Source organism: Pipistrellus kuhlii, unplaced genomic scaffold, assembly GCF_014108245.1.
Source record: "Pipistrellus kuhlii isolate mPipKuh1 unplaced genomic scaffold, mPipKuh1.p scaffold_m20_p_14, whole genome shotgun sequence".
Taxonomy (NCBI): domain Eukaryota; kingdom Metazoa; phylum Chordata; class Mammalia; order Chiroptera; family Vespertilionidae; genus Pipistrellus; species Pipistrellus kuhlii.
This window is the reverse complement of record NW_023425449.1, coordinates 26,096,518-26,673,233: the sequence shown is the minus strand read 5'-3', so window position 1 is coordinate 26,673,233 and position 576,716 is coordinate 26,096,518. Positions and strand designations below refer to the sequence as shown.

Genomic DNA, 576,716 nt, shown 5'->3' with positions numbered 1-576,716 from the left:
GATTATCCCTATTTTATAATTAAGCATGCCACAGCTTTCTGGGAGGAAAAAATGACTCCAAGAGAAAGAATGTAGTAGGGCCACCATTTTAGCCACTGTCAGATCCAAAAATCCATGTGTTTGCTCTATAGCATGGCAATTGTTTACATTTAATTTCTCATGATGTAAATATTTTTAGAATAAATTGTATAAGTGTCTTAAATAATATCAACATTCTGAGTATTTATCTTGATGAACACAGGGGTGTTTTGTAGAATGGTGTTGGAGGCACGTAAATGCAGTCACACAATTTTGGCCGTCATGTAACTCCTTTTTCTTTGTTTCTCTTTCCTGCCTCGACATCCTTAACATTTGGACTCATCAAGCACAAAGAAATAGACAACGATTTATACATTTTCAAGTGTCCTCAGAAATCAAAAGGATATTTTAAAAGAATAATTTTCTCATTGATACAAAATTTTTAATAACCTACAGAAGGTATGCATTTTTCTGTAACTCTCTGTTTAAAATAGGAAGCTCACATACACGTATTTTTTTCTCCGTCTAACATTCAAGTGCAGTAATAACATGATTATGCTAATCCCTTTGTTTTCTTTGAGTAGATGCTTGGGATTGTTTTTCTAATATCTTTAGACACATTAGATCATGTGGAAGGGAAGGAAAACTGATTAACTCTTACTCAGTGGGTGTACTAGACACTAGGATACTTAATGCCCAATATTTTATTTACTCCTAGAAAATACTACCGGTAGTATTCCCAGGAAAGGTCCTAATATCCCCATTTTTATACATGAAGAACCTTGAGTGAAGGTTGGTTAAGTTACTGGCCCAAATGAACAGAATGGTGAAATATAGTTTTAAACAGGACTTATCTATACTTTCCACTGCACTGTGCAAAATATTATTGGCTATAGTAATTAAGAGACTAAAGCTTTAGCTTCTTTTTTTCCATTATGTTAGCTTTGAAGATACCTTATCTTTTGAATAGAATAATTTTCAATACCTAGTAAATATATTAGGGAAATCCAGTGACTTTTGACAAAATTTAAACTGATAAATCCAGAATTGATACTTGTCAGAGAACAAAAGTTCTTTTCCCACTTAACATTAAATTCATTAATGACAATACCACAAAATTACTTCTGCCTAAAACCTCATAAAACAGGAACTAATCAAAACAAACACACTTACAGCTAATGATGATTTTAATTTAGCTGTAAATGCCTCAAAGGCTAATAATTAGAGAGCAGTTATACGCTTTTTGTTTTGCAAAATAAATTATTGCTGTGTATTTTGCTACAATTTTCTCTATTTAATTTTGCTAAAGTAGTGCTCTCTGTTTTAAATTTGAAAACTGATATAATTGTTAGATAACTTAGATAACCATATTAAAATCAATTTTCTGTTTAAAATAGTGTCTCATAAAGATGTTTTGAACAATAAAACTAGCCACAAATGTGCCATTAAATAACAACAAAAAGAGGTAAGTAAATAAACTCTTTGCAGCCCTTGATTGCATGGCACTAGTCACTTTAGATTTAATGAAGGATCTTTTGTTTAGTGATAGGGATGGCTGTTAAAGAGATGTTTGGCATAGGGATGTGGCTCTAAATAATTAAACTTATCCTAAAACCAGAGTTCCTGTGCATGAATTCATGAACCAGTGGGGTCCCTTAGGCTGGCCTTCAGGATCAGGCTGAAACTGGCTCTCTGACATTCTCTGAGGGGTCCCAGATTGAGAGAGGGTACAGGCCAGGCCAAGGAACCCCACAGGTGCATGATTGGGGCTGGGGAGGGACACTGAAGGTTGGCAAGCTGGGGAGGGACCACATGAGGGCTCCAGGGAGTGTTCAGCCCATCTCACTCAGTCCTGATCAGCCAGACCCCCGCAGCAAGCTAACCTATCACTCAGAGCATCTGCTACCTAGTGGTCAGTGAACATTATAGCAACTGGTCGACCGGTCAATTGTCTGCCCCCTACCACCAGGGGGCAGACAATTGACCAGTTGACCAGTTGCTATAATGTGCACTGACTACATCATAGCGAGCGTTTGAGCAGCCTTAACATATCATTAGCATATTACAATTTGATGGGTTGAACAACTGAGCAGATGACTGGACACTTAGCATATTAAGCTTTTATTCACGCAGGCGTCCTCAAACTTTTTAAAGTGGGGGCCAGATCACGGTCCCTCAGAGAGCTGGAGGGCCGGACTATATGAACTACTAATTCCTACTGTAACACCTCGGCTGCGCTCACTGCCCAAAAAACCTGGCGGGCCGGATCAGACTCCTCTGCGGGCCGCATGTGGCCCGCGGGCCGTAGTTTGAAGACGCCTGTATCGCGTGTTTTCCCTAAACAGGCGTGATCATCAGTGTTTTCTCTTTAGAGCAGTAGCTCCAACATTGCAAAAGTAAATGAAGATCAATGGTATTAAGTTATCCCTTTGACTGGTCTAGAGGTTTTAACAGAAGGAGTAGGAACAATGAGTTTGTTCTATATTTGTGAAAAACACTGACTATCAAATTACTAATAGAGCCAACAACCATTATTGACAAAATTCTTTTTAGGAGAGAGACCATCAAAAGAATGAGATGTAGGTACCATATTTTTTTAACTCTGGTATGAGAAAAACAAAATCATTCTAAATGGGATTGAAAGTAAATTGAACTGTAAAAGGAAAGGACTAAATTTTGGATATTTAATTATTTCTTCCCCACTTCTGAAAAACAAAAAATACTCTTTTGTTTTTTGTTGCTTAAGATTAAATAACAGGCACTCATTAAAAAATAATAATAATACCTTAATTAAATAATGTGAAAAACTAAAGGCTATTCTGAATCTCTAAGCTTGGGGTAAAGGTAGCTGACATTAATTTTTTGATGCCTCTTTGCACTTTGAAATACATGTATATATGTACACACACACACACACACACACACACATATATATATATATATATATATATATACATATATATATATATACACAAATAAATAGATTTTTATATAAGTAAGAGGCTATCTCCATTGCATTCTATGGGAATGATGTACCCCTGGAGATGTACAATGTACAGATACCATAAATGGACTCATAATACATATACTGTTATTGTTATTTTGGATTAGGGGGAGAGATGTAAATGTCAGGCCTTTCCTTATATAAGCACCAATTTTATAGCTCTGGAGAATATCAGAACATGAAATTTAATCGTATCTAATAATATAGATACTTAATCATATCTCTAATTTTCAGTCCAGTTGTTTTAGGAAATTAGATCTTATAAACTTTTCTTCCCATTGCTTTTTTCATTTTTTTTGGTTAAGGCTCCTTAATATTTCATATTGTGCATGTATCACCATTTATTGTTGGTTCTAATTTTTGGCTGTTATGAGAAATAGTGAAATAAACATCCTTTTATATGTCCTCCCAATTTGGTGTATAACTTCCAATGGAATGCATTCACAAGAGATAAATTTCTGAATTAAAGTCTAAGTATTATAAATTTTAATGGGGAATCTATAACATTTTACATTTCTTGAGAAATTGTGTATACATAAAATCTTCCTGACATGAGCTCTGGTTATGGATCTTATAGTACTTTAACGTTTTTTAAAATCTGACCACTGGTGAATTTTGAACACCAATTCAAATGCTGGTTAATTCTATATTTCTCTTCAAATCTTAGTCTATTGTTTTAGTTTGAACCTTTTCTTTGTCAATTACTAAAAACATTATTATTGAATTATTGAAATTAAACCTTTGTATCAAAAAATAATAATTTTGCTCACACATACTCTTTTTTGTCATGAAAATTTTATACTTTTTATATATTCAATATATAAATAAATATAGATAATTTTAAAAATAATTTATGGAGTATAGAGTCTTGGAGATCTCTAATATCTTCTGAATGTGTGTTGATTTTCTGCAAAATCTAAATTCTATTACTTTGTAAATTTAACCTTTTCCCCTATTTTGAATTATTTTTACATATAAGATGGAATTCATTAATAGTGTCTTCGTGAAACAAGTTGTGTCAATTTATCCTTTCCTCCCACCTATTTTATATGTATTTTTTTATATCAAGGCTATAATACTGAATTATTTGCCTGATAAATTTATCTGTCCTGTACCATACCATATTGAATGATGCATATATAGTATGTTCTGATATCTGGTAAGCAAGTTTCTCCTAAATTTCTTATCTTTATAGTTTTTTTTTTTTCCTTTGAAAGATAGTTATTATTTTCTGGGAACTTTAAATATTTTATGCACTTTCAAATGAGTCTCTTGAATTGTTCATTGGAACTGTACTAAACTGATATGTAACTGTGGGAATATGATACTCTTAAGATATTAGATTTTTCCATTTAAGAACATATGTTTTTCAGTTCATTCAGTTTTACATTATGTCCTGCAGCCAACATGCTTGAAAAACTGCTGAATATCATCCAGAACAGCGGAAATCTAAAGCATGACCCCTCACCAACTCAGTGAATACAGACATTTCACAGGGAGGGGCAGATGTGGTAGCTTCTCTGATGTGGTTAGAGGAGCCCACTCAGTTTGGAGCAGTGAGCAATGATCAACACCCATTGGTACTGTCAATGCAAGTGATGATCTTGAAAGTGTGTAGATGCAGAGGGACAATGTCTCTATTAGCGTGAGTTGTGGTCATAGTTATAAGAAGCATATTACTAACTGAGATTGTGTTGAAGTGCAAGAGACTGGTGGCCAACGCAGGGACACACCACTGCCCTGGAAGCTGCATGTGTGTATATATATACACATAGGAAATATGAAAGGGTCCAAAGAAAGTAGAAGCAAGCTAGAGAACACTTGAAAATGGTCTCAGTTTTAAATTTTTCTCCCGCCTATACACAGATCTGTGGACAGAGAATGGATGCCTTACTAAATTAAGGTGCTTGAGTGTAATTTCTGTATTATAATTTGATGATTTCCAACATAGGCACAAGCTAACGTAACCCCTAGGAAGCTAGGCTTAATAACAAAAAACAAGAGCAAAAAAATACTTTAAAAAGTACTAAATGGAGACATCAGTATTCACACAGTGCAGTATAAGCAAATTTCACAGATTTAGGCTAGGAAAGTTACTCATCAAAAGAAAAACAAAACAGCAAAGTAACAATTGTCAAAGGGGGGAAATGAGAATTGAGAAAAGTTAAACTATTGTATATTGTCCAAACGTCGTTTTTTAACCAAAAATTGCAAGACAAGGAACAGAAAAGTGTAACCCATTCTTGGGGCGGGGAGGAAGCAATCGACTGATCCTATTGCCACCAGCTGCTGGAATGTAACAAAGGTGTCAAAGTAGTTATTATTCATATGTTCAAAGAAGAGAGAAATGCCACATGTGAAGACTTAAAAGCAAACATAACAAGAGTAAATCAATAGTGCTCAAAAAAGACATTGAAATTAGAAAATTTATTTTAAAAACTGAAGAAGGTTGAACAAGGAGCTCCAAGGCCTATGGGATAATGTAAAGCATATCAACAAACATTAAATAGGAGTCAAAACAAAATGCTATATCCTGTGTGAATCTATTTATATAAAATTTTAGAAAAGCAACTACGGTATTCTGTAAAATAGATCTGTTGTTGCCTGGAACTGAGGGTCATGGAGTGGATCCACATTAAATGGGCAAAGCAAATCGATGAAGGAAGGATAGTGCCCTCCTCAATTTCATAAAGCTTAGCAGAGATCAGGTAGTACCTTTTATAAGATTGTATGAAATATAAAGGGGCAGTAGAAGGAAAGTATAATGAAGAACATAGTAATTGCATAGGCTCAATCCTCAAATTTATTCTACACCAGCTCCTTGTTTTACCTATGGCATGCCCACATCTGAAGCCTCTCAGTACCTTAGAGTCTAAGCAAAACTAACCCCTGTCCTATGAGGAACAGAAGATTGTTTTTTTTTCCCTATGAAGCCAATATTTTCTTACCTTTCCCACCACCTAACTGCAGTATTTCCCAGGTAAACCACAGCCCTACCCACAAGAATGTGGTGTGGCTCCTTTTTTAATACAACAGCCACACTATGGTTTTATACCCCTTCATTTCCCAGTTTTGGGCTTTTCACTATCAAATAGCACCATAGATAAAACATCAACATCCCAGAATATACTACTCTGCCCATGCTTAGTCCATTTTCTTTTTAGTCCACATCATCAAGGGTTCAAATCAACCAGGGTTCCATTTCCAACCACAGCTGTCATGTTGTATAAGGGGTAAATGAAACCTTAAGAATAACAGTTGTGAAGGTTTCATCACCATGGAATGGAATGTTTCATAGTCATGGAATGTTTTAATCAGTGACATGAATAGATTGAATTTATATATTAAAAGGTTATTCAAGTAGAAGTATAATGAAGGAGACTAATAGCTAAGAAACCGCTATTTGAGACAAAGGAAAAGGAATGATAAAGGAGGATGAAGCTGACATAGAAGCCAATATGCAAGTCACACGTATATGACTAATGGTGATAGAATTAGAGGTGGTAATAATGGTGCTTAAGATAGTTAATGTTACTGAATGCTTGTTCTGTACCACCACGCCAGGCATTCATTTGACCTTTACAACAATACTGAATGTTATTGGTACTGCTAACATTCTCATTTGGCAGAAGTTAGTAACCTGTCTAAATTGACAAGAAACAGACTACCAATTCAGATCCAGGCTAACTCCAAACCCGGTACTTAAAAACTACGCTAGGTGGAATATTGTAAGGAGAGAATGACTGACTGGTGCCAGTGATCAAAGACCAGTGAAATGTGACCTGGAGATTTCTACTGGGGTGGGAGAGTTGAAAAAATAAGCCTTCAGGTCTTTGATTCTTATAATTATAATCCATTCTCCCCCCCCCTTTTTTTTTTAACTTGACTTATATTTCTCATAGTATGGAGCCTCTAAATTTCCCCTCTACTGTAATAGCACTTAATGTAAAAGCTATATCATATTTCTTTTAAAATATTCTGATTTAGTTCAGCCTAACTGAGTCCTTGCACTCTCTGAGGTTTGTGAGACATTCAGGGTCAGCCATTGTTGGAATTCCTCTTCCTCTGCTACATTATTCAAGACGCAGAAAAATGAAGAAGAAACCTGTTTCTAAGTCCACAGTGGACTCCTTCAGCCACTCTTTCTTACTGTCATCTGTGGTTCATCATCAGTCAGGCATGACTTTGATGGCTCATTGCTAGTATTGACATTGAGTGCTACCAAGGTACCCAGAGCAGAGGCATGTAAATATAACATTTTTATATGGGCCCAATTGATTTTATATGGAGCCAATTGATTTCATAATTGGTCTTCCCCTTTTCCTGCTGCCTTCTACAATATTTCCCCCCCAAAGAACTCTGTATTCTCATGGTTTGCCCAAGGTAGGACAGCTTTAGGCAGTCACAATAATTTATAGAGAAAAATAGAAAATGTTATTAAGGACATTAATGAGAACCCAAATAAGGGAAGAGTACCATGTTAATGGATTGCAGTAGTCAGTGTAGAAAATATTTGCTTGTCTGACATATAATTTTTAAATTTGAAGTGATACTAACCAAAATAACATGAGGGTTTGCCAGATCCTAAAGCTTATTTCAAAATAGAAACAGAGCCAAAATGGTTCTGAAAAAGAAGAAATACATTTTAGTACTAAATGTTACTACCCTGTTTCCCCGAAAATAAGACAGTGTCTTATATTAACTTTTTCTCCCAAAGTTGCGCTAGGTCTTATTTACAGGGGATGTCTTATCTTTCCATGCGCTAGGTCTTATTTTTGGAGGATGTCTTATTTTCGGGGAAACACGGTACCACAAGGACCCACTATCATTGCATGCAAAATAAAGTCAGAGATACTTAAAGTCCTTTACAGAATGTAAGAATAATTTCAGTTTCTTTCTTCAAAGACCTCTGAAGCAAGAAAATAGAAAACTTCTTTTGGTATCCCTTTTCAACCACATTTCATTTTTGAAACTTATTTTTGAGGCCTAAGCTAAATCTCGTGTCCTTAAGCTTCTTATTTTGTCACCAATCTTTTTGCTATTAAGACTTCGAAGTCTTAAAGACTCTTATTGAGTTCTCATCATTCTTTGCACCAGTTGGGAAAATAAAAATAGTGATTCATGAAGCTTCCCTTATTTTCATACCTCTGCTGTTTTCAAGAAGTTTCTTTCTTTTTGGTTATGTTTCTCTCAAATATGATTGGGTCAGGAGGACTGATAGTAGAAAGCAGCAGATAATATGGCAGTTATAAGGGAAACTTTTGTTTTGAGGAGTATGTTTTCACTTTTACTGGTCCTGCAGTTTAAGTAGCATTATAGCAAAAGGTGTTCGAATAAACAATAATCTTGGTTTATAAGTTTGATAAGATCAAGCTAATAGGATATTTATTTAACACGGTGTATGACAAGCACTATAGAATTTCCAGTATATTTTACATGTGTTATTTCATTTTACTTTTTCAACAAGTCTGAATTATGATTGCTACCATGTTCCCATTAATGAAAAAACTCAAAATGTTGACATGTTTGGTCCAAGGACTCCTGGTCAGAGCAGAACAAGCACTAGAAGCCAAGCCTTCTAAGGATTTGGCCAATGTTCTTTATTACATATTCAATTTTTATTTGATATATCAAAATTTCAGCATTATAAAATAATGTGAATATTCTCATAAAATTTATGGAATAAATACATTAGATTTTTAGGTTAACAGGTGATTTTTCCTGTGAAAGTGCATACTTCCTGGTATCACCATTTGAAGTAGATGGAATGGTGGTCCTCCAAATAAGTCCACATCCTAATTCCCCCAACTGTGGCTCTGTTACATTATACGGCAAGATGGAATTAAGGTTGAGATGGAATGACGGTTGCTGAACAGCTGACCTTGGAACGAGAAGATTAGGCTGGATTTTCCAGTGAGTCTGAGGTAATCTCAAGGAGCTTTTCAATGTGGAAGAGATGGCAGAAGTCAGAGAAAGACTAAACTAGCCATTAGTTGCTTTGAAAATGGAGGGGGGCGGGCATGAAGCATGAAAAACATGAAGTTTTAAGTGATTGGAAAAGACAAGAAAACCGGTTCTTATTGAGAGACTTATTCCCCAACACCAAATACAGTACATGATGTGTTTCCCGACACCAATTCTGCAACACTGTCCAACATTTCAATTCAATTCTGACTCAACTCCTAGAGTAAGCACAGACCCCACAAAATAAGGGCTCAGTCCCACAAGACCACCTCTACTTCAAATGCCCAGGCCACCCACATTTCTGCCTGGTTGACTATAAATCCCGGGCTTCCCATGACTCCTCCTAATTTGCAGGAATGGCTCACAAACCTCAGGAAAACATTTTACTTATGAATACAGGTAGATTTAAAAAAGGATACGACTTGCCCTGGCTGATTTGGCTCAGTGGATGGAGCGTCGGCCTGTGGACTGAAGAGTCCCAGGTTCAATTCTGGTCAAGGGCATGTACCCTGGTTGCGGGCACATCCCCAATAGGGGTGTGCAGGAGGCAGCTGGTTGATGTTTCTCTCTCATCCATGTTTCTGGCTCTCTATTCCTTTTCCTCCCTCTCTGTAAAAATTCAATAAAGTATATTAAAAAAAAAAAACACAAAAAAAAACCCACAAAAAAACAACAACACAACACAATACAAAGGATATGACTCAAGAATAACCAAATGAAAGAAATGCACAGAGGGGGCATGCAGAGCTTCCATGCCCATCTAGGAGTGCCACTGTCCCCGACCTCTATGTGTTCACCAATCTGCAAACTCCAAACTCCATAACTTGGGGGTTTTAATGGAGGTTTCATTATGTAGGCAAGATTGACTAAATCGCTGGCCATTGGCCATTGAGCTCACTCCTCAGTGCTTCTCTCCTCCCTTTTGGTAGGGCTGAAAGTCTCAACCCTCTGATCATGACTTGATCTTTCTGGAGGCCAGCCTCTATCCTGAAGCTATGAAGGGGTACTTTGGCCAAGAGCTATCTTATTAGCAACCAAGGATAATCCTATCACTCAAGAGGTTCTATGGGTTTTAGGAGCTCTGTGCTAGGAACCAGGGAGAAAGACTATTTTTTTTTTTAATTTTATTATACCACACTCCCCTAAAAACTTCAAAAAGAAATACAGCCCTGTCAACACAACTTGATTTTAGTTCAATGAGACCCATTATGGATGTCTGACTTGCAGACCAATTTAGATTCTTTTTACCTCTACATTTATGGTAATTTATTAGAGCAGCAATAGATGACTAATAGTCCATTTCATAAACATTTGCAACAGATTACTACATTCATATAGTGAGGAAGAAATTCACACATTAAAAACAGAGGAACAGCATTTATTTTTGTTGGTTGGTTGGTTTACTAGATATTGTATTTGTGAAACACAATTTTTCACATTAATTTTTCCTCTTGTCTAGTTGTTTACATCAATGCAATGCAAAGTGACAGGATACTGACATTTGAAGGAAAATACACTATTTTCAGATCAGATATCAGCTGTCAACTTGGATAGGGTGTATTGTTTCTGATATCTTACAGCCCAGTTCACAGAAATTTTACATGCTTACAGTTCAGTTCTTCTGTGAAAAATTTGTTGAAACATGGAGTGCACAATGAGAACCATTATGGACAAAGCCTGAATATGTTATTTTTTTGGTCTGAATATGTAAAGAAGAAATAAAATGAGAGATTGAAAAATACTCACTGAAGCAAATGAAATTGGTAAATAATTTACATCAGTAAGCTTTCTCAACACACAAAATGAATAAGTATTCTGTATTGCTTACTAACAATTCAAAATTCAGTGTACTCTTCATACTTGGGGCTGGATTTATGTTGTGGCCGGAAACCAGGAAACTAAATATTGGTTAGTTAAGCACTGTTTTGTTGTTGTTGTTGTTGTTGTTGTTGTTGTTGTTGACTGTATTAGAAAACTATGATGTAACTATGAGAATCTATAAATTATAGGTATATAAAAAAAGAAGCCTCTCAATATTATGATATATGTAGAAACTGGTTACCATTTCTGTTAACATCCATTTATAAAGTACATCACTTTCAACCAGAAAATACAGGAAAATACAAATTATTCAGATTATTGCATTGATGATAGTGACATGGATGAATTAGTATTTCCTTTGCTCCCTAAGGTCAGTGGAGATAGAGAACTGAAGTCCATGTAGCACATGGTTAATGGGGTTAAAGGAATCACATTTTCAAGAAAACAAACTAGGTCTTAATTTGATCTGGAGAACCATGATTTTTAAAAGTGGATAAAATAATCAGGCTTAAATTTGTCACTTCCAAAGCAAACATGACATTGAGTCACGTCTTCTCTTCTTGTTAGGCATATTTATTATTTTTGTAAACTTTGCTATTATTATCTATATTCAAAATAAACATGTCTAAATTGTTAAAACTACAGAATTAGCTAACATGTTCAAAAACACTTTTTATTTACATGTTTTTACCCATATTACTTTACTTAATTTTCACAGTTATTATTTAAGATAAGAGGAAATTTAAAAAAAAAAATTTAAGCTAGGAAATAAATGCTTGAGCTCCGATTTTCTCTTTTCAATTTTAAATTCAGGTATGCAGCACAGGGCCAGGTATATTAAGAATATCCTATAAATAAATGTTTAGCCTATCTTCACCTTATAATTTTTAATTTATTTTTCATAAGTCAAAACAATGTCACCAATGATTTAACAGATTCAAATTATGGTGAAACCTAGTTCCAAGCTAGGTATTATTATTGTCACAAACAATTCCACATCTCCTCTGATAAAGGCTTAGCAGGGCCTCTTATGTGGTTGACATTTTGTGCCTTACACATGTTCCCCAGGTCAGGGTGAAAGCTAGCTGCTGCTCAGCCCAGGTTGGCTTGGCAAGCCATGCCAGCTGAGAGAAGAGCTGCCTTCTTATAATTAATTCTCTCAGAAGGGGTGCCTTTTTGCAATTCATAAAAAGGCCTAAAGGCATCATGTGTGCCCTGGTTTAGGACAACAAAATATCTTATTATTTTAATTTACCTTAGTGATTTGAAATCATAATTACTATATATACATGTATTGACTCTACTAGAAGTATATACTAGTAATTTTATATCAATATAACTGCAATTATGTAGTAAATATATGGTTTTATATCTATATAACTGAAATCATTTTCTCTCAGACATGAATTTATATTTGTAGTGTTTTCTGAAAATTTCCACTCTGGTTCACTCATAAAATTTCTTTATAAATAATTTGGCACAAAGATCCCATTTCTCCACAACCACATTATAAGAAAATGGGGCCAAAGGTGACCACAATGGACAGACACCCCACTGAATTGTGTCCTCCTCTCTCTTAGTGTTATAAAGATGTAAATAAGTCCATAACCTGACATCTGGAAGGTCAGATTTACAGAAGTGTATGTAACTATATCAGCTTCATGGATGGGAAATGAGAGTTTATTAATTCAAAAGAGGCCTAAGTAACAAACACTCCATTTAATAACATTCATCCAATCTCCCATTATAATGGGAGATCAGTATTTTTGCAATATATACTTCTTATTGGTTGATTGAATTAACATTTATGTAATTCTTAATATGAGTCATATATTTTTACTAACATATATTTTAAATTCCCTTAATGATGATTCTTATACTTCCATACTATACCAGGTCAATCACTACCAGGGATATTTTGACCTTGCATTTATTAAATACTAAAGGCCCGGTGCACAAAATTCATGCACTTGGGGAGGGGGTCCCTCAGCCTGGCCTGCACCCTCTAGCAGTACAGGAGCCCTTGGGGGATGTCTGACTGATGGCTGTGAGCCCGGCTTCTGGCACATTGACCACCAGGGGGCAGCTCCTGCATTGAGTGTCCACCCCCCCCTGGTGGTCAGTGCATGTCATAGCGACCGGTCATTCTGCCATTTGGTCGATTTGCATATTAGCCTTTTTTTTTTTATATAGGATACTTTTATTACATACGCTGACTTCTTATATTTTTTAATCAATAGTTTTTCTAATTTGTATAACCAGTCCAAAATTAATTCCTTCCATGATGAGACTGATATCAGACCTCACTATCTTTTATAGCTGTCAATTTAATGTTACTTTAAAATACATTCAATTGTTAATATAGTTTGTAACAGTCTCCCTGTTCTTTGCCTCATAACAAATAATTGTTAACGAGAGGTCCGGTGCACGACATTCGTGCACTGCGGGGGGGGAGGGGCAGCCCCTCAGCATGGCCTGCATCCTCATGCAGTCCAGTCCATAAGCCTGCCAACTTATGTCCACTCCCCTGAGGGGTTCTTGGCACTGCCATGGAGGTGGAAGAGGCTCCCGCCACCACCACTGTGCTCGCCAGCGCTAAGCAGCGCTCCCCAAATGGGAGCACACTGACCATCAGGGGGCAGCTCCTGTGTCGAGTGTCTGCCCCCTGGTGGTCAGTATGTGTCACAGCAACCAGTCTTTCTACTATTAGGGTCAAATATTAGGGTTTTATTACATAGGATGTTTACACTCCTAAAATAGTGCTTTTTACTCATTTTATATCTAAAGTTTTTTTTTTAAGTTTTTTTTTTTTTTTTAAATAATACAAAAAAAAATGTTTGAAAGCTGTGGCTGTAGGCAAATGACTTTGAGTAAGAAAGTCAACAGAATTGTAGTTCCGGAAACATAATTCTGGTGGCAGTGTAGTAACTGACTGGAAGAGAGGAGAAACTATGATGTAACATGAGGCATGGAGTATCCTGGTCACTGTTTGATTAGCAGAGCTACCACTTGTCAAGCACTAACTGTGTGCCTGGGATTATGCCAGGTCCGTTTTTTTCTCATTGTCACAGCAGCCAAGCAGGTGCTGCCACCTTCACGTTAGTGGCCTGGAGTGGGTAAGTGGCTCTTCCAATCCCAGCTCTTTGCATTACAGCGTCGAATTGTTCTCTGGGTACTTCATTGAACTGTGCTGTGTATGACTTAAAAAAAAAAATAGGTTGTAATTCTTTCAGATATGTTACTACATTTGAAGCCAGAAATCAGTAAGTAATTAACATATATTTGTGAATAGATAAAAGGATAAACAAAGTAAAATCCCCCCAACCCCTGTGGTATTTTGGATCTTCAGAACAATAAATATAAACTGATTAATGCACACACTTTCCTAATAATTTTTTTTTTCTTTTTACTTTGGGCTGTTTCAGTTTGAAGTCCCAGTCAACTTATGTTGCAAAACCTACAGTTCAGAAGGTTTCAGTAGAAATGTCCTTCTCCATATATTTACATGTTAGTACTTTTCTTCTAAGTAAACTGAAAGTTCAAAAACGAGTTTTGGATTGAAAATTTATCTTAGTTCTTTTGAAGATGGTAAAAGTGAAAGCCCTCCCACACACATTTGAATGCAGGATGCTTTTAAGCTTGCTCTCGCCCTCGCCCTCCCCTCCCCCCATTCTTCCTGTGAAGCATCAGAATAAAGGGCCCTCCTTTGAACTAAATCACCCACTGTGTGTAGCTGATATCATAAGCACAGGCATATACACCTCATCACCAGTGCTCTCACACCTTATCAGAACATTCTCTTCTCAAAGGCAAGGATGTTGGATCCCAGGCTTTTTGAATGTGGTCCTATCTACCAATTAGGGGTAAAGAGGAAAAAAAGAACTTCGTGGGGGAGGCGGGAGGGAGGGTCATCTGGGTTTGTTTAGGCTTCACTTAGCTTAAGCCTATTGAAGTCTAATTCATTTTGTGTTTTTCCTGATGGTGAGCAAAGCAGCTGAACTTTGTATTTCTTTGTAATGCTGACATTTCCTTCATGCAATTTAAAATTAAACCTTTTATTAGTCCAGGGAAGGCTGAGGCAGGAAACAATAGAAGCTCAGGGAGAGTAATTATTTCTGTTCCATTGTGGAGGATGTTTGAGCTTTTGATTAGTTGCGCTATGCAGTACTTAACAGCTAACCAATCTTACTACGATTAACAATACATGAGAAGTTCCCCCCCCCCTTTTTTTATGCTCACCCTGGGCTGCACACCCCTGAAATGTTGGCTTTATATGCTTCTTGGTGGCTCCAATCTTGTTTTAAAAACACCTCTTATTTTCTGGGGTGTTTGCAAACGACCACACTATCAGCAGCATGGTGCAGGCGGCAGCAGGCCTAGCAAAGAGGGGATCAGGATGAAATGGATGCAGAAAGCTGTGGGTTGTGCACCATTAAGTGTTCTCAGTGTGTTTCTAATGAGCTTATGATGGCCTCACTGAATTACTGTTTCTACTCCAGCCCAGTAAATTACAGTGGGCCCAAATTAAATCAGTGGGGCTCACTAGAAGCCAATCTTCATCAGGGTCCACATTTGTAAGAATTAAAAAAAAAATCATACTTAATCATGTTTTTAATCATGTCCATTGTCTCCAGGATGTTGATCCACTTTCTTCCCCCCAAATATTTGGGTGCTAGATATACACAGTGGCTCGATGCTCAGGGAGCGACTTTATTTCATTTCTCCTGTTATGCAAATGTAATTCTTATCCCACGCCTGGCCACCATGGCAAACCACTTGCAAAGTGAATATAGAAGATGAATTCCAACTCAATAATCACTTCGAAGTAGTAATATAATACTATTATCATTACCATAGCTGTATACATAAGTTGCTCAATATGTGAAGCTTTCTCTTTGACTTCAAAGTATTCTAAATGCTGGGATTTGGTACAATGCATGTTATTGCATGGCAATAACTTGTGTGATTTGGGCCAAACATGTTCCTGAAAAGCCTTGAGGAGAGACGACAATGTGTCATCCTCTGTGTGAATGAATGGCCACCTTGTATAGATAAAATAAGCCATGCCACATGGATCAGCTTTTGAGAATTAAAAAAAAAAAATACTACTAAGGTTTGAACTAGGAGAAATAAAATTTACAGAAAATGGAATAATGGCTACATTTTCTAACATTATTTCACATAAACTATTATGTCAGGCAATTAATACTTTTGGGACTTCCTGCCTAAGGGTTAAAGAAATGTTACAGACATTAACCAATTTGGGTTCACAGTGTTTCTTTTATGATTCTCATTGCTCTACAAGAATTTGGTTTTGGCTACACCAAAAGCAGAAGAAAAAAAATGCTCCAAAGAGCACTTAAGTGGAACTGACTCCTAGTTTCCATTTTCTAAGACCAGACAGCCTAATCCCTGTCCATTAATGTATTAATTGGTTATCGTATTACTGGTGGAGGGTCAAACGAGGCTATTTAATTTATTGTAGGAAATAAAATTTCTCTTTCCTTTCCCTCAGAATGCAGCCATCATCCTGTCCAGCCTCTCCCCATCTGGCTCAAACCAGCTTAACAACAGGACCTTATACAGTTATAAATAAATAATCCAGGTTCTTGTTCCTAAAATGGAACGTAGCACAGAGCTGCTGGTTTAGAAGTTTGGCATGCATGTCCTGCGTATGTGAAGTATCAGCACTGATTAGCACAGACAGGAGATCAGAAAACCATGAAGCACTTTTGAAACCTTGATAGGAAGTGACTCTCTCTGGACTCGGATTTATTGATACTGACAACATTGTTTCTTTTCTCTCAGTTTTTTAAAAAGTGAAAGCACTTGTACATGGAAAAATACGGAAACCAAATGAATAATGGAAAAACAACAGGTCAATAGAACTGAATGTCCTAACTCCTGAAAGAACCTGTATGTGAGCTTAGAGGGATGGGGAGAAAAGGAAAGAAGGAGAAGGAAAGAAAGAAAGAAAAAGGAAGGAAAGAAGGAAGGAAGGAAGGAAGGAAGGAAGGAAGGAAGGAAGGAAGGAAGGAAGGAAGGAAGGAAGGAAGGAAGAAGAAAGAAAGAAAGAAAGAAGAAAGAAAGAAAGAAAGAAAGAAAGAAAGGAAGGAGAATAGGGAGGAAGGAAGGAAAGATTAAATACAAAATGAGTTCAGCATATTTTTTAAAAAATAAATATCCCACATAATTTTTTAATGTTAGCAAAAATCAATTTCTTGGGTTCATCTATTTCTTTAAGAGGAAGGTCTATGATATTCAGCAACATCAGCCTAAAACCTGGGATCTTTTGTAAAAATTCATCTCACAGTGATATTATATTAATAGATAGACATACACACACACACACACACACACACACACACACAAAGGTGAGAGAGTTATGTAATAGTAAATTCCCTCAAAACAAAACAAAACAGAAAGAAAAATAAGATAGCAAATAGAAGACAAGATAAAATGGCCCTAAAACATAGCGTTTCCAAATGTCAAAGTCTCCTAATTTTTGTTGTTGCTGTTGTTGAGAAAAGAGAGAGCTTTTACCCAGACTTCCCCAATTTATTTGCAGTTAAGTAAAAAATCGAGTCACTGAATGGCTGAATTACAAAATAGTCCCAGCACTGTAATTCAATCTTCCCCAGTCTTATCAAACACTCTCTTTAATGACACCTCAAGGGAGAGAACTAGAAATCACATTCAACAGTACAAGTGACAATATTTAGTCTGCTTCGGGGGGCTGATCTGTCCCATTTCAGGGCTGTGGACACTTGGCTTTGGGTGCAGGACAGCAAAGTGCCTTCCTGCGGCCTGGCCTGCAGCTCCAGGCTCCTCGTGTGGGCTTTCTGTGGCAAAGGCAGGGTTTTCCTTCATTCTTGATGACTGTTCTATCACAAGAAACTCACTTGGAACAAAGCAGACCTACCACTATATGCTCTTTGGCCCCTTGCGTGTGGCTCTTACACATAATACCTCGGCCTGGGCGAGTCTATTTTGAAGAAGTGGCGTTAGAAGAAGTTTAAGTTTAAAAAAATTTGGCTCTCAAAGGAAATTTCAATCGTTGTACTGTTGACATTTGGCTCTGTTGACTAATGAGTTTGCCGACCACTGGCCTAGTTAGCTTCTAATCAGTGCAGTGCACAAGCATAGGCCCTTAAAGGAACTAGGAACTGGCTTCGAACCCCCATGCTTCACACACACACACACACACACACACACACACACACACACACACACACACAGTATGGAAAACCAAAATGGGAGGAAAGGGTTGAGGGTGACTGAGGTACCACAGAAAGAATAACTCCACTGGTGGGTTTTGACTCCAGTACAGCCATGGCCATCTTCATAGTACAATCTGTAAGAACAAAGAAACAGGTAAATGATATGGATGTGGAACATACGATAGCAGCAGGCCATCTGTCATTTCCTACTCCCTTACCTCAGCATATGTCAAACATCCTTTGGAATTTCTCCTGGGTATACACTGAGTTCTCTGTAGGTGCACAATACCTGCGGGTGGTCACTTCCATGGCCTGTCAGGGGATGTGAGGTTGACATGGGATGGGATGTACCATTTTTAAAACCTTCAGGTGGTCAAAATATTATGTGTCAGGACATGGACAAAATATTGGAATGGTCGCAGGATAGCAATCTGGAATACAAGCAGTGTCTTTTAAAAAAACAAAATGCAATGCGAGGAGAAAGGCTTAGCAGCTCCCACCAAAGGAATGCATTTTGAAGTTGTATAGGGCTTTTGAATTCATTTAATATTTGTCAAATGAATTTTTATTTGACAACATGAATATAATCTCTATTACAACATTTGGGAGAGTTATTTCATCTGAAGGAGTAATAGGTGAAGGAAGAAACTGTAGCTTAATTCAGTATCTAGAGTACCCAGAAAACTGTCGCATAGACATGGAAGAATAAGTAAGTGGTGGACATACAAGCAAGAAAGCACTGTGGTGGCCTGCTGTCTTCATTTGCAGCCTCTCTAGTGGATCCTGAGCCCACTGCCAAGGCCAACATTATTCTTGTTAGACCCTGAGCATTCAAGAGCCAGCCATGCCTTCATTCTTGCATTCTGCAATATTTGTTCCTGTCCTTAAGCCCCATAGCACACATAGAAAATGTGCACAAACTCGCTGGGGGAAACAACTAAGAGAACACAAAGAGATGAAGGCACAGATATATGGATAATATACAAATGACAGGGACTAAGACCAGATTTTTAAACATGGGATACTAAAGGGTCCCATGATGTATAGCCACCTCATCCTTCGAACTCCCATATCATATGTAAAATATGTTGAGATCAAGCAAGGTTTTGAGGGACCTGAAGGAAATTACTTTGAGTTCAGTTCTCTTATCTCTAAAACATGAGAAAATACTTGCCTCATGTGGCTATTTAAAGAAATGAATACAATAAAGGGATGGCAATATTTTTATTGCTATGCTTAAGCACAGTGGGGTGGTCAGTAAATATAATTTACTCATCATTCTCACCCTGAAATAGAACCATTATTTAGGAAAAGAAGAAAGCTTGCTATCTACTCAGAACAAAGTTCTGGCACTTCTCAGAAAACGTATTTCGTTCAGTGTGATTTTTTTTTTTTAACTCACTGATGTCAATATAAATTTATAAAAGATAAGAAAAGCTTAGCACCACCAGAGGTTTGGAACACAATATGAGTTTGGGATTTTATAGAAGAGAAACTGGAGATACGTAATTTAATCTAGTTCCTAATTGCTTGCATTTTAATTGTTATTGAATTTATTGGGGTGACATTGGTTAATGAAATTATATAGGTTTCAGGTGTACAATTCTATAAATACATCATGTGAATATTGTATTGTGTGTTGATCACCCAAAGTCAAGTTGTTTTCTGTTAATTGCTTACATTTTAATTTGAACTGTTTAAACACCACTCATGAGACTATAGGGACTTTAAACCACACCACACATCACAGAATGAAGCACTTTGATTTTCAGGCAAGTTTATTAAAGCTAGGCCGTTGAATGACAAGTAACTAGAGTAATCATGAAAACATTTTTTGTGTGATTAAGATGGATGGCAGTACTCCTGCTTAAGCAGGACAGTTAGATAGGCAGGTTATACTTTTCAGAAAGATATCATCTCTGGAATGTTTCCCCCTTTTCAGTTAAGACTCTGCTTTTTGATGCAGATAGAACATTGAAAATTAACACTGTGGTGTGTTTAGGTGGTTAAAAGCAAAAGTATAGACATAGCAGAGGAATGTCTAAGATAACTTCTTAGTAAGACAGCTCCTTAAAGGAGAAAACAAACAAACATGAAATGGTCAATTTTGTCCCCATTCAGAACTATCTCAGAGAGGACTTAGTTCAATTAATTCAAATTGAGTGATCACAGTGTGGTGCCATTTTTTGTAAAAAGGTGCAGATACATAATACTATGCTTTAACATTCTTTACATCATAGATCTATAAATTTTAAAAAATAAAGATTATGAAATAAATATATCAAACCTTGGTATATTTGAAAACACTGGAATTTTAGGGTTGAGAAAAGAGGAAAAGACTATAGGAAAATAATGGCTAGACTCAACTGTGATGAGGTAGGGTTTTTATATGAAACCAGGAATCAGTAAATTGTTTGTATTGAATTTTTATATCTAAAACAAACAAACAAAAAATTCAGATATACTGTCAGGGGAGTTAAGTAGATTTTACTTTAGAAATGAAAATTAGCTCTGGCTGGTTTGGCTCAGTTGATAGAGCATCAGCCTGCAGACTGAGGGGTCCCGGGTTTGATGCTAGTCAAGGGCATGCACCTTGGTTGCAGGCACATCCCCAATACGGGATATGTAGGAGGCAGCTGATGGATGTTTCTAACTCTCTGTGCCTCTCCCTTCCTCTCTGTAAAAAATTCAATAAAATATATTTTTTTAAAAACAACCTTGGACAACTCTTAATTAAAAAAAAAAGTAGAAATGAAAATTATACATAAGTCTGGACAAATTGGATTAGATTCAGTATTGCACAATGTGCCTACTCTTTAGTTAGAATGAGGTTTTTTAGATTGCAAAATATGGAAAGTCTAATAGCTAATAGTTTGTTATGGAGAAGAGTATCTGAATAATAGAATTTTCAAAATATTGATGGTTTATAACATTTTTGTTTTTATAATCTATAATATGGTAAAATAAGAACCATATAGGCAATATAGTGAGTTTTTGTAAATTTATTTCCTTAAAAGGCTGTTCTTTATTCTCAAAATATTTTCTTTCTCTTTGTGTTACAAAAGCTTGTACTTTTATAAAATGGATGGTGATAGAAGATGGTAATCTCTTTTCTTCCCTAATATCTTTGCTTGGTAACATAGAGATTGAGGAAACATTTATTAGCACTTTTATTAGCTGTCTGTGAACTTAAAATTGTTCCTGGTGGATTGATATTTTATCATTATGAAATGTCTCTCTTAATCTCTATCAGTGATGCTAGCCTAACCATTCACTTTCTATGCTTATTATAGCATATCAGTTTACTTACAATTTTAACCTTTGTCTTTTTCCTTTCAATTTTCCTGTGTATAATATTATATATATATATATATATATATATATTTGGATTTTTTTAAACCACTGGGACAGTGTCTATCTTTTAATTGGAGTATTCATTATTTATATTTGATATGTTTACTGAAAAATTTGTGTTGAAATTTACATTTCCTGCTTGGCTTCCAATTCTTCACCTTTTATTAGTTCTCTTTTCTCCTGTTCTGTACCTTCTTTTAGAAAAAAATATCAAGATTTTTTTTTCCCTGCCTTAGCCAGTTTGGCTCAGTGGAAAGAATGTAGGCCTGGGACTGAAGGGTCCCAGGTTCCATTCTGGTCTCGGGCACATGCCTGGGTTATAGGATCAATCCCCAGTGTGGGGCATGCAGGAGGCAGCCAATCAGTGATTCTCTCTCATCATTGATGTTTCTATTTTTTCTCCTTCTCCCTTCATCTCTGAAATAGACAAAAAATATATTTTAAAAAATAATAATGTTTTTTCTGCTTTTCTCCTGTATTAACTGTTGGTTATGCATTTTTTATTTTTCACTTTAGTTATTACTGTAGAGATCAGAGCATTCATTCTTGACTTATTAAAGATTTCTATTTTAGTGCTTTTACATCCCAGATAATTAAAGATCTTTGACTATTTTAAACCCATTCACACTCTCACATTTTTTTGGTGGTATTATTTTCATGTACTTTATTCACCTGTATGCCTTAGTTTGATTCCCCTAAAGCACCCCCCTCCCTCATACATATCTAAACAAACAAACAAACAAGGCGAACATTTGAAACACACACACACACACACACACACACACACACACAAATACACACAACCAAATACTGGTACAGTACAAGAATTAGAGTGCAAATAATTTATTTGGAAAGTGATTCCAGAAAATAAGTGATCAAGTCAGTAAGGGAGAAAGGTGCATAAAGTATATTTTAATAATCAGTTCACCGTTTTGGAAACTTAAATGTGTAAGGGGTTTTCCTATATTGAGTGGTAGCCCCTAAAAAGGGTTTTTATAGATGTAATTAATTCAAAGATCTCAGGATGAGGAAGTCACACTAAATCCTTACACACAAGTCCGTTAAGAAACAGAATAGGAGAAGATACACATTGAGGAGGAGGACTGGAATTATGCAGCTATAAAACCAAACAACATCTGAAGAAGACCAAAAGTTGGAAGAGGACAGGGAGGAATATCCTCCATGGCCATGCTGGCACTTTGATTTAGAACATATACTCTCAAGAACTGTAATAGACTAAATTTCTATTGTTCTAACACACCAAATTCATAGTAATTTGTTACAGCAGCCTTAGAAAACGAATACATACTTTCATATTGGGAATCGGTCGGGCTCTAACAAATATTTTTTAAAAAATGTATAAATGGCCAGAGGACTGTGTAAAGGGCATAGAATGTAAGAAGACTGAGAAGTAAGATAGAAAAGGCCTAGATTGCCTTAAAGAGACTTCTATTGTGAATATGGATGGACATGAAAGGCATTTCTGGTGAGCATTCAAAAAGAAATGACGGACACGTGCTTAGAAACTAAAGAGAAGGTGATCTCTGTTATATTGCAGTAGAAAACTTGGCTATATTACTGTTGTACGGACAGTGTAACTTATAAGTAACGTAATTGATTATTTAGCTAAAGAGATTTCCAATCATAGTGTTGAAGGCATGGCCTGGTTTCTCCTAGCAGCTCCTAGTGAAATGTGAGAGGAAACAAATTGCTAAGCAAAATGGAACTAGGACTTTATGACTTGGGAGGATCTTCATTTATCCAGACTACAAAGGATGCTAAAATTAGGCAATTCCTGATTCAGAAAATCTGTTCTGGAAAGAAGGTCAGTAGTGTAATTGGGCAATCTTTTGTTGAAGAGGTTAGGCATGATCCATTCAACCATCTCAGCAGAAGCCAGGTCGTATCTAACTTCCTCTACATTCCTGAGGTATATGACCTCATTTAGTGGAAGTGATGTCCTACCAAGCCATGAAAATAAGTAAAAGGAAGGTTAAAGGGGAAAAATAAGTGTTGTAGGTAGAAGGAACAATACCTGTCAATTTCTAGAGGCATCTTAGAATATCTAGAAATGTAGTATGGCCAGAACACAGACTGACAATGAGGGAGGTTAGCATGATGAGCTCAGCCACAAGGGCCTTGTTTGCAAAGGTATAGTCTATGTTTATTTTTTTGAATAATGAAAGCAAATGAAGGTTTTCAATGCTAGAGTATCTTACCTAATAATAGACAAACATGTAAATTGACCATATCTCTGCTACACCACCAGCCAATCATAAGTGGTATGCAAATTAACACAACAAAGAGGGCAGTTAATTTGCATATACAGGTGCTGAGTGACAGGGTGAGATGCTTGCGTAGTCGCCATGGTGACAACTCAAGCATTCTGCCCCATCTAAGTCTCTCAGGGCCTCTTGGCAGCATGGGAAGTTGGGGTGGAAACCTAAAGAGGCGGCTCAGGGCCTGAGCAGAAAGGGGCTGGGCCAGAGTGAAAGGGTGGTGCCAGCAGCCAGGGAAAGAAAGCCCATTCTAGTATGAATCTTCGTGCATTAGGCTTCTAGTAACATAATAAGTGTCAGATTTGAAAAAGACTTCTTGGGCTAGAGCACATGTGTCAAACACAAGGCCCGCGGGCCAAATCCGTCCCGCCAGGCCTTGCAATGTGGCCCGCACCGCGCTGTCATCACTGCACTCCGCTGCGTTTCCATCACAATGACAGTTTATGACTGTTCAGTAAACCATTCGGCCTGCGATTTAGGCTGGATTTTAGATTTTGGCCCCTTCTCTGATTGTGTTCGACACCCCTAGGCTAGAGAGAAGATTAGAAAGGCTGTGTCTTGAAACTAGCCCACTCAAAAAGCAGTTTGCAGGAACAGATGATGTTAGAGGCTTTCCCAGTGGGATTGGAGATGTGAGAGGATCTTTAAAATATCCCAAGGTAGCATTGACAGAAACCTGGAATCTTTTGCAAGGATTGCATAGGATATAGGAACAGAGGAGCCCTATATTAAATTTTGATGTTTTAGCATGAACCCCTATGCGATTGGAGAAGACATTCAGTGAGCTAGGACATGAGATGAAAAGCAGGTTTGGCGTTTGGAGGATAAATGAGAAATTTACCTGGGTGAGGAAGAGCAAGAGAGATTACAATGAGGATAACAATATGGGGATCAACAGTATGTAGATCTATTGTTTATTATTATTATTATTATTATTATTATTATTATTATTATTATTGCTAGAGGCCCGGTGCATGAAACTCGTGCCCTTTGTGTGTGGGGGGAAGAGGGGAAGGGGTGAGATCCCTCAGCCAGGCCTGTGCCCTCTTGAAGTCCAAGATCCCTTGCTCCTTATTGCGTGCATTTTCACTGCCCCTTACTGCTTGGCTTGCTGCTTCTTAGTGCTGCCACCATCACTTGCTTGCCAGCCATGAGCCTGGCTTCTGGCTGAGTGGTACTCCCCCTGTGGGGGTGCACTGACCACCAGCAGGCAGCTCCTGTATTGAGCATCTGCCCCCTAGTGGTCAGTGTGCAACTGGTTGTGCTGGTCATTCCTCTGTAATGGCTGCTTAGACTTTTATTTATTATAGATTGTCATTATTTTGTTATCGTTGCCTTTAAGAACCCTAGGAAGGCCACAGTGCAAAATGAACATATGAACAGAAATGTTTATGAACCCCATGGAGCCTCTCTTTGAATTCTAGATTAAGAACCCCCTGCTGAAGAATGAACAGAAATATCTAGAGAATATGTGTACACTGAGAATGAATGTTTTCAATCATGGGACTCTGGAGTAATAGGAATGGGCAGAGAATAATGAACTTGAAAGATCAACTAAGAAAGAGAAGTCCAGTAGTTAAGAGGAAAAACAGGAGCATGTGTTCTGGAAACCAAGGGAAAATGTTTTAAGTATAAGGAACATGTGAACTGTGTAAAAAATAACTTAGCCAACACATTAAATGAACAAATATGGGCATACAAATATTTCAAGCAGCTAGAATGATACAATAAATCCAACAAGAAGAAATGTGCACAATATTATTAAGTGCTAAATCCTATATTTGGGTCCAAATAGTTAACTGGGAAAATGATAGAAAAGCTTTCTGTTTAATTGAAATACATGGAAGGTTTTAGGAACAATATGTATCAAGAGCAATCTTTGTCTCCAATACTGTGCAAAGAATGGGAAGATTAAATAATAGCATCATTCTTAGGCCTGGGTGGCTTTCCATAGTCTAAGGTCTGCTTTTGTAAGACAGAAAGGTTAGAAATATTGGTGTCTTAGAATATATAGATTGAAACAATGAGTACAATTTATAAGGAGGGTGATTTGATTCAGTAATTCAGACAAGAATTCCTAGCAATCACTTGTGTCTAGAAATGACAGCTCCTTAAATCGGTATGTTCTCGACAATGCGGAAGGAGTTCAGGCAGAGGTTAGATGATGGAACATTTGCAATACTGACGGGGCTAATCACACAGCAATTAGAGATGGGGGCTTAATGACCTTTAAGTTTTATTTGAATTTTGCTGTTCTATGATTTGAATATTTCCACAGGAAATTTAAAGTATAAGAATTAGTGCCGAGAGGTGTGGCTCAGTGGTTGCGTGTCGATCTACAGGAGGTCACAGTTGAAATCCTGATCAGGGCACATGTCCAGATTGCAGGCTCAATCCTCAGCGTTGGGCATACAGGAGGCAGCTGATAAATGATTCTCTCTCATCATTGTTGTTTCTATCTCTTCCTCTCCCTTCCTCTCTGAAATCAATAAAAATGTATTCAAATATATCTATAATAATAAAAGGGTAATATACTAATTAGACCAGACATCATTCCGGATGACCTTTCTGACGAAGCCAGGGCTGGAGGGAAGCCAGCTCAGGTGCCTGTGGGTGGCCCAAGAGAAGCCAGCCAGGGTCCCAGGTGCCTGCCAGTTTCCAGAGGAGGGAAGCCTGAGTGTTGGAGAGAAGTAGGTGCTGGCAGCCAGGGGAAGGAAGGTCTACTTTGCATAAATTTTCATGTATCGGGCCTCGTGTGTGTGTGTGTGTGTGTGTGTGTGTGTGTGTGTGTGTATGTATTAGTAAATTAAGAGAAAACTCTTAAGTATTTTATCAGTTATTTTATTATTATACTAGAGGACCAGTGCACAAAATTTGTGCACTCCGGGAGGGAGTCCCTCAGCCCAGCCTGTGCCTTCTCACAGGGGCCCTCGGAGGATGTCTGACTGCTGTGGAGGTGGGAGAGGCTCCTGCCACTACTACTGCAGTCGCCAGTCATGAGCCTGGCTTCTGGCTGAGCCTCTGTGGGAGCACACTGACCACCGGGGGGCAGCTCCTACATTAAGTGTCTGCCCCCTGATGGTCAGTGTACATCATAGTGACTTGTCATTCCACTGTCAAGCCAAAACTGGATTGCCGACATCCCCTGACGGGTCCCAAATTGTGACAGGGTGGAGGCCAAGCTGAGGGACCCTGGCAGTGCATGATTGAGGCCAGGGTGGATGCAGGAGTTTGGCCAGCCAGGGAGAAACCACAGAGATCTCCAGAGTATGTCCAGCCCATCTTGCTCAGTCCCGATTGGCTGGACCCCAGCAGCAAGATAACCAGTTGGAGGTCAGTGCATGTCATAGTGAGCAGTTGAGCAGCCTTAGCATATCATTAGTATATTATGCTTTGATTGGTTGAATGGATGGCTGGATGACTGGACAATTATTAGGCTTTTATATATAGGATACAGGGGCAGGCAAAAGAGGTTTACAGTTGTGAACACACAAAACAGTTTATTCTTTTATTATTTTTATTATATTACTTCCCATATGAACTACTGTAAACCTACTTTTACCTACCCTGTACATTATACTATTACAATGCAGTTTAGTATTGTATACTGTAGGTTTAGTCTTTTCCTGTCCTGTACTTATTTTATAATCCCAACAAACTTTAAACAAGAAGTATGTAATGAAAATTTGTTTTGTAAAAAAAAAAAAAAACAATTAAAAAAAACTAAATACTTAGATGCTATAAAATATAATGAAAGATAGCTGCTAAAGCACTTGCTAATAATACAAGAAAGCAAATAATTAATATGTCAGGACAGAACCAGAACATACAACAACAGAAAGTGCTTATTAAAATATTTTTAAAAGAACCTTTCTACTTCAGAATTATAGAATTCAAGTGACATTCATCTAACTCTCAATCCTTTCCCTTGGTCATTCCTTTGAAAATCTTAAGGAAAGTGGGGACACAACTATTTTAACTAATAAGTAAATAAAGTTTTTTTTTAATATAAAGCTTAGACAAGCCATTTATTGAATATAATAAGACCAGTAACTTTTTCCTGTGTCTCAAACAATTTTATAACACCACGGAGAAAAGTAGCTTGCAAATGAAAAGAAGCAAATTTCTAATCAAGAGACAGAACTTGTACAAAGTGATGTGTATTTTATGTATGATTTTATTCATACCTCGCTGCAGAAAAGCTATTCAAGTCTTGTCTCTTTTCCCCAGTTGCTGAGAAAGGAAGGCTGTACCTGTATTAAAACCTGCCTCAGAACATCTGCCCACAAGATTTTATTCCAGCCAGGTTTCTAGTGCCTTGTGACTTTGCCAAGTAACAAGGGGGGGAAAATTCCTAAGATGACTGTTTCAATGCAGCAAAGAGAAGGAAAGGCTGTATATTTTCTATGGCCCTGTGTAATTCAGGCCCAGAATGACTCATTCCTCTTAGGCGAGGATAGGCTTAAAAAATTAGCCCATTTTCCTCTAGTTCAGGCTTTAGTTCCCACATCAGCCAAACCAAGCAAAGAGCTCCCTGTGAAAGACATCCTACAGCAGACAGCAAAGCCTGACCACAAAGGACTCATTTGTGAGGAGATTATCACTAAGGCAGCTTGTGGTTAAATACCTTATGATTCAGGACAAAATAGATTCAGAGGAGTTGTACTTCTTTTAAACTCTTTTTTTTTTTTTTTTTTTTAACGTTGACCATAGAAAAATTGGTATCCAAAGCAGGCAAAAAATGCATAAGGATATTTTCAAATGAGCTCTTTGTAAGCAAGGAATTAAATGTAAATGTATTACCATATATTAATATTATTATCACCAAAAACATTACTGATGTTTTATATGTACAAAAAGCATTGTGCTACACCAAACATGCAGACCGTGGCCTCTAATACCTTCACTATTAAAAGGCATCAAGGCTCCACTGATCAATGGGTGATCCCAGGACTGGGGCATCAATCATCTTTTGATGTCAGAAAGCAGAGAAGTACTTACAAAGGGATAGAGGCATATGACAGAGTTAGAGGAGCCAGACTGAAGTGGTTCCCACTGCCCAAATCCAAGATCATTTGGACACCAACATAATTAATTACAGTGTAAATATCTAAATTGGGGGAAAAAAAGAATCTATCAGTTCATACCAGTAACTGATTATTTATTGATGATAGATTTACTGATATATCATAGGAGGGAAAGTCAAATGTTAAATGTGGAGACAGTGGTAGAATTGGAAAATTATGATTTTGTATCCATTATAGTAAAGATTGGATCAAGCAAGAATCACCAATGGGCTGAAACCGGTTTGGCTCAGTGGCAGAGCATTGGTCTGCGGACTGAAAGGTCCCAGGTTCGATTCCGGTCAGCGGCATGTATGTTGGTTGCGGGCACATCCCCGGTAGGGGGTGTGCAAGAGGCAGCTGGTCGGTGTTTCTCTCATCGATGTTTCTAGCTCTCTCTCTCTCTCTCCTTCCTTTCTGTAAAAAATCAATAAAAATATATTTTAAAAGAATAGTCACCAATGGATCATCAATGTAAGGGACAATTTATATAAGGAGAAGGATATCTACATGGCTCTAAAGAATCTCGGTTGCTGGTTGGTAACAATAGAGTACAGATGTTGGACAACACATTAACAGGGTGATCAAAATTAATGTCACTAATGAGGGGCACACAGGCATCGTGTGCCTCCAGATGAGATACCCGAGACAGGCACAACATCGCTTATGCAATATTCCAGCCACGGTTACGATAAAACATCAGACAAAATAAAAATGAGAAATGGTCTATTTCAAAGAAAAGAGAATGTGTTCTTCAAAATTGTTAATGTCAAAAAAAAACAAAAGAGAGACCGTGGAAATGTTCAATACTAAAGGGAATTCTAGAACCATAACTCAATGCAAAAACTGATGCTCACATTGATTCTGTAAGGAGGAAAACTCTAACAGAAAGCACATTACTGGGTCAATTGGAGAAGCTGAATATAAACTGTAGATTATACAAAAAGGGTTCCATCAAATTGATAACTGCTGTGGTTATCTACCAGAAGATCTCAATTTTTAGAAACTAGTATGGATGGATATAGTTTGATAAAAGCTATCATCAGCAAAAGCATTTTTAATGTCTCCTATATTCAATATATTAACTTTTTGAATAACAGAAATATAGTAGGGTAGTAAATATTTCCTCAGTTTGTAATAAGTGGTAGGAATTTTAAGTTATAAATATTATTCTTTACTTTAAAGACTTTAAAAGTAATCACAATAATAATATCTACTAGTAACTTCTACTCCCCAATGTCAATTGTGGAGAGTAACTTCTACTTAGAATTTGACGTAAATTATTCAATTTATTTCTTCCAACTATATTTTCACGTAGGTATTTTTATCCCCAATTTAGAGCTAGTGAACAGAGGCTCATAAAGAACTTGCTAAAAGATTCCACAGCTAGTAAACTATGCAATAAGCCAGACCATGCTTATCACCACATCATAAAACCTCTTTCTTCTCATACTTTGACTTTTCAACATAAAAAATTCCATAGAGATGGAAGAGACAATAGAAACACAGCATAATTTATACACTGTTTGAGTGAATGGCATAGCCTAACCAAGAGGCTTAATCTCTAGTTAGTGAGAAGATTTGTAGAGATTAGAGTTTAGCTATACAGCAATATAGTTTGGGAAAGAACTGAAACAAAAATGTAGGATTGAAAATACATATTTGTGATACATTGAGTAGACCTATTCCCCTACTGCTCACGCAGTAGTAAGACTGAGACCAGGAAAGGAGATTTGACAAAACGTTCTTGCTTTTAAAGGGGCCGCCCAACAATTTACACATTATTCTATGAATATATTGACCACATTTTTTTGTAACAGCCTTTAAATCTTTGCTTACAAAAGTAATTATTGACTTCCACACTCACAAGGATGCTGACAGGCTATGTTTCCACTGACCTTGACTGGGTCAGGCTAGACTCCAGGCCTCCACTCAGTTTCAGGTGTGCTCCAACTGTCATCCTTCTGGAGCTCAGCCAGAAGGTGCAGAGGTAACTAGAAGCATGCTTGTGATGGATTGCAGGGGCACAAGGCCTCAAGTGGAGACATGGGATGCCTCTGGAGGCTTTGGTTCAAACTGACTAGAATACTCTCACTCTGCCACATTCCATTGCTAAAACAAGTCCCTTGGCCAAGCCCATAGTGAGAGGTACCATGCTATTACAGATCAAATAGGTAGGAAGGTGAGGGAGAAGAAGGTTATCATGGGTGCTGAGTACACTAACTAGAGTATTTGCTACATTCAATGGTAACAATAGTTACAAATAATAGATGTAATTTATTCTAAGAATGCAAAGGTCTCAATTCATTTTAAGTAATGTATTTATTTATTTTTAAAATGTGTTTTTATTGATTTTTTTTTGAGAGAAAGAGAGAGTGGATGGGAACTGGATAGAGAGATATAAACATCAATGAAAGAGAAAAGATTGTCTGCCTCAAGCATGCCCCCTGCTAGGACTGAGCCTGCAAGCCAGGCATGTGCCCTGACCAGGAATTTAACTAATTACCTCTTGGTTTATGGGTCAATGTTCAACCACTAAACCATATTGGCTGGGCTCAAGTAATTGATTTTTAATCATTTGACTGACAAAGCAAAATGGCTGGGCTTGTATAAAATTACAAAAATTGAAAGTCAAATATAGCATTTAATATTTAAAATGGAAAAATATCATCTCTGGAGATAGTACTCTAAATAATAAAAGCAATTTTCAAAGACAGTGCAAGAAATCTGCGTGTATGGTCACCCATCACCAGAAGCAAGGCAGAGAGACAGTAAAGAGGATGGGAAAGCACAAGAAAGCTGGGTTTATTTTTAGTGTATCTCTTCTGCAGAAGGAAATGAGGACATTTTTTATAACAAAGGCCATTTTATAAGAGATTGGATTGTGTCCTTTCTAAAGTTATAGAATCACTTGAGAAAAATAAAGTGTTGGAAGTCACCAAGAAAGTATAACACTCAGTGAAGATTTCAGAAATAAAATGGGGAAAAAGTAAAGATACATATATTAAAGTTTCTTTGAAGAATTCTCTCAAGAAAAACAATTTGAGCTGCCACATAGATAACACGAGTGCTTATATATGCCGATCCTGGAATATCATCTGAAAGTGTTATCTTAAAAATTGAGCACAAGCATGCAGATATATACATTTTAAAAATATATCAGAATATATTTGGAATACATTTAGATATGTCTTAAATTAGTCAAAAAAAATTTTAGTTAAGCTGCTTAAATATATAACTATTTGCTGTCATTGACATTTGTTTTTTCTTAAATTGGTAATTAATTTTAATATCTCCCAAAGTATTTTTTGCTAATGACCATTTAAAAATTTTTTTCAAAGGCCATTGTATGACACTAAAATATAGTTTTGCTAAAATTGTATAGACCTGATTATCTTTCAGCCAGAAAATATAGCTCCTAGTACTCACAACTTTATGCTAGAAACAGCAGTTAATGAGGTAGAAAGTCAAGTTGATTCTTGAATCTTCTGCTTAAAGAGTAGTTACATGAAGCACTGGATCCCAGCGCACAATCTACATAAGAAAGTTCTAATTTTCTTAACCAAGTAATAATGATTGGTCAGGCATGAAGCCATATTAGAGATCCAATATTGCTACTAAATTAAGTTATATCCATCTTATTTTTAAATAAGAGTTTTATAGAACCTATGTGTGTGCATTTTCCTTATCCATCTATTTCATTTAGTCACCTAGAAAGAGAAAGCATATCATTAAAGCCTAGCTTAAGGGGGAGAAAAGGATCAGAGATGTGTGTATTTTCCTTCTTATTCAGTCATTTTGCATAGTAACTATTGGATACAAGTGAGCACCATGCAGAATATAAATTCATTTCCGAGGCTTCATGTGGCTGTCCTTCCCCATTTATCTCTCTTCCTCCTTTTACTCTGTTAGAATGCACTCAAAAGTATTTCTGAGTGGCTATACCAAAAGCAACGCTAATGTGAAACCAGTCTCACATTCTCTCCACCCCAAACTCTACCTCTACCTCCTTCAAGTAAATAACTAAATAAATAGATAAACAAATAAATAATCAATCAATTGATTTAGATTTGATGCTTTACATTTTCACATTCTCCTTTGATATCTACTTAAGTGTTAGTTTATTTACATGGTTAGGAAACAAGTGTTTGGCTTGCATTTGTTTCTGGAGAATGTCTAAGCACTAGATGTTAAGCTTTGGATATCTAATAAACATAATAATTACACCAGATATTTTTGGTGGATATTTTATAAACCTTCTTTGTACTTTAACAGTATTAAACAAGTCATTTGTTCTCTTTTGATATTTGGTAACTAGTGTATTTATAGACAGTTGAAAATACTCTATCTCTTTTTTTGGCAAAGTACTTAATTTTCCTCTGACAGAAAATCCAATCTGACTTTTTGTTTAATATTCATGGGTTTATACAATGGCTTCAAATTTCTTAACTGGAGTTGTCCACATATAACAAAACTGTAGTCCATAAATTCACAAATGTGTTCCCATAATTATGGGAAGGCTCTAAAAAAATGAACTCTTAACTGCAGGATGTTTCAGGATGTCTTCTATCCTTTGTTCAAAAATAGCAATGTTAATTTCTTGGCTTATTGGATAAAATGATATAATCAATGTATAACATAAATTCAGACTTCTATATTCATCATCTCCCAGAACATACTCTGTCATAGAGATTATATGTATACTGTTTCTTCATGTGATTATCATGAAACTGAATCTGTACTTAAGATGTTATTCTTTCCTGATAGTGTTTTAAACAATAAAGACAAACATTTGGTATTTGATAATTGGGGGGGAAAAACCTTCAAGCTTTTCGAAATTTAGTTGGGTACTGTACTGCTATAATGTGTATGTGTGTGTGATATAGAATGTACTAGTTTATGTATGCTTTATGTACCAAGGATATTTTATATTCTAAATCTAATGACAATGACAAATTCACCTTTGATATTTATAGCAGATTCTATGATCCTTTCTAGTTACCTGATATCTTTCCCTTCTACTTCTGCAGTAATATGAACTGTAGTAATTGTTAAGCTTACACTAAAATAATTATATTTTCAGTTAAATAGTAAAAGGAATCTGATATGTTTAATAACCACCAAATATTTTAACAATATTTACCAAAAATCTGTCATTTTGCTAATGTAGCTGCTAAAATATTTTTTATGAAATCTGGAAAATTGTAAATCCAAACTTTAAAATTGAGAAATCAAGAGTAGAAGAAAATGCTTCTGATCTGTTTGCTTTTGAATTCAATGATTCTACATTATTATTACTCCTATAATCTTATAAGGGAGACAAAAGACTGAATAAAATAAGGACTAGATTGTCCTTAATTCTGAAACATTTCTTCTAAACATGATGAAGTTTGAATGGGGCTGGGATAGGGACAGATTGAAGCTGCCAATCATATTTCTATAATGATTACTATAAAATTTGACATGTATAACACACTAAGTAATGGCCTCACATAGTTGTTGTAAACATAAAATGAGGTAATACAGGCAAAATTGCTTGATAGTGCTAGGAATGTAGTATGTATTAAACAATAATTCACTGACCTAGCTGTAGTATACATAAGTAAATAGCAATTGAATAATAAATTTAGAGCTTATTAGAATCATAGTTTTATACTCTAAAATATATTGTCTTACCTGAGATTATTTCACATATTTGTTTCAGTAAAATAATAAGACAGCAAGGACTATGCATTATTTATATAGTTGTATGTTGCACAGTACCTATCAATATCTTTGTATTTTTAAAAATATATTTCTTTATTGATTTCAGATAGGAAGGGAGTAGGGGAGAGAGATAGAAACATCAATGATAAGACAGAACCATTAATTGGCTGCCTCCTGCATACCCATTACTGGGGATCAAGCCCACACCACGGGCATGTGCCCTTGGCCAGAATCAAACCTGGGACCCTTCTGTCTGCAGACTAATGCTCTATCCACTGAGCCTAACTGACTAGGGCCCTATCTTTATATTTCATATAAAATTCATACATAACATTTTTGTTTGTTTGCTCTATTTTAATATTCTCTCTCTCTCTCTCTCTCTCTCTCTCTCTCTCTCTCTCCTCTCTCTTGTCAATATATTAACTCTGTCTGAAGTATTTTCAAATTCTATTTTAAAGCCTGACACAGTATCTTCAAAACCTCAAAAAGCACATTTTAATTTGGCTTTTGTAAATGTGTCATCTGGTTTCCACAAATATAGCCAGAAAAGTACAATAGTTAAATTCATGCATTTAGCAAGTTGTGTGTTAGCATATATCACACTTTATCAAAATTATTTCCCCTGACTAATAGTATACATAAGAAAATTATTATTTTTATTTCTATCACAATATTGTCTCATTATCTCTTAATTTTTAGTATTTTCTTATAATATATTGCTCTTTACTTAAATCACTTCACATGATGTCCTAGAATTTACTTTTGTGGAATTCTTGACCACCTGGTCATGTTCAGACTTTCTAGCCGAGTGTAACTCATTGTTAACATTATTCATCAGTATCACTTTAAATAAGCTAAAAAAAATTCACAACCTGAAATTTCTAGTGTAAGTGGGTTAAAATCTCTAGAAGGTGTCCTATGCCTCAGTTAAAAAGCAAATCAAACTCAAAGGAAGTTATTTTCATATGAATGCAAGGATGTTGACAAAGTACATCTTTCAATTTTCTAAAACACAGTAAAATTGGAAGCTAATTTACTGCTGGCTGATGTCAAAAGCAATCTAGCTTGTCCACCACACAAAGAACAGTATTCATAAGTAAACTACCTTGATAAGAAGTCATCCTCTGAGCATAATTAGGAAATACAATGGCCAGAACCAGAGTTGGAGTTTTAATAATAAAAGATAATAAATCCTCTTTATAACTTTCATGACATAAAAGTAAAATAGAACACAGGAAGTCAGATTACTATAAATTTATGCTCCCTCAAATCAGTGAAAAATACCAACTAATTTTTGAAAACCGAAAAGTGACAATATACTGTACTTTGGGTGTCAAACACAGTTTATAGAGACCCCAAATGAAATCCCATTTTGATTTACCAATTACTATGCAGAACATCACCAAATAATTTTTTTTCCAGAATACTGATAGATATTTGTCATTGCATTTTGTTGAAAATCTTCAAGTAAAGATAACATATTCACTATTTTCTGAATTTTGCTCTTGATTTCAGAAAAAAAAGTACAGTGATTTGTTTTTACTTTTAGAAGGTGCTATGATTCAAGCATTACTCTCTTATAACAGGAATCAAATATATATACTCATGCCTATTAACTATTGTAATTAGGTAGTTATTTTTATTTTTTTAAAATATATTTTATTGATTTTTTTGTACAGAGAGGAAGGGAGAGAGATATAGAGTTAGAAACATCAATGAGAGAGTCATCGATCAGCTGCCTCTTGCATACCCCCTACTGGGGATTTGCCTGCAACCAAGGTACATGCCGTTGACCAGAATCGAACCCGGGGCCCTTCAGTCCCCAAGCCAACACTCTATCCATTGAGCCAAACCGGTCCCGGCATGTAATTAGGTAGTTATTAATATTAATAGAAAGAAGCAAAGGAAAGGCCAGACATTATAAGCCTGGCCATTTGAGCAACTTCACCAGGAAGCTGGGGAATGCAACTTCACATTCCCCAGGGAACCGCCATTCCTTTTCCTGCAGAACACTGGGGACAGGGGTCAAACAAAGGAGAGATGGGCACATGTGCACTGAAGTAGGGGTGAAGTCTGGAAAGTGCCTGTCAGTCTAACCTGAAAACAAAGATGATTGGCTAAGGGAGAGAAGAGGTAGAGCCACTGCAAACCCACAAAAATTTAGGATTACATAATCTCAAAACAAAAAAATCCTCACTCTTGTTCCTCTCACTTTGCTCCTGCTTCCTTGATCTTGCCTGTGTTCCCTCCATAGCCACGTGACCGCACATACAATGGATGGCAGCTGGGACTATAAGCTAAACTAGTTTAATACTGGAATGGATTGTGCAAGCATGGAGCAGAGACTCTGAGCAGTGACTTTAATGCTAGCTCTGCTACAGACACGACAGGGCTTCTTCCATGACGGGGCCAAGGGAGAAGGGATGTTGGAAATTCCAGGGTTTAATATCATACAAATAAATGCATATATTCTCTTGTGTATCTTAAAAAATTCCCTTTCTCATGACATCACAAGAAGCCACTTCCACTGGCAACCAGTGGGGACACAGAGCATTTGCCCTACACCTATCACACCTACAGTTTAATTAATATTTCTTTTGGAACCAAAGTCCAAGATGATTTTCCTAAATGTGTTTATGGACAGACCACTATCTATTTCATCTATCTATGGTTCACAGGTCTTCAAATTTAAGAAACACAGCAACTATACTAAAATTTTAACATTGATTTTTTGATCGAGTTTTAAATATATTTTTATTGATTTTTTTAGAGAGAGGGAGAGAGAGAGAAAAAAAAAGTCTGTGTGAGAGGGAAACATCAGTGAACCTGCAACCCAGGTATGTGTCCTAACTAGAAATCAAACCAGTGACCCTTTTATGTGCTGGACGACACTCAACTAACTGAGCCACACTGGCCAGGACAATAGATTGATTTTTAATTGAACTTCCACATGTATCTTTTCCATTCTAAGCCTAATTCTGATGCTCAGATCTTCCTAGACATTCAGAAGTTAATGGATTTTATTGACTTCTTTATGTTATGATGATAGTAGCTATCATGATGACTTTCACCTGTTTAGAGCATCTATTTTGTTCATTAAAAATCCATTTGAAAATTTAATATTTCCCAGGATGGATTAATTTTACAACCTAATTAAAAGAATACAACCAGATACAAGAAAAATTATATTCATCTTACACATCAGTCAACTGGGCTGAAATTCTGGGTCTTTAACCTTTTTGCTAGGGGTCAGTGCAATGATGAGGGAGGAAATGATTAGTCTAAAACACTCTTTTCATATTCTTAAAATCACTAACTAATTCTAGATTAAAGTCAAGCTCTGAAAAGTAGTACTATACTATTTTGAGGAAGTGATCACTCCGGGTGGCTCCAGACCTGGACCTACTCATGATCTCATAGTTACCTTGATATGCTGTCTTTCATACTGTTCTAGGGAATAGGTAAAAGGAATTAGACTAGAAGCTAGGCTTCCAACATTGACAAGATGTTTACCACAATGCAGCTCTTTTAAACATAAATTACACTTGGACAGCCCTCAATATCTATCTGCTGCACATGAACAAGAAATGGAGCTAACACCAAGCAGCAAGACTAAAGGAAATGTTTTCAAATTCTTGCTTGATGCATCAAAAATCTGGCCTATCCCTAGGTATCTAGGAAATCACTCAGCTGAACAACTGGCATGTAGCCATGAAGCATGGGATGACTCTTTGATCTGAGGATTTTGCTGGGACTGTGAGCCTGACAGTTGGAGCTGTTCATTAGATAATAGTTATTGATGGTCATCAAAGGATCATCAGTGCTTATTCATACGAGAAGGCATACTGTGTTGCTCTTTTCACTTTCATCCATAGATCACAGGAAACGAATCTTTAGAAAATAAGTTAAAGCATATCATGAAAACAGCTAAATAATAAATTATTAGGTTAAAACCTGAAGTGCTAAAGTGGACATGATGTACTCATTTTATAATCACTGGGAAAATTATCTGGCTTATTATATTCCAATATGAATGAATACATTTACTTTAGAAATTTCCAATGTAAGAAATCCCTAAAAAGGTTAATAGTTGGAAGTCAACTAGACAGGTGGCTATTTTGCATAGATAATCTAGTGAGTGGCACAATCATGAGAGTGTCAGGCTCATTTCCACTCTCAGGAAAAGGACTCATAAGTGTTTGTTCCAGTTACTATGGAGCCATAACAAATTAGTGGCTCCAAAATTTAGTGGCTTAAAATAGCCAATTTAGAATATGCTCATGGACATTGTAGGTAAGGAATTTAAACAACACACAGTGAGGATGGTCTGTCCTTTTTCCATGATGTGAGAAGATCTAGCTTGGAAGCCTAGTGGTGTGTTGACAGCTGGATGTGAAAAATATCCTAGATGTCTTCACTCACATAGCATACGATTGATGGTGTATTTAACTAGGACCTTAGTTAAGGCTGTCAATGGCAGTACTTTTTCAGTGGCTCTTTGGCATAGATTTTTTCACAGCATGGTGACTTTGGAATACTCAAACTCTTTTTAAAAATATATATTTTTAATTGATTTTTTACAGAGAAGAAGAGAGGGATAGAGAGTTAGAAACATTGATGAGAGAGAATCATCGATCAGCTGCCTCTTGCACACCCCCTACTGGGGATGTGCCCACCACCAAGGTACATGCCCTTGACCAGAATCGAACCTGGGACCTTTCAGTCCACAGGCCAATGCTGTATCCACTGAGCCAAACCGGTTTTGTCTGGAGTACTCAAACTCTTTACCTGGCATCCCAGGATTCCAAAATCTCAACTTCTAACTAGTTTTCTACATACTAATAAACCAGGAAAGTCAGTAAACATAAGTGTCATTGTAGTAAGAATGGTAAATGCAACTTTGGACCTTCACCATTATTACTTTGACTGATCCACATTAATTAGTTTTGTCATATTTCTTTTGATTGACTGCTGATTACTTTTAGCAGTCCATCGCCTTAACCACTCGGCCACCTCGTCCCAGAGACTGCTGATTACTTTTAGATATGAATGGAAAATGTGTATGATCTATTAATTGTATATAAGATTCATTTTCAAAACTCCTCAGTAATTTCTTTTCAGTAATTTCTTTTCATTTTCAAAACTCCTCAGTAATTGCTACTGGCTGCCAATGTAGGACACTCAGTTGTAATAAAAAGCCCTTTATGATGAACTGTGCACTCTAGGCTGGGAAAATATTGTGAGATTCCTTCCTAAAATGAAAACTTTGAGAACATGTTCCTAAGCAAACAGTGTATAGTACTCTTTAAAATTTTATTTTTGGCACAGAACCTTCTAAACCAGCTCCTTTAGACTTTTTAGCTCATAAATGTGATGTGACTTTTCTAACTAAACACAAGTTCAGTATGTGCCATTAGTGGATGGCATCTTTTTTCTTTAAAAAATTTCAAAATTATTACCAAAATAATTTCAGACATTCTTTCTCTCTCTTTCCATGGTTTATCTTGACTTAAAGATGAATACATTCTATGATTCTTAGAGAAATAAAAAGTTTCTATCTAGAATTTTAAATCTGAAGAATGTAGAGAAAATATTAACTAACCCACCTGAGAAAAATACTTAAAGTAAGAAATACCTGAATTTATTATTTATAACAAAGCTATTTCAGATATGAAGTGGTAATTGCCCTCTAAAAATCATGACAGATAAAAACCAGATAAAAACCAGTGACATCAAGTTTCTTGAAAACTTCTAATACTTTTTAATGAAAGCTTTTTTTTTTTCAGTTTTGATCTAAGCCAGAAGAAAATAGGCTTTAGTCTACATCAGAGGTCAAATAAGCATTAAATTGAATATGTTCAGTCAAATTATTTTGATTAATATATATTTATTTTTAAAAAAAGGTATCAGGTATTTTACCATAAATAAAGTTGCCTCTTAAGCACATAAATTATATAAAACCTCAAGCATGTAATAATTAAAAATCCCATTGTTGATGTTTTCTGTCAAAAGAGACAAAAAAAGCAACAAACACACACACACACACACACACACACACACACCAAAAAACTATTTTCTCTGCAACATTACTGCAATACCTAGTTCTTCCCTGTTTCTTTCTTTCCTTACCCCCACATTGCAGTTAGAGATTAGTTCATCTCCAACAGGCAGAACTGGATTTACCCAGAAGCTAACCAAGTTTAAACTTCAGAAGTCCCCTTTGCAGTGAGCCCTCTGGTTGCTGGGAATTGTAGTTTCTAGGTGAAGACATTGCATTCAGGCGGCATTTCTAAATAGCGTTTCTGCTAAACTGCCTAATGACATCTCAGAAGAACGGTGTTGGATCTCCAAACAGTCTGTAAAATTTTATTGTGATTTATTTTCTCATTTTAAATAAATATTCATTTTAATATTTACTTGGGTCTGTAAGTTTGTATTATGAATGAAATTATGTTCACCCCAAATGTGTAGAAGGAAGCCCCAAACCCCAAAGCAAACCTGTGTGCAGACAGAGCTTTTAAGGAGATAAATGAATTCCTGAGGGTGGATCCCTAATCCAGTAGGTCTGGTGTCCTTGAAGGAAGAGGAAGAGGGAAAAAAGGGAGAAAATGGTGTTTAAAAACCAATAAGAAACATCTAAGCAGAAATCAACTCTGATATCACCTTAATCTTGGACTTCCAGCCTCTGGAAGTGAGAAAATAATTTTCTGTCTATTTTGTTTTAACAACCCACCCCACCCCCACCCCCACCCCCCAAAAAAAACAACTAATACAGTAATCAATCTATTCTCTAACGAAGGATCCCGAAATTGTATAAAATGAAAGTCCTATGAAACCTGGACCTGGTCTTGAAAGCAAAACTAAATAAGGAGTAGGCATGATTGAGGATAGGGTATTGAGAAAAATAATTTTAGTTTCTTTCCTCAAGGCTGACACTTACTATTTTCCTTTAATAAATTATCAAAATAGACCTTAATTTTGGGGAGCTTTCATCTGGGGGAATGAAGAGATTAGAATATTAACTGAAGTTTTTCAGTTTCAATGTAAGACTATATTTGATGGTTCAACAGGCTAAAGTGCTATAAATAATAAATAATGTAATAATCAAAATGGTTATATTAATAGTATTGCATGAGCTCATTGTTTGCAATTTCAGTTCTCATTTTAGTCTCATTATAAACAGAGCTTGCATAGACAGGAATTCATATGATTAAACATCCTACTTGCAAACATGAATGTATTATGAAGTGTTAATATGATACATTAATAAGTTATGCCATGTGGCATAGATTTTCCATTAGAATGTGGAGAACTTTTACAGTTTCTTTTTTGACCTTCAAAACAATTGATTTTGACAAATTTGGAGGGTGAGGAGTTAGAAGTTTTTGAGGGGGTTTTTTCATACCCCAGAGAAAAGAAGATAAAAGGCAGTCATTCTGGACTTCTGAAAGGCAGCTGCCTGGTTTTAGATCATTAACTGTGTTAGTTAGTCTATCTGTAGAATCCACTTACTCAGAAATCCCCGGTGACTAGTGTTAGTTACCACATGTCAAGCTATGAGCAGTTTTTCCTTTCTACCCAAAGGAAGCAGGCCACCAAATATAGAAACTTCCTGTTTGAGAATAGAGCATTCTTATCCAGAGAAAATTTTCCATTTCTTAACATGTTACACATCATCACAAATATTATAGCTACAAACCTCAAATGATTCTCCAGTACACTGTGAGGTTTATGGTCCTATATGGAGACTTAAACGAATCCTGGCGTCCTGGAATTAATGAAGAGACACCAGGTCCTCTCAATGCATTATATGCCCTGGGCACTCAATAGTCAAAGGACATCTGTGCTCTCTGGGACCTCACGGCAGACTAGGAAACACCACAACAAAAACCAAGGTTATGGTCCATTTAGTGCAATGATATAGACTGCTACATCCTAAAGGTAACATAGGGAGAATGTATCATAGAAATTGGATTTAGGGAAGAATTTGGATAAGCCATTCTAAAGGTTATATAGAACCCATATGAAACTCTGAAAAATCAGGAATGATGTTCTCAAAGAGAGGAGTCAGCACCTACAAAGATCTAGGGGTGAGAAGTGTAATATTTTCGCCAAAACAGGTTTGGCTCAGTGGATAGAGTGTTGGCCTGCAGGCTGAAGGGTCCCAGGTTTGATTCCAGTCAAGGGCATGTACCTTGGTTGCAGGCACATCTCTGGTGAAAGATGTGCAAGAGGCAGCAGGTAGATGTCTCTCTCATTGATGTTTCTAGTTCTCTATCTCTCTCCCTTCCTCTCTGAGAAAAAAAAAAGTGTAATATTTTCAATTATTGAGTAAAGATTTAATAAGAATCAATTATATATTTGGCATGAGATGGAGACATGAGAACACGGGAAAGAATACACCACAATCCCTCTGGTTGTATTTTCTCAGTCACCTAGTTCATGCGTGTCTTCCAATCTACTCTAAGGACAATAGCTGCATTTCAACACATCAGATAATTTATAATGGTTTGTTAAAATAACATGAAGCAACGATGTTTTCTATTTCTTTGTGGGACTTATTCTATAATACAAGAGAATATTAACAAATACCACATTTTTCTCTGTCACATCCTAAAATCTTCTTTCTCTACCAAAACAACCTTATTTCAAATCAGAATGACTGATACCTGATGTTTAAAGTTGATAAACCAAGGCAGGCTCACGAGGCCCAGTTTTCTGAGCTAATGTAATTTTGTTTCCAATAACAATGTAGTTATTTCTCTTTGAAGAGCAAAGTTTTCATGCTAGAAGTGGTGATGGAGAGATTAAGGTGATATTGCACATGTCACAACAGACCCCAGTGAGATTACTTTTGGGAAGGGGAAAAAAAGTGAAAGTGACAGTCAACTCAGGTATGCCAAATTGCCAGGGGCTCTGAAACCACAGCAAAAATCTCCAGTGCTTCCTTTTTTTTTTTTTTCTTCTTCTGATTTTATAAACATTTTCTACTCAAGACAGTCTGAGAATATTGTCCACAGTCATAGATTTGTTTTACTCGGTACATTATTTCATACGACATCATGTCATACAGGCTGGGTATTTGCACTTGAGGATTTCCCTGAGAATCCTGTAGAAAAACCTTACACTGTCCAAACAGGTGAAAATATATGATCTGATTCCTTCAGCTTTTTAAGTAGTAAAAGTAATTCTACACAGTCCAGGATGCAGTATATTATTAATAATTTCATTAAGCTTCAAAAGAAGGAAACCAATAAGAGAGAGAAGTGATTTATTTTGTTCATCCATGCTTGTCTAGCAAAACAACTTGCTTCCTTCTACCATTTCATCCGATATTTACATTGCATGACACTGGAATTAATGATTGAACATGTTTCACCATAAAACTGACTCTGTATAGTTCCTCCTGAGAGAGACTTGAGAAGTAGTTTAAACCTGGAACTAGTGAAACTAGGAGCAAAAACGCAAAACATATCCACGAAGGCGAGCTGTGCTTTCTCTTGACATTTTCATTTGGATGGCCATTCCACTAGTGGAAACTGCACTGCCATATGCTTTGAACTAAGGCGTTGTCAGCATTCAAATGGTAAATGGCAGCAAATCCAAATATTTTGACAAACCATGTGAAAGGCCCGAAAATTGAAGTTGCAACAGGCAGGAACGGACATCTGTTGAGCCAAAACGTTGGCCATCATAGAGAACTTAGATCTGCAGAGAGTGAGCTGTGGTAAACTCTGTGATGGCTCAGAAATGTTCCCACTACTTCTGTGCCCCCAGGGAACGGGAACAGGCAGCTGCTAGGACTACATTGTGCCTAGAATTCAGTCAACCAGGAACATTTCAAACACTGGCCATCTAAATTGGGCCACGTCACAGGTTTCCTAGTTTTTAGTTATGCATGAGTAAAATATTGATAGATCGTACTATTCAGTTGGAAAGCATGTTGGAGTAATTAGAATATATTGTACCAATATGATAAAGTTTTAACATATGTAAGCTGATCACTGTGTTCAACATTTTCCTAAATGTAGTCCATGCATTCACATTTTACCCCTACTTTTTTTAAGCTTGTTTATGAGCCTACTGATGATATATATGTGTGTGTGTGTGTGTGTGTGTGTGTATGTGTATGTATATATGTAAATATATTTAATTACATACAACTTTATTAGCTATGGCAAGCTTCAAGAAATTGGTTGTACAGTGTACTTATAAAATTCTATTAACAGCAAATACTATTTTTATATTTGGAGAATAGTTTTACTTATTTTTTGGCAGCTTCTATCTTCCTGTCTTTCCTTTTTTCCAACTTGTTCTCGGGATTATACCACTCAAAATCTGTCTAAAGTTTACCACCCACAGTGAATTCACTTTTACAACTAAAGAGCCATGTGGGTCAAACTCTAAAGTTTTTTTTAGAATCCTAGTATGATTCTGAATATACAATAAAATAAATCTTCCCTTATTGTTACAAACATCAATGTGGAAACCAAATAACCAGCTTCTCCTTTATATAGGTTAACATTCCCAAAGCAACTTTTCAGTTTCTCCATGGATAATTTCATATAGAATTCCCTATGCGAGTACATTATAATAGGTATAATAATACAGTCTCTTGTATGAGGAGCACAAAGGATGATTAATTTAATAAAACTATTGCCAAGTCAAGTCTAAAATGGATCTTTGGTAGTAGATGGATTAGGAAGTCTATTCTCTACACACCAACTTGCTATAATCTCTCTTCACTCTCACTTAACATTCTGAACACCTCTCTTCTTTAATATTCAAAATCTACTCATCCCGTTACCCACTAAAGAGAAGAAAAATCCCTGTCGTCTTTAGTTTCAAATTCACTCTTAAGAGTATGTGATCATAAGTTTTAAAATTTATGGTAATGGCCATCATCTGTAAAATAGCTTTGCATCTTTACAGTTTGGCATCTCTCTTGCCATTTAAAATTTGTATAATTCAATTCAAGTAAATTGCCATTGATATGTATAACTTTACCTCATTACACATTTTAAGAAAAGAGAGTGAAAATAATTGCACAAAGACTGTGCTGCTCATTGATTTCATAGGCTCCTTAATCCTTTTTTTTGATAATGGCCACCTCCCTCACATTTCAATGCACGTTTTGTGTGCCACAAGACTGGTGAGAAGATTACATTTAGAATTCTGCAAACTTTATACAATAAAAAAGTTGTAGTATTTGTTCCCAGTTATTTTTCAGTTTCTTTCAATTTTTCATGAAAAAGGATATCAATCGCTTCAGACTTATAAAAGGTCTCTGCCAGATACGTTTGTTTGATATATAACTAGCAATCTGTAAAAAGTTTAGAAGCTATAGCAATTTGCAGAGAATACACTTGGAAAACTAAAGCCCAGTGTGAATTATTTTTTAAAGTATTAACCAATAGCCATAGCTTTGACAAATAAGTAAGTAGGCTGTTTTTGGAGGTAGTGGTGGTGGTGGTGGTGGTGGTGGTGGTGGTGGTGGTGTGTGTGTGTGTGTTTTATATTTAGGTTTTCCATGGGTTTGTGTATCCACTCAACAATCTTGCTGGTTTTTCTTAGTAATAACTGCCTATCTTGTTTTCCTCCCAGGAGCACAGTAATGTAAGAAGCCCCTCTCAGACTGGGCCTGTTCCCAGAGACAAATAGAGACAGTGTAAACCAAGTACCAAGTACAAACCAACAACGTTGGGTCACCCAGCAAGTTTAGAACAAAGTATGCTACGCTATGGCGCTTAAAGCCTGTGCATGTCGGGCAGTAACTAACAGTGCCACCTGCGCTGTCTCTGTAGACATAAGGTCAAAGCTGTGTCAATAAAGGAGGTTTTGAGGAATGCTTTGAATATTATTATAGATGTGCAAAGTGAAAAAAGACAAGCTGGATTGTGTATTTTTTAAATCAGGGTTTTACCATTTGCACCCATACCTTCTCTTACTTACTAAGAGGAGCCTGGAAAAAGAGCATGCATGACAGAGTAGTCTGCCCAAGGTCAGATCACAGTTCTGCCCTTCAGTGGGTCTGAAAGCCTGAGCAAGTTACTTAACCCTGAATGACTTCGTTTTGTCATCTGTAAAATGGGAATAATACTAGTAAGAGGTCCTACCTCATAGGACTATTGTGTATTATAGTTTAAATGGTTTATACATGCCGCCGAAACCTGTTTGGCTCAGTGGATAGAGCATCAGTCTATGGACTGAAAGGTCCCAGGTTCGATTCTGGTCAAGGGCGTGTACATTGGTTGCGGGCACATCCTCAGTAGGGGGTGTGCAGGAGGCAGCTAGCTAGTCAATGATTCTCTCTCATTGTTGTTTCTAGCTATCTATCCCTTTTCCTTCCTCTCTGTGAAAAATCAATAAAACATATTTTTTTTAAAAGGATTAAATGGTTTATACATGCCAAGTCTTCTGTCAGTGCCTGAAATGTGGTATGTAGTCAAATGTTGGCAATTATTATCCAACAAGCAACAATTATGCCACTGATTCTATATAGCTTGTTGAATTTTAATTTTCTTGAGTTCCTTGAGGGTCAAACTTTGTATAAGAGAAGCAGAGCTAACATAGCTCCTCTAACACTCTCCTTTCAATGGGATGGCAGATACTCAGCATGCCATTCCATGTTAAATGATTTCCAGTCAATCACATATAATTGCATATCACTTGTATCAATCAGTAAGGATGATTCTCAACCTGATAAGGAGGTAAATGGTGAAGTCAACTACAGTTGCTTGATATTTCTGATTGCATAAGTTTTATAAATATATTATTATCTAAGTCATATTGCTACAGTTATGTACTATATATGCAAAACTATAAGTAATTAAAATTAAAGTTGTTAGACCCCAGAATAATAATATATATAAAGTATTTAGTAACACTAAAATTTATGATTTTGTGCATACAAATAAATTTACAGCTTAAAAATAAGTCAAATGGACTAAATGAATAAAAGTAAAGGAGAGCACATTGGAGGAAAAACAGCTGAAATAAGGACCATATCAGCAAGAAAAGTTAATGTATCAATTGTTTTGGGTTTTGTTTTAAAATACTTTTTTATTTTTTAGAGCAATTTTATGTTTATAGAAACATTGAGTAGAAAGTATAGAGGCTTCCACTATATTCCCTCTCCCCACCCACCTACACACAGTGTCCACTATTATTAACATCTTGCATTAATATGGTAAATTGGTTCCAATTGATAAATACATATTGATGTTATTATTAAATAAGCATATTATATATGTTTTGAACAGTTCTGTGGGTTTTGACAAGTGAATAATGCCATGTATCTATCATTACAAGATATTACAGAATAGTTTCACTACTCTAAACCCAGCTGCTCTTCCCCCCTCGCCTCCCCTGAATTCTACTCATCCCTCCCTTCTTCCCCCATGACACCTGGCAACCACTAACCATTTTACTCTCTCTAGTTTTACCTTTTATAGAATATTATTTAGTTTAAATCACATGATATGTAGTCTTTTCAATTTGGTTTCTTTCAATTAATAATATACTGTATATTTAAGATTCTTCCATGTCTTTTCATGACTTGATAGTTCATTTCTTTTTAGGGCTGAATAGTATTCCATTGTATAGATGTACTAAAGTTTGCTTATCCATCTACTAACTAAAAACATATCGGTTGCTTCCACGTGCTGGATATTATGAGTAAAGCTACTAACATCTGTGTGCGGGTTTTTGTATGGACACAGATTTTCCTCTTTTTAAAATTTTATTTTATTGTTTGTATTACACATAGTAGTACATAAATCTCATTTCCCCTCCCATTGACCTTTCTCCAGTTTCCCCTACCCCCTGACACATGCCCTCATCCCACCCCCCAGTATCTTGTGTCCATGGGTTGTGCTTCCATGCATGCATACAAGGCCTTCGGTTGATCTCTTCCCCCCCCCCCCCAACACTCCTCAGCCTTCCTGCTATAATTTGACAGTCTATTCAATGCTTTACTGCCTTTGTATCTATCTTTTTGTTCATCGGGTTATAATGATCTTTACTTTCCATAAATGAGAGGACACAGATTTTCAACACAGTTGGGTAAATATGATACCTAGAAGTGTGATTAATGCATTGCATCTTAAGACTGTGTTTTGTAAAAGACTGTCAATCTGTCCTGCAAACAGATGTAGCATTTTGCATTCCCATCAGCAATAAATGAGTGTTCTTGTTGATCCTCATGTGTAGGTGCTGTGAGTGTTTTGGACTTGGGCCATTCTAATGGATGTGTATTAGGATCTTTTCTTGGGTTTATTTGCTTTGTGTATATTTTTTGTGAGGTGTGAGGTGTCTGTTGATGTTTTGCACATTTTTAAAATAGGATTTCCCCCTTATTTTTGAGTTTTAAGAGTACTTTGAATGTTTTGGATGCAAGTCTTTTAGTATATAGTGTTTTATAGTTATTTCCCTCATTTTGTGGTTTTTCTCTTTATTTTTTCAAGTGTTTTTTTTAAGTGTAAGTTTTAATTTTAATTCTTCACATTGAAGAAATAGCTAAATTAATAAACACAGAAATAAGAAATCTCTATGTATCAATAATTTTTAATAAGTTTACCCAGAATCATTTCTGAGTTTAAGTGAGGCTAACAGCACGAAGACTCAGTTGTCAATGACAATGGTCCAGAAACATTATCCTAATATATAAAAACCCTGGGTCACAACAACCAGAAATGACTGGAGGCTGACCAACGGGAAGTCAGTGCTGGCCCCACCTCCACAGTAAGGGGCAATCAGGCAGGCAGAGTGGTTAGGGGTGATCAGGTAGGCAGGCAAGTGGTTAGGGGTGGTTAGATAGGCAGGTAAGTGGTTAGGGGAAATCAGGTAGGCAGGCCAGCAGTTAGGGGTGATCAGGTAGGCAGACGGCCCCTCACCAAGTTTGCCCTGCCCCCCAGCAAAGAAAGAAGGAGGCCCAGGCCAGCCAAGCCATTGCATCCCAGCCTGTCCCCTGCAGAAGGAGGCCACTGAGGCCGGAGGAGGGGGGGCAGTGCTGCACAGATGGCAAACAGTAGCGGCAGCAAGGGTGAGGCCAGCTGCCTGCAGCCCAGGGAAGGAAAGCCTCGGTAGGCCCTGATCTCAGGCCAGGCCTAGGGAATCCTACCCGAGGGGTCACAGATTGTGAGAGGGTGCAAGCTGGGCTGAGGGACCCCGGAGTGCACAAATTTTCATGCACTGGACCTCTGGTTTTAAAATAAAATAAATAATTCTAGAAATATTTTTAGGAGCATCAAAAATAAGTGAGAAAATTTCAGTAAGAGAATTTATTCTTTGGGAAATATGTATCAACTATTTGTTAAATTAAATTAAAAATTTTTCCATCACCATTTATCCCCTTTATGCCCTCTTGCACCTCCCCACTCCCCCTTGACATCACCACACTGTTTTCTATGTCCATGAGTTCTCTTTCTCTTCTTTTTTTCTTTTATGCCCAATCCCTTCACGCCCCCCCCTCCGCCCCCCAACTCCTCCATCTGAGTTGTCTGCCTGCTCTCTATAAGTCTGTCCCTATTTTTGCTCTGTAGTTTAGTTTGTTCATTAAATTCCATATATAAGTGAAACCAAATTTTTTAAAAATTCAAAAATATCTAACCAGGGTTTCACAGGGAATTAAATATTATAAAAGACTTAAGATCGTAATCTACTCTCTAGGGCCAAATGGCAAGTTGGTCTCATCTTAACAGGCCAGGCCCTTTGGATTGGTGAGAACGACATGGAAGGCATTGTTAAGAGGCTCGGAGGGAAGGAAGCAGTGATTGATTGAGCAGTGGACTCTCTGTTTTGGAAGATTAGTGTTCAGTGCTCAACCCACAACCATTTCCCTTGAAACAAACAGCTCCTATATAAGTCAAATTTTTAATTACAAAATACATTAAGATGGAGATGTAATAGAAGTAAGGCATTGTGCCATGAACTGAATGATGATTCCTTTCTTCTTGGCTCTATTTTCTGTATTATCACCAGTGTGAAAAGACAGGATGAGTGGTAGCTCTTGCTTTGGTGGGGGTTGGATGTCCCAACCTTGGAGGATCCAAGCAGGAGTCTGTGCAGGACTCAGAGCTAGGCTAGAGGATACTGTGTTTCTTGATGAACCAGTAGCAAGACAAAAATGCTTTTTAAAATATCATAGCTGTTCCTCTAGGCCTCAGGTAAGAGTCTTCAAAACATAGACTTTAAAACAGCAAAAGCAAAAAATAAAAGCAACTCAGTGGCTGTGTGGCTGAGAAAGAACATACTTTCCTGGTAAAATCAGATTACAAGAAACTTGTAAGGTATCAGGTAGTGATAAGAGGAGATAATTTTGAGGCAAATACTTGAGAAAAAAATAATTCTCTTCAAGCATGTAAATCTTTCAGTTCTCAACCAAGGTCTTAGTCAAGTGGGTGAAGGGCTGGCTACAACTTTTTCAGAAGCTAAAATTTAAGAATTAATAATATTACAAATTTGACAATTGTCTTTCCTCAGTGATTAAGTGCAAAATCTAAGACAGCCTGCTTTGTAAAGATGCACTTGTCTAAACTGATTACAACATCACCCTGATATTGATCTGAGACCAAAACAGCAATCCTGTAGCTTAGGAGGGCTGACTGCTTTCTTGCCAGGTCAACAACAAGATGGCAGAACTAGTTAATTATGCTCCTCCCTCATTTTAACTTTAGCAAGTATCTAAATTTAGCAAACAGACTGAATTCAGGAATCTCCAAGCTTGTCAAAATATGATGGCAATTAAACTGACATCTCTTCTGCACCTCATTTTTAAAAGAATATATTTTTCAAGGCCTTGACAGTCAAAAACTATTTAGGTTATTTATGACATTTCCAAAGAGTTAGTAACATTTTTTTATGACATTAAGTTTTGCATAATATAATTTGTCACTATTTCTTTATTAAGCTTGTTTTATATTCATAGTTGTCCCACAACACTATATTTTCCTCTTTGTCAGCCCAGAACTTCATTATGAAAGATGAGGTTTTATCATTTCCCAGTGATGCAAATGTCTACAGTGAATAAGTGTCATTATGCAAGAACAGGAATTTAGTTTTCCTCCATTAACCAGGCAGGCTAATGACTCAACAAGTTTACAACTTGCCACAGAATTTGATAGCTCAATGTGAGTTAGAACAGATGAGAGTGACATAGATGTAAAGATTAGAGAGTTGTACTTTGTGTGTGTGTGCTTTCTAACTTTCCTAAACTAGCATCCAGGTCTCTGTTAAGTTAATGAGTAGAAACCCCTCTTGATATTTGCTCCTGAGAAAGGGTAACTTTGGTTCTCTGCTGCCAGCAGTTCAACAGGTCTCATACATATCTCTCCAGATCCAACTCAGTATGAGAGAATAGTCAAATAGTGAGCATCTGCCTGTACCTCCAAATCAATGCTTCAACTCCTAGAGAAGAAAACAAGAACGTTCCATTCTGGAGAGTGTCAGGAACTTCCCCATAGTGAATTATCCAAGTCTCTTATTTCTAAGTCCTGGAAATAAGCTGTTTAGGCAAGAGCTTAAACAGGCACTACCTCCTGATTTCATAGATGTCCAATTGCTCTAGCACCATTCATGATAAAGACCATCCTTTCTCTTTTGGATTTCCTTTACTCCCAGGATAGATCCATATTTTTATGTGGATCTATTCTGGGATCTGTATTTTGTTCCATTCATCTATGTCTGATCCTTTTATGCTGTCTTGTTCATCATAGCTTTATAGTAAGACTTGAAGTAAAGAAATGTCCCCCATTTTCTTCTTTTTAAAAAATATATATTTTATTCATTTCAGAGAGGAAGGAAGAGGGAGAGAGAAAAATCAATGAGAATCATTGATCAGCTGCCTCCTGCATGCCCCTCACTGGGGATTGAACCCGCAACCTGGGCATGTACGCTGACTGAGAATGAAATCATGGCTTCCTGATTCATAGGTTGATGCTCATCCACTGAGCCTCACTGGTCTGACTATTCCTAAATATTCTGGTGGCTGAGTCTTTTTCCTTTCTATATAAACTTTAGATTTAGTTTTTCAATATCCAAAAATAATAGCGTGCTGTGATTTTGATTGAGACTGCATTGAATCCATAGATCAAGGTGGGAAGAAATGACATCTTGACAATATCAAGCCTTTTAAATCACTAACATGGAATATTTATTCATTTTTTAATCTTCTTTAATTTCTTTCATCAGAGTTTTGTAATTTCTGCATATAAATCCTATATGTATTTTGACTTCTTCCTGATTTAATTTTTCTTTCACTGTGTTTTTAAAATTATTTCTTTATTGGTTGCTCTAGGACTTACCATATACACATTAACATGGGAATCTGCTTCAGATATATACTAACTAAATTTCAGTGTGATCTATAAATGTTGCTCCTATATTACTCTATCTCTCTTTCCTCTTTTTGTGGTATTGTTATTATACATGTTATATCTGATGTTATAAACCCAAAAATACACTGTATAATTATACATTATATAATTTTATGCCTAGTAAAGAGGTTTAGAAACAAAAGCTCATTATTTATTGTTTTCTCCTCTGTAATCCATGCTTTTATTGATGGCAACATCACCAACAGCAGGAGAATGCCAGGAATCACCTCTGACTCTTCCCATTTCATTATTTCCCATAATAAATCAGTCAGGAAGCCCAGGTGATGCTGTCACCACCATATTCCTGCTGCCAAGACCTTAGTTAAAATTCATTCTCACCTAAACAACTGCTTCAGCCTTGTTATACTCACCACTAGCTTCTCCTTCACATTGCCCCATCAGTTACTTATCTATAGCACAAATATCATTAAATTAGTCTTCTGCTTATAAACCTAAACATTTTAGGATGATATATAAGGTCCTATCTAATACATAGCTATCCATCTCTCTGTGATCATCCCCTGCTTCTCACTACTCTAGCCTCCTGCCCTACTCATTATTTTCTCCTTGGTCCCCATAACTAAAACTTGATTTACTCTGTCAAGAATCATAGCTTAGCCAAAACAGGTTTGGCTCAGTGGATAGAGTGTCGGTCTGTGGACTGAAAGGTCTGAGGTTTGATTCTAGTCAAGGGCATGTATATTGGTTGCGGGCACATCCCTGGTGGGGGTGTGCAGGAGGCTGCTGGTCGATGTTTCTCTCTAATCGATGTTTCTAGCTCTCTATCACTCTCCTTACCTCTCTGTAAAAAAAATCAATAAATATATATTTTTTTTAAAAAAAAGAACCTTAGCTACACAGATACTGTTCTCTTTCTCCTTGTGATGATCTGACCCCAAATCTCTGCTGGTGGACTCTTCCACATGTGTCTACTCTCTTTGGAAAAGTGTGTTTATTATTGACTCAGGCATTCATTCTATGTTCAATATTTTGATAAAAATTTGTAAGTGTATCCATTACAGCACTATTTTGAATTATGGTTGTATGTTTGTACATTTCTCTTCTTTCTCTCCAACCCCACCTAATGTTCTGAGCTCACCTAGATATGAAAAAATATTATTCATCTTGGAATGCCAGGAAGTTGTGCAATAAATATTTCTTTAAATGGATAAATTAATTCATTTATTTAAAGATTACATAAATAAATGCTGTCTTTCTGTTATTTCCTTATCATAGTAGATATTTGCACCTCTTTGAAAATCATTATATCCTACTAGATATTTATTAAAACTCTTTTTTAAAAAATACTTCTCAGGTCTTACTATTTCATCTTTATAGTCTATTTCTGTGCTAAGTTAATTACTGACTCGCCTAAGATTACAATAGCTTCAATCTGCAATCTTAAATAAAGTGGCAATAGAGAAAGCAACACATGGGTTTAGATTTTCTATGATGGTGTGTAACCATTTCATAATTGGGCTATGCTAATAGAAACTAGATTGAGATTGGTTTCTAGCACAATTTGCAACAAAAGAAATAAGGTCCTCAACCAGGATATAGGATGCTGAATTTTATAAAGTAAAGAAAAAGCATTTACTAGCCATGAATTGGAGTGCAGAAAGTTCTACATATTAACATAAGCAAAATGAGGTTTCTGGCCTTAGGCATCAAATTCAATCATTTCATCTCTCCAAGAAGCTCTTTCTCTATTTTAATGTCCCCACAGGCACACACTCACAAGGATAAAAATGATGGAAGTGATTTTGAATTTTAAATCCAAATCAAAGTCCAAATGGAGTACAGAATACAATATTTAGCATACCAGGCTTAGCATCCTAGCTCTTAAGTCTCAGAAAACGAAAGGATCTATTTAAAAATTATGATAGAATAATGTTTACTTATTGAAGTTCCTAATATAAATGTCCTTTGAATTTTAGGCAACAAATGTAGAAAGTGTTCAGTATACATTAAAACATCATTATTATTACAAATACTATAATTATTACAAGACTGTTAGCTTAACCCTCTGTGCAAGTTACCTGCTTAAATATACAAAGAGGATCTGCATGGCAAGTTTGATTTAGTAAAAATATATTAAAGACATGAACATAAGTGACAAATGTATGTTAATAAAACAAAAAATATAAAAATTATGCACAAATGAAGGAACATCTAAATACAGTATTTTTACATAGGGTATGACATTAGATTAGATATTATGTACATTTACATCAGAACCTGAAACAGAAATTAGAAGGCCTATCCCTTATGTCAAATTAGGTGATGTCTGGACTTGTAATGTCATCAAATCAACTAACCTTCAACTTTACCGGCAGGTTAATCTAATTAAATGTGACTATTAAAAAGTTATTCCACTCCTGAACAATGTGGCTTTTCATTACATGGGGATAAATCTCACTTTCCTTATGCCGGTTTTTTAAAGCTATTCACTCATTCTAGCGGCTAGAATTTTGCCCCTTATCTACCTTCCATCACCTCATTTTCAGGGATTTTATGTATGAGGCTAATAATCTGTATAAAGTAAGAGAGAAAAGTTGAGAACTGTAAACAAGAAAGTGACATCTATTTCTAAACAAATATAAGAACCAGGGGAGAAATAAAGAATCAACACTAAACAGCAGTTTTCTGACTCAAAGCTGGGGACACACCATGAAATTATGTTCCAGAGTCAATACTGTAGAATTTATATTATATCGTTATTTAGGCATCCTCTCCAGCAATGGAACCCTTTTCCCCCCTGCCTGTATGACCACATTATGCTGTCAGAATCTGGAAGGCTTCTTTGCAGGATCACTTTAGGAAGTGTTCCCAGGGAGTAAGAATGAGGTACAGGAGAGTACAATGTGGAGGTGAGGAAAGACAATGAAAGGACATATCCCCTGGGAGACCAGAGCCAGAGCACTTACTCATCGGTTCAGCAGGGTGGACCTTCAGGGGTTAAATACCCACACTTCTGAGTTATCCAGGCTGAGTGTCCAGAGGGGTCCCACAAGTGCCCTGTACCTTGGGTTCAGAGCAGTCCCCGTGGAGAAAGGGAGAGGTAAACAATGATATCTCTGCAAAGCTGGTCAACACCCGGGCCGAAATGGGCTGCCACAGCAATGACTAAAGTAAGAGGTAGGATTGAAAGGAACCAGTGCACAAGCTATAGTGAGGTATAGTATTTAACCATCACCTGTTGTTATGGTTACAAATGTGCAACTGAAAAATGCAAAGTATCAGTGCAGTCTGCATTTGGGTATATAGATCCCTTCATAACCACTAAGAAAATGTGGTCTCGGTTAGCACCTACTCTGTTAGGCATCTTGAGCAAATTACAAATAACTAACAAAAAGTATTGTGTTAGCAAATATAACTGTGCCATTCAGGGTTGGACTTAGCCTACCTGGTGATAAGATCCAAATCTATGTTTGTATTATGGACCCCTTTAATTGGGGGTGGAGGTTAGGGAGACATTGGGCAAATCCTGTTGCTATGGAGTGAATGTTTGTGCTCCTCCAAAATTCTTATTTTGGAGATTAATTTTCAATATGATGCCCTTCGAAGGTGAGTATTTGGGGAGGCAATTGGTTAATGAGGTGGAGTCTTCATAAATGGGATTTTTACCCTTTCTCTAAGGGAACTGCTCTGAAACCAAGGTATAGGGCAATATGAAAATGTTTATAATGATTAGTTCACTCAGTTACAAGTAGCTTGGAAAAAAAACTGTTGGAACTGGGTAATATAACTTGTAGCCATTAAATAAAATGCACATCAAATAAAAACAAACATGTAATTCCTTTGCATTACCACTGTGACTATGTTATCCACCAAATTAAACTTGCATTAATTATAGAGAGATCAGTTTATGGTCTACCAAGTGGAAAGATCAGACTTTTTACATTCCAAATGCTGCATTCATTTTGAGGGGGAAAAAATTCATATTTTTAGCCTAGTCAGTATTTCCCCTTCTTGTCTCATTTTATGAAGCTCTTGCCTACTTGTGTGAGTTAATATGTAACTATTTCATTTGTCTTGGACTGAAAGCTTTAATGGTGATTTGACATTAAAATAAGGAATGTACTAAATGTTAGAATAAGGGTCAATAAATGTGATCTTCTCTCATGATTTTAACAAGTGGGATAGCCCCTAGAGACTAATTTCACAGGCATACTTGGTGGATTGAATAGCACCAGACATCCTATAAAAGAAGTCTATTCCATCCAAGTGTGATTGAGACCGACTTTATCGAAAGACCAGAATTACTAGTTAAGCTACTCCCTTTAGTTCAGTCCTCTGCGTTGGCTGGGGCAGAATGTTGCCACTATTTCTCTGGCAGAGCCTCTGTGCCACAGAGAAGAGTTGGGGAGGGGGACAGGAGTGGATGCCACACCCAGTAGAGATCTGTAGTCCAGAGCTGGGCTTCCTGGCATCCATGGATGTGCACGGGCTGCAAATTCACCAAGGAAATAGGAGTGCTCTTCTCCAGCTGTCCTGCCCCGACTGTCCCTATGGAGCAGGAGCTGAAGGTGAAGGAATATTTAGACATTGCCTACAACCTCTGCAGTCCCCCCCCCCACCCTCCTGGAATGTCTGCTCTATGAAACAGAGCTGAGGTACAGTCCCTGCTGAATGCTTCACTCCACGGGTCTTTCAGAATTCCTTTAATGTTAATGAATAAATGCCTCCTATTTTGTTGTATGTCTGTGGATAAATTTCTAGAAACAAGGAGTGTTTGTGCTAATAATTTTGACCAGCTTAACATCTGTCTCTCAGATGTTAAACTGGTCAAACGGTTTTCACTGAGTTCCTAGCACGCCTTTTCTAGAAGTCCCAACTGCCTGGGTTTTAAGCCCAGTGCAGCAACACTCTAATTTTCAAACCTTGGACAAATCACTTTGACTCAATTTCTTCATCTGTAAAGTGGAAATAATATTAGTATGCACCTCATTGGTTGGCTGTGGAAATTACATGACTTTATTTTTGTAATGCATTTAGAACATTGCCTAGAACAGAGTTTGTGCTGCTTTGAAATTGGTAACTCTCCTGTCCTCGTATGTAGGTTGTAGACACTTGGCACCACATACCTACACATACAAAGAGCTTGCTACTGGCAACTAAAAACTAGGATAAAACTTAAACCAGTGAGAACCCAGAAAACATCCATCTTCATTTTCCTTTGATGGAATGACACACCCACTATAAAAAAGCATTGACCAGTTAATATCAATTGCTAACCAATCAGATCACCCTTTCTCCTCAAGAGGAAGAAGTAAGTGAAATGGAGAGAATGCTTGATGTGGTCCCTTTCACGTCCCAACTTATCAGGAGAGTATGATGGAGTGCACCTTCTGTGGAAAATATGAAGAAACGGGAATAATTGCTCTCTCTTCCCAGCAAAAGTTAATGCTCATGTTAGATACATATTTATTTCATTGTGCTTGTCTTTTCTCCATTTACTTGTAGCCCTTTCAAACGTATATGCAAAACAAAAATATTTGATGAGTACAGCAACAGAGAATTTCAATAACTGATTTCTTTGTCACTTCATTGTGCCCATCTTAAACTTTTATTATTATATGTAAACTTGCATTCTTTTCTATGCCTCAGTAAACCGCTGACAAGGTGATTTGAAAGATAGAGATCAACCTACACATACTGAATCATTTAAACCTAATGAGAAGGCAGATAAAAACCTATTATAAAGAAAATAACAAAAAATAATATGAAGATAATATTTAGTACATAGGCAAGACAATTGTAATAACAAATCATTTTAAAAATTAGAAATAGACTTTGGCTAAAAATATTTTCAGAAATATATTAAAGTGAAGATAGAAAGATGCTAATTTAGAGAATATTTCCATCATACATATTTTATTGTGGCTTTAAAATAACTTCATATCTTAGCTTCATTTTGGAACAATTGCAGAATAACACTGATTTATAATATTTTTACATTCAATTGGTAATATTCTCTTTACAGGGATGTTTTAAGATCTAGGTAATGCAATGTTCTGTGGTATATTCTGAGCCTTTTAGGTCCTCCTCTATGCTTTCCTAGTGTCAGAAACTAACATTAGTGAAGAGTACCTTTATTTATTTGTTTGAGAGTTTATGTCTCCTGACATTTTTTTTTTATTTTTAGCTTTGATTAGGTGTAGAACAACAGTAAAACAGAAAACTCTACTAATGGCATAATAAAGCCCCAATCTGCTAGTCCTTTGAGAATTAGTTACATTGGCTCTGCTAACCTGGATCCCAAATATCTGTAAAAAAAAAAAAAAAAAAAAATGGGGATTGGCAAAAACACTCTAAACAAGATGCTAGTGCCACTCAGGTTCTTCCTGGAAAAGAAGACACATAACATGTGAAGACACATGACTCAATCTTGTCTGCAAAATGAGAGAGCTGACAATATTAGGACCCAGATTTGGCTGATACTAGACATCAGAATCACCTGGGAGCTATCTAAAAAAGATAGTCTCAGGGGCCACATAAGAGATGCTAAATCTAGTCAGATAGTTTCTAGGAATCTGTCTTATAATTTATAGACCTCTTTTTGGGAAGCCAGGCTTATGAAACAAAGTTTTTACAATGCTGGGTCAGATACAGGGTCAGCTTCCTTTGCAGAGAACTGCAGTTTCATAACAAGAGGAAATGGCAAACAAAGTATATTCCTTCACCTTTCTGCCTTCATCTTTATGGTATATGTTTGCTGCTAAGCAATTCCTCCAAGGACTTTTAGAAATGTTTTTAAAAATCAAAGGGTAGGGCTGAGCTGCGAGGAAGTTGGAAGTAAAAGGAATTTGTAGCCATGAAGTGGTTCTAGAGATCTCAATGGCATGAATTCATGGATCTTCACCCTTGATTTAGAACACTGTTTCCCAAACTTTTGACATATGTGTACCCCTTCTATAATTTTCGTAACACTGAGTACCCCTTGTACTCATGAGAATGTAGAATTAGGTGCAGCTAAGCACGGTGCAGTGCATACCCCCACCAAACTCTTCCTGTACCCCTGGGGGTATGCGTACCACACTTTGGGAAACACTGATTTAGACCATTAAGTTGCTCCCTTCTCTCTGCCCATTCACCACTGTCTCTTATGGCTTCCAACTAGCTGATTGCCTCCCCATTTCCAGTAGAGATGCCAGAAAGATGGACCCTGATTGATTCCTCTTCCAATATACACTGAGTGGCCAGATTATTATGATCTCTGAACGAATAATAATCTGGCCACTCAGTGTATATCCTATATAATAAAAGGCTAATATGCAAAATTGTCCCCTCAACCAGGAGTTCAACCAGTAGGCAGGCTGGCAAACTACCCATGTCCCATGTTCCCTCCCCCTGGCCATTAATACTAATATATATGTATATATATTTGAAGCTCTGCCCTGTACACACACACACATACACACACACACACACACACACACACACACTCTGAGTAGCCAGTAGCCAGATTATTATATGTACAGAGATCATTATAATCTGTCCACTCAGTGAATATTCAAGAGTGCCTATTCTTGAGTTTGGTATGCCCTGTTGATAATTTATTGTTACTCAGGTAAATAATGACCCAATGCTATCTGTGCATGAAGCAAGTTCAGCTGGCAGTTTATTTTCACTATGGTTAATAATCCAGTAACATTTTTAATAGGTCAGTACCATTCATATTAAAGCTCCATTATTCTATGCAATATGTATCATTTATTAACCAAATGTTCATATATATTATGAGACACTGTGGCATAAATCCATACCAGCCAAATACTGAACTGTATAATAGCCTCAACCTTTTCAGGGAGCTCAGGGGATAAAGATTAACTTGTGCTACCTTGGGACCAATTTGAATTTTATGATTATTTGTGTAATGAAGGTGTAAATTGCCCTCAGGCTCAGATATACTGCCATTAAGAGGGTGTGGTGTCCAATTCATGTATCAGATAAGTATAAGTTTATTTCCCTCTGCTCCACAGAGCTAAGAGAAAAGAGGCCAATTTATACATTTACAAGAGATCTGATGAAAGTTCCTGCACTACCTTCACGCCTACCAGCTGTTCACAGTGAAATCAGAACAATCAGCCTGTTTCTAGTCTCTGTTTTAAGTACACTTAGATCACTAACAATATATTTTTCCTTCAGACTTGGCACTCAACTTTGTGACTGCTTATCAAAATCACAGGCCGTTCTCCACCCAGAATTAAAACTAAATTGGATATTCTAAATTCTTTCCACTGCCAACACACTTCTGGGTACCGTTTGCTATCGAGACACTGTGCAAGCTGTTCCCAGTTTAATGGCTATTTGTGCCAGACCATAAACTTCAAGGTCAGCTCAAAGTCATGCAGCACTTCTCCAGAGGATGCAAGAGTCTGAGGGAACTTCCTTGGCAGTTCTCTCCAGGTGAGGTTCTCACCTTCTACGGGCTTCTGTGGAAGAACAAAAGGGTTGCTCACCGAGATGTGTCAGGGATAAGAGCTCAGCATCAAAGGTATTATATTATTTGTTGTTTCACACTAGTCCTTTAATTTATATAAATAACTTATTAATCTAAGTCAAAGCTCTTACTAAAGTATTCATACATAGTGTCTGTGATCTGAAATGCATCAGGGATTTTTTGAGCTTTTATGGAAGAGAGGCTCCAGCTATGTCTACACATACCAATAAACAAACAAACAAACAAACAAATGACTGAAGCCCTGTCCTGTAGACTCTTTCTCTGGTCACTTTAAATATCCATACAATTTACTGCATGATCAATTTGCTGAAGTGATCAGTATTGATCATGATGGCGCACTAAGTTAATGTTTCTGCAATTTGGCTTCTAACTGTATGCACACACAACCATCATCAACCAGATGCCGCCAGGGCAGATACTGGGTATTTCGGAAGGTGCATTCACCATTTCAAGCCACAGGGGCATCATTTAGCTAAATGCAATGTGTGTTCATTTCTAGGAGAAACTTGTGTGCAGAGATACTTTGTTACCATGAATTGGGAGTAAAGTGAAACAACCCATTATGAGATAAGAATGGACATATACCTAAGAGAATAGAAGAAAAGAAAAAAAATGACATGATTTTTTTAAAAAGTCAAGGTGCTGAAGTCAGTAATTTAAATGTCCATTGTCTTATAATAGTCAATAATTTGAATATAGTTTAGCCTTGAAACACATACACACCACACACACACACACACACACACACACACACACACACGCACACACACACCCTGAATCTGGGCCTCCCACATCTGGGACACCAGCACCCTCACCCAGGAAAGGGATACAGTCACCTTCTCTCTTCCCTCTTCGAGAAGGGCTATTCTCTCCTTTCTCCTCTCCTCCAGTCTTCCATCCAACTAGAGAGGATGGAGTACCAGGAGGGAGACAGAGAGTGTCACAGGCCAGTTCTGACTTGAAAGTTAAAGGGCAGCTAGCTCTGCCTGCACAGTGCTGCAGTCTTGACAGTTTACTGGGATCTCCAGCATCCCCCATGCCTGCGGACAGGGACCTCCTCCCTGCAGTTCTCTAGATGCAGTTTATCACCCTCCCCCATCTCCTGCCTATGCCACCCGCACTCCCCAGGCATCCTGGGATACCTGCAGCTTCTCAGACAAGGTCTGTTTCCTTCCAGCAGCCCTCTTGGTCCCGCAGCAACACAACCGCTTTGCCCAGACTTTAAGAGTGAAGGTATCTGCTTCTCCTTGTCTCCCAGCTGCTGCCCAGCTGTCTGACTCTTGCCCTTCAGGTTGCTCAGGCAATTGATTTGACTGCTGCTATGCAGCTACACAATTCTGATTTTACACAGTATTTCATTTTGAACTACATAAGAACTCTCTTCAGGGTGTCATAAGCTACCCAACTACAAGTTGTATCCCTTCTCCTATAACACGTGTAGTTAATGATAGAAAAGCTCTGAGATGGAACCATTTATAGAGTAATGGAGGTCCTACTTTGATTACTAGAAGCTGGGTGCACAAATTCATACATGGGTGGGGTCCGGCTGGCTCACCCTGATTTGGGGCCGATAGGGCTGGGCCATGGGCAGTTGGCTGACCAGTCCTGCCCCCTGGTTGAACTCCCAGTCGAGGGAACAATTTGCATGTTCTCCTTTTATTATATAGGATAGCCATTTTTACTTGTTTATTGTCTGTCTCTCCAACCGGAGTGCCCCATGTAGCTCCGGTGTCTGCCATTCCCTTGGTGAATGAGTGATTGAATGAATAAATGCAGTATGGGAAGCCTGGGTTACACCTTTTCCCCTCCAGGAGGATGTTGGCCCCACAAGGTCAGAGAATTCTGTGGGTTCCTTCACGGAATAGTTCCCATAACAAAGAAGACATCTTTCAGTGTGTGTGTGTGTGTGTGTGTGTGTGTGTGTGTGTGTGTTGACTGGAATGAATGAGTGTTTGATGCAAACCTGGGCCAAAGAAAATGATTGGAGTGCATTATTGCTTCTCAGGGAGATGAAAAGTGGCTTCAGATTGGAGGTGGAGGCTCAGTCCTTTCCCAGGTGGCTGAACATTATGTATACAAAAAAGTGCACTGATCTCTCATATTTGTGGTTTGGTGTGTTCTATTTTATTCAGATGGTAAGCATCATCAAAATAACCTCCAAAGGATAACTCAATATGTTGTAAAATATAAATAATGTTTTTAATAATATATATGTGTGGAGGAAAATATCCCAGGATATTTTCTGAGAAATGCATTATTAGGCTATTTTATTGTTGTGTAAACACCATGGAGTGCATTTACACAAACCTAGATGGGATAGCCCATTGCTCCTGTGCCGAATACTGTAGGCAATCATAACACAGTGGTAGGTATTTGTGTGTCTAAATGTAGCTAAGCATAGAAAAGGTGCAGAAAATATAGGGGCACCTGGATGGGGCACTCACCATGAATAGAGCTTGCAGGAGGAAAGGTGCTCTGCTGAGGAAGTGGGCGGTGAGTTAATGTGAAGGCCTAGCACAGCGCTGTGCACCCTATAACCTTTATGAACACTGTTCCCTCAGGCCACACTACATTTATAAAAATATTTTTTCTTCAATAATACACTAACCTTAGCTTACTGTAACCTTTTATTCTTTTATAAACTTTTAAATTATTTTAACTTGCAATTCTTTCGTAATAATATTTACCTTAAAATGCAAAACACAGCGTACAGCTGTAAAAAATATTTTCTTTCTCTATATCTTGATTCTAAAAGCGTTTTTCTATTTTTAAAATGTTTATTGAAATGTTGTGTTGTTGAAAACTAAGACACAAACACACATTAGCCTAGTCCTGCACGGGGTCAGGAACATCAGTATCACTCTCTCCCTCCTGCATATCCGGTCCCACCTGCAGGCCTTCAGGGATAAGAGCACGCCTGGAGCTGTCATCTCCTATGAGAGCCAGGCTTTCTTCTGCAACACCTGCTGAAGGGCCTGCCCAAGGCTTGTCTAGAGAAAATGTCACTCTTTTCAGAAATAGGACCTTGGTGGTTTGCTTGTTTGTTTTTTCATCATGCATTTGCTTATAAGTGGATAATGCACCATGAGCATTCCTCTCTATTAATAAAAACCTTTCAGCCTGGCCGGCTTGGCTCAGTGGATAGAGCATTGACCTGCGGACTGAAGGGTCCCAGGTTTGATTTCGGTCAAAGACACATGCCTGGGTCACTCCCCAGTGGGGGTGTACAGGAGGCAGCTCGGTCAATGATTCTCTCTCATCATTGATGTCTCTCTCTCTCTCTCTCTCTCTCTCTCTCTCTCGCTCTCGCTCTCGCTCTCGCTCTCGCTCTCGCTCTCGCTCTCTCTCTCCTTCTCCCTTACTCTACAATAAATAAATAAATAAATAAATAAATAAATAAATAAATAAATACCTTTCAGTGTCAGGTCCATGTTTTTAAACTTTTTAAGGAGCTTATTGGAGGTCTATGAAAGCTTATGCTATACCCTTCACTGAATTTTCTTGGGTGTTCTTTTTCTTCTCCTGCAGTTTCCTTTTCTCTTGCCTCTTCTTCTGCTATCTACTCCTGTTCCCATGCCAACAACTCCTCATTAGTCAATTCCTCATGACCCACCTCTAGGAGCTCCTCACTGTCATCCTCAGCCACACCTAGGGGAAAGCTATTGCCATCCCAGTCTTCTTGAGTTTTGCAGCCTTTTCATCCTTGGCAAATCCTTCTTTGAAGTTAAGTATGAACCTTTTGTTGTTGTTGTTGTTAATCCTCACCCAAGGATATTTTTTTTCCCATTGATTTTTAGGAAGAGTAGAAGAGAGAAGTAAAGACAGAAACATCTATGTCAGAGAAACATCTATTGGTTGCTTCCTGCCTGGACTAGGGAGGAGCCTGCAACCAAGGTATATGCCCTTTAATCAGAATCAAACCTGGGACCATTTGGCCCACAGGCTGACACTTTCTCCATTGAGCTAGACCAGCTAGGGCTGGAATGAAACTTTTGTATGTCTTCTTCCAGAAACTATTCATTTACTCCATGTTGATATTGCCACAAGCCTAGGCAAGGTTTTTGATGCAGTGATAGATATAATCCTTCTAGAACTGCATCAGTGTCTTCCTCAGTTGCAGTCATATTTGAGCAAAGGCCCTCCTCAGATCATAGGCCTTAAAAGCTGCTGTAACTCCTGGATTCATTGGTTGAATTAAAGAGGTGGTGTTTAGAAGGAGAAACACAACTTTGATACTGGGATGAAGATCACCAATAAAAAGATGATGCCCCAGAGCATTATCAATAACAAGGAAAATCTAGAAAGGTATATTATTCTCCAAACAATACTTCTCTGTTTTGCTGGCATAGTAATTGAGGAGGGCATCTTGAGAGAGGAGCTATGTCACCCATGACTTCTTATTGCTCATGTGATACACTGGCAGTGTGTGCTTACTGATATTCTTAAAGGTCCTGGGTTCTCATTGTATCAGATCATAAAGGGTTTCAATGTGTAGCCTGCAACATTGTCCCCAAGGAAGACTGTCAACCTGCCCTTAAAAGCTTTAATACCTGGCATTGATTTGGCCTTCTTATGGATAAAAACCCTTTAAGTCATCCAATTCCAGGGAAGGAAGATTTCGTCCATATTGAATATTTATTTACTCTGGCAAGTACTTTTCCTTCACAACCAACTTATTTATGGTTTCCAAAAATTCTTCAATGGCTTTCACATCAACACTCACAGACTTGCTACTCACTTGCCCATTATGTAATAAATAACGATTCTTAATTGTTAATACACCCAGAGGTAGTAGTAAATTCAACATTGTAATCGGGTCCAGCCTTTTCTTTCAACATCACAAACAAACTGTATGTGTTGGCCATAATCATCATGGTCCTGAGAGAGATACACTTCTGTGTCTGGTTTTAGTCCACTAAAACTTCATTTAGAAGGGGTTTCTCCATGTCTAATATATGTCCTTCTCAAATACTTATTAGTCTCATTGTCTTCACTGAAGCCTATCAACTTTCACCACTTTGTTTTTGTTATTCAAGATCACAGCTGTGGTGGAATGGTACAGGCCTGACTGGCAAGCAGTAGCCATCATTGATTTCCCACCTTCGTAGTCCTTAATCACCTTTAGTTTTGTTTCCAGGTCAATCACTCACTGTGGTCTTTTAATGGCAACATTAGCAGTGGATTTTGTCCACTTAGCTGCCATGATAAATAAACAACATGAGATTAAATCAAGGACCAGAGAAAATGATGCAGTCAGATGTATGAGGCTGCTGCCTGTGTAGCACAGCATACTATTTTACAACATATGATTTTACAGCATACTATTTTTAAAAAGAGGATACTTCAAAAGAACAATAAAATATAGTAAATACATAAGCCAATAATGTAGTTGCTTATTATCATTACCAAGTATTATGTACAGTGTATGTAAGTGCTATACTTTTTTGTTGTTGTTAATCCTCACCCAACAACATTTTTTCTATTGCTTTTCAGAGACAGTGGAGGTTAGACAGAGTAGGAGAGAGAGAGAGAGAGGGAGAGAGAGAGAGAGGGAGGGAGGGAGGGAGGGAGAGAGAGAGAGAGAGAGAGAGAGAGAGAGAGAGAGAGAGAGAGAGAGAGAAAGATGGAGTCCAAGTACGTGCTCATGACTGGAATTGAACCCACAACCCTTTGGTGTGCAGGCTAATGCTCTACACACTAGCCGGGGCAAGTGCTATGCTTTTATAGGACTGGCAGAATAGTAGGTTTGCTTACACCAGCATCACCACAAACATATGAGTAAAGTATTGTACCATGACCTAGGAATACTTAAGACACTGTCACTAGACAGGAACTTTTTAGCTCCATTGTAATGTTATGGGATCATCATCTTATATGGTCCCTCATTGACAAAAATGTCATTATGCAGTGCATGACTGTATATTTTTTAACATATTCTCAAATAGTTACAGAATCTCAAATATTGTCTTTTGTCTCATATATCTTTGTGTGAAGTTTGGGAATATCCCACTGATACCACAATTTTCTTGAGTCTCGTGTGTGTGTGTGTGTGTGTGTGTGTGTGTGTGTGTTTGTCAGTTGACTTCTGGAAAGAGCTTGAATATTTTGCCTGCCAAGTCTTTCTTTTCAAATGTTTAATCCCTTGCAATTCCTGTGAATAAAATTGCTGATATTGGCCAGTATTGCCATATTTTCCATATAATGTTGTTAAAATTCTACTACATGCTATTTTACTTGTTAGGTTGTCCCAGGATAACCAGATTTTATTTCTATTTAGTTTCAAAAATATTTTCACAACTTTTTAAAAGAAGTTTAAAGTGCTTTGGTATATATTTTTGGTTATGTTGTAAATCAAGTCTCACGTTTGGGTTTAATTTTAAGAATATATGACAGTTACAGTATAAATATAGTGATTTATTTTTGTTTCAGACTTTTTAGTTCAGCAGCTCCTAAATAAGAACACACATTCTAATTAGTTTTCAAATTTCAATTAGAATGCTCTAATAACTCTTTGCTTCCTGACATTTCACTTGGCAAGATAAAAAATGTACTAAAATTCCTAGGTAAAGTGTTGGTAAGAGCAAAATATTAAAGGTAATGGGTTAACGAATGCAACTAAATGTAAATTTATATCCTTTGAGGCTCTAATTATTTGTTAATTAGGTGCCAATCGAGTGCTGAAGAATATTTATTAAAGTTGAACAACTAAGATATGTCTATTGCCATATATACTTGTTTCTCAAGAATTATGCCCTCCATAATTGTCATTGATTAAATATGAATACCTTTCTCTAGAAATCAGATTTGCATATTCATCCTTCCACAAAGAGGCCTTCATTCCAAGTGGTATTATATATGCTTTCTCTTTGAGTAAACAGATTTCTGTTGGTTATGAAATAGATCATAGTCCCAACACATTAGCATAAGAAAAAGATGTAACCATATTTCCCACTTCTTATTCTGCTTTTATATGGACAACTTTACAGATTTATAGATTTGTGAGGGGGGGTCTTATATTTTGTAGTAAAATTTTTAAAAGAAACACTTCCCACCTCCAACCCCCCCCCCCAAAAAAAAAACAACCACAACACTGTTCTTCTATGTACAATGTTGCAAATTACTAATTTAAAATCTCTTTCTTTTTAACATTGGAATGTATAATGGGAAAATTAAAAATAGATCAAGCACATGAAATTTCTATGATTTTGTTGCCAGAACAATCTGTACCTCTTGAAAGAAACCTTGAGATTTTAGTCTGAAGGAGGAAAAATAATGCAGCCACTAAACTTGCACTCATCTGGCTTTCAAGATAGTAATCAGTGTTCATGTTCATGTGGACTGAAGAATGTGTAGACCAAAGTCTTCCCAACTTAAAGACACAGTCAGAAATGGTGCTTCCTAAGGGCATACAACCTTTCTGGTACAGAACCTTTTCCAAGTTGCTGGAAGAAATGCCAACATTGTAAAGGCTGTAAGATTGATACTGGAAAGGACCCAATAGTGCCACAGCTGTCTTCATTTAGAGGGGGTTGCATTACACTACAGTAAAGTTTTAGAGAAAGGCTATCACTTTCTACATGGCTTTTTAAAATAGTTGGTATATACAGAACATACTACCGTGTCTTAGAAAGCTAGAGGCAGTATAAGAGTTTATTTAAAAATAGATTCTTACTTTTCAATTATTTTCTTCCTTGAAAATGAAACAACCGATTTATATCAGGTTCACTATAGACAATTCAGATTCCTTTCCTGCACTCCAATTTTTCCTTCCTAACCTGTAGATGTACATACTCAGGACAAAAATAAACAAAGCAATACCCCCCTCCCCCCACCACCACCACCAACACACACACATGCACACAGCACCAAGTCTTTGGTTTGCATGTTGGATGTTTATTTTGCCAATTTTTTTTGTGTGTGATTTTCATAGTACATTTCTCATTCAGCTCTACACCCATACTCAGATGTAAAATTATACTTAAATGTAATTACTGTTAAATGACACAGAATTACTTCTTGAATTTGAAAAAAAATATCCAATAAACATCTTTAGGAAGCATTTATCTAAAGATAGGAGAAGTTAAAGGTTTGGGGAGAATAAATGGAGACACTTCTGGAAGAAACAACAAAAATGTAATGAAGTGGGGTCCGAAGGAGTTCAAAACTACCAGTGTGTACTATATTCTTAAATAATATTATAGAAACAGCTCTATCTTTTTAGAATATCAGGATATTCATTAATCATACACTGTATTAGTTTGTTGCTGTGTAACATGTTGCACCCAAATTAGCAGTTTAAAACAGACACTTTTTTTTTTAATCTCCCAATATGTCAGGGTCAGGAATCTGGGAATGGTGTGTAAGAATCCTCTGTCTTAGGTTCTCTCACATGGCTGCAATCAAAATGTTTGCTGTGGCCATAGTCTCATCTGAAGGTTCAACTGGCGAAGGATCTATTTCCAAGCTTCCTCAGATGGCTGTTGGTAGAATTCAGCCCAGAAGGGCTGTTGGATTGAGGGTCTGTGTTCTTTATTGAATTTTGGCCAGAAGTTACCATAAGTTCCTTGCCATATGAACCTTTTCAACTTGACAGCTTGCTTCACTAAAGAATGCAATCCAAGAAAGCAATGGGAAGAGCCCAGTACGTTATGTCACAATCTTTTATAGCATAAGCATGGGTGTGATATCCCATCATTTTAGCTATAATTTTTTGAAAGCAAGTCATTAGTTCCAGCCTACATTCAATGTGGGGTGTTACAGAATGGCACAAATGCCAGAAGGTAGGTATCACTGAGAATCACCTTTGAAAGTTTTTTAATACAGACTACATTATTAATGTGTATTTATCCCTTAGTTCCCGTAGGTAGACTATAAAGAGACACAGTCCTATTGTGTTCACCAATATATAAAATTCCTACTCCTTGATGCCTGTTTTCCATACCCATTATGTACACACCAGAAAAGGAAGGTTGCTGGGTTGTCCAGGTTCCTTTGGCATGGGTCAAGACGTGGCAATGCTATGAGAGAAGAGGATAGCCAAATTCCCTCAGTCATGGCGGATACTTGCTGATCCAGAAAAAATATTTCAAAATCTCTCTTCATACAACTTTATGTTTCCTGATTTTTCCTCCTGATTACAAAATTTACATTAACAAAACCATGTTAGTCATTAAGATATATTTGATTCCTCCAAATAAAATAGTGCATATTCTTCAGGGCCTTTCACATATTTGAATACGAATCATCTGTGCTCCCTACAACTTTCCTGGGGAATTCTTTACACAACTACTTTCATCCCAAAGCTAGTGGTAGGTTAAATGGAAGAATTCAAGAATGGCACTTTCAACCATTCTCTTGGGAAGTATACTTCCCAGAAATAAAGGGTTAGCTAATTCTGGAAGTGCTCTCAAGTCTCCATTGTAGTCATGGGCAATGTTTACAAAGCTGAAGTCTAAATCGAATAGCAACCATAGTGCAGAGCAATCGCAAAGGAACAGTGCAGTGGGGAAGCAATGAAATCGGGAAGCAGAGCTTCAGACAGAAAAATAACCTACCAAAAAGTGTCTCTAACTTCAACCTGAAAGAACTCTTCACAATATATTGCACAGGAAGGACTGCTGGTCATGTGTGGTAGCTCATAGAAAACAGGATTCATCAAAGAAAATTCAAACCCAAAGAACTCTTTTTTTTTTTTTTTTTTTTTTTTTTTTTTAACAAGAGGAAAGTATATGAATTTCATTGAATTTTTACTTATATATGGCAGGACTCACAAAAGAATGAAGGCCTGAAGGAGAGATCAGAGCTGGAAGCTTTTATACCTTCTCAACAAAGAAATAATATGTGAAGAACTGACAAGACAAAGCCAAATCTGAAGAGTTCTTATTTGAACTTAGAACTCATACATGTATTCAGCAAATTATTACTTGAGACCCTATTGTTGACATACACAAACAATTTATTGCCCTTGCCCATGAGAGGTCAACCACAATATTTAAGAAAACCATAAGATAGTAAAATAGCAAACATATACATAACACTGAATTATGGGCAAGGTTCTGCTGTATGTGATTTAGACATATCAGTTCTTTTTTAAACTAGAATGGTGAGTATCTCATTTTTGGAGACAGGGATACTAAACCTCAGCGTGTTCAAATAACATGTCCAAATTCATACAGCTAAAAATTTTCACTGTCGGTATTTGAGCCCAGGTGGCCTGGCCCCCTGAGGCCATGCTGGCATCTACAATTATAAAATGTTTCAAGTCCACACAGTAACTTCAGGCCCACACATGATTATTACAGTTTCAGATATAAATATAATGTATTGGTTTGTATAATTTGGGAGAGACAATTATTTCTTTAGGAATTCATAAAATAAAGTGATTATTGTTTTGCAGGGAAGTTATGAAACACTGAACCAGATAGCATTTCCATAGAGAGAGGCCAGAAGGACTGGGAGAGTGGCATGCATATAGCAAAGCATAGGAAAATTTTGTTTTTGGACATGGTGAACAAATCAGACTGGCTAATGTTTCTAGGAGAACATTATTGGCAAATAGGGGCTAAAGTAAATATTTCAAAGGAAATCGTTTGCCAAGCTAACGTGGGCAACCTGGAACTATTGAAGATTTCATGCCAGATGAGCCTGATTAAAAAAGGTGATAATTTATACATATTAATTTCAAAGACAAGAGGATGCCATAATGGAACAAGCCCTGGAAAAATTTTATATATAAACAAAAGGAGCATATTTATTTTCAAAAGATTAATTTAAATGGTTTTATTCTTTAATCTTTGGAATAGGAAACAACTTAACATCCTCTGACAGACATACAAAGAGACACCCCAATTCCAAACAGAATGATGAAGAAAAAAAGTGGCCCAGATTAGGTTTTTAAATGGAAATGATAACGGTGAAGCATAAACTTTGCACAATTTCTCAAATCTTTCAGCAACCACAACATTTTAGTAGTAAGCTTACCATCTCGTGAAATATACAAAAAAAAATTGTGCCCTGTTAAGCCATCGAGCCTTCTGCATTCAGGCTTTTTCTGTCTATACACATTCTGCAGTTGGTTGGCAGATTTGGTAAATAGTGTACAGTTGAAACAAGCAGGTAATGATCTCAAATAAGTCAGTGTTGTTTCCAGAACAGGTGAAATATCACAGTGTATAACTTTGCCGACTGCTTTCTAAAATACTATTGAAATAGTAAGGTGGTAATGAGATTAGAACCACTACTACTTCCACTGTATAAGTCCAATCTCTTAAAATGCTATTTTCTTGTTATAATAATCCTTTCGGAAAATGATAGCTTTAACGGCAGTGATAAAGCACATTTTTATTTTACTTGTGACTTAAATCCTATGATTTTTCCAAGTTGTTACCTTGGGGATGGTAATACTTTTAAAAAGAACACACCAAAGAACCACACAATTATGAAAATGGTAAATTTACAAAACATCTTTATTCATCCTTGTTTCTATTGTTTGTATATTTTTTATGTTTGAAGAAAAATGTTCAAGATGGGTTCATTTCATTTTTACCTTAAATCAATTTAATTTTATACTATCAGAGCAAATTTTTATTTCACAAAGAAGCAGGATAATAACTTTCCCCTTTACTCACCCTTATTTCTCTTCATCATTTCCTCTCTCTTTTCAATCCAACCCTCCCACCCAAAAGAAATTGTTCCAATTGAAATTTCTAAGAAAGTTCTTTTACAAAAAAACACTCCTGGAAATTGCTACAAAAGAATTTCACCCTATTACTCACTCTCTTCTTGGCACTTCATTAACATAGGTATTAAATCAGTTCCCATTTGGAAACTTGTATTGTGCAAGAATTATTCTGCATGAATGGCCTATTCTAAATCACAAGTCTTTTTTTTTCAATTTCATTAAAGCTATATAGTTATATTGTTATTTAATAAGGCAGTTTTGCATTCATTTCCAAGTCTTGATAAGGTTCCTAAAGAAATGTTGAATATGTCCTAAATGATTAGGCTAAATATATTATTTATTTATTTATTTATTTATTTATTTATTTATTTGGTGTTGTCCTTTTAAAACTCAGATAAAAATTTGGCTACCAGTAACCCACCAATTGTCTCCACTTTGTACACCTTGCATATTTCTTTTATAGTTGATGACACAGGTATGTTCTCTTGCATAAAATATATCATGACATCCAACATAAATGGAATAAAACCAAATTTTATTATGACCATCCAAGAACATTAGCAATGAAAGTGTTGACTTCATAATTTAGGTTTACTAATCACTGTATGCACACACTGCTTAATGCAGAAAATACACAATTCTGAGGATGTGAGTTTTGTCAATTCAGGTACATTTGGAAAAATGTTACATATGTTCAGTATTTTATTAGCTCAGTAGTGGTTTGAAATTTTTCTGACTTGGTATCTGGAACTGTATAAGCCAGTTGCATCAGGCTAGAACAATTAACTGGTAATTTGGAGCATTTAACTGGAAGATTGGATTGTGAGGAGGTCTCTTAGCTATGATGCTCACAGGAAATAGATTTTGCATGTAATCTGGCTCAACAAAATGGCTCATGAAACAGTTTCACAGCAAGACAGTATCAGAAGCCAATGAGCCCTTGGAAAATGCTTGTTGGGAAAAAATTTGGTCTCATCTAAGCCAACTTTAAAACAATTGCCAAATTAACTAGATTCCTTTATTTTTGCATTAAGAAGCATTGTATTAATATGAAGAAACAAAGTCCAAAAGCTGATTGGGGAATATTTAAAAACTTTACTTATGAACAAGTTATAACCTACCACAATAACTTGTGACTTTAAGTATACTTCCCAAATTCCTGTCCTTGCCTGGTTTGATTGCTGTATCATGCTAAACTTGGTTAGTCTTTCTTCATTCAGAACAGATGACTCTGTCCTCTTCTCAGCATCAAAGCAGAAGGTAGTTTTAGTTGGTGTGCTCCAACTTTTATCAAGTAGTATGAAAACTACTTTTGATGGAAATTTATTTGAAGAATGTGCACTTGATCTGAATTTCTAGAAACTTTAAACCCTGTCATTTGAGAAAATTAAACTGATACCATTGCTCTAGAGAATGGCAGTTTTACTACTAATTTTATATATAAGAATCAAAGAAGGAGGTTACATAAAATCCATTGATAATAGATTAGGAAAGCAGGAGAAAGCAAAGTAGGAGGAGGAAGGGGACTCTCTGGGGTAGGATAAAAGGTAAAATGAATAGTCATACTTCTTTTATATTGAAGGGTATAGGATAGTTAACAGTCAACAATTAACATGATAACAATAACAATGAAAAGTTTTGTGGTCTCTGCTCTGATACAGTAATTGTGCCCTGAGGGGTCTAGAAAAGGGGATTTCTCTGACATCAGAAGGCATGTTATCATAGACACAAAAGGACAATAGACAGGCTCAGTTAAGGTAAAGATTGACCTTAGTCAGGGAATATACCAGCCTGGGACATGAGTAGCTGCCATGGCTTAGTTTTAGTTAGAAAGTTTTGATTTCATACTATTCTATGTGGTTACTTTTAGGTCTCTGAGTTTGTAAGTCTACCATGCAGGTCTCTCCTGAGCTTGTCAGGTTTAGTAGTAAGTATGCAGTCTTCTTATTTTTTTTTCATATATATATATATTCTCAGCAAAATTGTGTGAAATGTATATAGCAAACTTATTCATAATCATCAAAATTACATATGAGCCAAACATTCATCATCTGATGAATGGATAAACAGATTGTGGCACATTTGTACAGTGGACTTTTTTCCCCCTAGCAACAAGTAAGAGTGAATTACTGATAGTTCTGTAGGCAGTTAGACATGAGCAGAGCAAGGACAATAGGCCAGGTAGAGAAGGTCATCAGGATGGAAAGTCCCAGGTACCTAGCAAAGGACAATCAGTTGGAGGGTGGGACCTTTCCTCCAGGGTGGCTTTTCCTCCCCTAGCTTATCCCTGGTCATGACCTTTGGACCCCATGACCTTTCTTCCATAGAGATAATATGTAGGTCTCAGTTGTATTCCAGCTCCAGGCCCAGATAAGCAACAAAACCAGCCACTGATGGTGTCAGGACCAGCTGCATGGAATACTGACCCCCTGGTGCCTGCAAATCAATCAGCAGAGACTGAAACCTGGAATGAATACTGAATATTCTATTATAAATAATCACCAGAACATCTACTCCAAAATCTTTCCCTAGGACCTCCCCTAAAATCTCCACCCTAAAAACCCTTAGGATGGAGGACCCATGGGCTCTCCCTCCAGGAAGTATGCCCCTGCCTTTCCCTGTTCCTTCCCTCAACCTCCCCAGGCACCTTACAATGAGCTTCCTCACTCCTAAGCTCCAAGCGCCCTTCTTTTACCTCTAGAACTTGTTTGCTAAGCCAATTTCTTCTGGGAATTACTTTTTCTACCTCTGTAATTTACCCAGTGAATGTTCTCTGACAGTTTGGGTCTGGGCTTTGAATTCTTTCCTAGCCGGAACCAAGTCCTGAGGTTACTGAACCCAGGTTTGGTCTGACTCCATAGGTCAGACGCCTGGTGCCATTCCCACCACCTACAATAGATCCAACAATATAAATGATTCTCAGAAGCATTTTGTTAAGTGGGAAAATAAACGAATACACAAGAGGCTACATTATATATACGTATATTTCTGTTATGGCATTCTGGAAAAGGCAGGGCAATAAAGAGAGAAATCAGATCAGTGGTTGCCAAGGGCTAGGGAGATGGCAGCAATTGCCTACATAGGATCATGATGGAGTCTTGGGCTGATGGAAATATTTTAAAACTTATTTTTTACTTAAGTAAGGTTATAGGATTTCATAGGTTTGTCAAAACCATGAAATTAAACACCTAAAAGGAGTAAATTTATAAATGAATATTATAGCTCAATAAGGCTTACTTTAAAAAGTAGGAATGGTCATGCAATAGAAGGAAAACAAACAAATGTGGTATCATGAAAGTCAAGCAAAGAAAGTTTTCCAAAACCAGAGGCCTCCATCAACTTTCATATGCTGCTCAAGGGCCAAGTAAGAAGAAAGGAGAAGAGTGACCTTGGGTGTTGAAAGCAGAGGGTAAGAGGGTCATTGGCCAGAGGAGGCTGAAGAGAGCAATGAGGTTGGACTCCCCACTGGAACAAACTGAGAAGAGAATGTGAGGTGAAGGAGCTATTCCATGGAGATTGTAAAATGAGGCATGAATTAGAGGAGGAAGAAAGTTAGTGAAATAAGCTCCCCCCCCCCAAAAAAAAATACAAGATATGCTACAGCATAAGTGTATACTGATGCAAAAATTTATTATAAAGGAAAAAAAAATGGGATTCCCATAATAAGAGATGGACTGGTCTTGAGGAGCTTTCCATCTTTGGTACCAAAATGGATTCACACTTGACTACATATAATTATGTAATTGTACCTTGCTTGTTTATGAACACACCTTTAGGGCCAAACCAGAACAGATACCATCTGAAGAAAGCAAAGGAATAGATGTTTTTCAGGCAACCGAACTGAGCAGATTGTTCACACGTGGGCAAGGCATTAAGCACTACGGTTTTTGTCAAGAGTAGAAGGAAATAAAATGTTTCTGGTCTCAGACTTTTCTCACAGTAAGGAGCAAGCGAGTTAATATGAGGAGACAGAGTTTTTCTTCACATTAAATTCGGGCAGTGATCAACTTCCCCGATGAGGAGCAGCCCCTGAACAAATTCTACAACTGCAGATTTTGTGTGTGTGTGTGTGTGTGTGTTTGTTTTTTTTGTGTGTGTGTGTGTGTGTGTTTGGCATTTTTTTTATTTTATTAAATTATTATCTGTGTACCTATTTTAACATTGCTCCCCCCCACCTACCATATATACCCTCCCTCCCCAGAGTTTTGTGTCCATTGGTTGTACTTATATGCATGTATACAAGTCCTTTGGTTGATCTCTTATCTCCCCCAGATCTCCCTCCCCTCCCCGCTGTATTTTGACAGTCTGCTTGTTGCTTTACTGTCTTTATATCTGTCTTTTGGTTCATCAGTTTATAATGTTCTTTAATATCCATAAATGAGTGAGGCCATGTGGTATTTCTCTTTCATTGACTGGCTTATTTCACTCAGCATGATGTTCTCTAGTTCTAAAAGTTGTGAAGTGCTCCCCTCAGCCACATGGGAAGACAGAGAGGGAGCACAGATGCATAAGCCAGCAAAAGAGTTTCTAGGAAGAACTGAAAGGAATGCGTAGTTAACCTTTGGCAGGGAGGGAGATTATAAAAAATACTCTTAGAATGAAGGAAAGTTAAGAGTGGAGAGAAAGATACAGATGACCCTACAGAATGGAATTCCTTCACACATTACCCACCAAAACACCTACTCCCAAGTATCAAACTTTAATTGCTTTCTTTTTTACTCTAAATTTTTGTTGTTTGTGGTTTTTTTGTTTTTTTGTTTTTTTTGTTTTTTGTTTGTTTGTTTGTTTTTACTAGACTACAACCTCCATAAAGGATCAAGCTTGGTTACTAATATACTTCAATTTACACATATGGCTCTAAATTATATCAACTTTCAATTATCTATAGAATAACTGTTTCAAAACACTGCAGGGATGGGGAGGGTGGGAAGAGAAAAAAGATATATTTCATATTAGACTGAGTGTATCTTACTACCTAGTACCAACATTGTTAAATAGCTCCTACAATTTACATGTGTAAATCAACAATTTAATTAACTGCTATAATACACATTCATAAATTTACTCCTTTTATGTGTTTAATTTGATGGTATGACAAACACATGAAGTCTTATGTTTACAGTTTTTGATTCTTACAAGGAGGAAAAGTAGTTCTGGCTGTACAAATGGTACAAGGAAAAGCCAGATGTAACCACCAGAACAGAGAGATAATAATTTTATATTATTTTACCCCTTTGTGGCAATTAAAAACATGTAACCTATACCTAGCATTAATTTTATTCCAAAACCATATATCCCACAAGTTGAGAAATGGTCCCTTTTATAATACAGTGCGCATATAATTATTCAGAATGTGCTTGCTCCACATTTCTCTGATTTTCTGACTTGTGGTATTAGAATCTGAAGGATGCGTTCCTGTTCAAGAGATGATTATCAGCAATTATGAGTCTTAGGTCTCTTGGTGGTTACTTTTGAGTACACAGACAATTACATTTCACCTTCTCTTATCACAGTGGTTCACTTTTTTCTTCCTCTGTGACTTTGTATCTTTCTTCACTCTAGTGTCTTTTGTTCTCCTAACATTTTTTCTGATTCAACACAATGCTGGTTTATTCCGTCCTGTTTTGTTTGTTTGTTTGTTTGTTTTTTGCTCCAAGCTACACGTGCCTGAAATTTTACAATAGACAGTAAATGTGGAGTTCTTTTCAGTAGAAGTAATCTTTAGTCTTTTTCAAAGCAATCTTTGAAAGCTGCTGATTTGTTATGAATGTTCCAGAAAGATTTAAACTTCTGAAAGGTCCTGCACGGGTGCCCTGGCAGAGGCCCTTGCATTTGTGTGGTGTAAGGTACACAAAACAGGAGGGCACCTTTCTTCGTTGTTACAGAAAAAAAAACAAAATAGTAGCAGGTGTGACAACTGACATAGATTGACAGAGGTGTATAATCTAACAAAACATATGAAAACAAAGCCCATCTAAATGTCTCAATATTGCAGAATTTCATATCAGTCATGTCACTTCCTGAGGTAAGCTTTGAAGAGCAGAGCCAAGTCAATAAGCAAATCAGTAAAATGTTTATTCTACATCTAATTCCATTGTTAAAAAAAAGAAACATGGCCCAGGCATATTAGGAACATAGAAATGTAGAAAGCACCACTTTGGGAAATGGTATTGAACTTAATCTAAGGAGCAAGAGATGCCGCCTACAATTAGTCTTCTTTTGAGAATCATAGGTATTTCCACAGAAGATGTTCTTTGAAACAATAAGTTCTTTGCTACATTTTGGTTATGATTTCATCACGATTGAAAGATGATGGTACCTCTCTTGTTGAGGAAAGTGTAGTTATTAACCTCTGCCCTCATCACTCAGAACTCTGTCACGTTCCGCCTGCCTTACCATCATCAGGTGCCACTCCTTGGATTCCTACCACCTCCAGCAAAATCCACCAAACCTCTGGACTTACCGCTTGCAAACAAGTGGACAAAAATAATTCCTTTACTGAGACCATAAGATATTTCACTTATGAAAGTCCAGTTTTCAGCCAGAACCTATTCATTCATTCTAGGCTACTTTATCCTGCCTTTTCTCCAACTCTGACAAACTGTACTTTGTCTGAAGAAAGCCCGCATGGATGGTAGCCTTCCACAGGAGTAGCCCTGCCCTTAGGTTATTGTTGGAAGTGTTGCTTTCTAGTTCTCATTTGGCAACTCACAGGACTACTTTGGGCCCATCACTTAGTCTGTCCCAGCCTCATCTTTTCCCAACAGGATGTGCTAAATTATTTCTGAGTTTCCTTCCAGCTCCAGGATTTAATTATTTCATTCTGACAGTGTTGAATGTTCTCTAGAGTTTTCCCTTCATCAGAATTTTCAGAATGAATGACTTGTTGATAAAAGCTCGTTGAGAGTTTTGGCCTTCTGAGTGTTCAGCATAACATTAGTCTACTTTTCTCATAAGTCTCATAAATCCCTGAAAAAAATACTTAACTCTTGAGGAAGCCTTGATGACAGTTGGTTAGCTCAATGCAAGATAAAAAGCGATGCTCTGGTTAAGGGGGTCCTTGTACTTCAATAGAAAACTGGCAAGTTCTAATCCTGCAAGCAGTGAGCCAATGTCAGAAGTTTTTGAAATAGTCTATAACGCCCGCAAAAGACACATGCATTCTATGGCAAGAATCATCAGGCTGGAATGGTGATCCGATCCAAGAATCGATAAACCACAAGCATGAGGTTTAACACTTGGGGAAATGTCATCGGCACCACGGGAGAGACAGAGAATCATCTATGTGCCCAGGCAAAGGTTCAAAAAAGAGTCTGAAAGTGCAGAACAGATGGTGAGATGACAAGCCAAAGCCATCTGACTTTTTCTCAACATCTCTGAGACAGGAGCTTTGTCATGTTGTGAGTGACAAGTCAAACTATTAAGTATTTATTGAGGATTTTTTTTTCTCACTCTCATCATGGTGCCGAATACTGGACAATGTAAAAATAAATAAGTAAAGACATGTAAATACATATTCTTGTCCAGCAGGAGCCTGCAATCTAACTGGGGAGACAGAGTGTAAGGCCCTTCCTTTTCTGTTCAGAACAGGAAAAAAATGGGACTGTTAGGTGAGAATGACAGAAGAGAATTACTCAACAGCTTACTTCGCTTCAATATTCTGTTTTATAAAGAAGCAAGTTCAACCTGGGTGAGAATGGCTTAGGAATTGAGTACAACCAAGATGGTTATGTAAAGGGACTGTAAGAAGTTAACTGTTTGCTTTAAATGAACTCAGGTATCTGGAAGAATTATATTCCAATATACTTCAATATTCTCTGATGAAATCAGAAATCACTGATAATAATTTTACAAATACATGGAGAATAAAAGAAGGGTATTAAAAACAGAAAAATATTCCTTAAATTTAAAAAAGAAATGCAAGATTGCCTCCAGATATTTGTCAACAAAATAAAATGAAAATATTTATAAATTAGAACAAACTGTTAATCAGATGACTTGTGATCACTTAGGACAGCCAGAAACACCAAATTAAAGTCAGCACAAGCAGGGTCTATTTGTTTGAAATATTAAGACCTTAGTGACAGTGTAACTTAGAAAACTCTATGCCAGAAATACACCTTAGTAATAATAAAAGTAATCTGTAAAACATTCTTATCACTTTTATTCCTGTCTTGAGTATACGAACCTTAGTTATAATAACTAGGTAGTGCTGCTAACAAAAAATGTTTTTGAAAATCATGTTCTTAATAAGAACTGTTTATATTTTGCACACATTACAGAACAAAATGAAAGGCCTACAGTGTTGGTCAGATCCACCTGCAATCTCTATTCCTCCTGACTGAGCCGAGTGCCCCAATGACGTTCTGTTGAGCCACATCTATGTGTCTCACAAGACTTCTTCCAAGTTGATCTCACCGAGATGCCATGCCTTAGTTTTAGTACCATGAGTACTTTATTTTAAAATTTTACAAATATGTTTCTTTAGAACTGCATATTTATCAGTGGATTTCTGTCAGAAATGTTGTTTATCTGCAGTATGCTTTGAGAAATGCTGACTGCTGTCTTTAGCAAATAATGGGAATCACTGTCAGGGTGTAGTAACCTGTCTCTCTATCTAACCTGAGGTTAGAATCTGTCCTTGACATCCTCTGTATTATCTTTGCCACTATCTCCTGTTGCAGGATGTGCTGGTAATGGAGGAGGTGCTTCTAAAAGCTTTTTGGCAGAAATTATTACATTATATTTGGAGATAGAGCCGAAAAGTGGTTCCCAATTGCACAACACCAATGCTATTCCTGTGTAACTCTATTAAACATTGCCTAGGGGATGTGGTTTATCGCATTTGCAAAAGATGGGAAATGAGAAGGGGCAACCATGAGATAGGATGACAGAATCAAGGTTCAGTATTATCTCTAAGTTTGGAAATAGGGCTCACTTCAAGAGATTATTTGATTCCACAGAAACTTAACGACTAATAGCTTACTGTTCCTTTAAAAAAGTTTCATTATTTTCAAGTATGAATGAAAACATCTTTTATTCTGGTTTCATTAAATTGGCTCTACAAGAAACATGTGGTTTATCTAGCTTTGTAAAAGTTTGAGTCATAAAGATATAGGGTTTCAATTGATCCCAAGTTTAACATGCATACAAATGGCTATTAAATATTGAATGGAAACTGAGGTCTTGAAAAAATAAGTAGAGTGTCTTTTGAGGAATGAGAAATCCTATATTACTCTACACTTTTCAGATCTCACTTGGTGTATAGTATTTTATTTTGCATGTCATGTTTTAAGGAAAATGTCAGTCTGGATCTCTTGCTTATAACCTCGTTTGTTCCTGGTTACAGGTCAAACTGTGCTAAGAGATGGGAGGTGTGCATGGGATGGGGAGATGAGGATAACACCTATGAGTTATCAATACTTGCAGTTTCTTCCAATTTCTGAAATCTTTTACATCAGCTGTTGTCCCTTCTTGAAGTGTTTACAACATCCTTTATTTATATTGAAAAATGCTTTTTGAGGTGTCTTCATTCCTTCACACTTGTGTTTTAGTGTTATGAAAAGAAACTATGCTTTTGCCAAAATTATTGCCCATTTCAGAAGAGTATTGATTTGTCATTTCTGGCAAAGAAAAGTCTTCCATCCTCATGTATCAGAGCACTTACTCATGCCATTCTTGATTGCATTGGACCAGTGCTAATAAATTTAGGTAGTAGTCACAGTTATAGATAAGAATTTTAAATGACTCTATGGGAATATATATTTCTGATATGAAAGATTCTGTAGGAGTCTCCAGTCAAGATGAAAGAGTTGTCAGTTCTACCAAATGAAGGTTGCCTCTATTTGTAAATGAAGGCAACCACGATTATAAAGGCTAGCAATCAACATCTAAGAACAATGGAAAGAACTATGGTTGTGTAGCCCAAATAAGAGTGAGGGATGCATATAGCTACATTTATATACAAGTTGACCCTCTAATAACATGGGTTTGAATTGTGTGGGCTCACTTATACATAGATTATTTTTTCAACAAAACTTTGGAAATATTTTGGAGATTCTCTTACTACTGTAAAACAATTATACTAGGCTACCATAAAGTAATCATATTGTTGCTTCTTTGTTATACCTTTGTTATCTTTTTTAATTTTGATATATTTAGTGTTTGTAATGCATATATCATCTACAATGTTTTATATAATATGACAAATTAGTGTAGATAACTGACAGACAAAGAATTTGTCTTGTAAACAGATGATATAAACTTACAATGTAGTACTGTAAATTTATTTTCTCTTCCTTATGGTTTTCTTAATAACATTTTATTTTCTTTATCTTACCTTATGGTAAGAATGCACTATATAATACATATGACATACGAAATATGAGTTTATTAACTGTTTATAGTAATGATAGGCTTCTGATCAACAATAGGCTATTAGTAGTTAAGTTTTAAAGGAATCAAAAGTTATATATGAAATTTAGATTGCTCAGGGGTCAGTGTCCCTAAACTTCACATTGTTCAGGAATTTGATGTGAGAAAGATGAGGGATTAAAAGTACAAACTAGTCATGGGAATATAAAGTGCAGCATAGGGAATATAGTCATTTATATATATATAAGACTAGCCACCAAACATGGAACTAGAACAACCAGTTGACCAGTCACTATGATGTGCACTGACCACGAGGTGGCAGGTGCTCACCGCAGGTGGTAAGTGTGCTCCCAGAGTGGGAGCGCTGCTTGGTTGACCGGGATGAGCAGCACTCCCACAGCAGGCTGATCCTCACAGGCCACGCCCCCCACCAATGCATGAATCTATGCACAGGGCCTCTAGTATTGTAATAACTATGCATGGTGCCAGGTGGGTACTGGTAATATCAGGAAACACTTCGTGAAATATATGATTGCCTAATCACTATATGCTACACCTGAAACTAATACAAAATAATATTGAATGTAAATTGTAATTGAAAATTTAAATTTAAATTAATAAATGGCTAAGTTGGTTGGAAATTTTTTTTATTAAAGCATTTTAAATGCCATTAATATTTCACATCGATCACTTTGTGTTAATGTTTTATCTCATTTTAAAAACATAGGCATTTAAAAAGTTACAAGACCATTGTGTTAAATTTGAGTATAAAAGAATAAACTCTAGCCCTAACCAATTTGGCTCAGTGGATAGAACATCGGCCTGCAGACTGAAGGGTCTCAGGTTTGATTCTGGTCAAGGACATGTACCTTGTTTGCAGGCACATATCCAGCAGGGGATATGCAGGAGGCAGCTGATTGATATTTCTCCCTCATTGATGTTTCTAACTCTCTATTCCTCCCTCCTCTCTGTAAAAAAATCAATAAAATATATATATTTAAAAAAGAATAAACTCTGGAAATATGTCAAATACAATGTCATAGCTTAAATTGAGCAGGGCATTGTTCAGGATTATTTTCTGTGCAATCATAAGATAAGGAGAAAAATAGGTGCATTATACAATGTTGAAACCACTTATAATCATGAAACAAAGTTAAAATATTTCCAGAGTCCTAATAAGTGAAAGTACAAAAGGATTATTAAAAATTATTAAATAAATATTGCCAAATATGAAGTAGATTAGTAAAAGGAGGTAGTCAAATAGAATTGGCTATGATCTGTCCAAGTAAGAGACAATTCTGTGGCAACATCTTACTTCCTGGATGGACTGACTTTTCTCTAATATACTTAATAATTGTCAATGCATAAAAAAATCTAGCAATAAGCTGCATTTTGTTTATTATTAACACATTATTGAAATATGACATATAGAGCACATAGTAAAGTATGCATATAGAAATGAGCTCAGATCATTTTTGTCCAGTTCAATGAATTATCACAAAATTAATCTACCCATGTAACTACCCCCAAAGTCAGGCATTTGAGAAGTTTGCAATTTGGGACTTATTATGGATATTTTATACATTTTTGTGTGTACATATGTATGAATTTCTGATGGGGATAGAATTAAGAGTAAAACTGATAGGTTATAGAATATGTGTGTTTTCAAATTTAGTGGCTACTGTCTTAACAGTTTAAGAGAGTCCCAGTTGGTTCCATGCTCTTACTAACATTTGTTATTATCAGTCTTTATAATTTTAGTCATACTAATGGATATACAGTGATGTCTTATTGCATTTTAATTTGCATTTCCTAGATGACTACCAAGGATAAGCACCTTTTTAAATTTTCTTTCTCAGAGAAAGGGAGAGGTAGGAGAGCGGGCGGGGCGGGGGGGCGCGGGGAACGTTGATGTGAAGGAGAAACATCAACCAGTTGCCTACCATATGCACCCCAAATGCACCCCGAACCTGCAACCTAGGCATATGCCCTGACTGGAAAGTCAGCCCTTGACCTTTCAGTGTACCAGACAATGCTCCAACCAACTGAGTCACAGCAGCCAAGGAAACCTTTGTATATCTTTAAAGGCTCTTTGAGTATCTTCATTTCATAAGGACCTCTACAAGTTTCTGGTACATTTTAAAATTGTATTTATTGTCTTTTTTTTTTGAGATGTAAAAGTTTCATATATTTTGGGATCAAGTCTCCTGATGATTTATGTGTTGCAAATATTTTTGAGCATTTTCTGTCTTGCCATTTCTTCACTATGTATATATTTGATAAATGTAACATCTTAGTAGTAAAACCATATTTTTATAAAAGCTTTCCATTATGGCCAGTTGACTTTTGTGTCCTGTTTGAGACATACTTAACAATATTCTAATTTTGAAATATGTCCTATATTAACTCTTAGAAATTTCATTGCTATACTTTTAATATTTAGGGGGAAAAATCCACCTTAAATGAGTTTTATCTCATGCCAAGTTTGTTTTTCTATGTGACCTGTCAATATCTATTCAAAGACTATTGATTTCTCACTCCTCTGTAGTGGTCCCTCAGCATAACTCCAATGACCTCAATTTGTGTCTATCACCAGACTATTTTGTTACACTGGTCTCCGCCTTTCACTGTGCCATCATTATATCATTTTAATTAAGGTAGTTTCAGAATGTCTTGAAATATAGTCGAGTAACTATTTTTATTTAGTTCCCCTTTTTTAAGATTTTCTCAGCCATTGTTGGATGATTATTTTATAGCAAATACTCTAATGGTGGCATAAACTTTTATGGATACCAAAGACTCTTTTTATATTAATAATATACATCAATTATTGGAGTAGAATGAGGTTCATTAAATAATCAAGTCAAATCCTTTTTTTTTTCAATTTAATAAGTAAAAAGAGTAAGTGCATGTAATTTACTTGTGGTTGTTTCTAATCCTATATAATAAAGAAGTAATATGCAAATTGACTGTCAAGCCCTCACAAAATGGCTGCCTATGACCAGGCTGGCATGGGGTTAGTGAGGGATGACCAAATGACTGAGCAACAGGCTATGTGGGGAAACCAGGTCAGCAGGAGTGCCATGAGGGGCAACTAGGCCAGCAGGGGGCAGGGAGGGGGGCAGTGAGGGGTGATCAGGCTGGCAATGGAGGGTAAGGGGGAGTTTGGGGTGACCAGGCAGGCAGACAGGTGAGCACTTAGGAGCCAGCAGTCCAGATTGTGAGAGGGATATCCAGCTGCCCGTTTAGGCCCGATTTCCCAGGATCAGGCCTAAACAGTCAGCCAAATATACTCTGAGGAGTCCCGGATTAGAGAAGGTGCAGCTTGGGCTGAGGGGATCTCTCCCTCCCTTACCCCCCAGATATGAATTTCATGCACTGGGCCTCTAGTATAATATAATAAAGGAATAGAAAAAACACTAAAGACAAAAATCTTTCCATATTGGAATGAGATATTTTTCTTGCCAGTGATAATCAGAACCAACTGTATTAAGGCTCATCTCCTATCAATAATATAGACTATCTTGTTCATTATCTCAATTGAGAGATGCCAGAAAACAGATTGCAGAAAACAGCAGTGGGAGGGACCCTTTAATTATTTGTTAGCTCAATTTTCAAGTACATTTAATCTTCCTTAATTACCTAATGTAGACTGGCAGGGAAGGAAACTTTAATTTAGAAATCAGGAATTGGTTCAATTCTTTCTGCTGAATTTCTGCTATTAACATAGAAAACAAATGACATGTGTTAACTTGTGGCAATATTTTCTATTATACTTTATTTGTAGGCATAGAATCATTTAATTTCTTCCTTTAGTCAATAAATAGTCAAACAGGGAGCTTTTACTTTTGTTGTACAAAAGGATAGAAAATGTTGATATTAAAGTGCTATTCTAAAAATAGTTTTATACATATAATAGATATATAACTTAATTCCTTTAAAAATTAAAAATAATTTATTAAATACTTTTTAATAACAGTAGACTCTAGGCCCCTCTAAAAGTGGTGTCAAAACTTCTAAGCAGATTAACAACCTTGATGTTTTCCCCATAATCCATGAGTAAGTATTTTTCTGAATTCAAATCCTCACCTTTTGTCCTGTCACCTAAGAAAGCAGGCAATTTATATAGGTGGGTAGTTTCTTCAGTGCCTCCTATTGGTTAGGAATTCAGAACTAAAAGATTGGTCAGAACAGCATTGCTGCTGCTTGGGAAGGAGAAAATCTTAGTGTCAAACGAACATCTGTTTATCTTGATGGATTCTCTATGTGAAATTCAGAAAGTATTTCAACATCCTGATTGTAGTGTGGTTGGTAGTATTGCTTTTATTCATTGAATTGAAATTAATTAATTTCTACTTATTTCTCCAAATTTCTACTTCTCTGCCATTGTGGGATGGGCCCTGTTGATTCTATAGCATGAAAAACCCCATGATTTTCATTTTTTAAATTTGTATTCTTCAAGTTTGGATAAGAAAGGGCGCATTTCAGGAAGACAAATGCACATGCTTGAGCACAGATGCTCGGCTTGAGATGCATTGCCAAGTCAGTGGGGCGAATGCTTGCAGGGCAACCTACTGAACACAGAGGTGGTTTTGTGCCCTGTCTGATTGACAAAATGCTTGCTAGAGATGACGAAATGAATGTCCTATTTTCATATGGCACATGAGTAAAATAAAAAATGTGGTAGAATTGAATAAACTGGTGATCCTGCCGTGGGGTATGAAGGTCATTCTTTCATGAATACAGAAGTCTCCCACATTTGAATATCAACTTGCAAATGCATTATGTAACGTATTACTGTATGTTTATACTTTATACATTTTAATGAAATATTAAACAGGCATATTTTGAGTTCATAATATAAATTGCAGTAGAGGTCATGACAGTAAAATGAATGCAATTGTTCTCTGGAACAGCTTTTTTTCAAGTCCCACACTTCTTTAATAACCTAGGAATAATAAAAATAATACAATTATGAAAACTCCTATTATCATGTATTTCCTTCCCATTCTTTCCCTTTTGATTCCCCTCCCCCCTTTAGTATTAAGAAATACAATTCCTTAACTATCTGAACAGCCCTCTAATCTGCCTTGTCATTCATAAGGTCACAAGGTCAAAGCAAACTGGCTACAAAAGATTCTGCTAAAGTGAAAAGATGCCCTGTAATCTGGGTGTCTATTCCCTGCCCCTCCCTATTTGTTCATTAAAGAGTTCTGCTGCACAGTAGGCATAAAATTAATGGGCAGTTTACATAACATTTGCAGTAAATTGCCAGATAAAAAAGCTCTTTCAATTGTGTGATTCTGAGATTGAAGAAACAAAACTATAAACTTTATTCTTTGCTTGTATTGCTGCCAGCATATTGTCTAAAACATCTGCTCGGCTAATATGTCATATGCAATAGCCTGTGCAGGTTAGGCCAGTACATAATAGAAGTAAATGTATTTTTAAATGCCAGGTTTTAAAAGAAGACAGGCCCGCTTGGTATCTCATTATAAGTGAAATGACTTTTCATGTCATCCCATCAGTAGTCATGCAGCTTTAGGGAGAGTTTCAAAGGTCAACATCCATAACTCTTTATTATTTACTCATTCACTCTTTTCTCATGAGAGAAATGCAGGAAAACTATTTTCTAAGTGGACTTATATTTCATCTAACAAATAAAAAAAATTGTTGTTCTGAATTTCTGTATATGCCAACAATCTCTTCAATTTGATATATATTTTTAACAGAGGAACAAACATCACAGGGAAAAACAATTTTAAACTCATTTTCCGTCCCTATATCCAAAATGCATGATTCCAGAAAATACACCTAAAATAATCCAAACAATACCTAGGGACAAGTCCCTCAAGAACATGACAAAGGTGTATAATGTCTTTAGAACTGCAAGGTGGTGAGTTTAGGAAACATGTTTTGCATTCTTTTAGTCAGGACATCATCATCTAAAAAGATTCCACTGAAAACAGTTAATGGGATTAGCAATAAAGAGGAGTTACATGCAACAGAAAACAGTTCCCAGCCAGTCTCCAGGTGGTTCATTTATTCCTTCTTTCAACAGCAATACTGTTCACTGACACTCTGCTATGGGCTAGAGCTGTTCTAGACTCTGGAGATTATGAGAATGACCAATATCCTCAACATCCTTGCCCCCTTCCAGAAGGTGGAGATAATAAGCAAAAATATTTAGAGGACCTTGGGTAGAAAAAGTCAAAGTATGAAAAAATATATGAGGATTGTTAGTTTCTTCTCTTGAGTGTTCTCAGCTCATGTTTTTATTGGTAACATGAGAGAGAAAGAGGTAAAAGTCAGCTGTCCTGGTGAAACTTGAGACAACCCAGTGCGGAAGGCTGAGCATTAGGGTAACACCCTCAAAGGTTGGGGTCACAATGTACTTGCAGAGTTGATGAGAATCCTTCCAGACCATTAAAAATGTTTATTGTTTTCACCCTCACAACCCACTCCCTATCCCTGAATTAACTGCTCTGTCTACGCTAAATGCCCATTCCATTGCAAAGTAACTGTTAAGAAACCCTGATATCTGCCAACTAGACTGATTTCCACTTTTGTGTCCTTCTGCCTTCCATTAAGACTCATGCTCTCTGTCTTCCCTCAGGTACCTTGCTGAATCAATAGGCCTGCAAGTCAATAATCTGGTTCAAGATAAAATATAAACGCAAAGAGTGGTTTCTAATGTGTTAGCCCTTTGAAGGGCTTCCAATAGCTCATCATTAACCACTGTGAAAATCTCAACATTCCAGAAATTAGGGCAGAGTCAATGAGAGCCTTATCTTTGGGAAATGGGACTTTGAAGGTTTGCTTGGCACAAAGACACCAGAGCAGTCACCCATCATTGCAAGTATTGTTGACTCTCCTCCATCACATGCTGATCAAATTACCAGATATTGAGTACTTCCTAAAATAATGCCACATCCTTACCTGTGAGGATTCCTGCTAAAAATGTTTAACCTGATTTTAATCAAGTATTTAGATCTAACTCTCAGGTTATAGAAAATACAGAAGGAAGACAAACAAGTTAAACAATCCCATTAGGGCCCTAGATGGTTTGGCTCAGTGGATAGATCATCAGCCTGTGGAACAAAGGGTTCCAGGTTTGATTCTGGCCAAGGGTACATGGCCTGGGTTGCAGGTTCAATCCCTGGTAGGGGGTGTGCAGGAGGCAGCTGGTCAATTATTCTCTCTCATCATTGATGTTTCTCTCTCTCTCCCTTTCTCTTTGAAATCAATAAAAATATTTAACAAAATAACCCATCAGGGAATTATTAGACAAATCAAAAGGTGAAACATTCTAATAAACAATTGGCCTAATCCTTCAAGTAATCAGTGGATAATTTCTGCACAAAAGAAACTTAAGGAGATAAGCTTATTGCAGCAATAAGAATACTTGAGTGATTCTGATTTTAGTTTTTTAAGAAATGACTAAATATTTTAACAATAATAGCTAATACTAAAATATAAGCTAAGAATTAGATGATATTTTAATTACCATTAATATTGTTAGCTGTGATATTGACATTGTTTTTATGTATAATGTAATGCCAATGTTTTCTGTAGATATGTGCTGAAGCAGTTAGGAGAAGTGTCATGATGAAATGATTCATCAATTATGTTGTTTTAAAAACAATTTAGTACGTTTAAAGAATTTTCAAAATAAAAATCAGTTAAACTTTATTTTTTTCATAAGTAAACAGTTCTTTTGATATAGCCAACATAATTTTTCAAATATGTGGAATTTTGGACAGAGTTATGCAGAACTCTGGTCATTTTAGAAATCTTCATATTTCAGATAAACAAATTAGTATCTTATATGTTACAAATATAAAGTATTAATCCAACATTACTATGAATTATCTCCTCTGATAAGTAGAATTTATCCTATATAATAAAAGGCTAATATGCAAATTGTCCCTTCAACCTGGAGTTGGACCAGGAGGTCAACCAGGGGGCGGAGCCAGCTGGCCAAATCCACGCGTCTCCTCCCCCCAGCCCTGATTGGAATAAGTCGCTGGATCCCACTGGTGCATGAATTTGTATACTGGGCCTCTAGTAGAGTATAATGGCATTGTTTTGTACAGAATTTAGGTCATTTCATGAGTAATTAATATTGTGAAATTGAAGCTAAAACACATGATTGAGTAAAGCAAGTACTGACATATACTCTAGGACTTATATTTCTGAAAATCTCTAGTATCAACCTGATCTGAGTCTTTTTTCCATTCCTTCATTTATTGAGCAGATACACTGTACCAGTTATAGGTCTGGGTTCCATAAATGAATGTCCAAGGGCAAAGTGAAGGTTCTGGGCAGGAAGAGGGGAGAGAAATGAAAGCATATTTGGGGACAGACACACTGAACCTGAATCTCTTAGGGTTCATGCAAAATCTCCAGGGTAATCTATACTCATAAAAGCCCACATGGCCCTTGCATGTGACATCATCACAAGATAGCCACCACAAGATGGCTGCCACTGGCCATGTGCACAGTGGAGGCAGGGCCTGGCAGCCACTCTGCATGGTATGGCCTGGGGGTTCTGTGACTCTGCACAGTGCAGAGGAGGCCGGTCCCAGCATCTCTACCACCTCACGCAGATGAGGTGGGCCCAGTGGAGGAGGTGGGTCATGGCAGGGGAGGGCAGTTAGGTGTGATCAGGCTGGCAGGGGAGCAGTTAGGCATCAATCAGGCTGGCAGGTGAGCGGTTTGGAGCCAGCATTCCCAGATTGTGAAAGGGATGTCTGACTGCCAGTTTAGGCCCAATCCTAAACTGGCAGTTGGTGCAGGATTGGGCCTAAACTGGCAGTCAGACATCCCCTAAGGGGTCCTAAATTGGAGAGGGTGTAGGCTGGGCTGAGGACACCTTTCCCCCAGACCCCCATGCACGAATTTTGTGCACCGGGCTACTAATAGTTTTAACATAAGCACCAGCCTTTTGGATCCAGGAGAAATGGGGCTATGAGAAGACCAAAAGTGTGAGGAAAGCTCAACTTCCACGGGGAGAGGAGACTCACAGGAGGTGTAATTCTTTAGATAAGTCTAAAAGATGAAAAGGAACTTGGCAGATGGGCACAGAGTGTGGAATGTCAGATGTTTTGAATACGTGTTACTACAAAGATAGTGCTGTCTTCAACAGAGAGTAAAAAGAGATAGAAGTTCAGTTGTTAGGATCAGTTTTAACAGAAAAGATGAGTTCAGGGGCTGACAAATTGATAAGATCATATGATCAATTCTCTTGCTTAATGTATTATTGACAAGACAGCAATAATTAAAGTCAAATGCCACTTCTGTCTTATTTTTTACTCATCTTACAAGAAAATGGGGAAGACAATCTAACAGAGGATCCCAGACTTCCTGACGTCAACTCTTTTCTCCACCAGTTGAGTAACTTTGGGCAACTTAAGTTCATGTGCTTTTCTTTCAAAAAAAACTGCCTCATATGGTTGTTAATAGGTTTAAATGAGTTAATACAAACTAAAAGCTTAGAACAGTGTCTGGGAATGTGTGTGCACTCAATAAATATTAGTAATTATTCAATTATCAAGGTTGAGATTTCAATTACTATTGCATTGTTTGAGCAAATATATCATCTTATGATTAATTTTTAAATATTCTTAATAACTTCCCTAAATATACTATTATTAATAGTATATAGAATAATGTAATAGAAATACTATTTCCACTTTAACAAAGAAAATTTAAGCAGAGTGGCCAATGAAGGAAAGGCAAAATTAAAGTCTTTTGCAACATTTGTTGCTTCTGTTTTGATAACCATGAATAATTCACTCCACTCTGAAGTTTGCAGATTAAGAAAGCAAAATGTACTTGACTACCACCACCAGAGTGTAGGTCTGGCTCCTCTAGCTATGCCAGAACATCTGGAGAGCCCACTCCCCGGCTTGAACTTCATGAAATATACAAACTATGCTTAGTGACCCCAATATTATATGCCTAATTGCCAAGATATCTATACTCAGTGCTATTTGAGCTTCCTGACCAAATTGCTACTCATAATTTTTCCTCCATAGTAACCTACACATATTTTATAATTTAAAAATGATCGTGGACAATTGCAGTAGATAAAGTTAAGGTCAGGAGAAAGGGTTTTGTTTTATGCTGTGCAGCTCTACAAAACTAAGCCTTCTCCAAGGAAAGCACGTGAAGTGAGGACAGCAGAGCTCACGTCACTACGTGAACTCCCATGTAATGTTAGAGAGCAATTACTCCAATCCATTTTTATCTTTTCCCAGGCTTTTTCTTTTCTCCTTATGTCATGCAAATCCTTTCTGAAAAGGCTCTTGGACACAGGAAAAATGCTGCACAGAGACCCCTGGATCTCTGCATCTCTCTTATATTTGCTCTTTTCTGTCTCCTCTTTAATTATCATCCATTCTAAACCTGTTTGGGAAAGGTGCCTTGGCTTCAAAATCTATGAGCAAAAAATAAATATACTGTAAATAATATTTTCCTCTCTTCTAAAAATAATCCTAGTATGTTTCCCCACAAGTGGGACAGTCAGCTGTATGATGTTAATCAACTATAAGAAATAATATCATTTGCAATGCCCTTAGAGCATTAATACAAGTGGCAAGAAATAATGATTTAATAGTATAGAGCACTTCATTTCATCAACAAAAGTACCTGTGCAGCCTAGCAATGCTAACAAATGTGCACACTCAATTCAAATCTCACCAACTTGACATGTTTTTCATTATTATAATGTCAACTTCCCAAGAGCAGAATGGATGAAATGAAAGTTACCTCCAATTCATGAATGCTGAGGGTGGCCATCTTTCTTCTCACTGTGCTGTGTGAAAGGCATTAACCGCCCCCCCCCCCCCCCCACCACCACCCTCTGCAGCTTTTGCCTTTGTTCTGATTTGTGTCTCCAGCAGATGCAAAGAACAGCTGGTTCTTTTCCTCACATTGTCTCTTTCACCTTGAGCAGAACTTTCATTAGCTTTCTGGTCCAAAGCCTAGAAATACATGAATTCACTTCCAAAATGTACTAAATGCCTCAAAACATATGTTCTAACCTAGTTCTTTTCCCCCCCATTACCTTTTTTTCCTTTTAACATTTGGTAGACCTCAAATACCAAAAACTCACCCAGTATTGTACTTGATATTAATAATCTTTTCCACATTCACAAATCAGACCCTCACTCCAGAAAACAGGGAGAAAGCCATTTTTATTGTCAGACCCACTTGTATGCTATGGTGATGAGAGAGAGAGAGGGTTTTGCTGTTCATTTCAGAGCAGCTGGTATAACATTACTTTAGTTTCTTGGGACTTTTTTTTTTAATATAAAATACCCTGCCTTTATCAGCATGTATGTCAATTATAGATCTTAGATTGGGGGGTTATACATATAGTCACTGGGTTCAAACAAAGTCCCGTGCCATTTTGATTATTCTTCTGCCCCACTGGATACATTAGATCCATCTTCATCCATTTTCCCGAGCTGTACATGTATTACTGCCTGAGGAGGGAAGAATTGCTTTTTGTGAGGGGGTGCTGAGAAGATATGTATATATATTCATGGTGGCTTTGTTTTTGTGGGGAGTGTTGTTTTTTAGCACATAACATACTTTTATATATATATATATATATATGTGTGTGTATATATATATATATATATATATATATATATATATTACATATACATGTATGTGTGTGTGTGTGTGTGTGTGTGTGTGTGCGCGCGCGCGTGCGCAAAAATCTCAGTGCCCAAATTGGCATGGCCTTGGGAATAAAGAAGGTAAAGCAAACAAGCTAAGGTTGATCCAAATAGGGCTAGAGAACTGACTGGGACAAAAAGTACACCAAGTCCAAGGAGGTTGGGTAAACAGTAGCCCAAGGAAAGTTGGTGCCAATTTGCTAGCACATGGAAACCATGTGGCTAAAGAAAGTGTTAGGAGTAGTTTTTAGATTCAAGTGAGAGTACAGTCAGAAACCAGTAAAGTCTGCCCATGTGACTGAAAATCATATAGAAGTAGGATCCATTTGGGTCTGGCTGATTTCCCTTAGCATAGTATCCTCCAGGTTCCTCCATTTTGTCATGAAAGGCAGAATGTTCTTTTTTAAAGCTGGGCAGTATATTACCTTGCATCTATATACCACATCTTCTTTATCCATTTATCTGTTGATGGACATTTAGGTTGTTTACAAATACTGCATAATACCACTTACCAGATAAATCTAAAACAGTCAAACTCGTAGAAGCAGATGTGGTTTCCAGGATTGAAGAGAGGATGAAATGGGAGATAATAGTCGAAGGGTTTTAATTTACAAGATGAATAAGTTCTATAAAACAGCATGATACTATATTAGCTGTATTGTATACTTACAATTTTGATAACAGAGTAGGTCTTATGTTAAGGGATGGGAAAAGGGAGAATTATTGTTTAATGGCAACAGAATTACTGTTGACTATAATAAAAATGTTTTTGGTATAAATGATGTTGATAGCTGTATAACAATGTGAAGGTACTTAATGCCATTGAACTGTATATTTAATGGTTAAAATGGAAAATATTGTTATGTATATTTTACGACATTAAAATAATTTTTTAAAAACCTTACCACACAAAAAAGTAAAATAAAAATAAGAATGGAAGAAACTTTTAGAGGCAATGGATAGATTAATGGCACACATTGTGGTGATGTTTTCACACGTATATTTTGCCTCCAAACTCATCAGGTGGTGTACATTTATTATATTCAGTTTAAAAATTTAATTGTAGCATTTCTCTGCCTGTTTAATATTTATATAAGTATATTGCCTAAACCAGAATACCTATAAACCAGCAGAATTAGTGTTTGCATAGAACCCATCCCAGATAACAATACTGGTATTGTACTGTGTTTTTATTATTTTACACTAAAGGCCCAATGCATGAAATTTGTGCACGGGGAGGGAGTGTCCCTCAGCCCAGCCTGCACCCTCTTTAATCTGGGACCCCTAGAGGGATGTCCAACTGCCCTTTCACAATCCAGGACTGCTGACTCCCAAATACTTGCCTGCCTGCTTTCCTGAATACCCCTAACCACTTCTGCCTGCTAGCCTGATAACCCACTAACCACTCCCCTGCCAACCTGATCGACACCAAACTGCTCCCCTGCTGGCCCAACTGCCCCCAACTGCCCTCCTTTGCCAGCCTGGTTGCCCCCAACTGCCCTCACCTTCTGGCCTGGACACCTCTAACTTCCCTCCCTTGCCAGCCTTGTCACCCCTAACTGCTCTCCCCTGCTGACCTGGTCCCCCCAACTGCCCTCCCATGCAGGCCTGGTTCCCTCCCCCCCCCCCCAACTGCTCTTGCCTACATGCCTGGTCACCCCAACTCCCCTCCCCTGCAGGCCCAATCACCCCTAACTGCCCTCCCCTGCAGAATTGGTCCCCCCCCCCCCCCGCAACTTCCCTCCTCTGCTGGCCCAGTCGCCCCCAACTGCCTCCAACTCCTGTCCCCTGCAGACCTGCCCCCCTCCCCCAACTGCCCTCCCTTGCAGGCCTGATCTCTCCCAACAGCCCTCCCCTGCCAGCCATCTTGTGGCAGCCATTTTGTGTCCACATATGGGTGGCCATCTTTGACCACATGGAGCAACTATCTTGTGTGTTGGAGTGATGGTCAATTTGCATCTTACCTCTTTATTATATAGGATTTTTTTTTCAAAGGCATAGTGGGCATGTTAGAAGGCAATTAGGTTTTCACCAAAACAAATTGAGCCTTGAAAAGTTAAGAGGTCCTTTTTGAGGGAAAACCATTTTGACTAGTGTTTTATATAATATAGTTTCCCCCACCCCCCCCAATATTACACATTTTATGGTTTCAACTAGTATATTTTCCAATAGGCCAAATCCCAAATCTCAGCATAACACCAAGTTTAGAAGAACCTGTGACTGATGAATTATCAAACAGTGTTCACATTTCAGCTGCTTTGGCCTTGGTACATTTTGTGCCTGGTCAGACCTGCCAACATAGGCCAGAGCCTAATCTATAGCAAATGGTAAAGCAAGGAAGTAGACTTGGGGTTTGGATATGAGAAGAACAAGAGCATCTGCTGCCTGCCAGCAAGGCCCAGGGTGGCCCTGCTCCCTGGAACAGCTCTGGAGATGTTGGCCACACAAGTTCCATTCATGAGCACCTGCAGAGCGGGCACTTGTGTTTAACTGAGTTCAGGGTCAGCAAACTGGGTTCAGTGTGTTCAATCTGAGAACACAAGCCATTGTTAAAAGGCAGTGCATTGTTACTAAACAGGAGAACAATTGCCTGGGAACCTTCAGAAAGGAGGTTTTCGGGTTTGGTCTAACACTTTGGAAGAGGAACTTTGGGATGGAAACTGGGAGCCATTATTTACCATATGACATTCAGACATGAAATTTGCAATTTAACGATCAAAGGACTGTTGTATGCATTATGGTAAAGCAAGAGATTATTCCAAAGAAAAGGCTATCCATTGATGTATTTCCTCTTTATCATTTATTTTTGTAAACTGCGAAAGCTGCGCTTTATTTATTGCAACTCATCCATATATAATTCTCGGTAGTTTAGAAAACTCTATCTAACACTTCCACTCCAACTTTATATAAATTGCATTGATTTATTTCCTTTTCTTAAGCCTAAAACCATTTATTACAACAACAAAACATCCTCCTATTCTGGTGATCTAGGAACAAAGTCGACCCACTTACTGTGTAGTGAGCATTGACAGATGGCCAAATGGGGTGATAGCTTTGATTTTAATGTGTCTTAAGAGAGTAAATGAAGCAAAGGCAATCTTCATCTCATGTGAGAAGTTGGATTTTTGTGTGCCTTGTCGGCAACACTGAGGTGCAATTCTCCCAGCACTTCATTGATTTTCCACTCAACCATGACCATTCAGATGGCAAAAAGCAGGGTCAAAGAATTCTTAAAGTTTTGTGTGTGTGTGTTTTTTCCTGTTTGTCTATAAAAGTACAAACAGAATTGACTATACTTACTTCAGGGGTAGAATCTGTGGCTTGCTGTTATAAAGTCTTTATGGGATTCACAGGTTATGAATTTTTAATTTTACATCAAATGAAGTGGTTTTGTCAAGAGAATCATTAACATCATAAAGACAGTGAGAATAAAAATTCTTCACACCTCCTCCCCACCTGTGATTCCGGCATCTATCATGGATGACAAAGCACTTTGCATTGCTTGCTTTAAGCTCTGAAAGGGAACAGACTTCAACAGCAGGACATGAAATAATGCTTGTAATAGAGCAATAAAGTCTGGCTGCAGTACGATGGCATGGTAGCATGTACCGGGCCTCAAATTAACTTTAAGTACAAAGTACATTTCAATACAAATATTAACTTCTTCATCTACTCAGAATATGAGAGATTGAGCAAGTATCTGGAGAAGAAGGAGGTAAAACTGTACTCCACAGGGACTTTACCCACCAGATAACTTTTAAACAAGTGGAAGCCTGACATCCCTAGCCCTGTATGTTCCAAGTTTCAGTGGAATTGTACTTCTTCTGTAGCAAATATCAGTCACAATCAATACAGACACGGATGGGTTGCTTTTATTCAAGTGCAGTCCTCAATTATGCCCACACGAAAATTCCTCAGCTCTCATCACTGAGTTTGTGTGTTTGTGTTTACATTTCATTGTCCATTATGATAAAAGGAAACAAGAATGGGCTTGAAGTTGAGTTACAAAGACCTGAATTCAAGTCTTGTCTCTGCCTTGCACCTGCTTTGTGAAATTAAGAAGCTAACTTACATCTTCCAGCCTGAATGCCCATCCAATGGGAAGGGGATACTACCTATTTTCCAATCTTCTTACACTAACAATTAGATTAAGTTATCTTTGAGAAGTAATTAGTAGGTCTGGTGTTCAATAATTTTAGTCCACTTAGCACATGTGGCTAATGTACTACAAGAAGTTTTTTATTCCAAGTCTGTTTTTTAGGGGCGTGAGGAATTAATTCTTTTATGTTCCGAGCAGAATGCACATCTGTACAATGCCATGCTCCCAGCACCATATTGCACGAGGGCTCCCAGGGGCAAAATAAACGTCACCTCCTCTACTAGGACAGACTGCTAGAGAGAGGCAGCTCGCCAGGGACCCAATATTCTACAGTTTCACATTTGACAGACAGGGTAATGATGAGGGGACTTCCTCCAAGTCCAGGCTTCCTCCATTGGCCTGGGCATTTCTGAGCATTGCAGAGCTCATTCAGGTGTGCGACTGTGTGGTGGGAAGCGGAAAATGAGCACTCCAGCGGGCCAGCTCACGGGATGCAGCAAGTGCTTATTGGAAAGTGAACGCTCAGTGGAGAATCAAACCTTGACAAGATAATAGCAAATCCTGAGAAGATGAAAGAAACATTTCAGCCAGCCTAAAGGAAGGAAAGCCCAGAGTCTAACATCCCCAAAATCATTCTGGCAAGTCTCTGAAAACAATTACTTTTTCTTTATACTTTTTCACCACGCCCAAAAGAAACCCCATACTCATTGAGCAGTCATTGCCCTTTTCCCCCTGTTCCCTAGCAACCACTGATTGGCAACTACTAATCTTCTCCCTCTCTCTATGGATTTGTTTATTTTGGGTAGTTTGCATAAATGGAATCACACAATATATGACCTTTGTGTCATGCATCTTTCACTTGCCATAATGTTATCAGGGTTTATTCATATAGTAGCATGTGTCAGAACTTCATTATTAATGGCAGAATAATATTCCATTGTATGTATATACCAAATTTTGTTTATTTGTTCATCTGTTGATGGACATTTGAGTCGTTTCTACCTTCTGCTTGTTTTGAATAGTGTTGGTATGTGCACTCATGGACAAGTTTTTATTTGAATGTTCATTTTCAACTCATGGGGCATATACCATATACCTCTGAGTGGATTTTGCACATGTTTTTCTTTATTTTGAGGCTCCCAAATTTCAATTCTTTTCTAAAAGACATGGGGAATAAATAAATCATAAGACCTTTTTCCCCTGCCTCCTGGTAACTGGAGGAGCACTGTAGGTGATAAATAACATTTTCACATTAAGCAACATTTGTCTTTCCTGTCACTTGTCTCCTTTAGGCATACATTTCCTCCTTTTGGAAGCAGCCATTTACCCACCATCACCACACTCGGTGCCTCATACTTTCAACTCCACCCAGGTAGTCACATTCCCCCCACGGCACGGATTGCCCCAAACATCCTGTGCTTTAGGCCCCTACTCACAACTGCTCTCTCTACACAATGCACTCTTCTTTCCTAAATCCTGTGTCTGCCAGACCTGGCTAAGTAATTAATGTAATGATCAATGAATTTGAAATTATGCTTATATTGTCAATGCTAATATGTCTCATCCCACAGAGAAAACATGTACTTTTATAGGTTTTTTTTTTCCTAAAGTCTTATTAAAAAGGAAGATTAATTGGGAAATATTAGACACCATGACAGAGACAGTGATAAGGATATTTTAAAGAGAGAGTTGCTGTGCCTATCACAACACATCTCAAAGAATGACAATAGACAGCCTTCCGCTCCTTCTTCATGAAAAGTTAGACCTACTTGGGATATCTGTACATATAATGAAGCAAAGCATCTCAAGATTTTATAAACTTCTTAACATCGTCTGTGGGATTTGAATATGCCTCAGGAACCCATTTGGGAATTGCAGAATTTAGGGATTTTATTTCAAAGCAATACAGTTGAAACTACATACAGTTTATAGTTAATACTTTTCAGATTCATTGTTTGTGAAAAGCTCCATGGAAAGGGCTTTAAAACTACAAAACATCTTCATTATCATTATTACTGCTAAAAAATGGATAGCATTCATATTTTTATCATTCACAAGGATATTAAAACCAAGAAGGCTACAGCTGACTACTCATGAAGATTGATATTACCATATACAAATTTGTAGTTGCATCTGTCACGAAGTGGAACTTGAGTTTCTAATCTATACTTTCCCCTCTTCTTCCTTCCACTATCTCTGCTGGTGCAGAACATGCTAGCCCACATCCTTCCTGTGTGTAGAGGAGATCACCACTCCATCCCCTTTCGGGTGTGTGGAGATCACCATGGGCTATTCTGAGCCTTGGTTCTAGCACCCAGGCTTGCTTACCAGAGCAGAATAGGGAAGCTCCTCCCCCAAGCTGACATTCACCATAAGCTAAAATGGGGGGCAGGGTGGGATATACTGGGATGTCAACAGCACTAGTTACTTTATCTTCAGCAACCTCTCCCAACCACTGAAATTGACTCTAATGGATTATCAGTGGATTCAAGGCTATAGTCTTAGAAGCTTAAGGTCATCATTAAAACCAGATTCAAGTTCAATCTGGTTTTAAAAATCCTTTTCCTACTAACCTAGCCCAGAAGAACCTCTCCCTCCTCTAAACTCATCATGCACTTGAATTATACATCAGACCTTGGCAAAAATGCCTTTGCCTTTCATTTCTCCTAGTTGTCAGAGAGTACTGTATCTTCTAGCTTTAATTGCCCTCACTTTGGCCATTTACATGATTTAGTATTATTAAATACAGACTCAATAATTATTAATGGATTGATTGACTGGTTGCCTGATTATACGTGTGTATATGTGTGACAGTAAATATTTGAACTATTAGGATGTGTTAGTGCATGAGAGTACATATGCCAGCAAATTGAAAAACTTGAGCTATAATCTAAGTCTGAATTTAAAGTTGTAATAAAATTTTTTTCAGAACATGTCAATAGTTTATATATTGTGTTTGTGAGGCTTTGCATGTACTTCAAATGTACAACACAGAGAAGCCATTTTTATGCAACTCAAAAACCATGCCTTTGTATAATTTGTGAATAACAGACCACGTAGTTTTGTAACAATGCTGGAGTGCAATTTAAAAAGGCAATTTTAAATTGCCTTTTGGGAAAAGGGGTCTGGTCCTTTAAAATTAAAATTAGGTATGGTTATCAAACTTTAATTCTATGTATAGTAGAATACATAAGGATACTGTTTGCCAAGTACAAGCCTTCAAAGGTTTGAAATTGACCAGGAAGGAACCACAAGAAAGATATTTTCTCCAGGTAAACAAAACAACATCATTCTCCATGGATGGGCACAGGACATAGTCTTCATAACCACAGAACCATCTCATTTTAGCAATGAGAGAATTTAGAGATGAACTTTTCTGATATCCTCATGGTACAGGTAACTAAACTGTGTAGCCCTAAGCACCTGCACCACCCCCTACTTTGCCCATCCTCAGCCCAGCAGGAGATACCAAACAATGTGTACCAGACTGGGGTCCCTCACCTTCCCTGAAGCCCTACTGGTTCCCTTGTGAGGTCCCTTCACTTTATCCTACTTCATCTCCTCTAGGAGGATTACTCTAGATTCCAATCAATTTGTTTTCATGTCTATTTCCAGCTTATGTGACATGTCTGCCACAGCAATGGGTTTTAAATCATGCTTGTGAGTCTGACCCTCAGTTATTATTTGACCTTGAAACCAAGCCCTGACTATAGTTCTCTCTAGTTCTAGATTTGCACTATCTAATATGGCAGCCATCAGCCACAAATGGCTACTGAGCCCTTGATATGTAGATGGTCTAAACTGACAGGTGCTTAAAGTATAAAATACTGTAAGACTTGGTATGAAAATCTTTTAACTATTTCAATCATTTTTTATATTGATCCAAACTTTAAATAATATATTTTTAATAAGTTTTTCTTTTTTAATTTTAGAGGAAGAGAAATGAAAAGGGAGATGGAGAGAGATATAGAAACATTGATGAGAGGGAAACATCAACATGGATTGGCTGCCTCCTGCATAACCCCCACTGGGGAATCAAGCCTGGAAACCCAGGCATGTGCCCTGACCAAGAATTGAACCAGCAACTTCTTGGTGCATGGTTGATTCTCAACCACTGAGCCACACCAGCCAAGCTAATGCATGGGGTAATCAAACATTAATTTCTGAAAAAGTATTTTTCCCTGTTTCTTCTTACTTTTTAAAGATGACTAGTGTAACATCTTAAACTATCCATTGTGACCTATGTTATCTTTCCATTGAACAGCATTGATCTGGGGTCCAAGCAGTGATTCTCAAATTCTGTTCAGTGTGCCAACTACATCAGAATCAGGAATGCTTGCTACTAATTTAGTAATCTGAGGCCCACCCCATATGATTAAAACTTGTGTGAAGGACAAGGCCCTGAAATCTGCATTTTAACTGGGTCCTGCAATAATCCTTCTGCCCAACAAAGTCTGGGGTCAGCTGCTTAAGAACAAGCCTCAGATACTATTTCACTTCCTCTCCGCTTGTCACAAGGGAAGCAGAATGACAAGTCCTGAAACGGAACATTAAAAAAACAAAATAGCCCGGCCGGCATGGCTCAGTGGCTGAGCGTCAGGTTTGAACCAGGAGGTCATGGTTCGATTCCCGGTCAGGGTGCAAACTGTGGTTGGGAGGTTCAATTCCCAGTGGGGTGAGCAGGGGGCCGCTAATCAATGATTCTCTCTCATCATTAATGTTTCAATCTCTCTCTCCCTCTCCCTTCCTCTCTGAAATCAATATATATATATATATATATATATTTTTTTTTTTTTTTAAAGGCAAAACAGTCTTCATCTTCTTAAGCTGCTTATCTAGTGACTGGACATGGAAGGTGTTTGAGGCTGAGTTGTATCAAAGTCACAAACTAACAGAACTAAATTAGTTTGTCATAATACTCCCAATTCTAAGCGTGGAGGCAATGTGTGTAAGCAGGTGATAGGCAGAAGGGAGAGTGGCTATATGGGCAGCCTTCTAAGTCAGACAGACCTGGATTAAAGCCCCTACCCCTCCACTCAAAAGCTGTTTATACTGAGAATGATACCTTTGCCTCTGAGGGTCCATGTCTTTATTAGCAAAGCACAGAAAATACTGCCTCCCTCAGAGTTTGTCCTTAGATTTAAATTAAATACTGTAAACAAGACACGTGCATAGTAAGTATTCAATAAATGGTAGCATGTTTTATCATCATTAATGTAGGTTTTACATGTAGTATTAAAGATAAAAATGTGATTATGGCCTGGCCTGTGTGGCTCAGTGGTTGAGCATTGATTTATGCACAAAGAGATCACTCATTTGAGGCCCTGTCAGAGCACACGCCCAAGTTGTGGGCTCGATTCCTAGTAGGAGGCATGCAAGAGGCAGCCAACCAATGTTTCTCTCTCATTAATGTTTCTACCTCTCCCTTCTGCTTTCTCTAAAATCAATAAGGATATATTTAAGAAATATGATTATGTATGATTAAAACAAACTATCATTTAACTATTGATGTGATGAAATGTCAGATAATATGTAGATATTCACATTTTTAAGATATTGCTCTAAATTGTGAATTGTTTATTTTAACAGTAGCAGTTAGAAACTATTTTCTATGCTTTATTGTTTGAATCAAAATTCTTAATTGAAAGGAATAATGGATTTCTGTATCATATTCCTTATATTTATGCTCAATTATGTGAAGTCTAACAGTTCAAACCATGGAGACATTTCCAGGCTCAATGTTTCATCTGGAACCAATTACCAGAATTTTAAGCAAGTCTTCGGGAAAAAATAGTGTCTAAAAATTTAACCTTGAAAATTAAAAACAGCAACAAACATTATAGCATATTTAAAGCAACACAAATCTGCTCGTGCACAAAACTTAGCACCAAAAAGTCCAAACTGAATCTCAATTCCTCTGAATCTCAATTAAAGTTAATATCCACAAATGATACATCTTTCCCTCTTTAGTCTAGATTAATGTAATGATTGATCAAAGTGGCAAGAGTCATGAGACTGTTAAAAATAGACATAAGGCTAAGAGAAAGCAGAAGCTTACTGACGGGAATAAATGAAGAGTGAGGTCCAGAAAAAAACACATCAATCAGGCATGGGAGGGTGGTCAGCGCGGTGAAACTGTGGTGGGAAGATGGAGAGGAGCAGGGCCAGGTTGACAGTTATGAGTCCTAAGTGTTGAAACTTGTGTGTCTTTGCAAATACTGTGACTTTTTCATCAATTGGTAAAATGTCGTTTCATTGTTTGATTGATAGCTTTCTTTTTCCTAACTTTAAGTTCATCTTCTGTTAGCCAAGTTGCCCAAAGCAAAGCTCCCTTTGACTCATCCATTCACTCTTTTAGTAAATAAATATTTATTTTTGTTCATGTCTACTATGTTTCAGACATTCTAATTGGTGCTGGGGACATCCAAATTCATAAAACACGGAGGAGATAGTCCTTTGAATACATAGAGTAGTGGTGTGTACAAGGGCTCATTGAGGCACAGAAGAGGGGGTCACTAACTCTTATGAAAGAAAGCAGGCAAGTAAAGATGACATTTGAATTGAGTCCAAAGCTATTCACAAGAAAGACAAAATGGGACAAGTTACTTGTAAGCATGTGATGCAGCAAGGAGACCAGAAATGTCAGGTACATTCAGAGAATGGCAAATGGCTCCAATGGCATCCAGGATGCACAGGAGTGAATGGAGACAGAGAAACTAGGAATGTCGACACAAGAAAGGGTCTTTCCTAAGAGGCCTTGCATATCATGCTAAGGAGAGAGCTTTATCCTGTATCACTGAAAGAGTAGAAACCAAAGATAAATATAATGGAATCTGCATTATAAAAGAAGCACATTGGTCATGGGTGATTATGAATTAGAGGCAAATGAAAGCAGGAGAAAGAGAGAGTTTAGAGTTTGTCAGAACAATTCTGGGAAGAGTAGATAGTGCCATAAATTCTAATGGCAGGGTGACTAGGAAAGAGGAGCAAATTTTGAAAGCTATTTAGGAGGTGGTTTTGACATGGAGTGAGTCACCATCATCACTACCTGTTTCCCCCCTAAAATACAGAGCAAGTGAGAAATTTTTAAATGAACTGGTTCCTTCATACACAGAGTACTCTGCAATAGTCAAAACAGTGAGGCAGAGGAGCAGGCTTTGAAGAAAAAAAATATAATAAAACTAAGTCAAAACAGCAGGCCTTGTTTTATCAAATGCAGTGCAATAAAAGGGAGGGATTGCAGGCAGCCTCACTGTTACCACACCGCCTTCACCTTGCAGGCACAGCTATGGTTTGCCCAAGGACATTTTGGTCAATAACAGACCACCTATATAACGGTGGCCCCATAAGGTTATAATGGAGCTGAAAAACCCCTATTGCTAGGCTTGGTAAGGTCATAGCACAGCGGATGCCTTACTCGTGTGTTCGTGGTGATGCTGGTATAAACAAACCTACTACACTGCTAATTATATAAAAGCATAGCACATACAGTTATGTACAGCACATAATTCCTGGTAATGATAATAAGCTATTGTTAATGGTTTATGCATTTACTACACAATAATTTTTATCATTATTTGAGAGTATACTCTTTCTACTTATAAGAAAGTTTGCTGTAAAACAGTATGCCATGTTGTGTGAGCAGCAGCATCATGCATCTCCAGTTTACTGCACCTCTTGATTGCATCATTTTCTCTTGTGCTTGATTTAACCTTGTGTTGTTTTGTACAGTAACATAAAATCCTGGTTTGTAGTCTAGAGCAGCAAGCTACTCCACATAGCTGAGGTGTGTAGTAGGCAGCCCCATTTAGGTTTGTGTAGATTAAGTGTATGATGTCCCCTCAATGACAAAATTGCCTAACAATGCATTTCTCAAAACATATTCCTGTTGTTAAGCAGCACATGACTGCAATAGGTGATGGCAGAATTCGAGGTGGGGGAGGGGAAGGATTCTTTATGAGTTTGTGTAGTGATTAAATGTTTACGATGCAGCATTGATCTGTATTGAGTGTTTTAAGAGATAATAAAAAAGAAAATTGCTGTAAATTCAAATTATTCATAAGAGCAATAATGACATACTTAAATTTCAAGGAAACCAACTAAGTTTATTTCAAAATAACATATATAAATGTATTAAATCTTGAGCCTAGTTCCCATTTTTTAAAGCCAAAGAAATAAATTCTTAATATATTAATTCTAGGAATCTAGAATTAGATTTCAAAGGATTTAAAAATATTGATTTCTAATAAATAACATTTTAATTACACTCTTAACATATGGTCTTTATTAACAAACCGATATTGGGCTGCTTTGTGTTTGAGATGATTTTGCTCATGAACCATTGCCTTAATAAATTAGCAGCAGCACAAGAAATTGTGGATGGATAAAGGGCTCATAATAACTCTTTTCCAAAAGCAGCAAAAGCCCCACAATTCCCATTTAATGGGATGTTGCTTCATCTAAAATCCTTTGGAGCAATGAGTCTGGAGCTTTCCTGCTTCTATTTCTCAAAGAAGAGGACTCAGGAGGACGGCAGAGTGTACATGCTGTGTGTGCCTTCCTCCTAGCACTTTCGGTACACATCGGAAGCTGGGTTATCACTGCAGGACTCACTGGGTTATCACTGCAGGACTCCTGTGTCCACCCAGGTGACGATGGGTACCCAGAGAAGCAGTTTACCTCCACTCTTGTTCTCTCACATGTCATGTCAGCATGAGGCTGGCTACAATTAGGCTGGTAGGTATGGGTAAAAAATTTCAGAACTTATTAAGTCCAAAAATAGATGAAGACCGTTGCTATAATGAAAGACAGAGTAGCCAAGGCCAGGAGTCTTTTACAAGAAGATGTCAGAAAGTGATTAGAAAAGGCAGGTGAGAAAAAGTCAGAAGTCAAAGATAACTCACAGAAAACTGGCTTGGCCAACTGAGTGGATGAAGGTGCCTGCTAACCACTGAGGGTCAGCCAGGAGAGGAGTAGGTCTGAAGGGATGTGAGTTCAGGTGTTTGCAGAACATAAAAAGGGAAATGCCAAATTTGATTCAGGATTAGAGGTTGAGAAAAATCTGGAAAGAATATATAATTTGGTGAATCATTAAATAATGGTTAAAGAAAATAATGTGAATTAAACTCATCATAATTTACTTTAAAAGGGCTAAAAGAGCTTAACTGGTATGGACCAGTGGTTAAGTGCTGACCTAGGAACCAGGAGGTCACAGTTCAATTCCTGGTCATGGCACATGCCAAGTTGGGGCATGCAGGAGGCATCTGATCCATGATTCTCTCTCATTGATATTTATATCTCTCTCTTTCCCTCTCTGAAATCAATAAAAATATATTTTAGAAAGGCAAGAGAAGAAAAATATATATCCATTTTCTTCTTTAATCCTCAAAAGTTAAACATCTCTTCCAGCTAATTTCTGTTGAATGACCATCAAGAGTAAAATCATTTTTTTCTTTTCTAACTTTTTATCATGAAGATTCTGAAAGAATCCTTTAAAAATATCAAAATGTATAATTTTTATAGCCTCCGGATAATAAATTCTTATGAAGCAAATATTTTTTCCAAAAGTATGCTTAGCTAGGCATATTTACTGTAGAAAAATATCTATAAATAACTAAATGAGAACGTTTAGTTTTAGACTACTTACTCTAGTAGATTGGTAACAATAGCTTATACTACTAAGGGACATTAAAGATATTTATCAGTATCCTTAAGTACCTGAACTGATATAATAAAAATAAATAAATCCAATCAGTTTGACCACATATAGAGTAAGGTATAGTTTGAGCTTTAAGAAATCCACAATCTAGATATATTTAAATATTTTCATGTAAAACAACCAAGAGATGTATTTTAATGTAGTCACTATTTTACAGAAGAAGTATTCTTTAAAATTATTTTAAAATAAAAGTTTAAAAATTTTTATAATCTCCTAAAACAAGAGACTATGAGATGAGATGTGAGAATGTAGTTAGGCATTTCTCTGTGCAGTGCTATATGATATATCTCCTGGAAAATGCTGTCATGTTTTGGAGTTGTTTTGAAAATGAGCAATAGAGAACGCTAAGACTCTTGCAGACTTTCCCACCACAAAAGCATCAAGATCCATTTCTGATCAAGGCCTCAGAGGAAGATGATACTGTTACAAAGAGCCAGTAGAACAGTTTCTGAAAGCTTCCTTTCATTCCACCTGACCTTCCATGGGCATTGGAATCAGTGACTAGCTCTTAGAAAAGATCTGATGTCTTGTTCTAATAAAAGTCTAAAATGGAGCTAATTTTGCTGAGTTTAAAAATCACACTAAAAATACCCTTTGAGACTTTCTTTCTTGGCAGCTTGCAATTACTACAAAATATTTGGTATGGCACAACACATTTTTGCAAAGAGCAGTAAACAGACATATTTTATTAACTAATAACAGACTCTAATACATTTAAGCAGGCAAATGTTGTCTTCCATTTTCTTCACATCAAAAGTAAGCAAAAACATTTTTATCAAATATGTGATTTTTTTCATGGACAAAAATCTATAATAATCTTTGCACTGGTTGAAAAGAAGGTCCTTGGAAAATCGTATTTAGAAAAAGAAAATGCAAATAGGACTAATCCAGAAAGTAATGTAATGAGCGACTTGTCTGTGTGTGTGTGTGTGTGTGTGTGTCCAAGCTTACCTGCATATTCTGGAAATGATGTGAGAAGGACTGAGTTAAAGGAAGGAAAGAAACATAAAGGACACCATAGGCACAGCATGTGGTCATTCTCTCTGACATGCCTTTTTGGAGAAGGTCACATGGGTCCTTGCATCTGAGACCAAAGGCCCTACTTGCATTTACTCAAAAGCCACACAGTGAATGGTGGTAGAAGCCTGGCTTTGATATTTAAAAAACTGTCTTCTGGTTCCATGATCTCTGAGTTTCAGTAACCTGATCTATAAGTCAAGGGCACAAACACTACTTTGTATGACTACTGCTTTTAGTCATGTAAATGTTTGGTAAAGTTCAATCAAGAGTTATTATATTCTCTTCTTGGACAGAAGTTAATTCTGAGTTTTGGGGTTAGGGTCATACTCATCAAGGGCTTGTCAACACTGGGCTATTCAGGGGTGTACCTGTATGGGCCTTAAAATGAGTACAAGGATGAAGGATTATATATACAGTCTACATTTAACTCTTCATCCTTGACAAAAAGGGGAAAAGGGAAAAAAGACAAAGAACATAGAACGTATCATTTCTGATAAATTGTAATGGTTCAACCAGTAGACGTCACAACGTCCGTCACAGAAATGCCCAGTCACTAGACCATCTCACAGTGTGGTGAGGTCCATACAGAATATATCAGAGGACAGTATTTCACACCATGCAGTCCCCAAGTAAAATATTAAAATGAAGCCGCAAGGGAGTATAGAAGTCTAGCTTGCTGCTGTGCGAGGGCCAGATTGACACAGTGACTCCTGAAAACTGGTAAGGCATGGTCATATCTCGGACCAGATACTAGACTGTAAGTGTGACTTTTCTCCTTGGTTTGGTGTTCAAGAATTTTTTATTTAAAAAAAAAAAAAGTAACCAACATGAGACCTATTCTACCATTTGGGATAGTTACAGTGATAGGACATGCTCCCCAGACTGATTTTATAATTAAAAAAAGAAAAGAAAAAGAATTCAACATCAAAACTAAAAGCAAACAAAGACACACGGAAATGGGTGGGTTTTCGGAAAACATGACCCAAGGCTCAATCTTGTTACCAGGTCCCGTTTCCTTTTATGTATTGCTCATCTATGAAGGCTTCATATTCTGCAAGTTCTTCCTTCCAAGTTTGCATAGCACCCTTGTACTTTATTTTCTCACAGTCAAAGCCAAAGGAAAAGAGCAAGAGTCACTTTCATAGAACTAGCCAAAATCTCCTTATCCTCCTTGGGCCTACTGGAGGCACTTGCTCATCTGAGTGAATCCATTACAGATTGCCCCTAGGTAACTTGAGGGTGGAGCCCCCAGATCCAAAGTCCTCAGAGAAGCACAATGCTTTCCAAACCTGGGAGAGTCAGAACAATTGTTGTATTTTACTTTGTCCTGTTCATGAACTTTAGGACTCACTCTGATGTCACTGAGGCACAACTATTTATATTATGATATTGGAATTTTATTTAGATAACATGTAATTTAGTACTAGGAAGGAACTTATTGTGAAGGGTCTTGCAAAATGCATGTCAATGATTTATTTATTTGCCTACAAACACAGATCTAGGGCTTTTTGTTTGTTTGTATTAACATCTGATCTTCAAAAATCTACCTATTAAATCAGCATTAAAAGTCAACAAAAGTACTAAACCTTCATCTGTTTATTGAAACAAATTTCAAAATTTAATCTCACATTTCAAACTACTAAGTCTCTAATGGTTTATTTGTAGACATTGATGAAAGGCCCACTCTGGAAGGAACACATAAGTTGGCTAAGGTACACACATTTGACAGTCAGAAGGTAGAAAACATTTCTAAAACAAGTAATTGCTTATAATATTTATTTCTTTAAATATTCACATAATTGGTAATTAATAGATTATTTTATGGATTCCCTTATGCAAAATAATATTCCTGGGGTAGACAATGCTGCTTTTATTTACTTATTTTTAAATCTTTATTGTTGAGAGTATTAGAGATGTCCCCTCCCTCCTTTTTTTTTAACTCATTGCCCCCCTCCACCTGGTTCCTGCCCCTCCACAGGCCTTCACCACCCTATGCATTATAATGCATATATGCATATAAGATCTTTGGTTAATCTCTTCCTTCCCTCCTCCCCCCTTCCCTCTGAGATTCGTCAGCTTGTTCCATGCCTCTGATTCTATTTTATCTATCAGTTTATTTTTGTTCATTAGATTTCTTGTTATTTTGATTTTTCAATTCAATTGTTGACAGATTTGTATTTATAGCCATTTTATTGTTCATATTTTTAATTTTTTCTTCTTCTTGTCCTTTCTGTTCTTAAAAAATACCTCTTTTAAAGTCTAGTTGTGGTAATTATTTTCTAATTAAATTATAATATGATCTATTTTAACCAATAAATTAACAAGTAGAAGAAGAGATGTTTTAGATTATACAGAATTCTAGTCATAGCTCTTTTTTCACTCTCCAAACTCTTCAAAGTCACCATGCTACAGATCTCTATTTCTATTTAATTTCAACTTTATTTCCAACAGAATTCTCAACTCCTCTATCAGTATATATCTTATTTGACCTCAAACTCAAAGTACACGTACAACACTTAGTCTTCATATCTTACACAAGGCAAGTCCTTCTTTCTCCTGATGCTGTGATGTTATTGGTACTTCATTCTTCTAGACAACTAGGCTCCACCCATCTCTCACTGCTCTTTCCCTTCCTGACCATCAAATATGTGGCCAAGTCCACAGAAAATGCTTCTGACATAACTTTCAAATATTTTCTCTAATAATCATGAGAGAGATAAAATGTGGACTACAACATGTTATTTTTATTATATGAGCTTTACAAATATTTGGCAATAGTATACAGGTTAGAGAATATGTAAAAATCTTGCTATATGGGAAATTTTACTCTAAAATATAGTTTTAGAGAAATATAACTCTAAATGTAATAAAGTACCTGACTCTCTGAATGTATTAAATAGGCTAAAATATTAAAACAATCTGTTTCCTACATATCCTTATCAGAAATATTTACATGACTTTATTTTATAGTCATACTTACATAGGGCACATTCTACAATAGCAATATCAGTGATTTTCTTTTTTTTTTTTTTTTTTTTTTTTTTTTTGTGGTTTCCAGGATACACTTGGCTTCCCAACCTTTATTACTTGGAGCATTTTTTTAAAATATATTTTATTGATTTTTTTTGCCCCCCCCTCCCTCCCTCCCATACATTTCTATCTTTACAGGGATTCAGCTAACAGGTTCTTATTAAATATCATTCTTGTTGACAAAGAGGATAAGAATTTGTTACATGTCTTTTTTGAAATTCAATGTTAAAGTTAATGAGAAATTATTTCAAAAATGCCTTTGAGATTAATTTTTGAGAAATATATTTAAAAATCAAGAATTCTAGTTAACATCTGAGAGTGAGTTTCTTCAAGTCTAAGTAATATTGTATAATCATAATTTCCTTGTAATTTAATTTTATTAAATTCTAAGTTATGATGGCATGACAGCAAAATTAGTATGTTTTTCATTTGATCTGAAGAAAGCCATTGGCACATAAAATAGGTGGGAGACAGATGAGCCTTTGGTTGGACAGAGCTCCCTGTCAGCTCCATTTTCTCCCATTTGTTTCAGTTTATAAGAGCTTATTCAGCACCTAACACCTACCAGGCAATGGGCTAGATATGGCAAAAATCAGGAAAGTGAGGAGACTGATTCACCTTCAAACAGCTCAAACATGTCCCCTCGCTTTTTCCATCACTTTCCATCACCCCTTATTGATATGAAACTTCTTTTTCTTTATCAGAGGAGTAATCATTTCAGAAAATGTGAAGCAGGAGAGGAAGTGGGGCCATAGGGATGAAGCGGAAAATTTAAATAAAATCACAAAAACTTGAAGCTTCTTACAGGACATTGTGCTTGATTATAGAACATAACTATATGTAGATGATCATTTCTGAGTTCTGTCTTTTATTCAATATAAGTGATTGATTTTAAATTTTGTATATTTTATATTTACATTTTATTTATATATAATATTTCTAAAAACTCTTTAAATTAATCTTATAAAGAAAAAAGAGATTAAAATATGAACAACAAAATTGCAATAAATACATATCTATCAACAATTGAATTGAAAAATAAACAAAGACCAACAAGCAGAACAGAAACTTTTTAATGGTTGCCAGATTGGAAGGCGATTGGGTAAAAAAGGTAAAGGGATTAAGAAGTACAAATTGGCTCTTACAGTATAGTCATGGGGATGTAAGACACAGCATAGGGAATATAGTCAATAATATTCTAATAACTATGTATGGTGTCAGGTAGGTGCGAGATATATTGGGATGATCACTTGGTAAGTTATATATTGTCTAATCACTGAGTTGTACACCTGAAACTAATATAATATTGTATATCAACAATTATTAAAAAATGAAAACGATTTAAAAATGATTACTTAGATCCTAGGCTAGCACAGAGGTGACAAGCACCTTGTCCCATGAGGTCTCTGAGAGCATCCCAAGCCAGAGATATATTAGGTCTAGTAATAATTAATGTCGTTTTCTAATACTTTTTTTAATCGAATTTATTTAAACAATACAACAAAATTTAATCAACAATATAGTTGCCGTTGTTTTCTACTACTTGTGCCCAATGCTCAGGAAGCATTTTAATCCCTCTGTTGTAAAATTCTTGTGATTTTGATGCGAAAAATTTGGTCAATGCATTTTTGAGGCATTCTTCATTATTAAATTTTTTTCCAAGAAGAAAGTTTTGCAAAGAACGAAACAAATGGTAATCAGAAGGGGCAATATCAGGAGAATATGCAGGTTGAGGGAGAACTTCCCATTCCAACTGGCGCAGTTTTTCAGCAGTGATTCTTGCAGTATGCAATAGTGCGTCATCGTGGTGAAGAATTACGCCCTTCCGATTAATCAGCGCAGGTTCTTTTTCTCTTAAAGCTTGGGCTAACCTTTCCAATTGGGCACTCTACACTGCACTTGTAATGGTTTGGTTAGATGGTAAAAGTTCATAATGAAGAATTCCTTTAAAATTCCACCAAATACACAACATCACTTTTTTCGCATGCAAGTCAGGTTTTGGCGTGGGCTGCAGAGCCTCATTTTTGTCCAACCACTGAGGCCGCCTTTTCAAATTAACATACAGTACCCATTTTTCATCTCCGGTAACAATTTGCTCTAAAAACGACAAACAGTTTTGATGAGAGAGGAGCGAACTGCAAATTGTGACTCTTTGATTACGGTTGTTGTCGGTCAACTCATGAGGAACCCATTTTCCAAACTTTTGGACTTTGCCAAGTGCACGCAATTGATTGGAAATTGTTTTTTGTGAACAATTTAAAGTTGTTGCAAGCTCTTGTTGGGTACTTTGAGGATTTTGCACCAAAAGAGCTTGAAGAGCTTCTTGATCAAAATTGGACACACGGCCTCGACCACTCTTGTCATCTAACGAAAAATTTCCCTCGCGAAATTTCTCAAACCAGCACTAGCATTTTCTGGCGCTAACTGCATCTTGACCAAGAGCACTACAGATGTTTTTTGCAGCTTCACTTGCTTTTCTTCCTAATTGGAACTCGTAAAGCATGCAGTGCCGAATATGCTCTTCATCCGCCATCTTCTTAGCCCTAGTTTTGCAACAAAAACCAAACCAAACACAAACTTTTTCAAGCAAAACTTGTTAATTGCACTTCACACGTTCTGTAGATACCACGTGTTTGAAGGTTATGTCAATACAAGTCAACGCCAAACAAGATTTTAAACGAATGTTAAAAAAAGACATTAAGTATTACTAGACCCAATATATTCGCAGTGCCTAGGAAGCCAAGGATACCTGAAGGTCCCTGGAATGTCCCCCACAGGTAGTGAGAAAGTATCTACTGTGTCCCTGTTTGCCAAAGAGCACACAGCCCACATGGAAGCACAAACTTTGGCTTAGAAAGCGGGGAGCTTAGTATACTCTGTGTCTCTCTGTGACTAGATTGCAATGCTGCCGCCAATATATTCTGTCTGAGAAAGCATTTCATACTTCTATTTGCTGAATACACAGTCAAAATTGATACATTTACTTATTGAAATTGAGGTCACAATAAATTTCCTGCTCAGCACCTTCTTCAAACCCTCTGAAAATTAAATGTATTTCTTGGAAACAGAGAAGCATTTGATATATAGGAAGTGGCCATGGAAATACCTCCAACGGTACTGTGCATGTGCAATTAATTGAGGGTGTCAGACAAAACTGTATAAGGGAGGAGGACAGAGAAAATAACCTTAGGGTATGTTTTTCTGTATACCATGTTTTCTCTCTGTGGCATCCAAAACGACTCTCTCTAGAGAACAGAGAAGGAAAAAAAAAAAACTCACTCTTAGTTTGCTCCCCTTCCTTTCAACAGTCCTCCACCTACATCTGGCTCAGGCTCACTAGAACAAAGAATGAACCTGCTAAGCTCACTCATTGTCTTAACAGCCATGTATGCTAAACATCATTCTGTGCCATTCCAAAAAGAGCCCAGACTAATGTCCCTAAAACATCGCAAAGGTCATAGGGAAGAATGCCTGGAAGACGCATAGCCATAGCCTACCTCCCCCCTCCGCTCCCTCACCCTCCCCGCACCCATCCCACAAGTCCCAGACAACTTCTCAAACAGTGCAAATTGCGGCTAATTTAACCTGGGAGAGAAAGATCTTACCTTCTTGCTTATTACTCTGTGGTCTACAAAGACTCTGACTTATGGGGAGTTGGGCTCATAGTTGGTAGCAGGGTTTTAAATGAGAAAAAAGACTTTTTGTTTTTGTTTTTTAATAGCTGTAAAATTATAGGCAGTGGTACCTGCTATTGTAGTTAACAGTGTTCTTCACATCATTCAATTAATATCTAATCCTCTAATTGAAACATTGTGCAGCAATAGAGGAGTTAATTCAACAAATACAATGGAAAATAACCTGAGAAACAGCAGGTCAAGTGCTCAACATAAAATGCATATCAAACATAAGTTTGTACAAAGGGTAAATTAATCTGCTTGCTCTGAAGATTCCATTTGGCAATGAGGCATTAATATGTTTACCTCAGGAGAAAGGTTTCTCAGGAAATGAAATTTAAAACTACTGCTCCTTATATCTTCCCCCCCCCCTCTCTTTCTCTGTTTCTCCCCTTTTCACTCACCACTTCTCAACAAAACAAGAAAAATAATCAGTATAGGCTTCTGGCAGCACAGCGAGAGAAATGTGAGATTGGCCCTTAAGGGAATTTTTATTCTCAAGTGGATGTAAATGTATTCATCAATTCAAAGAAATGCATAGTGTGTTATATACACGATACATTAATAAATAGCCATGCATTAAAAAATAATGAGGTTTTCCACAAAACAACATCCTGCGGTGTGTAGGGTCATAAAAAAGATACTAAAAGAGGGAGAAAAGATTATGTGTAAAATCTGATTAAAATACAGAAACACCATCATATATGTAAGACGTAATAAATATTTTATTAGTTAACTATAAACAAAGGAACAAATGCAGTAAAATGTAATTAAAAATGTAAAAGTGAAGGATGTGATTTATTTCACTACAATAATATTAATATTACAAGTGGTATGTAAATGGGTATCAAGACTATATTGTAGAAAGAGTGGAAAGCAGCCATTCATTTCTTATAATGAGATTTCATCTTTTTTTTTTGATTTACATTTGTTTAAATATTTCAAATGGTGAATGAATAATGTTGCTCTTAAACCTTACACAGCTTAGCACATTCTCAAATTTCCATCAGCCCTTGGATGAGATTTGCATGTTGGCAGGCAGTTTCCAGGCAGAAGCACTAATTGTGAAAATAGAAGAAAATTGACTGGCAGAGAACAAGAGTATTTTTAGTGCTGTTGGTTGAATGATTTTGGCTTTGAGTAGTAACCCCTACGAATGAAATTGTTGGAACCAAAAATAGGATTTTGCAGAAGGTTCCCCAATTAAAACAGGTGAAAAGACCAACATGTAGCATTCATCAACTACTACTGGCTTGAAAACTCTTAGGAGCTTAAAGTGCTAAGATTATGTGGACTGGATTTTCCTGTCATGGCCTCTAAAACTGAGCAAAAAGCCAAAGGTTTTTATTAGACACTGTTGATACCCAAGCACATACAAGCCCCTAAGTCTGGAGGTACAACCGTGTATTAGAAACCATCCCTTCCAATGGTTAAACCTCAGTCAAATAAAAAATACATCTTTAAGAATTCTTTTCCATCCCAGCCAATATAGCTCAGTGGTTGAGCATTGACCTATGAACCAGGTAGTCATGGTTCGATTCCTGGTTTGTGGGCTCAATCCCAGTGTGGGATATGCAGGAGGCAGCCGATCAATGCCAATCAATGATTCTCTCTCATCATTGATATTTCTCTCTCTCCCTCCCCCTTCCTTTCTGAAATCAACAAAAAATATATATACATATGTTTTTAAAAGAATTCTCTTCCACGTTTGTGTGGAACAGTTAGTGCAAAAACATCCTTGGGTTGCATTCCAATTTGGTATCAACAAATGTCATTTGTTTGCTATATTCCAGCATCCCCCATTTCAGTAATCATTTCATATCTCTCTTGAACTCACAAAGGTAATAAAACCTCTCCTTATTATCAGGTGGGGAGGAAATGGAGCTTCAGAAAAGAGATGAATTGGCCTGCTTGTTCTGCTAGTATGAAGCAGAAACGAGGTTTGAATTTCAAATTTTGGGTCCCAGAGGCCCTGAGCTTTTCACTATGTCACTTTGCCCCACATTTCATCCCATCTTGTCTGGCCTCTGCAGGTTTTCCCTTTTATCCTTATAACTAGAGGCCCAGTGCACAAAATTCATGCATCAGGCAGGGGGCAGGTTCCTTCAGCCCCGCCTGCATCCTTTCCAATCTGGGACCCCTTAGGGGATGTTCGACTGCTGGTTAAAGACCGATCCTGGTCACTTCATGCAGCCTGCTGTTCAGTTGTTCGGTAGTCCCTCACCAACCCCCCTGTTGGCCTGGTCATAGGTAGCCATCTTGTGAGGATGTGAGGGTCAATTTGCATAGTACCTCTTTATTATATAGGATGCCACATTATCTTTACCTAATTCCCATGTGCTCCTGTCCCTTCATGAATTAGGCCTTCATACTTGCAGCTCTCAAAGCCCTTAGTGGCATGTGTCACTGTCCTCATCTCCAGCCATTCTACGCCCCCTCCGTTGGCATAGCCCAGAAAGGAGTTTCCTCTGTATTGCTTATCTTAGCCCCATTTCCAGGCAGCATCCAAAGCAACACCATATCATGGGAGTTTTTATTTCTTCTAACTCAAGTATCCCAAGTCCTTTCTCCTGTTATATAAGTAATCATGAAATCTCCTTCTCAATGAAGCTTCTCTGAATAGCTTCTTGCTTCTTTGGACTATTGGAGTATAATTCAGGGATATTTTACTAAACAGGTCAGAGGCAATCCAGCTATAAGAGATCACACTAAAATGAATGTATGAATTTATTATATAGCAAGAGGGTCATAGAAGCTAGGTCTCAGTCTTGTTTCTTCAGTTTAAAGATGTAAGGACCAATGCCACCACTCTTTATCTATCCTTCACGGTCATGAGAAGGCTGCTGCAGCCCAGCTATCACCTCCACACTCAAGGCAAAGAGCAGGAGAAAAGCACAATTTCAGTGGCCATGTGAAAAAAACAAATGTTTTTCCCAGAACTGCATAGCAGACTTTCCCTTCTCTTTCATTAACTGCGAATACATCATGTGTCCAACACTAACTGGAAGTTGGCTAGAAAGAAGTTGGAAATGACGACTTGGTTAGCCACCCAAGAGTGTCTGCCACAGTCACTGAAGCAAAGTAATTGTGTTCTCTCACTATGCAAACATTGGACCAGATGTTTATTCTCTCAGTCAAGAAAGCAAGCCCACCCGAGAGCCCTTTCTGTGCATGGCATCATGTTCATATTATGGAAGGTACAGGAATAAACCAAGCACAGATGCTGACTTCAGAGGATGAAGTCTAATACAAAATATAATATATATATAACATACGTAATATAAACAAGGAAGTGTCTGACTGCCTTCAAATCAAGTAAGTTTGTGTGACACAGAAGAACAGGAAAAATGAGAAATGCCTTAAAACTAGCAAATAAAGTAGATTACTGTGAATATGTACAAAATAGTACGCACATTGATAAGTGGAAAATATAAAATTATAACATGACAGAGTGAGCCATAGAATTTTCTTATGAGAAACAATGGAGAAGTCATGTTTCAAGGGTAAGAAAGGACATAAATGGGTTTAGAACAGTGGTTTCCAAAATATTCTTGGTCAGGTAACCCTATTAATAAAAAGTGTTTGAATGTTCACATTCGCTACATGCACAGATAAGCTATTTTTTATAATATGCCTTCACCATTGTACTAATGTAGTCTATCCAAAAGAAACCACACACAAAATACAAGCATAAGATGTCAAAGTGTCTCCTCACAAGACACTTGTAAATTACAAAGTATAGAATAGTATGTTTTGAGTGGATAAACCTGGAAGACACATTTTAAACCAATGCTCAAAGCTAACATTGCCACCTGTGAAATACAGCAATATCGTGTGCCTCCTGACAAGGTGCACTGAGAAAGACAATACTGCTTCTATGGTATTCCTGCTAAAAGCATGCCCTGATTTTAATCAGGAGGAAATGTCACAAACTGGAATTAAGGAACATTGTGTGAAATAATTTCACTGGTACAATTTGAAAGTCAAGGTCATAAAGTCATGATGGACAAAGAGCCCCAATTTTTTTTTTAAGACTGGAGATCTATAAGGAGAAATGGAGACTCCTATGATGTGGGATCCTGGACCAGAAAAAGGACATTTGTGGGATGACTTGCAACATTTGAGTGAGGTCTTTAGATGAGTTAATAGTTATTAATGTTAATTTCCTGGTGTGAATAACTGTACTTAAGTTTATGTAATATGTTCATATTTAGGGAAGCTGGGTAAAGAGTATTCAAGAATTCTTAATACCATTTTTTGCAACTTTTTTAAAAAAAATACTAAAAAGGATCAGACCTTTAAGATGTGGAAATAGAAGTTTTTGACAATATAAAGAAAGTCAGCTCTCTTAAATTGATCTAACTTTTCAGGACAGCAACGTTATACACGTTTTTTAAAATGATTTAAATTATTTGATTAAGAATCCCACTTCTACATACATAACCAAAACTCCTAGGCAGAAATGGAGACTGGGGTACACAAAGACTTCACTGAGATATTCCCCATAAGACTGAACAATTGGGACCAATTTAAATATCTGGAAGTAGGCGAGGTAGTTACTTATTTAGAAAATCCACACAATGGAATGCTTTGTAGCCACTAGAATTGTATGTTCAATTGTTTAGTAGTATAGGAGAATAACACCTTAAGTGGAACAAACAGTATGAAGTTACACAGGTAGTTTTATTCCAATTATGACAGTGGATTGTGTATGTATATAAATGTCATTTTTATAATGCAGAAGTCAAATGTGTTTAGAATTTAAAAAGTAGAAATGAATAATCATTTGTGTTTGGATTTTGAAGAAATATCCTTGGTGGATACCGGGTAGTTGAAGGGTATTTAGAGATTTAATTAGCTTCATCTAGAGGGCAAAGTGAGTGCGATTATATATATATATATATATATATATATATATATATATATATATATATATATATATAATTATATTATATATTATATTATATTATATATATATAATTATAGTTGACACACAATATTATATTAGTTTCAGGTGTACAACATAGCAATTAAACACTTATATAACTGACAAAAATCATCATCCCAATTTATATATTCTCTTTGAATCTTCTTGAAAACAAGGCAGTGATAGAAAGAAGTTATTGAAGGTGGAGGGCCAGGCAAGTCTTAATTCATTATTTTAAAAACTTGGGGAAAAAGAGAGAAAGGAAGGAAGTTAGCTGAAACAAGAAGATAATAGTAGGGAGCAAGTTACATAGAGGTTTCAGATATGAAAACTGACCTGTAGAAACAAGTAGATCTATAAATTGATGTTATTTTTTTACTCATAGTTTCATTCATAGAGAAAGTTCTAAAGACATGGGGAAGAAAACAGTGGCAAAGAAAAGAAAATGTTGGTGAGTTACCTACAGTCATGATAGAAGAGGACAGGGAAATCTGCATAACCAGGAGATGGGGGGGGGGGGGGAGAGAGAGAGAGAGAGAGAGAGAGAGAGAGAGAGAGAGAGAGAGAGAGAAAGAGACAGAGAGAGAGAGTAGGGAAGGAGGGAGGGAGGGAGGGTAAGGTGAGGAGAAAAAAAAGGAAAAAGGGAAATTGAAAAGAAAAGCTAGTTAGAAACTACTAGTATTAACCAGTCATCATGACTGGAAGAAACTGGCAAACATTTTAATCATTGTCCCCACCCCTATCCTTCTGAATAGTTTCCTATTTATCACCTGTTTGCTCCTCTTAAATGGTTAGCAGACAACCCTTAGGGCAAGGAGTCTGTTTTGGGAGCCACCGGGATGAAGAGATGGGCGCTTTCTGTGCCTGCTGCAGCAGGAGAGCACACCCGGGTCAGTGTCCATAACCAAAGCTCCTACTAGACTGAAATGGGGGCTGACCTTGAGAGAGAAGAGGGACAAGAGTCCCTTGCCCTGCAGCTGGGAAGGGGCCTAAACTGGAAAGATCTTTCTTTCTCACAACTACTCTGGGCAGCCTCCTAGTTCCAAGGGTGGATGCATAAGATGGACACCCTCCATCTCATATCAGACAGACCCTGATAAGTGCTGAAGAATTTAGAGAAGGGGACATGCATTCTGTCTGAAAAACCTTTTAGAACTTCTTAAAAGAAGGGTCCTTTGAGCTGGAGAATGTGGGAAGAATTTCAGTGGATGCATTAGGAGCAGAGACCTTTCTGTGTGGTGCAGGCAGATGGAGAACCTAGAGAATGCCTCGTGCAGTGTTCACCTCCAGGGACACCAGGGCCTGTGTTTATTTATTGCTTTACTCTGTGACCAAGGTCAACGTAGTTGAATATACCTTCAGGTAGATGAATGCAGAATTAGAGTCTGCACTGCTAATATTTCCTAATGCAACTCCTATGCCAGTTATTTGATTATTAGGTGATGATAGGGACAAGATAAAACTGATTATTTTAATGACGCTATCAACTTAATTTCACATGATGAAGAAAGAGTTCAGATTGCTTCTTGCTTTGGGTGTTTGTAAGTATTAAGAAATGCCTGAATAAGAGTGGAAAGGCATATTTGCAATGACCCATGTGAGATCAACCCCTGTCATTTTCAATAAAAGCGCTGTTGTCTGTTGCCATGATATTCTCTAAAAGAACCGAGGGTGGAAGATTTAACAGTTGACAAATCAGGGTTGGCCTCCAGGGCTTAGATGCCTCAGGCATGCTAGAATTTCCTAGGGGAGCTGGTAAAAAAAAGTAGCTTATTATTTTATTATTGAACTGAACTTTTAAATTAGTCTGTTACATATACATTTTACTGTAAAATGTCAGATTAATCAAAATGATAACAAATTTATATGACAAAAACTTAGGGAGCAGGATACAGAATTAAATATTAAAGGTAAGCAAAGACAAAGAATACAACTAATCTTTGAACTGCAATAAATTAAGAAACACAATTTAAATATTTCCATATTTCCATATGCATTACAAAACTCATATACCTCCCAAATTAAACCCATAACCACTAAGAAAATAATTGTGTTAATCCTCCATGAAACCAAACATTCAAATCATTTCAGAGAAAGTTCTCAACATTCTGTGGGGGAGAAAAGGTGAGGTTTCTAAATTATAATTCGGTGGCCTATGTGAAGGCTCTGGCCGGTGAGTGATACTTTGTAAAAATTTTGAGGGGATGTAACTGTAAAAGCGTGATGAGAACTCGCTTTTAAGAGAGCATCAATTATAAGCTGCTTTTCAATGTTACCTTATTGAGTCCTCATCAATATGTTTAGTTTTTAATATATGTTTTTATAGTTGATAGTATTACAGATGTCTCCCCCTCCCCCAGGTCTTCACCACCATATTGCCTGTGTCCATGTGCCCATAGGCTACACATATAAGTATATAAGTTCTTTGGTTTATCTCTTCTCATCCCCTCATCCCCCAATCCCCACAGCAAGGTATGTCAGGCTGTTCTGTGCCTCCATGGTTTGGGTATTATTTTGTTGGTCAATTCATTTTGGGTATTATTTTGTTGGTCAATTCATTTTGTTCGTGAGCCCGGCTTTACTATTATTATTATCCCTAATACTAGTACATTGGAGTACATTTCACTATCAGAGTCTTAGTCAATGCATAAGGAGGACATTAAGCCAAAATTAGCTACAATAAAGTCACCTTTAAAATAAAGAGACCCATTAATTATATCATTATATATTGTAACTAAAGGCCCAATACACGAAAATTCACGCAAGAGTAGGCCTTCCTTCCCCCAGCTTCCCTCCAGCAGCTGTTTGGTCAGGAAGAATGTCCTGAAGATGTCTGGTCTAATTAGCATATTACCCTTTTATTATTATAGATGTTATTACACTATTATTATGCTATCACTAGAGTTCCAATGCACAAAATTCATGCATGGTGTGCGTGTGTGTGTGTGTGTGTGTGTGTGTGTGTGTGTGTCTCTCCCTCAGCCCTGCCTGCACCCTCTCGCCATCCAAGACCCCTCACTCCTAACCATCTGCCTGCTCGCTCCTTATCACTTAGCTTACTGCTCATTGCTCCTTAGCATGGCCTCCGGAGGCAGGAAGAGGCTCCTACCACCGCCATTGCACTCACCAGCCGTGAGCCCGGCTTTACTATTATTATTATCCCTAATACTAGTACATTGGAGTACATTTCACTATCAGAGTCTTAGTCAATGCATAAGGAGGACATTAAGCCAAAATTAGCTACAATAAAGTCACTTAATTCACACTTTGAAGTCTAGGAATAGATACTTAGGAACCTCCAGCCAATTATTATTATTATTATTATTATTATTATTATTATTATTATTTACTTCTTTCCTGTCTCTCTGCTTCTGGTCTAGGGGCCCCTTTCCCAGCTTCAGATCTCCCCTTTCCCCTCCCTCCTTCCTTCCTCAGCCCCTCTCCCACCTCTCACTCTCCCTCTTCTTTCTCCACAGCTGCTTTTCTGTAAATGTGCACATGAAGCAAGTCTATTATCATTTACTGAGCCTCCATTCATTTGTTAGGAACTGTGATAAGTTCTTTGGGTGTCTATTATTTCTGGTCCATAAAGAAATTTGAGGAGTTTAAAGACAGAACATTTGTTCAAGATCACAAATCTGATAAAGTTCCAATCCAAGTTGGGTTTTTGTTTTTGTTTTTGTTTTTTTGTTTTTTGTTTTTTGTTTTTTGAGGACAAAACAATACTATATGGTCTATAACATGCTTTAATGCCTCATAGTGAAATTTTTTGTTTGGTGTGCTGACAACTATTGAGTCAAACTTTCTTTATATCCTTCAGAATCTTATGTTGCAGCTAAAACTTGGAATGTGAAAAAAGTCTTCAATCCTCAAACAAAACCTGCAATTTGGGTACACTGCCACTTGGTGGCAGAACATCTTCAATTGTTTGTGATCTAAATGGCAATAACATTATGTGTGCTTGGGAGTTCCCATCACATGTGAACAACACATCTTAAAAGTTCTAACCACTCAAGAGTTTGACTTCTCTCTTTGAAAATGAAATAATATCAGTACTGACTTCATAAAATGTATAAAGGATTAAATAAATAAATTAATGGGACACAATAGACATTTGATATCAGTATTAGCCTCCAAAAATGCTTTATCTTCTTCCTTATTCCAACAGCTAGTACAGTATTCCAGACTATTATTTAACAACTAGGAGTGAATGTTAACCTTTTATTATATGTTCCTCTGCTATTCTGCATCTTTTTTTTTTGCCAACCCAGCCCTTCCCAGCCAATTATCACATTGTGCTGCCCACGTTCCATTTTTAAAATCTCATATAATAATTACAATATGCCTAATATATGTGATATATACTAGATATATGTATTATTATAATGTCTAATAGTATCAGCTTAATATAGATAATATTTTAAAGAAACTTCCAAAGAAATCTTCAGGATTGCCAATATACATGGGATGCTAACTGGGTACTTGTACTAAGCACTTTGAAAGTGTTGTTTTATTTAATCCTTCGTTCCACGGGCAATTGGGTTATGCAGATAGACTTGAGGCCAACTGTGTTACACTTTCCTACCTCCCACTAATAACTAACTCGGGGCACAATTTCTGTACCTTTCTCACTAATCCCCCAAAATATCTTTTCTCTTGAAATGAATTCTACATGTTCACGAGCTTGTCCTCAACCTCATCAAAGCACCTCTGTCTGCTTATCTGACAGAAACGCACCTCACCCCTCTCTCACTGTTATAAAGGGAGTAACTGCCAGAGAGCAAGATAAAGAAACAGTTTGTCTTCTGTGGTTTCCTGTTCCTAATTCCATTGCACCTCTCTCTCTCTGCTACTCTGTCCTTTTGCCACTTGAAAGAAGTAAAAAGAGGAAAAAAATAATAACAGAGGAGCACAATCCCACTGAGACCATAAAGTGCCCAGAGGCTGAGCATTTAGGAGACAATAAAATGAGTCTTGTGCTGCTTTTACTTTATAGAAATGCCAGGTTGCCTTTTGCCACTCAAATCTCTAGCTGGAAGTGATTCACTTAAATTAATTTAAAGATAATAATGATTAAAATCAGATACTGGGCTCAACCAGCGTGCTTTACCAAGGCTGCTCCTTTTCTGCCTCGGTTAGGGCGTTTTATTGAACAACATTTCTGCTGTCAGCAAAGCTAAAGATGCAAGGGCAGGGGTTCTGTGGTCTCTGCTCAGGGGCAGCGGCTGTGCCCTGAGGGGCCTGGAGCGGGAGTTCATACTCTGACATGCGAAAGGGGCCCAGGTAGCAGCAGAAGCGCTTTCAGAAACACTCACTGCCGCCTGACCTCCCAGGCACACTGTGCCCCTCACTGCAGAGACCCAGAGACCAGGCTTTTACTTCCCTGGGGTAAATGCCCCAGAGCGCAATTGCTGGACCTTTTGGAAGTCTCGTGTTCTTCACATGTGGAAGGACCAGCCATGCAGGAACTGACCTCATGCAGCATGGGGAGGAGGAGGACCTTGGCCCAGGCAGAGGGCTCCCTGCACCCACTGGCCTCGGGGATCCTCGGGGGGGTCTTGTTTTCTGACCCATTCTGCCACTGTACGTCTTTTGATGAGAGCACTTAATACATTTATATTTAAAGTAATTGTTGACGTCTCTGGCTCACAAACTGAAGGAAGAGAGATCCAAACACTCACGGCAAGAGGAACATGTCAGATTCAAAGATACACACAGACTGAAAGTAAAGGGTAAAAGGTATTTCATGAAAATGGAAATGAAAAAAAGCAAAGTCTGGGGTAAAGATACTTATACAAAACAAAATAGACTTTAAAACAAAGGCTATCACAAGAAGTAACAAAGGACCCAGAAATTCATCTTCTGGGTATTTATTCAAAACAATTCAAAACACCAAATCGAAAAGACATAGACATAATCATATTTATTGCAACATTATTTACAATAGCCAAGATATGGAAGCAACTTAAGTGTCCATCAGTAGATGAATGGATAAAGACCTGGATACATACAATGGAATATGACTCAGTCATAAGGAAGAATAAAACCTTGCCATCTGCAACAACATGGATGGGCCTAAGGAGTATTGTGCTGAATAATTTCACTGATATGTGGAGTCTAGAAAACAAAATAATGGAGCAAACATAACAGTAACAGACTGATAAACACAGAGAACATTTTGAAGATTGACAGATGGAAGGGGTTTTACGAATGGGTAAAAAAGAGGAAGAGATTAAGAAGTTCAAATTGGTAGTTAGAAAATAGTCATGGGCATATGTATTAGTAAGGTATAGCATAGGAAATATAGTCAATATTATTATTATTATTATTATTATTATTATTATTATGTATAGTGTCAGGTGGGTACTAGATTTATCAGGGTGATTGTAAGTTATATAAATGTCTAATCTCTATGTTGTACATCTAAAATATTGAAGCAGAATTTTTGGTCTGGGCAAGATGTTCTGGATTCTTTGTCTGCCAGAGTCAAAGAATGAATCCATGTACAGAAGGTGGTATAGCAAAGATGGAAATTTATTAAAGAACAAGTACACACTCACACAAGGGGAGGGAGAGAGAGTCCCTGTATATAAAGAGTTCCTCTATATACAAGCATATAAGGGCTGTAGATTTTGATGCTTTAATATCCCCTCTGATTGGTCACTATTTCCTTGGGCTGGTTATTATAGTTAACTTCTGAGCTCAAAGGCTGAACTGAGGTCTCCCCCCGCCCTCCTTCCTTATTGTTTTCCTATTCCCTTTGGGGTTTCCTCTTCTCCAATGAAGGGCTTCCTTCCTTTTATTTTGTAAATATAGATCTTCTGCTGTTTCCAGCTCCCCCATTCTATGGAAATGTACCTGATGCAGCTTTTCAGCTTTCCTATTCTATGGAGATATAACTTCTGCTGCTCTGCAGCCCTGTGGTTCTTCCATGGTCCTCTTAATTTCTAAAATTTTCTAAACCTATATTTTTCACCCCTAAAAATTCCTGTTTTAATATTGTATGTAAACTCTAATTGTAAAATAAAAAATATTAAAATAAAATTTTAAAGTTTTTTTTTTTTTTTTTTTTAAAGATAGAAGGGCTATCTCTCCCCAAGCACACAATGTCACGTGTTCTTTGGACAATGCACTTATTTTCTCTGAAATTTTGAATTTCTTATCTGTAAGAGCCACCTTTCTGCCTTTTGCCTTATTAAGTCAATTTGCATAGTCCCTCCTTATTGGCTGTGGGCGCCGCCATCTTTGTTGTGAAGTTACAATCAATTTGCATATTCTATCTTTATTAGATAGGATGAGAAACAGCTGAAGAAGCTTGGAATGTTTGATTTGGAAACACATATATAAATATTCTGCATGAAAAATTCAATTTATTCAATATTACATCAGAAAGTAGAATCAAATGTAAGGGTTGGAAATTACAGAAAATAAGTTTTGAGTTTGATTTAAATAAACATTCTGACAATGAGTTGTTCAAAATAAAATTAATTTCCTTGAAAAGGGAAATAATTTCATATCACTGACTGTATAAAAACTGAGGCTGTATAGACGAAGACCTTGAATTTTGTCACATGGTTTCTCCATTTGGAACAAGCTCAATTAACAGGTGTCTATAGTCCCTGACAAATGTAGACTCTCTGATACTAAATGTATTTCCTTCCCTCCACCCTGCAGCCAAAAGGAGAATTTGGTCAATTATTTTGCTGAATTGAAGAGAGCCGATAATAGGTAGAACATCTTTTCCTCTTTGTTCTGGAAGAGCTTACAACTAATATTAATTCAGGGAAAGGCAAAACAAGACCATTCATTTATATACAGCTTCAGATTTCTCAAAACAATGTCCATGAAAAAAGAAAGAGCTCACTTCTTCCACCAGTCAGCAGCTTCTCTTCCATGATTATCCCTGAGATGGTCTTGACTCTTAGAGTTTTTAAATTTTTTATCAGGGTTACATCTATAGAAGTGATTTTGAATTTTTATAATAAAATTAGGATATTTTAAAGCAAGAATTAATGTGCTAAAAAAACTATCCTATAAGCCAGATCCTTTGACATTAGATTTTATTTAAGGACAATCCTTGAGACTGAAGAAATAAAAGTCAATGTGAATGGATAAGCCAGTCAAAGAAGGATAAGTATCACATGATCTCACTCAATTGTGGAATATAAAGAACAATATAAACTGATGAACAAAAATAGACTCGGAGACATATAAACATTGAACAGACTGTTAAACCTCAGAGGGAAGGCAGGGGAGGGAAGGAGGGGGTGGTAAGAGATCAACCAAAGGACTTATAGCATGCATAGAAGTATAACCAATGGACACAGACAGTGGGGGGAGAGCATGTGCTGGGGGTGGGAGAAGCCGGGAGAAGTAAATGGGGGATAAAAGGAGACATATGTAATACTTTCAACAATGAAGAATTTACATTAAAACATTAAAATTAAAAAAAGTAAAAGAAAAAAAAGTCAATGTGAATATTTACATAAAATTAGGATAGAGGTTAGAACAAATGAGCCTCTGCTAAAAGAGATAGATGATCTCCTGTTCACATTGGCTTTTAAGGCACTGAATGTGATTTGGCTTCCAGTTCGCCAAAGAATTCCAGCTCACATCGAAATCTCTTTCCTATAGTTTAAAAATATTTTGCTTGCTCTCAAGATGTTATGTGCACTTCTGCTTTTACTTCAAAACAAGGGCCACACCAATGGTCATATCCCCCTACAGCTAATGTGCTCAACCTTGTTTGTGAATCATGGTTTCTAAATGACAAAGACAAAAACTGACATGCTTTCAGAACATAAATTAAGGATATAAATGATCTTTTCAACAGTTAATAAGACTAGGAGGGAAAAAATGTGTCTCCCTTGTAGAGAAGGAAAAATTAAAATGATAAATGAAAGCACACATTAGATTTTACTGGTTTTGAGTACCTCTGGGTTAGTAGTTGACTAGTAGAGACTAGGCCTTTGAAGGATGAAAGAAAAAGTCCCCGGGGGTGCTATTAACACTGATGAGCACTTTAAGTAATTGGGGCAGGAAGTTCAGTCTAGGCAGAAACACAAAACAAATAGGAGGAAATTAAATTACATATTTTTTTTAAAGTATTGCCACTTTCACAAAGGAAAGTCATTGAATTCCATTAAGTCTAACAATATAACTCCTCCATATGTGTTCCCACAAAATTGTGAATATGAAGTGTGACTCAAGTCCCCCAACTTCTCTATTTCCCTATCTTCAGCCACAGTCGCCTTTCCCCTCCCTGGAAGCCTGTTTGCTGCACAGGACCTGGTCAGTGAGTGATAACAAAGTCATCATATGCTTAAGGTACTGAGAGTGAACACTCCCAGGATTATTTGCATTGTAACCAGGTCATGACCTTTGCTCTCAGGCTCTTGTGTAGAATTTCTGAGTCATCCTGAGGAAGGTAGAAAGTCATTTGTGGGAAAGGGCTTTCCAAAAGTCCTTAAATCAAAACCATATGCAGCAATATGAATGCCTGCTTTCAAAATCACACTGACTGAAGCCGTCCAAGTGCCCATCAGTAGATGAATGGATAAAAACCTGTGTTACATTTCCACACTGGAATACTACTCAGCCATAAAAAGAAGGAAATCTTACCCTTTTCAACAGATCTGCAGAGTATCATACTAAGTGCAATAAGCCAGTCAGAGAAAGAAAAATACCATATTATTTCACTTATATGTGGGATCTAATTAACAAAATAAACTAGTAAGCAAAACAGAAACAGACTCTTAGATACAGAGAACAAACTGACAGCTGTCAGAGGGGAAGGAGATTTCAGACTGGGTGAAAAAGGTAAAGAGATTAAGCAAAGAAAACACACACACACACACACACACACACACACACCTCATAGATTCAGACAACAGTATAGTGATTACAAGAAGGAAAAGGGGTGGCGGAGTTAGAAGATGGTAAAGGGGGGATAGTGATGGAAGGAAATAATTTGGGGTGGTGAACACACAATACAATATACAGATGATGTATTATAGAATTATACACTTGAAACCTATATAATCTTATTGACCAATGTCACCCCAATAAATTCAGTTAAGAATAACAACTACAGCTCTTTCCCTGATGGGATACTCTGTTTATTTTATTTTATTCTTTTTTATTGAATTTATTGAGGTATAGGTTTCAAGTGTACAACTCAATAAAACATGGTCTGCACACTGCATTATGTGCCCATCATCTCAAGCAAAGTCTCTTTCCGTCCCCATTTCCCTCTGGTTATCACCACACTGTTGTGTGTGTGTGTGTGTGTGTGTGTGTGTGTGTGCGTGCATTTTGATTAATCACTTCACTTTTCCTCCAGTCACCTTCTCTCACAGCTGTCAGTTTATTCCATGTATCCATGCCTCTGTTTCTATTTTGTTCCTCGTTTTATTTTTTTCATTAGATTCCACATATAAGTGAATTCATATGGTATTTGTCTTTCTTTGACTGACTTATTTTATTTAGCATAATACTCTCCAAGTCCATCTCTGGTGAGTTTTATTATGTCTGCCCTGAAATAGGCATTATTAAAAATGTTTCATTGACATATAGCATCCTGGGAGCTCTCCTTGAAAAGTTGTTCCCCCTGCCTATATTTAGGTGTGTGAGGACCTTTGGAACCTAAACAATCATAAGTGTCTAATTAACATAACCATTTATTTGTTCAACTAGAAGCCCAGTTGCATGAAATTTGTGCAGGGGGGGGAGGGTGAGGCCCCTCAGTCCGGCCTGTGCCCCCTCGCAGTCTGGAACTTGGGGGATGTCCTCCTGCTGGCTTAGGCCCAATTCCCTGGGGATCAGGCCTATGCTGGCAGTCAGACATCCCTTTCACAGTCTGGGGGTTTCACAGTCCGGGACCCCTTGCTCCTTACTGCCTGCCTGCTTGCTCCTCCTTTTCACTCAGCTGGCTATTCCTTAGCACTGCCTTGGAGGCAGGAGAGACTCCTGCCACCTCCACTGTGCTCACCAGCCATGAGCCCAGCTCTGGCTGAGCAGCACTCCCCCTGTGTGAGTGCTCTGACCACCAGGGGGCAGCTCCTGCCTTGACATCTGCTCGCTGGTGGTCAGTACATGTCATAGCGACCAGTCATTCTGCCATTATGTCAATTTGCATATTAGGATTTTAATATATAGAATCATTGAGTACATTCTTGATTTTAGACTCCATGATGGGAGGGAACAAGACATGGTCCCTTCCATTGAAGAGCTGACAGTCTAACTCTAGCAAAAGAATTTTTCTCTTTAGTTATACTGTGATCAAACCTAAAAGTATAATGCATGTAGAAATTTGAAATGAAACTGGTTTATTACCCAAGTCTATGTATTATAGAATTTGCAGAGTTTTCTGGTTTTGTTATATAATATCACACAATGTAAATACCAGTATATAGTCTATGGACAACCATTTTTGGAACTAAAATTTATGTTTAAAACTAAGATTCAGCCTTGATCTTTGGAGATCTTTCCACAAATAGAAAAGAAACCTGAAATTCTCTGGGATAATAAGCTTAGTTGTCTTAAGTTATAAATGACAAATCTACTGCTCTCTACTCATAAAATTAATTTAAAATTATTAAAAAATCCAAATACATCAAATCCATATCTTTATAGTCTAAAAGTCATAATCTGTTATTGATTTTCTTTTTCCAATCTGTATGGGGCTAATAAAAAATCATAAATATCCCATTAGCGACAATGTGGGTGGATCTTGAAATAAATCAGAGAAAGACAAATACCATATGATTTCACTTATATGTGTACTGTACAAAAACCCAAAAAAGATAAAAACAAAAGAAATAAAGTTATAGATACAGAGATTGGTGGTTGTTAGAGGCAGGGGTGGAGGGTGATGGGGAAAAGAGGTCAAAAGGTACAAACTTTCTTATTTATAAAATAAATAAGTCATGGGGATATAACGTACAGCATGGTGACTATAGTTAATAAAATTGTATTGCATATTTGAAACTTTCTAAGAGAGTAGATTTCATAAATCCCCATCACAAGAAAAAAAATACTAACTATATATGATGACAAATGTTATTGTGGCGATCATTTTGCAACATATACAATTATTGCATCATTATGTTGTATACCTGAGAGAAATATGTCATATGTCAATTATAATACAACAAAAAATTACACATGCAATTCTCTTCTTCTTTCTCCTTCTCCTTATTCTTCTTTGTCTCTTGTAAATTTCAGGCAAACATCACAGTTCTGTCACAAAAAGCCACTTAGCGGGAATAGAGTTGCAGGGTTCCAGGGACACAGTTCTGTTTGCAAATATTAGGTAAATACTTAAATATTTAAACACAGAATCTATCAAGTTAGAGAGCTAGTACAAAGGTTTTCATTTTATGACTTGACTGTGTTTCTCAGTGAACACAAAGCAATCTTGAGATATTACTTTTCTAATTATATTATAAATTTAGTAATATCTTACCTGTCATACATATTGAAATGTCATTCAAGTTCACTTGAAACTTGGGAGGAGCTAATACTATTCAAAGGCAACTTCTTTCAATATTTTAAAGTTCAATTCAGTTCAATTCAATAGTATTTTAATGCACTAAATATCTCAGCTTAGGGTTTTCTGCTGGAAAGGAAATACTGTGAATTTTGTTATGTGTAATCTCAGGGGGAAAAATCTGCAATGTGTTTTTTGAATGACTTACTTAGAAGTTTACATGTACTAAGAAATAAGTTTTATTATTTAAAAAATAAAGGTCCATAGTTTGATATTTCAAAATTATTGAAATACTAGAGTCCCAGTGCACAAAATTCGTGCATGGGATACGGGGGTTACCTCAGCCCAGACTACACCCTCTCCAATCCAGGACCCCTTGGGGGATGTCTGACTTGTCAGTTGAAGATCAGGCCTTAAACTGGCAGTCAGCCATCCCTCTCGCAATCCAGGACTGCTGGCTCCTAACCGCTTGCCTGCCTGCCGACCTGATCACCCCTAACTGCCTCTGCCCACCAGCCTGATCACCTCTGACTGCCCTCCCCTGTTGGCCTGATCACCCCTAACTGCCTCTGCATCAGCCCCTGCCACTGTGGCTTTGTCTGGAAGGACATCCGGAAGATGTCCAGTCTAATTAGCATATTACCCTTTTATTAGTATAGATTATTTCTGTCTAACACTATGTGGTTAAACTATAGATCAATTTGACCAGACCTTTACTTAAAACCAACCACATTCTGTAATTGAGACATGTCAGTACCTTGGGTGGTCACTGAAATGTTGATTTTTCTTACATTATGCCTCACAATTTTTTTTATCTCCCCCTCCGGTAGTTTCAGAATTCTTCAAGTTCAGATTCTAAGCAGCACCACATTGAAGTTACTCTACTAAGATTATGAAAAGAAAAGGTAAAAGTGTGCACTATTTTCATACTTATCACAATCATTGTCACATGAATATATTCCTCACCTGACATTTTCTATTCTTATAACAATCTTTTTCATAAGAATAAGTGTTGTTGTTTTTTAATGTTTCATCCATGCTGAGCAAGTCAGCAGTCAAGTCTACTGCCTTGACCTTCCTAATGTCCTCCCATTTGATTAGGCAGCCATTTCTCTTCTTTCCTGTTAACACCATTGGTAACTTAGGAGAAAGAGGTAGAATAGCTAGTCAATTAAAAGAGACTATAAAGGTTAAAGCAGAATAGTTTACTCCTCTCATAGATAACACTAGCCATTGAGAGCCTCATGTCATATTATTGTGACAAAAAAAAAATGACAAAGGAACTGAAAATGGCACAACATGGATCCATTCTTATAGCAACAATCATAAGAAGAATAAGAGCTAGTACAAACAACCTATTCCTCTTCTAGTCTAGGAAACTTGTTGTTCTATATGATTGTATTCCAAGTTATTTTTAGTGAGCTCAGACAATTTTTTCTTCAAATAATGAATTAATTTAAGTGAATTCAATGCAGGGAAAATACCAACCTCAGAGGAATCATAATTATTTTACTTCTGTGCCTCTATCTATAATCTCATACATTTCTCTCATTAGAGATTATTCCCATGCAATGTACTAAATTTACCAAACAATACTAGTAAATGCTTTCATTTTTTAATAAAAAATAAATAAGAATAAAACATTTGACAGTAAATGATATCAATCTGGAAATAATTATTGACTAGTCAGCTGATTTTCTGGCATCTTTATATAGACTAAGGGTAAGAGTGACTTGGCTAACTTAATGAGCGTGGACAGCCAATACTGGTCATCACTCCAGATGGTCAATTCATATTTGGGTGTGGTGTACATTAACTTTCTGATTAATCAAATGTATTGGCAATCCTTACTATATATATATATATATATATATATATATATATATATATATATATTCATCCTAATCAATTATAGAAACACTATGAGTCAAGGAATGATTACTGATTATAAGACAAACCATTTAAAGAGAAATTATTAGACATTTTTTTAGATGAGTCATTATTTTATTTTGTTTTTAGGGAGATGGCGAAGTTATACTCAGAAACTGATTCTGTCTTTGTCAGCAATTTATTTAGCTCAGGGTCATTGTAGGAATTATAATAATTTCACAAGCCAATAGCATACAGGATAATAGATATCTCTTAATGTGCCAAATAAAGAAGCAACATACTACATACAAATGGCAGATTAATCATACTCTTGTTCTAGGCAAGGGGAGCTGAAAGGAATAAAGTTCAAATTTAGAGGTATTCCTTATATGAGTTTGGTTTCTGGGGAGATGGCTTAACTGACTGTGAACTGACACCCAACTGTCAGTGCAAAACAAAAGTCTAGCATGACCCTGGATGGTTTGGCTCTGTGCATAGAGTTCAGGCCTGTGGACTGAAGGGTCCAGGTTTGATTCTGGTCAAGGGCACATGCTTCAGTTGTAGGCTTGATTCCCAGCATTGGTCCAGGCTCAATTGATATACCTCTCTCACATTGATATTTCTCTCTGTGTGTCTCTCTCTTCTAAAATCCAATAGAAAAATATCCTTGGGTGAGGATTAATGACAATCAAAACAAAATGTCCACCATGTTGCTAGAGCAGGTTGCTAGGACATGAAAAGGGTGGTGTTGGCAGTCAGGCTAGGATGCTCTGAGGAACATCCTACCAGAGGCCGTTGCACCACTTAGCATCACTAAGCACCAGAGTCGCCTTGGCCAAAGCAGGAGAAAGTTCTCAAGATCTTGGAAGAGCTGTTTAGGTCAGCAAAGTATACTTTGCCCAGACCGAATCTCAAATGGTCCTCACAAACTCTAAGTATTTATAGTCTAAATTTCCCCTTGCCATGGCTGCTTCTACACGTTTTTATCAATAAGCCCCCAGCAGTACCCATAATTAGCTAGGCTATGTCGACAACAGATGTGGGATGATGCTATCTTGACATCTTATTTCATACTTTTTAAAAAATATATATATTTTATTGATATTTTACAGAGAGGAGGAAGGGAGAGAGATAGAGAGCTAGAAACGTCGATGAGAGAGAAACATCGACCAGCTGCCTTTTACACACCCCCTACCGGGGATGTGCCCACAACCAATGTACATGCCCTTGACCGGAATCGAACCTGGGACCTTTCAGTCCGCAGACCGACGCTCTACCACTGAGCCAAACCGGCTTCGGCTATTTTATACTTCTAATTTCAAAACAACTTGACTTCAAAAAACAAATTTTGTTGAACTTGGCAATGAACAGAGGATTAAAACAACTTTGCTGAGATCATAAACCAATGGATTTGAAATCATATTAGGCCTATTTATAGTAGACACCAAATCCCCCAAAATATTTTTATTTCAAAAGAGATCATTTTATTTCTATTGTACATTTTTAAAAGTTGAAATGAAACTGAACCTTTGACCAAATTTATTGCATATTTAGCATTGTTGTAGATAATTGCCTTAATTCCATGCATTTATTATTATTGTTCACTAAATAAACCATTTGTTCACTGAATAAATGAATGCGAGCTCATACTGCTGTTTTTTTTTTTGTTTGTTTGTTTTTGTTTTTGTTTTTTTTTGTATGTTTGTTTTCTCACTGGAGCTCCTGGAGACAGTGAGAAGACTCAGGGAGGAAAACCTGTACTGAGGGAAATCTGGACAGCTCTCTAGGGTATGGGTTTATTACTAGGAGACTGAAGCAAATGCTACACTCTGAGCATTCAATCCAAGCAATTGTTGACTAAATCTAGTGCACAGAACTCTCCTGAACAAAATGGCATTTGTTTTGATAAGTTCAGGGGATGGACAAGATTTGGACCTTTCATGATCTTTTGGGTAGAATGTTAAATTTGTGTTTACCCATGGTGGACACTGAAAGAAAGAGTTGTTAAGTCAAAGAAATGTTAACAAAAAGGTAGTTAGATATATATAAAAATGCACTTTTGAAAATCCTTGTTTTAAAGGCAACATAGGAGTTTAACCCCACTAGTAACATATAACTGATGTGGTCGCTTCAAATATATTATGAGATAGGAACATCGAGATAGGATTCAGAGTAATCCCTGAAAGAATGATATTAAAGAAGGTCAAAGCTATCACCATACAAGACCTCTGGGAAATGAGGAAAATCATCTATATTACAGAAAATTTGAGTCAAATTTTTACATCTGTATAATCACGTAGAGTGTAGGCTTCTTTTCAAAGATTATAATAAAATTAGTCACTTATTGTAGCCAACTGGTGTCAGAATTCATATCCTCTAGGCATTATAAAATCTGTGTCCCAAGAGCTGTTTTAGTTTATCATTTTTGGTGTTCCTCTAGAAATACATGTTCTCTTTTGAAGCTTTCTACTCTTTCCTGTGCTATATTTTGAAAATTCTATGTGAATATTTTAGTATCTGGATCACTTCTTGTAGCTTTTCTACATTAAATGGAAACGTAAACTGGCTCTTGGTACTTTGTTTTTCTGAATTTGAATTTCTGTCTTTAAAAAAAAACCAGAAACAGTAATATAAAATGTCATTAAAACACAGAAATGAATATAGTTTGTATGAACACTAACTCATTTTGGAGGTTTTCTTTAAGCTGCGAGGAATCAAACCAAAGCAAAGGGAAAGCAAGGATTCAAGTTCCGTAATTTTAGCAAAAACAGGAACATTCTGGAACCCCAGCCTTGTGCTGGGTGCTGATGCTCCTCTATGCATAGGAAGGCTCCTTGCACTTTAGGGAAGGATATACCAAGAGACACCTGCTGAGAGAGTGGAGCCACAGCCGCTCAGCAAACTCCAGAGCAGGCCCTGTGTGCAGGACCCAGCCCACCTCTCCCACTGGCCTTTGGCCATTGCCCACTCTAGTTTGCATGCCTCCCATGTGTACCTTTGATTTGTGGCTCCGTTTCACTTGTATGTCTGTGATTCCCTTCCTCTCTCTCTTTGCCTAGCTAATTTTTGGGGAATTTTCAGAATTCAGACTAAATGTCACTTTTGTTGTTGAAATCTTTCAAGACTCTTCACAGATTCGAGCTGATAACCCTTCCTGGGGGCTCCATGTTGCTTTGTGCTTTTCCAAGACCACCCTTTAGTATTGTAATTGCTTATCTCCTAGTCTTGCATTCCTCCTGAATTCCAACCTCCAAGAGAGCACTGTATCACAGGCACCAGCCTCTGTGCTCATCACAGAGCAGGTACCCAGTAAGTATGTGCGGAAGAACAAATAAACTCATGAGAGAATAACTTCTAATGCGTGCAGCTTGGCATGGGGTGCCAAAGTCTAAGAACTATGTGACCTAGAAAGCACTAGCCCTGAAGTTAAGGAGACGGCCAGTCAGCACAAATCCAACCTCACAGAACACCCAGAAAAGGATGCAGGCTGGATGAGCAAAGAAATTAAATTTAGCCCTGATTCTCCAATTATATCAGAACTTACTTCTAACCTGCAGTCTGTTCTGGTATAGTAAGTAAATTGAGTACTCCTCTTGTTACAGAGTCCGAGCTCAGACATTAACAAATCCTTTTGTCATTTCCAAAAGACCTGATTTTAAACATTTCCCAGCTAGTAAGAGAAAATGTATTATAATAAGAGACCCCACCTAGTTGTATAATTAAGATTCCTAGAGGTGGGGAAATCATAAAAGCATCTCCCTTAAAGAAAGTCATATGAGTAATTCAACATTCAAACCACCCTCAGGAGTTTCTAAGTGGTGATGGGACAATTCTGCATATTAATTAGGTGGGGGTTACTAAAATATGTGCATATAATAAAATTGCAAAGCACTACTCGCCAAAAAATTGCACTATTTTTGTAACTACTTGTGCCTTCAGTAATTATTTTGCATTATTTTCTAATAACTATTTTTGCATTAGTTAAGGTGAAATTAGATCATTAAAAAACTACTTTTAACTACTACTTCACTGGTTTTGCAACTTCTTGATGCAAGATAAAATGTTTTTTAAATGGGCCCAAGTAGTAGTAACAATTTTTCTATGTTCAGATTAGATACTGACAAGCTTAGCCAATTTCCCCAAGGTCACTCAGCTGGTGCACCTCGGATCTCAGGATGGAATCGGGTCTGTTCACTGACTCTAAAGAGCAGGCTTTCTCATTTCAGCCACAATCTCTTTAAATGAGGGCCAGTGTCTTCAAAGTGAACTATCAAAAACTTTGCTTTCCACGTTTTCTTCCAAAAGATGTGATCACACCTCTTTACCAATACCAGTAACACACACACACACACACACACACACAAACACACACACACACACACACACTTCCCTCTCCCTCTTCACTGCCATCACTCATACAACCAGCAATTAGAGATGACTAGTGGAAAGGAGATACCTAAAAGACAGGAAATAAAAAGTTGGCAATGACTATAAATCTTTGGTTGGTGTGATTTTGGTTGAACAATCCCACTCACAGATACCTCAGTGGTGAGATTTACATTTTTGGCATTGAAATTGGCATAACAATGGTGGGGAGAAAATACTGAGATTATAGAAGAATTTTTTTTTTTTTTTTTTTTTTTTTTTTTTAGCAGTACGCAACTTAGAAATGTGTTCTTCCATATGTTCTTTAGGTTAGGCCAATGTTGTTTCACTTTCAAGCTTAAAAATAATTCTATTTCTCCTCACCTCAGAATCTTAAGTAATTATTCTTCATGAAATTATATAATTTCCAAATTTTCTATGACAAAGTCATATACCAAGCTTGCCCCCTACTTAGGACACATTTACTCAGACAAGGCATTAGCTAGACCTGCTGCAGCCTAGGAGAGCTGTCTTGTAAGCATTCAGTGATGCTTATGAACAGCCTCCAATCACTGTCCTGTCCAAGACACCTTTGACAGCAGAGACACCACGGGGCAGGATCCTGCGTGCTTGCTTTTCTTTCCATGTTCTCTGCTGCTAATTTCCACTGGAGGGTAGAGAATGTTCTAATGACATTAGAAAGGATTGAAAATGCTCCAATAGTTTACACAGTCTTGTTTTTCTTTTCCTTCAAGATCTTCAGTGTGGTACTTGGTTCCTTCATGTGATTTGTCTAGGGAGATAGGAAGCCCTTGCATTCTAGCCATGAGATGTGAGAAAAATAAATGTAGGCAGTCAATCAGGCCCAGCATGGTTAGAGACCATAGTAATAACTGAGAGGGTCAGTTATTAAATGTCAAAAGAATGTTGTTGGATCTGACAATAAAACCATTGCACTATGTTTCTTTACCTTTTTATTTCCCCTTTTGTAGAGCATAATAGGATTAAAAAGGAAACACCCTGAAAATGTATCCTTGTTATCTGTTATGATTGAATTATGTTACCCCCAAAATGAATTCATAGAAGCCCTAGCCCTCAACATGACTGTGTTTGGACAGAGGGCATTTGGGAAAGTAATTAAATTAATGAGATCATGAGGTTGACACCCTGATCCATTATGACCGGTGTCTTTACAACAAGAGGCAGAGACACCATGTGTACCGACCAGCGGGAGATCAACGTGGGGGCGAGGAGGCACCTAGAAGGGAATGATAGAGGGCAGGAGACGCGAAGAAATGGAGGCAAGACAGGGTTCTGATCAAGCCTCGAATTTTATTGTTGAAGCTGCAATATATATATACAGGCTGTAGGGGGAGGTTGCTGTGGGGACATTCCAAGGCGGGGCAAACTATGGGAGGGAGGATCAGGATCAGGGAGGGAACGTTGTAGGGATCTTCTGGAGCAGGATATGTCAGTTAAGCGATAAGTTATCTTTAGCTTCTGGCCAAGCTGCAGGGCACCACGTGATCTCTGGTGACTGTGAGTTGTAAGAGGAGTTGGAAACTTAACTCCCAAGATGGAGTTGTATTTTCTAAGATGGAGTTGCTTGTATCAACTCTGATGGGTCCCAACAACCATGGCCACCTGCACACAGAGAAAAGGCGTGTGAAGCCCCAGAGAGGAGCAGCCTGCCAGCCCAGGAGAGAGGCCTCTGGAGAAACCACCCCGTGTCTAGCTTCCAGAACCATGAGAGAGTGCTCTGCTGCTGCTTAAGCCACCAGACTGTGGTGTTTGATATGGCAGCCCAAGAAATATGTGCAATGTCCTCAATTCTGCAGGAAACTAATATGATGTGTTCGACTCAACTAATTACAAGGAGTGCTTGTTGTACACTCAAAAGCAGACCTATCCTTTCATGTTCAGAACTTAAATGTTAAGAACTATTTATATAAGTGAGGCGGAGGATAAAATGGCTGTAGAAGATCTCACTCTTGCCCTCAGGAAGCTTTGAACTCTGGTACAAAAGACAAAAGTAGAATGCATGATCTCATTTTTGGCAAAGAAATTCAGAGAAGGAAGAGCTTTGTGAAACAAGCTCCTATGATGTGGGACAACACAAAAGTGAGCATTTCACTCTGTAAATGGCCAGTTGGGAAATATGTGAGCACAATGGGAAGCCCAGGTGGACACTGACGTGGCTGCTCAAAATCACCAAAAAGATTGTGTAGTTCTCAATGTGCTGTGAAAAGGCAGTTTTAAGCTAGTGATGGGTGGGGCCTGAGACAATAGGTTTACCCATCTAGCCTACGGCCCACATGACAAAACTGCACCTATTGGGAAGAGCCTTAAACATGGAAAACTAGCAGTTGCCCCAAATAGACAATGAGCAGGTGTCTGTGTCTGGGTCAGAAAGGAAGAGCCATGTGATGGAGCTGAAAGGTACTCACGGTGGAGTCTGGATGAGTCCACCAGCAACTGGATGGCAGGCATTTTTGCTCTTTAATCAAGCTCTCTTTACATTCCCAGCTTCTCCTAGATGGTCTGATGGGAAAATAGTGGAATGTGAGCCCAGAATATTTCATCAGCTGCTCTGTGCCAGACTGAATTTCTTCAGTTTATATTTAGAATACTTAGGCTGGCACGAGGCACCGAAAAAACAGCACCGAAGTGGTTTTTGTATAGATTACAGTACATCAGTGTCACACAAATCACCAAAACTAAGAAATTCTAAGAATTTTATTTATAACATACTCTTAAAAATAAAATAAAAAATAGAAACATTGAGAATGCAGAAGAATCTTCTTGGGTGACTTCTCCCCTCTTTACTTTGACAAGAGACTTAAAAATAGACATTTCCATTTTTCTTTTTAATTAGAGAAAAATGAAGGTGTCCATCTGTTTTTGCTCTATGGATTGATTGATTGATGGCATTTCTTTCAGCATTTCTTTCTGAACTGGAAAAACACACACCAACCCTTTGTTTTAAGTAGGAAGGAAGCCTTTGTAAACATTTTTTTTTAAAAAAAATTACACGCTGGAAGGGAGTATCATACGCTCTCTTATTTATTGGCAAATATTCTTGTATTTCATTTATGCTCTCAAGTGCTTCATTGGCAATCGGTGACAAACTGTAAATTTTCCACCTTACCCCAGAACAGCTTATGAAATCTGTCAGCAATCTGTGTAATATACAAGAACCTTAATTATGAATCAATGGGATGCTAGGAGTAGAACTGTTCATTAATGCCATCAATGTTCAGTACGCAATAGCACTGTCACCGAAAACATGGTTCCTCTCCTCTAGCCCTAACTTCTGGATGACCCGCTTCTGCAGATAGGTACACACAGAGGTTTCACTTGATCTGATCGTCATATTATAGGGGAATGATGCACAATCCAGGGGAGTTTTACATTGCAAACAAGCAAGAATATTCTTGCAGAGAAAAATGAAAATCTCCTGAGACTTTTGCTGACTGACACTATATTTTATCTTCATGCTGAAACAACACAGTTATCAAATGAGAGAGAAGAAGAAAAATTACAAGAGATTTGATCTCCTTTATAGCTTCTAATAGTAAAATACACTACATGATTAATGAACCTGTCAGTTGTAATGGGAAGAATATGTAACAAGTAACTGTGCATTACTCGTTTGTGATTATATCTTTTATAAATTCAGCCATGTGTAGTGTGATAAGATTAACTCTTTACGATTTTAAGGTAATGCTGTAAAGTGAGTTAAAAACTGAGTCTGTTCTATTTTTGCCTCTCTGCCAATTGTTAATGTGACTTTTAAGAACACATTTCCTGCAATCGATAATTACTCAATTAGCAGCTTATTAAGTTTATATGTCAATAAATTTCATTACCAGGTGTCTGAGGCAGAAAAAAATGCTCTGGCACTTGGTGCATGCAATATTTCTTTGAGAAAATTTATTTTTTAAATGTGTTCTTTGCTGGATTTATTAGCCTATATAATATTCATAGAATTCAAGCCTAGACATGTAACTACCATTACTCAAAAATATATGCAAGGCTTAAGTAAAGAAGTAGGGCTATTGAGAATATCATTTTAGTATCAGATGGGAAGGAAGGAAGGGAGGGAGGAAAGAAGGAAGGAAGGAAGGAAGGAAGGAAGGAAGGAAGGAAGGAAGGAAGGAAGGAAAGAAGGAAGGAAGGAAAGAAGGAAAGGAGGAAGGGAGGGAGGGAGGGAGGGAGGGAGGGAGGGAGGGAGGGAGGGAGGAAGAAAAGAAAGAAAGAAAGAAAGAAAGAAAGAAAGAAAGAAAGAAAGAAAGAAAGAAGAAAGAAAGAAAGAAAGAAAAAGAAAGGGGAGTTGGGAGAGAAGGAAGAAAAGGGGAGAGGAGGAAAGGGAAAAAAATTAAGTCAAGCACTAATAGCAGCAAAAAAGCTCACAGAAAACTAAGGGAGAGAAGGGCTAGGTGAGGGCAGTGTTATTGAAAGAACTTCCATATCTGCCTCTGTCTCAAAAGTTCCTGATAACAGAGCAAAGTGGTCCCAATTACATTCTTCATGGCCAATAGAAAATAAGTTCTTACTTGTTCATCTGTGTTTGTGATGGGAATTCCATAATTCACTGAGCAGCTGGTCCTGGCAATGTTTCCTGTGGTCTCCATATAAACTTGTAGGAAATGATAAGTTCATAAGTTACACGTGAGGATCTTAACATTGAAGTCCCAAGTGCAGGATATTAGTATCCAGATCTGCGTGGTGTGACAAGTGCCAAAAACCACAGGGCGTATTGATTGATCTACTGGCCTAAATTCCCAATGTCTAGTTACTTTGATAGACTAAAAAAGTTGGTTGCAAAGAAAGGAAGGTCAAATATAAAATGCTAAAATGAGGGAAGAGGGAGGAGGAAAAGGAAGAATGGCAAGGAGGAGAGGGAAGGGAAGAAGAATTTACTGAGCTTATCGTGTTCCAAGTTTTGTATCAAAATCTTGACATGTATTGTCTTATTAAACATTTCTATATAAATCATTATTTTATTCCCACCTTATCCATGAAAATGTCACTTGCTCAGGGCCACAGGACCAACAGGAAACAGTGATAAAGCCTAAACCTGAATGAGCAACAGTCAGCAAATGAGATTCAAGAGAGTTTCCGGGGGAGAGGAAGCCAGTCTGCAGGAGCAGTTGGGAAGTCCCATTTGGAAGTTCCATTCTCAGTGACAGTAGGAGGGAAGCTGCAGTGGAAGTCCCTGGGGGAGAGTGGTGACTCCATGGTGCTGGGAGCAGACCTCACCTACCTCACCTTCCCCAGGCCTCACACTCATCACATCTACACAGTCACACTTCATGTCCAGCCTCTTCAATCTGTTTCTCATTTCTTCCTAAAGGAGTTGTGGTATAGAGGAGACCTGAGTTGTGTGCTGGTGGCTTCAGGGTACAGTTCCAGGCTGGATCCATTCTGCAAAACCACATGTGGCAGCACCTCACCAGGATGCTGTTCAAAGTTCTGCCACCTCGGAGAATTCTGAACCCCATCTCCTCAGATGCATAAAGGGGATGAAAATTTCTACCTCATGGATCTTAGGAAAATCAGTGGGTGTTACATCTGCCACAGAATAGGCTACTGAACAATTGTTATCAATCTGACTCCGTTGAGAGAATTTAGATTAAATTCAGCTATTTTTAAGATCTTCAAAACAGGGAAGTATTAGTAAGTTTTAAACATATGACATCCTTATATAATTTTATATATATGCAATTGAATAATCAAATGTATTCCCGAAATCTTTGGAGAATTATCTCAAATTATAGTTTGGCCAAGTCCTGGGGAAGGGGTCTGCCTGTAGGTCAGGGAAATTTCTGGGATGAGTTGTGGAGTTTTGCCAGTTTAAGGCAGGATGGGGAAGAGAAGGTGGAAGACAGCATGAACAAATCAGTTGCCAAGGCCAAAATCTGACAAAAAAAAAACAAAAACAAGAAAAACCCCCACAATGAATTCATTCAGCAAACACCATAAGGAAGTAAGGAGTACCTGATAACAACAATAATAAGACAAACACAGGCTTTGTGGAGCTTCTTTGTGGCCCTGGTTGAGACATTTCATGCAAACACACGCATATGTATAGATCAGTATATTGATTCTGATTTTTACCAAATTATCTATATTTAGACAATCATTAATTATGTGTTTTATATTTATTAGTTATCTTTAACTATCTCCTTAGGCATCCAAAAATGTAGACGTTTGTCTGCCGAAGGAAAATTCCTTAAGCCAAACCCATACAATACAACTCTGGGATATTCAAAATCTAACTCCAGATTACTTTCAAGTGTCTAATGACTACACTCTCTGTGGTTTTGGTGCCAGAATTTTTCACATTTAAGTAATTCATAAATTAAGATTTATCAGAGGTTTTTATATATAATATGTACCATGAAGTTAATAACTCCAAACTCAACAAGTACCTTAAGACTGTATCATTTCCTATAAGTGTGTGTGTGAAGATCACAGAAAACATTGCCAGGATCAGCTCATGAGTAAATTATAGAATTCCTCTGCCAAACAGATGAACAAGTAGGAACTTTACATCTATAGCTAATTGGTCTACCTGAGATATATTATTGCACCCTCTATAGGACCTGGAAGAAGAGGTGAGTCTGGGGACTGTGCATTTCAAGATCATAAGTTACACTCACTAAAAACCTTGACTCACAAAATAATTGTGTGTGGAATCTTTGTTGAAGCCTAATGAGTAACATATGCAATATCTTTTTACGCTCCAATTAACCAAGCAAAACTGAAACCATAGTTATACAAAGACCATCCTTTTATTAAACTTTGTGAATTATGTAACTGTCTAACTGCTATACTGCACACTTGAAACGACGTAATATAAATAACATTGAATATCAACTGTAAGAGAAGAAATTTAAAATTAAAACAAGCAAACAATGTTTTCAATTTGAATTTGAACTTCCCTTTCGGACAGTACTAAACTCATGTTTCTTGTGATTGTAATTCCTTCTTTGTTTCCTTACCCCATGGCCAAAGATTCTATTTTATGGTCTTTACTTGCCTTGGTTTCATACATAAAAGAAGGTCAGAAGTATGCATTTTAAAATGCAGTAGTGGAATGATGATACACTTGATAACAAAAAATTCCATTGAATTGAAATATCAGTTAATATTTACTACCTCATGATTTCTATACATTTATTTATTTTTAATATTTTTATTGATTTTTTTTTTTTTTAGAGAGAGGAAAGGAGAGGGATAGAAAACCAGAAACATCGATGAGAGAGAAACATCAACCAGCTGCCTCCTGCACACCCCTACCAGGGATGTGCCCGCAACCAATGTACATGCCTTTGACCGGAATCGAACCCAGGACCTTTTAGTCCTCAGGCTGACACTCTATCCACTGAGCCAAACCGGTTTAGGCTATACATTTATTGTTTTTATCTACTATCTTTTAAGCTTTTAACTTATGCTAATTGCCCTTCAATTTCAACCACTGACATTTCCCTTTTGAGAAGTCTTGTGTCTTTTTCTGCTTAAGAACTCTATTCAGGTTTATAAATAATTGTAGCAGCTTTATAATTAGTTTCAAACTTTTAAGCTCTCACTAACACTCTTCAAATCTGTCCCTGACTACCTTACATACTTTCTTTTCTTATCATGGGTCTTAGGTTCTAATAATGTTTCCCCCTGATGTGTCATGTTCTTGCCTGCTTCAGTGCCTTTGCATATTCATTTTTCCTGGAGTGCTCTTTCTTAACTTGTCCTAGAAATGCTAGTTTCTCAATTTATCCATATTCTCCATTCAAGACCCAGAATGTTAGTTTCTCCATTCTCCTAATAAACTCATTTTCTCCATTCAAGATCCAAAATTCACCAGGCATATCTCCTCTTTTATTCCCATACCTTCTAACATCATGTGACTCTTGAAGTAGGAATTATGTTTCAGTTGTCTTTGCTTCATAAATACCTAGTGATCTTGAAGTAGGAACTATGTTTCAGTTGCCTTTGCTTCATAAATATCTAATGGTAGGCACTTAAAAGTGTTGAATAAATGAGTGAATAAGTGAAGAAATTAGAAAACTTCATAGGGTTATGTTGAAGGTTGATGTGATGACATTTGTAAGCTATATAGCAGCATCCCAGGAACACAGAGAATGTGAGATAAGTAACTTCGATGGTCATCATTATTGTATGATATAGTCCTGTCTGCTTTGCTTTGAGTGTTGGGTCTCCGCATTGTTCAAACTTGTTAAAAGCCAATGTGTCAGTGTGTTCCAATGAATCAGGAATTCTGCCATGACCTAACACATTGGTCTTATTCTTCCAGAGCAAGACAGATGGAGGAGAGGGAAGATCTAAAAAGCTGATTATTCTTTTTTAATTCGAAAGATTGAAGGCCTAGAGCTTTCATAATTAAATTATCAAGAGGCAGAACAAATAAGAAGCAATTGTCTTCTAAAAAAGTGTTTTTCCTACCACTTCTATATCCTTTTTTAGAAAGCATACTGCCCTCCTGATTACTTTCCCATTCTTTTAGGGATACCTTCAGTGTTCAGTATGCATGGTGTGTGTGTGTGTATGTGTGTGTGTGTGTGTGTGTGTGTGTGTGTGTCAATATGATCTACCTCAGTACCCACTTCCCCTATTTCAACCTAAGCCTGAGTCTGTCTAGAGAACTTCCAAACACCTAACAAATACCAACAATAGTTATCCATTGATTTGAAATAACTTTTCTAGAAAAAATAAAATGTAAACATGTTAGAACTAAAGCTGTATAGTGAGCTCCTCTAAGTAGAATGGAAAGTTGACTAATGTGAAACCTCAAGCTTCTCTCTTTGACTCAGACAGCCATGGGTAGGATGGTGTTCCTCACTTAAGACCCAGAGGTATGGCACATCATTTTGAAACAAGTATTTTCTATCCCATGGCTATTTTTACAAAAACTTTTCCAAGGCATATATATATATATATATATATGCCTTTTGTCTTTTTATTAGCCACTGACTTTGGTAGCAGTTTATTTGTGTTCAGTCTTTATACAATCCAATTCTTTCAGATTACTTACCTTAATATTTTAAGGTATAGGGATATTTTCTACTTGTAAAAAAAATTTAGCCTTTCTACATTGATTTTCTTAAATGTTTCACCTATAATTTATCCAATTCTACTAACTTAATTTTCATGCCATCTATTCTCCTAGGTGTTTCTGGAGTAGTGAGAATTCTGCAATATCTACAACAAAAAGAAATATTTTATTTGGCATATAATTCCACTATAGAGAGCCTGAAAAGCAAACATCTATAAATATAATATTTTTAAGAAACCAGTTTCATAAAAGAGATGACAGATTAATCTGGAAAGAGTGTCATGACATTCCCTACATGCTATCTTTCAGACATTGATAGTATTTGGGGATGTTGATGATTGTTTTATATAATTACTTACGTTGTTTTATAAAAGTGTCCAATAATATCACTCTAAGTAAAATTCTGACAAGTCATTTTGGTTGTTGAAATGCTTATTGAACAATATCCAGTTGTTGTTTTTCAGGATAAATTCCATCATGAAAAAACTACCCAAGCCATATATGTCTTTCAAATGAAATTCTAGTTCCAAAAATAACTCTCCAGCTTCTATTTAAGGAGCAGAGGCCCAGTGCATGAAATTCATGAAGGTGTAGGATTCCTAGACCTGGCTGGCAATCAGGGTCAATCCGGGCCTTCTAGCTGCCTACCGGGGACTGCCTTCATTCTGCACTGCCCCTGGTGGTCAGAGCACATCATAGCAAGCGAGCAAACTCCCAGTCTCCTGGTCAAACACCTAAGGGGAAAATTTTCTCTCCTTGGCAATCTCTGTATCTGGAATTTCACTATGTGAAAATAAACTGACAGATGTCAAAGCAATAGCCTTTAGAAGTGAAATGCACATGGGTACTGGGTGGAGGGGGTCATCAAGAAGAAGGTAGGAATACTGAGAAAAGAGCTAAGAGGACATCAAAGAAGCAGAACCCGCCCCTGAAAATGATTTAATCTGAATAGGTGACAACCAAATGTTCCTGAGTTGGCCTGCTGTGATGTCAGTAGTGGAAGATTACATTTAGAACTTTCGATCTAATCACTGAACACAAAGAGGGCTTTTGTTTCAGAATTTTTACATAGGTTGAAAAAAACAACAATGCAAATTTATATTTCTGCAAGTACATTCAAATGTATCAACACCAAACAACTTTTGAATTTGTTTTCCTAAAGGGAGAATTTACAGATTCCTGATACTATAACTGTAAAAGATAATTTGGAGACATGCTAGATTAAGAAGTTATTAAATATTCAACATACTTATAATTAAATAAGTGGATGGCAGCTAGTGGGAGCCAGGTTTCTCACTATTGGAAAGGGAGTTTATAGATAAGCAAGGAGAGAAGGCTATAAAGATCCATATGGTAATGGGTTTAAGTTGGGAACATCAGAATGGGTTTGTGTTTAGCTTAATAAATATACAGATGGTTATATGCATGTGAATATATTTATAGACATGTGTCTATATACAGGTTAGAGTACACATATCTTTCCTTTCTTTGTTATCTGAGAGAGCCCAAAGCAATGACACCCCTGGAGCCTAGATCTTGATTTATAATACTATTCTCAAAAATAAATAAATAAAATAAATGGAGAAGTAGCTGAATCTGGCTATGACTAGGGCTGATTCAGTTATTTCTGACATTATTAGTACTTGGGAATGTTGATGATGGTTTTATATAATTACTTACGTTGTTTTGTAAAAGTATCCCATAATATCACTCTAAGTAAGATTCTGACAACGTGTCCTTTTAGTTGTTGAAATGCTTAGTGAAGAATGTCAAGTGGTTGGTTTTCAGGATAAAGTCCAACATTCCAAGTCACACATGTCTTTCAAGTGAGATTCTAGTTCCAACAATGACTGTCTAGCTTCTACTTAAAGACAAGAAGATAAAAGTCAAGAAAGGCCTGGAATATCTCACAGTGCCAGGAAGTGATGAGATTTAAAAACAAAACAAAATACAAACAATCGTAAAGGTATTTTAAAGAGACATACAAATCAATTAGAAGTGTTCCCAATAGTCAAATCTGGAACAATTTGAGCAAAACAAAGTAAATAAAGTAATATTGGATTATAATGAAATTATAAAATAAATATTCCTGCATATATATTTAAATAAATTTCATAAATAAGTGGAAGTTAAGAAACAGAAAATTTCCAAATAAGTTATGTAGATACTTCCACTCACTGTTTAACTGAAAACTGTACATAGAGACTTCATTATGAAGTGTATAGTGTCTGAAAGGGAGGAAAATAGAGTAACCTTACAGTAAAAAAACCCTGACAAACACTACCAGTGTCAGGTGACCAAAATCAGCATCATCCATGATAGGTCATGTTGATAATAGATACCTTAGATATGGTGATAAAAATTGTCCCGGCCTGCGGGGCAACAACGGGGGCACGCAGGAACCACCTAAGAGAATGAGGCAAACAAGGAACGTGAAAGAATGGAGGCAAGACAAGGTTCTGATCAAGCCTCAATTTTATTCTCTGAAATGGTTGTATTTATACAGCAGAAACAAAGGGGGGCAGGGTTGCTTATGCAGAGGGGTCTTTGGCATCTGGCAACACAGGATTGGCTAACTGACAGGGAGGTGTAACAGTCCAAGGTGCAACATTCCAAGGCTGGGCTATCTAGGGGGGGGAGGATCAGGAAGGGGAAGTGGCAGGAAGACAGGAAGATGCTAAGCCCCAGGTTAATCTTATCTTCTGGCCAAGCCCTCAGGGCACAGCATAACTTCTGCTAGAAGGAACTTAATTCTATTTTCTTAAGACTGAGTTGCTTGCCTCAACTCTGCTGGCTCCCAACAAAAAATGATACTTAAAACACATAACCTCATTCTAATCATAAAAAACATTAGACAAATACCAGTTAAGGAACATTGTAATATACCTGACCAATACCACTCAAAACTGTGATAGTAACAGAAAAAAGAAAATTTTCAGAAACTGACATAGGTAAGATAGCCTAAGGAGACATAATGATTAAATATAATGTATTATCTGGATGGGTTCTGGGAGAGAAAAAGGATATTAGGTAAAAACTAAGAAAATCTAAATAAAGTATGGAGTTTATAATAAAATACTTAGAAGTAAACTTAACTAAGAAGGCGAAAGAACTGTACACTGAAAACTACCAAACATTGATGGAAGAAATCAAAGAAAACATAAAATGCCAATCATACCTCAATAAAGCTGAAAAAAGAAGATGCACACAAGATTAAAATATATCCCATGTCCATGGATTAGAAAACAGTATTATTATTATTACCCAAATCAATCTACAGATTCAATGCAATCCCTATCAATGCAATTGACCTGTAGATGAGTTATATGTATCCTGCTCTCTGTATATCAGTAAACCATTGGTTTTAATAATCAAGACTCAGCTTCTGTGATACAGTATCTAATATATGGCATGCACAGATACAATGAAAAAGTTATAGCCTTTGCAAGCAGACAGACCTGAGTTCAAATTTTCAAATCTCTCCCTTGTGACTTAATAATGCAAGCTATTCAAACCCCAAACCACATTTCCCCTTCTGTAAAAAGGGGGTGATAACATGGCAGCTTATTTACTTTTTTTTTTTTTTACAAGAATCAGACTACATGGAGATACACACAATACATATATCCTATATAATAAAAGGGTAATATGCAAATTGACCCTAATGGTGGAATGACCAGAAACAACTGGTCACTGTGACACTCACTGACCACCAGGGGGCAGACACTCAACCCAGGAGCTGCCCCTTGGTGGTCAGTGCACTCCCACGGGGTGAGTTCTGCTCAGCCACAAGCCGGGCTGATGGCTGCAAGGGCAGCAGCGGTGATGGAGCCTCTCCCACCCCTTTGGCAGTGCTAAGGATGTCCAACTGATGTCTTAGGCTCAGGGAGCAGGCCTAAGCTGGCAGGTGGACATCCCCTGGGGGGTCCCAGACTGCAAGAGGGCACCAACCAGGCTGAGGGACCCCTGACCCTGAATGCATGAATTTTCATGCACCGGGCCTCTAGTAGATATATAAAGAGAAAGAAGGAAGGATAGAAAGATAGATAGATAGATAGATAGATAGATAGATAGATAGATAGATAGATAGATGATAGATAACTGATAGACAGATGATAGAATATAAGTAGGACATTACCAATATTCAAGAAACAGGTTTTGATATTGTTACTATTCATGAGATTTCTCTTGAGGCTTTGTTAATTACCTACTGACATACTTTAGCTCTAATTTCTCCCATGATCTATCACAAAAGAAAAGCCTGTGAGTATGCACAAGGCTAGGTTTTGGTAAATATAATGTACTTCCTCCATGCCTCCTATGAGGTAGAAGATCTTAAAATTCGCCAGGCAACTAAATGAGCCAGCCTTTGCAATTATCCCCCAGTGTGAGGCTACCTCCATATGGAGTCACAGAACCACTAGCAATGTCTGAGCACTTGAATTCCTTGACAGGAGGTTTCTGTTCATAATAAAATGGTAACAGCCTGGAAGGGATACCATGTCTTAATATTAGGAAAACTTTGGGCATCTTTGCAGCCTAAAAGGCTAACAAATGATGGGCATGATGTGGAGTCTTAGAATAAAGCAAATCCTAGAGCATCTCAGCCGTCAGCATTTCTCATAGTTCTAGTGGCAACAATTCAAGAAAGGTAAAAACGGACCTGGAAAATGTGCAAAAAACTTAAGAATATAAATGATCAAGAGGGAACAGGGATGTGAGACCAGAACTCATTAGTCACTGAAGCCAAAATAATTTTATTTTTAAAGCATTCATCTCTGAGTTAGCCCCAGAAATAGATTCCAAGGGCCACCACTGCAGTGAGATGCCATTAGAGGTTCAAATAAGAGAGTAAACATGCACTTATTAATGACACATATTTATGCTCTATGTATCAGGCTATTTCCAGATACACAAAAACCGTTATTGGACTTTTTTAATTGCCATGCTTCTTAATTCCAATTTAACTGTGTGGTCACATTGAAGCCACTTAATTACTATGTTTCTACTCAACATGAATGTATTCCCTAATCCCACAAGTGGTCTATTAATAGACTCTTATAAACAGAATTTCTACTGACTTCCATTAATGGTGAATATTTATTTTCACTGTAACTAAATACTGTAAAATATTAAAAGGGACACCATGTAAGAATTGCAAAGACATTTGTTTCTTTGCAGATATAAGCATACATGATGAGTTGTGCATAAATAGCTTTGTCTCCAGAGAGCTACCTTCTTTGCCTCGCCCTTATGGTATGTATGTAATACAAACTGTGTACTTTGGGGCTTTTGGGAAATATTTCATTTCTCAGTATCATTTCACTCCTGTTTTTCCAACACAAGGCAAAGAAATGTGGGCTTTCAGCCGACATGACATCAGCATCATACATATGGGTATGATATCATCTAGGATTTTTGTCACAAAGAGCTTAGGAATCCACTTTTAAAATTCTGTCCTCAAAGATGGGTTCACTAAGGTATGCTTTTTAGAATTACATTTATTGGGGTGACATTGGTTTATGAAATTATATTGGCTTCAAGTGTACAATTCTATGATGCATCATCTACTGTATATAGTACATTGTGTGCCTAAGGTAGGATTCTTAAAAGCCAAACACTTGAAGCAACTAGCTTTGCTGATGCTTATTCCACAAGGAGAGGAAAGGAGAGTATGGCTTTCTGGAAAAAGTTGAGTGTTAAGAAAAAGTTCCTAACTCCTTGAACTTCATACCTTAGACTATTTTTAGTTCTTTGACATGGCTGGTTATCATTAGGACATACAATCCTGCTGGAAATAAGTTGCAGACGTAATAACTAAGTAGAGTGCAGGGAAAGAGGCCGGTGGGAAGGAAGGAAGGACTTTTCTCTCTTCATATTTATACTCACTCTTCAGCATTCCTTGATTGCCTACCCTGTTGGACACCTTGCTATCGATAGATACTGGAAACACACTAAGTTTTATAAGATTAATTGCCTTCACATTAACTATAATCAATAGTGAAATTCTGCTTTGTAATGTATAATTTTTAATCATCAGATTTCCCTCTAACTTCTCTGGCAATGTTATCATTATTGTTTTGTACTATTGCTATTTTTATATTTGTCATATTATCATCGTTATATCATTTTTCTTATTAAGAATCTGAACAGCAGCATTCAAGAGGATGATTTCAGACTCATATTGCCCACCCTATAATCCCAGCTCTGTCACTAGTTACTTAACCATTCTGTGCCTCAATTTCCTCACCATGTATACAGAGGTAAAATCAGGACCACTCTAGTTATAGGAGAATTACTCTAATTATAACTGTATTTTTAAAAATAGAAGAATCCACAGTTTGGAAGAGCACCTGGCATATCACAAGCCCTGTTTTGCATTTATATTATTAGTACATAATAACTAACTGGTTATAGATGAGGAAACCAAAGCTCAATTGGGTGAAGTGACTTGGGAATGCTCAGAGTTGACATTCAAATGGGTGCTCACAGTCTTCACTCACTTTGAAGTCTTATTAAACAAAGGAAATAGAAACATTGAAACAAAGGGAGCAGCAGTATGTATTTACATGGCTCCTTTCTTTGTTAGTGCTTTTCTATCAAATTTTCATTTCTATTTAAAATGCTTTTACAAATGAAGCTCAAAATGTGGGGGAAAATCAAGGAGCTCAGGCATATATGATTTACTAAAAATTTCAAAAGTGGACAATAGATACATTTTACACAGCTCTCCACTCCTCTGCTTCTATTTCTATCAGCACGTCTACTTCTCAGAAAGCCTGTTGGCTCCCCACGGCCTAGGGTGAGGTCTGAAATCCTTAGTGGAATTTCAGGGTTTTTCAATCTGACACCATCCTGACTTTCCTATTACATCTCCCACCACAGCTCTCCCAACTCCAGTGAATATGCCCCTTCCCCAGACTTCTCACACAGTTCCCCAGGCCTCTGCCTTTCCCTAACCCACTTCCTCCCTGCACAGTCCTGGTCTCTTCCCCACCACCCACATGCTTAGCAGAATCCCAGCCTTCCCTTAAATGCTGTTGAAATGTTGACTTACTGAGAACTTTCCCTCAAACTCGCATTCAAATTCAAGTGTGTCTTTCTTTGCATTTTCATATGCTTTGCTTACACAAGCACAGTAACACTTTGCTTGCCCTCCCTTGTGGGTAATTTGCATTCTGCTTTTCCCCAATGATGGTCACAGCAGAAGCATCTGCGCTGTGTGTATAAGCCCTCTAAGCCTCCTGGAACACGCTACAGGATGTTACATGGAGGACGCAGGCCATCGCTTGCTCCACCATTTCATTGATGCCGAATACTTCTCTTCCTATGTTTTCACTATTGTAATCAATGCTGCAATAACCATGTCATAAACAGTCTCTTCATGACTTTTGCAAATCTCTTGGAGACTCTGAAAATTAATCCGTGTGAGCTCTTTGTTGTATCTGCAGTGAGTCATTATCGCTGTTTGTGTCTCACCTTTCTAGGTGGTCATTTGTTTGATGGGCTTATTTTTCCAAAACATAATACTTCATAAAATAACCATTCTCGCACTGCCTCAAACTATATCTTTTATCTCTTCTCACACACACATAAAAATTGTTTTGTTTTTGTCTTCCTCTTTTACTGTATAGTGCTATTGTGGAATAAAATAATCGTGATGTGCTTCAAAATGGTAAAAAGAATTATTCTACCCCCAAAGATAATGTTAATAACTTGAGATAGCAACATATTTTAATTCTTGTTTCTCCCTCCCCCCCACCCCAGTTTATTTCACTTTATCTATAGGGAAAGAAGCATATATCTTCCAATGTATTTTCTCATTGGCTTCTTTAAAATTTTCTTGAAAAATAGGTCAAATGAATGGGAGGAAATTTCGCCTTTGTATTTGAGAAAATTATGCTGTACCTCTTAAAAGCTCAAATTTCCAAGTTATTTTTCTTAATATTTACTCAGCAATATTTCACTGCTCCTACTTAATTGTAGCTTACAAAGTATATAATGCAAAAATGGGAAATATCTGTTTATGAATCAGTTATTTATAGTTTTGGTGCTTTTAATGAAGCCTTTGAATCTAGGCCACACAATAGTTTTGTAGTGAAGTCACTTTCTATTTCTTGAAGAAACTTCTTCTAAAAATCTATTCAGATGTGTTTTCAGAAATTAAATACTAGAAAAGTAAAAAAATAAAAGAAAAAAGGGTGTTTTTTTTTTCCTAAAAATATAACCTGTGCCAGAGGCCAAGTTGCAAAGCATCCAGAAAGTTTTTGGCTGTTAGTAAACATTCCAATGACATTTAGATTAAACAAGTTATCAGAAAGAAGAAGATAACAATGACACAATACTTAGGTAGGGGGAATAAGGAGAAATAGAATATAGCTCCTTAAAAACCTATAATAAGAAAAAAAATATTTAAAATGTCAAGGAGAAACAGAAAACAGAAAGTCAAAAACCTCAAGGCAAAAAGGGTCTTTCCCTTAATGTTTGTCTGTAGAAAGCTCTCAGTTTTCTCTGTTAGAGGAAGAAGCAAGAAAATTTTAAAAATTTAAAATCTGTAACAGAAAAAATAACCTGAATAAATTGTTCCCTGCCTGGATATGCTAACTGGGAGGTCAGAAACTTCACCTAAACCAAGAAAGATATACAGCAGCTAAACTTATTCAATCTTTGTGGAAAAATAGATCTAGACTAACCAGTATTTACAAGACATAAGCATTATTGTACCTGAGTTCTTTTGTTTCTTTATATCAAACTCCAATTTGGGTTTCATCTTTAAAAAAATATATATACTGAATAAGCAATTTTAGTGAAGACAATATTTCTATTTTAACACAGTACTATTTTATTGACCATCAACAGCCATTAAAAGTACATGCTATAATTCTGACTAAGTAATTTGCATGCCTAAATAAGCCTGTCTGTTAGAACATAATACTTCACATGGCGATGTCACCCACATGATTTTAGTTGACTATATTACTGGCTCAGGAGGAAACAGATTCAAAAGTGGTGGCTATGATCATTTGAACCAATGAGAAATTTGAACCAACGAGAAATTGCAAACATTACAAATCCCACAAGTTACCAGTACTTGCTTCAGTAAACCTTATTTGTGATCCATCATCTCAAGAAAAAAAACAACACCAGTTTCTTAAAGAACATGTGTGTGCAGACATTTGCTAAAAGATCCATCCTAGTCGAAGGGAAATGGATGCAACTCCAAGTTTCCAGCCAGGATTTTAGAAATCAAGTAGGTACCATCAGGTGGCAATTTGGTAACCACTTGAGTCGAGTCTCTAGCGTCCACATTCTCTTAGACATATGTCATCTGACACTGACTTGGCATTGCAGATACTGTTATGCCTATGCATTTGATATGAAGCGGGCAGATTTTACTGGACCGCATCTCTTCCTACATACAGAATTCTCACTGAAGTGAAGAACCCTTCTGTTTACCATTGAAGTTTATCATCATACTGTTTGTCATAACGAAGTCAATGGGAGCTCTGTGCACACAGGAATGAAGCAGCCAGCAAAATCAAGCCCTGCGTACTAGAAATCTGGAGAGAGGCCAATGATGAACTGGCATGGAAACATAATAACCATCTTGCCTTTACAGCTGGTCTCTTGAAACGGAATGGGAGCCTACGGGAGGAGGGCACTCAGCAGAAATGGTGCCTCTGCAGGGCACTCAGACTCAGGGCAAACAGACAACTAGAGCCACGGAGCCGTCAATCTGCCACAGGATCCACGGGACCACTCTCATTCACCCTTTATGAAATTAATTAACCGAAGTGGAAATTAAAGTGGTGCAAAGTTATCTTAGAGGGGGGTGGGGGGGGGGAATGTGCATTTTGTGAAGAAATGGTAAGTTCAATAATTCAAAAGGAAACAGTGGCTGAAGAGATGATCTTAGCCACATTACATCACGACATCCCCTCCAAACCACCTACACCCACCACAAACACTCATTTTCTGAAGGGCAAGATTGTCTCAAGGTCTTATCGACACTAACTGCATTACCAAGGCACAGAGAACACAATCAGATCTCTCCCCTTCATAATGTAGATGTTGTCTTTTTTAAAGCAAGCTTGATTATATTCTGAATAGGTCAGTCTGTGTGCCTGACATTTCTCCTCAGTTTCCTGTGACCTTTTAATAAGAATGACTTGGTTTCTGCACTGTAGAAAATGGAGCTGTCCCTTTTCAATCAGCGACTATGAGAAGCACAGTTTGAACATATCACATTTTCTGGGCGGCATTATTCTTCCTAGGACAGCAAAGCAAATGAAACCCAACCATCCTATAAAAACATGTGTCCTGTTTGGCTTTCATTTTTACCTTTTTCTGCTGCTCATTCACATACCTTTGTAAATATTTAAACAAATGTGCAGTCACATTTGCTCAGGGAAAGTAACAAATTAATAAAGTCTCTGTTGAACCAATCCGACTTTCATAATGTATGCTTAACCAGATGTCATCTCTGAATAGCCTTGCAAAGAATTATTAACAGGGACCTTCCATGGTTATGGAGAGACAATTATCAACCATAATCCGATTTCTAAATTTCAAAAAAGTGTTCCTCTTTATTAGGTTCCAGCAACAGAGGATTCAACCAGACAGACCACCAGTGCCTGGATGAACAAGAGAATATTCTCCTCTCAATTTGAAAGGCTATGACTGCCATGCCACAAGGACCAGCCTCCCAATTTCCCGCAGGAATACCGGTCAGTCTGGGAAACTCCCAGGAGGTATCCATTTGCACAGCCTAGGATCAGATTCATAGATATGAGCTTTATTCCCACAACTGGACTGGGTTTCCTGATATAGAAATTATACATGACTACCTAAAGGAAGCTAAACTCAGGAATATACAATAGTATATAATACAGGCAGGGAGCACCAGCCACCAAAAGATAACTGAGAAGCTGAGCTGGAAAGTGAATCAGAAGCATGTATATGGCACTCACGGTGGCAATACCTGTGTGATGCACTGGGTTCCACTATTCAGGACTCCACACAAGAATGGCCCCTGTCTTCATGGATGATCAGGAAGACACTGATAACTATATATTTGCCAATTAGGGTAATGAGGGAAAGAATATATCTAGAATAGGCTAGTGGAGAAAGATAATCTAAAGTTAACAAACTTCAGTAAAGGGCAAGATAGTCAATATTTTATGCTCTGTATGTTACCTTTGATCTGTAATGCAAATTTTTATAAACCATTTATTACATAAAAATTATTTTTTATGAGTTCAAAGGGTGGCTGGGTGGCAGGAGTAAAGGGATGGGAAGGGGGACACCTGTAATACTGTCAACAACAATAATATATATTTAAGCAAGACAAATGCCAAAGCTAGCCTGTGGCCACAGTTTTCCTACCTCTGATGGCATAAGAGAAAGGTCGGAGCTCCAGAATAATTATGCATAAAGAAAGGTTCAAGGTGGAAAGTCAAGGCAGCATATGAGAAGCAACAGAGAGAGATGAGACTGGGCAGGCGTACTGGGCTCAGCAGGCTTCAGTGGGAAGTTTAAACATTATTTTAAAGGCAGTAAAAAGCCACCAAAGAGGTGATGACCAAAAGCGATGATATGATCCAATTTATTTAAAAGGCCTCTTTGCCTGCGTGTGGAAAATTTGCATCAGTTTTTGCCAGCCTCGTGGTACCAGAACTCTGTGAGAAGGAAGAGAACAGGGGCAGGCAGGGGCAGGCAGGATGGGGCAGGAGGGGTGAGACAAGGAGGTCCTGTCTTTTTGCTCCTTCTCTTGGCTTTTTAGGAACCAGAGAGCCCCTTGCATGGAGGTGAAAGACATCTTCCATCCAGCTGCTTTTAAGGATTTGATGGTTGGGCTCTTGCCCCTGGATATCATTTTTTTTATTTTTCTTTCAATTTTCAAGAACCCCATTTTGAACTAAAAAATATTCACTTATTCTAATATGGTTGGTTGTTCTACCAGCAATGTTTTTAAAGATGTAAATGTGCTCACTTAGGGGTAAGTCTGCATGGATATCTAATGAGTTAGAGGGAACAATTCAGGAGATCGTGATGTTCTCCTTTTTGCCCTCCTTGTCCCTCTTCTGTAAAGAATCCTGATTATACGTGCCTAGGCAGAGAGGAAGCAGAGAGCAATTGTTTATTGTCTAAGGCTATATGACTCACCATTTCCAGTCTCACGTTCCCTGCTCTGCCTGAGGACATCTTAGCATGTTTCTGCCAAAGTCTCCCCTCCTCCCACACTGAGCCCGGGACTCACCTTTTCCATGGAGCCCATCCAGGAGACAGAAATCATGAGCCAGTGTTCCTCAAAGACACCAGATCCACACACCTGTGTTCTGAACCTCTGTTATGGGTTCAGCCTTTCTTCTCAGGTTTGGGTTCTGCTTCTTACTTTCCTACCCCTCTTAGCCAGAGGCGCTGAAGGTTCCCCTGAAAGGGAAGCCCAGTTTGATACTAAAAAAATTGTCTGAAATAGGGGCAGCCTCATAAAAAGAATGAAATCTTACCATTTGTGATCATATGGATGGACCTAGAGGGTATTTCACTAAGTGAAATAAGTCAATCAGAGAAAGAGAAATGCCATATAATTTCACTTCCGTGAGGACTCTAACGAACAAAGTAAACAAACAAACGAAGCAGAAACAAACTCATAGGTGCACAGAATACACTGATGTTTGCCCGGAAGGAGAGTTGGGGGGCTGGGTAAAAAAGGCGAAGTGATTAAGAAGCACACATTGGTAGTTACAAAATAGTCACAGGGATGTAAAGTACAGCACAGGGAATAAAGTCAATAATATTGTAATTACTGTGTGTGATGCCAGGTGGGTACCGAATATTTCAAGGGGAATACTTAAGATTGTCTAACCACTATGCTGTACACCTGAAACTAACAGAAAATAATATTGAATGTAAACTGTAATTCCAAAATAAGATTTAAAAAATAAGACAAATAAAAATATATTTTAAAAAAATTAAATAGGGCAGCCTCAAGAATAGATATAACTAATTCAACATCAACCCAAATATTCCAAGGGAGGGCCTTCCTCAAATACCACCCCCCAGCCCCCACTCATCTAACAAGGGCCTAGGAAATTCCCACCTCTTTTTTAGGTTAAATAAAAAATGTTCAAAGTGTCTTACATAGGATACTATGCTCCTGAAACTCTCTATAAAAAGAAACAGCTAAATTTGGTCAGGTAAAGCCAGGGCATCCTGCACACTTTCTCCCTTGGAAACTAATACAGCGCCTAACACATTCATCACCCCGACCCAATTAAACTTTATTTACCTGATTGCTTCCGGAACCTTTTGACCACAAGATCCACCTTTCTTCTAAAACATATTAGTTCCTCAAAGCACGTTGGGAAGGGCAAAGTTCAGGCATTCTCCCCAGCAGGCCTGAGGAGGTGTGAGGGGGAAAGGGGAAGGAAGCAGCAACATCCTGGGTGATGTGACCCATTAACATTTCATCCCTTATCCAATTACCTCTTTGAACTAAGAAGATAACATGTTTACCCGAAAATTAAACATCCTCTGAAAATAAGACCTACTTACAGGTTTCCTTCTGAGTGAAATATAAGGCATCCTCCGGAAAATAAGGCATCCCTCCCCCCCCCAGGCTAAACATGAGAGATTTGGTCCACTGATTCTGAAAGAAATGGAGTCACAAGAAATTCACCAGGAAATTCAGGAATTGAATTGTTATGATGATGTTCCAGAAGGTGATGACATGATTGTCATTGAATAAATGAGTAACTTCTTGATACTGTAGGATTCACAGTTTGTCTGGTTTGTGTTGACAACTACCGTACTAGCGTACCGTATACAGGTAATAAATGTCCTTTATTTTCATTTAACAAATGTATACCGTATTCTTCTTCATGGAAAAATAAGACATCCCCTGAAAATAAGACCTAGCACATCTTTGGGAGCAAAAATTAATATAAGACACTGTCTTATTTTCGGGGAAACAGGGTAGCTTTGAGTTCAGCATGGGGAAGGAAAACAGTGTTTCCAACCTTCAGCCATTTCCCAGGAAGATTGGGCAAGGTTGGATGGTGATGTGTGGCCTTGTGAGTGGACAGGTGACACTGAATCCTCCGATAGACATCTGGTCATTGGAAACTTAGCAAATGGCCCTGCCTAAATGAGCCCCAGTCACTAACTGCTAGGAATTGTGGGAAGAGCAAGTGGGCTGCATATCAAGGTGAGTGACATGTGGTGGGGTTAGTGCTCTGGAGAGAAAGCATAGGCAGAACTGCGTTAAACTCTGGGCCTTTCAACCTTCCCAGCTGTATGACTCACCCTGTCAGCCCTGCAATTGTGAAGTGGAATTAATAACACTAATTTAGAATTTCTAAAAGTATAAAATGAGCAAATTTCTCAAAATAACTTATATACTGCCTAAAAAATAGGAGAAACTCTATAACATCTCAAAGAACATTTATAAAGTGTCTCCATGGACTGTGCCTATAATTTAGCCAAAATTATCACTTCTCATTTTAGATTCAATTTTTCCCTAGTGCAAGTTTAAATTAATTATTAATTTTCTTCATTATGTCTTAATCTCAACATACAATTTATCCCATACATCTTTTGTGTAACAATAGAAAAATATTCAACCATATATAATTCTTCAGAAATAAATAACAATTTTGGATCAAATTTAAAATTATAAATCTGGCCCAATCATACGTGGGTGGTTATTGGCTTAACTGAATTTCAAAGTTATATATACCTTTTATGAATATAAAGATTTTCATTAGATATATCTCCTAGTCTTATTTTATTTTTTTGGCATTTATTTCATCAGTAGGAAACAAAATATACTTTTTATATAGAGTTAGGCTTAAGATAGAAAGTGACTCAATTTGGGCAATGAAGAGATGAAATGCCTGGTGGAGAGTCATCAGAATTCTGCAGATGCCCAAAGTAGTCCTAAAAATCAGCTGTGCTTACAGTGTCTAATTCTAACAGTGAAATGTTTTTGGCCCAGATAACATAGTAGCTGATATACAAAAGCAAATCAAAACACATCCCCTATGTAAACGCTACTAAAGAAGGCAAGTTATACAGAGGTGTTCAGTCCATGTGCCTAACTAAAGGCAGCCTAAGTTGAAAAGAATCCCATTATCTCAGGCCTACCATATGTACACGTGCATATCAGTAGAAGAAAAACAAACTCAAAATATGGCCTCAGCTGGTAGAATTGTGAGACCTAACCTAAACTCTTTAATTGAGGTATTATGTATTATTAGCTTTACTACTTATGACACATACTCCAAACACAGAACCTCAAGTCAGAAAAGAATCAGGCCACTTAGATATTTATACTCACAATTTATTAAAAATTAAATAGAGAAATCTCAAAACAAAGCTAAAGAACTTGGAGTATAATTTAAATGTTTGCATTTCATTAACAGTTTAACATAAAAATATATTACAAACAGTTTGGTCTAGTAATGGGATAGGAGCATATTATACTATGATTGGCCTCTTTTTTCATTTCTGTCAGAATTTATAATACTGTGTATAATATAATTTGGAAATAAAATCAAATATCTAAACTTAAGACCTTGAAGAGCATGAGGGCCAGGCTTTAACAAACCTCTTCTGTGTATTTACAATGGCTCGAATAAGTCACATACTGTATGTACTTCAAATTTCACAGTTGGAATTAACATTAGCTATAATCTCACTCAATATAATTCAATGACAAATGGGAAAACTAAAGCTCAAGAAGACTAGATAAGTTACACATAGACACAGTGCTTATACAAGCCTGATAACACTGAAACCTATGTTCCCAGAGCTTATATCCAAAGTATTTATGGAGTACCTAATTCTAAATCACAGACCGAGAACCTGGTTCTCTTTCCATCCACATCAGGAAGGAAATGAGAAAGCTATCCATTTGATAATTAATAAGTTACCCCAAATTAATAAATAATACTGAATATAGAATAAGCTCACACCCATGTTTAATCATAAAGCAAAACTATTTATGCTCCATTATAAGAAACTAGGTTAAAAAATATCTATATAATAAAAGCGTAATATGCTAATTAGACTGGACATCTTTCAAGATGACCTTCCAGATGAAGCTGGGGCTGCAAGGGAGGCCTGGGTTCCAGGTGCCTGCTGGCAGCTGGAGGGAAGCCCAGGTCCCGGGTGCCAGAGGGAAGCCAGTGCTGGCAGCTGTGGGAAGGAAGGCCTACTCTTGCATGAATTTCGTACATCGAGCCTCTAGTGGTGAAATAAAACTATTTACTAAACCTTCTTAGTAAATGCATAAAAGGTGTGCAAAAGCAGTAATAATGCTTAACTTTGAAAATGAAATTTTACTTTTTATTTTATTATTTTCTATTCTGTTAGTTTTTATAAACATATGCTTATAAAACATTTTTATTTTATCAAAATAATGGCCAAGCTCTATATACTTATATTAGAAAATCTACTAAAGCATAATACGCCGTTGTTACATTTATCCATAAGAAATTACCCCCAAATTAACAATATGTTACTAAAATAACCATACAATGACTTAGCTAATACCCCAACAAAAAATGAAATAGAAATAATAAAAATCACAATATTTAATCTATAATAAAAAAAAGTAAGGGAAAAGTGAGAAAAGAATATATGGAACAAATAGAAAATAAAGAGCATACTCTTAGATATAAACATACCTATATCAATAATTACATAGATTGAAATGACCTACACAAGCCAATACACAATATTGGATTAAAAAGAAAAAAAAGCAATGCTGAACTACATGAAGCACACACTAACTGTAAAAGTACAAATAGGTTGAAAATTAAAGAAATAAAAGGATGAGAAAGGATAGCCAACAGGAAATATGCATGTAGTGTTCAGAGAAGCAGTCACAGCTCAAGATAGTGGATCTTTAGAGCCATGTGGCCAGTTGAGGTCACACAAGGGATGAGAGTGAGCCTTGAGCTGTCCCGATGTTTGCAGGTGGGAAAGATGAGGAAGCAAATAAACATTAAGAAGACTGTGAAGCAGTAGTTGGACAAGTGGGAGGGGACCAAACAGTGGAGTCCTGAGATCCAAATAAAAACAGCGGAAGGAAGCAGTCAACAAATTTGTCAAATCCTGCCTGAGGACTGGCCACTGGTTAGAAGCCAGGAGTGCATTTGTGACCCGAAGGCCAGCAGTTCAGGGGTGCGGTGTAAACAAGCCTGGAATGAGCTCATGAGAGAATGAGAAGAGATGATTAACAGACAAAAAAAAAAAAAAAGAACATTTCTTTTGAGGACATTTTCTGTAAAGGGAAACAAATAGGTCAGTAGCTGGAGAAAGCATATGAGATAAAGAAGGAATAGAAAATAAAGCAGTTTGCCTGTGGGTGATAGAATTAAATGAGGGCTGCTGTTTTTCTCCTTCTCCTTATCGGTATATATTTTCCAAATCCCTATAATGAGAACGGGAGTATATGTTGTTTTTATAACAAGAAAACGAATGAAGTATTAGAAAAAGAAAAATATGAAATTTCTCCTCCCTCTGATATATCCGTTTGCCCCCCCCCCCCTCCTATATAGACATAGAACCTATTTTCAAGCAAGAAGAATATTGGGGGAAAAGGTTTTAAGTTTGTTTGTTTTTAATATTCCAGGCGGCTGCAGCAAGGGACAAGCTATACAACCTGCACAACATGCATTGAAATTCAGGTGCCTTGGCTCAGCCTCTTGTGCCCTAGGCGATACGCAGAGGTGTGGCTGCCACCCAAGTACTTTCTAGGCCCGGGAAGCCTTTCATTTTAGTATCCATCTGTTATGATGATTCCAGTTGTTTATGGTTATTTTAGAACAGAAAATGACTTTAATACCAAGTAATTTTGCTTTTTTTTCCCCCCCTCTATGCATTAAGAAGCTGTGGATATAAAAGAAACAATCTCATTTACAGTTACATCAAAAAGAATAAAATACCTAGGAATACATTTAACCAAGTGGGTAAAAGGCCAGTATATTGAAAACCAAGATGTTAATGAATGAAACTGAAGAAGACATAAATAAATGGAAATATATTCTATGCTGGAGGATTTGAAGAATCAATATTGTTCAAATGTCTATACTACCCAAAGCAATCTACAGATTCAATGAAATCCCTATTAAAATTCCAATATCATTTTTTAAAGAAATGGGACAAGTAATCTAAAAATTGTAGGGAAACACACACACAAATAAACAAATAAACAAAAAAACCAACAACAATAAAAAACAAATAGCCAAAGCAATCTGAGAAAGAAGAACAAAGCCTTGGGAATTATACATGCTGATTTCTAACTACATTACACGACTATGGTAATTAAAACAGTATGGTACTGACATAAAAACAAACCCATAGATCAATGGAACAAAATAGAGAGCCCATAAGTGAACCTGTGCCTATATGCTCACTCAATTTTCAACAATGGAGAGAAGACTATAACATGGTAAAACAGAAAAGCCATGTGGAAAAGAATGAAACTCAATTATTGTCTATCCCATACAGAAAAATTAACTTAAATGGGGTTTTTGTTTGTTTGTTTTTTTAATCCTCACTTGAGGGTATTTTTCCATTGATTTTCAGAGAAAGTGGAAGAGAGAGAGAAAGCAGAGAAATATTGACATGAGAGAAACATCGATTGGTTGCCTCCTGCACTTGCCCTGGAGCCTGCAACATGTCCTTGACCAGAATCGAACCTGAGACCCTTCAGTCCTCAGGCTGACGCTCTATCCACTAAGCAAAACTGGCTAGAGCAACTTAAATGTTTTGTTATTTGATGTGAAAAAATCCTAAAGAATTCCTTATCCATTACCCAGCTATGATCCAGACTCTTGTCCAACCGGTAGGTGATAACAACAACCCTGGCCATTGTTACTGCACAAAGTTGAGAGTAGGAATTCTAGGGATTATAGATTATATAATCAAAATATACAATAGCTGGACTTCTGTTACATAGATAATACATTAACAAAAACACTTCAATTTTCCCAAAATCTATAAAATTCAGTAGATTTTAGAGTGTGTGTGTGTGTGTGTGTGTGTGTGTGTGTGTGTGTGAGTGTTTCTGGTAATTCAACAGAAAGGAAATATTTGACTTGAAATTTGTGCTAAGGCAATGGAAGGTAGTAAATTGAACGGTGTGGCTATGAATTCGTGCCATCACAGGATGCACTCCCTTTTACAATAAAACTTTTTGCTTCTCATCCCAGGAGGTAGAATCCACCTCCCCAGTCACCTTTGCATTCAGTGCTGGCATGCTTTGACCAAAGGAATGCAAAGGAAATAATGCCATGTAACATTTTTTAGGAAAAAAAAAGTGTTTGCATTGTCAGTGACTTTTTAAATTTTATTTTTATTTTTTTAGACCATCACACAAGGAAAGCAGTCTAACCTCCAGGAGGAGAGGCAAAACCTGATTGATGCCAAGTACATTAAAAAGACACAGAGAATTCTCTAATGTATATCATAACTCCTAAAATCATTATCACAGTCGGAGTACTATTCCCCATTCAAGCAAGAAAATAAAGAAATTTGAGCTCAGAGCAGAAAAGGCCACATCAGGAAAAAGATAAGGAACAGATGAACATGACAACAGTGACAGAATCATGCATTATCCATTCAAAGACCTGCTCCTACATTTTAAAATTGAGGCAGAGTCTAGACCGGTTTGGCTCAATGGATAGAACGTCGACTTGGGGACTGAAGGGTCCCGGGTTCAATTCCGGTCAAGGGCATGTACCTTGGTTGTGGGCATATCCCCAGTAGGGGGTGTGCAAGAGGCAGCTGATCGATGACTCTCTCTCATTGATGTTTCTAACTCTCTATCTCTCTCCCTTCCTCTCTGTACAAAATCAATAAAATATATATATTTTTTTTAAAAATTGAGACAGACTATGTGAAAATCTCACTGGAGTGCTATTCACATATTTTTTTCTGGGGTTATAAAACACATTTAACTTAAACATTTATAGTATATAGAAAGATTCACAAAGAGAAGTGGAAAGATAATTGAAAAGAAAAAATTATACTTGCTATGGTAAATCAGTCACTAGAGTACGAAGATCAAATTCTCCTCTTTTTGTCTTGTGATAGATTTTGTTTTGTTTTACTCTCTCACACACACACCCATTCACACACACACACATACACATAAAAGAGTCACTGACAATGCAAACACTTTTTTTTTCTAAGCAAATATTGAATTTGTAAAGTGATTAATCTTAGAGATGAGAGATGGGTGGTCAATCCCCATCCCTCAATAATATTCCTACATACTTATTCAATAGTAAAAGTATGAACACATGAGCAGATGAATTTCCTGGGCCTGATGTAAATGTATTTCTGTGAAGGAAGGAGGCACCAAAGGCTTGGCAAACCCAGAAATTACAAGACACTTGCCCTAGTATGTTGGAGCTTAAGGTTTCCAGGTCAGTGCAAAATGATGACCCATGTAATAAATAGTTTCTTGTCCTTATCTGCCTGCCTTCAATCTGAATGGTCTTCTTGTAGATTATTCGGTATTTTAAATACAGCTATGGCACAGGTGATGTGAATGTGCTGGGCATATGGCAATAAACGAGACCAACAAGATCCCTGCTCCCGTGCAATTTACACTGTTAATGTAAAAAGACATTCAAACCTGTAAAGAATTTTTATGCGTTTATTTGAGCCAAACTATATACAATTGCTGGGAAGCAGAATCTCAGTGTACTGAGATCGTGTTCCAGAGAATGGCAGGTGTTTAATCTTTTTTATACATTACAATCGAAGGAGAGTGGGTTTCAGTGGTGACAGATTAGGGGGGTGGGAGAAAGCAAATCGGGGAAACCCTGGGATTGGATAAAAAGCAAAATGAAAGCCACGTGCTTCTTTTACACAGGTGGGTATACAATAGCTAACAGTCAACAATTAGCAGGATAACAATAATGAGGGAATCTGGTCTCGTGGGGGCGCTAGGGCTGTGCCTTGAGGGGACTGGAAAAGGAGAAGTTACAAGTTGCCATGACATCCCACAGGTATGTTATCTTAGATGCAAAAAGCCTCCTTTTTAATTAAAGGTTTAATTTCAGACCACCCTTTGTGGTCTCTTGCGTTTGCCAGGCCACCTCGCGGGCCTTTCAGGCCTTTCCTGAGTTAGGTTAGCATGCCGCCCCCCTTTCATCCGCTCACCATGGTGTGAAGGACTGACAAGGAAGGGGGCAAGGACATACTCTGACAAGCTTTTAAGCCTCAGAATGAAAACCATACAATTTGATTCTCTGTGGAACGGGCAACCTGGCTAATGTTAAGTGAATTAACATTATCTTATTTACATGTTGGAAGACTGCTCTGGCTAAGAGTAGAAGCAGGGAAAACAGGTAGGAGGCTAGGCGAGCTTCTGGGCCTGGGAGATGAGAGCACAGACCCTGGAGTCTGTTTGAATCATGTTTTTGTTTGTTTGTTTGTTTGTTTGTTTTCATAAGTTAGCACTGCGTCCTGTGACAAGTAGTTTAGCCTCTCTGTGCCTCTTTGTCCCATTGTAAGATGGAAGCAATGATGATGCTCATTTTATCGAGTTGCACAGAGGATCCTTGGAACCTTGGCATGTTGTTAGTGCTCATGTGTGTTTAGCTTTAAACATTGCAAGCTCGGGTTAGAGAGGGACTAGTGAGGGTGGAGAAAAGGGGGGAATCTGGGTAGGCTTCAGAGGGTATGTCATTGGACCTGCTAATATTCTGATACAGAAAGTACGAAAACTGATGGATCGAATGTATTTGCTTAATACACCTTTATAGTTTGCTGTAATTCTTTTGGAGAAGAGGTGAGTCATATAAGAGCAGGGTTAATTGGCCATATAATCAGAGAATTTTAAATCTAGAAAGGAACTCAGAGCAAACTCAGTTCAGTGGTTTCCAAAGAGTGCTGCTCAGAGCCCTAATGGTTCTTAAAGGCTCCTCAGCTGTGGAGTTACAACAGGAAGTGCCTTCTCCTCGACAAGCCCATTGTGGAATACCACAATGCCTTCCTCCTAATAGGCATTTTTGGTCACAAAATAGACATGGAATGTAAAATACAGCATAGAGAATATAGTCAATACTATTTTAATAACTAGGTATGGTGCCAGGTGGGTACTAAAAATATGGGGCCAACTGCTTTGTAAAGTATATGATTGTTTAATCACTACACTGTCCACCTGAAACTAATACAAAAGTCTGGGGAAGGTCAAACTGACAGATTGGATGAGTTTGTTTTCACACAAAAACCGGGGCAGCTTTAGAATTAGATTTAAAAAACAAAACAAAACAAAAAAAACAACACAACATTGGTGATATATTGTAAAATACCCCCAGGTCCCTTGTGTCCATGAGGAATCTACTATTCCCTAAGGTAAATTTATTATGATTTTTAAATAGTTTGGGTTCTAAATTCTGATAAGTAAATTATTAATTAAGGATTATCTATGTATAGTATGTATACCCTTGTTGATTGGTTGCATTGATGTGCAACATATCTGTGGAGAGGGCCTAGGAAGTTTTCAATGATGAATGAAGTTATCTTCACATTTTCCATCATGACAAGTCATCCTTGTGACTGTGTATGCTGATATCTGCATGTGACTCCATGCATGTAAAAGAAACGTGGATTGCACACCTTTGTTTTGGAAAATGGTCATCAGAGGTAGAAAGGTACACATGTTGGTCTCAGTCCACCTACTCTATAACCCAAGGCACTGTGCTTTGCTTTGATGTACCATTGGGCACACTCTACCTCAAAGACAAAGTAAAAGAAAGGTGAGCAGGTGAGAGTAGGCAGGTGGAGAGTGAGGTGCACAATGGCAAGCCCATAAACTGCCTTCACCATGACACACTAAAAACACACAACCCGATGTCCAGGTAGAGTAAACCTTCCTATACAAGGAAATTTTTTATAGTTACAGTATTCATATGGGTATTATCACCCAGGATTAGCTGAGAAAGAACAGAAAAGAAATAGCAATACATGCTGAGGTTAATTTATAGTTCTTGTAATAATTAGAATAGGTAGACTAAAGTGTGTAATTCTTAAGTCAATTGGTGAATTATTCCCAATTTTAGTTTTCTATATCTTTTCATTCTTTTTGCTCGCATCTAGCACAGCTTATTGAAAGTTGTAAACTTTTCTATTGTTTGACCAATGATAGTGAAACCAGCTAAGATGATCTACATTTCTTTTTTTCCATTTGACTTAAATATATATATATATATATATCCCGTCTATTTATGCTGTCATCTAATTGTGTTTACAATGATTGATTGTCATGTTCATTATTGCCATTAATATTTAAAGATCTGTAAATTTACACTGGGTGTTGCACAGCAGCCAGAGTAGCCTGTTTCTGATCATTCCACTTCTACTACAATTCCTCTGAGTCATGTTCACAAGTTCTCCACTTCTCAGCTCCCATTGAAGTCACTGCCAACACTGTGTCATTTGTGAAATGCCAAAAGAATTATTTAATCAATTCACATAAACTGTGATTATTAATAAAAATTCCTCATAAACTTGCACATTGTCTAAAATTTCTACTATTAATGTCTTTCATAAGGTCTAACATTTGATACACATTATCTCAATGGGTTTATCTGTTTAACTCAGTGGTCGGCAAACTCATTAGTCAACAGAGCCAAATGTCAACAGTACAATGATTGAAATTTCTTTGGAGAGCCAAATTTTTTAAACTTAAACTTCTTCTAATGCTACTTCAAAATAGACTCACCCAGGCTATGGTATTTTGTGGAAGAGCCACACTCAAGGAGCCAAAGAGCCGCATGTGGCTCATGAGCCACAGTTTGCCGTCCACAGGTTTAACTCATTAATTAGCAGAGCCCAACACAAATAGTACTCGAGCAAAGGATGAATACATTGTGGTGGAGATACAAAAAGCAAGGCCAAACAAGCATACTAGATGCCTGAATGTAGCTCACATCCTGATTCCCCCTACCCTCAGACATTGGGATCACGCACAAGAAAAAGCAACCAAAAATCGAACTTATCTCTGACCTCATGAGACTGCTGAAAATATTTAATTAGAAGACCACTGGGGCAGGGTTCAGAGAGAAATAAAGCCAACCTTATTTTTCTTCTAAGCAATCTCACGAAAACCTCTCATCAGCTCTCCCAGAGCTTCAGCACTCTTTGACCTAAGAACTACAGTGAAAATTTTCCAACTATTAAATTAATTGCCTAGTATTAAATTTCCAACTATTAAATTAATTGACCCTCATAATACATAGGGAAAAAATGTCCCTACCACTAAAATATTATTCTCATGAATGCAGTGCTGTACTAACACATCCTATTGTGAGAACAAAATCTCCATCATACCTCACCCCTGGAGGAAAAATGGCATTCCATTGATTATGCCTGGAAAGAATCAAGTGTTCTGTGTTCTAAATGGTTTTGAGCTTATACAGAAATTTACAGGAAACTAATGTGTACTCAGGTTAGAGCTGAAAGCTAATTCTGTAACACTGAAGTGTTTTTTAAGATATCAGTGAGGTTGAGTCATTTTAAGATAAACCACAAGTCAAAGCGGCCAGTACAGCAAATGTTTTTTAAAAGGAAATGTATTCCCAGCATCACATTAAAGCTTCTGCTAATGACACCAATTTAGGAAATTTTTTAAAAAGCAGGTACTACTTTCCAGTTCTTCTGCTCACTTTTCTTAGCTTTAAATCCTGACTAAGTACTCAGAGAAAAGAACTCAGTGGCTGGAGATGTGAGAGTCAGGAGCTGAATAGTGGTTTTCAGACTGCTCGAGTGTTCTCACTTTCCCCTTTCCATCATTTTCTTTGTTATAGCTGACCAAAAGCTTCAACTGAATGAGACTGCAGGGGGTTCATCTGCTCCTGTGCCAAAAATCCTGGTTTCTAGTTACCTTCCTTCTTTATCTGAAGTCATTCTGATCATAAACAAAACAGGGAGGAAGGAACAAAAAAAAAAAAAAAGAAGGTGTGTGTGTGGGGGGGGGGGGGGGAATAACAGTAAACAAAGGCCACAAAAACACCATAGTCCCACCAAAGAAATGAAGAAAAAGGAAGCTGAATTAAGGATGTTTTTCTTATTTTTCAATCCTGTAACTAAAAAGGAGGATGAATAGGATGTGTTATTAAAAATATTTTCAACTTATGTGTCAAAACCCTCAAATACATCAAATTTGAAATTTGCCACTTGTTAGCATAAAAAAACAAAAAAAAAAATAGTTTGTATCTTAGTTTTTTTTCTTACAATGGAATAATTCCTTAGAGCCGTGTCGGCAAACTGTGGCTCTCGAGCCATATGCAGCTCTTTGGCCCCTTGAGTGGGGCTCTTCCACAAAATACCACAGCCTGGGTGAGTCTATTTTGAAGAAGTAGTATTAGAAGAAGTTTAAGTTTAAAAAATTTGGCTCTCCAAAGAAATTTTGATCATTGTACTGTTGATATTTGGCTCTGTTGACTAATGAGTTTGCCAACCCCTGCCTTAGAGTAATTAATGTCAGCCAGGTTCCCTATTACCTATAGGGCTCTTAGTCCCAGAGTCCAGACCTTCTTTACCTTCTGGTGCAGCCTTTCCTTAAACTTGACTCCTGAACTCTCTAGCATTTTGTCTCCACAATTGAACTTGACACATGGCGTAGACTGCATTGGTAGTTCTGTGTGTGCATGTTTGTCTCCCTAACTACCCTGACATCTCTTTAAGAATAGAGTACCTAACTTGTTCTGTATCATCCATAATCCAAACCACAGTTCCTCGTGTGACCATCATCCTTGTTACAGTAATAAAATTAAACCAAGTGTTTTCATGAATATCAACTCGACCTTGGAACAACCTGCAAAGGAACTGATAGGAGAGTTATAAACCTAACCCAAGGTTAAATATTAATAAATAACCATCACCTACTCATTTATTCAAATGTTATAAACGAAACAGTTAACCAATTTCAAAACTTACACAAAGCAACATTATTCAAGATATTGTGCTACCCACACGAGGACAGACGTATAGATCGGTGAAATGGAATAGAAAGTACACCCTTGATCAACTGATTTTCTATAAGGGTGCCAAGATTTTGTTTTCATCCCTGTGAAACCCCTGTCTGACTTCAGACCTACAAAACTGTAAAATAATCAATTTGTTGTTTTAAGCCACATGTGTCAAACACAAGGCCCGCGGGCCAAATCCGTCCCGCCAGGCCTTGCAATGTGGCCCTCACCGCGCTGTCATCACTGCACTCCGCTGCGTTTCCATCACAATGACAGTTTATGACTGTTCAGTAAACCATTCGGCCCGCAATTTAGGCTGGATTTTAGATTTTGGCCCCTTCTCTGATTGAGTTCGACACCCCTATTTTAAGCCAACAAATTTGTGGTAATTTGTAACAGAAGCAATCAGAAACCAATACAACATCCTTTATAACGGCTTTGGAGCAGTACTACACTGTGTCGTAACTACACTTCACACATTATAGCAAACTTGGGAAATTATATGTTTGAATGACATGCTGGGAAAAATGGGAGAAACTGGCCCAGGCTGATGGAAATCCATTTCTTGATATTCCTGCCGCCCATTTGTGGCATACCAGCACAGCATGGCAACTGTTAGGGAAGTTCTGCTGTAAAGGAACAATATGCTATAAAACAGTGACATGTGGTGATGGATACAAGAATATATGAGCCTCACTCTTTGCCATTAGGAGTAAGGACTAAGAGGTGGTGAGTAAAATAAGAATACAAAGAATTATCGCCCAAGGCCAGAAGTAATCAATGGCCAGATGAGAGCAGAGGAGGTTTAAACCAGAAGGTGGATTACATTTATAATATCTCTCAGAATCATGGAGTACCTATTGATCCTGTGTTAGGCACTGGCATGCAGCTGAGTCCCAAGGAACTAACTTGTAGACTCATGGAGAAGTCATACTCAACACATTGTTGTAGGAGAGAACAGTAGTTGCAATGATGGAAACATATATAGGCTCTTCTGGAAGCACAACTGAGTCTAGCATTAAAGAAGTTGAACCTTAGCTGAAACCGGTTTGGCTCAGTGGATAGAGCATCAGCCTGCGGACTGAAAGGTCCCAGGTTCAATTCAGTCAAGAACATGTACCTTGGTTGCGGGCACATCCCCAGTAGGCAAGAGGCTGCTGATCAATGATTCTCTCTCATCAATGTTTCTAACTCTCTATCCCTCTCTCTTCCTCTCTGTAAAAAATCAATAAAATACATATTTTTTAAAAAGAAGTTGAACCTTCGTAATCAGAAATCTGGGAGTATGAGAAAGTAGGATGATAGACATGAAAGGCTTAGCCAAAATGAATAGAGTGGTGAATCATCATAGGGAAATAGTGCCTGGAAAAATTTGAAGAGAAATTATGGTGGGAAACAAAGTCTGTGATGAGTGTGTTTCTGAGCATAGAGAAAAGTCCAAGCCCTCTGTGAATCTGTAGGCAGACAGTAATCTGCTGTTTGCTAAAGGCCATAAGAGAGGAAAGAGGTAATATAAAAGCTTTCAGTAGGGCAAAGATTGGGTTTAACAAGTAAAACCATAGAATGCCCATTTAAATCTGAAATTAAAATAAACAACAATTCTTCTAGTATTCCTCTACAATATTTGGAACATGCGTATGCTAAAAATGATTTGTCATCTGTCTGAAATTCAAATTTAACTGGGTGCTCTGTGATTTAGCAGCAATTCTGGTGGGAGAGATGAGATTCAGAAGCCAAGAAAAAGTCAGCCAGGCCTCTTAAGCAGTGTTTCTCAGAGCGTATCTGTGGGCCTCTGGTAATAGAATCACATGGGGTGCCCATATATTTTCAGATTCCTGAAGCCCACTACAAACCTCGTAATCCTCATCCTTAGGGGCCAACACAGGAAACCTGTGTTTTTGTTCTTCAGATGGTTCTGTGATTTCCTAAAATTTGAGAACCACAATTAGAAACTCTTTCTCAAGTATAGGAAATAAAGAACAAGTAGGAGTATTCATGCCATGAAGAGGTGGAGGAATAGCACTCATAAATGATCTCCTGCATCTGGTTAGCGTAGAAGGTATCTGTCCAGACTGAGGAATTGGGAATCATATTTGTAACCTGAAAAAAAAGGCACAAATATATTGTTGCATGTACTACAGATTCCGAGGAAAGGTGTCCCCAAGAATTAAAATAAAATTCCTAGTAATAGTGAGAACCTCAATGAGACTAAAGAGCAGAGATGTGTAACAGATTTGCTCAACAACATGACTTTGTAAGTGTTTGACAGTTCAGGGGTAATAAGAGTACCAATAAAAATTAGAATCTGGAATTAATTGAGATTAAATTAGTTAATCTAATAGAAGGCAAAAATGATAGGAAGCCAAAGTGATAAAGCACTCGAGTGCAACAAGTCCAAACTAGAAAAGGAGGCCATCGTTACCAAGAAAGTGACAATGTACCATTATATTGAAAATGCAGCCGAAACCGGTTTGCTCAGTGGATAGAGTGTTGGCCTGTGGAATGAAAGATTCCATGTTCGATTTTGGTCAAGGGCATGTACCTTGGTTTCGGGCACATCCCCAGTGTGGGGAGGGAGGGGGTGCAAGAGGCAGCTGATCAATGATTCTCTGTCATCGATGTTTCTAACTCTCTATCCCTTTCTCTTTTTCTCTGTAAAAAAAAAAAAAAAAATCAATAAAATATATTTTTAAAAATGCAAGGAACTAAATCAGGGTTATATGAAACAATGGATATAAAGGTTATTTCTCTAAACTAGATCAGGAGTTGGAGCAAGTCAGAGAGATGAGATCAGTGGCATGGCCTTTGTTGCCTAAAGCCAATAGTGGGGGATACAAAACTTTCTGGAAATGAGCTGTGAAAGCAAAATTTTATAGGGATGATGAAGTTGCTCTAGATGATTGCTAGAACTGGAATAGAAGTCACTGAGATTTAGTATTGTTTTTTTTTTTAAGTGCTTATTTATGTATGGGAAGTAAATCATAAATTCTAATGAATAACTGATTAGGTTCACACCTTTTATGTGAAAATATTCTCTAAAATGTCTCTGAGGGTATGACAGTTAGCTCAGTCTGCATAGCAACAACAAAAATTTACCCTTCTATTTACCTCTTCCCAATCCTGTTATGATGCAAATATGTTTGTTTCCTATTGAAGAAAAGCAGCATTTTCTTCCCAATGATAAAGCATCTCAGTTTATGGCAATCTGTGAAATGCATTAGGTGAAATGAGATTTTTTTTTCTTACTTTTTCTTGCTTTTATGAAAAAATTCAATAGCTTCACATTATATATGAACATTTTCTCACAACTTTCCTATTTAGAAGCCATTATAAAATAGTCAAATGGGAAGTAAATGTCCTCTTTATTTCACAAACCACTTATAGGACAGCAAAAATATACAGATAACAAATTCAAGAAAGTGTAAGAAGAAATTCAGGGGATGCCAAGAACAGAAAAAGCATTAGTAAAGAATAGTCTCATCAAAATTTATGCTATAACATTTAATTTCATTTTAAATGTAGTTTCTAAGTTCACCTGTCCTTAGCAGATTATTATCTAGAGGGGTCACCTTAGTTCTTATGTCTGTTGTCGTCAACACAGAAAAATATTGGCAGCATTAGACTCCATAATAGAAACACTCCAAGAATGTAAGTTATTTAGAGAGCAAGGTTTGGGATATTAATGGAGATGGTCACGGTGAATACTTGTTTATGCAAAGTGTTCACATTATGTTGTGAAGTAAAAAAAGGAGGTTAGAAACCATACCATAATAATTGATTTGATTCCAATTGAGAAATAAAATATATGTGTGTGCCTATAAAAGACAATAAAAAAGTGGACAGCACGAAAATTCATTAAAATGTTAGTGGACTCTCAGCTTGTGGAAGTAGAGATGATTTTTTTTATTCTATTTCTCGTGTTTGTCATTGCTTTGAAGTTTTCTGTAGTAATTGCTTAATAATCAACCTAATATGGAAAACTGTTTAATCTGAGCTTTTAAAAATATTTGCTGAGCTGAAGCCCGGAGCTTAAATAAGAGAGAGGAAGCTGACAGCCAGGAGTGTAGTATTGTAGTTGAAGCCATCACACAGATGAGATTGGTAACCTAGAGAATACACATTTCTGAAAATCCACTCTTACAGCGTACAGTTATCCCAGGTAAATCCCCATTAAAAATTAAATAAGAACTGCAAAGAAATGAATAATACAGTACAATGTACAACAAATAGATATATATATCAAACTCTGTACATCTCCAATAGGAATTATATCTCCTTGAAAAACTCTAATTCAGTAAAAAGGGCATTGAGCTTTGACGTCACACATACGCCCAATTCTGAGTTTCAGCAGGACCACATACTAAAGATGTGATCTCAGCAAATCACTTAACTTTAAATCTATTTTCCACTGGAAAAAAAGTATAGATAATAATCCTTACCTCACTAGGTTGTTATGGGAATTAAATGAGATAACATTCAAAATCTTTTTATATAGAAGGTACTTAAAATTATTAGTTTCTCCTCCCCCACCATTTCAATTGTCAACTGTCCACAGATAACACATAAACATTGATTACTGCACCATGCTGAGAAAGAAATATGGATTCAAAACACAAAAAATTGTATAAATTATGCCCAAAAATAAAATCAAATACTTAACGTGTCATAAAATATAAAAACTCATGAGCTTCAGATTATTCTTAATAGTATCCCAACAAAGTGTCAAGTAGCCCCGAGGCAGTAAAATATGTTGGAAGATTTAAAAAAAACCATCCCCCCAAAGTGAAGTTCCATTTCCTTTTTCCTTTTCTGGTCAATTTAGCTTATCCCAAGTCTCCTAATAATTCATCCAAATTACGATTTTGTGCTGTTTTCTGGATCTTGTAGAAAAATGCCTCTGGACTCTGATTTTCTCTATTAGTTACTTTCTATTCCATTGATTTCTCCCAACATCATTATCCCCTTCCTTCTACTTACTTCAGGTTTAATTCGGTCTTTTTCTAGACATTTTCCATGGAAGCCTATATAACTTATTTGTAGACTTGCTTCTTTTTCTAATGGTAGCCTTTGAAGCTATAGATTTTCCATTAAACACTACTTTAGCAGCATTCTACTAATTAAAATATTTAAAGATTTGATTTTTTTCCTTAATCAAAATATTTTCTGAACTCCCCTGTAATTTCTTCTTTGTCCCATGGGTTGTTTAGAACTCTGTTGTCCAATTTACAAATAGGTAGGGATTTTGCACAAATATAATACTGATTTTTCATTTTAACTCCACTGTGTAGTCATGGAGCATATATTTATTATTTAAATATTTCAAATTTTATTTAGATTAGTTTTGTGGCCTAGAATATGGTCTATCTGTGAAAATTTTATTTGCACATTTTTGCTATTGCTGGGAAAGTTCTATTAGTAGCAACTAGGTCAAGTTTCTTTACAGGATTGTTCAAGTCTTCTACATGCTACTGATATTCTATCTATTTCATTAGCTATTAAGAGAGGAGGGTTGCCGGGACCAGTTTAGCTCAGTGGATAGAGCGTCGGCCTACGGACTGAAAGGTCCCAGGTTCGATTCTTGTCAATGGCATGTACTTTGGTTGCGGGCATGTCCCCAGTAGGAGGTGTGCAAGAGGCAGCTGATCGATGATTCTCTTTCATCGATGTTTCTAACTATCCCTCTCTCTTCCTCTCTGTAAAAAAATAAATAAAATATATATTAAAAAAAAAAAAGAGGAGGGTAAAAATATCAACTATCTTGGTAGACTCGTCATGTTTATTTAACTACTGTCAGTTTTGCTTTAGGTATTTCGAAGCTACTGGTATATATATATGTGGGGGGAGGTCCTGTGTGTGTGTGTGTGTGTGTATGTATACACACATTTAAATTATATTTTATGGATATAGATTAATTAATTCACAATGAAATGTCCCTTTATCTCTAGTAATATTCTTTGTTCTGATGTATATTTTACTGGTATATTTCAGCTTCCTCGGGTTTTGTCAGGATATAGCTTATTGCATCTTTAACCTTTAACCTACTGTTTCTTTATCTTTAAAATGGATTTTGTCTAGACATTATATAATTGCGTATTGAATTTTTGTCCATCTAATCTCTTTTTTTTAATTAGAACTTAATTTAATGTAATTATTAACATACTAGAGGCCCGATGCTTAAAAATGCATGCACTGGAGGGGGGTCCCTCAGTCCAGACTGGGAGCCCTCAGAGGTGACCCAGTGATCAGGGAAAGGTGACACCCCCTTCACACCTCTGCTGCTGCCCATACCGGCAGTGCAAGCCTCAGCTGGCCCTGGTTACCTGAGCCTTGGGCAGCCCTGGGCAACTGGGCAGCCACCATCCAAGGCTTGCCTGCGCCTTGGGTGTTGGCTGGGCAGCTGCCATCTGAGACTTGTCTGTGCCTCAGACTGGCCCTGGGCAGCTGTGGAGCAGAAGGGACTGGGGGACTCCAGAGGCAAGTACACAGAGTGGTTGGATCCACCTGGGAGCAGGCCTGGCTGTGCCGTGTGCCTCCCGCCCTGGCAGGGCTGAGGGGACTGGGCACCGCCATCTTGTAGCTGTGGGTGCCACCATCTTTGAGGGCCTGGCAATTAACATATTCCCTCCTTATTGGCTGTGGGCCCTGCCATCTTTGTGAGGTGTGACAGTAAACTAGCATATTCCCTTTGTATTACATAAGATTTGGATTTAAATCTGTTCTCTTGCCATTTGTCTCCTATTTGTCACATCTGTTCTTGCTTTTTTTTTTTCCCTGCCCTTTTTTTTGATTGTATTCTATTTATCGCTGTTATTTGTTTCTTGTATAGTGGCTCTAAACTATGTTAGTTTATATACTATAATACTTAACAGAAAGCATAAGAAGCGTAAAACTCTATATCTATCTCCTCCCCTATTTTCTTTGCAGTTTTATTAGACATTTTACTTCCATATTCTCTATATTTTATAGAGCTTACAATGCATTTTTATTGTTTGTGTTTTAAATGATTATTACATTTTTAAAAAATGAAAAAAAGTATTTGATAGTCATGCACATGATCATAATTTCTGATACTGATTCCTTAGTGCAGATCCATGTTTTCATCTGATACTTCTGCCTGGCGATTCTCCTTTAACATTGCTTGTAGAGCAAGTCGTATGATAAATTCTCTCACTTTTGTTTATCTGAAAAACTAAGTCTTTATCTTGTCCTCATAAAGTACTAAATTGACAAGTTGTTTTTTGTTGTTACAGGATTTTTAGGATATTGTTTGAATATTGGGCTTGCACAATTTCTGACATGAGGTCTGTTCTCATTCTTCATACATAATGCTTTGATTTTTTTTCTGAATATTTTTAACTTTTTGCCTTTTGTCACTTGCAGGCACTCATTAGTTATGACATGTTTGGCGTAGAAATTTAGAAATTGTTTGCTATTTTTTTAAAATTTTTTTCTGTGAACTCTTCCTTTTGTGACATAAATTGCACATACGGTAGACCGATTGATGCTGTCTCATAGTTCAGAAAGGATCTGTGAAGTTTTCTTTTTCTCCTGTGCTTCATTTAAGGTCATTTCTATCACTGTAGTTTGACGTTTATCTCTTTTTTTTCTTTTTGGAGTGTCCAATCTGCTGTAATCTCATCCAGCATATTTTTTTTATTTCAGATATTATATTTCTCATCTCTAGTTACATGTGGTTCTTATAAAAATATCTTCCATTTTTCACCTCATTATGTTCATGTTTTCCTTTAACTCTGTTCACATAGAGAGTGTAATGGCTCTTTTAAAGCCCATTTCTGCCAATTCTATCATCAATGTCATTTTAGGTCCAGTTTATCTTGGCTGATATCTCTCTGGACCACAGGTTGCATTTCTTGTTTGGTGACATGTCTAATAACTTCTGATTGGATGCTGGATATTGTTTTGCTACATAGAGCGTCAGCAAAAATAGTTGATTTTTTAATTTGGTTGTCCTACTTTCTTTGAGGATATTAGCCTTGTTCTGGCAGGGTGTATTAGCTGCAATACGTTAATCCCTTGAGGCAACTTTTAAAGCTTTTTTAGGATGGATCTAGTCACCTTTACCCTAATTATTATTTAACTTTAATACTAAAGAGGGAACACTTTGAAGTCTCTGGGTGATCACAAAGAACTCTTCACTTCAGCCTATCAAAGCATGCATCTCTGTCTACCCTGTGTAAACTTTGGAAATTATTTAGTTTTTCCATAATCTGGTACTAATTCCCCAGACTTCATTCCATATGCACAACCCTAGAATTAAACAAGCACTCTAGAGACTTTCCTATAGTTTCCAAAGGTCCCTTTTCTTTGTAATAGCTGCCCCTTCGAATTATGCCCTGCAACCTCCAGCCTCTTTAGCTTCCCTAACCTCCAATTTCTCTTTCCTGGAATTCTCTACCTGCACCATGAACTGAAATGTGTCTGGAGAAAATCCTAGAGTAATTCTAAGGCTCATTTCATGTGTGTCCTCCTCAAAGGTCACAGTTCTACACTTGTCTAATGTACAAAAATTGTTGCTACCCGTGTTTTATTCGGTTTTCTAGTTGTTCACAGTAGCAGAGAAAATCTGCCCCATGCATCACTGAATATTGATACTTTTGTATATTCATAGATCAACTAAACACTCGGTCAATTGTCTGATTAGAATTTAGGATTTAGAACTCTCACTTTGTTGGTAATCTGTTCCCAGTTAAAAACCTAAATAGTAATGTGTGTGTGTGTATATATTTAATGGGTTCTCAATAATAGATTTCCCCCATATATTTTTCATACTCTTTTGTTGCATGCTAACTTGTCTGTTTGTGGAATCTAGCAAGTAACTGAAAAGATCAGGAAGTGAAAGAAAAAATGGAAATATTGTTTTTGAAAATATTAATGATATAGCATGGAATAATATTTTAAATGAGTAAAACTGCTGTTAGATTATATTATGATATTACATGTTTATTTTGGCACATTTATACAGGCATACCTTTAGATACTGGGGGTTCATTTCCAGAACACTGTATTAAAGCCAATGTCCCAAACAAGCAAAGATTGCAATAGAGCAAGTCACACAAATATTTGTGTTTCACTGTGCATATAAAAATTATGCTTATCTTATACTGTAGTCTATTAGGTGTGTAAAGCATTACATCTAAAAACAATGTATATATCTTAATTTTTTTTAAAAAACTTTACTGCTCAAATATGTGAATAGTCATCTGAATGGCCCTTGTAATCTTTCAGCTAGTAGATGGTCTTGCCTCATTGTTGATGGCTGCAGACCAGAGTGGTGGTGGCTGAAGGTTGGGGTGGCTGTGGCAATTTCTTTAAATAAGACAAGAATGAATTTTGCCACATTGATTGACTCTTCCTTTCACTGACAATTTCTCTGTAGCATGCAATGCTGCTTAATAGCATTTCACCCACCAAAGAACTCCTTTCAAACCCTGCTGCTGCTTTAACAGCCAAGTTTATGTAACAGTCTAAATCCCTTGTTGTCATGTGAACAATCTTCAGAGCATTTTTAACAGTAGATTAGTGGAGCAGTCAGCACACACTCAGCAATTAATTTTGCAATCTTCTATGGGCACAATTCATGTTGACCCCAAACAGTTACAATAGTCACATCACAGATCACTAATGAACAATCACCATAACAAACATAATGAAAACATTTAAAATATTGCAAAAATTACCGAAACACAAGATGAGCAATTGCTGTTAGAATGATATCTAGAGACTTCACACAGGATTGCCTCAGACCTTCAATTTGTAAAGTAATAATAATAATAACAATAACAATTATATCTGCAAAGTGCAATAAGTGAAGCACCATAAAGTGAAGTATTCCCAAACAGAATTTGTCACAGAATTTTTTTTTTAAATCAGTGATGAATATGGTGTTAATTCCCTTCAGCAGGAATAGAGCTTCTGACTTACTAGTAATAGGATTCTAATGAGAAACATAATATTTTTTAGAACAACTTAGTTCTAAGGTTTATTGCAGTATGTGGTGCTGAAAGATAGGAAATGCTATTATATTTTAATGATTTGCCTTTCTTTTAATTGAACAGAAGGTAAAATTTTATGAAGTTTAGAAAAAAACAATTGGACATTTTCAGTTCTTCCTAATACAATTTGACCCTCTGTTGAAATATTTTAATTAGGAGAAATATTTCAAAGCCTCTGAATAATAAAATACCACTGTTAAAGAAGGAAAATGTGCATTTTCTCTTGGTGAAAACAGAGTAAAGTTGAAATATAGATGATAGATAATGAAAGAGAAAAACTGTCACTGTACCTTTAAACTTACAAAAAGAAAGGTATTCATCTAACCTTGGTCATTTTGTAGAAAAGATCAACTTTGGAAAAGGAAAAAAAGGAGTGATAATTTCTATTCTCACAATGGGATGGTAGGGGAAAAAAAGAAAAACTAGGAAATTCTCCAAGAGACTATAGAATAGTTGAACAGAAAGGTATAAAATTATTAATGATTATTTGGGGATACATTGTCTATTTGGCACATTGCTGTTGGCACACTTTTTGTGGGAAAGGAATATGCCCTATTCTATTTTATAACCAGAGCTAGACATGTAGGAGGACTTCAAATACCAGTTTAATTCATGTTCTCTGCCTGCTGTTCTTTTCATTAAAATTATTTACTCTTGAATTTTGATCTCCCAGAGAGCCTTGTCTTTCATCTATTACCTTAGGTAGAAAATGACTAAGAGAACTTGAACAGGCCTCATGACTCAGACCCTTAAGAGAAAAGCTTGGTGAAAAGGTTGGAACTCTGTGCTCCAGCAGCAATATGTCTGTTGCTCTTCACCTTTCATCCACTGCATATGGGAGAAGTAATGGCAACAACAAGATTACTTGTCCTGACAACAGTGAATCAGGACTCGCCCAATTGTCGTTCAGAGTAAGAGCTGTACCTTTATAATCCAGCCTTTTGAATGACCCTTAAGAGCAAGGACAGAGCTGACTACATTTTCTGAGAAGATTAAAAATGAAATCTATTCTCGGTAAGAGCAGTCAGCACTCCATAGATTCCCTGTTTCATCAAATGGTTAATAGTTGAGATTTATTAGAGATAGAATTAAAACCACCTGCTTCTCTGCCTGCCACCATTTTACTTCTATTACTAACATTGCGTTTGGAAATGGAACTTTTTAAAAGCTTTTTTTGATTGATAATAAACAGTTTCTGTAGCACAAATCTCTAAGATCTGACTCCTAAATGTATTCCCTTCTCAAATCCTGCCTGATTAATATCAGCCTACTTGGAAAGCACTCCTTTTCACTGTTTCTTTTGTGTTCCTTGGGGCTCATTCTCAATTGAATCTTTTTAATACAAGGCTGCCAATGTGTTTAAGTCTCTTTCACATAAGTGAACTGAATATACACTCATTTATTCACAGAAAGTGTTTATTAAGCCTCCCTTGTGTACCAGGCACTCCTCCAGGTGCTGGGGACAGCATGGATCAAAAACAGACAAGACGCTGCTTCTCATGGTGCTTGCATGAGTAAATACTAAATAAATAAACAAAGCGGATAACCCATAGCATAGTAAGTACTGTGAAAATAATAAAAGATAGTGACATTATAGAAAGTGGCTAGGAAACCACTTTAGATTGAAAGGGCAGAAGATGAATCTTATAATTAAGATCTGAATGAAATGCAGAATTAACCATGAGAAGCTTTCAGAAAAAGGGCAAAGTAGAAATGCCCCCAAATGGGAACAAACTTGGTGAAGCCAGAAATATAACTAAGGCTCATTCATAGAGATTGGCAGGGACAGAGCAGGGATATTTTATGAGAAGTAGGTCTTGGTAAAGCTTTGGACTAAAGTACTAACAAGTAGAGCTAGAGAAACAGGATAGATGCAGGACATATTTTGGAAGCAGAGATGAAGTACTTGATAATAGGTTAGATGTCATGTATGAAAGCACAGAATATAGGATGATTCTTGGCTTAAGCACCTAAGTGGATGGTGGTACCACTTAATTATATATAGAAGACTTAGGGTTGAATGTTTGGGTAGAGAGTACTGACTCAGCAGTTGGATGCATATTTATGAAAATTAAAGACATCCACATAGGTATGTAATGAATTCTTTGAAGATGATTAACCAGTTAGTTAATGTATTAAAGAAAAAGCTAAAGGAAAATCTGTTAATGGTCTTCAAAATTTTGTCACTAACACCTTTAAAATAAAATTTCCCTAAGTCTGACAAGTAGGGGGACAGTCCCAAGTCACAGGACAGTAACTGTGTCTTTTTATGTTTGGATCCAAGAATATCACACAGTTCTTGGAACATACATTTTCATTACATAGTCTTTGGCTAGGTTGTCTGACTTAACATCATACTCCCTGGCGATATCAACACAATCCTTTCTCACCCTCATGGCCTGCTTCTTCCAACTCTTCTAAATAGGAACCAGAATCTTTCATAGATTTTGGAGAGAAAACTGTGTGAGTGACCCCACCACCGCCCGAGTCTACCTGACTTAAACTTATGAGCCCTGGCTCCTCCCATCTTCAGAAAATGTTTAGAGGTGATCCGTGTTGCTCACCTGAGCTTAAGAATTGGGCAGCCTGATTTGTATATTCATATTCAATCCAGGAAGCTCCCCAAGCATCATGTAACCAACAAACAGCCACCCAAGAGAAGCCTGGGTTAGTAGGAATTAAGCTCTTTGGGTCTGTTCTGGGAAATCTTCTTCACACATACCAACCATAATATAAGTTTAAAATGATCTTGTATTTACATTTAACCACATATCATCCACATTTCAGAAACTAAGAAAAAGAATTTATATTTGCTAATCTCTGCAGAGATACCAAATATGCATGTACCTCTAATGTTCAATAAAACAAATAAATTTAAAGACGTAATACTTTTAGCTGAAAAGTATTGTGAAAAATAAAATGTTGCATAAAACCATGTTGTGAAAATAAAACAGATACCAGAAACCTATTCACTGACAATATCTTTGTCTTCTGCGTGTGGATATGGTATGTGTGCAGGGGCGACAAAGAAAGGGCAAAACAGAGAAGGATGCAGCTAACACTACTGTGTTCAGTATACACCTTTCTTTCTTTTTTCCAAAAGCATTTTTTTTATTGATTAAGGTGTTAGATATGTCATTATATACCTTTCAGTCTGCTCCAGGGAGTTGAAGAGGGAGCACAACAAAGCAAATGCAACTACAGTCCTTTAATTGTGACCCTTTTCTATTTCTGATCTGGACAAAAAATAATTATAGATAGTCCTAGCCAGTTTTGCTTAGTGGATAGAGCATCAACCTTCAGACTGAAAGGTCCCAAGTTCAATTCCTGTCAAGGGCACATATCTTGGTTGCAGACTCAATCCCTGAACCTGGTCAGGTTGCATGTGGAAGACAACCAACCAAAGTGTCTCTCTCACATCTATGTCTCTGTCTCTGTCTCTCTCTCTCTCTCTCTCTCTCTCTCTCTCTCTCTCTCTCTCTCTCCTTTCTGCTTCTTCTAAAAATCAATGAAAAATATAATTGGGTGAGAATTAACAACAACAACAAAATTATACATAGCTATTTTGAAAGTTGATACAGAAAATAAAATTCTTTAGGTTGGATTTCAACCTGCTATGAGTTCTGAAGTCAGATAGTTAAAATACTTTTAACAGATGAACATTAGACTTGCTTGATTTTATTATTGAAATTATAAATGTTCTTATAAGGCAAATAAGTAATTATGGAAATTACCTAATTGCCTTTTTTCAGCAATTATATTTAAAATACAACAAATAATTTGTAATTTAAACAAAAGCAGAGAAAAGTCATCCATTTGAAGGTAATTATTAGCAGACATTGGATTTATGTTGGGTTATAGAATAATTATAAAATGTCGTAAACATAGGAAAAATAACTAAAACTTCAAATGTATTATTAGATTCTTGAGGAAGAATTAGACAAAAGGAGAATAAAGCTGGCTGGGAGGGGGATGAGAAGTTGGCATTCTGTTCTTTTAGGACCAGTGGGCACCTCCTTGTGGATTCATGTCTCTGTTAAAGAAGGGCTGTGGGCAGAAACCAAACTTCAATGATATTTGTGCTACTTTGTAAATAAAGGGAGGTCGCCTTGATTATCTCCAATCAGTCTTGCCTTGTTCACAAAAGCTCCTTAGGAATAGCCAAACTGGATTAAAACAGTAATGGGAGTAAAGAAAAGGATCATTATTAGGAAGAAAGAGCAATGAGAGGAGGTTTGAGGCAATGCTGAACTCTTTTCATTTAGATAATTGGAAGACACCACACCAACTGGGGAATGAGAGAAAAAATAGTGACTGAGAGCCTTAAGTGTGGATAGAGAAGTTCTAAATAAATGGAAAATTAAAATATTTTCAGTGGATAGAGCATCAGCCTGCAGACTGAAAGGTCCCAGGTTAGATTCCGGTCAAGGGCACGTACCTTGGTTGTGGTCACATGCCCAGTAGAAGGTGTGCAGGAGGCAGCTGATCCATGTTTCTCATCAGTGTTTCTAATTCTCTATCCCTCTCCTTTCCTCTCTGTAAAAAATCAATAAAATATATATTTTTAAAAATAGTGGCTGAGAGAAAAAAAAATCATTTTTATATACTGTCTAGGATTAGCTAGAAATACTTAACAATGTTAAAATGTGGGAGAGAAAGGGGGGAAAGGTACAATAGAATTATCCAGAAAATTCTAAATAAGTTGCGGTTATACATTGAAGGGAGAATCTGTTAAATGGTATCATTAGGACTTTGCAGACAGTTGCTTTCAAATAAGTGTTTAAAAGTCATAATCCTGGACTAGAAATTTAACCCCATCCTCAATACAAAAAAATACTGAGTTCTTAAGAAAATGCTAAGCAATTGTTTGTTTTTGTTACGATAAAATTACCAGGAATTTAGAGTTTGCCATATATTTGTAATGGTAGCCATTGGAGAGTGATCCTTGTGTAACAAAAGAGGGTTGCTTTCAAATAACTGTTTAAAAGTCATAAACCTGGACTTTTGTTACACAGAGTGGTCCTTGTGTAACAAAATTTGAAACACACTAAAAACAACCTGGAAACTCTCCTAAATCATATTCATTGAACTGTGGCAATGCCCTTTATATCTTAAGAGAAGCTATAGGGAGTAAGAGAAAGTGGTACATTTATCCAGAAGACTTGGTAAGGGGAGGAATAGCATTAGAGACTTCTCAGAAGAGCTGCATGTTGTGTCCTTATATGGTCTTTCCATGTAGGGGGTGTGTTTTTAGTATGCTAACAAATTACATTGAGTATATAATGATTTTACCACAAAGTGAAATCAGTCTCCATGTTGGATCGAGCTGGTCTTCTGCCAGTTCTAAACCATAAATCTGGTTTTAAGCCGCAAATATGTTGGGGTTGATCTTATTATATATATTAATAAAAGGGTAATATGCTAATTAGACCGAACAACTTCCAGACAACCTTCCAGATGTCCTTTTGGACAAAGCCATGGTGGCAGGGCCAAAGCAGAGGCAGTTAGGGGCAATCGGGCCAGCACGGGAGAGCAGTTAGGGTGATCAGGCCAGCAGGGGAGAGCAGTTAGGGTGATCAGGCCAGCAAGTAGGTGAGTGGTTAGGAGCCAGATTATGATGATTTCCGAATGCCCCTAAGGGGTCCCCGATTGAAAAGGATACAGGCTGAGCTGAGGAAACCCCTTCTCCTACCCATTGTGCATGAATTTTGTGCACTGGGCCACTAGTCATCTTGATAATCCCTGGTGGCAACCATTTGGCTTCATACCCTATCTCAGTAACACATGCAGTGGTTCACTCTCAAGGAAGAGAAACCATCCCCCTTACACACGCAGTGAAAACTCAGGAGTGATGAAATCCTCCTGAAGGGCCTATATGTACACAACAAATATTTGCATGGCTGTGAGAAGAAATCTGAGGTAAGTCAGAGGAGCCAAAGGAGATTATTCATGAAAAGCAACAACAAGACACAGCACATATCAAATTCCAATCAGAGCATCCTACAAAACTTAACCAGTGTATCTTAGAGTGGTCATGGCCATCAAAATAAGGAAAGTAAGTCTAAGAAACTCTCACAGCCAAGAAAAGCACAAGAAAATACTCTGACTGAATAGAATGTAGGATCCTGGATGGGACTCTGAAGAGCAAGAATATGAAGTACAAATTAAGGAAATCTCAATAAATGGTGGATGTTAGGTAATAACAATGTATCAAAATTGGTTCACCCGTAGCAACCAATGTGACATATTATTATAATACATTAGTACTAAGGGACTCTGGGTGACAGGGTTGTGGGAACTCTGTGCTTTCTCATAAACTTTTTCTGTGAATCTAAACTTGTTCTCAAGATCAAAGTCATTATTTGTTTCTTTAAAACAAAGATTTTTTTTGTGCTGATCTCAGGTAAGGTTAAGAGCCTGGAGACCCTTGATCAATCTAAAAGTTAAGATTAATGGTTAAGATTAACTTGTTTAGGAATATTAAAAACCAGAAAAGAGAATCCCAGAGGAAGCAAAGAAAGGTGATTTAGTTTACTAGAAATCCTGAAGAGAATTTACTAGAAATCTCTAAATGAGAATCTGATTGAGAGTTACTTTTACAAATCATGACTCATTGAAAAATAAAATACAGATTTGAGGAGCAAGAGAGTTATTTACTATTTAGGATTATATTTGCACCACTACTCCATTTCATTTATAGAGAAAATCAGGAGTATTAAACACAGAGCCCTTTTCCACCCAGTCAATTGCTTCCTAAATTACATGAGTTATTATGTAAAATGGACTTAATCTTTTATCATCCATTTGAGATATTACCATTCATTTGAGACCACAGGAGTTATTACATATCTAAAGTGACATTTTTATCTTCAATAAATTCTAATTCAGTTCATATATTAACTGGAGAAACACAATTTTAGTGTGCTTAATCAAAATGCTTTATGGATTCTTTATTTCATACCAGTAATAGTATAGTACATTAACGAAAACAGTAATTAAAATATTCATTTGAATAACCATGAGGGCGCTTTTCTCTTCAGTTCCTTTAAGGGAATCTGTCAAATGGACCAAGCTTGTTTGGCAAATCATACTCCCCAATGATGTCATCATAAATCAATGGTTTAATTATGTTCTTAATTTTCCATTTACTTAGAATTTCTCTATGGGTATCATTTGGCAATGTGAATTTAAATAACTCCTAAGTAACTTACACTTATTCTCACGCCTATGAAACATACATTTTTGTAGCCCAGCATTTACTTGGTTTTAACATAGTTAACAAACTTGTAATTACAATTGGTATGTTATTCTATATCACCAACTGTTGAAGAGAAGATGGTACATATTTCCATAGTTATAATGCCATTTGCATAATGGCATATTCTGAATTTTTGTGAACTTAAACACCATATTTGGTATACTTATATAAGCCTTTATATGCAGTGTTGATATATCAGTTTTATTTCCATCTTATGGCATATTTTTGGTTTAAATTCAGAGTTGTTTTTTGAGGTTTAAGTTTTACATTCCCCTTTTGTGATATTATTTGTTCACTTAAGATTTATAACCTTCTCAATATTCTTGACTGTGTGTTTAATGAAGCTATATTACTGTATATATTTTTAAACCCAATTTCTATCTCATTTTTCAATATATTCACCTCTGTGACCATACAAGCAACCTAAGAGGTTTTTGCTCCTTTGATCAAATTTTTAAAGATTTATCTTAAGGCAAAACTTTATCTATAATTGTGTGCTTATGATATTTTTTTAAATTATCCACACTTAACACACACAGAGAGACTTTGTCTAAATCTCCTCAAAAGTTTTTTTTTTCTTACTATTCTATTTTCTTCTTGAAAACAGTTTTTACAAATATTTAACTCTTATTCTTACCCTATTAGAGAAGGTGACAACCAAACATTCTTCTACCAAATCCAAATCCTGCAAGTCACCTTTGAGCCAACTTTTAACCAGAATACATTATTATAGTTACTAAAGTTGTAAAAAAAAAAAAAAAAAAAAAAAAAAAAATCCTAATTTCTCTCATTGCTTTTAGTTTTTATTTTCCCTTGGTTTTTTTTTTTTTTTTTTTTTTTTTTTTTTGTATAAACCAAATAGCTAATTTTTATGCTAGTACACAAACATACTGCCAGTTTTGTTTTTATCATAGACATGGTATACACACATTATCAACTCAGTCTCTTGACTATTATCATTTAAGGATACAAATTAAACCTCCTTAAATAATTTAGTCATACTTGGAGGCAATCCTTTCTGAAATTCTCACAGAGGATTTCAGGTTGCACTGTTGGAATGTTTACTCTGGAAACATGTTTTGAATGTCCCTGTCCAGAGCCATAAGCTTGATTTTGACCAATGCTAGTTCTTAAGTAGTTTCAGTGTCCATGCCTAGCGACTTTCCTTCAAGTTGTTAATACTCTTAGGATGTCGGGGCCCAATAATCTCTTTAACTTTAAATACAGGTTTTAGCAACTCCATTGCATTAATCATGCATTTGAAGTATTTTAACGAGTAAGGGCATAAATCAGCATGAAATGGGATAAGCTGCTGCAGAGGTAATAGAAACCTGGATGCAATTTGGACAAAAATCTGCAGACTCAAATTTGTTCATTATGAGAGAAATTGGAACATTGGGGGTGGGGGGAAGCACATTGGTAAGAGAGAGGAAGGAATATGAAAGCAAAGTATATTTTCCCTTATAGTAATATTTTCTAAAGCTAATTGGACTAAAATGTGATCCTTTACTATAGAAAGTACTATACTCCATCAAACTTATACAGAAAAGTTATTTATAAATAGTATGTAGTATATTTCCTTCCAAGTAGTTAGAATGTAAGCCATGGATTCCTTGTGAGTTTGACCATAATCACTGTGATTAGTCCAACAAATTGTTGTATCCATTGCTTTAATATCTTGAGAGGGAATAAAATAATAAAAATAATAGTATATAAAAACCAATTTCAATCTTGAAGAGTACAGTTTTTAGAATTAGCAACTTTTTCTTCCTTATGTGACAATGCTATCATAAATTGTATTTTTTATTTTATAAAGCAGAGAGATTCAGAGATGGAATTCACAGTTTTGTCTTAATGAGAAACCACAGTAGCATGTTAACTGAATTATCTCCAAATCTGCATCTAATTTGAAATGATGGTTTGTAAGCTCAATAAATTTTGGGGGGTCAGTTACTTCTGTGCTCAGTAAAAATAAAATCATAGCCAATGACAAAAGTTGAAATTAAAGAATGAGAGAAAGCATGAAACTCTATGATTAGTTGCCTACTTGGGGATTTCTGAAAGAACAAATTTATTGAGTTAATGTAATGAGCTAGTCTGAGATCTCTTCCAAGAACATCAGCTTTCTAATTAGGTTTTTGGACAATTTGCCCAGCATAAATAAGTTACAGGAAAAGTTTCTAGTTTCTATGAGTAATATATTTTCCTATCACTCCATTTCATGAAATTTGAACATTTTTTTTCCTTCAAATCCCTCATTTATTCTTAAATATTTTAAACTGGTGGTTTCTCTTTTATTGATATCCTCTTATTTCCAAGTAAATTGTCTGTTTTCTGACACCTTCTGGGGAACTACCTCCTTTAAAATAGTTCCAGGTTCAGCATATATTTTCCTTTCTGACTTTCTTGTAGCCAGTGGAATCTAATCTTTTGGGTCATTTTAAGAACTCAAATGTTCATAAATCCTAAGAACTTGAGTTTGCTTGAATGGTTAACAATTAATCAAAACATAGCAGAAAATGAGTGAATATAATGAAATGAGCCTTATTTATTCAATAACTCGACTTACAGCATTCTCACAGTTTAATTATGTGCTGTATAGTTCCAATATGTTTCCAAAATGGACAAGAAGCAATAAATATGTAGTGAACTACAAACCCAAATTTGTCACTTGATTTTGACATTAAGGATATAAAATGTAAATTATGGCTCAAATGAACATTTGTTTGTATTCATACTGAATAGCAATGGGAGAGATTTGGATTTTATAGCCCTGCTTTTGTTGCATGGGTCATTTTTGTCTGCATACGTTTGAAAAGCCAGAAGTACATCAATTTACCTTAATTGTATTAATAGGTGACATTTAGCTAAACATTACTCAGAAAATCTCCTGGTCTTTTATTTCCGGACTAGAGGCCTGGTGCACAAAATTCATGCACAGGGAGGAGAAGGTCCTTTCAGCCCAGCCTGCACCCTCTCCAATCCAGGACCCCTTGGGAAATCTCCGACTACCAGTTTAGGCCTGATCCCTGGGGGACAGTAAGAGTCATCCCCAACTGCCCTCCTCTGACAGCCTGGTCACCCCTAAATGCCCCCCCCCATCGGCCTGGTTGCCCCCAACTGGTCCCCTCCTGCTGGCCTGCTGGTCGTTCCATGCAGCTTGCTCTTCAGTCATTTGGTCTTCCCTCACTAACGTCCCTGCCGGCCTGGTTGCCCCACTAAGGCCCATGCCAGCCTGGTCATAGGCAGCCATCTTGTGAGGGCATGAGGGTCAATTTGCATATTACCTCTTTATTACCGTATTTTTCGGACCATAAGACGCTCCGGACCATAAGACGCACCAGTTTTTAGAGAAGGGAAATGAAGAAAAAAAGATTCTGAAACAAATAGTGTCCTAAAATATTTTATGTGCATTAAAACCCAACATCACAGTCATAAACACATGTAATCAACCCTGTAAACAGCAGCATTTAGAACCATTTTAGAGCCGGGCAAGCACACAGAGACCACACAGAGCCGGGCAAGTAAAAAAACTTTTTTTTTAAAGTATATGTGTAGGCTATGTTTGGACCATAAGACGCAGGGACTTTTTCCCCCCACTTCATAAAAAAGTGCGTCTTATGGTCCGAAAAATACGGTATATAGGATAGGATAATAGACAAAACCTTGTGAGGAAAATTTTTTCCACCTTTTGACCTAAGAGAGCTGATGATAATTAAATATAATTTAGCATCAGTTCTGACCAAATTCTCTATTCCTAATACTGGAACAGAGGTCTTTCCCCCTCTTTATATGTTTTTCCCAATTTTATTAAGATACAATTGACAACTAGCATTCTAATTAGTTTAAGTTGTACAACATAATGATTTGATATATGTATGTAGCATCTATCACCTCACGTAATTACAAATTTTTTTCTTGTGATCAGAACTTTTAAAGTCTACTCTCCAAGCAATATTCAAATATGTAATACAATGTTGCTAACTATAGTCACTGTGCTGTCCTTTACATCCCCAGGACGTATTCATCTAATAACTGGAAATTTGCACCTTTTCACCCACTCTTCACCTCTCATTGCTGGCAACTACCAATCTGTCTTCTATTTATCTGAGTTCAGTTTTTGTTTTTGGTTTATTTTTGGTCTTGACTCCACATATAAGTAATACTATCAGTAGTTGTCTTTTTCTGTCTGACTTATTTCACTGTTGACATAATGCCCTCAAGGTTCATCCATGTTGTTGCAAATAGTAGTGTTCTTTTCTTTTCTTTTCTTTTCTTTTCTTTTCTTTTCTTTTCTTTTCTTTTCTTTTCTTTTCTTTTCTTTTTTTTATATATATATATATATATATATATATATATATATATATATATGTTATTGATTTTTTTTTACAGAGAGGAAGGGAGAGGGAAAGAGTGCTAGAAACATCGATAAGAGAGAAACATTGACCAGCTGCCTCCTTCACACCACCTACCAGGGATGTGCCCTCAACCAATGTATCCCAATACATGTCCTTGACCAGAATCGAACCTGGGTCCTTTTAGTCTGCAGACCGACGCTCTATCCACTGAGCCAAACCAGTTTCGGCAGGTTCTTTCTTTTTTTGTGACTGAAAAATAATTCTTTGTACATATATTCTTTATCCATCTATCCATTGATGAGCACATAGGTTGTTTCCATATCTTGGCCATTGTTAATAATACCTCAATGAACACGAAGGTACAGATACCTCTTTGAACTAGTGACTTCAGTTCTTTCAAATATACACCCAGCAGTGCAATTGCTGGATCCTAGGGCAGTTCTATTTTTAATTTTGTAAGGAATTTACATGCTGTTTTCCATAATGGCTACACTAATTTATATTCCCACCAAATGTGCACAAGGGTTTCCTTTTCTCCACACCCCTTTGTGAGGTAATTTTAATGTTAACGTCATGAGTAATAAACATGTGGTGCCATAAATCTTTTTTAAGTAGCAGTTAAGCTACACCACAGGCCTTTTCTACCTGCCATACCACATAGCAGACATGGGTGAAAGAAAAGGAAAAAGAAGAAAAGGAGAGGAGAGGGAAGAAAGTGTGAGAAAGAAAGGGAAGGCGGGCTTCTCAGACTGTTCGTACTAATAAAAAAGGCCAGGGACACTGGCCCACAGCAGGCTCCAGATGTCCAGCTTTGCTGTGGTGGGCTCTGGAGAAATCTTGAAAATCTTAACGAATACATTAGTGAATTGTATTTGGAAATAAGCTTAATGTCAGGGCCGGGCTGATGTAATGGGTGAGTGGCAATCTAAAGACAGATTACAGTCCTAACCTGTTTGACTCAGTGGATAGAGCATAGGTATGCAGACTGAAGGGTCCCAGGTTCGATTCCAGTCAAGGACAGATACCTTGGTTGTGGGCACATCCCCGGTAGGTGGTGTGAAGGAGGCAGCTGATCGATGTTTCTCTCTCATCAGTGTTTCTAATTCTCTATCCCTCTGTAAAAAAAATCAATAAAATATATCTTAAAAAATTAAATAAATAAGAATAAAATAAAGTCAGTTGTGGCTTGACCATTGGTCACCATCACATGAGAAGAGGATACTTCCAGTGCAGAAGCATAGATGGTAATAAGATCTTAATTTGTTTTGGTCCTTTTTCAGTAATGTGAAGATAGGGGTAAAAGGTAATTGGTAATTCCCCCCACCCTCTCTCTCTCTCTTTCTCTCACCTATTTATCTGTTTTCTTTGAATTAGGTATCTTCTGATAATGAACAATGTGATTATTTGAGGGAAGGAAAGCAACAAAAGAGGTTGATTTTCTGGAACCAAAACCCCGGTTTTCTAAGTGTCTCCTCTGACAGCTCCTTTCATGTAAAGCTCCATTGTCTTCTCAGTGTTGTTAAATGATACAAGTCAAAGCAGTTCATCAATTTACCCACCCTCCCATCCCGCTCTCTCCCACACTCTCCTGCCATGTTAATAGTGCCTCTGAAATCCTACCACTTTGCTGGAGGATTGATGTAAGTCTCCAACAATTAACATAATTACAAGCCTGATTATCTTCTAATTGCATTATGAGTATTTGGTTATTCACTACACAAATTAGACAGAATTAAAGAGGAGCAAGATCCTGCAGTGTGGGCGTCGGGCTGTCTAAAAACAGTTATGAGCATTTGAGTGCAAAATAGAATGCAAAGGTGAGGACCATTTTATATTTCTCTTGGCTAACAGTTAATACATTTCACTTTGGAGAATGGTAGCTTCCTTTATTTTTTTTTCTTTTCTTTCTTTATTTTTTATTAGTGGCACACAGAATTCTCTCTGAATGATTTATTAATTCTCTCCAAAATAAGAAGCATAAAATAAGCAGGTCAGGCACTACAATCTGTGATAAAAAATAAAATAAAATAAATGACAGTTGAAAGTACTTTAAGTCATACATGGGAGCCTAAAAACATCAATAATTTGTTCATCGTCATCATCATTATCCTGGGTATATTCTTCATAGTGAAGAAAATAATGCGTTAAACTCTGAAGTGTGTGGTGTTTATAGGATGTGCTGCAATACCAGACTTGAAAGATTAAATTTCTCATTAAATATAGGGCGGAACTATCTAAGATGGAATAAGCTTTGGTGGAACAGGTGGGGTTGACCCTCCCCTTGCTAATCTACTGTGTCATATTCTCTCACTTTAATTCTTACTGCCACCCCTAGTTTGACCCTCCAGGGAGAACACGCTCCTTTCAATATTATGGCCAGGCCTGTTAACACAGATCAAAACACACAGAAGAAAACGCCGTTAAAGTAATTAAACAAGGAGACCATTAGCCTGAAGAGGCTCAAAGGCTTTGGTGGCCTAAGTAATCAAACCAAAACCTAAGCTAGAGTCAAGTCCTGCAGCTGAGAAATCGAAACCTAAGAACAGCCAATTATCAACAACCAATGAGGTTTTTCCTAATAAGGCAACCAAGCTGTAGCCAATCAAATAGTTTTCTTGCTTTGCTTCTACATCAGCTATATAAAAGCCTTTCCCAAATTCCTGTTGGTGAGTGCCACTAACCACTTTCAGCTTGGTGCTGCCTGATTGGCATCAATGCTTGCTCAAATAGATTTTTCAAAAATGTAATGTACCTTAGTTTATCTTTTAACAACACAAAATACACAATTTTCCTTGCTTCCTCATTACACATTTGGGACAGGTGACATTTTCAAAGAAAACCTCATTACATGCTAATGGGGTGGGGTGGTGGGGGGGAGTAAAAATAACTAGAGAAGAAACAACATAAAAATAGCCAAATTTTCAAACTATATCTACCTCCCTTTATAGGAATTTCCCAAGCACTACTCAGGGCCTCCTTTTCCTATGACTCCTTATCAACATCTACAAGGTACAGGTTGCAGTATTTCCTGTCCTGCAAAGAGTATGCTATCTAATAGCCTAATATGCTAAGTGTCCGACTACTCATTTGACTGTTTGACCAGTCGCTATGACATGCACTGACCATCATGGGGCAGATGCTCCAACTTGTATATTAACTTGCTGCTGGGGTCCAGCTGATTGGGTGAGACAGGCCAGACACACCCTGGTTGCCTTCCCTCAGTCCCTCCCCAGCCCCAATTGTGCACTGGTGGGGTCCCTCGGTCTGGTCTGTGCCCTCTTGCAATTCGGGACCCCTTGGGGGATGTCAAAGAGCTGGTTTTGGTCCAATCCTCACAGGCCAGGCCAAGGGGCCCCTCTGGTGCACAAATCTGTGCACCAGGCCTCTAGTTTTGAATGTTGTTGAATTTTTCAAGTCAGGAGTTGCACTCAGGTTTCCTACACCTTTTTCAAGGCAAATCAGTAAGAAAAGGTGAGCTATTTCCAGGACCATTTGGCAGGGCTGGGTGATTATAACAATGATCTCATTTAATACATCTAGGAAAACCATGTTTGCTACCTTAACAGGTCCTATTGGGATAGGATCTAGCCCTACATGGTCAAGGATAGGAACACCAAAATATTTGTCCCAATGTAATTTTCACTCAAGAATCTCTAAGCTTTTTAAATATCCATCCTGGAAGAGTGGTGGCAGAAACGTGCTAGAAAAGTCCCTGGTAGCAGCATCCTTGCTGATAGCTGAAATCTCCTTGCCAGCTCACAGCAATGGCCTGAGTCGGAGAAACCAACATTGGTCACTGTAAATGTGCTGGTGAGAAAACTGTGGCCCAAATAAAAAAAATTTTTTTTTTCTGTTTAAATAGGCATCTTAATTGCTACATAAAACATTCCTCATTTGTAATAGTAACAACCTTCTACTCTAAAATCCCACAGCACTTTGCTGATCCAGTCACTTGACATTCATCCGTTTATGCAGTCAGGATTCATTTAGTGAGCACCTGTTATGTGTTTGACACAGGAGCAAGCCAGATGCAAGCCTGCCCTCCTGGAGCATATAGTCAAGTAAGAGACGCTTACAGAGCTGTAAATATGAAGGTAGTTGAAGCACAATGTGCTTTAGGAGCTCATAGGAGAGGACAATATTGAAAAAATATGATTTTAGTAAGAGCAAAGCAGGACAAATTGAGTTGGGGCAAGGGAGGGGTGGTGAAAAGTCAGTAGAAGGAGCACAAATGTGCCAAGATGAGAAAGACAAGGGAACAGAATGTGCAAAGCCCACAAGCTAAGTGACCATCGTGCATTTAGGGGAAAAAATACAACTTGTTATGGCTGGCTGGCAGGCACATGAAGTGTGGGGTAGGGAGTGTTTTTATAACTTATATAATATTTGGTTCATCAGATTTTCCATTGCTTATGTAACATCTGTCTTGAGCCATAAACTCCACAGTGTAAGCACAGTATCTGTCCTGCTCATCACTAAATCCTCTGTGCGAACATCACTTGGTCCGTACCAGGGGCTCAGTAAGTCCTGGAAGAGTGAGAATCACTTGAGATGAGGTTGAGGAATGACCAGAAAGCAGAGCACCAGGTGAATTACAGCCATGTCAGGGGCTTTGAACATTATCCTGACCACAACGGAGGGTTTATCTGAATTCTAAAGGGTTTAAACATTGAGGGGAACATGATCCCATTTGAATTTTGGAAATGCAGTTTATTCATTTAATAAATAGTGTTGAGTTTCAGGTGATGTGATAACGTCTAGAAATTTAATGGTAAGCAACACCAGATATGGCCCCGGCTTTTACATGGCTTAGAGTCTCTTTAGAGTATGAGTGAGATAAATGCTGCTCAGAAAGAAACAGTGTCCGCTCAGATCACAAAGCAATGGAACCTGAACTAGACCTCTGGGTCAAGAGAGTTTTTCCTGGGGAGGTGACACTTGGGCTGAGATGTATAGCAAAAAATTTAAAGCTAAAGCAACCTTTTTGAAGCATGTTTGCTTATACCCTACATTAGCGTTGATATTTCCAACTCCACTTTTACTACAGTAGTATAGAAGAAATATGTTCACAGCACCAACATGCATGATATAAATTATAAAATGTCCACACTATTAATATGCATAATAAAAGTGATGAACTATGAACTGGATGCTCAGAAAAAGTAAAATGCACAGTATCTTCTAAAATGTACGGTGATTTGAAATAAGATCATAAAATTATTCAACTTTGAATCTAGAGTGAAACAAATTAAAAGCCAAAAAAGACTTTTATTTTATTGTTATAGAAAGTATAATGCCCTGGATGGAGTCTGTCCTACTTTGGGGATCCTGGGTGGGCCTAACTTGCCCGGCTTCAACTGAAGAACTGGAAGACTCAGCTAATAGACAAATTTCTACAGTTTCTCCCACAGCAGTTACACACATTTGCCATCCAAGGTGCTTTTAGGCAGCCTGGCTGACAGACTCAGAGAGATGGTGACACAATAAAAGTCAGTGGGAGAAACCACCTGTCCTCAGAAGCTTTCGTGTACGCTTGCCTCCAAGCCTATTCCTCATGAGATGGTGCTTCCCCTTCTCACCTGGCTTTCTCTAAGGCACAGCTAACTAGACACGGGTTACTCCTCCTCTTTCCCCTCTTCCCTGCTTTTTTAGGCAGAGGTTTGTAACAGGAAACATTCACAAGAAGAAAGACCCTGTCTCCAGGGCCACCGTTAACAACTGTGTTATAGTTGTTCTTAATATATTTTTATTGACTCCAGGGAGGAAGGGAGAGGGTGAGATAGATAGAAACATCAACGATGAGAGAGAGTTATTGATAGGCTGCCTTCTGCAAGGCCCCACTACGGATCAAACCCGAAACCCGGGCATATGCCCTGACTAGGAATCAAACTTTGACCTCCTGGTTCTTAGGTCAATGCTCAACCACTGAGCCACCCTGGCCAGGCAACAACTGGGTTAACTCTTCTCATTCTTGCTTTAAAATACATATATATAAAAACAACCCTCAATTGTGCCTATGTTTTGTCTATTACTTGACAAGGTCTTGCTGACCACTAGAGCTTTTCTCAACATGACCAGTAACACCTTTTACTTGTAGTATCTAACTTTGATAACTTTTCCTACTTATATGAAGAAATAATATTTCTGAACACCACCTCTGACCCAATAGTGATGACTCTTCAGATAGTATCCAGGTTACTCTAAAAAATAACATTCTGAAAATTAAAGTCATTTTACGACAATCAAAAGGTTATTTTAAATTTTATTACCATATAAACATCTACACTTTAAAAGTTAATATAAAATTTTAAAATTATGTAAACATTTTTAATTAATAAAAAGTTCTCAGGTGGGAGTTTAAGACCTTCCCTGGCAACAGCCCAGGGTTGCACACATGAAATGTCTAGGATTTTGCTGCCTATGTTTTCTTCTAAGATTTTTATGCTTTCACAACTTACAATTAAGTCTTTTATCCATTTTGAGTTTATTCTTGTGATTGATGTAAGTTGGTGGTCTAGTTTCTTTTTTTTTTTTTTTTTTTGCATAAAAAATATCAATATGTGTAAATGCTCTGAAAAAAGTAAGCCACCTCACAAAAGAAACAGACTATAATTTAAAAATCTCTACATTTCTTAGAACACTTAGTGTGCTTGGGCAGTCTAGATTCTAAATTATTATTTATGGAACAAACTATTTAATGCCTAGCAGGATTTATGTAGACCCAAAAGTATGATAGCTTCATACACCATTTTACACATTTATTATAAAATGAAACATAATTTCTGGGAAAATAAAAGTAACGAAATTTTCCATTGTAACTGAAATAATTAAGCAATGATACCAAAGGTGGAAAGCCAAAGAGGTCTCATTTATTAATTTTCCAGGGGAAGTGGTTTTATTTTATAATGCTTAGTGGAAGCTTTACTATGAGGTTACCATTTAGCCTAACTTTGGTTTTTAAATAGACTCTCTATTTTTTTTTTTCAGAGAAGTTTTAGATTCATAGCAAAAGTGAACAGAAGATGCAGAGATTTCCCATATATGCCCTGCCACCTTCTACCCCCTCCAGCAACATCCCGCGCCAGGTGGAACATCAGTTATGATTGATGAACCTGCATTGAAACATCATTTCCATCCAAAGTCCACAATTTATATTAGGGTTCACTCCTGGCGCTGTACAGACCATGGGCTTTGACAAATGTGTAAGGATGTGTATTCACCATCGTATTATCATATAGAGTAGTTTCACTTCCCTAAAACTCCTCTGTGCTCTCTGCCTATTCATTCCTCTCGCCCCTCAACCAGGCAACCACTGCCGTGTAGCCAAACTATTCTAACAGTAGCACCAGTTCTACAAGATATGTGTGTGTGTGTGTTTTTAAATGACTTTTTATACTTTCTCTGTTCGTAACATAAACTCCTTTGTGACTTCCTCTCTCCCATCTCCTTGCTTAAAAAACAAACAAAAGCTCTCGGTTGTTGAGCATTGAAATAAAAGCCTATTAGCAGCAGTGCAGAAAAGTTCATCAAATATTTTATTTAAATAACAGGCATGCAATCATTGTGAGACTATGAATTGGAGAACTACTGTGAGGTAGGCTCTAGGCGTAGGGGTGTCGAACTCAATCAGAGAAAGGGCCAAAATCTAAAATCCAGCCTAAATCGCGGGCCGAATGGTTTACTGAACAGTCGTAAACTGTCATTGTGATGGAAACGCAGCGGAGTGCAGTGATGACAGCGCGGTGCGGGCCACATTGCAAGGCCTGGCGGGACGGATTTGGCCCGCGGGCCTTGTGTTTGACACATGTGCTCTAGGGAAACAGCAATGAACAAAACATATAAGTCTATGCTCTTCTTGTGTTACTTACATCCTACCAGTATCTGATACACTGAGGTTCTGGATGTTGAGGGACTCCTACCCATGTCCAGCTCTTGATCCTGCTTCTTGTGCCCACCTATTGAGAAACAAGATTCTTAGACCCAATTCTTTGTCTTACAGTCACCTAGTAATGACCTTCTTAGAGTAGGAAAAATTTCATTGTTATAGCTTTGAGTCAGAAATGTCACAATTAGAACTGGCACTACAAAGTGGTTAGGGCTAATGTAATTTTGTTTTCCTTAAATTATTTATCTATGTGTTCCAAGTAGATATTTCTAAGGTATATGACTGCAAAAAAACAGAGGTAGTTGAGCTTTCTCCTTATTGCAGGCTCCATGGCCGTTGTAATAAAAATAACCATTTTTCATATAAGCTAAATATATATGTGTGTATGTAGACATATATAATTAATCTTACCAAATTTCTATAAATTAAGTATTATTTCCCATATTTACCTCTCTTCCCAATATCATGCCGAATCAAAGACTATTTATTTAGCACTAACATTGGCCAAAAGGGTGATCAATTCTTAAACATAAAAAAATTAAATTATTAGGTGCTATTTTTTTTTTAGCAAAGAAATGCCTAACACGCATTCTGTGCCACACCTAATGCCAATTTTATGAGGTGCCATAATAAGATATAATCCCTGCCTTCTAAGAGTACTAGATAGTGCTCAAAGGCAACAAATAAATGGGCAATTAAAATCATGTTTACTAATCAGTAAGCTATGGGTAGGTACAGGGTGGCCAGAAAACCAATATGCACACTAAATAGATATTTTCACCAAAATTGTTAAGTTCCCCTATGTCCTTCTGAATGTGATATTGGAAGTCTTTATGAACATCTTCGATAGCTATTTAATTCTTTGACTATTGCTGGCTGAATCTAAAGTAAACAGAGGTTATCAAAGTTATTGGTTTAGTAACTTCAGATCTTAATATGAGAGAAGGTATCACGAAGAACATAGAAGAAATAAAACTTGTGGCACAGAATGAAATGGAACACAGGCTTCTATTCATGTTGTGGCCATATTAATAATTTTCAAGACAATGCCTGCCAACTACCCAAAGCTAAAAAGATAGTTTGTAAGTTGTCACATTAACTAAAACAAATGATGTTCCATGCAAAAAGTGGTTCATTCTGCTTGCAACTAAAACAGTCACAAAGTGCTTTAACTTGGAGACCACCTTAAGATGTCAGTATGCAGAATAAGTGCTTTAGATGTACTGAACTATTTCATCATACAGAATATATAAAAATGGCATGTACTCAGGATTGATATTTAATAAAGATAATTATTTTTTACTTCTTAATCAAGGACATTCTTAAGTGAAACTAGTTCTATTGTTTTGCAAGGGAGTGAGGGTAAAGAATATAATGGCTTCTAGGATGCTTTGGTGCCACTAACTTGATTCATGCTAAAGTTCCAGTAATTTCATCTACATCATTCTGCACCAAGCATTGCTTTCGTACCATCAGTGCAAATGTTAACAAAGCACAAAAGGCGACTGAAGTCTTTAACATCTCAGAAATTTGCAGGCATTACTTTGAGAAATGATGGTTTTGAGTATTTTATCCCATTCTTCCCCTACTCATTCATATTCCTTCATATCCTCCACTCTTTTCTAATACCTTTTTATTTCTTAGTTCTTAGACTCATAAAACACAATTAGTATTCCCCTTATGTGCTCTTATTGTACAATGTGGAAGATGTAGAAAGTACACCAGTTATTCTTTTTAAAAATTTAACAATGATGAAGATATTAGAAGTAGATACCACAAAAACAAATTAGAAGTAACTTTACTAATTCCTCTATCACTTCTTTATTAAAAATGAATTATACTTGCTAGTCTTTCATAGATATGTATAATAACAGTGATCTGTGGCTTTAATATATCTTTAGATATTTATAATTTGATCATAAAGCATTATAATTTGGTCCTAAATTTTTTTCAGAAAACGAATATTGAAGAAGGAACTAAAGGAATAACTGGGGGGTGAATATATGGATAAAAACACAAGCAATAATATCATGATTTTTGTAATCCTAGAGTAGAAAGTTGATGTCTCTGGAGATGTGATTCTGCCATACTAAAGGTGAAAAGCAAATAAAGTATTGCTGTATTGCTGTATCATCTTATTAAAGAAGGTTGACTCTGTGCTTAGCTGGCAGGAAAATAAGATATTTCTCTGTCACTTGGCTTATTCACTCTCAGCAAAGTAAATATAAGGTGTTACTTATTATTTATTTTTGAAGATACCTACCCCATCACAGGAAACATATTCTATTAGGAATTTAATTCTCTTTATTATAAAATGAGATCAAAGTAAAAGGGCTTCCAGAAATTGGAAATTATGGTTGTCTGAGTGTCCCTAAGATAAACTGAAAATCTTACCACGAAAGACCCTTTCAGAGCACAGTGCATCCTACCAGCTTCCTTCTCATTTCTTTCAGTCTCTTCAGTTTCACTGTGGTCAGTTACAGAGAATAGAAAGCAAGAATTTCAAATCATGTGTTTATTCATAAAGAGACTAGATGTTTCCATTTATTAAAACAACAATCTTCTATCAATCAAACTGAACTAGACTTGCTATGACTTTGAAGAGTGGAGAGGAAATTTTTTCTTTGTGTGTTTTGCTTTTTGTTTATTTGTTTTTTGTTCAATGGGCCTATTAATCTTTATTTGATGGTTGTTTTTAAAATATTTAAATTTATCTAAAAATATAAAAGCCCTAACCAGTTTGGCTCAGTGGATAGAGTGTCAGCCTGTGGACTCAAAGTTCCCAGGTTTGATTCCAGTCAAGGGCATGTACTTTGGTTGCAGGTACATCCCCAGTAGGGAGTGTGCAGGAGGCAGCTTGAATGATGATTCTCTCTCATCAGTGTTTCTAATTCTCTCTCCCTCTCCCTTTCTTCTCTGTAAAAACAAAACAAAACAAAACAAAACAAAACACAAAAAACACAGTAAAATATATTTTAAAAAATAAAAATATGAAAGACTACAACCAATTCTGGTGTGTAAAGAGAAAGATAATAAAGAGGCCAATCTAGAGTGATTAATTCAGTTGTTCAGCTGGATCCCCCTAAAATACCCAGTAACAAAATCACAATGGCAAAAACAACATGGTTGTAGTTAGGTACACATTTATTTATAAAGAGGTATGATCTAAAAGGAGTAAAAAGTATTTATGATATCATTGCAGTCTAATAGATGATGATATAATTGCTTTGAGAAATAGCACTCTTAGTGCAGTGACCCACATATGGGTGGAACTCAAAAAAATGGAGTTTATCCCTGAGAAACAAAAGGTTCCACAACCCTTGAGATCTTCACTGAGAGACATAAATTTTCCCTTAATAGGCCAGTTGGCTTATATAGTTAGTGAGAATTAATTATTTGGGTGTAACTTAACACAGAAAGTGCTTCTGAAAGAAACTAGAGTCTAAAGGCAAAAACCCAATCACTAAGAGATAAGATATACCATGACCAAAGTATTTCCAGCAGTAAAATCAGAAAAATCCAGAAATGTAATTCCTTATTTGAGTCCAGCTTAGAGTCATGATGGGTTTTAGACTGAAGTGCAGGATTGACTACAAGAAATGTTAAGACATTTCTATTAAATACATATATTGTCATTAATTTTTTTTTCTTACACATCATCTACCAGGGTTAGAAATATACCTGAGAAGTCAAACAACTGAATTATGAAAGAAAAATATGAAAATGCTTTCCATCATGGTAGAACAAGGAAAAGAAAAACTGAGAATACTACCAATTCTAGGCACTGTAAAAATATGATCATTTTATCACAGAAGGATTATTATGTTGACATAAAAATAAAAGCTTAGAAAAGTAATTTTTAGTAATTTTTCCAGAGTCATAAAGTCAGTTGAAATTCAGCCCATAGAGGTTCAGACCATAATAAATGCTCAAATCATCATTTAGTGGAGGCTTCACCCAAAGAAAATCAGCTGAAACTGGTTTGGCTCGCATCAGCCTATGGTTAAGGGCATGTACCTTGTTTGGGGACACATCCCCGACAGGGGGTGTGCAAGAGGCAGCTGATCAATGTTTCTCTCTCATCAATGTTTCTGACTTTCTATCCCTCTCCCTTCCTCTCTGTAAAAAAATCAATAAAATATGTTTTTTTAAAAATCAATATTAATTTAACAAATAAAACACTCATTCAGGCAGTTCTGAGGGGGGTGGGGGGAGAAGCATGGTGGAAAGGCAGTTTAAAGTTGATGCTTGAACAAAGCAGGTCCTACCTATGCTCAGTAGAAAATCCACATGTGGTTTCGATTCCCCTAAGACTTACATTGTCCCTCAGTATCCACAGGGGATTGATTTTAGTTCTACACCCCTCCCTCAACCCCTGCAAATATTTGAATCCATGATGCTCAAGTATCTTACATAAAATGGACTAGAACCGTGGTTGGCAAACTGCGGCTCACGAGCCACATGCAGCTCTTTGGCCCCTTGAGTGTGGCTCTTCCACAAAATACCACGGCCTGGGTGAATCTATTTTGAAGAAGTGGTATTAGAAGAAGTTTAAATTTAAAAAATTTGGCTCTCAAATAAAATGTCAATCGTTGTACTGTTGATATTTGGCTCTGTTGACTAATGAGTTTGCTGACCACTGGCATAGAACATTGTATATACACAATCCTCCCCATCCAGGGATTCCCAACCATGGATAGAAAATACTGTTTTCAGTCCTAGATGTGAAACCCAGGGCTAGGGAGAGCTGACTGTATATTTATTGGGGGGAAATCCATGTATAAATGAACCATGTATAAATTCTAACTATATGCGCTAGAAGAAATTATGTTTTTATTTATATATTTTATATTTTTATGTACACACACATCTTTTTATTTATATATTTTATGTACACACTTATCTCTAAAAAGACAGTCTTTTGTGGTATGCCTCCATTGCCAAGGATTGCATTTTTGGCAGTTCATTGAATATTTGCATTCTCTAAATATGACACATATTAAGTCTAAGTAGCCCAGTGCAATAAATGAATCTTTATTACTTTGTTACTCATGCTGTTCACCCCATGTTCCCAACAATAAAGATGTTGTGTATTAATCCAGCTGCCATTTAAAAGGTGCATATCACTCACCAATGATTTTAAGTGATTTACTGGATCTTATGTTACTAAACAGTAACATTTCAGTCAAGCTAAAAAGACCAGCTTTATTCTTTTTGTTTTCAGAATTCATTAACTTTAATGACATTTAGAAATGCATACTGACTGCAGGATTGGGCCATTAATTCTTCTGAAACATGAATTTTCAACATTAACATTTGAGGAGGAAACACTATCACACAGAAACCCTTATTTTGAGCTCTGGAGTAGCTGGGGCAAAATCTGACTTATTTTTACTGCATTATGAAGAGATGAAAGAAAGTTATCCCTAGAAGGATTCGTGTAATTAAAAATTTCAAATTGCACAATCTGAAAATTAGTGTTTGGAACCAAATCAGCCACTCAACCTTCCATGGCTCTCTGTGTGTGCAGCTATAATGAGCTGCTTTCATGGGCTGTGCAGTCCTTGACATTTGTCATAATCCTCAGACCACCCAAACATAGCCATGTCCCATTTGGAAAAGCCACCCTACACGTTTCTTTTTCTCCTCTTAAGGCTACTTTTTAAAAGAGCTATCAGTTATCTGTAGACTATACTCATCATGCTAATGGCCCCTATAAATACTCTGACAGACCATTCTTCTCTTAATTGTCTGGCAATGAAAGAATAGACATGTGTCCTCAGAGGCTCTGAAGAAGGCCAGGGGATGAGTTTCTGTCTCTCTTGAGCATAAGAAAGCTGCTGAAAGCCCTCCCTGCTAGAGTATTCTGTGTGCAACACAGCACAAGCAATCACGGGTAAAAAGTGTTTAAGAATATAGGCCACAATAATTCTCCTGAATATTTTTAAAACGTTTCACATCAAAATGTTGGAATTGCGGGTTACACTTTATTTATTTTAAGATTTCTTCAAGAGCTCTGTAGCAACACAAGTATCTGCTGTGTCACCCCCCTGAATAAAGCCAGCTCCCGAATAAGAAAATCAATTTCCACTTTCATCATTAGACAGATTTCAGCACCTACACCTCTTGTTTATTCACCATAAAATCAGGAGTTGCAATTGCCAGCTAAATGCTGAGTTTATCAGACAGAGGTAGCACTGTCTCTAAAGTTTAATTTGTGATGATCTTTCAACCATAAGCAAAAGAAAAGTGGCAAAGGCAAACTAACATTTGACAGTAATTAGAGTGAACACAGAATTCATCATTCTAACTTCTGAGGTTGAAAGATGGTGCTATTAGTAATTGTTATAAACACTGATACAGTTATAAGTACTAATTAATATCATTATGAATAATTACTGCAAGACAACAAGCATAAGCCAGGACTGCCTCTCCTGATGACCCACCAGGCACTATGCTGAGTCTGTAACACACTTGGCCTTATTGAATTATTTCACACTCACAACATGGACAGATAACAGTATCATTATCCCTGTTTGACAGATGAGAAAACTAAGTTCCAGAAAATTAAGTAATTTAGTAAATCAAGGAACTGGAATTTGAACACAGATGCCCATTTGGCTCAAAGCCTGGGCTTTTCCTGCCGTGTAGCTGCTGCTATGAATTACAGAAGTAATGTCACTCTTTTCCTTTAAATTTACTGAGGAAGAGTCTGCTTACACGTATTTTTCCCTCCCTCATTCCCTCCTTCCCTCCTTCCTTCCCTCCCTCCCTCTCTATCTCTCTCTCTCTAAATATAAGTAATTTTACATCCAGGAAAGAGAATAAATTTGGAATTTTGCAAGTCCTACTAGACCAGTTGACAGTGTTAACTTCTAGTTCAATAAAATCATTCTTAGATCCCGGGTATAGGCAATTAAGATCTCAGGACCAACAGGGTTGGGCACCAACACTTTACTAGTGATGTGTAGTGAATGAAGCAACTCCCAGTTCCATTCCTTGATTCCTGGATGTGTGAATCCTAGCTATGGGAGGATGAGCACCTTATATGTATTGGATTGAGATCATATACAATACTTTCTCCTGGGGGCATTGTCCTGCCCTAATGCCTGGAGAGTTTTGCCACCTAATTGCATGACTGAATCTTCTTCAAAAAGCTCCTATATGTCCTAGCTCTTTTGGCTGAGTGGATAGAACATTGGCCTGTAAACCGAAGGGTCCCTGGTTGGATTCTGGTCAAGGGCACATGCCCGGGTTAAGTAAACTGAGGTAGAAAGGTAAGACCAGTAAACTCCATGAGCATTGCCGCACTTCTTTTGCTGTGAATAAAGTCCTTGAGGGGAAGAGACAATGTGTAGGAGTCCTGACAGTGAACAAGACATTCTGTAAGATTGCAAATGGTGTTTTTTTGCAGAAGCATTGCAGGTATGGAAAGAAAATCCATATTCAGAGTAAGAATCCATTCTATCAGGAACAAAACACTGCCCCTCCCCTGATAGAAGTCATACAGTGCAATCATCCTGCCATCAAAATAGCTGGTTGGTCACCCCAGACAACAGTGTCATACTGGGGACTGTGTGCTGGGCTTTGCTGCTGTCAGATTAGGCACCCAGCAGTGGCTGAAGCCAGTTAGCCTTGGTGAGTGGTTGTTCATGTTGCTGTGCCCATGGACACACTCCATCCTGCTACCAGGGACAGTTGGCTCATGAGCCCACTGGGCAATGAGAGGAGTAGCTGGAGAAAGGTGACTTATAGCAACAAAATGAGTCATCTTATCCACTTCTGCTGAAGTCACTAATGCTGAATGAGCATTCACTTGGGACATAGCTGTTTTCACACTCTACTGCCATTTGGAGAAACCTTTCCCAAATCTCCTTGAAACTGATTTCATTCTGAATCTTTAGTTCTGACTTAGTGCAAGTGGGTCAGCCTTGACCAGTCTCATTGAAAGGAGATATGTTCTCCAGTGAAGCAATTGTCTTCAGCCAAGGAAACCTGGTAGAGAAGCTACAGCTGAGAGCCACTTCCCATAGCACTCCCAGCAGGAAAAAGTTCTTAATTGATGAAGTGGTTCTGCAGCATGTCCCAGCCGGTCATAGCATCCACCACATAGATCCTTAACTCTGTTCTCCACTTTCTGAGCAATTTGACATCAAAACTTGAATGAGAATAAAACAGTTTAAAATGTAAAATATTGGGTTACTATTCACATAAGGAGGTTGGCATCACAAATTTGAATTATAATAAACTAGAGGCCCAGTGCATGAAATTTGTGCACTTGGTGGGGAGAGGGTTGTCCCTCAGCCTAGCCTGCACCCTCTCACAGTCTGGGAACTCTCAGGGGGTGTCTGACTGACAGCTTAGGCAGTCATCTCCAGCTGTGAGCCCTGCTTCTGGCTGAGCCCTGCTCCCTGTGGGAGCAAGCTGACCACCAGGGGCAGACACTTAACGCAGGAGCTGCCTCCTGGTGGTCAGTGCATGTCATAGAGATCGGTCATTCTGCTATTTGGTTGATTGCCTATTAGGCTTTTATTATATAAGATATTTAAAGCTTCGAGTATTAATTAAGTACTAAGTCCTTAGTATTCTATCTTTCCAGTTTCAGCAGGACCATTTGCCATACAGATCATCCCTGAAATGCTGGCTGAAGCTTACTCCTCTGCTTGCCTGGGCACGTTTCTGTAAAATGAACAGACCTACATGCCCCGCATTTTGTGACCTGGGCTTCCTCCAAATAGTGATGATGGGTTTATTATGCAAACCATTCGTCAGTTCCTTTAAATACTCTGAAAATTCCCCAGCCCTCTTGATAGCTTAAAACTATCACATCTAACAAATTGTTCTGCATTTTCTCTACAGCATGTACTAAATCTGTATGGTAGAATGATTTGTGATGCTATTCTCTTCTTGAAATGATGTACTCATCTCAAATATGCTTTTATTAACTAGATTAAATCTCAGTGTGGAATTGGAGGCTTCTGAGAGTCTCTGCCAGATCTGTTGTACCTCTCCCAAGCTGTGTGTCCAAAAGCAATGTGCTTTCTGCTCTCCTCCCTTCATTGGGATGGAGGTAAACTGTCCATGGATAGAATACAATGGCATGCCCACCTGTCCAGGACTATCCTCTGATGTCCATTTAGAACAAATGAACTGCACATTCCTTCACTAAGTAAACCCAAAACGGCTCACTGAAGTGCTTTCAAAGAAAATCATCTCGAAAATAAAATCGGGCTTCAATATTTGTTATTTTACAAAATGATTTCCAAGTGATTGGTCATTCAAAAAAGGAATCATTTACTTAAAAGTCGTTACTGTCTACAGAATTTACCCTACAAGATCAGCTGCAACACGTCACTGGGACCATCTTCCCCGGTATTCACATTCCACTGGTGACTCGTGAACTGTGTGTGTCCTGGGCATTTATCGTGTTGTCGCTGCCATTGGTTTGGTTTGCAGCACCAGTCGATGACAGGGAAAACCTGGGTCGCTGTCGCAGGCCGCAGCCTTTTCTCGGGCAGAGGCACATTTCCCGCAGGGCCACTGGGTCTCTGCAAACAGCATCCGTGCTGCCAGGCACTTTGTAATGTGCAATGAACGGTGTCATTTATTTTCATTTCCTCATACTTAATTGCATGCTTCTTGCTTCCAACATGAAGCCAGAAGGCAGGTGGCAGAAGCAATGAACTAAGCTGGGAGGAGCTGTTGGAGCTCCAGTCTCCCTCCCTTCAATGCAAGCCGCCTGTTTGCAGCCCAGCAGAAGCCACTGGGCCGGAAAGCTGTCCCTTCCACAGAAAGCCTGACTCTGCAGAAACCACTGCGAAGACTAGCACCCAAGGAAGAAAAGGCACCCCGTGCACTATTTCTCAGCAGCATCTACTGAAAAGTTCTGAAAATACTAATCCAGTAACGGACATCAGAACTAAGTTAGTGTCCTGACAAACTACCTAAATTAACTACCGCATGATACACTGTGGGAAACAATTGGTCAGAATATAGTTCTTATTACAATAACTAGAGGCCCGATGCATGAAATTCGTGTAAGGGGCTTCGCCCTTACAACCATGGTATCTGTCTCAGCCCTCACAGCCCCGACTTTGTCCAGAAGGACAGATGTCCAGGTCATTCAGCTATGTGGTCTAATTAGCATATTATGCTTTTATTATTATAGATATGCCTCATTCTCAAATACTCTCTTTTTATAAGTTTAGAGTGAACCTGCTTAAAACTGATCACCCTAAGGAACAGGATAAGCTGGTTAAACAAATTAAATATCAGATGTATGTAATTATTTGCAGGCCATTTAACAAACTACTCAAAGGTAAATAACCATTTTTAAAACTAAGACCACCTCTCAACATGGTGCCATTCTGTGGCCCAAAAATAATCTCATTCCATATTGAGCCAAAGTAGAACTTGTCCTTTTTCACCAATAAATGCAACTAATAACTGATTGAGATTTATTCCCTTATATCTTTTCCCAAATGACAAACTCTCTTTGTCCCATTACCGTCTTTAAGTGATATGTCAGGACATAAATTATACTTTTTCGATGATGTCACACAAGTTGCTAATCAGATGTCCTTTACAATCTGGGCACAAACACTGTATTTCAGTGGTAAAGGATAATAAATGTCACAAGAATTTGATTTCCTGAGGCTATCTGCTCTTTTATTGGGGGGAGGGGAAGGAGAGCAGCAACCATATTGTATGAAATGTGCATTTTGCTTATTCTTAATTATTTTAATACAAATGTAGGGAATAGTAAGTGAAGACTAGAGCAGGGCCTCCACTCTTGTTCACTTTGAACACAATACAGGCTTCCGCAGGGCTTTCTCTTTTGCCCCAAATCTGGGTTCTGGCTGCCTATTGTCAATTAAGAGGTTTAATTATGGTTCTTTTGTTCTCAACTGTTTTGTCATCTCTTTTCTCAGCCTCTATTCCTTCTCTGCTTATTGCTTCCTTCAAGTCATGACACACAAACCCTCTACCTTAGTGTTCTACAAATAGTTATTATTCCATCTGGCTTTCATATGTCTTCTATACAGACACTGACAAACCTTCCTACACATAGCTAATATCCTGTAAGTGTGCTATCTTTAAATAATTATTTGTGAGGAAATGAGTTACACAGTCACAGGCATGACTACAAATTTGATACTTGTTCATATTTTTACTTGTGATAGCTTTATCACCCAAAATGTAAAATGGTTCTGAATTTGGGACAGGCTGTCCACCAAATTTGGAACTTCAAATTAGTCCTGTAGGAGAGAAGACTTTTTAATGTGGTGTCTTCCAGAGTGACCAGGGCTTGGACCCCACCATTTCATAAAAGGCCTGTTAACATTTCTTGGAACACATTTTGAGAAACATTAGCTTGGAAGCTGCAAGTTTAAGCAATTTTCAGATAATAATTTAAAAGCAATCAATAGTTCCATTTATGCAACCATGAGGCTAATAAAGCAAATCAAGATTGCATTCCAAGTATGATTTATGATATTAATTTGAATAATGTTTTTAATAACTATTGAAAATAGTCATAAAGACTCAATTTGTTTATATTTTGAATTACAAAATCTAATCAGGCTGGAGTGCTGGCTTTATTTATGCCTCAGCATCAAAGATCTGCTGTTGTTGGTAAAATTCCTTTGATTCAGATGAGGAAAATAATGCTCATGGTTGACAAGTTTATTCTTAGTCTAATGTTTTGGTCTTTTTGTGAATCTTTTCATGATTTGCTGAATGATAGATTTTTTTTTGTATAAACAAAATCAAAGTAATTAATTTGTAAAAATTAGGAATGGCTATTTCTGGTATCTTTGATGATTTTAACTTTCTCTCAGATGGAAGATTGATTTATTCACTAAGTTAGTAAGTATATATTGAGCATGTATTGTATGCCAGTCATTGTCCTGGTGTCTTGAATCCATTTGTGAACAAAAATAAGATTTCTGTCCTTGTGGAACTTATATTCTAATGGTGGCGGGAGGGAAAAGAGGTTGTCAGTAAATATTAAGCATCATAAGTAGACTAATTATAAAGTCTATTACAATATTATAAGGGCAGGGCAAAAAAATAGAGCAAGATAGGGGGTTGAAAGAACTGGAATTGAGGGAAAGTGGCTGCAATCCTATATAATAAAAGGGTAATATGCAAATAGACTGAATGGCAGAACAACCAAACAACCAATCAAACTGTAATATGCTAATGAGATGCTAAGGCTGCTCAACCACTCAGTATGACATGCACTGACCACCAGGTGGCAGATGCACTAACTGGTAGGCTAGCTTGCTGCTGGGGTCTGGTCTATTGAGACTGAGCAAGATGGGTTGGACATGCCCTGGAGCCTTTCTGCGATCCTTCCCTGGCCTGATTCTACACCGGTGGGGTCCCTCAGCCTGGCCTGCACCCTCTCACAATCCAGGACCCTTTGGAGGATGTTGGAGAGCTGGTTTCAGCCTGATCCCCCAGGCCACTCCCCTTGGGAGGGTGTCAGATGCAGGGCTCATGGCTGGCAAGCTCTGCTTTAGCATATGAGTCTCTCCCAATTGAGACTGATTGGGCACAAGCCCACAGCAGACACAGTGGGGCTGAGATGAGTGGGAGCGGCAGGTAGGAGCTGCAATCAGTTTGGACTATGGATTTCAGCCCAATCCCTGCAGGTCACACAGATGGATCCCACCCATGCACGAATTCATGCACTGGGCCTCTAGTTTTAAATAAAGTATTCAACATAGGCCACTTTGGAAAGTTGACATTTGAGTTAAAATTTGAAGTTGAAGGAATGTGATAACTGAGAGAATAGCATTATTATCAGAGGGAACAGAGAATGTGCAGCCTAAGATAATACCTGGCATGTTCAAAGAGATTAATCCATCAGAAAACCAAAAAGAACTTTCAAATACAAGAAGCAGAAACTACTGAAAGAAGAGATAAATCCATAATTATACTTGGAACTCCCAATCCCACTTTTAGCTGATAGAACAAGACAGAAAATCAGTATGGAGATAGGAGATCTGAACAATACAACCAGCAGCATCTAATTGAAACATATAGAACATTTTGCCAAACAACAGCAGAATACATTGTTTTTTAAGTCCATGAAACATTTACCAAGATAGAACATATCCTGGGTCAAAAAATGAACCTCAAATTTAAATAAATTGAAATCATACCAAGTATGTTCTCTATCATAGTAGGGTAAAAATAAAAATAAGTAAATGGAAGGAAATTTTTTGAACACATGGAAAAAGACATACTTCCAATTATTCTATGGTCAAAGAGGAAGTCTCAAAATAAATTTTAAAAAACACACATATAAAATAGAATAAAAATGAAAACAAAATGTACCAAACTATATATGGGATGCAACTTAAACAGTGCTGAAAGATAAACTTATAGCAGTAAATGTTTACATTAAAAAGGTGAAATGTGTCATATCAATAACATAAGTCTTACTGAGAAACCAGATAAAGAAGAGCAAAATAAACCCAAAGAAAGTATGAGGAAAGAAGATAGATAATAGCAGAAATAAATGAAATAAAAAATAGGAATACAATAGAGAAAATCAATGAAACAAAAAGCTGATTCTTCAAAAAAAATCAATAAAAATCAAAGTCTCTAGTTAGGACGAACAGGACTAAAAGGAGGGAAGACACAAATCTCAGTATCAGGAATTATATAGGGGATATCACTGCAGATCTTGCAGTCCTTAATAGTCTTTAAAAAATGAATACTGTGTCTCTATACATATGGTATTCTAATAAATATCTAGTATGTGTGATATGCAGTAAATAAGTAAACAGGTCAAAAGCAAGAAATAAATCAGGTAGCAACATAGCTATGATAAAAGTATCTCCAAGTGAGGTGACCAGGTAGTGACTTGAGATGGGGAGGCCAGGGTTGATGGTTAAGTGTTGGTATTTAAGCTGAAAGCTAAATGAAGACAAAAGAGGAGCTCAAGGTGGAAGAACCTTCCAGACAAAGGTGACTGCTAGTGCAAAGGCCCTGAGGCATGGAAGAGCCTGGTGTGTTTGAGGATTGGAAAAAAGGTAGGTGTGTCTAGTGAGCTGGACAGATGCTGGTAGGAAGTGCGAATTGTCACCAGGGGCCAGGTCAGATGAGACCTTCTAAGCCAAGAGGAGGGATTTGAGTTGGTATCTTGGGTGAAGGGGTCATCGGGATAGTTTTAAGCAAGAAAGTGACTTGTTCCAAACCACATCCTAAACAAAGACGACTGTGTTGCTATTAGAGAATGGATGATGGAGAGACAAGAGTGAAGGCAGAGACAGGTTAAAAGGCTATTGCTGTAGAGGTGGTAGTGGCTTAGACCAGGCTTTTTATGAGGAAGTAGAGAGAACCAGACAGATTCAAATACATTTTGACAGGTGATAACTTTCTTCTCCAACATCTAATGTAGAAGGAGGATTTCCTCTACTAAATTTTTTTCTCAGTATAGACTTGCTAACAATGTAGTGAGTGCCCCCATGTTTTCCCGTCTGCAGTTATTATGTATTTTCCTGACTTCATGATTCATATTGATCTAGTGCCAGAAGAGAAGCAGTGTAATAGGTACCACATTTATCACCATGAAGGAAAAGGTTCTAAATGCTTGAAAGGACATTTCACTCCTCTACCAATTTCAGCACTCAGTTTAAGTTGACAGTTGTGGTTTTTTACTAAGTTTATAAGTTTTTCAAAACATTTGCATTTGCACAATTGGATTGTTTCACTTGCGTCTTAATTCTGGAATAGCACTTTATATAGTAAGACTGGCATAACAATCATGAAAATGTATTTTGAATCTAAACAATTTTGGTATTGCCATTATTCTTTTGGTAAGGTTTATCTCATGTTCACTTGCATAGCATGATCATCTGTATAAGTAAAAAAAAAAGTAGAAATTACTTAAGAAGTATCAAAATTATATATATATATTTAATATATTTTATTGATTTTACACAGAGGGGAATTGAGAGGGACAGAGAGTTAGAAACGTCGATGAAAGAGAAACATCGACCAGCTGCTTCCTGCACACCCACCACTGGGGATGTGCCCGCAACCAAGGAACATGCCCTTGACCGGAATCGAACCCGGGACCTTTCAGTCCACAGGCCGATGCTCTATCCACTGAGCCAAACTGGTCCCGGCCAAAATTATATTGTTTTAAGCAGACTCAGAGTTAATATTAGTTGTGCTGAAAATGATGTTATCAACCCTTTACATGACCGTCATTAATGGGATATTTTTTTGTTTTGATAGCATATGATCACATAAGTGATCTATAATAGCTGCTAAAAACCTACAAGTGTAATCTGACAGAACAATAATATAAGTGCTTCTGAAATGGTTTAGACATGTAACTCTTCTTAGATCAAGAATGGAAATTTTCTTTACTTCCTTCTATGTCACAGGCAGGCATACACTAAGACAGTGGTCAGCAAACTATGGCTCCCGAGCCACATGCAGCTCTTTGGCCCTTTGAGCGTGGCTCTTCCACAAAATACCACAGCCTGGGCGAGTCTATTTTGAAGAAGTGGTGTTAGAAGAAGTTTAAGTTTAAAAAATTTGGCTCTCAAAAGAAATTTTAATAGTTGTACTGTTGATATTTGGTTCTGTTACCTAATGAATTTGCTGACCACTGCACTATGATAACAGGGAGCCGAGTATTCAGCTCCTCTTAAAATGATCATCTACTACCTCCTAACACAGTGGTCAGCAAATTGCAGCTCTCGAGCCACATGCGGCTCTTTGGCCCCTTGAGTTTTTAACAAAGGCCAGCTTAGGAGTACCCTAATTAAGTTAATAACAATGTACATACCTATATAGTTTAAGTTTGAAAAATTTGACTCTCAAAAGAAATTTCAATCGTTGTACTGTTGATATTTAGCTCTGTTGGCTAATGAGTTTGCCGACCACTGACCTAACAGCCCTAGAAATTGGTGGAAGTAACTGGGACACGGGCATTTTCATGCTCATGAATTTCGTCAGTTCCAACCCTTTCATCCATGAAGACAGAGAATGACTTCTCTGGGCTGCCTATCAGAGCCAAAGCTTAATAAACTACCAAGTGACATTCTTATTACGTGTTAAGTGCTTTTCCTTACATTTCCTAATTCAATCATGCTTAACAGGGGAAAAATTACTTCCTTGGTGGGGGTTTTAATTGATAATTACACTGAAACAAAATTTAGATTTCCGTACATTTTAACCAAGTCTTAAAAGTTGATAGAATTCCCATTTTCAGATTTCTGTGTCAATAAAGAAAATTCTCTTGAAGAAAGAAAAAGTATCTCAACAATGAGGCTTTGTGTTCAGCTGACACTGATAAGATATGACTAGATGGAAAGGAACATTTGGCTGTGTTTTATATACATAACTGGCAATCTGGAACAATGTAGCTAAATTAAAGAATGTCTTTCAAAAATGATATTCACTCTCATATTCCCGATCCATAATAAAAATAGGAAAAACCAGGAATCCTAGCTACCACCATTCTTTTCTTGGCTAACTTGATGCACATTTGTTGAAATATGAGATGTCAGACACTGTTCTTTGCCCTGGGCATACAGCTACTAATGAAACCAAGTCCTCCTCTCCTAGAGTTTGTGTTCTAGAGAGCCCACCAATATAGGCAGGAAACGGTCATGCTCTGTGTTAGGTGATGAAGTTCACAAGCGCCCCAGACTCCCCTGAGTAGCTGCTCTAACTCTTCTCTCCTGGTAGACATGCGCCCTGGGAGGGTGGAAGCTGGCGGTGTCTCCCTTCCCTCACAGAACCTGATGACTGACAGCTGCCATCCCCTCGTCTCAGCTGCCCTCAGACTCCTCTGTGAGAGCCACTGCAGGCTGTGCTCCACTCTGGGCAGCTGGTGCTGGAGCAGGCCCACCACTGTGGCCAGGCCTGCTGTCCACCAGGAAGGCAGTCTTCTGGCAATTCTAGCCCCGCCCACCCACCAGCTTGAGACTTTGGCTGAGCGGCCTCAGCAAAACTGGCATAGTCTTTTTTTTTCTTTTTTTTTTTAAATATATTTTATTGATTTTTTACAGAGAGGAAGGGTGAGGGATAGAGAGTCAGAAACATTGATGAGAGAGAAACATCAATCAACTGCCTCCTGCACCCCCAACTGGGGATCTGCCTGCAACCAAGAATCGAACCTGGGACCCTTTAGCCCACAGGCTGATGTTCCATCCACTGAGCCAAACTGGTTAGGGCTAGACTTTAAATCTGTAGTAACTGGACAAATCTCACTTTCCCCTTCCTAGTAACTCCCTGAGGCCCTGCCCCACACAATCCTCATGCCACCTGAGGCTCTTGCAGTGGCTGAGTCTTCTGGCCCACAGCAAGTGGGGGCAGGGGAGTGTGTGGGGGGGGTGGAGCCTGGGGCCTCTTTCTGCCCTGCCCTAGGGTGGGTACTGGGAAAGCCAGCCTAGGTTTACATTGTGGCCACTGGGACGTGCACACAATCCCGGCACAGGCGGTAACCAGCCATTGATCACTGTGTGGTTCCTCACAGGTAGCCCCAGGCTGGTCATCGGCAGCATCTCTGACATTAACTCTCACCAGAGTCTCTCCTAAGACACCCCAGAGCCAGGACACCAGGTGGCTGACTGAAGACCGCAGCAGAACACCATCCCGTTTTCTGCACAAGTGGCTTATCCAAAGTGAGTTCTCCAGAGGCATCTGACTCTGCTGGGACAAACTCTGCTTCATGGGATCAGCCCCCACACAGCAGCTTTGGCACAGTGGGCGTGGCCAATCCCCACAGCCACCCAGCCTGAGAGCTCACCCCACCCACAGATGAGGATTATATAACCCCACCTAGCAGCAATCAAGCCTCACATACAACAAGAGGGCACATTTTGCCATTTCATTGAGATGGACCTGCTTGAGCCTCTCTTCAAGAGGCAGCAGATATAATGGTTAAGACTAGCATCAACTCAGGAGCCAGATTGTAACTACAATATAAGTTGCTAGCCATGAAACCCTGGGCACATTATGTAGATTTTCTGTGCTTCAAATTCTTCACATGTTGTGGTGAAAAAAAGAGGTAATCTAAGTAAATTGCTCAGAACTCTGTCTGGCTTGCGTTAACTTTGTCATTGGTTTTTAACCCTGTTTTTGTGATTCCCTATGATTCATTGGACTTCCTGAATTTCAAGTTTATTGTCTTTCAATATTTATAGGTTTAAATATTTCTTCTCTCTCAATCTTTTTGTTATAGCCACAACCACTGACTAGACACTTATTGGAATATCTCACTCTATTATACAAGTTTCCTAATCTCTCTTTTTTAAAGATTGCTCTTCCAGTTTGCTAATTCTTTCTACAACTATTTCTAATTTACTGTTTAATCAGTTTGTTCAGTTTCTAATTTCATTTCTAGTATCTCTATCAAATCTCACTGTTTAATTTTGGTCTTTTTATTGTCATTCTTTTATACTATCTTTTTAAAGACATGTTAAACATATTGTTTTATATATTTTTTTAAATATATTTTTTATTGATTTTGTACAGAGAGGAAGGGAGAGAGATAGAGAGTTAGAAACATCGATGAGAGAGAGTCATCGATCAGCTGCCTCTTGCACACCCCTTACTGGGGATGTGCCCACAACCAAGGTACATGCCCTTGACCGGAATCGAACCCGGGACCCTTCAGTCCCCAAGCCGACGCTCTATCCATTGAGCCAAACCGGTCTTGGCTTGTTTTATATTTTTATTCAGCTAATTTTAACATCTAGTAATTAAAGATCTGATTGTACTTTTTTTTTTTTTTTTTTCTATTATGACTCTCACTCAGCTCAGTTTCTCCCGTCTCCAGAGATACTTTCTGAAATACCAGAGAATGTGTTTTTGCTTCTTCTGGGTGTGGAAAAGGCCTGGAATTAAGATTCAGTATTAGGCGCTGCCTTGAGATCTGAAATCCGGAGGACTTCAAATGGCCTAACTGAAGCTTTCCTTTCACACTCCCCTTTTTTTGGATAAGGCTTCCTAGCCATCACGGAGACCAAGCAAAATGCCCGCTTATCCCCAAATGGCAGGCATCAGTCCCCTGTGAGTCCACAGCGTTATTCAAACAGGCCAATGGCACCCTCTCACAGAAAACAGGGGCATCCCAGCCTCTTAATACCACAGTGACTGCCTCTCACAGCTCCTGCTTGTTCACTCTGTTTTCCAGTGCAGCCCCTGTGTGACCCAGAATGGCAATGTCCTCCTCCCCAGGCTCTGAGTATATGGGACTAAGAAATTACGATCTTTTTTTTTTTTTTTAAAGAAAGAAATTGCTATCTTTCTGCCTACTGTTGAGTGTTCTATGTTCAACCATCCTCATTACCCTTAGATGGGGAAGCCCTCTTTCACCAAGAGGATGTGAAGGGGAGGCAAACAGAACTTTGGGTTCCGAGGTCATTATCAGCACATAACCCTTCTATCTTGGGAATTTAGAGACTTCTCTTGTAATGTAAACTTGGGCTTCAACCCCAGTAAGTGTAAGCAAAGTGTATACCTTTACTAAAGGAAAGTTATTTTCCCCCTTCCTATTTTGCTTTTCTTTACTGAGTCAAAGACCAAATAGATATACATCCTCACCATCTCTCTAAGAAGTGTTGGTTTTTTTTTCTGTCTACCATGGATTGGGGGTGGTGTGGGAGAGGGAGTCCTCTCTTTGTGTTAGCTTCTTCAGTTTGACTTTAGCCTTACTCAGCCCTGTGGTTTATTTCCTACCCCCCAAGCCCATGTTTACTAGCTTTTACATAATTTCTCCCTTTCATGCCCTTTCTGTGAAATTCAATCCTTTAATTCTTTTTTTTTAAGTTTTATCTTTTACAGAAGCTCCATCATGCATTAAGAATATTTCTGTTTATATATATATATATTATACAGCTGCACTTACATTTTTTGCCTATACCAGGATGGTATTCTCTAAAATATCTCTCTTCCCTCTCTATCAATCTCTCTTTCTCTATCTCCCCCCTCCCCCCACTGACTGTTTCTCTGAATCTTTCTCCCCCTCTCTCTCATATGCACACAAAATCAGAATATAAAAGCTAAGTTGAACCTTCTGCATGTCATTAAGTGTTCTTCTAGCATGTGATTATATTGGTTCCACAGCATTTAATCATACAATTTCAGCATAATTTAGCTCTAAGAATTCTGTTTTCAGACACTAAGATTTCAGAAATCTTAATATTTTTATAGTTATATAAATAGTGTCATGACTAATATCCTTGTATAAAAATCTATCTCTGATCATTTCCTTGGAGTAGATTCTTGGCTGTGTTATTACCCTGCCAAAGGGTATGAACTCTTTGGGGGCTCTTGATGCATTTTCCCAAATTACTTTCTAAGAAGGTTGTAGTCATTTACAACTCAGTGCAGTGTGGTGGGTAAAAAGCAATGTATTGCCGATGATTTAATGTGCATTCCCTAATTACTCGTGAGGTTAGACATGAACTGAGTGTGCTCTATGTTTAACCAAGTCCCTTGTAAGAATATCAGGAGATTTTAATTATCCAGTTTGGAGATTGTTCATTTCTTCACTCAAAATATGTGTGTGTCTTCCTCTGAGCACAGCATTGTGTTAAAACTAAGGGTTAGCTCAGCAGTCCAGCAGCTTTCGGTGGCCATGGAAAGCTGGCATACAAGGGAACAATTACATAATGATGCAAGGAAATGTAGCAGCAGCCCACTGCTGTATAAAAGAAAGATCCTTCTTCACTGTTTTTGAATAATCAGGATGCATCTCAATGTTATTTTATGCTTTCTATTAAAAAGGTAAATAGGCAGAAACTGGTTTGGCTCAGTGGGTAGAGCATTGGTCTGCCGACCAAAAGGTCCCAGGTTCGATTCCGGTCAAGGGCATGTACATTGGTTGTGGGCACATCCCCCGTAGGGGGTATGCAGGAGGCAGCTGGTCGATGTTTCTCTCTCATCAATGTTTCTAGCTCTCTGTCCCTCTCCCTTCCTCTCTGTAAAAAATCAACAAAAAATATATATTTTTTAAAAAGTTAAATAGTGTGTTGAAATCTGACTTTAAGTGATTTTATTTTATAGTTAATATTGTCTTTCTACCTCAGAGCTCCTAGGGGTGTACCAACATATTGCTCAACTCCATTGCTTATATCCATTATCTCTGAAAGAGGATCTGCTAATTGTCACCTAAATGAATTCTGAGATATTATTTAATGAACTATTGCAGTTTAATATAACTACTAAAAACCATCTCTTTAGTTGTATACATCAGATTCTTATGAAATTAACCTTTGCCTTCTGAAAAGGTACTTTACATGTATTACATTCCTTGGAACAATCTTTCATTTGTATTCTCACGGAATTATTATATTATTCATAAGAATTTCTCATCTGAGAGAAGGCCACTCATGTGAGAGGGTGACTATCTCTTTTTTTTTTTAATATATATTTTTTATTGATTTCAGAGAGGAAGGGAGAGAGAGATAGAAACATCAATAATGAGAGAGAATCAAGAATTGGCTATCTCTTGCACACCCCCCACTGGGGATTGAGCCTGCAATCCAGGCATGTGCCCTGACTGGGAATCGAACTTGGGACCCTTCAGTCCACAGGCCGATGCTCTATCCACTGAGCCAAATCAGCTAGGGCAGAAGGTGCCCATCTCAGTGTGTGATATCCCCAACAGGATGCTCCTTCAAATCTCAGATACAAAGTTTTACAACTTTCCTTGACTTTCATCCAGAGTCAAGGGGTCAGTTGAGCATGTGTGCTGCAGGCAAGAAGAATAATGGGTGCACACAGATCATTTGTCTGTGTAACCAGTACCAGAGGACAAAAACAATACTTATACATTTCCACATCAAACAATAGGACCACGTAACATTTATATACCAAAAAGCTGTTTTACTTAGGAAAATTATTTTTTTGTGTTATGATCATTTTTACACTATTTTCCTCAGTGCATTGGCTTCATGAAGCATCTATTTGCTTTATAGGTTGCCAGAACTAATAAGTGTTTTGCTCGAAAAGGGAAAAAGAGAGGTGTGTACAGGGTCTCTAGGCAGCCCTCTGGTCTTAGCTGGGTTTGCTTGTACATTTCTCGTCAGCTTAATACTCTTGGCTGGTCTCTTCCAGAACACTAAACTGAGCTTGTTCCAATGGTGGTGGCACAGCTAAGACAGAGATGGAGATGGGGGAAGGAGGGGAGGGAAGAGCACGGGAATGCAGGGCCTCTTGAGTTCTGGGCTTGAAACTTGTACACAATGGTTTCCACCATTTTTAATGTACAAAGCAAAGTCCACTGCTAATCCAGTCTTAAGGAAAAGGGAAACAGACTCCCATCCTGATGGGAGGAACTGTGAAGTTGTATTGCAAAGAGTATGGATAAGAGCATTATGCTAAATGAAATAAGCCAGTCAATGAAAGAAAAATACCACATGATCTCACCCATTTGTGAAATATAAAGAACATTATAAATGGACGAACAAAAATAGATACAGAGGCAAAGAAGCATCTAATAGATTGTCAAACTACAGTGAGAAGGCTGCTTCCTCTCTAGTTAACAAGCCCAAGAAAACAGTATGATAAGGAGATACTTTAAAGCAAAATCTGGACATGGCTTATTGCCTTTTACCCATTGGTTTGTCTAAAACTTAGTCATGTAGGCTCAATCTAATTGCAAGGTAAGCTGGGAAGTATAGTTTTCTTGTGTCCCTAGAACTAAGAACAGCACTGACGATTAACATCTAATCAGTTTGTGTCTCCGAAGATGTTTTCTTTATGTAATATTTCTAGTATATTTCTAGTTATTATGATTCCTTAGAAATCCTGGAAAACTCAAAATGCAACAAGTCATGCATAATTCCAGATCTTCTAAAGTTGTAAAAAAAAAAAAAAAAAAAAAAAAAAAAGCCAATATCTATCCCATATCTTTTGTATATCTTTGTTAGGGGCTGAATTGTGTTCCCCATAATTCATATGTTCAAGTCATAACCCCCGGGTTCAAAATGTGACTGTATTTGGAGGTAGTCTTTAAAGAGATCATTAAATTAAAATGAGATATCCAAGAGGCCCCTAATGCAATGAATCTAATTCACAGCAGCATGTGGAAGACATCACAGAGGAACAAACTCAAGTTGGGGCGAGGAGACAAGAGAAGACTTCACAATGAAAGCATTATTTGAGGGGCATCTTGAAACATCAGGTGAGCCAACAAAACATGTCTAACTAATACCTAAGACATATTTATTAGCGCCTCCCTGCCTGCAGAGTCTTGAAAGCAGCCTGGGTAGTATCCCTTTATTTCTTTGGCTGATTATGTTTAAGAATAGCATGGTAGGTGCTGGAGTACAGAAAAAGAGGGAAAGAAAATTGATCCCCTCCTTCCCCCTTTCAGGTTTCTAGAAAAAGCTCAGAGATCAGCAGGCTCAGAAAGGTGGCAGAGGCCCAGCTCTAGCCTCTGGACTCTGCTTCCTCCCAGACACCCAACCCAGGACCTGCACAGGCAGGTGGTGAACCGTGGGCCCTTGCCAGGCCTGGGTGGCTCCCTGTGCCTTGGGGCACAGCTCAGGAGCACTCGGCATATTGCGTGCATGTGTGTCTGTGTGCTTTGGAGGCAGCAGGCGTTGCTTTGGCTCTGCTCACAAAAAGGCAGTCTGCACAGTGAAGAAGAGTACACGTGCAGAAGCGCCTGCCTGGGCCGGAATGCTGGCTGGTTCTTACCCACCGTGGGTCTTCCCTACTTGGCCACTTTCTCTTTCTGCGCCCCAAATTCTTCTCCAATGAGTTAGGATACCATCATACTTATAAGGAGTTTAAAACAGGGCCTAGTCTTTGGGTAAATAAATTCTACAGCTTTTGTGAGTCCACTTACATAAGCTATGCACTTTGTCAGCATCCTTGTCAAACTGAGGATCAAAAGATGGATTTACTCCCCACGTCTGGCAAATAACAGTGCTCGTGTTTAGCCCCAGGGCTGGTGGATACCAGCACCTGGGCTCTGAATCTCCTTGCCATCCTCTCCACCACCAGAAAGTACACACTAACCAGGAGATTCGAAGCGGATTTTCTATTCCCAATGCAAGAAATTATTGCTTATGTTGTGGTAGTGTAAACACACACACACAGACACACACTAAAAAAACACAAGAACAAAAAAAACCCCCAAAAAACAAAATTGTGTCATCTTAAAGAAAAGGTAGTTGGGGGTGGGGGGGTTTGCAATATTCCTCAACATATAGTATTCTTTTTTAAAAAAGATATATCTTTACAGAGAGGAAGGGAGAAGGATAGAGAGTTAGAAATATTGATGAGAGAGACATCGATCAGCTGCCTCCTGCACAACCCCTACTGGGGATGTGCCCGCAACCAAGGTACATGCCCTTGACCGGAATCGAACCTGGGATCCCTCAATCCTCTGAGCCAAACCGGTTTCAGCAACATACAGTATTCTTGTAAGCTTACTTAATTAGCCAGATCAATGGAACTATTGACCTACCTTTATTTGCAGTTGCCCATAGACCAAATATAAAGGCAAGCTTGCCTTGCTGGAGTTGTTCTGGGGTGTTTTTAGTCTGGAGCCGGGGGCCAACATTCCAGTAAGTACCTAGTGCTCTGTGGACAACCACCACAGAGAGGGGCCTAGGTGGTCTCAACTTTTCATCTGTCCGATTCCTTTTCTGTCTTATCATTGATAATGGTTATTATCTAATGGGGTTTGTCCTCTCTTTATCCTGCCAGAACCTCACATACTCAAAATATCTTAGAGACGGGAAACTGTAAAGTAGGAAACCTACTTAGGTACTTTTAACAGCGCCCTGCTGAGTGGAAAGGTAGCTCTCCAACAAGATTGTGGAGAAGTGCACATTGATGTGAAACATCAAATGGTGAAAATAAAGTAAACTCAACCGCAAACAAGGAACAATTGCAGATAACTCAGGGGAACTTTGGCGCAGCTATTTCAGGGCATCAGAGAAGAGACTTTGGGCTGTTTCTGTCCCTGGAAAAGGCCTAGCCACTAAAGGAACATTGGTTGACATGTATCTCCAATGCTGCCTCATTGCTTCTGTCAGTTCTCCCCCACCTTCTACAAATAAAGACAATAGTGCTTTCAATTAGAACAAGTGTTACTTTATGTGGGAACAGATCAGGTTAGTGTTATATTTAGACTCCCTTTTTTAATTTTCAAGTCCCAACACTGAGATGAAAGAGATGTTTTGCCGCTCCCTCATTTTGTCCAGCTTATTGAAGCCCAAAGACCCTGAGCTCCAGGCCAGGCTTATTACAAATCCCATATCCTTGGCTCTGAATTCACCTTTGCAGCCTTTGAGCCACTGAGCCAGTCTCAGTTGTCCAGGTCTTCACATTGTGCCCCTCAGTCCAGTAGTATACAATAAATGTGATATCTATCTGCCTTTACGCCTGTATGTATAGATCCTGAAAGAATTCAGCTAGCCAATAGTTGAGGAGCTCAAATAAGTTTATTAAAGGGATGCTCCTAAATATGTTCTCACTCTTTGAAATCAGTGTCACAGACAGAATACATTTTTTTCCCCTTCACATACTGTCACGGAGAAAATGTTCAGTCTCATTAGAATGTTTATGTTTTATTGATTAGAGCTATTTATCCAGGTGGACCAATAGCTATTCTTTCCATTGTAGAGGCAGCCAAGCCCCGGGCTAAAGAGCAGTCAACTGCCCATGTCCAAATCCTGGCTCTGCTGCTTCCTGTGATTGTGAACTTGCTATAATTATCTTGTCCACACCTAAGGAGGAGAAGCAGTTTACCTAAATTCAATTCAATTAAACAACAAATGATCAAGTGCTTGTTATGTGTAAGAAATTGTGCTTGGTAAACAGAATATGGTTATCCTGCCCCAACAACTTGTTGAGAAGGGAGATATTAAAAAACACACATGAGCCCTAACCGGTTTGGCTCAGTGGATAGAGTGTCGGCCTGTGGACTGAAAGGTCCCAGGTTCGATTCTGGTCAAGGGCATGTACCTTGATTGAGACCACATCCCCAGTAGGAGGTGTGCAAGAGGCAGCTGATTGATGACTCTCTCTCTCATCGATGTTTCTAACTATCTCTCTCCCTTCCTCTCTATTAAAAAAAAAAAAAAAAATCAATTAAAAAAAATTAAAAAATAAAAAACACACATGACTGTAGCACAAGGAGACATATGAGAAGTCTCATCATAGAATCGCCAGTAAGGGCTTCAGGAATGAGAACAGGGAAAGCCCAGATCCAGGTGGAAGGTCCAGGAGGGGTTTCAGGAAGGAGTGTCCATTAAGATGAAAACAGAAGCCAGAGGGTAAGGAAGACAAGAGGAAGTGGGGGCAGGGCATTGCCCACCAAACAGACTCACGGAAGCCAGAAAACGTCAGGCCAGGTTAAAAGAATATGAAGTGATCTGATCAGGTAGAAACACAGAAATTAAGAAAAGAAAGACCAGCAATCTAAGCTGTGGATCTAGAATACTGGCTGTGGAGTCCTTCCTTAACTCCAAAATCAATAAAAATAGGCAACCTTCCCTGATAGGTACCAAAAGCCCCTGGAAGCTTCTACTAGTAGAAACAGACTCAACTCTGGCTGAAGGTTTAGATGCAAAGATACTACATCAATAGGAAGCAACCTTATGAGTTTTCTTTTGTGAAAAGAACAGATTAAACTTTGAATGGAAGTTTATAAATTAATTTATAATTTTCAAGAATGTGTTGGGACTTTATCACATTTTACCAAGCGGCAGCCTTTCTGAAAGACCTATTTTTTGCAGGAATTGGAATAATTAAATTGAAGATTCAGTGTACCTTTTTCAATCATTGTATTAAAAAAAAACCCATTCTGGTTTTCTCTGAGGGAGAGATAAACCACTGCTAAGGAAGTGGCTAAATCTTTTATTAAACTACAGTATTCACCATAAAAATGACATACTCCCAAATAACATCTAAAATTAGAAATAACACCTTGGAATTAGGGGGGGGAAAATGCACTTTCAAAACTAGCTTTCAGAGGGAAGGGAAGTGTGGAGGGCTGGGTGTTAAAGTTTAAAGGTTTAACTAAAAACAATATGTTTTTTAAAAACCTAGCTGTTTGTACTCATCTCTATACCAGATAGTATAAGTGCAAAGCTGATTAAAATACAATTTAGAACCAAAGCATTTATAAACAAACAAGAGGCCCGGTGCACTAGAGGCCATGGGAAGCGGGCCTAAGCTGTCAGTGGGACATCCTTAGCCTTGCCTCGGAGGAGGGAGAGGCTCCTGCCACTGCAGTGAGCTCACCAGCCATGAGCCTGGCTCAGGACTTCTGGCTGAGTGGCACTCCTTCTGTGGGAGCGCACTGACCACCAGGGGGCAGCTCCTGTGTTGAGCATCTGCCCCCTGATGGTCAATGTGCCCCATAGTGACCAGTCATTCTGCCTTTCTGTCGATTTGCATATTAGCCATTTATTATATACTAGAGGCCTGGTGCATGAAATCTTTTTATGGGGTTGGGGGAGCACCCTCTCCCATCTGAGAGCCCTTGGGGGATGTCCAACTGCCAGTTTAGGTTGGATGGACATCCCTCTCGCAATCTGGGACCTCCGGTTCCTAACCGCTCACCTGCCTGCCTGCCCTAACCACCCTGCCTGCCTGCCTGATCCCCCTAACTGCCCTCCTCTGCTACCTGCCTAATTATTTACTATCATTTATCCTTTTTTTTTTCTGACTCCTTCTTTTAAATCTGTCCCCAGTACACAACTATAGTTGATTTTCGTTATAGCTCCTACAGTTCACTCATACATCCTCTTTTCCTTCTGTAACTCAGCTCTCTGTTGACTCCTTTATAAAATTCTCCCCTCTGTCCTTCCCTTCTTCCCCATCCTCCCCACTCCTCCCTCACTCTTTTGCTCTTTTTACAAGCTAATTAAAAACTCTGTGCTTTTCATCTTGTCTCAGTACTGACTTCTTTCCTCTCTGGGACCTGTAGCCACCTCTGCTTGGGCACTCCGGCCCCTCTTGCACCAGCTTTGAGGGACCGAGAAATGACGCAGCTGTGTCTTGCCTACCATGGTCACCGCCAATGTGCACGCACCCCTCCCACTCCCCGTTGGCATCTGCTGACTGCGCCCCAAGAACCGGCCTTCTGCCATTCGGTTGTTGCTCCTCATCCACTCCACCTGAAGGGGGAGGGGGAAAGGAAGGTTTGGAGGCTTCCCCAGGCAGAGTGCTCTCTGACAGGGGGCACGGTGTCTCAGGGGTGTTTGTCGGGCATGTGCACCCAAGAGAAAAAGGGGACTCCAGAGCTGGGGACAGGAAAGCGAGCCTAACTCAAGTCCCCCTGCTGTGAGAGTAGCCTCCTGCTGGTCTGTCAGTATGCAAATTGGTTTGACTGTGACACTGTTAGGACCAATGTGCATATTACCTCTTTATTATATCTAAAGATTTATTATATATAGGATTAGGGGCCTTGAAAGGAACTGTGGGCCTTTAGGCTGTGGTAGGCACAGGGGCAGGTCTTAGCCCATCTTCCATGCCCCCGCCCAGCCCCTCCCACTGTGGCCCGGTCCGGTCCCCTGTCTGCTGGCAGTCCCGCTCACTCCTGGCACTCCCACTCCCACCTGTTGCTGGCACCAGTCCCACTCACACCCATTGATGGCAGGGCCGGCACCATCAGTAGGTAGAGAGGTGACTGCTGCCCCAATTGCCCCTCAGGAGCAGGGGGAGGTGAAGAAGCCCTCAGGGGCTATCGGGGCTGGCAGCCAATGCTCACACCCACTGATGGTGCCAAACAATCAGGACTGGTGCTGGCTGCAGGTGTGAGCAACAGGTGGGACAGCAACACACCGGAGCAAAGAATTTTCAGTAACCACCAGAGGCTCTCCTGATTACAGTAACTGGCGCCCCCCCGCCTTGGTCCCTGGCACCCCCGCTCACCTGTTCAACCATCTCACTGTGGACAACACCTGCCATGTTCTTCACACGCCCCTGCTGGTCAGCTCACATCATAGGGAACAGTTGTTCAGTTGTTCAAGTTGTTCCACCATTTGGTCTATTTGCATATTAGCCTTTTATTACATAGGATGATAGGATCCTTGCAACACAGTAATGAAGAAATACAGTGTATCTGTTGGGGGGGTGGGGGGTTGAGGAGGGCTTAACACAGTTTTGCCAAGGTGAGATTTGATTTGTCCCTTGAAGGTAATTGGACCTACCATGTGACTATGTGGTCTTCCTACACCCATGGTCAGCAAACTGCAGCTCTTTGGCCCCTTGAGTGTGGCTTTTCTACAAAATACCATGGCCTGGGCAAGTCTATTTTGAAGAAGTGGCATTAGAAGAAGTTTAAGTTTAAAAAATTTGGCTCTCAAAAGAAATTTCAATCATTGTACTGTTGATATTTGGCTCTGTTGATTAATGAGTTTGCTGACCACTGTCCCAGACCAAGGGAATAGTAAGTGCAAATGCAAGCACATGGGAGAGCAAATGATTTGATACATTTTGGTATCAGAAAAAGCCATGGGAGGCAGCCGATTTATGTTTCTCTCTCTCTCTCCCTTACTTTCTTTCAAATCATTTTTTTAAGGAATTGAAATATACAGACCATCAGTCCAATTTAAGGAGATTCTATCCTCTCCCTCTAGGAGCTTATAATCAGCATCAAACATGTTAATAGAGACAGACTTATTGGACCGCCGTTAAGAATGAAATGGAAACATTAAAGCAATACATAGATAGACAGGTAATTGCATTATGTAAAGGTCAAGCATAAGTGGATTTATAGTGGAAGGAAGCAGTGAGTACCTAATCAGGGCGGAGAGCAGGAACTACAAGTAAAAAACTGGGCCGGGTGAGGGCGAAGAGTCACTTACCTAATCAATGCTGGAAGATTTCATGGGAGGAGTGGGCATTCACTGAAACTACCAGCCTGAAGGGGAGTTGGTCTTTAAAAGGGTAATTTTTGCATTAGTGACACGAAGGCTACTCATGAACATATACTGTAGGAAAGCATGAGGATACCTTGTCTCTCACATTTGTCTCTGAGCTCATCTTAAAAGACCATCCCCATCAAAAGAGTATCCCCCCCCTTTTTTTTTAATTTAAAGCAACACTAAATTATTTAATATTTTAATTCTTAGGTTATATCACATTTTAAATTTTGCCTGCAAAACCAGATCTTTTCTTTGTATTGCTCTGATTCCCTTTTGGGCCCTGCTTCTAGGGAAAGCATGAGCCTTGATTATCCATTTTCACCAAAAATAGCATTTATTAAGGCAGGAATATGAACTCCCATAAGCAAAATGATTGCTATTTTTTTATTGTAACCAAATTCCTTGAACATGCTCAGGAACAAGATGTAATGTAAAAAATTAAAAAAAATCTTAGACTTCAAAGAACGATAAGAGACATCTTGGCTCTTTGTTTGGATGAACTTCACTTTATGCTATCCAAAATGTATGAGCAAAGAAACCCTTCAGATAATTAGAGCTAAGTTCAATCTCTCTGCCCAGCTGATCTGATACATACAGAGAAGGCTTATGTCAAGAAGAGGAGGGGTGTCCATGGGTCATGGGTAAGCTGACAAACTTTTGGTGGGTGCAGAGATTTTAAAATTAGTCCTATGGAGAGCTCACCCTCTCCCTGGCCACTGCATGGAAGATCGCTGGGGAAAATTCTTTCCACATGTGACTCAATATCAATGCTCTAGTGTTACATCCATTTCCTCATGTCCTATCTGCAGTTAGAGGTGCGCTCTCCCTGTTTATGAAAGAACTCTTGAGATACACAATTTGAAGATATTACATTGCTTCTCAGTATTACCCTCTTTAGGCAGGTCCTTTAATCTTTCTTAAAGGTCTTATTTTTCAATCCTTTAATCATCTCTGTGGCAAAAACACGAAGTTGCTGCCCCTCTTTGTGTCTCTCTAAGACTTTGTGTCTCGCTGACTAATATAAGTCCTATGAGTTATATTTATATTTTCCCCACCCAAGTGCTACCTACCTTTCCTCTTTAAATTGAAGTGTGGCTGTTGACTCACCATATCCCTTTTTTGAAAAACAACAACAACACACAGCGATGAACACAGTTCAAAATAAGACACACAGTGTACAAGTAAACCAGAATGATCTTTTCTTTGTATTGCTCTGGTTCCCTTATGGGCCCTGCTTCTGGGGAAAGCATGAGCCTTGATTATCCATTTTCACCAAAAATAGCATTTGTTAAGGCAGGAATATTAACTCCCATAAGCAAAATGATTGTTCCTTTCATCTCAGCAACTCCACACTTACTCACCTTCCAATTGACTTTTTATAGAATATTAGTTTGCATTAAAAAATCCATTTAATTGCATTGGAAAAACACTTCACTGCTCTGTTCCAGGCCGATACCATGTTGCAGCTGTTCCTATTTAAGGGATAATTGTGCCTCACTCTTCTACAAGGAACTAATTCTGATTTTGAAAGGATTTGTCCTCACAGTTTATCCTGATGAGAGAGAACTGGATTATTGCCATGTAAAATAGCTGAATAGTCCTATTATAGCTATTATGCCACAAATGTTGAATATTGTTGCAGATCAAAGTACTGTACCACACTCAATGGTACAAGCATGGCACACTTCCCATACTATGTAAAAAAAAAAAAAAATACTGCATTTTATGAGTCATTTAGTATCGTGTGAGGTATCTGTGGGCCCTATATTATTTCCTTTAAACTTTCCTTATCATTCAGAATCCTTTATTTTCTGGTCTAAAGACTTACAATCTAGTCATTCCCCAGGAAATAAACTTTAGTGTTCTATGTCCTCCCTTTGCATGATATTATTTTTTGTGTCATTCTGTTTTCAATTTATTGAATAACTCTGGGCAATAGTAAATTCTAACTAGCAAACTGGAAAAATGTAAACATTTCTCACCAAAACATCAATGATATTTTTCAAACCTTTAGAATATGTAAGACTCAATGTTGGAAACACTGAGGAAACAAACATAGCTGTTTCACCCCATGACCTTGTTAGAAAGGCAAACCTATGAACACATGAATAACAAGAAACCTTATAATACAAAGTGGCCCATATGAGATGTTGAATGAATGGATTTTTTTTTTAAACAAGGCTTTATTCTACAGGAGAGATTGAGGCATCAGCTATTACTAGAAAGCTCATATTTAAGAGGTGGCCAGTGAAGGGCTGTATGTTAATTTACTTATAAAATATGGAATGCTTTGAGCTTAGTTTTAATTTTGGCATTTCAAAATAAATCTCTCTATTACATGCTCCATTCCCATAGTCAATATGTGAGGACTTCTACCTGTCAAGAAAAACTAACCAAAAATGCCCCTCAAGAAGTGCCATTTTGTGGTTGTTAAATGAGTTTTATAAGACTCTCATAAATCACAGGTAGGATTAACTGTCTAGAGGGTATTTTCCCTCAAGTAACACATTCTACTGGTATATGTAATTTGGAGGCATTAATAAAAGATTTAGGACTTACCTTTTTAGTACAAAGAGTCAATAAACATAAAATGTGGTCAATGAAAACAATTGCAAAGTTGAAAACAAAACAATTATGAAACTATAATTAAAATGAAGATGAGTAATGTTGAGGGGGGAAAAAATAAAATGCTAAGTGTGGTTTGTAATTACTGGTTAGGTTTCCAAAGAAATTTGTAAAACTAAATGAAACAGTGAAATTAAATGTAAAGAAATTAAGACCAGGTCTAGGCCATGGTAGACATTTCATAAATTATTACATCAATACTCGTTGAGAAGGCGTTCTGTTCATGGACACACATTTTCTGGTAATTAGGGTTTATAAAGTTCCTAGTTCAGATGACCACATAGTAACCTGGGCCTTTATACCACAATGCACTTGTGTTTCGTTGTAATAACTGAGTGAATTGCCATCCTCATTATCTAACTGGGCAGTGCAGACAGCAGGGTTGTGGGAGTGGTGACCCTCAGTTTCCCCTTGAAAAAACCAACACAAAATCTAATTCACTAAAATTTTAACATTACACTTGTGCCCATATTATCCTTCCTTCTAGACCAGTGTTTCTCAATCTTTCTTAAAAGTTAAAACCACTGGAGAGCTTTGAAAAATTCCTGAGCCTAGACACTAACTCTAAATGAATGACATCAGGATCTGTGGGGGAGGAGCCCAGGAATGGATATCATTCAGAGCTTCTAGGGTGACTCCGCTGACCAGACAAGGTTAGAAATACAGCTCTGGAAGACTATAGACACATCTAAAGCAGGAACTGTTTTAATTGTTTTTAATATATCACCTTATACACAACACATAGCATAGTGCTTTGCTCGCATCATCTGTCTTCACTGAATAATGTACCAAAGAATGGACAGATAAATGAGTAAATTTAGCCATGATACAGAGTTGAATGTCCTAGACATTGATAAGTAACATGCCACTCTACTGTTGTATCTTCCAAGTTAATAAGGTTTACTAAGAGGTTTAGCTAATGAACTTTCCCCAAGTTTTTCTTGGTAGTACACTCATTTAAAGTATGATGGGCTTTGGGTGGAGCATTATAATAATTTCTTTCAGATGAACAGAGAGTATTTTTCCGGATTACACTGATATGGCCTTTGTGGTCTACTCTCTATGGATGAGTGATTGAAGTTAGAGCTTTTATTTTTGAAATATTTTTATTTATTTCAGAGGGGAAGGAAGGAGAGAACTAGAAACATTAATGATGAGTGAGAATCATCAGTTGGCTGCCCCTCTGAATGGTCCCCACTGGAGGTGGAGCTGGAAACCCAGGCATATGCCTTGACCTCCTGGTTCATAGGCCTCAACCCCTGAGCCATGCCAGCCAGGCAGAACTTTTTTTTAAAAAAATCAATGCTCACAATTCACTGAGCTGGGGAAAACTGGGTCTTCCTCCTGTATGTCTCCTTTTGCTCTTACCCACTCAGCACAGTCACAATACCAGATATGTGCGAGTTTTCTCCACATCAAGCAACTCTGTGATGCCAGCTGGGGGTTTCTACAACTTAACTCAATTTCAACTCTCTACCTGGAGAGAGCCTCGGATCCCACAGGGTGAGACCTCAGTTGCACAAGACTGCCTCCCCCCCCCCCCCCCCCCCCCCCCCCCCCCGCTCGCTTCCACTTCAAATACCAATCACAAGACCAGGTTGTTACCTATGCTTCTGACCAATTGGCTATTAATCAGAACTTCCCATGCCCACTTCTTGAGTTAGATTAATTTGCTAGAGTGGTTCACAGAAGTCAGGAAAATAGTTGACTTGCTGCTTATTAATTTATTATAAAATGTTATGATGAGAGATGCAGATGAGCATCCAGATAAGAGAGATCTTAAGACAAGGTGTGTATGAAGAGACGCTGAGCTTCCCTGTCTTCCCCAGGACCACCATTCTCCCAACACCCCCATGTGTTCCCAGCCCAGAAGCTCTCCGACCCCAGTACTTCGGGGATTTTTATGGAGACTTCATCATGTAGGTATGATTGATCGATCATTAACTCCATTTTCATCCCCACCCCAAATTGACCTTCAGGCCTACTCTCCCATGTATGAGTGATTGGACTTACGAGCTTTTAAATCAACAGCTCACATTTGCACCCATCACACCACTCCATACACAAACCTATCACTGACGCTATGGAAGAAACCAGGCCCCTGGTTAACTAGAGCAGTGGTCTGCAAACTCATTAGTCAACAGAGCCAAATATCAATAGTACAACGACTGAAATTTCTTTTGAGAGCAAAATTTTTTATTTTATTTATTTTTTAAAATATAATTTATTGACTTTTTACAGAGAGGAAGGAAGAGGGATAGAGAGCTAGAAACATCATCATCAATGAGAGAGAAACATCGACCAGCTGCATCCTGAACACCCTCTGCTAGGGATGTGCCCACAACCAAGGTACATGCCCTTGACAGGAATCGAACCTGGGACTTTTCAGTCTGCAGACTGCTGCTCTATCCACTGAGCCAAACGGGTTTCGGCAAGAGCAAAATTTTTTAAACTTAAACTTTTAATGCCACTTCTTCAAAATAGACTCACCTAGGCTGTGGTATTTTGTGAAAGAGCCACACTCAAGGGGCCAAAGAGCCGCATGTGGCTGGAGAGCCGCAGTTTGCCGACCGTGGAACTAGAGGGACACACAGGGCCCATGCATTTGGGGTTTCCTAAGTCGGAGCAATGTGGGAGGTCTGTGGAGCAAAGTGGGGATGTCTTTATCTTCCCCGGATGTCAAGGTGTTGAAAATAATATTTATTGCTCCCAACCCAAACCACTTCACCTTCCCGCAGTTCACAGAACCATCCAATAGAAAGCAATTATGGAGTCCAGTGGAGTTTTAAAATTTGCATTTTAAAATGATGCAACATGTTGGTAATAAAGGCTGGATCGATGACAAAAATTTAAGCTTAGAAATATTTAATTTTAACCTAAAGGGGTGTTTGTTTTCTTTAAATTGTGGAAAGCACATTTTAGCATCTGCAGTTGAAATTCTGAACACTGAAGTTGCAAACAACAAAACTTCATTTACATTTTATTATAAAGACCTTTATTAAGGGGAAGAACATATTTTTTTCTATTTCTTATTATTTTGTGCCTCGAAGGACCTGTAAATATGGAGGTTCTTCTGAATCCACTGGAGAGGAACTCTTTTCTTCTTATTCTCTCTTCTTACACCAATCTTCACCATGTCAATCTTAAGACAGAGAGAAAGCTGGATGTTGGCTATTATTAAAAATGACGAAGGGAAGAAAGAAAACACTGGCTTAAGAGTCAGATGTTGTAAGGAGCAGAAAGCAATGCTTAACAAAAATGTACCTAAAGGAGCCATGTACGGATGCCCAACCATGTTATTTTCGTCATTTCTTACACTGCCTTCGTAGATTTTCTTCCACTTCTCCGCTAGTACACGCTCTCACTGCAGAGGAAGCCCTATAGCTGTGGGAAAGCTGCAGAGCAGCTGGTCATCCAGGTGCATTCAGGACACTAAGAAGGCGAAAAGTTAGCATCCTCCGGGTGCCAGGAGCAATGGGACAGATGAAGTATGTCCAAGCTCTTTTGCAGGATCCTGGGTCCTAGTGTGTGGGCTGCTCCCTCCTGAGGAGGTACATATTACCCACTCCCGCGTGGGCTTTCCGCCAAGGACGGAGCCCCAGCCGGGAATCTGTTGGACAGTAGCCAAGGTACTCCAAACCTTTCCAAACACCTGCAACACGAAGTTGCAAGTGTCCGGGTTTAAGAGATAAGGCGGGAAAACACGATTGGTGATTTCCTCGTCCCACATACCCATCAGAAAAATGGGGAGACTGATTTCTAGGCTGTCCTCCGACCTCTGAGAGCATTGCCGGGCTTCCCACCATTAAAAGACAAGAATCCCATAATGCAGTGTTTCCCAAACTTCTCTCATGATGAGAATCACCTGGTGGAGTTGTGAAACTACAGATTCCTGAATCCCAACGAAGAAGTGCTAAACTATTATAGAATTTTTGGGAACATATAGGTAAAATTATATACTTAACTAGTAAAATTGTATACTTAACTAGTGCTGTCTTAGAGCACTAGTTAAGTATACAATTTTACCTATATGTTCCCAAAAATTCTATAATAGTTTAGCACTTCTTCGTTGGGATTCAGGAATCTGTAGTTTCACAACTCCACCAGGTGATTCTCATCATGAGAGAAGTTTGGGAAACACTGCCATAATGGACCACTAGCAAGCTCAGGTGTTTCCCCTCTAGCCCTATTGTGTGTGCTGATAAGTGTTCCCCTTTGAGTCATCCCTGTGGGTCTTTTTCCGAGTCCTTAAGGTAGTCCTAGCCTCCGCAACCCTCCAGGGGGGCACAGATCACAGATCGCCAGGTGGCGGGGGCTGGAGAAGGGAGTGAAGAACAGCTCATTCACACCCTGAGGTCCGTCTTTGGGGTCCCTGGGACAGTAGCCCACTCCCAGCGCACCGAGGGTCCGCGTTCTCTGCGGGCTTCCCGGTCCCCGAGAGCGGCGCTGCGTGGACCAGTCACCCTCCCCGGGACTGGATGTAAGGATGGGGGCGCAGAAGCGGGGTAGGGACAGCCATGGGCAGGGAGGTGGGGTACCCAGAGAAGGAAGTGAGCCGCCGCGGAGGCGCAGCGGGCGCGGGGCGGGGCCGGGGCGGTCCCCGGGGCGGGGGCGGGGCCGCGGGCGGGGTGAACCACAGCGCCCCCTCGCTGCGCGCTCCCCGCAGCGCCCCGCGGCCGCCAGCGCCTCCGGCTCGCCAGCCCCTTTGTGTCCCGCGCGCCGCCGCCGGGAGCAGCGGGGCTCGGGCGCTTCAGCAGAGGTTCCCTGGGGTCCCGCTGCCTCGTCCCGGGCCCGGCCGCCGCGCTTTTCTCCCGCTTCACCGTCCCTCCCTCCGCCAGCCCCCGGCCGGAGCCCGACCGATCACTGGGGCCGCGAGCAGCCCGCGTCCTGCGGCGCAGCCACCCCACCCCACCCCACCCGGCCCGGAGCACTCACTCCCCATCAAGCCCGGTCCGCATCGCCCCCCGCATCCCCTTCCCGCCACCATCGCAGGCCTCCAAAGGTGGAGAAAAGGAACTAAAAGCAAGAGCAAACTCCGAGACTCCCAATAAAACGCCCAGGACTCAGAGCCCGCCGAGCGCGGACGCGTGTGCCGGGCGGGCGGGCGGCCGGGGCGCGGGAGGCGGGGATGGGGGGACGGGCGGGGGGACAATGAGCGCATGAAGTTACCTGCCCGGCGGCCGGGCTGCAGCGGCGGCGGCGCGGGGCCGGGAGGCGGCGGCAGCGGAGCTGGGTGCGCGCCGCGGCGGCTCGGGGGAGAGTTGAGCACTTTTCCCCCCCCTCTTTTTTTTTTTTTTTTTCTTCTTCTTCTTCTTCTTTTTTTTTTTTTTTTTTCCTCCTCTTCTTAAACAAACCGCAAACGGATGTGAGGGAAGGAAGGTGTTTCTTTTTTACTCCCGAGTCCAGACACCTCTCTGGGTTCCGTGCAAGCTTGTTTTTGCTGAACACTTTTTTTTTGTTTGTTTAAAAAAAAAAAAAAAGGAAAAAAGAAAAGAAAAGAAAAGAAAAGGAGTTGCTTGATGTGAGAGTGCAATGGACGTAAGGTTTTATCCACCGCCAGCCCAGCCCGCCGCCTCTGCTCCCGACGCGCCCTGTCTGGGACCTTCTCCCTGCCTGGACCCCTACTATTGCAACAAGGTGAACCTCTGCTTTTGTCTCCCCGGGGTCTGGCCGCGGGGTCGGGGGCGGGGGGCGGCGGGCCGGGCGGCGGGGCCGGTCCCCGGGCGCGGGGCGCGGGGCTCATGGAGCCGGGGCCGCGGTGCGCGCTCCGCTCCGGGAGGGAACCCCGCGGAGAGCGGCTCGGGGGGCTTGCCCGGCGCCGCGATGGTGCGGAAAGTGACACGATTTGCTCGGAGATTTTTCCTTCCTGCTGTTCGCGACTCGGGATCCCCTGCCTAGGTTTGCCGGGGGGCGTTTATTAAAAAAAAAAAAAAAAAAAATTAGGAGAAAACCACGGTGTACTTTGGGGGTGTGTCTGGTGTCCCGGAACCGAGGCAAGAGACGGAGAGAATTGAGTTTTTTATTTTATTTTATTTTTTTTTTTCCAGTTTGCCCTTCTCTTTGCCTGGCTCCTTCTCACGGGCAGCGGGGGCTCGTGGTGGCCCCGCTTCCCGGATCGGGATGAGTTAGTTGCCAAAGGGGAGCAGCCGGGGGGAGAGTCGGGGTGCGGGGACCCCGGAGACACCTCCACCCCCTGCCGGGAAAATTGCTCCACAACTCTTTTGTTTTCGCCGATTCACCGACCCTGTTCCGGGGCTGAGCCCGGGGTGCGGATTCTGGTCTGCGGGCCGGGGTGCAGCCAGGGAGCCGGGTGTGGGGGGACCGCTCCGCTTGCGGGGGGCGGGAGGGGGGTGCGCGCGGAAATTGCAAGTTTGTTCGGAGCCCAGCTAGCGCTGAAGGTTCACGTCCAAGGCCCCGAGCTCTGCACAGGGCTGGAGCTGGGTCCGAGGCTGGGCTGCATCCACAGCCCCTTGACCCCAGGCACCGAGGCTGCGGGGGGCCAGGGCAGCGGGGCGAGGCGGACCCAGGGGGTGGCTCTGGGTGGGAAGGTCTGCCTGAGCTTCTGCCGAGCTCCGCTGATGCCCAGGATGGAAGCCAGAGGGTGCTGGGGCAGCGGGTTCCTCTCTGGGCTTCTGGAACTCTGAGCTCTGGGAGGTAGAGCAAGTATGGGACAGGCCTCCTGAGAGCAACCCTAGGACCAGGACCATCCCCGCTTTAGGGTTGTTTGTTGGACGTGTTTTAAGCTGTCCCTCCGGGTGGACATCGGCGGGGAGAGTTGAGTTGGGCGAGCGGTTTGGATGGCCGGCTGGAGCATGGTGGTTACACTGCCGGGTCCTCACAGTCCCTGCGAGCCATTCCCTGTTGGTCCCTTGGTGGATTCCGCTGGATAAATCCTTGGGACTTCCTCACATTTGCCTGCCCGGGGGCGAGTCATCCTCAAACAGCTTTTAAAAAATGTGATAACTGAGGCATTGAGCGCGCTGCAGCCTCAGTCCCCAGGTTCCCCACCACTCAATGGACTGGGTCAATGGACACACATACACACACACACACACACACACACACACACACAGCTGTGAGCTAAGTGAACCACAAACCTCTCACCCCACGGAAACGCTCCTAAATGCTGTGAACAGGGATGAGCGTTTTGTGTGTGTGATGTTCTCAAGCAAGTTTGAAGCGAGGGAAATGTAATCTTGGGCAAAGGCAAGAAAGGCTGTTTATCACCCAGGGATGGATCCCGTTAGCCGGGGGCCAGTTGGAAGGCACTGGGAACTTTGGCAAGAGGATTTTTGGGTGCTGAAGTTTCACCATTAGTGGGTAGCATAGTTTTTTAAATTCTAAAATCTGTTTTTGCCTTCGTGCGTGAGCTATTTTTTGTGTTTGTAACATTTAATTTTGCTGAGGACGCTTTTACTGAAACAGGAATTAAAAAAATAATCAAGTGGCAGTCCTATCATGGATAATAGAGACATATTCCACAGTAGTCACTGATGCAAAAGGTCAGAACCGCTCTGGCAATGATTCTGGACACATCTTATCAAATGTATCAGTGATGTGAGGCTCCAGCAAGAGGATAAGGACTTGGATACACGTTTCAGAGGCATCACTCTTGTGACAGTAGGGTCGAGTTTAATTTAAAGGCCAAATGTTTTATAAAATCAAGAATTACTTCAACATATTAAATCGTTTTCTAATGAAGTGCTTTAAGTAATTTCAGTGAGTTGTGCCGTGCATTGAATAAATTAATTTAGAAAGTCTTCAGAATTTCTTTTACCAGCTCGCCGAAGTTCCTTTTAAGTCACCCGGTGAGTGAGGAGCAAACTGTTCTTTTTAAATGCAAATCAGTAACCCTTTCTATAGACTAGTTGCCTGTCTTCTATTTAACTTATCCAGGGAAGAATGGATTTTTTGAGGATGCAAAGTCATAAGATGTACTTGTCAGAGAAGGAAGAGACTTCATGAAATGTTTCTTGCAGGATCTTTTCTCGTGCCCTTTTCTGTGTTAGCGGTCTATCAAATGTATTTGTCACTGAGCCCTGATTCTATTGAATGTCCTGAGTAGATTTTCTAGGCCCAGAAAGCCCAGGCATAGAATTTCCTACTCCATCATGATTACCATGGGTACAGCATTCCTGTCCAGTTCCACATTTTTTAATTGCTTCTCATGTAGTCAGCTAGCTTCATTTTTTGCAATGACTCTCGAGTGGATTTGCAAGAGCATGAGGGATGGGCAGAAGTTTGGAAGAGATGAAAAAAAGAAATCTGTGTCTACGTTTAGTAAAAACAAGTTGAAGCAGACTTCCTTAAAGCGACAAGGCTGCAGAGCAAGCCTGGTATCTTCCAGAGGTGCAAGGAGGATGCAGTCCATTACAAGAAACAGTCACTTTGTCAGGCTATTTGTTTTTAATAGGGAGATAAGATCATGCATTACTGATTATCCTTATTTTAAATCTGTCAACACTTTACTTAAAAGTTGGCTTGCTAAATCCCAGCAGAACTAGTATCTTCCTGTGCTTCAGAATCATGCCATTGTAACTACTTTCCCCAATGCCATTTTTTTTCAATGTCAGAAGACACCCCAATAGAGAAAATGAATATCCACTTCCTGAAGCTTTTCTAAACTCAAGTGGGGTGGTTGTACTCTGCTAACACTTTCTAGCACTGCTGCTCTCTACAGATTGCCAAAAATACCACTTTATATTTTTCAGTTAATAAACTCTGGAGGAGGAATTTCTGTGGGAACCATTGAATCTCTCGTCGCTCTATTGCAGAAGCACACTGCGTTAGGGACCCATCACTATGCAAACTGGCCTCCATTTTTACATAGCCCATTGCCGGAGACAGTGAGAACAATGCCAACCATGCTGGTTATGGGAACTGTGTGAGGCATCTCTCACAGGAGCAGGCAGGACGGATGGCTGTTGCTTGTATGTAGGTCAGCCTTTGAAATGCAGTGTCGCTCATAGACTGGGCAGAAGCACGCAGGCTGGAAGTCACAGACTCCACCTCTCGTAACTTAAAGCAGGGTAATATTTCACCCATTGAGGGATGGGTACCACAGTCGCGCTTCATCTAATTAAGACTATTTTAAGTAACGGTGCATCCCTTAATTGAGCTGAATGTTACACAAATAAATTGGATTGCAAGGAGCTCGCGATTGAAGTTCAGTTGTAAAATACAGCCCCATTTTTTAAATTTTTTTTTGTTGTTGTTCTAGTGGAGGATGTCAGAGCATCAGTTTAAATAGAACGTACCGAGTAATAACAGTTCCTTTCAGTTTCTTAGTGCGGTGTCATTTCTGAAGATTGTTTTCACTGATTTTATGCTAAATTGGGACAAAGAAATGGCACTTTGTCATTTTTACAACGATGTGATGTGTTCAGTTATTGCTCAGTATCTGCCCACGTAAGGAGCAGTAATACAATTATGTTATGACATGGCTAATGACAGGGATGCTGACCTCTGCCAGCAGTGGGAGAGCAAATAATGGTCTTCACTGTTCGCAGCGGTTGCTTTTTTGCAGAGCAGTTCCTGAATCTTTCTTTGGCTGATTGAGACACAGGGAAGTCCAAAACACAAAACCACGCTTAAGACCAGCTGTATACGGAGAAAAGAATAATGGGCACCTGGTATGCTTTTGCTGTTGAACCGAGGAAGGACGGTGCACTCTCTTTTCGTATAAACATTGGCGGAAGGACTTACTTGTGGTGATCTCTGCATTAAAACGCCAGGGCTAGCCCTAGACACCTGATAACTTTTGAGAAAAACAAGATTCATGATCATCCCTGCAAAGTCTCCTTTGAGCTTATGTTTCTGCTTAAGAGTATTATGTATTGTACTTCCATGTGGCAAAACTCATCACATATCAGATACAGGATTTACAAGCACATTAGGATGAAGTCATTAGTTCTACTTTAATTAATGAATGTTAGAAAATGGAGGAGGATGGGATAAGGAGGAGGAGGAAGGAGAAGGCAATAAGCAGTTTAGTGCATCATGCTTGATTAGTTTTCTATCCACCTCCATAACTTCTAGGACTTGGGGAAATTCGTAGTTGATACTTTGGGCATCATTAGTATAATTAAAACTCCCCCGGGAGTTTTATTAGCTGGCATCTTTCATAAGTTTTCAGGTCTTTAAATACATTTTAAATAAATAAGAAAGAGGTAAGAAAGAGCATAAACCAAGCAATCATTCAGTTTTGGCCCCTGAAACAGATATCATGCAAAAACCTCAAATGTAGCTATCTTGACTTTGTGGTGTATTTCAGTGTTGCAAATTCCAATTATACATGTCTTTATGAGCTTTGGTGCTATCTTTAAGCATGGTCTAGCATTCTCCCAGTTTATCATATGTTTTATAAGTTTCCGAATGATGACATTAAGGAGCATTTTTATATTTTGCTTAGTTAGAAAAATGAAACTGATATTTAAATATTGTCTAATTGACTGCTTATTGTAGGTCCTTTTTCCCCCTCTTAATGATATGATTGCAAGGAGCTTAACAACAGGAAAGAAGTAAGGCACTTGAAACTAGAAAAAGTAAGGAAAGTTCCAAGTTTATAACATGGCTTTTTTGGTATCTGGGTATCAAATGTTGCTCTTAGCATGTGGGACTCTTTCTTGTCATCATACTTTTATTGGAAATGGGTTCAACTCAAGAGAAAGATGACTTAGAGACCTGGAGAGGGGCATTTTATTTAGCCATGAAGGACGGTGTATTCTAGTGCTTTGGTTAGGATAGTAGAAAGTTGGAAAGGCCCTGGGAATATTTTTCAAGGACTGGTGAGCCTTCCTATCTTGACTGATGCCTGCCTTCAGCAGCAAGCATGTTTGGATGCCTGGGGCCTCTTCCCTCCCCCCTCCTCACCCCTCCACAATCTTAATCTGTGCCTGGGAGGCCTGCACTCTGGGATCTGAATGCTCCTCCTTTCCCTCCAGTACTTGACCCACCATTGTGCTTATCGGTATCTTGACTGCCTGCTCCCTTTTGCCCTCACCCTCAATTGTTATCATAATCTGGTTAACACATCCATTCTTCCTCCAGTACCTGACCTTATTCCTGGTGAAGGAAATTGATCTGTCCATATCCACTCTTTAAAATCCTGAATTAGGCTGTTCTCTTTTTCCTCAAGGTCCCAGTGATGTAGGGTCATACAATAATATTATAGACCAAGAAAACGTAGATCTAATGCTGAGATGTTAAATAACGATGGAGGCTATTTCTAATTTCTCACAATTTCCCCCTCTCCTGCTACATTTTTTAAATCTTCACCTGAGGATATGTTTTTATTGATTTTTAGAGAGAAAGGAAAAGAGTAAGAGAGAGAGAGAAAGAGATGAGAGAGAGAGATGAGAGAGAGAGAGAGAGATGAGAGAGAGAGAGAGAGAGAGAGAGAGAGAGAGAGAGAGAAAGAGAGAGAGAAATGAGAGAGAGAAACATGAACCAGTTGCCACCTGTATGTGCCCCTACCGGTAATCAAAAATAGTATGTGACCTGACCAAGATTTGAACTTGCAACCTTTTGGTGTATGGGATGAAGCTGCAACCAACTGAGCCAGTTGGCCAGGGCTTTTTACCACATTTTATATATTGTGTGTACAGAGCTTACAAACAGGTCCTTGAACATCTCTTATTAGTGAGAAATCTTTATTTGTAATTTAGACACTAAAATAGTATGAAAGTGGGACTGTGATCTCCTGATCTTTTGCCGGCATACAGTAAATTAAGTGAATTACAGTTACAGTAAGAATTAGTAAGGCTTAACTTACTTCTGTGTTCTCATTAGAATATGCATAGATAACTGAAATGGGAATAATGGACATGAAGTATTTATTTAACGAATATCATTTAGGTATTTATTATTCTATTTTAGGCCCAGTGTATCAAATTCGTGAATGGGTAGGGCCCTCAGGCCTGGCCGGCAATAAGGGCTGATCTGTGGGGCAACCAGTAGGGTGATCGGGAGGCCTCTCTTGGCACCCACATTGTCTGGCCTGGCACTGCCTGCTCCCTGGCCCCGCCCCTCCCCACTGCCACTGGTCACCTCCCTCTGTGGAGCCTTTGGCCCTGCAATAGGAAGGGCCCCCAGGCATCCACCTTGGCTGACCTGGGACCTGCAGGCTGGGGGCAGCTCCTGCGTTGAGCACCTGCCCCCTGGTGGTCAGTGCATATCATAGCGACCAGTCATTCTGCCTGTTCCACCATTTGGTCGATTTGCATGTTTTCATTATATAAGATTTTGTCTATCTGAATGTGAATCTCCAAATTCTGAGAAGTCATAAGGTAGAATGTTTATCTTATATCTCAATAAAACTGAAATGTAATAATCATGACCTGATTAAATGCTATCAATTACATTTTAAATGTTATCAATTATTGAAGATAAAACTTAGGTTGTATACAATCAAACCCAAGACTTCAAGATGTATACCTTGAGGAGGAAATACGATTGTAGTAAGCCATACTTAATAAATACTGTGGCCACAAGAATAATAACTCTAGTTCTTGCTTACAACAAGCATCCCATAGAAATGTTTGAAGGCTGCTTAGATTTTTCAATTGAATTTAAACATTTCAATATGGGAATATCTACTTTTACTGATTTTAAAGGTTTTTTTTTCTTTCCTTTCATTTACTTCCATTCTGGTGTTATTGATATGTTATCAATAGATCGTTTTCTTTGAAGGTGCATTTTTCAGAGTCAGATACCTAATTGATAGAAGCAACAATAGATAGTGAATTGTGTTAAGTGGACTGCCCGCTAGGAAATCGGAAAGCTGAAATGATTCAGCTAACATCTGACCTAATGAGTTTAGGATTTTGTTTTGTTTTGTCATAAGTGCCAAGTTTCATCCTGAAGAACAATTTCTCCTGAAAAACAGTTGAGTTATAGACTGCTTAGAAATGTGGTTTATAACAGAAGTGCCAACAGACTGTTAATTATAGTGACTTCTTCCATAATACTTTGGGACATGGAATTCACATTATCCTGAATGAGCTTTTCCTGGTTATAACATGTTTCTCCTTGTAGCATTCATTTTGAAAATGGGGACATTATATTGCTCTGTGCTTGGAGATTGATGGTGCAGCAGAAAAGACCAGAGGAAGGATGATGCCTGAAAGAATCCCCCTGCTCTTTCATGCCAGGAGGTACCATTATTTTCCCAGACCTCTTCAAGAAAGTTTGCCTTACTTGGTTAAACATTTAAAAGTTAACTTTTAAAAACTATCTTTAGATTTTCATTTCACTCATGGAGCATGATCACTAATATGTATTTACTAGAGGCCTGGTGCACGAAATTTCATGCACATGTAGGGTTCCTAGGACTGGTCTGTGATCAGAGCCAGTCTATGGTGTGATTGCCATTTAGTCAGTTTGCATATTAGCCTTTTATTACATAGGATAATACTAAACATCATGAAACAAATGTCCCTAATAATGCTTTTCTGTCTGTCCATTTTTCACTTTGGATTTTTTTAATGGTTCTGCTTTAGCCAAGTAGAACCATTCCCAGGTTATGTACTTTTATGAAACTCTCTTGAAAGGGCTTCTAATTAAACTCAGGCCATGGTTGGTTGGTAGAAGCTTTCCTAGTGACTAAGAAAATATCAACTATTTCCAGTTACCAGGTAGACTTACAGTTTATACATATCTGACCCACAGTAGTGGTATGTAATGTTAGCTTCTGCATAAAATGCCTTTTGATTAAAGTCTTTGATACTCTATCTGGGTGTGACCTAGTCAGAGAAATAGGTGTGTGTGTGTGTGTGTGTGTGTGTGTGTGTGTGTGTGTGTGTGTGTTTTAATGTGTTTCTCATGGTCCTTTATATATTTGTAGCCATAAATACATGAGAATTTATCATAACTGGCAGAATCTATCAATGTGTACAAGAACAATAAAGGAACTCCTAGTGACTAGTAGGAATGCCTCATTACCACTTCATTTTGAGAAATTTAGCCATTTTTCACAGGAGAAAATGCTTTTACAACAGCAGGGCTTTAATTGGACATATTATAACCTAGGAAGACTGAAGAACGAGATATTTCCAAAGAAAATCATAAGCCTTTCTCAAGAAAGGACTCCTTTTTGTAGAAGTTTTTAGATAAAAACTCAGGGCTCTTAGGGCCGTGTTGACTTACGCCCTTGGCAAAATAAATAGACCTGTGAAAGTATATGATCGAGGGCTCCCCCTTCTCTTTAGAAGCCCGACTTCCTTCTATGTCTGCTAAGACTTCTGACACTAAAACCTAATCCACCAGTGTCCCAACCTTCTATGCTTCCCCTAGAGAAAATAATTTATGTTTGTATCAGGAAGCCTTATGAGCATTAAGGAGTCAATAGAGATAGATTATTTTGAAACCCTGTGGTGAAAGACATTCAAAAATTCAAATAATATACTCTCCGGCCATTTCTTCTATTTCTGCTACCCTAGTGGAATAAACGTGTTTTCCAAAGTTGTAGACTAGTGATTCTTTCAGGAAGGGATAACCTTTCTAGAGGGTCAAAGGTGAACTTGGGGAGATTGGGTATGTGTAGGTACAATCTGTAATGTCCCTCCCTCAGATACTAGTAAGCCCCACAAAAGGGCCTTTCCCCCCCCCCCCCCCCGCCTCCATGTTGAGAGTCAATGCACCTAATAAGAGATTCTACTGATGGAAGCTGTTGCCTGTTTTGCAATGGAGACGATAAAATAGAAGTTGAGAATAATTGCCTCAGAGGAAAATGCCCTCTTGTCATTCTCAGGGGAGAGAATTGCCCCTCCGTACCTTCCTCCAATATATAGGTCACAGATGCAAAATACAATGGGCAGGATTAATTAATGAGTGAACCAACTGGGTCTGAAAGACAGGTCAATTACACTGAAAGCATATCTGTGTACCACCCGACTTCCTTAAGTCTTTTAACTCAATTAAATGGTTAATTTATTTTTTTTTAAAAATGATGGGTAACGTGTTCTGTATAGGCATTGGCATCTTGACGCCATTGTAAAACCCACATCGAATCCTCTATGCCAATATTCCTCAGCCTAAAAATGCCAGTGACAATTGTATAAAGGGAAATGTTAATAACAAAGAGGCAGGATAACCTTTCAACAAAAAGTATATTTTATTATTTGGCAGATGCAGTCATGAGCATTAATCATAGAAACCTGCAGATAGTAGAAGCTTAATATCAAAGCTAATGATTTATTTTATGTTAATGACTTTCTGCCAGGGCATAAAAGACTCCTCATAATGGACTCTCTGCGCTGTGTTCAGTTACTAAGGCTAATGGGATAATCTTTTCTCTCCCCAAATTAAGCTTTTTTTCAGAAATAAATTGTGCTGTTATTTTTCAAGGTAACGCTCAAAAAATTTACTGCAAAACTAATCTTTTAAGAAGTGCTTAGGAAATAAAGAGGAAGAAAGATTTCAAAGCAGCTTTTCTAGTTCATGAGCAGTTTTACTTAATTAGAGAAAGTTTGCATGTATGTTAATATCTCTGAACTTGTAATGCCAAATAATTTTAAAGTCAGCCTTCAGGGACACAGCCTGCCTTCTGAAATTCAGCTTCCGGAAGTACCTCCCACAATAGGACATGTTTTCATCAATTACCAGACAATAATGAGCTGAATGGTAGTGAAAACACTGAGTTGTTGGTGTTCACTGAGAAGTTTTAAAAATCACACTTACAATTAGTTGTAACCAACATTATATTTCATTGAGAGATAATTTGCCTGCTAAAGTTCACAGAATGCACTAATCCTGTGTAGTAGTTAATACGGACCTCCCACCTTACTCCCCTGGTGGCTATAAAAGGCTATTATTAAACAGGCTTTGGCAAAAGTAGGTGTGCAGTTGTTCATGTAGGAATTAATTACTGTAATTCACCAATAATAATACAAAAATGAAACTGTAGTTTGCTCACAACTAACTGTAAACCTACTTTTGCCCCACCCTGTAGTCATGGCAGCAGCTCAGGTGCAGCTGCTGTGTGTTAATAATGCATCACCGTCCCACTAATCAACACACCGGAGGTCAGCACCCCCTCCACAGCTAAGCCACCTACTCTCTTTCCAAAATATTTATTAGCACCTTAAAAATGTATCTGTCATCTTTCTTCGCCTCAGAGTCAGTTAATGCCATTCAAAACTACTTGTGTGATGAAGATTGTTGTTACCCAATCTAGGCCATTGAGATGAATATATATTTAAACTAACTTCCTTCCATACGCATTTCCATCGCCACACTCATTGACTGAACTGGTGTAGGGTTGTGATGGCCCGGAACCCCTTTATCATTCAGTAGGTGTGTTCCACACGGAGAATGTTTTCAGATTCCACATGCTACTTAAGGAGACGGTTTGGAAGAAACACAACTTTTCAATCACCAGGATCATGTAAAGTAAACAGAGCCATTTGGGAAATGGGAAGGGATATTTAAAAAATCCAAACAGACAGGAACCAGCGTTAGTTTATAAACCTGATACAGTAGTGAGGCATTATTTGCTTAATTGTTCTCTTGGCATAGGGAAGCAATAAGGGTAAAAGCTTCTTAAACCATATTTTCTGCACACAAAGAACATAGTCATGTGGGATTCCCATTTTGCCAGAACACTGTGCCAATCAATACGCCAGCACTTATCTGCATTAAAATTAGGTAGACAACAATTTCTAGGCACAGTGGCAGTATTAATTCTCTTGACACCCTCTGTTTGTGTTTAAGGTAATCCTTGCTTTTGTGTGCTCAGAGAGAAGCCAGAATGTTAAGTGAGCAAGATCTCTTTTTCTTATCTTGTCTTATTGTCTTCTGCTCTCTATTACTCATCGTTCTGATAATCCTGCGTGTGTGTCTTCTTCTTCCTTGTGATTTGAGAACCTTAAGTGTTTTTAAGAAAACGGAAAGGAATGATGAAACTCAGCTGTTTCCATCATCAGGAGAGATGCAGAAGGCAAACCAGTGGGCGGAGCCTCTGTGTGCGCTGCACATAATGTACAATGGTACATTTGTCATGCTTTAAATATATAATGCCTACAATAAAATATGTACAGGCGCAGTTGTGATCTATGAAGTCCCCGGCTCCAGTGCCATTGTTTGTCGCCTCTACGGTTGTCATACATTGTTCTTTGCACATCATACCCTTATAGCAGAATTTGACACAATTTCTTAGCTCTCAGCCCTGCACCATTTTCATTCACAATATACATGAGTTTGACAGGGTGTGTTGAGGGAAACTCTGGCAAGCAATTGATATTTTGAAGTGGCAAGCGTTTCAGCAGCTGCCTGCTTGCGAGAAAAAGGAATGATAAGATATACTGTATTGTTAGTTTCAGGGAAAGCATTAAGGTTTAAGCTCTGTAAAAATGTACACATTATTCGTCAGTGGTGAAGCAAGTCTTTTATGTTTTTTTAGAGCTTAGCTCGCCGGCTGATGTGAACGAGCATGACATTGGTCAGTAAATGAATAGGAGCACTTTGAATTTGAACTGCTGCCAATTTTGCACCAACAAAGGAACTGACAAAAGAAAGATTTTATGTGAAATGCAAAGCACACGCAATGTCTTGGGGGGCGGGGAAAGGGAATAAGAAGAAGGAGAGAGAGAGAGAGAGAGAGAGAGAGAGAGAGAGAGAGAGAGAGAGAGAGGGAAAACCCACACAGAGTATTCTTCAGCACATGCTTGCAAGGAGACCAAATAGTTAAAAGACATCCATTTTTCATGGCTCATCAGCTACAACCTAAGCTGTTTTATCTAATGTTCTTTAAAAACCTGTTGTATACAATAGGCTTTTAGAAGATGTTTCATATGGAATTTAGAGTGTTTTTCTAAATATCACACTGTGCCCCGAAGGCCTGTTGGCAGAATATCAGAGCTGCCCACTGCTGGAGTCCCCGGCTCCCTCTCTCCCTGGTAGTGGGAAATGGTAGTTTAATCAGTTATGGCACTTTCAGTGTGTAACGTTCATTAGGAAGGCAATTTGTCATGACTGCTAATGGTCAGGATGCATCTGCTCTCCCAGCTACGGAGCGCGATAAGGAAGAAGACAAATATTTCAGTATCTGATAGCATTAACTTGTTTCAGATTTGTAAGCCAAGGTTAGTTGCTCAAAAAAACAGACCCAGCGGCCGATTAATAAGCATCCTGTATTCAATTGTACGGGTCCCTGTTTTTATGGATTTATGGCTTCGGAGCACACTAATGTGCCATTATGAAGGGCACAGTCTTTGATTAGATGTTCAACAGAAACTAAGTTACGAACCCAGAGTATCTTCTGGGTTCATCTGGAAAGAATTTGTGCACGTAATACTTTCTATAGTTTCAGAGATGGAAAGCTTTGATGCATGCAATCTTTCTGACATGCTAAATATTTATCTTTTTTTCTTTCTATTTATACCTCTTAAATTGTATTTATTGGGGTGACATTGGTTAATAAAATTATATAGGTTTCAGGTGTATAATTCTATAATCCACCAACTATATATTTTAAATAGTCTTATTATCATTAAAAAAAAAAAAGTCACTTTCCCATTGCTTTATAAAGTGGTCTGTCACTTTTCCAATGAGATTAGAGTCTTTTTCGATTTCAAAAGTTTTAAAATCCTAGTGAAAAACTTCTGGGTGAATTAGAAACGTCACATTTGCGGCCACTGGACTGCTTTATAAGATCACTGTTCATTGTTCTAAACAGGAAAAGTTAAAAAGATCCCCTCCCTCCCCCTGTTGAAAAGGCAAGGATTATTTTATATCATATTTTCTAGATATTACATCACATAGATTGCAATACAAAATCTTTCTGACACATTTTCATTTTTAATGAAAAGGTCCTAAAATTCAGAGCATAATGATTTCTTAGAAACGGAACCTAATCTTGGTAAAAATTCATTCTTGCTAGAAACAAAAGCTGTTACTGTTTAAGTTCCTGTTGAGCGGTTAGTTGGTACGCTTCGCTGAATGTTGTCAAAAAGGCTTTCCTCATGATTGACAACCCGGCAGGAATGTGAATGGAGATTTTAATTGCGTATCATGTGTGCATATCAGAGCGAGCGAATTCATGACTCTGCTTAGCTCCATATCTCTGCAGGTCAGCCATGCCAAAAAATGCTCTTTTATGTGCAATTTCTCCACAAAAGAGAAAGACATATGTGTACTGAAGTCATTCGTTATTCATTTCTGACGTGAAACACTTGTGCTCCCTTAGCCTTGGAGTTTGCAAGTGGAACAGAAATCCATTTTGAGATTTTTTTTTTCTTTTACTCTTTGCACTTACACTTGGATGATGTTAAAAAAAAAAAAAAAAAAAAAAATTTTTTTTTTTTCCCCAGCTACAGGTTGGGAAAAGTCTGCCAGAACATATTTTCTTATGACACTTGTTATATGAAGAGTATTTGTCTTTCCTCCCTGCCCCCCCACCCCCAAAGCTTACTTTGAAAAGAAAGGGGAAAAAATGTAAGCCAGAGAAAAAATTTACTGAGGTCAATTGCCTTTCTACAACTTGCAATCTTTAGAAAAGGTCTGGTGGGGTCGGGGGGAGGGGAAGGGGTGGAGAAGAAGGATATATTTCTGAGAGGTGGGAACTACAGAAAATTGTCTCTAAATTTTGCTTAAAAATTGTTTCTGAATTTTGGTTATAAATACAGTGATATTGTAAAGTGACATTAATAAGTATGTGAATGTTCATTTCTTAGAAAAATGACTCCTTGGCTGAAAATGTAAAGGTGAAAGATTAATTTCTGCCATCACTTTTTTTGCCAAGATGCAATGGAGATGCTATACCCGTGGTCGGCAAACTGCGGCTCTGGAGCCACATGGGGCTCTTTGGCCCCTTGAGTGTGGCTCTTCCACAAAATACCACAGCCTGGGCGAGTCTATTTTGAAGAAATGGTGTTAGAAGAAGTTTAAATAATTTGTCTCCCAAAAGATATTTTAATTTTTGTACTGTTGATATTTGGCTCTGTTGACTAATGAGTTTGCCGACCACTGTGCTATATCATTTATCTTATTAAGATATCTATACCAATGCATGTGAGATTGTCAAGGTGGGGCAAAGCTTACTTCATAAGGTAACTTTGGCTACAATAACCCCAGACCTGGTCCAGAACTTATTAATGTAAAAGGAAAAAAGATTGTAATGAACATGATATGTATAATTTTTCATTTGATGTGATGTGAAAACCTGGCCTTTAGGTTGTAAATTTAGCTTATAGCTACTTCGCTATGTCATTTTGAATAGGCGAGAAAAGGATTAGTGCCAGGGTCATTTTAAATAGAACCATGGTAATAAGTAGGATGATGTTGAAAAGATGGTGACTTTATAGCCTTAGGATATCCCATGGGACTTGACTTTGTTCTGGTCTCTAACATGTTATCTCAACACATTTTAGAACATATCACATTGCAGGCTGATGATTCAACCCTTAATATAGTATGCAGCTCAGGGTGATTGCTATATGAAGGTGCTACTGTACCTTTAAAATGCTAAAGAAGAAACTCTATTTTATTTAACAAATTTAACTTTATGTATGAGGTGACATTTTTCTAATGTTATGGAAGACTATTTTGTACTTTGTACGGAGAGCTCAGGCAAGGAAAAAAATCTATTTACAAAATGAAAAAACGTGCTCAGCTGAATGCATTTCACTTTTAAAGATGATATTCTGGTAATGAACTTTATCAAGCAGAGAACATTTCAGTAAAAGTATTAGAGTAGTTCCTATTTCAGTTGCCTCACTTAAGGCTGTGTCACAGTTTCCATTATAACTTCTTATTTCCAGGTAGCTCTAATGCAGTCCCCAAACAAATATTTGCACAGGGATGAAATGAGAATATTTTAGCTTAGAAATAGGGTTCTTTATTTGGAATGCACTTCTCAAGAATCTCTGGGCTTTGTTAGTATGACACATTTAATTCATTTTTAGAAATTGAAAAGCATTTACGGAACACCAACTGTGTGCAGAGCCCTGTGCTGAGGGTTGCGGGGTGGGGGGTATGTGGGGTATGTGGGAAGCTGAGAGGCACAGAGATGGGTAAACCATGGACCCTGCTTCCACATGGCTAATCAAGAGGGGAACACAAATAACCATAACACAGCTGTAGTGTGACTGATGTGGTGTGAAGGCTCTGGTCAGAGTGCTATGGGGAGCAGAAGGAGAAGTAATGAACTGAAGTGAGGAAATCCAGGTTGCTTCCTGGAGGAAATAGCATTTAAGTTGGCCTTCACATTTGGGCAAAGGTTACGGGGAAAGTTAGTCCTAGTTTTTGAATTATATTTTAGACTTTCTGTCTCTTTTCAAAGTCACTTGTGGCAACTTAAAATAAGAAGTAACGTGTACAATAAGACTAATATTATTGGTCTTAACGCAGAATGTTATAGCCTGGAGCAGAAGTGCATATTTCTTAGCTTAGGTAGCATCCCTATAATTAAACATTAGATGCGGCTCTTGCTTTCTCAGAGAGCAAAAATAGAAACACACTGAGTGACAGGATTTTGATATCTGAGATACACATGGACACTAATTCTTCATGAATAAAAAGTTTTTCCTCTAGTAAAAGACAGCAGAAGACATCAAATGAGGAAACATATGGGAAGTCAGACATCAAGGGCTACCTGAGGGGGAATCTGATGTACCTGGGTTGAGCCGGTATCTGCAGTGATAGAGAAACGGGACTTAATGAAGGGAGAGGGGCTCGCTGGGATAAGAACAGGGAAAGGACTGGGGCCAGTTTAGGAACAAGGAGAATGAAAGCATCAGGCCTATGTTTTAGGAAGGTAGCTATTGTCATTATAGAGAATGGATTGGGAGAAATTGGGTGGGGTTCAAATTGCTTATAGTTGGTGGGATAATGTTCTACACTAATAAGAATGTATCAGCCGAAACTGGTTTGGCTCAGTGGATAGAGCATCGGTCTGCGGACTGGAAGGTCCCAGGTTCGATTCCTGTCAAGGGCATGTACCTTGGTTGTGGGCACATCCCTAGCAGGGGGTGTGTAGGAGGCAGCTGGTCGATGTTTCTCTCTCATCAGTGTTTCTAATTATCCCTCTCCCTCTCCTCTCTGTAAAAAAAAATCAATAAAATATATTTGTTAAAATGTTTTAAAGATTTATTGATTTTAAAGAAAGAGAGGAAGAAGGGAGGGAGGGAGGGAGGGAGGGAGGGAGGGAGGGAGGGAGGGAGGGAGAGAGGGAGAGAAAGATTTGTTGTTCCACTTATTTATGCATTCACTGATTGCTTCTTGTATGTGCCCTGACCAGAGATCAAACTTGCAGCATATTAGGACCATGTTCTAACCAACTGAACTATAAGCCAGGGCCCTAAAAATTCTTTCTTTTTAACTAAGCCCAATCATTAGCAATGAATGTTAATGCTTTGTGCAGTCTTAGAAGTACACGTGCTGAATTAACATCCTAAGTTATTTGTAATGACTTTCCTGAAATTTCTTGTTCAGTGATAAATCCAAATACTGTTATGAGTAAATTTGAGTAGTGTTTAAATGTCTAAACATATTCAGAAATGTCTATCAGCAGTTTTGAAGGTATCTTAGAATCTTAAAAAATCCTCATAGCAAAGTCCTCAAATTTTTCTATGCAAGTACCCTAATGAATTTATGCCAGGAGGACCCCAGAAGAGCCTCTGTAATCTACTTAGGTCTTAGAGGGCTGATGTTTCATTTTCAAGAAATATGTAGCCTGGCTGGCATGGCTCCGTGGTTGAGAATCGACCTATGAACCAGGAGGTCACGGTTTGATTCCTGGTCAGGGCACATGCTTGGGTTGCAGACTCGATCCCCAGTAGAGGCATGCAGGAGGCAGCCAATCAATGATTCTCTTTTGTCATGGATGTTTCTATCTCTCCCTCTCTCTCCCTTTCTCTCTGAAATCAATCAAAATATATTTAAAAAAAAGAAATATATAGATTTATATTATGTTCTCATATCTGCTTTAATGTAAATATGATTCTTTAAATCACTTACAATGGAGGCCACTCTATGTTCCAGGAAGATAGTCCATCATAGTCTAGAGTTCTACTGCCCTAGCATATCACTCCACTCCTAGGGACATGAGTTTGAGAAGTATGAAATAACATAATGGTCTTTTGTCTTTATTATAAAGACATAGATTAGAGGCCACGTTTATTTTGTTAGGTCATCTCTCCCACAGAGAATGGAACATTTTGTTCTTCCTTATTCTTTCCCCAACTTTGACTAAGTCTTTATTTTTTTTATAAGAGAGCTTAACAAAATACTTGAGCTTAGTTTAAAATGGAGGACTATGCAGGTAGGGCTCAGTAATTGCTGGTCTCATGGCCATAGTAACAATGTTTAAAGGATAAAAATGCTGACAGAGTGAGTAAGTCAAATATCCACCATGTAGATGAAAAAGAAAAATCTCATAGTACTGGCAAAACCTGATGGTGTTCTGTGATAGAGAAGGTTGTCAAGAGTGGTATTATATTGGTAGGCATTTGTATATAACCTAACCTGAAAAGCATTTAGAAAAATCCAAGAAAAGGACAGGATCATGAAGAAACTGAAAGATTATGTTGGTGGTTGGAGGTGGGGTGGAGACAGGTATGAGACAGAGCAAGACCTGTAACACAGCAATTGGCTCAAGCTTGGATTCTCACCTCTCACCTTCCTCCCCTTCCATCGTAAGATGACCGACATCCTTCTCAGGATTTCTTTAAACTGACTTTTTTAGATGACTTTTACCAGTGCACTCCTAGCTCTATCCTCTGCTGCCTACAATGGGCTTCCGTTTCCCAGCAGCCATTTTCTCCTACTTCTTCATCATCATTAACCCACAATTCAGAGGACTGGATTTTTTTTTGAACACAGTTCTGGTTATGCAAGACGAGATGGATCGATTTTAGGGATGTGTATGCAAGATTTCCTCATACAGGCCAATCTATCTGATGTCCATATCACACCATTAAATTGGTTGGTTGATTTTCCCTTTATTTCATTTAAGCTATTTTTGAAATAAATTCTTAGTACAGACAGGCATGTGTAAATAATGGATATTTCCTTTAATGATAAAAATACATGTTTTCTATTTAGGCAGATGAGCATTTAAGATTTTTCTTTTACCTAAATCCTTTCCCATATATGATATCTCTTCCTTCTTTTCTCTCTCTCCCGTTCCTTCCTTCCTTCTTTCCTTCCTTCCTTCTTTCCTTCCTTCCTTCCTTCCTTCCTTCCTTCCTTCCTTCCTTCCTTCCTTCCTTCCATTAATCCTCACTGGAGGATATTTTCCCATTGATTATTAGGGAGAGTAGAAGAGAGAGAGAGAAAGACAGAGAAACATCGATGTGAGAGAAATACCTATTGGTTGCCTCCTGCACCAGCCCCAACCAGGGCCTGGGCTGGGGAGGAGCCTACAAACAAGATAGGTGCCCTTGACCAAAATCGAACCTGGGACCCTTTGGTCTGCAGGCCAGCGCTCTATCCACTGAGCCAAACTGGCCAGAACTATTATATCTTTGGTAGCCTCATCTGAAATAGCACGTCAAGGGAATGAACATAATATATGTCTGCAGTTTGCTTACATTTTCCCCCACAACAGTCCCATAAAGTGGAACAAAAAATAATAAAAAAGAGAAGCAGATCTCTTATCTTTGATTCCATCGCCTATTTCTCCATGAGTGTTAGGGCCCATGCCACTGAGTTTTATAGTCCCTGCTTCCAGCAGCATGACATTTGCAAATATTGGTTAATTTATTCATCAAATATTTCCAGTGACTATGAGGCACTAAAAAATGTGCAAAATGGTAGGGATAGAAAAAGAGGAAAAAAAGAATGTGCATTTAGGTGATACTTTTTTACATGTGATATAAATAATTCTGTTCATAGAAGATGGTTGACCTGAGACTCAAATGGACAATTTTAATATCTGACCTAAATACTATTTATATTAAGCTCTGAATTTCCCTGTGTTCATTTCTGCCTTTACTCTTCCTGCTCCTTCTCCTTTTTATAGTGCAGATGGTCTGCTGAGCGTGGAAGGAGCATGCTTTACCCTTTTCTCAGGTATTGCTGGGCGAGCAACTGATACAGCCTGCAGGGTACGGTAACTTGGTAACTGAAGGCAATAGTGATTGTTTATGGAGTAGCCAAAGGAATGCATTTTTTTAAAAATTAAAATTCTAATTGCGCAAATATTTAAATCTTTGGAAATTTGAACTAAGTATCATTTAAGCATAAAGAATGAAGTTTACGCTCAATTTTCAAAACTGCTTTCATGTGCTAGAATCAGTTGCTTAACATTCAGCACCATTTGAAGCCATTCCTAAGTTCGGGATGTTTTTTTTTTTTAATGGTGAAATTATCAATGTTCATTTTGTTCAGAACATCATAATCGTTCTCATAAGGTAAATGCCGCAGCGCACTTTAAAATGAGTTTGCTGACGAATGCTGCATCTGCTGGGACCTAGTCGTTGCTGAAATTGCTTACAAAATAATTCTGCGAATCTCCTATTTTCTTACCATTCTCATTCCTTACCCTAAGATGGCATGGGCCCAGGCTGCAATTACACGTTCACAATTACTTTATTATATGGGTGAAATATACTCCCGGAGCTCTTATTACCTTTTCCATACACCCTTTGCCCTGACCCGCTGATGGCTGTCAGCGGCGCTTCCTCGGGACAATCACCCATTCTTAGCCGGTTGTGTTTAAGCCCAGAACACCACACACAGAAAGCACCCTCTCGTCTACGGATGAATTTTTAATGCTCAGGCATCGATAATAACTCAGAAGACTTCATTAGAACAGCTGGTGGAATTAGGTGTGTGTGTTTTCGGGTGGCAGATATGTATCTGTGATCTTTGTCAAAGAGAAAGAAAATGAAAACAACACAATATTAACGGCGTGCTTGTGTCTGTAGCAACCTGGGCATTCTGTCACCCAGCACTGGAGCTCCTATTCCCTGAAAGGGGCTGTTTAAGATTTTCTACTTCAAATAATTCACTCTGGAGCTCTTTGCTCCGTAATTGCTTTTTATGGGGAAAAATGATGCAACTCCATTCGGTGTCTTTAAATGGAAACTGGAGTGCCATATATTCAAATGTGGAATACATTTACATTTAACTGCAAATCAAGAAACCTTTCTTTTACAATACAAAGAGAAATATTCTCCTTAAAGAAAGAAAGAAAGAAAGAAAGAAAGAAAGAAAGAAAGAAAGAAAGAAAGAAAGAAGCCAGTGTTTATGGTCTTTTGAGAGTCTTCCAAGAAGAGATTTGGTTGACTTTGAGAGCCATATGGTACAGTCTGTTACCCTCCTTAATGAAATTTTCTTTACCATTTTATTTCACTCACAAACTTACTTACACTGGAGCAACTACATATTAGGCTATCTCATAAAGTTTTGACTATATTAAAACTAGTTAACTATATTTAAACTAGTTAAAATATAATCACCTTAGGTGTTTCCTGCTGTCAGATCCCAAAAGAGTTATTTCTTTCCCCTTTGAAAAATTAGAATTGAGTCAAATGCTAATACTCTACAGGTATATGTACTCATATAAGTCTGTAATGTTCAATGTTCTGGAATATTCAGATAATTGATTGCATACTCTGATTTTGTTCAGTGCTTAAATTTATCAATTGCTTTTTGAAACAAAATAATTATTGATTTATTTGGTACTAAAAAATGTGGTATCTGTCTTCCAGGTAGCTTCTTATAATTTTGTTGGTCATTAGTAATGATAATGAAATCAACTCATTCAGTGGTCCTATTTGTAGCTTACTGTGATAGGAAGAAGATGGAAAGGGAACCCTAGGACTTAGATATTAATTAGTAGACAAACATATGATGTGGGACAAGTTACATATTTCTCAACTTTTCTCTAACACTAAGGGCTTGATCTAAAGCCCGCCTGGCCAGTGTGGTTCAGTGGTTGAATGTTGCCTGTAAAACCAGGAGGTTGCAGTTCAATTCCTGGTCAGGGCACATGCCCAGGTTTTGGGCTAGATCCCCAGTGGGGGGTTATGCAGGAGGCAGCCGACCAATGATTCTCTCTTATCATCATTGATATTTTTCTCTCTCTCTCTCTCTTTCTCCCTTCCCCTGAAATAAGTGGAAATATATTTAAGTAAATAAATAAAAACTTTCCCCTGTCCAAAAAATCAAGGGATTCCATGTAGTTGTTAGAGAGTCAGCTCCGTAATATCAAGAGGTCCTGCATATAAAAGCAACTAGAGCTATTATAGACACCAAATTAAAAAGCCTAATGGTGTTGTCACTTATTACATACCTCTCCAGGATCCATCATAACTCCATCAATTTAATGATAGAAAGCACAGCAAAGTAGACTCAAGGGCCAAAACTTAGAGCAGATACTGAGCGTGGTTTTAACCAGTTCTATCTTAATTGAAAATGTCATTTTTTTGTTTTAAATTGAGCTATCCCTGAACCATTTGGGCTAATGGACACTTGAGTTTATAGTAAAGTATCACATGATAAAATGTTTCTCCAATATTTAATGTACAGCTGGCCCTTGAAAAATGTGAGGATTAGAGGTGCTGACTCTCACACAGTACAAAATCCATGAGTAACTTTTAGCTCCCCCAAAACTTAACTAGTAATATAGTCTACTGTTGACTGGAAACCTTATAATAATATAAAGTTGATTAATACATATTGTGTTTGTTATGCATATCAATAAAGTAAACTACAGAAAAGAAAATATTCTTTTTTAAAAATATATTATTGATTTTTTACAGAGAGGAAGAGAGAGGGTTAGAAAGTTAGAAACATCGATGAGAGAGAATCATTGATCAGCTGCCTCTTGCACCACCCCTACTGGGGATGTGCCTGCAACCAAGGTACATGCCCTTGACCAGAATCGAACCCGGGACCTTTCAGTCCGCAGGCCAACGCTCTATCCACTGACCCAAACCGGTCTTGGCAAAGAAAATATTCTTAAGAAAATCATAAGGAATATTCATTTACAGTACTGTATGTATTTACTGAAAAAAAAAAAATCCAGATATAGTTGGACCTACACAGTTCATACCAGCGTTGTTCAAGTGCACTAGCAGGGCATATCTTAGATCATAAATTGGGAAAGGAGTTGGCAAATCAGAAGTCAGTGGCGGTGGGCAGCTGAGGTCCCAGGTAGTTGGGAAAGAGTTCGGCCTGAAAGAGAGCCAGGCCTTCACAGCCATGCATCTTGATGAACTAAAGCAGTTTCCTGCCCGACTCATAAGTGTGTTATCACCATTATTAGGATTCTGACATGGCTCTAACAAACACCAGCATTGCTGTTTCAGGCAACTTGAAAGCTTTATTTTAAGCAGAGAGTGTGCAGGCTCTCAGAACGGGCCTGCCTTCTATCACCCTGCTCCATCGCTCACAAATATAATGTCAGCAGGGTACAAGAAGGCAGAGTTCCTGACTTCACAAAGTTCAAAGTTGGAAAAAAAAAACACACAAAAAAAAACAAGTTTATGCTTGAAAAAGAAAACATTTAGAGGGAATAGCATGAAAGAGAAAATGCATTCTTAGCACTAGATTTTCAGTCACTCACTCTTAACCTTTCTGGTTCAAGCAAATATTCTAGAATTTCTGACATTGTACTTAAAGAATTAAGAGGTCAGTGCCTTGAAAACAAGGTTTCAGAAAATTGAGAGAAGACTTTTCCATAGTAACACCATTCCTGAGCTCAGCTTTCTCCCAGGTACCCAACAAGTCACATTCTGGGCAGTTCCAGTAGATGCCCCTTTTCTCTGACTTTGCCCCATAGTTGCTCCTGCACCTTCTAACTTAGCTGCAATAGGATCAGCTGCTCAGTGGCATTTCCTGGCTGCTTCATCTGTCAGGTCCCATCAACCCTCCCTGTGGCCAGGTAGTGCCATAAGCCATCCATCTCAGTAAAGGCAAAAATACATTTTACATTTTTATCCAAGTTTAGATATTTATCATGAAACTTACACATTGGCTTGACAACCCTTAGTTAAAGTAGTATCAAAGATAGACTTTATAAGGCTCATGAAACAAAATATTAAATCATGTGCATGAAACAGTGTTTATTTTTTATTTTTTTGAAGTTTTCTTAGTTTATTTTCAATTCCTCAAGAAAGCACTGGAGCTTCTATGCCAGCCTGCCCAGCCATTCAGTCAAGGCCACAGCAGAAATTGAGTGCTGTCGAGTTATTTGAATTTTCCCAGCAGCTCTGGTGTAGGATGGACCCAAATAAGAGAGAATCCTAGGCATAGAGCTTCAGGAGGCATCAGAGAACTCTTTGGGCAAGTTTCTTTCTTTTTTTCTTTTTTTTTTTTCTCTGTGGCCTCAGTTTTCTGACCTGCAAAATGGAAAAAATTAGGGTTTCCTTATAGGGTTTATGGTGAGGATTAAGTGATAGAAATTGTATAAAACACCACCCAGGCTGCCTGAAACAGAGTGTTTAGCAAATGTTGGTAGCTGTGGCTGCAAAACTCACTCTGGCTACATACACAGGGCCAGAGGACTCAGTGCTGGTTATAAATCCCAACACCCGTGAAACTTATTAACAAGGCTTCTTTGGCGGCCCACACACTGGTGTAAGGTCACACCAGTGCAATCACAAACCTGTAGGTTATCACCTTGGTCCATTGGTCAGAACCATCCCAGAGAGGGCACCACATTAGGACACCTGACCTGAAGGTGCCAGCAGGCCTCCTGAGCCTCAGGCGCTCCCCCACCTATGGCCCTGGGCACCTTGGGTCATGGTCAAATCCTCAGACAAGAACTGGCATGTCAGCTATAGTTGGCCACCGGAAAACTCGCATCTCACCTGGGAGAGCCCTCCAGACTTATTTCCTTAATAACTCACTTAAGATTAAATTTTCACATTAGTAAACTGACACCTTACCAGGGGTCCTCAAACTTTTTAAAGTGGGGGCCAGATCACGGTCCCTTAGAGAGCTGGAGGGCCGGACTATATGAACTACTAATTCCTACTGTAACACCTCGGCTGCGCTCACTGCCCAAAAAACCTGGCGGGCCGGATCAGACTCCTCTGCGGGCCGCATGTGGCCCGCGGGCCGTAGTTTGAAGACGCCTGCTAGACCCTAAGAGATGTCAAATAGAAACGTTTCAACCTTCATAAGATGCCTCTAGACTCATGCACAGCGCACACCACTGGGACAAGGATGGAGAGGACAGAAGGCCTTTCACTGAAAGAAATGATGGCAGGTCCCCAGCCCAGCACTTCACAGGGCTCTTGGCTGTGCTTGCCCTGAGTTGCCCCCAGAAGGGGTCACACATCCACGAGAGAAAATGGCTCCTTCTGAGAAACTCTGTGCCTCTATGATCTTTTATTTTCTCTACAATTACCAGAAATTCCGTTATGGCCTTTTGCTATGAAGCAGGAGCCACATTATCTTTGTAGAATTGTGGGTGGATTTTTAATCATTTTATCTAAAATATAGACTCATAGTGTGCATGTGTGTGTGTGTGTGTGTGTGTGTGTGTGTGTGTGAGTGAGAGAAAGAGAGAGAAAGACAGAGAGAGAGAGAGAGAGAGACAGACAGAGAGAGAGAGAGAGAGAGAGAGAGAGAGAGAGTTTGAGAATTCTAGGAGATTACATACAGGGCAATTTGGATTTCATTGAAGGCAGTTTCACTATTCTGCCAGGGTATGCACTGGCTGTAATTGTTAGGACATTTAGCTTTGGTTTGCATCGAGTAAAAAAGTGAATCAACAAAATGCAAAGGAGATAAGATGGGCCAGTAATTACCTGCATATTAACGATCGAACAAAAGCTCTTCAAACAGCTAATACTAGGAGTGCTAATGTGTATTAAAAATTAAACTAATTAAAGTCATTTTTAACCATATTAGTCCATTTCACCAGGTGAAAATAAGAGCATGAAAGAGACATTACTTTTCAATTTATCCCTTTATAGCAACTGATAATGAGATTATGCTTTAATTGGCATTGCCATTTATCATTTTCAAGGCATTTGCTACATATGTTTGAAACATATAATCACACTTTGGGATGAGGGAAGTGAGATGTTTGGATCTTCATTTTACAGTTAAAGAAATTGAGGGTTAAAGCACTTAAGTGAATTATTTAAAATCATGTGGCTATTAAATGACCGAATAGGGATGTGTTAAATGAGTGAGCTGATAGAAATACATCTTCACATATCTATTCTACAATTTTTGAAGCAAAATGATAATAACCAGCATGTCTACCTAAATATTCCAATCATTGGTTCAGTAAGAACATCTAAGGAAATGTTAATTTATTTCACCTTTCTAAATCTTGTTTTCAAGGAACATTCAAGAATTTGCTTCTCATTATTTTTAATATGACTTTTCTTGCAGGATATTCTTGAGAGAATTGAATGCACCTAAAGTCTAGATTGACAATGCAAGAAAGTTCCTTGAAGCAAATATTAGAAATCTCATGTGTAATTATTTTGATGTGTTGAAATGTGGGCAAAACATATCTCTGAAATTTCTATGGAAAGCCAAAAAAACCCCCTGACTTTCAAAGCAAATGTTTCCTCTACGTATCTAATTGCAAGGTCAAATTCTGTCTTAAAACAAGTGACCTCAATTACTTAATTCAACAAAAATTAGCAAAACCACAGAAAAGACAATAATGATCAGATATAATTCCTGCCCTCAGGCTCTTAGAACATGATGGGCTGTCTAAGAAATTTGCATCATTAAGATATAAGTTAGTGATGGTACAGTAAAAAAAAAAAAAAAAAAAAAAGCAAAAGTTAGTAAAATTTGAATAATATTATCTAAATCTTAGGAAAAGACATCATTATCTGGTCTTCTCTTGTTCCATTATATTGGGAAATAATGTGGCAAGGGGCTTTTTTTGTGCTACTACCACATAGTGACATCCATGAGACAAAAAGGCTCTTTGAGTGTCCTTTCTTTAAAAACCAGAAGAAAGGTGACTAAAATATGTGTGTCCCTTATAGAGTTGTCTGTGAAAATGTCTACCTGCTTGGGGACTTAGATAATATTCATTCTTCAGAAATGTCAGGCCTGTTAAAAGTACAGTCTGTGTATTTCTTCCCAATTCAGAAATCCTTCTACACCAGATGCATGCCAATTATTGGTCTGTCTTATTTTAAAAAAAAAAAATTACAAAGTCTTTCAAACCTAATTATTATGACTTATTATAATAATTAAAGTATTATTAATCTTTTCAAACATAACCCTATCTAATAAAGAGGGAATATACTAATTGACCATCATGTCCTCACAAAGATGGTGGCACCCACAGCCAATAAGGAGGGAATATGCTAATTCACTGCTACACCCTCAAAGATAGCCATGTCTACAGCCACAAGAAGGCCGGGGCCTGCCCCCAGGCAGATTTGGATGATCCAAGCACCTGTCTCCAGAGTCCTCCAGTCCCCTCAGCCCCCCAGCTGCCCTGGGCCAGTCCGAGGAGCAGGCAAGCTTAGCTTCAGATGCCAGCTGCTAAGCTGCCCAGGGTCAGCCCAAGGCATAGACAAGTCTCAGATGTTGGCTGCCTAGCCACCCAGGGCCAGTCCAAGGTGCAGGTAACCAGGGCCAGCTGAGGCTTGCACTGCCGGTAGTGGCAGCAGCAGAGGTGTGATGGGGGTGTCGCCTTCCCCTGATTGCCTCCCAACCCTGAGGGCTCCCAGACTGTAAGAGGGGGGCAGGCTGGGCTGAGGGACTTCCCCCCCGCCTTTGCCCCTGCTTCGAGTGCATTAATGTTCATGCACCCAGCCTCCAGTAATTATATAATAATTTTGATACTTATTATTGCATTTATTATATTTTAAGTCATAAAAAAGTAAACAAAATAAAAACTGCTTTCCCTTCCAATCTCACCTCCAGAAGTAACCTTTGCTTTAGTTTGTGCCTTTCCATTGTTTTTGTTATTTTTCTTTAAGCATAAATATTTACATTATTAGAGACATATTAAGTATATTGAACTTTACAGAATCTGTAAAACATCTAATTTTAACAAAGTTAGATTAATACTCTATTGTTTTGTTTTCTTTTGCTTATCATAATTTTTAGTAAATAATTTATCATCGCTTTTGAAAATTTTATGTTACAAGCGAGTATTTTTCTTCTCTAATGTGACAAGTTGATGAGTAAACACAAAGGATATGACATTTTCTGAGAAAAGCTTTGTTACCGGCACTCACCAGCAAAAGTCCATCAGGTTTGTAATTTATTTCTTCTGAGTTGCTTTAAAAAAGTTGAATTAATAAGAAATAAAATAAGATTTGTAGCTAAGACATTCAACTTACCAAGTAACTCTACGTTTTAATTAAAACCATATATACAGAAGCGAGAGTGTATTTTTTAGCAAACAGGCCCTAGGTGCAAGTGACACTGAGCAGAAAAGTTTATACCTTATAAGAGAGAGAAAGATGACTTCATGTGAATTTTCTAGACAGGTACTCCTCTTTATAAAGTTGTAGACATAGCTATATATATATATTTAATTATTTTATTAGACTTAAAAGATCTATTACTGTAACAGCATTCACAAGAGTTGGCTCCAAAGGATTTGTAGCAACTGAAATATTTCAAATAGAAGTCAAGTACTCAGCACTTCACCTATGTCTAGATATAACACAGTACACAATACTCATTCAATGGGTGTTGACTGAGCACTTACCAACTTTGCTTGATTCTACTGGGAATTATAGTAGAATAGGCACAGTCTGTTCAAGGACTTTTGAGCTCTATAAATGCTTTCACCTACATTATTTCTTAGCAGTGGACACTGTTCTAGAGAAAGGAAGCCCAGGCCGTGAATAATGAAACCTGAATCAAAAGGAGGTTGTCACCTCGGCACCTACACAGGGAGGACAGAAGTGTCAATTGGACAAGTCCTACCATGACCCCATCCCACGCCCTTGGAAAATGTGCTAAAGAACTTCTGACTTTTCCTGCTCGCTCAGGCACAGCCTCAGATTCCACTTCAAAATGCTCACTTGTTGGTTTTTGTATCCAACTGGCTACCTGCTTTCTGATCCTGTCCAATGCTCTTTCCATTATGCACCTCAAGCACACACACACCGTTATATCAGAGTAGAAAACATTTTTTAGTGCACTTATTCTGTTTTAGGTATGGAGAGTGAAAAGGGAAAAGAATATGGTCACTGTCTAGAATCCAGCCTCTACTCTAAGGGGGACTTCCCAGAGGAGATGCTAGGAATTGAAAGATTAACAAGAATTAGCCAAGTGAAAAGATGGGAAGAGACCAGCATGAGCTGTGGTGTGGGTGTGAATCATCCTGAACTTTGGGGGGCTGCTTGCATGTTGGTTTTGCTAGAACAAGAGCTGTGAGGGCTGGGGGTAGACTCTATCCTCATGGGGTTATGTCCAAGAGCTTGGCATTTTTTGTTGATGTTTATAAGAAGCAATTTAAAGGTGTGTTGTTTTTTAAGGAAGTGACCTATCAGAATTATATTTCCAGAGATTATTCTGTCTTCAGTATAGTGAATAGATTTTTAAGAATAGGATGGAAAGCAGGAATACCAATTCGAAAGCCATCAGACTGATAATTTTCCAACTTTTTAAAATGGTGGCAAAAGCTTTAAAAATAAGAACAAATCTTACACTGAAATTTAATAAATACTAGAGATAGAAAAAAGAGGAATCCTAAGGCTTGCTGGAACAAATTTTAAAAATCATTGATTTAGATAAAAATGAAGAGGTAGCATTGATCTATCATGGCAGAGATCAATGGAAAGATTGGTGATGTATGCAAGAGGAAAAAAATCAGATGTGGATGATTGGTTGGATGCTAGTCACTGAGAAAGAAAATCATTTCCAACATGATAACAACATTGATTGATACCACGTACCTGGCATGAATGAAGCCCTGTGCTGAGTACATAATTATGTAATTCTTATAACAACCTTATAAGAGAGATGCTAAAACCCAGATCTATCTGTATTATCCAAGAAGAGCTTATTGGGGATGAAGAATAATAGACCAAGAATGGAATCAAAAGGCAGCCCAAGCTTTGTGATAAACATAGGAAGAAATTTCAAAAAAAGAAAAAAGAGAATAACAGAGAGAACCAGGATAGAATGATGTCATGGAAGCAAGAGAACAGAGAGTTCCAGGGAGCGTGTTCCTAATAGTGAATATTATAATAAGATAAAGACTTATGCATGGTCACAAAAGTTGCCATTATGGACACCATCAGCAGCTTGATGAAAATAGTTTTAATGGAGTGCTGAGTCTCAAAGTCAGACAGTGGTGGACTGAAGACTGAGAGGAATTGAGACTATCCAGGCCCAGAGTATGGATGGCTCTTCAACACAATTACCTGAGAAGGGAAGGAAAGAAATAGAGCAATGGTTGGGGGAGACAGAGAGCCAGAGTGGTTGGTTTTGGATAGGAGAGACTTGAGCATACAGTCATGCTCTGCTTAATGACAGGGAGACATCCTGAGAAATATGTCATTAGGCATTTGTTTATGGGATGATGGTACTACTGTAAAGCTCTTAGATTGAGGCAAACCTTTAGAAATTACAGTGTAACTAGAATGCTGATGATAATTTTACTTCAGATGCCTACAACAGAATTTTATGGACTGTTTACTGGGAATATGAGTGTGTTGTGACATTTTCAATCGCTGCTCCTGAGAGCAAAGTTTTTCTAGGTCAAACAAATCAAAACATCATAGCATACATATCCCTTTTAGAGAATCACTACGTTTTAGCTTTTAAAAGGCTCTAAGAAGTCATGCTGGATTGTTATTTGTATAACTTTGCGTAACCCAGTAGAACACACTTGGGAAACAATGATTTCGTATTTGGCCATAGTATAGGGAAAGCACCTGACCATGTCAATGACCAGCAAATTGAGTCTAGTGGGGACTTTAGTTTGAGGGGCCATCACTGGGTAGTGCTGGACATAAAGTCTTCCATTCCCAGAGTGGATGGCAGTATTTGCTCACAGAACTGACGGCCAGGGTTTTGAATATAGCAAGGCTGGTCTTGTTCCCCAAAAACTCTTACATGCCACTAAGGAATGAATGGAATCCCATGGCGTCTCTAAATCTGAGAAGCCACTTCTGTCTAATAGGGCAATTTGAGGGACTTGCAATAATTCTACCTGACTGAACCCCCAGATTACTGAGGGGAAAAAGACATCACACTGAGGGTCCCACAACCAACTGAACGGCTGAGTAATAAGAGGCTTGTTAATCTATTGTTATCAGCCTTCTGTTCTATCCTCCTGACATAACCCTGAAGTGAGAAAACACACAACAGGAAGTGACTGAGAGATAATGTCTGTAACATACAACCCTAACCCTGTATGCTTTGTCCTGCGTGTGTCTGCCATGTGTACTGCCAGCATTAGGCTCTCTTAGCAGGCTTTTTGCAATGTGAGTTCAATGAGGTTAAGCTCTATTAAGTTCTCATTTTTCAATTGGTCATGGAATACTATTATGAGTTATTTTGGGGCCTATATTTATTTTATCTTAAACAAACTTGGGTGCTGACACATTTTGCAGTCTGTTTAGGTTTAAATATGTCATTTCGCTAACAGTTCATACTAAGCTCAGTATTCTTTTTAGTTAATTGGAGGCTGTCTATGCGATCTTTAACTTGTGGCTCATAGGTGCCTCCTAAAAACTAGAGCCATGTCGCGGTGCAAGGGCATCCAAACATCATCAGTTTGTTTTGATTTGCAAGAAGTGATGCATTGTCTGTGAACGCTCCAGCTTTTCTTACACCACAGCTACCTCATTTGCCAAATATGGGAATGATCCTTTGTTCATGCTAATTGAAAATGACATCCTTATTCATCATAGGCAATTTTTTCAGTCATTAAAATTCTGCCCAAAGCCTATCCAACTGAGGGGAACGGCTGAGTAATACCCAGGGCTTGTTAATCTATTGTTATCAGCCTTCTGTTTCTATCCTCCTGACATGAACAGAAACAGGAACTCTGATGTTCAAACTTTGCCTCTCATTCTGCACCCAAAATGTAATTCTAGAGCAATTACACTCATGACCGAGAAACATATTTTTGGCCTAACTTATCCAGAAAATGCCTCCAGCCTTTCATTTCACTTGAAGGTTCAAAGAGTGATCATACTCCCATTGGGAATATAAATTTTTATGATATATTTTTTTACATCGTTACTTATACATGGATAAGTATACAATTGAGCTACTGTATAGTGCAATTGATTCCGATAGTGAGCTAAAATTAACTCTGAAAGTAAAAAAAAAAAAAAGATATACCTTTAGAAATAAGTCTGGGTCTCAATTAAGCTGCTAATCACCACCTGAATGAAGATACAGTCATAGGCTGTATCTGTTTCATGTCTTATTCTTTCCCTGTGACCTTCTGAGAAGTAGTAAAAAACACATTAAAATAATTTATATTAGACGTCAAAAATGTGTTTTACTCTCTTTATAATAAAGGTTTCCATCCCTTTGGTTAAATTTATGTTTATATTTGACACTTTCTCAAGGTACATAAATCCGCATGACAGTGGAAGTCCACACACTCCCAGTACCCAGGGCAGGTTGAGTCGAGTTTGGACACATGACATAAATAAAAAGTGGTTTTATATTTCACCTTCATCTGGTAGGTGAGCACTCCACCTTTTCTTGTGAAACATAATCGGTTGTGACATGGCAAAATTAGATCCCGGCTATTTATTATCTTCTGAAATCAAACCCCATCACTGGGAAAGCATGTGGTAGGTCTGCTGGGCAGCTTGCATGCAGAGAGGAAGGGTGGGGGGTGTCTTTCCAGTTTTCTAAGCTCAAGGTGATTTTCTCCAACATTGTGAGCATTTTAATTAATTACCCTGAAAGATTGAGTAAATTATTATTCGAATACTTTATGGCATTCCATGTTAACATCTCAAGGACAAAGTGCTGTACTTTGCTTTTCAACAATGCCTCATCTGTCAGAATACATCTTTGAAATTTATGTAGTGTGCTGCAGAGTAAAAGGGGGACAGACTTGGAGTCCTGTGAATTATTAGGAGACACCAGAGTCCAAATGTGATCGATCCCGAAACAAAAGGAATACGTATCGATAGCCAATTTCCAGTTGATGGAGAGATGAACAAAATCAACAGTGAAATGGATTGGCTGCATTTCCTTAGAATATGTTAAATAACCGTCACTTCCTTTGATGAAGTTCTTCTGATTTAAAAAAAAAAATTTTTTTTTTTTAATCCTTAGCAAAGATGAAAGGCTAAGCAAATGCCTCCAAATCAAAACAAAGCAAATGTCATAAGAAGGTCTGGGGCAAGGCAGCTTGGCCCAGGATGCCATGCTTGCTTCCCAAAGTGTTGCGAGAGCTTTTCTCTTATGTGTATGCTTATGGATGAAAGGTGTTTCCGCTTGAATATAGAAATCTTTGAATGTATGTCTGAAAAAGCATTCTTCAGCTTGCCAAAAGCACCCCTGCCAGAGTTTGACAAAGTCTGTTTAAATGTAGAAAGTGCATAATATGTCATAGTCTGTTTAGTTGATCCTCATAACCAATAACAAGCTTCTCTCTGCAGATGTAATCTTTCTCAGTAAGGGCACTCAACCTTTTACTAACTTCATCCCACCATCAGTAGATTAGATTAAGTCCCCATTTACTGCATCATATTAATATTTTCAATGGCACACTAATCCAAGAAATAAATGTGTCAGTTTCTATGGCTACATTGTAATGGGTATAGCCATCAGAGAGTGCCTTAAGGCCACATAAAAGACTTAATGTACAGATTGAATAGAAGCACATTATTTATTACGAAGCTATCAAGCCGAGAAATTTAGCAGTCTCATTTTTTAGATTTGCTCATTTGACCTGGGCCAATTTGTCTGACTGATAATATTGAATATTTAGTATCACAATGTTTTTGCAGACTTAAGAAGAAAGCGTTTCATACTAATTTGATTCAGAACAGTGTGTTGAATGGAATGATTTTATGTCCCTGAGATGTTATAAATTCTTTTTTAGTTTTAGTGACTTAAAAAATGTAAGGCTCAGGCTCCTTTATCATACTGAGGAGGGGAGTCTATTTGCAAAAAAACAATAACAGAGAGAAATGGAAGCAAATGTAGCTGGCCTGATTCTGTCATCTGGGCATGGACAAGTTGGAAGAGATAAGAGCAAGGGCATAGTAATTGGGGCACAGAGGAGTATGTTCCCACAGCTGCCCACACCCCAAAAGTCAAACAAGGTTTTATTCCCTGTGAGCTTTGGTGGGATAGTTTGATTCACTCTGAAAACTGTAATGAGAGACTAAGAGGAAGGAAGGTTTGTAAAATAAATAAATAATAAAATCCTCATTCTTTTTCTACCAAACCTCACACCCTCCCTTTCCTTTTTAGAATAAGAGAAATTCTGGGATCATTTGGTTAACTATAAGGGGCCATCTCTCAACACAACACATCCTGATGCCCCTTCAGTATATTTACATTTGAACTAAAAAATGCAATTGAAGATCATTTCATATTGGTTATTTGGCACCATACAATTTTAAAAAATCTAACATGTCTGCCTGGGTTCAATTTTTCTTAAAAGCGAATGTAAATAAAATTATTTAGAACCTGAATGCAGACTCTGGTAGGTAGCCAGAAATTATGGCATTGGAATATGACTATTTTTGATTCAGTCATTCATTCATTAAACTATACACAAAAATGAAGGGGATTGCTTTCCTTAAAATTTGGTAGTGGAATCTCTCTCAGATCAAATGAGATTTTGGTTAGTGCTACAGGGTGGTATCTAGAGGAAGGTGTGGAGAGCCCAATTCTGACTCTCCGTGCTTTATGGTTCTTTGCTTGGTTTGTTTATTATTTGGCATGATTTATCATTTAAACAGATGAGAAATCTGGAGTTACTCCTAGAATATTCATTGGCATATCTGATTACATTTATACTTGTCATTACATTTGGAAAAGTATATTTCAGTTTGGGAATTGGAGAAGGAACATTTAAAATGTGTGGATATTTTATGGTGGTGTAAAAATCTGTTAAAAGACAACATTATTTTTTCTAATATTCCTTTGTACTTTCTTAAAAAGCTACTAACAACAGTGTGGACTGTCACATTGACAAAAGCTGGAGTTTCTAGACGTTCACATGTCAGTGAAACCGTCTAAGGAGACAATAGGAAGAAAAGAGAGACTTTGCAGAGCACGTTAGTGGCTTTAACTGAGTCCTCCCAGTCTATCGAAATCTTAAACTTTATGTTCTGGAAAAATCCATTTCCAACAGACCAAAATAACCCTCATGACAACATTTCATTGGCTTCGATGCTAAGGAGAAGTAAAATATTTTAATAGTAGTAAAAGTTGAGAGCATTTAGAAAGTTGTTATTTAAGAATTAGTTTGAAATAAAATGTCTGCACGAATTGGTATATTTTTATTTTATTAGAGAATATTACCTGTCACTCCGGTAGAAAGTGTCTAAGACAGATTTTTATAGCTACTTTCCAGGCCAGCATGAACACAATCATCCTCTCATTTTTCTAAGAAGTGAATAAGGGCTCTTTGTTCTTATAAAAAAATCACCTATCTCTATCATTTGCTTTGTCTTTAGAGTATTTGGCTTATATTTTGATAATACAAACATAACATTTTAAGGCTTTTTTTTTTTTTTAGAATCCAAGGCCCACTTTAAAATAAATATACTCTTTATAAACTAGTGAGTGTGATAAGTATTTGAGGCTAGTCATATTGAAAGTTATTTAAGCCTGTGAGTTGAAATGTTTTCTACCATAAAATTTCTTCTAGCATGAGCTTTAAAAAGATTATATGTATTATAGGCCTAAAACATTGAATATAGTGTGGTTTTCATTAAAACCTTCATATAGCAACAAGTGTCTTCTGTATTAACACATTTCAATTTTCAATCCCAGTTAGAAATAGGAGGGTTGTTTTCTATTCTGCTACTGAGGCTTGTTTCTGAATTTAGAAGGAATAGATGCAAATAGATTCTTTCAGCAGAAAACGCAAAAGGAAATTTCTTGCGTTTGGCCCCCTTGGTTCCTAAAGCAGTGAGTTATCGTTCCTATCTCCCATGGTCATTAATAATGACAGATGTACACGGTGCAGAGTTCACCTACATTATTGTCAGCTACGGGGCTGGCAAGAGAATATTTATTACAAGAGGAGGAGGGACAAAGAGACATGATGTTGAAACAAAAGACAAGAGCAAAGTTCAACTGGGTTTTTTTTTTTTTTTCTATTGAAATAAAATATTCTTCCCTAAGCTTTCTTATTAGCATTTACTTCAAAGCACTCTTATTGCAAACATATTTCATTTCCATTTCCTTATCTGTTCCTTGTAGTGTGACGTAAAAACAGAAATGATCAGGTGCTTTTTTAAATTTTATTTTTCCAGTAAAGCTGGCTAATAACCAAATAGATTAGAATAACTTAAAATGTGATTTGAATTATTGAATAGGAGGACTGTTTGATTGCTGAGGCCCTCTTCCCCCCTTACAAACACGATATATAGGGCTAAAAAGGATTTAAAACAGAAATAGCTACTGATTTAAATACTGATTTGAAATAGTGCTTAAATAGATATTATAATAAGATGTAAGCTCCAAGAGGAAGATTTCACAAAGCACATTCATGTAGCCCCTCCTTGCCTTTCTCCCTCCCTTTTCACTCCTTTCCTCTGTCCTACTCCTCATCACCCACCCTTTCAATTTTAGCCTATTAAGACAACTATACTTGGAATTCCTTTCCTGAGTTAGTCTGTTGATTGTCCATTGAGGTACAAAGGAAAGCCTGTCCTTGGAGTCAGGTTTTCTCTGCCTACCCACACTCCCCCACCCCCACCTACAGCAGCAGAAGTCCAGAAATAGCCTCTTCAGTGCAAATCTTTGACTGACTGTGAATTCTTTAAAATAATGATGATGGGGGTGGGGTAGGGAGAAATGAGATGAGGTGAATGTGAGATTCTTTTGCTCCCTAATTTCAGAATAAAGGAAGGGAAAGGATGGGGGACACAGCTTCCTTCTCCCGTGAATATATAGAGAAATAACAAAACCTACAAGTGTGGAGACACTCAAATGAAGACGCATTGAGAGAAAACTTACAGGCCATTTTATCAGTTGACAAAGTTTCAACATTATTCTTAAGAACCATTTTAGTTGTAAGGAAGATAGAGTCTAGGGGTATGACAAAAGGTAGGTGTACCATACATTTTAGATACATTTTCTTCTTTAGGGCAAAATCCATATCTTGTTCATTTTCCTGTCCTCTTTCTAAAGAGCATCGTGCCCACCCCCAGAAGGAAATAAATACGTGTTTAATGTATGTATGAAGGTAGAGATGTACAGGGCATAGGCATTATTAGTTAATTAATTTTAATGGAAATCCAAGGTAGTGAGAGCAGTGTAATCATACTGTTTGCAAGGAAACCCCCAGTTCTGGTTGTAAATAAATTTCACAGTGCTATGCCCCAAAGACCTCATGCATAGGGTTTGGCCAAACTGACTCACTGAAAAGTGATGTTTTCAAGTCACATATTCACTGTGGAAGACACTCTCCAAAAGCAGACTTTTAATGCATGAGTGGTTCTCCGATGTGAAAAAGAAATGAATATAAACCTTTTTCAAATCAGAATCACACCAAAGAAACAAGAAATGTTACAAATAAATTTAAACAGATACCCAACAATCACTAGTTATGGGCCTATCGGATTATATTAGCAAGAGTAGGGCAAGATTAGAACTCTACTGAAAGGATGGTGCCGTTTAAAAAAGCCCTCCTCACATAAGTCAGAATGAATTAACTCGCTGCTTTTCTTGACTGGAAACATTCAGATCAGAGAACCAAATTAAAACAGATTTCTTTGATTATTATAGCTCAAGGTAAAATAATTTTATCTCATCTTCCCTTTATAAATATTTAATGATCCAATTTAAATGATGGGAAAATGGAAAGAAACACAGGCACATTTTTCTGGCAAAGGTCTTGTGTTACAATAGCCATGGAAAGTCTGCCACATAGCAGACTTTGTTGTTTTCAAATAACTCCCAATTGTCAGTTATCTATGGCTTTATAAAACAGGATGGAGTTACCTGGTATTTTTTTGCCTTAATTTTATCCACTCCTTCATGGTTGCTTTGAACATGACGCCAAAGGAAGCCAGTTCTTTATCCTTCCTGACAAATCTCAATTATTAGAGCTTTCCCAAGTAACATGATCAATACCTTCAGAGCTGTTTTATTTTATTTCTCTTAGACGTCATGAAAAGACGCTTTTTCAAATGCTGCTCCTCAGAGGGACTGGATGATGCTCTGAACATGCAATCAACATGTGAAACGTAAAGCACCATAGATACACAGCATTCCTCTCCTGTTGCACAATAATAGAAATATAGAACACCTTAAGCAAATGAATCTGTATCGCTTAGGGAATTGTAGGAATCTTGCATAGGAGCCATACCTAATTTTCTTCAATTTCTCAACTCATTCGTGATGTGATCCTGTACAAGAATCCAATTCCTCCCATTAAAAAACCTTCCATGGGCACTGTCAGATACAGCCTGTAAAGACTTCCCATTTCCATCAGTCTACAGGTGAATTCTGCACAGGCTCTGTGAGGAAGACTAATGCAGCTTCCCATGAACTGCAGAGAGGGTGGCTGCTTAGGCCACTTGCTTGCCATCCCTGTTCTGTCACAAAGTTCATAGACTGACCCATGAAGTAGGTTTACAGTAGTCAGTATGTAGAACACAGGGTTTACTCTTGTATTATTATTATTGATTAACTAGAGGCCCAGTGCATGAAATTCATGCACTGGGGTGGGGGGAGGGTCCCTCAGCCCGGCCTGCACCCTCTCACAATCTGGGACTGCTGGCTCCTAACTGCTTGCCTGCCTGCCTGATTGCCCCAAACCACTCACCTGCCTGCCTGATCACCCCTATCCATTCCCTGAGAGGTAGGGCCAGCCTGGGTGAGGGGCCGGGATGTTCTGTACTTTCCAACCAAGAATCCTATCTAATAAAAGAGAAACATGCAAATTGATCATATCTCCGCTACACCCACAAGCCATGCCCACCATCCAATCAGGAGTGAGTATGCAAATTAACCCAACAAATATGGCGGCTACAGAGCTGGAGCAAGCAGGAGGCTTGGTTGCCTCCAGTGATGGAGGAAGCCAAGCTTCCCGCCCACCCTAGCCAGCCCTAGCCTCCGCTCAAGGCTACAAAGTTTCTGTTATAGAAGATAAATAAATCCCAGATACCAGGGCCTCCACTTGGGTCGCTAGGGTGCATGGCCGGCCTGCAAACCAACACAGGCCCCTCGCCCAGGCTGCCCCATGCCCCAAGGGAATCCCCACCCTTATTTGGGACACCCTTCAGGGCAAACCAGTTGGCCCCTACCTGTGCACCAGGCTTCTATTCTATCTAATAAAAGAATAATATGCAAATTGACAATCACTCCAACACACAAGATGGCAGCCCCCCTGAGGTCAAAGATGGCTGCCCCAATGTGGACACAAGATGGCCACCACAAGATGGCCAGCAGGAAAAGGCAGTTGGGAGGGACCAGTCCTGCAAGGAAGAACAGTTGGGAGCAATCAAACCTGCAGGGGAGGGCAGTTGGGGTCACCAGGCCAGCAGAGGAGGGAAGTTGGGGGCTACTAGGCCTGCAGGGGAGAGCAGTTGGGGAGGGACCAGGCCTGCAGGGGACAGAAGTTGGGGGGAACAATGCCTGAGGGCAGAGCAGTTAGGGGTGGCCAGGCTTGCAGGGGAGGGCAGTTAGGGGCAATCAGGCTGGCAGGGTAGCAGTTAGGCATCAATCAGGCGGGCAGGGGAATGGTTAGGGGGTGATCAAGCTGGCAGGCAGAAACGATCAGGGGCAATTAGTAAGGCAGGCAGGTGAGCAGTTGGGAGCCCCTAACCGCTTTCTCAGGGGCAGGGCCAGCCTGGGCTAGGGGCCGTGGTATTCTGGTCTCTGGTCATTCTGGTCATTCCACTGTTTCAGTCACTGGGCTTTTATTATATAGGATAGGATTATTGAATTCTTTTCCTTAGGAACAATTGTAAGAGCACAAGTAGAATTAGACCTTATAATTATTGGTGATAGTACTAATATTTACTCTAATTTAGCTGTTTGTGTAGATAATACTTTTGCTCTGTTTCCTTTATTTCTTCGTTTATCTTCTCCTAAATTTATTCATTTTCTCCGTGCAGTAGTGCATGCATCCCCGAGTGCAACTGAGGCTGCATTGGAAGCAACAAGACGCCCCTTACTACATTTAACATTTGTTTAATCATGAATTTGGGGCCACACTGGTGGTTCTAAACATAGAGTTGCCAGATTTTCAATTGCCTCTATTCTTTATAGTCCAATAAATATGTTTCCTTTTTAACAACACATTTTCTACAACCCTAGTCCTTAGTAAACAAGCAAGAATCAATAAGCATTGAACTTCATTCAGTATCAACCATGTAAATAAAATGTCAATTGTGTAGGCTCTTAGTCTGGAAAGGCTTTAGTCTTTCATCACGGCTATCTGGACCCTTCAACTCCCACCAGGAGGGAATCAGGCAGGGGCTGTTTTCCGTGCCACAATAGTTCCATCTCTCTTTGTATATGCAGCATGCTTCTCCTGGTCATGTTCCATTTTAGCAGCGCCTGGCTTTGCTCAGCAGTCTTCCTGGTGAAGAACTGAAGGAGATGCTGTAAACACCCATGAGTTCTGAAGAGCAGGTGAAGTATTTTTGCGCAAGCTTATGCGGGAGAGAGAATGCTGGAGTTGCAGCATAGATAACGGGCATCTGAAAGCATGTTAGGAAATTGTATGCCCGTTGGTAGAGGAAGGTACTCAGAAAAAAGATTCAGATCTATTATCCCTATGGTGGTGGACTTAAAAACACAAGCTGAACATTTATAATTGTAGGAAACGTGGCCCTCTATGAGTGCAGGACAGTTCTCAGAGATGTCACCCCACATCAGAGCTGCCTCTGCAGTCAGTGGGGTTCTGATACCATTGGCCGGACCTCTGCAGGGAACACGGATCCTGCAGGAGCTGTTTGAACTCACCCATTCTGACTCTCTGACTTCTATTTGTTTGATAAAATGGGAAAATGCTACTGGCTCTTACCTTGAAAGTTCATGCTTGACCCAAACTCTTTACTTCCTATGAAGCAATGATTCAAGGGTCACATCTTCTCTCCAAACTTTTCCTGATTGCAGTTTACCTTAATTTTTCTCTTTTAATTTTTATAACATTCAGAAGCAGTCAACTGCATTTTAGCACTTAATATTACACTATTTTTTTTACTCTATCTCATTATCACTTTATCATTTTTTTGTGTGAATAAATAATGGCTCCACAATAAGGTTCAGCTCTTAGGGACCAGATATTTTCCATCTAGATCCATGTGAATATTTTATAGGACACATGGTCGAGAAATGTTAATTCAATGTTTATTGCTTGATCTATAATTAGTATTCTTACCACGAAGGTGTTTCACTCTTCACCTGCTACTTTGTTGCTATTCTACAAACATTCAATATTTTGCTAAGAAATGCAAATTGTACAAAGTACATTTACTAGTTAAGTATCAATATATTTCTTGTGCACTCATTCTGTGAGCACTTGAATAGCAATATTAGCAGAGAACACAAGTTCTTTGTCTTTCTTCAATTGAAGTTTGACAGATATTTGTTCAGAGAACTGTATATGACATGTTTGCAGACAGATTTATTATTGGAGAAATTTGGAATTGAGAGATGATGTAACTTGCCTAAGATGACTTATTCTTATGATAATGCTTATTGCCATGGATTGAAATGAAGAATTGAAATAATTACTCAGATAATACAAAGCTTTTTAAAAAGCAAAACATATGAACATCAAGGAGAGGGGAAAATAAGAGCATATTTAATGAACTTTGAAAATTAATGCCTTATTTTTGCATAATAATATCTAGAAGCCACTTTGAACTTATACTATTTAGATGACGGGTGTCTAGAGAAGTGCCTGGTCATAACTCAGGGGTTTATTTTGGGGTTCTCTGGAAGGCAGAGGAACAAATAGCATTATATTATGTCATTTCTATATGGAACACTTAATATTGTTTAAGTCAGGTCTTCCAAATATGTCCAGTGAAAACTCTTGATTTCCATTAAATAGATTTATGAAGACCATGAACATTCTTCTCCAGCTCAGAGATTTGTTTTTCATTTTCTGGGATACTTTCCAATGATAATGTCTTGAAGACTCAAATTCTGTGGTAGAAAAACCAAGATAAAAGATATTCTACTATCTGTGCTGGCTTCAGAATAAATTGCTTTCTGAATACTAGCCATGATCCCCACCCCCCTGTCAGCCCCAAGAGCTATTAGGTTTCAAACAATGTAGTTAGTGTGTTTTTGCTCAATAAAGTTTTGGGTATTTGGTATAGCTGTTGCTATTGTTTTTTTGTGTTTCTTCTTTTTTTCATTTTTGAGGTTTTTTTGATGGATTCTAAGGCATAGGAAAGGAATATTTAATAAAATGCAGATATAATATTATAGTATCTAGCAGTGTTTACATAATGCTCACCCCTAAGTTGTTTCTCATCCCTTCTAAGATGATGCACACAATTTAGATAGAGGTTTGATTATTCTCGGGTAGTGTCATTTATATGAGTTTTTGTATCATTAGTTGAGGAATTCAACTCCCTTTTATCATTGTATATGGATAAGAAACCCATAAAAAGTGCATGTGTCGTGCCTTAACTTTTCATTTAAAATTACACTTTTTAACCATTCACAAGAGAGACAAAATGTGGGGAAATCATTTATTGGTAAAATTATTTATACATAGCTTCCCTATCATATATTTGGTGTAAAATAGATTAACTATTTTTAGTCAGGATGATAAATACAAGTATTCAAGTTTGCCAAAAATTTTAAATAATGTCAAGCAATATAAAAATATTTTTGAAGTTTAGTAAAAATGTGAATATAAAATGAAATCATTATCATCTCTTATAATGTTGTAAATAATAGATTTTCCTCTAGCAAGAGTACTGTTCAATTTATAGCACTTGGAACAATGGTAGTATAATAATGGAAGAATTAGAACTACTAATACTGATAATGACACGCATGCTTAGTCAATGGAAGTAAAACACTGTCGAGCTGCAAAAGATAGTCTCAGGGTCCACAAAGATCTCTGTAGTCTCCAATTTCTGTGATATGCAGCTCTGAGGCTGTGTTCAGAGTAAGATATCAAACAATGAATTATTTAATTATTTAATTATTGTATAACTGGCTGAATATTAGCATGATTTGTTTATTTCCCTAATATATTAATTGAAAAATTGTTCTCTACATAAAGCAGTTTCCTCAGCTTTTATTGTTGAGTGGGAACGCTTCCCACCTCATTGGAATATGATGATGTCATTAATTTCCTGCAGTCTGGCAGTGGCAAAACATCAGTGATAAGAAAAGAAAAAGAAATCCAGCAGTTTCTACCTACAGGGCAATGTACTTACAGACATTATTGCAAAAAAGATCTTTCTCTGTGTGTGTCTATGTCAGAATGCCTTGCTGATCAAGGAAGGATACCATGGAAATACATTCTTGCATGATTAGAAATGCAGAAGTATTTTTTTCCTTTTTTGGTTAGCCTATAGATCTATTTGTTTAGATAGTCTCAAATTAAACAAACAACCATATAATTGAACTTCATTGGATTTCAGTTTTTTCAACACTTACCTGAATACCTATAATGTATAATCTGCTAATCCTTGATGAGGTTGAGGAAAAGAGAAGAATATAAGAAAATTGGAGGAAGCTCAGGCCTTTTTCCCATTATATTTATTGCTTTATTTCATTTTTTTGGTTAATTGGCAAAATTATAAAAGACTTCTATAATATCCTTTCCAAAGAGGAAATATACAGATTTAAGGAACTAGAACAGTAATTTTATTTAGAATAATTTGAAATTTCTTTTAAATTCATAATTTATCTAGGTTTAACTTCTTTGGCCATAGCTCTAAGTAACTGGATCACAACACACCAGAGCCAGTACTCTGGACTACTCAGTGAGTGGACATTTATGCCATAAATCCTCATAGCCACCTGTGGTTCAAACCTACGTACCTGGATGAAGTTCAATGGCAATTGTTCAAGTGTCCTTTCAATTTTGCTTTCCTGGCCACAACCATAATGTTGTAACACTTCAGGGTATTGTAAACCCCCTCCCCCTTCAGCCCCCCCCCCTAAAAAAAAGGTATGGGAATTTCATAATTCTAAAATTAATGTGTTTTCATCTTTGTGCAATTCTTTCTCCAGAAATTTTTTATATCTTTTACTTTTAGCACAAGTGTAATACTTCTTGAAATAAAAACATAACTATGACCAAGTTGCTTTTAAGCTTTCGATCCTATCTCTTTCCATTTCCAACCATGCTGAAAGGCCATGTTACACACTGTCTTCACCTGTTTTGACTTATTGTTGCTCCACACATTTCTTAGCCCTTATCATTCTTAAAGATCAACAATGATCTCTGTGTTGCCAAATCCACTGGACATCTTCTCCTTTGTCAGTTTTTTTCTCTCAGTGTCTGACTCCCTGTACAATAAATTATAATTTTTTTCTTGTGCCTTCTGGCTGTTTCTTCCCTTCCTCGTCTTCTGTTGACCTCTTAGATTAATGAGGCAGTGCTTTTTAATTCATGAAAAAGTATAGTCTATTCAGGAGATGTCTCAGGATCAAGTGTGCTGAGCTTCTGATCAGTGATTAAGAGCTTTATATCATAACTGCTAGCGTTCCTCAAGGCTCCTCCTTGGACCTCCTTCATATAAACACGTTTTTCCAGGATGACTGTTCTGGAACAAATGGCTTCAACCACTGTTCATAGACTGATGTGTTATAGTGGGTTTCTAAACCTCTATTTTCAAGGTCCATGTGGGCATCTGTAATTAAATATCCTCCATCTCAAAATCAAGAGATTCAAACATCACACCTTTCTTCCTAAATCTGCCAGTTTCTTTGCTGCCATCTCTAATACATAGAACTGTACCAATTGCCTGTTCACCCATCCTGGTAGGGACTCTTGATTATTTCTTCTTTATTGTCCTCGCTAACACCTCTCTGTTCTTGAACTCATTCTCTCTCTTATTCATCATCACTCTTTCCTTTGATATTTGCTCTCCATGAGGTTAACCCTCATCACTTCTCACCAGGTCACCTGAATAGCCATCCTTCTTGCTGTCAACACAAGTCCTTCTGTTGGACTCCTAGCTTCCTCCCAGGTGCCTACTCTCGACACTTCCTCACATGTATTGTGCCCTTGAACCTGAATGCACCTTGCAGTTCTAAGCCACCATGAATTCACATGGGCTGCTCTCTCTCCCTCATATAACCTCTTTCTGCTTCAGCTGGCTGACTTCTGCAAACTTTTCCTACATCATTCCTTCTGAGGTCTTAATGGCCCCACTGGACCCAGCTTTCATTCAATGTGCTTCCTCTGAGCCCTTCGCTGTCTCTTTGTACCTCATCTTAACCTTAGGCCAGCGTTTTTCAACCGCTGTTCCGCGGCACACAAGATGTTGCCTGGTGTGCCGTAGGTGCAGACAAGACAAGAATTTTATAATTTTTCACTATTTTGTTTACTTAATATTTCATAATAAAGTAATTATAAAATACTTTCTTTGTGTTTATTTGATTCCTATTCAAGAGAATTACTTTATATATAGTCAATATAGGCACAGAGTTAAATTTTTTAACATTTTCTAATGGTGGTGTGCCTCGTGATTTTTTTCATGAAACAAGTGTGCCTTTGCCCAAAAAAGGTTGAAAAACACTGCCTTAGGCCATAGGTGATGCTGTCATTGTTGGTGAAGTCTTTACAGACCTACGCTCCACAATCAGTCTTGCTGGGAATGTGGTTAAGTTCCAACATTCACTTCATGATGATAGCAAATTAACCTCACCTGTCTGTGCCTTGTTTCCTTAACCTAAACAGGGAGATAATATTACCAACCACACTGGGTTGTTGTAAAGATAATTGAACAACAACAACAAAAAACAAACGACAACAAAAAACACACATGTAATACACTTAAAATGTCTGGTAAACAAAAATAAGTCTTAATACAAATTGGTTTTCTTTTTATTCTTTTAGCCCTCTTCTTTTCCTTCTTTCTCCCTTTTCCCACCTCTTCCTCTTTTCCCTCTTATCCCTTTGTTGTCTTTATCTTTATTCTCATCCTCATCTTCCTTTAAAACCATCTCCCCCACTTACCTCGATGAGTACTGAGAGTATGTTATATTCAATTCTGTGCCCCATAGCTTGTCATGGAGAATGTTATTATTTATCGAACATTGTTTATTTTTACCTTTAAAAAATTATTATTTTTACCATTCAGAGTTAGTGAATTTGTTTCAGTATTGATGATAAAATACAGAGATCTTCAGGAAACCTCTGTGAATGCTAAAAATGCCAGAATGAGATTCTATGTAAATACATGGTAAGCAGAATAACAATGTCAAACATCTGTATCACTTTCCATCAGTCAGGAATAGTCTGTACCAACTCAGATCATTATTGTTCCTACTTATAAAATCTAGTGTTCAGGTTATTTTTTTTTTTTTTAGTTCACATAGTTATATTACTTATTTTATGTGTAATAGTTGTATATAATTATTGTTGTAATTACACCTTTTTATAATAGAAAAGAAATGATAGATATGATTGTATAGCTGTAAAAGACAAAGAAAGGTCATTTTTTTTGTCAGAGTAAAATATAGACAAAATATTTAGTGTGCCAGATATTCAAATTAAATAGGTAAAATATTTTCTTTAAAACTTGTGCTCACAGCGCTAATCTAGAATGGAGTTTTTAATAGAAGACAAGCTTCTCTGTTTTTTTGTGATGGAAGGAGCCTGATCCTTGGAATGAATTCTCGTCTCCACCATTTATAACAAATAGCTTTGGGCCAGTCAAGCTTCTGGAATCCACAGTGCATTTGGAAGTTGGGAATGTGTTTAGAAATAATAATGTGTTGTGTTTGTTATTGTAGTTTTTAATGAAAACATTAAGCTATATCTTTAAGGTTGCTTTTTGTTTTTCTTTTTCACAAATGAAGATGGATTCTAGAAAATTTGGTTTTCTATGCTTAAGTGAATTTGGAAAACGTTAACATATCAACCCCCTTGCAGTGCGATTAAGAGGATCTGCAGAAGAGGCACAAGTTCAACTGAGTTAAACTTAGTATTTCTTGAAACCCTCATCTCCTCTACCCCACTATCTATTCGTATCTGCAGGCACATTAGCGATCTGTGGAATACAATTTGCATAATACTTGTGTATTTACCAGTTTGGGCTCAGTCTTATGAAATGTAGTGGATTTTTTAATTAAATTTAAGTTTTGTGGTATTTTAGTCGTAATGAGGTTTTGGTCATAATGAGTTTGACCTGCAAGCTTGTAAATTGAAAATAACTGACAGTGAACAAGGAAATTAATTTGCAAAATAGATTCCTAGGGAGAATTTTTGTTTGTTTGTTTGGTTCCTAACAACAGCTGGGGCCTCTGAGTCTAAATGGCCTTCATGCTATGGTTCAGTTCAACATTACACAGAGCAGAATAAGTAATAGTTTGTTACTGCAAGAATTTTGGGAAAGTTTTTGCAATGCAAAGAATTTGTGGGATTTACTTAATTGAGGTCTGAGACATAATTTGAGGGAGAAGGCAGGCAATCCATAATTAGTAAAGAGCAGGGGCTCTATTTTGCAAGTTATTGTGGCAAATATTCCATGTTACTAGTTTTAACTTGTGTTTGTTACTTGATGTTTGTATAATACTATAACTAGTTAAGCATTTACCCTGTTTCCCCAAAAATAAGTCAATGTCTTATATTAATTTTTTCTCCCAAAGTTGTGCCGGGTCTTATTTTCAGGGGATGTCTTATCTTTCCATGCTCTAGGTCTTATTTTCGGAGGATGTCTTATTTTCGGGAAAACACGGTAGTGCAGTATTAGTCTGTTCTCAAAATGCAGCTATTGCGTGGTTATTTCCTTTATTTGAATTTTTATTTCACCTGATATTGAGGAAGGATGCTAATGAAACCTTCTTGGTGTTCCTTTTGTACAAGTGTAGCAAACTTCTTATTTGTCTAGGCTTTAATCATGACATACTTGCTCATAAATTATTCAACTGCACATGTATGAAACTACTGTAAGTCCTTTTCTGAGTGGTAGAACCTCTGTTTGACACAGCTATGCCACATAATGCTTTTTCTCTTCACAAGACCAGCATTCAGCAATGTCCAAGAAGGATGAGGGTGGTTCCATGTTCCCCATGGTTTGGAATGCTTTCCATCCTCATTTAAATGTTCTTTCTTTTTTTCCTGTATAACTTCCATGACTGATGTTGACCAAACAAGTTTTTGTCTATTTGGAGGAATTAATCATTTAAAAAAAAAAGAAAAACAAAACACACACTTTTTTTTCCCCATGGAAAAATTTTTTCTCACTCATTGATAAGTCATAAGAACATATTCCCTCATTGGTTTTGTCAGTACACAAGACATGAGACTTAATTATCTGACAATTTCATTGCCTCCAAAATTTGAACTTTGATTTCATGTGAAATTTTAGGAGGAAGGAAATAGGAGTTAAAGAAACAGAGCCTTGGCTTGGAATGGAATTGTGTTTCTACCATAACCACATAGATGGTGCAGCACTCTCTTCTGTCATCTATGGAGTTATAAATGTTTGGCTCTGTGACATAGATGTACAGTGGAAAACCACAAAATTCCAGAACTAGTCCTTCTAACTAGCTAAAGGTTAACAACAAGTCATTTAACTTTTCTGGACTCAGTTTCTTCATTTGTAAAAGGAACGGATCTGATTATATCTTTCATCTGGTCTAAACGTATATTCTAGGATTCTAATATGCAAGTCTGAGAGACAGACAAATTTTTCTCTACTGTTCTAAGCTCCTTTGGCTGGTCTAATTATTAAATCAACACAAGGCAGATTAAAGAAAATAACATTTTATTACACACTAGGGGCCCAGTGCACAAATTCATGCATTTTGAAGGGAACTGTGGGCAGTGAGGCTGCAGTGGGGACAGGGGTGGATCTCAGCCCATCCTCTGTACCCCTGCCCAGTCCTCCCTTTGTGGCCCCAGTCCCCTATCTGCCAGCAGCCCCACTCTTGCTGCTTCCATGCACTGACAGCGCTGACCCCATTTGTACCCGATGATGGCACAGAGTGATTGGAGTAGGCTTTAGCAGTGGGTGCAAGTGGGGCTGATGCTGTCAGTGGGTGCAAGCGGCAGCTGATGCCCTGATCTCCCCTCAGGAACAGGTGGAGGTAGGGAAGTCCTCAGGGGCAATCAGGGCCAGCAGCCACCAGTCCCACCCTCTGATGGCACCAAACAATCAGGACTGGCACTGGGTGCCAGCAGTGGGTACGAGCAGCGACTCCAGCACTGGCAGTGGGTGCAAAGGGGGCCATCACCAACAGTGGCCCCAATTGCCCCTCAGCAGCAGGAGGAGGTGGAGAAGCCCTCAGGAGCAATCAGGGCCGGCAGCTGCTGCTCATACCAGTTGATGGGCACCAAGAGATTGGGGTCATTGCCAGGCGCTGGCAGTGGGTGTGAGTGGGGCTGGCACTGGCAGTAGGTGCAAGTGCCCGGGTGAGGCTGTGGCACATGGGAACAGAGAATTTTCAGTAACCAGCAGAGGCTCACCCCAATGTCAGCGACCATGCCCCACCTTGGTCTGGTGCTCCTGCTCACTTGCTCCACCATCCCATGTGGCTGATGCCCAACATATTCCACACTCTTCTGCCTGCTGCCAAGGCCCACCATGTTCTATGTGCGCCCCCTGGTGGTCAGCATCTGTCATAATGACCAGTTGTTCTGACATTTGGTTTATTTGCATATTAGGGTTTTATATATATAGAGATGTGCATATGGGAGCCCCACATACATGAGAGATTGCAGCTTAGAAAGGGAACGTGGGTACAGATGATATTCTGAGCTAAGGATGAGATAAGGCACTTGGGGCTTCAGAAAGGTGGAAGGTCATTCAAAGGAGAATAAGAAGAGTAGATGTTCAGTAATTGGAAGTTGCTTCTGGTGATAACTCTTACAGTGATAACTCTTATTCCAGGACAAGGCCCAACATTTACAATGTTTTAGGTATTTAGGGGAGAAGGAGACGTTTCTCCTGAGACTTCATGATCTCAACTGCCTCAGCCAAAATAGCATGTCTTGGGGAAGCCTGTTCTGAAGCCCTTCCTTCACAAGTAATAAAAATATAATATGACACGAAACTTGTACTAGGTTACTTCCTCTAAACATCAGTAATAACAGAACTTGCTATCTACTTGGTATTAACTTTACATGGCAACAGAGGGTAATCTTGGCTTCTGAATCACTGAAATACAGCAAACTAATGCGCAATTGTAATCCAGATTAGTCACATTTCTTCTAACAATCACATTACCCCTTGGCCCATTTGAAGTTACTGTGATTAGTTTTTGCTAGCTCTTTGGGAGAAATGGGTTGTTGTTTTTAATTATGAAAATGTTATTTCAGTAAATGTAATTTAATTAAAAATGAGCATTCCCGGCCAACTGTTTTAAATAAATACAGTATTCTTTTACTAGTATGAAAGGAGTTACTATTTGCTGTCTCATTTCCTCACTAATATGCTGCTGTGTTTAGCTTGAACCTGAGCTGGTGGAAGTTTAGTCTTAACCAAAGCAGTTCTTTTTTCATGCAAGTAGGTTAAATGTGAATTGGGCAGCCTCAGGGTGCTTTTTTTGTTCATTTTTAAAAAGCCCCCTCAAGAGGGCCCCATTTAGAAACCTAGAATCATAAGTTTGGAAGATTGATCCAAATTAACATTAGAATGGTCCTTTTATTTTTAAGAAGTATACAGACTATTTAAAATATGCTAAATTGACATAAATTGAACTCAGACTGAATAAGGAAAATAACAGTTCTTGTTTTATTCTGCCTTAGCAATGAAAGAACTGAAGTCAGAGAAAAAAAAATGTAGAATAGGGTAAGGTACAATTTCTGCCCTCAAAACACAGGAGAAAATATATTTGTGCAAAAGGCACAAATTAGTGTTATTCATTTTCTTGCGACTTTACATGCCCAAAACTTTATATGTGTTTGGATTTCTGAGAAGCTTATTTATTTACTTTTAAAGAAATATTACATTAATACATTTCTAGAATTACATTTTTAAGTTATCTTGATAGAACTGCTGGCATTTGATGAAATATATTCATGTGTGTTCTCCTTTGTAAACTGTATAACAATTTTTGTTTGTTTGTTTGTTTTACCAGAGTTAAGACAGTACAAACATTTTAATTTGTAGAAAAAGACTGAGCCATTAAATATGAGTAACTTGCTTAAAATGATTTTTTTTAAATATGCTGGAAAACCGGGGGACTACAAATTATGCTTTGGCTATAATTTAGGACTATACAATAACCCAGGTCCCTAAAGTTCTCAAAAGAATGACAAAGATGGCATGATTTCCAGACATGTGCATTATATATGCTAATGGTTTTGCAGCAAGAAAGCTTTATACGCTTGTAATAGAGGAAACATTCATTTTTAGCATTTTAGACCACAGGGAACATAGTAATTACAACAGGCACTAATATCTGTCTTTTTTCTATTCTTGCTTTCAACCTCCTTCCCTTCCAAGTACTGCAAGAATCCCAGTGGAATTAGGCAAAAGAATTTAAACCCGTGTCATTTCCAATGTCGTTTATTTTCTCTATAGTACATTTAGTATGATATTGATCCTTAAGAATTGTATGACATAGCTTATGTATATATATCAACACAGAAGAGGAATTAAGAATGTTTTTCTTTACTTAAGTATGTTATAGGCATTTCCATTAATGTGATTTACAGTGATGATTTTCAGAAACACAAAACTGGAATACTCTTAGATTTGAGATGAAGTTGAAAGCTATGCTCTCAGAAAAAAAAAAAAAAAAAATCTGTACCCTTAGTCAAGTAATCCTATTATTACCTAAAACAGTCTGGCCAATTTTCAATCTTTGGAACAAAATAGACCCGGAAATTGTATTACTAAATGAGAAATAAAAATGAGAAGTTATTAGCACTTCGTCTATAGTGTTTGCGGGATATTTGCCTTTACGGGTTCAGTTAACAAGCACATCCCTGCCCCAGCCAGGCCCATGTCTCAGACACAGGTAGTTGCGTGTTGGCTTGTGCCTCTCACATTCTTAATCCTTAATTTGTAAGTAGTTCCAGTGAGTAATCTACAGCCTTCAGTAGCTAGCACCCTGTAATTAGTATCAGCTAAAAATGTCCATGTTGAGGCCCAAAATGCCTTTTCTGAAGAATTTTTGCATGCTCATTTTTACTTAGGCAACAAAAATAAAAGTTACAGAATCAATGTATAAGCTTTTTTTTTTTCTTTATTAAGAAGGATTCTTAAGGTTATATGTTCTTGTTATAGTTATTAAATCAAATAATTTAATTGACTTTCAATAGACTTAATGCTTCATCATATATCTGATTTCCTTTTATTCTAGAAATCTACTCTCTTGGCGCCTCTCTCTCTCTCTGTCTCTCTCTCTGTCTCTCTCTCCCTACCCTCCCCCCCCCACACACACACCCTTTGTCTTCTGCAAATAATCCTCATAGATTGTGAGATTGTTGAGGTAACCAGAAGGTACACAGTTGGCCTTGGTGTCACTAGTAAGGAACAAAGGTTTGTGGAATTTTATGGTTGTTTCAACCTCTGCCACTGGGTAGCAAGTATAAAACAATAACACCTGTTCTTGAATTTCTTATTCTTTTTTAATCCTCACTGAGGATGGTTTTTATTGATTTTAGAGAGAGAGGAAGGGAGGGAGAGAGCGAGAACCATTGATCCTCTATATTACCCAACTGGGGATCAAACCAGAAATCTAGGTATGTGCCCTGACTGGGAATCGAACCAACAGCCTTATGGTGCAGGGTCAACACTGCAACTATCTGAGCCACCTGGGCCAGGGCTTGAATTTCTTTTGTAAATGGAGAAGATGACCAAAGAGCCACACCCATTTATGGCTGTCTACTCAGAAACAGGTAATGCTCATCATTTCAGAATAGCCTTTCTGGTGACACACACTGATAGAAACACTTTCAGTAGAAACTGCCTCCTCCCTCCCTTATGGCCATGAGTCCTCCAAATGTAATTTGTAGTTAGTTATCCTGTTACATTTTCTAACATTTATAAAATTATTATGCTTTTTTGAGTAGACTAACCCTGTCCCAACACACACACACACACACACACACACACACACACACACGCACGCACCCATGCATTGTGTTGATATTACTCTAAAAACTCATTTCTTTGGACATCTCCCCTGCCTTTGCTTCTTTCAGTCTCCTTTAAGGATTTGCTCAAAGCAAGGATTCCCCAACCTCTGGGAAGTTAGGGCCTCCTTCTTTCCTCTCATACCTTGCTTCCCTGCCCCATTCCAGTACTGTTTAGTAGGTACTTGTCTTACCTTCTTGACTTGAATTCCTAAGGCTGGACACATTTGTCCTACCCAGCCTAAATCCCTCAGTGTTAGCCAGATGCTTGGTGAGTGGTAAGTATGAAAGGTATATTTAGGGAAGCCGAGAGAAAGCATCTTTAGTGACAGGAGTTGTGACAGAGGAAGAAAAGGAGAGAGGGGAGGAGAGAAGAATGAATGGATCAGGATGAAGAAGAAGCACATTGCCCTGAGGGTAATAGATACTATTTCTGTATTTTTAGCTCCTTTCAACTTTCCTTTCAGGTGTACGTTTAACAACAACACCCTTTGGTTCTGTTAAATAGGGATCATTCAGTTGGTTGGCAGCTTTTTCTGGGGTGTTGACATATGGAGATTCTAGAAATGCTGCAGTGAGGCCTCTTCTGGAGGGGCTTGGTAGGGAAGAGTAAATATTTCTCAAAACAAGGTTTTGAATTTGTGAAATCTGAATAAAAATAAATTAACACAATTAAATGTTTAAAAAGCTCCGATGACCTGGGAGCTCTGTTAGTTGGAGCATCGTCCCTGCACTAAAAGTTTGTGGGTTTCATTACCAGTCAGGCTCAAATGATGGAGGCACTGCTCAATGTTTCTCTCTCTCTCTCTCTCTCTTCACCCTTCTTCTCTCTGAAGTCAATAAACATATCCTCAGGTGAGACTTAAAAACTATTTTAAAACATGAGTGGGAATAAGAGAAAAGCTGAGAAAGATGATAGAAAAGTGATGCTAATTTACTAGGCCTCTTCTGGCTCCCCAGTCAGGCAGAGGCCTAGAGTGCTTTTCTCCAGCTCTGCCATCCTCCTAAATGGTGGTGGCCAAGAGGACATCATTCCAAGCCTTCTGGGTTCCTTGTTATGTAGGTTGCTTTATGTGGTCTTATGTTAAATGGTGCAATAACCTGAAGTAAAGGAACTGGCCTTATCCAACGACTTGCTGTCCTATTATCAGATCACACGGCTACTAACTATGAAGCTTGTTAGGAGTCTTAAAGGCCCATTGGGAGTTTTGCTAGTAGTGAAGAGACGATGGGATAGGGGAAAATAGGGGATTTTTACCCAATAAAATTTTTAAAAATTTTTATTTGAAAATTGTGGTAGAGGAAATTACAGAACACGGAGATTATCAAAGAGAGGAAATGCCAGGTAATTACTAAACCTTTACTGCACATCATCTTTAGAGATCGAGGTGGATCTCTTTGCACAGGGGGTGAACTGGTTCTGGCATTGCTAATCATTGAATTTTTTAAAAAAATCCAATGCCTTTTCTCAAAACTGTCAGTATCAATTGCTTTGGTTGCATTCATTGTTGACTTTCCATGTTGATCATTTAGAAGCTGAAGCATTGCTATTCATAATAGCTCAATCCAGTCATTTAATAGCATAGCTTGATGTGGGTGGAGACACACACACACACACACACACACACAGATTTTGTTTGCAATTTGGGGGAAAAAAGTTTCCATCATCTATTTTGTCATCATCAGTTTTACTATACAACCTCTTGCTAATCTCCTATAATCCTTGCTGACTCATTTTTTTTTTCTCTCAGTAAACTGAAAAAGCCAGAGCTTTACTGTGGATTTTGAGGGGGGAGTGACAAAAGGGAAGGCCATTCAGCATGAAAAATGTCATTCTGTTTTTCAATTAGTTTTTCCCCAGCAGCAGAGTTATTCCCCAGAAGTGACTTAATTTCTCATCTTAGATATGAAATGTGAAGGGCCCTAAACAAGGCAAAGATTGCCCTCATGAATACTTGGTCGGCTTTCTCCATCAGAAATAAATGTCCTTTATCTAGCCATAAAGAGCTTTGTGATCCTGGCAACTTACAGTCCTCTCTGCATCTTGGTTTTCTCATTGGTGGCATGGACAATGGCATTAATCCAATTTCTGATGTTGCTGAGAGACATTAATGATATAATACACAAAAATTGTTTCAAAAATGTTATTGGCACCCAACAAATATGTGCTATTGCAATTATTATGTTATTATTATCAGATGAAATGGTAATACCAAGAACAGTGGTGAAATTGGGAGTCAGAGGGATAAGAAGAGAAGAGTTGGGAAAGTTAATCTTGAGATAGATGTGAGTAATCCACAGGCAAAGACAGCAGTGCAGCATGACTGGTTTGGCTCAGTGGATAGAGTGTCGGCCTGTGGACTGAAGGGTCCCAGGTTCGATTTTGGTCAAGGGCATGTACCTTGGTTGTAGGCACATCCCCAGTACTGAGTGTGCAGGAGGCAGCTGATCATCAATGAGAGAGAAACATTGATGTTTCTCTCTCATTGATGTTTCTAGCTCTCTATCCCTCTCCCTTCCTCTCTGTAAAAAAACAAAACAAAACAAAAACAACAAAAACAAACAACAACAACAAAAACAGCAGTACATAAGGACACAAAGCTTTGCCTTGACAAAATTAAACACTCTATTATAAATTGCTATATAAAGAGCTGAATTATAAGGTAATAGCATCCCAATGAAATGGGAAATAGTTACATAATCTTAAAATATTTTTCTAAGAATGAATGCTTAGTTTTATTTGTCTCTGATTATGGGGAAAAAATGACTATGATCAAGGGGAAAAGATAAATATACATTAAGCCAGTACCTAGTTACTATCAAAATCTAGGTGATTTTCCTTCTAAAATATTTTTTTACTGCCTAACATAAAGGGTGGAAACAAGAATTCAATCACTTCCCAACACTGTAATGTGAACTATTTTCTTGATGTTCTCCACTCATTTCTGGCTACAATAATGAGAGTTCTTTTGAAACAATGCCACAAAGCAGCACTAACTATGTGCCCTCCCACACACTGTATATAAGGGAAGTCAAGTTGAGAACAATTTCACTAACTGTTTGCCAAGGTCAACTTTTCTGTTTTTCAAAGAGTAATGTGCTTTCCTTGAAAAATAATGTCATCCTTTCTGCATTGAAATATGGGGCTTCTGATATGGAATTCTTTCTCGAATAATAATATAAATCCAAGTTATCTAATTTGACAGTAGACTACTGTATGGAGATTTAAGAAACAATGTTCGTATTAATTTGTTCAAGGGGGATATATTTATTCCTAGTTCTTTTTCCCCTGCATTCTGTATTTACGAACTAGGCAATATTCCTATATATAATATTTTTAGAATATTTTTCTTTCTTTCTTTCTTTCTTTCTTTCTTTCTTTCTTTCTTTCTTTCTTTCTTTCTTTCTTCTTTCTTTCTTTCTTTCTTTCTTTCTTTCTTTCTTTCTTTCTTTCTTTCTTTCTTTCTTTCTTTCTTTTTTTTACCTTCCAATTAAATTATTTTCTCCCCATATCTGGAACGGGGAACCTGTGAGGGCTCATCTGATTTTTAGTTGCACATCAGAGCCTCACCTTCTCAGTCTCTCAGAAAGGCAACCTGTATGTGCACTTATTTAATTTTCGGGGACATGGGATGGGAGGGGGGGAGGGGAATAAAAAGATGCTTTGTAAGTACTGTTCCATTTACACTTTATAAAACAATTATAGCTAATGGGTTCTTACTCTCCTCATTACCTACACTCATGATCTGTTTAAAATACCTGTCCACACACACACACACACCCCTCCCGCGCTCCCCCTCTAAACACGAAGGGAAGATCTGCCAGTGCACCAGACCCTGGGTGAGTCACATCCTCTCTGGCCAGATTCCTCTCCTTTTAAAAGCGCTTTACCTTTTTGCCTCCTGGGCTCTAGGGACACCCCGCCTCGTCCTCACCTTGTGCAGAAGGTGGCGGGCAGGTTGTGCTTGCCAAACTGGACTGCAGACCTGGGGCTTTCTTTTCATTTCCAACCAACAGGCAAAAGGCTCAGGTATAGGAAGCTCCTGCTAGACAGTGGCAGTGAGGAAATGAGGTGCGGGTGGGGAGTGGCATCGGGGAGCTTGTTGACCTTGGGTAGGCTGGGAGGTCAGGCTTCCGACCTTGGAGCAAACCACCTTGGAGCAAACCACCGGCAGGAGCTTTAGGGATTTGCAGCTGTTTTCTCACACTTGGGCCTGTGCACCACTGCCTGGGGCTGATCACAAGAGTGAGGCCATCTATGTTTCTAAGCTTAGTGTCTCCAAATAGAAAAGAGGGGGAAAGAAAAGGATCAAGGTTCCTCCCTCAAGAAGTGAGCAGGTGGCTCCAGCTCCTTCCACTCAGTGGCAAGGTCTGACCTCAGCCCCTTCTCTCCACTACCTTCCCCCCCCCCCCCTCGCTTGTTCTGGGCCACTTGAAGGAACCTGCTTCTGCCATGTCCCCTCCCACCTCTTTGTCATTTTGAGTGTGTGTTCCTGAAAATTGTCCTTCAATCCTTTCCCCGGAAGCCAAGCTCTTTCCCAAGCTCAGCTGCCCCAGGAGGCCACCACGGGTCCCCCTAGGGGAGGTGAGCTATTCCAGCTTCCTTGACACAGTAAAGCACAGTGGCACGTGACATGCTTATTGCTTAGTTAGTTTCTCAAGCACACCAGGGTGTAGAGGAAGACCTGTTCACACAGCACAGTGACATGTATCTCACATCTGCAGAATATGGTCCCACTCCCACCGGAGCAGGGCTGACCCCTCTGTTGTCCGCAGGCTGTTTCTAAATAACATTGGGAGAGTTGCTCTGCTGTTGCTCCTTGTGGAATTAGAAGCTTTAGGGGAGTGCAGTCCAAACCTTTGTATTTGCTAGAGCAGTTCTTAAGCACTTACAGGAATCATTTGCTGTCATAATCACTATTGCTAAAAAAAAAAAAAAAGAATCTTTGCTGATATTGATGGTAAATAATTAGGCACTGACCCTTCCTAAACTTTAGATGATGACTAAGGGGATACCTGTTATTGTAGAAAATATGGAAAATGAAGCTATAAAATATGGAGTTCTAGCACTTGGCATGCTTTTATTCCATTATTTATATATGTAATATATAATTTTATCCCACTCATATCCAAACTGTTCTGTTTACTATATAGACTGTATGGTGTGTGTGTGTGTGTGTGTGTGTGTGTGTGTGTGTGTGGTGTCAGAGAGAGAGAGAGAAAGGAGGAATATACTATCTATATAATAAAAGCATAATATGCTAATTAGACCGGACATCCTTCCACATGACCTTCTGGACAAAGCCGGGGTTGCGAGGGAAGCCCGGGTACCTGCCGGTGGCCGGAGGGAATCCTGGGTCCTGGGTACCAGAGGGAAGCCGGTGCCGGCAGCCAGGGGAAAGAAGGCCTGCTCTTGCATGAATTCGTGCATTGGGCCTCTAGTTTATTTATATTCAGAAAGAGTCCAGCTACAAGCATGCGCTCTGGGGTAAGACAGTGTTACTGTAGGCAAGTTATTTCACATCTCTAGGCCTCAGGTGTTTGTTGTGAGGATTAAATGAGATACTAAGAATTGATTTTTATTGAATGCTCCCAAAGTCAGATATTGTTCTAAGCATTTTTTTTTTAACATAACGCCTCTTTTTAATTCTCACAACAAACCCTTGAGGTGTAATTTATGACACTTTGCCTTCCATTGTGTGTACAGCATAATTATAAAGAGTTTAGTGTAGTGTCGGAGGTATAATAAGTACTAGCTATTTGCATGTGATTTTTTTTTTCAAGCTATATATAGTAATAGGACATTTTATAACATACTTTTCATTTTATGTTTAACCATTTTCCCAGAATGGTATTTTTATTTAGACTTACTAGTTAATGTCTTCAAATAAAAATTAAAGGGTGTCTTTAGTACTCCTTATTAAAGGGATAAAATTCAGATTCTTACATTTATAAAGGCTAGGAATGGCTTTTCACATATTATCTCTTGTTCAAAATCTGCTCACTGTTTATCTCGACATGCCATGACCTTATCAGCATTTCCCAAGTGGCGAGTTAAAACAGAGAGAAATTAACTTGTAAACAAAGACTTGCTGCTTTTGCCTTTTCCTTTTTACTCCTCAGTTGGGATTCTAGAGGATGCACAGTTGATTTTTGTATCAGATACTTCCTATACAGTGGACTATACAGGCTTTCCAGTTAGTGGAACTTGTAGTGCATATTTCTGCTTTCAAGGGTGTATCTTTCATACAATGAATGACACATGACAGCAGCTAATATTTTGCTCTTAGATTCCATAGGATAAAATTCAAGATGGCCAGGAAAGATGACCAGTGTTCATAGATTCCGCTTTTCACATCCGAGGTCGGGGTTGAGAATAACTACCTACTGTCACAACCTAGGGCCGTTGTGAACAAAGTACTGAACACTTTTATTCTCACCCGTTTCCCGAAGGCACCTTCTTCTGGTTTTCATTGTTGTATCAGTATCATTCTCGAGGCTCTGGGTTTGGAAAAACTTCCAGTGAAAACTAGAACAATTATTTACCTTTGCTAATTGGTATAGAATGTTTAGCAAAATGTTTTGATCTCCTTGGCAAAGGAAATGTTTATGAGCAGTGTCCAATGTCATCATGCGACTTGGCAGTTCCTTGAAGTAAAATTACTTTAGGGTTTCTAAGGGGTAACTGGAGCTTTTGCACTGGGGTGTCAAGGCCTGCCTAGAAGGGTGTTTGGCGATCCCTGCTCCTGTGTCCTGAGACGTCTCTCCCTGTGTCCGGTGGAGCTGCAGGGAGGGACAGCCTGGGGCTTGGACAGTCCTGCGTGTGCTGGGAAGGCAGACCCAGGTGCTGGTCCGGAAAAGAAATTCAGACCTTCCCAGAGAATTCTATGTTATTCTTAGGAAGCCTTCCCGCCTTGAAATTAAAGTACTTTCCATTTTATTTTTACCTTAAATTATGCAACCCTGTAATGATTTATTTTTGACTGAACCAACAAAACAATAACAACAACAAACCCCAACATAGTTGGTGTGAGGCAGGAACCAGACTTTCTCCATAAAGGCACCTTTGTCATGGCTTCACTTTCCCATCAAGAGTTCGGTGGGTTTCTGGGCTTTTTCTTCGGTTCGGCCCATTCCGGCCTAAGGTATGCCATTCCTGGTGGCTGCATTTGAAATCTCATTTCCCAGCCCTGCCTCCTGGCTGCAGCTTCCTTGTTCCTGGGACCGATGCTAACAGGTTGAAGGGAGGTGCAGGGCATGAGAACTTGGCTGATGGGAGCGGGTAGAGGAAAGCCCTCCTCTGGATTGCCTCAAGCAGAGGAATAAGTTCATTGGGTCCCAGCGTGCTACTATTGATCCAGGATAAGGCTCCCATTGGTTTACAACGGTGTTTGTCCCCTGGGGCCTGTTTGCAGCTGATCTGAGCATGAGATCACAGCAAGTCTACCCTTTTATCAACTCCAGGAGTACACACAGTAAGGCAGCAAACTGGTCCTCATCCAGCTCCTCCCTCCTCCTCCTCCTCCTCCTCTTTCCTTCTTCCTTCTCTCTCTCTCTCTCTCTCTCTCTCTCTCTCTCTCTCTCTCTCTCTCTCTCTCTCTCTCTCTTTCTCTCTCTCGGCTGTGGTGGCTAGTGGTACATGCTAGAGAATATCTATAATTTATGAGAGAGTGCACACTTAGAGGAATGTATTTGGTTTGTGGCAAGGAAACTTCCTTTTTCAAAATTATAACGGGCTAGTCTTTAATATAATTCTCAGAACTCTGTTGGGGTTTTTTGGGTTGATTTTTTTTCTCTCTTTTGGTTTGTTTAGTGTTGTTGTTCCTGGAAAAGTTGCTAAACATATTTCTGAGGCAATATATTTGTCTCTGTCAAAGTTTTAATACCAAACCCCAAACCGTGCTCCCTTTTAATTACCAACTCCTGACAATTGCAAATGACATGATACAAACCATAGAAGCCATTTCCAGTGAACTCATTACTGTAAGGAGAGATTGGTAAAAAGAAAGTGTCTGAGCACTGACATCTGGGGACACTAGACAAGGCTTTAACATTATCACATAGTTAAAAATGTTTTCTTTTTGCCAGAGGACAGAGAGGAATATGCAAAGATCGAGGTGATTCCTCTGTACCTGTGCTTGTTCATGAGCTGTTTATAGCAGGATTGATTACAGCCTAAATTATTTATGGGTATTATAGTGTAAGGATTTGATTACTACTTCAATAAATGGCTAATAGGTATATGTAACTCTAAAAGGCTGAAGAGTTTTGTTCATTCCTTTTTATCATCCATTTTCACTCTTTGAGCCAAGAACACTGGACAGGAGAGTGACTTCCAAGTAGGTTTCAGTGCTGGAAGTAACCACTCTTTCCCATTTCTTTAGTGTTTTTTCTAATATGATAAGAAGTAATTCTAGCCCTGGCCAGTGTGTTCAATGGTTAGAGGTCCCCCTCCACCCTCTGGGCCAAAGGGTCACAGGTTTGATTCCAGGTCAATGCTACATACCTGGGTTGTGGGTTTGCTCCCCACCTCAGGATGGAGCTTGTGTAGGAGGCAACCAGTTGATGAGTCTCTCTCATATCCATGCTTTTCTCTCTCTCTTTCCTCTCTCTCTCTTTCTGCTCCCCCCTTCTCTCCCACTCTCTGAAAAATCAATGGAAAAAATATCCTTGGGTGAAGATTAAAAAAAAAAAAAAGTAATTCTAGACTCCAGATGCAAAATTGAAAAACCATGTTAAATAAAGGTATGCATGACTTTTTTGTGTGTGAAAAAAAGAAAACCATATACTATATGCTTCTTTAGACTTGAGAAATTTTTTTTCTCTTTACATAAAGTAGGTTTGGTCTTGAACGACTATAATCCTAAAAAGAGTGCCATTAAAACATGATGAAAGAATTCTCTTCTTGGTTGACTGTTAAATGGAAATAGATTAGGTATTAGGATATCTCCAGACCTACGCTCAGGTCCCAGTCCTCATTCAGTGGCCATGTGTTCTCCATGCCACTGGCACATCCATCCACGTTCCCGGGATTCCATACGGGAAGCAGAGCCTCCTGGGCAATAACTCTTCCTCTAACACCTTTTGAAATGTATGACATTTAAAGGAAAAAATTGTATAAAAATGCCAGGACCAAACAGAACAGGGTATAAAGACTACAATCCTGGATATAAGACAACTGAGTTATTAGTCTTATAAAAGGAATGAAACAACAGTCAAGATTATGTTTTATGTTTTTTCTAGTTGAAACAGACCAATATATTTCGCAGACAAACCCGAGGAGAGACCAGAGGCAGTGCGTGGAGAGATGCTTTCTTTGCCGCAGAATGTGGGCAAACACAAACCATGTGCTCCGTGGATCTTTCCACTGGGGATTGAAAGGCATTGTAGTTTTATGGGAAGTAACTTTTTTTTTCTCATTGTAACATATTAAAAGATAGAAAGGGAGAGAGAATTTCTGCGATTTTTTTTGGGGGGGGGTTAATGTAGTGAGTGTTGGGGTATTTTTATGTTATTATCACTGAATGGCTTAGTCAGTGAGAGTATATGTTTGTGCATTAAGCAAAAAACACTTGAACAAAATTATTTTTACCACGGAACCAAACATGGTTTGTTTGAGAGTATCTGTGATTTTTCTTCACCCAAGAAATGCCAAGGGCAGCCTCTGAAAGTCGTAATCATCATTACTTTTATCGCCATGTGAATTCCAAAGAAGTATTTAGATCTGTCTAAGTCTTGAACTCTTTGTAAGTACATTCTTCATTACTCGGATTCAGGTTTTGGTCCTATAAGTGATATTGAAGTAGGGCATATTTTAAAATTTTTATTTTGGAGCTTCTATATGTCAGGCCTTTTTCTAATAACTTCTCAAATGTTAACTCATTTAAGCCTCATAGCACCTCTGTGGCATATATTACTAACATCCTGAGGAGCAGGCAAATGTGTCAGCCCTATGTTACCAGAAGACACTGAGGATCAGGGGTATTAAGTGATGTGCTCAGTGTCACCCAGCTGGTGAGTGGCACAGCTGGGCTTGAATGTGGATGGAATATGTTGCCTTTAGTAAAAACATAATAGCAGGTATGAATATTTATTCCACATACGACCACTGCTGGTGGAGCAACTCACAGCCTTCTGGTAAATGGGACGCTGGGATTTAGGTTGTTAAGAACAGTCAATTAAAATCCATGCTTGAATTAATTTTGAAAATTAAACCTCTGAATTATTGAAGCTGTGCCATTTCAGGTGTAGGTTATTATCAATTTCAGTAGAAAAGGTAAATGCTTATTTTTCTTTAAAAGAAATAAGCATTAATAATGTGATTTATCACTACATTGCATTTGATTTTATTTAAATTATTTATCCCATAGTGTAAAATTTCACTGCATGCTTTGCAAATGCACTAAATATTCATTGAAAAGCGATTTAAGTAAATTGTGAGTTAATATGTGAGGATATATTCTTGGCATGATTATAAGTGTAATTCTAAGAAAACACTTATACATATAAAATAATGTTATAATGACTTTTCATGCTTCCACTGCATATTCATAACATCTTCTCATCTCTATAAAAGAATGTAATGTAAAATTGTTATGAGACAATTTATCAGACTTTTATATTTCACCCAAACAGTTTTGTCATTTTAATATTATATCAGATCAATATCCCATAGTTTTAGTTTTTTTGTGTGTTTTTTTTATCTGTAAATTCTTATCAGGGTTATGATTTTAAAGGAAAAATAAAATAGCAAAACACAAGTTTTGGCAAACACACCCGCTGGTAAGAAAATAGAAATAGGATTGTTCAGATATGCTTATTTTATTGACTCACTAAATAGAGCTAATCAACTTCTCCATTTAATGTTTCAATCGAGAAAAACCTGAAGTCAGGGCACTTTGGCGAATTTTAAATATCAGTTCACCTTTACACATTGTACCATTTTGTGGCTTCCATGAGAAATCTAAACATTCAGCTTCATCCAATAGGTATTTTTAAAACATCTACCAGTGGCCCAGATTGTTTATGAAAGTTTAAAAAATTCAAAATAGATTTTCCTTATTTGTTTCGAAGACTCAGGTTGAGTAGAGCCACTTCGGATGTACCAGGGAAAGTGGTACAATTTTACACTAATATGCAACTTGTGTTTGTTTTAAAGTTACCAGTTGTATTTGTGTCCAGAAGATACTAAAACCTCAATAGCTCTTTGAGTTATCTGATAGAATCCCAACTTTTGTATGGATTATTTTGGAGTTATTCATTGCCCTCAATAATTCTTAATCTACTGCTTTTTTATACATTGAGTAAAGGAAGCTGCATCTTTATCAGAGAGTGGAAATCGCTTCCTTTGCAAAAGGAACCAAATCTGTCTCATTCTCTTCAGTGTAACGCTCCCTCCTATTAAGTATAATAGTACGAAGGTTATTTTGTAGATACCAAATGGCTCTCTCTATACGCTGATGTCAAATGTTAAAGATATATCATCAACAACCCTTCTTTTATTCTTAATGTCATCTAAAATTGTCCTGAGACAGCTGATAATTTTATGCCAGAGAGCAATCATATATATATATATATATATATATATATATATATATATATATATATATATATTTGAATGACTAGTTTCTAGTATGGCGCCTCTCATATAATAGATTCCCATTAATATTTGATGATGAATGATTGATCTTTCAAGCAAAGAATGATTTAGTACTTTTTATCAGGAATAATGGAAAGTCTCAATATTGGAAATACTGCAGAATGCAACACACATCATGCAGCTGAGCTTTTGCAGTTTTGTTCTTACATCTGTTTCACAGCAAAAACAAAAACAATTGAAACTGTCAGAGTGAAGGCATAAAGGATAAAAAATACTTATGCAACCAATGTTAGGTGATTCAAATATAAAATACAGAAGGTCACCTTGAACTTCTTGCTTGATACACAGAGGTTTTAGAACATCTGCAGTATTTTTGTATTATTACAAGGAGTTAGGATGGAGTAAGAGCATGGGCTTTCGCTCTTTACATTAATGTTTTAAAATGTACCGTAGAATTCAATTAACCTAGTATTAACTTTGTGGTGTGGGGAAAATCTCAGTGAAAGATGGTATAGTTCAGATTTTACTTAATTTGTGAGCCTGATGGCCCTTGAAGTACTGGATCAAGAAAATGAAGTGTTGGTAGGTGGGTGTTTCACTCTTTGATTTATAATTTCTAATATGTGCGTAGTCTTGTGTCATTCCTACAACACTTTCACAAACACTACCTATGTTCATCCTAAGAATAGTCCTGGGAGGGACACTCAAGGCCTTCCTTCCCTGGCAACTCCGAGTCCAATCCCCCATCAAGTGGGAGAGGTTGCTTCACGGTGCCCGCTCTCCTCCTGCACTTGCATTCATTCTGACTGCATGCAAGCCTTACAGTGGGACACGAGTTACAGTAAATCGTCACAGAACACGAACTTCTAAGCCGTCCTATATTTAGCACGAGGCTCAGAAGAGGGCATGGATGGTAAGTGCACCAGGGAACGGGTGACTGCAAAGCAGCCTCACTGGGAACGAATCTGGGCTCGGGTAGCAGGCTTCTGAAACGGCTCTTGTCACGCATCCCCTGGATGTGTTTGAGTGCTTTTTCTTAGTGTGACTGTATAATACAAGATCATATACTTCTTTCTTTCCCTTTTCAAAGCCTGCCTAGTATAGAAGCCCCCGTCACTCCACTCTGCTCTCCTCTGTGACTACATTCCACAAGAGAGGCGAACTTTCTAAATACTCAGATTTCAAACAGATTCACTTTCTTTTCTGGAAACTATAAAGCACTCTGTGATCCATAGAAGTGGTTTAACTCGGGAGTTCATAAAGGTATCAGTAGCCAGCAGAAAGATTCTGCTACCTGAGTGTTTGAAAAAACCATTGTTTGAAATTCTATTGAAATCTTTTCACAGAGGATTTAAAATAATTTATAGATTAGAAAACCAGAGAGCTGGGCAACTTCACCACGGTGCTGTTTTCAGTTGGCTGAATAATTGCGTAGCTTTCGGTCTTCTTTGGTTATCGTATTCAGGGAAGGGATTTTTCTCCTCTTAAATCTAGTTTCTAGTACTTGGTGCTTTGTTATATTGTAGATATGATCATTTGCACATTGGATTTCATCTATATTAAAAAGTTGAAAACGATATTGAAGTTTCAGCTCTTCTCAGTCTAATCTGCAGATTTTAAAAAAAAATGCACATTTTCTCTAGTTTATTTAGGAGAACAGGAAATAAAACCTTGGAGTCTTTGTCATCCATTGAAGAGGAGAGTTTATTGATCAGCTACTTAATTGCCTTTGATTCTCTGAGTGACCACGTAATTGCCAAGTGAAGCCTGAGCAACATTTGTTAGCAGTTGAGTGATTAATGAACTGCTCCGTTTCTAAGTTGAAGGAGCAAACTGTCTTATCGTATGGATTCAAATACAGTGAAGATGCTTAAAGCATTTCTGTTCTCTTTTGTATCACCAGCTTTGTAAGAATGTTTATTAACTGATCAAATAATAATTGACATATAAATTAATCTGCTTATAAAGTCATTGAAAATGGGTCAATGGAATAGATTTCAAATTAGCTAAGAAGAGCTTATGGTTAATTTTGTTTAGGAACTTGAATGAATTAAAATATTTTGAGTGTTTTTATTTTTTGAAATAACTATATTCATATATTAATCTTTACTAGGTTTATGCATACTTATGTAAGCATAATAGTATGCGACATGATATAAATACAAATTATCCTATATAATGAAAGGCTAATATGCAAGTTATCCCCTTGACCAGGAGTCAACCAGTAGTACTCCCAGAAGATCGACCAGGGTATGGGCCCAGTTGGCCAACCACCCCCACTCCCTCCTCTTGGCTGCTCAGGCCTGTTGCCCCCCTTTGGGGTAGGCAGACCAGACCCCTTCCATGCATGAATTTGTGCACTGGGCCTCTAATTTTTAATATAGGTTGTTACTTAATGTTTGAGGATGATTGGTAATGGGTTTCATTTTTCCCCCTCAATTCATTCATGATAGCATAAAAAATGAGGACACTTCTAAGAAAGTTCCTTTCTTTGCTTGCTCTATGCAAGAAGGTATGTTAATTTGAAATTAGAAGACGAGAAATTTTGTTCTATTATTTCTAAAATTCTGAGTTTTTGGGGTGCCTTCCCTAGCTTCCTCGTGTTTTAGTCTTTTAATCAGTAAAATGGGGAAATATTTGCAGTGCTCATTCAAATGGTGAGCTTGCAGGAATCTGCCTGGGCTGTAGACTGGGAGGTCCCTAAAGATCCAGACGGGAGGGATGGTGAGAAGCAACAGAATAGGTTGGTCAGTTCAATGGCTTCCTTGTTATTGCCATCGAAAATGGCAAAGAAAGAATTTGCCTGTTACCATCGGACTGTAACCTGCCAGTATATGACGCTACTTTCATTGGGCTAAAAGAGAAGACTTTATAATGCAGGCAGCTGACTTTGAAATGCTTTCTGATTCTGAGGAACCGAGTAGCTGTGACTGCAGCCTTTGGGACAATGTTCATTTGACCTTGTGGACGAAGGAAATAGAGCTCATTTACTCTTAGGAAAATTGTGGTTTTCTGTAAACATTTCCTTCAGATTTCATCCTGAAGTTGCATTATTGTATTAACAATGGTTGTCAACAATTATGTTCTATTGAATTCATTTCCACTCTGATTATTAGTCCAAATTATGGCTGGATTTTTTAAATCCATGTGTCACTAAATTGCAGAAACTCTCATTTAACATAGTACTCTCTTTTAGTACATGATGCAGAAATGGAAACCCTGAATAAAATTTGTCATTAAATGACTGCAATTTTCTCATAATTCAATTAATATTGTTTATTATTTCATCCTGTGATATTTTGCAATGAGTTTGTTTAGATGGTGGTTTTGTTTTGTTTTGTTTTGTTTTGTTTTGTTTTGTTTTGTTTTTGGCTCCTTTTTGAAAATTCTCTGAACTGTGTCTAAGTGCTTTGTTTGCAAAACAATTTTCAGTTTTATCCTGGGTTAATTGTGGAATTCTCAATATAAACTAGCATGTTGTTAAAAGACTGCATTTAATTAATTTCACAGTGAGTGTATGAATGTATTGTTGCCAGCAGTGAGGAGAAATACTTGAAAGCTGGAACCTTTCTCTCCCTCTCCCCCTCCCCCTCCCCCTCCCCCTCCCCCTCCCTCTCTCCCTCCCTCCCTCCCTCCCTCCTTTCTTCCCTCCCTCCCTCCATGGGCACATTGCTCCTCTAGCCTGGTCTACCCCATGGGGGGTGGGATTATTACCAGTGGTAGCCATGGACTACGTGCTGAGCTCTCTGCGATTTAAAAAACATGGTACAGAGTATGAGTGACATCAGTTGACTTTGACTCAGGCCCAGAGCATTCCTTTCCAACAGGAAGAGGGTGTTTGTCCCTTCATTGCCTCAGTTGCTCCCTGTTTGTCAATGAAGAACCTTTGGCAATCCTGAGTTTCATTAGCACCTCAGTTATTATTTAATTCTCAGAAACTGCAACTCACCCATCAGACCCTCCAGACTGAAAGTGTTGATGCTGCTTTAGCAATGGGCAAATGTGGCTGTCTCAAATGAATAGCAAAGGTTTTTTTTTTTAATCCCTATTAAATATTCAATTTATAAGATGCTTCTGCAATGCCATCTTGTATATCTGTGGAATGTACCATGGCCTGGCACATGGTAGGCTCTCCATATATATGGGATTTATGTCATTATAACCTGTGTTATTGTCAAATGAATAATTAATGAAATCAGGCAATGTGAAGGGTAAAAATCACTGCATACCACATGTTTCTGTAGCTGGTTTAGTTCCTTAAAGGTCGGTACACATAGACTGTGTACTGAGACCCTAAGTCTAGATAATGGCAGTCACCACGGGGGCAAACATAGGCCTGAGTTGTGGTTGCCAATGACTGGTAAGGTGTGTGAACTCAACCCAAGGCACCCTGAGTGACTCAGTGATGCAGCTGGAGCCCTGTTTAATTTCTGACTTTCTGGTAAAATCTCCCTGGAGCCAAGGACAAAAGAAACCCTTCACACATTTTGGATATATATATATATATATATTATATTATATATAGTATATATATAAGTATATATATTATATATAGTATATATTATATATATGTATATATAGAGAGAGTTTTATATATAGTATGTATATAAAACTTTTATATGTAGTTTTATAACAGTCAGCTTCTCCTAAGTCACTCTTGAATCCTTTCCTGAGTTAGATGAGATTAATAGGTTTTTTTTCCAGACAGAACAGGGGTAGAACGGAATGAGAGAACCCAGGATTTTACTCATCTGATCTGGATTTTTTGAACACTTGCTGCACCTTGCTTTGCATGGGAAGACAAATTGGGACTCATTTTAACGTGAGTGACTGTGGAGGGACTCGAGGCTCTCTAGAATTCAGAGCAACCTTGCTGTATTCTAGAGACTGAACTACTGTGCATCTAGATTGTGCCATTATTCAAAAAGCAGCCATGAGTGGGAAATGGAATCCTCCCCAGTAAACATCCAAAAGGCTTGCTTTGCAGCTGAGCAGCAGAATTATTTTTGCACCAGTTACAAGCCTGGTCTATGGATTATTTACAAAATATATTCTTGTGCTCTGAGACATTTTTGAAAAATCTTTTATTACCACCATCACATAAACTTAAGAAAGAACAGCTGTGTTCTATCAAAGGTGAGGCTGTCTTTCATATTCCAAAAGAAACAGAATGTGTTTGTTCCCAAAGATAGCTCATTTAAGCAGTGATTAAGAAAAAATTGTGTCTACAGGTAAAGAAATAATTTTTTTTTTAAAGGAAGCATGTGAAAGTACAAAAGAAAATATAAATAGTTCAAAAGAGAACAAGACTGTATAGGGAAAAAAGCGAGCCTGATTTTCAGGCAAATAATAAATACATTTTAAATCCCATCATTCTTTCCTTTTAAGACAGTTCTGTACAAAGGTGGATGTATGCCATTTTGGTTAGGAGAATTATATGGACAGGGTTAATTGGACTGGTGAGCTAAGTTTTCTAGGCCATTCTACAACTAATAATTTAAGTGAATTTTTGAAAGCTGCAAAATGTGGCTAGCCAATTATTTAAACGTACTACTAATCTCTTATTCATTTTCTGCTTTCTTGTGTTTAATAAGTACGCAGTATATAATATGTTTCCTTTAAGAGGACATTGATGTGAGTGACACCACCTATTCTTAAAGGTGCACCCTCCAACTTTTGTGTATCTTCACGCACGTATGAGGAAGAAAGGTGCTGGTATTGAAAGAGTTCTCTTGTAGAGGTTTAAAATACTCTATTATACTTCAACAAAAAAGTGAACTTTGGAAACTTTTAATTATTTATTGTAAGTGTGTGTGTGTGGGGGAGGGGGGAAATAATATATATATTTCTGGAGAAATAAGCTAATTTATTTTAAATCATAAAATAGTTTTCAGAAAACGAACTGAAATGGGCTGGGTATTAAATGTTAAAATGTCCTGTTTTCTCCACTGGGGCTTCAAAAGCACCCTCGTGGCCTCTGGGGATGTGGACTGGGAATTGACCTTGTAGGCTGCGAGGAACAGGTGGGAAAAAGTGTCTTTGAGGAAGAGTGCACTTGTAATAGCAAGTTGCATAGTCAACTTTCACCTCTGCCAAATGTGTGATTGGCTTAAGCTACTTATATTTTCAAATCTGTTAATTATTCACAGTTTTGGCAGAGCTGTTGCTTCACACAGTGTTGGTGGCTGTCATCCACTTTTTTTTTTTTTTATGAGTTCCATGAAAGGGAAATTGGAATTATTCTTTTTTTTTTTTTTTTCTTCCTGAGCTTTTGATGATACCGCCATAGTTTTTCTGAATTCGAAACAGTTTCACAGTTTTATCATGGAATGGGTGCTAACTTCCCATCATAATTCTGTGGTTTAAAAAAAAAATGTTATACCAAAACTGGCTCAAGGAAATAGCTACATATGTGAGGAGGATTTGATGGGTTCCAAAAGAGAAAAAGGAACAGAAAAAAGGAAGAGTAGATTTTGCGGTCGCAAGACTTATGGTTTAGGTACCCCTTGGGATTGAGTGCTGCTCAAAGACAGGAAGTATCCATTCATAAGTCTTGGGTCCTTTCTACTGTATTTGGTATCATAATTTAAATGAATTCAGGGCTGAATGCCAGCATCAATCAGTTCCACATGTTTGATCAAATCTCCATTATTGTCTACAGAGTCCTTTCAAAAAAAGAAGCATACTTTAATAGAGGAATGACAGAGTTACTTTAGGATACCCCTGCATCTGGCATTCCTGGCTAGTGGAGGAAGTCATAAAGTTGATCCCATGTTCTATCATGAATATGTTTGCAGGAATTTATAGACCCAAATATTATATATCTCCTTTAACACTACACAATTAATCTAAAAGTACTGCCATTGTTTGAGACAAGTTGGGAAACCTCTTCTATAATTTTCTATAGGAAAAATATTTATGAACCATGAAAATGTATATGTATTAGTTATTTACTTTACATTATTTTATAGTCATCCTGCTACCCCAAATATTATCTATTATATTCATTAACTTTGATCTGATTTTTTCCCTATGATTTAAATATAGCAAAGTTGGAAGTTGAAAGATTTTTTTTTTAAACCAAGTTGGATTCCACCATAACATTTTGTTATACTTGCTCTAAGACATAGCTCTAAATAGCTGATTGACTTTTTGATAGTTTCTCCAAATGTAATTCACCCTAAAAATAAGATGTTCCTACCAACACACACCACATCAGGACATAAGGGAAGGTAGGTAATTCCAAAACAAGAATTTTGAGATAAAAAATAGACCCATTCGAATGTTATCAAGTGACCTCAGTATTTTAAAGACAGACTAGCTAATATCTATGGTTAAGTTCTGTATATTTGCTTAAAAATTAGTTAATACTTTAGAGTCACAGTTCATTTATGACAGCTTTGCTATAAGATTCGGTTTAGGCTAGATCAAGACATCTATAAGTACACGAAAGTAAATTTAAAGCTACATAATAAAAACCAGGCATATGGACTTTTGACAATCGGTAAAAATTAATTTATTCATACCCGTGATGTGAAAATGTTGATTCCCCAATCTCTCCCATAATACTAAAACTGCAACCAGTTCCTATCGGGAATTAAATTATTCTTTATTGTTCTTCCCTTGTTAACTTTATGCATTCATATATAAATGTTGTATCCGACATCAACCGAGGATATTTATTTTCCTTAAAAATGCTAAAGTGTCCTCTGGCTTTAAAATTCTTTGATTCCATAAGCTCTCAAATGTCTATATGCTTTTAGTATCAATTATTCACATTTGAAGGGTAACATAGATGTGAATGACAGGAAATGATGTTTGGCTCACCAACTTCTTATCCTTGATGGGAACTACTTTGGGCTCCTTGACAAGTAATGTGCATGTCCATAAATATCAAATTCCTGCAGTCTTGGATTTGTTGGGCTCCTAACCCTTTACCATTAGTGATCGAAATCCTTTAATACCGCACATAATTGGGATTTTATTGGAAATCCCTTTGGCTGTAGGATAAGTGTTCCTGTCTGAAGGAAGCACACTCTGTAGAAACGAAAACTTGACAGAATTTTCCTACAGTGGCATTTGATCTGGCAATGTGTTAAGGAATTCTACAGCCACAGTAATGCAAGAGAAACTTATATAAATAGTTCTGAAGGATTATAAATAAACAGATTAAGAGAAAATTCTAGAATTGTAAACACAGACGAGACCTCTGAGACACTATTCAGTTCAGTCCCCTCTATTTACATGGAAGGCAATGGAGGGTCACTCAGTAAGGCTGACAGTTGGGGTTGATTCCATGGACTTGCCAAAATTCATTTATGTAATGAAGAGCAGAACCCAGACAACACAAGTCTCCTCTCTTCCACGCTTGTTTTTGTTTGTTTGTTTGTTTTGTTTTGTTTTATGTCAACTATTCTTAAAATAAAAATTTTAACTATTATATACAGCTAAAAACACCAGGCCGCAGAGATTGAGAAACTTGCTCAAGTTGGACTGTAAGTGAGTGACCAAGCTGGGATTCAGTTCAGGCTCACTGGTTCTAGATTTCACACTCTTAATCACAAACTGGAATTGCTATGAGTGAGTGAGTGAGTGAGTGAGTGAGTGAAAGAATAAATGAATATGTTTAGAGGCAGAAAGGATCTGGGACTCACTGGTTGGGGAAAGATACAAGAGGTTGATGTTAAATTGTGAGTGTGCATTTTCAAAGGAAAAAAGGGTAAAGGGCATTCTGGGTAAGAGGCATTGACTCCAGGAGGTGCCTGGTGAGTCTGGGAGCACTGATGTCTCTAAAATGTGTGTGGGCTAGTGGACTGAGAAGGTACTGAAACAACGTGATTTGCTTCAGATGGTGAGGGCTGACTGTGCCGTATTATAAAATTTAAAATCAATCCAGCAATCAAGAAGAAAGGGAGGATGCCTGGCTGATGGGCATTGATCAGTGGTTGAGCATTGATCTGTGAACCAGGAGGTCAGAGTTCAATTCCCGGTCAGGGCACATGCCAGGGTTGTGGGCTCAATCCCCAGCATGGAGCCTGCAGGATTCCCCATGATTCTCATCATTGATGTTTCTCTCTCTCTCTCTTCCTCTCCCTTCCTCTCTGAAATCAATAAAAAATCTATTTAAAAAATGAAGAAAGGGAGGAAAGTAATATACATTATACTTAGTAAATGCTAGGTGCTTTAATGCTTTACACACAGGCATGCATGTGTGTGCTCGCTCCCTCCCTCCTATGAGGCACTTCCCACCTTCCTGCCTGTGGCCAAACGTCTCACTGCTAGCAAGTGACTGAAGCATGGGATTGTCACAAGCTCCATCAGATGCTAAAGCTCATTTTTTATCTCACCTGGTTGCAGAGGGCCAGTGTCAGTTTAGAAGCGAGGGTGTGGCCTGATCACATTTGTTTGGTTTTCAGCAATAACAGAAGAGCCAGGGAGGATGGACTAGGGAGGGGAGAGGCAGGGTTTAGGGAGACCAGCAAGGTCTTATCCGAGACCAGAGGAAGCAAAAATGTTTCCTAAGGCAGTGTCACTGAAGCTCCAAAGGCACTTGTGATTTGAGACTTACAGTCAGAGCCTGCTCTGTGGATGCTGAGCTAACGTGGCCCCAGTGACTCAGCAGCAGTGGTAATTAGGTCTGGAGCCCTTCAGCAGTTGGCCAGGGCACGAGGCTGATCCCTTGGTGAACAGAATTTGGTCATGTTGACAGTTGTACACTCAAATGGCTTGTTAATTTAACTAATGAGTAGGAGTTTTTGCACAGAATATGAGCACTCAATTAGTGCTGTTGAGCCTGACGAAATGCCCATCATTGGTGGGTGGAGATTACTGTTGAACCTACTCTGAGAGGACTCAAACTTCAGTTGTTGCTGATGGTCTAAGATGGCAGATTCCATATTTTTTGAGATGGAAGGAAACTGGTGCTTCTCAGAGTTCAGTTATGACAAAATTATTTTTCCTACTTGTGACTTTCTCAAGTTAAGGAACATTAGAATTATCATAATTTAAGGGGGCTTTTTCATTTGTCCTTTAATGGATATAAAACTATGTGAGTAAATTAGAATAAGTATTAACTATAAAGTGTTCATTAAATAAATAATGTGTTTTTCTTGAGAAAACAAAATTTTAAAAATATTTTTGAATAAACTCTCCTCTGTCCAAAACCAGAAGATAAATGCATAAAGGCCTTCTACACTATTACTGAGTATTTTTCTGAAGGAAAACAAACAAAAAAAAACCCACAACCTTTTTCAGCAATTTATAAAAGTGTTTTAGATTCTTTGATATTTAGCCTAAAGGGATGCCAGAATGAGGTAGTTAGGGTAATGATAAGAGACAAATGAAGAAAAATGGACAATAGAAGGACATTATCCTGTTAGAAGAATAATGTGAGGGAATAAGAAATAAAGAAAGGAGGGGAGCATTAATGAAAACGAGTGAGGAAATGAATTGTGTGTAAGGAAATAATGAGGATATAAACAAAAAGCCTTTCTCCTGTAGCTGCATGTTTACTCGTCACCACATGAGGAAGTATAGAACACTATTGAATGGTAAACAACCCAAAGCAATTTTGGTAAAAAAAAAAAAAGGAAAAGGGGGGGGGGGGGAGTATAACAGTAGTTCTTTCAACTGTATAAACAATCTTTTTGATTCATTACAAGGCAATTTGGAAAATGTTTGATAATAGTTGTTCTCAGTCATACCAGGTATGTGAACAATACACTTTCCATTCATATCAAATCTATTTGATTAGGGTTGGTTGAGTTTGACATTCTTTGCTTAATCAAGCTTGCTCAGACTTTTTTTTAGATTTGTCCTGCTAATGAATGACCAATGTGAATTGACATAATGTAGGATTACCACAGTGCAGTTCTTGGGTGACTTCCGTGTATTTTGGGAATATTGTTTTAATTCAAAAGCAGGAAAGGGAGGTCAGAGGTCAGGTAGCCCAACTGTCATTTCAAAAATGAAGAAAATAAAACCCTGGAGAAGCTAAGTGTCTTTGCCTAAGGCCCGAAGCTGGTTAGGAGCAGCCTAGGAATTATTCACATTCCCCCAGTCCAGGGAGATTTTATCAAACTGCCCTGATTTGGAATCTCAGGGCAATAGTGGAGAAATGCATGAAGATTTAGAAAAGACTCTTTCGTTTTTGGCTGCCATTCTGCCAGTCAACTTCTTTGCTTTAAGAACATAACATTTAAAAAATGTATTCGTATCAGCTCCTCTCTGTCCCAAACCAGAAGGTACATATATCAAAGCAGTATAAGTGATTGCTGAGTTTTTTTTTTTTTTTTTTTTTTTTTTTTTCTGATGGAAAAAAAACAAACCCCTTTCAGCCATTTAGATTCTTTAATGTTTGGCCTGAAGGGAAAATGAGTGGGATGCCAACAAACCAAAGAGAAAATAAGTAAAAATTAAAAAAAAAAAAACACACACAAAAAAACACCTCAAAACTGCCCATGAAGGGAGAGGTGTGTGATGTGAGAGAATGGGTACCAGCTGAGAGTCAAGAGCCCTGTCCCAAGGGGCCTTGCTAATTAGTGGGCTTGGGCAGACTGTGAAAAGAGAGGGAGAGACTGAACCCACTGAACTCAAAGCTTCTCCCAGCTTTAAAATTCTAACGTCATGTAATGTTTCCCAATGATAATCTTCACTTTCAAAAACACTTGTGGTTTGTGCCTTATCGCAATGAGGACAAATAAACGTGTAATCTCTCTGAAACAGCTACTGTTGTTAAAAACAATTCTATGGGCTGAAAAATCTCAGATGAAATGTGAGGAAAGTGTTGATAATCTTCCCTTTAAAAGGGAGGACATAGCACAAGCAAAGAACAAAACTGAGGGGAAAAAATTGTAAAAACCAAACAAACACCTAACCTCGTTGTTGCTATTTATCATCTACCGGTCTTGGTCTTCCATAGATAGTTATCTGACTGAAATGAAAGTGTAAAATGATCTCAACTTTGTGTTCAGACTGCCTCAGATTGTGAAAATTTAAATAGTTCTTTCTTTAGAGCAAAATTTGTTAACCTTTATGCCAGAATGAAATTTAAAACATTTTAAAGTATTTTGTTACAATAAACTGCCCGAGTTTACCGTTAGAACTATAGTGTATGCTTCAAGCAGACACACATAAACAAGTAGGCAATTCATATTGGATACCTACTTCAGGATTTAATTACTATCACTATAAAGAAAATTCTCCCAAAGAGAAAGCTTACATCTCAAAAGTCAAAGGCCACTCGCCCTCTCTATAACTGTCCTCATATTCTATGTTCATCCTGTGTCATGTTACTATTTCATGATACTTTTTCAACATTTAGACAGAATAGATGAACACACAAATTGGATGTGTCTTGGGAATCTTAAGAAAGGAAAAGTGGCATGTGAGGATAATACTCAAAGAAAAAAAAATAATTAAAAAATGTTAGAGCCAAAGAGGAAGATATCTTTATTTTATGTTTGTTGCTTTAAGCTTAGAATTATGAGTCCAGTAACTTAAACTGTAATACTTCATAGGAAAAAGGTGACAATCCTTCTTGGACAATCTAGATGGATAATCCGAGTCTCTGTTGAGTTTTAGCAAGACCTTAAAAGGGGCAACAACTGGAGGTTTTCCTAATGCCCCTTTCCTACCACCTAAGCGGTATTTCTTCTATGCATTTCTTTTCCTGAGTTTCCAGGACATGGTGGGCAGGACTGCTGTGTGCATAATACCATGTGAACAGGAAGAAATGGGCTTCAAGAGAAGGTTTAATGAGTGTTGAGAATGTGTGCTAGGACACACACACACACACACACACACCAATGTCCACAGTGGTCCCAATCCAGGAGCACTGGGTGGGGGGAATATGGTTTCTATTGTGTCTTTTAGAACTACTTAACAGGTTTAACATATTCATGTATTACTTTTTCCACTCAAATCTAGTTAGACAAATATTGAATTATGCAGCCCTAGAGTAGACTAATAAAGAATACTGCACCGTCCTCTGAAAATAACTTCTGACAAGCTGGGTGTCTGGTGGCTTCAGTTGCTCATGAGGGCCAGCGCCACTTTCCTCCTGTCTGCTGTTTTCCTTCCCTGTTGGATCTTCTCCAGGGTCCCTGCTTACCCTCCTTTCTTCCCTCCCACTTACTAATTTGAGACTTTGAGCTGGTTCTTTTTTTTTTTTTTTTTTTTAATCTTTATCATTGAAAGTATTACATATGTTCTTTTCCCCCTGCATTGACCTCTTCTAGCCTGTCCCCCCTATCCCCCCCCACCCCCCCGCCCCAGGCCTTCACCAACCTATTGTTTGTGTCCATGGGTTATGCATCTATGCATACAAGTTCATTGATTGATCTCTTCCTACCTACCTACCCTCCCCTGCCTTCTCTCTGAGGTTCCACAGTCTGTTCCATGCTTCTATGTCTCTGGTTATTAACTTCTCTGTCTAACGTTGCTCACCTAGAAGATGGGGATAATAATCACTCCTGCCTCCCAGAATCGTGTGGATAAAATGAATTCAGGTTTGGAAGCCTTTGTTTTGTATTTTGTTTTTAATCCTCATCGAGGGATATTTTTCCACTGATTTTTGGAGAGAGTGGAAGAGAGAGGGAGAGACAAAGAAACATCGATGTGAGAGAAACACATCGATTGGTTGCCCGGTGCATGTGCCCAACCAGAGCTGCACCTAGGAGGAACCTGTAACCAAGGTACCTGCCCTTGACCAGAATCAAACCCAGGACCCTTCAGTCCACAGGCCAATGCTCTATTCACTGAGCCAAACTGGCTAGGACTGCTGGATGCCTGTTGAATAACAGAGAACACATGCTGAGTGCTCTCTATGCATTTGTTGTTCTAACTATTTTCACCTTTTCTTTCTCTGATTTGTTAGTTTCCTTTCCTGATTAAAAAAAAAAAAATCCCAATGCAAAATGGGCTGATGGTGGAGTGACAGTGGGATGCTGGTTAGAAGAAGTTCATCTTTTGATTTGCTTAGGTTGAGGGTGATGGTCCTTGCCCCCTGCCACACTCAGCAATGGCCCTGCCTTCTGTCAACCAACCAACAGAACCAGGCCATTCTGCTTTGGTTTTTACTTTATTTTATTATTAAATTTATTGGGGTGACATTGGTTAGTAAAATAATATAGGTTTTTATTTTTAGGGATGGTTAGCTATGTAAAGTGTCTGTTTAATTTTTAATACATTTTAAGCATCATGTGCTCCTCACAGGGGTTGTGAGGATGGGGCTGGTAAGGGCACATATTCAGAGCCATATGCACCTGTTGAACTGTGACTGGACACATAACCTCATCACCACGCTCCCACATCAGAGTCAGCGTCTTGGCAGCAGTTGGTGTAGTAATTATAGTAGAGGTTACTTTAAAATAGGACTGGCCTAGATTTCAATCTTATCTGGTAACAGTTAACTTATTAATGATCGTGTTGGCCTGTTGGCAGCCGTTCTGTCTTTAAACTGTGAGACTGATACAATCTCTCAACCTGCGAGGGATAAGTAATTGGATGGGAGACCATGGAGAACTCCTGGGCTTTATGGAAAAAGTTTTAAGAATTCTGCCTCGGTTGGTCAGACTGGAATCGCAGTGCTGGCCGATGTCTGGAAAGTCCCTCTGTAGATGGTACACATGCTAATCAAAGTCTTGGCTACTTGGGAGTGGTTTATTTAGGTACATTTTCTTTCAGGGTGCTCCCCTGATAATTCCAAGGACTTTTGGTCTGAAAGGGCAGAGTGGCTGAGAAATTACTATGAAAATCTCTGTTGACGTGACCTAATCTTTTGAAGTCATTGGAGCAACCTCACCCTGTTCTCTTTGCTTCCTGTGGAATATTGTCTCAAGAGGCTGGCCAGTCTGTTCGAACACAACCTTTGCATGCATCCCACTGCTGGGTCTGCCTTAAAAAGTTGTCTTCCACTGACCTGGTACAGAAATGAAACATATGGGTATGACTTGCCTCAATTCTATAATATTATACATACCATTTTTTTTCTACTTTAGATTCTCCTTCTAACTCATAGCTCAGTAGACTTTTACATTCTGGAATAAGTTCCAGCTGATACCTCTTTTCCTGTGATAGTGGTGACTGGCTATAAATAGTTCATGCTTTTAATTGTGGTAAAATACACGTAGTATAAAATTTACCATCTGAACCATTATTTACTATACAGTTCAGTGGTATTAAGTATATTCGTATTGTTGTGCAACCATCGCCACCATCCATCTCCAGAATCTTTTCATCTTCCCAAGCTGAAGCACACTGTACCCACCAAACAACTCTCCATTCTCCCCTCCACAAGCCCCTTGTGACTGCGATGGAGAGTTCATTTTTAGCAGCAGTTTTGTACTGAGTGCCTACTTTGTGCTGGGAACAAAAGCCTGGTGACAGAAAGATGAATCAGATGTGATCTCTACACTCAGGGTTCTCATAGGAGGAGCATCCAACAATCTGTGGCCACCTGGTGACAGAAAGATGAATCAGATGTGATCTCTACACTCAGGGTTCTCATAGGAGGAGCATCCAACAATCTGTGGCCACGTTTTCAATCTGCAGAGTCACAATAGGACCTGCCCAGAAAACTTAGGGCAAAAGGGCCTAGCCAAGCCGTGGTGATCAGAAAAGGCTTCTTAAGAGAGACATCTAAAGTGAATCTTAAATTATCTTAGCCTTGATTTCTTATTATATAGACTTGAGACACTACTTATCTCAGACTCCTTCCATAGCAGAGCTTTAAATGAAATATTGTCATCTACAATATTTCATTTAAAGCTCCTTACCTAGCACAGTGCCTGGCACTCAATAATCAAGCTTAAGTAATACCTTCTTTATCATTAAAGAAAGGGTAGAAATTAGCTGGAAGGATAGACAGAGCAGAAGTGCTGGCATAAGCAAAATTTCCAAGGCGCACACTGCATGCTCTGCTAGGGAAACTGAAGGCAGTAACCATTGCAAAAGCTCAAAAGAATATTCATAGAGTCACTAATAATAGTAAATGATTTAAATATTATTTTGATGAGTTGATTATACTATGTCACCACTCCACTTATAAAATTAAAGTGACTATAAGAGAATTCTAGGTTTTTCCTTTAACCTATTCCTTCCCTGGAGTTTCCATCACCAAGACACCCAATTATGTAAAGCACATCCTTGAAGTCATTTTTTGATCTCACACTTTCTTTCACTCCCATATTTGCATCTACTGACATTCCCACTCTGACCACACCATGGGTGTATTTTACCTCGATTCCTGTAGGAGCTTCTTAACTGGTCTTCTTTATTTTCTGATTACTCTTCTACCATCCCTTTTCCACACAGAAGATAGAAAACCCAAGTCAGATTATCTCATGTTTTGCATACACTTCTTCAGGTTCTTCCCATTGCACTAAGCAGGCGGGTGGGGATTAAAATTTCTTTTCACGAACTCAAGGCCATGCATTTTCTAGCCATTGTACATGTCTCCAACCTCACTTTGGATTTTTCTCTATTTATATTTTTAATATTTCTCCCTCTGGCCAAGCGTATTCCTGACTCATGGCCACCACTGACCTGTTCTTTGAGGCCAGAGCACAATCTGCTTGGAAGCTGGCTTGTCAGGGAATTCTTAGCTTAAATGTGGCCTCCTTAGAGAGGTCTTCCTTGACCACTCAATCCTAGATCTCCCCACCATTCAATTTCTGTCCTTAACACATAACTTTGCATTTTTCATAGATTTATATGACTGGACATTATCCTGCTTCTTTGTTTTCCTCTTAAATTATTTCTCTCTCTCCTCTGGAACTTAAACTCCTTGAGAGCAGGGACACATATCATCTTCTTGTTCACCAGTTTATACACAGTTATTACACCAGTGCCTAAAGCAGTGGTCAGCAAACTCAATTGTCAACAGAGCCAAATATCAACAGTACAATGATTGAAATTTCTTTTGAGAGCCAAATTTTTTAAACTTAAACTTCTTCTAATGCCATTTCTTCAAAATAGACTCGCCCAAGCTGTGGTATTTTGTGGAAGAGCCACACTCAAGGGGCCAAAGAGCCACATGTGGCTCACGAGCCACAGTTTGCCGACCACTGGCCTAGATGATAGTGTTGCTCAGTAGGTATTGGCCAAATGAGCACATGGATTTATTAAATTCAGTAAGCGGTTGATTTGTCCCATCTATGTGATACATGGCGCTGCTGTGTGCACTGTGATGGGAAATATGCATATCTTGTCCCAGAGATTTTCAAACTTGAGAGAGAAAGTCACAAACACGGAAACAATTTCAATGTGCTACTCATGTGATTAATGAAATATCAGAACTTTAGCTATGTTGTTTATGTTTTGTTTTGTTTTATTTTTTTTGTGTGTGTGTATTTTAATTTTCTGTAATGTTTCAATCTAATTGCCTTTCTCCAATCTAGTTAATTTCTTCATTGTGCTTTTTCCCACCATGGCCTCCCTTGCTCTTTCCATCTGGCCTAACTGGAATGCGTGAATGTGTTCACACCTTGGAGGGCCCATAAGTGGAGGAGTGCCTGTGCTTCTTTTTACCCCCAGTAAGCTCTTCTTTGCATGTGGTAAACACATTGTAAGCATTCATTTGATAGCAGTATTGGTTGACTGGTGCTTACTATGAATTAGATATTTTATATCAAAAGTTTGGTGGTATCTCTACCACGAAATTCTGATTGACCTTGCTTCTGACATAATGCTCCAGCATATGGAGTTGCTTTGTAAAGAAAACGAGGGGGAGATTCTGATTCTTATTTAAAACATACCCAGATAATGCCAACTTTTGCAAAAGTTAACAGAGGAAATCCTTGTGGCCGCAGTGTAAACATTGTAAATAAGCAATCTGTTATCAATCATGTTTTATTGCCATTGGAACATGTTGAGTGCTTTGATAATGACCTTGGGAGCCAGTGTGCCTCCGTCACCGAGATGTAACCAAGGAACTCTAGAACAGCTCAAAGCCTAAAACGTTGACCTTCAACCTGCCTGGAAGCAGATGGGACGCTGGGCACACCTGGCCAAGTGTAAATGTTAACCTGTTTACCCTGTGACGTGAGAGGCAGTGAACCAACAGCGTATGCTCATGTGTTTCCGTTTCGTGGGGCTCTGGTGGCTTCTGTTAAGAAAAGTTCTTCAAATATTAAACAAAAGGCTGTGAAATATCGGATTCATTAGAGACGTAAAACTTACTCCCTCTGCTCTTGTGGCAACTGCTCAGCGTGTTTAAAAAAAAAAATTAACACTGACAAACATTACTTGTTTCTGTGGTTGTCAACATTTAATTAAGCAGGGCCGCTACATCTTAGGATGTCACTGTTTTGTACATGTGCGATAAAAGGTTCAGATGAAAACACTGTACAATTAGTTTGCATAGAGAGAAAAAATGACTTTTGCCGACGTCTACAATAGACAGTTTAGAGAAATAAGCATTTTGTGTTTAAATTGTGCTCCTTAGTATTTTAAACAGATGGCAATGGCTTCCCTCTTGATTATAACTTTGAGGCATGCTTTGCTAAATGGAATCAGCGGGGGTCATTAAGGTCCCATTTGATGTATCAGTATTATAAAAATACCATGTTAATTATCCTCAAACGTTGCAAGTTACCTCCATTTTTCTGCAATCAGAAGATGAGAGAAACCCTGTGAAGCAAATTAGTCCTAATTGAAAGAGGACTGATTAATATTTAAATAAGGCATTGTGTGAGGGATTCTGCCATGAGAAAAATAGGCTGAACATCTGAATTAATTGCATAGCAGGTTAAATTAAATTTCATATAATGGGTTGGAAGATGAGTTGGCACAGGGCTTTAGCAGGGAGCACAATGGCTGAAATACCAGTCTTTTCTTTCACTCTTGGCTGAATTCCACCGAGGTCCTTGTAGCCATTACCTCTTTGTTGTCTCTCTTTCAATGCAAACAAAGGTACTAACAGAAAATTGCTACCACATTTTTAAAAATGTTAATCCTTTTTGGGAGACAGCACCTGTCTACATTTTCTCCATTTCTCTTCCACCTTGGCTATAAAATTGGGAAACATTAGTATCTTTTTGCCTTGCCAGGTTTAATGAGGATTGATGTCATAAAATGCTAATGGCTGGAATATAGTTAGAATTGTGCTATTAGTGGGTTATCACTGTCTGACATTTTCACTGCACCGGAGCATGCATGTGGAGCCTGTTGAAAGTGATTGGGTTACTTAAGGGTCCCTGTTAGGGATATTTAATCCAACATAAATTACTTATGCACTTTGTTAGTGTTCAAAGGAAGAGTGTCACGTTGTACATGCTGGCAGTTTTCCAGTCAAGAGCTGTTAATTACTGTACAGCAAGTGAATACATTTTGTGGTGATGGAAGTCATGGGGGTGGGGCGGGGGACTGTATCTATATTTCATCTACCCAAAAACGAATAGATGAGAGTGTATAGCAAAAGAAACAGACCCAAGTCATTTCTGCCCTCAGGAATTAGAGCGCCATTTGTTTTCATTTTGAAAATAAAAACAAATGACAGCATGATTCCCTCTGGGGAAAAGGGACTTTAGTTATAAAGATTTCCTGCCCCGGAATGAGCAATTATCTATTAATATGCTGTTAACAACCAAATAAATTTTCCAAATCCTCAGCTCAAAATTTTACAACTTGGTGAAACTCAAGGTGTGCAGAGATAATTATTTGCTAATCAAGCAAAAAACTATAGCAATAATAACAACAATTTAAAATGTCTTATGACTAGCATGCTGTCTCTAAAGTTATCTGTTAACAAGCTTCAGAAGATCAGATACTAACTTTGTAATTAACTTTTTAATGTAATGTTATTACATAGTAATGTAATATTGTTTATATTAACATCAGTTATGGAATCTGCTATTATTTGAAAACCTAAGTGTAAAACAGAGAAGTTCTTTCAAAAGATGTAATTTTCCCCTTGACTGCCATTGCAGCCAAGTAAAGGAGACCTCTGGTATTATTTAGAAAAATGCTCACAGGTAATATATTTATATTTGATGTCCCAGTACTGTTCATTTGCTGAAATAGCCAGGAGCATATATCATGAATTTTTTGCAAACAATCCATTTTCTGTGTCTAAGAGATACAGAAATACACACTCTGTAAGCCTTTGTAAAATAACCCTTTTTTCTGAATTATGACTGGGAACAAAGAACATTTCATTTTTGTAATTCTTATTATAGCCCTCGGTTTTAAATTAAGAGTTAGAAATATGTGTCTAGCATATTTATAAACTTCCTTTTAAAGAGAAAAATAATAACTATTTTCTTACTGAGAGATGATATGAAGCATGGCTGGGTCAACCATGTGCTGTTGTTTTAATAACAGAAATAAAAATGTTTTGATTAGCAATATTAAAAGGAATTGCTATTTCATCCAAACCCATGGTAACAGATACAAGTCCATAGAGTTCATTGTAATGCTAAGTGTATCATCTGTTAATGAAGTTATGCTTCAAAAGATTTCAAAGATGTTTCTGCTTTGAACAGAGTTGTAAGAGCTGATGTTGGGGAGTTGATGCCTAATAATTCACATGGGATAGCAGTGAAATATGAAGCCCTCCTAAATTTAACTGGCTAACAAGCACACGAACAAAGAGCAGTAAGTCACAGTTCTGCAAGAAGGGATCTATTACCAAGTTCAAATATATAGAAGTCTCTATCCATCTCTTGATGAGGATCATATGTATATGGGTGACTCCTCATAAGGCTAAGGGGAGTTCACCAGAAATATCCTTTGTGCACTTCTGGGCAATGGACCAATCTCCTGAGTGTATTGTGAGTGATGAGACATTTCAATGAGGTCCATAAAAAATCAGATTGAGCAAAGGTAATAATTCCTTCATAATTGGCTTAATGATGAGAGGGAACATGAAAAGTTATAAATCTGTGCAACAAATCAAGAATGTTTTAGAGAGGTACTTAGACTCAAACCAGTTGCTGCTGTCAGCCAGGAAGGTGGTTTTAGAAAGAGACCCTTTCCATACTTTGCATCCTCTTTAATGCAAAATTAAAACAAATCTGTTCATGTTACAAAAGGACATCACATATGACTAACAGAAACAAAGACAATAAACTGCAAAAATGTCTGCAAATTTCAAAGGTCCCATTTTTAAAATCTGAGGTGCAATTAAAGGATGATGGCATGGCATATAATTCTAACATCTCTTAGATACATAGATGCATCTGTAATATATATATATATATATATATATATATATATATATACACACACATATATATATATTTATGTACTATATATAGTACATATATGTGTGTATATGTATACATAACTTTATATACTATTAAACTTTTTGTGTTCATATGTAAAATATGTATGTATACATGCATATATGTGTATATTGTATCTTATATAATGAAGAGGAAATATGCAAATTGACCATCACTCCAACAAGATGGCCACCCCCATGTGGTCAAAGATAGCAGCCACAAGATGGCCTGCAGGAGAGGGCAGTTAGGGTTAATCAGGTCAGCCAGGGAGCAGTTAGGCATCAATCAGGCTAGCAGAGGAGTGGTTAGGGGGTGATTAGGCTGGCAGGTAGAAGTGGTTAGGGGCAAGCAGGCAGGCAGGCAGGCAGGTGAGCTGTTGGGAGCCAGCAATTCTGGATTGTGAGAGGGGTCCCAGATTGGAGAGGGTTTAGGCTGGGCTGAGGGTCACACACCCTCCTCCCCCATGCATGAATTTCGTGCACTGGGCCTCTAGTAATGTTATATCGATATTAAAAATCTGGAGCCTTCTGATTACCAGTGTTTACTCACCAGTTCTGTTCCAGGGTCTGGGACTAGGCAATCTGGGCAAGACTTTTAACATTGAAGCATTTAGTTTTAGCCTGCACCCAGACTGTTTCTTTAACGGATGTAGTTTTCACTGTGAGATCACAAAGGAAGTAGTGCAAAGGTGCAAAGAGGGAATCAGCAATGGATGGTCATGAAGCCTTCAGCAGTTACCACTCCCACCTTCCTACCCTCTTCTCGTGCTTTCTGGCCTAATCACAGGGCATTGGTTTTTGTTTTGTTTGTACAGGAATTCTGTGTCTGTATTAAATTGCCCCATGTTCTCATGGCAATTTTGCATCCAGGTACTTGGTGCTCTTGAAGCAAGGGAGGCAGATAACGAACACCAGTTCAAGATTGGAACTTAAGTGAAATTTCTTTCTTTCTGGCAACTTGAAACTTTGAGCAGTGAAATGATAGGATCACTCCATCCAGTACATGGTATCTGACTGTCACTCAAGTGGCAAGTGCTGTTAATCGCATTTCTCAATGTCCAAGGGTTACGGGCTTATAGAGCTGACAATAATAGTGGATTCTAGATCTTGTAAGCTTTCTTATCCAAACCCAGATTGCCAAATGAAAATAGCTCATTTATCAGATTAAAGGAAGACCTTGCAGAATCTGTAGCCTGCGTTGTGCAGTGAGTGCACACATGTGTAGGCTGGAAAAGTGACAGGTTGATATTCACCCCTCTCCTTGTATTGCTACTGTTGAAAAAAGTGCGGTACTTCTATTCACAGCTTCCTGAATTTCATGCTTCTGTTGCTTTACTTACATGTGACTCTCAGGCTTTCCTATTGGTCCATGGCTTTGCTGATCACTACCACCATGTCCTCTAAGATGCCAGCAGCATACTGACATAAGCCATCAAAATGATGTAGAACTGTGGACTATGCAGAAAAAAAAAAGCAGAGTGAAAGTATATACAGATATTGTGCAGTTTCAATATTATTAATGTGGGGCAATTTAACGTGTTGAATGAATGACTGAATAAATAAGTAAAATTAACTGAAGCAAATCTAAAACTCATTGATGCCTTGAATGAGTGAAGATTGAGTGTGTAACCGTGTATCTCATTTTTTTTTTTCCCACTCTTGAAATTTACACCTTCCTAGAGTTGTGCCACATCTGTCATAACCAATTTAATTTTGTTCAGTCAACATTTTTGATCACCAACTCCATGCTTGGAACCCCATTAGTCCTAGAGGTAAAGTTGGATAAAGATCTCTGCCCTTGAAGAGTCCTCCTACTGGGAGAGGAAGTCCTATGAACATGAGATGGAAACTACCCCCCATTAAATGCAGTAATGATGAGTATAGAGCCTGAGAGGAAGGCACATAGTCCTGCCTGAGGAAGAGAAAGCTGGACTGGTGCTGAGAAGATGGAGAACAGGCAGATTGAGAGACTTGGGGGAGAGGGCAGAAGGGCAGCATCAGAAAAGGCGTGGGGAACGGTATTGGATATTCATTGGCAAAAGCAATCAAATTGGTGTGTTAAAAATGCAGCAGCATTTATAGAGTTACAATAGTTGCAGAGGAGGCTAGAAAGGTGGACTGGGATTGAGCCATGAAGATCCTGTGCCTGGTTATTAAGGAACATCTAAGGAATTAAATGAAATACAAAGCTGGTGAATTTGTAGAAAAACTCACTATTTCTTCTTTTTCTTGATAAATCTTCCCCCCTTTCCCAACACTCATCTTACTAATAAAAGTCTAGGTGATCCTCACACTGTCATGCCATCACGCTGTCACAACATGGCTGCGTGCACAGCGAAGGCGGGGCCCGGCGGCCACTCCTTGTGGCTTCTACTAGGGTTCCCACATCCCCATGCCTACCGTGGAGGTAGGATCCCTGGCTCCAGCCTACCTCTTTGGGGCAGCCCATCGTGGAGTCCCAGATGGGTGGGTGGGGCCTACCACTTTGGGGCAATTGGTCATGGGGCTCCCACATTGTGAGAGGGCACAGGCCAGGCTGGGGGATTCCCCACCACACACACACACACACACACACACACACACACACACACACACGTGCATGAATTTTGTGCACCAGGACTCTAGTACAGATACATTGCAATGAAATCTCACTTAAGAAAGAGCATAGAATTACTGGAATCAGGTAGATGCATCCTGGGAGAAGACTTTAAGATCTTCTGGCCAGAATGCAAAACCTATACAAAATACTGGGTGACTTGCCCAAAGCTGCAAGCTAGGTGCCATCAGGGCTGGGCCTGGTCCTTGGAGTCCAGGTCAAGTATAGTTCCTACTCTATCATGTACTTAATAATTTTTAAAAATATAACTAAAAAATCGTATTGTTTAAACTTTTTTCCACTGAGTATCTTTTTATATAAAAGAATATGAAACTAGAATACAATCCTTGTGTCTGTGCAGTTTCACAATGGTAGAAATCTGTTGCTAGAACTTCCTTAAAAAAAACAAAGGAATTTCAATGGCTACAATCATCTTCTGCTAACAGTTGATACTAAAAAACACTTTGCTATCTTTAATAGTTCCATTTATTGAAAACTTGGACAATCTTAACTTGTTTTGGGATTTGTAGCCACTTGAATATTCTTTGCTTGAAAAACAAAATGGATCTTTGGACATGTTGTTGTTTCTCTAGATTGTATGAGCTAATAACACCCCCATTTTATTAGAGCTTAGACATGTTTTGGGGGAAGAAGAATAAAACCAAATACACAGAAGTTAGTTTTTAAAAAGTAAAAGCCAGAAGTGGTCTACTCCAGGTTATCATGTTCTATACACAGACCAGCTGGGTTGGAGATAAGACTCCCTAGACCACTGCATTTAGAAACAGCAAACTATAAGGCGGGCTTTTGGTTACTAGTGTCAGGCCTAGAGCTGACCACAAAAATGTGACAACCTGATAGGAATGTAGGACTCTGAAGAACTTTAAAAGAACAAACCCATTTGTAAGAGGAAGCATAAAGGTTTGTGGTCATTTATACACCACCAGGCACAAACTGAGTAGCCCCTGAAATTATCATTCTTTTATGGCAGATTATAGTAATTTATGCTCCAATAAGCATTCTGATTTATCAAGCGGGAGGGGAACCTACTAAGCTAAGTAAGCTTTTTAACCCTTTGCACTCCGCTGTCCCCTCTCAGGGGACATCGGAATTCTAGCATATCACTGGGATGTCCCCTCTCAGGGGGGACATTGCAGTTTATTAGTGATTACGGGGAATTGAGTTAATTCAACGCACGTGTCCGCCGCAAAGTAGCGTCGAGTAGCTGGTAGCCAATGTCCAGAATGGTTCGGAGTGCAAAGGGTTAATAAAGTAGTGATTATATAGTTTGTTTTATAAGTATTTGCATCCAAAATGTTCAGAATGCTTTAAAACATTGTTGTTTCTGAGCTAAAGGCAAACAATAACTACCCAGACAGTTCATCTCTTAATGTCAAGGAGCCACTCATAAGTCAGACGCTGTGCTAACTTATGTGAAATGACAAAGACGAAGGGGTTTCAGCCTTGCCTTCAGTAGGTCTGTAATCCTGTGGAAGAGACCTCAGGGGTAAGGGAGGAGTAAGTGCAGGGAAAAATACTCTCAAACAGGTCCCAGACAGCTGTTTCTTCCTTTTATTCTTTTCTGTTATGATGAGAGGCCCAGTGCACAAATTCATGCATCAATAAGGTCCCTCGGCCTGGCCTACGGGATCAGACTGAAACCAGCTCTTTGACAGCCCCTGAGGGGTCCTGGATTTTGAGAGGGCACAGGCCAGACTGAGGGACCCCACTGGTGCAAGATGAGGGCAGGGGAGCAACGTGGGAGGTTGGCCAACTGGGGAGGGACCCTGGAAGGGCTCTAGGGCATGTCTGGCCTGTCTCGCTCAGTCCCAATTGGTCAGTTCCCAGCAGCAAGTAACTTGCCCTCTGGTGGTCAGTGCACATCATAGCGAGCGGTTGAGCAGCCTTAGCATATCATTAGCATATTACACTTCGATTGGTTGAACAGATGACCGGATGACTGGACACTTAGGCTTTTATTACATAGGATTACTTATTCTTTTCATTACCTGAGACGATCTTAACTATGGTCTTGATTAAAGCAACAACTATAAACTCTTGTCTTTCATATGTACAACTTGGAATGCTCTCTGATTTCCCAACAACATAGCTGGAAGTAAGAGTTTATTGAGTTCAAACACATTTCATTTATTTATTTTTTCCAAGCCCAAGCTCTGTGACCAACAAAATGGCCCTCATCAGGGACCGGCTACTTTATTTCATGGAGAACAACTCATTTACTGGAAACAACACAATCCATGTTGGAGTCAATATGATTCCCATTTTATGGGTGAGGAAAGTAAGACTCAGAGAAGCTAAGCTAAGTGTTGGTGTTTAACAGTACTCTGACTGACAGAACTTTTCACATATAAAAAAACATTAGGGTCCCTTATTTGGAATATAATCAACAGAGCCATGGCCTGGATGAGTCCTGTAACTAAATGGTGATGGGACTGTGAGCAAGTCCCTAAACCTTGTTGAGCGGGTTGTCTCCAACTTTAAAATGAATGGGCTGACTAGGTGAAACACACAATCAAAAAAGAAAATCTGTTATATGATTCTCAAATATTGAACATCAGAGTTATAGCATACCTTTAAATGACTTCTAGTACAAGCAGTCTAATCAGGTAGTTTCACAGTTCATGAGAATCTGAAGGACTCACACCATTATTTCTAAGATTATGGATTATCACTGTGATAGGCATCGGTAGGGCGTTCACTGTGCACTAAACCAGATTCATAAATTATTCTCAAAATTGTATAAAATGCATGGAACACACAGGAGCTAAGCCGTGGGCTCAAAGGTTTTCACAGAGGCCTTCTATTTCTCAGCAAGATGGGATCTCAAAGCAGGTTTGCTCGACATCATTAGTGTTAACTTCAAAAAATTGCATGGAGGAAGCCATGCACCGCTGAGATTTTCATAATTTAAACATAACTGTCAGCGACAGGAGTTTGAGCTCATAATAGTAGCTAGTTTCCTGCCATTTGGGAATGGTGTGTGTGCTTTTCATAGATGCTTTTCACCTTTTCCCCCTCCTCCTAGAAGTAGCCAAGGTCTCAATTCCACTCCCCACAACAAGCCGGGCTTTGCTGTCATGTCTCCTGGCAGTGTCCCTCTAGGCAAAATGAATCAACAGTCAAGGCCACAACATGCAATATTCAGGCCTACCAGCATTTCACACCTAACCCTGATGGTTCACCTGTTTATTTCAACTTCGCTAATCATTTGTCCTCATTTTAAAATCCCATGCTGGTGATCTGTTCCCCCCTGAGACATCTTAGGTGATTCCACTTGCTGTATTTCAAGAAGCAGAAATAGTTCAAGAAAAAGCAAATCAATCACCATGCAGCCTAGGAAACAATATCAAGGGTTTGAATCCTGACTTTGCTGTGAATGGCTGTGTGAAGTTAGGGAAGATGCATAACTTCTTTCTTCTTCTGCAAATGGGGTCTAGCAAGCCAGCTCGGGGAGTTGTGTGGACTAAAGGACTGTGTACAAAGCCATTGCACCATACTGGTGTGGGGGCCTTTTGTTGGATTTCCTACATGGATCCTCTCCCTTCCTTAGTGAGATAATTGTGGGTGATGGAAATGAAAATGGCTAAGTGTAAGGATGGGGTACATTCCAATGAAATTCACAAAACTTACTGAACGTAGGTTCAATCCTGTTCCACTGTATCATCAGAGTTTCTAAGTTGTAGTTAAAATATTCAGTCTAACTTAGAGAATCTAAATTGATGTAATGATGGCTCACAAACATCTCCATTTAATCTGGGGTGCAACTTGAATTTCCTAACTAAAAATGGTGAAACTTCAGAGGGTGGGTAAGTGACTCACAGCTTCTATAATGATCCCTTCTTAACAGACATGAATTATTTGTAACAGAAAATAACACATTACAGATAGACTTTAAAAAAGCATTACACTCAGAATGACTACATGATTTGAGGCAGTGGTCGGCAAACTCATTAGTCAACAGAGCCCAATATCAACAGTACAATGATTGAAATTTCTTTTGAGAGCCAAATTTTTAAAACTTAAACTTCTTCTAATGCCACTTCTTCAAAATAGACTTGCCCAGGCCTTGGTATTTTGTGGAAAATTCACACTCAAGGGGCCAAAGAGACGCATGTGGCTTGTGAGCCGCACTTTGCTGACCACGGATTTGGGGGATTTCTTTTCTTTTTTCTAAAATAGTAGATCCAAGGGGACTATTGTAGCATTTATCACCTAATAAAATGTAATAAAAGTTTGAGAAACAATTAAGAAAAAGCTAGTATTGCCTGGGTGGTGTGTGGCTCAGTGGTTGCGTGTTGATCTATGAATCTGCAGGTCATAGTTCAATTCTAGGTCCACGCACATACCCCAGTTGCTGGCTCAATCCACAGTGAGAGATGTGCAAGAAGCAGCTGATAAATGATTCTCTCATCAATATATTGAAAAAAAGAAAAAGACAGCATGAGCCTAGGTGTGCTAGTTAGAATTTTAACCATGCTTTTGGCTCTTTGCATATATTTTTTTTAAATGAAAATAATATAGGCAATATATGGTCATTATTAAGAGCTGCCTATAACAGAATCATCTTGTTTTAGTGTATTTTTTCACTAGTGGAGAAAACCAATGTATTCTTGGACTTTGAACGTCTCTGAAATTGTAGTTCCCATAGGGACCTTTCTGTCCTGCAGGATGACCTGCTCCCTGAAGAGACTCTCAGATACGTTTTTCTGCACTTAGAGAAATCCTGTTGCCCAGCAAAATTTCAGAAGTGACCTTTCTTTTCTGACAACAGATGGCAGTGTTTTCAGGGACAACAGCCGTAAGCTTATTAGCTACCAAGGAATCTTACACAGTGTTTCTCTCTCTTGAACCACCAGCCCTCCATCAGGAGCAGGTACACACAAGAGCAGTTTAACCTCCTAGGATATTGTTTTAACAGAAAACGAATTGTTCCCGTTAGAAAGTTTTAGATACATTTTCTGTTGTTACTTTTGTTCAAAGAAATTCTTTTATAAGTTTACAGTTTTAATAAAAGAAAACACTATCTCTGTACATAGAATTTACCTAAACTATTTCCTACAGATGAATCTTTTAACATTACCTAAACTATTTCCTACAGATGAATCTTTCAGTAAAGTATGATAGCTGAAAATTATCAAAAGTCTGTAGTAGGTAGACTCTTACTCTTCACCTTACTATGCTAGCTTCATGAAGGATATGGTAGTACTTTCAGATAAAACTAATAAAAAAAATTCCCAAGATGTCTGATGATGCAATTAGTTGATGCCTTTCCATGTAAGTACTTGGCATTTAATGGCTGTGACAGGAACTATATCTCAAATACTCGATTGTATTAATTTAACAGATATGTGTGCATCATAGCTATAGGCGTGGCATGGAAGCTATGTGAAAACATTGACTCCGAGCTGGGCCTAGATAATAGAGTAGGTTTGAGACAGGCAGAGAGGAGAAAGAAATGCATTCTCTTCAGGAAGGAACAGCACAGGTCTCACCAGGGAGATGGGAAGTCCTGGAAGGACAAATAGATCAGCTTGTCCCAATGTAATTAAGGAAAGGGAACTAGGATATGGGCTGGTACCAATTGTGAAGATCCTTGAACAACTCCATGGGCCAATGGCTTTTACATTAAAAACATAAACAAACAAAACCAGTAGAGCCTTTCCTATAAATGAAAATTTGAGTGGAAGCCCATAGTTTAGGAAACAAAGTTGTGGCTCTGAAAGGCTGGTCCTTGAAGCACCTTCATAAAATTCTTAGCACTGTCTCCTGAGCTCAGGGCAAAAACAACCTCCCAGGCAAGATATGCATTCACTCATTGTTTAGTCATTTTACAAACTGAGTACCTACTATGTGCCATGCAGTTGTTTTATAAGTGTATTTATTTAATGTTGACACTTGTAGGGAAATACGATCCTTTGCAAAGATACAGGCAAGGTTCATTAGGTGAAAAATAGTTTGCATAGCAAGGTCACATAAGTATGATGTAACTAAACTGTAGGACCTTACATACACTGTCCAGTGAGTAAAAGAATAATCTATAACAATTCCCAAGCAGGAAAACACACATAGCATACATATACTCTCATTTCATTTTCTGTAGTTAAATGCACACACATACAAACACACATACATTGGTTTATCTAAACAGTTGTGTACCTACATAAAAAGGAGCAATCCCATTAAGTTACAATTTTTTTTTCTTATTTTACATAGAAACATTTTCAACTGAGACACAGATTAAAATTTCATTTTGGTTTGGCAGTCATCTTTGTATTCTCTTCAACTTGCCACAGCGGTTTGTGTCTGCTGTGTGAGAAGGAGAACGCCTGTCCTACTTCTGTCTGTTTGCATTATGCTGCCTGCCCTCGGCTGCGTGCTTGTTCCCTCTGTGCCTTGTGGGACATGAAAAGCTCTATAATTATTCCCACCAGATCAGGGTTGTAGTTTTTTGGTTTGTTTTTTTGTTCTACTCAATTGTTTGCTAATAACCTGGCCTTATACTGAAAGCTACCAAATATCTTATCTAACCAGGTACATTTAAACCCTGGAGAATCCTGAGGTTGTTAATGCACTTTATATCCTTTTTCTCGATAATGTAGTTATATCTCCATTTTAGGACACATTCTCTAATGTTTATATTTTGGCTATTAAAGAAAGCAAATTAATTTTCAATTTTTGAATCCCCCCCAGAAAGGCATTAACTAGAAACATCTGAGTAAGATCGGGGTGAGAAGTGGGACTTCCTAGCCCACAGTTGCTGAGCTCCCCGTGGGGAAGCCGAGTCAGCCCCCATTCCCAGCATGTCCTGGACCCCCTCAGCCACTCCGAGTTCATCAGGGCCTCCTGCCCAGGCCAGGAGCTGGAGAAGCCCCTGGAGTGTGTGGACTTAGCATCCTTTTGTGGGGCACAGACCCCTGGGAAGTACTGCTATAAAGCAGCTCATTGGCCTTTGTGTAACCTGGCATGGCCTAACCTGTTTAACCTGCTTAACTCTAGAACACACTTTCAGGCTGTGGACCCCACTTTTGGAAAATTCTAGAATTTTCCTAAAATGGAACATGAAGTCCCTTTGGAATGGCTAAACTCACCTGCCAGGGTAAAGGGTTGGGGTGGGGGGCGGCTGGGGTGGGGGTAGGGTGGGGGTGGAGAAGGACAGGAAGAGCAATACCCACAACCTGCCCACCAGTGGCACCCCCTTTTCGGCAACAGGGCATTTGTTTTGAGAACTCGCGTCTCTGTGACATTACTGCAATCGACGATAGGGTGTAAAATAAAGCCTGCTTGCATTAAAATGGTATCATTGTAAAATGGTTGACAGTATTTTGTCGACGAGTGTGACCCGAATCCACTCAGTCTTTGCTTGAAACATATGACCCTTCATGAAAATAAAACTTAGTTTTTTTTCCTTAAGATTTGCAAAGTGAAAACTTTCTGACAACAGGGAGTCCAAAGAGGCGCCCGGTGCCCATGGCTGGCCATTGCGGTTTCAGGCACAGGGAGAGGTTCTTTCTCTCTCTCTCTCTCTCTCTCTCTCTCTCTCTCTCTCTCCCTCCCTCTCTCTCTCTCTCTCCCTCTCTCCCTCCCTCTCTCTCTCTCTTTCTGAACACATAAAGGTAAGCAGTTGAGAGAGGATGGAAACCAACTGTTTTTCCATTCACCTTATTATTGAGCTGTGGTTTTAGAACTTCCGCTTTGTTATCAGGGGATCTTAACTAACAGCTTCAGTTAAAAAGGGAGAAAGAGTGAACATTAAAAAGTGCAGAAAAATAGTTGCAGACACCTGCTCCGAGTTCGTCAGATAATATTAAGAATAATATTACCTGGTAAATGACAGTTTAAAATGGGAGTGATGAAAAACATGTCTTCTTATATTTCTATCGTGTAGTTAATGTCCTTATTCTTATTTATTCGTTTTACTTTGTCTTAAAGAGCATGTGTCTTTTTTTTCTCAAGATGTACATCACCTAACAGGTGTCTAATAATGAAATTTACATGAAAAATATCTCAGAGGCATCCTTAGCAAAATCATTCACTACTAGTTCAAAACAGACATCCAAGCTTTACAATTAACCAGCAAGACACACTTGTTATCCTGTCTCCCTTTGGGGACCATACAGTGCCTCCGGTAGCATTCTGAAAGAGAGTGGAGAGAGCTGAAGGAGTCAGTGGAAATCTCTGTAATGCATGATGCTATTTTAAAAAGAGAGCAAGGAAAAGAGGGAAGGAAGAAAGGCGGGGAGGGGGAGAAAAATCAAGGTACAATTTACATAGGCCTAGTATCTTCAAAATCCACTTAAACATGGAATTTGAAAGATAATTGAGAAAGCTGAAGGAATTAGTAAAAATCTGTATGGATGCACAATGCTATTGGAAGGAAGAAAGGAAGGAAGGGAGGGAGGGAGGGAGGGAGGGAGAAAAGGAAGGAAGGAAGGAAGGAAGGAAGGAAGGAAGGAAGGAAGGAAGGAAGGAAGGAAGGAAGGAAGGAAGGAAGGGGAGAGAGAAAGAAGAAAAAGAAAATCAAGTCACAATTTCCGTAGGCATTTAAACAAATTTCACTTAAACACGGATTCCTAAGCAACATGACAATGCCACAAAACATAGGTGCATTGCAGCCCGCTAAGGGTTTCTGTGCAGAACGTCATACACCCCCCTTATCCCCGCTGCTGGAAGCAGGCCCTCTGTGCCGGTAGCCACCTAGTGGAGGCAGCATGCCTCCCGGAGGTGAAGGGCAGACTCTTCAAGGAGGCAGGCAGCCTCTCCTCCCGGTAGAAGTGTCAATGCTGCGCACAGTAGAGAAGCAATATAGACATCTTCAGCCAAGAGTTATTAACCTTCACGCTAGAGGAGGTGATGGATAATATTTGGATTGGGAGAATGAACCCAGAGCTCTGCCAGACTCACACTCTACAAGGCTATAAAAGTCAGACGCGGAAATATGTTAGTGAAAACTCGGAATCTTAGACAGGGAAAGCAAACGGACAGGAATCACGCAGTAAAAAAATAATTTATTCATACAAACAGAGCTTATTTTGCCACATAAGCTTTCAATGGCCTTTTCCTCTGCAGCTAGTTTGGATCCAATTGGACACAATAAATGCCTTGTGACAGTGCCTGCGTTGGTTTTGTGATTGGGAGCAAAAAGCAGAAAGCTACCCACCACAGTCCCTGCGTGGACACATGATCTCTGCTGATTGATAAAAACACAGCAGTTTTATGTGATCATATTTATTTAAAGGCATGATTGCTTCTATTAGGAGCATAATTGCTTATGGAACCATTTATTGGCATTTACTATTTAGTTGATCCATAGTTCTCATCAATGCTCTTTCTGGAAATAGACGATTGACACTTGATTATATATAACACAGTGCATATGCATTGTGTTTGTCTATATGTAAATGGGGGAAATTACACGGATATCTTTTTAAAAAAGAGATGGCTCTAGATTTGGGGGTAAAGTGAGTTCTGTAAATAAAGTTTGCGCATAAAACAAAATGGCTTATTTTGCCGTGGTTATTACCAAAGAGCCCTGGCTTTGTGACTTAACCTGCAATAATTGAAGCCAGCAGTGCCTGTCTTCGAATTCCTGTGTATTCCCTGGCCTCAGTCGTTCTTTGCACATAGTAGGGACTTCAATGTTGATGACGAGAAGCAATATATTTTGAGGAGACCAGTTTAGTGACTGAATTCCACTAAAAATTGAAGTCTTATAAATATGGATTTCTTTAAACTAATTTGTTATTTAGGTCATCAATATTAAACAGCCTGAGAATGGCCTGCTAGAGAGATTATCTTTTAAGAGCACAAAAACCGAAGCTCAGGAAAAAGAAAAAGAAAAAAAATTAGTACCGTAGTACCCAAGCATTTTCTGTGTTACCTTTAATGCTAACATTTAAAGAATGGCAGCTATAGAGAAATCTCAAATGACTAACCGAAAAAGCCTGGCTTTCTCCTGAACAAATGCATGGCCTGCTACTTCTCTGAGCCACATAATCACTGTGTTACATTCAAAGAGTTGATTTCCCCCCACTATTTTATTACTATTTTTTTTTTAGTTTTCATTACACATTTTTGTAATCATTTTCATACTGTTTGTTTTTATCTCAGGGTTAGTCAGCTATTTATTTCATTAGCATCAAGCAAAGCAAACCAACAGATAACTGTCTCTCTTTCTTTCTTTTTTTAAGAAATCTATGTCTTTTATAATCATTTCTTTTTTAATAAAGTAATGCATTTACATTTTATAATCATAATCATGAAATTGCAAATGAAATCAGTTCTAGAAAGATTAATTCAGCCGTGCTCACAGCTGTGAAGATTGTGGAAATAAATATCATTTTGCAATAATGTATTCCTGACAAAGGGCATAACAAAAGAATGATTTCTATTCAGAGATAGTGGGTATATTTATTTTGCATGTTGGGGGAGGGGTGCGCAGCTCTAGCTTTCCGACCCTGACCTAGTTTTGCAGCTGCTTATTATTCAGCTATATGTTTGAGAAATCTCTGTAATTTAATTTGGCATCCTCTTCTGCATGTCTGATACCTAGCAGTAGGTGCTCACGATATTAGCAATGTCCCATGTTGAATCGTATTTATTTTAAAATATCCTAACGCACTCATAACTCAGAAAGAAAGTGTTAATTGTTACTAGGGAACTGCCTGATTACAGACTTGCTGTCCCGTCCAGGGCCCTGCCATAATTAGTAACCACTGTTGACATTTAGATTTAAATTGAATTTTCTTCTAATTAAACCCAGAGGGGGTTGATCCTCTCAGATGTACAGGTTAATAAAATTAGTCAGAAACTGTTAAACAGTAAGCTGAATTCTCCAAGAGAGCTTTCCCGATGTATTGTTAAGAATTCTGTAATTAATATTAAAAGCATTCATTACATGTGAATTGTCTTTTCCTGGTTGGAGTTGCATACATTTTGTAGCAGTTATCTCTTCCATGAGACCTGTTTCCTTTGATAACTGCAGTATTCCTAATTTCTCTCATGTTTGTAAATTTAGCATTATAAACACCATCTCCCCCCTCTCCCCCCCTCTCCGTCCCATTCCGCTATGCATAATTCACACCACCATTATTCTAGGAGTACCCAATGAATAATAATAAATGCTAAAAATAAATGCAGTCATGGAATGAAATTTTGGTACCTCGGATGACTCTTAACTGCTCTCTATTTGTCACTGTCCTTGCAACAAAGATATTTAAGCTTTGCGCAGGTCATCAGCATTCCCATCAGTGTATTTTTCTCTCTCCTCCTCACAAGTTTTGACATAACAGCAAGCTTCCATTTGGATTGCTTTGTCGGGTGAGAGAAAGCAGTTTCCAGTTCCAGCTACAGTGTAGATTCTACATATCCACAGAAGCTTTGATTCCTCCTCCCTTCCTGAGACTTGGGGCATTTTAAAAAATATATCAACTCTCAATATGAACATAGACTGATGGGAAAATTTCAAACGGTTACTGATGAGAGATAAAGTGAATCTGGGATACTACGAGGATGCATCCAATGCTAACCTTTTGATAGCATCTGCATCTAAAATAACTTTTAAGGAGCAAAGCCTTAGCTGCTCTCATCGTTGTTGTTGTGTGTGTGTTCCTAAAATCATGAATTGGTTATGTACCCCCACAGAATAACATATTGTCAATTTCACCATTGTGCCAGAGTCTTGTTTTCAATATACCAATAATAGGTTTATACCTTAATACTTAATAAATAACACTCTCTAAATATGCGGGTGATTACAGTTCCTTTTCTAACACAATGATGGTTTCCCTCCTCTCCCTCCAACCCCCTGTAATAAAACCATGTAATCGATAATCCATGGTGCTGGTCACGTTGGGATAATGGCTTTCAGAAAGAGATTCCTATAGGATTTGGCAAGGTGCTTTAATGTTCTCCTTACCCTCAAGAGAGAGGCCCAGCTATTTTTATAAAACGTTTCTTAATTTTCTAATCAAAACAAATGGAAGGAAACAACACGACTGCATTTTTCTTGCTCAGTCTACTTAACTCCGTGGAATGAATAGAAAAGGTTTCCAGTCACAGTTAAGTTCAGGTGGGAGACACTGGGGGCAGGGTGTGCTCAGCACACACGTAGTCATGTCTCACGCAAGCTGATCTGAGCATTAGAACTGAAAGCCTTCAAAAACTTGTTATGGAGTGATTTTTTTAAAACAAAATCTGAAACCTCCTACCTACAACTTTGTGGCTGCAGTACCTTAGACATTTGATGGGAGCCCTGTGTGACCAAATCCAAGGTAAGATCTTGCTTGGCATTGAGTCCTGTGGGACTCTAACATCCAGGGCAGGAGCAGAGGGTGTATATGAAGACAAACATCAGCATGTCTCTGGGACGGAATAATCCTCACCTGCTGGATATCCTAGAATTGAGACAGCATTGCTGTGCCCACAGTTGCATGAAGGAATATGTAAACTTCAAAACACCACCAGGAGCAGAATCGCCAGCATATTGCAAAGGACTGTATTTCACAGGGTTAACCACAGGTTTAATGTCTGCGTCACCAGTGTTTCCCGACTCAGTTTCTCTGAGGGTCTTTTTCAGGCTGTGGGGACAGATGTGGTGCAGCCAGAGCACCCTGCCTGGGAACCCGAGCTTCTGCTGGTCTCTGCTGGCCAGCTGAGCACACTTAGAGACCAGTCATTTCCCTCTCTGCCTTCCAGCTGACTTCTGGGTAGAGGGAAGAGGCAGTAGGCTCCCTTGCCCCCTGATGAATCAATATTTTTTTGAGTTCAAAGAGAAAGTGAGATATTTGCAGAAAGATGATTCTTTAAAAAAAAAAAAGTGTAGTGATCATGGCCTCTATTTTATTAAGGAAAGCTAAAATGAATATGAATCAATTTCCTAATTGTATTCCAGTGGTTATATCTCCAGAAGCCTTTTCTAGAGTGAAAACAGCATCCTGATTCTGACTTTTGATTGAATATTAATTTCTTTTCCAATAAAAAAGGTTATTTCCTGGGAGATCTGATGTTGAGCTTTTGAGGCCTCTTGCCAGCCCGGGTTAAGTTCTCCGCGGGCACATGCTGGCTCTGTGGGAGTGCCCGAGTCTCTTCAGTCACCTCCCTTACGTGTCCCAGGACCTTGGCCTCTCTTGCCCAGCTGCTTCTTCCTTCTACCCCTCCCAGTGTTCCCAAGGTATGCCCCAAACTTGTTGCAGAAATGCTTAGAGTCACCCCATCTCTGGGGTGAGACTCTAGTTCCAAACTATTCATAATCAAAGGTTCTCCAGTTGCCTTGAATCCCAATATCAGATTGTTTATTGGTTGACTTCACCATCAAATTTCTATGCTTTAGAGTAGGATTGTAGGTCATGTATGCATTTTTGCTATGACCACATCAAAGCAACTAAAGGCTGATTTCATTTTGCTGAGAGGGGGTGAGGAGGAGGGGGAGGGTTTTCTGTAGCACCAAGTGGCTTGACTGGACCCAGGGATGATTCAAACTGTTATGATCGCCGAAACCGGTTTGGCTCAGTGGATAGAACGTTGGCCTGTGGACTGAAAGGTCCCAGGTTTGATCCCCAGTAGGGGATGTGCAAGAGGCAGCTAATCGATGTTTCTCTCTCATGGATGTTTCTAACTCTCTATCCCTCTCTCTTCCTCTCTGTGAAAAAAAAAAAAATCAATAAAATATATTCAAACTGTTATGATGAAGCCATGTCGGAATTGAGTCATCCTGATTTAAATCTGTGTATCTGACCTCACCTGGGCATTTAATGAATTCCTCCAACTAGCATGTTTGTCCCTATCGTGTGCATAGCCAGGGCTCCTTTAAGGGGTGGTATTGGATTGATGTTAAGTCACTGCTTATAAAAGAAAGCAGGTCAGTAGAGCCCAGAGTGAAGGTGGCAGAGAGAAGCTGAGATATTTGGGTTACTGTCCTGTACCAGACAACAGGCGAGGCGCTCTCAGTCCTCACGCGAAACCCCAGAGGGAGCCGGCCTCATTAAGACGGTTGTTGTTATTATCCTCATCTTGTCATTTCGGAAACTGATAAGGAGGAGAGGGGAGAGGCTAGGTACCTCGATCAAAGTCCAGGAAATGAAGTGACAGGGGTATTTTTACCCGGCCGCCCAAGGTTAAAAACTCATTTGAAAGAAAGCGATGAGCCACAAATACAGATATTTCAGGACACTTGAAAAAAGGATTTAATGCGTTTTGTCAACGGAGACTTGCTGCCTCTGCAAAGTGTAGGCTCTTTTAAAAACAAACATCAACAAAAACCCTTCTCTCTCCCTTCCAGAGCTTATCCGTTAGAGAGCAAGCTTTTTCTGCTGGGGGCTCAGGGCTGTTCTCCGCAGGCTGTCCCCCCGGCTGAGGCTGCCTCTTTGGGGCGCAGGGATTCCACAGGGAAAAGCTGCTCATTGCGCTTAGGAGACAGAATAGAAATAAGTCGGATTTCCTCCAAGAGAAAGAGTTTTTTGATGGATGGAAATCACATTGGTGGCAGGCTAATCCGTGGTCTCTTTGTTACCTTGGCTTTTGTTAAATAACGCCCAGCGACTACCTGTGTCTCTGTGCTCTTCAGATACATGATGTGTCATTGACAACACTGACATGTCCCAGGAGCCGCGGAGAAGGGGATCTAAAATATAATACAATATTTTTGAAATGAGCTTCATGGTGTTTCCAGGAGTTCTTCCTTCATCCAGGCAGGCTGCTTTTCCCGGAGGCGCTGGCTTGGTTTGACTTCGGGGAGCAGAGATGTGAAGCATCCTTTCTCACTCCCGTGACTGCGGAGACTGTGACTCAACTATGCAAATGGGCGCCCACCCTGCCACCTGGACTTTGTCAGGGAGCCCGAGGGCGGTGACACGAACAAGGGTCCTTTGTCACAAACCCTAACCGTCCTCTCCTTTAACTTCCATTTGTTTTTAAAAGGGACTGTGACTGTGGGTGGAGTCTACTTGCATTCCCCCAGTGCATCCAATGGGGGCGATAGCGCAGGCTCATTCCAAAGCATTGCCAAACACGTGGTTAGAGTCGATCTTCTTGGTAACACGGCATGGTCTGCAATCTGCATGGTCGGCATTGTTGTCCCAGTTGTGAGGGAGAGGGCTGTGAGGACTGAGATGCAGAAAAGGTAAATGGCTTTCATCATCTCAAACCGTTATCAGGTGGTACAGCTGGGATCACCATGCCAGCGAGCCCTCTGCACCGGGGTGGGATCCAGGAGGATTGTGGCCATTTCACTGTAAATAAGACCCTCACAGATTGTACGTTTCAATTTTGGTTGGCCTCCTCATCCTTAAAGTTATAGGCAAACGTTGAATGTCATCTTGTCCGCAGCTCCCCGCTCAAAATACTTTATCTTTTCCAGTTTTTAAATTGGTAGTCTTTTTAAAATACAGTAATAATAATGGTCATAACAATTGCTAACATGTGTGACTTGCTTTTTAAGTGCAAGGCAACTTACTAGGCATTTTATTTGTACTATGACATTTAATATTTGCAATAATCTTTTGCTGAAGTACTCTGTGTGCTCATTTTACTCTTGAGAAAACTCAGGCTTCCAGATTTTAAGTAATCTGTGCAAGTTTTGGTGAGTTTTTTGTCTTGCTTTGTGTGTGTGTGTGTGTGTGTGTGTGTGTGACTATTTAAGTGGAAAAACTCAAAACTGAATCCAGACCAAGATCTAGAGCCAATGTTCATAAATTCTATGATGATTTTGTATCTTAGAGAGATAAACTTTGAAAGATCATTTTTAAAATCAAGAGTGTAATTTTGATTCAACCTCTGTATCTCTCCACTCTTCCAAACCAAACAAAAGCTCCAAATATAAAGAAAACACCTATTTTCCTCCCATGTTTATTCCAAATCTGGATTATAAAGTATTCACAGCTGGTCAGATTTTTTAAATACACTTTTCATTGGCGACCTTCTTGTTTACTTCACATCTTCCTGTTACAATGCTATAGTGATATCAAATGGCAGCGAAAGCTACAAAATTGGGACTTGGTCACTTTTAATTTTATTTTTCTTTGAAACAGTGACCCATGCTTGTGGTGGGAAAGGAAGGGACCTAAAAGAAAATACTCGACCTGGTGGAGAACTAAAAAAAAAAAAGAAATAGAGTGTGGAAGAGAGAAAGAGGTAGAGTGGAAGGAGGGGATAGAAAAACCAGGAGCGCACAGAAATGGGAGTTGAGAAGGGTGCTTACTAAGAAACAAAAAAATAAAAAGGAAGGAAAAGAAGGCGAGAATGAATAAAAGAAGGAAGGAAGGAAGGAAGGAAGGAAGGAAGGAAGGAAGGAAGGAAGGAAGGAAGGAAAGAAGGAAGGAAGGAAGGAAGGGGAAAAAGAAAAAAAAAGGAAGGAGGGAGGGAGGGAGGAAAAGAGGGAGGGAGGAGGAAAGAAGGGATGAAAAAATGAAATAAAATTTAAGCTAAAAGAAAGAACTGGAGTATAATATCCACTGAAATCTTCCTGCTCCCCCCCCCACCTTCCTTTTGTGTTCCCCAAGAAAAAGCATTGTTTATAGCTTTAAATCAAGCTAACTGAACATTAGCCATGTACAGATTCTGTTAAGAAATTCGCTTACTGACGGCCATATTTCATAGGGCAGATTGGCAGTAAAATTTCCAAGGGAAAATGTCCCAAGACAGCCACCATGAGGAAGCTTCTGTCTGGGGGAGGCCACCACATTGAGAGACTTCTCTTGGAGTGTGCTATTTCCATTGAGCTCTGCAGGACTTTGGGCTAGTCATTAAATCTCATGTCATTTCTAGAGCAATGACTCTTGGTGGTGGTTGAAGTGGGAAGGGCAAGGGGCGTTTCTGTTTGCAAGGATCCGCCTTCAGATGAAAGAGCACCAGGCCTGCCTGATGCTTCAGAGCCCTTTCCAGGCTGAGGCCAGCCTGGCAGGCATTCACCAACAGGCAGCTCCACACCCCTCTGCCAGGGGGAGGGAGAAGCTCCGGTTGTTTGTCTTTATGGGAAGGTGGGTTCATTCAGGGGGACTCCCCCTGTTTCTTTCTTTATCCGCTTGTCCATTAGTAATATTGTCACCCAGGCAGCAATGGAAGCCTGCACAATTTCTTTAGGATATTGCATTCTGCCACTAACTTAGCTTCAAAATGTAGAAAATTAAGATAACGGGTAAATCTGGATATAGCATAGGCCTCTCGTTCAAACAAATGCACAGACAATGTACCCCGTCTCTTAGCACTTGACCTGGGGACACGAAAAATCATTCCAATGAAAGCTGTTCTCATTTGACAAAAAAAAAAACTTTTAGTAAAAAGAATAATTTTTACTATAAAAGAATAATTTAATCTATAAAATCTATAAAAATGAAAAAAAATGTTTAGTAAACTTTTTCTGTTATGAAGATCCAAACCATGGGTTCTAATTAAAAAAATAAAAATAAAAATAATAATAATAATAATAAGTGCATGGGAAAAAATCATGCTAAATTTAAAGTAACTACAGTCTTCCTAAGAAGGAAATCTGTTCCTCATTTAGGTCATCAGTTCTGTAGCTGAAAACCTTCCACCCTCTTAGGTAAACTTCCCAAAGGCTGTTATCACATACATCAGCCATGTTCTGAGCCTGGCAGTTTAATATCTTTAGACAATATTTAAATGACGTCAGCATATGCTACAGTTTCGTGGAGAATGATTGATCAAGCGTGCCAAAAAGTGTCAGCAGTACTTTTATTTACTTATTCACGTATTTATTTTTTATATCACCCCACAGTGTTCCAGAAAGAATTGAAGGAGATTCCATTGTACATGCAACAATAGGTTTCCTTCCTTTTGAAATTGCGGTTTGGTAGTAAACAAGTTCCATTAATCAGATATCATTATTCAATTGTGTTCATTGATTTCCATCCCCAGCTGAACGTTTCAGATCCCTTCATCGTTTCTCTGAACACTGTCCTTAGTTTACATCTTTGGATGGACTTTTGTTCTTAGACTCCCGTAACTGGTATTTAGCCCCATAAAAAGTTACTCATGTTACCTTCTGCTGAAAAGTTCATAATGCCCTGCTGTTTATATGTGACATTACTTTTTTTTCCCCTACCAATTTTAGACATTCCCAGTAGGTTAAATTAATTGTTCAAGAAAGAACTTCATGGGACTGTGTCAAATGACAGAATATAATAAAACGATTGCATATTTTTAAAAATATATATTTTATTGATTTTTTTTTTACAGAGAGGAAGGGAGAGGGATAGAGAATTAGAAACATAGATGAGAGAGAAACATCAATCAGCTGCCTCTTACACACCTTACTGGGGATGTGCCCGCAATCAAGGTACATGCCCTTGACCAGATTGAACCTGGGACCTTTCAGTCCGCAGGCCAACTCTCTGTCCACTGAGCAGAACAGGTTAGGGCATATTAGTCATTCTCTCTCTCCTGTTTTATAACCTCATCCCCAGAATAATCTTGATGGTAAAGAAAAATATATGATTAAATATATAAGCCAACTTCTGCAAAATTGAAAAAAGAATTATGACAATTCCCTAGTTTCCAGTCGAGCAGTGGTGATTACTGACTGCCGTGAGAACATGTGGGAAGGGGTTTGTTTTGTGGGTGCTAGAAGAATGCATGGGGCTGGCAAGCCATGATTGGCAGGCCCAAGTGGTTTGCTCAGGGATGTCTATCTTTTCTGAACCTTTGTAGGCCAGGATTTTGCCCAATTCCAACATGATCCAACCTATCAGTTAGTGTGTACTAAGCTCATGCCTGACTCCGCTGCACATGGTAGTCAGGAAGGAGGCTTCATGGAGGAACTGGAAAGCAAGCATTAGAAGACAAGGCAAAAACACCTGTACTGGATGAAGTTTTTTTTTTTTTTCTCCATGATCCTTTTTGATCTGGAGGTCTAGGCACAGAGAGATCCCATTCATTCTACATTTTGGTTAACTTATTACAATGAGCTATGTCAACCTGGTATCTCAAGAATTACAAGTCAGTGGTGTACCGAGGGACAAAGTTAAATATTATGTTCAAGGGAAGGTAGCTGGTCTCAAGTTCAATATGTAATGAATGTTACTAGAGGGTGAAACACACACTAGGTCCTTTAGGAGAAATATAAAGTATAGAGAAGCCGTGATACCTGTCCTTGATCCATTTGCAATCTCACATCTTCGGTCTTGGATAGAATTACAGGACTCAGATCAAAAGGTCTGAGCATATACCTAAATACAACCTTGTTTGCTTCCCTCCAACCTCTCCTTCCAATGGCAGCATCCATCACAACAGCACAGCAGTGACTTTGCCAAAAGAGGAAGTCAGTTGCTCAGGACATGGGATGATTTTGAAAGCCATTAATAGGACCCTGAGAGTTAATGAAACAGCATTCCGTTTTCCTGAAACTATTTTTTTTAATTCTTTCTTGACTTATGTCTGAAGATTCAGGAATCTCACAAGTGTATGTGCCCTCATCTGTGTGCAAAGCCAGAGGCTTAGGAGTTCTATGTAAAACGTTTGCTAAAGAAAAGCATCCCAGACGCAAAGCATCCAAAACTTGAATGTTCAGAGGACATTTCTTTCCTGACAAATGAAAGTGGAATTCATTGTCTGTTTACTCATTCGTTAAGTGGTCTGGAATCCATGCAACATGGTCTCCTTCAGCAAGAGGATATGTCAAGGCGAGCTTTAGACAGTAACTGTGCACATTTGGCAAACTGAGGCAGGAGGGCAGCCAAAGGCTGTGCCTATAATGGTCTGACAAGCACACACCCTGTGGTGGACTGCTTCCCTAATAAAAAGATTTGAGAGAGAAAAAATGCATCAGTGCTGCTGAGCTAATAGCTTTAAATCCGCCCAGAACAGCAGCTCCCTTTCAGCAGGAGCCAAGGGGCTGGTGGGTATCAGGAGGTTGGGCTTGGAGCTCCCCTGCAGTCCTGTGAGGAGAAAGAGACACAGTGTTTCCATTCCAAGAAGGTTGTCAAGGAACAGGGCTGTCATTTCAGAAACAAGCTTGACCAGCAGGTCTTTCCTCATTGTTTTGTGCTCGTAAAAAAAAAATAAATAAATAAATTAAAAATAAATTTAAAAAATTATAGAAATTTGGTGATTATGTTGCTGGTTATGTAGTGAATTATACTGGAAAATGATTCAGCTATATTTTGTTGTAATAATTTTTACTTTTCCAAGTTGTTAATGTTATTACTCAACAAGTGCGAAAATGTGATACAATTCCAATCAATATGTATAGCATCACATTTGCTTCAATTATTTATTTATTAGAGGCCCATTGCATGAAATTCGGCACAGGTTGGGGGAGGGGGGGTCCCCTCAGCCCAGCCTGCACCCTCTCCAATCTGGGACCCCACAATCCAGGGATCCAGGACTTCTGGCTCCCAACTGCCTGCCTTCCTGATTGCCCCTAACTACTTCTGCCTACCAGCCTGATCATCCCCTAACCACTCCCCTGCCAGCCTGTTTGCCCCTCACTGCCCTCCCCTGCAGGCCTGGTCACCCCTAATTGCCCTCCCCTGCAGGCTTGGTCACCCCTAATTGCCTTCCTTTGTAGGCTTGGTCACCCTTCACTGTCCTCCCTGCAGGCCTGGTCACCCCTAACTGCCCTACCCTGTAGGCTTGGTCACCCACAACTGCCCCCCCTTACCGACCTGGTCTCTCCCAACTGCCCTACCCTGCTGGCCATCTTGTAGTGGCCATCTTGTGTCTATATAGGGGCCATCTTTGTGTTGGAATGATGGTCAATTTGCATATTACTCTTTTGTTAGATAGGATAGGAATTATTACCTTCCTTTGAGGTCTATTCAATATTCAATATGTTTAAACACATAATACATAGGTTGCAATACTTGCTGTAATCATTTTCAATACAGGCTTTTTAAAACCTACTTATGAAAATAATATTATTAGGTTAAGATTACACAAAATAAATTTCTGGAAATAGTTAAATATTAGTATTATTTGTAAACTAAAATCAAAATGTGATCACACATATTCCAGGTATGCTGGATTTCTTTCAATGCTGGAATAACTGAACAAACACTGCTACTTACTAAAGCATGAAAAAGTGTTCTGTTTTATTATCCAACAGTGATAATCAAAATTACTCAGCAGTAATAATAATACTCATTATTCAGCATGTGGTCTAGTGTATATGTCAAGCACTATATTAGGTATTTCGAGTGTCTCACCTAATCTTTATGATCGGAATTTTTATCCCATTTTTTTCAGGGGAATTAGCTGATTCCCATAGAGGTTAATAATTTCCATTAATAAATTGTGGGACCAGGAATCTCATACAAAGATCATGCTCTTACTCATCTTATTTTATACCTAATAAAAACTTTTTTCCAGTGGATTATAGGTTTCTGGTTATTATAATGCATACCTGTGTTAATGTTCCTATTGTGTTTAAAATGTGTTTCATGTATGGATTAGTGCCATACATTAGCCCTTAGAACGATGCCTAAAAGCTTGATATACTTACACAATCACAAAAAATTGAGATAGTGAGTTGTGGACATTACTAAAAGTCACCAGTGTGGGGAAAAGATAAAGCTACAGAAAATTGCAGTTGACTGGAATCAAACTACACTAGTTGCTTACAATTGATTGTGCGTTATTCAGCCACAAAGATAAATTAGAACATGGACTGGTGCAATAGAAAAGTGGTTTAGATGTCACAGAGACAGTATGACTATTTTTATCTCTCCGTTGTAAACCATAGCTTACGGTGGCTGAAATGACATTGAACTGTTTTTCTCCTTGATGATTTACAGCCTGTATAGTGCATTTGTAAGAGCAGATGTCACACTTTATGTATTTGAAAGTGTCAAGTCTGCTGACTTATGTCTGAAGATTCTGTTCTGGAATCAATAGAATGTAGTGATTTCCATTTCTTAAAAGTGATTTTCCCAACATCATAAAAAACACAGAGTGACTTTTGGTCATTAGGATGCTGCAGTTAAACTCTTATTTTTGGTCTTGTCCTTTACATACATCATATAGTTGATCATTATTTGGGGAAATCTGATTTGAATGAACAGGGAAGCTTCTGGTGAGCCGACAATCCTGGTGCTTAAACAAATTAAAAATGTTTGCATTTCATCCCAGCCATAGCTGTCCGAAGTCTAAGATGGATTGAGCCAAGGAAAATGCATCAGGGTTTTCATAATAAAAAATTATTCCCAGAAAGTCCACATATACTTTATTCATCCCATATTTCAAATTGATTTTCATTTTACCATTTAGGGTGCAGTTACTCGTAGTCCCATCTTTTAAAAAGTCAAATTTGCATTTAAATAGAAACTGTTTCAATCATTTAACATCCGAAAACCTGAACATTTTATTCATTCTTTTTTTTTCTCTCATCTCTTTTCTGCCTTTCACTGTTGAAAAAAATCTCGTGTTGTACTTTTCCATAATCATCATGAGTTCTGAACTTCCATAAACACTGTAAGCTCCTTCTTCCTTCTGCCACTCATTGAAATGCTATTGCTGGCAGATCTTTGAGCACACAGCAAACTCAGATTAGAACAGAGTAAAACAGGGTTTAAAAAACTTCATAGCTGGCAAGTTTTGGTAGCATGATACTTTCTACAAGTAGATTTGGAGGAAAAAACATATTTCACTGAATATAACATAAGTAAGCTTAGCAACCAAATAGGGGGAAAAGACATTGGAAATAATAACCATTTTAATCATAACAATATCTTTGTCATTTAAAAAAAAAAACATTGAGATAATAAAGTAATTTTTGTTACCTAGTATTAATAACTAATAGTGTAACTATTTTTTTATGAATGAGTGTAAACCTGTAAAAATATTTTGAAGTTTTGCTTTGATTTTTGTTTATTTAAAATGATTAAATGGCATTTATTTTTTTTAAGAATGTGAAAGCAAAGGTCAGTTTTATCAAAATGTAATTAGCTCAGAAGCCTCAAGTTAAAATTCAAAAGCAATAATGAAACATGGACTTAAATATAAGGAAATGAAATTTTCCTTGCTAGCAGTTGTAGACATGCATGTGTTTATTTCACTCATTGGAGACACCATTTCCAACAATTTAAGCACATCGAGAAATGGCTTCAGTTGACTTGAACTTATAATGCATTCATTCTGCCTCAAAATCATCTTAATGTCCATGATTGATTTATTACAGGTAAGAATAACTATTTCATAACATTTATTTTATTGTCCATTCATTATATTCTTACTTATGAACTAAAAGAAAAGCCCTATACTTTTCATTCACCTGATAATATTATATACATACTTATTAAGTGGTTAGGAAACCTTCTAAAATATTGGAGTTTCATTTTATGTGCCTGCATTTTTAAGTAAAATATTTTAGTATTCTAAATTGTTCCGTTGTCATGGTGCTCCTTAACAATAGAGATATATTTTCATTAATAAAAGGAAAGTTGTCATAATCCACTTCTGCATAAGACAATAATTCTTCTACGAGTATTTAACTACTTATTTTTCTCAGGCTCTTTTGATTAGGTGTGTGTGTATATGTGTGTGTGTTTGCAAGTAACAATGCAACACATATCATTTTGTCATATGACTGACCTTATATTTATGTCCAAAAAGGCATACCAATGTTACTCAAAGAATACTACTTTTTAATATTCTTTTTCTTTCGTTCTATGAACAGGTCTCTATCCCTAGAGGTCCATATTTTTATCATCAAACTCAGACCTGTCATTAAAACTCACAACTGCGATTTATTTGCATCCTTGTATGATCTCATAATGGAGTAAGGCACAGAATACCCTGTCCTCAATTCTGCTCAGCCCTGTCAATTCAAGTGCCTACATAACTGATGATTCATTGCAGCGAGTTACTGGAGTCAGTTTTCCTATTATTAGATGTTTGCCTGTTTCTAAGTGCAATTATTTAAGGTGGGGGTGGGAGGCATGAATTACGTACAAGTGAGGGAAATTGAGCCACAAATATTTAGCAGTACTTACGTCAAGAAAACTATTACTATAGAATTAGAAGAGGAAAGACAGAAATGGTGGTCAGGTGATCCTTGCTGTTTCTTTCATGTATGAGCACCACAGTCTACATCTGAAAGGCTGTGACCTTGAAACTCAGTCTAAACACATGAAACCTGGGAAAGTCCTTCATGTCACATGCGAGGTGAATAAATTGAGGCAGATAAAGTTCTTAGTTCTTACAGATGTTTGGCCAGCTCATTTCTGCTTGGAGACTGTTACAGAGATTGTTATTATGTCAGAGACTGCAATAATTACCAACTGTACTAAGCTTGCTATCACAATTCTATTACTAGTTGATATTTTCTTTCTAGTTTAGAAAATCTAGGTTGATTAGTATGGAGAGAGAAAGAATGACACCCAAATGAGATTTTTTTTTTAAAGTACTTTTGAATTACCTAGTTTTAATTTAATTTCTTAAATTATTTCAGAATTTTTCTCTGTATCCTGAATTTTTATTATGACTTATGATATGTGACAAAAAGACAATTTCCTTTGCGGTGAAGTTTTGATCTCTTTAGTGTGTGTCAGTGTGTGTTTCTGGTTCCTGACATAGCATCTGTATGCAGTTGTCAAACATTACAGAAACTTTTCTCTCTCAATTTCTACATACAGGTGTACTAAAACAGTCAAGGAACACTGACCTAGAGCAAGTTACCTACTGAGTAACAATGCTGAGTAATTTGAATCAAGTTAATTATGCAGACCGGTAGTGGAATTAAAAAACTCTCTGAACTGAGTGCTGCAGGTCCTCACATAACACTGTTTAGTTCAAGGTCGTTTCATTATAGTAATGTTGATGGGTGGGGTGGGGTGGGGTTGGTTTGGGTGGGGTAGGGGGGTGTATTCTAGCCGGCTGCTGTCTGTGTGGAGTGTGCACATGCTCCCCAGGGCTGTGTGACTTTTCTCCAGGTCCCCCAGTTCTCTCCCACAGCCCGCAGATGGGCAGGTGAGGCCAATGGGCTTGTCTCCATTGGCCCCGTCTGAGAGAGGTGTAGGTGTGAGTGGTTTGTGATGGAAGCTTGTCTAGTCCAAGGTGGGTCCCACTTGCATCCTGAGCTGCTGAGAGATGCAGCTCCCACCACCCGAGACCCTGAACTGGAATAATTGGGTTGGAAAATAATGATCTTCCTTGTTTTTTATTTCTCTTTCTAAGTGTATGTACAACTCACCTTTATTTCCTTGTTTAATATTAAAAGCGCGTTGGGTCTTTAGAGGTTTGCTGGTGTTTTTGTGACCAGAAATATGCAGTAGGAACTTAGCTCTTGTTTATGTCAATTAGTCTATGGTCCGTTTAGCTTCCTTAGACATCATTTTGCTTTAAAAAAAATAGCTGTTTCCAATAACCTGTTGATGACGTTAAGTAAGGACTGTATGTCTAAACAAGAAATTCTGTTACTACAGGTTGATCTGAAAGATATTTTTAATGCAAAACTTTGACTCAGTTATAAATCCAGCAGATAGGTAGTATCTAATTGCATTTTTCTATTGCATCCAGCTCATTTTCCCAATGAACTTTAAATAATATTCATGTAGCCTCTAGCACCTCCTTCATACATGTTGGGTATTCCCATAGTGTCTTCACTATAATTACTTTATTATTTCTACAGTGTATCACCACAGACATGATTTTCCTTCCTTATCACATTCTCTTTAATATCACTTCTCCCTTGCTGCCAATCAATTTGATTTAGCTTTATTTTATAACCCCCTCAGCTATTATCTGTAAGAACTGAATATGCACATTCATTCTTTTCATTTCTTCCAAAGGATTTCCTACTCTTTTACCCTGTGAATCTTTTTAAATCAAATTTTTCCTCCTGTAAAGACATGACATATTTTCAAAGGATATACAACTCTGTGTGTGTGTGTGTGTGTTGTGTGTATGTGTACACATGATATATGTTTTAATTAAATACCCAAATTCATGATTTCCTTTGGTCTTTCTGTTTTGATTTCTGGGCTTGTAGAATTTTCCAATGAATATTTATTTTACATTATTTTGCTTGTAGAATTTTCCAATGAATATTTATTTTACATTATTTTAAGTTTTAAATATGAATTTTAAACCAAAATCTAGCCCCTCTGTATCTACTATGTAAGTTCCTACTTGGATCACACAAAATGGCTTGACTATCTCTTCTGTTATTCACGACATGATAAAAATTAATTCAAGTTAATTTATCTAATTTTCTCTAAAAATCCTCTAGAGTCACTTTGTGAGTCTCACTTGATAGATAATTCCCCATACCTCTTTCTCAAAAAAATATATCATTGCATCTGTGGTGCTTTTGTCTCCGTGGTTGGCTCTGCCCGACTTGGTCACACATGGACAGGAAGGTCCTGCTGCAAAAACTCATGAATCCCCCTCTACACCAGCCCCTCTAAGTGATTAAACCTCAATGTGTGCAGCTCATATTTTATATCACAATATGTCTTAGGTGGTCACTGACCCCATATTTCCACATCTTTTTCCCTTTCACCTTCAGGTTCTACAATATGTCCACAATAGTCTTTGACACCTTTTAAAATATATATTTTACTGATTTTTTTACAGACAGGAGGAGAGAGGGATAGAGAATCAGAAACATCTATGAGAGATAAACATTGATCAGCTGCCTCTTGCCCACAACCAAGGTACATGCCCTTGACTGGAATTGAACCTGGTACCTTTCAGTCCGCAGGCCGACGCTCTATCCACTGAGCCAAACCAGTTTCGGCAGTCTTGACACCTTTTAATTCATGCTTTTTAGCTTTCAGAAACTTAGTCTTTTTAGCTTCTAGAAACCTCTTGGTTTCTTTGCTCTTTTGACTTTCTGTATACTATGCAAGGACTTAACTTTCTTATCTCTTCCTGAAATTATTTACCAATGTTCCTAAGATTAAAGAATTTAGCCTTTATTTGTTTTTGGATTTCTTCATCGGGTTAATGTTTAATGAACTGGACATTGGAATTGTCTTTAGATGTAGTTATTTTCAATCGGATCTCTAACCTCAAAAGCAAAACTACTTTGTTCTCCCTTTATACAAGTCTGGTTACCAATGAAAGTTGTAGAAATTCCCTACAACAACTTGAATGTAGTTTCTCTTCATTTATTGGGAAGGCTGTGCTGCTCTTAAAATTTTATGTCACCAAAACAAATGTTTTAATTTAAGGCAAACATTTTGATTATAAACTTGGTGCCAAAGAAAACATTTGGTAGCAACAGGAAGCAACAGATTGTACTAAATTAATAAAATGGATTAGTGACTGGCTATTTGGGAGCGTGCTCTGTTAAAAGAATAGAGAGGATTTAGGAAATTCACTTAATTTTTTTGCACCCCGACTATGGTACTGTTTGAGATCAAGGTCAAGTTTTGGAATTTCATATTAAAAATAGGAAAACTTTCTGAATCAATTATTCAGTTAATAGAATCTTTGCAGGCCATGAACTTCGATTATATGTTGCTTATTGTTGGGGGAGCAGCTACAACTTTTAGTGTGCTACCAATTAATAACTAGAACATTATTGAAAGCATATATATATATATATATATATATATATATTTTATATTGATTTTTTTACAGAGAGGAAGGGAAAGGGATAGAGATTTAGAAACATAAATGAGAGAGAATCATCGATCAGCTGCCTCTTGCACACCCCCTACTGGGCATGTGCCAGCAACCAAGGTACATACCCTTGACCGGAATCGAACCTGGGACCTTTTAGTCCACAGGCTAATGCTCTATCCACTGAGCCAAACCAGTTTCGGCCTTACTATATATTTTTATTGAGTCAAAGCTAATCCTCTTTCACAAATTGTTTTGTACATACTCATCATTGATTATCTAATATTAATATGACCAAAATATTATATGATATTAAAGTCTGAGCATTCATATAATATTCATGGTCTAAAAAGAAACAATTTCCACTCTAGCTGGTTTGGCTCAGTAGATAGTGCATCGGCCTGCAGACTGAAGGGTCCCAGGTTCAATTCCGGTCAAGGACATGTACCTTGGTTGGGAGCACATCCCCAGTGTGGGGTGTGCAGGAGGCAGCTGATAGATGTTTCTCTCTCATTTATGTTTCTAAATCTCTATCCCTTTCCCTTCCTCTCTGTAAAAAATCAATAATATATATATATTTTTAAAAAGAAACAATTTCCAAGTTTACAATGCCATTATAAAGTTTATGTATATTTTAAATGTACACTTTATGCAGAGTCAAAAATAAAAAGCTACCAGTACACTCGAAGTTTTATTATCTGTTGGGTGTGACTGAAACTTTATTTTTAGATACCCTCCATGCTCAGTATGATCTTGTCAAATAATGGCCTGCAAACACAATACTTACGTGGAACAGGGAATAACTAAGTCATCCACTCTGACGTCTGTCTGCTCTTGGCAGGCTGATGAATGTAGCTGTTCCAGTTGGGTGGGACGGGAATCTGTGACTGAAGCCTGGAGGCCTCAGGAAAGTCTTCAGCAGTGAAAGACTCATCAATGTTTCGGTCCCCAGACACTCAGGCTCTTAAATTGGGTCCAAGGGTTGTTCAACCTGAACTGTTGGCTCATGTCTTAATTCACTGGTCTCTGGCCTGGCTTCAGTCTTGCTCATTTCTTCTCTCTAAGCTGCCCCCCTCTCCACAGTAACTTCCAAACCAGCCATCCACTTGTTACAGTTCTCACCCACTCTGCTTGTGGGTACCTCCCTTTTCCCATGGACTCCTACAGCTTTCCAAGTTCTACCTGTGAGTGTGTGCAGAGGGGAAGGCTGTGTCTCCTGTAGGTTTATTTTGCATCTGGAGATAATCTTACCTTTGTGTGTCTGTGAGGCCTCTTTCAGAGTGAGCTGACAGAGGGGACAGTCAGTCTGCTTCTGGTTACCAGTCTGGAGAGTATTTTCTAAAAATACTTAGCTAGGAAATCAACCACCAGAGCTATGCACATTTGAGAGAGAGAGCACTGGAGGTAGGTCTCCATTGCAGAGGCTGGGGGAGAGGGCTCATGGGTGGGCTATCATGTCCTAGCTGACTAAGTCTGCAGTTAATTCCACCCAGACACCTCATTAACTCAAACTCAAAAAGAAATGGCCACGTTTTCAAAAGAAATTGATATGGCTATTTCATTGTCATTGCTTTTATTAAACAAAGAACTTTGTTTTGTTGTGTGTATGTGTATGTTTTTAAGGAAGAGTTCTTTGTCATGATTTGATTTGATTTTACTTTTAATTAATTTATTTCATTTTATTTTAAAGAGAGGCAGGGAGAGAGAGAGAAACATCCATGTGAGAGAGAAACATTGATCTGTTCCCTCCTCCTACATGCACCTGCCTGACTGGGGATTGAATCTTCAACCTGGATATGTGCTTTGGTTGGGGATCAAACCCACCACCTTTTAGAGTTGGGAAGACACTCCAACCAACTGAGCCACACCGGCCAGAGCAAGAACATTTTCTAATGGGGGTAAATGTAGCTGTGATTTAACTATAAAATACATATTTTTCGTCATCATTTTCTCAAGTAGGGCTCAGTGCTCTAATTTAGTACAAAAGTATCAAAAATATCAAGGCACAGAAAAAGGAAACTGTCAAGTACCAAAGGACACGAAGAAGTAGATTAAAGTTATAAGAAATGGGCATTGGTGTGATGAATTTTTTCCTTCATTAGTAAATTGCTTTCATTTATTTGCTTCTTTGCAATACGCTACCTTTTTCCAGAAAGACAAAGAAAGGCAAGTGGTTATAATCTATTGTGTGTGAAGAACTGAAACAATGATTCTGAGAGGGGGGCTGGATGCTCCTTAGAAATGAGACTCTGGGAAGGGAAGAGCTTTGAAATTGGACTTGGCCCCAGCCAGACCTGCCCGGTCACTGCACATTCTCTCTGTCGCTACATAGCTTTCTAGTGTGGGAGAACACTGTGAGGCCTTGTTGTAAAGACTAATTAAACATACTAGTACAGGCAGAAAATTTGAGCCCTGGAATATATTTTACACATTGCAAAGCATTTTTGGGGAAGAGTGCATTTCTTCACATCCTCCAGGACTAAAAGGAGAGTGGAAATATGCTTGTCAGAAGGAGTAAAACTGCTATAAAAATTACAGTGTTCAAACTGGACGAGGAATAGATTTCCATATTTATTGAGTAAGGGGAGAACAGGCTTCGTAACGGAGGGAATACCAACTAGATGAGATGTGGCATCTGGGACAAGTAAATTAAAATGATTCCCTGCCCCAGGAAAAACCCACTAAAAACAACTGCTTTTTACTCTATCTCATTACAGAGTAAGTCACCCCGGTTTGAAATGGCACAAAAGTAATCGAAATGATATTTTACCTGTTGGTAAGGATTCATTCAAGCAAGTACATCAGTCACTGAGGTACACAAAGCTGAAGTACATTTTTCATGATGGAAAAGATGGCCAGCGTAGGAAGAGATGGGTCTAATTTCTCTCCTCCAATTCACTATATTTTCACAACATAAAATGAACACATTTATTTTTCTATTTGGGGAGTAACCACTTCTAAGTGTATTTCTAGCTCCATCGTTCTAATAATGCATTTTCAGTCATATGTGTTATCCAGAGGAGTAGAGAGATCTTAATAAACAGTACCTATGTACACTATGCATTTTGATAATAAATTATAAGCAATATGTAATTTGATTTAAGTTATAAGTAATACTCATTGTGACACTAAAATGAAAGAAGATAATTTTTTTTTTTTGCAGTCTTTATTTTGCTTTTTAGGGCACTGTAGTTCATAGAGTGTTTGCAGTTTACCCTCTTAAGAATAATATCAAAAGAAATTTGGACTCCATAAACAAAAACTCAGAGTACTCATGTTGTTTTGGGAAATGGAAATAGAATTTTTTTTTTCTTTAGGAAATAAACCCCTAGGCTCTATACTTGAAAGAGCTACTTTTTTGGTATTTAGCTTGTAAAATTTAAAAAATCACCTTAGGGGATAAATGGATATTAACAATAAATTTTGTACTATTAGATCTGTATCTCCATTGTCATAAGCAGTTATTAATCAAATGAAGTTTTAAAAAGTTCTTGGGGGATAGCATTGATGATGATGGTGAAGAAAGATTTAAATATTTAAATAAGTTTTGTCTATTAAGTTGAAGACATGTTCTCTGCCACTAAGGAGCTCATACTCCGGCAGGAGATAATTTGTCAAATGTTACTGTGACGTATGCAAAGACCTAAGTGTGTACCTTGCACAGAAGGGATAGTGATACGACCAGAAAGGAACTCGATCTCGGCTCTTGCAGTCTTCAGGGCAGGGGGGTGCATCCGACCTGCAGGGGCTGGCTGCTTTTCCTGGGGGTTTTGTCACCTGTGTGGAAATGAAAGAGCAAAAGGTTGAGAGAAACCAGCAGCTTTGTCTGAAACAACTGAGTTTCAGGTCACCTCTGAAAGATCAGGAAGTATTTTACAACTTCTGCTTGATTTAATAATGTTGTGTGTTTTTTTAATTGCATGGCCTTACTGTACATGCGTCCTCTTATTTCTGTAACACAATTCTGCCATAGAACTCTGGCCATGGGCTGTACTTAGAGGTTAGCAGAAGAGAATTAGCAGTCATGCCAGGAAAAAAAAAAAAAAAAAAAAAAAAAGCCAGCATTCCAGACAATAAGACTTTTCTACAAGAAGGACTTAGAGTTCCCACAAGCCCTAGGAGATTTAGTCTTTTCTAAAATTAAAGCAAGCAACAATTTAAAACAACAAAACAAAAACACAACAACTCAGTATTTTGAAACCTACCATCTAAATATAGTTATATAACTTTACCAATGTTTTTCCTTAATGGAAATGTGTGCGAGTACCTGTTCTATTCATTCCCTTGTTGTGCGAGTTTGAATGGATTAATCTGTACTTCCCCCGTCTCTAAACGATTATTTGCCTGATCCCTCCTCCTCTCAGGAACTGCCATACCCCTCCACTGAAATGCAAACTTTTCTATACAAATGTCTACGCATTATAGAAAAATTAAAAGTTCATATGGGTCTCCATGGAAGCACTGACAAAGAAAGAAGGCCATATCCATTTATCGACTCTCTTGCTTTCTGGCTATTCGAGATTTCGCTCAGGTTCTAGAAACTTCTGATAAATACTAACAAGAAAATATTGTGGATGTACGTTACAACAGGCTGTGCTTTCTTCTTGAGAACTTTCCATAGGTAGAACATTTCACAGAGTCTATACTTAGACCATATATTATGCTACTATGGCAACTGGTAACCCAGCCAAGTGGGGAATGCTGATGTCGGTATTCTAAAATTATTGTAAGGCATTTTTCCCCTTAGGTCATCATAGAAGATTCTAGAGTTTCCCAGAAGAACTGTTATAGGTAAATTAAGAATGCAAATTATATGAAAAGACAAAATCAGTGATTCAAGAGTACAATCTGTGATCTTAGATTGAGAGGAATATACTAAGGTTAGTTAGCCCTCCCTGCCCTCAACCTGATCCAGTAGCTTGAACATTGAATGGCATGACTAAAATAAGATGCCAGGTCAGCCCTAGGACCCACCCCATTTGGTCTTACCTCTGGGTCTTATCACTATTTTCTGAGAAGACACTCTGGCCTCAACATGTCTTCAATGCATTCATTATTTTTCCATGGAAAGCTTTGTTGTTCTGGCACCTGTGGGAAAGAAAGACATTTCCCGCCTGCCCCAAAATTCCTAGCCTGGTCTTTGGAACATCCTGTGCTTACTTGATAGGTTCCTCCTTCCACCATTCCTGGTGGAACTTCATTAATATCCACCAAAGCCAGTGGGCCCCTTGAAGAGGCTGTAGTCATAAGTAGCCCCTGGCCATGTACTTGCATCTCCCTGAATGAAATCTACCCTCAGTTAAAATAGTATGTTTGCTATGGAAGTGTAGCTTCAAGACAATGACCTTCAACCTCTCACGTACAGAAATTTTGCAGTGCTCCTTGCTAGAAAGTCCTTTACTTTTCTGTCAACTCCTAAAACAAATTGGTGATTCTTCCTGGTTTAGCTTCCAGACTGCCTGCTGAGTCCCTGCTGTCCACGTTAGTTGCACCTTCAGGTCTCCACCCCTCTACAGAACAGGGTGCCGGGCTCTCCCCAAGCCCAGTGACCTTGAGCCTTTCCTGACAATGACCTCACATTTTCCCACTCTCCCTGTTCTCGCGCTCTTTAAACTTGGGTGTGTGGGGAGAGCTCATTCTTACGTAAGATCATTCTTATGTAAGATCCCATTGTTGGGATCTTACACAATGAACATATACTCCATATTCAACAATAAATTTAAATAAAATAAATACAGTCAGAGACCAAGAAAGGTAATTTCTTTGAACTTTTATCACCATCTTCAAATTTAAATTTGTAGATAAAGAAGAAAAATGAGGTAAAAAAAAAAAAAAAAAAAAAAGTACCCAGCCAATTTAATGAAAATTCTATTTAGTTAACTTTGAAAAGTTGAGTAATAGCCCAGCCAGTGTGGCCCAGTGATTGAACTTTGACATGAACCAGGAGGTCATGGTTCAATTCCTAGTCAGGGCACATGCCCAGGTTGCAGGCTCAAACCCAGTAAGGGGCATGCAGGGAGCAGCCAATCAATTATATTCTCTCATCATTGATGTTTCGTTTCTATTTCTCTCCCTCTTCCTTTCTCTCTGAATTGATTTTATATATATATATATATATATATATATATATATATATATATATATATATATGAACGCACATATGTGAATCATTGTGTGACACCTGAAACTAATATGATAGTGTATGAAAACTACACTTTTAAAAAAAAGTTGTGTAATGCTTAATTCTAAAAATGCAGTTTTGCTTAGTCAAGAGTCCTTTGTAGTTTCAATAAGATGATTGATTGGGATGTGAATGTTTTATTTCATGAGAGCAAGTGACCACTATTCTCTATAGAAGGCTGATGGTGAAGATTCTTACAATGAATTCAGAAGATGACAGAGTATAATTGACCATGAGTCTATGTAAGTGGAGCAAGGAGTTTGCCTCCCAAAGCAAAAAAAAAAAAAAAAGATGTGATTTTAAAAGCAACAATCCATTCTGAAATATATGTATATGAATAGTTTATATGCTGCTGAAACAGACATTCTGTGCCAAGATAAGAGATAGAAATCTGTACAATTACAATATTATGACATTTCCATTTTTGAAAACACTGATGCATTTCTACCTGTAGCAAACATTCAAGTGCAATGACCAAAACAATGAAGAAAAATATGATGTGGCTGCCTCCTGGCTGTCAGTCAACCACCAAGCAACTCACCCGTCGGAATTCTGGTCATCTTGGGCCTCTGTTGTTTGAGCTTCTTTCTCGGTTGCAGCCTCTGACTGCCCCCCTTCGCCCCGCTTTCATTCCATTTCAGAAAACAACTCTTTTTACGTAACTACAGCTACAGCCAGCAGCATGCGTAGCGCACACAGACAGTAGCCCGAGGTTGCCCGGGGACTTCTCATTTTATATTTGCACAGACCCAGCATGGCCTGCCAGGCACAACTAGTGTAACGAGGTTTGCAGCTTCTCCATCCTGCCGGCAGCCCAGCCAGCGCCCAGATCCGGGCGCCGATACGCCGGGGCTGCTCTGACAGCGGGGAGAGATTCTGTACATCACGCTGCTCCCATTGATTCCAGTCAGAGAGAGCATTAACCCTCCGCGCGACCCCGAGATACACTCTCTACTGGGGTGTGTTTGTAGCATCGGTGTGTTCGCGGGGCTTTTTGAAGAGTAATTCCTTGTTAGAGATAAAAACTCTCTCACCAAACAAGGAAATTCGGAGCGAGTCTGAGTATTGTCTAGCATGTCTCTTTGGAACAATTGAAGTCACCAATCGCGCATATGTTTCCTATTATGACTGTGGAGAATAAAAGCCAATAGCTAGATATTGATGGTGCCCCCCAAAATGCCGAGACAGAATCGATGAGGTTCTGAGAAGCGATCAGGGGTAGGTAGGATGTCCTCAGTAACAACTCCCAGAATGTATTGTAGTTTTTCCTTCTGATTAGCCTGCTGTACATGTGGGTTTGCATAGACAGCGTGGGTTTTCCTGACTAGCTCTGTCACTTTGGAAAATCAGACTTCCTCTGATGTTGGGAGGAGCACGTGATTCCCTCCCTTTTCTAGCTTAAGGGCCAATGCTTAATTTTCTTGTTAATTGTATCCTAAATGAGCAATTCTCTTCAGCTCCATTAAATGGGATAATTTGGGTTGCACGATTATCAACCAGTTTCATCAGAATCACAATGTATGTTTGTCAGCGTGCTTTCCTAGTTGTCTTTACCCACCGTGGTATGGGCCATCAGGGTTGCGTCTTCTCACACAGTCAACGGTGTGACCATGTCGGCTCTGGGACCAGCTGCCTGGGCTTGATCCTCACTGCACATCCCTTCTGCCTTCATTCTCCTCATGGGCCAAATCTCATTTGATTCTCGTGGGGCTTACCAGAAGTAAGGCAGGGAAAGCACTTAGAAAAATGATTCATTCTATAAGTGCACAATAAATGTTACATTACAAACAAAACAGCCATAGTCAATTTGGCTCAGTGGATAGATGGCCAGCCTGTGGATCAGAAGGGTCCTGAGTTCGATTCTAATCAAGGGCAAGTACCTTGGTTGCAGGCTCCTCCACCATCCAGACCCTGGTCAGGACTGCTACAGGAGGCAACCAATCATTGTTTTTTCTCTGTCTTTCCCTCTCTCTTCCCTTCTCCCTAAAAATAAATGAAAAAATATCCTCAGGTAGGGATTAACAAAAACAAAAACAAAAATAAAACCAATCCTCTGGACAAAGGAATTGTCTTTAAGGACCTAAGAGAAAAGTGTACCTTTTGCTCTAAAGGATATTGCCAAGGGATACATTTAGCTTACTTGCAGTCCACACTTCAGAGGGGATGGGCTAAGGATGGGGGGATGCCCCAAGTACCCCAGCAGTGAGGGCCAGCCTTACTCAGGTCCATCACGGGCTTTGACAAGGCAACTCTAAAGGTCACAGCTTTAGCAGTTGGCAGCAAGTGCACACAAGCCTGCATGTGCTGGGACGTTCTGAAGGGCCTCTCTGTCCCCGCCTTCACCTCTCTCTGCTGGTCCACATTACCTCTGCATTGCACCGCGGCATCATTGATGGGAAACCGATGGAGATGTCATTCAAACAGGGTTTGTAGAGGAAAGAGCAGCGAGAAAGGAGAGCAGCGCTTTCTCCTCTGATAAGATTCTTTTCGTTGCAAGTAACAGAAATCAACTCTGGCTAATTTAAGCAAAAAAAAAAAAAAAAAAAAAAAAAACTTTTGTAGGGTACTGGAGGACTTCATGGAGTTCAGGAATTAAAAAGTCGAGTCTGGGAAGGACAACAGAAACTGGAGCCCACTACAGCATGGCTAGAAGCATGGTTTCTAGAGCCAAACCCTGTCTGAGTCCATATCCCAGCTCTTCAGCTTGCTACCTGTGTGATCTTGGGCCAGTTCGTACCTACTCTGTGCCTCAGTTTTCCTGTCTGAAAAGGGGAAATAATTATTAAAAGAGGTAGTAACTGAAAGGGCCTGGGAAGTGGAACACAGTAGGCATTGCAGTGAGAGCTGGTTAAGTTAGAACCATGGGAACTGGCACCCCGCATCCCCCCTGCCACCCCCCTCCCCTCATTGCCACCCCTCCAGTGCCTTGCTAAGACGTGCTGAGTCTGTTTCTGGTCTCAGGTCTGCATCATGCGATGTGGATAGGGCTCCTGTGGGCCAAACATCTTCGTGGCTGGAGTCTACGGGGATGATGTCCTGAGTGGGGGCTTTGGTTACGGGTCGCCAGCCATGACAGACCCTTCTGAGTTAAAAAAAGAAAAAAAAAGAAAAAAAAGAATAAAGAAAAAAAGAATGGTTATAAAACATTCCATTTGAAAATAGTTTATATTAATAACCAACACATTGTCAAATGCAGCTAATGAGAGTACACTTGCTTTTTTTCCCCTGTAGAAATACCAAGACTCTTACAACTCTAATATTTGAAGAGCTTAATGAGATGCAAGTGAAGTAGCATATGTTCTTTTGTTAACACCAAAGGAGAAACAATTACTCAAGCAGACATTTAGCTCATAGTTAATGGGAACAAAACACTAGAAGCAAAATATGTAAAGCTGCTAATATATATACCCAGTTGACCCTTGAACTGTGTGGGTCCACTTAAATGCAGATTTTTTTTTTTCCAATTCCTATTCAGTCAGTCCTCTGCATCCTGGGTTTTACATCCTCAGACTTAGTAACCCTGGATCTAAAGCAGTGTTTTCCATTCATGGTTGGGAATCTGTGGATACAATGGCCAACTGTATGCATATACCATCTTACATAAGGAACTTTAGCAGCCACAGATTTGGTTATCCATATAGATCCTGGAACCAATACCCAAGGATACCGATGGAAGACTGCTGAGAAGTTTTTTGGGAATCAAAAGTCACACGTGGTTTTTGAGTGTGGGGGTTGGTGCCCCAACTGTGCACTGTTCCAGAGTCAACTGCATACCAGACATTGGCATATCATTGCACAAAGGATGCTGCCTTCATCTCAGTACCCATCTGGTCTCTCAGGTGATGGGGTTTATGCTGAGAAGGGCTCTTGATTGCACCATGCACTAAGCTTAGCTAAGAGAGTTTCTTGTCTAAGGCTTTGTGTGTTGATCTCTGCTAGAGATAAAAAAAAATTTTATTATTTCTATCATATATATATATATATATATATGTTTATATATATATATATATATATATATATATATATATATATATTTTAATCTGCTAAGCCTAAGAAGAAAGAAATGACTTTCTCCTAGTCTTGGCAGCTTTGCCCTCCTTCACATCTTCCTTTAGGCATCACAGTTGCAGTAGAGGCCCAAGCAGGCTGCTACTGTGAGGCCACAGGCTCAGCTCAAGGCGTATATGCCAGGCCTTCCTAGCAGAATGGCATAAGAATAAAGCCCCAGGCTGTGGGCAGGTTAGGCAGCGCTCGCTGCTGCTTTCTTTTTCATTAAGCCCTTTTTCTGTCTTAATACATCTTCTCTTTCTGTACTCAAGGCAGCGAGTGAGTGTATCATTTATCGGCTAATAAGTCGCCTGACAAGATAGCCACTGTGTACCTAATTGTTCAGTTTATTTATGTATTATTGATGAGCCCAGTCCTGAACTCTGCTTCCCTCGGAGGCTGCTTGATAAATCTCTTGGCTAATCCTAAAATGCTGAATTACCTACTGGCGCAGAATACAGCACATTGCTCTCACTGTGTATGCCTACAGGCCCTGCCTCTGTATGTCAGTATCTGTGGTTAACAATAAAAAGAAAGTTAAATAAATCAGGGAAATTTTTTTCTAATCTGCTATTAAACAAAGGAAAGAAACAAAACAAGGCATAATTAAAACTGTTCTTTGAGCTTTACAAAAAAAGAAGGTATAAACACAATCATCAAGTCATCCTCTGAGTCTTGAGGCTTACCCGACCTTCATTGCTCCAAGTTATTTTGAACTGTGTGAACTAAATGCCAAGCGATAATCTCGCTTGCTTCACCGGGGTTTCCATTGCAGCCAGTGGAACTGCGTAGCAGTGAATGAGATTGAGGATTGGACACCTATAAGCAATTTCTAAATGCTTGGGTAATCTTGATTAGACACCGTGGCTGGGGCCCCAGAGCCCAGCTCTGAAAACCAGGAGTCCCCTGCTCTTTCCTGTCCTCTGATTAGCAGAGTCACTTCCCCTAAGTGTGCTGGGTCCTGTGTCTCCATCAGTAAATTTAAGTGACGACACTTAAGTGCTATGCTTAAGCAGCGTACTGATGTTTTTAAATGAGCTTATTGAAGGTCACTGGGCCTAACCCATACCATTTCATATAGTAAGGATTAGTATTTGAATAATCAACAGAACACTTAAATTATAGATCAGCATATGTGGGTGTTTTTGTCCCTCGCAAGGTGGATAACTATTGATGAATCATTAGGAAGGCCTTTTGTGCTCTCAGCTCGCTCTGCACGCACAAGCAGAAGAGATGGAGGTTTTAAAAATGGAAGGGCTGCTTGCAAATGCCAAGCATGTTGGTTCTTGGTAAAGCACAAAAATTGGGACATCATCCCCATGGCACTCACTAGGATCCATTCACCAATTGGCAGAAAAACAGCAAGAAAAGTGTATGTGATCTCTTAACTACACAACCAAATTTCTGAAAAATGTATGCCCATCCTGCCTTTTTTGATATTTTTGTTTATCATGTAGTTTTAGATTGTCTTAAAAATTGTGGTAACACACGAATAATGTGATCTTTACCATCTTAATCAGTTTTAGATGTAATTCACATGATTGTCCAACTAATCTCCAGAACTTCTTTTTACCTTCCTAAACTGAAACTGTAACCATTAAACATCTACTTCCCATGTTCCTCTCCCACCAGTTCCTGTCACCTACCAGGCTACTTGCTGTTACTGTGAGTTTGATTGTTTTAGATACCTTATATAAGTGGTATCACACAGTATTTGCCTTTTTGTGACTGGCATATTTCATTTCGTATAATGTCTTCAGGGTTGATCTATGTTGTAGCAAGTGTCAGAATTTCCTTCCTTTTTTAGGCTGAATAATATCCCATTGTATGTACACACCACACTATTTACCCATTCATCTCTGGATGATTCTGGGATTTGACCCCGCTGCTTCCATCCCTGCTTCCAGTCCTTTGGGCAGATACCTGGAAGTTGGATGGCCAGGTCATATGGTGATTCTATGTTTAATTTTTTGAGAAACTGCCCTGTTGTTTTCCATGGGAGCTGTAAAACATTTAACATTTCTACCAGGAGTGCGCAGGGTTCTAATTTCTCCACATTCTTGCAACACTTGTTATTTTTGGCTTGGTTGGCTTAGGATAATAGCCTCCTAATGGTTGTGAAGTGGTATCTCATTGTAGTTTTGATTTGCTTTTCTCTGATTATTTGCAGGTTGAGCATCTTTTGATCATGTGCTTACTGGTCATTTGTATATCTTTTTTGGGGGAAATATCTACTCAAGTCCTTTGCCCATTCTTTTAATAGGGTTGTTTGTTTTTTGTTGTTGAGTGTAAGAGTTATTTACATATTCTAGATATTAACCCCCTATCAGATATATGAGTTACAAATGTTTTCTTCCATTTGGTGGGTTGCCTTTCACCTGATTCAATACTATAATGCACAGAAGTTTTAATTTTTATGCAGTTCAATTTATCTATTTTGTTGTTGTTGTTGCCTGTAGTTTTGGTGTCATACCCAAGAAATATTTGCCAAATCCAATATCATGAAGCTGATCCCCATGTTTTTTGCATTATTTAAAAAAAATTATATTGCACTACCCTATCATTTACCTCAACTACTCGGTTCTTTAGCACTTCCTTGTTTTTTTTTTTCTCATGAGACAAACTGGTCTCACCCTAGAAACAGCCCTAAATTTTAGGGACACTGTGCAATGAACCAAATCACTCATCTCTAGTGAAGGGAGTTTTTCAAGTGACCAAATTTCTTTTATGTGCACCTTGCCAACAGATCCAGATGGAGAATTTTTAATGTAGCACTGCTTACAGATGTGCAGCTATGGGAGAAAATGGAGCTTATTCTTTCACTGATGAATAAACTCAAAAACATACATGAAAAAAGAAAGGACCCTGAGAAAAATATCACCAAAGTGGATTTAGCTTTTTGAGATGGACTGCCTAACTGTTTTATTCATTCGACATTTATTTTTATGACCTTCTACATCTTTTTAGTGATTGACTTTAACAGCCATCTTTGATGTATGTAGAACTAGTAATAAAATGATTTCACCTTTACACTTGAAAAACTTGAGGCTTAGAAACATTGTCTACTTATTTAAAGTTTGATGGCATTAAAGAGGTAGAAAATAGACTTGAGCCTCAAACCTTTCACTCTCTCTGTGCCAGTGATTCTCAAAGTGTGGTTCCTGGACCAGCAGTATCACATCACCTGAGAACTTGTTATACATGCAAATTCTCAGGCCCCTCTCCTGACCTACTGATGCAAAATCTTGAAGAGTGTTCCAGTAGTCTGTATATTAACAAATCCCATAGGGCAATGGTTCTCAACCTTTCTAATGCCACAACCCTTTAATACAGTTCCTCATATTGTGGTGACCCCCAACCATAAAATTATTTTTGTTGCTACTTCATAACTGTAATTTTGCTACTGTTATGAATTGTAATATAAATATATGTGTTTTCTAATTGTCTTAGGCTCTACAGCAGCAGTTCTCAACCTGTGGGTAGCAAAATTACAGTTATGAAGTAGCAACGAAAATAATTTTATGGTTGGGAGTCACCACAACATGAGGAACTGTATTAATGGTCTCAGCATTAAAAAGAGAACCACTGCCGTAGGGAATTCTGCTCATGCTATGATTGGGGACCACCACTCTACACAGTGTGTATGCAGGCGCTGAGCTAGACATGAGTCTACAATCTCCGTTCTCAGTGAGTTTCCAAGCTAGCAGATAATGTAAGACACAAAAACACATGTTTCAGGTAGGCCATGGATATCAGCATAAGAGAAAAACTCAAGGAGAATTTTCTAGTTCAGCTTTGGTTTGAAGATCAGGAAAAGCTATAACGAATGATGACTGAATGTGGGTATTGGGAGCTGAAGTATGACATTCCTAAAAGGAACCACATGAATGAATGAATGCAGCTAGGCAGAAACAGTGAGCTCAGAGGGTGTGTGGCGCAGCTCAGTTTGGCAGCGGTTCTGGCTTCATGGAGCTGAGGGCAGATGGAAGAGAGCTTTGGATATCAGAATAAAAAGACTTTATTTTATTCAATTGACAGTGAGATGCCAGAGCATGTTTTGAGCATTGGAGAGCCATGTTCAAAGCTGTAATTTATAAAATTATTTTAAAAATTATATTGGTTGGACTTCATTAAGAGAAGGCTGAGTGATGGAAGTTCCAGTTAGAAAAGTGTGGAACAGTCTGGACAACAGGTGGTAATCATACAGATTAGAAGTGGTGGGAATGGGTACTTCAGATCTATAATCTATAGGATTTGGTATGCCAGAGAGATAGAGAACTATCCAAAAATAACTAAGTTATGTAATTTGGTGACTAAGGTCCCTAAGATATGTCATGCATAAAAATAGAGGAACAGTTTTTGAAGGAAGAAGAGTTGAGGCTTGAACATAGTCAGATTAATGACAGATTTCTCTGTTGAAGATGGCCCATTGGGAATAAAACTGGAAAGATGGATGTAGGCATAGGGATCATTCCTGAAAAGATATTTGAGATTCAAATGATTCTCTGTAGAAGGAAGCTCATTCCAGAGAAGGGAATTTTGGGAACCACTTTCTTTGGTGGCACTTAAGGCCAGGAAAGGGAATGGGGTCAGAGAAGAGGCTTTTGGGGAGATCAGTGTGAAAATCCAAGACTAAGAGACCCAAGAAACAAGCACTGTTTGTCAGTGCTGAATGAAGGAAAGAGACTGAGAAACTAAGTATAAAGGGTGAAGATGCCAGCACAAGACTTCAGGGGTCCAAACACAGTGAGTAGGTGGTTGGAAAAAGGCATGCAGCACTCATACCAAGTTACTCTGAAGAGGTTTGTAATCATGAGAAGGAGGGAGACAAATTAGTTACTTGAAAGAGTGGCTGAATATAGGGAAGAAGCATTGGTTGCTTGCTTGGGTTTCATTTTGTTTGGTGGGAATGAAGAAGCAGCTGAGCCTTTTTGTAGGCAGAAGGGTAATAAAAAGATGAGAAACGACTGTTTGGATAAATTGCCAAAGGAGGATATAACTGAGAGTGCAAGAGGAAGGTGCTTCTTGAGAAGGGAGAGAAATATACTTCTGAAACCAAAAGGAAAGAATAAAATAAAAATGTTGGTTTCAAGCACAAGGTTGGAGATAGAGAGGAGGAGAATTAAGACAGCTTATTTAGGTAGATTTTTTTCTGTACAGTAAGAGGATTGTGGGGGAGAGGCCAGTAGGAACTGAATATTTGAGGATCAGGAAAAAGCTTGGAATAGGCAAGGACTGGAAGGTGATGGAAACTCAAAAAGAGTTATAACCCACAAACATCTTTTCAGTTTTACTTCCTGCTGGCCGTCAGAAGCCCAAACTGACGGTGTTCAAGGCTCAGCTCTTCTTCCTTCTAAAAATGTTCCTTTATTTTTTATTAATGCACATCTCAGGCTCCCGAGTCACTGAATCTCATAATTTAAATATCTTTTGGCTAGTTCCTCTCTTCCTGGCATGCCTAACCCTGCAGATTATAGATTTGAAATGTGCATTCCTACTACTCCAGTGCTCACCTATGTCCTGATCGCTTCTTTTCCAGACTGTTGTCATATTCTTCTAACTGGTCTTCTATGCCCAGGCTTCTCTTAATGCAACCCATCCAAGATAATTATGAAAACAATTTCTTAATTGCAGTTTTAAATCTGGTTCACCCCTGACCAAGAAAGGCTGAGCTAATTAGTGCCTAGGAAAGATTGGGAAACATGATTGCATGGTACAATTAATCAATTCAACTTCACAATTATCTCTAACCATCTCCTGTGGCTTTGATGCAGGGACTAAGAAAGCAAGATCATGAGATTTATTTCCCCAGGATTGGGGAAGCATAAGACAAGTACAGGGGGCAGGGGGGACAGAGGTGTTAAATGAAATCAGGTAATAAAAAAGAGCTTCCTTGAAATGAGCAACCCTGAAATCGAATCTGCACCTTCTTAGGTCAGTGGAACAAAGCCCAGAGAGAGGTGGAGTTGTTACAGGTAATTGAGTGGTGTGCACACAATGCAGCACCACTCATGTATCAGGGAAATGCATACTTTAAACCTACGTAATCTTATTAACCAATGTCACCCCCAGTAAATTCAGTAAAAATGAATAAATAAATAAAGGTAATTGGAAGAGCAGAGAGAAGACTCAGAAGTTGAAAAATGGAAGACGTGGCAGGAGGGTTGTAGCATAGGGGTGGCAGCATAATAAATGCTGAATGAATGAATGAATGAATGAATGAATGAATTTCTTTGTCATTGGTCAGTGAGGTAACAGGAATGAGAAAATGAAGACTGTTCACTTGTACTCAATTTTAAAGAACAGGGCTGCAGGAAATAGGAGTATAGGAATAGGCTCGAGACACATTTTAAACCGCAGAGTACTTCTGAGGCTTCACTCCCAGGGCTGTGAGCCCTGGAAGGACAGGCTCAGAAGAAGCTCAAAGGAGACAGCTGTGGACATACTCTATTCCTGTCTCAAGACAGTTCACATGATAGGACTGAGAAGAGGGGAGATTGGCTCTAGCTCCCTCACATTTTATCTCCCTTCCTCCATGCTTCTCATCTCTTGCTCATAGCCTTTCACAGCTCTGAAGCCTAATGCTTTTGAGTCAACAAAAGTAGACCATCTTTTTTTTTTTTTTTTTTTAAGTTTTATTGAGGTGTCATTTACTTGCCATAAAAACCTTATGTGCTAACTGGCCAACTTATTGATTTTTGTTCAATTTACAGTTGGACAAGCATCCACAAATCCAGTTTTAGACATTGCTTTATCATTTCTAAAAGATTCATCATGGGTTTGACCAATCTTGATGAAAGTTTAATATAAGGGTGATAGCTATATTTATTCAGTGGTCTGAGCTCTGATTTAAGCAGTTTATAGATACTGACTCACTTAATCTTCACAATGACCCATGAGATAGGCACTATTGTTTTCCATTTTACAGATAGGAAAACTGAGACATTTGTCACTTATAGTAAGGAGCAGAGTTAGCGTTTAAATTCAAGCGTGATGGCCCCAAAGCTGTTGATCTTAGCCATCATGCCATATTGCTTTTTAATATATACCGGTCATTTGAGAAGCAGGACAAAAATAGCAATAACTATCTGTGTTCTTTCTCTGTTTCACTTTATATCATCAACATGGAGTGAGAAGTACAGCTTTAGTGCAAAAATATCCATACATTTACATACATTTCCCTTAAGTAGCTGATACTGGAAATACTGAAAAAATTATGAATAATTTTATATGGAAGAGAATGAAGTCGGAGTCTTGGCAGTTATCTGGTTCACAAATTAGATCATTGGGTCAAAGAAATTCTATCTGGTGGTTTTGAAATAATCTGGTATGGCTGTCCACATTCATCAAATTAATAGGATAATTGCCAATTCTCTACTTCACTTTGTATCAACATAGCCTGAAACACAAATGGAAGTTTTTGCCCAAACGATATAAATTTAGTCACTTGCAAACATCCCTGGTCACTAACCTAGAAAGGCTGTTGGAGATAGTTGGAAGTGTTCCCAGAAATTCAGTTTCAGCACAGACCAGCACAAAAAGGATAATTGTGGTACTGCCTCTTTACGAAATCAACTACTGACATTTTAATTCATGTAAAATTCTGTATCTACTTTCAGATATTTCTGGAAAGATATCATGTCAAATGAACAGAGCGTTAAATAGGCATATCATTTCCCATAACCCTTCCCTAATGTTAATTTAAGAAAAAATCCAATTAATAGTGTGGTGAGGACTACAAGCAGGAGATGAACCAGGGGCTTTATTTTTAGCCACCGCACTTTTTTGGAAGTAGATAGAGGCAGTACTGGCTGAAAGGAATCCTCTCAACGTTAATAGTATAGACACGGTATGTTTTTTAATATAACATCGATGTGGCTCTTTCTCTGTGTACTGCTATTGTGGTGGCTGAAACACCAAGAGTGGATGCTAATGTAAACTGTGGACTTTGGGTGATAATGACCTGTCAGTGTAGATTCATGGATTGTAACAAATGCCCCGCTGTGATGTGACATGTCAATAATGGGGAGGTTGTGCACATGCGGGGACAGCGGTGTGTGAGAACTCTCAGGACTTGGCACTCAATTTTGCTGTGAACTTAAAAGTACTCCCCTCCCCCCCCCAAAAAAAAGCTTATTAATATTTTTTAAATCTAAACAATATGATATTTTTAAAAGCAAATCCCATTAACCTATATTTTCTTTATAGGAATGAATAGTGTTTAAATACCCACTGTAGGTAGTTCATTTCCTCTAAGATTGCCAGAGAACTTGATGTGCATAGTGCTTGCCTCATGCATTGAAGTTACTGCGCCCGTGTGAAAGGTGGGCCCCAGCAGCACAGAGGGTGTCTGCCATTTCTATGTGTGGAGGCGAGCCCAGAGGAACTTCTCCCAGAGTTCTGCCTTATGTAGATTTCTCTCTCCCAACACTTCTAGTTTTCTGTGTATTCTGATTCCACTCAGACTGAAGAGGCCCGAGGCCCCACTCTCTCACCTCCCGTTCCCCATTGGGAATAGCATCTACTTTGTGAATAACCTGTGGCCATCTTGAATCCTATGCAGACTTCCCTCAGCTGTCCTATACACTCCTGAGAAACTCCCCTTACTGTCCCACCACCACGTTCAAAATGAATGAAACTCATAATGTTATTAACCGGTTAGGTCACAATTCGGGAGGTAAACATGCTGCCTAAAAACATGGAATACATTCCAAATTATTTATTAATTAATTTTAAATTAGTAGCTCTTTGGGAAGATAACCTGGTCATAGACCCTTCTTTCTTAGAAAAAATCAAAGCCATGACTTTGTATTGTTTTAAAATATGACAATATTTTGAAGATATAGGTTTAGTAAACTGTGTTACCCCCTTCTCCCAAGTCTTATACATACATATTACATCTCTCTCTCTCTCAAAGAACAACATATATGCTTGTTTGATATCAGGAAAAGGGCTACAAAATAACAAATACTATGAATTAGATATATTATAGAGCTGCTTTTTGTTGCTCTAAAGAATTATCATTTTTAGACAGATAACATCCAGTGGAAAGATTCACTGCACGAAAACAAGGGTGAGTCCCAGTTATAAAATTATACTGCCATCTACTCAGAATACTAATGCGTCTAATGAAGATGCAGCATCTTACAAACAAATAATTAGTTTTGCACATGAAAGGGTAAGTAGAATCCTAATTAACAAATTGCTAATTTCCCTTACAGCCTTTAGGTGTTAACAGTGACAAGTGGCAGGTTTTATGTGTGTAGTCTGAAGAATTCAGTTATTCTGTGGTTACCCAGAGTAATTGTAACTCCAAAGTTGATGTTATACAGTGTATGTTTATTTTGATTAGCAGAGTTTCAACATGGGGTGATGAGGGCTCTTAAAGTCTTGTTTTGAACATCAGACCTGAAGCACCTGGAATAGTGCTATAGGTCCTATAAAGAATTGTGCAATTACATTGCATTGTGCAAACTACTTAGGCCATATCTAAATGTTTTGTAAATAGATCTATTAATTGATTTTAAGTTTGAGCTGCTCTTATTTACCCAGGTGAATCATTTCACAGTGTATTTCATCTCTCAGCCCACGGTTTGTCATAAGGATGACCAAAGTACTACACTGAATCAGCGCCATAGACCAGGGTTTCTCAACAGCACCACTGTTGACATTGGTGTTGGGTAATTGTTTTCTATGGGGCTGTCGCTGTATGTTGTATATGGAGCATCCTTGGCTTCTTCTACCCACTAGATACAAGTAGCACTCCTCAGTGGTGATGATCAAAAGGGAGAGGGAAAAAGAAGAATTGCTCTAAGTTGAAAACCACAGAAGATGTGGACTGCATTGTCTAACCATCATAACATCACTAAATAGAATGAGCAAAGCTATGGCCCAGCAATTGAAAAAACAAAACAAAATCCAAATGAAAGGTTGAATCCAAAAAGATCGAAGGAGCCCTAACCGGTGTGACTCAGTGGATAGAGTGTCGGCCTGCAGACTGAAGGGTCCCGGATTTGATTTCGGTCAAGGATATGTACCTTGGTTCTTTGGTTGCGGGCACATCCCCAGTAGGAGGTGTGCAGGAGGGAGCTGATCGATGTTTCTCTCTCATTGATATTTCTGACTCTCCCTCTCCCTTCCTCTCTGTAAAAAAATCAACAAAATATATTTTAAAAAAATAAAAGATCAAAGGAAATGCTGATAGCCATCTGAATAGTAGAAGTGTTTAAACTACATGGTCAGTATAGTTGGCATTACAGAAACCTTTCATGGAGTTGGCCTCACACCTTAAATAATGTTTGACTAAAAGTAGTCTTCAGTGACTGCTTAGGGATAAAATAGAGGAGTTACAGAGAAAATGGCTTCCCTCCAAATGCATATCCACAACCCCTTCCTTTTCAATAACCCAATGGTAAGAAATGTACTGTTTTAAAAAATACAGTTTACAATTTCCATAAAGGTTACAATATGCAGGGTTTGAGAAAACACATTAACTTTTGGAACCACAAATACAAATGGGTTATTACAAAGGCAGTTGCACTGCCTGAAAATGGAAGTAATGGGGCCATTGTAAAATATGGATTTTAAATATTAGAGGTCAGCTATTATTTTGTCATCTGTCTAAAGAGCTCTGTTGCCTAAATTATGTAGAATGGGGAATAGGCACTATAATATAACTTTCTGAGGAAAGTCTGTTAGCCCTGAGGAAAAGGCAACGTTTTGCTGCTTTTAAAATAAAATAAAAAATCCATCTGAGATCATTTAATCTTGCTCTCATGTTTAGTTTATGTCCCTTTCTAACTTCCATACGTGTTTAAATTCTTTGTTTCAACTTTAATGCCTTAAGTAACGTTGAAGAATTTCTTGGAGATAAGACTCATTGGATATATTTAAAATATGTACATTCTGCTCAGAACTATTCAGAAGGTATTTCAACCAAAAAACTTCTGAAACCACTTAATCTAAATTAATATTAATTTACTTAATGGTTCTAGAATATATTATGCCAGAATTTTTTCGTAGCAAATATGAAATGTGCAAAAGATATTAATAATGTAATGTTTCTTACAGAAAGTGAAAGGATAGGGTACAGCGTGATAGAGATGACTTCATTTCTTTGATGTGAGCAGTACAAGGAACATTAACTGATTACTGAAATAGTTGAAGTCTCTATGGTTAGCTAAGGTTATGCAGTTGTTGAACTAGAATAATAATTGTTATGTAGTGCCATAAAATATAATGAGTAATAGTTATCTTATGGATAACTTAATGCATAAAGCTTAAAGGTATGGCAAGTATAATGCCATGGGAGACCTATACCATCCTATATTACACTGCTATCTATTTAAGTATAACATGGCATTTTTTATGCCCAAATTGTCTGAAATCTTCATTTTATGATAATAAATTTGCCTGAAGCAATTGTAGTGAATGTGACATGCTATAGTGTACATGGCTGGGTAATATTTTATCTATGATTTAAGAGAAGAGTTCAATAGTATTTTGCATTTTCAGATAACTTCTCCTGCACTTTTGTGTGGCAGTTTTTAAGATTGTACCGTAATAGCTGCTCCCCTGTGTGATATAAAAGAATTTAAATATTAGCCAAATTAAAAGTATATCAGGAGAAAATATTTTTATATACACATAGTAAATCAATATGTATATGGTTAAAGGACAGGTGTGTACATATTTACATGCATATACATACATGCATGATGCTCTACAAATTTTTTATTTACTCAGTCATTACACTACTATTTTTTCTATGCACTTCATTGCTTTTCACTTAACTAATATTTAAAGTAGGACTCTGCATTTGCATATATAGCAATAAAAAAAATAAGGTCTGTGTATCGTTTTCCATATTAAAGACTTTTTCTCAGGCTAATTTAGGACACTTTGAGACTTATTCTTTCCACCACTTTCTGCCTATTGTTCTTTCCAATTAATAATGGAAACATTCAAATAAACTTGCCATGAGGGGGAAGTACCACGGTTTCCAGAATGTAGCTCAGGGTTTATGTGTTTAGTGCTTTACCGTTTACAAATTCTTTTGCATGTCTCATTTGAATCTGAAATAACTGTATTTAGAAAGTTTAATTATTTTTTTTTTAAATTCTCACTGAACGATACCTTTTCCCATTGATTTTTAGAGAGATTGGAAGAGAGGGAGTAAGAGGAAGAGGAGAGAGAGAGAGAGAGAGAGAGAGAGAGAGAGAGAGAGAGAGAGAGAGAGAAACATCAACATGAGAGAAACACATCAATTGGTTGCCTCCCATATGCGCCCTGACCAGGGCAGGGATCGAACCTCCAACCTCCACTGAGGTATGTGAGCCGACGCTCTAACCACTTAGCGCCACCGGCCAGGGCAGAGAGTATAATTCTTACTTTTATTTCTAAAACCAGTCTGCTAGGAAGTGTCAGAATCAAGACTCTTATTTTGGGTCTTCTTATTTCAAGCCCACTCCATGTTAGAATCTCTCCTAAATTCTGCCTTACTCTGCCATCCCTACAAGGGAGGCTCCATGTGAAAAAGGGAAGAATGAATTATACCCTGTCTACCAACCCAGTGGGCCTTTCATTAGCCTGCTGGGCTAGATTTGGAGATGATTCAGATAGCAAAAAGGTCACTAACAGGTTGACATCATGGGCACACTCTGTTTTCGGGGACTGGCTTGGCCTCCTCGGTACCATGAAGCTTTCAGCTCTTACCTAGGCTCTCATAAAATGAGTTTCTTTTCAAACTGTCCAAACTAGAGTGACTGAAGAAAACTTGGTCCCTGTAGAACAGGAATAAATGGAAACTTAGAGCTTGGACTGGTTTCTGGAGGCTTCTGTCCAATGCCCCCGGAGGATCAATTATTTTCACGGACAGATACTGACCTGGAAATGAAAGCACATGGAATAAATGCACCTGCAGAATAATTAAATGGTGAGGTGTCTGAAATGCCTTCAGTTCTCCCAATACTGCATTGGATCTATTTCATCATTTAATGTTGCTCAGTTAGTAACAAGTGCTAGGCCAGTGGTCGGCAAACTCATTATTCAACAGAGCCAAATATCAACAGTACAATGATTGAAATTTCTTTTGAGAGCCAATTTAAAAAAACAAAAAAAACAAAAAAACAACTTAATCTAATGCCACTTCTTCAAAATAGACTCACCCAGGCCATGGTATTTTGTGGAAGAGCCACACTCAAGGGGCCAAAGAGCCGCGTGTGGCTGGAGAGCCTCAATTTGCTGACCACAGTGCTAGGCAGATGCTCAGTGTGGGGAATAGACAAATAAGTAAGCAAGTCCCTGCCCTCAAAGAGCTCACAGTCTACTGTGGAGAGTAGCAGTGCCCAGCGGCACTGCAATGAGCTGCAGGCTGCTCTGAGCTCCAGACGCCATGCAGAACTTTCACAGGCACAGAGACCACATCATTGGTGATGTCAGGCGAGGTTTACCTCCTGGAAGGAAGCTTCTCCTTGGCTGGGCGAGTCCAAGTTTCATGTCTGTTGTCTAACCCTGATCTGTAGCAGTAGCTCCTTTCACTCTCAGAAGTGCTCCAGGTTGGTTGACACAGTCTACGATTATTTATTACTAGGAGATAGAGAGGGAAAAAACAGTAGGAGGTGAAAGGTGTACAGTTAGAGGAGATGATGGGAAAGAATAAAGGCAGGAATTTTTTTTTTCTTGCGGGGGGGAGGCATGTGAAAATCACTGAGCGTTGATGAAATGTAGAGTGACAAGAGATACAGACAGGAGTGATGTTAAGAATATTGAACATCTGGTATGGCACTAGCCCTGGCCAGTCAGCGTGGATCCCAGCCATGAGTGAGTGGTACAGTTGTTTACATCAGGAAGGGCCTTGAGTTCTAAGGACTTTGGAATTTACTGTGGAACCATAGGGAGCAGGGAAGGTTTTTAAGCAGTGGAGGAGAAGAAGACTGGTTTATTGGACAAAGATTGGCTTAGTCTAGGTCACCAAACAGTAAAGAGAAGGTAAGGGACTTGCTCTGAGTATCTGCCGGACATGTGCATTATTCTAGGTGCTTCTCATGTAGGTCTGGCCCTCATGACAGTCCTGTAATAGGGCCATTGAGGTTGACGGAGGCCAAATCTTCCCCAGTCCCACAGCTGAGAGGCAGAGATGGATCCCGAACTCTACTCTGAATCACTGGACGACCTAGTCTCTCCAACACACCTTCTGCCTCTGCTGAGGACTGCTCTGGTCCAGTTAGAGTGGGCTAGCATAGTGTATGTGCTTACAGTAATTCCCTTTGTCCTTAGCGGGAGGGGGATTGTCACCAAAATAATGGAATGAAGTCAGATGTCCTGGTAGTCACTGAGTATGTTATGATATTCATTAATTCTATAGTCACTTTGGGATATCTAAGTCTTGCATGTTGATTGATCCCCTTCTTTTGCAAGGATTTGTTTTCTTTGCAGATATCTTAGTAGGTGCTTTCCTGCCATCAGACAGACCTGGAATGAAGGCTTGGTACTGCCCCTTCCAAGTGACTTAATTTTAATTCTTTAAGCCTCCGTCTTCTTATTGGTAAAAGGAAACAAATACTACCTCAAAGGTTGCTGTAGGTTAAATTGAGTCAATGCATGTGTGTACCTAACACACATTCAAGAAATGTTTGTTGCTATCACTGAGAATGGGGCCTGGTGCACAGTAGGTGCGATGTGAGCATTTGTTGAATGAATGAATGAATGAGTAAATGAATCATTTAATCTGGAAATGTGTCACCTACCATTTATTTTTATATAACAGCAAGACCATGCTAGATGGTTCACCCCTGAGAGTACTATTTACTTAATTTTTCAGCAAAAGAGCATCATATGGTGTCATTTTAGAAAGTGAGAGGAAACCTCACATGCAGTCTAAATAAGGCTTGTGGTAGAAGCAGGCACACTGTTTTCAGCAACAAGACTTACAGTTTCAGCTCCAACATGTTTCTGGCAACACATGCTGTGAAGGACATTGTCAGGGCTGATGAGGTATTTGGGAGAATATTCCCCCCACCCCACCCTGTCCCCCCAAAAAATCAAATGGAAGAGGGAGAATGAGGGAGAGTTAGAACTACTATAAACAAGGAGACAATAAAAAGAAGCTGTAGAGTTGACGTTTATCAGCATGTGGAACTCCTGTGCCTTGGGGAGGGGACATCTTATGCAGAAAGCCTCAAGCCAAAGCATGGAAGAATGATACCACCATACCCATCATAAAAAATGTGGGATAATGCCGAGACCGGTTTGGCTCAATGGATAGAGCGTCGGCTTGGGGACTGAAGGGTCCCGGGTTCGATTCCGGTCAAGGGCATGTACCTTGGTTGCGGGCATATCCCCAGTAGGGGGTGTGCAAGAGGCAGCTGATCGATGACTCTCTCTCATCGATGTTTCTAACTCTCTATCTCTCTCCCTTCCTCTCTGTACAAAATCAATAAAATATATTTTTTAAAAAAAAATGTGGGATAAGTCAGCAGGGGAAGACACCTGAAATCACAGTTTAAAAAGGAGACTAAAAAAGGAGCAAAATAGATGCTACTGTATAGTATTTGAAGGTGTTAAAAAAAAAGCCAAGAATTATACTTTGTGATTAACAAGTAAATGGAATGACATTTCAAGGCTCTTAAAGTGAAAGACATGTGCCAGCCGAACCCTGCTTCCTTCCACATGGACAGACCCATGCTGAAAGCCTGAATTTCTTCCTGCTATTTAATCCACTTATTTAAAATGTCCTTAGGTTTTCGTTTAGAAAACAAACTGTCTGGGACCTGAAAAAAAAGAAATGTCAAGTCTGATCTCACAAAGGAAATGGAGTAGATCTAGACAGAACCACTTGTATTTCTAAGTGGCCAGGTTCATCCTGGACTTGACCAAAATATATTTCAACACCTGCACTGTCCTGTTACTATCAAAAGGCTATTCCTGTAACATTATCATTATATATATAGTCGCAATCTCATCTTCTGAGTAAGCATAATAGGGAAGTGAGAGTCTCCATCTTAATATCTCTGTACCTTCCTTTTTGTAGGTAGGTACTACCATTTTAATCTCAAAATTACTTAAGAATTGTGTGTCCTCAAATCTTTTAAAGTATTTTTATCCCACTCAGTTATCGCCTAACCAGTCTAACTCCTCTTCTTTAGACATCTGACATTCAAGTCGAATAGCATTTTCAATGCTTTGAACTTCTGCTAGCCTCTCCCATATTTTTGGTTTTGAGGTTCCCTGAACAGAACATGCTTTTCCAGACCAAACATGTGTAGAGAAACATTCTCATCTTTTCCTCTACATGTCAGGTGCTAAGAAATGTTCTCTGGGCTTAAGAGGGAAAGCTAGCAATGAAAGAGCTACCCCCCCAACCCCCACCAAGAGAAGTAATGACTTTCATACTTTCCATTCCACTTCTATGCAGGATTTAGCACTGTGGTAAGTGAGGTGAGAACTGATATAATGTGCCAGTAGTGAGCTTAGGTGAGGCTGGCCAGTGAGTTTGAATGTACTTTGCAAATTCTTCCTTTGCTAAGTGGACTCAGAAAATTTTGTCTAAATCATGGCATCTCAGAGGAATGTTCTGAACCAATAATTGGAAACAACAGTGGACTTCAGCTATATAGTGTAGTTTTACAGCTTTACAATTTGTAGAAACTTGCAAATTAGTGGAAAATTCATTTCCAAAACAAGACTCCCATGTGGAATCAGAAATCATAGCTCCTGATTTTCCAACACCAGACACCTGTGGAGGCCTCTCAGTAAAAACCAAAGGTGTGTTTTATGTGCGTTTTGATTTGTTTAAACTTACTTCCATTGTATTTACTAGAGTCCATTTGGGGTGATAGCTTTTACCCCTACATTCTTTTCTTCCTTAAATAATGCATAATGAAAATAAGTTGCTTTCTGTTGGAATCTTGGGGGTTCGTGAAGGTTTCAAGAAACTAGCTTTTATTTTCTTGAAATTTGTTTTCATGATATGAGAAAATCCTAGTTCTATTTATTATTGTTTTATATGTTTGTTTCTATCCTTGCATAATAGAATGAATGATTCTTAAAAATAATATAATAAAAGCAGAAGCAGGAGGGGGTGAGATTAGTGTAGCTTTGCGGTGAAGCTTGCTGGCACACTGTCTTGGTGCAAGTTCCCCAGAAAGCAGAGCCTGTCGTGAAAGCTGGCGTGTTAGCACTGGGGGCGCAAGCACAGAAAAACAGGAGTGAGGGAGCAAGGAAGAGAGCAGGGAGGCCAGGAGAGCAAACAAAAGGGGTGTGTGTGCGTGTGTGTGTGTGTGCGTGTGTGCACTTTAATAAATATATTTTTATTGATTTCAGAGAGGAAGGGAAAGAGAGATAGAAACATCATTGATGAGGAAGCATCATTGATTGGCTGCCTCCTGCACTCCCCACCCTGGGGATCGAGCCCATAACTCCAACCAGCAATAGAACCGTGACCCCTTGGTTCATAGGCCAACACTCAACCACTGAGCTATCCTGGCTGGGCAAAAAGGCACACGTTTTCACACTGCCACAGCTTTGCAACTAGACTTCTCTAAAGAGCCCTCAGGCAATGCTAGGGCCAGCGCTTGCCATTGGGCCATATTTCTTTGGAGTGTGTCTGGGGCTGCATGGCCATAGGAATGATGAAAGTCATTCCTAGAAGCAAAGGCCAGTGGCCAAAGCCTGAGGGTCAGACAGGCTGACACGAACTGTGATTGGATCTGACTCAGACAACTTACTTATCCTCTTTGTGTCTCAGTTTTGGCACCTGTGAAATGGGAGCAGTAGCAGTCTAGTTTTTCTATTTATTTTTACAAGACTGTTAGGAAAACTTAGTGCCATAGTATACTTAATGCAATTAGAAAGTGCCTGCAAAGGTTAAAAGTGTTTTGTTTTGTTTTTAATCATACTAGCGGTGTTTTCCTAATGTGGAACCTACCAGGTACCTACTTGAAAGGATAGTGTTCATTCTGAGTTAATAAGTTTAGTGTGTTTGTTTACAAAGCAAACAAACAAATACTGCATTTCAGCCATACCCTTAGCAACAGAGGGATAATGCTGTCAATGACTCTCTGAGTCATGCCACTGAGTTTGAGCATAGGACAGCATTTAGGAGTCCAGATTCAAGATAGATGTGTAGAACATTTCAATTCTCAAAATTAACAAAGGAAATGTGATATGCAATTTCCCCCAAATCCATGCAACAATAGGGCAAGAATTAGAATATGAATTCCGTTCCGTACAGAGTCCAGATTCTGAGCGGCAGTCGTGCTGTTCTATCGATAGTTGTGGGTGGTGTAGTATTTCTCCCCTTCCAGTGGCCACGCTTCCACTCTGCCACGCTGTGCCCAAAGGGCATGTCCACTCCGTGCATTCAGAGCTTCTGCAGAGTGTTGACCACTCAAGTTCAAGTGACAGGAGCTCAATGGAGAGGAGTTTCTCTTTCCTAGTTTAGCTCTGTGTGGTCCCAGGTTATGATGCACATCCATGCAAAGCCCTGACAGAGTCATGCTACTGTCCTGGCCTTGGGTACCAATAGGCTGCTCCCAGCTAGTCTACTGCCTTGCCCTGCCAGCCCCATTCAGGCCCACTGTGCTCTGTCCGCACTGGTTTCATTCTTCCCAGCTTGGCTCGGAGGCAGACTGTCTTAGACCCGTGTTCGGCTAACTGTGGCTTGCGAGCCACATGAGGATCTTTGGACCCTCGAGTGTGGCTCTTCCACAAAATACCACAGCCTGGGTGAGCCTATTTTGAAGAAGTGGCATTAGAAGAAGTTTAAGTTTAAAAATGTGGCTCTCAAAAGAAATTTCAATCATTGTACTGTTGATATTTGGCTCTGGTGACTAATAAGTTTGCCTACCACTGCCTTAGACCATTGAGTGAACAAGTGCAGCTTTGAGGCGGGAAGATAAACCCCTATTCTCTCTCTAGTGTCTCCTGACCTTTCTCGTTTGGAATGGCAGGCTGCATGGTGGAGCAGGGTGCACCTTGCTCTGCTTTTATTGGCTACGTTACCACTGGCTATGGTAGGATTGGTTACTGTGGGTGTCAGCTGCCTGAAAACTGTGCTCAGTGTACATTATCTTCCTTCCCATCGTGCTCACAACGCCTTGCTCTACACAGAACAACCTAAGTCTTTGACTTCATGGCCCAAACTGAAGTTATTTTTTCCATTACAAAAAAAAAAAAAAAGAAAAGAAAAGAAAAGAAAAATTCGATGACTTGTAGTCTTTTATGGAGCCAAGCAGTACAAAAATGGATAGTTTATTTTCAGACGATTACCCTCTCTTATAATGATTTATGATAATGCATCTTCTAAGAAATGTCAAATTAACTCCCTATTAGAAGCATTTCCATTTTTAGCTCTTAAAAAAAAATCAAAATATCAAATATTCCTTCAGAAAACATCCAGAAATGTAAGGTTTCCCTGTTTAGAGGCCCTACAATGTGGTACTGTTTCAAGAATTCCATGAGCTCCCACACGCCCTACTCTCCCCAGTAGCACTTTTCTGGTTTTCTTCTAACGGTTTCCTTAAAAAGATCCCATTTCCTGTGCCAGTGCTAATGATTGATTTACACTTCACATTCTATCTTTGATTTTTCTTGTTTTAGTGGTTTCGGTAGCCTAATGTTGCCCATTTTTGCTCATCATTCACTGTGTTCAGACAGTGTTGGATGTCTGCTCTCGGTTTTTAAATAGAAGAAATAATAACTACTACCTAGCTTGAAAAGCTCTCTGGGATTATGGGTTTGGTTAATATCCTCTAAAAACAATTTCAAAAAAATGTAGCAGAAGATTATAAATGACTTTTTATGTGATTGCATCCTCTGGTGCTTTGAAATAAAAACACAATAAAGAGTATGAAAGCGCTTGGTCAGAAAGGCTGGTCCTGAGCGGATGCCATTTACATTTAGATTCAAATAAGTCAGCTTATTTTTTTTTTTCAAACTTTGCTTCAGGTTTTAAATTGAGAAAACATGGAAATTAAAAGTCCTAGTATGCTTAGATACACGTTGAAAAGTTAAAATGCATAAATTCAGTCGGCTCTAAGAATAAATAACTGTGATAACCATAAAGAGTAAGGAAATGTCGTTAGTAATTTTTAATAAAACAATGTCATTGCAACAATTATTATTAAGGTTCATCTAATATGTGGTCCAGGTAAAATAAAGTGGGGCCATTGATGTAATAATGCAAGTGCTGTGCCTTCCAGACCATGGGGTTTGCAAACAAGCCACACCCAAATGTAGAGCCTGATTCCCCCTGTTTGTGAGTGATGGACTAGGAAGCAGTATCTCATAGTGAACAGCTCTTCTACTGGAAATCCAGATCTTTATTTTATTCACAGATGTGTCACGTGGCCAATAACAGTCTGCTTCTTCCTTTCTTTCTTTCTTTCTTTCTTTCTTTCTTTCTTTCTTTCTTTTTAATATATTTTATTGTTTTTCTACAGAGAGGAAGGGAGAGGGATAGAGAGTTAGAAACATCGATGAGAGAGAAACATCGATCAACTGCCTCCTACACACCCCCTCCTGGGGATGTGCCCGCAACCAAGGCACATGCCCTTGACCGGAATCGAACCTGGGACCCTTTAGTCTTTAGTCCGATGCTCTATCCACTGAGCCAAACCAGTCAGGGCAGTCTGTTTCTTTCTGTCATAACATGAGGGCTTCAGCTACAATGCCTTCAGAGACCTTTCCAAGACCAAAATTCTAGGACTCTATTGCACTATATAGCTCTACTTCAAATGACAGTGTGATATCCCCCGGTGCCAGAGTTTGCATCCTAAGAATGCTGCATCAGCATGAGTCCTGTCGAGATCCCTGGAACAGCTCCTGGACAGGGTGGGATTGGGTGGAGATGTGAAAAGTACAATGATGACATTCACATGACAAGGTCCATGTGGGGAGGGCATGCCCCCCGGGATCTTAGTTTCTTTTTCTTCCTTAGTCCAAGAGTGTGTCTAACCACAATGGGTACAGATAGGCCTGTCTGACACATCTATGTTTTAGCTTTTGTGTCAGAAGGAGGCATGCACTCATGTAGATCTGGATTTCTTAATTCTTGGGCAATCTGTATGTTTTATACTTATATAAAAATCTTGAGGAAGAAGTGGATCTAGCATGTGAGTAACAGTGTCCTGGCTGTTATTCAACATATTTTCTTTTTCCTTTTAAAAGTGTGCACTCCTATAGTAACCAGTTTTGACTCACGGTAAAACTTTGAGTTGAGTCCATTTAGAAGCCTTCAAACCATTCTCTGAAAGCTTGATTTTCTTCCTCTTCTAAGTCATCGAATTTTCTGGGAAGGCAATGTATTTAATCAAGCAAATATTATTTATTTTTTGTTAACTAGACTTTTTGGGGGGACTTTGTATGTGCTGCCCTAAAGATACAGAGGCAATTAAAGATCACGAAGATGTGTCCTGTCACAGTCAGTGGAGTTAGTCCTCTAACAACAAGACCTGTCTGGAACCAGAGGCCTGCCTGCAGGAGCCCAGAGCTCAGCCCTGATTAAGGGGAGGTAAGGGGTGGAAGGAGAATTTCAACAAGTAAAAGGCAGGGGGCGTTTCAAATGAAGAGTGTGAATGCATGTGGGATGCACCAGGGCACAGGGAGTGGACTCTGAGACCACAGATGCTCGTGGCAAAATCTCATTGTTTCTTCTCCCCTAGAAAGCAAGCAAAAGCATGAAATAAATGTCACCTCTTATGTGTTCCTGCTTTGTATGTCCTCCAGAAATAAGCATCTGGAACAGTCGTGAATATCTTGGTAAGGAATAGAGGGAGCCACCTGTGTTAGTTAACGTTCAACAGAGAAACAGAACCAACAATATGAATATACTACTATACAAGGAAAAGGATTTATTTTAAGGAATCTTCTCCTGCAGTTATGTAGGCTGAGAAGCCCATGAAGCTGGAGATCCAGGAAAGCCAATAGTTCCAGTACATAAGCTGTCAGGCGTGAGACCCAAGAAGAGCTGATGTCTGAAGGCAGGAAAAGATGAATGTCCCAGATCAACAGTCACGCTGAGAGTGTTTCCTCGTTCTCTCTCAAAGATCAGTGTTGATGTTCTATTCGGGCCTTTCACTAGTTGGATGAGGCTCACCCATATTAGAGAGGGCTGTCTGCTCCACTGCGTATTCCAATTCAAGCCTTAATTTCACCCCAAATACCCTCACAGACACATCAAGAAGGCTATTGGATCAAATATCTGGGCACCATGTGGCCCAGTCATGTAGACATAAAATTAATTGCCCTGCCATGTCTAGATTTTTTAAGGGTTAATTAGAAAGCATCCAGGGACATTCGACAAACCTGATTATTAAATTGGTAGCTCACCAAGGCTCATGGGAGGGTTATTGTTTGTTTGTTTATTTGTTTTTTAATTTTTTTAATTTATGGGGGTCACATTGGTAAGGTTGTAAGTCTGTGATTCTATAATATGTTATCTGTGTATTGCAATGTGTGTTCATCTCCCAAAGTCAAAGCTCTTTCTGTTACCATATATTTAACCCCTTTATCTTTTACTACCTCCTGCCCACACCACGTCTCCTCTGGTAACGATTATACTTTTGTCTGTGTCTGTGAGTTTTTGCTTGTGTGTTCTTGTGTTGCTTTCAGTTTCATATCCCACAAATGAGTGAAATCATATGGTTCCTGTCTCTTTCCATCTGACTTATTTTGCTTAGAATAATATTCTCAAGATCCCTCTCTCTTGTTGCAAATGACAATATTTTATCACTTTCATGGCTTATTAGTATTTCATTGTATATATTTACCACATTTTCCTTATCCAGTCCCCTACCAAAGGATACTTCCATTGTTTTCAGGTATTGACCACCTTGAATAATGCTGCAATGAATAATACTACATTTATCTTGATGGCTCATATTTAACTCTTATCTCAATTTTTTTTGAGAAATCTTCATATTGTTTTCATAGTGGCTATACCAGTTTACATTCCCACCAGCAGTGAATGAGAATTTTTTTTTTCACAATCTCTCCAACAATTGTTATTACATGTCTTGCTGATAATAACCATTCTAACAGGTGTGAGGTGGTATCTCATTATAAGTTGTTTTTTTTTTTAAATCCTCATCCAAGGTTATCTCTTTATTCATTTGAGAGAGAGAGAAAGGGGGTGTAGAGAGAGAGAGAGAAAGAGAGAGAGAACTACTGATATAAAAGAGAAACATAGATTGATTATCTCCATACACATCCCAACTGGGAATTGAACCTGCAATTTAGGTATATGCCATGACTAGGAATCAAATCCACAACTTTGGTGTCCAGGATAACAATTCAAATGACTAAGCCACCTGGCCAGGCTCATGGTAGTTTTGATTTGCATTTCCCTAATAACTAGTGAAGCTGAGAATCTTTTCAGATATCTGTTGGTCATATGTGTCTCTTCTTGGAAGAAGTGTCTATTCAGGACCTCTGCCCATTTTTTAAATGAATTGTTTGTTTTCTTATTGTTAAATTGTTTATATTTTTTGCATATTAATCCTTTATTGAAGGTGTTGTTTGCAAATATCTTCTCCCATTCGTTTCGTTGCATTTTTTGTTTTGTTGATGATTTCCTTTGCTGGGTAGAAGATATTGCCCCACTCACTTATTCTTGCTTTTACTTTCCTTGCCTTTGAAGTTAAATTAATAAAATCCTCTCTAAGACCAAGGTCCATATATTACCTATGTTTTCTTCCATGTAATTTATTGTTTCAGGGTTTATAGTTAGGTCTTTGATCTATTTTGAGTTAATTTTTGTTTAGGTGACAAATAGCTGTCTAGTTTCATTTTTTTGCATGTGGCTTTTCAATTTCCCCAGCACCATTTATTAAAGAGACTTTCTTTTCTCATTTTATGTTTTCGGCTCCTTTGTCAAAAAATATTTGCTCATATACATGTGAGTTTATTTCTGAGCTCTCAATTCTGTTTCATTGGCCTATTTTTCCTGCCAATACTATGCTGTTTTTATTATTGTCACTTTGTAATATAACTTGAAGTCAGGGAGAATGATACCTTTCACTTTATTCTTTGAGAATCATGTTTATTGTAAGCTTCACAATTCCATAGACATTCTGGACAATATTTCAATATCATTGAGATATTGCTAATGACCTGCTTTGGTAATTTTTGACACTTGCAGAATTGATAGTTAATTCATCATTATGATTCAGACTATATGTTCTGGAGGTTTAGAGCATATTCTACCCTGTTTCCTCAAAAATAGGACAGTGTCTTATATTAAGTTTTTCTCCCAAAGTTGCGCTAGGTCTTATTTTCAGGGGATGTCTTATCTTTCCATGCACTAGGTCTTATTTTCGGAGGATGTCTTATTTTCGGGGAAACACGGTAGAAAGCCAGGCTGCCTGGCCTTAAATCCTAGACCTGCCTTTTAAGAGCTTGTAACCTTAAGCATCTAGTTTAAATTATTTGCCTCTCTATTTGAAATTGTAAAATGAGGTAACAATACCTAAATCATGGTTTTTATGAAGATTGAATCAGATAATATGCATTAGTGAATGTAAAGAGACAGATGATGGGGATATAGAATCTATTCAATAAAATAGTTATGCCTAAAGCAACTTAAATTTTATTCTAAAATGCTGTTTCAGCCTTGGCTCAATATTACTTAAGCACTGGTACTTTGTGAGTAAAGAGTCCTTATCAAGAGCAGTATATTGAATATGCTTAATTAGCATACATTTTGGATAGACTAAAACCAAAACTCCAAAGCCTTCATTGGCTTGAAAACAACTCCAGATTTAGCAAATGAGTTAGAGAAGATGAAATAGAAAGTAACACATTTATAGAATGTGCACAGGCAGTGGAGTATTTGATTCACTTCACTACTTCTGTGCAATTTAGTTTGTTATCGTCAGAGAAACTGTCCATATTTTAAATGGTTCTTTGGCATCTTAGCTTTAAAAACATTTGCAAACAAACCAACAGTGGGCGGGGGTGGAGAAATGCTAAGTGATGCTTTGTCAGGACTTGAGTTGTCAGGAATAACTGGAGGATTGACTGGGGCCAAGACTGTCTTTGGGTTGAAGGTGATCGATCACCTGACTGATGGAAAAGCAGCTTTGGGTAAGTCCCTGGGACTCAGGGCTCTTGAGCCAGATGACAAAGCCCCCAAAATGTCCAGCTGGTCTTTTCTACTTCTTATTTGCCTTACCAGCCACATCATTCCGTTAGTGGTGTCCTATCTGGTTAGGTAAGTTTGTTGGCATAACATGAGATCTATTTGCAGGGTGATGGGTGAAGAAATGTTTAGTGCTTTGAACTTAACTTTGTGAGTGCTTCAGTGTCCTTGGGGCGGTCTTGATTCACACAGCTGATGTTGATTTGACTCTCCAGGCACCCACTGCTGCTGATTGCAGGTCACAGGCTTTGGTGTGTCCCCAAAGAGTTTGTGCAACCCTCTTGGGCTACTAGCTGATAGGTGATGAAATGCAACATCTAAATAACACATTTTTTTTTTAATTTTGATGGCATATAACATGTCTATTTTACTTTGTGTTTGCACCTCCATCAATTATACTTTTTCTGCCTAAAAAGTAATTATTCAGATTTTCACGTTCCCATGTCTGAAATTAGTCTGCCTGTGAAAGTATTTTTTGCTTTGAAGCTGGCTGTATTAGTCCATTTGATTAATTCCTTGGGAATTTTTTTCCTTTAAAGAAAAAAAAAAAAAGGAATGCCTTGCCTATTTATCAAGTGACTAAAGATAGCTGAGGATTAAGTCTGAATAGAGTGATTACTGCTTTCAAAAACCAAATAATGGAAAGTATTTTGTTGTTACTGCTCTTGCTTGAACTGTTGCCTCATCCTGCAATTGCCCCGCCTGGTGAATTTCCAACTCCCATCTTGTTCCTAACTTGTAACCTTGTGTATGAGTTTCTGTGCATTCGTAATACTTATTTATTCTGCCTTTGAAAAACTTCTGAGAGGGAAATTTAAGAATCAAGCCTGCATATTTTTATTGTTATTATTATTATTCTTAGCTATGGATGTAGCAGCGCATGCTTTTTTTCAAATATTATTATCGAGTTAAAATTTTTAATCATAAAGCTATTGTAATGAAGCCAGTGTTAGTCTATTATGAAAACTCTGCACTTTTTCTTTTTTTGAGAACTAAACCCAGAATGCATTGAGCTGTGCCTTAGTTTATTTTCCATTATCTTTCCACTCCCCACCCTCCCGAAATCATGCCATTCATTTAATACTTCATTACAACTGAACTGCAATATGTATACAGGGTATGCAAAATGAGCCATTCTGTTTTAAAACAGATTGCAGATGAAAGGAAACCATTCATTTCTTGCTTGCTTGCTGTAATTACTAGAGCACTAATTACTCCAAATCACTGACATCCAGGGTCAGGAAGATGACAACAGAAACATCAAAGAAAAAGATGTGGCTCACTCACGAGGACAGCTTTTCCATATTCCCAACCACAGTATTTTTTTTTTTCTCCTTTTTTTTCTTTTCCTTTTACGGCTACTGTTTACCACTGTAGCTTGGAGTTTCCAGTTTGATGGTGAAAAACAAACAAACAAACAAACAAACAAACAAACAGAAAGCCCCGCGCACAGTTGAGATTGCTGAATGTTTACTATTATTTCATTCGCAGTTTGACGGTGAGAACATGTATATGAGCATGACAGAGCCGAGCCAGGACTACGTGCCAGCCAGCCAGGTGGGTTAATTAATCTTCTCTGCCTTGTTTCAAATTGTAATTAAACAAATTCAAAGAGTTGCATTGCAAATGAGTAGCACTATCAGTAACTGCCGCAATCAGGAATAATCATAATTTATAAACAAAGCATTTAAGCCTTGTTTCCAGTTAATGAGATAGAGCTGATAAAACACCGGAGTTGGCATTTGTTGAAAGATACTACCTTGTTTCCCCTCCAGAATGGCAAGCAGCTGTTTTGCCAGCATGATCTTCCCTAAACAGTTGTTTTACCTTTAGGAAATAAAGTCTTTACAGGTGCAGGTTATTTGTGCTTCTGACTAGAGACAAGTTAATCATTTTAAGCTACACATGCCACAAATAGCTTTAATTATCCACTGTTGGGGCAGTTTTCAAGAAAAGGGTATGTTTATAACCAACATCGCGTGGCCGATGAGCTCTAGATGGCTGCTTTCAGAATCTACGGGGTGGGTAGCTTTCAAGCCAAAATGCATGATATGATTGAAATCTTTCAAGGGCACGTTTGTATCCATTTCACTGGGAATGGTTGACACGGTATTTAATCATGAGAAGTGACAACAAAAGTCCAAAGAAAATGTAAATGGATACATTTATAAAAGTCAGTGCTTGGCTATTTATTTTTAGATACTTAAGACCAGGCCCTTCAGTCCAGTAAGGGCATTTAAAGCAAAAATTATAACTGCCCTAGAGTGCCAGTATAACATACTGTGTAAGAACACAGTAAGCAAATATAAATGAATGACACAAGACGCGAGGGGGAAGAGGGAAGGAGGGCATGTACTGGGGCCTGGCGGGTAGGGGAGGTCCCGGGGAATGTCGATGAGGAGAGAACTGAGACATATGTACTACTATTTGTAATACTTTAAACAATAAAATAAAATTTAAGATGACCTGGATCTTATAAATCCTATAAAAGATTCCAGATCATGTCCCAATACATGGGGGGGGGGGGGGGGGGAAGATAACTAAAATAAATGAATGAAAGTGAGGGTGAGTTCATAAGAGCATTGGGGGCACTTGAACATATTTTTTTCCTAGAAGACTGTAAAACCATGGTAGCTTGGAGTTTCCTGTAACAATGACTATGGTGAAAACTGTCGTTTCCACTACCTCTACATAACTACCCAAATAGATTTGTTAACTGGGAGGGGTGGGGGCAGAGGAGATTAGAAAACTTCTATTGTTCTTCTTGGCAGTTGTCAGTGAATGAAATCTAATGTATATATAAAGGGTGCCCTCTGTGGGGCTTTGAAATTGCCCTAAGAACAAAATGCCTTGTGTTTAACTCAAAACAGAGGCAGGCCTGCCTCTCCGTGAACTTTGCATTTAGAAGTCATTATGATCACTGCCTCCTCTGGCAGACAATTCTAGAAACCACACTATATTGTTCGGAGGAGAAGGTCATGGTGAAGTTCAAAGATCCAGACAACATTTCCTTCCATTCAACGGAGTTGATCATGCTCAGAATACCTCTGGAAGGCCGAGCTTTGCATTTAAAATTCTTACTGAACTGAATTCATGCGGCTAAGTAGCCTCCCAGATCCATAGGTGGTTCCAGAATAGGACTGTTTGATTAAAAAATGAAAAATGTTACTATTAATTTTCTTCTAACCATCAATCCCAAAACTGTACTGACAAGTTTAGTATTACTATTAGATTAGAGCAGCCCAGTATCATCTCGCTGGTGCCTTTAGGGTTTTGAAGTGTAGGGGCTAATTGAATTTGTTTGAAACAGTAGAAACACAAACTCAATAAATGATTGCAGTTATAAAGCAGCTGCTCCCTCTCAGAGAATCATTATGTCCTTCTTAAAGACTTTTGGATAAAGGATTAGAAATTCAATGCATATACATCACAATAGCTTGGGTCCTAAGATTTTTTTAAATTTAAGTACAACAGATAATAGTAAGCCCTGACTAAAAGCAAATAGCTAACAATATTTTTCTTAACATTTCAGTCAGGAGTTACCAAGAATATAAAAATGTATGAAAGAGTAAAGAGCTCCAAATATGTTGTCTTTGTAAGATATGGCAGGTTTGTGTGCCAGAACCAAACTATTTTCTAATAACAGAGCATATCTGAAAACATTTTTAGAATGTACTGCTTTTAAAAAAATAGACTAATATAAAATAATACATTCTCTGGAGGTAGGGAGGGGGATAAATCTTGCAAATTACATAAATTCAATGGCCTTTGCTAAATTTTGCACTTAACATTTCTTTTGTTGACTGTAATATAGTGTGTTCAAGAATCCGTTACCTGGTATTCTTTTAGGGACTTTTAATCAATTTACCCCTTTCAGCAACCATAAATAAAATTTTAGTCATCCTGCAGGGGGAAAAAAAAAAATTTTTGTTCTTTTTTCCTACATAACATCAAACATCTGCATAGTTTAGTAATCCAAGACAACTCACCTCATAGCATCACTCAACAATTATAATTCCTGTTCAATTTTCAAATCAGTACATGCTCTGGGACTTACAGACTAAGTTGCTAAGTAGGAACATATGGTGCACTACTGCTCCTGTGATGTTGCTGCAAGCAAATAGCATAATTCTAAACTTGAAATGATTTTTATAGAAAGCCAATGCTGGAATAGCTCCAGCAATGGAAGCACACTGTAAAAATTAATGATATTCTTTTAGACATATCCCAAAGGGCTCTTTGGCGCTATCTACTGCATGCATTCTATACCTCTTGAGTGGGTATGGAATCCTTAAAATATTTTGCATATAATTTTGTATTAATAGGCAGCTTTTAAATTGACTATACCACCACATAATAAGCCTGACAAGTATGTAATAAAAGCTCATGACATTTCCACTCTTCTCTGGTTCCATTCTTGGAATATTGGCTATTTTCTCCTCTAATGGCTAAAGTGGGCTGGCCACTCAGTGCTTTAATTCAAACACCATTTTAAAAAGTTCTTACTCTGGATAGAACTTGAACCATGCAGTGCCAGATTTCTTTGTGTCTTTCCAGACCCTGACTAAGAGGACCCACATTGCTCCACACCTCATGAAATCGCAGGCTCCCTCCTGCAGAGTTTGTGGGGAAGAGTGAGTGGCTAATGAAAGGAAAGCCAACTGAAGAGAGGCTAATTCACTCCCTTCTTATCCCTAACCTGTCATATTTGATTGACCATGTGCCAGAATACATAACAATGAGGCAGAGAGGGTGGGCTTCTCCCCTAAACTCCAACTCTTCTCCACATTTCCCAGACCCTCTCAGATTCTCATGCGATGAGGTTCTTCTCTTTCCCTAAAAAATCCCAGGCCCTTTCTCCAGGCACTAGAATCATACAATAGTATCTTCTGTAGCCTCACCTGTGATTGCACTCAAGCTGTAAATGTTCATTTGAATTGCTTACATCAAAGGAAACAGAGGAGGAGTCTGGTATTTTTGTTTGTTTGTTGGTTGGTTGGTTGGTTGGTTGTTGTGCTTTGTTTTTTGTTTTTGTGTGTGTGTGTGTGTGTGTGTTGTGTGTGTGTGTGTGTGTGTGTGTGTGTGTCTTTTATCAGAACTTCCTAGGACACAAAGGTTGGTTACTTATGTTTGCTTTTGAATATGTGCCATTACTTTTTCTCATTCTTCTTCCTTCTCTAGCAGTCCCCAGAATATCATTTTCCATGGTCCCCAGAATATCATATTTCAAGTTTTTCGCATGCACTGGCAACCCATTTCACCACTTCTCTGACCCAGGAAGCCCTCTCCTTTATCCCTCCTTTGGGATCCTGTGGGAAAAAATTGTTGAAAAGGACTGGTCTTTTTATATAAGAGATAATTGCTTAATAGTGGGAATCAGAAGATTTTTCTGCTGTCAAGTCATGAAGAAGCTTTGATTACTTGATTGGAACATATTTCAATAAGTCACTTCCTTCTTGACCTTGGCCTCTATTTCACTAAACCATTTCCTTCTGTTTGGTTTCCATCCTTATTCTTTTGCTTTGTTCATTCCTTCCCTTCTTAGTTTCCTTTCTTCCTCCTTCTTTCCATGAACACTTAAGTATCCCTTCAGTATGAACTAAATTTTTCTTCTTAATTCTGAGCATCATAGCAAACTCAAAACATTAAATGTCCTGAACTGAGAAGCCCATTTTAGATGATTTTCAGGTTATGATCAGGTTTCTCTCTGCTTCTTTTCTCTTACCTCACTGAAATGTTCTCTTACCTGGGCCCTCAAATCTCAATGTTAAAAAATAACAATGATAAAATAGACAATATTATTTTTTCCCCTAGAATTACACATCTAACTGAGCATTGGACATGCATTTCAAATCACACATTTTGAATAGAATCTAGGGCAGCTCTCTCATGTGAGCTTGGGGTTTGATTTAACTTCACTGGACACCTGTCCCTAACAATAGCTCAGACTCAACATATCAATGCATCAAAATCAAAACTCATCATTTTCAGCCAACTCTCTCACACCCTATACTTCTTTTTCCTATATTGCCTGGAGTCATAACAGTTCACACCACCTACCGAATATCCCAAGACAGAAACTTGGACAGTCTCCCTTATCACTCAGCCCTGAGTTAATTGCAGATAGTGTTGATTCACCTTTTTGCATAACTTTTAAATCTGACTCCTCTTTTCCTTATACGTAATTACTGCTTGAGTTCTGGGCCCCACGGTTTCTCATTAACTCATCTCATCATATCCCACTTTTACCTTTCCATTTCTCCTCTCACTGTCTCTGAATGGTCCATGTTTCTTCCCTGCTCACACACCTCCATGCCTCTAGTATGTGTAGGTCGGAATCATCCAGGCACCTATTTGCCCCTCAGTGGCATGTAACATCCTAAAACTGGTACCGATTTCCTTTTCTTTGCCCACCTGATTATGAGCTTTGGAAGGTAGGACTCGCTCTTGTTTCTCTCTGGATCACCTGTGCTCTACAATAACACATCAGAGGTATGCAGCATTCTTTTGTTGAAAGATGAGTAAATTAATTCAAATATTTTGTGTACATTTTTAAATCACATTAATACTTTGAATTTTTTTGTATGCAATGATTTTCAGCTCAGCATTATAAACAGTTAGCAAATCTGGCCCTGCCCATCCCATTCTACTAGCCTCCCTCTGTCTGGTATCAGCACCTCTACACAATAATGAAAGGCACCAGCTCTCTTGCTTTTTCAGAGAATCATTTCAAGTACAAGTCTCAAATAATTAGCGTGATGCTAAACTAGATAATAGTAGGCAGTTATTGTTGCAATAACACCATGTTTGTCATCAGCAATACAAATGCTGTAGAACCAAAAGGACTCTCCACCTTCATTTTTGTACACTATTTTATTAAATCTATTAGACTAGACTTACAATGTTCTGAGTTTGCAAACATGTATATAATAACTACCTAATATATCTATATTTTTTTAATTACATGTTTTCCTCATGAGAATATTCTCCAGGTTAAAATGTAAATGAGGTATAACAAAAGGGCCTAGAAAGTATATTTCTAAGAGCATTTTTGGGGGGAGAAAAAAATTCTTGACTATGGGCCATAAAATTTCCATGATCATGACATAAATTTAAACTATAAATTAGACCAATTACTTTTAGATTGGCTCCTTTTGGCAGACATTTCAGGAGTAAAGTCAACTTGACTTTTTGACCACTGACCCAATAAAATGGCAGAGCTGCTGCGCTTTGAGTAATCTAGTTAGCCCAACAAAGTCTGGCATCTTAACAAGCTCAAACTAGTTACTCAAACCAGTCTTCAGTGTAACATTCAAATGATTACTCTGCACAGTCCCGGAGGTATTCATTACAGACAAAATTGCTCTTGTTGCCTTGCATACAAGCTGAGTTTTCAATGGGAAATGAAAGGATGCCTGGAAAAATAGGCCACCTAATTAAGTTAAACTACTCTAGCATTTGGCTTGACATCTTCATTACTCAAAATTAAAAAGATGCTTCACTTGAGCACACAAGTTACTATTGTTTATGTTGTTTTCTTCCTAAATTGGCTTCTTACATGGAAGTCTGTTTTTCAGAATTATATCTTGAAATAGCTCACATATTTCTTACAGTTTATAAAAATGTCTTAATAGCTGTATGGATACTGAAAACGGGCACCATACAAATATATATCTTAGGGCTCTCGATAGTCAAACACACATCCGTCTTTCTGCATATTTTCTTGATCATTTATGTATTGGTGAGGGTGAACTTCAGATGATTCTTTACCCAAGTCTTTATTATTTATTATTATTTTTTCTTTTAGTTTTGGGTTTAGACTGCGAGCTATAAATGATCATTTCACATGAGAAATATGAATTCTTCAAACAAAATTTAAGTGGACCATAAAATTTAAGCTGAAATTCATTTGTCCAGTAGAAGTGTTTTATATCAACCTCTTTAATGGAGCTATTTCAGGAACATTTTAAAACATAAACACATGTAGAGCGCACCATCTACTGATTGCCAGTTCCTACTCATTGACACTAATGAGGCTGCTGACAGGTTAAATGTTGTGTATCATATACATTTCCAAGCTGTGGGATTTGTGAACATAAGACTCATTTTTTATTTCAGAAAATGAATGTTTGTTGCTGATAGGCTCAAGAATTTTATTATAATTGTCTAACAATATGAATTTTCAAGCATTGGAAAAACAAATTTCAGGGACAAAAATCATGAAAATATCTGAATGGAATAGCATGGTGGTAACAACAGATTCTCAAAGTATCAAGCCCCCGTTAGAAGATTATTTGCTCAGCGGGAAGCTGTCAAATGACCGCAGGACATTGAGGCACTGGGGAGAAGTGTGTGGCTCTAGTACACAGCCTGGCCAGCTAGGCAGCTGCAGTTGATGCGTTTTGAAGACAGTCCTTTGGCTTGTTTAGAATTGTATTTGGAATATTTCTTTTAATGTTAGTGCACAGGAACAATTACAAAAAATTAAGTGATCCTCCCTGTTAAATTTTTCAATGCATAACATTCTCAATACTTTTCTGGCACTTACTCTAAAAAACCTGTCATTAAAGAATGTCTAAAAACAAATGTAACATTTAACTTAAGATAGTAGTATGTTGAACAATGTCATCTGTCTTCATTTCCAAGGGACTTAAAAATAGTTCTAAACAAACCCTCAAATTTTAATATGCCAATATATCAACGAAACACGATTTTGCCCATTTTCAGTATTAGAGCACTGAGGCTTGGAAAAGCTGAGGTATTTTCCGCCCACCTGCGTCTCTTCTGAGACATCCTTCTTACATCCTCGTCTGTCAACCAGACACCTTCAAAAAAGTGTCAAGTTTCCCTTTGCAGTTTCGGTTCCTCGGTTTGGGAGCAGATTTAGTGAGACTTCCCAGAAACACAAAAAAGGTTTCAGTTTAATCTTCCTCTATATCCGTATTCTTTTTCTTTTCTCCTGTGCTTTTTCTGATCTGCGTTATTTCACAGTTAGGATATAAAAATGTATACCTGTCACGCTAATGGTTTGAAAGTCATTGGTGACTGTCTGGGAAAATGAACTCTGTCCATTCCTTGCTGCTAATAAGTTATGATGACTGACCCTTTCACTAGCAAACAAGCGACTTCTGAGTCCTACCTAGCATCCGAGTATTCAGATGGAATGGCTTGGTCTGAAACTAACAAGGGATCTCGATGGTCACGAGCTGAGGCCAGGGATGAAGGCTTCCCTGGATGCAGCTGGGCTTTCGGCATTTTAGGAGAAGCTAACCCACTGTGGGTTTATTTTCTGAACTCACAAAGCAAGCAAGTGGCCTGAGAGGAATGGTGGTTGGGACAGGCAATAAGACTGCTGTGGTGTAAGGGCAGCAGCCCTCTATGGAAGTTGCCTGTAGGGACAGTCTGGACTCATCTGGACCCTGAGCATCCAGCTGTTTATTTCTTATTCCCTGACTTCAGTTAAACCTCCTACTTGTCAACATGATGCTACATTTGAGTAGAACGTTTCTGCTTGGCTGGAAGTGTAGGTTAGCATCCCCCCTACCCACAGTGTAATGAATGAATTAGATCCCTAATGATAATAATAGCTGTCAGTTGGCAACTACCTGTGTCTGGCAAGGAACTAAGCAAAGGTGGGTTTTTGTTTTTTTTTTTCTTCCACTTAATCCCTTCCAATAATTCAGCAAGGATGAGAGAGGTAGAGTGATGGGCAAAACATTTAAAAAAAGAAAAAAAAAGAAAAAAGAAAAAAAGAAACAAAAAGGTACCTAGTAATATCAGAGCTAGGATTCTGGCCTGGGAAGGCCTGGCACCCACATCACACTCCACCCTTGGTGAGCCAGGCTTCATTTTCATTTGGAATGTTGACGTCCTAACCTCCATCCTTGTGAGTACTGAGGTAACTACAATGTGTTAACTAACATGTGTGCGGATACTCTGAAAACATTAGGTTGAAGCAAATGAAATTGTAGCTACATGACCATCTTTTACCTGCAAGAGCAGCAATTTAATTTCTGTTCAAACACGCATAAAGGCTGTACATGGTGAGGGGATTTTTTGCTCTCCCTGGTTTCTTTCATCCAGACCAGTGATTCCTTCCTTCTCTTCTTTTCCAGCCTTTTCCAAACTTTGTCGCCATTACTGTCCTGCTCCCTCTGTATTCTCACCACTTCTCTTGTCCGGGTCCAGGGCTTTCCCACCTGTGGCATTTACCTCTTTCTCCTCCAGAAGGTTCATGAAGTACAGGAGGTCTTTTCATAGACGATGGCTCACTCTTCCCGCCCTTCTTCCTGAAGGATCCCACTTCCTGGTACTTCAGGATGACAGATTTTATCTTCATCAGCAAATTGTGTCCAGTTATTCCACACATTTTCCTTCTGTGTCCCCATTTTCAACTGTACTTCCCTCTTTGTAGCACAGATCTTAGGAAATGAGATGATCCTCCAATATCCCCTTCAGTGGGGCCATGGTAAATGGTCCAGAGCAGGAATTGCGTGAATGTGACAAGCAGAAATGGGAGCCTCTCTCCCTTTCCTTTCCCGGGGCCACTTATTCCCCGGAAGAGCCGAACCAAGAGACCAGGCCGTCTGCTTAGGACCCCTCCCCCACTAATCTGGCTCCTTTGTGAAGAATGTGAGTTAACGAGGCCAACATTTACTGATCTCTACACAACAAGCAAAAAATAGAAAAGAATGGCCATAGCATGTATGTTTAAGTGTACATATGAATTATGTCCATAGAAAAATAGGCCAACACTGACAGTTCAACTCCCTGTTGTCTGACACATATGATTTAGCAAATAGAACCTGACCACAAGCAAAAATCAGTTTAACTCCAGTTTTTTTAAAAATATATAATTTCTTAAAGCTCAAAAGCAGTCAAGTATTTTAAAATAGTGTATTAAAATCCACTGGCCCTGACTGGTGTGGCTCAATTGGTTGGAGCATCTTCCCATAGACTTGAAGGATCTTGGTTCAATTCCCAGTCAGGGCATATACCCAGGTTGCAGATTCCATCCCCATTTGGGGGGTGGGGGGGGGGGGGGGGGGGTGTATGAGAAAGCCAATCAATGTTTCTCTATCACATTGATATTTCTTTCTCTTTCTCCATCCCTTCTCTCTCTAAAAACCAGTTGATGAATTTTTAAAATGCATTTTATTTAATTATTAAATGTAAAAAACAAATTTATAATGATGTTATGGGTTCCCCCTCTGCCCAACTGGTTCTCTAAATACAAGCAAATCATTTAACCTCCTTGGGTCTCAATTTGCTCATCTGTAAAATGGGGGCATAGTCTCTGAGGTCTTCTCTTGAGTGAATATTCTGTGATTCCATTTAAACATAAATATAGTACTCGAGATCATCATCTTAAGGAAAAAAAATGCATTAGGTTATTTATCACAGCATGCTTCTTAACAGGGAAAAATGAAAAACACCCTAAATTTTGGTAATAGGAAACTAATAGAATAAATTATAGAATATGCACACAATGATATCACTTGCAGCTAATTAGACAATAACATAGATGATATTAATTGACATGAAAATTATTCATGATCCATTTTAAGTGATCAGATTAAATTGTATGACGCTGTAATAGTAATGTAGCTAACATTTATGGATTCTTTTATGAGCCAGTGTATTACTCAGATTATTTATATTAGGGGTGTCGAACTCAATCAGAGAAGGGGCCAAAATCTAAAATCCAGCCTAAATCGCGGGCCGAATGGTTTACTGAACAGTCATAAACTGTCATTGTGATGGAAACGCAGCGTAGTGCAGTGATGACAGCGCGGTGCGGGCCACATTGCAAGGCCTGGCGGGACGGATTTGGCCCGCGGGCCTTGTGTTTGACACATGTGATTTATATGATCATGTATAATCCTGATATACCATTAATGAATTGAAAAATATTTTTCATCCCTATTTTACAGTTTGGGGAACTGAGGCTTAGAGGAATTAAATAACGACTTATATGAAGGGATGAATTGAGATTTGAATGTAGCATTTCTAGCTCCATGTTTCATTTCTGACTTTTATGTTTAAAAACAAAAGGAAATAGCAAATGTGAATGGAAAAAATCTTGAAAGATACTCATGTCTTAAGAGTGTGAGCCTCCCCCTCCTCCCAGAATGATAGAATTAAGAGTTGTGTTTTGTTTTTTTTTCCATGCATATTTTCTGGCTAACATGGATTATTTATAAAATAAACAACAACAAAAAAAAAAAAAAAAAAAAAAAGGATAAAACTAAGTTTCAGGATATTTGAACTGAATGTGAAAACATTTAGAAACCTAAAAAAGTGTAGACTGCATTTATGCATAACAATTGTATGCCAGACAAATGTAAATGGCTTCATCATCCCCTTTGAACACTGCATATGGAGTGATGACCTTTTGCCTGAAGAACATACGTGGACCCCCATGAGGGTTTCGGAAGTAATGCCTGCTCTTCTACCTACTGTCCCTGATCACCTGTGGGTGGGTTGTGGGGTGTGGGAGGAGAACATTATTTGTTTCCCAGAAGTTTGTTTTGTTTGTTTGGGTTTTTTATTTTTATTTTTTTATGTGTGTGGATTTTTTGGGGGGGTTTTTGTGTTGTTTTCTTTTAGCCAGAGAACAGGTCCTTATAACAACTGCACACAGTAGTTGGTTTTAAAATATCCCCTAAAACTATACTTCGGAGACTCGTGTATACCCCAAATAATACTGTGAGGAAACACATCTCTTCCCCATTTCAGTGTCATGAATGAAGAGTGGCAGGAGCAAGGTCTATATGTAAATGTTTAGGACATTTCTGGAAGTCCCTAGAGAGGCGGCTCTGACATGGGTCATGATTCATAGGAGTGTGCCCTGGACTGCCCACCCGCCCCTGCCCTGAGAGCACTACGCTTCTTCCAGGGTTACCCCTGGATCCTCAAAGCTTCAGCCTGTTAATCCCACCTCAAGGGTCCAAGTTCACCCAGTCCTAGCCCGATGTCAGACATTCTCTGGGGCAGCATCAAGTTAGCACTGTTTTCTGATCCCATTCAAACTTTGTCGCCTGGTTTTTATAAACCATAATAAAAAATTTAAAAAAAATGAAATCCAGTAAAGGCTTGCATTGGGTCTAGTACCTCACAGTGTGTGTGTGTGTGTGTGTGTGTTTCCTTTTTTTTTTTTGATTGGTGAAACCAATCTTGCCCTTGACATTTTCTCGAAGATTAACGACCTCACCTTGCGGTTGAACCTCCTTGCTTCATTGTCTGGAGTCCTTCATTTGTCACTTTTGTGGTCCTCCCTTGATCACTTAGTGCATTGCAGCAGAAGTGTCTGATCTTCAGGCCCTGTTATCAGGGTAAATCTGTTCGCAACAATCCCTTCATCATCCCAGCTTCACATCACTCCTCTTTTATTTACACTCTGATGTTACTAAGCCTGACACTTTGAACATGCTCTTTATGTGAACTGAAATACTTATATCTCTTTTAATCCACTTCCTTCATAACAAACTGCCTCTTGTAATTGTTTGGATGTCAAGTCACACTTTGCAGATGCCTTATACGTAGTAGGTGCACAGCAAATGCTTCTGTGGAAAACAAGGCACTCATTGCATTTTACTCAACACAGTTTGCCAACATTAATGAGCACAAATAAAATAAATGTACTTTCTGCCAAAAAATTGCATTCTGATAACTGTTGCTTGAAAAATTAGTACATTGTGTGTTTTTAAATGAAGATGATTTATTGCTATTGTGCAACACATGAAGAAAGACAAAAAAATTGTTTGCAGGATCATTGGTTTGAGCACATCAATGGCACTGTTGGACAATTCTTGCTGAGTGTTAAAATGATTTATGTAACAGACTGAAGCTTTCCACAGTAATACATTATAGTCTCAAGCGATCAACCCTTGTTCATGCAGAGACAAAAGAATCTGAAAACTACCTACTTCCGAAAGTCTTCTCAAAAGAAAAAGGAGATGCTGTTTAAACTCTTTGGAGAGAAATCACCATTACATGCAATATCTTAACTTCTGAAAACATACAGGGGAAGTTTATTATTTATCTAATGAATTCCTTAGTTTACTTTGCTTTCTATTCAGTTCTTTGAATCATGCCACAAGAATTTTCAATAATAGAAGATGAAATATGTTTAAACATTGGCATTTTTCTATCATGAACTTGCAGGAATTATGTTGCAGATTAAAAATTAAGGCCTTTTGTGTATGTTTGATGGCAGTGCTATTTATTTATCTTTCAAATAAAGAGCTATATGAGAAACATATTTTACAATGTTATAACCATAGCCATATTTTAGTGTATGCATGATTGCATGAAGCCATCACATAATTTAAAGATTCGTACAAGATGATATTTTTAAATTCTTCTGAGTTATGGGACTTCTTGTCACCAAAGATTGAGTGCTCTGTATAATGACTGCAATATGTGGACAGCGACCCACAAATGCAAGGTTCCTCTCGTGGAGAAACTAGATTTTTAAAAAAGAAAAGAAAAGGCAAAGGCCAAAAGAAATTGCCCATTATTTGTTCCTGGTCAGCATATATTAACACACTCTTTAGACCGTATGAAAACAAGAATTTTCTGTAGTCCAAGGAAAAGTCAGCCTAATTAACATCCCACTTCCAGATGTAATAATGTAGAGTAAGAATAAAAAATAAGAACAGGCTGTAGCCAAAGGACATGTGGATTGCAAAAAAAAAAAAAAAAGAAAAGAAAATAAGGTAAACAGGATACTCAGGTCATGGAATATGTAAAGCAACACGATTAAAAAGGAATGTGTGTGTCATTAAACAGACAGGGAGAATGAGGTCTTCCAGAAACCAGGTGAGAAATTTGTTTTCCCTTTTCACCAAAGGGGGTGGGGGTTGGGGGCTGGTGCAGGCTGGACATAGGGAAGGACAATGACTTCAGCCTAATGGTTGGCAAAGCTTCCAGACAGGTCAAATCAAAACACACCGGGAGGACCTGCTATTACTTTCTTAACCCCGTCTCTGGATTCTCGTCTGATGAATGATCCATATGATTAGCAGTTTGACTTCCTTGAATCTCCCAAGGAAGGTAACCTTCCTACAGGCACACAACAGCAAGATAGTTTAGTTTGTTTTTTAAAATATATTTTATTGATTTTTTTTTTTTTTTCCTCGGAGAGGAAGGGAGAGGGATAAAGAGAAGCATCTATCAGCTGCCTCCTGCACACCCCCTACTGGGGATGTGCCCCCAGCCAAGGTACATGCCCTTGACCGGAATCAAAGCTGGGACCCTTAAGTCCACAGGCCGACGCTCTATCCACTGAGCCAAACCAGTTTCAGTAAGAAAGTAATAGTTTTTGTTGCAAACTTAGACACTGAGATTCTGGTTCACAAATTCATTAGCCTTTTGCCTGGGTGGATCGGAGTGGAACTGTCAGGAAATGCTCTGCCCGAGCTGCGGATCTTCCAGCAGAATTCTCTGCAAAAGCAGTGTTATGACCCACTGAACGTGAGGTCCTTGTCCTCCTTCATCTGTTTGCCGTTTTCCACTAGCTTTTTATCATTTCATTTCAAAACTATAATTTTAATGTCTTTAAAATAAAGGAGAAATTTTATCTTAGGCAGCAATTAGGTGACTATGTTATGTGCACCTTACTTCAATATGAGAGGTCTGATCAATGGCAAGTACACTGAAATTCCTTTATAATGATGTCTGAGTTCTCTCCAATGCTGTCCATAGTTGGCTTTCTTGGCTATGGCCCCATCTATAGCATATATAAACCCATTTAACAATAACTGGAGCTATGCTAAAGCTGCCATTTTAAGAACTTTCTTTGTGGCAGACATATATTATGGGCTCTTTACCTATCTTGGGTTTTTGTTTTCAATGCTCATAAGAACCACATGAAGCAGATTTTGAAACTTTGGCTCACCAAGAGTGAGAAACTTGCCTAAGAATTCATGCAAATAAGTGCTTCAAAGAACCTGGCTGCAGCCCCTTCCTACTGGACTCCAGAGCCTCAGTTCTTTCCGTGGCCGTCCTTCTCAGTCACTGCGGGGATCGTTATTAGGCCTCTCAACCAGACCAAAGTCTGTCTCCTCCACATCAAGAAAGATGTAGCACGTTATAAGCTCACTATGTGAATTCCTATGGTAAGCACTTAAGAAAATTACTTGAAATAGTCATTGAATCTATTATTTAGAACTAGAAAAATACTCTCTTTAGGGAGATTATGCCATAGTTTTAAATTACTACTTTAATGCTTCCAGCAGTCCCCTTATGGCCCTGAAAAGTTCATATATATATTCCAGAATTAGCCAAATATTGTGATAGTACAGCCCACTCCCACCCATGTTCCATCACTCCTGCCTCCTGCTCCCTGGACACACAGGGGTGCACAGTGTATGATGTATCCCAGCACCAGCAATAGGATGAGACTCTCCTGTGTCTAGGACCAGTGAATAGCTTAAGATCAGGGAAAATCTGGTTATATAGCAATAATATAATTTTAAGTTTTTTAATCATTTGGATCCTGCAGACTGGCTATATTTTTGAGCAAATCACTTTGCATGTTTATTTGCAATTTACCTTTCTTTAACATGGTGAAGATCCAAGATAACATTAAAAGTATTGGCTTGAATTCCATACCATGATTCCTAAATAAATTCTCTCCATTTGCGTAGATGGTCAGCACTGGCTTTTATCATTCCTTGGGGAGAAGGGAAGCTGTGTGGCTCAGACTACTGGTAAAAGTCTGCTCTCTAGATTGGGAAGGGTAAAAGGGTGATAAGAAAGATGATACTGCCAAAACCGGTTTGGCTCAGTGGTAAAGCATCAGTCTACGGACTGAAAGGTTCCATGTTCGATTCCGGTCAAGCGCATGTACCTTGGTTGCAGACACATCCCGGGATGTGCAAGAGGCAGCTGGTCAGTGTTTCTCTCTCATCGATGTTTCTAGCTCTCTATCCCTCTCCCTTCCTCTCTGTAAAAAATCAATAAAATATATTAAAAAAGAAAGGAAGGAAGGAAGGAAGGAAGGAAGGAAGGAAGGAAGGAAGGAAGGAAGGAAGGAAGGAAGGAAGAAAGATGATGCCTTCTTGAAGGTCCACATTCAGCATAGATCCTCAGAGGGCATGGATTGACTCATGGGGGGTCCCTAACTCAGCTTAAAAATACAACAACAACAAAAACTTCATTCTGTGTCTCATGGGGTAGGTAAGGGTATTGGGTAGGATAATTGATCTTTGGTCCCAAGAGAGTTGGAAAACGAAAGAACCTTTCAACTCCTGGCCACACTGAGACCTGTAGAAGGAGAATAAGTCCAAGTCAGAAAAGAACCCCGAGTCAGTAGCAAGCGCAGAAGGCCCACTGTGTCACCTTCTCTGACTGCTGAGCCTCCTGCCTCATCACCAATGTTCTTGTTGGGTCATATCACCAATGTTCCTGTTTCTATGACCAGAGTACCCTCCCAGGCTCTCTATGCCCTCTTGTCTCATTAGGCCCTACTAATGGCCAGCCATGGCTCCCACCAAGTCCGTAGCTGACATTCTACCTGCAGTGGGGACTAGGCTCCAACACTTTCTGGGAGCCAGGAGGACCCAAACCCTCTGGGACCTCTGTGTCACTATAGAATAGTAGGTGCAAACATTTTTTAAAACATATATTTTATTGATTTTTTTTTTTTTTTTTTACAGAGAGGAAGGGAAAGGGATAGAGAGTTAGAAACATCAACGAGAGAGGAACATCCATCAGCTGCCTCCTGCACACCTCCCACTGGGTTTGTGCCCACAACCAAGGTACATGCTCGTGACTGGAATCAAACCTGGGACCTTTCAGTCCCCAGGCCAACACTATCCACTGAGCCAAACCGGACAGGGCAGGTGCAAGCCATTTTAAGGAGACAACACCAATGACCAGCGAAGGACACCAAACTTCTCTGCCCCAGCCGTCTTCGGGCTGCGTAAGCCTTTACATCTCTCACAGGATATTTTTTGCTTCCTGACATGCTGAGAGATGAACATTACATACCATGTTATGAACAGACCAGTGCAAAGTCTTGGGAATACAACATGTTTATTCAGGCCCATGGAATATATTCAGGCCCACTGGTATATTCACAAACTTTGTTCCTTTAAAGCAGAGATTCTCAACCCATGGGTCGCGACAGGTAGGTCACAACAGGTTGAGAACTGCTAGCAGGGTTGATAACCACTAAGACTATCAGAAAACACAGATATTTACAGTATGATTCATTAACAGTAACAAAATTACAGTTATGAAGTAGCAATGAAAATAATTTTATGGTTGGAGGTCACCACAATATGAGGAACTGTATTAAAGGGTTGTGGCATTAGGAAGGTTGAGAACCACTGCTTTAAAGAGTAATTTTAGCATTCCTTCACTCCTGTATTCATTCATGTAGTGACTCATTTGTTAATTCATTCAACAAACGCTGAACGCTGATTCTAACCAGGCAGCTTCACAGAAAATAAGGAAAAATATTGAATCATATCCTATTTAATACATTCCCACAAAAACTGCAAATTGTCTCTAATATATCACTTACTGCTAAGTCAAACATTTCTATTAAGTTTTAAAAAATCAAAATAAAGATGGCATGCCATAGAACTTAATGTTGAGGAATTAGCAATTAGTCTGGCATTGAAGTTTTTATAGATTATGTGACATTTTGACATTTTTACAATTGCCATGATACTTTTATGTGGCATCAGTTACACTGTAATAGGCTCATGGCATGCCATGACTTTGAAGGTAAAGAACAGAAACTATTGGGTAACCTTATCTTGTTAAAATCCTTGATTCACATAACTACCTATTACTGGTTAAGTTTTGGAATCTGTGGTCTTGATGTATAAATGCATGGATTAAATAACATTAATGTGTGATTGCATGAAGATAAACCATATAGCTTAGTTCAATTGCAGCATAATTGTTATCACTAAATGTAAATTGATACCAATTAAACCTTCCTTTAGAATACCACAAATTAAGATGTAACTACTGGAAAAATTCTAGAATGCAATGTTATAGTATACCATGGGTAGAATATCCATGGATATTTCAGAGGCTTAATGACATTTATAAAATTGAAAACATCTTTCTTCTTTATTGCAGGCATTAATTGTGCCTTATCCAGGAAAGTTTCAAAGAGACACCCATTCACTTCTTTAAATATATATGTCAATGAGTTCAGCCTTTAAAATGCTGACAAGAAGACAAGTTATAATTTCTTGTGCTCATAGAGAGTAAATATTTTAGTGGAGTGGCATTGGGTGGAATTTGGGACAAGAAAAGATCTGATATTAATGTTAATTCCAATTCTTAAATTACAAAATTTTGTTCATCAGAAACAGTTGAGTTAGTATCATTCTACATAACAAAATAGTAGCAATTAAAATACTTATGTATTACAGCATAAAAATACCTTCCTCCTTCATATATTCATCCCTCATATGTACTGTGTTGATTGTTTATCTGCCTACTGCAAGGCATTTAATTTCTGAACCTCAATTTTCTCTTCAGGAAATCAGGGTAATAATAGCTACACAAAGGATTATAGTAAGGATTAAATGAAAGCATCATCAGTGATTCAATACAGTACTTTATATTAAATCAACATTAATAAACATGCTTCCTCTTTCTTCCACACCCCCCCCCCACAATTTCACATCTTTATGCTTCTTTTATGAATATTTGTACCAGAACTGATGGTTTAGATCTATAAGGCACAAGGTCTAAAATATATGACGCAGCCAAAACCTGCTTGGCTCAGTGGATAGAGCGTCGGCTTACAGACTGAAAGGTCCCAGGTTCGATTCTGGTCAAGGGCATGTACCTTGTTGGTTGCAGGCACAGCCCCAGTAGGGGGTGTGCAAGAGGCAGCTGATCGCCGAAACCGGTTTGGTTCAGTGGATAGAGCGTTGGCCTGTGGACTGAAAGGTCCCAGGTTCGATTCCAGTCAAGGGCATGTACCTTGGTTGCGGGCACATCCCCAGTAGGGGTGTGCAAGAGGCAGCTGATGGATGACTCTCTCTCATCGATGTTTCTAACTCTCTATCTCTCTCTCCCTTCCTGTCTGTGAAAAATCAATAAAATATATATTTTTTTTAAAAAGAGGCAGCTGATCGATGATTCTCTCTCATTGATGTTTCTAACTCTCTATCCCTCTCTCTTCCTCTCTGTGAAAAATCAATAAAATATATTTTTTTAAAAAGAAAAAATATTTGACACAGTGAAAATTTAATCAAACTTATAATTTTGACATAGAGCACTCATGTTTTTCAGAGGAGAGAGATGCATTGTAAAGAGGAAGATTCGGCTAAGTACTGATTGAACTTCTAGAGCTGGCGAATTTTGTTTGTGTTTTTAGCAGAACTTGAGCTATTTCAGAGAAACAATCCGCAGATGAATCAACCCTTTCCTTCACATCCCCCCAGTCTGCAACCTCCACGTGCCTCTGTGTGACCAGGTCTCAATTCCAGATGTTCCAAGTAGCTCTTCATTTCATCATGTCTTCTGACAGCACCTAAGCAAATATATCAAACGTTGTACAACATTTAGCAAGTGCAACTTGAAGATTTTCTTTCTGTTAGACAAATAGACGCCATCTGGAAAAAATAACCCCAGGCTCTTGGACACTGGAGCATGGAGCCTATTGGCTGAACACCCAATGAATACCTTACACTACTTTCTTTGGCTCCTACCCTCTGCCTGCTTATTTCAAATCTTGCACACTTCAGCAGGCACTGTGCTGGGAGACAAACGAGTCCTTGTTACCCATGCACTCAAACACTGCGAAGACTCGCTTAATTTGAAAGACAGGCTTTGCGAAAATTATCTGGGCCAAAATTGTTTCCTTTCATACCAAAATACCTGCTCAGTATCACTGTGTCTTGACGTTAATTGATAGCAATATTTTATTATTTTGTTCTTTCTCAGATTTTCAGTATTGCCATGTCCCATTTTTACACAGGGGTTTTCTTCATGTAATCTTTCCTTCCCTCTTTGCTCTCTCCCTTCCTCTTTTATCTTAGTTTCTTTCTATATGAAAAAGTCCTACCTGTGTTGTTATTTCACTGATTGATTGACTTTTATTTCTAAGCTAGTATTATAAAAAATATGTTAATTTCACCTTTCAAAATTGGCTGAGCTGAATTGGAGTGACTGAAACATTGTTGATGAAAACTAAACACTAACTTTTATAAATTAAATAAATTGAAGAGTCAGACACAGAAAGAGCTATCTTCATTTTTACTTTGATGATATCATTTTTGTGATAAAAATTGTTTTTAGTGAAAATTTTTTTTCACATCTCAAACTTTCTTATGCAATCAGACTTATGCCATATTGCTTAAGTTGTTCCCTTACTAATTACTTGCCTTTCGCCAGTTGTGAGCATGTAGCTTTTCAAAACCCAAAAGCAAATTGCCCCAGAACTTCTGGAATTCATTTTATTACATCTCATGATCTGAGCAGTAGGGAGTCCTGTGAAACATGTTGGATCAAACATTAACTTTATAAATTGCCTTCCTTCCCCACAATTCTTATGAAAAAAGTATTAAGCTAGATTAAAACTCTGGAAAAATTTAATGGGACTTTTGAAATCTGTTTGTGTTCAGTTTCCTGAAAAATAAAACTGCCTAATGGAAGCACTCCTTGCATGAGAAGTGGCTGTGCCTTTGAGGCAATTTTCTTCCGTACATAATAGTGAAATTGCAGCAGGATAATCTGGATGTTTGAAATGTCTTTGCCAAATCCATAATGCTGCCCGTAATAATATCTGAAGGGGGTGTGTGGGTTTGTTCATAATGAGAAAAAGGAAGCAGTGATTGGCAATAATATCACCTTGTGTCTTTGCAGTCCTACCCTGGTCCGAGCCTGGAAAGTGAGGACTTCAACATCCCTCCAATCACTCCTCCTTCCCTCCCCGACCACTCGCTGGTGCACCTGAATGAAGTTGAAACCGGCTACCACTCTCTGTGTCACCCGATGAACCACAATGGCCTGCTACCATTTCACCCACAAAACATGGACCTACCTGAAATCACCGTGTCCAACATGCTGGGACAGGACGCAGCACTGCTTACCAACTCCATTTCCGTGGTAAGACTCTCTTTATCCATTTGTGGTGGGGGACAAGGGACATGGAGGGTAGGGGGTGGAGCAAGGTGGAATTTAATGCCAGAAGCTCTGCACTGTGATAGCGCGTCATTCTGAAACTAGAAATAGGCTTAAAGCTACGGAAGATGTTCTCCAGAGGTCCTGTAAAATCCTGAAGCACTTTTTCGTTTTATATTTAAGTCTAGGCAAAGTCAATTTATGACATGTTTGATTATAAATACATTATTTATAACCCAAAGTACTAAATACTCTTGGACACTGACTGTTCTCTTATAAAGCCTAATAATCTTGCTGGCTTTCCGATGAAAAGTTATCTTAAAAGGTACTACCTCTCATCCAGTGCGGGATTCCTCCCCACGAGCAAGATTTCCCATCTGAACAGGAACCACTATTAAACTTGCTTTCCACCCTATTTCCACTCTCAGATTCCTCAAATTTACATAATAAGGAAGCAACAAAGGTGTTTTCATTTTGGAGGTATAATTTCTACAATCAAAATGTATCCTCATTAATGTGTTTTAGTGTATTGGACCTGTCGGATTCAGAATCTTCTGATGTTCTGTGTTTCTCAAATTTAGTGGGAATGCGTTTCATCAAGCAAACTAGCACAGATTAACTTCCCGGAGTCCAGGGATCTATATTTTTGATGAACATCCCTGACTTATCATGTAATCTTTCCTTCTGATTTTTATGGCATCCAAAACTTAATTTCTCTGTGTCACAAGTGCTGAAACATCTTTCCAGTGGCATATGGCTGAGGGCAGAGCTTTTTACCACATCATAAAACTCTCTCCAGGATTAGCAATGACTTTGAGTTAGTGTTCTTTCACTTCCGTTCTTCAATTACTTTAACAGTCTAACTCTATTGTATTTTTGCAAATTGCTGAACAATGTTGTCATATTCACAATGAACTCATTTATTAACTTCTTCATATTATGTTGTTTCTGATTTTTTTTTAAAAAATGTTTCATATGATCACTTACCTAAGCCATTTGGAGATATGGAAACTTGAATGATTTCACAGGAAGGTTTTTCTGTGTGTGAAGTAGAGTTGAAAGAAACCCCACAGTGGTGTTTTTAGGGAATGAAGGCCGGAGCCTAATGCCATAACAGTGTACGATTTTTAAGGCCTGGCAGGTGGCTGGTTGGCCAAGAGGAGAGAACCCATCCGCAGTACTAGCAGTGGTGGAAAACTCAGCACTACTGTCCCAGTTTTCATGCTATATTTGCCTGTCTAGACTTACCTTGAGACTATTAATTGTGCCTCCATAAAGTAGAGAATGGATTTTTAACAAACACACTAAATGTGTCAATCTGAATAATGTACTTCAAGACGGTCACCTTGAACAATCACAGACTGCTCTTTGGGGCTAAGTCTTCAGACCCAGTTCATGAGTCAGTAGGCACCACAATCACCGAAGAGAGGAAGAGCACATACAGTGCATAAAATACCAGTTTTGTCCGCTATGGTCCTTCCTCTTAGTGCTAATAAACTTGGCTGTAAGAGGGATAATGAGATATTCAAACATATAATTTAAGTACCCAAACTTTTCCTTTCTATCACTTACCTAGTTAGCATTCCTAAGACCTCCATATGTCGTTTACTCTTTAAGAGATGCTTGCACAACGTTAGTGAACATGCGTCTGGGATTATCCCAGATTTGCCGTCCTTGGCAATCCCTCCATTCTCAAATGGTGCTCAGGACTGGACCCGGTCACACCTGTGAAGCACAGCACTTTCCAGACCTTTCCTCCACTGTGCTTTCCTCATAACCCCTCAGGAGCTTCAGCTCATCCAGCGTTTCTTTATGCTGTCCCCACCTGACTGAATGCTCCAAACCGAGCTTCAGCATTTCCCCGTAGGCATGGTATTTCCCTTGGAACATTTAAGGTAAGGCAGAGGGGCCCTGATTGGCCTACACTAAGGGGATGGAGCTCTAACCTGCTATTCTAGGTCTTGGCCAGAAGAATCTACCTAGCAAGGTCTGTGAGCCTTCCCAATACCTCTCAAACCACATTGTGGCTGGGCATCTACTTTGCCTACTCATAGATTCACTCCTACCACTTTATACTATAAGTACAAAGCTACTCCAATCTATTTCACGTTTTGGTAAGAGTTCAGATAGGCTTCAGCACTGTCCAGTAGAGCTTTCTGTGCTAATGGCTTTTCCATTATCCATACCATCCAATGACAGTAGTCACTGGCTACTGAGTGTTCTAAATGTGGCTACTGTGTGAATGAAAGGCTAATTTTTATTTTATTGTATCTTAATCATTTTAAAGTAGCCCCATATTCCTTATAAAACTACTATATTGAAAAGCATACATCTAGTTTATAATGTTGATTCTAACATTAAATTGTCATTAAATCCATTTTTTTAAGCCACAGTAGTCTTGAAGAAAGATTTGGAGTTTAAACTGATTGTAAACATCCTGTTTCAAGGCTTTGATCTCTGGCTGGATTCCAGAAGCCAGAGTTTGATACACTATACAGTTGCAATAGAATTCTAGTAAAGTTGGAAGGGTCAACTTGATTGGCGTTTACTGATTCATTTGAGAAATAAGGAGCTTCTTCCTTTCTTATTTTGAGCTGTCATGTATCCAGAATGACATCCATCGGTGTACATTTTAAGTCTTACCATGGTCTAAATGTTTGAAAAGATTCAAGTGACTGATAAGGCATGGTTCTTAGGAGCTTGTAAACTACAGAAAAAAATATACATGAATAGGTAGGAAACAATTAGAGTCAGACATGAAATAATTAGAGAGAGACAAGCAAAGTGCTCAATTCACTTTTCCTGGACGTGAACCCCCCAGGGATGTCTAGTTGGAGGAGATTACAGTAATCTGGTTTGGGAGTTGATAAAACTTAGTTGGAAAAGGTAGGACTGTAATCAGGGTTTGAACTATGGTCATGATTTGGACATGTAAAGAGGATAGAAAACACATATTGGAAATCAAGTTAGATATTTTAAGTTGGGAAATTTGACCAAAGACTTCAAAAACCAATCAAAGGTCTGTGGGCTTGATAAAATTGATTCTAAAAACTCACTGGCTGTTTTCACTCAAAGCAGTGTTGTGGGGAAACATTTTTGGCGCCTCCCTGGATGGATAGCCATGGAAGTAACTGCAGGTGTGGGAAGTCTGAGGAGCCTGTTGTCATAGCCAAGGCCAGAGGTGTTGAGGAGGTGCGCAGGGTGGTGACAGTGTGAAAAGAGAGATGGGCTGCTAAGCTGTTTTCACATCATTCCCAACCATAAATGGATCTAAAGATGAACAACCTTTCATACCGTCGTATTTTACACTTAAAAAGCTCCAAGGGATTATTTTCTCTGAAAAGAAACTTAGGGCTATAAAATGTCCTCTTCACACTTCTTTGTACAAATCTGGCTAAAACTCTTTCTGTAGCAATTTGTTCATTGCTAATGTAATCACAGAATTTAACAACCAACTATTGATCGGTTTGCCAGTGGTGGAAATATATTTAGGTCAGTGCTTATAGAGTCAAGGAAATAATGGCGACAGAAATCAGGATGCAAATGCTCCCCACCTAGAAATTACAGTGCTTTTCCTTAGTCCCTTTCCCAAGGCCACCTACAAAATGGGGACAATGAAGAAAACTAACTCCTGTAGATCCTATTAATATACTTGCTGTAAGTTTTAAAATCCAGTAAGTATAAACCACCTTAGGCAGAGATGCATACACACACACACACACACACACACACACGATCAACTCATTCCAATGTTATTTTCCAAAAGCTCTTCAGTGTTATCACATCTGAACTATTTGCTGTTAGTATAGTGCTTGCATCTTTGTGTTAGTCTTTTACACAGGTGGGTCAAATATTGTAGTGCTCACTTAGATATTCTATATATATTAGAGGTTATTATAATGCTTAACATATATGCATCGTTGTATGCCCTATATGTTATTACTTTTATAATGTAATTATATATAATATCTTTTCTGTGATTTTATTTTAAAGATAAATTATTATGGATAATTTTTTTTCTGAGATTTTATTTTGAAGATAAATTTTCTTGCCCTCGCCCCCAGTGGCAATATAAGTGATTCTATTTCACTTAGTTTAAGCATTTTCTACAAATGTTTAATATATTAGACATAAAAACGCATTCCATGTGAGAAATCAATATCTGAATGAGTATTATTACCCCCGTTTCACAAATGGAAGATGGAGGAGCACAGTGATTAAGTGACATGCTCAGTGGTTCAGCCAGCAAATACCCCAGCTCCCTTGTCTGAAACAAGGATAATAATAGTCCTTACCTCGTGGAGGTAAATGAGCCAGAATTGCTTAAACTAGTAATTGGCACATAGGAAATATTACATAAGTCTGTTAAATAAAATATGAAAGGCAAGCTTGCATGACTCTTTTAGAGAAGTTAAAATGCATGAGAGGGAAGATTTTCCAAAAGAGTTATTTATACTTTAATCCTCAATTTTCTTCAGACCTATCAAAAAATAAAAAATAAAGAGAGAGAAAGTGAGAGAGAGAGAGAGAGAGAGAGAGAGCAATGAGCCTGCTGTTAACCAAAGAAGCATCTCTACCTTTTACTGAGTGTCCTTATATATCATTATTATTAAAATTGACATTTTTGGATCAGAGTGCCTCAGTTCAAATCCTGCTACTGTCATGTACCAGCTGTGTGACTTTCAGCAATTTATATAACCTTCCTGTGCCTCAATTTCCTCCTCTATAAAATTGGTCTAATAAGATATTTAATCCCACAACATTGCGAGCATTAAATTAGTTCCTGTCTATAAAAGAGTGCCTGACTTACACTTGGTGCTCGATACAGGTCACCATGGTAGACTACCAGGTTGCCTTGTAAACTTTACCATAAGCATGTACAGCGTGAAGCATCCAGAGAGTGCGCTTTCCTCCTTCCTGCTTCCTCTCCGTATGTTCTGGCCTGTGCCACTTCACGTGTTCGCAGTCAGTCAGGACTCGGCAAGAAGTTAGATTTCTGGCACTTTAGAAAAGATTCCATTTTCTTAAAGCCCCTATTTTCCAAGCTTGGGCTATAAACCAGGGTAGAATTTCTACAAGTACGTACTGTAGAGTAAGTGCCAATTAGTCCTGACTTTCTAGGTCCAAGTCAAACAGCCATTCATGATCCAATATGTAAAAGTTCCATTTTCTCAAAATCCCCCTGTGGGCACTTGGTAGTGAGTAACTGATCAAGGCGTAGAGTAGCGTTAGACAAGCACTCGAATGAGAGTCCTGAGAAGCAGTGGGGTCATGCATGGTGCCCTGACGGGAGCAGCGGGACTGGGCTAGATGAGGGGCTCCACACTGAGCTCCTGGGAGCCAGGGGAAGCTAGGAATCAGCCAGGGGGATGTGGCTCTTATTCATCTCACTTGTTCCTATTTCCCGTGTTTGCATTTTCCCGCGTCTCATTCTCCATGGACCACACGGTCTCGACTCCCCCAACTTGTCACTTTAATGACTTAATAATCTTCCCTACTATCACTTTGGCTCCTCCGTGTTTTACCTGTCTCCCAACGCCTATTCTGTTATTAAGATATTTGAATCCATTGAATAGAACCCTTCTTGGGGGAGGAAAATATTATTCTGCGATGAAGAAGAAGTGACATTGCTTCGTGAGAAAGAGCAGTGTTTTCCTGTTCTTGGGAAGAAAGGGCAGGGCTATTTTGGGAGAAAGGTAAAATAAGAAAATGTCCACGTTAACTATTCGTGGTTGCAGAAAAAAAAAAAATCCTTTGGTTCCTACACACCGAAATCGAGAGCCTCTCTCTCCTTCTCCTCTCCACTCTGCTCCATTCACTGCTGGGTTAATCATGGATTGGTGGAAGGCAAAATGCAACCTTGTATAAAGTCACCCGGCCTCGCTGCCCGGCATATATGTAGCGATTGCTTGTTCTTTGTGCAGTCAACAGAAGCTCTTTCATACAAAGAAAAACCGTGCAAAGTTTTAGAATGACCTCACAGAAAGGATTCATTTAGAACCTGGGCTTTTTTGCGGAGTGTGGTTCCTAATGACACATTATAGAAAGTTTACAATGAGAAAAGGCAACAAAGGAGATTTCAATTTCTTTCAAATGCTTCAAATTTTCAGTTCTGAAGTTTCAAATGGAAAAAAAAAAAAAAAAAGATGTTAAAAGCAATAAAATTGGGGGGTTTATTTCCCCAATGCCTTATATTTTTTTTTTCTAGGCAACAAAAGCAAGCATAATATATGTATTCAGATTTATTGTCATTTTTAGTATTCAGTCATGGCACACGTTGCATTCAAAGGCCACTGTTCCACTGTTTTGACAACCATCACTTCGGTAGGTAGCGGGCAGGACGAACAAAACTGAAGCAGGAGTGTGCTCCGGGTCCAGGGGGAGCGCTCTTACATCAAGGAAGTCAGATGTATGAGAGCAGCATGAATTTCTAATCTGTTGCCATTATGGGAAGGACCACTGGCATATTGAATAATGTAGCTTTCAAAGCCAAGCAGAAAATGTGATTACAGGCAATTTGATTGCTATTTTTAAAATAAATATTTTCCAAATCTCGAGATACTTTATTTCATGTAATGCATAAAATATGGAACCGTGGACCAGACCTAAATACCTTTCAGGACACGAAAGAGCTGATGATGTCAGCCCCATGTAGATATGAAATAATAGAGGCATTAGTTGAAAATGGATCGGATGTCACTGCGGTGCGTTTCTTTCTTTAAAAATAAAAACGGGGGGCGGGGGAGAGGAAGCAATAAAAAGAAATGATTTTGCCCACTTTGACAGAAAAAAAAAATGAACAATGATTATTTAGCGTTAGTCCACAATTTATGAAATGTTTAGCAATTACAGCCTGTTTTTTGTTTTTTTTTTCATACATTATCTTTTTTAAAAAACATCACAGCACCTGAGAGCAATGTACTAAACCACTTTAGGACTGTGAATAAATTGGCTGGTTTTTTGTTCTTATTTTTGACTGTATATAATAAAAGAGTGTGGTTTGGGTTGGGTTTTTTTTTTAATGTCAAATTCCTAATAAGGCCAAAAATAAGTGTTGTTTGTGGTTGGTTGTTAAGCTCTACTTAAGCCCTTTCTTTGCTCAAAACAGACTACTTTGAATGTGGTATTGATAAGTAGTTCAATGGACTCAGTATGTTAATGATTTGGGGGACTATCTTTTAGTGCAGCAATAAAATATTTTTCCAAACCACAGCCCTCCTTAATAGTGTTCAGGAAAGAAGCCAATTTAAAAATAACACTTTTCCTTTCTTATGCCAAGTTAAAAAAATAAGCAACTCAAGATTCACTTTGTATATGGGGCTTGTTGTACTTTTTCTCCAACCCTGGAGTTCTTTATGGATTTGTGCCTCGCCCATGCATGCAAGAAGTTAAAAACCTATAAAACTAGTTACATAATATACTGTGAGCAAACTCGGGGAGTTATTCAATCCCGTCTCTTCATTCTAGGCAGGAGAAAACTTAAACCATTTAAGATATGTGGTTTTCTAGCCAAGAGCCAAGATTCCACAACTTTCCTTGGTAGCCTGTTTGTGTTTAATTAACCTTGTAACATTAAGCTAAATTGCACTAAGAGATTTAGATTTCTTCCAGGAAGTTCCTTATTAAAGTTCAACTAAAAAATCTCTTACTGCAATTTCAGTCTACTTTGTCTGCCTCAGACATCTGAATGCTGGGGGGAACGGTTGATTCAAGAACTTGACATTTACGAAGTCAATCCCGCAGTTGTGTTTTAGCTGGCCCAAATAACCCCAATTCTTTGAACCTTTCCTCAAAGGTCAGACTTTTCAACTTTGCAATCAAATTAACTTTTTCTTTTTTTAATTTGTGATCATAAGGAGTGCCGACCACAATGAGAGGCAGAGCTTGAGATTCCTGAGTAATTTCTGAAATTTTCAAGTAATTCTTCTCCCCCGCTTCCCCTCCCTCCCGCCCTCCCACACACACACACACACACACATGGATGTTTGATGATAGACTCTTTCATTGCATCATTGATTACTGGCTTATTTAGTTTTTTTGACCCGTTGCTTACTCCCAGGGTGTGTTTCTTGCTGTATCGGTATCTAGCCAGCAATTCCCCGTCTTGTTTCCATGTAATTCATTTCACATTCACATCCTAAAGGCAAACATCTGGAAAGGCCATTATGGTGTTATTCCTCAAGTCCACTTTTATTCTGCTCGGGTATCCATTATTTAAATAGTCCTTAGCAAATAAAGAGAGGGAAGAAAAATATAGTTATATGCTCCTCATTGTCCTTGGACAAACAGATTCTAAGTGGGCCCATAAGACAGGCTCCCGGCCCCGGCAATGAGATTTCAGTCACTCGCTGGAACCTCCAAAATGTTAATGCAATCTTTCCTGAAGTGTTGAGGGGGGCATTTTGGGAAAAGCAACACAGAACCTCCATGAAAAGAACTAGGAGGGGGAAGGATAAGCAGCAAGTGAAAACAGAAGCCCGATCAGCAGAGAAACCATGCACCTGAATGCTTCATAGCCCTCTTCCTCCCCCTTTCCCAACTCCGTGTTCTCTGCTCCTTTCTCCTCCTCATTTAGGTCCAACGCATGTGTCGAGCGCACCCCTCTACCCTCAATAATAATCAAAACACTTCATGTATCACGTCTTGACTATACATCAGGCCCTGAGCTGAGCACCTCTCGTGTGTCCCTCTCCTTGCTCTCTCCTTCTCTGCTTTTAAGCATCAACACTCAGGACAGGCCCTCCCATGGGAAGGAATGTGTCTTGCTCCTCGCCCTGCCTTGGGGAGGAGCTCTCTACAGAGAAGTGAGTCTAGACACCTTGAGAGCTTACTTGGTTTCATGGTTGGGACTTTCTTGTGGAAATTATTGATATTAATATCATATAAACCTGGCACATAGTAGGAGCTCAGGAACTATTTATGAACAAATGGATGAACTCATTTGTCCCCCATGAAACCCATATATAGTCTCCAGACAGTACAGGATCATTATTGCTTTTTATGCTGACACTTCTAAGCAATTGTGTAGTCTTCTAAATTGATACACGTATTCCAGTTTTTTTTTAAAAAAAAATACATTATGTAATATGTCTTGGGTTTTAATGCATTTATAATAATTTTAATATAAATAAATAAATTGAGCCCCAAAACTTACAAATAATCCCATAGCCTTAATACTTAATCAACTGACTACTAATTATTTCCTAACCCATACAACTCTTGAGTTGGTGTATATGACAATTAATTATAATGCATAGTTGATCTTTTTTAGATGAATATTTCTATTTTCTGAATAGAGCTTTTTTTTATGGAGTAAAATTATAAGACTTCTAAAAGAAACATCTTGGGGGCAGGACGAGCAATGTGGATAATTAATGTCTATTAAATACTAGCCCATATGACCAGTGTTTATTTCTTGTTTGATTGCAAAATGATTCCGTCTTTGACTTGCTGTTTGGTTGGTTTGTGCAAATAGATTAATAACATCAAAATGTTGTATTATAAACCCATTTAGTCATGGAGTCATAGGAGAATTGGTCTAAAAGGCTTTTCAGGAGAACAATGAACCAGATTCATCTCACCACTTCCTTCATTATTCATTAACTATTCTTATCTAGTGCATACAGGAACATGTGAGAGTAGGTCTGGGTGGTTGTTGTTGTTGTTGATTCCCCCCCCCCCCCCATTTCAGTTTTTTCCAGTTTGAAAGCTCTGAGTTCCCTTATGTGGACAAGCATGACCTACAAGAACACAATGTTTATCTTTTTACATTAGCCTTTCATACGCTTTTCTCTGCCATTGGGGAAAAGGCATGAAGTGCTGAGGGTCTTTGACCAAGTGGTCGTTAAAATAGTATATTCACCTTTCCTCTTTGAGGTTTCTAAAAATATAACAAAGGTCATAATAATCCAGAGAAAATGTCCTTTTTTTCCTTTACCTAATAAATACATTTAGCATTTTGATAAATATATAATAACAAATTTGATAGTTGTACTTTTCAGAATTTAATGGAATATACAAATTCCCTAGGGAAATCTAAGTACTACTTGACAGGAGGATCTAACTCTTTGTAATTCAGGATAGCAAGTCCATTTTTGATAGGCAAGAGGCTGTCTCAATATTTGCTACATTTGATAAGCATAGTTAAGAGTATTATATTCTTTCACATTTTTCCTCAAAGTGTTGATTCTTTCTAATAAAAGTTATTCAACCCCTCCAAACATTTTTAAACTATTAAAGTTGTTATATGTGTTGCATATTTAATCACATCCTCTGCTAACCAGCAGACATAAACAATGGTTTACCAAATTGCAGTATGACCATATTCCATACATTATGAAACTTGAAAATGCCCTGAATGAAAAATAAGTTCCTCTTCAATGCTTGAGATGGTAGATTTATAAAGGTTATATAATTATAACTATCAAAACACAAAATTATTAGCATTTAAAATAATAGTGTTTTATTGTGCAGAATACATATCTTGAAGAATTAACAGGAAAAGGAAAATAGTTAGGCTTCACCATATAACTATTCCTCCCATTGAATAAAAGTATGCTATTCTCATCTGTATTCATGTACCCCTCTGCCTCTTTTTCTACACAAACATATGTCATTACACATTTGTATGTTGGTTGTGTTTGAGTGCATGAGAGTATCCGAGGCCAGCAAACGACACTCCTCCACTGGGCAGATGCAAATTGGGACTTTGGGTTAACAGCTTCTGTATTACCTAGGGTACTTTTTGTTTCTGCAGTTGTTTTTGCTTTCTCCAAAGTGAAACACGGTGCCTCATTAGAGTAGCACATGGGCTAGCCTCATTTCCCTACAAACAGGAGACACCGTGTTCTCTGAAGCTGCCCTTTGCTGTACATCTCACCCCCCTCATCACATGTTTTTGGATGTCTTCATTGTGCTTCCGATCTGCTGAGTGTTATATGTGCTGTATGTTAGAATCCAGGAGCCCACAGTTCACTTGGGAAGATGAGGGTTACTATAGATATGAAACATGTGGAAATGGGGGAGACCATGGGAGATCAAGTTCTCAAGTGGGGTGTCCTCCTCCAGTTGACCAGAGAGTGTGGCAGTCACCTGCAGAAACAGACCAATGGCGTTGGGGTCTTGAGCAGCCATGTGAGTGGTGGCTTCCCAGCTGGTTCCGGGGTAAGGCAGCCTGGACTTGGAGCCTGCCTAGACCCTCACTGGCTACATGGCACTATGGGCAAGGGATTTCACCTATCTCTGCCTCACTCTCCTCTCCTCTCTCACCTCCCTTGTTGGTGATAAGGATTTAGTATGTCTGTATACCTGAAGCCCTCAAGCAAAACCAGACCGTGTGCTTCATGTCATCTCTTTTATTGTCCACTGGAGCCCCACAGCTGCTCAGCTGGGTTTTCCTTACATTGCCTGTCATTCCTCTTCTAGCTATGAGGGCCCATGCTCCATGGGAGGTTCTAAGAATGGCCACGCTGGCATTAACTCTTGCCAGGTCCCAGGCGCACACACTCACATCGGGAGAGGGTGGTGCTGTCCTTGTCTTGTCCAGGAGGGACTGAGGACTCAGAGGCAGGGCAGACCGGTAGACGGCCGGGGCTAGGATTAGCGGTCACAAAGGCAGTGTTCTCAGGGCCCCCTCCCTTGAGCTTAAGGCCCTCCCCGATAAACCCTGGAGTGTGACTAAGAAGGCTAGTGCATTGAGGATGGTAGGGCCAGAGTGTGACTTTCGAAACTCTCCATGTCAGGGTCCTGTTCTTCTCACGCAGCCTACGGAATGTCCCGTGCCTGAGAGCAGTACTATGGGGATCCCCTCATGGGGCCAGAAACTGATGGGAAAGTTACCTTACATGCAAAGGCTGTGCTAGTTATCTCAGAGGAGGAGCTATCGGGTTTGAACCTGTATGCCTCCGTGAGATTGCCAATGATTCGCTGTCTGAGTTAACCCAAGTACTCAACTGCCTCCGTAGGGTCTCCCAGACAGGGTCTGGTCTGGGATGGATCTACCAGGATAGTGAAATGAACCAGGGTGCTTTGATGCGTAGGTCTTTGCCTATTTGGAGGAGTCAATACACACTTATCAATAAATGGCACCTGAGTGTTAGATGACATAAGCTACGGAAAAATAGTCCTGCTGTAGCAGGACTGGGATATCTGAGTCCAGAGAATCCCAAACATGACCTCACTGAGTCCAACGTTCCCATTAACATCCAGGGAATAGAAAGATGGCCCTTCCTGGCAGCAGAACCTGGCATAGGGTACTTCAGCCATCTCCCCATTTGTGAAATGGAGATAATGCTTAGGATGTTGTATTTCCTTGTCTTATAATGAGGATTAAATGAGATAGTACAAGGAAGCCAATCATCTGAGGTTCTCATACACGATACATACATAACAAGCAGGTAATTAATGCCAATTTTCCTTGAATGTAACTTACTATTGCAATTTTCTTATTTTCATTTAAAAAAATCGAGTTTTTGTACAGTATGTTACTGAAATAATTTGCAACAAATGCTTTCTTATCTGCATTCACTTAAAAAGTTGGCCTTTTTTCAGTGAAAAGAGTAATAGATCCTTATACTTTGTGGCTTAACAGCATGATGACTAATGGAGAGTTTGGGTTCCGCTAAAGTTCTCATCAAACTTGCCATGGACATGGGTGAGACCCAGAGGCTGCGTCTCACCAATAAAGAGCTCCACAGCAAGGAAGGGGGAACTCAGCAGTGCCTCACATCTTCCCTTACCATCTAATGACCATGGGAGGTGAAATTAAAAAACACAAGCAAAGTACATAGAAAAGAAAGGACACCAATGCATAGCTGCCTACGGAGGCCAGAAAAAGGAGAAATTGAGAATTAAGTCTCCCTGGGCAATTTCTCCAAACGTTGGGGAACATATATTGCTAATGACAACCTATCAAATACCTATTGGAAGGCAAATGCGCGTAAACTCTGAATCTCTCATCACAAAAGGGTTTCCTCAGGCTCCTCGATGACAGTGTATGATGCATAAAACAATAGCTTTTCCTTGTTATAGTCTATTGGATAAGCACCTGCCTGAATGCTGGGCTGCCCTTACCTGGGAAGGAAGAATCTTGCCCAAAGGGCTCTTGGTCCAAGTGGTGAAGAAGATGCCACTTAGGCATAAAATGTTTGTGCTAAGAACGTGATTAGGGTGATGGCCAGGGGAGAACAAACAAATATTTTGACAAGGTATAAGCCTGGTCATGGGTTCTTTGCCTTGGGAATGTTCGAATGAGTGCTCTAGGCAGTAATCCTGCTGACAGTTACCAGGGTTTTATTTCAAACCCTCCCCACTTCTGCTGAGTATAAAAATATAGAGGTGAGAACTCTCACACATACGGTGCAATTTGGAAACCCCTCCTTCTTTTGCAACTTCATATGTCAGTGGAAAATCACAGAATGACAATACCCAAAATGCATATGTACCTAAAAAAGCAAGATGTCTGAGGCACTATGGTCTTCGAATATCTTCAATTCATTGTTCTGCATTTCATTTCCTACTTGTAAAAGGAGCTTAGATTTCTGCCGCACTAAACATCTTCCCTCTTTGGTTGGATTCTGTATCAGAAGATTCTTCCCTTAGGGCTCCAGGGAATCTGGCAGACTCCAAAGTGGAACCCCAGGTTTTGTTTTGTTTTTCCTTTTTGTGTTGCATTCATTTGAACAGAACTTACCTTATCTTACAATAGTTAGGTGGTACTGGGCAACTGCTATACTTAAGATTACTACATAATTTATCATTCAAACCAATGCAAATTTGAGAAGGAAGCAGGTAATAATGATTAGGCCCCAAACTGGGACCATCCAGAGGACCTGACAATGAGCTGCATGTTGATGGGGAGGAAGCAAAAATTTTATGGGACTAGTTCTTGCCCTCAAGTGTGTAGTAAAACGGGTTGTGTACTTAAAAAGGCATGCAACATTTCAAAGGATGATACTTACTATAACAGAGTTATAAAACGGCATGAGGAATCAGGGCAAGCTACTTAATAGAGGTAACCTTTGAACAGGATCTCAAGAAATGATTGATTATTGACAAGGAGAAGTGGGGGAGATGTTTTTGGAGTGAGAGTTTCACTGAGCGTGTGTTATGTGAACCGAATCACTGCCCATGACAAATGCTCAACCCCAAATTCTGGGATTCCTTCTTGGTTCATCTTTTTCCCCTTATTACAAACATATCTTGACTGAATTGCCTCCAAAATATATAGGGTGCCCCCCAAAATGTGTGTGTGTGTGTGTGTGTGTGTGTGTGTGTGTGTGTGTATATATATATATATATATATATATATATATATATATATACTTTGAATAATTGCAAAGAGAGTGTTTATTAAAATATATTTCATTTTTTAAGTTGATCTACCAGCTGTTAAAGCGTGCATACGTTGTTGGGATACCTTACTTCTCTGGCAACTACCCACATAGTGTTTTACTTTGCTGCTCCCACCATAGTTCAAAGTGCCATCTTCCCTTGCACTATGGTCTCCTAACATCCTCTCCTAACTTGTCCCTCCATAATACATTATTCACACAAGAGTCAAGAATAGGATACTCGTGCTATTCTGCCTCTAACTGAGCTATAGTCATACTAGTTTTTGTCACCCTCCTTCCGCCCGATGATGACCTTCACATCGCTGATACTCTTGTCTCAGATCTCAGTCGGTTCTCAGCTCAGGAGTCACTTCTCTAAAATGCTGGTCTAAACTGTGCCCATCGCTCACCCCCATCACATTGTCATGTTTTATCAAATGAGTTAACACTGTAAAGTTCATGGAAAGAAATGAGTAAATATCAGTGCTGTCATTCTCTCAATTGTCTATTTTATTTCACTGCTGGATTGTCTCCCTCCCACTGCCTCTCACTCTGTAAGAAGTAGAAACCTGGGCTCTAATCCCTGCTGTATCATGAGCATCTAGAAGAGAAGTCATGGTGGGCGGGTACTTACTTGGTAGTTGTCGAATGAATGCATAGATATCTACTATTGTGTCTGTTAGATTCAAGTCCTTAAGAGATTGAAGACTCTAGGAGTGTTCACACTCCATATCTTAATAAAACAAGGATATCATCAACACCGGTGGAAGACACACACATGCGCGCATACACACACACACACACACACACACACATCACAATGCTGAATTATGATTAAAATATATTTTTCCTTGCCTTCATCTCTTGCCCCTTTGTCCTAAACTTCAGTCCTGGGAACCTCAATTTAGTAAAGCACTAAGTCAGAACAATCCCCAGAGAGCACACAGAAATGCTTAGGATCCCAGGGAGACTGATGCATAAGCCACAGAAATGATCTCATTGGTAATCACATTTATATAGCGCCATCACTTAGGAAGATACTAAACCAGGGGCAGCTATTGTTCCCAGGTCAGATGCCTCAGATGGTGTCAGACCACAGCATTCCCTAATGCAGCAGAAGGGAACAATTAGGTACTGCGAGAGTGACACAGATCTCTTATCCCCACCCCAAGGTCTCTGATTATACTTCCCCAAAATGATAAAATTGGGGGGGGGGGGGGGTAGATAACATAGCATCATGATAATGAAAGCTACATGATTGATTTGACTTACAACATATTTTTGAAGTATAAACATTAAGATAAAAATGGATCTAGTAAAATGGCTTTGAAATCTAAAAACATACATCTTTCCGAGATTTAAAGAAGTATTTAGGAAATATTTAATGACCTAATTTTGAAACAATTTAGGTTAAATTTCAAGTTAAAAAGTTTTGATAAGGTCTGGCAGATTAGCAAATAATTTGCATAAGTATTTACAAAATATATAGAGAGGGTCAGAAAAGAGTTTGAAAACTTATTGTTCTTTCCAACATCTGTTTCCACCCATCTAGTTGGGGAAAACATGCTTGTCATGTGGTGAAATTAGCATTCATTCTGGAGTAATTAGAGATATTGGGAGTATAACTGAGTCATTTATCTGGGTCCTAATATCAGATGAATTCAAATGTTCTTTTGAAAGCATTCTTTAACTATAGGCCATAATTTGGTCTTGGAAAATGGTCATATAGATTTATGTCCTCAAGAATTGTTTATGAAATTTGGACCCTATCCACTTCTATCTAGCTTGGAATATGACTTGGTATTGTTTGAACTTGTTTATGAATTTTTAAGTGATTTAATTCTTATTTCACTGTTAGTATCAACAGATTAGGAATTCTATTTCAAAAATAGTCATTTTTATCATTAAATGCTCTAATAATTTTTTTTGAAATTAAATATAGCTTGCGCATCTTTCAGAGATGGCAAGAAATCTTCAGTGCCCGGCTGAATTTCCTTTTGACATTCTGCATGACCCTAAGGAATGGCCACTTTGTGGTTTTTGTTTTCTTTCTTGTCTCCTTATCTCCACACAAGGCTGAATATGTCCTAATAAATGACTGGACCCTTCATATAATAAATCAGTCTATGTGTCACCCATCATGAGTCATGGATGCATTTTTAGAGGAAGCTTCACAATCTTATTTTAAAGGGATGATTAATGAGCTGGAAATATCAGATATTTTAAAAATAAACAACTTTCTTTTTAGTTCTAAGGAGCATATATGGAGCTCTTGTTCTGTGCCCAGAAGTATCATAAATGCCAAGGAAATAACTTCTCATAGAGAAGTTATTATCTAGCCTACTATCTAGATTAGAGATTCTTAACCTTGGCACTATTGACATTTGGGCTGAATAATTCTTTGTTGCCGAGGGGATACTTCTCCTTTGCATTGTAAAATGTTAGCAGCAGCCCTGACCTCTGCCCACTAGATGCCAAGCCCTCTAGTTGTAACAATTTGGAAATCTCTAGGCATTTCCAAATGTCTTCCGATGGGGAGAATGCTTCTGAGTGAGAGCCACACTCTAATTTCCGTAAACGTAGAATGGACAATGATTAAAGACTTGCATGGGCCTTCTCTTCAAAGGACACTGTGAGAGCAAATGGAGAGTCTACCTATTTCTAGTGTTAGTCTTACAGGAACAACCCTAGAATTGGAGACTTGAGCTGGGAATGGCATGAGTCACTTGGCAAAATCCTTTGTTAGAGGTGTTCAGGATGGCTAAGTTTATGCAGCTACCAGAGGTAGGACTAGACTGCCTCTCCTGATTCTGTCTTCGGGTTCCTCTCATCAGACTCCATTGCTTCTGGATAAAGGAGGCATTAATATTGGCAGCACGGTGCTTGGAACCATGACCTTCACTGTTTTCCTTGGGTAACCATTTTGACAAACACCACTTACTCCAGTTCCCATGACTTAGTCAACTGCAGAATGAGGCCAGGTGGACTGCCTGTCACGTATAATTCTCTCCACTTAATTGAGCACACTTTCAGCGCTCGCGCTCGCGCTCGCTCTCTCTCTCTCTCTCTCTCTCTCTCTCTCTCTCTCTCTCTCTCATCTCTAACTCTCTCTCTCTCTCCATCTCCTGTCATTATAATAACCAAGACATGATTTGTATTCTCAAAAATGGCTAAATAAAAGCTAACTTTGAGCAAAATTAGTGGTACTTACATTATAACAAATAAACTATTCTTTTTTGCAAAAGCATCTAAAAACCTGGCAATGCATATTTTCTCACTTTTGAATAGATCTTTGTAAAACATCCTCAGCTTTTTAAGTATGAGTAATAAAAATAGTAGCAGGCAACAATTTTCTTAAGCATCTACTAGCTTCAAGGCAGAATACTATCCTTGTAAAAAAAATATTAAAATTAACATGACATACTAGAAAACAATGCATCAATAAGTCAAACTAAAGCATTGATTTTACCATGACACTATAGGAAAAGCACTAAGAATGTGAAGAAAATGAGAAAAGAAACTGGAAAACAAGCATTAATCCAGAGCACACTAATGCCAGTCACGATACTAGGCTCTGGACACACAGATATAAGCTAATCATAACTAACAACATGAATTAAATCCAGTCTTTAGTTCCCTTATGCCTATGATAGGGCCAAAAAGTCTATTTGAAAACCTTATTTAAATCCATGAATGAAATAAATTAAAGTAGATCACACTTGTTTGATTCTTAAGATGTAAATTTATTAACTTTAAGAAAAATTATGATAGCATCTTTGAAGTCAAAAAGTCAGGATAAAGTTCTATAACCAGAAGAAATTATAACAAAACCAGAATCTATTTCAAAGATACTTTCTGGAACACCAAAATTCCATTATCATTTTAGCTCAAGCCTGTGACTTTGGCTGGAGTGATAGCAGGAGAGTTAAATTGAAAAGTAATTGAACTTGAGTATTACATATTCTTTTTTCTGCTCAGAGGTGACTTGATCATCTTCCATTGCAGTTCAAAATGATCAGTTTCAGTTCAGCCTTGTCAGTATTTAATTGATGCTGAATAACTTTCAATGAGGGTTTATCTATGGTATAATACTTTATGTAATTGTGCATTTTATGAATTTAACCCTTATGTTATTAAAATAGGGTAAACTTAGTTTAAAAGTACTTATATTATCAATAAACATATACTGTATGCACATATACCAGTACCTATAATAATTAAAAGAGCAGTATAGAATTTAGAGTACAGTTAGATATTCCTGATTTTATTTACAAATTCCGATTCTGCTTCAAGTCTTGCCATTGAAGTGCCTGGACATTTCTAATGATCCCTCCCACTACATGTCCAGGATATTAAACTGAATAACTACCCTTGTCCCAAACTGAGAGTGACCCATTTAAAACGGTCCCCATTCAACACTTTCAAAGGAAACTGCTTGAAATGGGCTGTCCTGTATTAAAACCATGAAATAAACTCCAAGGGACTTTGGAAGATACCCAAGACGTTGTGTAATTTGACAGTGAAAAGGAAAAAGACTACAAAATTCATTACACAAAATAACACTTCTTTGAAGAAAAAGGTGAGATAACCTGAGAAATATTTCACCAAGAAATTTAATATAGAAATATTTTTAGGAAAAGACATGCCTTCAGTTGTCCAAGATGCATGTTCTGCTGATGCTCAGATCTTTAACATCACTTGACCATGATTGTGTTTATTTGTAACTATCTTTTGGCTATTCTTGATAAATGCCAACAATGGCTTCACACCAGAGCTAGAACCCCCAGTCGGGGACACATACAGCTAAAGTTGGGGAATACAAGTTAAGTCTTCTACAGGCCCATTTCTTTGTGCCTTGGAAAGAATTTGTAAGACTCTGCTACTAAGGAAATGGGACTTTTAAAAGATATTTGCAAACTACATTTTGATCAGTCAAATCATGTCCTTCCATTAACTTACTTTATAATATCAAAATTGTATGTATTCCAGGAGAAAAAGTAAATTCTCAAATAATCTAATTCATGTTGTCACAACATCCTCTAACAAAATATGGGCCATCTACTGGACTTAAAAGAGTATCCATTGCAGAAGGAGCCAGTTGGACATTGAAACCTCCTGTAATTTCTGTTCACACAAATAAGATCTAGAAAGCATCTACCCCACTTTGACAGGTTGCCCTTAAAATTTTAACTCTAGTTAGTTCCTCAAATTTTTATGTTCTAATTTCAAACAGTTCTCAAATTCCATCAACTTTACAGTAATTGAACTTCCAAGATTCATTAATTTACAAACACATAACATCCAAAGGACTCAGTAACACTACTGAGTTCATTTGTATTTTATGACTCTCAATAGCATTTGTAAAGACTTGGAGAAACTTTGCCAGCCACATCTATACACTTATATGGTTTGCATATATATGCTTAGACCATGCAATAGTTCAATGCAGTCCTAACTTAAATTTGGGTATTACCATATCAAAGTGTGTGACAATGAGGTCAATTTAACCCGATGAAGAAATGCTGTTGGAGGCTGGAGTCAAGTCCTGCCACCTCCTTTACTGTGCTACCTGTCAGAAACAAGATCCTGGAAACTTGAGACCCAAAAAAGATTAAGAGACACATCCAGTGCTTCTCAAAATTTAATGTGAATGGAAATCGTTGAGATCTGTTAAATGTAGATTATGATTCAGCAAGTCTAAGGGTGTGGCCTGAGAGGGGAGGCCTAGGCTGCTAGTCCTGGGGCCACAATTTCAGTAGCAGGAAGAATTACTAGTCTGTCCAGCCTAAGTGCTCAGCAGGAGGGAAATCAAATCAAAGCCATTTGATCTAGTTCTTCTGGGATGGGATCTAAGTATTAGTATGTTTTTTCAAAACTCCCCAGGTGATTTTACTGTGCAACCATGGTTGAAAACCAAAAAGCTATGGCTTTTCTGTGTTCTCTGAAAGTCACCAATCTCCAAGCCTGCTTGTTCTTACACAGGAAGATAGCCAAGGTCATCCTGCTAATAAGAATTTCTAGAGGACAAAATGATGAAGGAGAGAAAGCTGTAGGCAATTTTCAACTTTGTATGAAAAGAAAAAACACACAAACCACTGTGTAAAATTGAACTGCTGGTGCCTTGAGTAGACTGCTTTAGGCTGAAGTAATTTTGCCCCTAGGAGACAGTTTGAAGCAAGTGGTTCTTCATCAGAAAAGATGAACAAAGACTCTTGGATTAATACATTCAGCAAATATATATATATGTTTATTAGTCTCTTTTGGATTCTAGGCACCATGCTAGGCATAGGCCCTGTGCTGATAGCAAGGCCATTGCCTATAATATCAAATTAAGAGCCATACAAAGATATAGTATGTTATGATCATTGCTTTGGAACAGGTATTAACAAATTGCATAAAGAATATAGGAGAAATTGCTCATGAATCTTCTGGCAGTAGTTAGAAATGGCGTTCAGGAGACTTTCAAAGCTGAGTTTGCAGTATGTGGAGGAGTGAAACCCAAATGAACAAGGAAGGCATGTTTTCCAGCCAATGGGGACAGCATGATCAAGGAAAGGCACAGAGGTCAGAGTGGCATGTTTGGGAAATGAGAGATGAGTGTAAACATGTAAGTTGTATGAGGGGGCTGGAGACCAGCCAGGTGGGCAGTAATCCCATCATAAAGGCCTAGTGCCATGTTTACTTTTTTTAAAATATATTTTTATTGATTTCAGAGAGGAAGGAAGAGGGAGGGAGAGAGAGAAACATCAAGAAAGAATCAATCAGCTGCCTCCTGCACACATCTAACTGGGGATCGAGCCCGGAACCTGAGCATGTGCCCTGACCAGGATTAGAACTCTGACCTCCTGGTTTCATAGGTCAGTACTCAACCATTGAGCCATGCCAGCCAGGCCCTAGGTACCATGTTTAAATCCGATGTGTGTTTATGTGTAAAAGGTTGGAAAAAATAACCTCTGGATTCCCCATTAACACAATTACTGTAAGTTTTTCTTAGATCATGTAATTGTCTTGTGTTTTACAAATTACACTTCCTCTTTCTAGTTTCTGAGGCTGGACCTTTCTTCATACTGTATTTGAAGACACTGAACATATTTGGGATCCTATCAATTGAATTCCCATGACTTACCTCCTATAAGCTTTCTGTGTAAGAACCTGGACACCTGCTTTGTGCCCTCCAGGAATTGCTCTGCTTCCATTCTAAGTAGTTACTGATGACACTAACCTGGGATGGTGTAGTGGTCCATTAGAGAACATCAGCAGCTGGGAGGACACAAGGAGGGTTCGATTCAGCCCCTTATGCTAAACTATCATCTGTGCTGCCTTCACACTGACAGCCACAGTCCTGGCACTCCTTTAAAAGAATCCACTGAGTCTTCTATTGGGCTTTCGTTGACATCCATAATTAAGATTCCCAGAATGGACAGAATGTCGACCACTATTATCCAAGAACATCTTAGCATAAATGTGTCAACGAAATTAGCAAGACTTTCAGCTAAATGGGCTGTAAAACATGACTGATTGCATGTATGTTCGGTGTTTGGATTATTTCTACATGGGCAAAGTGGGTGACCCCAAGAAGAATGGAGCTACTGAGCACATCGGAAATAGGTGAGCAGGAGAAATACGAGGAGGTTGAGAAGTGTGGCCAGGGGACCTCAGAGAAAAGACATCCCCATTGACCAATTCTTCCTTCCCCCATGAGATCCAACAGTTTCTTCCAGTTTCTTGTGCAGATAACGGAACCCTAGGCCTTGAATGTGAAAGTGTAATTATGAAAAGAGACTTAGGTTTTCATTGCTGCAGACTGAAGGAATTTTATGATATCCAAGACAATCGCAAACAGTGTTTCCAAAACAGCCAAAAACTGTTGGGTGGGTTTGTTGTTGTTGTTGTTGTTGTTGTTTTCATAATCTCATACCAGGAAGGAGAGGGACATAAGCAAATATTTTTATATTTAGAAAAGGATGTTTGATTATATAACATCTTGAAGGAAAGAAAGCAAACAAGCCTGGATAATGCCTTTTAAAAAGAGAGAATATGTTTTTCCTAGTTAACAACAAAGATTTCACTGAGATGGAGTGGGGGAAAAATGGAGCGTTTATAAAAATGTTGATGTAGATATAATTAGATCCACTTTAGGACCAAAAGTTTTATGCAGAAACTGACAGAAGGATACACAATAATTATAGTTTCCTGACAAGCTGAATAGAGTTTTCTTTTTTTGTCTTATGGTTTCAGAAAACCAAACTGTAAATAAATATGCAGTTTGACAGATTGTAATTGCGATCAGCAAGGCGTCTTTTCATTTAATCAGATGGTGTTATTAAAATGGGGTTACAATTAAACATTTTATAATGTGACGTAGAACTCCATTAAAATTCCCAGCAAACAGCAATTTAGATCTGATGCTTCAGCATCCTTTTCTATTTGCAGAAATGTTATTGGCTGTGACCTTCCACTGGATGGGTCTCTTGTTTTTAGTTCTTCTTCTTTGATAAATGATATTGAACAGCCACTTTCTTTTCCTCTTTGCACAATTAAGATATTAGTTTTTCATGTTCTTGAATTATTGTGACCCTTACCATACAAGTGTTGGACCAAACAGAAGGTTTAAAAAAAAACATGTTTACTTGACAGGAAATTCATTTTCTCTGTTTATTTAATAGTCATCCCCATCAACTTCAAATTAATATTGAATTTACAGTTAAATTCGTTTCAGGGGAAGATTAATAGGAAGCTTTTGCAAAGTGTAAATATCAGTTAATATTTTATATTCCCTAGAAAAGTACATCCTTAAACAAAGAATGAAAAGGTGTGAAATTGAATTTGACAGTAATTAAAAGGAAAATAGCCTCAAAATGTTGGCAAGGGGAAATTGTGCAATGCTGTACTCTTCTTGCTCTGACTTGGGCAAGATTATGACAAAACACCACCCGAAGAATATTCAGAAATGTGAATAAAGATTATCATAGGATCAAAATCAGATGACTGGATAATGGAACATAATGAAGAAGGAAATTTAAATTGTAACTCTACATCCTTTTTAATCATTAGTGTTGAAAGTATTACATACATCCCTTTTCCCCCCATTAACCTCTTCTAGCCCATCTCCACCCACCACCCAGGGTCTTCACCACCCTATTGTCTGTGTCTATGAGTTATGTATACATATATGCATACAAGTTCTTTGTTTGATCTCTTTCTACCCATCCACCCCCGCCTTCCCTCTGAGATTCATTGGCCTGTTTCTATGTCTCTGAATCTATTTTGTTCATTGAATTCCACATGTGAGTGAGATCATGTGATATTCTACTTTCTCTGACTGGCTTATTTCACTTAAGGGAAGTAACTCTACACTTCTGACAGTACAAAGGAATAATGCAAGTCATGGTACACATTGTGAACTGGAACAGTGCAATCACTGAAAATCTATCCCCACACAAAGCATGAAACTTGGGTTGATTTTTAGAAAAAGAAGCAAATTTGGCAAAGCTTATATTAACCATAAAGTCTCCACCTGTACATCTACATCTAATCCAGCTAAGAAGGCAGAGCTTACTAATAATGATTTTGGTCAACCTCTGAAAGTCTAAGTATTGGAGGTATTTTTTCTCTCTCTCTCTTTTTTAATATATTCTTTTTATTGATTTCAGAGAGAAAGGGAGAGGGAGAGAGAAATGGAAACATCAATGATGAGAGAGAATCATTGATCAGCTGCCATCTGCATCATGTGCTCTCTCTCCATTTATTCAGATTTGGTTTTTTATTTATATTTATTCACCAATAACAATTATTGAGCTTCTACTACATGGCAGACATGTTAAATTCAGAGTGAGCCCTTGGAAACATTGAGTGTTTTTGAGTATTATTAGCCAATGAAATGTAGGAAAACAAAAAATAGACAGTAGGGTCATTATTATGGTTAGATCTCTGCTGCCACTGCTTCAGAGTTAAAACAAAACAAAACAAAAACACCATATGGACTTTATTGGGGAAGTATGACTGTTATCTGTGAGCTTACCAGGAATCTGGTGGTAGAGTCATCATTTTGATTCAATAGAATGTCCAGCAAATGTCATTTTTCAGGGATTGCCAAAGCTCAACCACAGATGGAATGGTTCTTCAATCCCCAATATGCTTTTGAAGTTGAGAGAAATCATAAATGTAACAGTGCTTCCTTGTAACCTAGAAAGCCTCTAAGTAATGGAACAGCAAATATTTATTGTGCCACCTACTTAGAACTAGGCTCTGAGCTTTAGGAGCACACAGTGCAGCAAACAAACAAACAAACAAACTGTGTGTGTGTGTGTGTGTGTGTGTGTATTATGTACATATAAATGAATAAATATATATTGTCCCTAACATCTGCATATTTACAGTCTAGGAGAAAAGATAAATATTAAACACACATACCTAAAAGTCACACATTTAACAATGTAAAAGTATTTTGTAAATTGTTATACAGTATGGCATCTTATCAATCCAAAATTTTAGTATCTTTCTTAGGAAAAAAACATTCAAATCAGTGAACTTGAGTATTTTTCTCATTGAAACACTACATACTAGTACATCTCTTTATAAAGCATGACCTGAGCTCTGTTTCCTAAATATATATTCTTACTTAATTGTTAAAATGTTGGTAGTACTAGTATGGTTCACTTTGATACTGCTTGCTTATCTAACCTCTATAACCAGGAATATGCTAATGCTTTTATTAGAAAAATATATAAAACATAATAGCATAGTGAAATGAGACCGGGTGACCAGGCCAGGGTCCAGGGTTAAGAGTTCTGGATCTGCTATCATATATTTTGCATAACTTTGAGCCATCGTTAATTAAGTATCTCTATATCCACATAATAGACCCTGGATTTATGTTAACTCATTCGCAGTTCAGTTTTTCCCCCCATGAAGAAAGGATGCAAGACTAGATGACCCCTGAGGTCACTTCCTGTTCACAGATTTTATACTTCCCATATACCCTAACTTAAGGAGACTTTTAGTCATGTAAATATTAGCCAATTTTCAAAAAGATCCCTCATTAAACTTGGAAAGCAGAGATAAACATTCCCGGAATTGATGGAAAACCCCACCTGAGTCCAGTTCTAAATATCATTGGGGGGAAATGCTGAAGCCTGTTAGCAGGGCAGAGAAACGCTATACCTGAATTCTGGGTTAGAAGTGGAAAACACCTTATCCAGTTGAAACTACACAGGGGATTTAGATAGGATGCAATTACACAGTTGGAGTCTGTCCAGAAGCTTTTGACTAGCCCGCCTCCTTCCACAAGGAGTACATTTACCGTGGGATTTTTAATGACGGCATGTGATCGAGACCCCCAATTTGAACGCCCCGTCGAAAACAAGTGTCCACTATTGTACTGTGGTACAGTCCCTTTCCACCCATCTTGGAACAGTTGTTTAATACTGTGCTGCAACAGCATCAGTTCTCACAAAACCGTGTCTTCCCTCGCCCCTCCAGGGTCTCTCGTCTCACCCTGGCTTGATTCTGCAATTAATTTCTGTGATCAGTACCACATGGGCCACATGAATCCGATTTGTTCCATTAGTGCTTTTTATAAAAGGTTAGGTTTCACTCAAAGACAAGATATTTTTTAAAGGATAAACAGGTTTGTTTGTGTGTGTTTTTGTTTAGGACAGCTACTTTTATTTTCAAGCTTCGGGCTGGGCCTCCAGCCAGCAGTTAGTGAGAACAGAGGATAGTACAAAGTCATTGGGAAGCTTTGTAACAGGGCTGACACTTGCCAAGAGCCAGGGGAGCTGGCATTGTTCTAAGCAAGAGGGCACTGAGCAGCGTTCTTAGGAGTTCATGAAGAGATGGCTGGATTTCCAAACCCTCACAAAGGATACTCAGCATTACTTTCAGGCAGAAGGATGGACTGAGGAAAAAACAAAAAGCCACGTTTTACTGTGAAGGGGTAGGTGTTCTCTTTGTGCAGCTATCATAAGAAAAGTTAATTTAAATAATCCAAATGGCCAGGGGTCAAAGATTTATCTCCCATTTTGGACAAAATAATATAATCCACTAGCTCATCCTTCCAGGCAACTGGTAAGATGTAACTTCATAATGAAAGTTCCCAGATGCAAGATGAAACCTAAGGCAATGCCCACGTTCTCAGTTTGGGGAAGCCTCCAGATCTGACATTGTTTTCTCAGCCTGGGTTTGAGTCCCAGACTCGGTGCTTCTCCCACCAACTCCCATTTTCCCAGGAGTTCTGATTCAGAGTTCTGGGTGAGCCCACAGATTCTCTTAATGGGAACCCCTTTCTACAGCCATCAGTCAATAACCACTGGTTTGGTTCCACATGCAGACAGTGGATTGAATTGTTCCTTTTTTCATTCATGTATGAAGATAGAGGCATGGTTGGGGGTTTTTTGTGTGGCTTTTTTTTCAGTCCACAAATTAATGGTGACCAGTAAGGAAATGCAATAAGAAAGAGTTAAAAGTGGCATCTCTCAGGGGGAAAAATGGCTATTCTTTCTGCATTAAAAGCATTATGTACTCCATGTTGAGGGGGAAAAGTGCACTTATTGTAATGATGATTGCCCTGAGTTGAAATTCTAGGCTTAGTTTTTAATATGATAAGATAAATCTATATATAAAAATACAGAGATAAGTTACTGGTATTAGAAAAAATAAAATAATGTTTATAATTTAACCTAAGTAGTAAGCTGTACAATAAATATAACTATATCAATGTAAAATACTAGAGGCCGGGTGCATGAAATTTGTGCATGGGAGGGGTGTCCCTCAGCCTTGCCTGTGCCCTCTTGCAATCCAAGACCCCTCCTGTAGGGTCCCTAGGCCTATCAGGGCTTTCCTTCGCCCGCTACTCACAACTGGCCCCACCTCTGCCACCGCCACTGCTTGCCATCTGTATGGCACTGCCCCCCTCCCTTGTCACTGATCACCTCCCTCTGTGAGCAACATGTGTGGGGTGCATTTGCTAGGTGGCCTGGGCCTCCCTCTGCAGGGCCACCAATTGTGGGGTTCCCAGATTGATCGCCCTACCCACTGCTGCAGCACTGCTGGCTGGGTAGCCTGAGCCTCCCTCTTTGGGGCAATTGATCACAGGGCTGCCCAATAAGTAGCTCAGCAGAGGGAGGCCCCGTCCACCCAACCAGGACTCTGCAATCCATCGCCACACAGAGGGTGGCCTGGGCCTGGGGTGTTGGCAGGGCCCCCGACCATTCCCTGCCTTGGCTGGCCTGGTGCCAGTGTGTGTTATAGCTTTGTTGTCCGGAAGTTTATCCCGATGGTCATTGTGTTGTTCGGTCGTTCAGTCTATTTGCATATTACGCTTTTATTATTCTAAATCTTTTCCATTTGACAACAATGTGAAAAGTACACATAGTGCATTCCCAGATTCAGTAAAACTTGGACATATGAATATTGCTGGCATATGGAACCTGATTATGAAGGTGGTCCGGATTGTCTTAAGGCCTGCATGCAGTACATTCTATTTTATTTTCATATTTAAACCTCTGTGTTCCACAAATGTATAAACAATTCTGATGGGTCTTATACCAGCTTGATTGCTTTTGATTTGTGCTGCAAGATTTCCTCATTCTTCCTGGAAGTTTCCAGACATTTTGCTCTAAACCTATTCTTTCTTTCTTTAGATTTATTTACTACCTTTAGAAGTAGAAAAGTCCAATTTCAATCATGTTTGAAATAACTCATTTTAGACAAGTACGTGCTGCTCTGCTTACAAAACATATATGAGTGGAATATGCAATTACTGCAACTCAGTTTCCTGCGACAGAAACGTCTCAGCATTATAGCATTACAGAAATAGAATGACATGCATAATGAAAGATTTCAAGATTCACCCAAGGCATTTATTCTCTTCACCTTAATGTTCTCAGCAGTAGCATAGTATCCATTAAAAGGTACTATGAATTATGGTTGCCTAGCAACTGGAAGGAGCTTGTAACAGCACCAAAGAATGAAATGGCTGGTTGATAAAATGAATTTTCTCTGAGCATTAGCCTGTTGAAACTGCCTTTTCTTGTGGAACATAAAGTGCATTTATTTGTCTCATGCATTTTTTATTAGAAAATTATTTGAGTTCCAGGGACTTGAATCGTTTTGCTACAGGAGATATTTGATTTTAATGTGTTGTACTAAAATAAGTAATAAAAGACACTTTCTTCAAAGCAAAGTCACCAAACAATCCTATGTGGATTTTTGAAGGAAGAAATAAAATATTTGATAAGCTATTTCATTGCTGGTTTCTAATTAAAAATGGCTTTAGTAAAACTCAAAATTCTACTGAATCTACAAATGTATAAGGTTAAAATAGTGGATTCTTCTTGGTTGCATGCAGTATAGAAACATTTTGTGGACAATGAAATGCAAGGGAAGAATGGATCTTTTAAATTTTATTTTTTGCTATTTCTTTCTGCAAACTTATTTCAACAAAGGTATAATAGATATTTACCAAAAACTCTACCATTATACAGTATCTCCCATTTAATTTTATTGTTTTAAATATCTTCATTTTAGTATGCTGTTTTCACTTGGAGAAAGACTTATATTTCACTTTTATTCCTAGGCTTTTCTTATTTGCAAAGATTAAATTATGGTTTGTATACATTGCCTTGTAAGTCTCTTGCCTCAAGAAATACATTAAGATGACATGAATGAATGGTGTCAACAGCTACTAAAAATACATATTTGAAATTGTTATATTATTTGAGCATTTTTTTTTCAATTTAAAGTAAATCAGATCTTCTGCTTAGGTTCAGAGAAACTGTCTATAAACAACCAATAATTGAGAAAAGTGTTTTTAAAAAAGCTTAAAACAGAAACTATTAAAATGTGAGTTCATATACTCGGTTTATAATTTTCTTTTGTCTATTCATTTTCTACATTTCTATATTATTAGATATACATCTAGAATATTTCATATACTATATTTATCTTGCTATGCAAAATGTAGTATCATATGTATTCATCTACTTATGCATGGATGGAAATTATATCACTTAAATGCCAAGCAGTACATTTTTAATAGCCATTTTGTATAATGTATTGCCTCTGACTATTCAGTACATAGTTCATTTTTATGATAACATAATCTCTGGTTGAAAAAAGAGTTATGTGGGCCAATGTTTATTCTACTGGGCAAATAGTAGATAACTCTTTGTCCTTAAGTATCTATTCAATTCAAGCTTGACCCAGAGCAAGATAGTTACAAGTAGGGGGAGAGGGGCCAAATGGAAATGTTATTGATCACTGTAAATGGAAAGAAGTTAATACAGAATAATAATTCATATAGGTAGCAATATAAGAACCAGCTCTTAAAATGACCATCTTGACACAATTTTCATAGTCCTACTAAAAAAATAAAAAGCATTGAAAATATATTTATTGAAACAGATCAAAGCGAAATAACTCTGTCAGAGAAAGACAAATACCATATGATCTCATTTACATGTGAGTCTAATGACCAAAATAATTTAACAGACAAAATAGAAACAGAAGCATAAATGCATAGGACAGACTGACAGCTTTTAGAGGAGAGCTGGGTGAAAAAGTTGAAGGGGTTAAGAAAAAATTATCTATAATAATAAAAGTGTAATATGCTAATCAGACCGGCCATCCTTCTGGACCACCTTCCAGACAAAGCCAGGGCTGCGAGGGAAGCCCAAGACCCAGGTGCCAGAGGGAAGCGGGTGCCGGCAGCCGGGGGAAGGAAGGCCTACTCTTGCACAAACTTTGTGCATCCGGCCTCTAGTTTATATACATGACACAGACAGCAGGATGGTGATAGCCAGAGGGAAATTGGGGTGGGGGAAGATGTAAGTGGCAAAGTAGGGGTGAATGGGGCTGGAAAGAGAATTTATTTTGGGCAGTGGATGAATGCACAGGGCTGTGTGCAGATGATATTTTGTTGAGTTGTACACTCGAAACCTGCATGGTTTTATTAACTAATGTCACCCCAAAAAATACAGGTTAATTAATTAACAAGGAAACATAACAGTGTAGACAAGTTTGTCATTTTAGCCAATAACACTCATTGATAATATTTTCTCTAGAGCCTGAATTTCCAACTGATAGTCTCATATCTTTATTTGGGTATGTGTTTAGCTTGTATTACCCCTTTAACTAAAATTAGAATAGTGGCATTTCCCTCTTTATGCATTCCATTTTCAAGATGTTCCCATTTTCAAGATGGAGACACTGTCATTTGAGCATCTTTCCCAATAGTGTGTTGAGACTCATATACAGTTTTGCTTTAGCACGTTTCAAAACAGATAGAATTAATATCTTTTTTAAAGACTGGTGTGTAACGCCCAGTTTCTCACCAAAAATTGAAAAATGAGAGCGTCAACCGATATTGATCATTAGTGTTTTTCCTAAAGTGATTGTTAGTGAGAACTGGTTTTCCCCATTAGAGAAGAAGACACTTAGACTACTCCTATTAAGCAGTTAGTGGGCGGTAATGGTTGTGTTAGTCGGTACTTTACAGCTCTTCACAGCTTACAAAGAACTTTCCTTTGCATGATCTATCAGATTTTCACATCCACCTTGTGATAGAAATGGGGCAGGAGCTGTGATTAGAAAAGGCAGGGTTTACTGCCAAGGGCTCCCGATTGGAATGACAAGACCAGTGTTTAGGTCAGGGCTGCCCCTCAATTATGTCTCCTTGGCCAAGTCCCTGGATCCCACATTGTTTGATTTGTCTAAAGGGAATTATATTGCCTTTCTCCTTCCTCAGAGAGTTAATGTCAACTTTGAACGTGTGAACACACCGAGCATGTAATAAATACTAAATCAATGAGAATAGAATCTAAATCTAAATAATAGGTTTGTACTAATGAGCTGCTAAGCACTTCCCAAGGTCAAGCAACTACAAAGGCATAGATGCGGTTGAACACCTCTAACACCTGCTCTGCGTGTAGCGGATTTCACCCCTGCAGTTTCCTTTGCAGAGGGATCATGTGAAGAAACCAGATTAGAAGGTGAAGGGACTTCAACAAAAGTATGAGCACAAATGATGCTCTTACTCACTGGGGAGAGCCCAAACATTGCTTTTACCCTCTGAACCAAAAACTTTTCTCTTGGGCCCTCTGCTTTCACCTCCTGGAACTTTTTGGCATGATGCTTTGCAACTAGAGCCCAAATACTTCACACTTGGGAACAATAGGTCTTGCTTTCCAAAATCAGAAGTTTCATGGAATAAATATTGCCTTGATTTTTAAGGCATTAACAATTACATTATCAGAGTTAATTATATTCTATTGGAAATAAAATATATGTTGTTCACCTAAAGACAAAAGGACACAGCGTTGAGAGGTGAAAGCCCTCTTTTTAAAGGTGTATATGAGTAATCAAACATAGGAATAAATCAAACATTAACTGCTACTAATGTTTTGCAAATGTGTAAATTGACATCCCAGAGAGAGCTTGACTGATTTGGTTAACAATGAATTTAATACAGCAGAATCCCACTTGAACATAAAACTATTACACTCCTAATAATCCTATGTTGTTATTGAGAGAGCCAAATTGAACTGCTTTCTGATATTTGCATAGAATTATGAGATATATTCTGTGTGTTTACCATGTGCTTATTGGCTAAAGGATTTTTTATGGAGAAAGGTGCCTGAAAATATTTGTATGTTTGTATCCAACATATTATCAAAATGTTATGCTATTGCTATAGTTTAGGACCCTATTATTAGTTTATCTTGTGATTATGGGAAATCAATATTAAATTTAAAATAAATATTTACACAAAAATGTTTAATTTAAAAATGGTGTTATTTTTATTTTCATAGAAGCAATCAGGAGCTAGCCAATCTTTTGACAGATTGCCAGGCTAGTAATAAAATAAAAATTTTGAAAAGTAGAAATATCCAGGGTAAGAGAGCAAACAGGATTTACCATTCATGAAAATTACATTTATGGTTCAACCACAATTGTTACTGACTCACGTATGTAGGATGTGTTAAAAAAAAAAAAAAAAAGTCTTCTATTTAAATGAAATCGCACTTCTGCCATCTATGAAAAAGTGGCAGAATCTAACATTTTAGTCTTGGAATGAGTATAACCTCATGAATATTCCATCACTGACAGTTGCCAGGATTTTCAAATAAGCAACAACAGAAGGTTAAAAAGAAGCAGAGAGCCGAGACCGGTTTGGCTCAATGGATAGAGCGTCGGCTTGGGGACTGAAGGGTCCCAGGTTCGATTCCGGTCAAGGGCATGTACCTTGGTTGCAGGCATATCCCCAGTAGGGGGTGTGCAAGAGTTAGCTGATCGATGACTCTCATCGATGTTTCTAACTATCTCTCTCCCTTCCTCTCTGTACAAAAATCAATAAAATATATTTTAAAAATAAATAAATAAAAAGAAGCAGAGAACACATTACTGAGTTTTAGTTGATGTTACAGTTTGACTTTGAGTGATAAGTTTTTCCCTACAATGGGTTCTATCACGCCGATGGCTAACACCCGGTTCTGATATACAGCCCATGCCCTCCTGACTGTGTTCTAAAGCCACTGTGTGCACAGGGTATTGTTTCCTGACATGTTAATTAACTCTATAGTATCCAGGCATTCTACATCCAAGTTCTTGAATTCTGCCACTCAGACAGGAACATCGTAGCAAGAGTTAAGTTGAGTATTAATTTAAAATAAAATAAGCATGTCTGCCGAGTATGATGTAAGTGATAATTGGTGAAAATGGTGATCATAATCTTGAAAGAGCAGAGTAATAACTTCATGGAGATGAATTTTGCTTCTAGAACTTTCTGTCTCTAGAAAGACATTTTATAAACTGGGATATAAATGTCCTGATATTTCAGTCCATCAACTGTAATTCTAGAATTATTGGGAATATGTTTTATAAATACCTCCAGGGTACAAGAGTTACAGAATTTCAGAGCTAGAGTCTAAAAACCGAAGCAACCAAATGGTCTTACTTGCCTTTCTGCTACTTGAGGCAGAAGACATGTCTGACCCCTAATTCAGGAATGTGTTGCAGTAATAAGGTTGGCATTTCTTCCTGAATGATGCATGAGAGTAAGTAATGGGTGTCTTGCCTGTTCTTATGCCAGTTGTCATGTGCTCCCTGCTGGGTAATAGTACTAAGCCCAGCCTGTTCTATCAAGAAATGTCCTGAATAGCTTTACTTTAGGTACAAAAGGGATTTTCAAAACATTGGGATGGGATGGCATTTAAAGTCCAGCTCAAGAAAAGTGATATCATTACTGGAGGCTCAGCAGCAGAGTCACCTTCCCCAAGTTGGGTGTGACATCTCTTGCCTTGTGTTTGCCTCCTACTCCTCTCTGAGATGAACAGGCTATGGCCTGATTAGTCCATCTGTATCATACCATGAAGGTCCCTCTCCACATTTTGAAATAACCAAGCACAAGAAGCAGTGATATTTAGTAAATCAATGTTCTATAAACATGAGAATCTTACTAATATTGCCCCCCTTCCAAAAATAAAAACTAAAAAAGGAGTAAAAAGTCTAACATTTATTGAATGTTCTGTCAAATCCATTTTGAGGAGGATCTGGATGTGTAAGAAATCACTCTTGAAAAGTTTGTAAGTCACCTGCCATGGGTCAGATTCTGGCTGCTTTGTAGATACATTATGGTATTTAACATTCACTGCATCCCTTGAGGTGGGTACTGAATCCCAATTTCTATACACAGAGGAAGTAAGGCTCAGAGGAATGGAATGACATAAAAAAAAAACACCTAGTCCACCTCTCCAGCAATCTTTCTAGAGCTGTCCCAACCATAAGCATTTGCTATGTTATGAAGAACAAGTGGGATGACGACATCATACTGCATGGAATAATTGCTGAGTAGAAGCCTAGAATTGTGACCCAGAGGGAAACATAGTCTCATAATCAAGTCAGGCAAAATTCAGTCAAATCAGATTTTGGGTTAGACGCCCAAAGAACAAAATAACTGCTGAGCTTCATGCCCAGGATTATTAGGAGTTGAGTGGTAAAAATTGACTCACTGATTCACTGGTGTCCCATAGGACTTAATGTCTCTTCCAAGTTCTTTCCTATTTTTCTCTGGAATTTTTTGTGTTTGACTTTTATATATTTTTACCAACCCAAATGGTATAATAAATGCTTTATATATTTTTATTTGTGAATAAATAGTTCCATGTATTAAAAAACTATAGTATTTTTATTTATGGAAATATATTCTCTGTCTTTTTTTGTTTGTTTGTTTCCAAAGGCCAGTCATATTTTAAAAATAGAAGGAAGATTGCTCAACTGGAATCTAATAAGATTGCAAGTAATCAGAACCTTAAAATAACCAGAATGTTTAATAATGCACATATTAGAAAAGATAAATAATTAGTAAATAATATCAGTTATTCTTTTAAGAATGCATTATTATATCAGCACTGACATTATCTTTTGAAAATCAATATCAATAAAATGGGATAAGTCCCAAATGTAAAGACTATATTTAAAACTCAACTGAACTTCAAATTAATTAATCTACAAATCAGAAATAATAGAACTAAATGCCACACTATTTCTAAAGTACCTGCACAGATCATTGAGTCCAAATCTGATCCATTGTTTGGTGGCGTGGCAAGCTTTTCAGCCTTCAAAACAACTTTGAGTCATGGCCATCGTACTGTTATCTCGAAGCACATGAGTGCCATTTCGTAAGATTGGAACACAATTAAAAACAAAAGGGGCATTCTTGCAAATCAAATTTTCAATAAGCTAAAGAGCAACCCATTTTACTCTAGTAAATATGACTTATATTCAGTTAAAAAGTGATCCTTATTCATTTTATTAAATTTATCAGATAACATCCTATATAATAAAAGGGTAATATGCAAATTGACCCTAATGGTGGAATGACTGGGAACCACTGGTCGCTGTGAAACACACTGACCACTAGAGGGCAGACGATCAATGCAGGAGCTGCCCCCTGGTGGTCATTTTGCTTCCACAGCGGGAGCTCTGCTCAGGCACAAGCCAGGCTGAAGACTGTGAGTGCAGTGGTGGTGGCAGGAGCCTCTCTCGCCTCCTCCACAGTGCTAAAGATATCCAGCTGTTGGTGGACATCCCTCAAGAACTCCTGGGCTGCCAGAGGGATATCTGACTGCCAGCTTAGGTCTGGGGTCCCAGACTGCAAGAGGGCATAGGCCAAGCTGAGGGACGCCCCCCTGAGTGCACAAATTTTCATGCACTGAGCCTCTAGTCTATATATATATATAACATATATATCATACATATATATGTATATATATATCATACATATATGTATGATATATATGACTAAGCTACCATTCGACCGTTAACTATGACTCACACTGACCACCAGGGAGCAGACGCTCTGACCAGTACATTAGCTTGCTGTTGGGTTTGGTAAATCAGGACTAGGCAAGATAGGCCAGACATGCCCTGGAGCCCTCCCATGGTCCCTCCCCAGTCCTGATCGTGCACCAGTGTGAGGGACCCCACCGGTGCACGAATCCTTGCACCAGGCCTCTAGTTGGTTAATAAGATTATATAGGTTTTAAGTGTACAATTCTATGATATATCACCTGCATATTGCATTGTGTGCCCACCACCCAAATTCAAATCTTCCATATTTTTTTTTTTACCTTCTTTGCCCTATACCAGGGGTTGGCAAACCACTCAGTTGACTCGTGAGTTTGCTGACCACTGGACTAGACTAAAGGTTACCATGTAGTTGGAAGCTGTGAGGATTAGGCAATTATACCATATTGTATGCAAAGAGGTAAAGAGTAGTACTTGACAGTGGTCGGCAAACTCACTAGTCAACAGAGCGGCAAACTACGGCTCATGAGCTACATGCAGCTTGTGGGCCGCAGTTTGCTGATCACTGCCCTATACTGTTCCCCACACCCCTTTCCTCTGGTAACAATCATACTGTTCTCTGTGTCCATGAGTTTCTGTTTATTTTTCTTGTTTGTTCATTTGTTGCTTTAAGTTTTATATCCCACATATGGGTGAAATTATATGGTTCTTAAATTTTTCGGTCTGACTTATTTTGCTTAGCCTAATATTCTCAAGATCCATCCATGTCCTCACAAATGGCAGTATTTCATATTTTCTTATGGTTGAGTAGTATTCCATTACATAAATGTACCACATTTTCTTTCTAACATATTATAAGAATAATGTATTTGTTTATAAAGGGAAAGTGACTATCTCCCCATCTGCTAACTAGGGTAACTTTTCATTTTACCTGTTAACTAAGAAGCAGGGCATATTTTGAAATCCCTACTTCATGCATTTATAATTAATTTTTTTCATTCCTATAGTTTTTATATTTGCACCTTAAACAATTTTAATGAGGAGACCAATGTTCAGTTGCCTCTTGAAGTAAAGTGTTTGAAAGCTTTTGTTACTTTCTGCCAAGTAAAATAGACTTGTCTTACAATAATTGCACTCAATGTGTGGCAAAATGAAGAATTTGTATAACTGTGCACTGAAAATACTTAGGTGCAATGGATGTTAAAATTACATTTTCTGTTTTGAAAACACTGTTTCTAGGAAGTATGATACATGTTACTTAGGTCTGTGAGGTAGAGAATGTCACCTGGAAATGGGCATTATTGGGAATGGACATTAATTTCAGAAAATAGATAAAGATAGATAATGTCATTGGGAAAAAATATTATCACCAGCCAAAGATGAAAATGAAATTGTTTAGAACTCAGTTTCCCCCCAGTATTTATAGCACTGTATGTGAGTGAGTGTGTGTGTGTGTGTGTGTGTGTGTGTGAGAGAGAGAGAGAGAGAGAGAGAGAGAGAGAGAGAGAGAGAGAGAGAGAGAGAGAGGTTTGGGCAATTTGAAGAGTGTAAGTCATGATATCCATGCAGGATTATAACTTTACAAAATTACTATAGGCACAAAGTAGTTAGATTTCTGGGTTAAATGGCAATTGGAGCATTTGCTCTTTTATTTGACCAGAAGTGTATGGTGTTGGGCCAACCAATTCCTCTGCTTCCAGCAATTTCTAAGACTAGGTAATTACTTAGTTCTATAACATTTTATATTATGGTTGCTTATATCTTCACTGTTCTAATGTTTTGTCCCCACAATTGCTCCATCTTCCCTGAGTAATAGGTAGTCCCATATTATAGTTCAGTAAATTGGGGAACTGGGAGATTAAGTGATTTGCCCAAGGGCAGACAGAATTAATGCATAAATGAAGCTGAAAACAATGAGAGGCTGATTCCCAATATAGTACTTCTCCAAAGACCACCATGTGGGAGCAAACAATCCATGCATCTGAACCAAATGGAAGAGTATTATGAGGTTTTGCACCTCTCTCTGTTAACTCAGTACCTTACATCCTGCACTCTCAGAGTTCCTGTGGCCCTGACACTTTTAAAGGAGCCCAATGCCGGAAGCATTCCATTTTCATCTGTTTTAGATACAGTATGGATAACACCCTTCATGCATCTGTAATCCAAATGAATTTCAGTCTATTATCAGGGCAGTTCACGTTTATTTTAACCACTACAGTGCCTGCTAGAAAAAGGCAACAGGCTAAACGTCACCAGGAAAAGCAGTTGAATTATAAATGGAGAAGAAAATGTCTCTTATTAATATCCCTCTCTCTGTTTCTCTCTGAGCCCTTACCCCTCCCTCTGCCTCCTTCAGAACTTTCTATATCCTGGAATTGACTCTCGTTGTGTGGATGCCTCCCTTTGCTCTAAGGCATGCCATAAAATGAAGAAACAATGAGAACCAAATGCTAGGCTATATAATGGCTTCCAGGCAGCGTGTGTCTCTGAAATATAGAAAGGAGAGCAATGCAATTATTATACAACAGTTAAACTGTTGAAATTTCTGAAAGACTTGATGAGTAAGCTCTCCAGAAATGGTTCCCACCAGGAATGGAGCTTTTTCCCTTCTCACTCATGATCAGCCTCACCATCGAATCCCATCCACAGTGTGCTATGAAGACAGATGCTTTAGCAGGTGTACTGGTGTGTGTGTGTGGGGGGAGGGGGAACTGGGAGACATCATGAGAGACCAACATGTGCAATAAAAAATGACAGCTGGCCACAGTGCTTTGTGGAACACTATTTGCCCAAAACACTGAGCCTAGATCATTCTGAGGGCTGAAGAGCAGAGCAAAAAAGTCGAATTCCCCCTGTATTTAAAAATCACATTCAATTGCAAGCCTTTCCACCTCTCTAAGCCCCCAGCTGCTCTGTTCAACAATACAGCTTAACTTGCCCTTCATGAAGAAATCATATTTAAACTCACAAAAATGTGTCCAACTTCCCCTTTCCCCATGATGATGTACTCTGTTTTCACCTGTTTCCCTGTGCAGACATGATGGAATGATCAGAAGTGTGGGCACTACATGGGTAGGAACCCCCCTCACCATTTGCCAGGCAGGGAAGTACCCACAGTTCTCCTTGTCTTGGTTTTCACAAAATTACGTATTCCATAAGGCACACAACATGCCATCTTATTTCTCTTATTATTCCTTCTCTTAGGCTTCTGAGGAAGCAGCCTCCCCCTCTTCACCTTCCTTTATAGATTAACTTCTCTTAATGCTTATATGTCAATGATATATCAGAAAGTTATGGGGGAAACCAATATGTCTAAATGTATGCTTGACCCTTGGAGAATCCTCTTTATTTCTAAATATTGAATCTCTTGTTGGGCTGACCTCCCTTCCCCTACAAACGTGCTTACATTTCTTATTTTCCTCAAAGACAATTGACAACTGTTCCTAAGATTGTTACATACTAAAGTAGGGGCCCCATTTATCTCCTCTTCTCCACCACCCCAAGTCTCCACGGTGGCCTCTACTTCTGTGAATTGCTGGAGACTATTGATTGATCTCACTTCTCTCCCCGCCATGACTTCGGTTTGCTCACCTGTAACATGCAAGGCAGGGAAAGAGGAAGGAAAGATTTTGGAGCTCAATGTGTTGTAAGGGGACCAATACATTGATCTCTCAGGTTCTCTCCTGATGGGATGTGATTGTGTGACTTCCTTTCTTGTCACCGGCCATCTCTTCTGCCCATCTGAAATGAACACCACCCCCCACACCCAACATTCTGCTTGTCTGTGTCTGCAGTCCTGGGTTCGCAGCCAGCCCCCCAGTTTCTACCACCACCTCATTTAGAGGATTGACACGTCTGTGTCTCCCACGCTACTCTCATTTTCAACCTCTCACCCCATGACTTCACTTACCTCGTGAACAGCCCTCCAAGGTTTTCTTCTAACACCTCAAATTTAATAATTTCCCCACTACACCTGTTTCCCCCTCCTAACTCCACCCTGGCCGCTACTCTTGTCCCGGTTACCAAGATCCGAAATCTTACCGTCATCAGTTTCCACTCGGTGGTCTCCGAAGCCTATTTCTGTCTCAGCAGTATCTCTCACATCATTACGTCCTGTACATTCCAAGTTCCAGCACCTCATGGTAGGAAATTAACAACTATTCCAAGAAAGAGAAAGTGAGCAGTTATCTCTCATTTGGGCTAATGTTAAGGTCCTATGGTGTTTCTTATTTTTTTATTCCTTTATGTACAAATTACCAGAATAATTATCTTAAGACATGACTTTATTATAACATTTCAGAAATTTTTGACAGATTCTTCTTTACCCATTCATTAAAAGACATACTCCTTGGGCAGGGCTATCATTATAGGGTATGTGCTCCTTGGAGTCAGCTGTATGGTAGCGGGCCCTGTCCTCCATTGAGCTATGTGACATAATTGCCCTCTCGTCCTTATGGTCTTGTATCAGCTATTCCCCATCTCCTGTTACAACCTTATTTCTCAACTTGTTTTCTATACTAATATATCCAAAAAATTAAACACTGCCATTGTATGAATGCTTTCTAAACTTTCCTGCCCACCTGAAATTAATTCTAATTGGAATATTCAACTTTTCTGACCTTTGCTTACTAAAATTCTACCCACTTTTCAAAATTCAGTTCAATATGATCTTAAGTGAACATAAGCTATCTCCTACCACTGTCTTCTTATAACATTGTGGACATCTTCCTCATTCTGCTTAATCGTTGATGTGTGTCTTAGGTCCTCTTCTATATTGCAAGCACTCTGAATATGATGGCTACACTACATTCCTCTTGGAATTCTCCTCAGTGTAAATTGCCAACCATATTTTGTACATAACAAGGCATTTATTTAATGAATTGATGTATTACCAAATATATCTTATTTTTAATTGAGCCCCCCGAAAAGATTATCAGAATTGTAGACATAAAGTGCTTTACATAATATGTGAGATTATTATACATCACTTCTCTGATTTTCTACCAACATAATTTTTTAAAAAATATTTTTCTATTTTCACACCCAATCTTTGATGGTGAATAATACATATCCATCTGGGAAAGTGTGAGTCACATGTCGTAACATATATAGTCTCAAGATTTTTAAATTGAAAGCCTTGTTTTTATAATGTTGTTAAGAGATCACTTTAGTTATAGTTTGAATTTTGAACTTTTGGCAACTAATAATGTACCTTTAGTTGATTTTGAAATACACATTTAGCAATATTAATTAAAGTGAATGCAAGACATGTGTGCATTAAAAATTTATTGTGATAGTTCTTTTGAATACAGCAATTCATTTCTTAAACTATGATTTCTAACAAATAAGCTCCCTTCTGAGAGGTGAAAATCTTATTTCAAAATATCTAAAAGAGATCCATCTATTGCCGATAAATTATTTCATATCAGTATTGTCATTTTTATTGTTCTTAACCTACCTTTTTAAACATAATTGTTTGCTTTAGAAATACATTCTGATAATTTAGCACCAGAAAGTATCCCCTTTTTATTTCCCATCTTCTGTTTTCTGCTCCCACCACCAAAATAGGTAACCACTGACTGTTTCTTCTGAATCCTTTCAAGATTTATAGATTCTTATTACCCCACACACACTTTTTTTTTTTTTTACAAAAGATGAATGTTGTTTGACTCCTTTTTCCAGCCTCAGTAGCAGCAGCAGTGCAGGTGTAGCAGGGCCAGGATGAGTGGGAACAGCCTGGCACCGGGTCTGAACTCGGGCCCCTCCCTGGCCGCCTGCTGCTTTGATCACTACAACATCCCTTGGGGGATGTTGGGTCAAAACTGGCAGTCCAACATCCCTCTAGGGTCCCTCATCGCGAGAGGGTGCAGGCCAGGCTGAGGAACCCCACTGTGCACGAATCCATGCACTGGGCCTCTAGCATTATATGTGCATTAATGGATTGACAGCCAGATTGTACAGGATTGATATTATAAGGCCTCATTAAAGCCTAGACTTTGGAGATTGGATATAACAATTAGCTTCTGAAAATCCCCACAGCAAGCATACCAAACACACCAGACCCTCCTGCAGCAATCCAGAGCAGGATTGCTCTTTTTAACCATGGGCTGGAGCGGTCCCTGTTAGGAAGTAACGATACGTCACGGAAGGAGCCAAGGATAGGTAATAAGTGAATCTGAATTGAAATCATTTTGGGGTACTATTTGGCATTTGCAGGCACACATATTAAAATTTGTTTTTCACTAACACAGTAAAACTCTTTAGATAGCCGAATAAATTATTATTCCCATCTTAACAACCTCAGTTTGTAAGAACAAGTTCAATAGCCAATGTGACTAGAGAAAGGCGATACAGCAAGAGGTGAGATTTCACACACAGTTTAAAGCTACCCTGAAAAGAGATGCTTTGGACATAAACACACTTATAACGGTTTTCAGCCAGAAGTAACAACAGGTAGGTTTCAATATGACCCCGTGTTACGTGGGAGATCTGTTCGGATGGCGTGATTCCTGTAAGTGGGAACCCACCTGCATAAGCACCTACATCACTCACATGGGCACATACACAGCAGTAATGAAGAAACAGTAAAAAAAAAAAAAAAAAAAAATTTAAAAGATAGGTAACAATTCCTGAGCTTTCTTATGGTAAAATCAGTAAATAATAAAAAACATAAAGCACATATGTACATACATCGAAATATCGGAACTTTTTTTTTTTTATAAATAAATGGGAGATGGCCATGTAACCACAAAACAACATACTTCACCCAAGGACTGCCTGTACGGTACTTCATTGAAAATTATGTGTTAATGCCCAGCCAGTGTGGCTCAATGGTTTGTTCCTAGTCAGGGCTCAGGCCCCAGTTATGGGCTCAATCCCCAGAGTGGGGCATGCAGGAGGCAGTCGATCAGTGATTTTCATCATTCACATGTCCTCTCTCTCTCCTTCTCCCTTCCTCTCTGAAACCAATACAAATATTTTTAAAATTATGTTTTAAGTGCTTTATTAAATGGATAGCAGTAGCCTTGAAGTTACTCCCTTTTGCCATGTTTCCCAATATACATAGGAACCATAGAAGCTACAGTCATTTTTTTCATTATGTCTACACCCAAACTAAACAAATAGACCCCACTGAGAACCCATTTCTCTGTTGTGATGTCAAACTACCCTTATTACCAGAAAAACCCTTTCCTATTTTCAGAAGGAGATTAATATGGATTTAACTTGAGCTTATTCCTTCTCTCTCTCTCTCTGGAGGACAAATTGTACCTGATCTTCTAAAAGCATCAGAGGGATATTAAAAACACTGTTCCACAGGTTCAGAAACAAACGTTTCAGCCCATGCTCAGCTTTGAATCACTCTATTACAGTTAGTTCACGATGTTCAATGCTTGAGAATGTATTTACTGCGCATGTTGTTATGCATGCAAATAAGCGTTAGGGGGTAATTGCAGCTAGAAATGCTCTAAGCATTATTGGGTCAAGCTAAAAGAAATTTAATTATCAAGGGTCACAATGAATCTTTATAGAATAAACAAAGGAAAAGAGACTCTTTTAGGCCTTTGTAAGACGGGGATCATGGAAGGCAGGAATAAGGCTGTGCTGAGTTACAACTTGGTTTTTAAACAAACAAACAAGAAACAACCTTAGTTTGAGTGGGTTTCGCAGTGTTGGTGTTGCTGTGAGCCTCCCATCCCGCTAAGCCAACACCATTTCAGTGTAAGCAGCAGGGAGTTTCCCTGTGCCTGCAAACCTCTTTGACAGTCTGTTGTAATGCATTTCAACCAACGTATAAATCATTTTGCAGAGACTAATGATTTATTACTGCTGTAATGAACTGCATGGGTATCAATACATTAGTATCCACTTTGAAAAGAAACTTGTCAGGTCCCATTGGAACGATGATCAGTTTACTATTGTTATTAATGACCCTGATCAGCTCTTTGCATCAATGAATAACCTTTTGAGATGACAGAGGTCTTCCATTTGGGGAGAAATCAATGCATATGTAAAAGAAGAGTATATGCTGCTCCTTTTTTCCAATCCCTTTATCAATTCCAGGGCTGACTGTCAGCTGTCTTAAACCTACAGTTTCAAAATTACTTTAAAATCTACCCCCCTTCAACCTTATTAAAAAGCTGGCAAATATATCCTTAAAAGATATTGTCATTCCAATCGCCTGTCTCTATGTTACTAAATTATGGTGTTTTCTTTCCTTCTACTTGAAGCCTCAGCTGGACACTGGTGGTCTGACTAAAATAGAAATTACCATGTGAGGGTTGTGGGTTTTCTTAATGTTCAGTGATGTCAGACATTTGACCTGTGAGGCTTTTGAAACTGACCTTGTTGCTTCTTTCCATTCATTAAACTACAACCTTTGATCTCTTGTCATAAAAGATAAATGAAGATTCACACAATCTTTGTTTAAGAGATTTATTGTTTACATTAATGTAGATTAAGTGGAAAGATACCAATTATTTTTCAAGTCAATCAGATGCCTTCTTTGAGGTTTCCATTTATATAGCCTGTTTCTCATTATGCTAATTTCTGTGTACTTAGTAGAACTTTTTTCAAGAAATAACATCCAAATGAGCAATTTTTATGGAAACTCCACATTCCGTACTCCCCCCCCCCCCCCACTTAACCAGATAAACAAGTTCTAAAATGTGTTTTTTAATAAGTGGTTAAAATAGAAATTAAATGGTAGTTTTCATTCTGCAAGGTTGTCACAGTGATTAATTTCCATATGGGATCAAAACTTTGCAGAAAAAAATTTGAAAGCAGAGTGATTATTTGTTGATTTAGAAAATTTGTTTTAAGAAGAGAAGCAATATGAAGTTTCATTAGAATAAAACTTCCTAAACTAAACAGAGGAAAAATAAAATAGTGAAATAAGTAATTTTTCATGTAAAAATGTTTAAGGTTTTAATGGGTCACACAGAGAAAATAGAGTGAAAAAATTTGCATTAAAAATAGAATTTTTAATAATCATCAAAGGTCCTGAAATCAAAGGTCTTTATCTCTCTGGTGAGAAAACTGGGGCCACACAAAATGTTTAAGGCATGACTGCCAGTTAGAGGGTCAGAGCCCACTGGTGACATGAAGCCTAGAGTTGTGTGTTCGTGTGTTGACCAGCCTATGGGGGCTTCAGATGGGAACCTTAAATCCTGCAGTTGGAACCTCAGACCTAACACTGTGCCTGGCTGAGCTTGGTGCCTGAGGAAGCCATTAGGACACAGACTGCTGAGAAGACCAAATAAACGAAAGAGAAACACACAGAGCAGGCAGTTCAGACTTGTGACCCAAGAGCTTATTCTGCTTCTTGGTCTTTCCTTTAAACACTCTTACTTTTATCTAACAGTTTACTCTTCTAATGATTTTATTTAGAAATGGATATTAGCAAGTGAGACATTGTTTTTCTGATCCTTAAAGAATGACATCTCCAATTAGGGTGAATACTACTTCCCTTATCAACATTAGATTTATCAGGAAATAATGTTTGCATAGGACACTTCATAGAATCTTCAAGATGATAGTGAAATCACTCAGGTAAGCCCCTCTCTCTTAGAATAGTACATTCTACAGCATTTCCTTCCTGTCCAACTTGTGCATTTATACTTTCAGTGATGGGAGCTGACCTCTTTGCATAGCAGCCCTTTCCAACACCATAGTTCAGTTGTTCAAAGGTCTTTTAATGTTGAACCAGTCCTTTACAAACCTTTTTTCAAACATGTAGTGACATTGGCTGAGTGTATTCAGAGGAAATGGATTGGTTTCTAGTGAAATGTCTTGCTGTACAGATGCAGGTGTCCTCAAAGACCTAGAGGAAGGCAGAGCAAAGCAGGGGCCAGCCTCAGTGAGACTCATTTGTCAGGTTTTATTAAGAAAGCTAGAGCTACTACACCATCCGAGTCACAGTGAAGGAACACCATTTGAAATTGTGTACCTTTCTGTTGTCCAGTATGACAGTAATTGTATGTGCAATGAAAGGTAAAGACAATGCAAAGCAAGACATGGAATTTGTCAGCAAATCAGGAAGCTAAGTATTTCAGCAAGAGGTCTGGGTTATGACAGTCTACTTAGGCTTCCTCAATGGCATTGTGTAAGCCATGTGTGGCTAGAAAACGAGAGTGGTTATGTTCTCTGCCAGTCACGGTTCACTAGACATGCATGCACCATGCATCTTGAAATGGCTACTGAACTGGAAAGATGGGTTCTAGTTGTACTTTCTCAATGACTTGAGCCTCAAGCAAGTGACTGAACCTCTCTGAGTAATGATTTCTTCCTCAGGAAAGAAACAAAAGTGAGTAGAATGCTTTCTCTAGTTACCTTTTAGATTAAAGATGGAGATAATGCATAATCAAATTAGATGATAATTACCATGGACCCTTAGCTAGACCTGATATTGAGGCATGACATACATGTTATTTTTATAAACTAGAGTGTAAGCTGTTAGCCTCCAAGTCAATGATTCTCATGTGCCTTTGTGTGGATGGGTGCTAGTTAATCCTGAAGTTTGTGCTCTCCTCACAAAAATTGGAAAATGTAATCGTTCTCATAAATCAAAATCTATTCTCTTTACCAAACAATTCTTTATTCAGAGTTGTCCTTCTAATTTATTAGTGTTATATTGCCCTTTCTTTTATAAAATGGTGATGAGATAGAATCATGTTTCCTTGTGTGCTCATTTAAGATTAGAAGTTGGTAAACTTTACATTTCCACCACTTTGATTTTTTAAAATATATATTTTATTGATTTTGTACAGAGAAGAAGGGAGAGAGATAGTTAGAAACATCAATGAGAGAGAGTCATGAATCAGCTGCCTCTTGTACACCCCCTACTGGGGATATGACCACAGCCAACGTACATGCCCTTGACTGGAATCAAACCCGGGAACTTTCAGTCCCCAAGCCAACGCTCTATCCATTGAGCCAAACTGGTTTTGGCATACATTTCCATCGCTTTGAAAACACTTTGTTGGTGGGGAAATGCTAAAGTTTGGGTATCTGTGTTCTGCATCTTTATAGCTGAACTCCCCCTGTCCCATAGCACCCCTGCCCCCAGGCTCCAGTACAATGCCTCCTGTATAAAAGCCCAAGCTACCAGTTATGACCAGACGACCAGCTGGTACCTATGACCTGCATTGACCACCAGAGGGCAGATGGTCAATGCAGGAGCTGCCCCCTGGTGGTCAGTGTACTTCCACAGCCAACCTTCTGCAATCTCTCCTTTCCCACACCCAGCTGGCCTGCCCCATCAGTCCCAATTGGTCCCAATCACCCACCAGGCCAAGGACCCCCACCCATGCATGAATTCATGCACCGGGCCTCTAGTTTGTTAAATAAATCAACTGGTGGTGCATTTCCTTGTGAGGCTAGCTGGGCTATTAGTCACATTTTGAAGTAGCTCCTCACGGATACCTTCGGTATGTGCAACTGAAGTGATAAGAAATAAGGCTCTCAGTATGTCCAATAAATCCAGTTGCTTCTTCTTAAGTAACGCTACATTAAAGCATAAATAACTTAGATGAGTAGCATAGGCATTTTATTTGTAATAAGATCCAAAGATAATCTCAGGTATATGTAAGGGTGTTTTCAGCCCACTGAATTGCTGTAAGTTCCTTCATCATCCTACGCATATTCACAGCCCCTGTCCCATGCATGTTGCTTTGGCATATTTAGCTTTGTGAGTCTTATTCTAGCAGAAAGAGGATGCCTCCATTTCCTAAATAATCTGTCCAGTATCCACTAAGGCTAATCAGCTATTGCCATTCTGGTCTGTTCTTAGATGCCCAGATAGAAAAATGTAGCCTTAAGTATATTAAAAATCTCTCCAATGGCAATAATAATAATAGTAACCCTTCGTTAAGATCTTAATATGCTCCAGATCATTTGCATGTATTATTTAATTCTCACACCTGAGAGGTTGGGTTTTGCTATCCCTCATTTTGCATTTCAGGATCTTTGAGCTCAGACATGTTAAATAACCTTTTCTGCTTACATTTCCCACTTAGCCATGGCCTCCCGTTGCAAGGCCAGTGATAGGCCTCCTTCCCCCTGGACTGTGGCCTTCTGAACAAGCATAAGGAACTTGCACTCCTTCGTCCTCCCTGTCTTCAGGGCTTTCTGTCCACACCTCACAGGCCCCAGGAATAATTCTCATTGTAGACCAGTAGCTGTGTAAAGCCTCTCTAGTTCTTTTCAGAAATGAATTTTCTAAAGAACCAGTCTTTCATTTTAAATGTTCCAAGATAGATCTGGACAGTTTTAAAAGACACAGAAGGCAAGAAAACATAACCACTTATTCAGGGGTGCTTTTTACAGAAAAAGTGAAGAAGTGTCAGATACAGGTTGCCCCTGGGCCAACAGGACATACAATGTGTGGGTGGTACTATTGGAAATAAATATTTTTTTTAATTCTTAGGGATAAAATAACTAAAAAATATACCCTGAATTTTGTCACAGAAAGTTGCTTTAATAGGGCATAATTTGTTTTGCAGTTGGTAAACTATAAACCTAAGGTTTTACTTTGTTTTATTTGTTTTGTTTTGAAGAATTGTTTTCTTTGTTTTTTTGCAGGGAATGTAACATGTGTCATTTCCCATAGGACTAGTCAACCACAATGAAGAATTTATTAGACAGCTAGATTACATGGCTGATCACTCTTGGGGCATATTGTTTTATTTATAATAACATGAATTTGGTTAATGTAGTAACTGATTAAAATTATGTTGCTTTATATACTTTCCAATTCCCAAAATTAGGTGGTTTCTTTTGGTGTTTAGTAGGAATTAGAGGAATTTTCTTAAAATATGGTAATGCTTATTTGGAGAAAATTAATTTTTATTCTGTTGGGAGAACATCTGATTTTTACTTAAAATTCTGGAACACTTGAGTGTAATTTCTAAATTATATGCACTAATTGACATTTCATTTTCACCCTGATGGAAAACCAATCTAAAAATAAATAACCATAGAAACACAGGACTTTTTAGCTATCATGTCAATAGTCTAATACAATTTCTGTACCAAGTATCAAGGTGTTATTGATTTGATAGAGATCTAATTGGAGGTCTTTGCACATGAATGTAGCCCTTAATGGAAATGGATTTTATTCATTTCCCCTCTGTTGAATTTATCCAAATATAGTTCTTAAGTGGAAATTTTCTACTGGCAAAAAAATATATAATATTCTCAACAAATACCTTGTAAAACCTTATTTTCTTTTCATCAGAAGAGAGCTGGAAGCTACTGAAAGGTCCTGGGTAGAGATACAGGATCCAAAATGGGACAGAAAAATAAAATTCTTATTCAAGACAAACCAAGCCAACCATGTTTGACTAAGAACACATTACTGTGGTGTAGTTGCTGTAAAATGGAATTTGATGGATGATTTTTTTAAATTTTCAAATGGCATGCTCTATCTGAACATTCATTTAAAGATTAAGTAGTTAATTATTTCAGAACAAATTTAAAAAAAAAATAATGGATAAACCCTGCCTATTTTAAAGATGATTGAGAAGAAAAGATGATAAGCTAAAATTATAAAGTTTCTCTTACAAGAGATTTCTTTGGGGATTTTACTGAAGGATGTTATGGAAATGTTTTCCCTATAGAACATTGTTTGAACTTGGCCCTCTACCTGTTCCCTGCTCTTCTGATGATCATGTTAACTAGGAAGAGCAAGGGAGATTCTAGAGTTTCTCTTTTCCTTCAAAAACCAACTGAGATTGCCTGCCTCCATCTTCCTATAAAAAGGGGAAAGAACTGTTAGCGGAGATGGGATAAATTAAAAGTGGATTTCACTGCTGGTGGTGACTTTCAGATCTGATTCTTCTGAAATCCAGGAGTGAGTCTGTAGCCATGTGGTCGCTGGAATCCTTTGGTTATCTGGCACATCAGCACTTGACTGTCTCCTGCTTCCTGTTTGGAAATAGAGGCTGGATAACGTAAAGCAGCGTGTTGTCATCCTCTTTGCCCTGAGCAATGAGGACAAAATGGCTAGAGCAAGCAAAACCAATTGCAAAGTTCCTGCCACTTGTATTTTCTTAACATGCAGGCCTTCTCCAAATATTCCTCCACTCCTGCAATGAGAAACAGTGGCTGTTGCCGGGATTTAAAAGTGTTTGAGAGGCCTGCACATTTTAGTACACTGCACAACTTCGTATTTGCTTTGGATGACAGACATATATTTTCTTTCTGGCTAAAGAGACTGTTTGTTTTGTGAAGTACAAGTTAAAAGAGACTGAATCTAACCTAGGGATGTCCTTTTCGATCCTGGGTTACATACATTTTTGGTAGTATGAGCTTTATTGGATTATGTGCAGTGCTGTGATTCTACTAACTGGCTGTGTAAACAGCAGGCAAGGATGGAAGGTTATTAAAAAAGCCTCATTGATTCTCTATTTCACAAGACTGGGAAAGTGAATAAATTTACTGTAATCAGGGTATACCAATGCAGAATTAATAATGTTTAGAGAAGTTTGTTCTAGACCACACCTTTCCTCTATGCTGCTAAAACTAGCAACATTTTGCTTTTCTTTTTTTCTTGCTTGATGCATTTATTATGTTGAACTGTGTCTTTGTTCCGTTGCTATTTTTAATTTGTAAAGACCACATAGTTGTCTACATTTTTATAGAGGAATTATTTTAAAAATAATGTATAATGCTGCAATAGAACATCTAGACACATCATTGTAATAATTAATGAAAGGGAAGACATATGGAAAATCACTTTGTACTGAAAAACACAATTGTCAAATTTGGTTCCAGCTTTGGCTCCTTTTATAAACTGAGATCTCAGAAACTAGGACATAAATCATTCTATAAATGCACTCCTCCGTTAGTCAAAATACAGCCTCCATAAATATTTTAGCAGCATTTGTATGCTTTTAATTCTACATCATTTCACTGAAGTTCTCTTTGAAGTTAAATTATTAATGTGTCTCTGGTAAAAATTCAAAATATAATACATTGAAAAGACTTCAGTAATTGGAATTCAGAATATTCTCTGAATGTCTAAAAGTATATTGTTCATGTTTATTTTCATCTCTATGAGAAAACTAGAACTAGTGAAAGCAATCAGATAAAAGTAATTTCAATTTAAATAGAAATGTGAATGATTGTGGCTGGCTTCATATATATATATATATATATATATATATATATATATATATATATATATATATATATATATGTACTGTTGCCTCTGTTTTCTCCTATGTTAAAAGAGAAAAATGTTAACCACCTCCAACCATAACACATTCTGTTCTTACCACTAATATCCAAGTTAGCCTGGATTGAACAAACTAATTCTCGCAATGAAATTTAGGCTGATAAAAGATAACTAAGTATACAATTTCTATCATATATTGTTAGGTTAATATCTGTATTTTCATTTGAAGGTACTTTGCTTTCTCTTAATATATTATCTAGCAGAATTTTTCTCAAAAAATAAAAAAACTACATTAATGCTTGAATATTATGGAAATATTTATGTTTATAAATATTTCTCTAACTCTTTACCTAGTTTATTAGTCAAATATTATCATCTGACCAAAAAAAAAAAAATGAAACATTCTTGGAAGCTTTAGCACATGTTTTGGGTTTAGTACAAAGAGAAAAAAAAATCTAGAAAAACTAGAGAGCCAGGGTGGAAAGCACCTGTCTTAAGCACCAATTATAACCTTGATGATATGGACTTAAAGCTGGTCATTCATTCTTTTGTAATTCATGCAATGTACATATGCTGAGCTACAGTCCCAAAACAGGGAAACCTCAGGAATCATCTGGTCACCCCCCTGTATTTTAGAAAACAAAAACTGAAACTTAGAGAAAATGTATGATTACCAATTGTGGCTAACCTAGAGTTGAGTCCAGGTCTTCTGACCCTCCAGAATGTCCACCAAGACATAAGCCAAGCCCTCTGCTGATCCCTTTTTTCTCATTGCATACAAAACCAGTTGCCAAAGAATGTCATCTAAAGTATTAACCAGAAGAATTTTGGTTTTAGTTTTACACAGCCATGAGATTATTAATCATAGCCTTTTTATTCAAGGTTATAGTTGGTGCTTAAGACAGGTGCTTTTATTAATTTATTTATTAATGCTCTATTTTAGGTTGTTTTACTATTTTTAGAGAAAATCAATTTTTAAGTCTAAATTTTCATGGAGTCTTTCCTTGGGCGCGGGGGAGAGGGAAACCTCTGAACTCAGATCATCATCTTTGAAAAACTTAATGGCAAAGAGAAAATGGGAAATATTAATGGGTTACTCTATACTAGTGCATTCCTGTCTTGGTGGACTACCATGTAATATCTTCATCCTTGAGGTCTTTAAGTTACATGACAAGAGTTACTAAGGAAGATAAATTCTTGAGTCAGAATAATCTATAAAATGCATGCTTGCTCACCATATTAGGAAATACTATTTCTATTTTCACAAAAATAAACACCTAAAGAAAGGTAAAATACCACCTTAGTAGGCTTCCCACATGTGACGCAGAAGCAATGACAGAAGTCTCTGCCAGAAAGGTCTTCTACTTAGTCCCAAACACTACAACTGTGATTTCTACTCAAAGGCCTTCTTGTGCTCATTGACTCCTGGAACAAATGCAGGAAACCCTCTCTTGAGTGTTGAGATGGAGCCTTTGGTGTGGAAATGAAAGACACAATCTACAAAGGTCTCAGTGATAACAGGGATTCCAGGATACCCTACAGGCTTTTGCATCCTTTGCAGCATTATCTTCTACTCCTAAATGTTTTTCATGGCATGATAGCTATCTTAAGTTAAATTAGGTTGAAATGAATTCTGCCTTTAACATTTTGCAGTATCTATTGTCATTTTTAGACATCTCTTGGGAATTGAGTCTAATACAGATAGACTTTCTTCTCTCAATAAATAGCTCGTGTTCTCATCCTTGGCTCTGATTTTCTAATCTTGGCTAAGAAATGCCTCAATGAGGCAAATCCAGAAGCCAGCATTACCTTAGTGCTCGCAAAGTCTTAGGAAGCCAAAACGTTCTTGGGAACACATATATTCCTACCACTGTCTACCCACACACTCAAAACATCCTTCACACTTTTCCTCCTCCAAAACAAAGTAAAAACTCCCAACATTCTGAAAAGGCACTTTTGTACTTCTATGGAAACTAAAAAATTTCCCTGAAGAACATTTTAATACCAAAGTTTTAAAAATCCAAACAAAAACATGCATGGACATAACACACATCCAAGCACTTAAAAATCTGGTAGAATGGACGCCAGGCACCAATGGGTGAAGCCCTTTACAGTAGACTCAGCAGCCAAGTAAACAAAATATCCCAAACTCTGTTTGCCTTCATTCAGTATGATTAATGATAGGGTCCAGCTCCCATCACACGTGGCCAACAGTGGGCCTTCATCTATCATGGTGAGAAAAGCTTCCTGGCATTCAGGTTGTATCTTCCTTTCACAAGGGATTATTCACCCAGGAAATTTCTGGTCTTTGCCTTAAAACAAATATAGAGAACTGTCCAATATTCATGGACCTGTGGCAGCTAAACAGTTAGAATCTTTCCTATTGGCAAACCCCAAAGGGAGTAAGGTATACTACTGGTATATTAATTTACAGTATACTACTAGTATCTTCCAGAGTTGTTTGGTAAAAAGTTAGTACTTTCTATCTGAATGATTTCTCAGATGCCAGCAGAATGAGCACTTGGGGAATGGCAAAAATTCAGTACTCATATTCTCTGCTTTACCTCGATTCAAGCATGTGACAGCATAGTATGTAAAAAACCTCTTTTACACTTAATTAAAAGTTTTATAATGTAGTAAGGAAGTTGAATGTTTTCAGTGGGGATAGGTCCTCTTTCCCACCTGTTGCTCATGGAAATAGGCTTCATGCAGTATCACAAGAAAAGGAACTTTCTGAGACTTGCCTGGGAGGGTAAGATATTGTAGAAGCTTTGTTTCTGTGGAATCAAACCTCTGAGTTTCCAAGGTCCCATTTCCCTTTGCCCTGCCATAGAAGATGTTCAGCTGTGGTTTCAGCAAAGGTAGAATCAGAGCCAGTCTCCAGACTCTCCTTTCCATATTGGAGCAGAATCCAGTCTAGTCCCAGACTAGCTTAGCTTGTGTTCCCCATGGCAAGTCCATCAGTCCATTGCATGTGGGGTCTGCAGAGCCACATGGCTATGGCGGACACCTGGGCGATTGTAAGGAAGCCAAGAGAGCCATGAGCCAAGAGCCAAGAGAGCCAGCTCCTTTGTTTAGAAGATCACCTACTCCCAAATTTCCTTGGTCTTGCAGCGACCTCACCCATTCTGGCTAATGATCTTTGTTCCAAAGTCTGACTAAAAGGCGCCTTCCCTAGTCACCATAGCTTCACTGCAAATGTGTCTATCTTCCTCTTGTTTGACTCCTTTCCCTGGTGGTGTGTGGGGATGGGCTAGTGGTCCCCTGGGGAGTACAAAGTTTCAGCTTCCTGATGAAGCTGCCCAGATGGCAATCCTTCCTTTGGCTCCTTTTCTATTATGAATATCTATCTAGGTCATTATAATGGTATCATGGCCACAGTACTCACTTGGCTAAAAAAGCAGTTAAGCATATAAATGTCTGGTCATTCTGGCATAGAACCAGCACTCTCAAGGTTAGGGTTTATGATGCAGCCCTGTGTGGTCTTCGTAGTATGAACAACAGCTATAAAACATTGTCTCTGAATTTTTTCTCTTTAAACTTCTTTAAAATGGTTCAAGAAGTTAAAAATTCTTATAACCTATCCAAAAGAAGATTCTTTACTAGGGTTTTTTTTTGTGTTTTTGTTTTTGTTTTTGTTTTTGTTTACAATATGATGATCTTTTAGAGCACCATTTTGTCATTATTAGGCAGCAGGTTTATAAGTACTATATCTTTATTCAGTCTTTCCAGAGCATTAAATTTAACTTGTATAGAAACTATTCTGTTTGCATGTTTGCAGATTTAGTCAATTTATAAGCTATTTGAATAAATGTTGCAATTACATTAATAAGTACTAATGAGCATAAATATGTTTGGAAACTAATGTACCTGTTTCTTGTTTAGTATTTAGCTCAATTACTGGGAGTAAAACTGGGCCAGTTTTCTTTTAATAATTTCCTTTATTTTAGAAAAGTTTTAAAGTTACAAAATTATTGTGAAGATAGTACAGAGTTCTTAAATACCCTAGACATAGTTGTCCCTTTTGTTTACATCTTATAATAGTACTAGAGGTCCAATGGGGTCCCTCAAAGTGGCCTGTGGGATCGGGCTGAAACTGGCTCTCCCACGTCCTGAGGGTCCTGGATTGCTAAAGGTCTCAGACCAGGCTGAAGGACCCCAAGATGGGGGCCAGGAAGGGACACAGGAGGTTGGCCAGGCAGAGAGGAACTGTGGGAAAGTTCCTGGCCATGTCCAGCCATCTTGCTCAGTCTTGATTGGCCAGACCCCAGCAGCCAGCTAACCTACTAGTCAGAGCATCTGCCCCCTGGTGGTCAGTGCATATCGTAACGAGTGGTTAAGTGGCTTTAGCATATTATGCTTTGATTGGTTGAATGGACAACTGGACAACTATATACTTAGCATATTAGGCTTTTATTATATAGGATGGTACATGTCTCACAATTAATGAATCAATATCATTATTTTTATCTAAAGAACACATTATTCTTATCTAAGGTCCACACTTTATTTTGATACCCTCAGCTTTTCTCTAATGTCCATTTTCTGTTCCAGAACACCCTCCATGACAACACATTACATTTAGTTAACATATATTTATAGGCTCTTCTTGAGCTATGGCTGTTTCTCAAACTTTTTGCTTGTTTGTTTTAAATAACATTGACAATTTTCAGGACTACGGTCCCTTGGTGTCATCTGATGTGTTTGCCGTGATTAGATTAGATTTGTGTAGTTTGGGAAGGAAAATAATGGAATGCCTTTCTCTCAAGATCATACAAGGGTTGATATTGTTAGTGTTACTTATGGCTAGTGATCACCTTGATCCCCTGTCTGAAGTAGTGTTCATCAACTGTAGAGTTGCTCTTTTTTTATTCTCTCTTTCCAAACCAGATGCTTTGGAAGAAAGTCATTATGTGCAGCCCACATGTAGGAGTGGGGAATTATGTTTCCCATCCTTGAAAGTGGCCATCTACATAAACTGTTTGAAATTCTTCTGCATTGGAATGGTCTCTTCCCTTTATTTAATAATTTGTGTGTTTGTTTATTCAATTATTTATTTGTTTAGTATGAACTTGTGGGTTTTTACTTTTATACTTTGGGTTATAATCCAATAGTATTTTATCTATCTGTCATCTGTGTATCTATCATCTATGTCAAATTATTGCAGCTTTTGCCATTGGGAGCTGGCTCTTCTCTCCCTATCCCTGTGACAAACACTCATGTGTATATGTGTGTGTTGCTATTTAATTTTGTATTTTGAACACTTTCTTACTTTCTAACATTACAATATACTCCAGGCACATCTTTTTTTAAAAAAAAAACCTTTCTCTTTTTTTTAATATTATTTATTGATTTTGTACAGCGAAGAAGGGAGAGAGATAGAGAGTTAGAAACATCGATGAGAGAGAGTCATCAATCAGCTGCCTCTTGCACACCCCCTACTGGGGGTATGCCCGCAACCAAGGTACATGCCCTTGACCGGAATCGAACCCGGGACCTTTCAGTCCTCAAGCCGACGCTCTAACCATTGAGCCAAACCGGTTTCGGCTAGGCACATCTTCTATATTTTTTAATCCTGACCTAGAACTGGCCATTTCTCTAAGGAAGCTTGATTCCTCTTATTGGAAAATGGTATCTGAAACTATGATCTTGGTGGTAGGTGTGGTCATTGCAATGGGGTTTCATTATTTCTAGGATCTCTCCGTTGACAGAGCAGGGGGAGATATGTAACCATCTATATCTAATTTAAGCTAAACAGTAGTTTATACTGATATATTCTGCTCTAATCCATTACCACATAGCCTTCTGCCCTTGCTTATCTGTAACCTTCTACAACAACACATGATGGGAAACCTGGCCCCCACCATTCACTACCCATTTACATCATTGTTCCCATTGAGGAAGTATATATGGTGGCATAAGAATTGTTAACCTATACTCTGTAGGAATCAATCAGCTGGGTGCAGTGCTTATAGTAAAACTTCCTTTTATGTTTAGTTTTACAGACTCTGCTCATTTCCAAAGTCATGTAGGTCAGCCATTTATTACCCATCTCCTTTATTGAAATTGTTCAATATATTTGTGATACATCAAGATTCTTTTGTCACATTCTGCACTCCATCTTGGGATTCCCTAATCTTCTAATATATCTTTAATTTGCTTACATTAAAGTTTACTTTTTATGCAGTAAAATTATCCGGGTTTTGAAAAATGATTAATTTTTATTAGCCACCATTATACTATCATACAGAATTGTCCTAATACCCTCAAATATTTCTTTTGTTTTACCTGTTTAATCATGTCTCCCTCCTAATTGTCTGGCAGTCAATGTTTACCTCTAGTTTTGCAGATTTTCCTGACTTCTTCACTTAGCAATATGCCTTCTCATGGCTTATTTAATTGTTTTAAATTTATCTTTATTGTTGAAAGTATTACATATATTCCCTTTTTCCCCCATTGACCCCTGCACCTCATCTTCTCCAACTTCACCCCTAGGCCTTCACAGCACTGTTGTCTGTGTCCATGTGTTATGCATATACTTATATAAATTCTATATGTGGAATCTAATGAACAAACTATATCCAGAAACATTGAAGCATGCAACATGCTGAGGAATTTCAGAGGGAAGGGGGGAAAGAAATAAACAGATGTTTATTTAATTTTATCACTAAATAATATTCCACTGTATGGTTATATTAGAGTTTGTTTATCCATTTACCTATTGAAGGACTTTTTGATGATTCTGAATAAATCCGCTATAAACATTTCTGTGCAGGTTCTTAGTTGGACATAGGTTTTCACAAGATTTGGATAAATACCTATGAGTGTAATCATTAAATTTTATGTTTTGTGAAAAACTGTAAAGTTGTCTTCCAAAATAAGTATATCATTTTACAGTCCCACCAGTACTAAATAAAAGATCTATAGATTTTTTTTCTTTTATATATAGATGTCCAATTGTTCCAGCATCACTTGTTGAAAAGACTATATTTCTCCATTGAATTGCCTTTTTCTTTTGCCAAGGATCAGTGGCTATATTTGTGTGGGTCTATTTCTGGGCTCTTGATTCTGTTTCATTGATCCATGTGTCTATTCCTTTGCCAATATGATGCTGTCTTTATTATGATTGCTTTATAATAAGTCTTAAAATCAGGAAGTGTGAGTCTACGAACTTTTTTCTTCTTCAGCACTGTTATCTATTCTAGCTTCTTTGCCTTTCCATATAAACTTCAGACCACTTTGTCGATATCTGTGAAGTAGCTTGTTCAGATTTGATTGGGATTGTATTAAACCTATAGATCAAGTTGAGAAGAATTGGCATCTTAACAATATTGAATCTTTCAGAAGTCTCCCAATTTATTTAGACCATCAGTGTTTTGCAGTTTGTGTGTATAAAACCTATTCATGTTTTGTTACATTCAGGTCTAAATATTTCATTTTTTGAATGCTATTATAAATGGCATTTTTTAAAATTTTAACTTCTAGTTTTTCACTACTGGCATATATATGAAAGCATTATATCCTGCATACTCATACTATACTTGATTATTATTTCCCAGTGTTTGTTTTTATTGTTGTTGTTGACTCTTTGGGATTTGCTCCATAGACAATCATGTCACCATGTCATGTGAGAGGGAGGTGCCCATCAGGTTAGAGGGAAATTGGAGGGAATGGCCCCAACCACAAAGCCACACAACTCAGTTACTAATACCCCTAAGCCTGGCCAGACCTCTACATCCAGTGCCAGACAGCTGACTCCTCAGCCAGGCACAAGCTCTCAGAGAAGGTCCACAAGGAGTCTAGGAGGTGGGGCTATTGCATTCATACCCAAGAAAGACGGCATCTGCCGTGAGGAAGAAGAACGCGGTTCACATATCCTGGCGACTGTCCCTTCAGCTATCTCCCCAGAGCCACAAACCCAATCTTTCTTCACGTGACTTTAGCCTACTCCATCCTCCCTTTGCCAGAGCCTCATCTGAGTGATGGGGAATGAGATTTTGAGTGCTTGCCTCTCAAGAGGGTTCCTGCGTGTCTAGCAGACTCTTGTCCCTCCCTGTCAAACAGAATTCAGAATTAATTTGTCCTTCTTCCTCATTTCTGAGATAAAAGCTTAGGTTATTGATTTTAGACATTTCTTCTTTTCTAATACACATGAAATGGTATAAGTTTCCCTCTGAGCACTGCTTTTACTGCATCCCACAAATTTCACTTAGTTGTGACTTTATTTTCATTTAGTTCATCCCTGTTATTAACATGTTAAGAAATTTTAAATAACTGATAATGTACTTTTGAAAGATTTTACTCTAGAATTTGAAAATTTTTGAAGGCCAAGCATCATAGTTTATTTCCACATTAACCAATGAATTCTGACATATTTGGTGGATGGGGGCACCACCATTCCTGATCCCCTGTTAATTAATAATAACCTGCAAGAAAAAACTTTACCATCAGTCCAGCCTACAGAAAAGCCAGATCAAATTGCCTATTGTCAGTTGGTAATTCCATACCACAATCTCCTGGCAGGATAATTAGTAGAAGAATCTACCACGGTAGATAGAACTCTGCTGGGAAAGCTTGGCACTTTACCAAATGGGTTGGCAATTGAATTACTATGGCAGAATTCTCTCTGACCTTAGTTCTTCAGAACCAAACCATCAAGAGACACGCTGATTGGTGCCTGGCCATTCAAGCTTGGGTGATGTACCGGCCGCATTGACACTACCTGAGAACTTGTTAGAAATGCTGAATCGCAGGCTCCACCCAAGACTCCCTGAATCAGAATCACGCTTTAGGAAGAGCCCCGAGGACCCCTGTGAATGTTACAGTTTGCAGAGTCCAATTCTAGATTGTGGCTGTGCTGTAAAGAGGATGCCTGGATGGGAGGGATGGATCTCCTCTTGTAGACTTGTCAGGGCAAGTGTCTCTGAGAAGGCAGCCCTTGAGCCAGGGAAGGGGAGAACCCTATTCATCTTGACCCCTCCCTTTTAGTGTCCCCCCCCCCACCATCCTACCATCCTACTCCTCTGTCCCCAACCCCCTCTAAATTCTGCCAGCACCTGTGTGTTTGTCACACTGAGTAACATCCAATAAAAGTTTTGGAGGTGAGAGTGGCAAGAGACATAAGCCCCAAAAACTATTGCCCTGCTTCATTAAAAAAGGGGGAAATTAATATATCCTTATATAACCTAAAATCTCCTGACCCTGTAAAAGGGGAAATAAAAATATAAAAATGTAATGCACTTTTTCAAAAGATTCTGACTCTCTCTTTTCCAAGAGCATTTTCTTCAGAAAATAAGTTGTAACTGGAAAATCCTATTCGCTTTTATAAATGTAGATGCAGAAAAATGATTAGATGGCTTTAAATTTAAAAACTGCAGGGTAGATATATTTTTCTTGTTTCATTATAATAGGCTCTAAACTTTAAAGGTGGAGTTTTTTCTCTCCTTAGTTGATCAATGTAATTGAGATTTTTTTCCATTTATTGGAGCTGTCATCTTGTGGTCATATAATTATGCTAGAGATATTAAATATGTTTTCAACACAAAATTATAAATACAATACAGAGGAACCATGAACTTATTTCCATATCATTAAACTACATTTTACCCATGAGCAAAGTGCATTTTTCATAACTTGCAAGAAATATCTTGCCTTGCAGTAGCACATATATTTAACACTCTTTTAAAAGCCACTCAATCTGACATTGCTATTTGGATTATTTTAGCATTAGGGAATAAGGGGACAGCAGAGTTACAAGTATGAATGTATATAACTGACCAGTGAAAAAGATTTTTTTTTTACATTTTTTTAATATATTTTATTGATTTTTTTACAGAGAGAAAGGGAGAGAGATAGAGAGCTAGAAACGTCGATGAGAGAGGAACATTGACCAGCTGCCTCTTGCACACCCCCTACCGGGGATGTGCCCGCAACCAACATACATGCCCCTGACCAGAATCGAACCTGGGACTGTTCAGTCCACAGACCGACGCTCTACCACCGAGCCAAACCAGTTTCGGCAAAGATTCTTATTCTATCGTAAATTATCATTCTGCCAATTAAATTTTTTTTTGATGGATGCAAGCTATCATTTGGGGAAAACATACCTAAGTTAAGATTGTCTCATGGCATTGCTTACGAAAAGTATAGAAAGCACAAACGTTTGTGTACTTAAAAGTAAATTCTAATGCAACAGCTATGAGCCCATTGTTACAGTTAAATTTTAGTAAGAAGTGGTGCTCCCATTTTTATTGTGGTGGCATTGAAATGTTTGGAGTTCATCAGCTTTGTAATTATACAAATTCTAAAATAATTCATCATCTCCAGTGTCCTTCGGAACCAGTGCTTAATGAATATGTCAGTCAGCCTAACTTCTCGGACACCAATCTCTGTATAAGTAAATGCAAGTAAATGCTTTTACAATACAGGATTTTATTATTTAAATAGTTCTGTTAGTATATGAGTTAGTCTCAAAATAGGCTCTCAGGCTTTACCTAAGGTGATAGCAGTTATTTTTGTTTTGTTTTTTTAAAGTTAATGCTATTATTAACATTTATGGATTAAAGTAATAAAATAATAAGTTGAGTATTGTTTCTAATTTAAAAATAAATTTCCCCGGCAGATTAAAATCTCTATTAATAAGTCCAACCAAGCAAACTTCTCAGCTGACTAGGACTTTACTTTTCTTTTTGTCACAAAGGACTTTAAAGGTCAGAAATGCATTCCCTCGGGAGAGTGGGTCCACAGATCCACCATTAGTCCACATTGCATAGCCACAATGATGCAAGTGATCACCCATGGAAAACCCATGTTCTTGAAATACTTCAAGATTCACTATCAAAAGAATATTTATTACATTTCATTTGGAACCAGGTGTTTAGCTGGAGGAGAAAGGTTGGAAGCGTATTCTAAGAAAGGACTTCAACCTACACACACAGTAAGATACGCCTCCCCAACTTCTCTTACAGATGCTCTGTTTTCGTTTTTCCTCTGGATAAAGTTTCACTGACAAATGAGTGGCACTGGTTAACAAGTGGGTTAATATAAAGAAAGGTTTTGATCAAACAGTTTAAGTCAAGTGGCTTGTGAAAGCATAATTTATGTAGCAACAGTTTTAGTGAATGAAATGAATGCTGTAAAGTTCCAGATTAAAATGGCTTCTATTAGTATGACCTTAACTTTTTTTAAATTATCTAATGAAGGAACCCAAGTTATTTTTAAAACTTTGGGGGACTGATAAAATGGTCTTTCTGCTAATGCAGCATGAAATGTTAGTGCATTTTATTGGCTTCTTTCAGTGAGAAAGACTTGATACTTTAGAATACATTCTAGCATATAGTCTTGAAACTAGAGACTATATCTCTAACCATCCTAAGATGCAAAAAATATAACATTTGAAGATCAAATTTCTAATTCCCAACGGAAGTCAAACGAGCAGATTGCTCTTAGTCACAATTTTTTAAAATGTTATACATTGAATATTTAGGTCTAAAGTATTCTTTACTTTAGTGGAAGATTCACACAATTATTTTATTTATGTTCAATTTTATTTCACATTATCTTGGACAAATCATTACTTTTATGAAAATATATCAGGTAGAGTGGCCATCCAATAATCAGTGTGTCTAGTGTCAATCACACTGCCTTCAGAGTTAAATTATATACTTTCTAATATTTCTATTTTTGAGATGCCTTGCTGTGTTAGAAAGCATCCTTAATCCTCAATGATGCTCATTGCCATTTCAGTGCAATGCAGACAGACTCCTTGTTGCAGCATTATTTACACATTTCAGTCCCATCTGTCACTCATTAGTCCCTTGCTCGGCAGTCACACTCCTTCCTCTATAGCAAATGTATGTTTGGTTACAGGAATTAATCCCCTCTGACTTGTATTGTAGTGTGTCTCCCTACACTGAGCTCTTCAAGCACAGGGACAATCTTATCTGTCTATTTCCTTTAGGACCTTTCATAGTACTAAGCACAGAGTAAGTGTTCAGTAAAATATTTCTAATGGAATTTCCTTCCCAAGATATCAGTGAACTCAATTCAGTCATTGTAGGTCCTCGCTGCATCTTCTCAAGTAAGCTTTTCCAACCATCCTTTGTTAAAGGAACATCTAACACATCAGATCATGCACAGGGTCCATAGTACAAGTGCTGTTGTTATGATATGGGCTTCAAGATACAGCAACCTGAGACAAATTCCTGCAGATCCACAAATTAAATAACAGAAGAATCCCCTCTCTGGCCCTTTGGTCTCACCTGGTCATTGTGAGGGTTGAGTAGGGAGTGCATATAAGCTTCTTAGTACTGTGCTCAATTTATAAGTTGGGGCCAAGAAGTATTAGTTAATATTAATAAAGGCGTCTTCAAACTATGGCCCGCGGGCCACATGCAGCCCGCAGAGGAGTCTGATCAGGCCCGCCAGGTTTTTTGGGCAGTGAGCGCAGCCGAGGTGTTACAGTAGGAATTAGTAGTTCATATAGTCCGGCCCTCCAGCTCTCTGAGGGACCGTGATCTGGCCCCCACTTTAAAAAGTTTGAGGACCCCTGATTAGAGCACAATTACCAAAGGCTAGCACTGAGCAATTGAGGACATTGACTAGTAACCTGTGGATAACTACTTATGTGTAGGGATAGCCCAGTTCAAATTGGTTATAAATAAGTATACTTTCCTTTTAGTAAGGAAAGGCCAGTTTGAAAAAGGAGGAAAACTCTCTTTCTTTATCCCCCCCTGAAGAAACAGATTTAAAATATAAAAGATATTTGCTTTTTTTTTAATCATTGATACCAAAACTTATTTTATGTCATCATCACATAGGGTTATAATCGTACAGAATTCAGATCTTTTAAAAATATTAGATCATAATTGTCAAATTTTAACATATATTGGATAAGTATTTATCCTATAAGTGACAGGTTATTTAAAATTCTTAATTTTAGTTTTAAAAAGAAGCTATATTAAAACCCAGTTATTGATTAAGTAGGTCTAATGTTAATGGACATTGAAAGATTTAAAAAAAAAATCGAAGCTATTTGTCCAAATTAAAATCAGAACATGTAGCTCACATATTCTAAACGAACATGTGTGCTTCTATAATAATAATTTTATTATCACCAAGTTACAGGATAGAGTTTTAATTAGGCCCTTTATATCAGTAGAAGCCAAGAATTTGGGATTAAAAACCCACTGCTATAACTAGTCTAGTTAAAGACTATGGCGTGATACATTCGGGCTCCAACTTTTATAAAAACCAGAGAACACTTCTAATAACACTTTTCTAATTTCATGGTTCAGTGCACAGTCAGTAAAGATTTAAATAATTCAGAAAGAAAGCCTATTCTCTTTCTTTATTAGAAGTTTGAGTCAGGCAAGTCTCTGACATTTAATAGGTTTTTAACCCTTTTAATAACTTTTTATAATGAAATTTATTGGCAGTTGTTTTAAAGAAATTGTTATTATATTAACATGAATAGCAGTCAGTAGTTTTTATGATTAGTTTTGAGACCTTGACCTTATATGACTCAAAGTGTATAAAAGCATAAATGAGTGAATAATGTTAATATTGACTAAATTACAAATACCCAGAAATATAGAAACTGTATAAAACGACTTTCATCTCATTATCTAACATGCTATAAAATTTTGGCAGACAAATATTTAAATTTTTTAATTGTTTTAAAGAAGCTTAAGGTCACTTACAGAGTCAGATACTTTAAAGGAACTAAAAGACATTGTAATTTTCCTACACTGATTTTTACCAAGTTATTAATACTGTACTCAATAGAAGAGGATTCCCAGCCTCTTCCTATCTTAGTTTCACACTATTTTAACATTTTACAATATATTATTAAAAGGATTATGGGAAGATTTCCATAATAAAATAGTAATTTAAAATTGTACTTTTGTTCAAATCCCCAATAAGTTAGGAGCATACAAATAGTCTGCCTAGGGGAGCTATCTGGCCAAAGCAGAATATAAGGCTTTAATTTTGCTTCATGAACTGTACTTTTAAGTGAATGTCATGTGTATCTAATGATTTAAGAGCCTCTAAATGAACTCAAAAAATCACTTTTCTGAACTGATGTTGAAAAGTCAATATTCCACTTGACATCTCCACTTTTACTAACATCCCATGAGCATGGCAGTGGGAAGAATGAAATTCAGTTAAATTTTCAGGTTTACATAGAGCATAAAGAATCCTTTCAGCTGACTTGTCATGCTCTAACTATACAGAGCTAGTTCTCGTAGGTAAACCACAACTCCCATAGGGCATGTCTTATAGCATTTCCCAATTTTCTTATCACCTATCCTGCCAATCCATTCTTTTTCGTTTCGAGGCACACACTCTTTTCAAAGTGTTCTGAAAATAAGGCACATTATCCAGTCCCTTTCCCGGGCACATCAAAGTGGAGGAGATGTGAACAGACATCAGCATGTTGGAATACACTCTAATATGAGATTATAGCCCCATGAGGAAAGCACTGCCTGCCCTTTGTAGTACAGAAACAAGACTCAATTTATACAAAAAAAAAAAAGTGTGTGTGTTGGTGGGGGGTGAGGGTGCGGTGGAGAATAAGGCACATTATTTTTTTTAATATATAATTTTATTGATTTTACACAGAGAGGAATTGAGAGGGACAGAGAGTTAGAAACGTCGATGAGAGAGAAACATGGACCAGCTGCTTCCTGCACACCCCCTACTGGGGATGTGCCCGCAACCAATGTACATGCCCTTGACCAGAATCGAATCTGGGAGCTTTCAGTCTGCAGATCGACGCTCTATCCACTGAGCCAAACCGGTTTTGGCACGTTATTGACTCTAATCACAAGTAGAGACAAAGCAGGCTCAGATACTCCTATTTCCAGAGGTGTATAGTTTTGTAGGAACTACTAACTCAAATGTTTGGGGATCCACCAGGTTGACCAGTTGGTCCCCCAAACCCTTTTCAATAAGGCAGAGCTTTTAGTCCATGAGCCTTCTTGCCCTGCCATTACCTGGAATTAGGCAAGATTCTCCTTGTCAAGCCTGCCTGTTGCACGTTGTGGTGTTTCCCTTATTTGATCTGAGCAGAGGGAACCTTTCAAGGGCACAGAGAAGCCCAGTGTCAAGTTTGGTTATATGGATGCTAATAGTGTATCAATGACAGGAGGCCACAAGTAGTGTTGGCATGTGCCTCAGTGTGAGGGAAAAACATCTTTCCTGCTGTGTGATTAAAAGGCCTAACTATACCCAGAACCTCCTGGCCCTCATCATGATCCAGAGGAGAGATTATATGTACCGAGTTGATAGAAGAGAATGGTGTACTATGAACTGGAATGCATTAAATGCATTAAATTTCTTGACCTTTGTATCTACCAGTTAGCCTATTAACCTTGATCAGGGAGCTATTAAAATCCAGGTTATAAGTTCAACATTTATCTGATCTAAATCTACTTTTGCACAATAAAACCCTGTGCTCGGTGACATAAGCTGCCCAGCTTACTCCAGGGAAGGTCTCCACTGACACAAGCTTTGGCTACCAGAATGTTTGGTTGCAACTACATCCAAGGCTCCTTGTGAACCAGAACTAGTCAGAAAAAGAGACTCAAGGATGATAAAAATGCCAGGCATTCACCCATGAACCAGGAGGTCACGGTTTAGATTCCCAGTCAAAGCACATGCCTGAATTTCAGGTTGATCCCCTGGAGGGAGCATGCAAGAGGCAGCGGATCAATGTTCTCTCTGATCATTGATGTTTCTATCTCTCTCTCCCTTTCCTTTTCTCTTTGAAATCAATAAAAAGCATATTTTTAAAAGTGATAAACATCAGAATTGTCCACAAAAGGTAATGGATCTGAGCAACCACCACAAAAATGAGTTTACATTTGACAAACTATCTTCATTATCCCAGTTAATCCTCACAATCATGATCTAAGCAAGTATTTAAGGTCAGTACATTTCTCTCATATTTATATCCTTAAAGGTTATCACAACCAAACAAACTACATCAAATACTTATTGTTACATTACCTATTTCTCTCCCATTTGACAGTGAGTTTCAAGAGAGCATGGATTTCAGTGTGCTTGGTCACTAAGATTTATCTGGTACCTAGAGCAGTGCCTAGCACATAGTAGGCACTTAATAAAAATTTGTTGTTGAAAACTTGTTGCCACTATTACAGAGGTTGTAAAAGTTAGACAACTTCTTAGAGAGCCAGCCTGATGATGTCATGAGCAGAGTTCCCTCCACTATAGGACAACACCTCCAATCTAGAAAAATGAGGAGAAAGAAATCAAACAAAATGACATAAAATTGCTTTTTTGCCATAGTAATTTTTTTAATTTCTTTATTGATTAAGGTATTACATATGTGTCCTTATCCCCCCATTAGTCCCCCAACCCCTCCCACTCATGCCCTCACCCCTTGATGTCATTGTCTATGAGTTAGGCTTATGTGCATGCATACAAGTCTTTTGGTTGATATCTCGCCCTTACCACCCCCCTTCCCTACTTTCCCTCTGAGGTTTGACGGTCTAATCGATGTTTCTCTGTCTCTATATCTATTTTTGTTCATCAATTTATGTTGTTCATTATATTCCATAAATGAGTGAGGTCATGTGATATTTATCTTTCTCTGACTTGCTTATTTCACTTAGCATAATGCTCTTCAGTTCCATCCATGCTGTTGAAAATGGTAAGAACTCCTTTTTTACCACAGTGTAGTATTCCATTGTGTAGATGTACCACATTTTGTTTAATCCACTCATCTGCTGATGGGCACTTAGGATGTTTCCAAATCTTAGCTATGGTGAATTGTGCTGCTTTCAACATAGGGGTGCACATTTCCTTTCTGATTGGTATTTCTAGTTTCTTGGGATATTTCCTAGAAGTGGGATCACTGGGTCAAATGGGAGTTCCATTTTTAGTTTTTTGATCCTTTAGAATTATATTTATAAAAATGAATACAGATGCACAAATGATGCCCCTATGGGCAACTCAGAAACCTCTTTCTAGGGGATGTGAACCAGCACCAGCAAGGACACTGAGGACATTGAGAGGTGGGGTTTCCTCACTCCCTCTGTGGCTGTCTGACATTCAGTGTCTGATCTTTAGCTCATCCCAGGAGTTTTAAAATTAAAAACTGGTCAAATGATCTATGGCCAGTATAATTTTTAGCATGAGGTTTAAAACTCTTAATTACATTTTCCTCCAATACATCAAGTCTCTTTAGAAAGGAGAGGCTACAGTTTGAAGGAGGAGGATGGCCAGGTATTGTGGAGGTTTCTGTGAGCATAAGCATTTGTTTTTTGAGGTGATTCTAATCTTCTCCAAAGAAGGTGGTTCTAGAGAATGCTATGTCCTCTTATTTGACAAACATCTAATGAATTGTGCTCCAGAGCTTTTGCTTTCCTGGGATAATTGATTTTATAGTGACTATTGACCCTAACTAAACTACAAATAGTCCATTTTAGGGTATTGTAAAGAAATCTGAACCCTACGTGTTCACATTGTCTTTGGAGAGAAAAGTAGATCCCAAATGTTAAAGTCTAAACTAATGTTGTTTTTGGAACTTTAGAGTTGAAATCAAGGAATCCTGACCCAATTTTGAATTTAAAAAACAAAACAAAACACATTTTCATAAAAATGTCCAGTCTTTTTTTTGAACCTCATTTTTCCCAATCCTCAAAATATGGCATGTGCTTTGCATATGTATTTTCCAGATTTCCTCTCTTGTGACATTATCAGTCTTCAATGTCAGAAGTGTAATAGAAAAACTTTTAAAGTTTATTTAAAGTACACATTTTTTAATAATAAATAGGTCACACAAGGAGGTCATGTAGGCACAATTTAATTTGTTGAGACAACAAATAATTCAGCTTGCTCTTGGAAATGCATTTAGAAAAAATAATAAATAAGATTTTGTTATTAAATTTACCCACACATTTGTTCTGGTATATACATTTACATATTAATTGAATTCCTGGCAAAAAAAATGTGCAATCAAATTAGGGAATTAAATAATATCAACATTTACATTCTTCTCATAGCCTCTTAGAGTGCATTGTTCCTAAGAAAAATGGATCTGCTTAGCCTTCCTGGCCTGATTAATCATGCAAAGCTGGGTGGACGACCAAAAGCAAGGTTCAGAGGGCTTTATTTAGATGCTGAGGACAGCCTGTGTTTGATAGTGAGTACAAAAGGAGCAGAGAGTGAGCACTTTCTCAGCCTAAGCCTGCAGGGTCTCCTCCTCGGCCTGGGGAAAGCACTCCACAGCAAAGGGTGTCAGATGCTGACAGACAGGGGTAAATGGAAGGGCTTCAGAGATTCCTCACGTTCTCTTGTCCCTGCTGCAACTGGCAGGCTTCCAGGCCTTGCCTGCACAGCCCACAGAGAGCAGCAGCTGGTGAGCCACATTAGCAAATAGGCCTCGGGCCTCCCCATGTTCCAGGCTCTGTTCACCAACTGCTGTTCACTCAAACAGCTGGATCACAGCGAGCCAAGATGTCGTTAGGGTTTTATGTGTACAACTGTTTTGATATGGATTGTCTGCTAGAGGCAGAGATAATGATAGCTTTCAAGGCTCGCATGTTGGACCGGGAAGGAGGCTGATATTTGAAAAAAAAAAAAAAAAGAAAACAGACTCTGGAAAGATTGTGAAATGCACAGCTTTCAACGGTGAAGTACAGGTCTTCAGTTCTTCTGGTGCCATTCACGTGTGCACTTTTAACACTCTGTAGTCATTAATACAACTGATGTTGTTCCAAGAATATATATTTTTTTGTTGTTATTACAGTTACACCAATATGTGGCTCATTTAAAAAAAAAAAAAAAAAAAGATAATCCAAGATGAACAACCTGGGTATTATTTCTTCCTTTTCCAAGAAAATCCAAGGAAGAGGAAGGGCAAACCCAGGCTGAAGCAGGGATCAGAGTGCCTGCAGTCTTTCTTTGTCACTGTAGGGAGCTGGGCAAGAGGACAAAGGAACATGGTGTTACCATCAAGCCATGAATTACAAGCTAGGTCATGAGGGAAAATATATGATATCTGCTCTGGTTTCCTAATTGATTTAATTGAGCTCTTGCTTTCTATTAATTGGAATAAGAATTTGAAGAAACAAATGAAATCTTCTCTTTATCATCATAATCTTCCTCCATTATTTTTTAATTGACATTTTTTTAAGTTCCCATCATTATAGAACAATATTAGTCCTCAGTAGAAAGCTATAAAATCTCAGGGAATAGTTGTGATTAAAAAACAAACAGTAAAATCTAGCACCCATTTTTAATGGATTAAGTTTCTCTGATGGGAAGATGCATATTAAGAGCCATTCGAAACTAGAATGCCATTGCTATGCAGGACTTTTAGCTGAGAAAAAAATGAATCTCACTGGCCTCGAAATCAACAGCATGAGAAATACACATATTAGAAAGGACCTTTGAGACATTAGAGTCCTGAGAATGTAGCAACTGTAGTTCCCAGGAGATCCAGAGTTTATAATGCTGTGTATGTGAAGCCAGCGTCAGTCACCAATGCCAATTGTACCTGGCCTAAACATCCAGGCAGTGTAACTCAGAAATAGGTGCTGAGCCCTGGCAGGGGTGGCACAGATGGCTGAACAACATCCCACGCACCAGGAGGTTGCTGGTTCAATTCCAGGTCAGAGCACATGCCCGGATTGTGGGCTCCATCCCCAGAAAGGGGCATGCAAGAGGCAACTGATTACTGTTTCTCTCTCATGGATGTTTCTCTCTCATGGACGTTTCTTTCTCTCTCTCTCTCTCTCTCTCTCTCTCTCTCTCTCTCTCTCTCTCTCAGAAAAATAAAATAAAATCAATAAAAAGCATTCTAGAAAAAGAAATGTGTGTTTAGTACCTACAATGAGCTAAGATCTGTGCTACATATTAGGGCTACAATGGTCAACAAAATACATTCTATCCCTGCTTTTTGAGTTTATAATTGGTTAGGGCAGTGGTCTGCAACTCATTAGTCAACAGAGTCAAATATCAACAGTACAACGATTAAAATTTCTTTTGAGAGCCAAATTTTTTAAACTTAAACTTCTTCTAACTCCACTTCTTCAAAATAGGTCATAGTATTTTGAGGAAGAGCCACATTCAAGGGGCCAAAGAGCCACATGTGGCTCATGAGCCGCAGTTTGCCGACTCCTGGGATAGGGTATATCAATTAAATTAGGCTCAGCTGTATATATAATAGAAAACTCAAAATGACAGTGATTCTAAAAAAGATAAGCATTTACTTCCCCTTCACATTAAAGACTTCCATCATAAGCAGATTGTCCCAGCCTTGTTTGCTCTGTTAACGGTGGAAGTGGATATCTTACGATGTTGCTAGAAAAAGAATTTCCTGAGACTCACACGAAAAGGTGAGAAGTATTCATGAATGTGGAAATAAACCCCTGGGTTTCTAATGTCCCATCTCTGCCGTTTTGCCATGGAAGAAGTCTGTATTGTCTTCAGCTCAGCCAGGATTAAGGCCACAGCCCGTGGTTTCTGCTACATATTAAAGCACACTCCAGGCCAGCATCCTGCGTGTGGGCTCCGCACAACCGCAGGCCATGCAGCAGCTAAGACCACATGGCTAAGGAGAGTGCAGGCTATGGGGCAAGAGAGAGAGAGAGAGAGAGAGAGAGAGAGAGAGAGAGAGAGAGAGAGAGAGAGAGAGCCTTTGTCTCCTCGGATAACTACCAGGAGCTTAACAAACTAACTTTTCAAGATTTTATTCACTTGTAGTGGATTCACCCTTTCTCCCATCCAGCAATTATCTTTCTCCCAGGTTGGACTCTCAGGCCTCTATTATTCACCACCTCCCTCTGTGCCATTTTGTCTCTACTGAGCATGTCCTTATCTTTCCTGCTCTGCCCCTGCCCACCCCGATCAAGGAGGGGTGTTTATTCTTGGTGGGCCAGTGCTCAATCCCAGGAGTGCGTGTGAAGCTGTACTTCCTAGTGAGGCAAACAGTCCTCTGTTTCCCAGCTGAGTGTGCCCAACAATGTCTGACTCCCCCTTTGCTTTCTTTTCTTTATTAATATTAATACTTAGTCATTACGCTGATAACAGCTCCATAATAGACACTCAGGTCCAAGATATTTCCCCAAGCTCTAATCACACATTTTTGCCAGCAGAAAAGAACAAAATAAAGTGAATCCTCCCTTTTAGGAAGATTTCTCAGAAATACTACACAACACTCTCACTTACATTTCATTAGTCAAAACTTGGTCAGGTGGCCATACAAAGCTACAAAGGAAGGTAAGAAATGCCCTCTATTAGCTAGCTTCTTGGCTAGACAGCTGAATAATAGAGGTCTGTCCCTCAGGACAAAGTATAATGAGTGTCAAGGAGAGTACAGCTTGAGGTTTCTGTCATAAAGGGAAATAGACATCATTCAAATTTTTTCATCTTGTGAATAATGCTAGATCAAGGTCACAGAAAAAAAAGAAAAATCATCAAACTGGTTATACTAAGTTCATACTGGTAGCATTTATTTCTTCATTTATATAATGATTCTGCAAATAATTTTGAATACTTGAAATATCTAATTTAGTTAGTTGTGTACTGATCAAGATTACTCTCTAGAAAGTACATACACATTAGACTAAGAAATTTAAAAGTGGTTTCCCATAAAGAAATGCTTGCAGTTCAGAGTAGAAAGGTTCTTAAAGCTTTGGAGATGAGCTGATTTTTGAACTTGACGTTAAAATATACTCAGGGTTTGGATATAAAAGTATTGTAAAAAAGGAAAACACATATGTAAAATAAAATGATCCTATTTCATTTCTGCTTTAATCTCTGTTGGTAGAAAGATCTGAGAACATTTAACCTCTCCCATCCTCAATAAACTTGTGCAAAACAGTCATTCCTACAGGGCTGCCTCAAAGGGGAATTATAAAGCTCAATAAGTGAAAATACTGTGCAAGCCACAAATCACTGAGCAAAGTGAGATTTTTTAAACTGCTTTGTAAAACTTCAGACAGCAGATGCTCAGAAAAGGAATGCTAAAAGAACAGCATAGACAAAGACACATGTGCAAGGGGGAGAAACATAGGCACAGAATAGCAATTAATTGGGTTTGTCTGAACAATACAGCATGTGAAGAACAGGTATAGGCAATGAGGTGTATTTGGAATCTTCAATGGCATGCCAGAGAGATTAGGCTTAATTTGGTAGGCAGATATCATTGGGAGGTTTTTGAGTCTATAGTTCAGGAAGATTAATTGTTGCAGCATCCTTCAGGGTGGATGTGAAGAGATGCTTTTTAGTTAAGTGCTATTGCAAGTGAAGAGATAATAAAGGCCTGGAATGCATGAATGGATGTGGGAATGAAAGGGCAGATGGGAGGGATAGTTTAGAGTAGACTCAGTGGAGCTCACAAAAGTTTGCAAGGAAAGGAAAGAATCAAACATTGCTGGGACATTTGCATAGAGGTGACATGGCTAAGAAAGGAGTCATCCACAGAAATTGGACACATTGTACAAAATAGGTTTGAGAAAGACAAAGTAGTTCATGTTTCTAGCAGAGGTGATGTCCAAGTAGTGATGTCTAACAGGCAAGTGCAGAGTGAGACCTGGAGTTTTGGTCAGAGCTATCTATACATTTCAGTGTAAAACATTCCCCGTTAACAAAATCATGATGAATCTCAGCTGGGTAGGACAAATGTGAATCAATAACAGAATGTTAGGGAATCATTTAGGGGTGGTGGGTTGTTGTAGGAAGAAGTCAATAGAGGAGTCATGAAGAATAAGAGACAGCAACAGTTGTCATAAGCATGACTTAAGTGAATTATTCACAATAAATTAAAAATATTGGAGGTTAATAGGAAATAATACTTTACAAGTTGAGGTTGTGTATTTGACATTAAGGCCTGCAGTTAAATCAATATCTTTCTAGAAGGAAGCCAGTAATCAAAACAGTTGCTTTCATTCATGAGCTAACTGTCAGTACGTAATCAGATTCCACCCATAGTTTTCCCATATTATCTATTAGGCAGTGATTGATACTGAGCTAACTCTTAGGAAAGTAAGATAAAATAAAAATATTCCATCCCAGCCAGCATGGCTCAGAGGCCAGGAGGTCACGGTTCAATTCCTGGTCAGGGCATATGCCCGGCCTGTAGGTTCCTTCCCCAGAGTGGCATGCAAGAGGCAGCCAAGCAATGATTCTTTCTCATCATGGACGTTCCTATCTCTCTTCCTCTCCATTAATTTTTTTTTAATTTAAAAAATAAAAATATTCTAATTCACAAATGTCACCATGGAAGTTAAAATCTGACTATTTCTAAGTGCATCTGAGACCTACGAGAGGAATATGCTTTCTAATTTGTGCTCACCATTCTCCAAACAGAAAAATTGTTCTTTGATTTGGTATTAAAGCTGCTGTCTGTCTGCCTGGCCTAATACCATTGGTGACAAGGTATTTTCAACTACTGATGAGTGTGTTGAAAAAGAGGTTCCCTGTTGAGTACTTCACTGTCCGAAATGATTCTTTACTCCTTCTTTGCCAGGCACTACCCCCTTCCACCAATAGTACAAAGGTGGGAACACAAATTTAATAGTCAGTGATCTATCATCCACACTAATTTACATGAGCAAACAATAAAAAAGATCACAAAACTGATGAGAGAGAAAGGTGCTAGAAAGTGAGATCATTTTAGACTTTTGGTTGTAGTCATGAATCTGGAAACTTTAAGTTAACTTAAAAATCATCCTCTGCGGCCTCATGTTGAAAACCATGGTATTTCTGAAAGAGTGAGATTACGAAGCAAGCCCCAAACAGATAAGTTACAAACTGTTCATGCTCTTGACTTGAGATTTATGTGAAGGAGAAATCGTGCTGTCAATTAGTTAAATACTTTTGGAAAGATAAATTCCTTAAAATGTTTTTGTTAGTAACCTTTTTTAATTTACAAGACTATGAAAATGTATTCTCCTACAAACGTGTACGTTTGAACATGCATGTGAGTGCTTGGTTGGGTTGAGAGAGGGGCTGCCCTGTATGGGACCATACCCAGATGGGCGTCCATTACTCTGGGCTCACAGTGAGAGAGTTGTTCCAAATAGAGTCTAACAAAGAATGCAATAGAACTTCAGGACTTGAAAGAGTATAGCATATACTGCCTCTTCTGTGTGTTTTCAAAAGTCGGTTCCGATTTTCATGGCACCCTATGACAGTGGTACAACTTTAAGAATATCTCTAGAAGCTAGTATTATTTCATATGTAAGGTCAGATTATAGAATTTAGGGACAGCTAAAAAGGAAGAAAAATTATTTTAGTAAATGTGAGTGGAGGCAACATGAATGGACTAGATAAAAATAACCAACTTAGGCCGAAACCAGTTTGGCTCAGTGGTAGAGCATTGGTCTGCAGACTGAAAGGTCCCGGGTTCGATTCCGGTCAAGGGCATGTACCTTGGTTGAGGGCACATCCTGGTAGGGGGTGTGCAAGAGGCAGCTGATCGATGTTTCTCTCTCATCGATGTTTCTAGCTCTCTATCTCTCTCCCTTCCTCTCTGTAAAAAAATTAATAAAATATATTTTTTTAAAATAAAAGAAAAAGAAAAAGAAAAAATAACCAACTTAGGTAGGTAACATTTGACAAGGTGTTTTTTTATTATTTTTTGTTAACTATAACTCTTTCTGTGGGAAACATAAAATGTTGAATCAGCTGCTTAATACTGTAGGAAATATCAAAGGCTGAAATTGAGAGATGTTGATTTTAACTCCAACTCTGTGGCTTAGGAAAGTAATTTAACTTATCTGGGCTTTATTCATTTTTACCTATCTATCTATATTTTTAACTCTATAAACATTCAACAAGCCAGTGCTATGGCCTCTTCCTAATAATGCTCTTCTATAGATGAAAAAATGTCACTAAGGATCTCTGATACTCTAATTGTATCATTAACTAGTAATAACTACTTAATGAGGGACTTCATAAAAAAAGACAACTATGAGCTACTTTTGAAGGATTGGAGGAATATAGTTTAAATTATGGGGCAGGAGGAGGGTTGTTGATTTGGACCAGAAAATCAGCAGGTGCAAAACCACGGGCCATCCTAAGCCTTCACCAACAAGAGCCAGATTCTAGAATATCTAGAACTGAGTCTGAAGATGAAGCAGAGTAAGAGCTGGAAAGGTCTGAAGGGGGGATACTGACTAAGAAGAGACCTCATGGTGAAGATGGTAAACCTACCACAGGCAGGCACTTCTGTCACAACTTCAGTTTCAGATGGAAATAACTGAGTTGGTAAAATGACTGGAGAGCATTGGTAAAAAAAAATTATTTTGTTACCAAAAGGAAAAAAATATATATGTGACTAAGTTATTTAATGTATCTTTACAGTATTTCCATGTCATGATAACATTTGCAGACACGTAATTACTAGACATTCTGACACCATGTGGAATTTTTTTTTAATGAAACCGTGAAAGATAACATTGTTCATTTTATTTGTTAGTTCCCAAATATAACTTTAACACATCACTTTATTGCTTTTCTTTTTCCCATGTTTTTCTTTTTTTCTCTCTCATTGTATAAAGCAAGAACTGCATAAAATCTCCGAGGTGCCTCAGAATGATAAATCTGAGCTGCTTCTATAAGCACCATGAAATATTCCCCATTATTCCCCATAAGTTTGAAAATGCCAGAGAAATGTTCAATGAAATCCACTATACTCCTCTTATACAACACATTTTATCTCATATGTTAAAAGCTTCATCCTCCAATGCTTTTAATTCTAAGCCTTGCAGAGACAAAATTCATTGCTTGAATTACAAGAGTGAGTCTCATTAAGGCTAAAAAGCAGTGACCCAGATAGCTTAATGGATTAATATGGTGACCTTGCAACTTTAGAGAATCACTTTCAAATCTCACTGTGTTGTCAAATCATTTCAATGGTCAGTTAATCAATTGGTTAATACCAACCTCTGAGCGTTCTTAGTCTTGAAGTTAGTAGATCATTTTAACCAACACTAGCTATATAGAATTAAACTGAGAACAACAGCATGCTTAACTCCCAGACCTTTCTTAAATAATCACAATTTAAAAAAAAGGATTTCATGAACTGCTGTGAATGCTGTAATCACTTAATAATTATATAATGCCGACACTCTAATAAGCATCAATATTTTGAAACTTATACCATAAATATTTTAATGATGTTTACATTTTATTAGCAAATAATGACTATACATATAATTAATGGGCTCTTTGGTAATGAACTGTGATGTTGATTGAATTCTCAGATTCTATGATATCAGCACCTTTAGGATATACATACTGTTAGAGGGATGGGGGAGGGGAGGGGAATGTGTATAGTTCAGCAGGACATCTTACAGAATTTTTAGTTTAATAGAATATTTTTTTTAATTTATTCAAAAACATGTTTGAGAAAATTATTCCTATCTATTTTTTTTTTTTTTTGTAGATGCAAGATATACGGAACCCAGAAGGAGCTCAGTATGGCTCCCATCCTCAGATGGCAGCCATGAGGCCCAGGGGCCAGCCTGCAGACATCCGGCAGCAGCCGGGAATGATGCAGCATGGCCAGCTGACCACCATCAACCAGTCCCAGCTGAGCGCTCAGCTTGGGTTGAATATGGGTGGAAGCACTGTCCCCCACAACTCACCGTCTCCACCTGGAAGCAAGTCTGCAACTCCTTCCCCATCCAGTTCAGTCCATGAAGATGAAGGCGATGAGTCGTCTAAGGTAGGACGACATTATTTACAGAACCTGTAGGAAATGCTTGTTGTTGCCTACAGAGGTTTTCTTTGGAGCCTTCCTTGACCTGTGGTAGGTGCTAGTTTGTGGCATCCAGCTTAAGGAACGTTGATGGGGGACCTACTTTTTTATGAAGCATGAGGTTATAACCGGGTGAATTGAATCACCTTGTCCAACTACATTTTTGAGCCCCTAATAAATCTTTTGAATATTCATGTATTAAGCATAAAAATAAGTTGCATCCACAAAATACAGGGTCTTCACAGTGAGTAAGCTGAATTTGCCACTCAAAGTCAACTTCAATTTAATCATTTTAAGAAGACAACAAAGATGGTGCTGTGTGTGTGTGTGTGTGTGTGTGTGTGTGTGTGTGATTAATAGATAAAACTGTTGAGATCATCTGATCCAGTCATTTCATATTGAGGATGAGGAACGTAAGGGGCAAGGATATTACTGACCCCCTTCCAAAGGAAAAGCTGGGTGATTCACTGCTTACTTATTATTAGTCCCATGCCACTATGCTTGTTTGACTATCTGTCTGTCTGTCTTTGTCACATTAAGTTATCTATATGGGAGATGTGTCTTTAAATGTCCTTAGATTACAGAATTCTTTAAAATATTTAAGGCAGCTTTTTCAAATGACTTCACCGAAAGTAAGTGCAACCTCATTCAAAAACCAAAATTATCTCATTATTGTCTTGCTTCTCAGGCAAGCATCTTTAGGATTTGTCCAAGTGAGAAGGACTCTTGTGCCTAATTACTATGAAAAACACTCGCATTTACATGTGAACTAGTTCCTTCTCTTTTTTAAATATTACTAATGAGTTGTCACTTGTGTCAGCCCTTAGATTTCTTTTCACTTTTGCAAGAACTTTTCTTTTGGGAAATTAAACTTGTCAACTTGTTACCAAAGGCAGCACTATGGGATTCTGACCTACTGCATAAGGCCAATATGAACTAATTTATTTAAAGATCCAGATAAATAGATTTATTTAGCCTGGTAACAAATACAAGGCTGCTATATTGGCTATATTTTTATTATTTTGGGTAATACTAATGCTCTGGCATTTTTGGAACCTTAATTTTGAAAAGACTTTCCCTCACAGGACAATTTAATTCCTGGAGGTGGTGAATGATGCCCCAGTGAGTCCATCTTTGATAAACAAACCAAGCAATCCAGAGCCCACATCCCAACTTTCTCCTTTATAAAATTCTCACATAATGTTCTTAAGAAAATGTGTATCAATCTAATGGTTCTCAATAGCCAGTGAATATTTGGACCTACTAGTTAATGTGCACATTAAGAATTTGGGCCAGTTACTTAAATGCTAGATTATTCATGAATAATTCAAGTTAAATTCTTAAATATATGTGATATATACTATACGTCAAGGGAAAAATACAATATATTCTACTCACCCTGGCTGAGTGGCTCAGTTGGTTAGAGCAGTGGTCAGCAAACTCATTAGTCAAAAAGCCAAACATCAACAGTACAATGATTGAAATTTCTTTTGAGAGCCAAATTTTTTAAACTTAAACTTCTTCTAACACCACTTCTTCAAAATAGACTCGCCCAGGCTCTGGTATTTTGTGAAAGAGCCCCACTCAAGGGGCCAAAGAGCCGCATGTGGCTCTTGAGCTGCAGTTTGCTGACCAAGGAGTTAGAGTACCATCCTGTATATCCTGTATACCAAAAGACCAGGGCACATACAGAAGACATCACATTGATGTTTCTTCTCACATAGATACTTTCTCTCTCTCTTTCTCTCTCTCACTCTCTCTCTCTCTCTCTCTCTCTCTCTCTCTCTCTCTCTCTCTCTCCGTCTCTCTTGCTCTCTTTCTCTCTCACTCTCCCTGTCTCTCTTGCTCTCTTTCTCTCTCACTCTCTCTCCTTCCCTTTCTCTCTAAAACCAATTTAAAAAATCCTTTGGTAAAGATTATTTATACATCTGGGTTATATATTTTTAAGTATTTGTTGCGACAATTTCAGATGTAAAATTAGTAGCATTTTTTTAAATATATTTTATTGATATTTTACAGAGAGGAGGAAGGGAGAGAGATAGAGAGCTAGAAATGCCGATGAGAGAGAAACATTGACCAGCTGCCTCTTGCACACCCCCTACCGGGGATATGCCCACAACCAATGTACATGCCCTTGACCGGAATTAAACCAGGGACCCTTCAGTCCGCAGACCGACGCTCTACCACCAAGCCAAACCGGTTTCGGCATTAGTAGCATTTTTTATAGTAAAGTTTATGCAGGGTTATTCTTACTTACATAACACTTTCCACACTCTTCAACCTAAATTAGTAGAAATCTGAGTAGAAACCAGAAATTCCTGAAATTACATTCACAGATTCTGCCATTTTCTATTGGCCCATAAGGTCCATATCTTATCATTTTGCTGAGACATGAATTTGTATGTTATGAGCTTCCAAGCTGGTGTGAGAGTTTGCCAGTGAGTAGCCTATCCAACCACTCAACATCAGCCTCTCAAAATGAATTGTAACTCACTGTGAATGATTGAGTAGTATTTTGTGGTAGACCCTATATTCTATAGTGGTATATTCTTGAATTAGTGATGTGAGAAGGCTTAGGGATAGATTTTTTTCAAGAAAGCCCTTGTCAAAAATGGCTTTTTGTCTATAGAAATATTTCCAAGCTCATATTTAGTTTAGGTGTATTTTCCACCTCAAGAATACCCACCATCCCATTCCAAGGTTACATACTGTTCTTCACCTTCATTCTGATGCAAAATCCTGCTTATCATTTAATCAACTTATATTTATTAAATGGCTAAAAACAGTCCTCTGGCAAAAATGCTCAAGCTTCTTCATCACAGTTAAAGATTAAACTGGGATTTTTCCCTGTATATGTGAGCAGGATTTATGTGGAGTGTTGTATTGAAATAGCTCCATTTAAATGTGAAATAGCATTAAGTCAAAATGATCATCTAAATCATTTCTAACAAGAGAATTAAAAAAGAATATTTACTCTCACTGCAGCAAAAGAAGCCTTTAAAGCTTCCCTCTTAACACTTTATGCTCTCTTAAGCAATTACATATTAATTCCCATTTATCTAATTGAACAATGAAATGAAATAAGTTTGTTTTGACAGAGAAATACTGTAAATATATCAGTAAAATAAATTATCGCCTTATAAATACTACCCACAGTTCTGATTGCTATGGAGCTGTGTTGACAGCCTCAAGTCATAAACTAGACATACAGTAAAACATCAAAGACTATAAACTTGGGTAGCTTGTGGTTCTAAGCCTGTAATCCAGCACTTGTGATACAGTAGACACTTTAAGACACAAAATCTCTGGCATTACAAGTATATTTATAGCGCAGTATTTTCTTTAAGGAAATTATGGGCTAAGAATCACAATCTATATTTTTCCATCCTTTTACTTTCAACTTTTCTGCTTAAAATATCCTTAAGTTTTGTGTATGTCTCTTGTAAATAGCATATGGTTAGATAATCTACTCTTAAATGAAACTGACTTTATTTACATTAACTTTCAGTACTAAATATTTGGGCTTATTTCTCCATTTAAGTATGTTTACATATTTAGCTCACATATGTTTCTTTTTTTCCTTACCTTCTTCAAGTTTGTTTTTATTTTGCTCATTCCATAATAATATTGGAAATTGCTCATTCCATTTTAATATTGGAAATTTTATATTTTTTCTGTTCACTTAGTAGCTACCCAAGTAACACAAATGCATAAAAGTCTAACATTGATTGATATCTTTACCCTTCTTATTTACTTTCATTCCAAATCATGATGAAGCAGTTATTGCTGTTATTTAGTTATTTAATGATAATTTTAATTAATTTCTATCATTTTATATACTTCACAAAACATTATTATTTTTAGTCCTTTTTTTCTTTAGATTTATTCACATACTTAATATTTTTTCATCTGGCATCATTTTCTCTATCCCTTTAAAATTTAATTGCATGAGAGTCTGTTGGAAATATAACTACCTTAAAAAGTACTTTCACCAGATATAAAACTTTAGATTGATAGTGATTCTCTTTATGAAGGTATTATGTTACTTCATTGAATCCTGATTTTCATTATTGCTTTTGAAAATTCTACTGCATCAATGCCTTTCCTTTGAAAGTAATCTGTCTTTCCTCTCTGACTAGTTTTAAGATCTTCTCTTGCCTTTGTTGTTCTTCGTTCTTACTGTGATATGTGTGGGTTTCTTTAAATTTATCCTGAATTTAAATATTTCTCTTTTCTATCAATTCTGAGAAATTTTCAGGCATTATTGTTTTTCATATATTTCCTCTTGTGGTTTTGCTTCATTCTCATCCTGTAATTCTGATAAGATATATGCTAGACTTTCTCATACTATTCTCTATGACTTGTTTCTTTTACATTTTGCATTTCCTTGCCCCTCTATTTATTCTAATTTAAGTAAAATTTAAATCAATTCCCAGTATATAATTTTTTTTCAATAATACCTAATCTAAAACTAAAGCTGATCTATTGAAATTTTCATTTCAATTATTTTATATTTCTGATTTTTTTGGCTTCTTTCTCAAATATGTTTTGACTTTTTTTACTTGCTTGCTTTTTATCCATATACTTAATCTCTTTTGTCCTTTAAGCATTTTCTAATTCCTATATATATGAAGTCCTTTGGGGTCTGATTCTACTCTCTGTTATTGCTGTTGGCTCTTGGTTTTAATGCCTTGTTTTATATTGCTTTTTTGCTGTTGGAATGAGAGCTGATATTAATTATGACTTAATGAGACTTCCATTAGACTTTATTTGAAAGTGAATTCCTCTAAAGATTATTTCTGTTTGCTTCTGACAAGCATCTTAAACCATTGTAATGTAGAATGACACTTGCCTTAAAGTTCTGCAAATCACCCTGTTTGGGTAAATTATTATAAATGCTGGCATTCAGGATATAAGTTGTTACAAATGCTGGCTTCTGTTTGTGGATTATCACAAGAGATATTTCCTCTTTCCATTCAGTATCATCTGCAGCTCCTGGGTGGCACATACAAGAGAAAAAAAAATTTCCCCCTTACATTGACACTATAATTCCCTTTTGTCCTTACTTTAATAGCAAACCTTCTGCTAAACATCCAACTTTTGGTAAACAATGAGCTTTGTTTTCTATCTACTGTGCCTTTGACTCATTTTCACCAGGCTTAGCAACTATCTTCAGGATGAAAGCTGGCTTTGGTATTTTGCTTATTTCCCTGGGTTCCTGCTTTCATTCACTATTTGCATTTAAGAGTGTCTTATTAATTTACTAGTTTCTCAATGCATGTGCTTTTCCATAGTAACAGAAAGAGAAGTTTGTTTGTTTTTCTCAAAGGCAATAAGAAAAGTCACTAGAGCAACAATTACAGAATTTAGAAAAGGACTTCTTATTTACCCCTGTTCTACAGGCAAGAAAATTCTTGGAATAAAGTAAAAATGATAAGCAGACAGGTTTCTATAAACAATGAAATCAAGCAATGTTAGAGCTAGATATCAAGTCACATTATCTAACAATAGGACAGGCTATTTAAAACTGGGACTCCAAATTTTGGTATTTTCCACAGTGAACTGTGTTTATTATGCAATTGTTCAACACTTCACATGCTATAATGTGCACAATACTTCTAAAGCATTTCTTACACCCTAACAATTGATAAAATATATATTCCTTGCTTATAAAAAATAAAGTGTCCCATTGATTGAGGCTGAACTTAACTAACTAGTTCTGAGGAAATAATAAAATGCAGTCAAGTAGCCAGTTAATACTCAATTTCAAATAATTATTCCTGTAATTCATTCAAGTGTATACTAGGATAGTATTTTCAAGGTGTCTTTGTTCTTAGATGATTCATACCTTATGTGATTAAGCATATTTGATTAGTTCATAAAAATAAAAATAAAGTGAGGCTAAACATAGGCACCTGGCATTTTATTCAGTGGGATATTATCGCAATAGCTATGCACTCTTTGTAAGGCCAGAGAAACCCTCCATCCAAAATATGAAAAAGTAAACATGATGCCCCAGATAGGTACAATAGATTTAGATAAGACCAAGTGAATCCAACAAAATTTATAAATGTAACTAATAGGTGTATATAATTGCAATCAACTTCCTCACTTTAAAGCAATGTTTCCGGACAGTAGGCCTGATTTCAAATATCTTCCCTAAGGCTAGTGAGTATCTTTGCTAAACCTATCCTAAAATAATAACCAGCTCTGTTTGGCAGAGTCAAGGATCGTTAAAACTGAATTTGCTTTACCAATTATGGTACAAGTACAACGCCCCACACTTGTGAATCATTTCAAAAGTATAGCGTCTCCTATTTTTTCTCTCATAGATGTTTTGAGTCATTGAATGTACTGTGTTTATTAGTAATCATAATAAAACCTGAGTATAAAATGAAAGAAGGATTATAGCCTTGCTGATTTCTCAGTAACTAGATGACTTGCTTTCCATGCTTATTTGAAATCATTCTTATAAGGGGATTTTAGATTACATAGTGTAGAAAAAAAGAGAGAGAGAAAGAGAGAGAGAAAGAAAGGATTTAAGTATAGCGAAAATGTTCACTTACAGAAACAGCACAGTCACAAAAGGTGCTGTGATATGCCCAGTTTCTATGGTGAAGACTGTATAATATTTACTTTCTATGATAAGGGTTATAAGTGGAGTTCTATGTTGTTTGTTCAGCCTATTATGCAGATGGTGCTTGATTAAAATCTATTTTAAACTACAGCGATTACTGCAAGATGGTGTGCATTAAACAGCTCTCCCAGCGCCATTATAGGCGGTGGGGCCGCCGCAGTTTATTTTAAATATGCTGGTCGACGTTTCTAGCTTCTCCAGGGACAATTCAATAGCAGTGATTCTCTTTCCTTGAGAGCTTTAACTCCTGCACTCTGTATTCTTAAGTATTATCTAAGCAACACTGTGAACACATGTTTTTTCAAAGTGAAAAATTATTGTTTTCTTGTGACAAATAAGTTAAATACATCACTATAATTAAGCAATAAGACATAAGAGGAGGTGGATTACCAGAAGCCTAAGGATACCTCTAGGGGTTTTATAGAAGTAAATCTGTGTCTTCAAGGAAGTTGCCCAAAGCACATGCACTGTGTGAAGCTTATGTGAGAGGAATTTTTTTTTTATGCTTTGGCATATGTGTTTATTTATTTATGCATACTTGAATTGTGAAAGGAGTCTGTGGGGTATTAGGATTAGAGTTAAGGCCTAGCCATGTTCTTAGTTACTACGATTTTCATATAACTTTTATATGTGTTTTCAAATGCCCTTCACTTTTTTAATTCTAAGCCTTTGCCCATGGCTATAGAATAGAGGAGTAGAAGTGGATGATGATCCATCGCATGTAAGACACTATAGTGATGCTATGAGAATAGAAAGATTCATGGTACTGGGTCCTTACTTGCAATGTGCTTACCATCATGGGGAGTTTATATGTTTGCATTTCATGGTTTCTTTTCTATTCTAAAGATTATGATGGTGGCATTAAATTTAACTCTCTAGCCTTGGAACCCTGGTAACTTTATAAATATTGTACTCTAAAACAATGCCCAATGCACAATAACATATTGGCCAATACAGTAACCACTGGGCATGTACACCCCTGTGCATTTAAATCTAACCAATCTAACTACTTAAAATTAAACCAATAAATGTTCTCAGACAGTGCAGAGAACATTCTCATCTTTTAAGAAAATTCTATGAGTGTACTATTCTAGGCTTTAGCAGTCAGGGCCTCTTAGAAAATTAGGACATAAAATTATGCACTTTCATCCATCTAAGTAAGAATTTAGAATCCAGAAAAAAAAATACTTAAAATTAAGGTCCAGAGACATAGTACAAATCCATTTAGCTAATTTCTCCACCACAATCATATGCATCATCATTGTGTTCATTTCAAATAGTGGTTAAAAAAAAAAAAAAGCCAGATATCTTTCATTATGCAACCAAATAATAGCTACATTTCTTTTGTGAGGTCATATGAACAATGACCATGTGTTTTTCAAATATGTGATAGAACTACCTCCAGAAAAGTAGACCTTACACATTCCCAGTTCATTATACAGGACCTAAAATACCACTCCTGTATCCTCCCAAACAAAAGAAAATAAAAACAAGATCCCCGCATGTCAGAAGGTAATGCCCAGTGGTCAAGAGGTAGACAGCCTTACTGTTCATAGCACTGCCTGCACATTTGAATATGTTAGACACCAACCAGGGAGTTCTCATTCCCTTATAGTGCATCCTAAAGTGAAAGCAAAGCTAGTAGCAAACCCAGTAAGTCTTAATACAAAGAACATTGAGCAATAAAATAAATGAGTCCTTTCAAAGACATTTTATTTTTTTATAGAAATATTTTATACATAGTTCTGTGTTTCTGTTTTTTTGTTTGTTTGTTTTCTTCTTACATCAGCCTTTGATGAAAGCCAAGGTATTATCTTACAATAGATCATAGTTCATTCCTATGAGGGAAATTCTGTAAATGGTCAGAACGTTACAATGTAAGAATATAGTTTTAGTGATCTAGTTTAATTAGGAAAGAAAGGCAGTGAATCTTGAGAAATGAATATTTTATGTGTGTTCTTTATGTTGGTCCTCTTAGATGTCAGTTTTCTTCGATGGCAGATAATTCAAACTGAGTTTCACACGAGTATTTAAAAGAAAGGTATATGTATAGGCTCTTGCTTTCAGGCATGGCAGAGAACAAAGTGATGTAATGTTGTGACTGGCTGGCAGTCTGGCCGCAATGGGGATGACACCCCAGCTTCAGAGCTTGGTGCCTCTCCAGTATTCAATCAGAGATATCGTTGAAGCTCCAGGGTGATGCTTCATAACACAAACATGGCATCTCCTGAGCCTTGAAAATGTGGAGGCTGAGTCATGAAATGCTTGCTTCTAGTAAATGAAACTCTCAGGTTGAGCAAGGCTGATCTGACTAACCCTACACAAGCCAGAAACATAGGGAAAGGCTCCAGACAATGAACCAAATCAATTGATTGCATGGAATTGTTTAGAGTTTCCTACAGAGTTGCTACACATTGCTACACAAAGGGTAATTTGTTGTTTTCATACACTTGATACTTAGAGCTTCTTACTGGCAGTAACAGTTTCTCCTGCTTCCTCAGATCGCCTCTAGAAAGTAGGCCCATGTTTTCAAATATGTCCTTTCTGTAACAGAGAGGCATTACAGCCAGTAGAACTAAAACTTATATCATACTTCCCTAATACCAGTTTCAAAAGGAAAGAGACATGAAGTTCAAACACAATTTTAGACAGTGGAGGTGAAAAATTATTAAATAATTCAGGGAAATGTCTTAATAAGAACAACTGTATTGAATCACAGGATATTTATCTTTATGATTGACTTTTGATTATTTTTCAAAACTCATTAATATACTATTATCTGCAATTATGGAGATTTCAATGTGTCCAATCATTAATTTTTTAGTTAAAATTTAAAATGATGAAGGCCTGGAGGGGGGAAGGAGGAGAGGTAGAAGTTAATAGGTATGAAAAAGGGGACATCTATAATATTTTCAACAATAAATATAAATTTAAAATTTTTTTAATGAGTCCAGGTAATATTCCATATAGATAAACATTCATTTCTCTACACTTTGTTTCCTATTTATAAATATTTTCATTCCTTTTTGAAATATGATCTCCAATATCATAATCACTCCATTTTTAATTTACTTTATTGTAGACTTTCTTGACTTCTTTTTCTTTTTCTTTTTAATAAATATTTTATTAAATATAGATCCTATAGTCTCAATATAGATCCTATATTCTCAATATAGATTCTTATATTCTCAATAATAAAATATTTAATAGTTTTTCTCCTCCATTGTCTACAAAATTTGGAAATTATAAAAAATATAATAAAAGAAATTTATAAATACTCAGCCTTATAATTCAGAGAAATTACTATTAACATGTCAAATACTTTTTAAAAATCTCTCCATGTTTTCTGTCTTCCCACATATTGTCATCAAGTACTCAAATAAATTAGTGAGGTTTAAGTTTCTATAACAGAAACCATTTATGCTTTGACTCACTTATTCTTTGAATTGTATTATTATTTTGTTATTATTTTAATTATAGTTATAACACATGCAAAACACTTATTGTCAGGAAACATAAGTTCTAGTTAGCAAAACCAGTTGAGGGCCTGCCTTCCCAGTGCTTATATGTGGAACTGGAGAAGATCTAAATATAATACATAGGTTGTTGTATAATTACAAGTTTGATATGTTCTATGTAGGGAAATGAAACCCTTGGAAGAGAAAGTGGTCACAGTGAGAAATCAAGTCAAAAAGTCCATTGGATTTAGCAATGTGGCCCATGGTGACCTTGTTGAGAGCTTAGGCATGGTAAGGCACATTAAGTGAGTCGCACAGGCTGCATTAGGCCAGGACAGACAGCCACCTGGAGGAGCTGGTTGTGAAGACAAGAAGGATAGGCCTATATGAAGCCTTGAGGCAAAGGGAAAGTTCTCTTGTTTGGTTTGTCTCCTAAGTACTTAAATGCCAGTTGGAGAAGTAGATTTAAGGGTATCATTGAGGTGTCTCTTACTCCTAGGCATTCTGATTTAATCAATGCAAAGAGAGCCTGGGTATCAGGATATTACTTAAAAAGTTTCCCAGATGATTCCAGTGTGAAGCTGTATTTGAGATCACTGTTACAGGTCATAATTGCCTGTATGTTTAGTTTATAGCTATTACACTAGTTTTCCCAGTATCAACTCAGTCTCAACATGCCAGTCTTCTGACAGATTTACATGGAACCGACCATTTCACAGGCTCACCTCTTAGCTCCATCCTAGGGATGTTATCTTCTAGTGGTGGTCTACATTAGCTTGTCAGCTCAGTTCAGAGCATCCTGTATCCATGGGGATGTTGATCTGCTTCAGTAAACAATTTAAAAAATGGTCATCTTTTAAATATCTCTCTCACTAAAGACAAAGAAAATGAATTCACGTAGTTTTTATCCTACTTTGTTTTTGGTTCTTAGACATATCTTTTTAACTGTGGCCATATGGCATCACAAATTAGTATTAAGGTCATTCCTGTCCATTCATTCAGTGAATGTTTTTGAAGTTTCTAGTATCTCACAATTAACATTTGAATGTCATTTTAAAAAGATCATATAGTATCATATATACCATCTCACAAAATGATGCTGCAACTGTTTTTGCAGAAGAAATAGAGGCCCATGGAATTTATGTAATTTGCCCAAGATTGCACATCTAAAAATAACAAATAAGGGCATGAGTGCAAATTCTCTGACATAGTACCCACCAGCCTCTCAGAATGTCCTGGTTCCTCTTCAGCGATGGCAGTTATTGGACACAAATTACCCCGCCAGCAATTTATCTGAGTAAACTATATATTATATTACGTTTACAGAGAAGAAAAAGCAACAGCAGTAACAATGGGAGGTGAGGGTGTAGAATCTCCCATGATAGTGGCAGCTCCATCAGGAAGTAGTGTTCATGGACCTTTATGTGGGTGGGAGAGGCACTTAGAAAGAGGATTCCTGCAGAATCTACTTGATAATCGTGTAGATTCATATCATTTTAGAGCTAGAAAGAAATCCTAGCCAAAATTGCTCCTTCTCAGAGATGGATAAAGTGGCATTACGTATCATTAGTTCAGATCAAAATTAATATTCAAATGCCTATGTCTTAAATGCATTGTGTGTTTTTTCCACTTGCATCAGAATAACAATTTAAATTATCTGAATATTCATACAATGGGAGAAAAATAGAACCTATTTTTAAAGTGAGTATAAAGCTATTCTAGAAATATTTGATTCTAGATGTATTGGCCAACTTGGTAGCCACTAGCCACATGTAGCTATTTAAATTTAAAGTAAATAAAATGAAATAAAATACAAAATTTTGTCTTGTTCATGTTAGCTTCCACTTCACATTCTCATTTGTTACATGTGGCTGGTGGCTACCACAATGAATTGTGCGGATTATAGAAGTTTACCTTCTTTGCATAAAGTTCCTCTGGACATCACTGACCTACAGTCCAGATTATGCCATTCTAAACCATGAGCATCCACTCTATAGACCCAAGTGCGACATCAAAAGCCATTCAATTTTAATCACTGGACATCTTGCCCACCATAGTTTAAAAGTCATAATTAGGAAGAAAAGGGTAAACTCAGAAGAAAACAAGTTAGACTGTTTAGACAGTAAGGGTTCTACAAAAGAAATTTGCACCTGTGGTAGTTACAATGCAACTTAGCGTTAAGCTTCCTGAATAAGAAAGGGAAAAACTTAAGAGAGTTAAGGGGTGCTGAAACTGGTTTGGCTCAGTGGTAGAGCATTGGTCCTTGGACTGAAAGGTCCCAGGTTAGATTCCAGTCAGGGGCATGTGCGTTGGTTGTGGGCACATCCCCGGTGGGGGGTGTGCAGGAGGCAGCTGGTCAATGTTTCTCTCTCATTGACGTTTCTAGCAGTCTTTCTCTCTCCCTTCCTCTCTGTGAAAAATCAATAAAATATATTTTTTTAAAAAGAGAGAGTTAAGGGGTAATATTTAACAGTATAAAAAGAGCCAAAACCGGTTTGGCTCAGTGGATAGAGCGTCAGTCTGCAGACTGAAAGGTCCCAAGTTCGATTCTGGTCAAGGGCATGTACCTTGGTTGTGGGCACATCCCCAGTGGGGGGTGTGCAGGAGGCAGCTGGTCGATGTTTCTCTCTCATCGATGTTTCTAGCTCTCTATGCCTCTCCCTTCCTCTCTGTAAAAAGTCAATAAAATATATTTTTTTAAACAGTATAAAAAGAATTAATAACATTATATTAAAGCTATGTAAATTAGGCAGCAGAGGGATGAACATGAAAACTACAGGAAATATGAAGTTTTATCTGAAACACAGCAACAACAACCAAACGAAGTGTCCCTTTGGCATGTCTGTGTCATGTGTGATGTGTAAAGATGACTATGTGTAAGGCTCAAAGCAGAACAACAGTATGACTTGTCTCTAAATTTTCTCAGTGTCTCTATAATTTCCATTTTATTTTTATTTTAGATCAATGGCGGAGAGAAGCGGCCTGCCTCTGATATGGGGAAAAAGCCAAAAACCCCCAAAAAGAAGAAGAAGAAGGACCCGAATGAGCCCCAGAAGCCGGTGTCTGCCTATGCATTGTTCTTTCGTGACACCCAGGCCGCCATCAAGGGCCAAAATCCAAATGCGACCTTCGGTGAAGTCTCTAAAATTGTGGCTTCAATGTGGGATGGTTTAGGAGAAGAGCAAAAACAGGTGAGATGCAAGCTGGAGTGGGAATCACCACGACTTGAGAAAGTGTATGCACCCCCAAAGAAATGGCTTCTGAGGGCGCTGGTGAATTCTTTGGCTACTAGAACTAAGGCTGAGCAGAGCGGGCCCCATCAGAACCAGATTCCAGGAGTCTTTTTCTTTCACAGAATTTTACGCTCCTTTATGGCCCCTCTATAAATAGCATGTTAGTCTTTGTTTCAAAGTTTACACAGTGCAGTTGCTTTTGGAAAGACTTTTATATATCCTAGCCAGAATTACCTCACTCCTTCATACTGCCAATGTGATCATAAAGACTAAAAAAGTACTAAAAGTATTTTCCAAACTGTCCACACCTCTCTTCAGCACTTAACTATTTACCCTTTGGTCATCAAAACCCTCTTTGCTCTTTGCTAAGTGAACCCCAAATTTAAGGGTTTCTACCCCTTGCGATTCTCTAAAGACTACCAGGGAATGTTATTAAATCCCACATACACCATATTTCTATGCTGCGTTAAATGGGCCCAGATGCCTGCCTATTTTCTTCTCTCGCAGATTGCTGTGATGTGACTGAGGGCCATACTTAGGGAGGCCACAAGAGACAACTTTGCTCTCAGCCCAGAAGGATTTAAGGAGGATGGGAACCAAGGAGAGAGAGCAAGTGTCCAGTACATAGATCTAGCCCACCTCAAGCAGCATTGATCGCACAATTCTAAACCAGAGACTAGATTACCATTGTTAACATCTAGAATTTAATTGTCACAAAGAAAAAGTTAGATAAGCATTGTCATCAAAATATAGTTTTTGAAACAATTCTGTGAATGCAGCTTTAGATGTTTCAGAATAGTGAATTGCATTAATGATGTATTTGTTCCCTATTTTATATATACATATATATGTATATATATATATATATGTATTATATATATATGTGTGTGTGTGTGTGTGTGCGTGTGTGTATATATATATATATTGATTTTTATTTATTTTTTTTAAAGAGAGGAAGGGAGAGGGATAGAGAGTTAGAAACATCGATTAGAGAGAGAGAAACATTGATCAGCTGCCTCCTGCACACACCCTACTGGGTGTGTGCCTGCAACCAAAGTATATGCCCTTGACTGGAATCAAACCTGGGACCCTTGAGTCCACAGGCTGAGCCAAACCAACCAGGGCCATATTTGATTCCTGATAAAGGCATTTACCTTTCTTCATCAGGTCCAAGAAAGTATGTAAAAAACAGAAAATCTCAAACCTATGTACATCCAGAAGTGCCTGTATATGGTAAACAGATATCAACATTTGTGCTGTATATAGTGTTTTATACTTACAAGTATGTTATCACATGATTTATGCCATTTGTTGTGCCCAATACTTGTAGATACTTTAACCCAAATTTTGCAGATTATGAAATGGGGCTAGATAGTTAAATTCATTCACTTATTCTTTCAACAAATATTTGTTGGGTATTTACTGTGTGCCCCAGGCACTGTCCTAGACACTGGGCATATAGCAGAGAGCGAGACAGAGTCCCTATTCTGTTGAATGATTTGTCTAAGATTATATGGTTGGTACATAGAATTCCTATGACTAGAACCTATCACTCAACATACCGTTTCTTGTCTAACAAACTCTGAAATCAATTACAGTTGTAATGACAAAACCAGGTGCTAAGGAAACATAGAACCTACCTTCCCAAGTCTCTCCAACCTCTCTTTACGTTAAGCCAAAGCTGTCTTTTACTATAGAAGCTCTCTCTGCATTTCCTTATGCCCTGTCCAAGATTGGCAGCAGCAGGGCATGGCTTCCTGGGCCTCTCATGTGGAGCATCGCGCCACCAGGATGGGACACACACTCCTCATGCCTTCTCTGTGGGCACAGAAAATACCCATTTCCCTAATCAGAGAACAGTTGACCTTGTGTTTGTGATTCTGTCGAAAACCTAATAGACTTGGTTCAGAATTTTAGAACTGGTTTCTATCCTAACTCAGATCAATGTGCTCTCCCAGTCCCAAAGCGGGGGTGTGGCTCCTAACTGATGCTGGCCATTCACGGTAAAACTGTGCAGGGACTTCATTCCTCCACCCAGCAGTATGTCGCTAAATGAGAAACAGTGCACAGAGACCAGCGGTCCCAAAGCCGCTCCTTTGCTCTGGCTTTTGTGATCCGAATCCCTTCCTTCTCCTCCCAGGATGCCACACTCAAGGACGTGCCTCTCTCTACTTTGATAGCCCCTGACTCAGCCCCTCTCCCCGACCCCTGACTCAGCCCCTCTCCCCCACCCCTGGCCCAGTGGTATTTCCAACCTCCTCTGTGCTCCCTTAGCTTCTACTTTGTCAAAGTGGTATTTCAAGAAACCAATTGCCTATACTACTGGCCATCTGACCCTTCCTTATCTATCTTTCTGACCCCAGGTAACTTTTTCTAATTATTCTCTTCCCCCTCTCCCCCAGCCTTACTAGAGGAGGTCATGTGGCTTTAAGACCAGTAGTTTTAAAAGGCAGAGGTCTATAAAAGCCTTTCCTAACCCATGATTGGTCCTTCACATTAGCGATATAAAAAGTCAATACTTGCAGCCACGTTTCTGGTGGAAAAGAAGAATGTTCTTTTTTTATTTTTCAATTACAGTTGACATTTGATATTATGTTAGTTTCAGGTGTACAGCATAATGGTTAAACATTTAAGGATTCATATTCTTATTGTGGGAGTTAGGTAATTCCTCAAGGCAGCAAATATAAATATGTAGGGTTTAACCACTAATTCTATTACAAGGGGGCCTTTTATTTTTATTGTAGCAAGAGGGGAACATTAAGATAACATTTCACTTTCTTTATTTAATATAATTCTTATTGATTTCAGAGAGGAAGGGAGAGGGAGAGAGAAATAGAAACATTAATGATGAGAATCATTGACTAGCTGCCTCCTTCACACCCCACACTGCGAATCAAGCCCACAATCCGGGTATGTGCCCTGATTGGGAATGGAACTGGTACCTCCTGGCTCATAGGCCGGCTCAACCACTGAGCAACACAGGCCAGAGCCATTTCACTGTCTTTTTATCTCATCATATCTCATCAAGCTATTTTCAACTTTTTTTTCATCTCACGGTGCACATAAACTAATCACTAGAATTCTGTGGCACAATCTGACAAAAAAAAAAGGTATAATTTCGATTCACTCACACTGGATGGCTATTGTTATATTGGTTGTTGACACTTTTGAAATTTGACAGTCTAAAGGAAAGTGGTCAGTGCCCCTGACTAAATAGGTATCGCATGTTTTAAAATTCTTACAGCCCACCCTTTGAAAATGGCTGCTATAAGGTAATTACAGACCCAATGAATATAAGAGTCACTATTTTTGACTGTCATGTTTAAAAGGGAAATTACTCCCATTGCCCCATTCTGCCTTTCAAACTTGGAGCTAAGACTTTCTAATAGAGATGTGGTCACAATGATCATTTAAGGCTTTGACATCCGATGACAAAACGTTTTCCTCTTTCTCTTCTGAATTTTATTTCAAATCTAATAAGTAACTTTGGGTTCTCTCTTAGTGGAAACAGTTGAGGGTTTTTTGGAGACTTTGTTTTATAAGTAAGGGATGAAATTAAATAATAGTTAACCCTATATAACTCAATGGGTATTATAAAGCAATTCCACCATCACAGTGGTTAAAAAAAGTGTGGTTTGTGACACACATAGAATGCAGGCCCATCCCAGGGACAAGAAGAAGGAGGGCGCAATAGGTAGAACCAGGCACGGCGCTTACCATGGGGAGCATATGCGTATGCACCGACGGACCACGGCTCTGCTGCTGCTGGCAGTCCTTCCCTGACAGTTTGCAGCAATTGCCAGCGAAGCGAATATGCCCTCCTAGGATGCACATTTGAGCATCCAGAGAATTTCAAGCAAAATATCCAGAAGTGTTATTATGGTGTATTACCACCTGTTCTTTCCCCTTTATGTGGATGCATTGTGCCAACATAGCGTAATATCTCTGTTTCAGACTTACATTAATTATATTTTACTCTCATTCAGTATTCAAATTGGGGAGCACACAGGCTGCTATGTATTTGTAAAGGCATGTTGCTCGCGCAGATGAGAGGCAGACCGTTCAAACTTCAAAATTCAGGACAAATGCACGCGTTACCCAGAACAGCCCCATGCGACGTGCGACTGGCGTGGTAGAGGCAGCTGGTTCAAGTGGGAAGCTAGGATTTCATGAGCCACCATTGTTCAAAAACCCTGTTGTCATAATAGCCCACAATTAGGAACCACCACAAAGAGAAACACAAACCGGGGGGAAACGGACAAAACTATTGATGGCTTATTAGGGGGGCTCCGAAAATTACAATATTGGAGGGAAAACAGCCATTAGTGCGATTACAATGGAATGTTTTCTTAGCAGCCGGAGGGAAAGTGACTTAGAGAGCCGCTGTGTGTATACATCACAGGCCGCCTCGTTGTGGGGTGGGGGCGGGAATGACAGGCCGCTGCAGAGGGCAGGGCTTTATTTTGAGAACTCTATGGACTTTGGTTCCTGGGAAGCCTCTCTCCCCGAGAAGAAAACTGCAAGAAGCGATAAAAATCCTCCAGGAACACAAAACACATCCCCGGTGACTCCTGGTTCCTACCCAAACAACCTTCACGTATCGCAACTCTCTCTCCGCTTAAATACTTGGGAAGGTGGCACTGAATGTGGGACTGGGGCAGAATTGAGTTTGGGATGCCAACCGGAGGTTTTAAATGCTAATGAATCGTAAGACAATGCAGAACCCATTTGAGAAGCATGCTAAGTTGTTTAAAAGGCGCCAGATGGAGAGAGGGAAATAAAATATAAGTATGGCTGCGATGTTGGTCTTTGCTACGTCTCTTTCACTGCCTGGCACTACAGAGGGAGAAAAACAAGGCTGTGACGGTATCACGCCCTTTGTGTTAGCACTCCTTGGAGTTTCGGCAACCCTCAGCATCTTTTTTTTTTTTTTTTAATGAGGTTCCAGCTAAATGTCCTGTGTTCTCTCCATTCTCTCTGGATTCTCTGATTCTGGTCACTGAAGCTAGGATCTGGGGCCCACAGGGGCAACCGAGAACAAATCAAGCCCTTTTCCATGAAGGTCCGTCCGGCTTCCATGCAGAAGGGATGGATCCAAAGAGCTACAAAGGGTTCTCGGGTCCTTTTCAGCCAGGGAAAGTCAGCTCGTAAGTGGAAAAGGAAAGTCACCTCAAATCAGAACCAGATGTAAATGACTAAATGAACCTTAAGTTCCTAATTGGAGACACAGTCGGGCTGTAATACGTTTAGCAAATTACAAACAAAATGTTCTTGTTTACATTACATTAAATGGCTTTCAAGCTCCAGCCAAAGAGCTAAATAAACATGCTGTTAGGCTAAAAATGGAGTGGAAGGCCCGCTCAGAGTTTGATGTAGTCAGGAGAAACCACAGCCCACGGGGGCCCAGGGAATGTATTTTTGTAAATGCTGGCGATGTGGTGGATGGAAGAGAAGAGTAGATTTACCTTGAGATCCAGAGCCTTTAATGAGCAAAGAGCGCTTGCAGGGAACTGTTTGAATACTGTAACATATGCCTTCTTTCAGGATGCATAATTCATATCCGAGGATATTCGCCATAGCAGTTGGGCTCAATAGCAACACCTCATTATTTTATCCCTCCGTATTTATTCCTATGTTTGACGCCTCGTGAAATTACTGTTAATGTGTTTATATAAGGGGAGATCTGACACAAGTGGGAAGAATGTAATTTCCTACTCATGCTTTCCCGCTGCTGTGTCCTCTTCCCCTGGTACAAGTGGCAAGTGTAAATAGTTAATTTGCTTCAATTATGAGCCTGTCCTGCTAAATTAGAAGCAGCAGGGATATGAAGAGCCAGAATTATACTTATGAGGCAGCTGACAAATCCTCCGAGCCCACGGAATCCAATCATTTACTCCTCATTGGTGCTCAAACACCCACTCTCTAAGTGCTGCCACCATTTCCTTTTTTCCCCCTTATCTTAGGATAAAATTTGGATTTTATGTCAACAGTGCTTAAGGTTAGCCGAAGTCCTCTTGCACTTTCATAGCATTCACCCATTTCCTTATAAACAGTATGCATTTTCCCAGTTTGTTTGTTTTTGTAAATAGGAAGAAAGGTTGTGTAAAATAATTGTTCATTTTCTAAACTAAGAAAAGTTCATAGTTATAAAGATTTGAAACTGAGTGGTTAAAACTATATGAAATGGTGAGCATATTTTACTTCTAAGATGCAGATATGTCCACACATACTGGTTGGTACATAAATGGGATTACTGCATGTGGTATACATATATGTGTCCACATACAGATGTACCCTGTGCTCCTTTAGGAGTAAACATTTCACTTCAAAATTTTCATGACATTGTTAGGGAGAAAAATGGAACAAAATACTTATTCAAATCAGTGGCCCAGTATGTATTCTTGGGAACAATGTTTGGGGTGGTTGGGCTGTGTATCTGTGTATCAAATCCTCTATTTCCATCATTGTGGAAGATGCAACTTAGTACTTTTCTTAGTAGCACTCATGCTTATCATGACTCAGAGAAGAAAAAGGCGGGGACTAGGGACTATATCCTCAGTGAGGAATCCTCAGGAGCACCTACTGTGTGCCAGGAACTGCCCTGTATCCTGGGGCTTCCACTGTCGAAAACAGATCTGCTGTTGTGTCTGAGGGAGGCAAAAGGGAGTTGTCTCGCCGCTAGGAGGAGCCCCTGAGTAAACGAAAGTAGAAATTTGAACCAGATCAATTTGTTTTCACTATAGGTGTGCCATACTTGCTGTAAAATGACTACCCACTCTAGTCCATTTTCTTATTTGTGAAATGGGGTATAATAAATACCATTTAAATATTCTTGTTAAAAGAATTAAAGACTATATATATATATATATATATATATATATATATATATATAGTGCTTAATAAAAAATGCATACAATAAAGGCATTTTTTAATTTATTTTTTTAACAGGCATATTTTTAATGCTGATTTTCAATCCATAGTTTCAGTGTCCCAAACCACACTGGATACATATTAGACATTGAATATATTGTTAAATGAATGGTATCATACTTTGCCCAGTCATCCTCATTTAATAAATGAACAGATATATTTTGTAGCCTTTTTTTTCTTAACAGAAAAGGAACTTGTTTCTGATATCTACCATTCCAGAAACAAGCCATAGCACTATTATGTGGGCTTTTTAGATGGATTCAGATGTTCCAAAAAGGAATTGATAGCAAGATTTTTCTCACATTGTATAATATTTTCAGTCCTCTGAATACTACTTTTTAAAGGCCTTTGAGTTCTGGAATGCTAAAGAAAATGCTGAGCAATTTACACAAGATGAAAATTTAACTGTGTTTGAGGACTGAGTACTATATAAAATATAAATGTACTTTCTCTAACTGTCCTAAATAATAACAGCATTGAAAGAAGCTACAAACATTAATTTCTAAAGGATATGGCAGGGACTGGTGGCTAAATTATTATTTCTAATACATAGCTGTATTTCTAAGCATTTTCTATAAATACGAACTTGTAGTGGAGTAAGAAAACTGCATTTGAAGTCAACCTCCAAAAAATGCCTTTTGATTTTTATAGTGTTTGAATAGAATACAAAATTGGAAGAATTATATATTTTTCTTATTATTACTATAAAAGTTTCATTGAATAAAGTATGACTAGAGATTAACTAAGAGCCTGAGCTGAAAAGAAGGAAGAAGGAATTAAGTGGTATTTATAAGAGTTTGCTTTTTTGTATGAGTTGGATGGATTGTGTGGGAAAAGACCAGAAAGTAAAAGTATAATGAAAAAATGTATTAGATTTTTTTTCTTGTTGAGTTTATTATAGTCACTGATATTGAACTGCTGATTTCAATTAGGGATGATTAGCCTGTAAAAACATGTGTACTGCTGGTATTTAGAGCATTTCAAAAATGATTCAGTGAATCACTAGATTACATGAACAGGATATGGATTCTGTAGAATTGCTATTTGATGTCTATCTTACGTATGTTTTAGGTTAGCCATTATATATGTTTTAGTTTAACCACCAAGATGCAATCCTTAGATAGGATATGGTAGCTTTCTTAGAATAACAAACCACAGCATATAACTAAGTTAGGACAGGATGAATTCAAAAGTGTTTGGATGAGCTGGGGAAAATGATAAATGATGTATTATGATATTTAAATCCCCATCTGGCTAACTTTGCACTTTATTTCAAACAGCTGTAGACCATTTGGAAGCCATTTTATAGCTCAACTGAGTACTAATATTTACTGTATGAATCACATATCTTTAAAATATTTGTCTTTCCCTGAGAGAGAGATCATTTCTTTCCCAAACTTAACTTTGATATAAATCAGACCCATCCTCCTAGGTTTGAAGGTTTGATCACCACAGCCGTGGGTAGTTCATTGCCAAAGGCAGTCAGCACCGTTGTTGGTTTCTTTAAGTAGACTTCCTCCCTCCATGAACAGAGGCTTTGAAACATTTTTGTTGTTGTTAATGCTCACTCGTGGATATTTTTCCATTGATTTTTAGAGAGAGTGGAAGGGTGGGGTGAGACAGAGAGAGAAAACATCGATGTGAGAGGCATACATCAATTGGTGGCCTCCTGCACATGCCCTTACCGGCACCAGGATTGAGCCTGGAACCAAGGTACATGCCCTTGACAAGGATCAAACCCATAACCCTTCAGTCCATGGACCAGCACCCTGAATACTGAGCCAAGATGGCTAGGTGCTTTGAAACATTTTTGAGGAAATTTTTACTGATGATTTTTAAATATCTGTTATAAAGTAAGAATTTCTCCACTTCACCTATATGTTGAATATTCACATATTTTTGTCATTGTCTTCTACATTTGAGATCTTTTTTCAGACATTTCCAATAAATACAGAATTATAAAAAGAAAAAAAAAGCATTCTCATAAAATGTTAGAAAGACATACAGTATAATGTTGGAACTATTAGATAGATCTCAAAGGTGGAGGTCCAAACTACTGTTGAGGAAACTTAACTCAGATTTTAATTCTGATCTGGGCTACTCCCCTTTAAACTCAATGATGGAAATATACCTCCTGAAATGACTGCCATTTGAATCCTCCCTGTGAATACCTGCAGTTATTCAGGAAAGAGTGGCTCCATCAATCCATGTAACACAAAGTGATGAGTTTTCTCTTTTGTAAAGTGGTATTTAAGCACTTGTGTGATGATCCAACATAGCCAATCATCAATAGCCAATAGGGAGCCATTTGTAGAAAACAGGGCACTCTGAATGCTAGTCAGGCATCTCGTAACAACATCGATCCCCAAGTGAAAGCAGGGGCACATATTCAGCCTGAAATGTGTTGCTAGCCACTATGGTTGTTAATCAACACCTTTCAAGAAAGTTAACACTTTGTAAGAGGTTGGGAGCCCACCAAGGGATAGCACCTTAGTCACACAGTTGCTGTTTCAGTAGAAACCCAATGCAAGAACGAGGATGGATGCTACAATCAGGCCACCTGGCCACCTATCTTATCTGCTACTACTGAGAAAAGGATGCTTTTGGCAATGCTGTGGGTGTGTTCTATTTGCCTTTGGAAGTTAAGCGAACCCCAGTTAGCTACCTGGGGGTCAAATGGAGTAGCATATTAATAAAAACCTAAGTGCTTCAAGCATACAAATGCGTATTACCGTCAGCAATATGCAGTATTTACTAAATATTTGCTTTAAAGTCCTAAATAAGATTTCTATGTGCGTGGGAGAGAAAGCCTCTAGAAATATTTTTATTAAATGTAAATGTAAACATTGTCAGCTTAAACTCATTAATTATAAGTTATGTCTCGAAGAAGATGGTTGAAGAAAAGACTACAAACAGCAATCTGTCTTTCAAGGTGAAAACAAATCAATAAAAAGCAAAGAGCTTTGTGTTTCTGATTGTGACTGAAACGAGGCATGTCATATACATGGGTAGGTCATATTATTCAAAGCCATTTGCTGTGCCTAATGGTGTTTGTTTCCACGTGCAAATTTCAAAAAAAAAAAAAAAGAATCTGAGTTTGACTTCCAATAATTAGCTCAGTAAATTTGGGATACTCTTGTTCTTAAGCCAAAGAATTTATTAGTTTATTTATTAAACACACACACACACACACACACAAATGTTAAATCTCTTTGAGTTTCATATTTAGTTAGGATGGCACAATGATTATATTGTAATATTATATGAATTCTTGATTATCTCATTAAATTGCCTTTCATTACATCACAATGCCAAGAATAAAAGTCTAGGCTGCAGACCTTCCTAAAAGAAGAGCACATTTATTTCATAGGGACCTTTATAGTTCTGTGCACAAGGCCAGTCGATTGTTTACCTTAAGTAAAATGTTCTGCTTTAATTAAAATATTCATGAATAAATAATATTTCTCTCACCTTGGATTTCACAGTTGGGGACTGGGCTCCACATACCCTAAAACCACAAATTGACCTCTGCTGACAACTTTGGCAGCTCTTTGGTCTAATTCCAAAGCCACTTTTCAGTCCTTCTTCTGTGTCTGTTTGTGAGTTCAGCAGTACAAAATATTAGCCAAACCTCCTTCCCTGCTGTAAAATTCAAGATGTGGGAAATTTAAAATAGTTGTTGATAAAAATACACTTCTGTTTACACAGTAAATAATGAAAAAGAGTTTGTTCTTTAACGCTGATTTCAAAAGATTGCTTTAAAAAAAAATGATTCTAAAAGCTTGAAGGAATTGACATAATAGTAGCAGACAACCATGTGTGTTCACTTTGCTAATCTTTCATTTTCAACTCTAATGATTCCTTCCCGTTTAACTTAGCGAGGTGACCTTTAGCATAGCTGCAAGTCGTTTTTTAGTTCTTCTGCTCAATTTAAGGGGATTTTACTTTTATTTTCAAGATGATTCCCTCTGAGGAATGAAAACTTCTGTCAGCTGAAACTCATTTCTGAAACACCTTTACCTTTCCCCAACAAGGAGTCCACAGGCCCGTGTCATCCGGTGCTTTCATTGGAAAGGACGTGACCAGGGCAGACTGCAGGGCAGGACATGAGTGCAGTCCTCGGCCACTCAGGGTCCCATTGCACCCCCAAATGTGTCTGTGACCTCCATCGCCAATCCCTGAGGCTTTGAAATAGAACCTCAAGGCTCAACATGTTTAAATTAGTGATGAGCCTGCCAACGCCAATACCTCTGATTTACTTATTGGACATCATTGGTCATCGCTCAACTCTGTCCTTGTTTTTATATTTAGCATGGAGCGTATATATCAGGATTTGAATTCACTGTAGGATTTTCTGCTCACATATAAATGTGAATGGCTTCTTTACTCGTGTGTGGTTTCCCTGGGAACCTTCTTCAATCGTATCTTGCTGAGCCAACTACCTCTACTCTCAAAGTAAACCAGATAGATCCTTTCATTTGCTTTATGTAAAATGGAAAATTTTATTGTTGTTAATCTTCTTCTTATCTAGCTGATTGTCATGCTTCTTAAAAATTTGTTTCAGGAACAGAACACAATATTTGAGGATATATATATATATATATATATATATATATATATATATCACGATTGTGTGTGCTTATGTGTGTGAGTGTGCATGTTGTGTGCATGCAATTATCATTCTGCATTGTATGTCTCTGGGAACAAAAGCAGGTGCACTTTCTAATTTAAGACTCTTTGTTGTTGTTACAGGTCTATAAAAAGAAAACCGAGGCTGCAAAGAAAGAGTACCTGAAGCAACTAGCAGCATACAGAGCCAGCCTTGTATCCAAGGTAACATGCTATTGTGTGGTATTGTGTCGGATTGTGGCCATCTTATTGCAGACTGTGATGGTCATTTAAAAGCATAAAAGATCACTTTAGCATTCTGCACAATCTTCTTTGTTGGGGAAAAAAAAAAAGTAAATCCTAAACAAAGCGATATAGCTGTATGTTATGGAAATATTTGTTGATACCTAAAAAGCCAGAGCAGCATCCTCTGTGCCTTCTATGAAATATTGTCCACCTGTGGATTATTTGTTTTGTGGATTAGTCACAGCGCATCCTTAATCCTGAGCCAATTTTCTATTTCTCTGCATCCTGCTCTTAAATTGCCTCTCCCTTCGTACCCCGTCCAGTTGACCTCTGCTGAGGAGATGCCAACTGTCAAATATAGCCTCGTTACAGCATCATTAGGATGTTAGCTGGCCAAAAAATGTTTGTTATTACATTTGAAACTGAAAAATGCCACTTAAAAATAGTTTGTGCTTTAAAATATCTTAAACACTAGTCCTTTCTGTTATAAATACTCAAGAGTTGACTGTTTGGTCTCAGGTTATTAGAGATGCATTTCCCTTTATAGATTTATCAGGGAGGCACCCTCAGTGAGATGGGGCTGTGTTTATAGGTGCTTGGTGTTATGTCTTCTCAAGCCTAAATCTGGCTGTTATTTGGTTCAGTGTGCCTTGGGGCTATGGAATTCATTTTATTCACCCATGAAGAATACTTTCTCTGTTATCCACAAATAGCCATCGTCCTAACAACTCCAAAGTAGTTATATAAATTAGGTTGTTTTTTAAATAGGGGAAAATATATGCTGAATATACTGATGCAGATCAGAAAAGAGAGCACAAATATACTCGGATAAAAATTTTAATGTGCCAGTGGCCTAATACAACTTTATATTCCACATCTAAGCCATGACATTGTGGGAAAACATGCTATTTATTACTTTACCTAAACATTTCTAGCTCTCCTATACTCTCTCACCAAAGATCTAGCACTTCCTCATTTATCTAACTCCTTTTGAAGCTATTTATGTTTTCTGCTGATACTATCTAACGTTTCTGTATATTTATAGAAGTCACAGAATGTGTATAAAACCATAGCAAAAAAAATAAGGTATAAAATATTAGATCCATCCAGCCATTATTTAATCACATTGATATTATTCAAATTAATATGCCCAAAATGTAAAGAGGACTTTTTTTAAAAATGCAGTAAGACTTCATCCAAGATGAAATTTTCTTTTTGAGCATTTTAAATAGTCAGAGCATTTTATATCCAAGAAAATCAATACATAATGTCTCAAGCCCAATACAAAGCCCTCTGGTGAATGCTATGTGGATTGCCAGAGTGCTGTGATACTGACTAAGCCTTTGCTTTCAAAACAAGTGTCCTCAGATTTGCTCTTAGCTGCAACTTTTTCTTACTATTCATTCCCAGAGTTGCAGCCCTCAGTATATAGCAATTTGTATAAATGCTGTGAATTGCCATATCTACATTTTAAAAACCAAGCACATTTTTTTACAGCTTACTCTGATGTTTTTCTTCTCTTTGGCAGCAGGAATTCTGCTGGAACTGTTGAATGTCTGTTTATGTACAGCCATGTATTGTGTGTATACAAATTGAAGGGAATTACAAACACCCTTTCCAGGTTAGAAAAAGGGGCCCTCTGATGTTGTATGGGTGTGGATATTTGCTGTATAACCTTTAGGCATGTACAGAAAATGTACCAACCGACTCCCCCATTGAGATGGAAGTGTGTAAAATTCTGTTTCTTTTTCATTTTGTATTTTGTTCTTGTGTGTCTGTTCTGACATGTACAGTACTTTATTTATTTATTTATTTATTTATTTATTTATTTATTTATTTGAGGCCCAGTGCACAAATTTTGTGTACTGGTAGGGTCCCTAGCAGCTATGGCTGCCTGCTGAATACTCTCTTCCTTCCCACAGCCACCTGCCACTGCCACGGACCAGGGTCTCCCTCCCTTCCCCTGGCTAGCCCCGCCCCCTGGTTGAATTCCTGGACAACTCCTGGTGGAGGGGACAATTTGCATACTACGTTTTTATTATATAGGATTCTCACCCATCCCCCATGCCCCTCCCCCTTTGGTAACCATCAAGTTGTTCTCTGTATCTATGAGTTTGTTTCTGCTTTGTTTTGTTTATTCATGTGTGCGTGTGTTTTTCAGATACCACCTATAAGTGAAATGAAAAGAAACCATTTCTTTTCTATTTTAAGTTGTCACAAGGAAAATAATAGCCATTTATATTTGTGCACATATTTTTTCTGTTAAAATTTTTTAGTATGTTATAAATTATTTCCCTGATCTGAAAGATCTAAAGTTAAGATCATAAAACACTATATGGTACTGACAGTGACAATTTCAGGTTAGCACATGCACCAGCCTGTTCACTCAGTCACACATTTATTCGTTTTTGTTCCCATTCACTCAGTCACACATTTATTCTGCAGACCCCTTGGGCATGGGACCCATACCAAACCCTGTACCAGGCTCAGGGCCCAGTGGGGAACAGGAAAATACATCCACTGCACTTAAGGAATGCTCTTTTTCGTCTACGAGACCAAGGGTGAAAACGTAAGCTAGTAAATGACCAAGATCTTTGAGAATCTAAGCATTCAGAAGGAAATACAGCAAGGGATTTGACTGGGTGAACTGCAAAGTCCCCTTTGAAGTTGTGACCTTGGAGCTGAGAGCCAGAGGAAGACAGGAACTGCAGGCCCGAGGGAGCTGAGGGGGAGCTGCGGCAGGTGCAAAGGCTTGGGCACAAAAGGCACTGAGAGGTCAATGTAGTAGGAGCTGATGGCAGAGGAAGCCTGGTTTGAAGTGAAGCTGGGGAGGTGGGCAAGGGCCCATCACCAAGGCCTTGCAGACATTGAAAGAAACCGGGTTTATCCAGTATGAAGGGAAGCCACTGACTAAGTTTCAGTAGGGATGGCATGATCAGATTGATATTTCTAAAAGGTCACTTGATGTGAATGAATTTCCTCAGCCATCTGCCCCTACTCTCAGTCCTGGTGCTGGACCGTGAAGCTCATGGGTCCAGACAGTGTACTTGACCTGCTTTCTTCAACTCCCACTGCCCCACTGGCCATGGCGGAGCACTGATTCTCTCCTCTGAAGTCACTTTGGCCAATGAAATGCTCCACCAGACAGCATCATGGTCTTAAGTTGTTGCTTTACTCCTCCCGAGCTGTGTATTTGGGTACTTGCTTTCTGTGCGATGCATTTGTCCCACCAAATAAGACTTTGCCGTCCTAGGCCCATAGCTCCTCCCCGCACTCATCCGCGGCCCGGTCTGGTCTGCTGCTTCTTGTGGCTTCCAGACCAGGCCACACTCCGCGTCCGGCCCGGGCTGCACGACGTCTGCTCCGTGTCAGGCGCGGGGCTAGGTGCTGAGAGCACGGAGCTGAAAATGTTTCACATCAAAGGAAAATGTTTCACGGGACTTGAAAGGTTTGCAACTGCAGTCTAAAATTAGCCGCTTCTTACGGAACATAATCAAAAATAGAAACAGCCTGGCTCCACTGTGAAACTGAGGCATAAGATTAAGTGTCCCTCTCCTTTCAATATTTCATGTGATGTTTTAGTTGAAATCTGCTTTAGACCATCTAATCCAACACATTCATTAACGTGACTCCAGGCCTGAATAAAATGGAAATCTACCAAAAATAAAAAAAGCTCTGGCATAGTAAATGACAGTTCTAATGGTCATAACTTCAAAACGATGATACTGACACAGAAGGACGCTGAATTTTTTTTTCCCAATAACACAAATATAAAGAGTGTCTCACTACCAAGTAGATTCTGCATGTCACACGGTGCTAGACATTTTATATAAATTCCTAGGATTCATCACAATAACCCTACAAAGTAAGATTTAGACTTAGACCCATTTTCTAGACAGTCCCTGGGCTGGGAGATTAAATGACCCATCCATAGTAAGGAGAGTGACAGATTGATGATTTCTTGCTGTCTTTTTTTTATTTGTTTTAATTTCTTTATTGATTAAGGTATTACATATTTGTCCTTATCCCCCCATTCCCATCTCAAACCCCTCCCCACACATGCCCCCATCCCCCTGTTGTCCGTGACCACAGGTTAAGCTCATATGCATGCACACAAGTCCTTTGGTTGATATCTCTCTCTTATCCTTGCTGTATTGTTCCAAAGCTTATAGGTTTTCTCTATCATGAGTGATTACCAAATATTTATTTATTTATTCATTCATTCATTCATTCATTCATTCATTCAAATTCTCTATTGTTGAAAGTATCATATATGTCTCCTTTTCCCCCTACTGACCTCTCCCAACCTGCTCCTACCTCCCAGCACAGGCTTTCACCACCCTATTTTCTGTATCCATTGGTTATGCTTATCTGCATGCATACAAGTCCTTTGGTTGATTTCTTATTTAACGCCCCCTTACCCTCTCCTGCCTTCCCTCTGAAGTTTGACGGTCTGTTTGATGCTTCTGTGTCTCTGGATCTATTTATGTTCATCAGTTTATATCTTAGAACTACAACCTCTTGTTGTCTCCAATAAAAGTCTATGCCAGCTCTTACATATTAGACAGCTAAGAGAACAGCTGCCCTGGCTTAAAGGAAGCTGCAGGTAGAAGGCCGGGGCCCTACTTGCAGACACTCTAGAAAGCATTGCTCTGTGCTATGCTCTTCCAGCTGTGCAGCAGCCTGGCCTGGCCACATGGAGCCTGCGGCAGGCTGCCCGGCCACAGGCCACACCCTGCTGTGCAAACATATCGAAACTGAAGGACACATGATCAGAGAACAAAATGTTGAAACACAACACTGGTCAGACTCTGGAATAATTTATTCAATTTGGGCTCTATAATTTAAAGAGGGAAGTTGGACAGATTTCAGAAGAAAAAGACATGAAAGTGATTGAAATTGTGCTAAGTGAAATAAGTCGGACAGAGAAAGACAAATACCATGAAATTTCACATATATGTGGAATCTTAAGGACAAGGTAAGCGAAGAAACAGAACAGAAACACACTCATAGAAACAAAAAACAAGTTGATGGTTGCCAGATGGAGAGAGGTTAGGGGATAGGTAAAAAAGGTGAAGGGACTAAGATGTTATCAAAATAGTCACAAGGGCCAAAATCTGTTTGGCTCAGTAGATAGAGCGTCAGCCTGGGGACTGAAAGGTCCCAGGTTAGATTCCGGTCAAGGGTATATACCTTGGTTGCGGGCACACCCTATGGGTGTGCAAGAGGCAGCTGATCGATGTTCTCTCTCATCAATGTTTCTAACTCTATCCCTCTCCCTTCCACTCTGAAAAAAATCAACTATATATATATATATATATATATATATATTTTTTTTTTTTTTTTCAATAGTCACAAGGATGTAAAGGGCAGCTTGGGGAATAGTGTCAGGATTGTAATCACCATGTATGGTGCCAGGTGGGTACTAGACTTACAGATGTGAGCACTTGGTAAGGCATGAAAATGTCTACTTACTCAAACACATGAAGCAAAGATAATATTGTATGTTAGCTATGATTGAAAACTGAAAGTTAAAAAAAATTAAGTGACTGAAAGGTAAAAGGCAGAAGATAGGAGCTGGGAAGAGAGAGTTGGAAATTTCTAAGTCTGAAAAACAAAGACTTAGGCACGTTCAAGCCCATGGCAGGCATTAGACATAGGACAGGGGTTACTGGTACTCCATTTTCTCTGGCTCCAGAACAAGGGGGGAAAAAATGCCTTTGGAAGCTAGAGGACTTTAATCTGAACAGAGGGCAATTACTAACCTCTTGAATTATTTGGGTAGACAATTTCTTTCCATAGAGAAGGTTAAAAGCAGGAAACAAAGGTTTATAAATAAGGATTGTAGGAGCTCTCTAAGGTATCTTCAATGTCTGTGCTTCCACAGGACTTCAAGGGAAACATCAGGAGACCTCAAAGGTGCCACTCATACGACACCAAGGAGTCCTCAGAGGGCAGAAAGGTCTACAGCCAGTGAGGGCAGGTGGATCTGGGTTCAGATTTCAGGTTTCCCACTTTCTAGCTGCGTGTCTCCATATTCAGCTGTTTTAATTCTCGTTTTACTCATGTGTTAAATAGAGAAGATCATAGGACCTACATCCATGAAGTTAAAATAAGGGAACTATATAAGCTGCATTATTTGGGATCCTGAACAAGGGAATACTTAATAAATACCAGCCGTTGTATTATTACTGTTACTAATTTTAGTTTAATGTCATTGGTAAGTATGCAAAGAACTAGGAAACATTTGTGCATGATTGAAAATGTAGCTAGCTCATATTCTCAATTTGTCTGCAAGGCGGCTTTGACATACAGAAAAATTTTAAGTGGCATTAAAATAAGAAGAGTTTGTTTCAGAATAGATTGTTTTATAAGGATAAGAAATGGCCTAAATATTTTTAAAACTCATCTACACAGCTTTCTTTATTGAAGTGGTCTTTATGAGTCTTCAGCAGGAGAGACTAAGAATAGTCTGAGGGCCAAGCATATATGCTGTTTTGAAAGCTAGGACATCCTGGCTGGAGCCGTGTTACTTGCAATTTAAGGTCATTTGGGGTTGGCCTATGAAGGAAAGCTTAAGGATATATAGTTTTTCCGTAGACACGGGTCTAAATTATTATGTTGAAAACAATGTATAACTTTAAAGCAATTGGAACTGGTTTCATTTTACCACATAGACCAGAGTTTACATTCTCAAAATGAGTGTTGGATTCAAAGTTAGTCACCTAGGGAGGCCGCAAACTCGTTTTATTATTGCTCCCCAAGTTCAAAAAGAGTCCCGAAGCTCCTCTCTCAGCACTGCAGTCACGAAAAGGTTGCCAGCCACTTTAGAAAGTCAATTGTGTGACATTGTTTTCACACCTAACATCACTCAAATATAATCCACAGACTTGGCTCCAAGTGACTATTAGCTGTTTCCAAAATCAAACGCACACCATCAAATGACAGAGAGTTGTCTGAAGATCTGTAAAACAGTGTCCCACAGGCTCTGAAGAGAAGGCCAGGAGGGAAGTTCTCAAATATTCCAAGTAAAAGCAGTGTTTACTGAAAGAAACTTCCACCTTCTTAGAAGTGCCCATCTGGAAGGGGACAACATGGGGGCGAATATGTTCTGGTTTGTTAAACGACCGTCGTCAGAATCATGACTTTAAGGTCACACAAGAGAGGAGGTTTTGTCTCTTCCTTGTGCCAGATGTCTAGAGGCCACTGGAAGCTGGGTTTTTGGTTTTGTTTTAATGGACAGCATAGGACAGTATTGAATTAAATTACAAAAGTTCTCTGCTGCCATGACCAGTCCTAAAGAATCACAATGCTCAGTTCAATGAAGGGCCAGTAAGTTCAAAACAAAAAGGATATAATTTCTTTTTACAGAATGAAGTAATTTATAGAATTCATGCCATGAAGACAAATACTAAGCCCGAATTTGAAAATGGGATGGTTCATTTTATGACTGTTAACATAAAATGTGCAGCTCCCGTAAGCCCAAACTGTGATTTAAAGATAATAAAATCTCATGCTTCAAGGTGTAAATTAATCACAGGCAAGGACCAAGAAAAAAATTTCTGTCCACAAGCAACAATGCATAGTTGAGTCGGTGCATAAATTTTCTTTAATTTCCAGTGCAACAAGTATTGGTCAGTGCTGAAAACAAGAATCACATTAGATGGATGATTAATCTGATTTGGTTCAGCAACTCCTATATTGTTGCTTCCACTGAGTTTTATGTCTTGTGCTTATACTTTGCTATTTTAAATAACAATTGCTTTGTCAATTTTTTATGGCATTTATCATCCCAGAATGGGGTCATTTATGCACTCTGCAGTATTATCTTTATTGTACAGAGTAAATGGGATCAAAACTATCTTGGATAATCAGCAACTTGGTCATAAGGCGTACCTGAAGGTTTACAGAGTTGTATCTCTTGTGGAACATCCCAATGGTCCCTCTTGCCACATGTGCATCCTCATTTTGCTTATAAAAACATCTTTCTGAATAATGGTTTCAAAAGCAAACAGGAAGTAGAACTTATTCAGAAGCTTATATGTAGAACAGTGTTTGCATTAAAATGTGTTCTGATTTAAGGGTTGATTTTCCGTTGTGTATACAGTAGTAAAATCCCATTTGTCAGGTTACCTACAACTAAAATAAAAGTAGTTAATGTGTTTGAAAATAGAAACACCCTAAAATAAAAGTAGTTAAGGTGTTTGAAAATAGAAACAATCTTAAATTCTTTAGTCTGTATGAAAAAATATTTCTAAGTTATGAATGATAAGTACAAAGATATTCATATACAATTAATTTGCAAAATTGTAGCCTTGCTCTCATAGTTTAATTGGAAGAAAATGAGAGTAAGAGTATATTAAATTTATGATTTCTTCATATCCCCATTTAATCAGATTATGAATTCATGGCACTTTGTTCTGGAAAATGAACTTATTCTTCCTATCTTCCAAAATAATAAAATAGCACTATAATTAATAGATGGTCTGTTGTATTAGTCTGATTAAGAATTAATCAGAAATGAAGCTAGAAGTAGGTTTTTTCCCTCCTGTCTGAATAAGTGTACCTTTGCATAAAGAGGCAAATCCTCAAAATATGAGTGCAGCACAGTAAACTTCCCTGTCTCCTGCATCACCCAAGATCCAGTGGGGAACAAAGAGCAGAGTACCTAACCAAGGGCCAGAGCTAAGGGTCATCATTTCGCATCTCTTCTGGGGAGGGTGTGGTTTATGCTGAGAACAAAGGAGAAAGTGGAATATCACCCTGATATTCTGTAAGGTTTCAAGGATTTCAGATCTTTTCTTCCTCCCCCTCCCCCCTTGGGAAGAGGAGCAGCATGTTTTGTCAGGAGCCACAGCAAGGGCAACAGTCATTGTGTGGAGTATTGCTCAGGAAGAATCATTTAGTTGTTCATCAAACATGTTGGTGTGTTCTGTATACTTGGCATCATGCCAAATGTATGGGATGCAGAGATTCAAGTCATTATTGTTAAAAAAAAAAAAAAAAAAAAAAAAGTCCTTTCCTTGATGGAGAGGGGACCAAAACTGGAGGACTTCATTTTAAAGAGAGAATATAGCCGAAACCGGTTTGGCTCAGTGGATAGAGCATTGGCCTGCGGACTGAAGGGTCCCAGGTTCGATTCTGGTCAAGGACATGTACCTTGATTGTGGGCACATCCCCAGTAGGGGATGTGCAAGAGGCAGCTGATCGATGATTCTCATCCATGTTTCTAACTCTCTATCCCTCTCTCTCCCTCTATGTAAAAAAATAAATAAATAAATAAATAAAATAAAAAATCAATAAAATATATTTTAAAATAATAAAATAAAGAGAGAATACCGGGAGAGAACCCCTATTGGGGTACCTGCCGTGCACAGTCACGTGCCTAGACACATTATTTATCTTGTCACATTAAGTATCTTGGAAAGTGAAGAGAAATCACATAACTTCCCAAGATTCTTTCTCCCTGTATGTTACAAATTACGGGTGAGTGTTGTTTAAATCATTCCTTTTAGAAATCTGTTTAGTTTGCCCATATTCCTTCCAGTGATTAAAAGTTACTGCTATTTAGGTTCAGCATTACTGATCTTTGCATGTCTTAGTTGGGAGAAGATGGATGACAAAGAAATGGCTAAATAGACAAAAGGTTTTGTGTTTACCAGGAGAAAAGAGCCTTCACAAGGTTGGCAATCAAGTATCTTGGATTAGGTTGCAATCTATTTCTATATATCTATAAGTCTATACCTCTACCTCTACCTCTACATCTATCATCTATCAATGTGGTGGACTACACGCTGTTATTTAAAAAGTGAAATTTGGGAGAATTTGGCTCATTGTTTATTTTGAATTCACCGTTGAGGAAAACCATTAGCATGTGTATGCCTTCACTCTTCTAGGCTCTAATTGGGAAGCTGCCAAGTGCCTAAACCCTTCAAGAAACTGTCACAGTCCTTAGCTGAGAATATGAAATTCACTATGCAAATCTTACTCCAGGAAACATGAAATAATGATTATTTTAATATTGTACCTGAATGCATGAAATTTCACTATGCATTGTGAGGGAATAAAAAGTTAGTTTGAGGCAAGAAACATGACTATTTAAATTGAAATGTATGTTCTATTTTGAACCGCGTCTAGCACAGTCAGTGATGGACCTGAGGGGGTGGGGAGTGCACAGTGAAGGGTTAAAGAAAACAGACAAGAGAATATAGCTGGGGCCAGGTGGGGCACTGTTCTCAGGTGGAGAGACAGTGCCACAACCTGTAAGCCGAGTCTTTATTTTATAGTCAGATCCCACAAGGCAAAGCAAGGACGTGGTCAAGATGTTTACAATGTTCTTGAGAGTTTCGAATCTACTTCATCACATGCACCTGAGAACTCTATCAAGCTTTGTTTTGGCAGCACTTGCTGCACCTCCTGCAGCCTATATCACTCAGCCACCTGGGCCCAGGGGTTCAGACCATAAGGTCAAGCTTACAACCATAGCCTTTAGCTATAATTGTGCTGAGAGGGCTTTGCCCTCAAAGCTGGGACCTGCACCTAGCTTTGCCAGGAGAGCACAATGCCCTCTCATCAGTACAAGGATTGAACCTGTCCAAACGCTGTAGCGGCTGCTCTCCACACTATTTGCGAATTTAAATTGTGTGTGTGATTTATTAATTTTTCTGCACCAATATTTCTCATTGAAAACTATTGCCATGAAGTGACCCATTAAGAGAAGACTTGTGGTTCTTATTTATAGATTCAAGACATAGATTTACAGAGTGAATGTTCTGAGAAGTCCTGCTAGAAGGCAACCCCTTAATCTTCTCTGACCCAGTGCTATTTCCATACATGTTCTCTCACGGAACCTGGCTGTTTTAAGATATTTATTTTTCCACAATACAGCTTGAAACTGTGTGTGTCGGGGTGTGAAGTGGGTGTTATACCTAGAACGGCTTGCCAAGACTGGCTATCCACCCATGAAACCAGCCCTGCTGTTTGCTATGTGTCTATACTCACTAGGATTAGTCACTTCTAGTGTAGCATAAGTACATTGCCTTACGTTGTTTAATTTAAATAAATAAATGTATGTAGTTATAAATTTATTGTTGTAATTCTTGGGATTATTATACGTGTCTGAACATGTCATATATATGTCTGTACGTTTGGTTTACATACTCACAGGTGTATATGCAAGGTCGGGCTACGTATCTAAAGCTCTATTTCCCAGATCAGGGTATAATGAGGCATTATTGGCTACTTAGATAAAAAAAATAAAAAAAATAAAAAATAAAAAAACATGTTACCATTACATGTATTTCAGGGTTTTGAGAATATGAGTGATTTTTCTTCTGTTTGAATTAAAACATCGATAAAGCAAAAAGTAAAGATGCACTAACACGCATTAAGTGTGATAGTGTTCTGCTCATTGTGCAATCGTTTATTTCCTGAATGACAGTGCCACAGTATGTGACTAAATATGAAATTAACCCTTGTGCAGTGGGCTCAGAAGAAGGAATGCAAACGCAATGAAAACACTTTCCCTGATGACAAAAACACAGAGACACACAATAAACATATATCGTCTTGGCATGTACAGAATGATGTTTGAGGCATATCACCCCAGTACATGCTGCTCTGATATAGAACTAGTCAGTGTTTACGTGGCCTGGATTAACCTGACTGACCTTTTCTTTGAATTGTTCACTGCTCTGTGCATCAACAATAAGACTTTTTTAAATGGAAGCCAAAATATTTTTTGACTTAATTTTATAATGGAAAGCACCTTTTAGGTTCTATCTATAATAATAAAAGCAAAATATGCTAATTAGACCAGATGTCCTTCTTGACATCCTTTGGTACAAAGCCAGGGCTGCCAGGGTCCCTGGTGCCATAGGGAAGCCTGTGCTGGCAGCTGGGGGAAGGAAGGCCTACTCTTGCACGAATTTCGTGCATCAGGCCTCTACTATTTAATAATGCTTCTTTGGTCTAAAGCCTCCCCTTGAAAATTTCTGTGAATAATTTTTGACATTTCTAATGTTGCCACAGAAGACAGGGCACCTGAATGTCCATTCCTAGTTGGGAAAGCTACATCAACATGGACAGAGAGAAATAATGAGAGGATTCTTTGGAGGGGCTTGAACCCTTTGGATACACCCTAACTATAGGCTCTGCATGGAGTATTCAGTCTCAGGGGACCCCAGATTTCCATGGTTGGGCATGTTTTTACAGATGTTGCATCCTTCCTATAGAAACAGCTTGTGGGGTGGTAGTCCATTTAACCAGCCTACCCTCCTCGCATCAGGACACACATGCAGCATTGTTCTTACTGTGGTTTTATTTAATTTCCCTACATTATTGAGGGGAAATGACTTGTGCTGCCAGCAATGTTAAGTTTCATGTGCGATGAACTAGCCTGCCTAGCGTACCTGTCCGTTGATGGAGCCGCACAGAGCTAAAGGAACTCAGGAGGATACTGCATTGCTGGGAGGAACAAGAAACTCATTCTGATTTACAAACTGAATAAGTGAGACACAGAGGTCGCAGGATAAGGGCATCTATGCATCATCAAGACCTTGTTTTTTCCCCCAGAAGGACATTTTAGCATTTTCTTTCTCCAGCTGGTTTCACCTTTCACCATGTGTTATATCAGCCTCTTCCTCTCCACAAAAGTAGGAGGTGGGCTCATGCCCAAAAAGAAATGCCTCAGGGCTAATTCTTAATTCTTTTCAGCTTTCCACTGATACATCTCGTTTTTCAGCCAATTAAAAGATTATTAGGAAATGGCCCTGTGAAGGTATGAAAAAAAAATTAGGGCAAAATTATATTCATTTATGATGGAGCCTAAAATTTCTAAGAGAGATTATTTTTATCCAGTTCATTATGGGGGACAATTCATCACCAACTTCTTTAAAAACCAAGATGAGTTCTATGGTTACTTTGAAGATATATTAATGTGGTTTTATATGATTTCTGAAAGGTATTTTAGAACTCGTTGCTTCCATATCCATTTCCATCAACCGGCTTTGATTTCTTTGTGCAAATATCTAGGCCAAGGCTCTTTGAGAATACAAAAAGAAAAAAGACAAAACTAAACAGATAATCAATAGAAGAACTCCAACACTGAATTACTTTCAAAGTGAGCTATGCATGCATTTCCTATTAGGACAATGATGGCATCCATCTCACCCTGATCTTTTTCTCTTTATTTGGAGGATAAGAAAGGCCACCAAATTAAGGCTTAGCATTTATACAAAAAAAAAAAAAAAAAAAAAAAGTCATCATAGATGGTTTTAGATTTTATATCAGAGATAGAAGAAGCTCAGCCTTGCAAATTAATGATGGCAGAGTTCTTGGGTAAGAGAATCAAGAATAGTAATGGGGCCTTTGTCAGTTTTGCTCAGTGGGTAGAGCACCAGCCTGTGGACTGAAAGATCCTGGGTTCGATTCTGGTCAAGGGCATAGGCATATACCTCCTCAGTTGCAGGCTCAATCTCCTGTCCTGGTCAGGGAACTGTGGGAGGCAACCATTGATGTGTCTCTCTCATTTCAACGTTTCTCTCAGTCTCTGTCTCTCTCTTCCTCCCACTCTTTCTAAAAATCAATGGGAAAGATATCCTTGGGTAACGACTAACCAACAAAAACAAACAAAAAGAATAGTAATGGGCGTTGAGTCACACGGAAGTTCATGTATAAACTCACAGAACATCTTGTTAATAGAAATCACACCGAGTGGGTCAGTCTCTTAGCGCTGCTCTTGTTTGTTTCGCCCACAGAGCTACAGCGAACCTGTTGATGTGAAGACCTCTCAGCCGCCTCAGCTGATCAGTTCAAAGCCGTCAGTGTTCCACGGGCCCAGCCAGGCCCACTCAGCTCTGTACCTAAGTTCCCACTATCACCAACAACCAGGGATGAACCCTCACCTAACTGCCATGCACCCCAGTCTCCCCAGGAGCATAGCCCCCAAGCCGAACAACCAAATGCCAGTGACTGTGTCTATAGCGAACATGGCCGTGTCCCCCCCTCCTCCCCTCCAAATCAGCCCACCTCTTCACCAGCATCTCAACATGCAGCAGCACCAGCCACTCAGCATGCAGCAGCCCCTTGGGAACCAGCTCCCCATGCAGGTCCAGTCTGCCTTACACTCACCCACCATGCAGCAGGTACGTGCTCGCACTGTGGACTCCTCTTCAGAAGTGCTGGGGGAGGGGGAGAGAGGGTTTGTTCCTCCAGTCAAGGAGGGGGATATGTGTTTTCTATTTAAATGGAGAGAGAATTGAAGATATTCAACAAATATCTGCTTTCTGAAAAATATCATTTACAGGTGGCGAGTACAGGCAGCATTATACAATCACGATAATTGATGGCTGCTGCTTTTCATAATCACCGGTTTCCTTCTCATGGTGTCCATTTTGCTTCACCCTTCTAATCGCCCTTGTTTTCTGCTTGAGTAAAGTACATTTGCTGTTTTGAGATGCCAACTGCTGCTAAAGATCTCTTTAGGACTGAGACCTCTATACGGTTTTTTAGAATATTGTTCAGCTCTAAGGAACTCCTGGTAGGCATGATTGCTGAATCCAATAAATGCAGAAAAATGAAATCAGGCCCACTGTTTCTGGCCTGAAATATCAATGGGTACAACTTTAAACGGGCTAAGAAGTGAACGTTTAACCAGTTTTATTTTAAAATGGATACCTGGCTTCTGCATATATTAGCAAATGTAAGAGCTTTGGAAAGCTCCCTGCTCACGCTGCAATTATTGAAACCATTTGTGTGCAACCTTAGCTTTTCTTTGAAATTAAGTTTTCCTTTGGGGTTTGGTTTTATTTTAAAATTTGAAAATGAGCAACTGGTGTAAACTAAACTGGGCATAAAGCATTTAAAAATCATAAAAACTTGTTTTAAAATATAGGTCAAGATGAAACCTACAAATGCTATCAGGTGTATCTCACAGTTATAAATGACTCTACTGTTTCCAGAGTCAGAGTTAAATATCCAAACATAGCCTTCCTATAGAATTGATATCTAGCCCAGCCAGTGTTGCTCAGCAATTGAGCATCAACCTATGAATCAGGAGGTCATGGTTTGATTTCCTGGTCAGGCACATACCCAGGTCATGGGCTCCATCCCCAGTAAGGGGCACACAGGAGGCAGCCGATCAATGATTCTCTCTCATCATTGGTGTTTCTATCTCTCTCTTCCTCTCCCTTTCTCTCTAAAATCAATAAAAAACATAGGTTATTTTTTTTTTTAAGAATCGATATCTAGGCCTCTGTGGAATTTGAGTCTATAGTTGTATTGTTAGTGGAAATGGGGTCCTTTTATGGAGTCCCAAGAAAAGCATTTTTAGGGCTCTTATATGTGATAAAGTGTAGTGGTAAGATTTATTGGGATGGAAATATAAGACTGTTCCCAGGTTCCAGTGTCTTATTTCCATTCATCATGCTGTGGAAAAAGTTGAGTCATGTCTTCATTAAGTCTAGAACAGTGGTCAGCAAACTGCAGCTCACTAACCACATGAGGCTCTTTGGCTCCTTGAATGTGGCTCTTCCGCAAAATACCATGTGCGGGTGCGCATGTACAGTAAAATTGAAACTTTGTGGCCCACGTGCAGAAGTCAGTTTTCAGCTCTCAAAAGAAATTTCAATAGTTGTTCTGTTGATATTTGGCTCTGTTGACCAATGAGTTTACAGACCACTGGTCTAGAATTAGAAAGTCTATTAATGGTTCATGTCAAAGTTGAGTCCAGTTAAGTCTCTGTTTCCGTTTGGGTAGGTTAGTCTCTGTTTTTTGCTGGCTCTGGTGTTGTGTTGTTGTACCCAGGCTTGCATTTGGGTCCCCGGGGCTGCTGGGCCTGCATGGGGAGCCCCACTCAAAGTTCTCATTTCAGCTGGAGAGGCTGCTAGGCCCTCAACGCTGTTAGAGGGAATGTGCAACCAATTAATGTGTGTTATACAGAGAGAAAGACCTTTATTACATTTTGATTATATTATTTTGGACTTTAAGTCAATCAATTTTTCTTTTCATGGGCTTGTGTTAGGCCCTTTTCCTACTCAATTTATTTTTTCAATCGTTGAAGGCTTGTGTTGGGCCCTCCCCCTACCCAGTTCAGTCTTCTTTTTAGATTAGGCATTTCCCCTTTGGCTTCTGTGATGCATGTATTTCTTTTTTTTTCTGTGTCATTTTTGGCTTCTACTGGGCATGCACCCAGTACAGGAATTTTTCATTGGACTATGAGGATGGAGAGGAAGCAGAAAGAGGAATTAAATATAAATACTCTCAAATTCATTTTTATCATTGTATTTATAGGCAGAATTTCTGAGAGCTGACAATAGCAAATCTCAGTATATTACCTTATCTTCTCCTTGATTCCAGAAAATTTATAATGTGGGCACTGTTAGCATTATCTTCATTTTACAGGTGAGGAAACTCAGGTTGGCAGAGTTGAATAATGTGCTCATAGGTCAGAGCATACTACAGTCTATTCAGAAATCAAAGCCTGGATTCTTAAATGCTAGACCAGCTGCCTCTCGCTTTTAATCATCCTTACAGACTATTTCCAGTGTTGCCCTAGAAAATCTGTGTCTTATTAGAATTTGGAGAGTCTTTACATTCTAATTAGTTTTAAGATCAGCATGATTATGGAGCGCATAGCTGACGTCTTTCTTGGTCTCTAAGCCAAGGAGATTGATAAAACTCTGACAACTTACTTAGCTAAGCTCAACAAACTAGTTGTTGACTCACTAGGGAAGAAGACTCAGGAATGCCAACTTCCACCACTTGCCTTGTCCACATTGGAATTTGTGGTCAGCAACTGATGCTCATAGGGTCAAATTTCCAGTCTTTCCATCAGACATCACTCACAATATCAGGGATCCTTCTGGGTGTCCTTGCATTTTAATAAGCCAGTAGTGTTTCTGTGAAGGATTAATAGTCTAAAAGACACAACCTTCAGTTGCATGGGCTGAATCCTGCCTAAGGGCACTTGCTGCCAGCTCCGGGCCCATGCTTTGCTCATGGTACTGTACTACAGGGCAATTTCTTCTCAGAGGAAAGAATATGGAAGTCACAATCTCCTCAACAAGTTGAGGACTAGAGCTCTGTCCAGAAAGGACACCTTTTTTTCCTAATGTATCCAATGAGAAATGGTTCCTTTTTTATATATGCACTAATACCTTAGGTGAGTTGGTCATGACCCTGACTAATTTTTAATATTTCAGAATTATGTAAGGCCACATGTGAAAACTCAAGAGGTCTGAATAGGAAAAAAATAGAATGAATCACATTGGGGTAGGTTATTCATCAATCTGTAAGTCAGTTCTATTAGTGGATCCTTACCGAAGTGGTAAGACCTGATTTCAATTTACATGAGTTACAGAAGACAAAATAGCATGGGCCCAATGTGGAGACCCAAAGATTGCAGTAACTAGCATCACTTTTTACAATTCTAAAAGTGTTTAAACATTAGAAGAAATTACAGGGTAGTTTGCAGAACCTTAATTCCCTGAAAGTTTTTTTTTAATTTATTTTTCTGGAAGTTTATAAAGCTTTTATTTATTCCAAAAAGATTAATAGAACCCCTACTGTGTGCCAGACACTGCCTAGGCTCTGGAAATTATTCAATGAGAACAGGTAATGAGCTCACATCAGAGTTGGATGAGTAGCGGGGGGGTAATAACATCAACAGGTAAATTAGTAAAGTCTCATGGGGGGAAAAAATAATAGAGGAGGACAAACTGCAGGGTTCCTGCAGGGAGGGCAGAGCCTTTGGCTGGAATGCATAAGGAAGGTCCCATCCAGGGCTGACACAGACACCTGACGATCCTGGGAGGTGGGAAGGGTGTGGGAGGAAAGCCAGGAGAACAGGAAGGAGAAGAGGTTCCAGACTGGAAGGATCATGCTGGGGAGGAGGGTGGCTGGTCCAGGACATGGAAAGATGGCCAGTGGAGAGCCCGGTGAACAAAGGGAGAATGATGGGATTGAGATCCGACTCATGGGCAGGTCATCAGAATTCGGTCCTCTAAGTGAAAGGACAGGCCTCCCCAACAAATTATTCATCCTCAAATCAGGATCAGGGAGTCCATTAGCCCTTGATGTCACTCAATTCATTACCATCACAACAGGGTTTAGGGGCCAGTGTCCACGTCATCCACGTTGGTCCTTAGCCTGTGGTCACAGAGCCAGATTATGGATGTAATTACACCTGTTCGAGGCATCCACTGAAGTACCTTTTTATCCTAAAGATGTTTGCTTCCTGGGCATGGGGCCCATGCTCACATATTCAAACATCAAAGGAAAAAAGAAAAAGAGAAAGTTAGAGAAAACTACTGTATTTTTTAAATAATGGCTCACATTTCAGTATTACTTTAGCTATTTTATTATCCTTTTGAAAACAAATACATCCTACAGAATGATTGCATAGTCCACCAGGAATAATGGTTTCTTTCTTTTTTTTTTTCTAGAGAAATATTTTTATACACTAAATCCATAGACCAGCTTGTTTTGGTTCAGTTTTCTTCCTTTTTTTTTTTTTTTTTTTTTTTTTTTTTTTTTTTTTTTTTTTTTTTTTTTTTTTTTGTTGTTGTTGTTGTTCACTATAATGTCGAATGAGGTCAAGAAAAAAAAAATCATTAATATCTGTCAACTTCCTTTATAACCTTAAGAAAATAATCTTTGTGTGATATCACACAGACAGATTTTCAATTTCCTTGTGTAATAAACAGCTTCTTTAGGATTTGAGTGTAATTTAAAGGTTTTAAAAAAAATCACATTGAGATTGATGAATAAATCAGTTGTGAAGACAAACACATTGATGCCTGGTGAAAATACCTCTCCAGACAGGCAGGAAATGAAATTAGTTCCCAGTAAAGTGTGGATATGAGGATCAGTGTTTGGTTGTGCTGCAGGCTCTGTAGGACTTGCTATGGTGGCACAACAAAACTGCGAGGGCTACAGAAATCTAATTAAAGAGCAAATGTCCCTTCTGACATCAAATTAATCTTTATCATGTTTCCTATTTTTATTTCAATCTGGCACCAGAAAATGAAATTTAGAATTCCAGGCATGCTACAAAACAGTTGGTGATTTTTCTCTTGAGCATTAAAATGCAAACTATTCAGTCTTGTTTAATTAGACTGCTAAGCCAACATTTTTCAAAAATTTATATCATCATTGTTGTTTCATATTTACATCAATAATAAAAATGTTCTTAGCTCTACGTCTGACCTCAGCAGCTCTGTATATAGTGTTCAGGAGAATGTTTCTTTCTTTCTTTTTTAATTTGAAAGCAAGTAAAATTATTTACTTCAGGTTTTGCTTTCATTTTTCTTGGCCCTCTCTTGTTTTCATATTAAAGATCTTAATTTGAAGCACTGGAAGTTAGCTGAATTTTAAAATCTTTGAACTTGGTAGGTAGCACATGATTTTGGTTTTGTTTTATTTTTTTATTGACTTTTAGAGAGAGGAAGGGAGAAAGAAAGAGAGAGAGAGATTGATTTTGTTGTTCCACCCATTTATGCATCCATTGGTTGCTTCCTGTACGTGGCCTGACCAGGGATCCAACTCACAACCTTGGCATATCAAGATAACACTCTAACCAACTGGGCTAATTTGGGTTTTATAAACTGAAACTGCCCATTTACTCTTACACTAATAACTTAAAAATTAACGTTCTCCAGATGTTCTCTTCCCAACTATTTTCATTGGTTGGGTTAAGGGGGAAGAGGGGGCGGAGCAATGGTAGTTTCTGTTGTTGATAGGGTGGGGTTAGGTGGAAGTGGTTTGGTTTGTTTTTATGTATTTTTTTTGTATGTCCCCATACTTTTAACTAATTCAAGATATTTTTCAACTGCTCTTGTTTTTGAGATCCATTTACTTTTAGGTTACATTTTGTTGATTGTGTTAAAATCCAATATGGAGAATTTTTCATCAAAAGATAGGAAAGCCCTGACATTTACTTATCTGTACTCCCCATGCCTTTCCAACAGTAACTTTGAATGTTCTGTGTTAAACGGCATTCATTGGAAGACATTGTTTATTGAGGCACTACTATGGGGTGCTCCCTGCGAATATCCAGTGACCAAGGCAAGCACTTTGAATCTCAAGTCCCTCTGGCAAGCCCCTGAGACAGGGGCTGAAATGGAAGTTAACAGGAGGTCATTCTTAGAGTTTTTTGCTGCTGTGTGCCCAGCATCACACTAGACACTAAGAGAAAAAGTCAAGAAAACTGGACAGTGGGTCCATCAAGACAACAGTATAGGACCATAATGAAATGAGGACACTCCACAGAAGCCAGACAGATGGGGGAGGGTTCTGGAGAGAGAGAGGAAGGACTTAGGGCCCACAGCCAGTACTACCTCTTACTTCTCATCTTGTTCTTTTGGGAAATGCTTATAGCTTGAGCTGCAAATGGTGTCTACATAAACAAACGTATTTCCCATAAACCAGCTGTTAGTTTAGGAAACGTTCTATTCCCTCTAGTCTGTGTGAGGTCAAATAACCAGGCTGGCTGAATTCTCTTTGTCTTTCATCCACAGCTTTGGTAGGAGTTAGTGTGAACATTGGCTTGAAGTCTTTATCACTTAAACAGAAAATAAATGAGTGTCTTAAAGCCAACATAAAGAATTGAGGACATTTGGTGATAGGTGTCTTTGAGCAGAAGAGGACATTGAATGTGCCAATGAACATACATGGATAAAAGTCTAAGGAAATATCTTGAGTGAAAGGTTAATTCTCTGACCATTCTGCTAAGTTAAAAAAAAAAAAAGTTAAGAACTCAACAATAATTATGCCTTTTAAAGCTCTCTGCAACTAAATGGAGCGTGGTCGTTTTAAAATATCTTGATTTTTTTTTCCATTGGTTAAAAACCATATATGAAATAGGCTGTAGAAAGAGAAGACCACAAGATTAATTAAGTTGCTTTTTTTGGTCCTTTCCAGCAAAGCTTGCTTATGCTGCTCTTGAATTCACCAGATAAGCTAAAAATAAATTGTAGTGTATAATGCTTTTTATTTACCAGGTATAAATATATTCTTCAGAGATTCTGTCCTTGAATTTTTAATAGCTTTGCAAGGATTAAAAGTCAATACTTCACCACACCAGTGTATTAAAAGAATCTTCCTGAAGTCTGATCATTGTTTGCCAGTTAATAGACTTTTCAATTAAAATTATTTGCTCTGTCTTACACTTTTCTTTCTCTGTGTTTTCCAATGGCACGTTGTTTTGAATCTTCCCTATATTAGTCCAACAACTGTTAAAAAGCTTTGGTTGAAATTTTTTAGCTGAGAGGGGGAAAAAAAGTACAAATAAAAGAAGAGGCAGATGGTCCCTTTGTGAATGAATGAAGAAAAAGGGTTTTGAGAACAATATATGAATAGGTGTAGTCTAATAAAACACTCAGCCACCTGCTGCCTAAATCCTTCAAAAAAAGATTCTGTTGCATATTCTGGGAGTTAACTATTCATGTATCCTTCAGTTTGATAGAAAATAAAAACTTTGAGAGGTGTGAGCCCTTTGTTTTGGACTGAATTAGCTTCTCTAGATTTTTAAATTGTTTTTATTTATTTTTTTTTTAATTCCAATTTATCTGCCCAAGAGTGTAATGAAAGGTTTTCTAACATGGTTCAATGAAGGAAAGATACGAATGAGGATGCAGGCATTTCTTTTCTACCTTTGTATTAAGTTTCTCTGTGCCCTTCGCATAAACTTGCCCTTGCAGAGAGATACAAGCAGGAAGGCCGCGATGTGTTTGCAAACAGTGGATAAATATTTAGGTGCATTTCTTCTTTAGAAAGGCACTTGGATCCTTATTGGTGGCCTGCTTTCCCTTTCAGGGATTTACCCTTCCGCCGGACTATCAGACTATAATCAACCCTACATCCACAGCTGCACAAGTGGTCACCCAAGCAATGGAGTATGTGCGTTCTGGGTGCAGAAACCCTGCCGCCCAGCCGGTGGACTGGAATAACGACTACTGCAGTAGTGGGTAAGTGGCCACTCACCGCCACCTGGTGGTGGGCAGCTCTCCTAGCATGCCCAGCGTGGCCCTATCTTTTCTTGCTGCTGTCTAAAAGATTATCTGCATAACGCTTATTGCTTGTCTCATTTTTTATTCTTATAAGTATATTTCCAGTAGGACATGATCTCACTCATCTAGGGGAAATGGCGAACAACATAGACTGATGAATAAAAACAGACCCAGAGATAAGGAGCCATGGGTCAGACTGTTGGACCTCAAAGAGAGGGTGGGGATAAAAGGGAGAGATCAACCAAAGGACTTGTGTGCATACCTAGGAGCCTAACCAGTAGTCAAGGACAATAACTGAGTGGGGAGGGGGGAGATTGGAATGGGGGGGTTGAGGACAAATATGTGATACCTTAATAAAGAAATTAATAATAATAATAATAATAATAATAATTATTATTATTATTATTATTATTATTATTATCTGGAATGGTCTCGCATTCCTGAAAGCAGAAGACATTTTCGGAAAGCTCCAGAAATGTGTAAGCACTCTACTACTAGCTGTACCGAGAACTGCCTTGAGATCCCTGTTCACTGTAGTTGCAGGTGTAGGCTAACTAACAGTGCACGTTTCCAGGACACACTTCCTCATCCTTCAAGCTACAGCAAATAAGCGTGCAGGCCCCCAGGCCCCCTATAGCGTGCCCCTTGTGTGTGTAACAAGCCCTTCTGTTTCCTCTCCCTCCAGGGGCATGCAGCGGGACAAAGCGTTGTACCTTACCTGAGAATCTGAACGCCTCTTCTGTCCACTGAGGAATTCAGGGAAGTCTCCGCCGTGGATTGCTTTGTACAGTCAAGGCAATTCTCCATTTTAGTAGAAAAAAAAAAAAGTACAAGTTGCTAAGCACTTAGGACCATTTGAGCTTGTGGGTCAACCCCACTCTGGAAGACATAGTCATGCTTCTTTATTATTTTTTTAATCCTTTATGGACATTGTTTTTCTTCTTCCCTGAAGGAAATTTGGACCATTCAGATTTTATGTTGTTGTTTTTTTTATTTTATTTTTTTGCTGTGAAGTGCTGCGCTATAGTAACTGCCTTAGCAACTGTAGATGTCTTGGATAAAAGTCCTGGATTTTCCATTGGTTTTCATAATGGGTGTTTATATGAAACTACTAAAGACTTTTTAAATGGCTTGATGTAGCAGTCATAGCAACTTTGTAAATAGCATCTATGTCACACTCTCCTAGAGTATAAAATGTGAATGTTTTTGTAGCTAAATTGTAATTTGAAACTGGCTCATTCCAGTTTATTGATTTCACAATAGGGGTTAAATTGGCAAACATTCATATTTTTACTTCATTTTTAAAACAACTGACTAATAGTTCTATATTTTCAAAATATTTGAGAAAAAAAAAACAACGTATTCCCAAATGATTTTAATTTAAAAACAAATTGGCTTTGTCTCATTGATCAGACAAAAAAGAAGCTAGTGTTAAGGGAAGCGCAAACACATTTATTTTGTACTGCAGAAGAATTGCTTTTTGTATCACTTTTTGTGTAATGGTTAGTAAATGTCATTTAAGTCCTTTTATGTATAAAAACTGCCAAATGCTTACCTGGTATTTTATTAGATGCACAAACAGATTGGAAACAGCTAAATTATAACTCTTACATATGGCTCTGTATTATTGTTTCTCCATACTGTGTCTGTATTTAATCTTTTTTATGGAACCTGTTGCGCCTATTTATGAAATAATAAATATAGGTGTTTGTAAGTAAATTTGTTAGTATTTGAAAGAGGTTTCTTTGATGTTTTAAATTTTGCTGGCAAAAAAAAAAAAAAATTCACGCTTGGTGTGAATACTTTATTATTTAGTTTTTACGGTGACATGAAAAAAAGCCAAAACTACTTTTCGTTTAGCAACAAGTCAAAGTAACTAATCCTTATTTTTACATTTTGTTGGTTGATGCAAATGAAAAACTACGATATTTAAGAACTTTCTTTCTTTGTACAAATTAATGGAGAAATTGCCCTACACGTCACACGAGCTTCAAGACCAAACGACAGGTACTTGATCTGAAAGAGTTGACTCTTGGTTCTCAGCTGGTTATGGTCAATTCTGTAAATTCCCCTCCTCCAAAAAGAATTTATAAAAATTAAAGTCGAATCAACCAAAATTCCTCAAGCTGCATGCTTTTCACAAAATCCAGGGAAACATTTAGGAATTGAGCCAGGGGTGAGAGAAAGGGAGGGAAGGCATACCGTCAAGAATATATCTGAAAATGAAAGGTGAGTAATCAGACAGCAAAAATAAAAAAGGGGGGGTGGGGGGGAGAGAAGGGAGTGGACATCAAATTTGAAAGCTACTGACAGAAATTGAGGTTCTAACTGTCTTTTGTGCCTCTACAAGCTACTTGTCTTTCCAGAATTCCTGGGTCTTCTGAAGGAATTCTGAGGGTACTAGCGATTTGCTAGAAAACCAAAAACATTGAGAATCTGGCTGAAGGTTTGCAGAGCTTTTATATCAGAAAGAGCTAGCAAATCAGTCCCTTACAGGGGATTGTGTTTTTAAAAGCCAGTCTGGTTGGAAATCAAGAGGATGGCTGATGTTTCTTTCATGAAATGTGTGAACTAAACGATTTAACTAAATTCAAATATATGCATTGTGTAATCCAGTCAGAGTTTTAAAAAAAAAAAAGACAAAAGGTATGCTTGCTTTGGAATGATTTTAGGCATTGTACAACCTTGAATCACTTGAGCATGTAATAACTAATAAATAATGCAGATCCAGTGTGATTATTAAAATGACTGTAGCTGAGAGCTCTAATTTTCCTGTCTTGAGACTGTATAAGAACTCATGTGATTAAGTTCACAGTTTATTGTTTGTCTGTTTAGTATTTCAGAAATATACCAGCACCACTAATTACCTAATGTCTTCTATTTATTATATTACAAGAAAGTGGAATCTTTGCTTGCAGTAAGTCTAAACGGAGGAGGTAATTACTGGGATGAGAACAGCAAGCTTTGACTGTGACAGGTGGTTTGTACAGGGAAGTACGATGTTGTTTACACTTTACAGCATTTCTAGAACAGGTGTGCAGCCAGGGTAAGAGAGAGTGTTCATACTTCATACCAAAAAAAAAAAAATGTAAATAAAAGGAAGTACATCATAAATAAAAATCCTTGCCATGTGTGACCGAATTCTATCTGGATATCCATCAGTCTCTAAAGGACAGACCCAGCAGAGGAGACATCGCCAATACACTTGGTGGCAGAAGCGATCAGGCACAACAAGGGTTCACGGGCTCCACGGTCACAGATGGTCCTTCCTGAAGCACCAGTACTGTCCTCTCAGCAGCCTGGTACGGTGACGTGTGGCCTGAGAAACGCTCCACTTTAGAAAGGAAGCCAGTTTGTAGCTTGAAACTCAGAGGAATGGGGACGGGGTGCCCTGGAGTACTCTCACCACAGGACCTTAAATAAGCCATTCTGGGAAGTTCAGCAATAATACTGAACATAAACTATCTTTACGAACCCAACAAAACCAAAACCGTAACTCACTTGAAGAAAGAAAACTATGCATGAGGATAGGGAAGAGAGGGTTGAATTGTGTCCCTATACCATGCACAGGAAAGAATAATCCAAAAGCCCAGTGCCCATTCAAATGGGAACAAGCTGACACTGGAAAATTAGTCAATGACTTCTAGTGAAACCAAGTTAGTGGAAGTAGCTAAGGACAAAAGCTGGTTTCTGTGATAGTGTTCAACTTGTTGCCTTAAAGGAAAAGAGTCCTGTCTGAATGGGGCACAAGCAAGCCATCAAAAGCCATAGCTACAAAAGCCACAACTACAAAGAACAGAATAATAATGGGATTCATGGCTAAGAGATAGCTTTAACTTGTACCTTTAAAATTTAAAAATAAGCCCAGGAACACCAATTTTCTTTTTTCATGGACCACTCGCCTTTTGCAAAAAAGTTGCCCCTCTCCCATTTGAAAGCTGATTCGATGGAGCCATATGAGATTGCCTGTGTTTGTCTCTCGTGCATATAAACATGACAAAATCCTAGGAGAAAACAGTGAAAAAAAGAAGTAATCTGTTATGTTTGCTGACAAGGTGAACCCACCTCAAATCAATCCAAACGTTTACATTAAATCAAACAAAGAATATTTTAAATCACCAGATACAGTAAATCCCAATAAACATTCCTATTTCTTTGTTATAGCAAAATATATATATATATATATATATTATGTGGAAATTTGTAATAAATAGGCTCTCTGCTAGAACATGAAAGAGTTTGTCACTCACAGATGTTCTCTTAATGTTCTTAAGGGGGATTTGATCTGCATTTTCTTATTTCCATTCATAATTCTCACTTTAAGGTAATGATAGAAACAGAGGCATTCATCTCTTTTGTTGATCGGACATTGAAATAGCGGTGAGCCAAAGTGCAGAATTCACATCATAAATTTTAACCTAAAATACATGTCATACTGAGTCCCCTAGTGGGTGAATTCATGTGAGCCATCCAACAGTCCCAACTCTTTGTTTCCCTAAAACAGGATCATGTCTGTACCTCAAAGCAATTGGAAATGCCATAGCACATAGGAGGCACACAATAAATGCAATGATATCTAGACGGATCAATGACACATCACAGATGATCCTCAATAGGAGCTGTGTGCTGTTCCTTTGGTGATTTAAAAACCCTTTCAATCCGAAAAGAAATTAAATATTGCCAACGAGCATTGGGAGGTGAAGAAGAATGGAAATTTTCATGAAGAAATCTAAGGTTACAAAAGAGATTGAAGAAAAAAAAAAAGAATTTCAAAATGAGTTGGGCCCTATTTTTTTCGGTCTACATAACTGAACAAGGGTTTCGAGTTACAAAGCAGAAGCTGTAATACCCACTAGTCACATCGAGAAAGTCAGAAGCCAAGGAGAGAAAGGGTGCTAGACAAGTGGGAGGGTGGAGCGCAGAGAGAAATCTCAGGAGGCGAGTGTGTGGATTGCTAAATCAAACCCTGCTGAGCAGGATGCTGACTTATTTTACTTGTTTTCTGTAATTGCCACGTGTTAGTGTGATTTGGCGAAACGGAGTAAATAAATAAGACCCCATTCCCTGGACTTGATCTAACTGACACCAGGATAAGAAGTCATGGCCCTATTTTCTAAGATTCTCGAACATTTCCCCGGGTTTATGGAAACCAGGTTCCAGAACAGAAGAGAGACGAAGTTCCCAGACCCTTTCACAAGCCTTGCAGGGGGCAGGGGTAACTCCGGGACCAGCTCTCACACACTTGCCAATCCGTGTGTGTCCAGACAGGAGACTTTGCCTTCCACTTTCTCACTCAGTCAACATCTCCAGGGCCAGATAACACTGTAACCTCGTAACTGGGAAGAAAAAGTGAGGATGGAGTTCTGGTTCCAGGCTAGCAGGGAGCTGAGAACAATGACATGTCCTATGAAAGGGACCCTCCCCCCCTCCTGCCCCCCAGTACTGTCATAATTTCACATTTTTTGTTAGCAGCTTGTTAGCAAAGACGTTTGAAAGTGACATTTCATCCACACTGACATGAGACCAGAAAACAAAACAAAAAGTGACTGGGAAATAAAATAGAAAGACTTTCAATCCTATAGAAAAAGAAGGAAAAAAATTTTCTAAAAGAAGACTATGAACCAAAGTACAGTGTTTTAAAGGCTGCAGCGTCCCTGTTTGACAATTGTGTGTTTACAATAAGCCTAAACATAATTGCTCTGATGGGCTGTCAGGGAAAAGATTAATTTGGCAAAGATTAGTATTGACTTGCTGTTTATTAAGGCTTTTAAACAGCTGTATCTGGCAGCATTCCTGTAAGTGCCTGTCATATCTGAAAATCAGCCTTACACCCTGGTGCTCGCCAGCTGTTACTAAACAATCTTCTACCACTCTGAATGCCTTTCTCCAGGCCAAACAGCCAGCGCCAACTATTGCCAAATGAGCCTTTTTCTCCTCCTGTCATTTTTTTTTTTTTTTTTTTTTTTTTTTTTTTTTTTTTTTAGTTGGGGGTAGGGAGCTTCTGAACACTGAAATGTCAGCTCCTGGCCGATGGCTTAGCTGATAAGAGGTGCCGGAAGTCCGTGGGTGTTTGGGGTGCTAGCAGAATACCTTCCCCCCACAGAGAAGGGGAGTGCTGTTAGTCACTTCGCACAGACCCAAAACCACAGCCTTGCAACAGTTTAGAAAGCAGCGATCAAAGGCTGAGAGCCAGCAGATTTCCAAAACAAATGTTTTGTTTCCCCCAGCCTGGCACATGTCTTACTGGGCCAAGCCATAGCGCTGGGGAAAGACCTCACGGTGGGATGCTGAGGGAAAACTTCACGGTGGCCATGGATCCTGATCCTGCGGACTGAGGTTTCTGTCCAGATGCTGAGAGAGGAGAGACCCCCCTGGGTCACACGTGGCACCTCCCATTTTGATTCCGTGGAAACCCTGTAGAACAAGGCAGGTTTGGGTGTGTTGAAGTCCGTGAGGGAGCGGGCAGACTGAGTCTTGTGCTGGAATAAGACCCAGTGTTTTCAAACCTAAGTACAGTCGTAAAGGCCGTGGAAAGAATAACATTCCAGGGCAGTTTTAAACATGAAGACATAAAGAGCCCGGTGTTGTGGCGCGAGTCACAGGGATCTTTCCAATAGGACTGCCTTTGTGAGGATTAATCTCCATCTCTTCCAGTTGCATCGGGCTGGGATAAGTTGTCAGAGCAGACCTACGAGAACAGTCCTCTCTTAACCCTTTCGTGGCTGGCACTTTCCATTACCTTGTGGGGAAGGAAGGGGGGCCGGAGGGAGGGGAGGAAATTGGCCTAGGAGCTAAGCTTTCTGATAATTATTTAAGGCAGGTGTTTGTCAGTGTTTATCCCCCCAAACTAACTTTTTTTTTTTTTCTGTTGAAAGCTTTATTGTTTCCATTTGGTCCACTGCATGGGAGGGGGGCTTCAGGGTGGTTAAAAGAAGGGCTAGTAGTTTTGGGGAGAGGCTGGAGCGAAAGCCAGACACCAGGGGAATGCAGAGGGGCCCCTCCAAGGCCTCTGGGCTCCACGGGCTCCTAGTTGTGCTGGAGGGTGAGCCTTTCAAGGAGATACTCGCCCTGCCCGGGCAGGCAGCCTGCAGAGGGGAGCCAGGTGTGGCCCATCTTCTTGATGAGTCTCACCTCCTCACCCCGGAAGTGGTTCTCCCGGGAGTCACGGGATGAGGGTCTCGCAGGTAGAACCCAGGGCCTGAGGCTCCCAAAGGGCCTGGTTCGGGTTCCTCTCCAAGGCCCGGGGCGCTTTCAGGGCCCCCTAAGTTTTGCCCACTCACCTTGGGGAGGCCTCAGAGCGCCCTGGAAAGAAGGCAGCCATTCCACTGGCTTTGCAACTTTAAGAGATGCTCAGAGCCCTCATGCTTCTTCTTTGCCAACTCGCAGAAGCAGCGGCCCACACCCTCCATGGTCACATCCTCATGGTGGAAATAGAAGCCGGAGCGAGGTAGGTGTGGGAGCCACAGCTGCAGGCTGGCCAGGCGGTTGACCGCAGCCTCTGCCTCGGTGGAATAGTGCTGACGAATTTGGGAGCTCGTGGTTGTTCGGCAATGAGGAGTTAAGGTAGAAAAAAAACCTGTGTGTTGGCTGGTTCGGAGGTGGTTCTGAAGGTGGTGACTGGATAAGACACAGGAGAGTGGCCCGAGGCTGGGCCTGTTCGGTCCACACACTGTTGAAGCATGAAACAGATCCGGGACCGCTGAGGGCACTGTCCCCAGCTAACTTTTTTTTTTTTAAGTCTTTGGTATTGATGCAGTCTGATGCTTGACAGTTGAATTGAGCTCAAATTCTAAGACATGGACCAACCATCCTGCTCAACCCTGGGAGTCAGACATCCAAGAATTCTATTCCTAACCCTTTCCATGTACCATGATAGTGGGTGAAAGGTAGATGAGAAATGATCCTAAGTCAGCGCTTACAATGAGAGAAATGGAGTGACTCACTATTTAGGACAGAAGGCAAGATGTGTATTTCACTGAGCCCCACGGAACCCCACTGAGCTGGGCTCATTGCTCAGGCCTTTAATTCCCTTCCCTGCTGATGCACAGGCTACAGACAAAGGAATACCTAGAGTACAGAATTCACTTTAAAATTCGTCTCTGAGTCAAAACAGTTGGGACCAAAGAAATAAATGAGGTGTTATCACAGCTCAGATATGTGAGTTTAAAAGACATTGTCCTTACCCAACCAGTGTTTGAGCATCAGGCTATGCAGGAGTCTTCAAACTACGGCCCGCGGGCCACATGCGGCCCGCAGAGGAGTCTGATCCGGCCCGCCAGGTTTTTTGGGCAGTGAGCGCAGCCGAGGTGTTACAGTAGGAATTAGTAGTTCATATAGTCCGGCCCTCCAGCTCTCTGAGGGACCGTGATCTGGCCCCCACTTTAAAAAGTTTGAGGACCCCAGATAGGAGGTCACAGTTCTATTCCTGGTCAGGGCATATGCCCGCGTTGCAGGCTATATCTCCAGCGTGGGGCATGCAAGAGGCAGCTGATCAATGATTCTCTCTCATCATTGATGTTTCTATCTCTTACTCTCTCTACCTTCCTTTCTGAAATCAATAAAAATATATTTTTAAAAAATTCATCTATGACCACAAGTCATACATAATGTTCTTGGCCTATGGGCCATGTTCTAGGGAAAGCATGTCAAACTTGCAGGCCATGGGCCGCACGCCTCATTTATTTGGCCCGTGTTAGCCTTTGAGTTTGACATATTTGTTCTAGAACAAGAGCCCCCATTGTAGAGGCCTACCCATCCCAAGAATAAGCCAGGTGCTGGATGTGCAGGACTGCACGCTCTCTCTTTGATCCTACAGTCCCATATGCCTTACTCAAAAGGGGCAGCTCCATCGCTGCAGTCAAAGCACACCTGTTGCTCATTAAATTTAAAAAATAACAGCATCAACGTTTTATTTTTATTTTTAATCAATATTGTTTTGAATAAAATCTAAGAAAGGCCAGAAGGGGGCAGTGGTATCACTGAGGTCCATTTTTATCATGTTTTGCAGGAAAACGTTTGGCAGAAAACTTTTCTTGGTTGTTTTATAGGTTGGTTGCCTCTCTCATTTGGCCTATAATTCTCCAGTTATTCAGATGAGTAAACTCAATGTGGCCGGTGATAGAATAAACTAATCCGAAGATTAATTATGATAAAGTCAATAAATTAAGTGAGGGTCCCAAGGCCTGGTGAGGACTCCAGGGTGGTTACACAAGAATCAGAGAGAACAACAAATGGAAGGCAGCTATCCCCATGGCCTGAGTTCTGCCGATAATGAACATCAGCGTATTGGCATGATGTTTGAATGTGGAACTATATATACCCTATGAAAGTAGCTTGTGCCAATAACCATTGTTAGATTGATCTTTAACCTAGTTTTATCCAGTTTCCCAAGTCTAGGGGGAAACCCTTTAGATTTCATCTCTCCTCAAATTGTAACCAGTTCTGTGGAGTATTTTGAATTTTGTTTTGTGTTTTGGATTTTTTTGACCCACAGAAAACTAAATCTGGTCTTTGGCAAGAGAGTCAGACAGGAAGAAAAAAAGATTGATGTTCTTCACTAAAACTGTAACTTCCGGGGAATGTTACAAGATATACTTATCAGCAAAGCCATACTAGCTGTGGGGTTGGGTCATTTTTTAACACCTGGTTTCATGATGTGGTTTCAGCAGACCCACATAGCGGAAGTGACAGTCCTTTACAACACTAAATCCCGAGGAGGGAGGGGGTTAGGTTGGGTTCTCTCCCCCCACCACTTTCTTTTCTCTAAAAGAAAAGAATCTGCGACTGTAACCTATCAATTTCTTGAAATGTTTCTGGTCTCACATTCACAGAACATTCACCTTCAGCACATGGACAGCTGGGGGAGCCAGACTGCCTGCAGCCAGCACAAGTCGGCCTCCATTTGTCACTTCGCTGATCACTTTGTTAATTCTCAGATAGATGGAGAGAAACTCCATCTTCTCTCCTCCCCCTCTTCGTCCTAGTGCAGAGCAATCAGAAGTCTCTAAGGACTTTCCTGCATGACTTCCCATTTCACACCACAGATGGTTTAGATAAAAACTATTACATTCATTTATTCAAACAGCTTCATTTCACCAAAATGAGCCTATTTTTAGCATTTTTTGCCTAAAGGTTTGCTTTCTCGGTTCTGTTTTTTTGTTGTTGTTGTTGTTGTTTGTTTGTTTGTTTGTTTGTAGACATAAAGGAGTTTTGCTGATGTCTCAGGCTTTAATCATCATCATTCCTGCCACCCGAAAACCTTTGGATTCAAGTAAAGTTGATGATTACCCAAAGAGGGAAATCACTTTTTTATAAAGTGACATTAGAATTGCTTTACACATTTGATTTATGCATTTTTTCTTACAACCTTTGAGTGTGTGCATTTTTCCTTGAGGTTCATTTCAATCATTTCAGTTTGAGCATTAAGTACTGCCTATGCCTGCCAAACATAATGATGCCAGCTCTTTATCTTGGTTTTATCTTGAGGTCATTACTTCGGAGAAAATTTTCATTTGGACAAAACACTATACTGAAGGGAAAAAAAAAAACTGTTCAGAATACATAGTCTAACAGAGAAACTGCAAATAAACAAGTTCAAAATTTTACCCACAGTCAGTGTACAATATTGTTTGCTAGTTATCTTCTATGTCCCATTCCTTGGTTAAGTCAGGAATTTTTAAAAAGTGCCTAATGTCACTTAAGGATAAAAATGGCAGGTGGAAATCTACAATAATTTACTCTAGGGACTCACAAGAACTATGTGGTGGTGTGAAAACCGACTGATTTCTCAAAACATAGCTGGTGTGAACTAACCAATTTGGCTTCCAACTCCAATTACCCTTGTTGCCATCCTTTTCACCTCGGTGGGAAAATGTTTAACTCTGTTTTCCCCAGAAGTATCATGTGTGCCTTTGGGCTCAATGGCCAGAGAGATGAGAAGATTCACTCCTCTCATTTCCCCTTCAATTGTTCAGCAACCCTCAAGACCTCCCATTCCTTCAGAGATGTGAAGGGCACACCAAATGTTGTTGTTGTTGTTGTTGTTGTTGTTTTTATATAGGTTCAAGCTAGAGCATGTCGGCATCCAAGCCTGACCACAAGGTTTTCAGCTAGCCCTTTAATTATTTCCTTTACCCATTCAGATATAGGCATACCTATCTAGCCCCAATATAATGGGCACAAAGTCACTTTCACTGGGTGACCATAGTTGTAGACTGCATGCCTACATGCATGAATCTGAGAGTGGTATAGAGGAGTAATAAATTAAAGCTGTATTTCTCAAACCTTAGTGTGTGAAAAATGGATTCCCAGGCTCTATTCCCAGATGATCTGATTTAATTGGTCTAGAATTGTGTCCTAATGTCTGCATTTTTATTGCTAACCCAAGAGATTTTGAGGCAGGTGTCCAAAGACTAATTTTATAAGGAAAGGTCAAGTAATCTTACCATCATCTTTGAAGACTGAGATTCTCTGCTGCCAATGACTAGGGTTAATACCACCTTGAGGATTCAGCTTCTGAACCAGCGAATATATCTGCAAGTTATCTAATTAAAGCTTCTTGAACAGTCTTACACAATAAGAACTTTAGGGGCAGGTTGGCTGTCCAGTGCTCAATAATGCCATCTTTCCCATCATACTGAACATGTACCCATCGGTCCTCATCCTTGTTGCCTCCTTTAGTATACTAGGAAGAAAGAAGGAGGAACAGCTAAGAGGAAAGACAAAAGGAGCAATGTCTGTCAGGAAACCAAAAACTTCCCCAGAAATCCCCGACAGATTTCCACTTCTATCTTACGGGCCAAAACTCTCTCACATGTTCTCTCTACATGCTCATTGCACCTTAAATAAAATCAGAGTTATATCTGGAAGGAAGACAGGGAGAACCGATAATTGGAATAAAATTAGCCGTGTCCACCAAACCAAATTCCATTCATTCAACTGAAGCTTTTTCTGCTGTACCACTACTGACTTTACTCTATAAAAATATCCACAGTAATTCCAAATGTTTTATATTCTGAATTCATCTTCTTTTATTTTTCTGCTGCTTTTGCAATTTTAAAACCTCCTCCAAGTATCTTCCTTTAGTCTTTTAAATAATAGACTATAGTTCTACTGACAACAGACAGGCAACTCCATTTGGTTTATTTTAACCACTTGACATTGGAAGTTACCTAAACCAAATTCATGACCTTCAAACTCCTGGAGAATGGCATGTAACCTATTTAGCCTCCCAAGCTAGGAGTCTTCTTATCTTTAACTCTCCCTTCCTTTCATCCCTCACAAAGATAGGTCCGTTTCTATATCTGACACTGGTAAACCCTGATTGGTTTTCAACATTCCTGGATTACTTTCTGTCCATTTTCCCTCTATTTACTCCTACCCCTCTATATTCTCCTCGCTGGAATACCACGACAGTTACTTAAGTGGTCTCCAAGTTTACAGGTGCCTGTGAGTTTCTATTTTATAACCCAAATATGATATTATAAAGCCTTCATTTTTTTAAACTCTCATGACTCCCTCACTGAGTATAGACTAAACTTTAAACAGCTGAGCCTGATGAATACAACCACACAAAATCTGGCACCAGTCTATCTCACTTGCTACTGCTTCTCAATTTTTCATCCAGGATTCTAAAATCTGGCCACCCAATTCCTTGCCAATCCCAACCACATTAGACTGCCAGTCTCTGGACCTTGAAATTATTATTTCTGTTGCTGTCTCTTTCCTATAAACCTCTCAATAAAATGAACATTTTCTCTCTCAATATTTCCACAGAACTCTGTTCTATTTTGGGGAGAAAGTTTTAAAAAATACTGTATTTGTTTAAATGTTTATTTCCCTGGATAGATTGAGAGTTCCTTAGATCCTAGTCATCTTAGAACTGATTCATTCCAATGCCTAGTACAGTGTCGGGCAAACATGTGCAATAAATGATCATTGAGAGAATGAATCGTGTATTTTATTTTTCTAGATAAAATCTCATAAGAATAGATTGTGTCCCTGACAAAGAGATGTAGTAAATCATTGCCAATGGGAGTCCTTTCCCCAAAGCAACCAATAAATCCAATTCCTTTTATAATTGCAGAGCCAAATTCTTTAAACTTAAACTTCTTCTAATGCAACTTCTTCAAAATAGACTCACCCTGGCTGAAATTGGTTTGGCTCAGTAGATAGAGTGTCATCCTGAGGACTGACACTTCTAAGGAGGCTGGATCCTAAGAAAACAGGGCTTTGGTTAGTTGGTTCTAGGCTGCAGAATGTTCAATGCAAAAGATGAACCTGGAATTGAGTTTAGGTGTGAGGGCTAGAAAGAGTTGAATTGCTCAACCAAAAACAGAATGCAGATGATTTTGAGTGATGTGATATTTTATATAAACAGAAGTGAGGAAGAAGAATTAAAAAAAAAAAAAAAAACTAGGGCCGTGATTGGCAAACTGTGGCTCATGAGCTACATGCAGCTCTTTGTCCCCTTGAGTGTGGCTCTTCCACAAAAGACCATGGACTGGGTGAGTCTTTTTTTTTTTTTTTTTTTTTTCAGAGAGGAAGGGAGATAGTTAGAAACATTGATCAGCTGCCTCTTGCACACCCTTTACTGGGGATGTGCCCACAACCAAGGTACATGCCCTTAACCGGAATCGAACCTGGGACCTTTCAGTCCTCAGGATGACACTCTATCTACTGAGCCAAACCAATTTCAGCCAGGGTGAGTCTATTTTGAAGAAGTTGCATTAGAAGAAGTTTAAGTTTAAAGAATTTGGCTCTCAAAAGAAATTTTAATCGTTGCACTGTTGGTATTTGGCTCTGTTGACTAATGAGTTTGTTGACCACTGAACTAGGGGATATGGGAGAGGTAGAGTTGCTGGTGGCTTTTAGGGATATCCTCTAAGAAATTCTCACATGTGTTCAAGGAAAAATAAAAAGAATGTTCATTGCAGCATTGTGTGTGATAGCTATGACTGAAAATAAATGTTCATTAGTGTAAACTGGATAATTTGAGGAATATTCATACAATGGAATAAAGCTGTTAAAGAATGAACCAGAGCTACATGCATCAATGTTGAATGGGGGAATGGGGGAGAAACAAGTTGAAGAATGTTATATATAGCTTGATATCAATTATGTGAACTTAAAAACATAAAATACAATAATCTATCCTGATTCTGGCTACATATATAGACATACTTTACTGCACTTTGCAGATATTGTTTGTGTGTTTTCCAACTGAAGATTTATGGCAACCCTGAATTGAGGAAGTCTATTTGTACTATTTTTCCAATAGCATTTGTCATTTCATGTCTCTGTGTCATATTTTGGTAATTCTCACAATATTTCAAACTTTTTATTATTACACTAGAGCCCTGGTGCACAAATTCATGCACCAGTTGGGTCCCTCGGCCTGGCCTGTGGGATTGTGCCAAAACCAGTTCTCCAACATCCCCTGAGGTGCCCCAGACTATGCAAGGACACAGGCCAGGCCAAGGGACTCCACAGGTGCACGATTGAGGCCGGAAAGGGGTGCAGGAGGTTGGCCAGCTGCGGGGGGAGGGGGACCTTGGAAGGGCTCTAGGGCATCTCTGACCTGTCTTGCTCAGTCCCAGACCATAGCAGCAAGCTAACCTACTGGTCAGAGCATCTGACCCCTGGTGGTCAGTGCACGCCTTAGTGAGTGGTTGAGCAACCTTAACATATCATTTGCATATTACACTTTGGTTGCTTGAACAACGGACAGGATGACTGGACAATTAGCATATCAGGCTTTTATTATATGGGATTTGTTACAGGGTTCTGTGATCAGCTATCTTTAATGTTATCATTGTAATTGTTTTGAGGCATTATGAACCATGTCCATATAAGACCAAGTTAATCCATAATGTGTACTACTCTTGTTTTTACTAGTGCTAACTGAATGGCCGTTCCCCAGCTCTTTCTCTCTTCTTAGACCTCCCTGTCCCCTGAAACACAGCAATATTGAAATTAGACCAATTAATAACCCAACAAGTATCTCATCAGGCAGAAGGGTGAAGATGGCTTTCAGAATCTAAACTACTAATCACTCACCAGACAGAATAGCTCAATTATAAAAGTCTGCACAAGTCCAAACCCCTGAGTCTAAAAGAGAATGCAAGACAGCTTCATGAACCTAATAAAAATAAATAAAAAACTTACAGCTCTCTGCCTTTCATCAATGTTTCTTTCCAGTCATATTTTTGTGATTCTATCTGTTTGAGGGCAGGGGGGAACTTAATGAAAAATGTGGTAGATGCCGGTTGCTCCTGGTCTGGACAGTCAAGGACACTGCTCAGTGTGGAAGGGACCATTCCAGATTACAAAAGCTGCCTGCATTTGTCAAGGTATAACATTTGAAGACCACTTGCAAAGCATTAGAGGAAGCTCATGATATTTGGACTCAAGAGACCTGGACCCCAAAGCGAGACCACATGTCATCTGAATCCAGGAATGTGTGCGAATGAAAAGGGAGGACTGCTAACAGTCACACCAGAATAGCAGAGTAAACAGGGGCAGTGCAGCAAGTGTGAGCACCTTACAGCTAAACCACCCAGGCCATGGCCAAGCTGGTTTACCTCACAGAGCCTCTGTTTCCTCATCCGTAAGGGAAGAAGGCCAGCATCTCAGGGATTAACAGCAAACTCTGGACAAACTTAAGACACTGCATATGTGGATTATATTTGGAAATGTGTCACTCAGTAGCAGCACCTAGCGAGCCCTGGAACCGTGTGCAGACCTCCACCTTTTACATCACAGAACAACATCCCAGCCCTCCAGCACTTGGCAGGCCTCTGCAGCCACGGCCTCAGAGCCAAGACTCCTCAGTACCCTGTGTGTTCCTCTTGTTTAAGAACGCATTTCACTGTCCAAGTTCCACAGAGGATCACAGACTGCTCTTAGAGGGAAAATGCTTTTCTTGTCACCATATGGCTACAAACCCTCAGGCAGCCAGAAGCTGAGAACTCTGTGGCCATTAAGGCCACACCCAGACCTGATGGAAGATTTTAAATCAGGCATATTTTTTAAACTCATCTTAAAAACACCTCCTCTCTCCGGGCTTTTGTCTGCCTGTGCACACCCAAAAGGAGCCATAAAGTCCTGAGCATACCAGTATAGCACACCTAGATATAGATATAGATCATGCAGATGTCATGATCGACATAAGTATATGATATAGGATATGTATATATACATACAGAGTGTCCCCAAAATTCTATACACGTTATAACAACCGATTGCTCAAACTTAGAAATTAAATTTATTTTTTTAATGAGATGAATACTTAATCTTGGAATACAAAGGATTTTTTAAGCATGCAACATACAAATGTACGACTGAAATGTCAAAAATAGTGCATGCAAAATTAAAATAAAACTAGCAAAATAGGAAAATATTGAGGCACTATTACTTTATTGTTAAAAATATTTAATATATGTTTACTAAATTATGTGTTTGATTAAATGTTATTCATCTGAAATCACCAGGATAAAAGAAAGCTAATAATTTTAGATAGCATATAGTAAAAGGTAATACTAATACCTTACTGAAAATAGCAAATGGATTTGATTGTCCATTCATAATTTTATTTTCATTATACTTAAAGAAGTTAAAATACACACAGAAATAGGCTCATGTATTTTTTCATTTCTAGAAAATTAAATTTCTTAAGATCAAGAGTGGTTATTCTTCAAACACAGATTCTCTGTGAATAGCTTAACTCAAATCACTTAGGTTTCTCTGTTCAATACATTACCTGTAGTTGCAGATATAACTTTAAAAAGAGAAACATATAAAAATAATGTCACTCACCTGACATAGAAAATAAACCACATAGAATGAACTTAATAAAGAATTTAATTACCAATTTTAAAAATCTGGTGAGAAAGAATAAATAATGGCAAAAAAATATATTAATTGGTACATTCATTGAGAATTTTTATTTCAATATTATAATACCTTATAAAATATTATATTATAACAATATTATAATACCTCATAAAATATTAAGTTTTAGGCTATTACTATTTATTTTAAAAAGTGTTTGTTCTATAAGATTATTTTTGCCAACATTTTTTAATAAGCATTGCCTTTATAATTATTTAATGTCTGTATATACATTTTGGGGGATACTGTACACACTCACGCACACATACACACACACACACACATACACACACACACACACACACACACCGCAGAATAACTCTAACCCCAAAACTAAGCAAATATGTGGTAAGAAACAGAGAGGCCCATGGGAAGGAAATGCACCCGGCTTTGTAAAAATTTAAGAATTATACCACATAAGGAGCATATAAAGAATGCCATGGTTATCACCAGATCTCTTCCTGATTGGACAAAAGTTTACAACAGGAATTCTCTAAAGTTAATTAGCAAAAAATGGTAGCCCTCTGTGCCTTGTAGTCAAAAAGTACCCTTCAGGATACAGGTTATTAATCATCCACAAAGCCCTGTGAGCTCAAGGGAAGAAAGACACTGTAGAATAATAGATCTTGAGTCCACTTTTAAAATTGCTCTATGCACATAAATTCTTCCTTTTAAATTGTGAACCATAATACATTAGTAGTAAAATTGAAACTAATGAGTGAAATTCAAGAAACCAGAAATTATTACATAGCATTTGCCACACATGATCCTAGCCTATTTTGAATTCCTAACAGCACTGTCAGCAAGATCTAAATAGATGAAGAGTTAGCACTGACCCACTTGGGTCTTGTCACTGGCAGATGTAAAACGTTGCCTCATAGTCACAGGCCTGTACCTTAGAAATCAACAGTGAGCAGCAAAACCACATGCATTCAACAGGTGAGCGTCCTCCCCTCACTGTTCAGGGTGGCTCAGGATGGCCAGCTAATCTCCAAGAGTCGTTTAGGAATTGAAATCATTTGCTCCTGTGGGATTTAATATTCTATTTGATTAACAATATAAATACAAACTGATTTCTAAGAAGAATCTCTTACCTGCATGGCGTAACAAATCCCCAAATACATAGCTTTTATCCCCAAATGCACAGCTTTTATATACATGATGGAATTTGTGACCTAGGGATGTGCTCAGGAGCAGCTCTCAGAAATGAAGTGCCACAACAATCTGAAATTCTAGAAATGGAGCCATCAAACCGCCACTAGCAGCAAGCCTTCTGCTTTGCCTCTGGCCTCCTCTTTCCATTTATACATAGTGCTTCCTAAATGTGCCCACACTGCAAATGGAGATCTCGAGTCCCAAACTATCGGAATGACAATTGAAACAACAGATGCTTTCTGAGAAACAGATTCAACAAAATGGTCCAGAAGCTTCTGAATAGTCTCAGTTAATGTTAGAGCTGCTCGAATTTTCCTCCTAGCCACCCTGTCAATGAGACACACCCTGAAACAGGGTTCTTTCATCAAAAATAAGATGGATTGCCTGGCCTGCATGGTTCAGTGGTTGGGCATCAACCTATGAGTCAGGAGATCAGAGTTTGATTCCAGGTCAGGGCACAGGCCAGGGTTGCTGGCTCCATCCCCAGTGTGGGGAGTGCAGGAGGTAACCAATCAATGATTCTCTCATCATTGATGCTTCTATCTTTCTCTCCCCTTCTGTCCTCTCTGAAATCAATAAAAAAATATATTTTTTTAAAAAGAAACAGGGAGACTATTCTCTACAGAAATTCAATGCAACAAAAATCAGGCACACCACCTGTTATGGGACATTAAGACAATTCCTAGAATACTAACTAACAAAAATTGAAAGTTCCATTTTGATCTGCATTTGGTTATATTAAAACTTTCTATTTCCATAATAATATTAACTTTAACGGACTATTCCATCCATGACTTCAATTCACTATAAAACAAATAGCACCAACATTGAAACATAACAATGGACATAAATCAAAATATCCCTATGTGCATACTCCAAGAAAGGACCTCTAGTGAGCAGAGCATGCTCATAGACGCTAAACATCCAGACCACAATGCCTGACTATGATGTCACCTAACAGTTCAAGACTACTGCATCTCTCAGCAATGCCTAGATTCAAGCAGCTCATTGTCAGATGTACTTTTGTGTTGGGGGATCATATTTTTCTCCTACTTTTGAAGGATTGTCAGGCTCTGGTTTAAAGCCTCTAGGGTTATATTGTGCATCACTTTCATTTTGCTGTTTGATTTTCACTGGAATCCTAGTATCAAAGATAAACCAAAAATAGGGAGGGGAGATGGAGCTATGTAACAAAAGTTTTAAAAGCATCACATGAATTTTTGCTAGTTTCTCTCCTGACATTCTGTGAACTCCAGACATATCCCATTGCAAATAGAACTGATATTTTTCAGTCACTAGACAAGTAGACACCATTTCACAAATGGCAAAAAGGAAATGCCTAAAGATTTGTTCGCATTGAGTTAGCATTCAAGTCAGAGTTTCTCAGTCCATTCCACCATACAGCTAAAGATAGCTCTGTAAAAGATTGGCTATGGTTTTGTAATATACCAGTGCTTATCTCATTGAAGAGGTAGAGCAAAAATATTAGAAGCCATCAAGGAAAACAAAGCTGATGGAGGAGAAATTTGAAGGCATGGAAGCTCTGCAGTGAAAGTTGTCTTTGCACAATACTATTACCTTCATCAGCCTGACATTCAACCATATCACATTACAAAGACTCTAGTTCATATTCTAAACTGGATTTTTTTTTTTGCAGTCTCTGATCAACATGAATTATGGGGCTCATGAGTAATCTCTAATTTATCTTTTATTTTATCCTATGACTTAAAGTTAAGGTGACATCCTGATCCCAATACATTCACAATTTAACTTTACAAAATGAAAGAAAAAAAGAAATGATAACAAGGAGAGATGGTTTATTTATGAATAGTAAATTTACTGGACCAGAGGGAGCAGGGTACCTCAGAACCCTCATTAAGGTCACAGATGTCATTGTGGGTAATGATATCAGAGTGGGATAGTGGGTAATGATGGCATAAAGCAGTGGGGGGAGGTTCTAAACCCCAATCCCACCATCACAAAAGGAGTCAGCAAGAAAAACATGAGAACATGAGAGTTTTCCTTCGTTCATTTGAGGCACAAGGAAAACCCTAAGCTTCTGTGCCTTTCTTTTTCCTTCGGAAACCAAGGAAAACGATTGGTTTCTGAAGCTGATGGGGACCTCTCTGTCCTGACTGAGGTTGAGTGGAACAAGATTCTGGTTGCTCTGAAGATCACCACTGTCTCAGAGCTGCCTAAAATATATAATGAGAAATGAGATGTGGAATGAAGAAAACTCCAGCAGGCAGTAGTTTTGTGTTCTAATAATGAAAGCTCAAATGCCATTCAGCAGTATTTGCTCACACAACATTCATATCTCCTAAAAAGTGCCATGGCATCAAAAGACCAATGTATTCCTTCACTGGCCAAGGAACAGAACCCCGGGAGTCCCAGGAGAAAAATAGTAATCTGTTGCTTCAACCATTTTTCAACCATAATGAATTAAAAAAAAAAAAAAAAAGTGTGTGATTTGAACAACAATAAGAGTGATAAGAAAGACTCAAAAGAGTGTCCGTTAGAAGGAAGGAGAGTATGTTGGCCTCTTTTCTTGAAGGCTTGTTTACAAGGTGGTTTGTTTCAAATTACTCAATGACAAAATCAAAGACTTCCACCACAGCAGGCTGAGCCACCGAAAGAAGGTGCCAGATGGGATTTGTCGGTGCAGGTAGATCACATGTGACCATTTACTACAAGGTGCTGCCACGGTGACAGCAAACTGTGCCTGGATATAGTCAAATCCAAGTGTCATTCTGGAAAGAGCAGCTGCCTACGGGAAACATCTGCTCACCATCACTCATGGGCTTAACTGTGAAGTTCTTATCACCCAGAAGTGTTTGTCTACATACTGCATGCCCTCCCTTACGTCCAACTTCAAAGAAATAACCCGGGCCAACACAGAAGCCACCCAGAGTGCTGACTAGTTATTTGACTCATAAGCTGGTACTTCCAGCCAACTTGATTAGCTGCCTTGATAAGGAGGACAAACATAGAAAGATGAACTTTGAAATTCGAAAGACTTGCTTTGAATTTTTTTTAAAGGCAGCTGGAGTCAGTCAAGAGGTTAAGAGGAAAAAAAAAAATGAAGCCCCCCAAAAAGACAGAAAGAGACTCTGAGCCAGCACTGTGGTGGACCAGCTATGGCTGGAATAGTTACTTTCTCTGCCTCGTACACAGAGTTGAACTCGTTGATTCAAAAGTCCCTTCAGTTATAGAACCCTTCAACTCTATGGTGTTGACTGGTACCCCACCTCCAAGTAAGGAGCCTCCAGCCTAAGATCTTCAGAGGTACAGTGAGTATGAGGAAGGGACTTCTCAATTGGAACAACTCTAGGGCATCTCATTCTTTAACTTCAATTACAAAACTTAATGAAATGTGTTCCTCCTCCTGCCAGGCTCTCCCCTCCACTTCTGTCCTCTTTCCAGGCCCTGATGCTTCTTGGCCAGCTTTATTCTCGTTAGTCCACACCCAGTACCCAATAAGGTTAGAGAAACCAAGACCTGCTCCCAGGCTCAGGGGCAGCCTGGGTGTTCCCTCTTCCTAAATCCCTCTCGAGGCCACTGACCCTCCCACGCCACAGAGAGCTGGGTGCTATCTTCCCCTAAATGCCTGCAAGGAGCACCTTTCCCCGTGTGCTCTATGAAGGTCCTGCTTGAAGGAAAATGGCATCCCTTGTGGTGTTTCACTGTGTGTCAACCTAGCGAGGCCACAATACCCAGACTTTGGTCAAACACCAGTTTGGATATTTCTGTGAAGCTACCTGTGACATGTGATTAGCATTTAAATCTGTAGACGTTGAATAAAACAGAGAGTGTGGGTGGGCCTCATCCAATTAGTCAAAGGTTTTAAGTCTTAAGAGAAAAAGACTAAGAAAGAAAGAATTCTGCCTCCAGACTAACTTCAGTCTTGAGCTGCAGCATCAACTCTCCCCTGAGTCGCCAGCCTGCTGGCTGTCTGCAGATTTTGGACTCTCCAGCCTCTATAATTGTGTGAGCCAATTCTTTAAAATAAACCTGCCATTGCCTCTGTCTGCTGTCTCTGTTTCTCTCTACCTATTTCTCTCTCTATTTCTCTCTCTCTCTCTCTCTCTCTCTCTCTCTCTCTCTCTCTCTCTCTCTCTCTCTCATTCTCTCATTCTCTCATTCTCTCTCATTCTCTTTCTCTTTTTTTCTGTCTCCCTCTCGTCATATATTGGGTCGGCAGCTAAGTAATTGCGGGTTTCACACAACAAAAATTCAGTTGAATTTTTAGGTTTGCAGACGTAGTACAAATGTAAAACACATTTTGTTATTTGATAGTTGGCTATTCAGCTGTTAATCAGTAAAAAAAGTTTTTTGATCTGTTTTGTAGTTTTCATTTGGCGTTCGTTGAAAAATGGAAAATCAAAAGGAACATTTTCGTCATATTTTGCTTTTTTATTTCCGCAAAGGGAAAAACGCATCGCAAGCTCATAAAAAGTTATGTGCTGTTTATGGTGATGAAGCCTTAAAAGAACGGCAGTGTCAAAATTGGTTTGCCAAATTTCGTTCTGGTGATTTTTCACTCAAAGATGAAAAACGCTCTGGTTGTCCAGTTGAAGTTGATGACGCCCTAATCAAAGCAATAATCAATTCGGACTGTCACAGTACAACACGTGAGATTGCAGAGAAGCTTCATGTATCACATACATGCATTGAAAATCACTTAAAACAACTTGGCTATGTTCAAAAACTCGATACATGGGTTTCTCACGAACTGAAAGAATCACAGTTAACGCAACGCATTAGCAGCTGCGATTTGCTAAAGAAACATAATGAAAATGATCCATTTTTAAAACGACTGATAACTGGGGATGAAAAATGGGTTGTTTACAACAATATCAAGCGGAAAAGATCGTGGAGCAGGCCAGGTGAACCAACTCAAACAACATCAAAAGCTGATATTCATCAAAAGAAGGTTTTGTTATCAGTTTGGTGGGATTACAAAGGAATTGTCTACTTTGAACTCTTACCACCCAACCGAACGATCAATTCTTATGTCTACATTGAACAACTAATGAAATTAAACAATGCAGTTGAAGAAAAGCGGCCCGAATTGACAAATCGAAAAGGTGTTGTATTCCATCATGACAATGCAAGGCCACACACATCTTTGGTCACTCGGCAAAAATTAATGGAGCTTGGTTGGGATGTTTTGCCACATCCACCATATAGTCCTGACCTTGCACCATCTGATTACTTTTTGTTTCGATCTTTACAAAACTCCTTGAATGGTAAAAATTTCAATAATGATGATGATGTCAAATCGTACCTGATTCAGTTTTTTGCTAATAAAAACCAGAAGTTTTTTGAACGTGGGATTATGATGCTGCCTGAAAGATGGCAAAAGGTCATTGATCAAAATGGGCAATACATTACAGAATAAAGTTATTCAGTTCCATGAAAAAATTGTCTTTGATTTTCTTTAAAAAATCCGCAAGTACTTAGTTGCCGACCCAATATATCTACACACATACACACACTATTGGTTCTGTTTCTGAGGAGAACCCTGACTAACATACCCCTAAAAGCACAAATCCAAGTCTCCCCTCCCCGACCCCACTCCCCACCCTACCTCCTGAAACCAAAGAAGGGAATCTGTAGAACCAACAAATTTTTTGGCTCATTAGACTCTCACCTGGCTTATATGTTTCACCAGTTACACTGAGCACTTTGTAAGTGATTATCCAGAAGGATTTAAGATCTCTCTGGAGTCACCAGATGATTACAACGAGACTGAGGTAGGAAATTTGATTTTACATCTAAATTAAATTTTCAGATATGTTGGTTTACTAAAGCTGCTTCTCCTTTCTGGTTTGTTTCTTGGATGGTTTTGTCTAAAGCTCACATTCTGTATCCCTGGCCGGTGTTGCTCAGTGGTTGAGCATTGTCCCATGCACCAAAATGTCAATAGTTCGATTCCTAGTCAGGGCAGATGCCCAGGTTGCCAGTTTGATCCCTGAGCATAAAGAAGACAACCCATAAATGATTCTCTCTCATGTTCATGTTTGCCACTCTCTCTAAAAAAAAAAAAAAATTAAATCACATTTAAAACTTACAGTCTGTTTTTTCTGTTCTGTTGTAAAGAACAACAATCTTCCTAGTTGGTCTCAGTGCTTTGCCTAGTGTCTGGCACTCCTTTTATTTTTAAACTTGATATATGAGAACTTTTAAGACGGATATATACATCTTCTTACAGCTGAAACACTTAGAATTTTATAAGAGAAAGATGCGTGGGACTTTTTTCTTTCATTTAAAAATTTATTCTAACATAACACTCAAGCCAATTATTGAAAAGGGGAAAAGTCATCTGTATTTGCTGTCTTAGTATATTGCTTAATTCTTCTATAATGTCTGGGGACTTTTTGGAGTTGGAGCATCAACTAAAAGTCAATATCAGGAACTGATTTTAGTTCATGATACCTGTTTAATAGGTTTTAGAATATTTTTATTGCTACAAACTCAGACTCCTCAAATCACGAGCTAGATAATATGGCAGAGGTGCCTGCCTGTCTCTAAGGAGACTCAGATAGGCTTCTCCTGTCTGTGTGCACTGGGCCCAGCCCTCTCCCTAAAGGGGTTGTCATTTCCTTCTGGGCACAGGCTTGATTTTGCAACTCTGGTCCTGCTTTGGCTCATCTACAAACTCCAGTTGAAGATACTTCAGTGAGAAACTACCCCTGTATGAGTTCATCTCCTCAGAGGTTGATTGAAAGTTACGTATGGATGGAATTCATATTCTATATTTCTGTTGTACCTTCTCAGAGGGCCATGCCCAGGGCACTAAGCCATACTCTGAAGTAAAGCACAGGAAACAGGGCGGGAGGGGAGCGGAAAGAGGCCATGACCACCTAGAATTAAGCCTCTGGTGGTGGCCTCTGGGGTTTGTTACACTATTGGCAGTCTGTTTTGAAGGTCTCATGGTTAAGACCCTTACACATCTCTACATTGCTTTAAAATTTTCTGAGTAGCATGGAAATATTCTCCCTCAAATTACTCAAATCTTACTTAAACCTTCTTATACTTTTTTCCTACCTTCTTAGGAGTTCTTCCAGCCACATTCCATGACTCGTTTAGTAAAGGCATGAACCCTTTTATTGGATCTGAAACAGCACTTTTCAAGTTTTATGTACCGGCATTCCAGGATTTAATTAAACAGCCACTATTCACCGGATCCGTCCCTCTCAAGGTGTTAAAGGTTACCATCTTCATCCAAAGGCACTAGAACACACTCGATGGGAACAAAGTTCCTGCTCCAGTGAAGCTTATTTCCAGTGAAAGAAGACAAATAATAAAGAAATAAGTAGTCTATAGTGGTGACAAGGTTGGGCAGAACCACAGTCAGGCAGGGTTAGCTACATAGGCATGCTGTCTGTGAGGTGTCCAGGGCCCCACACTCAGAAGCACCCCACACTTGGGATTTAATGCCCTGTGGTCAGTGCCTTAGAATTATTACTAATTTTATCTTTGATTTGGGATTTCATAAGCAAAGTCCAATGAGACAATGAAGTATGCAGAGGGGACATGGAGCCTCAGCATGCTCCTGCCTCCAGACTGTTCCCCAAGACAAGTTCTCAGTAGCTCACCAGACCCTATCTCATGACCACTGCCACCTCATGACAGCAGTCATCTGACTCTTGTTCCTGATGGACTTCAAAATACTCAATGGCTCCAACATAATTTTTTGTGCTGATTTCTTGCACACATAGACTTATTCCAGGTTGGTGCAGGGTCATGCAAAGAGCAACGGGTGGGTAAGGAAGCTCTGCTCCACACTGTCCTTGTGGAAAACCGACTACTAAGTTTCCGTCATCTTTTTCAGGTTGTCCCGGATATTTACAGACAGCCAAGGAGAGAAAAATGAGATAGGAGAGTTATTCGTGGTTGGCTTTTACAGGCCAGACCTGGAGGAGGTGCCTGTACATTTTTATTCACATTTCATTGGCTAACACTTGGTCACATGGACATTCACTACTGCAATGGCAGCTGGAAAGTGAAAGTGTGTGCCTAGAAAGAAACAGAAGTAGTTTGGTGAGGAGCCAGCTCTTCTGTGATTTTAAATCTGAGTAACCACTAAAAAGCTTTACAGAAATCATCTGGCTAAGGATGTCTGGGCCAAACAAAACATCTTTGAAGACTGAATGTAGCCCTGGGGCCTCCAGTTTGCAATGCTGCACTGGATAAATGTGAAGCATCATCATTATTATTAGGAATATTGAGATCTGAACACATTTAAAGTGGCATAAGACTCCTTCAGAGAGCAGTGGGTTCCTTTTAACTTTTCCCTCTTCTCAAATGGAAACCTCTTAAAGTCTTCTACATCATCTTCAAGTCTTCTCAGACACTGACTGGGCAGAGGGCATTGTGTCTGGCTGGTCAGAAACAGTGAGCTGGACTGGGAAGGGGATAGTGGGACAGCGTACTGGGAGTCACCTCTGTGCCTGCCGGGCAGCCTCTTAGATTCTCCTCCTCACCCACCTCCATCCTTCTCTTGAGCTGTGGATGCAGTGCCCAGCAGCCTTAAATCTATCTTATTCTGGAAATGCCAACAGGAAAGAAAGGAGTTATAGTTGAAAGGGAAGGAAATTATAAGTATAAATTTTAATTTCTAATCACTTGAAACCATCTCCCTCCCTAACCACTCTTAAATAAACAGGCAACTCTAAGCCCTGGATCTGCAGCACCTAAATGCTGAGAAAAGAGTATTGGCTCTAGATTACAATGAAATGTACCATGGACAAGTAGACATGACCAAAATGAATGAGGATGGTTGCCCCAAGAAGCCCAAAGTCTAGAAGAAATAAAAACACCTTTTTAAAAGTCTATGTTACAAGGAATATATTTGTGGCTTAAAACGGATATATAAAAAATTAAATCTTGACAAAGATATAAATGCTTGATCAAGTCTAGTGTGGGCAGAGATGTCTAAAACAGGTGTGGTCCTCATTGGTGGGAGTGATAGGTACCACAGCCAGGAGGGCAATCTTTCAGCATGCATAAAATCTGTCACTTTATTCTCTTTATCCAAGCTATTTTAATTCCAATCATTTATCTTAAAGAAATAAAAGATAAGGTAGAAGTGTGTGTATGTAATTCATTTGATTATAGTGTGGTGTGTAATGAGAAAAATGGAAAACACTTGAATATTCATTTATGAAAGACTGATTAAATGAATTATGTTACACATATTTAAAGAAACGCTATGTAATCATTTTAAAAGATAAAATCCATATGGATTGAAATTTATATTACAGTGGTTCTCAACCTTTCTAATGCCATGACCCTTTAATACAGTTCCTCATGCTGTGGTGACCCCCAACAATAAAATTATTTTCGTTGCTACTTCATAACTGTAATGTTGCTACTGTTAATAAATCATATTGTAAATATCTGTGTTTTCTGATGGTCTTAGGCTCTACCTGTGGATCGCTGCTTAAATGATTTTTGTATACGGACCACCTGGATCATACAAGATCTTTTGTTCAATTGTTATACTTTTCAAAAAGTCTTTATTTATTCAACAAATATTTCTTGGACACCAAGTGCATACGAGGCATGGAACTAAGCATTGGGAATATGGTAATGAACAGGATGGCCATATCCCCACATGCTAAGAGTTTACAGACAATGGAAAATGTCAGAGATGTACATAAGGAGAATGGATGGAGCCATTCAAAGAGGTCTACATGACGTATTCTAGTAAATCTCATGGGATGTTTTTATTGCTTGGGTTTACAACTTAAAGAAATTATGTCATATTCAAGTGTGTATAAGTGTATGTCTAAATGTATTTTTGTTATTTAAAGCCTTCAGCCCTATCACAAATGGAACATAATTGACCAATGAGTCCTGTTTGCATTTTTATTGGGGTCTCCCATTGTATAGTGCCTGTCAGTGAGTGAGTTTGATAGACGTTCAAATTTTTCACATTTTGCTTTTCAAGTCAGGAAGAGATTGATATTTTACATATTAACACTTAAAACCGAAGCCATGGTGTTTTATTTAAATTTACACATTATGATCCTTCACAGAGCTATAACCAGAACTCTGGTTCATTAAATTAGTAATGACTGTTCCCTGCTGAGAACATTTATTTCTATTTAGTTGTAAGCCACAGTTCATTCTTACTCATAAGCAAAGAGACCTCGAATGAGTGGTTATGTGAGGTTTGCCAAAAGGTTTGTCTCAAAATAACTGTCCCCTTTAGCTTGTTGAGCAAGCTCTCTGAAGTAACCAACATTGCAATTACTCTGTTTCCAAGAGCCATTGATTCTGAAATCACCTAAAACACATCTAGCACATATTCATTTGTGCCAAGAGTGGGGGGGAAAGATTCTTGAATATTGCAAATGTATTATTAGCCAGAAGACCAATATATTAAGCTCTTATCAACTTAAATGAGCTTGTATTATCATTTTAATTATCCAGTTACCTTAAAGGAACTCAAGAAGAGGGGAGAGAATAGCTCTTGTCCTAAAACCTCTCTTCCTTAATGGCACAACTCTGATTAGAAAATGTAAGAGGAAAAGAGAAAACTGGGAAAATGGCATCCCTTGTGGTGTTTCACTGTGTGTCAAACTAGCGAGGCCGCAATACCCAGACTTTGGTCAAACACATTCATCGCTCGTCCCATTCAGTCATTGGTACAGGCTGCCCCAGGAAGGATGTCACCTCATCAAGGTGGCTCTCCACAGCTAGGTGGGTCCAGAGAGGCTGATAGCTGTACTGTCTATGAGCACTCCCTGCTGCTGGTAGTGTATCCTTTCTTAAAGGGAGACCTTAGGGTGTGGGCCTCTGTCCATCACCATCTGCCTGTTGACACACTTTATAACTAATGGTCCCCAGAATGAGGAAAGTAAACATGATCTGCTGGAGACAAAAAAAAAAAAAAAAAAAAAAAAATCTAAAATGAAGAACTCACATTTATCTTTACATCATCTTTTTTTAAAAATTATAGTAAAGTACATACAACATGGCCCTGACCAGGTGGCTCAATTGGTTAGAGAAGCATCGTTCTGTACACCAAGAGGTTGTGAGTACATTTCCCGGTCAAGGCACATACTTAGGTTGCAGATTCAATCCCCAGTCAGGGCGAGTCTGGGAGGCAATTGATGTTTCCCTCTCTCTTCTACACTTTCTCCCTCCTTCCTTCCTCCCCTCCTTCTCTTCCTCTCTCACTAAAAAAAAAAAAAATTAATGAATATAACCTCGGAAAGGGATAAAAACAATAACACATAACATGAAATTTACCATCTTAATCATTTTTAAGTGTTCAGTAGTGTTACATATATTCAAATTTTTGTGCAGCCAATCTCCAGAACATTTTTATCTTAGGGAGGAACTAAAACTCTATATCCATTAAACAACTCCCCATTCTCCTCTTCTTTCCAGCTTCTGGCAACCGCCCGTCCACTTTCTGTCTCTGTGATGTCACTACTACCTCATGTAAGTGGAATCACATGGGTTTTGTCTTTTGGGGACTGGTGTATTTCACTTACATTGTGCTCCGGGTTAATCCATGTTGTAGCATACATCTGAATTTCCTTCCTTTAAAAGCTTAATAATATTATATTGTATGTGCATACCACATTTTATTCTTCTGTTCATCCATTAATGAACACGTGGGTTGGTTTCACTGCTTGGCTATTGTGAGTTATAGTGCTATGAACATGGGTATACAAATACTGAGTCCCTGCTGCTTTCAATTACTCAGAATATACACTGAGTAGCCAGATTATTATAATCTCTGAACATGTAATAATCTGGCCACTCAGCTGATATATATATTAGAGACCCAGTGCATGAATTCATGCATGGTTGGGGTCTGGCCAGCCTGGACAGGAGGTGGGGACATGGGCAGTTGGCTGGCCTGCCTGCTGGTCGAGCTCCTAGTTGAAGGGTCCATTTGTATATTATTAGCCTTTTATTATATAGGATATATGCTGAGTGGCCAAATTATTATGGGTTCAGAGATAATAATCTGACCACTCAGTGTATACCCAGAATTAAAATCACTAGGTCAAATGGCAATGCTTTTTTTAATTTTTTGAGGATCCTACATACTGTTTTTCAAAGAGGCTGAACCATTTTACATTTACAGCAACAGTGCACATTCTCACTGATGCTTGCTATTTTCTGGGTTTTGCATGCAGCTATTCTAATAGGTATGAAATGGTATGTCAGTGTGGATGCTTCATCTTTTTAACTTGTGCCTGTGAGTTGTAATACAAAACTCTAATATTAGAGTGGCAGGTGTGTTAATTCACGCAGGTGACAAGGAGGCCCGAGCAGAAGCATGCCCTGAGAAAGGCATTAGAGCCTCTGTAAGCCAACTTGGGAGCATAGATGATTAGTATATAAACATATATTGGGGGGGGGGGGATGATGAAATATTCTGTAAATCAATTTATAAGATCAAAAGGCTTCCAAATGATTATTTTAAGGGTAAATGGTTTTGGCGGGGAGGAGGGTTAGAAAATAGTTGAGAATCCTTAGACAGTGTCTGTCTCCTAGTTCTCAGCCAAAAAACACAAAACTGATATCAATTGGCTTATACAACACACACACACACACACACACACACACACACACACACATACACATTAAGACTTAAGTTAAAATGTGCAAAACTCATTTTTTGGCAGAAAAGTAAAAATTGTATAAATAGTAATAAAAAAATAAGTAGAACCAAGATGCATTTAAATTAACATTTAAGAATAAAACTAAGTAGTCAATGGGGAGCTTGGGAAGAGGGGTGAGGAATCTTTCATACTTTTAACAATAAAGATAATTTTTTATAAAAATAATAAAACCTAGAAATGTTTAAACTACTGACTAGAAGAGAGGCACGCTCCTTAACTTTCTAGTTGATCTCAAAGGTAAAAACCCAATTTACTGCCTAGAAAATGTCAGCTTTTAGGTATTTGGGGAAAACTTGAAGTGGTCTGCATAGAATTACACAGTTGTGTTTGTTTTTTTGTGTTTTTGTTTTTTGGTTGTTTTTTTGTTGTTGGTGTTTTGTTTTGTTTTTTTGGAGACTAGCAACTTGAATAGCTGCTTGCCAAAAACAGGCCTGCAAGATGATAACAGAAATAAATAGAATCAGACAGTCCTATTGGACACGGCTCTCTTCCATGTACGTTCACCTACTGAGTGAGTGACAAAAGATACAAGTGCACCAGTGAACTTTCCAAAAGCTCTCTAGTGGCTTTTGTACTAAAAGCCAAGTCATCTGTTTCCATCCAGACCCTTTCCAACAATAGAGTGCTTGGCTCAGGTTGAAAGCAGATAGTAGAGTTTTCTAAGAGACACTTAGAAAACATAAATGTTAGCTATAATTATGACCTACTTACAAAAATATGAAAGATGGATTTGGGATGATCGATTTATATGTTTAAGTTCTCCAGAAGAATTAGACTTATCCCACCGGAAATCAAGAAGGTGCCTGGAGACCAATAGGAGGTAAGCCAGCGACGCGTTCCAAAGGGAAGCCTTAGGTGTCATGGCAGCCATCACAAGCTCCCAAGATTTGATGCGCCTCTTAAAAGAGTCGTAGTTGTGAAATAAAGCACTACTAACAAATGTGCTCTCCAAGACTTTCCTTACATTTATTTCCCAGGTGTTTCTAGAAACCCAACTAGCGCCAATGATCTCTAACTTCTGAAAAGTCATGGGAATAAAATGCTGTTAGTGGGTTGAACCATTGATGAAAATCCAGGTGCCTGGACAGTGCCTAGAATTAGTGAAACCATTATGTTAATAAAGTCATCTGGCTGTCTCCTAGGGTGCAGATGGGAGGTGTTAGTCTTCACGCCACCAGATACAAAGCCAACTGTTCCATGTTCATTAAAAAATGGGTCTAGAGCTGCCCATATTCATAAACAGTATTTGCATGAATTTCCCATTTCCTAAACAACATTTGCATGCATGAATTTCCCATCTCTACTATTAGAGCTATGGTAAAGTAGCAAAACTATCTCCTAGACAATGGTTAAAAGAAGATAAATATTTACAATTAGCATCTGCTACCACCCAAAATCAGGCCAAGGTTTTGTGGTATTATTATTGTTTTTTGTTGTTGTTGGTTTGTTTTTTTCATGATTAAGTTGACGCAATGTCAGAAAAGCAAATGTAAGCCCCAAATTTGAGGTCAGTTTCATTTTCCAAGGGTGATCTTATGCATTAAAAAAAAAATAGGCTATTTGGCACTGATGATTTTATGATAACCAATTTATTCCAATCTGTTCATTCTAGTGGATCAAGTTAAAGAGAAAAATAAAGTCAAAACAAAAGATTTTAAAACTAGCCTAAGAACACCCATATATAAATACCAAAATGAGACTTGTCATATAAAATTCAGCTGACTCTTGTGCTTTGGGCCCCAGCCAGGAGATGTAAGCTACCAGAAAAATCACAATGGACAGACGCAGCCTCAAACTATAGAGTTCCAGAGTCCAGATCTCAAAGGCAAGGGAGATACCAGGGTACAGATAGTCCAGATTTACAGGCTGGACCTCATTTACTAAAGAGATAAACATATGTATATTCTTCATTTACTCTGTCATTTTTCCTGTGTGCTAAGAAATAAGGCAATGTGCTAAGCATCTTTACACGTGGATATTTAAATTTTAATTTAAAAACTATGAGGTAGGTACGGTACTATTATTGTTTCCACTTTACAGGTGGAACTGACATTTAGAAAGGGTGGGTAATTAGGAGATAATATTGATTGATCTTTTAAAATTTATGTTTTATAACTGGAAAAGAGACACCAGGATCTAAACTCTGGTAGAATAACTATCAGAGCCCCAAGTTGCAAAATAAATGCAGAGGTCTGATGCAGGAAATTCATGCAAGAGTAGGCCTTTGCAGCTGCTGTGGCTACCTTGATCCCGCGCTGCAGTCCTGGCTTTGTCTGGAAGGAAGTCCGGAAGGACATTCAGTCTAATTAGTATATTATGCTTTTATTATATGCTTTTATTATTATAGATATATATCATGAAATGTCTTATCAAAAGTAGAAGTTCCTTTTAGAAACAACCATTGAAACATCTCAACCTAATCTGGGTGATCCTTTCATTTTGAAGTCTTAATAACTGTCCCAACTTACTGTTTCCCTTTGCCATCAGTCTCTCCAATTTCTCATGTCCAAGATGTTCTAACCTTTTTTACATGGTGCCAAAACACATGTGACCACAAGAGACACAGCTAAATTTCCAGGAGCTCTGAATTCGCAAAGCCCTTACAGAGGGCCTTGGACATAAGGCACAGCCAGCCTGAAGGTCTGCATCTTTCACTCACATCCAGTTCTTAACACCCACAGGCACTATCTTAGAGAAATTCGAGGACTCGAAGGGCTACTTTCAGTTTGCTCTGTTTACCTGCAGGCCACATCTTGCAATGAGCTCTGCTGAGATGCCGTGGGAAAGTCCAGCTCTGAGAAGGCAGAGCACTGCCTGGGTTTTCTTTCTGAAATCTTGTTAAATGTTCTGGTATAACAGCACAAATACAAGGAAATGTTGAAAATGACAGTCTCTCAGATATTTCATCCCCACCACCAAAGACTTCACTCACTGCCCCAAAACACTGGTGTTTGCACAGCAAAAGGGGGCACTGGAGGGAATCTGAACCCAAGCGTCTCAGGGCTGCCCTGGAGGGCAGCCATCACATCATGGTGGAGGCAATGGAGCAGAAAGCCTGGTTTTGAATCTGGTCTCTCTCCTTAGTACACATGCGACTTGGGAATGATGGCCTTTCAGAACCTCACTTTTCTCATGGGTACAACAGGGATAAGCACAGAGCATTTGTAAATATTGAAGAAGTCAGCGCATGAAAAATTAATAGAAATCTTGGCAGGTGGGAAGTACTTTATACATGTTACTTTTCCCTTTTTATTTTTAATGCTGTAACAATAGTTTTGGCCTACTTTCCCCTCAGTGAATCAAACTGAACAAATGCTTTGGCGTCATCACAACACACAACTGTCAAGCGTCTCTTACTTGAGTTTAAAATAGAGAAGAAATCTGGTTTGAATGCGTTTTTAATAATTATAGTCCCAGTGGTAGTAACTACTTTTGCTCTGACTGTTCAGTAATGTTGCCCACATCAAGGAAGATTTTTAAAAATATATTGAGCCTATAATGGACAGCAATTACATTTTTTAAAATGCAAATGTTTGAAAATTTTAATAGTCCTGCCAGTTTTTGAAAATTCTGGGAAAAAAAGATTTTCTCTTCTAAATTGGAAAGACCCTGGAAGGTTACTTTTAGCTTTTCTGAAATAGTGCTGCATGAATAAAAGATGTTAGTCTGAAACATTTTTGTCCTCGAGGGCAAAAGAGAGAAACCACATCCTGGCCTTCCCTGTACCCTCCCCCACAACCCTGTGACTGGTACCAAGTACTGGTCCACAGAGGGCACTGGGCAGTGTTCCCCGCTCATACCTGACTTACCGCCATTCCACCAAGAACCTTCTCCTTGCATTTCTCTCTCCCCAGATCCTACCCATTTTCCAAGACATGCTTCATAAGCCTTTCCCTGCTGCTGGACTCGCCCCTCTCTAAGCTATACACCTTTCACAGTCTGTAGCAGACGTCACATGCTCTGTCAGCCACTGTTGTTCTCAGCAATTTAGCTTGAGTGTCCTGAGCAGATGGTAAATTCCTCAGTGGTAAAAACCATACCCCTTTATCCCCCTCTACCAATAGGATGTAGCGTCATTGTTAAGCGCTTATACTTTCAAATGGGACTGTCTGGGTTCAGACCCCGGATTTCCACTTAGTAACCGTGGCCTTGAGAAAAATGCTTAACCCCTGTGCTCAGAAATAACAAAAGTACTTGCCTCATTTGGTTGCTGTGATTGAATAACATAAAACCTTAGGAAAGAGCCCAGAATATCATATGTGCTATGTCATTGAGAGCATTTGTTATAGCAGCGGCCCACATAGTTAAGTCAAGTCTCTGTGTCACTGAACATGGAAGTGGTAGATGAGGCAATGTGAGAATCAGTAGGTCGTGTGGGAGTCCAGATAAAAACATGGCCCCTGTGTCTAGAAACTTATAGTTACTCTGCCACTGATGGACAAAACAAAGGGCACTTCCCAGGCAAGAACTATATAAGACTCGTCTTTTATTTTTCTGGAGCTTGGTACAGTCCATGGCAAATGGTAGGTATTCAACAGATACCCATTGACTTAAACAAGTCCTTAGAGTGAAGAAGGAAGTCTACGTAGTCGACACCTATAAAGACAAATTGCTACTCCATGATAGTCCAAAAACAACCATAAAATCAAAAACCTCATTGGGCTGAAAAATATGTTGGTACTTTAAAAGGAACCATCAAATTCATCATCTCGCCAGCTTTTGCTTGGCTCCATTTGTGTTCTTGAATTGGTTTCTGTCCAGACTGACTGTACGAAAGTAGCCATGGCGACAATATCAGGATGCTCCCCAGGAAGATCAGTGACCACACTACAGGATCTTAGTGTTACCAGGCTTTCCACCTGCAAGACCTTCTCTTAGGGACACAGGTTAGAGCTGCCCTCCCAGTTAAACCAAGTTCGAGTGGTGGATCCAGCTAGTGAGATTTCTGAGTTGAGTCTGAGTTGCTGCTCACTTCCTCCATTACCTGTTCTGAGAAAAGGGAGTTTATGCTTGATTTTCAAAGTTACTTTCCCATACATCCATGGTGTTTCTCACTCCATGTATCCATTCACAGAGAGCATACGGTGGTCCATCTTTTGCTTATCTTCCCCTGTCCCTGACCCTGCCATCTTCTATGTTTCTGAATCCCACCCGTCCTTGACCCTTGCCACTGATTGACAGTGTACTGGATTGCCCATCACTATCTATACTCTACCCACCTGAAAAGACACATCTGGATGCTTTGATGCTGGCTATCAACAGAAACTGTGACTTCTTTCGATACAATGCTATGCTTACCTGAGTCTCCACTTATACCCAGGCTACACCAAGTGGTCGCCCAGTGAGTGAATCTCATGACAAGCCATAG

General features: G+C 38.5%; 1 protein-coding gene and 1 long non-coding RNA gene across 2 annotated transcripts; one reads left to right on the top strand and one right to left on the bottom strand.

Moving 5' to 3' along the window:
• Window positions 1-240,275: 240,275 nt before the first annotated feature.
• LOC123652340 lies at window positions 240,276-241,116 on the bottom strand. The gene is made up of 3 exons (XR_006741610.1): window positions 241,030-241,116; window positions 240,562-240,729; window positions 240,276-240,439 (listed from the first exon to the last, which is right to left on the bottom strand). It is a non-coding gene; the product is annotated as an uncharacterized LOC123652340 (long non-coding RNA).
• A 1,412-nt stretch (window positions 241,117-242,528) lies between these two features.
• TOX (thymocyte selection associated high mobility group box) lies at window positions 242,529-543,513 on the top strand. The gene is made up of 9 exons (XM_036436987.2): window positions 242,529-242,934; window positions 395,365-395,430; window positions 415,723-415,965; window positions 493,214-493,495; window positions 506,584-506,814; window positions 518,539-518,619; window positions 532,398-532,784; window positions 540,454-540,605; window positions 541,333-543,513. The coding sequence occupies exons 1-9, from the start codon at window positions 242,830-242,832 to the stop codon at window positions 541,367-541,369; spliced, it is 1,584 nt and encodes a 527-aa protein (XP_036292880.1). The 5' UTR covers window positions 242,529-242,829; the 3' UTR covers window positions 541,370-543,513.
• Window positions 543,514-576,716: the final 33,203 nt, after the last annotated feature.

Coding starts and splice junctions, on each gene's coding strand:
- TOX (XM_036436987.2), top strand. CDS start 242,830: ATGGACGTAAGGTTTTATCCACCGCCAGCCCAGCCCGCCGCCTCTGCT. Junction 395,431..415,722: donor ACTACGTGCCAGCCAGCCAG/GTGGGTTAATTA, acceptor GTGTCTTTGCAG/TCCTACCCTGGTCCGAGCCT. Junction 532,785..540,453: donor ACTCACCCACCATGCAGCAG/GTACGTGCTCGC, acceptor TTTCCCTTTCAG/GGATTTACCCTTCCGCCGGA.